Genomic DNA, 576,716 nt, shown 5'->3' on the forward strand with positions numbered 1-576,716 from the left:
TAACCACAACGCGCTGTTCCCTATTATCTAACCAGTTTTTGACCCAAGTGCATATTGTGCTTCCTAGCAATTATTATTATTATTATTATTATCCTTTATTTATATGGCGCCACAAGGGTTCCGCAGCGCCCGATTACAGAGTACAAATGCACATAAAAAATAGGAAAACAGTGACTTACAGTTGAATACAATATAGGACAAGTACAGGGCAGCTAAGCATAACTACACCAGTAAACATAGAGATAAGTTCCAGGTGGTCAAAAAACTGTGGGATCTGGGCAGTTGAGGATTATTAAAGTAAGAAAAGTATAAGCACATGAGGGAAGAGGGCCCTACTCGTGAGAGCTTACATTCTAAGGGGAGGGGTAGACAGACAGGGATGACACAGATGGGGTACATAGAGAGCGTGGAACAGAGGGTTATGTTGAGATTTGGCTACGTTTGGTAAAGAAATGGGTCTTAAGAGCCCGTTTGAAGTTTTGTAGAAAGGTGGAGAGTCTGAGGGGGAGAGGTAAAGAATTCCATAGAAATGGAGCAGCACGTGAAAAATCTTGGAGATAGGAGTGGGAGGAAGTAATCAGAAGACAGGAGAGACGGCGTGCATTAGCAGAGCGAAGAGGACGGGTGGGAGAGTAAAGGGAGATAAGGTCAGAGATGTAGATGGGAGAGGAGTGGGTGAGTGCTTTGTGAGTGTGAGAAGTTTGAATTGGATTCTGAAAGGGAAGGGAAGCCAGTGGAGGGCCTGTAGGAGGGGGGAGGTAGACGTAGTGCGTTTGGTGAGGAAGATGAGCCGGGCAGCAGCATTGAGGATAGATTGGAGTGGAGAGAGGTGATTGTCAGGGAGGCCAGTTAAGAGGAGATTACAGTAGTCCAGTCTGGAAATAATCAGTGAGTGAATAATGATCTTAGTGGCATCCTGTGTGAGAAAAGGTCTGATTCTAGAAATGTTTTTGAGATGAAAATGACAGGTTTGTGAGAGGTGCTGAATGTGTGGTTTGAAGGAGAGGGAGGAGTCAAGGATTACGCCAAGACAGCGTACTTGGGTGCTAGGGGAGATAGTTGTGCCATCAATGGATAATGAGATTGTGGGAGGTGAGGCTGTGCGGGAGGGTGGGAAGATGATCAGCTCAGTCTTAGACATGTTGAGTTTAAGAAAGCGCTGAGACATCCAGGAAGAGATAGCAGAAAGACAGTTTGAGGTACGAGTGAGGAGAGCCGTGGAGAGATCAGGGGAGGAGAGGTAGATTTGAGTGTCATCAGCATAGAGGTGATATTGGAAGTTAAAAGAACTAATGAGTTCACCTAAAGAGGACGTATAGAGAGAGAAAAGGAGAGGACCAAGAACAGAGCCTTGGGGGACACCAACAGTTAGTGGAAGTGGGGGGGAGGTAGCATCATGAGAGGAGACAGAGAAGGAACGATCAGAGAGGTAGGAGGACAGCCAGGAGAGGGCAGTATCACGCAGACCAAGAGAGTGAAGGATTTGCAGAAGGAGAGGATGGTCCACAGTGTCAAAAGCAGCAGAGAGGTCAAGAAGAATAAGCAGAGAGTAGTGGCCCTTAGATTTGGCTGCATGGAGGTCATTGCAGACTTTTGTGAGGGCAGTTTCAGTGGAGTGGAGAGAACGGAAACCAGACTGGAATGGGTCAAGCAGTGAGTGAGAGGAAAGAAAGGCAGTGAGGCGATTATAGACAATACGCTCAAGAAGTTTGGAGGCAAAGGGGAGGAGAGAGATGGGTCGATAGTTGGAGAGAGTGTTAGGATCAAGGGTAGGTTTTTTAAGAATAGGGGAGACAAGAGCATGCTTGAAGGCAGAGGGGACAGTGCCTGATGAAAGGGAGAGATTGAGAAGGTGGGCAAGATGGGAACAGGCAGAAGGGGAGAGGTAACGGAGGAGGTGGGAGGGGATAGGGTCGAGCGGGGAGGTTGTGGGGGGGGAGGAACGGATGAGGGCCATGACTTCCTCGCCAGATACATGGGAGAAAGATGTCAGAGTTGGTAAGAGGGAAGGGGAGGGGTGGCAAGGGATGGGTGGTGGCTGGTTGCTGGTCTGGTGGGAAGTGATATCCTGACGTATGGAGTCAATCTTGGATGTGAAATAAGTGGCAAAGTCAAGAGCAGACAATGAGGAAGGGAGAGGAGGTGGTGGTGGGCAGAGGAGGGAGTTAACAGTGGCAAAGAGGCGCCGGGGGTTGGAAGACTGTGTAGAAATGAGGATTTTGAAGTATGATTGTTTAGCAAGGGAAAGGGCAGTACTGAAGGATGAGAGCATGAATTTGAAATGGAGGAAGTCTGCTTTAGAGCGTGATTTCCTCCACTGTCGCTCGGCAGTACGTGAGCATTTTTGTAGGTATCTGGTGCATTTGGTGTGCCAGGGTTGAGGTGTTGATCTGCGAGGGTGAATAGTGGTTGGCGGAGCAACAGAGTCAAGGGCAGAAGTAAGAGATGCATTGTATAGGGATGTGGCTTGTTCAAGGCATGTGAGAGAGAGAAGAGGAGAGAGAAGGGAGTCAAACAGGGAGGACAGGGATGAGGTGTCAATAGCCTCAATGTTACGCTTCGTGATGGTAGCCTTAGGAGGGAGAGATGGGGAAGCAGAGATAGATAAGTTGAAAGAGAGCAAATGGTGGTCAGAGAGGGGAAAAGGGGAATTGGAGAAATCAGAAATATCACAGCGGTGAGTGAAAACCAGATCCAGTGAGCTCCCGTTCACATGGGAGGGTGAGGTGGTCCACTGGGAGAGACCAAGTGAAGAGGTGAGGTTAAGGAGTTTAGAGGCAGGTGATTTTGTGGGGTTATCGATAGGGATGTTGAAATCACCTAGAATAATGGAGGGAATGTCAGAAGAGAGGAAGTGAGGTAGCCAGGAAGCAAAGTTGTCAAGGAATTTGGAGGAAATGCCAGGTGGACGGTAAATTACAGCAACTCGAAGATTCTTGTAGCTTGTAGATAAGTCTCATGTGTGGTACAGTATCGAACGCTTTGGCAAAATCTAAAAAGATTACATCCACCTCTTTACCCTGATCTAGGTTTGCGCTTACTGTTTCATAAAAGCCAAGTAAGTTGGTTTGACAGGATCTGTCCTTCATAAACCCATGTTGATTCCATTTAATGACCTTATTGACTTCAAGGAACTTCTGAATACTATCTCTTAGAATACCTTCCAATACTTTCCCCACTATAGATGTAAGACTAACTGGTCTATAATTACCTGGTTCAGCTTTACTTCCCTTTTTGAATATAGGCACTACTTCCGCTATATGCCAGTCTTTGGGAACCATACCTGATATTACTGAATCCTTAAAGATCAAAAATAGCGGTTTTGCAAGTTCAGAATGAAGCTCCATTAGAACCCTTGGGTGAATACCATTGGGACCTGGTGACTTATTAATCTTTAAATGTTTTAATCGGTCACAGACTACTTCCTCGCTTAAATAAGTACCTATCAGTGGGATATTCTCATTATTGAGATTATATGTTAGTCCCTGAATTGGGTCCTCTCTAGTAAATACTGTTGAAAAAAACTCATTTAGTGTGTCCGCTATGTCATTATCATTTTTGCTTAAGACTCCCAACTTGTCTTTTAAAGGGCCTATACTCTCCTTCTTTAATCTCTTGCTATTAATGTATTTAAATAATTTTTTGGGATTCGCTTTGCTTTCCTTTGCTACTAGTTTTTCAGTTTCTACTTTAGCCGCTCTTATTTCCTTATTGCATATTTTGTTACATTCCTTATAGTGCTGAAATTACTCTGCTTCCCCGTCAGATTTGTAGTTTTTAAATGCTCGCCTTTTCTTGCCCATAAGTTCCTTAATCTTTTTGTTAAGCCACATCAGTATATGATTTTTATTCCTTTTTTTGCTGCTCGTAGGAATAAATTTGAGTGTATTTTTAGCTAGCAGGAATTTTAGTACCTACCATTTGTCCGTAGTATTTTTTCCTAAAAACAAACCTTCCCATTCAATATCCCTGAAAAATACCCTCATCTTTTCAAAATTTGCTTTGCTAAAGTTTAGAGTCCTAGTTGAGCCAGTATAGGGCTGTTTATGGAAACTGATATTGAATGTGACCATATTGTGGTCGCTGTTTCCTATTGCTTCCCCTACTATAATACCTGATACCAAATCCCCATTGTTTGTTAATACCAGGTCTAAGATTGCATTGTACCTAGTTGGTTCCTCAATTAGTTGAACTAAGTAGTTATCATTAAGTGTGTTTAAAAACATATTACCCCTAGCAGTATCACATGAATCGTTTTTCCAGTTTATCTCTGGATAGTTAAAATCTCCCATCACTACTATGTCTCCTACTCCTGCTGCTCTTTCAATTTGCTTTAGTAACAATTCCTCATCAGATGCGTTGATACCAGGCGGCCTATAGCATACACCCAATACTAACTTTTTGATTCCTTTTTCCCCGCATGCAATTTCTACCCATAATGTCTCGACAGTGTCTACAGTTCCCTCCTGAATATCTTCCCATATATCAGGTTTTAAAAACGGCTTTACGTAAAGACACACCCCTCCACCCTTTTTATTTAGTCTGTCTCTCCTAAACAGTGTATAGCCCTCTAGATTGACTATCCAATCATGAGATTCGTAACACCAAGTTTCAGTAATGCCTATAATATCATACTGTTTGCTTGCTGCAAGTATTTCTAGTTCACCCTGTTTACCAGTAATGCTTCTGGCGTTTACATACATACAAACAACTATAAGTATTTTCCCTTGCGTTAGGGACATCTTTCACCTTATGTAGCAATGATGACCTGTAATCGTCATTGGTTAGTGCTTTGGTAAAATCTCTTTTAGTACCCATGTTAGTAACCTTACCGCCTGCTCTTACCCTCCCCCCAACTTCTCCCCCATTTCATTTACTACCGCCATCCCCACTATTCTCACTGCATGACCCGTAGTTTCTAGCTAAACCCTCCCCCCAGGCTCCTAGTTTAAAATCTCCTCCAAGGAGCTCTACTGTGTGGCATAACCTGTATAAGGGGTGCTACTGTGTGGTTTAACGTGTATAAGGAGCACTACTGTGTGTTGTAACATGTATAAGGAGCATTTACTGTGTGTTGTATCATATATAAGAAGCACTACTGTGTGGCGTAGCGTGTACAAGGAGCACTATTGTGTGGCGTAACGTGTATAAGGAATACTACTGTGAAACATAACGTGTATAAGGAGCACTACTGTGTGGCATAACGCGTATAAGGAGCACTACTGCGTGGTGTAACATGCATAAGAGGCACTACTGTGTGTTGTAACGTGTATAAGGAGCTCTACTGTGTGGCGTAACATGTATAAAGAGCAGTACTGTGTGGCATAACGTGTATCAGGAGCACTACTGTGTGGCATAACGTGTATAAGGAGCACTACTGCGTGGTGTAACATGCATAAGAGGCACTACTGTGTGTTGTAACGTGTATAAGGAGCTCTACTGTGTGGCGTAACATGTATAAGGAGCAGTACCGTGTGGCATAACGTGTATCAGGAGCACTACTGTGTGGCAAAACATATATTAAGAACAGCGTTGGGTTAGGCAAAATACTAGTGGGTCATATGTAAGTGACCACACTTTGTTGATTTCAGGTGTCAAATTTGTGGCCCAAGACTAGTTAACCCTTGCAAAACTACAGCTACTTATTCAAAATGGTAAAATATGGTGTGTGTGCCCAGTTTGCTAGTGTATTTCATTCCCAAAACAGAGTTGGGCCAGACAACATACAAATGTGTCAAATGCAAGTGACCACCCTCTGTTGATTTCAGGTGTCAAATTTGTGGCCCAAGACTAGTTAACCCTTGCAAAACTACAACTACTTAATCAAAATGGCAAATTATAAAATGGTGTGTGTGCCCACTTTGCCAGTGTAGCTCATGCCAAAAACAGCATTGGGCCAGGTAAAATACAAGTGGGTCATATGCAAGTGACCACGCTCTGTTGATTTCAGGTGTCAAATTTGTGGCCTAAGGCTAGTTAACCGTTGCAAAACTACAGCTAATTGTTAAAATGGTAAAATATGGTGTGTGTGTGTGTGTGTGTGTGTGTGTGTGTGTGTGTGTGTGTGTGTGTGTGTGTGTGTGTGTGTGCGCCCACTTTGCCAGTGTATTTCATGCCAAAAACAGCATTGGGCCAGGCAAAATACAAGTGGATCATATGCAGGTGTCACATTTGTGGCCCAAGACTAGTTAACCCTTGCCAAACTACAGCTACTTATTCAAAATGGCAAATTATAATATGGTGTGTATGCCCACTTTGCCAGTGTATTTCATGCCCAAAATAGCGTTGGGCCAGGCAAAATACAAGTTGGTCATATGCAAGTGACCAAGCTCTGTTGAATTCAGCTGTCAAATTTGTAGTTAACCCTTGCAAAACTCAATTTTCTGAATAAGAAACTGGAGCTTGAATAAGAAGTGGATAAGAAGCTGGCCGAATAAGAAGCTAACTTCAGCCTCGTCAGCCTCGTTCAGCAACTGCTGATCCTATTGTCATTTCCGAATGGTCCGTTTATTCTCAACTACATACACCTCACTTATAAGTATCAATACTATGTACATTTTATAAACATTTATAAATCAAGGGTGAAATACTTTCATTTATTGTGTTACTGACGACGAGTTCCAGTGGGGCTTCATAAAATAGAGAGCTCTTCTAGTATATGCAGCAACACAAAAAACAACTTGATGGGCAAAAAATAAATATGTCCTTTTGGAGCCCCTGTCCCTGCAGGTGAAAGGAATACATGGGTGGGGTATAGGAGATATACATTCATTAGGTCTACAGTCATTAGGTCGACCCCATATGGTCCATAGACACAAGGTCGACACGGACAAAAGGTCAACATATGAAAGGTCGACATTATAAAAGGTAGATAGGGTCAAAAGGTCAACATGTCAATGACTGACACAATGATGGCTTTTTTTTGCATTTTTGGGGCTAGTGTTGATAGTTTTGTCATCTGTGACCACCAATTGTAGAAACGAATCCCGTTTTGGGCTCGCTTTTGTCACCACGCTTCTGGTTTACTAAAGGTCATGATTAATGACTTGAAAATTCAAGGAAGGAACAAGCCCAAAAACATGAAAATCCCCCAAAAAACATGTGTCAACCATTGTCATGTCAACCATATGAACATGTCGACCTTTTGAACCTGTCAACTTTTTCCAGTGTCGACCTTTCATATGTCAACCATTTGTTCACATCTAACTTGTATCTGTTGACTATATGGGGTCAACCTAATAACTGTTGACCTAATGTACTGTATGTTGACCTATAGTCCGAGTTCCCTGATACTGTGTATTCGGGCAGTATTATCACATACTGCAATGCAATTTTGGGAGCTAATATCACTCTCACATCTCACTGCAAATGTGATTATCGATAAATAGGCCCCTAGGGGTCTACACCTGATAATGTATAAATTATCAGGTTTTAGACCAAATAATTGTAAGTTATTATTGATGCTATTTGCAGCAATAAAAATCAAAATCCACATGCAGGGGCAGGAGCTCAGAAAGGAGCCTGTCCTAGGGATGTGTAAGAAGTGAAGAGATCGCTAATGCAATCATTTCACTTCTATGACCACACAGCACTACTGTGCATGGGCATTCTACCGATCACTCATGTGCAGCAGCCATTGCCGAGGAAGGTGTTGGAGACACCCTCTCCTGGTAATGTTTTTACGGGAATGCAGCCCATAGGCTTCAGTTGCTTGTGCAGTGGTCCCCAAACTGTGTGCCTAGGCTCCCTGGGGTGCCGCAAGATACTTGCAGGGGTGCCTTGGATTTGTGGTCCAGCGCTGGTGGCTGCCAATCATCAAACATGTGGACAATTAGAACCACAACTATGTCCACCACCACATACTGTAACTGAAACTAGAAACTAAGTTTGACAGGTAAGCACAATTTACTTAATTTAAAAAATATATATTTTTAATTTATCAATAAGAAACCTTTGAACTAGGGGTGCCTTGAAAAAAAATGCCGATACTTTAGGGCACCGTGATTCAAGAAAGTTTGGGAACCATGGGCTAGTGCCATCTTGTTAACTCTGACAGCTTTGCAGTCCCCATAGAAACCTATAGAGCAAACCTATGGAGCTGCAACAAATGTGGGAAATGGAGGGAGCACAGCAGATATCAAAGATATCCTTCATAGTCATCATGGGGGTACACACGGGAGATGTGTGCTGAGCGATCTAGCACAGTGAAATGTGTGCTGAGCGAGGAAGGGGGGGGGGGCGCTCACTTCACACAGCAGTGAAGTGAGCGATCTAACTAGATTGTGCATGCATGCAGGACAATCTAAATCAAGTGATAGCGATGCGCGGGGCCGTGCATCACTATCGCTAAGGGGAATACATACGGAGAGATGTGTGCTTCATTTTTAAGTAATCTAGTCAGATTGCTTAGAATTTAAGCACACATCGCTATGTGTGTACCCCCCTATGCTTAATACTTAATATTTGCAAGTATCCATCGAAAAAAAGGGTGTTTCCAGATGAGGCTGAAGTTAGCTTCTTATTTGGACAGCTTCTTAGTCATGCTACAGCTTCTTATTCAGAGCATGCTGTACTAAACCAATTACATCAAGTTAGATCATTCAATTAATGTCTAAACAAGAAACAAATATGTAAATTGTATTTTGCCCGTGCCAACAACTTTTGGGCATGAAACTGGATGGCAAAGTGGACAGAGGGTGGCAACTTACATATGACCCACTTGTATTTTGCCTGGCATGACAAGCTTTTGGGCATGACCTTTGCTGGCATATTTAGTACAGGCGCCATATTTTACCATTTTGAATAAATAGTTGTAGATCAGTGGCATCACAAGGGGGGTGCAGCCCACTCAGTGACAGGAGCCGGGTGCTGCACTGTAATATTACGTGCAGCTACCTGGCTCCTGTCACCTTGAAGAAGCCAGCACAGCAAGCACGGCAGTCTCCAAGGGGGCAGGCCGCATCTCCCGGACCCCGGAGTGACAAAAACGGGGGTCAGGATGCTTAGCTCCGCCCCTTCCACTTAGCCCTGCCACTATCCTGTGAAGCTCCTCCCCTTTTGTGGCCATAGCTGCACCAGGTGTCATTAGGGTGAGTAACGCCTCTGTTGTAGATCACAAAATCCCCTCTAGCAGGGCAGCCCCCAGGGCCGGCCTGAGCTTTTTTTGGTAAGCAAATATAGATTTTGGTGCCCCTTGATGGGATAAACTTTTTAAAGGGACAGTGCGCACTGAAAGCGTGCAGGGAGACAGGGGTGACAGGAGCACAATAATTTTACTGTCCTATACTCATACTGACCCAACATACTTATATTCATTGTTTTGACCCAGCAGCACTGAGTCATCCCCGCATGTAGGAAGGGTTACATTAGCATGTGTTACCTGTGCGTCTGCCAGCCTGGCATCAAGAGGGATCCACGGCTGAGAGAGAACACTGCAGGAGCTGCCAGAGCCAGGGGTGCCGTATGGGCTTCCGGGTAGGCTGGGTGGTAGTCAGGCTGCCCAGTGCATCCCCCACTATGGCACCTTACTCATTCACGTACCTGGCGTAATAGTTGGGCCGGCCCTGGCAACCCCATAGCAGGTAATAAGCTAACCCCCTTTATTGGGTGTTGACCAAAAGCACCTCACTGGCCACGCCAAGTGATCACAGATTTTGATTGGTTCTCATGGTACCTGGGTCCAGGCCCGCCATCGGGGGGGACTGTCGGGACTGCAGTACCCGGCCTGGACGGAGAGGGGACTCATCTCTGCAGTTCCAAATGAGAATACCGGCAGTCACTCTCCCTCTCCCCTCATGCCGGGCACTAGCTCCAGCTTTTCCTCCCCTCTAGTTCCTGTTGTGGTCCAACTCCCAGTGGTACCCTGGATGGCTGTAACGCAGGGGCTGTTCCAGTTCCTGAGAGCAAGGCAGCCGCTGCAAGAGATGCTTTTTTTCCCGATCCTGTATGGAGCTGCTGCTCAGCAGTGCCACGTGATGTGCTGTCCCAAACTTTCAGCATGCATGAGGCAGCTCCTCGGGACTCCATGCACTCTGGAACTCTGTGTCTTTACATTCTCCAGTTTCCCACTGGCCCAGGCTGTGCTGCTGCTCCACCATCCATGTCCGAGTCATCATCACCAGTGACTTCATGGCGGCAGCTGGCTCCCTGATCTACTGTTACTCTGGGTACTAGAGTGTCAGTGTGAAGGGGATGAAGGAAACCATGTCACAAGTTCTGAGGGTTTTGGCTGACAGGAGAAAGCCTCAGTTGTAGGGGCTGAGAGGAACTTAAACCGGGGAGGTTTAATCAGACCCCTGGACATGTAAGTGTTAAAAGGAAACCCGAAGGTGTGACCATGACAACCAGGTAAAAGTCAAAATAAAAGTTTATTAACAGACTCCGTGTAAACAAACAGCATTCAAGGTAAATAATGGCAATGATAAATAATATGATTCCTGGAGCACTCTGACCATGAAATGGTTACACAGGACACTGGTAGGTAAGAACAGCTGTTACAGTCCTTAGATGGAATAACCTTACCAGGCCTGGCTGTAGTAGTGAAGATATCCAAGGAACATGCCAGTAGATGGAACAGATGAAGTTGGTAACTTGGATCAGCTGTTGTAATTGCTGGATGGAACCAGCCAGGTGGTAAGACACGGAGTGGATGCGGAATGGAATCAGCCAGATGATAAAGTCACTGAATGAATGCTGGGTGGAACCAGCCAGGTGATGAAACACGGAGTGAATATAGTAAGATGCTAGGGAGCGTGGAAACAGAGGAATTGAAGGATGATTACCGGTGGTAGTGGATACTGCTGGAAGCAGATGAAATAGCTGGAAGCTGGAAACTGGATCAGCCACGGAGGACTGCAGAGTCAGGCTGCACCGCAGGATGGTAGGCAGGTGCGGGTCTCTTTGGTGGATGCTGGAGACAGGAGCTGGAACCTGGAAACACAACCACAGGCAGAGCCGGCCCTAGGTATAGGCAAACTAGGCAATTGCCTAGGGCATCTGGTATGCCTAGGGGCACAAGCAGCTTCTGCTGATTAAAATGATATGTGGCATGCCTATATTCTGAGTGTAGCATTTTGTATGCAGATACAGCAAGAGTCACACATAGTATATAGGCATGCCGCATATCATTTTAATCAGGAGAAGCTGCTTGTGCATCCTAGCCACATAGCAATGCAAATAAGATGCATTTTCATCAAAAACAGGCACCCGATGTTAGCAGAGCTACCAGCTGACTAGCGCCAGGCATATCCTGCTGCATGGTGTAAGATTTATGTATCCAAGCAGAGGCAGAGGTCACAGTGTTAGCGGCCGTGTGAGTGCTGTGTGTGTGAGTGGGTTGGTTGTGCAGTAGTGTTCAGCATATGTGTAAGGGTCATTATGCGTTTCATGTGTACAATGCATTAATAATGTGCAGCAAATGTGTATAGAAAGGGCACTACTGTGTGGTCTAATGTGAATAAAAAGCAATATGGTATGGTGTAATGTGAATAAGGAGCAATATGGTCTAGTGTAATGAGAATAAAGAGCAATATGGTGTGGTGTAATGTGAATAAGGAGCAATTCAGTATAATGTTATGTGAAAGAGGGGCACTACTGTGAGGAGCAACGTATATAAGGTAAAGTGGTACTACTGTGTGATGTAATGTGAATAAGGGACACTATCGCATGATAAATTGTGAACAAAGTTGCAGTACTGTGTGGCATAATTTGAATTGGGGGTACTACTGTGTGGCCATGCCCCTTCCCAGCAAGAACACATACCTTTTTGGGCTGTGCGCCGAATGTGCACACTGTTCTTATTTAAATTACAAGGGGTAGGAAAACCAAAATAAGGACTGGTATAGGTGAGGGGTGATGGTGCTGGGAAAGGGGTGCAGGGTCAGATGCGGAACTAGCTTTGGTGCTAGGGGGCACCAGCCAAAATCTTGCCTAGGGCATCATATTGGGTAGGGCCGGCTCTGACCACAGGAGAGAGACTGGAACAAGGTATGACAAACAAAGCACTGACCATTTCCTGGCCCAGGCACAGGATACTTATACCTGCAGCAATGCAGATATTGGCTGGCAATTATGCAGATTTCCAGGCAGTGGATTGGAGGAACTGAAGCATGTGATTAGATCCAACATGGCTGCGCCCATGTTAGAACTTGGAGGGAAAACTGGCTTGGGAAACCATGTGGAAACATAACTGTAATGACGGCGCCGGCCACAGAGGACAGGAGACGCCAGACTGACAAATGTATGCTGAGACTCGTGGATGACAACGGAGGCCGCGGCAGGCATGGAACACCACACTGACAACCTGCACCTATAACACAGGAGCGGCGTCGGAGGCCGCGGAGAACAGGAGATGCCATGCAGGATTCAAACATGGCGCCGCTGTGACAGCATCTCAGCGTGACAGGAGGAAGGTGCAGTATTGTGGACACAGATGAGATCCGGCCTTGGAACGCTGAGCGAGCCTCAGGAGACATCTGAAAGGCAGGTAATGGCGTCCAGATACCCGGATTGTGACAAACCATAAATGAGCTGTTAGGGAGGAGGGGGGAGTAATATGGAAGGGAGTTATTGGTGGTGGGGGGTGAAATCTGTTGTCCTTATATTGCGAGAATAGAGAGTAATATGGAGGCTGGAGGATCAGGGGTATGGAGCAGAGTTATGAGTTGAGTTAATGGAGGTAAGTTGGACATCTGGAGTTTGTCTGGGGGGGGGGGGGGGGTTCTGGACGGGGCATACAATTAAAAAGGTAGAGACAGATTTAATAAAGAAATGTGAATATTATTTGGCAGAAACTGGGTGCTGATGTTTTGACAGGACCATCTGAATGTGTATGTCCCCTACTTCAATGTATAGTAATAAAAGAAACAAAAAAGGGTTACATCATGGTGGCTGGGGTATATGTGTATCTATATCATAATAACATAATTGTGATAATTGGCATTGTGGTTGATGTGGAATTAGTCCATTACTGTGATATAAATAACTGGTTAATGCCCTCTACTACTGGATCCTACCACAATGTGACCAAATTGGTGGACATCAGTCTTTTTTCTTTGTTGTCAGTGACAATTGCTGTCCAGCTTGCAGTAAATTACGTAGTGTTTGTGCTAGCTTGTATTAAGATACAGCGAGTGTGACCATTGTTTTGTTTGCAAAAACACCTCAGAAGCACCTCAGAAGCACCTTAGAAGTATTCCAATGCCACATTAGTCTATGTTGCAGTATATTTTTGAGTTAGTTTGTTCCCATTACTGTGCACAGTAAATAAATTAACAATTTGGGTGTATGGAATCATTGGTAATTGGAAAACCAAATGCTTGTGAAAACCCAGGCCGTGGTGGAAGTTTATGTAGTAGACCTAAAGCGATGCTAGTTGACCACCCTCTGTTGTTTTCAGGTGTCAAATTTGTGGCCCAAGAATATTTAACCCTTGCAAAACTATAGCTACTTATTCAAAATAGTAAAATATTGTGCCTTTACCACTCTGCCAGCCTATTTCATGCTCAAGACAGTGTTGGGCCAGGCAAAATACAAATACAGTTTAGGGGTCATATGTAAGTGACCACCCTCTGTTGGTTTCAGGTTTCAAATGTGTGGCCCATGGATATTTTGCCCTCTCATAACTACAGCTACAAGGGTCACCTATTGAAGAAGTCACAGGAAGTGACGAAACACGTTTGGGTCTCCGTTACAGAAGACTGGGGAGGACTGGCGAAGCTGCGGCTACAGCTCAAGCACCGGTACCCAAGGATTCCTTTGCCGACTCTGTAAAATTCCCGCACCCTAAGCAATGAGGACAGCGGTAGCTGATACAGCCGAGGATGCTCGGCTTTCAGAACTGTGTATGGCACTATAATACCGCATACTGCCAGGGGAGATACTGACCCACCGGAGACAGTGATCTCACATGCGGGCAGAGAGGCGACTAACATACACGTGGAACAAACGGTACTACTAATTGGTGCTGAATGCAGGCAGAACGGCGATCTACATACATGTGGAATAAGCGGGACTACTAACCGGCGCTGTGAGTATATTTTACAGCTGGCGACACAAAAGTGATTTCTCTAACGTCCTAGAGGATACTGGGGACTCCGTAAGGACCATGGGGATAGACGGGCTCCGCAGGAGACATGGGCACTTTAAGAAAGAATTTAGTTCCTGGTGTGCACTGGCTCCTCTCTCTATGCCCCTCCTCCAGACCTCAGTTTGATACTGTGCCTAGACGAGCTGGGTGCTTTTCAGTGAGCTCTCCTGAGTTTACTGATAAAAAGTATTTTGTTAGGTTTTTTATTTTCAGGGAGCTCTGCTGGCAACAGACTCCCTGCATCGTGGGAGTGAGGGGAGAGAAGCAGCCCTACTCTCTGAAGCTAGGTCCTGCTTCTTAGGCTACTGGACACCATTAGCTCCAGAGGGATTGGTACGCAGGATCTCACCCTCGCCGTCCGTCCCGGAGCCGCGCCACCGTCCCCCTCACAGAGCCGGAAGATAGAAGCCGGGTGAGTATGAGAAGAAAAGAAGACTTCAGAGGCGGCAGAAGACTTCATGATCTTCACTGAGGTAACGCACAGCACTGCAGCTGTGCGCCATTGCTCCCACACACCTCACATACTCCGGTCACTGTAAGGGTGCAGGGCGCAGGGGGGGGGGGGGGGGAAGGCGCCCTGGACAGCAATATAAACCTCTTATTTGGCAAAAGGAGCATATATACAGCTGGACACTGTATATATGTATGAGCCCCCGCCAATTCTACACTTTTAGCGGGACAGAAGCCCGCCGTCGAGGGGGCGGGGCTTCTCCCTCAGCACTCACCAGCGCCATGTTTTTCTCCACAGCACCGCTGAGAGGAAGCTCCCCGGACTCTCCCCTGCTTATACCACGGTAGAAGAGAGGGTTTTAAAGAAGAGGGGGGGCACATAATTCGGCGCAGATAATAACAGCGCTACTGGGTAAACATTAAATTGCTGTGTTTTTTCCTGGGTCATATAGCGCTGGGGTGTGTGCTGGCATACTCTCTCTCTGTCTCTCCAAAGGGCCTTGTGGGGGAATTATCTTCAGATGAGCATTCCCTGAGTGTGTGGTGTGTCGGTACGCGTGTGTCGACATGTCTGAGGTAAAAGGCTCTCCTAAGGAGGAGATGGAGCAAATGTGTGTGTGAGGGTGTCTCCGTCGACAACGCCGACACCTGATTGGATATGTGAAATAAAGTGCTGAGGTAAATTTATTGAACAAAAGATTAGAGAACAGACAGTGAATCTACACAGGTCTGTCCCTATGTCGCAGAGACCTTCAGAGTTTCACAATGCTCACTATCCAAAATAATAGACACTGATATCGACACGGAGTCTGACTCCAGTGTCGACTACGATAATGCAAAGTTACAGCCAAAACTGGCAGAAAAGTATTCAATATATGATTATTGTAATAAAAGATGTTTTGCATATCACTGATGACTCATCTGTCCCTGACACGAGGGTACACATGTTTAAGGGGAAGAAAGCTGAGGTAAATTTCCCTCCTCTCATAAAAAAAAAGAGCGGGAATCTCCAGACAAGAAGCTGCAGCTTCCCAAAAAGAATTCTCAGGGAGTATCCTTTCCCTACTAGGGCCAGGATACGATGGGAATCTTCCCCTAGGGTGGACAAAGCTTTGTCACGTTTACCCAAAAGGTAGAGCTGACTTAACAGCTATCCTCAGGGATCCTGCAGATAGCTTGCAGTAAAAGTACTTTGAAGTCCATTTACAGACATTCTGGTACACTACTCAGACCGGCGATTGTGTCGGCATGGGTTTATAGCGCTGTAGCAGCGTGGACAGATACCTTATCAGCGGAGATTGAAACCCTAGATAAGGATACCATGGTATTGACCCTAGTATATGTATATATATATATATATATATATATATATATATATATAATATAAAAGATGCTGTCTTATATATATATAAAACATGCCCAAAGAGACATTAGTCTACTGGGTTCTAGAGTCAACGCTATGTCGATTTCTGCTAGAAGTGTCCTGTGGAACATGCAATGGACAAGTGATGCCGACTAAAAGAGGCATATGGAAGGTTTACCTTACAAGGCTGAGGAATTGTGTGGAGAAGGGCTCTCGGACCTGGTCTCCACAGCTATAGCTGGTAATTCTGATCTTTTGCCTTATATTCCCTCACAGCCTAAGAAAGCTCGACATTATCAAATGCAGTCCTTTCGGTCACAGAATAACAAGAAAGTACGAGGAGCGTCCTTTCTTACCAGAGGTAAGGGTACAGGGCACAGCTAGTTCCCAGGAACAGAAGTCCTCCCCGGCCTCCACTACATCCAACGCATGACGCTGGAGCTCCGCTAAGGGAGTCCGCCCCAGTGGGAGCACGTCTTCGACTCTTCAGCCACATCTGAGTTCACTCACAGGTGATTCCCGGGGCAATAAAAAATTGTTTCTCAGAGTTACAAGCTGGAATTCGAAAGGTGCCTCCTCGCCGGTTTTTCCTTATCGGACCTACCGGCTTCTCCCCCCAGGAAGGGAGATAATATTAAATACAATTCACACATTGTATCTCCAACAGGTGGTGCTCAAGGTTCCCCTCCTGCAACAAGGAAGGCGATATGACTCAACCTTGGCTGTAGTCCCGAAATCGTACGGTTCGGTCAGACCTATTTTTAAAATTAAAATCTCTGAACCTATACGGGAAAAGGTTCAAATTTAAAGTGGAATCGCCCAGAGCGATCATCGCCAGCCTGGAAGGGGGGGATTTGATGGTGTATCTAAACATAAAGGCTACATACCTTCATGTTCCCATTTATCCACCCCATCCGGCGTACCTGACAATTGCGGTACAGGATTGTCATTACCAATTTCAGGGTAATTGGCGGAAATAATGGTGTTCCTACGCAATCAAGGAGTCACAGTTGTCCCATACTTGGACGATCTCCTAATAAGGGCGAGATCAAAAGAGCAGTTGTTGAACAGCGTGTCACTTTCGCTGAAGGTGTCACAGCAACACGGCTGGATTCTCAATTTCTCGAGGTCACAGTTGGTTCCTATAACTCGTCTGCCCTTCTTGGGTATGATTCTGGATACAGAAATGGGTTTACCTTCAGATAGAGAAGGCCGAGGAACTGATGACTTTAGTCAGGGACCTATTGAAACCAAGACAGGTGTCAGTGCATCACTGCACTCGAGACCTGGGAAAAATATTCCCTTCAGCAGGTTCCATGCGAGGACTTTCCAATGGGACCTACTGGACAAGTGGTCCGGGTCACATCTACAGATTCATCAGTTGATCACCCTATCCCCCAGGGCCAGGGTATCTCTCCTGTGGTGGCTGCAGAGTGCTCACCTTCTAGAGGGCCGCAGATTCGGCATTCAGGACTAGATCCTGGTGACCACGGACACGAGCCTCCGAGGCTGGGGAGCAGTCACACAGGGAAGAAATTTCCAAGGTCTTTGGTCAAGTCAAGAGACTTGTCTTCACATCAACATATTGGAACTAAGGGCCATATACAACGCTCTACGTCAAGCGGAGACCTTTCTTCGCGACCAACCGGTTCTGATCCAGTCAGACAACGTCACCGCAGTAGCTCATGTAAACCGCCAAGGCGGCACAAGGAGCAGAGTGGTGATGGCGAAAGCCACCAGAATTCTTCGCTGGGTGGAGAATCATGTAAGAGAACTGTCAACAGTGTTCATTACGGAAGTAAACAACTGGGAAGCAAACTTCCTCATCAGACATACGTCCTGGAGAGTGGAGACTTCATTAGGAAGTCTTCGCACAGATTGCAGTTCGAGGGGGACTGCCATAGATAGACAGGATGGCGTCCCGCCTCAACAAAAAGCTGCAGAGTTATTGCGCCTGGTCAAGAGGCCCTCAGGCAGTAGCGGTAGACGCCCTAGTGACACCGTGGGTGTTCCAGTCAGTCTATGTATTTCCTCCTCTTCCTCTCATACCCAAGGGTTGAGAATAATAAGAAAAAGGAGGAGTGAGAACAATCCTCATTGTTCCAGATTGGCCACGAAGGATCTGGTATCTGGATCTGCAGGAAATGCTTACAGAAAATCCGTGGCCTCTTCCTCTAAGGCAGGACCTGTTGCAACAGGGCCCATGTCTGTTCCAAGACTTACAGCGGCTGCGTTTGACGGCATGGCGGTTGAACGCCGGATCCTAGCGGAAAAAGGCATTCCGGATGAGGTCATTCCTACGCTGATAAAGGCTAGGAAGGACATGACATCTTAACATTATCACCGTATATGGCGAAAATATGTTTCTTGGTGTGAGGCCAGGAATGCTCCTACGGAAGAATTCCGCCTTGGCCGTTTCCTTCACTTCCTACAAACTGGAGTGAATTTGGGCCTAAAACTTAGGCTCCATTAAGGTTCAGATTTCGGCCCTATCCATTTTCTTTCAAAAAGAGTTGGCTTCTCTACCAGAAGTTCAGACGTTTGTAAAAGGAGTGCTGCGTATTTAGCCTCCTTTTGTGCCTCCGGTGGCACCTTGGGATCTTAGCGTGGTGTTAAGTTCCTAAAGTCACACTGGTTTGAACCAGTTAAAAATTCTCACGTGGAAGGTGGTCATGTTATTAGCCTTGGCTTCGGCTAGACGTGTGTCAGAATTAGCGGCTTTGTCACATAAAAGCCCCTATCTGGTTTTCCATATGGATAGAGCAGAATTGTGGACCCGTTCGCAATTTCTGCCGTAAGTGGTATCATCTTTTCATATGAACCAACCTATTGTGGTGCCTGTGGCTACACGTGACTTGGAGGATTCCGAGTTACTTGATGTGGTCAGGGCTTTGAAAATTTACGTGGCCAGAACGGCTAGAGTCAGGAAAACTGAAGCGCTGTTTGTCCTGTATGCATCCAACAAGATTGGTGCCCCTGCTTCAAAGCGAACTATTGCTCGCTGGATTTGTAACACGATTCAGCAAGCGCATTCTACGGCTGGATTGCCGTTACCAAAATCGGTCAAGGCCCATTCCACTAGGAAGGTGGGCTCTTCTTGGGCGGCTGCCCGGGGGGGTCTCGGCACTACAGCTGTGTCGAGCTGCTACTTGGTCGGGTTCAAACACTTTTGCAAAATTGTATAGGTTTGATACCCTGGCTGAGGAGGACCTCATGTTTGCTCAATCGGTGCTGCAGAGTCATCCGCACTCTCCCGCCCGTTTGGGAGCTTTGGTATAATCCCCATGGTCCTTACGGAGTCCCCAGCATCCTCTAGGACGTTAGAGAAAATAAAATTTTACTTACCGGTAAATCTATTTCTCGTAGTCCGTAGAGGATGCTGGGCACCCGTCCCAAGTGCGGACTTCTTCTGCAATACTTGTATATAGTAATTGCTTCAATAAGGGTTACGTTATAGTTGCATCGGTCTTGCACTGATGATATGTTGTTTTCATACTGTTAACTGGGTAGTTATCACAAGTTATACGGTGTGATTGGTGTGGCTGGTATGAATCTTGCCCTTGGATTAACATAATCCTTTCCTTGTACTGTCCATCTCCTCTGGGCACAGTTTCTCTAACTGAGGCCTGGAGGAGGGGCATAGAGGGAGGAGCCAGTGCACACCAGGAACTAAATTCTTTCTTAAAGTGCCCATGTCTCCTGCAGAGCCCGTCTATCCCCATGGTCCTTACGGAGTCCCCAGCATCCTCTACGGACTACGAGAAATAGATTTACCGGTAAGTAAAATCTTATTATTACAGCGTTTTTCTACTGACTTTTGCAGTTCACATCCCAGACACCCAGTCGCAAAGTTAATGAAATAAGATACTAAGGGGGGGGGGGGGGGGGGGAATTCAAATGTTTGAAAAGTCGATTAGGTGTCTGGTTTTTTATGTCTATTAGGAAAAAACAGACACCCAACTGACTTTTCAAACAATTGAATATCCCCCAATGTATCTGGATATCCATACAAATGTTACAATAGTGACTGTCATTCTACAAAACAGTTGCAATCTAGTATATTTCCAATGTGTCACAAGTTTGTGCTATAATCATAAATTGGATATATCGGAGAGAACTGTCACACATATATATACTGTATCCTTTATTTTTTAATATTGTGATAATTGTTTATGTAGGTGTTTTTTTTATTGTTATAAAGCACAAATGTTCTTATTCAAAACCACTGGCAGGTTTACTTGTCGTTATTATCTTTTTTAACTTCTTTACTGCACTGCGCTATCTCTTTTTTTTTGATAGTGGTAATTTGACAGCTACAAGGGTGTTTAAAAAAAAAAAGGAAAGTGAAACTAGTATATACATGTTATGTGGATTCAGTATAATATCCATGCTGGTGGTCATAATACCGACTCTGCCATCCCCATAGTGCCAATCCAGCAGGAGGGAGGTAAGACTGTTACCCCCATCTGGTCTACCCCTAACTTTCCGCAGCCTAACTCTAACCTCCCCCCATAGTGCCTGACCCTAACCTCCCCTCGATGTGCCATCCAGGAACATGCATGGTGTATGGAACATTATTTCCGAAGTTACGTGAAAAGACGGAATGTCGGGCCTTCCCTGGCATCTGTAAAAACTGCTTTTCAGGACAATTTCCAGAGACCTGCACCACCAAACTAAACTATCCTGTCTTGGGTGGAAATGTTCCGGCAAACAGGTTCCGTGGCTAATCATAATAAAGGATGTTCCAGCACACTCTGCAGCACCACGAGCAATGTGTGAGGATGGAAAAAAATTTCAGCTACCTTTTTTATAAACACCCTGTACTTATTTAAAGTGGAAAAATATGGTGCCTATGCACACTTTGCCAGCTTATGTCATGCCCAGAATAAAGTTGGGCCAGGCAATGTACAAGTCGGTCATATGTAATTGACCACCCTCTGTTGGTTTCAGGTTTCAAATTTGAGTCCCAAATCTATTTAACCCGTGCAAAACTACAGCTACTTATTCAAAATGGTAAAATATTGGAGCTCGCCAACTTTTCCAGCCTACAGTATGTCATGTCCAAAACAGTGTTGGGACAGGCAAAATACAAATATATAAGGGACCACCCTCTGTTGGTTACAGTGTCAAATTTGTGGCCCAAGGCTATTTAGCCATTTCACAACTACAGCTACTTATTCAAAAGTATAAGTGCTCTCTTTGCCAGTCTATTTCCTACCCAAAACTTTGCTGGTACAAGCATGTAGCAAATGAGTTTTGTTTATACAATGTTAACTGAGTGATTCAACTTCATTTAATTGTTTTAATAAAAAATATTCAGAATAAGAAGCTGAAGCATGAATAAGAAGTGAATTATGAAGCTGGCAGAATAAGATGCTAACTTCTGCCTGGTAATGCCTACTTGTTTCTAGGGGATATGCCACAAATATTGAATGATATGTTCATTTGTCTGACCAATGAAAACTATTTCCACTTAAGGAGGTGGAATCACTAGACTCATCATTTTACCAGTTAATTAACCAAATATCACATTCCAATATAAGTTTTCACAACAGCCACATTTTAACAGGAATCCTAACTTTATTTAATGTGCACATTATCCTGTCAAACTGAAGCATGGCTGATGAAGCTGACTTTATTACATACATGAAAGCACCCCCTCATCTAATAAGTGTGTCCTGCCAGCGAGTAAATGTCAGACTGTCCCCAGACCCCCGGTCTCCCGTGTGTGCGGGGAGCACTGGGCGCGCTCTTTTACCACGCTCCCCGGCAGCGGCAGCAGCAGCATTGTGCTGAGAGTCATCAGTTATGCACGGGGCCGGCGCGCGCTGCGGAGGCTCCAAGATGGCGACGGCCGCAGTTCCTCCTGCTGCAGCCTCCCCACCTCTGCAGTCCGGCGGCGCCTGCAGGGACTCTCGCTAGGACCGGGCAAGAGTAAGTGTGATGGGACAGTAGGACAGGCAGATGACAATGACCAGGGACCGGGGACATGAGGAGGGGGAAACTGCTGCTGTATGCGGGGTAGTGGAGCGGCGGACGCTGGCTACAGGGGCCCGGGTTGGGGGAGGGTAGACGCGGCTCCTGCAATTGCTCTTTGCCGCAGAGACGTTACTGCCGATAACTTTGCTGCCAGTGACCGGGTCCCTGTACATGGGGGCGCAGAGGCCAGTCAGCTGCCCCGTTACCTGTGCTCCCCGTGCCCGGGCTGCACTCCGTGCGGGACTGCGGGATACCCCAATTGCTGAGTGCCCTGCACCATGCACCCTCATACCCTCCCAGTGGCATCTATACCTGAGCATGCCATGCACCTGCCAGTGTCCCGCATGTTCTCCCACCAACTCACTATAAGTGCTGTGGGGATAAATGTGCTCACACCCTGGCGTAGGAAATCACAGGGTGTCATCACTTTCCCTCCCCAGCCCCTCCCAAGCATGCGACCCGTGCATTGCTTGTAGAGGGCCGGGCGCTGGACAGCAGAGGGTCTGATCAGCTCCATAAATCCTGGGAGGAGGTGCTGTGGGTGCTGTACTCCTGCCAGAGTTTGGGGAGCCCTGGTATAGTCGGAGGTGCGAGGTATGCGGATGTGGTAGGTGCACATGCCTGCATGGTCTGCAATGTGCTGTTACACGGGGCCGGTGTGCTGTAGTGCTCAGGTCTATGTGACAGTAGACGCGTCTGGCACGGTGTATGTGTGCAAGGTTCCCGGTCTGTCTCAGCGTGCTGGATGTGGCGGCTGGCACAGTACAGTGTATGTGTGCAGAGGTTCCCGGTCTGTCTCAGCGTGCTGGATGTGGCGGCTGGCACAGTACAGTGTATGTGTGGAGAGGTTCCCGGTCTGCCACAGCGTGCTGGAGGTAGCGGCTGGCACATCACACAGTATGAGTGCAGGGCTCTCCGATCTGCCTCAGCATGCTGGATGTAACCTGCTCTTATTCACTGCAGTATTTTTTTTTCCTGCTGAAGCCTGTGGCCCTTACGTTCTGCAAACAAAAAGCGTGCACAGGACACAGCAGCGCTCCTATTCCCGTCTAGGACGCAAGATGACATAGTAGATAATTTAAGGCAGAGACTCTGAGGGAAAAGCACGCGTGTCCCTGCCAGGGCTATGGCAGTCCCTGAGACACATTACACATCCTTTACAAGTTGCAGGCCGGATCACTCGTGTGACTGCATCTAGCTCTGGTTGCATCATGCATTGTAGAGTGTGTGTGATATTATTTTAGCGTGTGTTTTGGACTTTGCTTAACATGCAGGTATACACAATTTTCTTTTTGTTTGCTTGTTTAATGGCCTCTATTACCTAATTCGGTGCATAGGTAATTTTGTGGAGTGTTACGCATTTACTGCTTCAATTTCATAGGCAATTTGTCATTTAGCATCGTAATAAAATGTATTTCAAGCCCATGTTTGCATGTTGGGACTAGTGTCTTGTTCCTGTATTAGTTATTGTAGAAAGGTCACTCATGTTTCTGTGTCATGTTGGCAAATATACAGCAGATATATGGAATGTGGTTATATGGTTATATTGGGTCCAGGTGTGTAGTGACCATGAATGGTTAGCTACAGCATGTGCGTTCGCTGAACATGAGATAATGGTGCTGAATGGACAGTGCCTCGTATGGTCGCCTGTCTTCCTTTATGGTGCTGAATGGTCAGCTCCGAGAGCGACTCCTGGTTTTCCCATGTGGTGCTGAATGGACAGCTCCCAGAGGTCCCTGCCTGTCTTCCAGTGTGGTGCTGAATGGACAGCTCCCAGATAGCCCTGTCTTCCAGTGTGGTGCTGAATGGACAGCTACCCGTTTTCAGATAGTGGCTTGAACTTAGATCTGTTTCCTAAACATTGGTTGGTGAACTGTTGGTTTCATCAAGATTCCATCAGGAAGTTTAAATTCAATTGTTAAGATAACATTCAGTTTTAGAATAGCTCAACATATGTTTAATTTATTGGATTAATGCTTTATGCTCGAGACCCTATGCTGTAAGGTATTGAAGTGGAAGATTAAAAAGAATTCTAAGAAAAGTTTAAATAATTGAACTTGAGTGTTCATAAAGTTTCAGACATTTTTAATTAGTGGTGAGGTAGGAGATCTGTTATTATTTACAGAAGTGGGATCTTGCTTTACCAGTTTATTTCTGCAAATTTACATTACATATTTTACACAGAAGTGTAAAAATATTTGTGTATTGAAGACGGCTAATCCTGTATCAGGGAAAAAGATTATCATCTTATATATATTTTTCCAATCAGAAGTTTAGGTGGCATTCTTGCCATATGTGTGTTTGAATTCCTTTAAAAAAAATGTGCAGAGATACACACATCCTTGTTTACATATGCTTACTTTAAACAAAGGCAGTTTTGCTTTTTATGTTTTAAATGTTGTCCAATTATGCTCTTTTAAATACATTTTAGAGTATTCAATCTTATTGAATACATTTATTTGGCCACAGCAGACTTTCTGCTGTAATAAAGCTTAGTGTCAATGTAGTAATATCCCTTATCTTAATATTCTTGTATGTTATAATTTTAAAACAATTTGCATTGAAGTACTATTTTTGTCAATTAGTCCACCTGCCTTTTAATTAAAATAGACTTTCCCCCTTTTGGTATCAAAACACATAAGAGAAATATTTGATTGAAGAAACAAGCAGTGCTGTCATTTTATAGTGATCTTGCAGACACAGTAAGTGCTTTATTAGTAATATGTGTGTATATATGTATATATATATATATATATATATATATATACATATATATGTATATATACACTAGCTGGAGTACCCGGCGTTGCCTGGGATTTTAAGAATGTCTGTTTACTAAAATATATTTAGATATTAAACACACAGTAGAAATAACATTGTACATAGCTGAATACCCGTGCTTTGCTATGGGATGAGGATGGTAAATTAGAATGATAATTAATTTACGTTGGTTGGAGATCTAGTATATAGGCATATCTTGCTTCCCTGACGCACTTTGTGTAGTGGCCGGACCCCTTTTTGGTCCCCCAAGGAACCCTGCTCTTCCCACTATACAACTCTTCACATCATGTCAGTGTCCCTGTGAAATTATCGATTTTTTTACAGTTTCTTATATATGTCCCGATATAGTGTGTTCTGCTGGCCCACCCCTAGGGGTGCTAATGGTGTGTTACCCCCACAGTGTTTGTTCCCAGAGTGTAAGTCATATGTGTAGCAAGTTTAGTACAAATTGCTCCAGGCATTCCAAAGTTATGCTGTCTGCTGAAAAACTCTGTGTTGCTAGGGGTGTCTTACACCCACAGTGTTTGTTCCCAGCTTGTAAGTCATATGTGTACCAAGTTTGTTGTAAATTGGTCCAGGCATTCGGGAGTTATGCTGTTTCCTGAAATACTCTGAGCTGCTGCCCCACCCCTAGGGGTGGAATGTGTGTCTAACCCCCACAGAGTGTGTTCCCAGATTGTAAGTCAGATGTATACCAAGTTTGGTGTAAATTGCTCCAGCCCTTCCACAGTTATGCTATCTGCTGACATACTCTGTGCTGCTGTCCCACCCCTAGGGGTGCTAGGGGTATCTTCCCCTCACAGTGTTTGTTTCCAGATTGTAAGGCATATGTGTACCAATTTTTGAGTACATTGCTCCAGCAATTCTGGAGATATGCTGTCTCCTGATATACTCTGTGCTGCTGTCTCCCCCCATAGGGGTGCTATGGATTTCTGATTGTTTTTGTTGCCTCTGCCATGTTTTAATACGCTCGTATGTAAAATTTCACAATCTTTGCTTGTAAACTGTGGATTTGTATAGAAAAACAGAAGGAGAGATTTTCTCTTTTATATAGTAGTAACATCTCTCTCTCTCTCTCTCTCTCTCTCTCTCTATATATATATATATATATATATACATAGTTGATTGTTGGACTGGCACTCACATAACAGTGTAACTCTGCTCCGGTGCCCTCTGGTGCAAATCCATAATATTGCTGGGTTGATGCTGTGAAATATACTTCTGCTATAACACTCTCCGAGTGCCACTGCTTGTTAGTATTATTGTGTGTGTGTGTGTGTATGTATACATATCTCTCTCTCTCTCTATATATATATATATATATAAAATATATATATATATATTAATATGAGTTTCACAAATTATGCAGCGTTGCATAGAGAATATATGTCATTAACATCACTACATCAGGATCCTTACTCTTGATCCATAGTATGGCAGCCCGGATCCTCACTTTCGATCCACAGTAAGGCTAATAGAGTCCACACTCTCCACTCATAGTATTGCAGCCAGGTCCCTACTTTCAACCTGTAGTTTAGCAGACAGCTCCCTACTCTCCACCCACGGCATGGCAGCAAAGGTACATACTCTTCACCCTCAGTATGGTAGCAAATGTCGCTACTCTCAACTTACAGTTTGGCAGCTGGGTCACTGCTCTCCACCCATTGTATGGCAGTATGGTCCCCCTCTGCACCTATAGTATGGTCGCTTTGCGTCAAAGCATTTTTAATCATTTTAGCGACTAATGTTTGTCCATCCCTGATGTATGCCGTTCACAGTCAGCTATGATTCCATAATAATAGCAGAGGAATGTTTGTAGTGTATTATTTTCCTCTGTAAATTCCTCCATATTTTCAGAGGTTAATGTTAGATAATGCCACTGGTTCTTGACCATTTGTGAGGCTTGAATATGATTTTTTTTCAGTATTTCTTATTGTAAGTCAATAGCTTTCAAAGAAACTTTATCTTTGACTTACCAACTGTTTTACAGATGTGTCCCCTCACATCTAGCCTCCCTGCACATTAAGCAGCCATTCTAGTGCGTAACTTGGTAGCGTGGAGCGTCATTTTGTTTGACTTTTTCCATTAAAATGCCCCCTTATTCACAAAACGTGGATAGGATGAACAAGCAGACACTGTGATTAAAATTATATGCATAATGCCTATATTTTGTGTGCGCTGTGACTGTATCTGCATACGAAGTGCTACGTGCAGTGTTTTCTTAGAAGACCCACATTGAGGCTACAATAAGGCCCTAGAAAACACTGTAACGTAGCATTTGGTATACAGATACAGCCACAGTCACACAGAGAATGTAGGCATTCAGCATATCATTGTAATCAGCAGAGTCTGCTTGTGCATCGTATTCACAGAACAATGCAAATAAGACACATTTTTGGCAAAAAAAGACACCTGACACTAAGAGAGTTGCACGGGACCTGTCAGCTTACTCATGCTAGGCATCTCCCGCTTCGTGGCGTATTAAGGAAAGATGTATTAGGACACATCTGTACTAGAGTTTTAAATGGGTTATTATTTTCTGTCCATGTGTATGATTTTTCTTCTGGTTTAATAAATTGAACTAAGTTTCTGGAGATACAGTAACCAATAGTCGCTAAATGGGGCTCAGAGTTGGCCATTAGGTATGTGCTAGATAAACCAAAGAGAACTGCTAAATTACTCAGGGTGAGAGTTGGAATTTAAGTGCATCCACTAGAAGAGTTATGCCTTCAATCTATGTTTTAGAGTTCCTTTCTTGATAGATTTAGAATGGTGTAAATGGGTCATTGACTGTATACTGATATTATTAGGGTACATTATATTTTGAAGTTTAGCTGGGAATCATCTAGCCAGTTGCAGTACATATAAGGCATTATATAATTAAGGAATTGCTGGATTGTGCCTTTATAGCAGGGCTGGCCAAACCGGTCCTCGAGATCTACCAACAGTTCATGTTTTCCAGGCCTCTTGGAGATCTGTAGAATTGTCAGTTAGGAATTAATGCATCACATCGTAATTAGTAATGACTACACCTGTGCACCAGCTAGGTGGTCTGGAAAATGTGAACCGTTGGTAGATCTCGAGGACCGGTTTGGCCAGCCCTGCTTTATAGTATCTCCCAAGATACAAAAAGTTAAAGACTGTTTTCCAGCCCTTATATTATTAGTAAACCAACTTTGCATTAATTGTTCTATACCTTCTCTGCATGGTATGCTGTAATTGTACTGTAGCTATAGAAAAGTTTTTTTCTTGTGCTTGAATTATCAACATATACTATACATATGCTATTCAGATGCTATTCATATACTAACTTATTCCAAGACATGATTTTGAAGGAAAAAATTACCATTATAGCCACATACCTCTTTAGGTATTTGGGACTGGCCTTTAAAAGAAAATGCTCCTGTCTTTAGAATGATGACCATATACAGTACTAAAGTATTTATTTGGATTTTATAGGGTATGTAACTAAATATGTGTTTTTACTTAGTTTTATTAATGGTTTGAGTATTTTATGTCACATTTACAAATTTGAGCTAAATTGTTTTCTGTCAAGAAAAATTTAATGTTTTGATGCTTCTTTAGAAACATAAACAAAATAACAAGAATATGTTTTTTTTATGACATTTAAGAGCCAGTCAGAGTGTTTCATCTATCAATACTCAGACTTTCCACTTCATTTCTATTTATCACTAATTTGCAGAATGCCATGCTTTTTTAATAGAAAAACCATGATGTGTACCATTATTATGTAATAATAAACATTAAAGTTATTTTGCAGTTTGTAGTTTTACATATTAGTATGTATGAGTCTGAAAATACTTAAGGTACATAGTCAAAATCTCACTGTGTGTATGCACTTTTAGTTTAATTTCCCCTCCTCTCAGTTGATGACTCATGACCCTCTGTAGTCCGCTTTTAAAGGGTATTAATTCTGTTCTTAATTTCCTCTCGCTCCATGTTAATTTTCTGGTCACTCCAGGTCATGAGCTTCAATTTGTAGCAAAGAAAAGGTACAATTGAAAAGGGATCTGGGGAGTCCATGTGAAGCTGACACTTAACCAGTGGAGCGAGAGAGGGTCTCTTAAGGTGCCCATACACCTAAAGATGTATCTTCCAATCTGGCTGGTTGGAACGAAATTCTGGTAATGGATGGGAGCAAATGACCGTTGACCATTTCAAATGGTCAACTGTCAGATTTTTGTTCCGACCAGCTAGATTGGAAGATAAATCTTTAGGTGTATGGGCACCTTAAGGCTTCTAATCCTCCTTGGTTAAAGAGAATGCCTAGTGCCTACCCGCCTACGTAAAATGCACAACTCTGCCTCAGATCGATGCTAGAAAAGGTTCAACGAGGCTGGTACCTTTTTACATATTTGGTGGTCATGCCCAAAGATAGCTTAATTCTGGGATGAGGTTTCCTGCCTCCTTTCGGAATTTCTTTGAATATCACTCAGTAAATCACCCTGGTCGTTTCTCCTTGGCTATCCAATAGAGGCCCTCACTAAACACACTGACAAGCTGTCTCTTCACATTCTATATTAGGCTCGTTGTCTCTTTGCTAGACAATGAAAATGTGTTGCCTCCTTCTCACCAGCAACTCTTGAATAAGATCTATAACTGGGTGGTCATGGAGAAAATTTCTGCTTATCTGCATAATTCTTACCATAGGTTCCTCATGACTTGGTGAGACTGTTTTATATACAATAGCACCACACCTCACGGAGCTCACCCCTCTGGCTTTTCAGACATCTTACTGTAATGTTATCAAATGTACCCTCCTATCATTGTAATTTACTGGGAATTTTCATCTATCCTCTCTTGGACCTTACTATAGACCCAGACTTGGCCTCTCTGTCTATCTGTTCTTCTTTCTATCCTTCTGTCTTTCTTCCTGCCTTTTATTTCTTTTCAACTCTTTCCCTCTGTCTCCCTCCTTCTCGTAACTTATTGTTTAAATTGCTCATCCATTTGTCTAAACAATTGTTATTATCCTTTGTACATGTCTGACGTTTTCCATTCTCTATTACGTATTGCAGTAACTTCTTTCATTATAAAACCTTAAATAAATATGTAAAAAAAAACTTTAATTTCACCACATCTGTCTCCTAATCCTTTTCAATATTTGAATATATTTTTGTTAAAAAAAGAAGAGGAAAGAGGGAAAATGTGTCCCCTGCGCCATCCCTATGTGTTTTTAAGTAGGGTAACACCTACCAGTTAGGTGTTACCAGCATTAATGCATTAATTATCTACTGTATAACTTGTAGGCAAATGTAACCGAAAGAGTTATGTGCCCTGTTATAGAATGGAATTAACTTACCTTATTTTGGTAGATGCGTATGTACAATTTGCTCAAAATATGCACTAAGAATCTAATTTATATTTCTCATATTTTGTATATTAATATTACAGAGTCTAATCCATAAATGTTTGTTATTGTGCTTTGCATGCCCTTAGGGCCGGATACAAATGTTCGCTCCCCCGTCCCGGCCATGATCACATCTGCCCTGGAGGTAGTGAGCTGAAATGCTTGTAAAGAAACTGTACTGGGCGCGATAGGGGTGAAAATGGGGGACATTTGAATATCGCTTCCCTATTTCCCGTCACTTCAGACGGGAGATAGGGGGCGCGTTAACATTTGAATCTGGCCCTTAGTGTCTAAAGTGTATTCCTGCATTTTTGTCCTGGGTTATGTAATGTCAGTCATACACCTTTTTTCATACATTTTACAACTTTGGGTGTGTGAATTTAGCCCACATGGAATACCAGATTGGTTGGTGACCATTTGAAATTATTTGATACAAATCCCTATACTTCATCATTGTACTAAAAATAAATACAACTTATATAGATATATTAAAATTTGATGAGATATCAGATAACAGGGATACACTTTGCACTTATACACATATCTGTGTGTACCTGTGTGTTTTTGTGTATAGTTCAAGTTTAAAATATTTTAACATATTTTATTTTTGTATTTTACGTAGTATTAGTGAACTTAGGACCTAATTCAGACCTGATCGCAGCAGCAAAATTGTTCTCTAATCGGTAAAACCATGTTGCACTGCAAGGGGGGCAGAAATAACATGTGCAGAGAGAGTTAGATTTGGGTGGGGTGTGTTCAAACTGAAATCTAAATTGCAGTGTAAAAATAAAGCAGCCAGTATTTACCCTGAACTGAAACAATATAACCCCCCCCCAATCTAACTATCTTTGCGTATGTAATATCTGCCCCCCTGCAGTGCACATGGTTTGTCCCATTAGCTGCTGCGATCAGGTCTGAATTAGGCCCTTAGCAGAATGTGTCATTTGCTACCAGTGAAAACTGACATCCTTACCAACAAAGCTTGCAATATATTGAACAAGTAGGACAAATTAATTAAAACTAATTAAATTAAGTGTAAATGGTGATTTACAGTAAGAAGTGAAAGTTGTTAATTCCTTGGGGTCTTATTCAATTAGCCAGTTACAGGGCCGACCCGATCCAGTTAGCAGGGATTGACCTGTGCATTAATCTCAGATTTTCCACTCCTTAATTCCCAATTATTGGTGTGGAGAAAAGGCTATTTATTTGAATAGCCTATCCCAGCGTTGCATGGTAATTAGCTGACAATTAGCCACCATGTAAACCCCACAGCTAATTGGATATTCCCCCTTATGTCTTCCGTTTGTCTCCCCATTCCTTTTAGACTGTAAACTCCATGAGCAGGGCCGTCCTCCATCCTGTTCTAAGTACCTACTTTTATTGCATAGCAGCTATGCCTCCTCCTTCGGCTGTCTGCCCCCGGACTTCACTCCTTCATTGTTTTAATTTTCTCTGATGGCAGACCTGTTATCTGCGCCCACACTAAGAGGAACAGGTTTAGCTTACGCTGAATATTTCCATTTCACCCCTTTTATCAGTGGCTGAGTTAAGTGTTGTAGTGTTCACTCTAGGGTGAATGCACGGCAAGCCGCCGAAGCAAAGGAGGGTGCCAAAAAGGCAGTGTGGCTACTTGGGGAAGGAGCGTGGTTTCATAATACACCTCCTGTTTGTCACTCTAGGGCAGGCTTTTTCAACCAGTGTGCCGTGGCACACTAGTGTGCCGCGACCAGTTGCAAGGTGTGCCGCGGAGTCAGAGACGCTTCCTGCACCTTCAGAGCAACCTGTTGGCCCGGGCTCTACTTAGACAGAGGATTAATCGTGCCCCGGTCGTGACCTATGCCTTGAAGACGCGTCAGTGTGACATCATAGGTCACAGCCACCACGTCTCACCAGCCAGCCCACCCGCCTGCATACACATCTTCCAGTTCCCACCCGCATACAAAACTTTCCCTGCCCACCACATCCACTCCTGCCCGACCACCCGCTGCTCAGTATTTGCTCTCCACTACGAACAACTGAGGGAGAGGGAGGACAACAACAGCTGACAGATAGGGGCTAATATTAGTTATCTTATTTCTCCTGTGTGGAGCAATAGGATTTATGTGGGGAGCAAAAGGATTTATGGGGAGAACAAAGTGAATAATTTAATAGGATTTATATCGGGAGCAGTGTGATATTTTTTTCTGTGTAGGCCAATGTATGTGTGGATTTTTTTTTTTACTGTGAGGGCCAATATGTGTGGTTTTTTTTTTCCCCATGGAGAACTGATGGTGCGCCTTGGCAATTTTAAAATATTGTTCGGTGTGCCGCGAGTTAAAAAAGGTTGAAAATCACTGCTCTAGGGAGTATGCCCAGCACTTACGGAGTTCCTGGGATGCCCGCAAGCACTAATCACCCGGTGATGACCCGCAACTCCCCCACCCACCACACACACACACACACACACACACACACACACACACACACACACACACACACACACACACACACTGTGGCCCATGAGTGGGGACAGTACACAGTAGGCAGTTTCGGTGGAGCTCCTACATAAGGGCATTTTAAAACCGGGCAGCTCATTGAAACAGTCTATTAGGAATACTAAGTTGTAGCGGTATTTGTTACTTGTCTACTGTATTGTACTGTTCTCTATACTGAACAGTTTTACCCTGTAGTACGGTGATGCGGACCACTTGTGGAGTCTTATAAGTAAAGATAATAATAATAATTATTATTATTATTAGTAGTAGTAGTAATAATAATAATAGTAGTAATAATAACAACAGTAATAATAGTTATGCTCCATATCCTTTCAGTCTGAAATGTTTAAGATTTTTCTCTCCTTATTATGGTGCCCACACACGGTACAATTATTGCATGCTATTTGATCTTTTTAGTTCAAATAGCATCACATCTAGTTCAAATAGCACAGTGTGTATTGTCCCATGCGATGCGATGAGCGCTCCCGTCTAGTCCATATCTTAAGGCAAGATAGTATGTGCAGGCAGGTATTTTTGTACTAGAGCACACATAGTACATTGTAGTGTATTAAAATTCGGATGTAGTTCAAATAGCATACCCCACTTAGGGGGTAATTCCAAGTTGATCGCAGAAGGAATTTTTTTTAGCAGTTGGGCAAAACCATGTGCACTGCAGGGGAGGCAGATATAACATGTTCAGAAAGAGTTAGATTTGGGTGGGTTATTTTGTTTCTGTGCAGGGTAAATACTGGCTGCTTTATTTTTACACTGCAAATTAGGTTGCAGATTGAACACACCACACCCAAATCTAACTCTCTCTGCACATGTTAAATCTGTCTCCCCTGCAGTGCACATGGTTTTGCCCAATTGCTAACAAAATTCCTGCTGCGATCAACTTGGAATTACCCCCTTAGTCCAAATCACATAGCACAGATTGTATAGGCTCAAATTACACCTAGCACAAATAGTACCGTGTGTGGGCCCCATTAGAAATAGTATATTCAGACATAGGGGGTAATTCCAAGTTGATCGCAGCAGGAAATTTTTTAGCAGTTGGGCAAAACCATGTGCACTGCAGGGGAGGCAGATATAACGTGCAGAGAGAGTTAGATTTGGGTGGGTTATTTTGTTTCTGTGCAGGGTAAATACTGGCTGCTTTATTTTTACACTGCAATTTAGATTGCAGATTGAACACACCACACCCAAATCTAACTCTCTCTGCACATGTTATCTCTGCCCCCCTTGCAGTGTAACATGGGGGGTAATTCCAAGTTGATCGCAGCAGGAATTCTGTTAGCAATTGGGCAAAACCATGTGCAGTGCAGGGGAGGCAGATATAACATGTGCAGAGAGAGTTAGATTTGGGTGTGGTGTGTTCAATCTGCAATCTAATTTGCAGTGTAAAAATAAAGCAGCCAGTATTTACCCTGCACAGAAACAATATAACCCACCCAAATCTAACTCTCTCTGCATATGTTATATCTGCCCCCCCTGCAGTGCACATGGTTTTGCCCAACTGCTAAAAAATGTCCTGCTGCGATCAACTTGGAATTACCCCCATAGTCAGGAGATGATGGCAACGTTTTCTCAGGTGAAAATAGAATTTTGGCCAACATTAATGAGGATGTCCTTCTAATAATCAAAATCTAATGGTTTGTACATGTCCTTCTGAAATTATTCTAGATCAGGCCTAGACAACATCTTGCTCTTCAGGTGCTGTGAATGTACATTCCTCTATATGCTCTGCCATCTGATAGCTGTCAGGGTATGATGGGACTTCAGTTTCGCAACACCTGAAAGCCAGAGGTTGTCTAGACCTGTACTAGATTTATTGCTGGCCTCAGCATTTCAGAGATGTGTCTTTATATTTTCAGACAGTGTTTGTTTTTGTGTGACTTGAGATACAGTGCATCAGATACAGTATCGACAGCTTCATTCATTCAGTTTTGTATTGTATCTCTGGCTGACAGAATACTAAAATTGTGTCGACATAAAACGCGTCACAGCAGAAAGCAAGAGAGAGAATGGTGTAGTTAGTAAAGGGGTGGTCTTCAGTATGCCGGCTGTCGGGATCCCGGCGCACAGTATACTGGCGCCGGGTTCCCGACAGCCGGCATACCGACACTTATTCTCCCTCGTGGGGGTCCACGACCCCCCTGGAGGGAGAATAAAATTGCGTGGCGAGCGCAGCGAGCCCGCAAGGGGCTCATTTGCACTCGCCACACTGTTGGTATGCCGACGGTCGGGCTCCCGGCGCCGGTATGCTGGTCGCCGGGAGCCCGACCGCCGGCATACCATACTACACCCTTAGTAAAGGGTTGCATGAGGGTATATACTGTGAACATTATTATTTAAAGGTGGAAACTTACCTTTAAATGATATTTTGAACTAGCAATTTATCAATAAATCCAATTTGTAAAGTGTAAAATGCTATACAAGTATAGTGTGTAGTTGTTTAAAATGGAGCCACACTGCGTGCACCTTCTCTAGCAAGTATTAAAACACAAAATCTAAATTTAAGGATGAGAGAAACATGATGTGTTTTTGTGATTTCTCTATCTCTGATACAGGGCGTATCACAAAGGACTATGCTATTGATTATAGTGTAATGCCTATTGCCTTTTACTTGCTTGAGTTTTCACACAGGAGATTTGCTCCCACCATTTACTTAAATCAATTTGACTGCACTCAGTTTTGGAGTGATACGCAGCTAGCTGTAAATGAGCTGATGCTGCTGTGTCAGTAATGCAGCTAACACATAACTGTATTCTTTGCAAGAATATAGAGTTTGTAACATATAACCAAATATTCTGCAGTGAAAAATATACAACATGGGTGTAAAGCTTATTTTAAATGGAAGTGTAATGCTTTTCCAATGTGAAATATAGGCATACTATGAGTATACAAAAATAAATAAATAAAATGTTTCTGTTAATATACCTGAAGGGATCATGGGGTATATTCAATTAAAGTCGGATCCATTCCGACATGTATTTGTCGGAATGGATCCGACAACCCCTATTCAATCCCATCTTAATTCGACTTTCTGCTGCGGGGCACACTGGGCTCCACAAGGATAGACATAGGGGTGTAGAGTAGGATCTTGATCCGAAGCACCAACAGGCTCAAAAGCTTTGACCTTCTTCCCAAGATGCATAGCGCCGCCTCCTATATCACCCAGCCTCTGTGCACAGGAGCTCAAGTTTGTAGTTGGTGCTTGCAGTGCAAGCATGTAACAGGAAGAGCTGCTCACAGCAGCTCTAGAAAAAGCTTTTTCTGAGCAAAAAAGAAGACTACATGGGCTGCAGCAGAGGCATATATTGTGCTGGATGTCAGTAGACATTGCCTGCTTGCAGCTCCATCTCTCCCCCAGCGGCGCTGTACACTCCCGAGCCCTGGTTGCCGGGTACCTACAGTGGAGGCTCCGGTTTTCTTCACGTTAGACACACACGGCTGAGGCTCTCCAGAATCGTGTGGCCACGCTTCAGGAGGTGGTAAGTGGGTCCCGCTTGCGGGACCCGGTCTTTATCACGATCCGGCGCGGTCAGTGGGAGGCGGGCCGCGCGCGCTGGCGATGGACACTGTGGCAGTACAGGCGATCCCACTAGATCACCAGGGCATGGGCGCTGGTCAGGTTTTCTCTTTAAACCGATTTTTATATCGCCCACAGTACCCGGTGGTTTTGCCAGCAGGGGGATAAGGCTTAGACCTGAAGCCACTCCCCCAGCCCCAGGGCGCCATTTCTAGCAAGTGTTCCCGCCCTGGAGCTGCATCTCTGTCTTTTCCTCACTCCCTGTCAGTGTCTGCGGCGCCATTATCCCTCAGCTCACTGTTCCTGGGAATGCTTGGGCAAATACTCCTATGTAAAGCCGCCTGGTTGTCAGTGCTGTGACTTTACATGACACTTAAGTATTCTACCTGCCTTTTTAGACAGTGATAGTTAAGAAAGAGTTCATTTAGTCAGGGTTTCCTAGTACAATTACCCTGTGATATACATCCAGTTCTTACTGTGTACTGTTATATCTCTTGTTATATAGCTGTGTAAGCTAGTCAGTGCAGTATTATTGTCAGTAATAACCTCTGCATTGTACAAACTGTGACTTTCTGTGTGTGCATTTGATAGCTGAGTGTTGTCCATTTTGTGTCTTTCACTCAACTTGCTATCCCTATATTCTATAACCTGAGGGGGCTTGGTGCGTCAGGTTTTATCTAATATAGGATGTTCACAAAGATATACTGTATTACGTATTTTTCTCCGTGATTTAGTCACCATATCTCTCCTTTATCTCTGCTACACTGCGCAGGGGTTTGGGTTTAGAGGTATTGTGCTGCTGACAAATTGTACTGTGTTACCTGATACTGCAAGTCATATCATGTCTGCTGGGGCTGAACACACTGCCAGTGTTGCTGATGCCACAGACCCATATGAGGAGAATATAGCAGCTGTGGGCTCTGGTTCTGGGGGCTCCTTGCCCCCAGTGGGATTGTGGCAACGGAGGCACACACTGACCCACCGTGGGCCGCTTTTTCCACGCTTCTGCATACGCTAGTTCATAAACTAACACCCCCTATGGGACCCCCAATGCTGGTACAACCGTATGTGGTCCCTGCAGTTAACCCGCCGTGGGCGGACGATTTATCTGCTCAATTAAAGAAGTTAAACCAGTCCCTGACTACTAAATAGTCTGACCATCGCTCGCCTAAGTCCAAGGGGTCCTCTAAGCGAGCGCTTGTCTCCTCACAATCCACTGCTGTCACTGACACCTCGTCTGATGAAGACGGCACGTACACTGACCCCACAGGTTCTGACTCAGATACGGCTGATGGGGAGGGTAGTTCACATGTGGATGTTCCTGATCTTTTGGAGGCTATTAAGTTAATTCTGCAGATTACGGATGATCCCGAGCCATCCGTCCCTCCTAAGAAACCAGATAGGTTCAAGCGTCAGAAGGTGGTTAAACAAGTTTTACCTCACTCTGACCACCTAGTGGATATACGTCAGGAACCCTGGGAAAACCCGGGTACGAAGTTTGTGCCTCAAAAGAAGATGTTGGCTCGCTATCCCCTCGTGCCAGAGCTGTCTAAGAATTGAGAAACGCCTGCTCCAGTGGACTCACATGTGGCTAGGATGGTGGTTTCCTCAGCTCTGCCTGTCACTACTGTCACTTCTCTAAAAGAGCCTATGGATAAGCGTGTGGAGGGTTGTCTAAAAACGATTTACACCCTCACGGGTGCTGCGCAAAGGCCCACTATTGCAGCTACATGGGCTGCCGAGGCTATTGAAGCATGGGCCTTGGAGTTAGAAGCTGAAATCTCCCCTGACCATGCTAGACAATGCTTATCATATATTGTCACAGCTTCTCGATATATTAAAGAGGTGGCTTCGGATGCCGATATCCTAGCAGCCAAGGTCTCTACTACGTCAGTCCTGGCTCGCCGGATATTGTGGCTGAGATCCTGGTCTGTGGATCTGGACTCTAGAAAAACCCTGGAGGCACTCCCTTTCAAGGGATATATTCTGTTTGGGGAAGACTTAAATAAGATAGTGGCTGACTTGGCTACTGCCAACACTGCCTGTCTGCCGAGTACTGCTCCTTCTGTGTCGAAGGCTAAAGGTACTTCCTTTCGCCCCTTTCACCCTTCAGGTAAAGCAAAAGGTCAGGTGTACCACAAACAGGCTCGCACTTCCAAACCTGGTAAGCCGAAGCCCAAAAGAGCCTGGGCTGCCCGTCAGCCAGCTTCCAAGACTGATAAGCCTGCCGCATGACAGGGCGGGACTCCCCCTGGGGGATCCCAAGGTAGGGGGCCGGCTTCTAGGGTATACCCAGGAATGGTTGAAGACCACTTCAGATGCCTGGGTACGGGAAGTCGTCACTCGAGGTTACGCCATAGCCTTCAAAAACAGACCTCCTCTTCGATTTTGCCAGACAGACGTCCCGTTGGACCAGACAAAGGCAAACACTCTGCATTCGGTGGTACAGACCCTCCTGGATACAGGAGTCGTAGTACAGGTGCCTCTTGCGCAGATGGGCCGGGGGTACTATTCTCCGCTGTTTCTAGTCCCGAAACCGAATGGGTCCTCCCGGCCCATTCTCAACCTCAAGGCATTGAACAGGTTTGTGAAGGTTTCCAAGTTCCGTATGGAAACCCTTCGCTCTATAGTTCTGGCCTTGGAACCTGGGGACTTCATGGTCTCCCTGGATATACAGGATGCTTACCTGCATATTCCTATAGCAGTGTCTCATCAGCAATACCTGAGATTTGCGATTGGCAACTGCCATTACCAGTTTCGGGCGTTACCTTTTGGTTTAACAACGGCTCAGTGAGTCTTTACAAGAGTCATGGCTGTGATGACGGTGGTACTCTGCCATCAAGGGGTCAGGATACTGCCGTATTTGGGCGACTTGTTAATCCTAGCAAATTCCCCAGAACTTCTCCTGCGTCATCTAGATGTGACGGTCCGGTTTCTGAAAGCCCACTGGTGGCTCATCAACTAGAAGAAGTCATCCCTGATCCCTGCTCAGAGCATGGTGCATCTGGGAGCACTATTGAACACTCACAACCAGTGGTTGTTCCTGTCTCAGGGAAAAGTCCTGACACTTCAGGACAGGATTCATTGCTTCCTATCTCGTCCGCAAGTGTCGATACATTCGGCGATGCAGGTGCTGGGCCTCATGGTGTCAGCATTCGACATGGTGGAGTACGCTCAATTTCACTCTCGCCCTCTGTAGAGGCTGATTCTAGCCAAATGGGACGGCCTGCCTCACCGGATCAGGTCTCAAATGATCTCATTGACTCCGGAGGTCCGTCTGTCTCTGCTCTGGTGGCTCCGGGACCAACAACTGTGCAGGGGCCGTCCATTCTGGATATCCAAATGGGTCCTGTTGATGACAGATGCCAGTCTAAGAGGTTGGGGCGCGGTGCTGGAGCAACACTCCCTTCAGGGGCCGTGGACCAAGGAGGAGTCCCTCCTCTCGATCAATATTCTGGAGTTGTGGGCGGTCTTCAATGCCTTGAACCTAGCCCAGCATTTAATTCAGAACCGTCCTGTTCAAGTACAGTCGGACAACGCCACCACAGTGGCTTACATAAATCATCAAGGCGGCACTCGAAGCCGCCTAGCAATGAAGGAAGTCTAATGGATTATACAGTGGGCAGAACGCCATCTACCGGCCATATCGGCAATATTCATTCCGGGAGTCCTGATTTGGGAAGCGGACTTTCTCAGTCGTCAGGACGTGCATGCCGGCGAGTGGGGCCTCCATCCAGAAGTGTTTCAACTCTTAGTGGAAAGGTGGGGCCTTCCAGACGTAGATCTGATGGCGTCTCGACACAATCACAAGGTTCCGGTCTTCGGAGCAAGGACAAGGGATCCTCAAGCAGCATTGGTGGAAGCGCTGGCGGTACCGTGGAGGTTTCGGCTGCCGTACGTGTTCCGGTACCGTGGAGGTTTCGGCTGCCGTACGTGTTCCCTCCGGTGTCACTCCTGCCTAGAGTAATTAGGAAGTTCAAGCTAGAAAAAGGAATTCTGCTTCTCATAGCTCCAGCGTGGCCCAGACGGCACTGGTTCTCAAACCTGCAAGGCCTATCGTCAGAGCGTCCAATTCTACCTCCACAACGCCCATACCTCCTCGATCAGGGCCCCTATGTCTGCCAGGACCTAGCCCGGCTATCTTTGACGGCGTGGCTCTTGAAGCTTCCGGCTTAAGGGCTAAAGGGTTTTCTGAGGCGGTCATTTAAACTATGTTGCGGGCCTGGAAACCGGCTTCTGCTCGGATTTACTATAGGGTCTGGCATTCTTACTTTGTGTGGTGCGCATCTAACGATTATGACGCTTCCAAGTTTTGTATAGCCACCAAGTTGTTGGCTTTTCTTCAGCAGGGCCTGGATTTAGGCCTGCGTCTGGCCTCTCTCAAGGTTCAAATATCTGCCTTGTCGGTGTGGTTTCAGAGAAAAATTGCGACCTTACCTGATGTGCATACCTTTACTCAGGGCGTGTTGCGTATCCAACCTCCCTATGTCCCGCCTGTGGCTCCTTGGGACTTGTCGGTGGTTTTGGAGGCGTTACAAGAGTCTCCGTTTGAACCTTTTGGTTAAGCTGATCTTAAGTGGCTTTCCCTTAAGGTGGTGATTCTGCTGGCTATTGCTTCAGCTAGAATAGTGTCGGATTTGGGTGCCTTGTCCTGTAGTTCCCCATATCTGATATTTCACCGTGACCAGGCGGTTCTTAGGACTCGTCCCGGCTATCTACCTAAGGTGGTTTCTTCGTTCCACCAGGAGATTGTAGTTCCGGCACTTGTTTCTCCTGATCTGTCTCCCAAAGAGCGGTCTTTGGATGTGGTACTGGCTCTCCGTATCTATGTGAAGAGAACTGCTTCTATTAGGAAATCTGATTCTCTCTTTGTGCTGTTTGGATTTCACAAATGGGGCTGGCCTGCTCACAAGCAAACTCTGGCCAGATGGATTAGAATGGTGATTGCACATGCTTATGTGAAGGCTGGTCTCTCTGCTCCTGATCACATTAAGGCCCATTCTACTTGGTCTGTTGGACCTTCTTGGGCGCCCCAACGTGGTGCGACCCTTGAACAATTTTGCAAGGCGGCTACGTGGTCCTCAGTGAACATGTTCATAAGGTTCTGTGCCTTCGATACTGCCGCTTCCCAGGATGCTTCCTTTGGACGCAGGGTTCTTGTGCCCGCTACAGTGCGTCCCCTCCCATAAGGAACTGCTTTAGGACATCCCCTATGTCTATCCTTGTGGAGCCCAGTGTACCCCGCAGCAGAAAATGAGTTTTATGGTAAGAACTTAACCTTGTTAAAACTCTTTCTGCGAGGTACACTGGGCTCCACAAGGCGCCCACCCTGACGCACTTAGCTTCTTTGGGTTGGTATGGCAGTAGCCGCTGACACTTCTCCTGTCGGGAGAGTGTGGTGTTTGTGGCAACTGGCAGTTGTCGTCTCTTTTACTTGCTACTGCATTGGGCTGGTTAACAAAACTGAGCTCCTGTGCACGGAGGCGGGGTGATATAGGAGGCGGCGCTATGCATCTTGGGAAGAAGGTCAAAGTTTTTGAGCCTGTTGGTGCTTCGGATCAAGATCCTACTCTACACGCCAATGTCTATCCTTGTGGAGCCCAGTGTACCTCGCAGAAAGAGTTTTAACAAAGGTAAGTTCTTACCATAAAACTCGTTTTTTCAAGTCGAATTTAGATGGGACGCAGAGGAGGAGAAGGGGGGCGAGCCGCGGGGGGACAGCCGGCAGGCATACAGGGACATCAGCGCTACGGAGTAGCGCTGCAGCAGGATGTCACTCAGCCGCCCGACCGCACGGCAGCTTCCACTCGGCTCCAGCAGCGTACTGGAGCCTTGTGGAAGCTGCCGTGAAGTCAGGCGGGTGAGTGACATCCAGCTCAGCGCGACTGTAGCGCTGATCTCCCTGTATGCCCACCGGCTCCTCCCCCCCATCTCCCTGAGGCTCCCCCTCCTTGCCTCCTCTGGGTCCACATCTCAGTCCGACATCATTTTAATGTCGGACTGAGATGATCGAAAGGGGGCCAAAACCTGTCGAATTTGGCCCCGTTTTCGACACGTGGATCGGCAGCTATTCCGACGATCCACATGCTTTTCGACAAGTCGAATTTATCGACTTGTCAAAATTTTTTAGCAAAATGTTGAATAGGGCGAATCAGGATTCGACCTTAAAAAGTCTTCGACATACGGCAGTTTTCGACTTCAATTGAATATACCCCCATGTTTGGAAACCTATAATAAATATAAATAAATATATTCTACCTTATGCTATATGAATGTAGACAAATAAGACATGATCTTCCATACCCACCATATGCAGCTCCCAGCTGCTCTGTGTTACATAGATTATTTTCAGTTACATAGGAAGGTTACCAGGAGTGAGGCTATCATTGTAATTTAGCCTGTTTGAAACCATCTTGAGTGAGTTGAAATAATTTGCATTCCAATAATAGAAATAGTTGTTGTCCTTCCCAGAGTTTTTATTAGAACATGCAAGAAAAGGGACTAGGGATGACCATCTGTATGCTTACCATTGATGGTTGCCATCGATGGTCAAACTGTAAATGCCCATTGATGGTAGCAAACTGTGCAATGGAGGACCATCAATGATTTTACCCACTGATGGTCATCCGTGCTCTTTCACTCACTGGCTCATGGGCCAATCAGAACCTGAGGGTGGGGCTTTGTGATTGCACTGGGAGGAGGGAGGTAGGCTCCGTGTCCCAGTACCAGCTAGGGGGAGGGAACCATTGGGGGACTCTGTACCATCGATTGTGGAGAACCATATCTAATATTGGCGATAATCCATCAATGGTCAATGGCCAAACATACACAGGACAGAAAAAGAGCTTCGCCCGGGGCATGCTTTGGATAAATGAGGGGTCTAAAATATAACTTTTATTCAGTATTTTTTACAAAGGCAGAGTAATATGTACATAGCTATTGATAAATATATTACATTTACCTGGAGATATGTGCATTTTGTACTATACTTTTATAACATATTGAGTACTGCAACTTCCAGTCAATGTCGGGGCCTCTGTCACTTCATGCACCAACTGCACTGACTCCAGCTACATGCTGCTCTATTTGCAAGTCCTTTAGCCGCCTCTAGAGCTGTCTCTGTGGATTTCTGTTAGTACCTGTGCAACCAATTGAGGAGCCAAGCAATTAAAAAATGCATCACCCTGGGGCATATACCGCCTTGGCACCTGGGCCAGCCTGCACCTGTCAGTCAGTAATGACTACATGGTACATACATGGTACACTAGCGTGCAAAATCTTTGGTCAAGGAAAATAATTGTTAATAAAAGACAAAATGTAGTGACATAGTGAAAATATTTATTTATATTAATGTTTCGCATGTAACAAAACCTTATCAAAATTATTTATAATTTCATAATATAACAAATTTCTGATTAAATTTGGCTTTCATCAATGTGTACTCCTTTGGCGTGTATCAATGCTTCACAAAATTTGGGCTTTTGAGACACCAACCTTTCTAAAGTTTTGTAAGTTATGCCTTTCCAGCCCTCATTCAGACATTCCCTTAAGTTTTTAGGATTTGGGATGTAGTAGACCAAAAAGTTTGTGTAACGGCTCCAACAGAGTTTCTCAATGAGATTGAGATCAGGTGACTGAGGAGGCCATGTCATAGTTTGTAGAACTTTCTGCTTTTCAAATAATTGATACACAGTTTAGATGTGTGCTTAGAGTCGTTATCCTTTTGTATAATGAACCCTTTCCAGTATTTCGAGTTCCACTTGGTACACTTGGTTCAAGTTTCACTTGGCGTGATGTACTAAAATACTGTAGTATCGTTTCTTATCCATAGTTGTTGTTATTTGAACTAATTCGCCAACCTTTCCTCCACCAAAACCACTCGAAGTCATGACATAACCATCACCATGTTTAACTGTATGACTTATACAATTTTCTAACATACTTTCTTCGACCACTTTTAGAACAAATTGACGTCTTCTGGTTCCGAAAAGTACAAATTTGAACTTGTTGGTCCAAAATACTTTTTTCCACTGATCCAGTGTCCAATACCGGTGTTCTTTGGACCATCAAAGGTGTTTTACTGTATTTACAGACCTCAATAATGGTTTTCTGCAAGCTATGCAACCATTTAGACCTACATTATGAAGACTTCTATTAACTGTATCCGCCGATACTGGAGTTTGTCTAATTTTATTGAGTTCTTATTTAATTGCAGTTCCTGGGAGTCTTCGGTTTCGCTTACTCATTATGATAATGTATTTATCTTCACTTTTTGATGTACACCTGGGTCATCCAGAATGCTTTTTGTTGCCATGTTTGTACTTGTTTCTTTGTATCAAGCTAATATATAATTTACACTAGACCATGTAATTTTTATTTTTTTTAGCAATTTGTTGAGGAAAGCCTTCTTCAGAAACAGTTTGAACTTTGCAATGCAATTCAAGTGAATACTTGTGTCTTTTCTTCATTTTGAAAAAATTATGGTTATTATTATTGATTTTAACACTGTAAAAAGTAAGATATAAAATATTCAATTAATAGCAATATATTATATATCAAAAAATATTATTGAATAAAATGAATCAACATGCATACCTGATTTATTAATGGACCAGCCCAAAATTGCATACTTTAGCATATCAATAAACTCTTGGGACTGCAGTGAAAATGAAATTCGCTTGTGTTTACAAATAATTTGGTAAATTATGTATAGTACATTTGAAGTAAAGTCCTAAAATATTGTTTCTAATCATAATAATGATTTTAGAGATCACTAAAGGTTGATTGATATTCATTAGGATAGAGCAGTGATAGGGAACCTTTGGCACTTCAGCTGTTGTTGAACTACACATCCCAGCATGCTCTGCTACAGTTTTGCTATTTGGCCATGCTAAAACTGTAGCAGGGCATGCTGGGATGTGTAGTTTAACAACAGCTGGAATGCCAAAGGCTCCCCTTTACTGGGATAGAGCAATATAAGTAAACATATAAGACTTTTGCACTCTAGTGTATATGGAAAACATGCACTATTAGTGATCCCTGAGGACTGGAGTTGAGGTACACTGTGTTATACACTCTTTATTACATAAGAATTCTACATTGTATCTGCATGATAAAAACTCAAGTCAGCACTTCTGACTAATCAGATTTTAATACATTACCAGCAAGAAAACAGTCATAAGTCTTTTGGACTGTTGTCTGACAACATTGCAGCTGTGTGCCCTTGTACTGTTGTTCCCTCTTCCAGACCGCATGGTCTGTTCTGAACTCTACATTCTGATCGGTTTTGGTTCCTTGCTTTGCAAGAAAGCAGGTGTAAATTCTGAAAAGTTTATTCAAGCACATTCTCTCTTGCTTGTGTTTTGTATTACAGGTATTATTTTGCCTGAGGACCATTACCTACTGGTACCAAAATGCATGCTTGTTACTCTTTCTAATGTTACCAAAAGCATGTAAGTGAATATGGGAATAGAACCGATTGGTTGCTGTGATCCCATACCTTCTAGCGTTATGCTTGTGGACAAGAGCATTTGTGTTGCGCCTCTCTTTTTTGAATTCTGCAAACAAAGGTAAAAATGCTTTTACCTGTACATGTCAAGTGGTCTCCAATTTGTGATGCCACCAGCATGTAATGTACAGTCAGTGAGTAGCCAGCCTTAAGATGAGCATCAGTGTGGAAGAAGTGTATTCTGTCACTGGTTAAATTCAACTGAAATCTTCTGTAAATTTTGAACCAGCAACATATTTGCTGTATTTTATAAGAATATTAGGCCACTATGGCCAGTGTGTAATGGGAGCCGATGACGGCAAAATGTCCGATGTTTGTGGCTATATACGCAAATATCAGGCATTTTGCAAAGTCTGCTAATGTATTAGTGGTCGCAAACCGAACTTTTCGGACTCTTTCTGCTCTAAAGTAGAGAGCCCCATAAAAAGTCAGATCCAGATTTCTGCAGCGGGGTACACTGTGTTCCACAGGGAATACATCGGGGTATGGAGAAGGATCTTGATCCAGAGGCACCAACAGGCTAAAGCTTTAGACTGTCCCAGGATGCATTGCAGGGCCTCCTCTATATAACATGGCTCCAGGCACTGTGAGCTCTGTTTTAGAGTTGGTGCCTGCATAAACAGGTCACTTAACCTGGGGGGGCTGCGCAGGCAGCCCTAAAAAAGCTATTTAGAAGACTTCATGGGCTGCAGCACTTCATATGTCAGTGTGACATACTGTGCTGCTGCTCCATCACCTCCCCAGCGGAGTCACATACTCCCGCTGGCTCTGTTCCCGGGTACTTGCATTGGAGGCGCTCCGGTTTCTAGGCACACCACCGCAGATGCTCTCCTGGATCGCGTGGCTGCTTCTCAGGGAGGAGATAAGAGGGTTCCCCAGGCGGGACCCACCAATAAATCGCATCCCTGTCGCGGTCTCAGGAAATGGGCCGCGACGCTGGCGTGGACACTGTGGCCATGCAGGGACCCCACTATATCCACCAGGGCAGGGGAGCACAGGTCGGATAATACATTTTCTGCAGCGGGGTACACTGGTATTCCACAGGGAATAACATTGGGGTGTAGAGTTGGATCTTGATCTGAGGCACCAACATGCTAAATCTTTGACTGTTCCCCGGATGCACTGCACTGCCATCTCTATAGCCTTGCCTCCAGGCACTGTAGCTCAGGTTGTAAGTTGGTGCCTGCGGTGTAGGCAGCTAACAGGTGGGGCTGCGATAGGCAGCCCTGAAAAGAGCGTTTTAGAAGACTTCAAGGACCGCAGCACTTTCTATTTCTTCATGACATTCTGTGCTTGGGCTCCATCACCTCCCTCAGCGGCGCTGCATACTCCCGCGGCCTGGTTTCCCGGGTACTTGCAGCGGAGACACACCGGTTTTTCAGGCACACCACCGCTGTCATTCTCCAGGATCGCGTGACTGCACTAGAAGGGGGGAGGTAAGGTAAATTGCGATCCGGTCGCGGTCCCAGGAGACAGATCGCCCCACTATATCCACCAGGGCAAGGAGTACAGGTCAGATTTGTTAAAATCCGTTTTACATTGGCTCTACAGTACCTGATGGTGAAGTCCAGCAGAGGGGATAAGACGCTGACCTGTATCCCCTCCCCCAGCTCCGGGCACCATCTACTGCTGGTGTTCCTGCCCTGGAGCTGCATTTCACTCTCACTCCCTGACAGAGATTTTGGCGCCATCTTCAGTACTAGCTGGGTTGATCTCCGGGACTGCTGATCACTGTCTCCTCTGTAAAGCCACCTGCCTCATCAGCGTTGTGCTTTTACAGACACTTAAGTATTGTACATGTCATTTTAGACAGTGTTAGTTAAGAACAAGTGTACTGCTGTCTGAATATTTAGTACAGGTTGAGTATCCCTTATCCAAAATGCTTGGGACCAGAGGTATTTTGGATATTGGATTTTTCCGTATTTTGGAATAATTGCATACCATAATGAGATGTCATGATGATGGGACCCAAGTCTAAGCACAGAATCCATTTATGTTTCATATACACCTTATACACACAGCCTGAAGGTCATTTTAGCCAACTCATTTTATAACTTTGTGCATTAAACTAAGTGTGTGTATATTCACACAATTAATTTATGTTTCATATACACCTTATACACACAGCCTGGGGGTCATTTAATACAATATTTTTAATAACTTTGTGTATTAAACAAAGTTTGTGTACATTGGGGGTAATTCCAAGTTGATCGCAGCAGGAAATTTTTTAGCAGTTGGGCAAAACCATGTGCACTGCAGGGGAGGCAGATATAACATGTGCAGAGAGAGTTAGATTTGGGTGGGTTATTTTGTTTCTGTGCAGGGTAAATACTGGCTGCTTTACTTTTACACTGCAATTTAGATTGCAGATTTAACTCACCACACCCAAATCTGTCTCTCTCTGCACATGTTATATATGCCTCCCCTGCAGTGCACATGGTTTTGCCCAACTGCTAACAAAAATCCTGCTGCGATCAACTCAGAATTACCCCCATTGAGCCATCCAAAAACAAAGGTTTCACTATCTCACTCTCACTCAAAAAAGTCTGTATTTCGGAATATTCCGTATTTCGGAATATTTGGATATGGGATACTCAACCTGTACAAGTATTCTGTGATATACATCCAGTATCTACTGTGCATTGTTATATCTATACTCATACATAGTAATATGTAAATTACTAGTCCAGTGCAGTTTTATTGTTTATACGTAATAACTTCTGCATTGTACATGTGACTGTGTGTGCCTGGAGCTGTTGTGTGGTTTCCATTCCTGTGTATCACACTACTCACTATCACTTTATTCAGTAACCTGGGAGGCTAGGTGCGTCAGTGTCTCATATATATATATATATATATATATATATATATATATATATATATACACACACACAGTGGGGATTGAAAGTTTGGGCACCCCAGGCAAAAATTCATTTTAATGTGCAAAAAGAAGCCAAGGAAAGATGGAAAAATCTCCAAAAGGCATCAAATTATAGATTAGACATTCTTATAACATGTCAAAAAAAGTTTGATTTTATTTCCATCATTTACACCACAGGTTCTCAAACTCGGTCCTCAGGACCCCACACAGTGCATGTTTTGCAGGTCTCACAGAATCACAAGTGAAATAATTAGCTCTACCTGTGGACCTTTTAAAATGTGTCAGTGAGTAATTAATACACCTGTGCACCTGCTGGGTTACCTGCAAAACATGCACTGTGTGGGGTCCTGAGGACCGAGTTTGAGAACCTATGATTTACACTATCCAAAAAACAGAAAACAAAAAATGGCGTCTGCAAAAGTTTGGCCACCCTGTAGAGTTAATACCTTGTACTGCCTCCTTTGGCAAGTATCACAGCTTGTAAACGCTTTTTGTAGCCAGTCAAGAGTCTTTCAATTCTTGTTTGAGGTATCTTCGCCCATTCTTCCTTACAAAAGCCTTCCAGTTCTTTGAGATTCCTGGGCTGTCTGTGACGCACTGCTCTTTTAAGGTCTATACATAGATTTTCAATTATGTTGAGGTCAGGAGATTGTGAAGGCCATGGCAAAACCTTCAGTTTACGCCTCTTGATGTAATCCACCGTGGATTTTGAGGTGTGTTTAGGATCATTATCTATTTGTAGAAGCCAGCCTCTCTTTAACTTTAGCTTTTTCACAGATGGCATCAAGTTAGCGTCCAAAATTTGCTGGAATCTTATTGAATCCATTTTTCCTTCTACTCGTGAAATGTTCCCTGTACCACTGGCTGCAATACAACCCCAAAGCATGATTGATCCACCCCAATGCTTAACAGTTGGACAGAAGTTCTTTTCATTAAATTCTGTGCCCTTCCTTCTCCAAACGTACCTTTGCTTATTCCGGCCAAAAAGTTCTATTTTAACCTCATCGGTCCACAGAACTTTATTCCAAAATGCATCAGGCTTGTCTATATGTTCATTTGCAAACTTCAAATGCTGATTTTTGTGGTGAGGACGTAGAAGAGGTTTTCTTCTGATGACTCTTCCATGAAGACCATATTTGTACAAGTATCTCTTTATAGTGGAATAGTGTACCACAACTCCAGTGTCTGCCAGATCTTCCTGGAGGGATTGTGCAGTCAAACGTGGATTTTGACTTGCTTTTCTCACAATCCTGCGAGTTGTTCTGTCTGATATTTTTCTTGGTCTTCCAGATCTGGCTTTCTCTTACGTCCTAGAGGATGCTGGACACTCTGTAAGGACCATGGGGTATAGACGGGCTCCGCAGGAGACATGGGCACTATAAAGAACTTTTAGTATGGGTGTGCACTGACTCCTCCCTCTATGCCCCTCCTCCAGGCCTCAGTTAGATTCTGTGCCCAGAGGAGATTGGTTGCACTACAGGGGAGCTCTCCTGAGTTTCTCTGAAAAATAATTTTGTTAGGTTTTTTATTTTCAGGGAGCACTGCTGGCAACAAGCTCCCTGCATCGTGGGACTGAGGAGAGAGAAGCAGACCTACTTAAGTGATAGGCTCTGCTTCTTAGGCTACTGGACGCCATTAGCTCCAGAGGGAGTCGGAACGCAGGTCTCCCCTCGCTGTTCGTCCCAGAGCCGCGCCGCCGTCCTCCTCGCAGAGCTGGAAGATAGAAGCCGGGTGAGTATTAGAAGAAAAGAAGACTTCAAGGTGGCAGAATACTTCAGATCTTCACTGAGGTAAGCACGCAGCGGTAACGCTGTGCGCCATTGCTACCACACACTACACACACTGACAGGCACTGATGGGTGCAGGGCACAGGGGGGGCGCCCTGGGCAGCAATATCATCCTCTGGACTGGCATTTTATTGATATTAGACTGCGGAGGCAGTTAATATATAAACCCCCGCCATTTTTTTATACAATTGAACGGAACCGAAGCCCGCCGCTGGAGGGGGCGGGGCTTGGTCCCTCAGCACTAACCAGCGCCATTTTTTCCACAGAGCACTGCAGAGAAGCTGGCTCCCCGGACTCTCCCCTGCTGACCCATCTCATGAGCTGAACGAGTTATTTGAAAAAGCTTGGGAAACTCCAGACAAAAAACTGCAGATTCCCAAGAGGATTCTTATGGCGTATCCTTTCCCTGCACAGGACAGGGTACGGTGGGAATCCTCGCCCAGGGTGGACAAGGCTTTAACGCGTCTGTCCAAGAAGGTGGCGCTACTGTCTCCAGACACGGCAGCCCTCAAGGATCCTGCTGATCGCAGACAGGAAACTACCTTAAAATCTATTTATACGCATACGGGTGCTTTGCTCAGACCGGCAATAGCATCGGCATGGGTTTGTAGCGCAGTTGCAGCGTGGATAGATACCTTGTCAGCTGACTTTGATACCCTAGACAGGGATACCATTTTACTGACCTTAGGTCACATTAAAGACGCAGTCTTATATATGAGAGACGCTCAAAGAGACGTTGTGCTGCTTGGTTCCAGAGCCAACGCCATGGCTATTTCTGCGAGACGAGCTCTGTGGACCCGCCAATGGACGGGTGATGCAGACTCAAAGAAGCATATGGAGGTTTTACCTTACAGGGGTGAAGTTTTGTTTGGGGATGGTCTAGCGGACCTGGTTTCCACAGCTACCGCGGGTAAGTCTACTTTCTCTAAAGTCCTAGAGGATGCTAGGACTCCGTAAGGACCATGGGGATAGACGGGCTCCGCAGGAAACATGGGCACTTTAAGAAAGACTTTGACTCTGGGTGTGCACTGGCTCCTCCCTCTATGCCCCTCCTCCAGAACTCAGTTTGATACTGTGCCCAGAGGAGATTGGTGCACTGCAGGGAGCTCTCCAGAGTTTCCTGCTAAGAAAGTATTTTAATTAGGTTTTTTATTTTCAGGGAGCACTGCTGGAAACAGACTCCCTGCATTGTGGGACTGAGGAGAGAGAAACAGCCCTACTTCTCTGAGTTTCAAGGTCCTGTTTCTTAGGCTACTGGACACCACTAGCTCCAGAGGGAGTCGGTACGCAGGTCTCACCCTGGAGTTCGTCCCAGAGCCGCGCCGCCGTCCTCCTCGCAGAGCCAAAAGATAGAAGCCGGGTGAGTATGAGAAGTAAGAAGGCTTCAAAGGCGGCAGAAGACTTTGTGATCTTCACTGAGGTAACGCACAGCACTGCAGCTGTGCGCCATTGCTCCCATACACCTCACACACTCCGGTCACTGTAAGGGTGCAGGGCGCAGGGGGGGTGCCCTCGGAAGCAATATAAACCTCTATTATGGCATAAACACATATATACATGTACAGCTGGGCACTGTACATGTATATAAAGAGCCCCCGCCATGTTTTTGAAATATTTGAGCGGGACAGAAGCCTGCCGCCGAGGGGGCGGGGCTTCTTCCTCAGCACTCACCAGCGCCATTTTTCTCCACAGCACAGCGCTGAGAGGAAGCTCCCCGGACTCTCCCCTGCTTACTGAGGTGACAGTGGGTTTTTCAAGAGGGGGGGGGGCACATAATTGGCGAAAAACGTGTTATTTCAGCGCTACTGGGGAAACATTCTGTGGTTTGCCTGGGTTAGAAGGCGCTGGGGTGTGTGCTGGCATACTCTCTCTCTGTCTCTCCAAAGGGCCTGGTGGGGAACTGTCTTCAGATAAGAGCTTCCCGGTGTGTGTGGGGTGTGTCGGTACGCGTATGTCGACATGTATGAAGTGGAAGGCTCACCTAAGGAGGAGGGGGAGTGTATGAATGTCAGATCTCCATCGGCAGCGCCGACACCGGACTGGATGGAGATGTGGAATGTCTTGAGTGCTAATGTAAATTTATTACACAAGAGATTAGACAAGGCTGAGGCTAGGGAACAGTCAGGTAGTCAGACCATGCCTGTCCCTGTGTCACCGGGACCTTCCGGGTCTCAGAAGCGCACATTGTCCCAAATGATGGACACAGATACCGACACGGATTCAGACTCCAGTGTCGACTATGAGGAGGCAAAATTACAGCTAAAAGTGGCTAAGGGCATTCGATATATGATTATTGCAATAAAATATGTTTTGCATATCACAGAGGAACCCCCTGTCCCTGACAAGAGGGTTCACATGTATAAAGAGAAAAAGCCTGAGGTCACTTTTCCATCCTCGTATGAGCTGAGCGAGCTGTGCGAAAAGGCTTGGGAATCTCCAGACAAGAGGCTGCAGATTCCCAAAAGGATTCTTATGGCGTATCCTTTCCCGCAAATGGATAGGATACGATGGGAGTGGACAAGGCTTTAACACGTTTATTAAAGAAGATAGCGCTGCCATCCCAAGATACGGCTACCCTCAAGGATGCTGCTGATCGCAGACAGGAGGTTATCATGAAGTCCATTTACACACATTCAGGTACAATTCTTAGACCGGCAATGGCGTCGGCCTGGGTTTGTAGTGCTGTCGCAGCATGGACAGACTCCTTATCTACGGAAATTGAGACCCTAGATAAGGATACCATTTTAATGACCCTAGGGCATATAAAAGATGCTGCGTTATATATGAGGGATGCTCAAAGAGACATTTGTTTGCTAAGTTCCAGAATAAACGCTATGTCTGTTTCTGCTAGGTGAGTCTTATGGACCCGACAGTGGACGGGTGATGCCGACTCAAAGAGGCATATGGAGTCTTTGCCTTACAAAGGTGAGGAGTTATTTGGAGAAGGCCTCTCGGACCTCGTCTCCACAGCTATGGCAGGTAAATCGAATTTTTTGCCTTATGTTCCCTCACAGCCTAAGAAAGCGCCTCATTATCAAATGCAGTCCTTTCGTTCGAATAAAAGCAAAAGAGTACGAGGATCGTCCTTTCTTGCCAGAGGTAAGGGCAGAGGAAAAAAGCTGCACACAGCTAGTTCCCAGGAACAGAAGTCCTCCCCTGCCTCTGCAAAATCCACCGCATGACGCTGGGGCTTCCCTGGGGGAGTCCGCTCAAGTGGGGGCACGTCTTCGACTTTTCAGCCACATCTGGGTTCATTCACAGGTGGATCCCTGGGCAATAGAAATTGTTTCTCAGGGATACAAGCTGGAATTCGAAGAGGTGCCTCCTCGCCGGTTTTTCAAATCGGCTCTACCTGCGGCTCCCTCAGAGAGGGAGTTAGTGTTGAATGCAATACAAAAATTGTATCTTCAACAGGTAGTGGTCAAGGTTCCTCTACTGCAGCAAGGAAAGGGTTATTACTCAACCCTGTTTGTGGTTCCGAAACCGGACGGTTCGGTCAGACCCATTTTGAATTTAAAATCCCTGAACCTATACTTGAAAAGGTTCAAATTCAAGATGGAATCGCTCACGGCGGTTATCGCCAGCCTGGAAGGGGGGGATTTTATGGTTTCCCTGGACATAAAGGATGCATACCTTCATGTTCCAATATTTCCTCCTCATCAGGCGTTCCTGAGATTTGCTGTACAAGATTGTCATTACCAATTTCAGACATTGCCGTTTGGGCTTTCAACGGCCCCGAGGATTTTCACCAAGGTAATGGCGGAAATTATGGTGCTCCTGCGCAAGCAAGGGGTCACAATTATCCCATACTTGGACGATCTCCTCATAAAAGCGAGATCTCGGGAGAAGTTACTGGACAGCGTGTCTCTGTCTTTGAAGGTGTTACAGCAACACGGCTGGATTCATAATATCCCGAAGTCACAGTTGGTTCCTACGACGCTTCTGACCTTCTTGGGCTTGATTCTGGACACAGACCAGAAGAAGGTTTTCTTCCAATGGAAAAAGCTCAGGAACTCATGACTCTGGTCAGGAACCTATTGAAGCCAAAACAGGTGCCAGTGCATCACTGCACTCGAGTCCTGGGGAAAATGGTGGCATCGTACGAAGCCATTCCCTTTGGCAGGTTCCATGCGAGGACCTTCCAATGGGACCTACTGGACAAGGGGTCCGGGTCACATCTACAAATGCATCAGAGGATCACCCTGTCCCCCAGAGCAAGGGTGTCTCTCCTGTGGTGGCTGCAGAGTGCTCACCTCCTAGAGGGTCGCAGGTTCGGCATTCAGGACTGGATCCTGGTGACCACAGACGCAAGTCTCCGAGGTTGGGGAGCAGTCACACAGGGAAGAAATTTCCAAGGTCTTTGGTCAAGTCTAGAGACTTGTCTCCACATCAACATCCTGGAGTTGAGGGCCATATACAACGCCCTACGCCAAGCGGAGGCATTACTTCGCGACAAACCAGTTCTGATTCAGTCGGACAATGTCACCGCAGTAGCTCATGTAAACCGCCAAGGCGGCACAAGGAGCAGGGTAGCAATGGCAGAAGCCACCAGGATTCTTCGCTGGGCGGAAAATCATGTAAGCGCACTGTCAGCAGTGTTCATTCCGGGAGTGGACAACTGGGAAGCAGACTTCCTCAGCAGACACGACCTGCATCTGGGAGAGTGGGGACTTCATCAAGAAGTCTTCGCGCAGATCGCAGGTCGGTGGGAACTGCCCCAGATAGACATAATGGCGTCCCGTCTCAACACAAAGTTAAAAAGGTATTGCGCCAGGTCAAGAGATCCTCAGGCGATAGCTGTGGACGCCCTGGTGACACCGTGGGTGTTTCGGTCGGTCTATGTGTTTCCTCCTCTTCCTCTTATACCCAAGGTGTTGAGAATAATAAGACAAAGAAGAGTGAGAACAATCCTCATTGTTCCAGATTGGCCACGAAGGACTTGGTATCCAGATCTACAGGAATTGCTCACAGAAGATCCGTGGCCTCTTCCTCTAAGACAGGACCTGCTGCAGCAGGGGCCCTGTCTGTTCCAAGACTTACCGCGGCTGCGTTTGACGGCATGGCGGTTGAACGCCGGATCCTAGCGGAAAAAGGTATTCCGGATGAGGTCATTCCTACACTGATAAAGGCTAGGAAGGACGTGACATCAAAACATTATCACCGAATATGGAGAAAATATGTTTCTTGGTGTGAGGCCAGGAATGCTCCTACGGAGGAATTCCATCTGGGTCGTCTCCTTCACTTCCTGCAAACTGGAGTGAATTTGGGCATAAAATTAGGCTCCATAAAAGTTCAGATTTCGGCCTTATCCATTTTCTTTCAAAAGGAATTGGCCTCTCTACCTGAAGTACAGACTTTTGTAAAGGGAGTACTGCATATTCAGCCTCCTTTTGTACCTCCGGTGGCGCCTTGGGACCTTAACGTGGTGTTAAGTTTCCTTAAGTCATATTGGTTTGAACCACTCAAAACGGTGGAGTTAAAATATCTCACTTGGAAGGTGGTCATGTTGTTAGCCTTGGCTTCGGCTAGGCGAGTTTCGGAATTGGCGGCTTTATCACATAAAAGCCCCTATCTGGTTTTCCATAGGGATAGAGCGGAATTGCGGACCGGTCCTCAATTCCTACCTAAGGTGGTCTCATCCTTTCATATGAGCCAACCTATTGTCGTGCCTGTGGCTACACGTGACTTGGAGAATTCCGAGTCCCTTGATGTGGTCAGGGCTTTGAAAATTTACGTGGCCAGAACGGCTAGGATCAGAAAAACAGAAGCACTGTTTGTCCTGTATGCAGCCAACAAGGTTGGCGGCCCTGCTTCAAAGCAGACTATTGCTCGCTGGATCTGAAACATGATCCAGCAAGCACATTCTACGGCAGGATTGCCGTTACCAAAATCGGTTAAGGCCCATTCCACTAGGAAGGTGGGCTCTTCTTGGGCGGCTGCCCTAGGGGTCTCGGCATTACAGCTTTGCCGAGCAGCTACTTGGTCGGGTTCAAACACTTTTGCAAAATTCTACAAGTTTGATACTCTGGCTGATGAGGACCTCGCATTTGCTCAATCGGTGCTGCAGAGTCATCCGCACTCTCCCACCCAGTTTGGAGCTTTGGTATAAACCCCATGGTCCTTACGGAGTACCCAGCATCCTCTAGGACGTAAGAGAAAATAAGATTTTAAACCTACCGGTAAATCTTTTTCTCCTAGTCCATAGAGGGTGCTGGGCGCCCGTCCCAGTGCGGACTAAATCTGCAAGACTTGTATATAGTTGTTGCTTACATAAGGGTTATGTTACAGTTGTGATTGGTCTTTGACTGATACTGTGTGTTTGTTCATACTGTTAACTGGTTGCGTATATACGGTGTGATTGGTGTGGGCTGGTATGAATCTTGCCCTTAGATTAACAAAATCCTTTCCTCATATTGTCCAACTCCTCTGGGCACAGTTTCTCTAACTGAGGTCTGGAGGAGGGGCATAGAGGGAGGAGCCAGTGCACACCCATACTAAAAGTTCTTTATATTGCCCATGTCTCCTGCGGAGCCCATCTATACCCCATGGTCCTTACGGAGTGCCCAGCATCCTCTACGGACTAGGAGAAAAAGATTTACCGGTAGGTTTAAAATCTTATTTTAACTTCCACTGTTCCTGATGACTGCCATTTCTTAATTACATTCCGAACAGAGGATATGGGCATCTGATAACGCTTTGCTATCTTCTTATAGCCTTCTCCTGCTTTGTGAGCGTCAACTATTCTCAGTTTCAGTGTTCTACACAACTGCTTAGAGCAGGCATTCCCAACCACGGTCCTCAAGGCACACCAACAGTGCAGGTTTTAGTGATATCCAGGCTGCAGCACAGATGGTTAAGTCAAAATAACTGAGCTACTAATTAAGTCACCTGCACTGAAGCCTGGATATCACAAAAACCTGCACTGTTAGTGTGCCTTAAGGACCGTGGTTGGGAATGCCTGGCTTAGAGGAACCCATGGTGCTGATTGTTGGAGCAAGGTCAGATGAGTCTGGGCTTTTAAAACCTTTGAGATTGACATCACCTGGTCTTTCCAGACGATGATTGAGAACAATCCATGACACTGCCAGGTCTCAGCTGTCCAAAGGGGGCAGTACAAGGTATTAACTCTGCAGCGTGGCCAAACTTTTGCAGACACCATTTTTTGTTTTCTGTTCTTTTGATAGTGTAAATGATTTAAATAAAATCAAACTTTTTTTGACATGTTATAAGAATGTCTAATCTGTAATTTGATGCCTTTTGGAGATTTTTCCATCTTTCCTCGCCTTCTTTTTGCATATTAAAATGAATTTTTGTCTGGGGTGCCCAAACTTTCGATCCCCACTGTGTGTATATATATATATATATATTAGTGTACTACACAGGATATACTACTTTGTATTTTTCTCTGTGTGTTTCAGTCATCTCATACCGCTAAAATACTCTGTTTGTGCTCGGTACTTAGTGTCACATAACACTGATCCGTCAGACACTGATACAGTTGCTTCTGATGAGGATTCTATAGCACAGGTTGATGTTCCTGACCTAGTGGAGGCTATTAAGCTGATTCTCCAAATGGAGGATGACGCTGAACCCACTTCTACATCTAAGAAACCTGATAAATACAAATGTCTGAAGGTTGCTAAGGTAGTCTTACCACACTCTGACCATTTAATTGACATACGTCAGGAATCCTGGGCGTCTCCAGGAAAGAAGTTTTCCATGTCCAAGAAGATGCTAGCTCGTTACCCTATCCCTGTGGAGTTGAGTAACAAATGGGAGACTCCACCGCCGGTGGACTCTCATGTCGCCCGCCTTGTGGTGTCCTTGACTGTCACCACCGTCACCTCGCTGAAGGAATCAACAGATAAGCATGTGGAGGGTTGCCTGAAGTCTATTTACACCCTTACAGGTGCTGTGCATAGACCCACTATGGCAGCCTCTTGGGCTGCAAAAGGAATTGAAGCTTGGGTTCAGGCAATTGAAGATGAGCTGCCCCAGGATTTTCCTGTCACTGCCAGACAATATCTGTCTTATATTACCACAGCCTCCCATTATATTCAGGAGGCGGCCTCTGACGCAGGAGTAATGGCAGCCAAGGCATCTACTACGTCTATCCTGGCTCTTCGAATTATGTGGTTGAGGTCCTGGAAGGTGGACCTGGACTCCAAAAAGACCTTGGAAGTGCTCCCTTTTAACGGACACATCTTATTTGGGGAGGATCTTAACAAGATTGTAACTGACTTGGCTACAGCTAATACTGCGTGTCTCCCAAATACTAATCCTTCTGCTCCAAAGGCTAAAATCACCACCTTTCATTCCTTTCGACCTCCAGGGAAAGCAAAGGGTCAAGCGTATCTGCGACAGGCTCGTGCTTCCAAAACCACTAATCCTAAATCTAAACAATCCTGGGTCACCCGTCAGCCTGCTTCCAAACAAGACAAGCCTGCTGCATGACGGGGCGGGCCTCCCCCGTGGACCCCAGGGTGGGATGCCGACTTCTGCAGTTCGCCTAGGCCTGGTTAAAGACCACGTCAGATGCCTGGGTGCAGGAAGTTGTCTCTCACGGGTACGCAATCTCTTTCAAGAGTCGTCCCCCTCGCCAGTTCTGTTGAACTGTAAACCCCTCAGATCCGTTGAAAGCGCAAGCTCTACACCTGGTTGTACAATCCCTCCTGGAAACAGGAGTGGTAGTGTCGGTACCTCTGTCCCAGAGAGGCAGGGGTTACTATTCGACCCTGTTTCTTGTTCTGAAACCAAATGGGTCTTTCCGGCCTATCCTCAACCTCAAATCATTGAACAAATTTGTGAGAGTGTCCAAATTACGTATGGAAACCCTGCACTCTATTGTGCTGGCCATGGAACCCGAGGACTATATGGTATCCCTGGACATACAGGATGCTTACCTGCACATACCTATTGCCATTTCACATCAGCAATATCTGCGGTTTGCTATTGGCAACCATCATTTTCAATTCCAGGCTCTGCCTTTTGGACTGGCCACGGCAACTCGGATTTTCACCAAGGTCATGGCAGTGATGACGGCTTTCCTCCGTCGTTAGGGAATCAGGATCCTGCCGTATCTGGAAGACTTGCTGATCCTGGTGAACTCCCAAGATGTCCTCCTCAGTCAACTGGAGTTGTCGGTCCAATTCTTACAAGCCCACGGGTGGCTCATCGATTGGAAGAAGTCATCGCTGATCCCTGCTTGGAGCATGGTGCACCTGGGGGCGCTGCTGGACACACACAGCCAAAGACTGTTCCTGTCTCCAGAGAAGGTCCTGAAACTTCAGGACAAGATCGGATACTTCCTCTCTCGCCAGAGAGTGTCGGTACACTCGGCAATGCAAGTACTAGGCCTCATAGTGTCGGCTTTCGACATGGTAGCGTACGCTCAATTTCATTCCCGCCCTATGCAGAGGTTAATCTTTTCCAAGTGGGACGGCCTGCCTCATCGGATCAGGTCTCAAATTATCTCCTTGACTCCAGATGTCCGTCTGTTCCTGAGCTGGTGGCTACAGGACCAACAGTTGAGCAGGGGCCATCCCTTCTGGATCTCCAACTGGGTCCTCCTGACAACGGACGCCAGTATGCGAGGTTGGGGCGCGGTGTTGGAGCAACACTCCCTCCAGGGTCGGTGTACCAGGGAGGAATCTCTCCTCCCGATAAACATTCTGGAATTGCGGGCAGTGTTCAATGCGTTGACACTGGCCCTGCCTCTGGTACAGAACAGGCCTGTTCAAGTACAATCAGACAATGCCACCACGGTGGCGTACATAATTCATCAACTCGGCACTCGAAGCCGCATGGCAATGATGGAAGTGTCAAAAATCCTCTAATGGGCGGAACGCCATCTGCTAGCCATATCGGCAGTGTTCATTCCGGGAGTCCTCAACTGGGAAGCGGACTTCCTCAAATCGTCAGGACGTGCACACCGGAGAGTGGAGTCTTCATCCAGAAGTCTTTCAACTCCTAGTGGACAAGTGGGGCCTACCAGATGTAGACCTGATGGTGTCTCGACACAATCACAAGGTTCCGGTCTTCGGAGCAAGGACAAGGGATCCTCAAGCAGCGTTCGTGGACGCACTGGCAATTCAATGGAACTTTCGGCTGCCATACGTGTTCCCTCCAGTGTCACTCCTGCCCAGGGTAATACGGAAGTTCAAGCAAGAAGGAGGAATACTACTTCTAGTTGCTCCAGCGTGGCCCAGACGGCATTGGTTCTCAGACCTGCAGGGTCTCTCGATAGAGCATCCTCTTCTACTTCCTCAACGTCCAGTCCTCCTCATTCAGGGCCCTTGTGTCTACCCAGACCTGGCCAGACTGGATTTGACAGCGTGGTTCTTGAAGCTTCACTCCTGAGAGCAAAAGGATTCTCTGAGGCGGTCATTCAAACTTAGGGGGTAATTCTGAATTGATCGCAGCAGGATTTTTGTTAGCAGTTGGGCAAAACCATGTGCACTGCAGGGGAGGCAGATTTAACATGTGCAGAGAGAGTTAGATTTGAGTGTGGTGCGTTCAATCTGCAATCTAAGTTGCAGTGTAAAAATAAAGCAGCCAGTATTTACCCTGCACAGAAACAAAATAACCCACCCAAATCTAACTCTCTCTGCACATGTTATATCTGCCCCCCCTGCAGTGCACATGGTTTTGCCCAACTGCTAAAAACTTTCCTGCTGCGATCAACTTGGAATTACCCCCTATGTTAAAAGCCCATAAACCAGCTTCGGCTCGGATTTATTACAGGGTCTGGAATTCTTACTTCACCTGTTGTGCTGCTAAGAATTATGATGCATATATTTTCTGAACTTCCAGGATTCTGGCTTTTCTACAACAAGGCCTAGACTTGGGCCTTCGTCTGGCCTCCCTCAAGGTCCATATATCTGTCTTGTTGGTTTGGTTTCAGAGAAAAATTGCGTCTCTTCCTGACGTTCACACTTTCACTCAGGATGTTCTACGGATTCAACCTCCCGCTGTCCCTCCTTTGGCTCCATGGGATCTGTCTGTTCTTCTGAATGCCCTACAAGAGTCTCCATTTGAACCTCTTGAGTCTGTTGACCTTAAATGCCTTAAGCTAAAGGTCGTGTTTCTGCTGGCTATTGCCTCTTCTAGGAGGGTGTCGGACCTTTGCGCTTTGTCTTGTCGTCCACCCTTTGTGATTTTTCACTGTGAACAAGTAGTTCTTCGAACTCGCCCAGGTTGTTTGCCTAAGGTGGTATCATCTTTTTACCTTAACCTTAATCGTGTTTTTCAGACGATAGTGGGTAAATTTTGGTGTGAAAAACGGGCATTAATTGCACTGCTCAACAAAAATCTTGGGCAAAAAATCATGATACACTTTTTTTGTGGTAAAATTTATCACGATCAATTGAATTCTACCTTTAGTCTTTAACAAATATTTACGTTTGCTATATTCAATATCAAAAGCTCTATGTAAATAATGTCAGGGCTCCCATGTTACGCCAACAGGGTAAAGTAAACATTTTCTGACAAACATGGACCGGGATGTAATGGGAGCTGATAATGCTGGCTGGGAATTTATCGCACCACATTGGACATTACAAATATTTGTCTATTTCCTGGAACTCGGGGAATTTAATGGTGTCTATTTCCTGGCTTCTGCGTATCGAATCTGAGGTGTCATGGTATTTAGACTAGAAAACATCCGATATTTCCGGACAAACTGTAATGCATTTTTTAGTATAGGAGGACCACAGTATCAGAAAAAGTCACTCATTGTTCCCCAAAAGTCCCATGATTAAAGCAACACACCCCCTAAATAAACACCAGTCCTCCAGGACACACAAGCATCTCTTGCTGTTTAAAATGATATACGGCATGGCTACAGTATATTCAGTGTGTAATTGCGACTTTGCAACTTCTAAAACAAAACTAAAATTTACCCACTATCGTGTGAAAAGCACAGGATACGGGATAAGTTCCCAGAGATCCATGTATTTTACAATCGCTGCCTCAAAATAATGGCACTTATCGCGGATTTTGTTTCTCCTGTCTCTTGGCAGGTGAAATAAATTCCCAGATACTACCAGCTATTGGAGATAATTGAATTGCCCGACAGGGATCAATTAGCCGTGATAATTTACCCCACAGGGATCAATTAGCCGTGATAATTTACCGTGGCTAATTGAATTACCCCCATAATTTTTATCTAAACTTAAAATTAAATATATCGTAATCATACATGTTTGCCGATGTGTATAGGAATTGTTGTAGAGGCTGGTGCACTATGACGGTATTTTACACTGTGTCTTTTCTCTATTCAGTTGTTTGACATGTAGAATGGAGAATAGGTATAAAGAGAGACACACAGGATTTCAGCCTAAGCTCAGAGAGACCATGTACTTCTCCTGAATTTGCAAAAAAGTGGATTTTCCGGCAAATGCTAAATAGTGTTTCCTTTAAACATGCTATTTTCCTGTTTTAGTGCATATACTTGTGTTCTAATACTGCTCTTCCTACTTCTTAAAACCATGATATATTTAACATTTCAATCTTATGCACTTATATATTCCTGCTATGGTTTGTGATGTAATTTTAGTAGCCTGTGCGTGCTCTTATGTCAATTCTAGCACCCTACACCTAATCATTGAGGAGGGCGTACTTTAATTTTCTAAGCCCAAAATGTTATAAGTGATGTATCACTACAGCGACAGTAATATAGCGATACACGGCTAAAATTTAGCTTTGTCTGAATCAGGCCCCTGCTTCATCTGAATCAGGCCCCATGTGTCCAGTCTGCTGACTGCCTGAACTGGGTGGTCTTCTGTATACCGGCGGTCGGGTTCCCGGCGCTCAGTATACCGGCGCCGGGAGCCCGACAGCCGGCATACCGACACTTATTTTCCCTCGTGGGGGTCCACGACCCCCATAGAGGGAGAATAAAATAGTGTGGCGCGCGTAGCACACCAACGTGCCCGTAGCGTGGCGAGCGCAGCGAGCCCGCAAGGGGCTCATTTGCCCTCGCCACACTGTCGGTAAGCCGGCGGTCGGGCTCCCGGCGCCGGTATGCTGGTCGCCGGGAGCCCGACCGCCGGCCAACCGTAGTGAACCCCCTGAACTAACTTCCAATCAAACTGCTTTTGCTATTTAGATACTTTATTTATTTATTTTTATTTTAAACAAATGGTCGACTTTATAATTGAATTACTGATTAGAAGCAGACTTTGTTTTTTTCACAACTTTGGCTACTTCTCCCAGTTTTATTTAAACAGATAACAAATACCTGCATTCCTTGAATTACTCATGCAGATATGAATGTTGATAGCTCTGGTTTATAGATTAAGACTCCACCAATGTGACAGATAAAAAATGCATACTATAAAGAAGAAGAAAAAAATCACACAACAGCAGAATTTAAAATTATTGCCGAGCTCCTCTGTAATATTTAAATTTTAAGGTAATTTACTGAGAGAGAGAATGAACGAGTGCAGATCATGCTTGAACTTTGCACATGTGCTTAGCACTCCAATAGATAGGGCTTGTAGATAAAGTGGTACCTTTTGCACGTGATTTGGTGACTGCTGCATTACAAGGTATAGCAGATTTAGTGCATGCTCTGTGGCTAACTGCAGAACAAAACTTCACTTTAAAATAGCATACATACACATATAATTAGACCAGTGGTTCCCAAACTTTTTGGAGCCACGGTGCCCTACAGTATAAGAAAAAAATTCAAGGCAACCCCAAGTCCAAAAGTTTCTTATTTAGAATTTCAGATTTAATACAAAAAAATACATTGTGTTTATATGTCATCCTTATGTTCTGTTATGTGGTGAGGGAAAGGATTCACTTCTGTTTGTCCACATATTTTATGGTTGGAAGTCACAAGCACTGATTTACATTGACCATAAATAATTTCAGTTGGCCCTGAACCACCAACCTGAGGCACACCTGCAAGCATCCAGAGGCACCACGGGGTGCCACCGCACCCACTTTGGGAACCACTGAATTAGCCCAAATGCCCAATATTGTTGCATATCTTTAAAGGGGGGGTACACACTAGCCGATTTCAGCCTAAAAAATAAGCGATATCGATATATATGTTGTTAACGTTTATATTTAGTCCTACAGTATATCGTCCAGTGTGTATGAGAGTAATATTGGTGACCTGTATGTTGTTCAGTGTTCACCAATATTGAGCTGACATTCAACTCCCCCCACCAATGTCGGGCTGAGTTGCATGTTCGGGAATGCTGGCGGTGACGTCACCGAACGTTATTGTTGAATGATAACGTTCAGTGTGTACGCACTGTTTCGTTGAACGCTATATCGTTCAACGATATAGTCGTCCATCGCTGGCTTTTCAGAATTGGGTAGTGTGTACCCGCCTTAAGAAACATGTTTGAGGGTGTGGTTCAAATTCCAGTGTACATTTCTTCAGACCCTTTGATTTTCCGTGGGCAGGTACCAAATCACATTGGGCATGGTTCAGCCTGCCAAATTCAGTGTACAATGCTATATAAAATTTGATTAACAATTACGATTATGCTACCTGTACATTGCTCTTTGTTGCCCGTGTTTATTGATACTGTATGGGTCACATGGTTTCCAATGACAATTGTAATCTATCTGTGTTCTACTTTTATAGATAAAGAGAAAGAAAAAAAAATTACAATTATCATTAAATGACTTAAGGAATTTGAAATTGTAGTTTCACTGCCCGTCATGATTTATTTTATTTTATTTTAAAGTGCAAGATAGCTTAAGCCAATGTTTAACCACTTTAGACCAAACAAGATGCTTCTAAGTTTACAATCATTTGGATTCTGTAGCCTATAATTACTTGATACAATGGTAAAAGGTATATGTTTCATTACAGAACATTTAGAGCAATCAGATTTCAAAGTATTTTACACTTTTTCCTACATTTAAACATATGAAAGCATTACTGGAGAAGGTCCAAGGCTATTGTATTGGTGATGTGTTGTGGATACTGCATCTTAAAAACATTTGCACCACATTAATAAGGCACTGATCATTGTCTGGATGTAATAATCCAGGCAACAATGTTTTTTTTTTTTCTTATTTAGGTTTTTTGCATTGAGTTGTGATATTTTATATTGTTAAATAATATACATTGATATATATTGGATGCAATCTTGCAAAATATGCTTTTTAATTTATAATTTTTTACGACTGTAATTAATTTAATTTTCAATATTTGCATTTTATAAATAGAATGTATTGTTATTGTCTGGAAAATATGAAAACTTTTTTGTCAATCTGAAAAAAAAAAAACCCTTATTACAAATAAGCTTCACCATTGGTTCCCAAACTTGGTGGCACAGCACCCTGGGTTGCCGTGGGGCATTTGCAGGGATGCCATGTGTTGGACCAAATGAAAGTATTTATTTTAAGGTCAGTGTGGCTGCCAATCATACAATATGTGGAGAAACAGAGGCACACACCTGTCCACCACTACATAACTGCACCTAAGGATGATGGGTAAGCACAAATTTCTCAACAATAACATTTATACCTAGGGGTGCCATGTAAAAAGTGCAGATATTCTGCTACTAGGGCACCATAATTCAAGAAAATTGGGGAATCTCTGAGCTCAGCGGCTGCTCCTACCTTGTTGGAGGAAGAGGGCTGCCTCTGGCGATGCTGCTGACCCTCCTTCCTTGTCCCCGCCGCGTGGGTCCCGGCATCTGTGCTATGTGCAGTTCAAAGATGCTGGGACCCGGCGCATACACAGTAGCAGCGATGGTACTGTGCATGCGTAAAATCATGGCTTCTATGGACTGCATTGGCTGCAGCCTATAGAAGCTGGCTAGGGCTGACGAGGCAGGGATCTCGCTTCCTACAGGAAGCCAGCTCTCTGCCTATTGCAGCCCGGTCTGGCAGTCCCGTTGGGAGGAAACGGGATAAAGTTATGTGACCAGCGGTCAGGAGAGTGCCGGTCACAATACCTCCCTCTTCATCCCACACCCTTAGAATCCCGACAGTCAGTGACACCCACAGATGGGAATAGAACATGTAGCGAGAGCAGCGAGCCCGCAAGGGACTTGTTGCGCTCGCCCCCCCTGCCTGCCATCTCGATGCCGGGATCCCGGTGTCGGTATGGTGGCTGTTGGTCCCCTGACCGCTGGTCACGCATACCCAGCCCAGAAGAAACACCTCCCAAAGGGACTGCCTGGTGTGTCTGTGACTGACAGGTAGGACATCCAATAGGAAGTCACTGCCAGTCACACTGGCAGTACCCATACTGTAGGTAAAATCCGCCACTGACTGTGCTACACATTAACTGCAAATGCTTAAATTTAAATGTTGAGCTTCATAAAAATTTCCAGGCTATCCTTTATACATTCTGATTTTGATGACACAACAGAATTTTAACAGGAGTGCCAAGATCGCTTATATTTAGTACACGCATGTGTACGTGATATAACATGGTCAAATTCACCTCTCAAACGCAGTGTAAGTGAAATATTGCATGCTGAGAATAGGTAGGGAGTTTCCTCTCCTCAGCTTTCTTTAACAATAAGTAATGCAAGAAAAGCACGAACATTGTGATCCTGATGCTTTAAATATAAATGAACTGGGTAACCTTAAATGCAAAAAATGGACCTAGGCCAATGCACTTAACACAGATTATTCTGAAAAGGCTCTTTTCGAAAGAGGATAGGACTGCAGGCTACTGAGCCCTGGCAACTGGTTCACTCTCTAGATGTGAGATTAATCTAATCAAAATTCTATAGCTATTTCTTTTTGCATTACAATGAAAAGAGTTTTGTTGTTTTTTCACTACAAAAATTACTGTATGCATTATTTAGGCCTAAGAATAAAGTTGATTTATTTTCAACAATCCAATCTAAATAAACTGAATAATGAAAGTCAAACATATAGTAAAAATGTCATTGCCAACCTCTGTAAATTTACATTTTCTAGAACAATGCACTACATGTATAACTTATTCATGTTTTCTAATGATTCAATCACACAGGGTTGCCTACCTTAAGTCACCTGACATAGTGTCTCCTAGATTCCTTTCATCCTCACTAGCTGACATTAATACTATATTTAATAGATAAAATTTCTTGAAAAAAGTGCATGATTTTGCATTTTTTTTTATACATGGGTAAAAATTATTTCTATTTGTTATATTTATGACTAGAGATGCGCGCCGTTTTTTTCTATTTCGTCGAAGGGTTTTGTTTTTGCATAAACAGCGTCACTGGTTTTGGATCCAGATTTTGAAAAAAAAATGACCACAATTGATAAAAATAGCTGTAATCATGTTATTTTTGCAATCCAAACCGAATACAAAACCCGAAATTCAGATTTAAAATCCGAATGCCAAACTGCGGGAAGAATCAGTTCGGTTTGGATCTTCTCTAGAGATCTGTGCCTGGTTTTGGTTCAGTTCGATCCACAAAATTTGCGTGGGTTCGGATTTCTGGAAATCCAAACTGCACATCTCTATTTATGACCATGTGTGGGTTATGACAAAGTATCTATTCACATCAAAAGTCCATCATGAAAACGTAGAAACTCTGAATAATTCATAGCACGTATTTATATTCATTATTATCCAACTCCAGTGTAGTCACATTACTAGCATGAACCAGCCATAGAACTTGTTCAGAACACATTTTATAGATCTTGAATGCCGGGCGAGTTAATTTCGGATCATTGTCATAGTCTGGGCATGATTTCCTTGTAGGCCTACAGTAGTTCTCTTTGACCGGTAATCTGGGTGCCATGATTTGTCTGGCTCTGCCCAACTGTGATGGCAGCCAAATTGATTCCTCTTATTATCCCCATCACAGTATATACAGCTGATTTAATCTGTTACTGTATTCAATCTTCTGTTCTTTGATTTTATTTTTATTTTTTTCGGCAAAAATATGTACAAATTACTTTGTGCCGTAAGTATTGCCAATATAGGCAACAACCCATATACAATGACCTTGGATATAAACATTCTCAGATTGTTTCCATGATATATTAATTTTCACTTTTTTGTGCACTTGTTTTGCTGAGATTACTCTGATAAAAATACAATTACATTGGCATCGGTGAATGAAGCTACTTGCTATCTTTAATAGATTTAATGAATAAACATCATATTGTTTTCTTGCCTCCATGTTTTTTTTTTTTTACAGGTGTAGTTTAGAGGTATTGCAAGGACTACCATTTCCCTTATAGCTTATGCTGTAGTACCATTAATCTTAGATTCTTTTTTTTTTGTATTTCAAAATCCCATGTGCATTATTTAGCAGTTATTAGCTGTAAATTATACTTAGGAAAACGTTGGCCATTCGTCTGCTATATCTAAATCATTAATCATTCCCCATTCCCTTTCCATATGGAAACCCATTCTACTATTATTTGTCAGCAAATATGGCATTCCTTCATTTTCATGTCTTTCATTTTACTAATAATAGTTTGTCCTAGAACATACTCATGAGGCTTTTCACTTTTGTCTTGGATTTCTAGGAAAGTGTTTGCAGCAATATAATCCGTGCAGATATATATCCCTTTTTTTTACACTGCAATCCAAAATTTTTATCTTCCTAAACAGCGTTCAATGGCAAACAATGATTATAGGCATGCACTGATTTCTTTCAATCCAGTGCAGTAAATATACCTACATCTATCTATCTATCTATCTATCTATCTATCTATCTATCTATCTATCTATCTATCTATGTATCTATCTATCTATCTATCTATCTGAATTAATTTTTCCAAGATTGTTGCCGGGCGTATAACAGATGTTACATTATGCAAGACTATTGAGGTAGTTGTTATTTGCCTTTATATTGGCATTGGCTTATATTGCTAATGTTTTACCATATGTCATATGGTCAGTAGTAAGCTACTTGTAGTAGATATGATTATGCTGATATCTTCAGTGAAGTGTATCAATCTACCTCATTCCTTGGGAAATAAAATGATATACTCATGTAATGTATTCTATATACACAGAGGTTGTTTAATGTTCAAAACGCCAAAGTTATATTGTTCATAGTAAGTATCAGCTAAATTTACTTTGAATAATTTTGTGCCCAATTATGTGTGATTAAGGGGTCTATTAATGAAGCAGGGAAAAGTGTGGAGAAGTGAGACAGTGGAGAAGTTGCCTATGGCAACCAATCAGTTACTTCAACACTGATTGGTTGCCATGGGCAATTTCTCCACTGGCTTACTTCTCCACTCTTTTCACTGTTTCATGAATAGACCCCTTAATTTGCTATCTTTTTCCTATAAAATACATAAATTGCATTGGGGCAGATGTAATAAGCCTTGAAGAGAGATAGCTCCCAACTTTCATTTTTCAGACACAAGGGGAGATGCAAGATGAGTGCCATTTCTCCCATTATTTGTCTGGACCTGCTTCACCCATTTAGGGGTATATGCAATTCCGGGCGAATTGCGGCTTTTTTTCGCCCGTTTTTAAATTCGACACAATTCGACCGTCGAATTTAATTTTATTTTCAGGTACCCCGGATTCTACTTGGAGACGTGGACAGAGTCGGCGTGTGAACATAGGTAAGTATGTGTGTGTCGGCATGTGTGTAATAAAGTTGTACTTTCACGGTGTGCGTGTCCTGTTTATATTCGGGTATTTTTTTGCAGAAGAACTACAGGTACCAGCGGGTCCGTTTTACCCCCGCATGCTGGTACTTGTAGTTCTCCAAGTACCAGCTTGCGGGGGAGGCTTGCTGGGACTTGTAGTTCTTCTGCAAAAAAACAATATTCTTTCATTTTACACAAGGCTATCAGCCCCCCATCCGCAGCCCATGGATGGGGGGGGGGACAGCCTCGGGCTTCACCCCTGGCCCTTGGGTGGCTGGAGGGGGGGGACCCATTGATTTAAGGGGTCCCCACTCCTCCAGAGTACCCCGGCCAGGGGTGACTAGTTGGGGATTTAATGCCAGGGCCGCAAGGACCGATATAAAAGTGTCCCCCGGCTGTGGCTTATCTCTCTGACTAGTGGAGCCCGGTGCTGGTGTTAAAAATACGGGGGACCCCTACGCTTTTTGTTCCCCATATTTTTTGCACCAGGACCGGACGCAGAGCCCGGTGCTGGTTCTAAAAATACGGGGGATTCCCAGTCAATTTCCCCCCCGTATTTTTACAACCAGGACCGGCTCAAAGAGCCCGAGGCTGGTTATGCTTAGGAGGGGGGACCCCACGCATTTTTTTTTCTGAATTTTAACCCATTCCCACCCCTTCCCACTGAAAACCATGCTCTCTCAATTTAGTCAGTTAAAAAAAAAAAATATTTAAAAAAATATATAAATAATAGTTGTAAATCATAATAGACAAACCAAGTACCTAATCCCTTCTAATATAAATAGATATGCTATTAGCAATAAAAAAAAAACACAAAAAAAAACATGTTTTTAACAAATTTTATTAGATTCCGCCAGCAAAGTGAGGCGGAATGAAATTGACGAATTTACTGTCGAAAAGCACTGTTGTCGAATCAACCTTCTTCAATTGAATATACTTTTGTTGAAAAGCCGCATTTTTACCATTGCAGACATGTCGAATTTGTCAACTGTCGAATTTCAAAAAGTCGAATCTGAAAAGTCATTTTTTTTGTCGAAAAGTACTGTATTGCATTGTCGAATTTTTTTTGTGTCGAAAATGCCCCGTTTTTCGACATTTGCGGCAATTCGACCGCAATTGCATATACCCCATAGTGTGGCACAGCAGGTCCCTGCATTGGAGGCATGTATTATTATCTAATTTGCCAAAGAGAGAGAGTGTTAATTAACCTAGTTGGTAAATTGTGCTCTCCCTCTTTCGGTGGGGTCGCTATCATAGACTGGCGCTTGCATACATACTGCGTATATGCCGGTCAAATTCCTCCCAGCAACACCCGCTGCATTATCGGGGGAAAATGTTATTGTTTGTTTAATGCTATTGACCTTTCATACATTTGCTTGCACATCAGTGCGCTAATTTGATTGGCTGGTACTTTATCTCTCCCACTATGGTGAAGACTTAATACATCTTCACCATAGTCTTGATAATATATTGAGAGGTTGTTAGTGACTTCGTTAATGGCAGAGGTCAGACACAGACCCCAGTAGTAGACATAGAAAGATGTTAGAAAATAATATTGTAAAAATTCCAATTTAGATTTTATTTTAAAAAAACAAACAACTTTTAATTATTTTTATTTTTTTTTTAACAATTGACCTTTAAGTTATCCCTTTCGTCTTAGGCAGCATTATCTCTCTGTTTTGGTGGAGTATATCTATGACAAAAGATGGTTCACTGATTTCTGGGATATTAATGATTAATTAATACGGAAGGTAATCTATGATACTTCCGCATTTGTAAGGTGAAATCATGGATTTACACAAGACAGTTTGTGCATTTTGTGGGATTTTTAAATGTCATGTGAATTAAAGTACATTGCTCAGCTTTCGTCTCACAGGAGTCCTGGCACAGTTAAAGCCAGTACGAAAGCTGCTGTTCATGGTTTTATAAATTGAGGCCCATTTCCTGTAAAGCGTAACTATATAAATAATTTATTACTCACTTAACTTCTTCATCGCTGCTCTGGCCACAGTAGTTAGTATTCAAAGAGCTGCCAAAATGTGTCCACTAAACAAGTCGTTCTGTCAAGAATTTTAGTGCAGATATTGTACATGGATATAAATGAGTTATGTGTGTAAGAAGGAAAAATACTCCCACGTCTATGAGTATTTGTGCTCACCTCACCCTTTCTTATATCCTATATAAAAAAAGGATAACGCTGCTCCTCACCTCTACGATGCACTGGTGGCCACTCGATATTGCCCGATGAAGCAATTCAATTGTTGCTCCATTTGGGCGTGCGCGCACACACACACACACACACACACACACACACACACACACACACACACACACACACACACACACACACCTACACTTACACCTACACACATCAGCATGACAGAGCCCGGCTCCCAGAAGCTCTGTCAGTTGTCTTTAAACAAGTACTACCTCATTATGTACTGTCAATAATTTCCCAATAGTATTCATGTGAGAGCATGTACAGGCTGAGTATCCCATATACAAATATTCCGAAATACAGAATATTCCGAAATACAGATTTTTTTGAGTGAGACTGAAATAGTGAAACCTTTGTTTTCTGATTGCTCAATGTACACAAACTTTGTTTAATACACAAAGTTATTCAACATATTGTATTAAATGACCTTCAGGCTGTGTGTATAAGGTGTATAAGAAACCTAAATTAATTGTGTGTATGTACACAAACGTTGTTTAATGCACTAAGTTATTAAACATATTGGCTAAAATGCAGTGGCGTAAGTTTGTCACAGTTGCCCGGAGGGAAGATAAATATTGTTGCCCCCCTATTTCCTATATTAAGATAAATATATGTATGTATGTATGTATGTATGTATGTATGTATGTGTGTGTATATACATATACATATATGTGTGTGTGTGTGTGTGTGTGTGTGTGTGTGTGTGTAGTATGGAGTGTTATGAAAAAAATGTATATACTATATTTATACGTTTAATTGTCTTTTATTTTAAATCACACATTTCTTAGCAGTCATTCCCAGGATTAGAACCCATGACCTGTTACACTGACAGCAGGCACTTTACTGATGGAGTTATTTGTTCCTGTAGAGGAAGCATGAGAATTCTAACTATATGAAGTTACGTGTAATTGTCAGAGCAGTATCTTCATATAGTTAAAATTCTCATATTTCCTATACAGGAGCAAACAGCTTCATCAGTAAGGTGTCTGCTTCCAGTGTAATAGGTTGTGGTTTCTAATCCTGGGTATGATACTTGTAAAATGTGTATATTCAGTATAATAAAGAGGATGTGAGTTGTAAGGTGCAGGGACCAGTGAGGCAGTCGGCCACTGAAAAGACAGTGACAGCTATCAATTAACTTAGTTCAATGGTGTCAATGGGAGGAGAGGTGCCCCCCTTCAGAGCAGGAGCCCGGCGGCAGATGACTCCGTTGCCTCCCAGAGTTCTGCCTCTGCTAAAATGACCTTCAGGCTGTGTGTATAAGGGGTATATGAACCATGAATGCTTTCTGTGCTTAGACTTGGGTCCCATCGCCATCATATCTCATTATGGTATGCAATTATTCCAAAATACGGAAAAATCTGATATCCAAAATACTTCTGGTCCCAAGCATTTTGGATATGGGATACTCAACCTGTATCAAGCATACATGTTGACTTCTTCTGCCTTCCCTCTGGGAGATCTGCATGGATAGTCAAGTGGGATGTCTGGGAAAACATGGTGATGCTATTTGCATTATGGTGGCTTTGCCTTCCACTACATGATTCCACAATTCATGCCATTGTGCAGTGGGCCACGATTACACTATTTGTCACAATTGCACCATCATGCCATAGCGCAGTTGGCCACAATTACACTATTTTCCACAATTGCTTCATCAGTCCCACCAGACCACCCATTTTACTGGAGAAGTGGGCAGGATCTGGGTTGCCGATCTACTTTTTTTAAAATGTCTGCCATCAATAAACTGTGTACAGAGGGCCTAATTCAGGAGTCTGGGAAAATCTGCAGGAATCTGCTTCTGCGCAAGGTCCATTCTGCACATGAGGAGGTGGGCAGGGGGCAGAGACAGGGCTGTGTTCCTGAAAACAGAGGTGGTGGGTGCAATGTTTAATCCCAGCTTGCGATGTCGGTCACAATGCTGCGATCACAGTTACATGCAGGAGGCATCTTTTCTGCTGAGACGTCTACTGCATGCCCCTCCAAGACATCGGACTGAAAGTCAGTGCTGCTTGCATGTTGCATTGAACTTCTGTCCATCTTGGAATCCAGCCCAGAATTAGAAAAAGAGAATAATTCAATAATCATACAAAATCGGGAAGCAGTACTTCTGTAAACTAAAGACGTAATCGTGGTCAAACATACATATAAAATACACATAGTTGACAGTTTAGCTTCTTTGTTATCTGACACATATAATGTCAAATCTTATATGTCATGTATGTAGTTGTGAGTAAACTCGCTGACTAGTTAAGAATGTGAGGAACAATAGCCGCTGAATCATTTACTGCTAAGCGCGTGAACACTTAAAATAGAAAAAAAAATTAATGAAACGCATGGGGATGGGATTTTAAGAATCTCTACCTACCCAACTGCAGCTCTTAGAAAGATGGGGGCACCCTTGTTTCAAAGAGGTCAGTCACCTCTTTAAAACTATGTGCCGCCATAGAAGATATTGTCTGGTATCAGTGTGATCACCCGGCAATAACAAGTATACTGCAGCAGTAATTACTTTTGGGATCCATCCTCTGCGTCGGACTGACTGACTGCAGTGGCGCACCCAGGGGGGGTTTCCGAGCACCAAGAAACCCCCCTCCACTTAAAAAAAAAATTGTTTTTTTTAGCTGCATGAGTATTATTAATGGCTGTCTAGCGTCCTCTGCAGCCTGATGTCTTCCTGGTGGCACTTGTAAGTGTTTAATAAAAGTTTACTTTATTTTAATTATAGTACATGTATATCCATGTCCATACATATATACACATGTATATACATACATACATACATACATATAAACACACACACATATGATATATATACATGTGTATATATACGTGTACTGTATGTGTGTATATATGTATGCATGTTTAATATGCTATATATATATATATATATACACACACGGTATATATATATGTGTGTGTGTATATATATATATATATATATATACACATACATACACGGGATAGATATATATATATATATATATATACATACATACACACACACACACACACAGACACAGTACACTAGCATATACTGGGTCACCTTAGTCCCCTCCCCCGTGATTGGCTCCACCCAGTTTTGGAAACCCCCCCATGCAAATCCTGCGTTTGCCACTGGACTGGGGATCCGCTTCTGGTCCATTATGACGGGATAATGTTTAGAGGCACCCGGTTCTCTGCACTCGCATCTTCAATCACCTGCAATACAGGTAGTGGGTGTAAGGAGCCGGGTGCTTTTAATCATTGTCCCGCCATAAATGGACGTGAAGCTGTTACCCGGTCAGCAAGTCCCGCGGGACCTTGTTTTTTTTCCAGAAGCCTTTCTATGGGATGTGGTCAGGATACTGGCAGTTTGGATCCCGACAGTCAGCTGTCTATTGTTATTCCGCTGTTGGTATTCTGACTGTTGGGATCCAAACTGCCAGTATCCTGACCACAAAGGCTTCTGGAAAAAAACCAAGGTATAATTTGTGTGGGTGCTGTATAAAAAACTTAGTAATATTGATTTTAGAATGTGATAACAGCAAAAAGGACCTCATCACAAGGGTGTGGAAAACCTCAGCATCAAAGGGGTTAAAGATCCCAGATTATTACTATTTGATTCTTGAACATCTTCAGCCTGTAACATTATAACTGCTTAGACTGTACAGAGGTTGCTTATTCATTTAATTAATGGTTCTTCAATCTGCGGCCCTCCAGCTGCTGTGGAACTACACATCCGAGCATGCCCTGCCACAGTTTTGCTATTAAGGCATGCTAAAACTCAGGCAGGGCATGCTGGGATGTGTAGTTCAACAGCAGCTGGATGGCTGCAGTTTGAAAATCCATGATAATTCTTTACATTAAAAAAAGAATTACGACTAATAAATCTGCTGTAACTATTACTATAGTGAATTAATTATCAATACATATACGTACCTCCCAACATGCACAAAATATGACTCTGGGACTTCAAGTGCACGTGAAAAGGGGGCATGCCCTCATGTCCACTAGACCATGGCTTCATTAAGTGATGATTCACGCTCCCATTTCTCATCATGCCGGTGGCGAGCTCAGCCTCCTCCCGGTACTGTGCAGCATCCATTCACGGTTGAGTGTCCTCCAATCTTCCGACCGGTCGCCGGTGTAGCAGTGGGACAGAGCCCCAAAAGCTGGACTGTCCTGCTGAAATCAGGATGGTTGGGTGGTATGATATATATTTACCACTTTCAAGACAGTTATTTTCCTTAATCTACTAAACTAAAGCCTGTAAAACATAGTAAGTGTGATCTTAAATTATAAGTAAAATATAATACTGTTAAGTCAAGTTCAAACATGATGATAAATCATTATGTTTGATTCTGTAAAGCAGACACTGTTAAAATGATTTAAATTGCGTTTCTAGCATGTGACGCTTGAACTAACTGTCCCCTTCATGCATGTCAACCAGTAAATGTCTAAATGGAACTGCCTGGTAACACAATGCTGTGTAGATTTAGAACTGTCTGGTCCACCTCTTTCAATTTTGAATTACATTTATTGTGACCTTCTCTGCAACTGTTAGGTCTGTGCTGCCAGTATTTTAACATTCGCAGATGCATTCAGGTTGTAAGAAATTTCGTGATGATATCTAAGAAGATAGAAACTGTGTAGTGTGCAACTGAAACATGTGGGACAGATTAAACAATGAGTGATATTCTTGTGTTCGCTCTAGTTACGAATGATATAGTTGTTATTATTATTATTATCCTTTATTTATATGGTGTCACAAGAGTTCCGCAGCGCCCAATTACAGAGTACATAAACAAATAATCAAATCAGGAAAACAGCAACTTACAGTTGAAGACAATATAGGACAATACAGGTTAAATAAACATAGCTACATCAGCAGATGACACTGGAATAAGTATCAGATGGCAGAAGATTGCTGGAGTTGATGCAGTTGAAGATTATTAAAGTAAGAGAAAGGATAAGCACATGAGGGAAAAGGGCCCTGCCCGTGAGAGCTTACATTCTAAAGGGGAGGGGTAGACAGACAGGGGTGACACAGACGGGGTACATAGAGAGTATGGAACAGAGGGTTAGGATGAGATTTGGCTGGGTTTGGTGAAGAAGTGGGTCTTGAGAGCCCGTTTGAAGTTTTGTAGAGAGGTGGAGAGTCTGAGAGGGAGAGGTAGGGAATTCCAGAGAATTGGAGCAGCACGTGAAAAATATTCTGCCAAATAGGGATTCCAATCCTGGAACAGTTTTGAAATCCTAGAATTTTAGGATTACTGGATCCAATTTTGGGATCCAGGATTATCTGCAGTATTGTAAGTAAAGGAAAAAGGGGTAAAGAAGATAACATTCTAAATATACTTTTATTTTTTCATAACAAAATAGCAATGTAGTTTTTATTCTTAAATGCTTGTCCTACTCTGTTTTCCTAGTGTTCCCTACTATGTCTCGTTTCTGCTATCCATATGTCCCCACTAATCCCTACTATCCCCCCACTATCCATCCTCCTCCTCCTGCCCTCCCTGCTTTCTCTCCCTGTCCTTCCTGTTATCCATCTCTCTCTACCTGCTATCCTTCTCCCCTACTATCCAACCCCCATACTCCATTCTATCCATTCTCCACCTGTCCTCCCTGCTTTCCTCCCACCCTGCTACCCTTCTCCCCCCATGTTATCCCTGTTATCCATCACCCCTTCCTGTCCTTCCTACTATCCTAAGCATCCCCATCCTACCCTTTCACTTACTTTAAAAAAAATAGTGGGTGCAGATGTCAGAAGAAGTCCTTCATGACATTTCTCTTGCCCTGTGCCGTTCTCGTTAGTAGGTGCGTTGTTCGGTCCTTGCCCATATGCAGTAGAAGAGCTTGATTATGTAATGCTATGGGAGAGGGGGGGGGGGGGTATGCAGTCAGGTCCGATTTTTTCACCCAGGCGAAAAGCATGACTTTTCGCTATTTTTAGGGCGAATGGGGATTTGCCATATTCAATAGCATGGCCGTTTTTTTCGCCTAGGTGAGAAATTCAGCAGGAGCAAAAAACATGTGGATCGGCAAATCCACATGTTTCCTCACCTGCTCTGGCGAAAAAACATGGGCTGTTTTCGCTGATTTTGAGGCATTTTTCACCAGTGCCGTTTTACTAAAAATAAAAAGGTGAACATTTCCCTAAAAAAATGGGTGAAAACGGGCCTCAACTGAATAGGCAGGAAGTGTGGGGGGGGGGGGGGGGGAGGGGGGAGGGGGAAAAAAATCAACAGCTCCAAGATTACCGGAGCAAATTTCCTTCCCCCTTATGGCTTCCAGTGACTAAGGGCCTAAATCAGATCTGATCGCAGCAGCAAATATGTTAGCTAATGGGAAAAACCATGTGCACTGCAGGGGGGTGGTGGTGGTGGTGGGGGGCAGCTATAATATGTGCAGAGAGATTTGGGTGGGTTATTTTGTTTCTGTGCAGGGTAAATACTGGCTGCTTTATTTTTACACTGCAATTTAGATTTCAGTTTGGACACACCACACCCAAATCTAACTCTATCTGCATATGTTATATCTGCCACACCTGCAGTGCACATGGGCCCTCATTCCGAGTTGTTCGCTCGCAAGCTGCTTTTAGCAGCTTTGCACACGCTAAGCCGCCGCCTACTGGGAGTGAATCTTAGCGTATCAAAATTGCGAACGAAAGATTAGCAAAATTGCGAATAGATACTTCTTAGCAGTTTCTGAGTAGCTCCACACTTACTCGGCAACTGCGATCAGTTCAGTCAGTTTCGTTCCTGGTTTAACGTCACAAACACACCCAGCGTTCGGCCAGACACTCCTCCGTTTCTCCAGCCACTCCCGCGTTTTTTCCAGAAACGGTAGCGTTTTTTCGCACACACCCATAAAACGGCTAGTTTCCACCCAGAAACACCCACTTCCTGTCAATCACATTACGATCACCAGAACGAAGAAAAAAACCTTGTAATGCCGTGAGTAAAATACCTAACTGCATAGCAAATTTACTTGGCGCAGTCGCACTGCGGACATTGCGCATGCGCATTAGCGACTAATCGCTCCGTTGCGACCAAAAAATAACGAGCGAACAACTCGGAATGACCACCATGGTTTTGCCCATTAGCTAACAAATTTGCTGCTGCGATCAGTTCTGAATAAGGTTCTTAGAGCTGCTGCATTGCTTGGTCTGCTACAGGATTCCAACTCTTCTACTGCGGCTGGAAGAGAATTGGACAGTGCGCCTGCAAACAATGGTAGCACTTGGTCACTTTAATCTAGTTCTACCCGTTTTTCCCCTGCCCCGCTTTTCCCCTGGCCTAGTCCATGCCTCTGTTCTGAATCCAGTAATACCCAGGATTTTATGTTTATAATTCCATTTCCGGGACTAAAAACTGTCCGAGGACCTGTATTGAAGTGACTGTCCCATAAATTAAGACTATTGTCCTGATTCCAGGTCTGTTGGAAGGAATTCCCATTCAATGCCCTATGTAACGACATCAGGTGCTCACGGCATTGAAGTCCCTTTTTAGGTGAAGGGAGCAGATATGGCCACTGCCCTGTTCAGCTTGTCTACTCCCCTTTCTTATGCATACACTCTATCCCAATTTTAGGGACAACTACAGAATGGGAATTATTCAAAAATGAAAGATACATCTCTTGTACAAATATTCACTTTATTTACAAATATTATTGAAGAATAAAATTATCCTTCATAATTTAAAGAGAAACACACTGGTTTAATTTTTCTTTTGAATGAGATATATGTACTGTAACTAACTTCAAAGGGTGGAAATTGCTTATAATTGCAGGTTGTAGTCACAGAGTTTTATAGGGGCCTAATTCAGACCTGATCGCTAGGGTGCGTTTTTTGCATCCCTGCGATCAGGTAGTCGCCGCCCAGGGGGAGGGGGAAATCACTGTGCAGGGGTGCGACTGCATGTGCAGGAGAGCTGCACAAACAGCAGTTTGTGCAGTCTCTGCAGAGCCCAGGACTTACTTAGCCACTGCGATGATCGCGGCCGGAGCTGACATCAGAAACACTCCCTCCAAACGCTTGATCCCTTCTGCGTTTTTCCAGACTCTCCTCTAAAATGGTCAGTTGCAACCCACAAACAGCCTCTTCCTGTCAGTCACCTTGCGATCGCCCATGCAATTGATTTTTTCGCACCACCCCGTCGCTACCCGGCGCTCCCTGTCGCTGCGGCCCGTCGTGCCTGCACATTGCGGTGCATATGCATTCGCTGTTCAGACCTGATCACCCACTGTGCGAAAACGCACAGCAGCGATCAGGTCTGAATCGGCCCCTGAATCATATAAAATGGACAGAGTTTTACAATAGAATTTGCAGTAATTTATCCTAAGCCACTACTTTCAATAGGACTCGTTCCCATATAGGTGCATTTTATAACAGACATAGAAACCAATGTAAATAAAAAAAGTTTGTGGAATACTTGTTTCACGTCAGCCAATGTCTTACAGTTATCATTGTTGTTACTTGGTTGAAGGATGCAAGTATGGACTGGGCAGTTGTCCAGACTGCAGGACAGTCTGGGCTCTCACCCACACCTCTGTCTCTGCTCAGCATTTTTATGCTCCGTCCTTCATTCCTCTCCTATTCCCCTTGTGACTATGCAGGCAGATCCGAGTGGGAAATCAGTCTTTCCATAAATGAGAGTCTTTGTATATTTAATAGTGATGTGCACCGGAAATTTTTCGGGTTTTGTGTTTTGGTTTTGGATTCGGTTCCGCGGCCGTGTTTTGGATTCGGACGCGTTTTGGCAAAACCTCCCTGAAAATTTTTTGTCGGATTCGGGTGTGTTTTGGATTCGGGTGTTTTTTTTACAAAAAACCCTCAAAAACAGCTTAAATCATAGAATTTGGGGGTCATTTTGATCCCATAGTATTATTAACCTCAATAACCATAATTTACACTCATTTTCAGTCTATTCTGAACACCTCACACCTCACAATATTATTTTTAGTCCTAAAATTTGCACCGAGGTCGCTGGATGGCTAAGCTAAGCGACACAAGTGGCCGACACAAACACCTGGCCCATCTAGGAGTGGCACTGTAGTGTCAGACAGGATGGCACTTCAAAAAAATTGTCCCCAAACAGCACATGATGCAAAGAAAAAAAAAAAAAAGCACCAAGGTCGCAGTGTGACTAAGCTAAGCGACACAAGTGGCCGACACAAACATCTGGCCCATCTAGGAGTGGCACTGTAGTGTCAGGCAGGATGGCACTTCAAAAAAATTGTCCCCAAACAGCACATGATGCAAAGAAAAAACAGAGGCGCACCAAGGTCGCTGTGTGACTAAGCTAAGCGACACAAGTGGCCGACACAAACACCTGGCCCATCTAGGAGTGGCACTGCAGTGTCAGACAGGATGGCACTTAGAAAAATAGTCCCCAAACAGCACATGATGCAAAGAAAAATGAAATAAAAAAGAGGTGCAAGATGGAATTGTCCTTGGGCCCTCCCACCCACCCTTATGTTGTATAAACAGGACATGCACACTTTAACGAACCCATCATTTCAGCGACAGGGTCTGCCACATAACTGTGACTGAAATGACTGGTTGGTTTGGGCCCCCACCAAAAAAGAAGCAATCAATCTCTCCTTGCACAAACTGGCTCTACAGAGGCAAGATGTCCACCTCATCATCATCCTCCGATGCCTCACCCCTTTCACTGTGTACATCCCCCTCCTCACAGATTATTAATTCGTCCCCACTGGAATCCACCATCTCAGATCCCTGTGTACTTTCTGGAGGCAATTGCTGGTGAAGGTCTTTACGGAGGAATTGATTATAATTCATTTTGATGAACATCATCTCCACATTTTTTGGAAGTAACCTCATACGCCGATTGCTGACAAGGTGAGCGGCTGCACTAAACACTCTTTCGGAGTACACACTGGAGGGAGGGCAACTTAGGTAGAATAAAGCCAGTTTGTGCAAGGGCCTCCAAATTGCCTCTTTTTCCTGCCAGTATACATACGGACTGTCTGACGTGCCTACTTGGATGCGGTCACTCATATAATCCTCCACCATTCTTTCAATGGTGACAGAATCATATGCAGTGACAGTAGACGACATGTCAGTAATCGTTGCCAGGTCCTTCAGTCCGGACCAGATGTCAGCACTCGCTCCAGACTGCCCTGCATCACCGCCAGCGGGTGGGCTCGGAATTCTTAGCCTTTTCCTCGCACCCCCAGTTGCGGGAGAATGTGAAGGAGGAGCTGTTGACGGGTCACGTTCCGCTTGACTTGACAATTTTCTCACCAGCAGGTCTTTGAACCTCTTGTGTCTGCCAGAAAGAGAGATACAACGTAGGTTTTAAATCTAGGATCGAGCACGGTGGCCAAAATGTAGTGCTCTGATTTCAACAGATTGACCACCCGTGAATCCTGGTTAAGCGAATTAAGGGCTCCATCCACAAGTCCCACATGCCTAGCGGAATCGCTCTGTTTTAGCTCCTCCTTCAATGTCTCCAGCTTCTTCTGCAAAAGCCTGATGAGGGGAATGACCTGACTCAGGCTGGTAGTGTCTGAACTGACTTCACGTGTGGCAAGTTCAATGGGTTGCAGAACCTTGCACAACGTTGAAATCATTCTCCACTGCGCTTGAGTCAGGTGCATTCCCCCTCCTTTGCCTATATCGTGGGCAGATGTATAGGCTTGAATGGCCTTTTGCTGCTCCTCCATCCTCTGGAGCATATAGAGGGCTGAATTCCACCTCGTTACCACCTCTTGCTTCAGATGATGGCAGGGCAGGTTCAGGAGTGTTTGCTGGTGCTCCAGTCTTCGGCACGCGGTGGCTGAATGCCGAAAGTGGCCCGCAATTCTTCGGGCCGCCGACAGCATCTCTTGCACGCCCCTGTCGTTTAAATAATTCCGCACCACCAAATTCAATGTATGTGCAAAACATGGGACGTGCTGGAATTTGCCCAGATGTAATGCACGCACAATATTGGTGGCGTTGTCCGATGTCACAAATCCCCAGGAGAGTCCAATTGGGGTAAGCCATTCTGCGAATATGTTCCTCAGTTTCCGTAAGAGGTTATCAGCTGTGTGCCTCTTATGGAAAGCGGTGATACAAAGCGTAGCCTGCCTAGGAACGAGTTGGCATTTGCGAGATGCTGCTACTGGTGCCGCCGCTGCTGTTCTTGCTGCGGGAGGCAATACATCTACCCAGTGGGCTGTCACAGTCATATAGTCCTGAGTCTGCCCTGCTCCACTTGTCCACATGTCCGTTGTTAAGTGGACATTGGGTACAACTGCATTTTTTAGGACACTGGTGACTCTTTTTATGAGGTCTGTGTACATTTTCGGTATCGCCTGCCTAGAGAAATGGAACCTAGATGGTGTTTGGTACCGGGAACACAGTACCTCAAACAAGTCTCTAGTTGCCTCTGAATTAACGGTGGATACTGGAACCACGTTTCTCACCACCCAGGCTGACAAGACCTGAGTTATCCGCTTTGCAGCAGGATGACTGCTGTGATATTTCATCTTCCTCGCAAAGGACTGTTGGACAGTCAATTGCTTACTGGAAGTAGTACAAGTGGTCTTCCGACTTCCCCTCTGGGATGACGATCGACTCCCAGCAGCAGCAACAGCAGCGCCAGCAGCAGTAGGTGTTACACTCAAGGATGCATCGGAGGAATCCCAGGCAGGAGAGGACTCGTCAGACTTGCCAGTGACATTGCCTGCAGGACTATTGGCTTTCCTGTGTAAGGTGGAAATTGACACTGAGGGAGTTGGTGGTGTGGTTTGCAGGAGCTTGGTTACAAGAGGAAGGGATTTAGTGGTCAGTGGACTGCTTCCGCTGTCATCCAAAGTTTTTGAACTTGTCACTGACTTCTGATGAATGCGGTCCAGGTGACGTATAAGGGAGGATGTTCCTAGGTGGTTAACGTCCTTACCCCTACTTATTACAGCTTGACAAAGGCAACACACGGCTTGACACCTGTTGTCCGCATTTGTGTTGAAATAATTCCACACCGAAGAGGTGATTTTTTTTGTATTTTGACCAGGCATGTCAATGGCCATATTCGTCCCACGGACAACAGGTGTCTCCCCGGGTGCCTGACTTAAACAAACCACCTCACCATCAGAATCCTCCTTGTCAATTTCCTCCCCAGCGCCAGCAACACCCATATCCTCATCCTGGTGTACTTCAACAGTGACATCTTCAATTTGACTATCAGGAACTGGACTGCGGGTGCTCCTTCCAGCACTTGCAGGGGGCGTAGAAATAGTGGAAGGCGCAAGCTCTTCCCGTCCAGTGTTGGGAAGGTCAGGCATCGCAACCGACACAATTGGACTCTCCTTGGGGATTTGTGATTTAGAAGAACGCACAGTTCTTTTCTGTGCTTTTGCCAGCTTAAGTCTTTTCATTTTTCTAGCGAGAGGATGAGTGCTTTCATCCTCATGTGAATCTGAACCACTAGCCATGAACATAGGCCAGGGCCTCAGCCGTTCCTTGCCACTCCGTGTCATAAATGGCATATTGGCAAGTTTACGCTTCTCATCATTTTACTGAACTTTTGTTTTTTGGATTTTACATGCTATCTACTATGACATTGGGCATCGGCCTTGGCAGACGACGTTGATGGCATTTCATCGTCTCGGCCATGACTAGTAGCAGCAGCTTCAGCACGAAGTGGAAGTGGATCTTGATCTTTCCCTATTTTAACCTCCACATTTTTGTTCTCCATTTTTTAATGTTTGGAATTATATGCCAGTATCAATAGCAATGGCCTACTACTATATATACTGTGCACAACTGAAATGCACCACAGGTATGGAAGGATAGTATACTTGACGACACAGAGGTAGGTAGAGCAGTGGCCTTCCGTACCGTACTGCTATATATACTGGTGGTCACTGGTCAGCAAAACTCTGCACTGTACTCCTCCTATATAATATACTGGTGGTCCCCAGTCCCCACAATAAAGCAGTGTGAGCACAGATATATGCAGCACACTGAGCACAGATATGGAGTGTTTTTCAGGCAGACAACGTATACTGGTGGTCACTGGTCAGCAAAACTCTGCACTGTACTCCTCCTATATAATACAGCTGCTCCCCAGTCCCCACAATTAAGCAATAAGCACAATAATTTTTGCATCAAGAATTCAAGATTAATAAACGGAGAGGACGCCAGCCACGTCCTCTCCCTAACATTTCCAATGCACGAGTGAAAATGGCGGCGACGCGCGGCTGCTTATATAGAATCCGAATCTCGCGAGAATCCGACAGCGGGATGATGACGTTCGGGTGCGCTCGGGTTAACCGAGCCATACGGGAGAATCCGAGTAAGCCTCGGACCCGTGTAAAATGGGTGAAGTTCGGGGGGGGGGTTCTGTTTCAGAGGAACTGAACCCGCTAATCACTAATATTTAAATAGTGGAAGTTCATTATGATCTGATCCACATCATAGTGTTGTCACTGGAAGGGACTTATTACAGATGGTTTTTATGCTTATATGAAGGTTGCCATCCATACAGTAAGCATGTCGGATCATACCCATATATGCCTTTATGTGGCATCTACATTAACACTGTTGATGAATATAGAGGTGATTTGAAGTGTTATTTTTAGCAAGCATTTTTTTCTTCAGTTTTAATCATTCTTTAATCACTGATTTCATCTAAATTTCTAATTCTGCAAAATGCATAACAATTAGAAATTCTTACCAGTCCCAGAATGCCAACACAAATGTGCACATACTGTAGCTTATTGGAATACATTAACTTGCCAAATAGCTCCTGTTGTGTATGTCCATTAGACGTTATCAGGGTGTTTTAGCTTCAGAATTTGTACAGCATCCACTTTCCTTTTAAGGGATGTACATATTTTCTATACCCTTCTAGTGCGCCCAGAAGCCATCTGGGCCAGAATCAATCTGGGAGTCACACCCTTCTCCAAAGCATACAATATAAATACAATCAAATAGGTGAACCAGTCATATCTCCACAGTTTGAATTTAATAAATAATGCTTACAAAATTTTTTTTCCTCTTTTAGTAATTCCTGAATGGTCAATTCAGCTGATGTTCTCCTTTCTTTACAAGTGAAACACACAGATGTGTCCACCTAGGGTCTGATTCAGAGATGGATAGATGTCTGGTTAACCATGCAGATTTCTGATGATCAGTAATCTGCGGCTGCGCAAGGTCCGTTCTGCGCATGTGCAGAACGGGCCTTGTGATCTTGCTCGGCGTTCCCCTCTGCTGCTGCCTGATTAATAGGCAGCAGCGCTGAGGGGGTGGATGGAGGCCTGTATTCCTGGGAGGGGAGAGCCAAGGGTCTGCCACCCAGACTTCCTGACCTCCCAGCCCCCGCTTCCATTGACCAGCTGCGCAAGCTGAGGCTTGCTCAACTGGCCAGCTTGTGACATCAGTCGCAGTGCTGGGATCGCAGTTTACATGAAGGAGGCGTCTCTTCTACTGAGACTTCTCCTGCATGGCACTCCTTCAATTTGGATGGAAATTCAAAGCTGCTTACAAGCGGAACTGAATTTCTGTCCATCTCTAAATCTGGCCCCTAGCCTCAATAAACCATGCAGTGTTGATATGCAGCACTAGTATACCTGTGTGCGACTGAATTTGGATCGCTGCTCATCTTGAACATCTGTCCTGCCATTATAAAAGGCAGTGCTCAAAAGCTGTTTCCATGTCATGACGTTATCACCATACACCTCTACAAGTTGATGATGAATTTCACTTGCTGATGTGCCCTTTAACCTCTTGCCTGGCATGGTCCCATCAGATGCGACCATGCCTGCAAGTGCTTTATCTGACCTGGTCGCACAGGATGCCACTAGTCAGATAAACAGTGTTAGCAACGGCAGGGAAGGGAAACTTCCCTCCGCTGCTGCCTTCCAGCACCCTCCCTCAGTGTTGCTGTGCTGCCGATCATTGCTGATTGGTCAGCATGGCAGGATCCCCCACCCCCCAGTGGCTGCAGACAACGGCAGCCGCGGGTAAGTGTAAATCATCGCCCCCAAGCCCCCCTGTGTACCTGGCAGCTGTCCGGGCTCTAAAAACTAAAGTCGCGATGTTTCCGATGTTCCAATGGTCACAATGTTACCGATCGATGTTCCGATGTTTGGGGGGGAAATAATATTTTTTAGAAAAAAATCCCCCCCAATTTTTTTTGCTTTTTTTTAACTAAAATCATTTTGGATAGGGTTAAATTCATGTTCTTCACCTAATTCACTTATAAAACCCCCCAACAATTTCTGAGCATTTTTTTTTGGGAAAAATAGTCAGTTAAGTGGTTAAGGGACCCTTACATCAGCAATCAATTGGGACAATCTGACGTTTTGCAGATGATTGTGTCAATAAATCTGTAATGTATGGGGTTCACAGCAGATTTTGCCTACAAATCGATAGGGATTGTTATATCAGGTTTTTCAACATGTTTAGTTTCACATATCAATTGGGGCTGTAGATTGCTAGTGTATGGATAACAATCAGCACATCTGTAGACCGTTTCTAGTAAACTGATGAGTCTTTCAAGATTTGGCAGATGTTTAACTAAAAATGATCAGCAAATCATTGAAAAATATCTGTAATGCATGGGCAAAGTTAGATGGATTGGGGAAACAATATATCTGGGGGAAAAAAATCACAGGATCTATGAAACAATAAATTGTGATTGCTGATGTATGGGGCCATTTAGACACAGAAAGCTGATCACACTACGCATCTCATTGTATGACCATGTTTCTACCAGCCCTGTCATCTTACAGCTAATGTTGGGACAGTATGACTGATATGAGGCATGTCGTTCACAAACATATCTTTTATACACACTGGCCGATCAGTGAGCAATATATTGATCGGACGATATATTGTTCAGTGTGTACCCAGCATAATGGCCATGAGGGGAAATAGTGGTCTACCTGCTCTGTGCAAATATAGAACATTACACACCTGAGAGATCTTGTTACCTTACTTATTGAACCATCCTCTTGTTTATATAGTACAAAAGTATTCATATTGGAGAAAATACAACTAAATATACATCTAATGCACATATATGAACATTATAAACATAAAAAATATATGAAACCCCCCTCCATATAAAAAGTTTAATAATCAAATTGCTGCAACCGGAAGTTGTTACTTTGTTTACTTCTGGTCTGCGGATTTTATTTATTCTCCCTAGATCTGAATAAGCTGCATTTGTTATTACTGTATAAAATAAAAACAACGGTGGCACTACTGGAATTTGTTACGTGGCGCCACTTGGTGTGATAGAAAAATAGTCCAACAGTCAGAAACCTGCAAGCGGAAGCTGTCTCTTTGTTTACTTCCGTTCACAGTATTGTGCCCACTCTGATTTCGGAAATGGGACAATCATACTAGCTAGGTTGGGCAGAGGGAACATGTCCAGTAAAATGGAATTGGCAGGCTAAATCGTTAAGCCACATGGAGCAAATTGGTTTCCAATTTCTAATCAATGATTGTGGTAGTTGTAATAATATTTTATACATCATTTTATGGGTACAGGAGTTGTGAGAGGCATTGAAGATAATAATAAAAGATTTATATATACTCCGAAAACTGGAACTATAGTGCTTAGTGCAGAATCGTTTTGTTTATATTTTTTATGTCTCTGTGTGGCGAGGACTTGTAAAGAAAGATAAACATCAGCCGAATAGCCACTCAAGAATTATTGAAAGAGGAACCCCATTTTTTGATATATTTATTATATTCATACTATTTCACTAAGACTGTTTAACCTATTTTATTATATTTATATTGTGTCCTTACGAGAAATGGTTTGGTAGTCCAGCAGCCACTAAAATCAATAACACAATGATGCTGAACCCTCCTTTTGTTGTGTTGTGTGAGTCATTGTCCTGGGACCCCCCATTGTGTCCAAAAACAGGAAATCCCCAATAGAATGTATTATACATATTGTGAAGATACCGGGACGATCGGGTGTTTTTGCCCTGTCATCTGTCTGGTCTGCCTTTTAAGTCGATCTTTCGCATTGCCACTGGCCTTCCCGCTATCTCAACGTGGGTTAATTAAATCACTTAATCAAATATATAAAACACATAACACAACATAATAGCATAAATACCTGTCTAGCAAAAGTTCTCATCAGATATGCCATGTGCCAGGCACTGTCATTAACTACATTTGCAGGCACCCTGTGGTGTGTGACTACAGTATATCTACAAGTAAGGGTTCAACTCAGTGGGATGCCTGCAATCTGCATATATAGCAGGTGGAATATTACAGTACACATACAAATTTCATGTTTATACGGTTGTAGCAGTGTGTGCTACCCTGCCTTGCAACATTTAGGAATTATGTGATAAACATTAATTACATCCATACATAGCTAACTTTCTACTGTACAGTACAATACAAGCAATGCTAAACACAACTTGGATGGGTAGGTTTATCTAGCGGGCAGTTAGACCCGATAATTTACTGGGTGTAAAATAGGCTGGTAGCCTCATGTTTTTAAAGTCTGGAGCTATTCAATTAGAGCCCCCTTTTCTAACCTGGTAAATTAACTGTCAGTGGGTGTTAATTCATGGAATTCGGGATAACTTCTTGGACGAATGTGTTAACGTGGACTTGGCACCCAAAAACAGGCTATTTAACGGATTTCCCCGTTCCTAGAGTCTGCAAACAGCCTTCTGGACTAATTGAATAGCCCCTCTGCTTTATTAGCCCACGGTATAATTCCACAGGTAATTTAATTCCCCCAAAACTTCTGTTTTCAAGATCTTGGTGCCACCATCTTGTCAGTCAGGGCGCCCAAAAAACAGATTCTGGGACTTCACACTCAGGGCCTAATTCATACCTGATCGCAGCAGCAAAATTTTTCTCTAATGGGCAAAACCATGTGCAGTGCAGGTGGGTCAGATATAACATGTGCAAAGACAGTTCGATTTGGGTGGGTTATTTTGTTTCTATGCAGGGTAAATACTGGCTGCTTTATTTTTACACTGCAATTTAGATTTCAGTTTGCACACACCCCACCCAAATCTAACTCTCTCTCCACATGTTATATCTGCTATACCTGCAGTACACATGGGCCCTCATTCAGAGTTGATCACTCGCTAGCTACTTTTCGCAGCCGTGCAAATGCATAGGTCGCTGCCCACGGGGGAGTGTATTTTTGCTTTGCAGAAGTGCGAACGCCTGTGCAGCCGCGCGGCAGCAAACACATTTTGTGCAGAACAAGACTAGCCCTGTAGTTACTTATTCTGTGCGATGATTGCTGCAACACGTGACACGGTAATGACGTCAGATACCCGCCCAGCAAACGCCCGGCCACGCCTGTGTTTTTCCAAACACTCCCAGAAAATGGTCAGTTGCCACCCAGAAAGGTTCCGGTCTCCGAACTTCCGGTCATACGGACTGCGGACACCGGCACCCAGCTCCCAGGCTCAGCGCCCCCCTCTGATGCGGGAAAAGCATCCACTCTATCACACTGCCCACCAATGAATGGAGGAACGGACCTCCACAGCAGAAAGGTTGCAGAGCTGGTGGTATCAGGTTTTGTGATATCTATGAGGATTATTAAAACATCTAAATCAGATTCACTGGCAGCATTTGATCTATTGGGGGGATAAGGGATTAACTCATCAAAGACAACAATACTTCTCTTTTTATCACGCCCTGCATTGTTCAGGACATTCCCTCTGCTCTCGGTTACTTATTGAAACTTTAGTCAGAATTGTTAACATATGGTCAGATTATACAGAAAGGTGTGTTTTTTCTGTTTGTTTCTATCTTTTGCTTCCTGCTTCTGATATATTTATTTTCAGTCACAGTGACAGACTGAACAGACAGATATCAATATATTATGCTATACTGACACCTACAGCTCCAATTACTGTCATCCACTTAGGATCAACTACAATCTCCTATATAATAGCCCTGTGACTCTGTGCCTGGCCCTCTAACGCTGGGCGTGGCTAGGAGCTCTCATTGGGTTAGCAGCAGGTCTATCACACCCAGTCCACAGCTGATTGGGCGAGAAACACCCTCCCACACAGGTTACATCCAATGGGAGGCTCTGCCCTTTGCCTGCTGTTTTTTCACAGAGCAGGATTAGCAATGGGACTGATAGAGCTGCAGCTCCAGCCCCACTCCCCAAAATAGGCCCACTGCATCTGCAGCAACATACCCTCCAACAATGTACACATAAACATTGATCATACTTGCCTACCTGACCCTCTCCATGAGGGAGAAAATGCTCTGTTCCTGGACTTTCCTGGTAATGTATGATTGCCATCACCTGTGGTGAAACACCTTTCTTATCAATTAACTAGCTCACCACAGGTGCTGGCAATCATACATTACCAAGGAAAGTCCAGGAACAGAGCATTTTCTCCCTCATGGAGAGGGTCAGGTAGGCAAGTATGACATTGATACACATCCGAAAAGGAGGCGTGGCCCCGGGTACAGCAGCGTGGCCACGCCCCTTTTCCTATATTTTCAATGGAAGCTTGGAGAGTCAAAAATCAGTACAGACCATAAAAAAAAAAAAAGGGACTGTACCTGCCAAAAAGGTGCAGCTGGAGGGTATGCCACTGCATCTGCAGCATCTCTGCGCTGAAGATAGGGAAAAAACATCCATTTACTGCAGCATCCTATGTCCTGCTGCCCGTTCGCATGCCCTCTCCACCATCAACAATCCCAACTCCCTAGCCGCGGCGCAGGTGGAACAAAAGCTGCTGCGGTCACCGGCATAGATGTGTATGAAAGCGGCGCAGCGGAAGGCTTTCATAGCCCTCCCTGCGCTGCATACTCTCTGAGCCTGATGTCACAGAAGTGTCTCCCTGCCACAGCCGCGCCCAGATCCCCAGGGGCCCTGACTCCGCAACACAGCACCTGGGCTGCCGGCCTGGAAACCCCGAGATGGCTAATGTAACGGATAGAGTGGGTGATATCGCGGAGTGTAATGTCTGGACGCTGAATCACTGTAAAAGGTGACAGTGCTGTGCAGTCAGGGCCGGTGCTACAGTGTTCAGCGCCCCCCTACAAACTATAAATTTGCACCCTCGCATACTTTACAAAGGCACAGCACACATAATACCACCTGTAGTAGAGACACTTACACATGTAATGCCCCCTGTACCAGAGACGCTTACATACATCACGCCCCCTGTACCAGTGACGCTTACACAAGTAACACCCCCTGTAGCAGTGACGCTTAGACACGTAACGCCTCCTGTACCGGTGACGCTTACACACGTAACGCTCCCCTGTTCCATTGATGCTTACACACGTAAGGCCCCCCTGTACCAGTGACGCTTATACACGTAACGCCCCTAGTAGCAGTGCCGCTTACACACGTAACGCCCCCTGTAGCAGTGACACTTACACACGTAACGCCCCCTGTAGCAGTGACGCTTACACACGTAACGCCCCCTGTAGCAGTGACGCTTACACACGTAACGCCCCCTGTAGCAGTGACGCTTACACACGTAACGCCCCCTATACCAGTGACGCTTACACACGTAATGCCCCCTATACCAGTGACGCTTACACACGTAACGCCCCCTGTACCAGTGACGCTTACACATGTAATGCCCCCCATACCAGTGCCGCTTACACATGTAATGCCCCCTGTAGCAGTGATGCTTAGACACGTAACGCCCTCTGTACCAGTGCCGCTTAGACACGTAACGCCCCCTGTACCAGTGACGCTTACACACGTAACGCCCTCCCTGTACCAGTGACACACACGTCACGCTCCCCCACTCCCCCCCTGTACCAGTGTTGCTTACACATGTAACGCCCCCTGTACCAGTGCCGCTTACACACGTAACGCCTCCCGTACCAGTGACGCTTAGAGACGTAACGCCCCCTGTACCAGTGACGCTTACACACGTAACGCCCTCTGTACCAGTGATGCTTAGAGACGTTACGCCCCCTGTACCAGTGCCGCTTACACACGTAACGCCCCTGTAGCAGTGACACTTAGACACATAACGCCCCCTGTACCAGTGACGCTTACACACCGGCAGCCGGCAGTAGCAACAGCTCAGCACAGGGATGCAGAGCAGGGAAAATGCCTCTCCTTCCTGGTGCCTCCCTGCACTGCATCCCTTTGCTGAGCGGCTAGCGCCGGGCCTGTGTGCAGTGTCACACACTGCACAGCACTCTCACCTTTTACTCTTGATTCAGCTAGTCACTCAGTTCTGCCAGCCAGTCACTATTGTTGGTGGCGGTGTCCCAACGCGCCACATTGCAGGGGAGTAGACGCACTAAATAAACTACAGCTCCCAGCAGACCTTAGCGCCGATGCATTCCGGCCCTTAGGGCTGCTAGAAGCTGTAGTTTACTGCGTACAGCTTCTTCCCTGTAATGCGGCACGTTAGGACACCGGCGCTAACAATAGTGACTGGCTGCTTGGCTGCTGTGCGAGTCTCCGGGAGAGCCACTGCCAAAGGGAGGACAACAGCTTAGCTGCTGACAGGAGGAGAAGCAGGATAAGCATTACCCGCCCCTCCCCCACTCACAGTACCTCCGGGCCCCATCCGCTGCACCAGCACACACCCCCGCCAGCACCCGCGGTAGCTTCGTACCCACTGCACCACCCGCAGCGACCCCGCACCCGTACCTCCTGCCGCACCACCGCATCCACCCCTCCCCCACCCGGGGGAACCCCGCAACTGCTCCTCCCCCACCCGCAGTGGCTCCGGACCACCACCCAAGGCACCCATGCACCTTCCCCCACCTGTGGCACCACCGCACCAGCCCCTCCCCCACCTGAGGCACCACCGCAACCGCCCCTCCCGCGGCACCACTAGATCCCATCCGCGTCTTCCCCGCAACCCCTACTCCCCCAACCAAAGCACCTACTAGGTGATTCACCAGGCCCTGCATGCGCTGTTCACGCCGTTGCAAGGGGCTTCCACCCCTTAACCATTGCACGCCCTTTGTCCGTGCAATATTTAACCACTCACACAATTATGATTGGATGTAATACTCCCAAATAATAAAAACATTGCACGCCACAAAGGTGTGCAAGGGTTAAGGGGGCTTAGCCCTTTACGACGGTGTGAAGAGCGCCTGTAGGGCGCGATGAATCACCTAGTCTCCAATAAGTGGCATGTGACTTAAGAACATTTAAACTAAAAATTGCCCAAACTGATTATATAGGGATTTTTTTTACCCTCGTGTTACATTATTTGGACAATAGATGTGGGTAAATTCTACTTGCAGTATCAGTCATTTGAATATAGGGGGTAATTCTGAGTTGATCGCAGCAGGAACTTTGTTAGCAGTTGGGCAAAACCATGTGCACTGCAGGGGAGGCAGATATAACATGTGCAGAGAGAGTTAGATTTGGGTGTGGTGTGTTCAATCTGCAATCTAAATTGCAGTGTAAAAATAAAGCAGACAGTATTTACCCTGCACAGAAACAAAATAACCCACCCAAATCTAACTCTCTCTGCACATGTTATATCTGCCTCCCCTGCAGTGCACATGGTTTTGCCCAACTGCTAACAAAAATCCTGCTGCGATCAACTCAGAATTACCCCCATGGTTTTGCCCAACTGCTAACAAAGTTCCTGCTGCGGTCAACTCAGAATTACCCCCATAGTCTGTATTAAGTGTACCTAAATACTAATATATATACACAGGTTGAGTATCCCTTATCCAAAATGCTTGGGACCAGAGGTATTTTGGATATGGGATTTTTCCGTATTTTGGAATAATTGCATACCATAATGAGATATCATGGCGATGGGACCTAAATCTGAGCACAGAATGCATTTATGTTTCATATACACCTTACACACACAGCCTGGAGGTAATTTTAGTTAATATTTTTAATAACTTTGTGTATTAAACAAAGTGTGTGTACATTCACACACATCATATATGTTTCATATACACCTTATACACACAGCCTAAAGGTCATTTAATACAATATTTTTAATAACTTTGTGTATTAAACAAAGTTTGTGTACATTGAGCCATCGGAAAACAAAGGTTTCACTATCTCAGTCTCACTCAAAAAATTCCGTATTTCGGAATATTCCGTATTTCGGAATATTTGGATATGGGATACTCAACCTGTATATATATATATATATATATATATACACACATATACATACATATCTATCTATCTATCTATCTATCTATCTATCGATCTATCTAAATTATCTTTATGACACTCCTCCCCCCCCCCCCCCCCCCCTTATTTTTTTTTTCCTATTTGGTGATCACTGTGCACTAATTATTCTATTTCACCCTATCTGTGCTTTACTCCATTGGTTATTAAAATTCTTATTTCTGGGCTACTCTCTCATTCCTGGATGGTCAAGGACACTCTGCAATGCATCTGGTGTCAGAGTACCACCCCATGCAGGGATAGCAGAAGTACCCTCTGAGTCTGTACTTCTGAGCTGAAGTCGGTCCCAGATCACTCTCTCATTCTGTGATTCGATGTGGATACAGATGACAGAACAGCAGAAGTGACAGGAAATTTAGACTTAGCTCTCTTGTTCTGTTATAGCTTTGATAGCTATACACTGCAGGGCCTGGTTCGTACCTAGGAGGGAGACCACCAGGGAATACCAGGTACCATAGGTATTTTGTTCACCCACACTCTAGCAGTAGTCCGTCTTTTCCAGACACAATTTTCAATATAGACAGCATTTGAATTACGCTGAGCCAACGTGAGCTAACGATTCCTACAATTAATCCCGATCAAAAGGGTAGACAAACTATTATGACGATTAAGGAATTGTATATTTTCGCCTACCAATACATTATCGCCTAGGAATATAGCATTTGTGCTTATATATATATATATATATATACACACATACATACACACACACACACACACACACACACACACACACACACACACAGAGGGTAGGTGCGGCACTCCAATAAATCAGTCACGAAACTCCGTTAACCACAACGTTTCAATGCCTTTTATTTGTTAGGCATTTTCATCAGGATATAAAACACACAGTAAAACAACCTACCTTATATAACAGATATCACCCTGTGTGGCGCCAAATACCGTAATGGGACTGCACACCCAGCGGAAGCGCACTTCAGATGACGTAATGACGTCCTGTAAGAGGAAGCCAGACGTCGCGTGTAAAAACCATCACCATAACAACAACTTACTAGCACCCATGAGCAATCAATGTGCGGCTGATTATAGAGATATTAATACAGCATATAGCCAAGAAATAATACATCAGAAATGACAAAATAATGTGATACATACAATTAATGGCTACAAAAAGACGATTACCGATCCGATATATAAATGTAACCATCTGTTAGATCCGATCACCACCAGGTCTGAATAATATATCACTAAATGTATATATAATACAATGCATAAACACATGATCAACAAGAATTGTTAAAAAAGTGACCCCCTAGAGATACATAATCAACTACTCTTGGCTAATACATTAATCCCAGACTGTTCATTTAAACCCCCAGGGGCAAGGGTCCCCAGACGAAAAATCCAGCGAGCCTCACACTGCAAAAGTTTGAGACCACGATTGCCACCCCTCAGTGACGGGGACACGTGATCAATCATCCGATATCTGAGGGTGGTCAAGTTGTGCGAGGCTAACAAAAAATGTCTCGCCACTGGTAGATCACTCTTACCCATATTTAAAGCAGACTTAATTGATGACCTATGAGCGGCCATCCGTTCTTTAAATGAACGTTCTGTTTTTCCAATATAGGAAAGGCCGCACGGGCAAATGATTTGATACACTGTGAATTTAGAGTTACAAGTGAGTCTGTGACGAATATGTAAAATCTTGCCCGTATGGGGATGATAAAATGTCTAACCGGGAATTAAAAACTTACAGGTAACACATGTGCAGCGAATACAGCCTAAGCTACCTCTGTAAATACTAGAAGGAGAATCTGAGATGTCTGACCTCACTAGAATTTCAAGTTAGAGAAACTCCCGCACCAGATTATACATTAGTGATCCTTTATAGGGAATATTTATAATATAACATATTGTGCTGATAAATATTTCAGCGCAATTGTATTCAAGTGGTGCTGCTTGTTGATCTGAATATATAAATATGTGGAGAAAGAAAAAAAGCAAATCAACTTTATATAGCAGCACTCATTCCCTAAGTTCTTTTATCATAGCAGATGTACTTTATTAAAATATTTTAATAGAAATAATATAAACTTGGAGAAAGATTCTCAATACCCATATGTGATGTAAGTACCTTTATTATTATCACATATGATGTATTATATGTCCCCTTATAACAGAGGGGACAGCTGAAGTGAAATATTAAAACAATAGAGACAGAATAACGTGTAAGAAAAAATTAAATTTGTGTGTATAGAGATGAATTTAAAAACACGCTGATACGCTGTCTTGATTTATAAATCAATGAATGCCTGTGATTAGAGAAATTGTCAAGTAATTTGTTTAATTTATTGAAATAACCACTGACTCCTTTTGGCCAGTGATGTTTGTTCAGGGTTATAAAATGTATCAGTGTTGTAACAATTCTAGTACATTCTCAGTTTTGTGATACCCAATATCAAATTACCATTTGTCAGCGTGCAATCATATACCGGCATTACTGAAGGCAATAACAGCCTTAAATTTGTAGATAAATAGACAGACAAACTGTCATCCGGATATATGCAGTGTTGTTTCTAACATTCTTGTGGCATTACCATATAGCAACAAATGTTGCACTTTGATCCACAAAACTGAGAATGTACTAGAATTGTTACAACACTGATACATTTTATAACCCTGAACAAACATCACTGGCCAAAAGGAGTCAGTGGTTATTTCAATAAATTAAACAAATTATTTGACAATTTCTCTAATCACAGGCATTCATTGATTTATAAATCAAGACAGCGTATCAGCATGTTTTTAAATTCATCTCTATACACACAAATTTAATTTTTTCTTACACGTTATTCTGTCTCTATTGTTTTAATATTTCACTTCAGCTGTCCCCTCTGTTATAAGGGGACATATAATACATCATATGTGATAATAATAAAGGTACTTACATCACATATGGGTATTGAGAATCTTTCTCCAAGTTTATATTATTTCTATTAAAATATTTGAATAAAGTACATCTGCTATGATAAAAGAACTTAGGGAATGAGTGCTGCTATATAAAGTTGATTTGCTTTTTTTCTTTCTCCACATATGACCTCACTAGAATGTCACGCAAACTACGACCACGTTTGTAACATGACATAAGTTGAGTATCGGACAGATTGCACTCAGGATCAGACCTTACAATGGGCCAATGCTTCTTTGAGATCTTACTAATTGTCTGACTAGCTGGAGTATATTGTGTGACCCAAGGCATAATTTGTTTATTGTCATCTTTCTTAGGTTGTAAAAGCAACTCTCTATCAATGTCCAGGGCCTTAGATTTAGCCTCTTGTAATAGGGTATAATCATAGCCACGCTCTAAAAATTTTTGAAATAATTTATCAATTTGTACTACCGCTTGTTTTAAATCTGATGTAATACGTCTAGCCCGAATAAATTGCGAGAATGGGAGGCCTTTGACGAGAGATCTAGGATGACAACTATTAGACAAAAGAAGATTATTACGATCAGTGGGCTTAGAATATAGATTTGTGGAAATACACCCATCACAGACCGATATAGCTACGTCCAAAAAATGAATCTCATCAGGGCTATAATCAAAAGTAAATTTTACAGGGCTCCCACATGCATTATGTGTATTAATATGATTAATTAAAACACTACTGTCACCCTTCCAGAAAATCAAAAGGTCATCTATGTAACGACAGAAAAAAATTATATTGGAAGAAATAGCAGGATCTGCAAAAAACAATGACTGTTCAACATCAAACATGAAAATATTTGCATATGAGGGGGCTACCGCTGCCCCCATCGCACAACCGACCAATTGAAGATAGAATGCACTATCATAAAGGAAAAAGTTACGTGTCAAAACAAACTGTAACAATGTCAAAACAAATGGAATTGCTGGACCATTATAATCAGCCTGATCATTCAAAAACCGGCCTACCGCCGTCAATCCCACATCATGCGGAATGACGGTGTATAGGCTAGTTACATCGATTGTAAACATCACAATATCTGGATCTAATCTAGGAAGAGCTCGCAATTTAACCAACAATGACGTTGTATCCAATAAATATCTTGGATGCTTTCTAATATATGGCTGAAATAAACTGTCCAGGTACACAGAAATGGGTTGTGACAAACCACCCCGGGCTGCAATGATTGGTCTACCCGGGGGGTCAATGTCCGATTTGTGTATCTTGGGGATGGTGTAAAATAATGGGACCAATGGAAACGCTGGTAGTAACGCTTTGCTTAGTTGCTCCGTAATAGTTCCATTTTCCATAGCAGCTTGAAGAATGGTCGACAGTTCCCTTTTAAATACAACCGAGGGGTCCTGAGGCAATCGCCTATATGTAGTACAATCATTCAGGTGCACTGCTACTTGAAGTTTATACTTGGCCAAATCCTGGATGACGAGGGCACCCCCCTTATCTGCTGGGCGAAAAATCAAAGCTTTGTTATTGGCTAAATTATCCAAAGCCAGTTGTTGACCAGGAGTTAAATTGTGTCGCTGTGGAGGCAGCTTTGGTATAGACATCTGTGTATCCTCATCAATAGGCGCATAAAGGTCTTTATGGAGGGGTTAAATGACTGAGGTTCAAATGTAGATCTAGGGAGTATTTTAGATAATTGTGGAGGTAACTCAGTTATAGAGGCAACCTCTCCTGTATCTTGGATACTAGCAGTGGTGTTACGTTTACCATAAAATTCACTGAGTTTCAATTGACGATGTAACTTATGTTTCTCTAACGTCCTAAGTGGATGCTGGGGACTCCGTAAGGACCATGGGGAATAGCGGCTCCGCAGGAGACTGGGCACAAAAGTAAAGCTTTAGAACTACCTGGTGTGCACTGGCTCCTCCCCCTATGACCCTCCTCCAAGCCTCAGTTAGATTTTTGTGCCCGAACGAGAAGGGTGCACACTAGGTGGCTCTCCTGAGCTGCTTAGTGAAAAGTTTAGTTTTAGGTTTTTTATTTTCAGTGAGACCTGCTGGCAACAGGCTCACTGCATCGAGGGACTAAGGGGAGAAGAAGCGAACTCACCTGCGTGCAGAGTGGATTGGGCTTCTTAGGCTACTGGACATTAGCTCCAGAGGGACGATCACAGGCCCAGCCATGGATGGGTCCCAGAGCCGCGCCGCCGGCCCCCTTACAGAGCCAGAAGACAGAAGAGGTCCGGAAAATCGGCGGCAGAAGACGTCCTGTCTTCAACAAGGTAGCGCACAGCACTGCAGCTGTGCGCCATTGCTCTCAGCACACTTCACACTCCGGTCACTGAGGGTGCAGGGCGCTGGGGGGGGGGGCGCCCTGAGACGCAATAAAAACACCTTGGATGGCAAAAAATGCATCACATATAGCTCCTGGGCTATATGGATGAATTTAACCCCTGCCAGAATACATAGAAAAACGGGAGATAAGGCCGCCGATAAGGGGGCGGAGCCTATCTCCTCAGCACACTGGCGCCATTTTCCCTCACAGCTCCGTTGGAGGGAAGCTCCCTGGCTCTCCCCTGCAGTCACTACACTACAGAAAGGGTTAAAAAAGAGAGGGGGGGCACTAATTACGCGCAGTATTAAAGATGCAGCAGCTATAAGGGGAAAAACACTTATATAAGGTTATCCCTGTATATATATAGCGCTCTGGTGTGTGCTGGCAAACTCTCCCTCTGTCTCCCCAAAGGGCTAGTGGGGTCCTGTCCTCTATCAGAGCATTCCCTGTGTGTGTGCTGTATGTCGGTACGTTTGTGTCGACATGTATGAGGAGAAAAATGTTGTGGAGACGGAGCAGATTGCCTGTAATAGTGATGTCACCCCCTAGGGGGTCGACACCTGAGTGGATGAACTGTTGGAAGGAATTACGTAACAGTGTCAGCTCTGTATAAAAGACAGTGGTTGACATGAGACAGCCGGCTACTCAGCTTGTGCCTGTCCAGACGTCTCATAGGCCGTCAGGGGCTCTAAAGCGCCCGTTACCTCAGATGGCAGATATAGACGCCGACACGGATACTGACTCCAGTGTCGACGGTGAAGAGACAAATGTGACTTCCAGTAGGGCCACACGTTACATGATTGAGGCAATGAAAAATGTTTTACACATTTCTGATAATACGAGTACCACCAAAAAGGGGTATTATGTTCGGTGAGGAAAAACTACCTGTAGTTTTCCTGAATCTGAGAAATTAAATGAGGTGTGTGATGATGCGTGGTTTTCCCCCGATAACAACTGATAATTTCAAAATGTTATTGGCATTATATCCTTTCCCGCCAGAGGTTAGGGTGCGTTGGGAAACACCCCCTAGGGTGGATAAAGCGCTCACACGCTTGTAAGAACAAGGGCTCTACCCTCTCCTGAGATGGCCGCCCTTAAGGATCCTGCTGATAGAAAGCAGGAGGGCATCCTAAAAGGTATTTACACACATACTGGTGTTATACTGCGACCAGCAATCGCCTCAGCCTGGATGTGCAGTGCTGGGTTGGCGTGGTCGGATTCCCTGACTGAAAATATTGATACCCTAGATAGGGACAGTATATTATTGCCTATAGAGCATTTAAAAGATGCATTTCTATATATGCGTGATGCACAGCGGAATATTTGCCGACTGGCATCAAGTCTAAGTGCGTTGTCCATTTCTACCAGTAGAGGGTTATGGACACGACAGTGGTCAGGTGATGCGGATTCCAAACGGCATTTGGAAGTATTGCCTTATTAAGGGGAGGAGTTATTTGGGGTCGGTCTTTCAGACCTGGTGGCCACGGCAACAGCTGGGAAATCCACGTTTGTACCCCAGGTCGCCTCTCAACATGAGAAGACGCCGTATTATCAGGCGCAGTCTTTTCGTGGGCAAGCGGGCAAAAGGTTCCTCATTTCTGCCCGTGACAGAGGGAGAGGAAAAAGGCTGCAGAAATCAGCCAGTTCCCAGGAACAGAAACCCTCTCCCGCCTCTGCCAAGCCCTCAGTATGACGCTGGGGCTTTACAAGCAGAATCAGGCACGGTGGGGGCCCGTCTCAATGAATTTCAGCGCGCAGTGGGCTCACTCGCAAGTAGACCCCTGGATCCTTCAGGTGATATCTCAGGGGTACAAATTGGAATTCGAGACGTCTCCCCCTCGCCGTTTCCTAAAGTCGGCTTTACCGATGTCTCCTTCTGACAGGGAGACAGGTTTGGAAGCCATTCACAAGCTGTATTCCCAGCAGGTGATAATCAAGGTACCCCTCCTGCAACAGGGAACGGGGTATTATTCCACACTGTTGTGGTACCGAAGCCGGACGGCTCGGTGAGACCGATTCTAAATCTAAAATCTTTGAACACTTACATACAGAGGTTCAAATTCAAGATTGAGTCACTCAGAGCAGTGATTGCGAACCTGGAAGAAGGGGACTACATGATGTCTCGGGACATCAAGGATGCTTACCTTCATGTCCCAATTTACCCTTCTCACCAAGGGTACCTCAGGTTTATGGTACAGAACTGTCACTATCAGTTTCAGACGCTGCCGTATGGATGGTCCACGGCACCCCGGGTCTTTACCAAGGTAATGGCCGAAATGATGATACTCCTTCGAAGGAAGGGAATTTTAGTTATCCCTTACTTGGACGATTCCCTGATAAGGGTAAGATCCAGGGAACAGTTGGAGGTCGGTGTAGCACTATCTCAGGTAGTGTTGCGGCAGCACGATTGGATTCTCAATATTCCAAAATCGCAGCTGATTCCGACGACTCGTCTTCTGTTCTTAGGGATGATCCTGGACACAGTTCAGAAAAAGCTGTTTCTCCCGGAGGAGAAAGTCAGGGAGTTATCCGAGCTAGTCGGGAACCTCCTATAACCGAGCCAAGTCTCAGTACATCAATGAGATGGTTCTGGGAAAAATGGTGGCTTCCTATGAAGCAATCCCATGCGGCAGATTCCACGCAAGAACTTTCCAGTGGGACCTGCTGGACAAATGGTCTGGGTCGCATCTTCAGATGCATCAGCGGATAACCCTGTCACCAAGCACAAGGGTGTCTCTCCTGTGGTGGTTGCAGAGTGCTCATCTTCTAGAGGGCCGCACATTCAGGACTGGGTCCTGGTGACCACGGATGCCAGCCTGCGAGGCTGGGGAGCAGTCACACAGGGAAGGAATTTCCAGAGCTTATGGTCAAGCCTGGAGACATCACTTCACATAAATATCCTGAAGCTAAGGGCCATTTACAATGCTCTAAGCTCAGCAAGACCTCTGCTTCAAGGTCACCCGGAGTTGATCCATTCGGACAACATCACGGCAGTCACCCACGTAAACAGACAGGGTGACACAAGAAGCAGAAGGGCAATGGCAGAAGCTGCAAGGATTCTTCGCTGGGCGGAAAATCATGTGATAGCACTGTCAGCAGTATTCATTCCGGGACACGACCTCCACCCGGGAGAGTGGGGACTTCACCCAGAAGTCTTCCACATGTTTATAAAACTCGACAAGTATTGCACCAGGTCAAGGGACCCTTAGGCAATAGCTGTAGACGCTCTGGTAACACAGTGGGTGTACCAGTCAGTGTATGTGTTCCCTCCTCTGCCTCTCATAACCAAGGTACTGAGAATTATAAGATGGAGAGGAGTAAGCACTATATTCGTGGCTCCGGATTGGCCAAGAAGGACTTGGTAACCGAAACTTCAAGAGATGCTCACGGAGGATCCGTGGCCTCTAACTCTAAGAAGGGACCTGCTGCAGCAAGGACCCTGTCTGTTCCAAGACTTACCGCGACTGCGTTTAACGGCAGGGCGGTTGAACGCCGGATCCTGAAGGAAAAAGGCATTCCGGATGAAGTCATCCCTATCCTGATCAAAGCCAGGAAAGATATAACCGCAAAACATTATCACCGCATTTGGTGAAAATATGTTGCGTGGTGCGAGGCCAGTAAGGCCCCGACGGAGGAATTTTCAACTAGGTCGATTCCTACATTTCCTGCAAACAGGAGTCTCTATGGGCCTGAAATGGGGGTCCATTAAGGTTAAAATTTCGGCCCTGTCAATTTTCTTCCAAAAAGAACTAGCTTCAGTCCTTGAAGTTCAGACGTTTGTGAAAGGGGTACTGTATATACAGCCTCCTTTTGTGCCTCCAGTGGCACCTTGGGATCTAAATGTAGTTTTTGGGTTCCAAAAGTCACATTGGTTTGAACCACTTAAATATGTGGAGTTAAAATATCTCACATGGGAAGTGGTCATGCTGTTGGCCCTGGCCTGGGCCAGGTGCGTATCAGAATTGGCGGCTTTATCCTGTAAAAGCCCTCATCTGATTTTCCATTCGGACAGGGCGGAATTGAGGACTTGTCCTCAGTTTCTCCCTAAGGTGGTTTTCAGCGTTTCACCTGAATCAACCTATTGTGGTGCCTGCGGCTACTAGGGACTTGGAGGACTCCAAGTTGCTAGACGTTGTCAGAGCCCTGGAAATATAGGTTTCCAGGACGGCTGGAGTCAGAAAATCTGACTCGTTGTTTATTCTGTATGCACCCAACAAGCTGGGTGTTCCTGCTTCTAAGCAGACTATTGCTCGTTGGATTTGTAGTACAATTCAGCTTGCACATTCTGTGACAGGCCTGCCACAGCCAAAATCTGTAAAAGCCCATTCCACAAGGAAGGTGGGCTCATCTTGGGCGGCTGCCCGAGGGGTCTCGGCTTTACAACTTTGCCGAGCAGCTACTTGGTCAGGAGCAAATACGTTTGTAAAATTCTACAAATTTGATACCCTGGCTGAGGAGGACCTGGAGTTCTCTCATTTGGTGCTGCAGAGTCATCCGCACTCTCCCGCCCGTTTGGGAGCTTTGGTATAATCCCCATGGTCCTTACGGAGTCCCAAGCTTCCACTTAGGACGTTAGAGAAAATAAGAATTTACTTACCGATAATTCTATTTCTCGTAGTCCGTAGTGGATGCTGGGCGCCCATCCCAAGTGCGGATTGTCTGCAATACTGGTACATAGTTATTGTTACCAAAAAATCGGGTTATTGCTGTAGTGAGCCATCTTTTCTAGAGGCTCCTCTGTTATCATGCTGTTAACTGGGTTTAGATCACAAGTTATATGGTGTGATTGGTGTGGCTGGTATGAGTCTTACCCGGGATTCAAAATCCTTCCTTATTGTGTACGCTCGTCCGGGCACAGTATCCTAACTGAGGCTTGGAGGAGGGTCATAGGGGGAGGAGCCAGTGCACACCAGGTAGTTCTAAAGCTTTACTTTTGTGCCCAGTCTCCTGCGGAGCCGCTATTCCCCATGGTCCTTACGGAGTCCCCAGCATCCACTACGGACTACGAGAAATAGAATTATCGGTAAGTAAATTCTTATTTTCTCAACACTCCAATCCAACATATTGAACCTAGTGGAACGTACAAAGGATAGACCTTTTGATAATACTTCTGTTTCTATCCCAGACAGCTCATATGATGATAAATTGACAATTAAGTTTTGTTTGCAGCTTTTCTTCCACGTCCCCTGCCTTTTGCCTTGGCCGCCCCTCCTGGTGTATCGACGTTGTCGCGGGAATATTGTGCCCGAGTCGTGACCCCTAAAGGGTCAGGTTGGCCACGTTTATTACTTCTTTTGTTGCTCCTATCATTGTCACTTGATGAATAAAAGTCAGTAGAGGAGTCCATTTGTCTTTCACCCATCCCCCTGTTGCGTCTAAAAAAGGGTTTCTTATAGTCATTACCCCCAGCCGGGTATGTCCACTGATAAACTGTATTAAGCTCATAGTCAGTGTCCACTTTAACTTGTTTAGCTTTCTTAAATTTAATAAGATCCCTTTTATAAATCTGCAGCTGTGAATTTAATTTTGCATACCAATCAGTGTTAGTATCTTCAATAAGGCTAGGTTTATGGATGGTTTCAAATGCATTGATCTTATCTTGCATAGTACTGACCTCCTTGTTAGAAAACTCTATAATGAGTAACATGAGGTCAAACGAGCATTTGTTCACAATGGACACCCACTTCCTGCAAAATGCAGGGTCATGCTTTCCTATCGTGGGGCCATTGCGAACTCGTAGACCTCTAGGGATTTTTTTAGCCCTATAGTAATCGCTGAGTGATAATGCATGGAAATAGTAGTCTATTTCCCTCTTTCTGAGCCTATGCAGCTCACGATATATGTCATCTAGAGGGAGAGCTTCAGCTTGCTCCGATAAGACACCAGTATATAGAATTGTGTCAGCCTCAGCCTCTAAATAGGTGTATGTATCCCCAATAGGATAAATGGTGAACGCATGTCCACTAGTAGTCTGCTCAGGATCTAATTCAGCCATTTCATTAAAGTGCAACAGTGGTGTGCAAAACAGCAGGTGCAACTAATGCAGTAAACACCATAAAACAGTGACAAAATAAATAAAGAAAAATGTCCAAATGAATATCCACAGCAGATAATACCTGAATGATGTAATGAGGGGTGCCCTCACCAGATGTCCAATATGCTGGAAATCAATTTGTAGACGACAGGTAGGGGTCCGGCACAGCCACTTTAGACAAATATAGCTCTGGGTGCCCTCACAATGATATCGATACACAGAGGGTAGGTGTGGCACTCCAATAAATCAGTCACGAAACTCCGTTAACCACAACGTTTCAATGCCTTTTATTTGTTAGGCATTTTCATCAGGATATAAAACACACAGTAAAACAACCTACCTTATATAACAGATATAACCCTGGGTGGCGCCAAATACCGTAATGGGACTGCACACCCAGCGGAAGCGCACTTCAGATGACGTAATGACGTCCTGTAAGAGGAAGCCAGACGTCGCGTGTAAAAACCATCACCATAACAACAACTTACTAGCACCCATGAGCAATCAATGTGCGGCTGATTATAGAGATATTAATACAGCATATAGCCAAGAAATAATACATCAGAAATGACAAAATAATGTGATATATACAATTAATGGCTACAAAGAGATGATTACCGATCCGCATTGAAACGTTGTGGTTAACGGAGTTTTGTGACTGATTTATTGGAGTGCCGCACCTACCCTCTGTGTATCGATTTTATTGTAAGGGCTATATGTGTCTAAAGTGGCTGTGCCGGACCCCTACCTGTCGTCTACCAATTGATTTTCAGCATATTGGACATCTGGTCAGGGCACCCCTCATTACATCATTCAGGTATTATCTGCTGTGGATATTCATTTGGACATTTTTCTTTATTTATTTTTTCACTGTTTTATGGTGTTTACTGCATTAGTTGCACCTGCTGTTTTGCACACCACTGTTGCACTTTAATGAGATGGCTGAATTAGATCCTGAGCAGACTACTAGTGGACATGCGTTCACCATTTATCCTATTGGGGATACATACACCTATTCAGAGGCTGAGACTAACACAATTCTATGTACTGGTGTCTTATCGGAGCAAGCTGAAGCTCTCCCTCTAGATGACATATATCGTGAGCTGCATAGGCTCAGAAAGAGGGAAATTGACTACTATTTCCATGCATTATCACTCAGCGATTACTATAGGGCTAAAAAAATCCCTAGAGGTCTACGAGTTCGCAATGGCCCCACGATAGGAAAGCATGACCCTGCATTTTGCAGGAAGTGGGTGTCCATTGTGAACAAATGCTCGTTTGACCTCATGTTACTCATTATAGAGTTTTCTAACAAGGAGGTCAGTACTATGCAAGATGAGATCAATGCATTTGAAACCATCCATAAACCTAGCCTTATTGAAGATACTAACACTGATTGGTATGCAAAATTAAATTCACAGCTGCAGATTTATAAAAAGGGATCTTATTAAATTTAAGAAAGCTAAACAAGTTAAAGTGGACACTGACTATGAGCTTAATACAGTTTATCAGTGGACATACCCGGCTAGGGGTAATGACTATAAGAAACCCTTTTTTAGACGCAACAGGGGGATGGGTGAAAGACAAATGGACTCCTCTACTGACTTTTATTCATCAAGTGACAATGATAGGAGCAACAAAAGAAGTAATAAACGTGGCCAACCTGACCCTTTAGGGGTCACGACTCGGGCACAATATTCCTGCGACAACGTCGATACACCAGGAGGGGCGGCCAAGGCAAAAGGCAGGGGACGTGGAAGAAAAGCTGCAAACAAAACTTAATTGTCAATTTATCATCATATGAGCTGTCTGGGATAGAAACAGAAGTATTATCAAAAGGTCTATCCTTTGTACGTTCCACTAGGTTCAATATGTTGGATTGGAGTGTTGAGAAACATAAGTTACATCGTCAATTGAAACTCAGTGAATTTTATGGTAAACGTAACACCACTGCTAGTATCCAAGATACAGGAGAGGTTGCCTCTATAACTGAGTTACCTCCACAATTATCTAAAATACTCCCAAGATCTACATTTGAACCTCAGTCATTTAACCCCTCCATAAAGACCTTTATGCGCCTATTGAATTGATGAGGATACACAGATGTCTATACCAAAGCTGCCTCCACAGCGACACAATTTAACTCCTGGTCAACAACTGGCTTTGGATAATTTAGCCAATAACAAAGCTTTGATTTTTCGCCCAGCAGATAAGGGGGGTGCCCTCGTCATCCAGGATTTGGCCAAGTATAAACTTCAAGTAGCAGTGCACCTGAATGATTGTACTACATATAGGCGATTGCCTCAGGACCCCTCGGTTGTATTTAAAAGGGAACTGTCGACCATTCTTCAAGCTGCTATGGAAAATGGAACTATTACGGAGCAACTAAGCAAAGCGTTACTACCAGCGTTTCCATTGGTCCCATTATTTTACACCATCCCCAAGATACACAAATCGGACATTGACCCCCCGGGTAGACCAATCATTGCAGCCCGGGGTGGTTTGTCGCAACCCATTTCTGTGTACCTGGACAGTTTATTTCAGCCATATATTAGAAAGCATCCAAGATATTTATTGGATACAACGTCATTGTTGGTTAAATTGCGAGCTCTTCCTAGATTAGATCCAGATATTGTGATGTTTACAATCGATGTAACTAGCCTATACACCGTCATTCCGCATGATGTGGGATTGACGGCGGTAGGCCAGATTTTGAATGATCAGGCTGATTATAATGGTCCAGCAATTCCATTTGTTTTGACATTGTTACAGTTTGTTTTGACACGTAACTTTTTCCTTTATGATAGTGCATTCTATCTTCAATTGGTCGGTTGTGCGATGGGGGCGGCGGTAGCCCCCTCATATGCAAATATTTTCATGTTTGATGTTGAACAGTCATTGTTTTTTGCAGATCCTGCTATTTCTTCCAATATAATTTTTTTCTGTCGTTACATAGATGACCTTTTGATTTTCTGGAAGGGTGACAGTAGTGTTTTAATTAATCATATTAATACACATAATGCATGTGGGAGCCCTGTAAAATTTACTTTTGATTATAGCCCTGATGAGATTCATTTTTTGGACGTAGCTATATCGGTCTGTGATGGGTGTATTTCCACAAATCTATATTCTAAGCCCACTGATCGTAATAATCTTCTTTTGTCTAATAGTTGTCATCCTAGATCTCTCGTCAAAGGCCTCCCATTCTCGCAATTTATTCGGGCTAGACGTATTACATCAGATTTAAAACAAGCAGTAGTACAAATTGATAAATTATTTCAAAAATTTTTAGAGCGTGGCTATGATTATACCCTATTACAAGAGGCTAAATCTAAGGCCCTGGACATTGATAGAGAGTTGCTTTTACAACCTAAGAAAGATGACAATAAACAAATTATGCCTTGGGTCACACAATATACTCCAGCTAGTCAGACAATTAGTAAGATCTCAAAGAAGCATTGGCCCATTGTAAGGTCTGATCCTGAGTGCAATCTGTCCGATACTCAACTTATGTCATGTTACAAACGTGGTCGTAGTTTGCGTGACATTCTAGTGAGGTCAGACATCTCAGATTCTCCTTCTAGTATTTACAGAGGTAGCTTAGGCTGTATTCGCTGCACATGTGTTACCTGTAAGTTTTTAATTCCCGGTGAGACATTTTATCATCCCCATACGGGCAAGATTTTACATATTCGTCACAGACTCACTTGTAACTCTAAATTCACAGTGTATCAAATCATTTGCCCGTGCGGCCTTTCCTATATTGGAAAAACAGAACGTTCATTTAAAGAACGGATGGCCGCTCATAGGTCATCAATTAAGTCTGCTTTAAATACGGGTAAGAGTGATCTACCAGTGGCGAGACATTTTTTGTTAGCCTCGCACAACTTGACCACCCTCAGATATCGGATGATTGATCACGTGCCCCCGTCACTGAGGGGTGGCAATCGTGGTCTCAAACTTTTGCAGTGTGAGGCTCGCTGGATTTTTCGTCTGGGGACCCTTGCCCCAGGGGATTTAAATGAACAGTCTGGGATTAATGTATTAGCCAGTAGTAGTTGATTATGTATCTCTAGGGGGTCACTTTTTTAACAATTCTTGTTGATCATGTGTTTATGCATTGTATTATATATACATTTAGTGATATATTATTCAGACCTGGTGGTGATCGGATCTAACAGATGGTTACATTTATATATCGGATCGGTAATCGTCTTTTTGTAGCCATTAATTGTATGTATCACATTATTTTGTCATTTCTGATGTATTATTTCTTGGCTATATGCTGTATTAATATCTCTATAATCAGCCGCACATTGATTGATCATGGGTGCTAGTAAGTTGTTGTCATCGGTTGTTATGGTGATGGTTTTTACACGCGACGTCTGGCTTCCTCTTACAGGACGTCATTACGTCATCTGAAGTGCGCTTCCGCTGGGTGTGCAGTCCCATTACGGTATTTGGCGCCACACAGGGTGATATCTGTTATATAAGGTAGGTTGTTTTACTGTGTGTTTTATATCCTGATGAAAATGCCTAACAAATAAAAGGCATTGAAACGTTGTGGTTAACGGAGTTTCGTGACTGATTTATTGGAGTGCCGCACCTACCCTCTGTGTATCGATTTCAGTGTTAGGGCACCCAGAGCTATGTTTGTCTAAAGTGGCTGTGCCGGACCCCTACCTGTCGTGTATGTATATATATATATATATATATATATATATATATATATATATATATCTATCTGCTTCCTTCTTTTTTAAGTGTATACCAATAAAATTGTGATTTTAATAAATTTTTTCATATTATTTTCAAGTGTGCCCTGGAAAAGACACATAGTTGCTTTTGGCCTTTTTTTCTTATAGAAGGTCATATCTTTGTGCCACCCAGAAACTCCCACTTCCTGTCAATCTCCTTGTGTTCAGCTGTGCGATTGGAATCGTCGCTAGAACCAGTGCAAAACCACAAAAGACTCCGTACTCGTACGAAGCGCATGCGCATTGCGGTGCATGCGCATTGCGGTGCATACGCATGCGCAGATTAGCCATTTTTTTCACTGATCGCTATGCAGCGAACAACGGCAGCTAGCGATCAACTTGGAATGACCCCCATGGTTTTGCCCATTAGAGAAAAATGTTGCTGCTGCCATCAGGTCTGAATTAAGCCCTCAGGTTACTCACATCTTCACTAGCCTACCCATGCATGCAATAAAATTGATGACTGGGTTTTAGTAGTTATTCAACCATGTTACAGTATTTAAAGATTGACTTCCATGTACAGATGTATATGTGATTTGCATTTTATTGATCATGAAGAATCCAGATTATGGTACAATATTAAGATTCATTTGATTAGGGTCTTTCCAGTCTTCGTGGCATGTGTGTGAACTTTGTAACCAATCAGATCATGAGACGGCTGGCTGCTGCATAGATTATAACTGGAAATAAATGTCTTCTTGTTTGTGTCTCTATGATTGTGCAAGGGTCAGTGATCCTCTGACACGGCAGGTGCTTATGAATCTTATAATGAAAGCTGTGATTTCTAAGTCCTTTCTGTAGAAACACAATTTACAGCTTTAACTTGTCCAGTTTCTACTGTTTTAAAGAACTGTACTTCATAGGAACAAGTACCCACTGACAATAGGAGCTTTATTCAGTCAGATATGGGATTTGCTGCTTTTTTATCCTGCAACTTGCATTTTGTAAAGTAATGTAATTGGTTGGGTTCCTGAAAATAATTATTGATGAATGGCCCTCCAAACTGTAGTAAATTGCATAAACGTATTGTTTTATTAAATATTTCAATGTTTTGGACCACACAGGTAATTTCTCAATTAAACTATATATATATATATATATATATATATATATATATACAGACAAAGGCAGTCGGCACTCGCAAATTAGACTTCAACAGCCAGCCTCCGTGCTACATTCAAAAAAAGTCCATGCAGTATTCCAGAAAAGAATGGCACTGGAGGCAATAATCACCATAAGTATAAAGTGTATTTAAAGCAACAGCTGTTTCAGGGCAGGACGCCCTTTCCTCAAGCAATAACACCACCTCTGGGGGTATTTATGTGGGGTAAGTGTTGTTTGTTCGTATTGTCTAACTTCTTGGTGTTATTGCTTGAGGAAAGGGCGTCCTGCCCTGAAACAGCTGTTGCTTTAAATACACTTTATACTTATGGTGATTATTGCCTCCAGTGCCATTCTTTTCTGGAATACTATATATATATATATATATATATATATATATATATATATTACAAAAGGAACTGCAACTAGACGTTGATACCAGTAATTCATGTGTATTTGGAGTCAACAATTTGGGGTGTGTCCCCCTCTCTCAAGACCACACCATACATATAAATACAGTGGAAGACGTACCCTTACAAATATGTGAATGTTACGTTCCTGGTGCTCAGAACAAGAGAGATGTTGCGTAGTGAGTCCAGAGCACCAGAACGTGACGCTGAAATAAGGTGTGGTATGGAAATATCCCCTAGCACACTACCTCCATTGTTTCACCCGTGTGGTCAGTTCACGCCTGCGTGACTATGGTTTCTTGGGCCCACGGCAGCCGTGTTTGAAGGGCGGAATAGGTCTGCCCAACTCCGATGCCCCCACTTCTTAGAGTGAGACAAGGCGTGAACCGAGACAGGATAATAACAAGGGGACCTCTAACTAAAGCAAACAGAAGGCTAGGGGCTACTAACAACCCTAAAACTAAATATATGTGCGGCACGCCGCCAAAGGAAAAGAACAACAAAGGAGATGCTGTCCACACGCCGACACAATACTGTTGTGTACCGGCGGTGACAGCATATGCAGAACCCTCTGCAAAACACCAGTAACAGATATAACCAAAGAATACAGCGGCCTAGGTCGACGGACGCGGCAAAGCCGCTACTGACGGAACTGGTACAAATACTGGCAAACGGACAGGAACCCCCAATGTAGCAGACACAGGCTCACAGAACCGGAGGACAGGCAGAATCCCAAACGACAGACCGGTGGACACCAAGAAGCCAGATACTCGATCAGGCACAGACAAAGCCACAGGACTTCTGGACAGGAACGCTTCATGGCAGGACATGGGATCAGACACCGGAACAGACACCGGAACAAGGCTGGAAGCAGCTAGACAGAAGCTGAGAAACTCAGGAACTAGCTCAGAACTATCACCGGCGTCTGTGTATTGCACTGAGCCAGAATATAACAGAGAGCCCTAATTAATTATGTCGTGCAGCTGCCCTGTTGCATGACTCCAAACTGACAAGATGCAATTAACAGACAGGTGAGGCCAAACACATGGAAACAGGCTGCAATTACACATACTCACCACCGGCAGCAAACAAGAGTCTTCTAAACCAGAGCAAAGGGAAATCCTGGCCTGCAAGAGAACTATAAACATAAAATACATAAATGGAAAACAGGAATGAACCACTACCTGTGGTTCATAACACTGAGTTCTGTTCCTTTGGCAAGTTATTTCTACTACTGAATTGGCCATCGGGACATATTGCCATATTACTACATATGTATTTAGAGTGCCGGCAGAAATGCATTATACATACAGATAGGGTCCTGCTCATGTATCCCTTTAATAGGATTAACTGAGCCAGTCGGACTTAGGCGCTAATTCAGGTCGGATCACAAATTGCGAATCGGACGGAATTTTTGCGGGGTGTGCCGGGGGGACGCAGAAAATGCTGTCACCTCTGCCTGTCAATCAGGCAGAGGCGGTCGCAGGGCGGGAAGGGGGCGGCAAGGCTTCGTTTTCAGGGAGGAAATGGAACACTGCGGGGGGCGGGGCAACCCGAACGGTGGGCTGTACGGCGCGAACGGGGGCGTGTCAGGGTCGCGGTGGCTGCGTGACATCACAGCTAAGCTGCGCCGGCAGGAGTCAACCTTAGTTTCTGCTGACAAGCAGAAATTGCGAGGCAATCGAAATTTCTGCTTGTAGCAGGGGGGAGTCGCCGGTCAGCATGCTGGGCGGCCCCCAACATGCGTGCAAAAGGATAGCAAATTCTGCTGATTAGCAGAATTTGCTATCCTTACTGAATTGGCCCCTTAATCCCCTGCTGTAATGACGTAATCCCCTGCTGTATTGTCTTCGCTGTATTGTATTGCAGCTGAGAACAATAGATGAAAGCCTTATGCTAATAAACCTTGGTGCACCTTGGCGCAGCAAAGAAGGCTAGATGAGCGAGGCTCCATCTGTACACAGCTTTGCCTGGTCCTGTTACTAAGAGGGGACGTGGCCAATGGGGGATGTGTGGTCATACTTTGCTCCTTCTAAAATATAAAAATATATAACCTCTGTGCATCTGCAAAATGGGTGCACGTCGCACAGGGGTGGGCTATTGATGTCAGAACCGGTGGGTGGCGGGCAGTTGGGCGCAATTGCTCCCCTTCCTCACTTCACGTAAGGAGAGAGGACTGACTGCCACTGCAGCTGCCTCTCTCCCCAGCACACAGCAGCATGTGTTAGTGATGTGATTATGTGACACCTACTGAGCATGTCTGACTTGGGACAGTAGAATTATTATATCATTATCATTAAATAACCCCGCCTCAAAAATCATTAACACCTTCAGCATAATCATATTAACTCCGTTCAACAATTTTAACCAATATACGTTCATTGATTTGCTTATCCCCATTATTAAATTTCACCCACATCCTCAAATTATTCCATTTATGTTCATTAAAAGCATTAACCCCTTCACCCCCAATTACCCAATTATCAATGACTAACCTCTCTGACTTATCTCAACTGTAAACATTTCCCTCTTTAACCCCCCTCATACCTGCTGCTGATCCAGTCTTCCTCTCTGTGTTGCTCCCACCATAGCATAGGAGAAGAAGGTTCTTCTACTTTGGATTAGTAGCAATGCCCATCAGAAAGGAGGTTTCTTGTGATACAGCAATTGGCAGTACACCTCATATATGAGGAGAGGCAGTGCTAAAGTACCTCTAGGGCAGTGGAGGCCAACCTGTGGCTCTTGAGCCTCATGCTGCTCTTTCTTTATTCAAATGTGGCTCCCGGCACTCGAAGTCACGTGATCACAACAGATCCGGAAACTGCTGCACTCCAGCTAGACAGTCAGCAGCAGCACTACGGGGACTGAGAACTGAGAGAGCCAGATACTAGAGGTGAGACACCCACTGGCAAACAGAGGACACATAATGGGCTGCTGCAATGGCACAAGGTATGTTGTTGGGGGGGCTGTAGTGACACATGAGGGTCCTGGCAGGAGGACACAGGAGAGTGCTGGCAGGAGTGACTCACGGGGGAGCTGGCTGGAGTGACATAGTAGGGTACTGGCTGGAGTGACACATGGGGGAGCTAAAGTGTGTTATGTGAATCTGGCTTTTTCAATATATATTATGTGGATCTTTCTTTCTCAATTATTTTTGTATATATATATATATATATATATATATATATGTGGAAGTGGCTTTTTAAATGTATTTTATGCTGGATCTGGCTTTAAAAATGTATTTTATGTGGATCTGGATCTGTTTTTTAAAATGTATTTTATACCAGAGGCGTGGCCTAGCAGGCACAAGGCCACACCTCATTTTTGCATGTGCGCCTGCGGCTTGATGTCGGCTCTTTGACGTGCCTAACAAAATGTTTGGCTCTTTGTTTCTGACTGGTCGGCCACCCCTGCTCTAGGGTCTGCGTACCACTATTTCTGCTTCGGGGTACACTGGGCTCCACAAGGAATGGACAATGGGGTGTAGAGTAGGATCTTGATCCGAGGCACCAACAGGCTCAAAGCTTTTACTGTTCCCAGAATGCATAGCGCCGCCTCCTATATTACTCCGCCTCCCTGCACAGGATCTCAGTTTTGTAGTTGGTGCTGTAGTAGCAGGCACTTAACAGAGGGGCTGCTTCAGGCAGCCCTAAGAAGAGCTTTTTTTCTGAGGAAAAAAGTGAAGACTTCAAGGGCAGCAGCAGTATTACATGTCAGTGGACATTCACGGCTGCAGCTCCGGCTCTCCCCAGCGGCGCTGTACACTCCCGTGCCCTGGTTGCTGGGTAACTATAGCAGGAGGCTCCGGTTTTCTTCTTGTCAGGCACACACGACGGGGGCTCTCCGGGATCGCGTGGCCGCGCTTCGGGAGGTGGTAAGTGGGTCCCGCTTGCGGGACCCGGTCTTTATCGCGATCCAGCGTGGTCAGGGGGAGGCGGGCCGCGCTGGCGGTGGACACTGTGGCAGTACAGGCGTTCCCACTAGATCACCAGGGCATGGGACAGGTCAGGTTTTCTCTATAAACCGTTTTATTAGAGCCCACAGTACCCGGTGGTTTTGCCAGCAGGGGGATAGAGCTTAGACCTGAATCCCCTCCCCCAGCCCCAGGGTGCCATATTCTGCAAATGTTACCGCCCTGGAACTGCATATCTGTCTCTCCCTCACTCCCTGGCAGTGTCTGCGGCGCCATTATCCCTCAGCTCACTGTTCCTGGGAATGCTTGGGCAAATTCTCCTATGTAAAGCCGCCTGGTTGTCAGTGCTGTGACTTTACAAGACACTTAAGTATTCTACCTGCCTTTTTTAGTCAGTGTTAGTAAGAAAGAGTGCACTTAGTCAGGGTTTCCTAGTACAATTACCCTGTGATATACATCCAGTTCTTACTGTGTACTGTTATATCTATTGTTATATAGCTGTGTAAGCTAGTCCAGTGCAGTATTATTGTTAGTAATAACCTCTGCATTGTACAAACTGTGACTATTTGTGTGTGCATTTGATAGCTGAGTGGTGTCCATTTTGTGTCTTTCACTCAACCTGCTATCCCTATATTCTATAACCTGAGGGGGCTTGGTGCGTCAGGTTTTATCTAATATAGGATTTTCACAAAGATATACTGTATTACGTATTTTTCTCTGTGATTTAGTCACCATATCTCTCCTTTATCTCTGCTGGTGCTGATTACACTGCGCAGGGGTTTGGGCTAGAGGTATTGTGCTGCTGACAAATTGTACTGTGTTACCTGATACTGCAAGTTATAGCATGTCTGCTTCTGAGGGTAACGGTTCTGGGGCTGAACACACTGCCGGTGTTGCTGAAGCCGCAGATACCTATAAGGAGAATATAGCAGCTTTGGGCTCTGGTTCTGGGGGCTCTTTGCCCCCCAGTGGGACGGTGGCAACGGGGGCAAATAATGACCAGCCGTGGGCCGCTTTTTCCACGCTTCTGCATACGCTAGTTCATAAACTAACACCCCCTATGGGACCCCCAATGCCGGTGCAACTGTTTGTGATCCCTGCAGCTAACCCTCCGTGGGCGGACAATTTATCTGCTCAAATAAAGAAGTTGAACCAGTCCCTGACTACTAAAAAGTCTGACCGTGGCTCGCCTACGTCCAAGGGGTCCTCTAAGCGAGCACTTGTCTCCTCACAATCCACTGCTGTCACTGACACCTCGTCGGATGAAGACGGCACTTACGGCTGATGGGGAGGGTGGTTCACATGTGGATGTTCCTGATCTTTTGGAGGCTATTAAGTTCATTTTACAGATTACGGATGATCCCGAGCCATCCGTTCCTCCTAAGAAACCAGATAGGTTCAAGCGTCAGAAGGTGATTAAACAAGTTTTACCTCACTCTGACCACCTAGTGGATATACGTCACGAAGTTTGTGCCTCAAAAGAAGATGCTGGCTCGCTATCTCCTGTTAGGTTCCTGGTGCTCAGAACAGAACAAGGGAGATGTTCATAAGTGAGTCCAGAGCACCAGGACGTAACGCTGGGAAAGGGGAATGGAAAGGGAATAGCCCCTGGCGCCCTAACTCTGTTGTCTCACCCGTGCTATCGGAAATCCCTTGCGAGACTATGGTTTCTTGAGCCCTTGGCAGCCACGTTTGAAGGGCGGATTATGTCTGCCCAACTCCGGTGCCCCCCGGTCTTAATGAGAGACAAAGGGAAATCCGAGGCAGAATGATAACAAGAGGACCTCTAACTAAGCAAACAGGCCAGGGGCTATAAGCTAACTAAAAACCTAAAGTATGTGCGGAGAAACCGCCAAAGGAAAAGAACAACAAAGGAAATGCTGATCACACGCCGACACAATACCTTTGTGTACCGGCGGTGACAGCATAAGCAGAACCCTCTGCAAAACACCAGGGACAGAAACAATAATGGAATACAGCGGCCTAGGCCAACGGACGCGGGAGAGCCGCTACTCACGGAACCGGTACGAATACTGGCAAACGGACGGGAACTTCTAATGCTGCCGACACCGACTCTCAGAACTGGAGGACAGGCAGAATCCCAAACGACAGACCGGTGGACACCAGGAAGCCAGAAGACTTGACCAGGGACAGGCAAAGCCACTGGAACTCAGGGCAGGAACGCCTCACAGCAGGACACGGGATCAGACACAGGAATCGACACAGGGACTGACACAGGAATCAACACAGGGACTGACAGGAACCAGCTCAAACTTCAAGCAGACTGCAAACCAAGGAATATCACCAGCATCTGTGAATTGCAAACAGCCAGCATATAACAGAGAGGCCTAATTAATAATCCCATGCAGCTGCCCTGTGCATGACTCTAAACTGACAAGATGCAATTAGCAGCCAGGTGAGGCTGAACACATGGGAACAAGCTGCAATTACACAGACTCACCAGTGGCAGCAGACAAGAGTATTCTAAAACAGAGCAACGGGAAATCCTGGCATGCAAGACAACTTTATAAACATAAAATAGGAATGAACCACTACCTGTGGTTCATAACAGTATCCCCTCCTTAAGGGTGAGCTCCGAGCACCCCATGACACCCACGGGGAACATAAACAGAAGTATAACATGAAATACAGAACAAAACTGCAAAACAGGAATGAGCCACAGCCGTGGCTCGTAACATTACCCCCCCCCCCCCTTGAGGAGGGGTCAAAAGACCCCAAAATTCAGACTATCCAGAACAAGGGATACAAAAAAAAAAAAAAAACCTGACACACTGGTCTAACAGACAAGTAAACAAAAAACAAGCTGTAGCAACAACTTGTAACAGTGCCCTCCCATTGATGGTGGCCACTGGACACAAGACAAGGAAAAAAAAATCTCTCTTTTTTTTTTATCAAGGCAAGAGTCAAAAATTACTTCTTTTTCTTCTTCTTCTTTTTACAAAGCTCTTTAGGTCTGACCAAGGTAATTCCCCAAACATTGTCTGAACTGATGGTACCACCCAGCAAGGCTGCGTTCAAATCAGAGACAGGTCTCTTACCCTTGGGAGCTGAATTTTCTGGTAAAGTACTATTATTAGAAGAAGAAGTCAAAAAAGCACATCCTGCAGTCAAAACAACGGGCTGGGACTCTTGTGCCGAGTTTACAGTATTTGGTGGACTCTCAGCAGACAAGACGGGTGACTTAGAGGAACCTGAACCAATTTCTTTGGAACCGTATCTTTTAACAATTGCATCACAGAATGCTAGGGGATCCTGAAGAATGGGATCTTCAGCTTTCATTAGGCTGGTCGCCCACTCAGAAGGCTCTCCTCTAAAAGAATAAATCAGATAGAGCCCAAGGTTTTCTGAAGTGATGCCCAGAAATGGTCTAGACAACATAATAGTGTAATAGTGTTTGAAAAGCGCCAGAAATTGGGCGAAGTCCCCATCAAAGGTTATGGATGTTGAGATATCAGAGTCAGGATCTGTTTCCTTCTCATCTGACTGACTGGAGTGCTTTGCTAGGACCTGGTCACTATTGACCTTACTCGAGGCTGAGACTCTCTGAACCCCACAAGGGGCTGAGACTTTCTGAACCCCACCCGGGGCAGTGACTTTCTGAACCCCACCCGGGGCAGTGACTTTCTGAACCCCACCCGGGGCAGTGACTTTCTGAACCCCACCCGGGGCAGTGACTTTCTGAACCTTACCCGGGGCAGTGACTTTCTGAACCCCACCCGGGGCAGTGGCCTCTGAGAACCCCGCTGGGGCAGTGGCCTCCGAGAACCCCGCTGGGGCAGTGGCCTCCGAGAACCCCGCTGGGGCAGTGGCCTCCGAGAACCCCGCTGGGGCAGTGGCCTCCGAGAACCCCGCTGGGGCCAGCACCTCGGATTCTTTTACTGGGACCGGGCCGTTGGCCTCCCTGACTGGGATCGGGCCATCGGCCTCCCTCTCTGAGTCGATAATTATCGAAAGTTCTCCCAGGACTATGACTTCCGGGACTTTTGCTGAAGCAATAACGTTCAGATCCTCCACTAATGCTATGCTTCTTAAGTTCTTTCCTGGGGAAGCGACTTCTAGACCCTTCTTTGGGGCTGCGTCTCTCGAGACCCCACTTGGGGATATTACTTCAAAGATCCCTTCTGGGGTTTTGCTTCTCGAGTTCCCCTCAAGAACTATGGTTTTAGAGACCCTTTCTAGGGTTGCGCTTTTCAAGTCCCTACCTGGGGTAACAGCTTCTGAGACCCCTTCCGGTATGGACACCTGAACTATAATATTTGATGTCCCTCTATAAGCTAGGGCATCGGGTACCGCTCCAGCACTCTGGGCATCGGGTACCGCTCCAGCACTCTGGGCATCGGGTACCGCTCCAGCACTCTGGGCATCGGGTACCGCTCCAGCACTCTGGGCATCGGGCACCGCTCCAGCACTCTGGGCATCGGGCACCGCTCCAGCACTCTGGGCATCGGGCACCGCACCAGGACCCTGGGCTACGGGCACCACTCCAGGACCCTGGGCTACGGGCACCACTCCAGGACCCTGGGCTACGGGCACCACTCCAGGACCCTGGGCATCGGGCACCACTCCAGGACCCTGGGCATCGGGCACCACTCCAGGACCCTGGGCATCGGGCACCACTCTAGGACCCTGGGCATCGGGCACCACTCCAGGACCCTGGGCATCGGGCACCACTTCAGGAACCTGGGCATCGGGCACCACTCCAGGAACCTGGGCATCGGGCACCACTCCAGGAACCTGGGCATCGGGCACCACTCCAGGGACTTGCAACTCCGCTTCCACAGGAACCTCAAGAGAGGAGAGAAACATTCTCTTTTGATTCCTGAATCTATAATGGGGCTCCCTTGCCCAAGGACCTCAATTATAGGACAGAGAGCCTTTTTGTGTGGGTTGTGTGACAAGTACCTCTGCCACAGTAGAGACAGGAGTAGGTCTTGTATCATGACTCAACTTGGCCAGAGGGCAAGACTTGTCACCACACTTTGGCTTGCGCAACTCACAGGTCTGCAGATAATGGCCTAAACCCCCACAATATAGGCATAAGTTTAAGTTTCTGCGACGCAGACGCTCCTCTTCTGAGAGCCTGGGCCGCAGAAAACTTTTAAACCTTTTCTCTTCAATTAAACCAGAGGATTCTCTTGTCACCATACTGTGAACAAGAGTCTCTTTAGAGATAGATGTACTCTCAACGACTTCTGGCAAAATGAGCAAGATTTTAGTCAGAAGGTTTTGCAGTTGCTTTAGGGATTGCTGCAAAACTTCTAGTCGCTCTAGTCTCAAAGCACTGAATACAGAGTTCAGGGCTGCGAGAGATGCCTGCAGGGCTTGCATAGTAGACATAGGAGGATTTAAAACTAGACAAGACAAGGCAAGGCAAGGCAAGACTAAATTTTGCTAAACAAAACAAGACTTTTTTTTTTTTTTTTTAAACACCGGACTGGATTCTAAACACCGGACTGGATTCTAAACACCGGACTGGATTCTAAACACTGAATTCTAGACAGGACTGGATTCTAAACACCGGATTGGATTCTGCACACTGAATTCTAGACAAGACTGGATTCTAGACTAGACACTGGACTGGGCCAAAAAAGAAAAAAAAGTTATTTCTTTTTTGTGGTATGGCTGGTGATAATGTTAGGTTCCTGGTGCTCAGAACAAGGGAGATGTTCATGAAGTGAGTCCAGAGCACCAGGACGTAACGCTGGGAAAGGGGAATGGAAAGGGAATAGCCCCTGGCGCCCTAACTCTGTTGTCTCACCCGTGCTATCGGAAATCCCTTGCGAGACTATGGTTTCTTGAGCCCTTGGCAGCCACGTTTGAAGGGCGGATTATGTCTGCCCAACTCCGGTGCCCCCCGGTCTTAATGAGAGACAAAGGGAAATCCGAGGCAGAATGATAACAAGAGGACCTCTAACTAAGCAAACAGGCCAGGGGCTATAAGCTAACTAAAAACCTAAAGTATGTGCGGAGAAACCGCCAAAGGAAAAGAACAACAAAGGAAATGCTGATCACACGCCGACACAATACCTTTGTGTACCGGCGGTGACAGCATAAGCAGAACCCTCTGCAAAACACCAGGGACAGAAACAATAATGGAATACAGCGGCCTAGGCCAACGGACGCGGGAGAGCCGCTACTCACGGAACCGGTACGAATACTGGCAAACGGACAGGAACTTCTAATGCTGCCGACACCGACTCTCAGAACTGGAGGACAGGCAGAATCCCAAACGACAGACCGGTGGACACCAGGAAGCCAGAAGACTTGACCAGGGACAGGCAAAGCCACTGGAACTCAGGGCAGGAACGCCTCACAGCAGGACACGGGATCAGACACAGGAATCGACACAGGGACTGACACAGGAATCAACACAGGGACTGACAGGAACCAGCTCAAACTTCAAGCAGACTGCAAACCAAGGAATATCACCAGCATCTGTGAATTGCAAACAGCCAGCATATAACAGAGAGGCCTAATTAATAATCCCATGCAGCTGCCCTGTGCATGACTCTAAACTGACAAGATGCAATTAGCAGCCAGGTGAGGCTGAACACATGGGAACAAGCTGCAATTACACAGACTCACCAGCGGCAGCAGACAAGAGTATTCTAAAACAGAGCAACGGGAAATCCTGGCATGCAAGACAACTTTATAAACATAAAATAGGAATGAACCACTACCTGTGGTTCATAACAGTATCCCCTCCTTAAGGGTGAGCTCCGAGCACCCCATGACACCCACGGGGAACATAAACAGAAGTATAACATGAAATACAGAACAAAACTGCAAAACAGGAATGAGCCACAGCCGTGGCTCATAACATCTCCTCGCGCCAGAGCTGTCTAAGAATTGGGAAACGCCTCCTCCAGTGGACTCACATGTGGCTAGGATGGTGGTTTCCTCAGCTCTACTGGTCACCACCGTCACGTCTCTAAAAGAGCCTACGGATAAACGTGTGGAGGGTTGTCTGAAAGCGATTTACACCCTCACGGCTGCTGCACAAAGGCCCACTATTGCAGCTACTTGGGCTGCGGAGGCCATTGAAGCATGGGCCTTGGAGTTAGATGCTGAAATCTCCTCTGACCATGCTAGACAATGCTTGTCTTATATTGTCACAGCTTCTTGTTGTATTAAAGAGACGGCTTCTGATGCCGGTATCCTGGCAGCCAAGGCCTCTACTACGTTAGTCCTGGCTCGCCGGATATTGTGGCTGAGATCCTGGTCTGTGGATCTGGACTCTAGAAAAACCCTGGAGGTACTCCCTTTTAAGGGAGATATTCTGTTTGGGGAGGATTTAAATAAGATAGTGGCTGACTTGGCTACTGCCAAAACTGCCTGTCTGCCATGTACTGCTCCTTCTGTGTCGAAGGCTAAAGGTACTTCCTTTCGCCCCTTTCGTCCTTCAGGTAAAGCAAAAGGTCAGGCGTACAACAAGCAGGCCTGCACTTCCAAACCTGGTAAGCCTAAGCCAAAAAGAGCCTGGACGGCCCGTCAGCCAGCTTCCAAGACAGATAAGCCTGCCGCATGACGGGGCGGGCCTCCCTCTGGGGGATCCCAAGGTGGGGGGCCGGCTTCTAGGGTATATCCAGGAATGGTTGAAGACCACTTCAGATGCCTGGGTACGGGACGTCGTCACTCAAGGTTACGCCATAGCCTTCAAAAACCGACCCCCTCATCGATTTTGCCAGACAGATGTCCCGTTGGACAAGACAAAGGCAAACACTCTACATTCGGTGGTACAGACCCTCCTGGATACAGGAGTCGTAGTACAGGTGCCCCTTGCGCAGATGGGCCGGGGGTACTATTCTCCGCTGTTTCTAGTCCCGAAACCGAATGGGTCCTCCCGGCCCATTCTCAACCTCAAGGCATTGAACAGGTTTGTGAAGGTTTCCAAGTTCTGGATGGAAACCCTTCGCTCTATAGTTCTGGCCTTGGAACCTGGGGACTTCATGGTCTCCCTGGATATACAGGATGCTTACCTGCATGTTCCTATAGCAGTGTCTCATCAGCAATACCTGAGATTTGAGATTGGCAACTGCCATTACCAGTTTCGGGCATTACCTTTTGGTTTAACAACGGCTCCGCGAGTCTTTACAAAAGTCATGGCGGTGATGACGGTGGTAGTCCGCTGTCAAGGGGTCAGGATACTGCCGTATTTGGACGACTTGTTAATCCTGGCAAATTCCCCAGAACTTCTCCTGCGTCATCTAGATGTGACGGTCCGGTTTCTGCAAGCCCACGGGTGGCTCATCAACTGGAAGAAGTCATCCCTGATCCATGCTCAGAGCATGGTGCATCTGGGAGCACTATTGGACACTCACAACCAGCGGTTGTTCCTGTCTTAGAAGAAAGTCCTGAAACTTCAGGACAGGATTCGTTGCTTCCTATCTTGTCCGCAAGTGTCGAAACATTCGGCGATGCAGGTGCTGGGCCTCATGGTGTCAGCATTCGACATGGTGCTGTACTCTCAATTTCACTCTCGCCCTCTCCAGAGGCTGATTTTAGCCAAATGGGACGGCTTGCCTCACCGGATCAGGTCTCAAATGATCTCATTGACTCCGGAGGTCCGTCTGTCGCTGCTCTGGTGGCTCCGGGACCAACAACTGTGCAGGGGCCGTCCGTTCTGGATATCCGACTGGGTCCTGTTAACGACAGATGCCAGTTTAAGAGGTTGGGGCGCGGTGCTGGAGCAACACTCCCTTCAGGGGTGGTGGACCAAGGAGGAGTCCCTCCTCTCAATCAATATTCTGGAGTTGCGGGCGGTCTTCAATGCCTTGAACCTAACCCACCATTTAATTCAGAACCAACCTGTTTAAGTACAGTCGGACAACGCCACCACAGTGGCTTACATAAATCAAGGCGGTACTCTAAGCCGCCTAGCAATGAAGGAAGTCTCACGGATTCTACAGTGGGCAAAACGCCATCTATCGGCCATATCGGCAATATTCATTCCGGGAGTCCTGAATTGGGAAGCAGACTTTCTCAGTCGTCAGGACGTGCATGCCGGCGAGTGGGGCCTCCATCCAGAAGTGTTTCAACTCCTAGTGGAAAGGTGGGGCCTTCCAGACGTAGATCTGATGGCGTCTCGACACAATCACAAGGTTCCGGTCTTCGGAGCAAGGACAAGGGATCCTCAAGCAGCATTTGTGGATGCGCTGGCGGTACTGTGGAAATTTCGTCTGCCGTACGTGTTCCCTCCGGTGTCACTCCTTCCCAGGGTAATTCGGAAGTTCAAGCAAGAAAAAGGAATTCTGCTTCTCATAGCTCCGGCGTGGCCCAGATGGCACTGGTTCTCAGACCTGCAAGGCCTATCATCAGAGCGTCCAATTCTACTTCCACAACGCCCAGACCTCCTCGTTCAGGGCCCCTGTGTCTACCAGGACCTAGCCCGGCTGTCTTTGACGGCGTGGCTCTTGAAGCTTCCGTCTTAAGGGCTAAGGGGTTTTCTGAGGCGGTCATTCAAACTATGTTGCGGGTCCGGAAACCGGCTTCGGCTCGGATTTACTATAGGGTCTGGCATTCTTACTTTGTTTGGTGCCTTGTCCGTGTGGTTTCAGAGAAAAATTGCGACCTTACCTGATGTGCATACCTTTACTCAGGGCATGTTGCGTATCCAACCTCCCTATGTCCCGCCTGTGGCTCCTTGGGACTTGTCGGTGGTTTTGGAGGCGTTACAAGAGTCTCTGTTTGAACCTCTTGGTTCAGCTGACCTTAAGTGGCTTTCCCTTAAAGTGGTGTTTCTGCTGGCTATTGCTTCAGCTAGAAGAGTGTCGGATTTGGGTACCTTGTCCTGTAGTTCCCCATATCTGATATTTCACCGTGACCGGGCGGTTCTTAGGACTCGTCCCGGCTATCTACCTAAGGTGGTTTCTTCGTTCCACCTTAATCAGGAGATTGTAGTTCAGGCACTTGTTTCTCCTGATCTGTCTCCCAAAGAGCAGTCTTTGGATGTGGTACGGGCTCTCCGTATCTATGTGAAGAGAGCTGCTCCTATTAGGAAATCTGATTCTCTTTTTGTTGTGTTTGGGTTTCACAAACACGGGGCTGGCCTGCTCACAAGCAAACTCTGGCCAGATGGATTAGAATGGTGATTGCACATGCTTATGTGAAGGCTGGTCTCTCTGCTCCTGATCACATTAAGGCCCATTCTACTCGGTATGTTCCCGGGTGCAGTCTCACTAAAAGACACGGCTGATCGTAGAATTGAGAATATACTCAAATCTTTGTATACAGCTGCTTGGGTGGCCCAGAGACCCACTATATCATGTGGGTGGATTACTAAGGCCATCACCAAATGGTTGGGTAACCTACTTGAGGGGTTAGATACCTTGCCTCAGGGGGAAATTAGTTTACTCCTGCAACATATACACGACTCTGCGAATTTTATGGCGGAAGCCATAAAAGAAATAGGCTTGCTTAATTCACGCACCACTGCTATGGCAGCGTCAGCACGCAGAGGCTTATGGCTTTGCCAGTGGACTGCTGACGCAGACTCCAGGAAAGGCGTGGAAGGCCTACCCTTCACAGGAGAGGCCTTATTTGGAGATGAACTAGACAAATGTATATCCAAAGCTACTGCGGGTAAGTCTACGTATCTTCCTTCTGCAGCTCCCCCAGCCAGGAATGCCTACTCAGGGCCTAATCTACAGTCCTTTCGGACAGCCAAGTTTAAAGGCAAAACCAGAGGTTCTTCTACAGCCACCAGAGGTGCTAGAGGTATACCACGCAAACCAGCAACTGCCGGTTCACAGGAACAGAGCTCAAGCTCTGCTTCCTCAAAGCCTTCAGCATGACGGTGGACCGCGATGCCTGGAAGACTGGCAGGTGGGAGCCTAAGATATTTCAGTCACATCTGGACAGGTTCGTGCCAGGATCCCTGGGTCATAGATCTTATTTCCCAGGGCTAGAGACTGAAGTTTCAGGAGCTCCCACCTCACAGATTCTTCAAATCAGGCTTACCAGTTTCACAAGAGGCAAGTATAACCTTATAGGATGCCATTCAAAAACTGGTACAGACTCAGGTCATTGTTCCAGTTCCACCTCATCTGCAAAACAAGGGATATTGGGGGTAATTCTGAGTTGATCGCAGCAGCAAGTTTGTTAGCAATTGGGCAAAACCATGTGCACTGCAGGGGTGGCAGATGTAACATGTGTAGAGTGAGTTAGATTTGGGTTGGTTATTTTTTGTTTCTGTGCAGGGTAAATACTGTCTGCTTTATTTTTACACTGCAATTTAGATTTCAGTTTGAATACACCCCACCCAAATTTAACTCCCTGCACTTGTTATATCTGCCCCCCCCCCTGCAGTGCACATGATTTTGCCCAACTGCTAACAAAATTCCTGCTGCGATTAACTCAGAATTACCCCCATTATTCCAACTTGTTTGTAGTACTGAAACCGGATGGTTCGGTAAGACCGATTTTGAACCTCAAGTTGTTGAACCCGTACTTACGAGTGTTCAGATTCAAGATGGAGTCTTTGAGAGCGGTGATCTCAGGTCTGGAGGAGGGGGAATTCCTAGTGTCTTTGGATATGAAGGATGCATACCTTTACATTCTGATCTGGCCGCCTCATCAGGCTTATCTACGGATTGCACTTTGCCACTACCTGTTCCAGGCCCTGCCATTTGGACTCTCCACGGCACCGAGAGTGTTCACCAAGATGATGGCAGAGATGATGGCCCTCATTCCGAGTCGTTCGCTCGGTATATTTCATCGCATCGCAGTGAAATTCCGCTTAGTACGCATGCGCAATATTCGCACTGCGACTGCGCCAAGTAATTTAACAATGAAGATAGTATTTTTACTCACGGCTTTTTCTTCGCTCCGGCGATCGTAATGTGATTGACAGGAAATGGGTGTTACTGGGCGGAAACACGGCGTTTCAGGGGCGTGTGGTTAAAAACGCTACCGTTTCCGGAAAAAACGCAGGAGTGGCCGGAGAAACGGAGGAGTGTCTGGGCGAACGCTGGGTGTGTTTATGACGTCAAACCAGGAACGACAAGCACTGAACTGATCGCAGATGCCGAGTAAGTCTGAAGCTACTCTGAAACTGCTAAGTAGTTTGTAATCGCAATATTGCGAATACATCGGTCGCAATTTTAAGAAGCTAAGATTCACTCCCAGTAGGCGGCGGCTTAGCGTGTGTAACTCTGCTAAAATCTCCTTGCGAGCGATCAACTCGGAATGAGGGCCGATGTTTCTACTCTGCAAACAGGGAGTGAACATAATTCTGTACCTGTATTTTATAGTGAACCGGGTGCAATCAGTGGTATCCAATCAATAAAATATTATTTGGTTTAATTAAATACGTATAATATAGTAAAATAACAAATTATAAACTCGTGTCACCTTATGAAAGGACTAATTATAAAAAGCAGCCCCCCAAATATGACACTCTGGTGTGTCAAGCTTATTTAGAAACAATTATATCAGATAACATACATAAATGAATAGATATGAATATCCAGAGGGCGCTCACAATTGATAATTTGTTTTAATAATAAGATAACATATATAACACACATAAATTATAATGATTAAGATTGCAGCATATTTGTAGTTATTAACCATGAATAAAAATGGGGAGATAAAAATTGATGTCCACAGACTCTTCCCTGAATAGGACCAATAGATTGCGTTGATCCAAATAAAAATTGTTGCACAAATGGTTTGATAAGATCAAGGTGATATATAAGGGTCTGCGCTCTGCTTCTACCTCTTGTAACTCACCGCTGTAGAGAGATTAGGATGAATTGACCGACCTGCAGTTCATTTAGGGATGCATTTGGCAAACATATCCCATTGGCAGAAGGCGGGAAAAGAGGGAGGGGGAGACCCACAATCGTCCTAGATAAACTACAGCAAAAGTTTCTGTATTGTGCTGTGCAGCTCCAGTGGTTGCCGTGGCTTGGTGATGTGCCGTTTGTTATAACCTCACATGCGGCCGCTTCGTGGATGGGCAATACAAACTGGAGGTAAATGTGCAGGAGAAGAGTCCGTGGCAGGGGGTCCCCAATAAGATACTTGACGCGTTTCTCCGCTGTTTAACAGTAGCAGTTTCTTCAGAAGCAGTGTAAGCTGTTCATTACCAGGAATGGGGTTTTTATACTGCAATTGACCAATCAGGTGCTGAAAGTGCTGTAGGCTTAATTGTGTTAATCAATGCACCTGTTCGGTCATCTGTGTATTATGAGAAATAGTTAATTTATCACAGAATTCCAAGTATATATAAATAAATAAACATGAGTCAATAACAAATTAGCATATATAAGGTGACAAGATAACAATAAAACCATTATATAAGATAGATAAAATAAAAAAACAACGAGAAGAGACATAAATGAAGAAACTGACAGTTTTTCATATATTAGCCGGTCCGAGTGATAAGTTAGAGAAAAATGTGGCTTTTAGATGTCTTAGCCCTGTGGCTCAATGCATAGAGATCACATCAAGGAAATGCTAGAGACCTGGGTTCAAGTACCCATATAATCATATAATACTTTTTGATTTTAATTTTATTTATAAATCTAATTTGGACCAGCAATAGTAGAGTGAAAATGTAGTAGTGAAACCATTATATCAAGGAAATAATAATATGGTTCGGGCTGTCCTGAAACCAACCCGGATCTCAGTGCATCTGTGCATTCACCTTCTGGGGAAAAATGGTGGCCTCTTACGAGGCGCTTCAGTATGGGAGGTTTCATGCGAGGCCCTTTCAGCTGGATCTGTTGGACAGATGGTCCGGATCGCATCTTCACATGCACCAGGGGATCTGTCTGTCGCCGAGAGCCAGAATCTCCCTTCTGTGGTGGCTACAGACTTCTCACCTCGTCGAGGGTCGAAGGATCGGGATTCAGAATTGGATTCTGCTACCCATGGACGCAAACGTCAGAGGTTGGGGAGCAGTCACCCAGGGAGTGCAGTTTCATAAAAGATGGTCAAGTCGGGAAGTCATCCTTCCAGTAAACATCTTGGAACTCAGGACAATCTACAATGCCCTACTGCATGCTTCATCTCTACTTCCTAATCAGGCCATTCAAGTCCAGTCGGACAATGTAACTGCGGTAACGTACATAAACCGACAGGGCGGAACAAAAAGCAGAACAGCAATGTCAGAGGTGTCAAGAATTCTCCTCTGGGTGGAAAAACACGCTGTGTCATTGTCAGCGGTCTTCATTCCAGGAGTAGACAACTGGGAAGCAGACTTCCTCAGCAGACACGACTTGCATCCGGGGGAGTGGGTCCTCCACCTGGAGGTGTTCTGGTGGTTGGCACGTCGGTGGGGACATCCACAGATCGACATGATGGCCTCTCAACTCAACAAGAAGCTCAAGCGGTATTGTTCCAGGTCGAGAGACCCACAAGCAGTGGCGGTAGACGCTCTGACAACTCCATGGGCCTACCAGCTGGTGTACGTGTTTCCTCTACTTCCTCTGATCTCAAGAATTCTAAAGAGAATAAAAAGGGAAAAGGTTCAAGCAATCCTCATTACTCCAGACTGGCCTCGAAGTGCCTGGTACCCGGATCTTCACGGGATGCTGATCGAAGATCCGTGGCCTCTCCCGATTCGCGAGGATCTTCTGCAACAGGGCCCATTTGTCTTTCAAGACTTGTCGCGGCTATGTTTAACGGCATGGAAGTTGAACGGCTGATTCTAGCCAGGAGTGGGATTCCCGACAAGGTCATCCCGACTATGATCCAAGCCAGGAAGGGGGTAACGTCTAAACATTACCACCGTATGTCTCTTGGTGTGAGGGCAGACAATATTCTGCAGTGGAATTTCATCTGGGACGTTTCCTGCTTTTTCTGCAGTCGGGCGTGGATGTGGACCTACGCCTTGGCTCAATTAAAGTCCAGATTTTGGCCTTGTCTATTTACTTTCAGAAACAATAGGCTTCTCTCCCTGAGGTCCAGACGTTTTTGAAAGGTGTTCTGCACATCCAACCTCCCTTTGTGCCTCCCACAGCACCGTGGGATCTCAATTTGGTGCTGCAGTTCCTCCAATTGGATTGGTTTGAACCGTTACAGGAGGTTTACGTAAAGTACCTTACGAGGAAGACCGTCACACTGTTGGCCTTGGCTCCAGCAAGAGGTGTGTCGGAGCTAGGGGCGTTTTCTTTCAAGAGCCTCTACTTAATTTTCCATGAGGACAGAGCTGAACTCAGAACTCTTCAATTCCGTCCTAAGGTAGTGTCCGCGTTTCACATCAACCAACCTATTGTGGTTCCGGCTGTTACGGACACCTCTACTACTTCAAAGTCTTTGGATGTTGTGAGGGCTTTGAAGGTGTACGTAAAGAGGACAGCTCGTCACAGAAAATCCGACTCGCTGTTCGTTCTTTATGATCCCAATAAAATTGGGTGTCCTGCTGCAAAGCAGTCTATTGCACGCTGGATCAGGCTCACTATTCAGCGTGCCTACTCTACGGCAGGATTGCTGGTTCCAAAATCTGTACAAGACCACTTTACTAGGTCGGTGGGTTCTTCTTGGGATGCTGCCCGGGGTGTCTCGGCTTTACAGCTCTGCCGAGCAGCTACTTGGTCAGGTTCGAATACGTTTGCTAAGTTTTACAAATTCGATACTTTGGCCTCTGAGGACCTTCAGTTTGGTCAATCAGTTCTGCAGGAACCTCAGCACTCTCCCACCCAGTTTGGGAGCTTTGGTACTTCCCCATGGTATACTTTCCCAGTATCCCCAAGGACGTAAGAGAAAAGGAGATTTATGGTAGACTTACCATTGTTAAATCTCTTTCTGCGAGGTATGCTGGATTCCACAGGGAATAACATTAGGGTGTAGAGTTCGATCTTGATCCAAGGCACCAACAGGCTAAAGCTTTGACTGTTCCCTGGATGCACTGCACTGCCTCCTCTATAGCCCCGCCTCCAGGCACTGGAGCTCAGTTTCTTTAACCAGTCCAATGCAGTGCAGGTAAGAGAGACGGTAGATGTTAGTCACATAGACCCACATTCTCACGACAGGAGAAGAGACTTGCGGCTAATGCCATACAAACCCGAAGAAGCTAAGTGCATCAGAGTGGGCGCCCTGTGGAATCCAGTGTACCTCGCAAAAAGAGATTTAACAATGGTAAATCTACCATAAATCTCCTTTTCTGCAGTGGAGTACACTGGTATTCCACAGGGAATAACATCGTGGATGTCCTAAAGCAATTCCTCATGGGTGGGGGCGCACTGTAGCGGGCACAAGAACCCGGCGTCCAAAGGAAGCATCCTGGGAGGCGGAATTATCAAAGGCATAGAACCTGATGAACGTGTTCGCTGAGGACCAAGTAGCCGCCTTGCACAATTGTTCAAGGGACGCACCACGGCGGGCCGCCCAAGAAGGTCCAACAGACAGAGTAGAATGGGCTTTAATAGCAGCAGGAGCTGGGAGCCCAGCCTGCGCATAGGCTTGTGCTATCACCATTCTAATCCATCTGGGCAAGGTCTGCTTATTCGCATGCCAGCCAAGTTTGTGAAAAAAGAGAATCTGACTGTTATGAACCACAGGTAGTGGTTCATTCCTGTTTTCCGTATTTTATGTTTATAGTTGTCTTGCAGGCCAGGATTTCCCGTTGCTCTGGTTTAAGAAGACTCTTGTTTGCTGCCGGTGGTGAGTCTGTGTAATTGCAGCTTGTTCCCATATGTTCAGCCTCACCTGTCTGTTAATTGCACCTCTCAGTTGTGCAGCAGGGCAGCTGCACGACATAATAAATTAAGACTCTGTTATATTCTGGCTCAGTGCAATACAGAGACGCTGGTGATAGTTCCAGAGTTCTTGAGTTCTGAGCTAGTCCCTGCCAGTTCCTGAGCTCCTGTCTAGCAGTGTCTGTCTAGCTGCTTCCAGTGTCGGTTCCAGTGTCGGTTCCAGTGTCTGATCCCGTGTCCTGCCGTGAAGCGTTCCTGTCCAGAAGTCCTGTGGCTTTGTGTGTGCCTGGTCGAGTATCTGGCTTCTTGGTGTCCACCGGTCTGTCGTTTGGGATTCTGCCTGTCCTCCGGTTCTGAGAGTCTGTGTCGGCTACATTGGGGGTTCCTGTCCGTTTGCCAGTATTTGTACTGGTTCCGTGAATAGCGGCTTTGCCGCGTCCGTCGGCCTAGGCCGCAGTATTCTTTGGTTATATTTGTTACTGGTGTTTTGCAGAGGGTTCTGCTTATGCTGTCACCGCCGGTACACAACAGTATTGTGTCGGCGTGTGGACAGCATTTCCTTTGTTGTTCTTTTCCTTTGGCGGCGTGCCGCACATATATTTAGTTTTAGGGTTGTTAGTAGCCCCTAGCCTTCTGTTTGCTTTAGTTAGAGGTCCCCTTGTTATTATCCTGTCTCGGTTCACACCTTGTCTCACTCTAAGACCTGGGGGCATCGGAGTTGGACAGACCTAATCCGCCCTTCAAACGCGGCTGCCGTGGGCCCAAGAAACCATAGTCACTCAGGCGTGAACTGACCACACGGGTGAAACAATGGAGGTAGGGTGCTAGGGGCTATTTCCACACCACACCTTATTTCAGCGTCACGTTCTGGTGCTCTGGACTCACTACGCAACATCTCCCTTGTTCTGAGCACCAGGAACCTAACACTGACCTCCTGATAGAGGCAGTCCTTTCTGCCCAGGGTTGTTTAGATTTAGACTTAGTGGTTTTGGAAGCACAATCCTGTCGCGGATACGCTTGACCCTTTGCTTTCCCTGGAGGTCGAAAGGAACAAAAGGTGATGATTTTAGCCTTCGGAGCAGAAGGATTAGTATTAGTATTAGGGAGACACACAGTCTTCGCCGTAGCCAAGTCAGTTACGATCTTGTTCAGATCCTCCCCAAATAGGATGTCTCCCTTAAAATGGAGCACCTCCAAAGTCTTTTTGGAGTCCAGGTCCACCTTTCAGGACCTCAACCACATAATTCGACGAGCCAGATTAGACGTAGTAGAAGCATTGGCCACCATTACTCCTGCGTCAGAGGCTGCTTCCTGCATATAATGGTAGGCTGTGGTGATATAAGACAGTTATTGTCTGGCAGTGACTGAAAAATCCTGAAGCAGCTCTTCTTCAATTGCCTGAACCCAAGCCTCAATTTCTTTTGCAGCCCAAGGGGGTCCATTGTGGGTCTATGTACAGCACTGGTAAGAGTGTAAATAGGCTTCAGGCAACCCTCCACATGCTTATCCGTCCGTTCCTTCAGCGAGGTGACGGTGGTGACAGGCAGAGTCGAAGACACCCCAAGACGGGCTACATGAGAGTCCACCGGCGGTGGAGTCTTCCATTTGTTACTCTGCAGGAATAGGATAACGAGCTAACATCTTCTTGGACAGGGAAAACGTCTTTCCAGGAGACGCCCAGGATTACTGACGTATGTCATTTAAACGGTCAGAGTGTGGTAAGACTACCTTAGCAGACTATCTGACGTTTGAATTTATCAGGTTTCTTAGACGTAGAAGCAGGTTCAGCGTCGTCCTCCATTTGGAGAATCAGCTTAATAGCCTCCACTAGGTCAGGAACGTCAACCTGTGGGACAATATGTGGCTGTAATGGCACAGGAGGGCCCACCGGGGGCGTGAGACGCGCCATCAGTGTAGATAGCATATTTGAAAATGCTTCCCAGGGTGGTTCCACAGGTGCTGCAGGCTGGCTGGGAGATGTATGTCACACAGTGACTGAACCAGTGGCTAAAACTCTGTGGTGCAAGCACTGCATGATGCAGAAGCGTCCGCGGATTTACCACCCTGTGTTGCAGACATTATAAGGAATGTAGCCTTAGAGCGTGACAGTACAATATAGCCAGGCAAATATAATATCTGCAAATAACCTCCTGTGTTATGTGACAATAAATACCGAGCACAAACAGAGCATTTAAGCGGTGTGAGGTGACTGAAACACACAGTGAAAAATGCAAAACAGTATATCCTGTAGAACACTATATGGTATATGAGACCCTGACACATTTAGCCCCCCAGGGTACAGAATATAGTGATAGCAATATGTGTGATACACAGAATAGAAACCACACAGCAGCTATAGGCACACACAGTCACAGGTACAATGCAGAAATTATTACATATAGCCAATAAAACTGCACTGGACTAGTAATACTACATATAGAAATGTATGTATACAGATATAACAAAGCACAGTAAACACTGGATGTATATCTCAGAATACTTATACTAAATATTCTTATAGTAGTACACTTGTTCTTAACTAACGCTGTCTAAACGACATGTAAAATACTTAAGTGTCCTGCGTGTCACAGCGCTGATGAGGCAGACGGCTTTACAGAGGAGACAGTGTCCAGCAGTCCCAGGATCAGCGCAGCTTTGTGAAATGGCGCCCAAACGCTGACAGGGAGTGAAGGAGAGAGAGAAATGCTGTAGATGGCAGCTGGAGGAGGGGCTACAGGTCAGCGCCTTATCCCCCCTGCTGGACTTCACCACCGGGTACCATGGCCGGACTGGGACCAAAAATAGGCCCTGGCATTTTTGAAGCACACAGGACCACCTCGGTGTCAGCATCTGACTCCTCCCCTTACTATTCCCGACTCCTCCTACTTCTTAGTCTATGCTCTTACAAATATAATTAATATTATAACAACATACTGTCAGGTTCGGTTTGGTTTGTGTCCCCGGAGGGGGCGCTAGTGGGTCAGTGGAGGTGGGATGGAAGAAGTGAGGAGGCTGGATTGGATTCCTGCGCATGTGCGCGTTGTTGTTTTATTAAACAAAAAGGTCAAACAATATAGCAGCAGGAATACTTGCAATAACAAATAATAAATGCAATGGGTATGGTGCAGCGTGGAAGCTGAGAGTCTATGGCAATAACAGTAGCTGTATAAATGATCAGGGGATCGTTATGCTGGTATGGGAACCAGAGATAGTCGACCGTGGAGCCAGCAGAGATGGTAACAGTGGTAGCAAACCTGGTAGCAAATGCAGGAGACAGGTGTAAAGTTCACAGTGCTGTTGGAGATTACACTGGCAGCTTGCAGGCTGATGCACAGGTGAGATGATGAGATGCACCTGGAGAGAGAGTCTCTACTGCAGAGGGCTGGAGCACACTGTAGCTGTGAAAGGTGTGGAGCCAGGTAACAGATGCAGGAATGCTGGTGCTTGTGGTTCCACGGTGGTATCGGAACAGGCTGGAAGGCAAACAGGAACACAGGGGACCTGGAGAGCGGATCCCGACACACGAGTAGCAGGAGCGACACGAAGTCCAGGACAAGGACTGACTCACCCTGCTGCTCCTGATATACCCCTCGGTCTGCAGGCATTGGCTGGAGTGCAAACGAGGAGGTGCGGCCAAGCTCCGTTTGGCTGCCACACTAGTCAGAGGAAAACTGTCATGGCGGCGCCCATGCCGCGGCCCGGCGGGAACGCGGCGTGCTTGCACGCCCACTGACAACAGGAGCGCTCCCAGGCCCAGGACGGCACCCAGCGACAGGGAGACCAGCGACAGCAAGACGCAGGGACCCCGGACAGAGGCCGCACCGACGGACAGATGCAGCTGTGGTAAGTCGATTCCTGACAGTGCCCCCTCCTTTATGGGTGGGCACCGAACACCCACGTGGCTTGGAAGGATGAGTTCTGTGGAAGACACGGACCAACCTTGGAGCATGGACATCTGTAGCATTTACCCAACTCCTCTCCTCAGGACCATAACCGGACCAGTCGAGATATTGCAGACGACCGTATCGGCAACGAGAATCCAGAATCTTCTCTATTTCGAACTCGATGCCCCGCTGGGTTCGTATTCTGGGACCAACTGGAAGAGCTCTTTGGAAACGATTCAGGACTAAAGGTCTGAGGAGAGAGACATGAAAGGCGTTAGGTATTCGTAAAGAAGGAGGCAATTTGAGTTTGTAGGCCACAGGACTGATAACTTTTTCAATGGAGAAAGGACCAATGAAGCGTGGTGCAAACTTCATCGACGGTACTCTAAGACGAAGGTTCCGAGTGGAAAGCCAAACCTTGTCATTGGGTTTTAGGCTAGGAACTGCACGTCTTTTGCGGTCGGCAAAGAACTTATATCGACTGGAAGCTTTTTTGAGAGAAGCATGAATCTTTCTCCAGATTGATGAGAACTGACTTAAAACAGAGGTGGCTGCAGGAACATCGATGTTAGGAAGGTCTTGGAAATCTGGAACACGAGGATGTTGTCCAAGGCCCTCATTCCGAGTTGTTCGCTCTGAGTTTTTCATCGCATCGCAGTGAGAATTCTCTTAGTGCGCATGCGCAATGTTCGCACTGCGACTGCGCCAAGTAACTTTACTATGAAGAAAGTAAGTTTACTCACGGCATTTTCATCGCTCCGACGTTCGCATTGTGATTGACAGGAAATGGGTGTTACTGGGCGGATGCACTGCGTTTTAGGGGCGTGTGGCAGGAAACGCTACCGTTTCCGGAAAAAACGCAGGAGTGGCCGGAGAAACGGTGGGAGTGCCTGGGCGAACGCTGGGTGTGTTTATGACGTCAGCCAGGAACGACAAGCACTGAACTGATCGCACAGGCAGAGTAAGTCTGAAGCTACTCAGAAACTGCTATCTCGTTTGTAATCGCAATATTGCGCCTACGTCGGTCGCAATTTTAAGAAGCTAAGATTCACTCCCAGTAGGCGGCGGCTTAGCGTGTGTAACTCTGCTACATTCGCCTTGCGAGCGAACAACTCGGAATGAGGGCCCATATACAGCAAAAAACTGAGTCGTTTCTGTGGCAGTATGGTAGCGGAAGTTGTGAGCAAATTCAGCCCACGGGAGCAAGTCCACCCAGTCATCTTGAGAAGATGAAACATAAAGTCTTAAAAAGGTTTCCAACTCCTGATTTACCCTCTCCGTCTGCCTATTCGTCTGAGGGTGGTAGGCTGACGAAAACTTGAGGTTGACTTGCATGGCAGAACAAAGGGCTCTCCAAAATCTTGCCACGAACTGAACTCCACGGTCAGATATAATTTCAGTGGGTAGTCCATGTAAACGGAAAATCTCCCGTAGGAAGATTTGAGCAAGTTTTGGAGCAGAAGGAAGATCCTGGAGTGGAACAAAATGGGCCATTTTGGTAAACCTGTCGACCACTACCCAGATGGTATTAAATCCTTGAGAAGAGGGAAGGTCAGAGATGAAATCCATGGACAAGTGTGACCAGGGACGGCTGGGAACTGATAATGGCTGTAACTGACCTGCCGGAGACTGACGGGGAGTCTTGTGCTGAGCACACTTGGGGCAGGACGCAACGAAGTCCTTGATGTCGACCTTCATTTTCGGCCACCAGTAAGTTTCGGAGAGGAACTTGAAAGTCTTTAGGACACCAGGATGCCCAGTGAATTTAGAGTGATGAGCCCAAGAGAGCAACTTGGGACGAAGCTCAGGAGAAACAAAAATCTTGCCAGGAGGCGGAACAGGAGTAACTTGAGACGAGGCAAATACAACTGGATTTAGAATGGAATGCGAAACTGGATCGGACGTCTCTTCTTCGGATTCCATAGATCGGGACAGAGCATCTGCTTTGGTATTCTGAGAACCTGGGCGGAAATGAAGCTTGAAGTTGAAACGGGAGAAGAACATAGCCCACCGGGACTGGCGAGGATTAAGACACTGGGCTGCTTTTAAGTAGAGCAAGTTCTTGTGATCCGTGTAGATGTTGAATGGAAACTTTGCCCCTTCCAGGAGATACCTCCACTCCTCGAGAGCCAGCTTGATCGCTAGTAATTCTTGATCACCGATGGAATAATTAGCTTCCGCAGGAAGGAATTTGCGAGAGAAGAACCCACAGGGATGAATCTTTCCATCAGCTCCAATTTGGGAGAGAACAGCTCCAATTCCCACTGTAGTAGCATCTACCTCCAACTCGAATGGCTTGTTAACATCTGGTTGCGACAGAACTGGAGCGGACATGAAAGCCTGCTTGATTTTTTGAAACGCAGCTAAGGCATCTTCTGACCAGTTGGAATGATCTGCCCCCTTTTGAGTTAAGCTGGTAATAGGAGCAATGAGAGTTGAGAATCCTCTGATGAACTTCCTATAATAATTAGCGAATCCCAGGAATCGCTGAATGGACTTGAGAGTACTCGGAATAGACCAATTGGCAATAGCTTCTAACTTTGTCGGGTCCATCTGGAGATCCGATCCAGAAATTATATACCCTAGGAAGGGTATGGAAGGAACTTCGAAGGTACATTTAGACAACTTGCCGTAGAGACGGTTCTCACGAAGACGTCGGAGGACCTCACGAACTTGTAGGCGATGTGAAGAGAGATCTTGGGAGAAGATGAGGATATCATCCAGGTAGACTACGAGATATTTGTACAGAACATCACGGAAGATTTCATTAACAAAGTGCTGGAACACTGCTGGGGCATTGCTCAACCCGAATGGCATTACTAGGTACTCGTAATGACCATCCCGGGTATTAAAGGCTGTCTTCCATTCATCACCACTTCGAATTCTGATGAGATTGTAGGCACCGCGGAGATCTAATTTGGTGAAGATGCGGGCTCCCTTGACTCTATCAAATAATTCAGTGATGAGAGGTAATGGATAGCTGTTTTTGACGGTAATATCGTTGAGACCCCGGTAATCGATGCATGGACGTAATCCTCCATCTTTCTTTTTAACAAAGAAAAAGCTCGCACCAGCGGGTGAAGACGAAGGGCTGATGAACCCTTTCTGTAAATTCTCTCTGATGTATTCACTCATTGCCTCGGTTTCAGGAACGGATAACGGATAAGTACGCCCTCTAGGTGGCTTCTTGCTGGGAATAAGGTCAATGGGGCAATCCCACTCTCTATGGGGCGGCAGAACATCAGCGGCCTTTTCACTGAAGACGTCAGAGAAATCTTGGTAGGCCACAGGAAGACTTGACTGGATTTTAACTTCAGACGACCTTACAGGACGAACTTGGGCTAGACAGGACTGACGGCAATGTGAACCCCAGGAAGTCAGTTGCAGCGTGGACCAGTCAATCTGCGGATTATGTAGCTGGAGCCAGGGCATACCCAAAATGATCTCCTGGGTTGCCTGAGGGATGACTAGGAATTTAATTAACTCTGAATGCATGAACCCGACTCCCAGCACCACTGGCCTGGTTTGATGAGAGATGTAACCCTTGGAAATTCGGCTACCATCCACTGCAGTGATATAGACTGGATAGGTGAGTTCACAGACAGGTAGACGGAACTTATCAACTGCAGCTTGAGTAATGAAGTTTCCAGCAGCTCCACAGTCCACTAACGCGGTTGCAGATTGGAGTCCAGCCGTAGTCTCTAAAGTCACAGGAAGAATAAGGTCTTGGTTTGAAGGAGCTTGTTTAGAAGATCCCAACTTGACTCCTCCTTTACAAGTCAGGATCTGGCGTTTCCCGAACGCGCTGTACAAGAATTGATTTGGTGACCTGTAGCCGCACAATAAAGACACAGTCTCTCTCGAAGTCTTCTTGACCACTCCTCAGGAGTTAAGCGGGACCTATTAATTTGCATAGGCTCATCAGAAGGTGGAGGCTGAAATTGTACTGAAGGTACCATTCTTGGCTTGCGAGGCTCACTACGAGCACGCTCACTGTTGCGTTCGCGAATGCGAGAGTCCAACTTGATACACAAATAAATTAACTCTGATAATTGCTCAGGAATGTCACGGGTTGCCAGTTCATCTTTGATCCGATCCGAGAGTCCATGCCAGAAGGCTGCTACCAGGGCTTGGTTATTCCACTGAATCTCTGCGGCTAACGCCTGGAACTGGATGACGTATTGACCCATACTACGGGTACCTTGACGGAGTTGGATAAGATCTGCAGAGGCTGATGTTGCATGACCCAGTTCATCAAAGATGCGTCTGAAGGTTGACACAAACTCGGTGTAGTTATTCATCAGGGGGTCAGCACGCTCCCACAGAGGGGACACCCAACTCAAGGCTGATCCAGAGAGCAGAGAAATGATGTAGGCAACCTTGGATCTTGGCGTGGGGAAATTGTGTGGTAACAACTCAAACTGGATTTCACACTGATTAAGAAATCCGCGACATAGCTTCGGACTGCCATCATATTTGCTGGGCACGGCAGGTGCAAGCGTGACACTGGAGTCGATGCAGCCGGTGAGGAAGAACCCACAGCACTTGCAGGGGTAACTGGAACAGAAAAAGCAAGTACACTAAGCAGAGATTGTTGTAGTGTATCCAGACGGGATGACATTCCTTGCAGGAACTGGAACATCTGCTGCTGCGCAGCCTCTTGACCATCCAAACGGGAGACCAGATTTTGTAAGGCCCCTGACCCCACATTCTGACCACCATCCGAGTCCATCGGTCCTGGACTTACTGTCAGGTTCGGTTTGGTTTGTGTCCCCGGAGGGGGCGCTAGTGGGTCAGTGGAGGTGGGATGGAAGAAGTGAGGAAGCTGGATTTGATTCCTGCGCATGTGCGCGTTGTTGTTTTATTAAACAAAAAGGTCAAACAATATAGCAGCAGGAATACTTGCAATAACAAATAATAAATGCAATGGGTATGGTGCAGCGTGGAAGCTGAGAGTCTATGGCAATAACAGTAGCTGTATAAATGATCAGGGGATCGTTATGCTGGTATGGGAACCAGAGATAGTTGACCGTGGAGCCAGCAGAGATGGTAACAGTGGTAGCAAACCTGGTAGCAAATGCAGGAGACAGGTGTAAAGTTCACAGTGCTGTTGGAGATTACACTGGCAGCTTGCAGGCTGATGCACAGGTGAAATGATGAGATGTACCTGGAGAAAGAGTCTCTACTGCAGAGGGCTGGAGCACACTGTAGCTGTGAAAGGTGTGGAGCCAGATAATAGATGCAGGAATGCTGGTGCTTGTGGTTCCACGGTGGTATCGGAACAGGCTGGAAGGCAAACAGGAACACAGGGGAACTGGAGAGCGGATCCCGACACACGAGTAGCAGGAGCGACACGAAGTCCAGGACAAGGACTGACTCACCCTGCTGCTCCTGATATACCCCTCGGTCTGCAGGCATTGGCTGGAGTGCAAAAGAGGAGGTGCGGCCAAGCTCCGGATTGGCTGCCACACTAGTCAGAGGAAAACTGTCATGGCGGCGCCCATGACGCGGCCCGGCGGGAACGCGGCGTGCTTGCACGCCCGCTGACAACAGGAGCGCTCCCAGGCCCAGGACGGCACCCAGCGACAGGGAGACCAGCGACAGCAAGACGCAGGGACCCCGGACGGAGGCCGCACCGACGGACAGATGCAGCTGTGGTAAGTCGATTCCTGACACATACAAGTGTACATCATTCTGTATTAAAATACACACAACCATTGGTTGAAGTGGAAATGTTGAAGTGGGGGGTATGGAAAAATAAAGGTTGTAACTAAGCGCGCGCGCTCCAGAAAAGGGGCGTGGACACGCACGCGCGCCCATTCTGTAGAATGAGAGCGTCTGTGTGCACTCCCAGCGGGGCCAATCAGCGACCAATCAGACAGAGAGTGTCCCATAGAGGTACTGTGTGCGCGCAAAAAAATATGGGTGTGGCCAATTAAAATGGGACGTGATACACAGACATATGCCCCCAATAGTGCAGTGCCAGATCCACAATTGCCCCCACAGTGCCAGGTATACAAATGCCCCCACAGTGCCAGGTATACAAATGCCCCCACAGTGCCAGATCCACAAATGCCCCACAGTGCCAGGTATACAAATGCCCCCACAGTGCCAGATCCACAAATGCCCCACAGTGCCAGGTATATAAATGCTCCCACAGTGCCAGGTATACAAATGCCCCACAGTGCCAGGTATATAAATGCCCCCACAGTGCCAGATCCACAAATGCCACACAGTGCCAGGTATACAAATGCCCCACAGTGCCAGGTATATAAATGCCCCCACAGTGCCAGGTATACAAATGCCCCACAGTGCCAGGTATACAAATGCCCCCACAGTGCCAGGTATATAAATGCCCCCACAGTGCCAGGTATACAAATGCCCCCACAGTGCCAGGTATATAAATGCCCCCACAGTGCCAGGTATACAAATGCCCCACAGTGCCAGGTATATAAATGCCCCCACAGTGCCAGGTATATAAATGCCCCCACAGTGCCAGGTATACAAATGCCCCACAGTGCCAGGTATACAAATGCCCCCACAGTGCCAGGTATATAAATGCCCCCACAGTGCCAGGTATATAAATGCCCCCACAGTGCCAGGTATACAAATGCCCCACAGTGCCAGGTATATAAATGCCCCCACAGTGCCAGATCCACAAATTCCCCACAGTGCCAGATCCACAAATTCCCCCACAGTGCCAGGTATATAAATGCCCCCACAGTGCCAGGTAAACAATTGCCCCCACAGTGCCAGGTATACAAATGCCCCCACAGTGCCAGCCAATTGCCCCCACAATGCCAGGTATACAAATGCCCCCAGTGCCAGCCAATTGCCCCCACAGCAGCTTACTTACCGCTGCTGCTGCTGCTCCTCCGGCTGTGATGTGAGGTGTCAGGAGCTCAGAGCGCGCCAGCGCGGCTATTTCTGGCGGCGTGTAGCGGACTTCTAACCAGCCGCCGGTTCGTGAGCCAATCAGAGCTCACGGACCGGCAGCGGCGGCTCCTGATTGGCTGCCGGTCCGCGGCTCCTGATTGGCTGTATCCTGTGAACAGTGAAAGCTTTAGCCTGTTGGTGCCTTGGATCAAGATCCAACTCGCCACCCCGATGTTATTCCCTATGGAATACCAGTGTACCCCGCTGCAGAAAATAGGATTTTAATTACCTACCGGTAAATCCTTTTCTCGTAGTCCGTAGGGGATACTGGGAGCCCGCCTGGTGCTTCGTTCTTCCTGCACTGTTACTTAGTTAAGTATTCTGGTTTGTTCAGCTGTTGCTGTTCCTGTTTCCAGTTTGGTTAGCATGGCTTTCCTATTGTTCTGTGTGTGCTGGTTTGTAATCTCACCACTTTCCTTATCTATCCTCTCAAAGTATGTCCATCTCCTCGGGCACAGTTTCCTAGACTGAGTCTGGTAGGAGGGGCATAGAGGGAGGAGCCAGCGCACACTATCAAATTCTTAAAGTGCCCAAGGCTCCTAGTGGACCTGTCTACACCCCATGGTACTAAATGGATTCCTAGTATGCCCTACGGACTACGAGAAAATGATTTACTGGTAGGTAATGACAATCCTATTTTTTTAGGAGAAATATTTTTTTTTAAATGAGTTTACCTCCCACCAAGGCTACAGCAAAATGTAGCAAATCTCTAAGACCCATGCACAGCAGTATCTATCTGCCTGCATATATTTTTTATGTAAGGTGATTGTGACTTGATTGTCCAGTTTCTGTGAAGCTTGCTAGACGAATTGCATACTCTTATTGCTAACATACCTAGACAGTAACATCTGACGATGACAAGAAACTGGTTCTTGTTTTAGCAGTGGGTGTTCATGTCTTATCCATCTCGTTTGACCTACCATCCAAGGGTCTCTGCGGATCTTTGCGATTAGAAAAATGGGGCACTACTTGTTTTGGAGAGGGCGCAATGACCCTAACTCCCAACACAATCTGAACACTGCACTGTATGATTAAGGATTATACCTAGGGCTTCAGTAAAATAGTGAGTTTATCATCCATTCAAATACTGAGAAGGTCACTAGGTAAATTATTTACTCCTACTGCTAACAAGTCCAGACAGTAATACCTGGTTCTCGTTCTTAACAGGTTTTCATGTCTTATCCAACTGTGTGAGGAAACTGATATTAAAAATGCATGCAATACTTTTGCCATTACTCTGTATGACAATTTGAAATGTTGGGAGTTCCAATATTATAATACTTATATACAGTTCCTGAAACTTCCATTGTGGCTTTTGCATTGCACGCTAGATAATGCATATCAGCACTTTATGTAATAGATTATAATGGGCTACATCTCTTATGCTTTCAAGTTTTCCATCTGTAATGTAAATGTAGATAATGGAAAGACAAACACGTTTTCTTCAACTGTCACAATTAAAGGCAACATGTTTGAAATGTGTGCCCAATCTTACAGCTGTAGGATGGCTAATGAAATTAACCTTTGCTAAATGTAGATATTTTGGGGGTCATTCCGAGTTGATCGCTCGCTAGCAGTTTTTAGCAGCCGTGCAAACGCATAGTCGCCGCCCATGGGGGAGTGTATTCTCGCTTTGCAGGAGTGCGAATGCCTGTGCAGCAGGGCAGCTGCAAACACATTTTGTGCAAAACAAGACCAGCCCTGTAGTTACTTATCCTGTGCAATGATTACTGCGACGAGTGACACGGTAATGACCTCAGATACCCGCCCAGCAAATGCCCGGCCACGCCTGCATTTTTCCAAACACTCCCAGAAAACAGTCAGTTGACACCCATAAACGCCCTCTTTCTGTCAATCTCCTTGCGTTCAGCTGTGCGATTGGAAGCTAGAACCTGTGCAAAACCACAATGGACTTCTTACCCGTACGACGCTTGTGCGCATTGCGGTGCATACGCATATTAGCCGTTTTTTTCACTGAACGCTACGCAGTGAACGACAGCTATCGATCAACTTGAAATGATCCCCTTTGTTCTTTGCATATTGAAAGCTTACCTACCATTGTGGATAATACTTGAAGTCTTTTATGAAAACATTTTACACTGTTTGGTGTCAAATCTTATAATTCATTAACACTTACTCAAATCATGTGAATTGTCTAAAAACACTGATGTACACGTGAATGGTCCGAAAACTCTGCTACAGATTGATTTACTGTATACTGTACATCAAGGAAAGATGCCTTGTACTGTATTATTTATTACCTATTGCTGTACATTATACTGTAGCAGGGAATATTTCATTGACTTTCTAGTTGTGTAGTCTAAATATTGGCAGCCAGTTGTAGTAACTGTTCCCTAATATAAGTGTAAAGGTCTATGGCACAGATATGGTACAGTATATCTTAATTTCGTCAAATCTATTATGCTGCATGTCGTAAATGCTTTGATCAACTTAAATGTGCTTTTTCTGTACCTGTGATATGCCCTGAGATCCCAGTCTGCCTTTTAGCCTCTGTTTTGGAAGTTATCTGTAAAATAGGGTTAGATGTCCCCTTTTAGCCCTACCACATTCTTGTTTAGTTTGGTTTTGGAGGAGCAGGTGAATGTCTGTGGTAAAGTGTTAGTAGCTTGACATGGGGCGGTTGATTATTCCTCCACCCTCTCTACCTGTTATTATGATTGTGTATCCTTAGCAACACTCAGGGCCTTTTTTTTGTATGGGCTCAATGGGCTCTTGCCCAAGGGCCCCAGGAGTATAAGGGCCCTAGGCTGATAGCTGAGGGTCCCTTCTTTCCAGGGGTACCAGATTTTTTAAAATCTGCCCTGGGGAACCGGAGATATCCAACTTGAAAGCAGTGGTCCCCATCCAAGCCTGTTAATAGCTTTTCCCAGCCAGATATCTCAGGTTCTGTCTGACTTAGATATTTTCTGAGGGTATAATCCTAAAGCTGGGACTCTCCCCTTTCGGTGGACACTGGCAGCTTGTCTCTACTATACCCAGAACCAGAGATATCAGCCTTCCAGTAGCTGGTCCCTGCTCCAGCTCCACACGCCTGGTATGCAAATTTATATTTTCATTGGTGAACTGCTCTGGTTCCTGAACTCTGATCCCCAAGTCCCCAGTACCGCCTGAAAGGTGGGAGTCTCTAGTATTTTATCCCATTAAAAGCAAATAAATATATTTCCAGGAACTTGAGATATCTGCAGTCAAGCAAGCTGCCCTCCCACCGGAAAACGATAAATATTAAGCCCACTCCACTATCCACCCCTTCCCTGCGTATTACACACCCCCTACCACTCTGGAAGTCATGTACCAGGACCCCTTCATTCAGCCCAATGCCCCCTTCTACAGTTTAGCCCCATCTGTGCTGTAAAGGAGTAATTAGCAGAAATTACTGCTCCAGGCCCTACATGCTGCACGGAAGATAGAACACCCCCTACCAACCGCGGGACATCAAAGCTGCCGCTGATAGCACCCCCCACCCCTACTGCTAGAGGATGGGTAGGGGGCCCAGGGGCTGTGCTGTGCCCAGGGGCCTACACTGCTGTTAAGACGGCCCCTGCAACACTACTGTGAGATATCAGTTTTTATATATAAGAGTAGGGGTGCCCTTCATTAATATCATAAGGTCAGGTCATTTTGGCTGTGCTCTAAACAGTCTAAACTGTTACTGCGTCCCCAGATGATGATGATACTTGTTTTGCCCTTTCACTTCATTGTGTATAATTCTTGTATAGTTTATGTAGACTATTTGGATACATCATTTTTCTGAAACCGACTTTATTACATATGTGGGCCGTGCTGCTCACTCTGCTAGTCACGTGGTAGAGATTGTGTAAGTTCTTCAGGTGTATGTTCTTGTTATGTTGTGCATTCTATTTTAATATTTATCTTTTTTCCCCTTTTACAGAGTTTGACTGTCTTGGGTGCTATATAAATAAAGAAGTTGCTGCAGGATGAAAAGATGGCAGCTCTGCTTAATGCACCACCTGGCCCTCATAGCTTCAAAGCATTTACTCGGGAATCATTGGCTACCATTGAAAAACGCATAGCTGAAGAAAAGAAGAAAAAGCCACCAAAGCCAGACAGTAGCCACAGAGACGACGATGACGATAATAAACCAACACCAAACACTGACCTAGAAGCAGGCAAAAATGTGCCGTTTATCTACGGCGATGTTCCTTCGGAATTTATTGCTGTGCCAATCGAAGACTTAGACCCTTTTTATTTAAACCAGAAAGTGAGTCTGAGAAATATAATTCCCAGGGATGTCGGGGTAATTTTCGTGAGATGCTTTCATTTATTCATCTAAAGCGTCAGTGGGAGTGCACTTAGGCTGTACTGGATGTTGCAGCACAGACAGGTTTTTGATTTGCAGATGTGGGACCAAATGTAATGGTGGCCGTGTGTAATGCTGACCGAACTGGGACTTTTTTTGAAAAGGGTAATCACTTACAGGGCAAAACCATGCCTTGTAAGCGATTGACTCTTTTTAAAAAAAAAAAGTCAGAGTTTGGCCGACATTCCGCACGGCCGCCGTTCTCGGGCGTCATTACATCCGGCCCATGGTGTTTTATTGCAATCACACAGGATTACTGGCTATTCGTGTTTATCTGCAACACGCAGTATTGATCAAAGGTTTTTTTTTTGTCATAGATATATTTTCTGTGGTTTGCTTTTAACGTATCTGTGTAATCACATAATGGTTTGTATGGGAAATTTTTATAAAACGTCATAATGTCCTAAGACATACTTAAAAAGAACATGCCAGATATACAGATGGAGACACATTATAAATTTAATCTTTTGTTCTAAACAAAGAAAGAAACGTGTATTAATCTATGCTTGATCTAAAAAGGATACCACAGTTTTCACTCGTCTCAGAGAACACACTACAGCCTATAGTGCTGCTCGGCTTAAAGACAGCAAAAAAACTGAATAAATCGGTTTGCAGGTTACGAGTTCAGGCAAACGGTCCACTGGGGCTCTGAAGCAGGGCAGCCTGATGGGCCGCATCCAACAAGTGGTGCCCCTAGTGGGGAATCCACCACTGGACATTGTTCTATTTATTAATTATTAGAATGTGGCTTGGTCTGTATTGTACAGTAGTTGAGAATGGGCTCTGTATTATCCAAAATCACCAAATGGAGCTCTTTATGACTGTATAGTATACTGGTCATCAGATTTATGGGGCCTTATTTGCACATACAATACTGTACATGTTTTCATATGTGGATTTTATTGTAGTTGTCTAATTTAATTGGTTTTAAACCCATACCCACATTCTGGCAAGCTGCATTAAAACTAGGCAGGCTACACCCATATTATGTTTCTGCATTAGGTCTCTCACAATTCTCAGATGCAGGCCAACTGGGACCTTAATTTGGAACAGACTACTTTGGATACAGATGGATGCAATTATCTTTTCAGAATTTTGTTTTCCTGTTTATTCTTCTTCTTTTTTTTTTAATACTTTTTATTGATTTTTGTAAAATATATTGACATGTAACAGCAATGAAAGCATGGTACAATATAAAGAAGGTACACCCACTTCCTGTCAATCACAGTACGATCACCAGAACGAAGAAAAAAACGTGAGTAAAATTCCTAACTGCATAGCAAATTTACTTGGCGCAGTCGCAGTGCGAACATTTTGCATGCGCACTAAGCGGAAAATCGCTGCGATGCGAAGAAATTTACAGAGCGAACAACTCGGAATGACCCCCGCTGTTTGGGCAACAGCATACCTGCACCGAGGGAGTTAGGGGGGAGCGGTCACTGGCCTTGCGAGGTATCAGAGCTGCTTTCCCGCTAAGGGGGTCCCCCGGTTCACAGTGTGGCTGAACATAGGCACGGCATACTGGACCCTTCTGGGGGGGACCTGCTAGAGCCCCCAGTGTAAACTGGGTTGAAATAGCTTTAACTAGCACTTGTCTGATGTCTATAAGCAGAATAGGAGACTTTGCCAGTATAAAAATCACTGTAGCTCTGGCACCTTTGGGGGGGGAAGAGGTGGAATGGGGGCGGGGGGGCGGAGCTACCTCAGAGTGGGACCAGTGGCATTTTGGCACCTTCCTCTGCTTAATGCAGCAGCAGCAAGCACACCCAGCTCTTCCTGACTCACAAGACACGCAGGAAAACTGCTACAGGGTGTAGCAAAAGAGGTAGAGCCGCTATTGTACACAATCTGTGTCCTATGCAGGACAGAAATCATTAGTGTTTCAATGTGTTATAGTTTGCTGACAGCCTCACTGGGCTGTACAGCAGGGGTGTGCTGGTGTCTCTCTCTGTATGTCTCCTCTCACAGTAAGGGCAGGCTTGATCAGTATTACTGTCTGTGTGTATGTCATTATGATTACTGTAAACATGGGTAAACACAAATTATGCAGTGTCTGCCACACCAGATTCTCTCCCTTATCATCTGATTCTCTTTCATGTGAACAATACAGCCAAACTTCACAACTCAGTGAGGGGGTTGGGGGAGAGGATCCAGAGCCCTCCTGGTTAGGGGCTCTTATGACTATGATGTCCAATATGTCATCGCAACTCACTGCTAATGTTCAGAAAACTCAGCTACTACAACAGGCTGTTGCAGTTTTAGCTGCTAGGGCAGATGTTACACAGACCCCCCTCTCTAGCTCAGGACCACAAAAGCGTGGTTTACCTGTTCTACTCTCTGATTCAGATGAGGAAGTACAGGAGGGTGGGGATGATTTGGATCTCGTTAGTGGGGATTCCACTCCTGCTCAGGGTATTGAACCCCTCATTCTGGCTATACGGGACATGTTAAAGCTCCCTCTAGAGGATGCTGCGTCACAGCAGTAGTTTTTCTTTACACAAAACAAGCCTAATGTCACTTTCACTGATTCTGCTGTGTTAGATGATCTATTTAAATTAGCCTGGAAAAATCCAGACAAAAAATACCAAGTGTCAAAATGATTTTTGCACACTTTCCCATTTGCTCCTGAAGGTAGGAAATTCTGGGAAGAACCCTCGGGGGTTGATGTATCAGTCGCTCGACTGTCTAAAAAGGCGGTGCTGCCTGCCCCAGGCTCCTTTACCATAAAAGATCCTGAGGACAGAAAAAGAGAGACTACACTAAAGTCTATCTACACGGCAGCTGGTGTATCGCAGAGGCCGGTCATAGTGGGTTGCTGGATGACCCATGCCATTCACATGTGGGCTTCTCATATTCAGGAGGGCCGCTCCGGGGATATGCCTCTGGTCACTACGGTGACTCTCCTAAAGCACATTCAGGACACTGCACGTGTCCTGTGTGACTCGCTCAAGGAGATGGGCAATATTAATGCTATGACTTCTGCCATGGCAGTGTCGGTGCGCAGGGCTTTGTGGTTGTGTCAGTGTATAGCGGACGCATAATCCAAGCGAAGTGTGGAACCCCTCCCCTTTTCTGGGGAATGGCTCTTAGGGGTTGAGTTGTATAGGTGGATTTCCAAAGTCACTGCTGGGAAATCCACATTTCTCCCCTCTGAGGCCCAGCTGGCTAGGCGTTTCTACCCGGGGCCGTCTGTTCAGTCGAGCAGATTTCAATCCAGGGCCAGAGGTGCCTCCAATGCAAATACAGGCACCAGAGGTAAATCAAAAAGACCTGCAACCACCGGTTCTCAGGAACAGAGCACCAGTTCTTCTTCCACTAACTCCTCAACAAGATGGTGCCCAACCACCCCAAGGAGATCCCAAGGTGGGAGCTCGACTGCGTCACTTCAGCCGCATCTGGGAAAGCTCCTGCCAGGATATCTGGGTAAGGGACCTCATTTCTCAGGGCTACAAGCTGGAGTTTGATGGTGCTGCTCCCCAACAATTTTTCAAATCAAGCTTGCCAGCTTTGGAGGATTCGCAAGTTACGTTGCAACAGGCCATCTGAAAGTTGGTCCAGTCCCACATCATTGTTCCAGTACCAATACCACAACGAGGCAGGGGTTATTACTCCAACCTGTTTGTGATACCGAAGACGGATGGCTCGGTAAGGCCCATTTTGAATCTAAAGTCCTTGAACCCTTACCTAAAAGGTTTTCAAGTTCAGAATGGAATCCCTGAGGGCAGTGATTGTGGGCCTGGAAGAACAGGAATTCCTGGTTTTCTTGGATATCAAGGACGCCTACCTTCATATTCCAATTTGGCCACCTCATCAGGCTTATCTGAGGTTTGCTCTACTGGATAATCACTACCAGTTCCAGGCACTACCCTTTGGCCTGTCCACGGCTCCAAGGGTATTCACAAAGGTGATGGCGGAGATGATGTTCCAACTCCGGGTCCAGGGGGTCAATGTTGTCCCTTACCTGGACGATCTTCTGATAAAAGCAAGATCCAGGGAGCTTTTATTGCTCCATCGACCACACTATCCAACTTCTGTCACGCCATGGGTGGATTCTCAATTTACAGAAGTCCCACCTGGAGCCAACTCAGCAGCTCCTTTTACTGGATACTGTGGCCCAAAAGGTGTTCCTCCCAGAGGACAAAGCAAGAACACTTCAGGTGTTGGTCCGCATGGTGCTCCGACTTGCTCGAGTGTCCGTAAATATTTGCATCAGATTGTTGGGTAAAATGGTCGCCTCATACGAGGCGATCCAATATGGGAGGTTCCATGCCAGAACATTTCAATTGGATCTCCTGAGCAAGTGGTCCAGATCACATCTACAGATGCACCGGATGATTCGGCTGTCACCTCAGGCCAGGATTTCCCTCCTGTGGGGGTTGCAGTCCTCCAATCTCCTAGAAGGCTGGAGTTTCGGGATTCAGGATTGGACCCCCCTCGCGACGGATGCGAGTCTGCGAGTATGGGGAGCGGTTACCCAAGGGGCGCAGTTCCAGGACAGGTTGTCAGCCCACGAAGCCCTCCTTACGATCAATGTTCTGGAACTTCGGGCGATCTACAATGCTCTGCTTCAAGCCTCTCCTCTGCTCACGCGATCCAAGTTCAGTCGGACAATGCCACAGCAGTGGCGTACATCAATTGGCAAGGAGGGACAAAAAGCAGAGCTTGCATGCGAGAAGTGTCAAAGATACTCCTCTGGGTGGAAAGAAATGCAAGAGCAATGTCGGCAATCTTCATTCCGGGTGTGGACAACTGGGAAGAGGACTTCCTGAGTCGTCCCGATCTCCACCCAGGGGAGTGGGGTCTCCACCATCAAGGGTTCCAGCAGATCATCCAACGGTGGGGCTGTCCACAGATAGACATGATGGCTTCTCGACTCAACAAGAAGCTTCACTGGTATTGCTCACGAACTAGGAACCCTCAGGCGAGGGCAGTGGATGCACTGACGTCGCCTTGGCCTTACCGGCTGGTCTACCTGTTTCCTCCGATTCCTTTGCTCCCAAGGGTGCTCAAGTGAATCAGAAATCAAGGAGTACAGGCAATTCTGATTGCCCCAGATTGGCCTCGGAGGGCGTGGTATGCCCGATCTTCAGGACATGTCCGTTGAAGACCCTTGGTTTCTACCTCTAAGAAGCGATCTTCTTCAACAGGCACCGTTAGTCTACGGCGACTTTGTTTGACGGCATGGAGGATGAGCGGAACATCCTATCTCACAAGGGCCTTTCCAAAAAGGTTATTGCTACCATGGTTCAGGCCAGGAAACCTGTGACGTCAAAACACTATTGTCACGATCCGGGTAACTAGACGCTGTTTCTTACCGGTTAAGTGCCTCCTGAGGTTGGCTCAGCGAGCCAGGGCCGGGCTGTAGTTTGTGTTGCCTGCAGCGATGGCTTTAGCGGGCCTCCTCAGTGTTTGCGCTAGCAGTGGTGCAGCGCTCTCAGTCCCGTCGCGGCTGTCGTTGCCGCGCCCGTGGTTCCCCGCTGGATGTGCGTCCTCTGTGTGCTCCGGCCGCCGCTTCCATCCTTGTGGCCGCTGAACGCGCTGGGCGTGTGGACTTCTGCTGTTGCGGTCTCCGCCGCCATTGTTGACTCACACATGGGTTCTAAGTTCCTAATTCCCCTTCTGCATTCGTCTATGGGCGCAGCCATGTTGGGCTGGCATGACATGATATAATTTCACCTATCCACAGTACTGACAGAACTGGAGTCTAATTGTCCACCAATCCCTGCTATCCTGCAGGTATAAATATCCTGTCCCAGCACTTAGGGGGTTGTCAGTGCTTCAATTGTCTCCTGTGATTCCAGTGTGCAGTTCCCTGTGGACTCCATGGGGGTTTTCCTCTTCGGTGATATTCCAGCTCCCTGTGTCCCTGCCCTGTGGTGCACCCTATCACCATTGTTCCTACACTCAGTACTAACAGCATTACATGCTCTGGCTTCCCAGCAGCCACTTCCCAGTGTTCTACAGTTTTCCAGTGAACCCCAGCTTCATCTACAGTTTTCCAGTGAACCCCAGCTTCATCTACAGTTTTCCAGCAAACCCCAGCTTCATTTACAGTTTCCCTGCAAACCCCAGCTTCATTTATAATTTATCCACGAACCCTAGTATTATTTACAGCTTCACCTACTTTTCCCAGCATCACATTACCTCACGTGGGTCCCCAGGCTTTATACAGAACTCTCCTTCACATTCCGGATTACTGGTCCTAACCAGTTGTGCTCCAAATAACCACTTGTGACGTTTGATGTTCTTTTGCACCTTATATGACTTTTTATTTAACAAAATCTCAGAAAGATACCATTCATTGCTACTGTCTTAGCGCATGTCTAGGAGTCTACTCACGCCACCCAAATTCCGGTATGCGTCAGCCCCTACAACTTAGGCTTCCGGATACCCTCACCAGCCCTCAGTTGTGACAACTATCATCATATGTGGAGAAGATATGTCTCTTGGTGCGAGGAATGAACATATCCGCCTACAGAGTTCCACTTGGGACGTTTCTTACGTTTCCTGAAGGCTCGTGTGGATAAGGTCTTACGTCTAGATTCCATTAAGATCCAGATTTCAGCTCTCTCAATTTTCTTTCAGAAGAAATTGGCAGTGTTGCCAGAAGTTCAGACCTTCTTGCAAGGGGTACTCCACATACAACCTCCTTTTGTGCCGCCTACGGCACCCTGGGATTTGAATGTGGTGTTGGAATTTCTACAGTCCTACTGGTTTGAACCTCTGACAACGGTAGAAGACAAGTACCTCACGTAGAAGATGGTGATGTTACTTGCCCTGGCTTCTGCTAGGCCTGTCTCAGAATTGGGGGCCTTATTGTGTAAAAGTCCATACTTGGTCTTTTACGAGGACAGAGCGGAGCTCCGGAATAGGCAGCAGTTCCTGCTGAAGGTAGTCTCTGCATTCCACTTGAATCAACCTATTGTGGTTCTGTCAAGTTCTGGCACTTCTGCTCCTCCGGAGACATTGGATACTGTGCGAGCCTTGAAGGTCTATGTCAGGTGAACGGCTCGGGTCAGAAAGACAGATTCCTTGTTTGTGCTCTATGATTGTCCTCCTTTGAAGCAGTCCATTGCTCATTGGCTTCGGCTTACTATCCAACAGGCCTACAGTATGTGTCGGCAGCCTTACCTATTCCTAAGTCTCTGAAGGTCCACTCTACAAGATCGGTGGGCTCTTCTTGGGCGGCTGCCCGTGGAGTCTCGGCCTTGCAACTATGCCAAGCTGCTACCTTGTCGGGTAAGAACACTTTTGTTAAGTTTTACAAGTTTGATATCCTGGCCAAAGAGGATTCGCAGTTTGGGCAGGCGGTGCTGCATCAGTCGCCGCACATTCCCGCCCGTTCTGGAAGCTTTGAGACGTTCCCATCGTACTAAGTCTCCCCAATATCCCTTATGGATGCTAGAGAAAATAGGATTTTAATTATATACTGGTAAATCCTTTTCTCATAGTCCATAAGTGATATACTGGGCGCCAAACCTCAGTGCATTGACTTTTCTGCAGGTTCTCTTTTATGTGGTTACCTGTTCAGCTGTTGCTGTTATTGTTACCAGCCATTGCTGGTTGTTGTATGTTAGTGGTGTGCTGGTGTGTAAATCTCACCACTCCTTGTTGTTGTTATGTTCCTTCTCTCATATATGTCTTTTCTCCTTCGGGCACTGTTTTACCTGTAACTGCCTGTGGGAGGGGGCATAGAGTGGAGGAGCCAGTACACCCAGTGAAGAAATTTAATGTGCACCGGCTCCTTTGGACCCCATCTATACCCCATCGTACTAAGTCTCCCCAATATCCTTTATGGATTACAAGAAAAGGATTTACCGGTAGGTCATTAAAATCCTATTTTTATCAGCATTAAGGTTATAGTTAGATAATTGGCCATAAGCATGAACTTCCTCAAATAAATGCTGCAAAGAAGTGCACGGGTCAGTCAAGGTTAATATAACGTCTTCGGCGTACAACGCAATTTTGTGCTCATATTTACCAACCAAAATGCCTGAAATATTGGTGTTCAGTCTAATTCTTGCTGCCAGTGGCTCCATCGCTAGGGCAAAAAGCAGAGGAGAGAGTGGGCAACCCTGACGGGTGCCATTTCTGATAGGAAGGGGGAGGGAGGAAAGATAGAATAGGATAGAAGCAGAAGGGTTTTTATAGAGTGAGGTCACGGCATTATAAAAAGCACCATGCAATCCTATATTTTTCAGGGTTTGTTGGATAAAGAGCCAGGCTACTCTATCGAAGGCTTTCTTCGCGCCAACAGCCACCACCAGCGGCGAGAGAGATTTTTGATGAGTAATGTGAATGAGATCGATAAACTGCCTAGATTATCCGCAGCTTGTCGATTAGGGATAAACCCGACCTGGTCTGGGTGTATTAATGCTGATAAATATGGAGCCAGTCTATTCGCAAGGATTTTGGCAAACAGCTTCAGATCAGTATTTAATAATGAAATGGGCTTGTAATTCTTCATTTCTAGCAGATCAGGCTTAGGGATGACTTTAATATTGGCCTTGGTGGTTGCTGAATCCCTTTTCCAATAGCGAGTTAAATAGTGAGTGAAGCATGGGGAGAAGGGAATCCCAAGTTTTTTTTAGAATAAATAGCAGGAAAGCCATCTGTACCAGGGTCGGAGGAATGGCGAAGCTGTTTAATAGTGGCAAGAATTTCTTCCTTAGATATGGGAGTATTAAGTACATCCACATCCGACTCAGAAAGTTCCGGTAAATGGCACGAGGATAAGTAGTGTAGTAGCCGTGCCAGCTGAGTGGAGATTGTGTAAGGATTTATAGTAGTCATGAAACTGTGAAGCCATCACCTTAGGGTCACAAGTTGTAGATCCATCAGAACATTTCAGAGTAAGAATTCGATTTTGCGTACGCTTTGCTCGCAAATGACGAACCAACAAAGTATCAGCTCTGTCTGATTTTTCGTTGAATTTCTGATGGATCCACAAAAGTCACAACATTTTAGAATAAAGCCTCTTCTTGGGATAGCATTAGTGTAGGAGGATTAAAGAGGCTAATTCGGTTTCCAATTCAACAATACGCCTAGCTTCAATCTTCTTCTGAGCCGAAGTAAGATTAATGAGGAGGCCTTGAAGGGTGGCTTTATGAGCCTCCCGTAACACAGCAGGGGTTATGTTAGGAGACACGTTATCAGTGAAATAAATGCCGATCACATTTTTTATTTCAACTATGTTGGATGGCTTAAGGAGGAGTGACTCATTTAGATGCCACGTACGTGGGGTTGAAGGTGTACGTGGGGTAGCTAAATCCATAGTGATTGCATAGTGGTCTGACCAGGTCGTAGGGATTATCTGAGCCCCCAAAAGAGTTTGAGTAATACCTCGATCTACAAAAACATTATCAATGTGAGTGTAGAGGTCGTGTTGTGGAGAGTAGTGTGTGTAGCCTCTAGCGGAAGGATACAGGGTTCTCAACCATCATTTAAGTCATGAGAGGCAATGCATGATATTAGGCGTTCCTGTACTAGTGTGAGACTGATCAAAAAGAGCGTCAAGGGTAATATTACAGTCGCCAGCAATTATCATCCTGGCATTGGAGAACTTAGAAAGATGATCCGAGAAGACCTTTAAAAAGGAACCCTGCTGCATGTTTGGGGCATATATAGACGCTAGGGTAATTGGGGTCTGATTGAGAGTGCCTGAGAGGATTACAAATCTACTGTCATCATCTATTATAGAATCCTGAATGGCTATAGGAAGATCACGGTGGATTATAATGGCAGTACCTCTACATTTGGCAGACATAGTAGAATAAAAATCATGAGGATACTGCTTACAGCATAAAGTCGGGTGAGGTGGTTTAAATTGTGTCTCTTGTAAGAAAATGACATCCGGCTTGTGCCGAGTAAAAAATTGAAGCGCCATGGATCTCTTGGTAGGCGAATTAAGGTCATTGGCATTAATGGATAATACTTTCAGAGTCATGGGGGGCGGGGGGTAAATCATTACAATAGCCAATTATAGTGAATAACCAGAGACTGGGCCAACTAGGTGGATTGGAGGGATTTGAGGAAGACAAAAATAGTAATGGGGTAGGATTAGTGAAAGGACAAATTCAGGGAATAGACCCTTTCCTAAAAACCGGTTGGGACCAAGAGGAAAAGGATTAGTGCCAACTAGGTATTCCTTTCGTTGTGGGGGGTAGTTGCTGCAATAAAAACCAGGTAGAACAAAAACATAGTGAAGAAGAACATAGGTATTCTGCGACCTAGAGTTAGGGACATAAAGGCTATGGGTCAGAACCTAAGCTGCTTGAAGGGCAACATGAAATATGAAGTACATAAATCGACAATCTTAGAGACAGTGACAGTATTACATAATCGAATGGTGAAAGCTGACATATACAAAAACACTTGTCATAAAGCGAAACAGTAAAATATCAGCTTAGCGAAAACAGAAAAAATTATCAGTAACAAAGACTGCGTATCAACGGCCCGCATCAATCCCTCGTATCTTAATCAAATATCAGCCTTACCAAGTCAAGGCACAACAGCTATTTCAAAATAGGGACTAATTAGGGCCGCAACATACGAGTCACAGGTAATAGTCAGGCAACAGTCTAAAAAGTTCTGAGTGATCAGAGCAATACGTAGAACAAACAAGTACTTAGCATCACTCATATAATAGTTACATGGGCGGTATCACTGAAAGCAGTGGAGTCAAGTTTTGCGGATGTCCAGTCAGTAGTTGGAGTCACGTCTTTTAGAAGGTGAGGAGGCAATGGTATTCTGAATCACATCAGGAAGAGAGTCAAAGGTGCCAAAAATTTTAAGGAAGTCATAACCCTGAGCATTGGTTTTAATAGAATGTTGCGACTCATCCTTGGTGACTTGAAGTTGGAAACCCCCATTTATATTTGATGGAATGACACAGATAATTTTGTTTTTTGAGTGTAGAGGGAGCCAAGTCTTGGAAAATTTGTAATTGGGTGTCCGAAAAAGTAACTGACTGGAGCACCCGAGCAGCGAACATGAGCTTTTCTTTAGTTTTGTAGTAGTGGAACCGCAGGATGACGTCCCGAGGAGGTTGAGTAGGAGGAGGCTGAGGACATAAAGCTCTATGTGCCGTGTCTAGAAGAAGGAAATCTTTAGGAGTCCCTGGGATCAGTTCCAGAAAGAGATCCTCTAGAAAACCTGGGATACTCTCCATCGCAACGCTCTCAGGAATGTTACGGATCCTGATATTGTTTCTACGATTCCGGTTGTCCAACTCCTCTAGATGGTCTCTATGGAGCTCAGTGTCAGAACGGATGTCAGCTAGCTCCTTCTCAACCACAGTCTGGTATTGGCATACCTCATCCATCTTGCGTTCTAAGGAGTCAGCACGGGCGCCCAAGCCGGCAAGTTTGGTTTTGAATTCTGCGAGCACAGATCTCATTTCTTACTTAATTGTTTTAGTGATAATGGCGATAACATCCTGGGTGGGGAGAGCAGCTTCCGGTAGTGGAGTGTCCTCAGTATCAGAAAGTTGATCTGTGACTGTAGAATTCTGAGATGTAGAGCCTGCGCTTAGGAATAGCAGTAGCTTTGTGATTCCTCTGCGCCATATTAAAACAAGAACAGCAGGCAGACAATTATAGAGAATATCAGTGCAATGAGCAACGTGCTTCCGATGTAGAATAACAAATGCAGGGCCAGGGAGTGACTCACAGAGATACCATAGGTGGCGAGGTAGTAAGCCCCCTAACACTAGTTGGTCGCAAAATGTTTCAGTATAGAATAGACATCATGTGCGCTGCGGAGCGCCCGTCACTATCTTTTTATATATTTTTCCTGTTTAATCATATTATAATATATTTTTGTGTTTTGTTGAAAAATATACAAAGTTTGGTAATCACTAGTTTCATACAGGGTTGGATTGTCCCACAGGGATACAGTACTACCTGGGGCCCCACCTCCTCCTCCTCTAAGGATCAGGTTCCGGACTGTACATTATACTTATGTTACCTTATACTACACAGGACTATGGTGTATTCTCTACAATGCATTGCTGTTATTAATCTGGTACATTATCATGCATGCACTCGCAGTACTGTATATATTTATTAAGAGGGCCATCCCATGCACTCTCTAATGGTTAGCCTAGCCTCTGTGGTGGTTGGCCATACTCCTAAACATGGGTCCCTACCACTACATTTCCCCCGGTGGGCCCTTCGTGCCCCAATTCGACACTGGTCTCATATATTGTAGTTTTAGTTACAATTTAGCAGTGTATAGTGTTGAATTAGACGTCAGAAATTAATCCTTCGGTCCATCTCATCAGCCCAATTCAGGGATTTTTTTTTTCTTTAAATGCTTTACGGGGTGGTGGAATGGGATGTTTAAGTTATTATAAGTCCTCAAAACAGACATTTGTTTGACAAACGGTTTTTTACTCAACTGTATGACTTTTGTAACTTCCATGGTTCTAATTTTTTTTAATGTTTGCCATTCTGTATCTTTCCCTCCAGTTTCAGAATTGGCATGTAGTTCTTGAATGTATGATCAGAAAGGATGGCTTCTTTTTTGTTCTGCTTTATGTGGTTACTAAGCATTATAATAGCAGATATACACTGAAGTTTTTTATGTTCTTTATTCAACTAAAATAATTTTTTAAAAATAAAAATGGAAAGTCATTGTACCTCTTCAATATTATTCTAAAGTACATTTTAAAATGTTAAAATATGACATTAAGGCCAAACAATGTCAGTGCAATGGTAATATGTCATCAAACACTGACTATGGGGTATATTCAATAAGTGTCGGAAGCTGCCGCCTTGACAGAAAGACGGCAGCTTTAGTCAGATTTAAGTCGGAAGGAGTTCCGACCTATTCATTAGAGGCTGATTTTTTCAACAAGTTGGGAATTCCCGACTTGTTGGAAAACACGTGGATCGGCGGAATAGCCGCGGATCCTCGTGTTTTTGTCGGAAATAAGGCCAAAGTCGACAGGATTTGGCCCTGTTTCCGACAACTTCAATCAGACTTTTTTAAAAGTCGGATTGAGGTGAGGAGGCGGGGGAGCAGGGCGAGGGAGGGAGAGAGAGTGCTTACCGGCGGGGGCAGCTGGAGCCGCGGACGCTGGAAGACACGGCTCATCTCTGACGTCCCCCAGCCAGGCACCTCTCTCCCGGCAGCGCTCCCCGGCCGGCACTGAATGCGGCTGTGTGGCTGTCTCTAGCTGCTCCCTGTGATCTCAGCCACCCTATTGGGCCACCCTATTGAATAGGGCTTGTCTGATCCATTCCGACAAATGCATGTGGGAATGGATCCGACTCTTAATGAATATACCCCTTAAATGTTGTAAGACTTGATTGCTTTTGTTTCTCTTTCAGATTGATGTTAGTGAAACATTTTATGAATTTTTGCAATGTTTAGATTTAGTATATACTTTTTGTTCATTCAAACAGTTAATTACGCTATTTGTTTCCTTTTAAAGTTCTGTTTGCTTGCATCCGTATGTTATTTTGCTTTAAAAGGTGCCTGAAGTAAGAAAGAAACCACTTGTTTTTAGATCTTTTTTTTAAAATGAGAATTAAGAAATGTGTATTGGTATAATTAATGTATTTACAATGCCTTCATTGTTTTGTCAACTATATTATGTCACTTCTTTATATACTTTTGCTTACATACACGTTAGGGGTCATTTTGGATAGTGTAGCATTAATTATTATTATTTATTGGACAGCTTTTTATGAAGCTCAGCAAATTCCGTTGTAAACAACAGTCATAAAACAAAAATGGTCATAACAGACAGTCACATAGGTAGGAAGGCCCTGCTCGCAAGCTTATGGTCTATAGGGATATAGGCATTGGTACACAAGGATAGGTGCTATATGTTGCATAATTGTCCACCAGATTGCAAAGGTTTGTGGTGGGCTGTATGATATGGTCATACAGCAATGTTTGCTTGGGGTCAGGAGGATGGTAAATTGAAGAAAGAGGATATATGTGGTCTGTACAGTGGGGATGTAATTGGATAGGTAAGTTTATGATGGTCATGTTGGCGGTTGCGGAACTGATAAAACTCACCTCTTCAGGCAAAGCTTAAGGAATAGTTGAAGGTTTGGAGTGTAGAGAAGAATCTTACTGTGCAAGGGAGGGCATTCCACAGAGTAGATGCATCCTGAAGAAAGTACTGCAATTGTGAATGAGAGCAAATAATCAGTGTGGATGGGAGACGTAGATCTTTTGAAGTGCGAAGATAGTTGGGATAGGGAGATATTTTGAGATAAGTGAAGAGATGTACGTTGGTGTAGTTTGGTTAATAGTTATGTATGTGAATAAAAATATTTTAGATTAAATACGGTAGCATACAGGTAACGGGACCGATCCGCAGACGATGTACATCTAGTGAGGAAGGTTAGCCTCACAGCTGCATTCAGAATGGATTGTAGTGGTGAGAGTCTCTTTTTGGTAAGACCAGTAAGAAGACTATTGCAATAGTCAATGCAGGAGATAATGAGAACATGGATTAGAGTTTTTGCAGTGTCTTGAGTAAGGTATGATCGTATTCTCAATATGTTTTTTAGATGCAGATTGAATGTTGGGAACAAAGGACAGTACAAAGTCGAGGATGACACTTAGGCAGTGAGCTTATTGGGTAGGATTGATTGTCGAGTTCTCAACAGTGAGATATCAGGTTGGTAACTACTATTGGTTGGTGGAAAACAGGATTTTGGTACTTACCGATAAATCCCTTTCTCTGAGTCCATAGGGGAGGCTGGAGTATAGTACTATGGTGTATAGATGGGGTGATCAGGCGAGCCAACACTTTAAAAATTTTAATGTATGTGACTGGCTCCTCCCCCTCTGTAGCCCTCCCCAGACCAGTTAAGAAACTGTGCCCGAGGAGAGACAGCAACACAACCAACAGAGGAGGAGGTAAGCAAGGCAACCATAAAGAGAGATTTCCGTAAAACAGGAACCTCAGAAACACACAGATATACCTTGAACATGTGTGTGCATGCATATAGAGTTATAGATATACAGACAGATATATATATATATATATATATACATACACATACATACACACACACACACACACACACACACACACATATATGATTGTCATATATTGTAAATCACACAGGTCTTAGCAGTCACACCCAGGATTAGAACCCTTGACCCGTTATACTGAAGGTAGACACCTCACAGATAGAGCTATTTTACACTTACAGAATAACCATACAAAAGAGAAAGACAAAATGACAGTAACGCAAGGAAACCTTTCAACCAGGCCTGAAGGACACCCAGTCACCCGGACCCACTGGTATGACCAGTGGTATAACCACACCGCCGGAAGAGAGTAGCGCAGGGTGGGCGTACAGCGTCCCCTATGGACTCAGAGAAGGGGATTTAATGGTAAGTACCAAAATCCTGTTTTCTCAATCATCCATAGGGGCTGCTGGAGTATAGTACCATGGGGACATCCCAGAGCTTCCGAAACGGGCGGGAAAGCACTGAGAATTCTGGAAAACTTTACAGTCAAGCCGAAACTTAAGGTTACAACCGATAGAACTGCTGAGCGTTAGTAAAGGATGTCAGCCAACCTAAAATGCAATATGACCCAGAGGCAACAGATACAGAAAACTACCAAGGTAACTGCCAGATATCATGTTGAGGCTGGCCAGGAAGTTATCGAAACAAAGGTGGAGCCATGATAGTATGCAAAGACTGAAGTCACAATCGTGCCCTGAAAAGCATATAGACTGTAGAGGCTAGCCAGAAGGATTGCAGCATAGCAATATCAATCGAAATCCGAAGGAGTAACGTGGAACGTTGAAGGCCAACAATGCCCTTAGTGAACAGCTGAATCTTCGGCAGTGCGTATAGTAAAGAAGACCAGCAGGCGAGTGCTTTCCTCAAAGAAGCGCAGTCAGAGACCAGCCGCTAACAGAATCAGAATGGAAAGGGCCACCAAACCACCAATATGCACCATATGCCATCCGCTAGTCTAGGAGTGGCTGGAATAAAGGTGGCACGTGTCCACAGACATAGTAGAGTAACCACCATGGAATGCCATATTTCTGTCCTGGGAAAATTCTCTGGTATGTCACCGAATTGAGAGAACCAACATGCTGAGCCACTGGAGTTCCTCGCATTCTATCTCCACACCTTGAACAGCCAATCTGTCAAACGGAGGTGCCAGAACAAGCCCAAACACAGAGGCAACCTAACAGGGTAGACCAGGAGAAAGATCAGCAGATCTGGAGACCGAGACCTGCGAGGCTAGAGAAAAATTTAAGACGAAATAGACATATATGTTTACACTGCATAAGTAAACAGGGAAGGAGCAGAAAAGGAAGGAGACACCAAAGATAAATGGGAAGACCACGGAGCAGACAAGGTCTCCCTTGTTATAGCCCCCCACTAGAGAAGAGAAAATTAGAAGGACCCCACCAATCCACTAACTGTTATACTTTCTGTACAGGAAACACCCTCTCACTGAAGGGAGGATTTGTCTGCTGCAAAAACTATGGTCGATAAGTCGACCTGTTGATAACAAGCCAATGGTGGTATAGCACGATCTGTGGACTCCGTACTGTTATAAGTATGCTACAGTAGAAGAGTAGAGCACAAGCTGAGTATACCTATATCCGATGAATATGCAACAGTAGGGATGAAGTCCGACTAGACTTATAGGACCCATTCTCAAAGGAGAAGCGATGTGATCCAACATCGTTCACGTAGTCCTGGGTCCAAGACATCCATGGGCAGTGCAGAATCCTAAGGTGATACCTACACTGGTCTGGAGAGACGAAGGGGGTCATTCTGACCCGATCGCACGCTGCAGTTTTTTGCAGTGTAGCGATCGGACCAGAACTGCGCATGCGCCAGTGCCGCAGTGCGCCGGCGCATGGCCGCCCATCGCTGTGCTACGATCGCCTCTGCCTGATTGACAGGCAGAAGCAATCGATGGGCGGGAGGGGGAGAAATGGCGGCGTTTGGCCGCCGTTTCGTGGACGGGGTCTGGCCAACGCAGGCATGGCCGGACCGTGCGGGGAGTTGCCCGAAGAGGCTGCGTGACGTCACACGCAGCAACTGCGGCCCGGGGAGCGATGAGTAGCTCCTGGCCAACACGCTAAAGCTGCGCTGGCCGGGAGCTACTCTTGAAGTGCAAAGGCATCGCCGCGCGCGCGGGGGGGGGGGGGGGCACTGACATGCGGGGCGGACTAGCCCTGTGCTGGGCGTCCCCCCGCATGTCTGAGTTCATGATTGGAGCTGTGCTAAATTTAGCACAGCTACGATCAACTCGGAATGACCCCCCAAGTGGGGTGTACAACCCAAACCTGGGGAAAATCTGCAACTGAGCTTATTTGAGCAGGTTGTAGGGGAGTAAAAATGCAGTCCCTGTGACAAGGAGATCCCATAGGAAAATGGAAAAAGGGCCTTATGGGAAGGCCATATTTAAAGCCAACCAACTCTCCTAGAAATAGAAGACACCAACTGAGCCGAGAACCCAGCAAAGCGAAACACTTGCGCTCAAAAAGAGTATCCAATGGAGTCTACACGTGAAGAACTAAGTCACTGTATATACTGAGACTCGAGGAAAGCATCCCACATAAATCTGTGTGTAAACAGACGCATTAATCAAACTCTTCAGAAAATGTCTAGAGTAATAGGTCATTCAGATAAGGGATGAAGCCTATGAGTTGAGGTCACAGACGAGCAACTAGGAAGAGCAAAATTAGAAAGAGGACAAAAGTACTACAAACCATAGTAACTGAAGAATCTTCCAGAAGGGATATAAGGAGGAAGGTCCAAAGATATTGAGAAATTCCTCCTACACCAAGTCTAAACTGGGACGTAACCCACAGTTCCAGAAACGACTGTGAGCTTAACACAGGTTCCTATACCGTATGGTGTTTGATAAATTTATTTTGATCTTTAAAAAAAACAAAAAACAAACCTCGTATATAACCAACTGACTGGAATGATGTTGCTGAAAGAAGCCTGGTGTCTGAAATTTGACTATCCTGTGCCTGTAAGCAATTGAGATATATGACTTCTGAATGTGGGGGCCTTAATCCCAAGCATGAGAAACAGAGTTGGGAGACCTTTTCCACCCAGCGATCTTCCAGTTAAGATGGTAAGTAACGCTAGTTGCCGATGGAAACTAGCTGGAGAACCTGAACGTACGCATAACCTGTACATCTATATAATTTATAGAAATATATACACACACACAAACACATCTGCACATATACTTATCCATATGTTTGAAAAGGGGCAGTCCAGATGAACCTCCTTGCTGGACAGGAGACGGAATACGATCTTAGTGTAGTCTTCCATCCATAATTAGGGGAGTGGACTGAAAAACCATCAATGGATGGCAGAGCGCTACCAGAAGTTTCTTTCAACATGTTTCATTCTTCCCTAACCTGTAAGAAAAGGAGGTGCACATATACATATATATATGACTTATACAGATATGTAATGTACATATCCTAAATAATTGTAATATAATAGGCAGGAATAAAATGATACAAAGTGTCAATGTCTCCTCTCCCGCTACTCCTCCCCCTTACCAGAAACCAGTTCCTGGGAGCAAAAAGAAACTGCTCTTTACAGCCTCCGAGCTGCCGTTAGTGGGCATCCCCGTTTTAAGGAGAAGCTCAAAACACGGCATGTGGAAAACTCCCGCCTTACGCCGGTAAGTGAAAGGTCGAGCTCCGGAGGTGTACTAGTAAAGTACGCCTCCCAATTGGCTATTTGTGCTGTACAGAATCACAATTTTGTGGAAACTAGAACAGAAGGGAAGTGATAGGACATACCTTGAATTATCTTCTATACAACTTCATGTCTAATCAGGTTTTGATGAGCCTCAGATACTTCCCTGTTCATTGTAGTTAAAGTCAGCTGAGCAGAGGGGGTCATTCAGACCTGATCGCACGCTGCTGTTTTTCGCAGCGATGCGATCACGTCTATAGTGCACCTGCGCATGGATCGCAATGCGCAGGCGCGTCCCTCCCTGGCGACGCCCATTGCCAGGGGGCGACAGATCTAACGAAGAAAGCAATCGTATCGGCGATAGCTAGAAGATTGACAGGAAGAGGGCGTTCGTGGGTGTCAACTGACCATTTTCAGGGATCGCAGGAGTGCCCGGCCGTTTCCAGGGAGGGATCCTGACGTCAGCTCCATCCTGGTTCATCGCAGCGGGTAAGTCCTGAGCTGTGCAGAGACTGCACAAACTTTTGCTTGTGTGCTGCGGTGCCCTCCATGAGAGACAAATCAAGTCCTCTATGTAGTTGGATATAAACGGGCGGCACTCAGGCAGACTCTTAGCAGTTGAAAAATAGCGGTTCGTTTATTGTACTGACATGTTTCGGGGAATACCCCGTCCTCAGGGCCTAACCAGGTTAGGACGGGGTATTCCCCGAAACATGTCGGTACAATAAACGAACCGCTTTTTTCAACTGCTAAGAGTCTGCCTGAGTGTTGCCCGTGTGTGTGTATATATATATATATATATATATATATACACATATACATACATACATACATACATACATATATATACACATATACACACATATACATACACACACATACATACATACATATACATACACACACACACACACACACACACACACACACACACAAATTCCTCCATTAGAGGTGTATCAGATATTAAACTATTAAGAACATATACTACCCAAAAATGACCAATACTATAAACACCGGTCAAACCTGGGATCTGAACTGGTGACCCTGACTTCTGTGTGCAGGGAATATCACTGTGCAGGGAACGTAATCACTAGGCTACGGAGCCTGCCCTACTAGCTAAAAGGCAGAAAGACGATAAACACTGGTTGTCACTAAACTACCGTGTAAAAGTGCAAACGGTATGGGGAGAACATACAAATTCCACACATCGCGGACCATATTTTGTGTGCTGTGAGGCAGCAATGCCAACCAACACACCATCCACGCTGTCCCTATATGTTTTAAGCCTAGAGGTAGCAATAACAACCAGTAATACTAGACATAGCTATTGCTAATAAAAAATTACATCTATGTAGATATATTTATGTACAAACACAGACATCGATACATATAAAAACTGCATATTATATACACATTTATAAACATCCCAGAATATATCAGGAGGATGCCAGATTGCCCAATGCAGCCCCCAGCTTCACAGCGCGAGAGCGAATGGCGCCATGGGTCAGTATATCCACCATACTATAGATCTGGGCAGGAACTCAGGGGCAGATGTATTAACCTGGAGAAGGCATAAGGAAGTGATAAACCAGTGATATGTGCAAGGTGATAAAGGCACCAGCCAATCAGATCTTAACTGTTAATTTACATATTGGAGCTGATTGGCTGGTGGCTTTATCACCTTGCACATATCACTGGTTTATCACTTCCTTATGCCTTTTCCAGGTTAATACATCTGCCCCCCAGGTCCCTAATCTTGTTCAGGATTTGTGTACAAAGTGATGTTCTATACAGTGCTTGCTTCCCTTTAGCAGTGCCACGTTGGGTGCACTGTAGGGACGGGCAGCTAGTGGAAAACTAAGCTCAGGTAGCGGGGACACGGGGTATATTTACTAAGAATCGTGTTTCTGCCGATTTGGTGGGAGTTTGATCTCGATTTTTATCGGATGTGTTTTTCTGCAACTTTTTGTAATAATTTTCGGGAATTTACTAAGCTGCTGAGTTTTCATTTTTCGTATTTTCAGATGTCGTTGCTATTCGTATTGTCGGGCAGTGTTTTACGAGAGTGATTAGTAAAACACTGCCGGACATAATACAGTGAAGCCAGGCTGGATCAGTGAGATCCGTGCAGGGTTTCATTGTGTATAGTATTTAAAGTGTTAAAAGTAAAAAAAAAAAATTGCGTGGGGTCCTCCCTCCTATGTATAACCAGCCTCGGGCTCTCTGAGCCGGTCCTGGTTGTTTAAATACCGGGGTAAAATTGACTGGAGTTTCCCAGTATTCAGACAACCATCACCGGGCTATCAGGCCGGCACCCACCACCCAGGGGTGCTGGGGACAGCCTTGGGTTTCACTCCTGACCCTTGGGTGCCTGGAGGGGGGGGGAACCCCTTGATTTAAGGGGTCCCCACTCTTCCAGGGAACCCTGGCTAGGTGTGACTAGTTGTGGGGGTAATGCCACGGCCGCAGGGACCTATATAAAAAAGTGTCCCCCGGCTGTGGCATTATTTCTCTGGCTAGTGGAGCCCGGTGCTGGTTTTAAAAATACATCTTTTGTTCCCCGTATTTTTGGAACCAGGGCTGGCCCAAGAGCCCGGTATTGGTTGTCTAAATACTGGGGAACCCCAGTCAATTTCCCCCCGGTATTTTAACAACTAGGACCGGCTCAAAGATCCCGAAGCTGGTTATGCTTAGGAGGGGGGACCCCATGCTATTTTTTTTTTACTATTTCTGACCCTTATCCACAGATAAGCATGCACAGATCTCACTGAACCGTTCATGACTATCTGAATATTCCAGAAAAAAGCAGGACTATTTGAAAGCTCCATTTTTTTTTACGAATTCAATGCTTTCCCGGCAGTGTTTGGCTATTCTCGGCAGTGATTGAGAATACGATTTCATAGTAAATTACCGAGTTGTATAAAATAACAGCCATGTTTGACCGAACTCTGCCCGGAAAAACAATACGAATAGTCCCAACACTGCTGAGATTTGTGTTTAGTAAATTCCTGTGATCACACTTAGACCAAAAAAAAAAAAAAATGAATGAAATCGGGACCTTAGTAAATATACCCCATGGGATCTGTTCTAGTAGCGGCGTATGGCCAAACTACCTGCCGCTCCCGCTAGTTTATTTCTCACCACCTCTGTCAGGACACTTCCAGCTGAGTCACAATTCACAAATAAATGTGGTATATTAGAGCCAGGACTCTGGTGTTTGCCTAACATGAGGCCACAGCGCGGGAGCGCGCCCTGTCTGTCTTAAGGGCCCCATACACTACTGCGACATGTCCATCTGATATGTCGCAGGCGATCATCCCGGCAGCCTCTCCGTGGGCAGGATCGCCAAAGATACATTGTATGCTGTCCTTTTGCATACGATACATCTTGAGCAATCCCAGCCATGCCTGCGGGGTCTGACATATCACGAGTGCAGCACATTCAATCTAGAGGATCCGATCCGATGCTCACGGGAACGCGCATCGTATCGGATCAGAAACACCTCCAAAATGCCCAATTTCACCCGATCTATCGGGCCGAATGACCAAAATCAGATGAAATTGGGCATTGTCGTTCTAGTGTATGGGGCCCTTTAGATCTACCCAAAGGCAGCACATATGGCTGGGGACTCACAGTTTTTAGAGTAGCCTAAAGGCTAATGTCATTGTATACCATATTGTATTGTATAGCTGCCAGCTGTCCCGGGGACCCCGCTAACAGGGACCTGGGCTATACTTACCCAGCTTTTTCTTCAGCCATGCTGCCGGTGGCGACGGGCTGCTTGGAGCTCCATGTCAGCAGTGGACTGCTGGATGCAAGACACCCAGGGACTGATGTCCCTGCAGCAGTGGACTCGGGCTCCAAACCCTGCAGGTTGGGACTGAGCCCCCCAGCAGCTCCCACGTAGCAGGCTGGCAGGGGCAAACTGTCAGACTGTTGTAGTGTTTAAAAAGTTATAAATTAAAATAAAAAATTAAAGATATCTCTGAAGCTCCAGAGGAAGTGACCGGCTGTCCCGGGCACATTTCTAAAACTGGTCTGGGGAGGGGTATAGAGGGGGAGGAGCCAGTCACATACATTGAAAATTTTAAAGTGCCGGCTCGTCTGATCACCCCATCTATACACCATGGAACTATACTCCAGCGTCCCCTATGGATGATAGAGAAATATAATTAATTCTGTTTTGGAAATATTAAGTTTGAAGTGGCAAGATGACATCCAAGATGAAACGGAAGAAAGGTGTTAGTGACACGGACCACTGCAGATGGTGACAAGTCTGGGGAGGATAGGTATATTTGATTATCATCTGTGTACAGATGATACTGAAATTCAAAAGAGCTGATTAGTTTGAAGTAGTTTGGAGGGGCATGGGAGCTGAGATGTAGGACTGTAGTTTGAGAGAGAGTTAGCATCACAATTTAGTTTTCAGAATGGGAGTAATCACTGCATGCTTGAACAATGGGGGTCATTCCGAGTTGATCGCTAGCTGCATTTGTTCACAGTGCAGTGATCAGTCTAAAAAAAAATGTCAGTTCTGCACACGCGCGATGTACGGGCACAACGAACTATGTAGTTTTTCACAGGGTCTAGCGATGCATTTCAGTCGCACTGCTTGCTGCAGAGTGATTAACATGAAGTGGGCGTTTCTGGGAGGCAACTGAACGTTTTCAGGGAGTGTGCGGAAAAACGCAGGCGTGCCAGGAAAAACGCAGGCGTGGCTGGCCGAACGAGTTTGTGACGTCAAATCCGGAACTGAATAGTCTGAAGTGATCGCAAGCGCTGAGTAGGTTTTGAGCTACTCTGAAACGACACAAAAAAAATTTGTAGCCGCTCTGCGATACAACCGTTTGTACTTCTGCTAAGCTAAAATACACTCCCAGTGGGCGGCGGCATAGCATTTGCATGGCTGCTAAAAACTGCTAGCGAGTGATCAACTCAGAATGACCCCCTATAAGGGAAAGATACCAAGAGAGATTACAGATTTTAGTTAAGACTGGGATGAGCACAAGAGATGGAGGCTTTACTTATTTGTGAGGGTATAGGATTAAGAGGCGAGGTAGTAGAGTAGGAGGATGAGAAGGGTGCTTATACTTCATCTTCATTTGTGGGATCAAATGAAGAGAAGGTACGAGAGGATTTAGGTAGGGAGTTGAGCAGGTCACTGGTTGAGGAAGAGCATACCATTTCATCTCGGATATTATCAATCTTGTCCTTGAAGTAGGAAGCAAGGTCTTGCGCATTGATAGTGGCTGGTGGGTTGGATGAGGGAGGACTGAGATGTGATTTAAATGTATTAAAATGCTTGGTTTGAAAGGCTTGAACAGAGATGAGAGTTTGGAAATAGGTTTGTTTTGCAGTGTCCGGGGCAGTACGATTGGAGTGGTAGATAGTCTTATATGTGAGGAAGTTGATTTGAGTACGAGATGTATGCCACTGACGTTCAGAGTTTCTGTAGGTATCTTGTTAATTTAAAGTGCCAGAGATGAAGAAAAGTCTTAAATTGTTTGGGTTGTCCATGTGGGAGACAGCTGCAACATGCAGAGAGAAAGGAGTGTAAATCCTGATAGAATGTAGTTCATGATGTTAATGTGAGTGATGGAATCTGTGGTTGAACTGTGTATGTGAAAGATTGAGATAGTAATATTCTGACCCCACCTCCATTAATGACCACTAAAGCAGCAGTCTTTCTTGTATTGTGACATCTCTATATTGCTTGGCACCTGGGTTTACTGCTCTTCATGGTTCTACGTGGTATAACTTCTGTAAGGAAAATTGTATTTTCTATAACGGGTTTACTGAAACGTCTCTTTTCTATAAATTTAGTAAGTGGTTATTGCACTGCATAATGGATGGATGGATTGGAATTTGCTGTATGTTGAATGTTCTAGTGGTACTGCCTTCAATCCAGAATTGCAAAGATAAATTGAAATTTTTTGATACACCCAATGTATTGCCTAATGTCTATGGGCTTATTCAACATTCGCAAGGTCTTGATTTAAACGCAACTTCCCCTTCCGTCTAAGTTGCAGAAATATAAATAACCTTCTTGGTTACAGCTAAGAAAAATGCTGCATATTCTAAAAATAATGCCATGCTCTGTCATAGTTTTTACATCTGTAATTTTATTGAAAATGACTTAATTATGTACTAAGCTTCCTAATGTATCGCTGTTTTGTATGCTTGTCAAGAAAATATTGTCCGCATTTTTTGCTGAACAGGTCACCAAAGTGGAGCTCTATGGTCTTGTACAATGAACTGGTCATCAGATAATGACCTGTTCATCCTGCTACTATATGTTACTTTGGGCTGGTGGGGAAAGCGATTATGCACTTGAATGAAGAACACTGTATGTGGGACTTTCAAATTTGCAATTTTCGGTTTCACCCAATTAGAAATGCTTTGTTATCATTCAGAACTGATCAGTAACAGATTTAAGTTGTAGACTGGAGCATTGACACTAATAGGCCCTACAGACTGGGCGACCCGCCGCCGAGCTGCCCGATCGCCGATACGGCAGATGTGCGACCCGGCGGCGGGGGGGGAGGTGAGGCGGAGAGTGAAGTTTCTTCACCCCCCCCCCCATCACCCGGCGCCATAGCAATGCATGCTAATATGGACAGTCTCATCCTTATTGGCCTGCATGCATAAGCGACGGGGCACCAACCACGAACGAGCGCGGGGCCGCGCATCGTTCATCGTTGGTGCCTACACACTGCACGATATGAACGAGTTCTCGTTCATTAATGAACGAGAACGTTCATATCGTACAGTGTTATCTTCCAGTGTGTAGGGCCTTTAACACTGCAGTTTGTTATCACAACGACCTCCCCCAGAGAACAGAGAACTTGTACCTGTTGGTACATGAAATAGTCACACCCTCAGCACTAACTGATACGTGTCTGTAAGCTGGCTTCTGTCACTGATTGTCATTAAACCTTATAAAACATGTAAAAGCAGAATCAATTTTGATATACCAGATATATGTGTTTTTGTATTGTGTGCCTCAATATGTAAAACTTGAGGTCCCTTTTACAACGGTTACTTAATTCCATATAAATTATGGACCTCTTCATCAACTTATTTTTATGGCCAATGCAGGATGCAAATGTTAATTGAAATGATTTTGAAAGCTATAGCTGTGCATTTACAAGAGTTCCTTCCATATAAAACTCATAAGGCGCTCATAACTTTATTGTGATTACATAAACCTTTTCTTTAAGCTAGCTTATCACTAAATTAAACAACACCACACACTGAAATAAAGACACGGACACAGTAGCTGGAGTTAAAGGTCAGACGATGTTTATTGATCGCTGACCAACTCTTTAAACTATAATTGTGATCGAATTAGAATTGATTTTGAATATAGATTTAAATTAAGTTTGAATTAAGTTTGGAGGATGGCAAACAGAAAGTCGCTGCCAAACACCAGCACCAGTCACCTAGATGAAAACCACCAAACCAAGGAGGGGAGTACACATACCCCGCCTCCTTCCCGCATAACCCGCATTGTGCTGGCCTTACCCCTCTTTCTCTGGCAAACGTTCGGTTCCCGCAGGGGAACGTCTAAATGTCCAACCGCAAGAAAAGGACACACCTGCCGTCCTTCTAAAGAGGGAGCCCCACAATGACCACTTATGCCTGTGTGACAGCTGGTTGGTAGCGACTTCCCGCCAATCTGGCTTTCAATAGCCCACTGCAAGAACAAAAAATCGTAGCCGAAATCCGGGAGGGCGGGCGGGCATACAATGAATGGCAAGAGGAAGTCTAGGAAAATGGCCCCCACCTATATACTATCCTAAGACCCTCCTATCAAGCTTGATGCACAACCTCCTAATCCAATAGGAAAACCAACAGGGAAAACTGATCTGCCTAGCAACTGCTTAGTCATTTAAACAACCAATCACAAAAAGTGGATCTCTTATATGGCCTCAGGCTTATGCAGCCTTCAGCTTATCTAAGGCGCTCATAACTTTATTGTGATTACATAAACCTTTTCTTTAAGCTAGCTTATCACTAAATTAAACAACACCACACACTGAAATAAAGACACGGACACAGTAGCTGGAGTTAAAGGTCAGACGATGTTTATTGATCGCTGACCAACTCTTTAAACTATAATTGTGATCGAATTAGAATTGATTTTGAATATAGATTTAAATTAAGTTTGAATTAAGTTTGGAGGATGGCAAACAGAAAGTCGCTGCCAAACACCAGCACCAGTCACCTAGATGAAAACCACCAAACCAAGGAGGGGAGTACACATACCCCGCCTCCTTCCCGCATAACCCGCATTGTGCTGGCCTTACCCCTCTTTCTCTGGCAAACGTTCGGTTCCCGCAGGGGAACGTCTAAATGTCCAACCGCAAGAAAAGGACACACCTGCCGTCCTTCTAAAGAGGGAGCCCCACAATGACCACTTATGCCTGTGTGACAGCTGGTTGGTAGCGACTTCCCGCCACCAAGGTTTACCAAACCGCCACCGCCATCCGCAACCACAACATTAACCAACTAAGAAAACTAACTAGCCCTACCTAAAAAGACCAAAAATATCCTCCAGGAAAAACTGCACTCCTTCCGGAGAAAGGTGAACCCCATCGTCCCTGTAGAACTGCCTGTTCCTTAGCACCAGTAGAGGATGCTTGATCGCCACTCCACCTATGGCCTTGACAAAAAGAGACACCGCCGCATTCACCTTTTTGCGTGCTTTCTCCAGCGCCGAGAAACGCACCGCACCACGCCAATGGAAACGGGGCACCATCTCCGACCAAACAATGCAGACTCCTGGCCAGTGACAACGGATCGCCACCAAATCCGCCTTCACCTACAAAATCAAATCTATGCCCTTAACTCGACCTAGATCATTACCGCCCAAATGAATGATGATACAACTAGGGCGACCCCAGCGGCGCTCCCGAGAAAACAGGACCCGCAACAAATCACCCCATAACATACCTCTCACACCTAACCATCTCAATTGCCTGGACCCAAAAACCTCAGCCGCCCTAGATGCCATGGTATGCTTTGCCGCCCAAAAAATATAGGAATGACCAACCAGCCATACTTGGTCCCCAAAATTGATGACAGCTGCAAAAGAAAATATCCTAACATCAGACTATGAACATAATCCTACATAAGCACAACGTAACAAATTTAAACCCAAGTGAAGGAGAAAATCAAAAAACCTCCCGTGGACCTTGAAAGAACAGCCAATTGAAATTAGGCCCCCTCGGAGGAAAAATTTTAAAAATTCACTTCACACCCTCGATTCCTGAACGATAAGCGTTCAGAAACCGACGAGTAAACACGTTTTTGGGTTAGCGCAACAGGCGCACTTATAACTTATCTAAACGGACATAGGACCTATAGGAGGCCGACTTCCAGCGGCCCAACTCCCGAATAGCCGCAGGCGATGAACCTGCAGCCGCCGCATGGGTAGCCGCCCCAATCCGAAAGGAATGGGTACCGAAGTCCGCCTCCTGCAAACCCAACGCCGTTAAACATTTCTTGAACACAGACGCAAATTGAAACTTTGTCAGAGGGTCAACCTGCGCGTGCACCAGCAACTGGTTGCCCCCCGGAGGCCTCAACCGCACATACTCTTGCGTCAACAGCAGCGGGCAAACGCCCGGTTCCTCCTGAGCCTCCAAGGACAACCAGTGACCCGACCTGTTTGATCTGTCTTGGATCGCACAATCCTACAGAGCAACAGGCCCTCCTGCAAGCGCACATTCTCGTAAAGCAAACCTGATTCCCGGGACGCCTTGCTGCCTGCCACTAACTTGCTCACCCGGAAAGCCCCGAAAAAGGCCAGGGCATACGCACAACTAAACAATGCTACCTCAAATTCCGAGGACGCAATCCGAGGTAGCACACGCAGCAACTCTGCTAGAAGCTGCAATGTTATGGGCCTACGTGAGTCCGCAGGCGCCGGGCGCAACCTAGCCCAACCTTTCAGCGCTCTGGAAAGGACAAACGACCCCGTGGGGTCCGTCATCCCGTGGAGCCGCGAGTGAAAAGAAATGCCCGCAAGGGCAGTAGCCATGGCCGCTTTTGACCTACCGTTTTGGTAATGTTCCCAAACAAAGGTCAACAGGGCGTCGGCCGAGGACTCACCTGCTACCCCGTACCTACTCTGAAAGACCGACCAATCCCGCCAGGCTGCATCATACGCTCGTAGAGTGGAGGGAGCCAGCGCACACCTGGCTAAAGCAGTTAACCCGATTCGACCATCTGCCAGACAGAAGGTGGGCACTGTAACCCCTCCGCCGCCGCTCCCGGAACCAACGTCCTGAATTTGTCAAACTGGAACCGGGACAATGCATCCGCAATACCATTGTCAACTCCAGGAACGTGGCGAGCCCTGAAATTAATATTGCGCTGCAAGCAAACCAACACTAAATGCCTTAGCAGTCTCAGCGCCTGCGGCGAGGAGGAACGCTGATTATTAATCGCATGTACCACCCCCAAGTTGTCGCAAAGAAACAAAATGTCCCTATTTGCGAACCGGCCGGCCCATAACTCAAGCGCCACTATGATCGGGAACAATTCCAGCAAAAGAAGGTTCTTGGTAAACCCGCGCGTTACCCAAGAGGCCGGCCACGCCGCAGCGCACCATGCGCCAGCGAAGAACGCGCCAAACCCTCGACTGCCTGAGGCATCCGTGAACAATTGCAGCTGCTTACTGGAACAACAAGGGGCGGGCCACAAAACTTCCTTGTTGAAGGACACCAGGAAAGAGACCCAAATCCGCAAATCATCTCTGATCTCGCGGGAAAGGTACACGGAGTGATTCTGCCGTACCGTCCCCGCCGTGGCCCGCTCGAGTTTGCGACAGAAAATCCTACCCATGGGGATAATCCGGCACGCAAAATTGAGAGAACCAAGCAAGGACTGCACTTGCTTAAGCCGAACCCTGCGTTTGCCTAAACAGTCAGTAATTAAACCCAACAGCTTACGCACCTTATCCTCGGGCAAGCGACAGCAACCCCCCACCGTGTCAATTTCGATACCTAAATAGCTAAGACAAGTGCAAGGGCCCTCGCACTTATCTTGAGCGACAGGCACCCCTAAAGCGCAGAATAACGACCTGGCCACCGACAGAATGTCCCCACAGACCGAACTGTCCCCGGGCCCCACAAAGAGAAAGTCGTCCAGGTAGTGAGCCACCCCCGTTTGGCCGGAGGCGGTCTGGACGCACCAGTGCAAAAATGTGCTAAAGCACTCAAAGTAGGCGCAGGAGACAGAGCAACCCATGGGGAGACACCGATCCACGTAAAATTCGCTCCCAAGTTTGAAACCCAGAAACCGCAGGGAATCTGGGTGCAGCGGGAGTAGGCGAAAGGCCGACTCCACGTCCAATTTTGCCAACAGACCCCCCCGGACCACAATCCCGCACCAGGCGCAGCGCGTCATCAAAAGACTGATAACATACCCTGCACTTGGCCTCCGGAATAGCGTCGTTGACCGACAATCCCGGAGGGTGCGACAAGTGCTGTATCAAACGAAACTTGCCCGCGGCCTTCTTGGGCACCACCCCTACTGGGGAAATGCACAAGGAGGGCAGCGGGGGAAAGGCGTAGGGCCCGGCCATTCGCCCCAGGCCAATCTCCCCGTCCACTTTCCGCCGGACCTCCTGCGGGAATTCGCGAGCCGATCTCAAATTCTGGCGCGCCACCACATGCACCGAATCCGAAATGGGCAAACGAAAACCGTGCCGAAAGCCCTCCAATAGAAACGATGCCGCCGCCTCATCTGGGTACGAGCTAAGCCAGCGCTGCAACTCGGGAACTAGAATCGGGGAGAAGGCCTTACTTGCCAATTCCCCCGGCCTCGGCGGAAGCGGCGGGCTTACCGCCTGTCGCAGAGGTGCAATCCTTGGCCGGGTGGCTTGCTCCGCACAACTTACATGAGTGGCGAAAACGACAACTCGCTCCTTTGACGCACTTGCCGTCGTTGTAGGCCAAGCACTTGCCTTTCCCTGTCAAGCGGGAACCCGCCGCCCCGGCCGCCCCGGGCTTCTTGGCCGTGACGTCCGGGGTAGGTTTGACCTGCTGTGTGACCTCCAACCACACCTCAACATCCTTAAAACCCGCGGGCAGGATGGGGTTGCCATCCTGATTGCGACGAAACTTCTCGTCGTAATCCCGCCAAGCGGAACCCTTGGATTTTAAGTACATATCGTGTACCAAAAACAAATATTTAACCAAGTTGGCATACTCCGAGGGCCGCGATTCCGTGTAGCAAGCCGTGAAAACCAAAAAAACCACGCAGCCACTGGTGAAACTTGCGAAACGCATTTTCCCCAATACCACCCGGCTTCTTGGCTGCGTCAAAGCCTTGTCGCATTTCCTCCGTAAGGGTGAATATATCTACATACTTCCCCTTCCGGATTTTTTCCCGCATGCGCTTGCGAACCCCCCGTGTAACTGCAGTGTTGGCGCAATGCACCATCTCCCCATAACGGGGGGGGGGTCAGGAGGGACCACCTGCGCAGGAGCGGCCACCCTATGCGCCTCCTTCGCCATTCGCCGCGCGATGAGTCTAGCTAATTTACGCGGGCGCCGCGGAGAGCCGGACGAAACGCTGCTAGAAGATGAGGAACTACAGGTTGTAATGTGCAAAGGAATGTGTAGCTCACCGGTGTTAGAAGGACCCGGAACCGCGTCGTCCACTGCACCCGCCTCCGCTGATGGCCGCACCTCCCCGGTCGATGTTGCGGTCGTCCGCGACCCTCGCCTCCTGCCGGGCGTAGCCCCTGAACTGGTCGGAACCTGTGAGGGAGAAACAGAGGGGACAACAGGCGCAGGGGAGACCAAAACATCATTAACAAGGGGTTGAACCTGCGGAGGAGGAGGCCCCGCCCCGCCGCTCCGCGGCGGATGGCCGCCCGGAAGCTGCAGGGGGGGAACCCCCGCCGAGGCGTACCCGACAGACTGCGTGAAGGCCGCCCCGCTCACTGCACCGAAACTCGCGGGGTAAGACGGCCGCCACGCAGTATGCGGCGGGCAGCCGCTCGCCCCCGCCCATCCGGATGACACCGGAAGGAACTGAGGGGGCGCCGGGAGAGGATGCCAACCCTGTGCTACCTGGCTCCCCCCGACCAGTGACTGCCCTGGCTGCAGGCCCGCAAAGGCCGGAAAGGGCACCGCGACTCGGGGGCCGCCGACCGACCATGTGGTCTGCACGCCCGCGCCGGTTACGTGCGGGGAAAATTGTGCACCGGACGCAGCCGTGAAACCCATGGAGGGCATGCTGGCGGCTAAGGGGAATGCCGGTGCCAGAGGCCACGGAAAACCCCCGGGGAAGGACTGGTTCCCCGCGAAGCCTTGCTGCGCTGCTAACGAAAGAGCCGCGCCGGGTGTCATGTAAGCCGCTGAGACGGACGCCTGTGTGGACGCTAACTGAAATGGACCGGGCAGGGCGGGGGGAGGGGTTTGAAACCCGACAAACGGGGACGCGGCTAAAGGAGGCGGAGCGACTGACGACCAGGGGCCGCTAAAGCAGGCCCCCAACGCCGAGGTCACCTCCGGGAAACCCTGCCATGTGACCGCAGCTGGGGCGGGCGCAGCGGCAGACACTGCCACGTCCCCCGCCCCAGCAACACCAGGCCCAAACAAACCCTCATTACTACTGAAGCACTGGGGTGTGGAAGGCCCCATGCCAGGGAGGTGTGTATTAGAGTCCTGCGCTGTTCCGAGGACAGCGGGAGCCTCTCCCCGCTGTCCCGGATTCATATTCCCCGGCTGTGCATTGCCCCCCCCCCTCACCCCCCGCAGCGCCGCCGCGGCCGCCCGGCACCACGTGTGCGCCCGGGCCGCCGCCGAGAGCAGTCCGCGGGGAAGGAGGAGGAGGACCGGCGCTGATCATCGCGCCGTGAGAGGAAGACCGCGAAGAGGGCTGTGCTGCTGCGAGCGCCGGTGCCCGCGGCCCGGCCGGGCCGCGCGTCCCGGCGCCACGTGCCGAGCGGCCGCTGGCCGCCTGTCTCTGGCCGTCTGGGAAGCGGGCTGTCACTGCCCGCCCCCGCCGCCTGTCCGCAGCAGGGGAAAGCAGTCTCTGAGGCCCGCTCTGAGGGGAACGTGAGCGGGGGGTGCTCCCAGCCTCTACGAGGCTGCGGGGGGGAGGGGCAGAACGTCTGGGACGCGGCATGCTGGAGGGAGGGAGACACTGTAAAAACACACTGCACCTACAGTAAAATCCACAGCAACAGGGGGGAGCAAAGGGGGGTATAATGCACAGCAGATAATAAGCAATGAAGGATAAATGGAATCAGCAGATTATATAAGTAATGATATACTTATCCTTCCTGGGCATACAATGAATGGCAAGAGGAAGTCTAGGAAAATGGCCCCCACCTATATACTATCCTAAGACCCTCCTATCAAGCTTGATGCACAACCTCCTAATCCAATAGGAAAACCAACAGGGAAAACTGATCTGCCTAGCAACTGCTTAGTCATTTAAACAACCAATCACAAAAAGTGGATCTCTTATATGGCCTCAGGCTTATGCAGCCTTCAGCTTATCAAGCATTAATAGACACTAAACTTGTTGCTTTATACTAAAGCTTAAAGAAACCGCAGAGCCTGCAAATGAAAGTGACTCAGCTGGATAACGTAATTATAAACAGCAGTGATGGACAATGGGCACTAGGATCCTTCAACTTCTTCCAGCTTTACTGGCACATTTATTTGTTATAGCTAGTTTAAATGCCTGCTGATGTTATTACAGTATCACAGATGTTATTACAGATAGGTGTCTCTTTCTTCTATTAAATACATTGTTTTTCCTTATTACTACCATTAAGGACAATGGGGGTAATTCAGATCTGATCACTGGGCTGCGATTTTTGCTGTCCATAGTTGCCGCCTACAGGGGGAGTGTATTTTCGCCGTGCAAGTGTGCAATGCTACTGTATATGTACGCTGAGCTGCTAAAATTCAGTGTGTGCAGTCTTTGGGCAGCCTTAGACTTATCCAGTGCTATCGCATCACCCTCCCTGAAAACTCTTGGGCACGCATACGTTTTTCCAAACACTCCCAGTAATGGTCAGTTACCACCCTCAAATGGCTTCCTCCTGTCAATCACCTTGCGAACACCCCTGCTATCAGATTTTTCACACCAACCCGCCGCTGACCGGCGATGCCCTTTGTTGTTGTCCAACGCGCATGCGCATTGTGGTGCATATGCATGCACATTTAGTACCTGATCGCCCGCTGTGCGAAAACGCACAGCAGCGATCAGATCTAATTTACCCCCAATGTGTGGCATTTTGGTGGGTTAGAGGGCTGCTTCTGTTACTCCTGAAATGTATCAGGCTGCCTATCACTGATATACAGGGTCCAGCTCCTGAAGTCTGTACTTGTGCATACAGTACACCTAGGCTGGTGCACACAGTACACCTCGGCATTTGCGTACAATACAGCCAGTCTGGTGCACACAGTACCCCTAGGCTGGTGCACACAGTACCCCTAGGCTGGTGCACACAGTACCCCTAGGGACACAGTACCCCTAGGCTGGTGCACACAGTACCCCTAGGCTGGTGCACACAGTACCCCTAGGCTGGTTCACACAGTACCCCTAGGCTGGTGCACACAGTACACGTAGGCTACAAAGGTTACAGCATGGACAAAACCTTGTACTTTGTCCTAGTTGTCTATAAACTCATTTCAAAGCATTCCCTACAGCATGGTATACCGTACAGTATATTTAAGGAGCTTCCACATAAAACTCACATTAGTGAGCATTCATACTGTACATCTGAAATCCACAGGTAGTTTAGAAAGTGTCATCTAGTACAGCCAAATGAGTAAGAGGAAGAGAGAGTGAGTGAGTGAGTGAGTGAGTGAGTGAGTGAGTAAAATGACCGTAATCTGCATATAGCCTTGAATGTTAGATCAAAGATTATGACAATAAAAATGTAGAAATAGCATTTTATGCAGGTTTTACAAATACAGTAGAACATCTATATTGTTTCTACTTATTCAAAATTAAATCTGTGACATAGACATTAATATACAGGATCTCAGAGCACTATATTTACTTGAAGTAGTTGCTGTGTTTTTACTTAAAGTTTGTTGACATTGAGGCTAATTCAGGTTGGATCGTAAACCGCGATCCAACCGGATTATTAAGATCGCCCCACGGGCGCATGTGCAGCACCCGTCCTGCGCATGCACCCACACTTTGTGCGAGGGATGGGGCAGAAAATGCGATCACCTCTGCCTGTCAGTCAGGCAGAGGCGGTCACAGCAACAGTCCGTTTCCAGGGCGGAGACGGAGCGTTGCGGCGCGAACAGGGGACAGTGCGTCACAAATGGAGGCAGGTCAGGGGCGTGATCGTGGCGGCTGCGTGATGTTATCACGCAACCGCCGTGATCAGGAACACGGCGGATAAGCTGCGCCCTCAGGAGGCATCCTTTATTTTTAACAAGCAGAAATTGCGATGCGTTTGCAATTTCTGCTTGTTCAATGGTGTGAGCCGGCGATCAGCATGCTGAACGGCCTTGCCCTGTGACTTGCAGCCCCCAGCATGCTAACAGAAGGATCGCTAATTCTACCAATTAGCAGAATTTGCAATCCTTACTGAATTAGGCCCATAGTTTTTACACACAAAAAAAGAAAGAAAAAGAATGTTTAAATTAAAACGTTTTGTATCTTAAGTTATAAGGGACGTATCTGTTTTTTAGATTAATCCTGCAGCGGACTGACAGGGTTTACAATAGCGCTGTTTTTTTGTTGTTGTTTTTTTTATCAGCCTTTACTTTTTATGTGCATTTTACTATATATAATGTAATATTCCCTATTTAAGCAGCAGTACTCATTTTCTATTCCTTTCAATTTGATTTTTGTTTCACCTAAAGCAAGTCTTTTTAAGTGTAATTAACTATTTGGAAGAATTACAGATTGCAAGGATTACAACGTAAAGCAAGTAACCAGGGGTGAATTGTATTTGGGCAACTGAAAGCAAGAATGCAGAGCAGTTACACATTAGACAAGCAGCTGCAATGAAGCATAAACTGAAGAGCAAACATTTACAAATCAAACAGCGTAAAACTCAAGTGTGAAAGAGTAAACAGAATAATAACCTATTTCTAAAATAATGTCTATTTAAAGACATGTTCGGAAACTAATGATACTGTATACGAAGAGAAGACTAATTAGCAATTCAATTAGCAGCAGTGACCTAAAGGTGCAATTGTCGTGTTTCTCTGGCATGTAGGGGTTTAAGGGCTTAATTCAGACCAGATCAGTGCTGTGCGTTTTCGCACAACAGCCGATCAGGTCTGAACTGCGCAAGTGCCGGCACCAGACAGCCGACAGCTGTCTCAGTCCTGCGATTGCCTCTGCCTCATTGACCGGCAGAGGCGGGTCGGTGGCGTTTGGGCGCCATTTAGGGGGCGCGGTCCGGCCAACGCAGGCGCACCCGGACCGTTTTGGGGGCGGGTCGCGGCAGCTGCGTGATGTCACACGCAGCCGCTGCGACCCTCACAGCGACGAGTAGCTGTAACTGCGCTGACAGGGAGCTACTCCTAAAGTACAAAAGCAGCTTTTGTACTTGTGCGGGGAGAGGGGCGGGGGCGGACCTGACATGCGGGATGGACTAGCCCTGTGCTGGGCGTCCCACCGCATGTCTGTGTGACTGATCGTAGATGTGCTAAATTTAGGACATCTCCGATCAGGACTGAATTAGGCCCTATGTGTCAAGCATTGGAAAGAGTGGAGAATTGTACCAGAAATAGCAAATCAGCTTTGAGATTTAATTTCAAGTTTATTCTATAAAATGATAGGTAGATTCTCATTGGTTGCTCTGGGCAACTTCTCCACTGGTCCTCTTCTCCACTTTTTTCACTGCTTGATACAATAACCCCTTAGTAACCATATATTGACACACTGAATATGAGCCATGGTATATAGGTGAAAAGGGAACAGTTTGTGATTTTGATTGTTTCAGGAGTAAGCCATCCACTTATTCCCAGGATTTATAAAATATTTATGGACACAATGCGGCCGTGCGGTATGCCGGCCGAACTCTGGCTTTTTTTTAAAGAGGCAATCATATACAAGGCTTAACCATGAGTTGTACTTGATTGCCCCTTTAAAAAAACCATCCTATTTCTTCCTGTTTGTCAGCGATTTTCAAGGAATAGTGGAATTCAGCATAGCTTATACCCTACATGTGGGGAGGTTTGGAGAAAGTTCACTATGTGACCAGATGCTTGAGGGGAGATATTTGTATTGTTGTAAATGACTGCTAGCTGTGGTGGTGCTGCTTGCGATGAGGAGAGTAGAAATCATACATAAAACATTAAAGTAGCAAGAAAAAGTCAGGATACAATTGAGCACTGGTTTTAGTAAAGGTTGAGTCTCCCATATCCAGAATGCCTGGGACCAGAGGTATTTTGGATATCAGACTTTTCTGTAGTTTGGAATATTTGCATACCATAATGAGATATCTTGGGGATGGGAACCAAGTCTAAACACAGTTAGCATTTATGTTTCAAATACACGTTATACACATAGCCTGTAGGTAATTTTATACAATATTTGTAACAATTGTGTGCATGAAACAAAGTTTGTGTATATTGAACCATCAGAAAGCAAAGGTGTCTCTATTTTAGTCGCACCCAAAAAATGTTGGATTTCGGAATATTTTGGATATTGGATTTACAAATATGAGAGACTCAGCCTGTAAAGATGTTGTAACTCTTTGAGTACCACAGTGGTAGGATTTATAACAGAAGGGTGTACCACACAGAAGATGCCATTGTCTAAATCAGTCCTACTGCAATAGTTAACCTACTGTTGCTAACAGATAGCAATGGATTGGACATTTTTCTGGACACCATTTGTACCAATGAGCACAGTGACAGCTAAGTCTATGTTACTACATGGAATTACATACGTAATCCCACCGGGCGGGATGCCGACTGTCCGTATCCTGAGTGCGGCATACTGCCCAGGAGAAAGCCATCAACGGGGCAAGCGGTGCGAGTCCCCTTGCAGACTCGGTGGCTCGCTGTGCTCGCCACAGGTTCTATTCCCACTCTATGGGTGCCGTGGACACCCACAAGTGGAAATAGCCCCTGTGCGCCAGTATTCCGGCGTCGACTTCCTGACTACCGGGATCCCGACAGCCAGCAAATAGAACGGACCCCATTACATAGTACACAACATGCTCTAGTAATAATTTTCTAGCCCCACTTGCTGGGATGTTCCTGTGATGAGGTGAGGTAAAAGCCATAGCTCGGGCAGCAGGATCTAGGAGGTCGCAGGAGGAACATAGAACTGTCCTGCGGTGTACCTCCACCGTTCTAACACATCACCCGTCTTTGGTGCCCCACAAATACTTACATAAGTGAGTGAGTAGTGATTGGTCAGTAAATTAGCCAATTTATACTTTCTGTTATCTGTGCATGTGAAGAGCACAGTTGAGAGATGGGAATTAGAAGTTCCTGTACCTCCATATTATGCTACTAATACACCTGCAGGGGAGGTGTTGGGCTATTCACTGAAAAAGCACCACCCTCTTTCTACTGTCAGTATCTGAGTAACGGCTGTGACTGGCATAAGGGAATATATTAATAGAGAGGTGGCTGGCATGCAGTAGGTTTCCTCAGCTGGCGAATGCACCTGGTTTGGTCCCATCTGCCTGTCTTAAAAACTAATATAAGATTTGCTTGCGCAGTGTAAAGGAAGGAGATGTTCCTACCAGCTGCATAGATACAGAACTAAGAATGGATAAATGACCCGGCCACCTGAAGTGCAAATTCAGAAGACACATTAGTCTGCAAAAGGGTTAAAAAAAAAAAAAGGGAAAACTAACAACTTTAGGCTATTGATTAAATCTGCAGTGAAGATACAGGATATCTGCCTACAGCTGCTGCACAGGACCTTGTAGATGCTTAGGAAATCACAGCAGAATGAGAAGGGTGTGATGAGTGTGAAAAAAACAGAATAGTCGATCAGTAAGCTCTTCCTGGCAATCCCACTCATAGCCCAGCTCTGTATTATGTCTAATTGTACTGTGTGTGTTTGTGTGACAAATGATATTTGGTATCCGGAGTTATACTTCCTGGAATATCCTGAATGTAATTATTTATGGAGCACAGCAGCTCAGTGATTAGCATTGCCAACTCACAGCTCTGGGATGGTGGGTTAAACTCTGATCAGGGCCTTGTCTATGTGAAGTTTCAGGTTCTACAGTTTCCTCCCAGTCCAAAATATACGGGGAAGGTTAATTGGCTGCTGACAAAGTGGACCCTAGTGTATGTGTGTATGTGCTTGCTTGTTAAGGAATATATACTGTAAGCTTCATTGAGGCACTGTGGTTTCACTGTATAAATAAACAATAATGAAAGTTTAGCCACAGCAAAGATGGATGTGAATTAGTGATGAGCGGGTTCGGTTTCTCGGAAACCGAACCCCCCCCGAACTTCACCCTTTTTACACGGGTCCGAGGCAGGTACGAACCTTCCCGCCTTGCTCGGCTAACCCGAGCGCGCCCGAACGTCATCATCCCGCTATCGGATTCTCGCGAGATTCGGATTCTATATAAGCAGCCGCGCGTCGCCGCCATTTTCACACGTGCATTGGATATGATAGGGAGAGGACGTGGCTGGCGTCCTCTCCGTTTAGTAGAAGACAGTTGATTTGATTGCTTGTTTATTACTATAATTGTGGGGAGGATTGGGGAGCAGCTGTTAGGAGGAGTACAGTGCAGAGTTTAGTTTTTATCCGTTCTCTGCCTGAAAAAAACGCTCCATACCATATCTGTGCTCATTGTGCTGCATGATATATCTGTGCTGAGTGCTCACACTGCTTAATTGTGGGGACTGGGGAGCAGCTATAGCAGGAGTACAGTGCAGAGTTTTGCTGACAGTGACCACCAGTATACGTTTGTCTGCCTGAAAAACACTCCATATCTGTGCTCACAGTGTGCTGCTTTATTGTGGGGACTGGGGACCACCAGTATAATTAATATTATATAGGAGGAGTACAGTGCAAAGTGCACTGCTGTACCTACCTCTGTGTCGTCATCCATTCAGTATACTATCCATCTACATTCCTATACCTGTGGTGCATTTTAGTTTAGCAGTTTGCTGACAGTGTCCACCAGGTCCAGTATACTATATATAGCAGTACGGTAGGCCACTGCTGTACCTACCTCTGTGTCGTCACTCGTCATCCATTAAGTATACTATCCATCCATCCATCTACATTGTATACCTGTGGTGCCTTTTTTTTAGACTAGTTTAGCAGTTTGCTGACAGTGTCCACCAGGTCCAGTATACTGTATATAGCAGACCGGTAGGCCACTGCTGTACCTACCTCTGTGTCGTCACTCGTCATCCATTAAGTATACTATCCATCCATCTACATTGTATACCTGTGGTGCCTTTTTTTTTAAACTAGTTTAGCAGTTTGCTGACAGTGTCCACCAGGTCCAGTATACTGTATATAGCAGTACGGTAGGCCACTGCTGTACCTACCTCTGTGTCGTCACTCGTCATCCATTAAGTATACTATCCATCCATCTACATTGTATACCTGTGGTGCCTTTTTTTTAGACTAGTTTAGCAGTTTGCTGACAGTGTCCACCAGGTCCAGTATACTGTATATAGCAGTACGGTAGGCCACTGCTGTACCTACCTCTGTGTCGTCACTCGTCATCCATTAAGTATACTATCCATCTACATTGTATACCTGTGGTGCATTTTTTTTAGACTAGTTTAGCAGCTTGCTGACAGTGTCCACCAGTATACTATATATAGCAGTACGGTAGGCCACTGCTGTACCTACCTCTGTGTCGTCACTCGTCATCCATTAAGTATAGTATCCATCTACATTGTATACCTGTGGTGCATTTTTTTAGACTAGTTTAGCAGTTTGTTGACAGTGTCCACCAGTATACTATATATAGCAGTATGGTAGGCCACTGCTGTACCTACCTCTGTGTCGTCACTCGTCATCCATTAAGTATACTATCCATCTACATTGTATACCTGTGGTGCATTTTTTTAGACTAGTTTAGCAGCTTGCTGACAGTGTCCACCAGTATACTATATATAGCAGTACGGTAGGCCACTGCTGTACCTACCTCTGTGTCGTCACTCGTCATCCATTAAGTATACTATCCATCTACATTGTATACCTGTGGTGCATTTTTTTTAGACTAGTTTAGCAGTTTGCTGACAGTGTCCACCAGTATACTATATATAGCAGTATGGTAGGCCACTGCTGTACCTACCTCTGTGTCGTCACTCATCATCCATTAAGTATACTATCCATCTACATTGTATACCTGTGGTGCATTTTTTTAGACTAGTTTAGCAGCTTGCTGACAGTGTCCACCAGTATACTATATATAGCAGTACGGTAGGCCACTGCTGTACCTACCTCTGTGTCGTCACTCGTCATCCATTAAGTATACTATCCATCTACATTGTATACCTGTGGTGCATTTTTTTAGACTAGTTTAGCAGTTTGCTGACAGTGTCCACCAGTATACTATATATAGCAGTATGGTAGGCCACTGCTGTACCTACCTCTGTGTCGTCACTCGTCATCCATTAAGTATACTATCCATCTACATTGTATACCTGTGGTGCATTTTTTTAGACTAGTTTAGCAGTTTGCTGACAGTGTCCACCAGTATACTATATATAGCAGTACGGTAGGCCACTGCTGTGTACCTACCTCTGTGTCGTCACTCGTCATCCATTAAGTATACTATCCATCTACATTCTATACCTGTGGTGCATTTTAGACTAGTTAAGCAGTTTGCTGACAGTGTCCACCAGTATACTATATATAGCAGTACGGTAGGCCACTGTTGTGTACCTACCTCTGTGTCGTCACTCGTCATCCATTAAGTATACTATCCATCTACATTCTATACCTGTGGTGCATCTTAGTTGTGCGCAGTAAATATAGAAGTAGGCCATTGCTATTGATACTGGCATATAATTCCACACATTAAAAAATGGAGAACAAAAATGTGGAGGTTAAAGGGAAAGATCAAGATCCACTTCCACCTCGTGCTGAAGCTGCTGCCACTAGTCATGGCCGAGACGATGAAATGCCATCAACGTCGTCTGCCAAGGCCGATGCCCAATGTCATAGTAGAGAGCATGTAAAATCCAAAACACAAAAGTTCAGTAAAATGACCCAAAAATCAAAATTAAAAGCGTCTGAGGAGAAGCGTAAACTTGCCAATATGCCATTTACGACACGGAGTGGCAAGGAACGGCTGAGGCCCTGGCCTATGTTCATGGCTAGTGGTCCAGCTTCAAATGAGGATGGAAGCACTCATCCTCTCGCTAGAAAAAAGAAAAGACTTAAGCTGGCAAAAGCACAGCAAAGAACTGTGCGTTCTTCAAAATCACAAATCCCCAAGGAGAGTCCAATTGTGTCGGTTGCGATGCCTGACCTTCCCAACACTGGACGGGAAGAGCTTGCACCTTCCACCATTTGCACGCCCCCTGCAAGTGCTGGAAGGAGCACACGCAGTCCAGTTCCTGATAGTCAAATTGAAGATGTCACTGTTTAAGTACACCAGGATGAGGATATGAGTGTTGCTGGCGCTGGGGAGGAAATTGACAAGGAGGATTCTGATGGTGAGGTGGTTTGTTTAAGTCAGGCACCCGGGGAGACACCTGTTGTCCGTGGGAGGAATATGGCCATTGACATGCCTGGTCAAAATACAAAAAAAAAATCAGCTCTTCGGTGTGGAATTATTTCAACACAAATGCGGACAACAGGTGTCAAGCCGTGTGTTGCCTTTGTCAAGCTGTAATAAGTAGGGGTAAGGACGTTAACCACCTCGGAACATCCTCCCTTATACGTCACCTGCAGCGCATTCATCATGTCAGTGACAAGTTCAAAAACTTTGGGTGACAGCGGAAGCAGTCCACTGACCACTAAATCCCTTCCTCTTGTAACCAAGCTCCTGCAAACCACACCACCAACTCCCTCAGTGTCAATTTCCTGCTTACCCAGGAAAGCCATTAGTCCTGCAGGCCATGTCACTGTCAAGTCTGACGAGTCCTCTCCTGCCTGGGATTCCTCCGATGCATCCTTGAGTGTAACGCCGCCATTTTCACACGTGCATTGGATATGATAGGGAGAGGACGTGGCTGGCGTCCTCTCCGTTTAGTAGAAGACAGTTGATTTGATTGCTTGTTTATTACTATAATTGTGGGGAGGATTGGGGAGCAGCTGTTAGGAGGAGTACAGTGCAGAGTTTAGTTTTTATCCGTTCTCTGCCTGAAAAAAACGCTCCATACCATATCTGTGCTCATTGTGCTGCATGATATATCTGTGCTGAGTGCTCACACTGCTTAATTGTGGGGACTGGGGAGCAGCTATAGCAGGAGTACAGTGCAGAGTTTTGCTGACAGTGACCACCAGTATACGTTTGTCTGCCTGAAAAACACTCCATATCTGTGCTCACAGTGTGCTGCTTTATTGTGGGGACTGGGGACCACCAGTATAATTAATATTATATAGGAGGAGTACAGTGCAAAGTGCACTGCTGTACCTACCTCTGTGTCGTCATCCATTCAGTATACTATCCATCTACATTCCTATACCTGTGGTGCATTTTAGTTTAGCAGTTTGCTGACAGTGTCCACCAGGTCCAGTATACTATATATAGCAGTACGGTAGGCCACTGCTGTACCTACCTCTGTGTCGTCACTCGTCATCCATTAAGTATACTATCCATCTACATTGTATACCTGTGGTGCATTTTTTTTAGACTAGTTTAGCAGCTTGCTGACAGTGTCCACCAGTATACTATATATAGCAGTACGGTAGGCCACTGCTGTACCTACCTCTGTGTCGTCACTCGTCATCCATTAAGTATAGTATCCATCTACATTGTATACCTGTGGTGCATTTTTTTAGACTAGTTTAGCAGTTTGCTGACAGTGTCCACCAGTATACTATATATAGCAGTATGGTAGGCCACTGCTGTACCTACCTCTGTGTCGTCACTCGTCATCCATTAAGTATACTATCCATCTACATTGTATACCTGTGGTGCATTTTTTTAGACTAGTTTAGCAGCTTGCTGACAGTGTCCACCAGTATACTATATATAGCAGTACGGTAGGCCACTGCTGTACCTACCTCTGTGTCGTCACTCGTCATCCATTAAGTATACTATCCATCTACATTGTATACCTGTGGTGCATTTTTTTTAGACTAGTTTAGCAGTTTGCTGACAGTGTCCACCAGTATACTATATATAGCAGTATGGTAGGCCACTGCTGTACCTACCTCTGTGTCGTCACTCATCATCCATTAAGTATACTATCCATCTACATTGTATACCTGTGGTGCATTTTTTTAGACTAGTTTAGCAGCTTGCTGACAGTGTCCACCAGTATACTATATATAGCAGTACGGTAGGCCACTGCTGTACCTACCTCTGTGTCGTCACTCGTCATCCATTAAGTATACTATCCATCTACATTGTATACCTGTGGTGCATTTTTTTAGACTAGTTTAGCAGTTTGCTGACAGTGTCCACCAGTATACTATATATAGCAGTATGGTAGGCCACTGCTGTACCTACCTCTGTGTCGTCACTCGTCATCCATTAAGTATACTATCCATCTACATTGTATACCTGTGGTGCATTTTTTTAGACTAGTTTAGCAGTTTGCTGACAGTGTCCACCAGTATACTATATATAGCAGTACGGTAGGCCACTGCTGTGTACCTACCTCTGTGTCGTCACTCGTCATCCATTAAGTATACTATCCATCTACATTCTATACCTGTGGTGCATTTTAGACTAGTTAAGCAGTTTGCTGACAGTGTCCACCAGTATACTATATATAGCAGTACGGTAGGCCACTGTTGTGTACCTACCTCTGTGTCGTCACTCGTCATCCATTAAGTATACTATCCATCTACATTCTATACCTGTGGTGCATCTTAGTTGTGCGCAGTAAATATAGAAGTAGGCCATTGCTATTGATACTGGCATATAATTCCACACATTAAAAAATGGAGAACAAAAATGTGGAGGTTAAAGGGAAAGATCAAGATCCACTTCCACCTCGTGCTGAAGCTGCTGCCACTAGTCATGGCCGAGACGATGAAATGCCATCAACGTCGTCTGCCAAGGCCGATGCCCAATGTCATAGTAGAGAGCATGTAAAATCCAAAACACAAAAGTTCAGTAAAATGACCCAAAAATCAAAATTAAAAGCGTCTGAGGAGAAGCGTAAACTTGCCAATATGCCATTTACGACACGGAGTGGCAAGGAACGGCTGAGGCCCTGGCCTATGTTCATGGCTAGTGGTCCAGCTTCAAATGAGGATGGAAGCACTCATCCTCTCGCTAGAAAAAAGAAAAGACTTAAGCTGGCAAAAGCACAGCAAAGAACTGTGCGTTCTTCAAAATCACAAATCCCCAAGGAGAGTCCAATTGTGTCGGTTGCGATGCCTGACCTTCCCAACACTGGACGGGAAGAGCTTGCACCTTCCACCATTTGCACGCCCCCTGCAAGTGCTGGAAGGAGCACACGCAGTCCAGTTCCTGATAGTCAAATTGAAGATGTCACTGTTTAAGTACACCAGGATGAGGATATGAGTGTTGCTGGCGCTGGGGAGGAAATTGACAAGGAGGATTCTGATGGTGAGGTGGTTTGTTTAAGTCAGGCACCCGGGGAGACACCTGTTGTCCGTGGGAGGAATATGGCCATTGACATGCCTGGTCAAAATACAAAAAAAAAATCAGCTCTTCGGTGTGGAATTATTTCAACACAAATGCGGACAACAGGTGTCAAGCCGTGTGTTGCCTTTGTCAAGCTGTAATAAGTAGGGGTAAGGACGTTAACCACCTCGGAACATCCTCCCTTATACGTCACCTGCAGCGCATTCATCATGTCAGTGACAAGTTCAAAAACTTTGGGTGACAGCGGAAGCAGTCCACTGACCACTAAATCCCTTCCTCTTGTAACCAAGCTCCTGCAAACCACACCACCAACTCCCTCAGTGTCAATTTCCTGCTTACCCAGGAAAGCCATTAGTCCTGCAGGCCATGTCACTGTCAAGTCTGACGAGTCCTCTCCTGCCTGGGATTCCTCCGATGCATCCTTGAGTGTAACGCCTATTGCTGCTGGCGCTGCTGTTGTTGCTGCTGGGAGTCGATCGTCATCCCAGAGGGGAAGTCGGAAGACCACTTGTACTACTTCCAGTAAGCAATTGACTGTCCAACAGTCCTTTGCGAGGAAGATGAAATATCACAGCAGTCATCCTGCTGCAAAGCGGATAACTGAGGCCTTGGCAGCCTGGGCGGTGAGAAACGTGGTTCCGGTATCCATCGTTAATTCAGAGCCAACTAGAGACTTGATTGAGGTACTGTGTCCCCGGTACCAAATACCATCTAGGTTCCATTTCTCTAGGCAGGCGATACCGAAAATGTACACAGACCTCAGAAAAAGAGTCACCAGTGTCCTAAAAAATGCAGTTGTACCCACTTAACCACGGACATGTGGACAAGTGGAGCAGGGCAGACTCAGGACTATATGACTGTGACAGCCCACTGGGTAGATGTATTGCCTCCCGCAGCAAGAACAGCAGCGGCGGCACCAGTAGCAGCATCTCGCAAACGCCAACTCGTTCCTAGGCAGGCTACGCTTTGTATCACCGCTTTCCAGAATAGGCACGCAGCTGAAAACCTCTTACGGCAACTGAGGAAGATCATCGCAGAATGGCTTACCCCAATTGGACTCTCCTGGGGATTTGTGACATCGGACAACGCCAGCAATATTGTGCGTGCATTACATCTGGGCAAATTCCATCACGTCCCATGTTTTGCACATACCTTGAATTTGGTGGTGCAGAATTATTTAAAAAACGACAGGGGCGTGCAAGAGATGCTGTCGGTGGCCCGAAGAATTGCGGGCCACTTTCGGCATGCATGCACCGCGTACAGAAGACTGGAGCACCACCAAACATTCCTGAACCTGCCCTGCCATCATCTGAAGCAAGAGGTGGTAACGAGGTGGAATTCAACCCTCTATATGCTTCAGAGGATGGAGGAGCAGCAAAAGGCCAATCAAGCCTATACATCTGGCCACGATATAGGCAAAGGAGGTGGAATGCACCTGACTCAAGCGCAGTGGAGAATGATTTCAACATTGTGCAAGGTTCTGCAACCCTTTGAACTTGCCACACGTGAAGTCAGTTCAGACACTGCCAGCCTGAGTCAGGTCATTCCCCTGATCAGGCTTTTGCAGAAGAAGCTGGAGACATTGAAGGAGGAGCTAAAACAGAGCGATTCCGCTAGGCATGTGGGACTTGTGGATGGAGCCCTTAATTCGCTTAACCAGGATTCACGGGTGGTCAATCTGTTGAAATCAGAGCACTACATTTTGGCCACCGTGCTCGATCCTAGATTTAAAACCTACGTTGTATCTCTCTTTCCGGCAGACACAAGTCTGCAGAGGTTCAAAGACCTGCTGGTGAGAAAATTGTCAAGTCAAGCGGAACGTGACCCGTCACCATCTCCTCCTTCACATTCTCCCGCAACTGGGGGTGCGAGGAAAAGGCTAAGAATTCCGAGCCCACCCGCTGGCGGTGATGCAGGGCAGTCTGGAGCGAGTGCTGACATCTGGTCCGGACTGAAGGACCTGGCAACGATTACTGACATGTCGTCTACTGTCACTGCATATGATTCTCTCACCATTGAAAGAATGGTGGAGGATTATATGAGTGACCGCATCCAAGTAGGCACGTCAGACAGTCCGTACGTATACTGGCAGGAAAAAGAGGCAATTTGGAGGCCCTTGCAGAAACTGGCTTTATTCTACCTAAGTTGCCCTCCCTCCAGTGTGTACTCCGAAAGAGTGTTTAGTGCAGCCGCTCACCTTGTCAGCAATCGGCGTACGAGGTTACTTCCAGAAAATGTGGAGAAGATGATGTTCATTAAAATGAATTATAATCAGTTCCTCCTTGGAGACATTCACCAGCAGCAATTGCCTCCAGAAAGTACACGGGGACCTGAGATGGTGGATTCCAGTGGGGACGAATTAATAATCTGTGAGGAGGGGGATGTACACAGTGAAAGGGGTGAGGAATTGGAGGATGATGATGATGAGGTGGACATCTTGCCTCTGTAGAGCCAGTTTGTGCAAGGAGAGATTGATTGCTTCTTTTTTGGTGGGGGCCCAAACCAACCAGTCATTTCAGTCACAGTCGTGTGGCAGACCCTGTCGCTGAAATGATGGGTTCGTTAAAGTGTGCATGTCCTGTTTATACAACATAAGGGTGGGTGGGAGGGCCCAAGGACAATTCCATCTTGCACCTCTTTTTTCTTTCATTTTTCTTTGCATCATGTGCTGTTTGGGGACAATTTTTTTGAAGGGCCATCCTGCCTGACACTGCAGTGCCACTCCTAGATGGGCCAGGTGTTTGTGTCGGCCACTTGTGTCGCTTAGCTTAGTCACACAGCGACCTTGGTGCGCCTCTTTTTTTCTTTGCATCATGTGCTGTTTGGGGAGTATTTTTTTGAAGGGCCATCCTGTCTTGATTGACACTGCAGTGCCACTCCTAGATGGGCCAGGTGTTTGTGTCGGCCACTTGTGTCGCTTAGCTTAGTCAAGCAGCCACCTTGGTGCGCCTCTTTTTTTCTTTGCATCATGTGCTGTTTGGGGAGTATTTTTTTGAAGGGCCATCCTGTCTTGATTGACACTGCAGTGCCACTCCTAGATGGGCCAGGTGTTTGTGTCGGCCACTTGTGTCGCTTAGCTTAGTCACACAGCGACCTTGGTGCGCCTCTTTTTTTCTTTGCATCATGTGCTGTTTGGGGAGTATTTTTTGGAAGGGCCATCCTGTCTTGATTGACACTGCAGTGCCACTCCTAGATGGGCCAGGTGTTTGTGTCGGCCACTTGTGTCGCTTAGCTTAGTCAAACAGCCACCTTGGTGCGCCTCTTTTTTTCTTTTCATCATGTGCTGTTTGGGGAGTATTTTTTTGAAGGGCCATCCTGTCTTGATTGACACTGCAGTGCCACTCCTAGATGGGCCAGGTGTTTGTGTCGGCCACTTGTGTCGCTTAGCTTAGTCACACAGCGACCTTGGTGCGCCTCTTTTTTTCTTTGCATCATGTGCTGTTTGGGGAGTATTTTTTTGAAGGGCCATCCTGCCTGACACTGCAGTGCCACTCCTAGATGGGCCAGGTGTTTGTGTCGGCCACTTGTGTCGCTTAGCTTAGTCACACAGCCACCTTGGTGTGCCTCTTTTTTTTCTTTGCATCATGTGCTGTTTGGGGACTATTTTTTTGAAGTGCCATCCTGTCTGACACTGCAGTGCCACTTCTAGATGGGCCAGGTGTTTGTGTCGGCCACTTGGGTCGCTTAGCTTAGTCACACAGCGACCTTGGTGCGCCTCTTTTTTTTCTTTGCATCATGTGCTGTTTGGGGACAATTTTTTTGAAGTGCCATCCTGCCTGACACTGCAGTGCCACTCCTAGATGGGCCAGGTGTTTGTGTCGGCCACTTGGGTCGCTTAGCTTAGCCATCCAGCGACCTCGGTGCAAATTTTAGGACTAAAAATAATATTGTGAGGTGTGAGGTGTTCAGAATAGACTGAAAATGAGTGGAAATTATGGTTATTGAGGTTAATAATACTATGGGATCAAAATGACCCCCAAATTCTATGATTTAAGCTGTTTTTGAGGGTTTTTTGAAAAAAACACCCGAATCCAAAACACACCCGAATCCGACAAAAAAATTTCGGTAAGGTTTTGCCAAAACGCGTCCGAATCTAAAACACGGCCGCGGAACCGAACCCAAAACCAAAACACAAAACCCGAAAAATTTCCGGTGCACATCACTAATGTGAATACAGGGATTAGGCCACAACCATTGTGTACCCAAGAAACAATCAAGTGCATGATAGAGGTTTTTGTGTTCCTACACAATTGCATTTTATAACAACAAATGTAATCCTTTTACATTTGGATTTTTATTTCCATTTATTGTTGGTTGTCATCAATTAGATGTGTCTAGCCTGCAACAGACAGCAGTTAGATCACCCTGCTGGAGACATACTGTACAGTATGTGTGACCGCTGGTCATAGTGATGCTGAATAGGACTCTTTTACTTGAACTAAGACTGTGTAGAATTTTTGTATTTTTTGTTTGAACTTATTGAATATATGGGGTTAATTCATGTTTGTAAGTAAAGCAGTTTATCAAGCAACTAAGCAAAACCATGTTGCACTGCAGGTGGGGCAGATGTAACATGTGCAGAGAGAGTTAGATTTGAGTGGGTTATATTTTTTTCTGTGAATGTTAAATACTGACTGTTTTATTTTTACACTGCATTTTAGATTTCAGTTTGAACACACCCCACCCAAATCTAACTCTCTCTGCACATGTTACATCTGGCCCACCTGCAGTGCAACATGGATGTGCCCAGTTATTTTATAGTTTGCTTTCAAACATGAATCAGGCCCATTGTGCTCATTTCTGCACCATGTGCTTCGTGACGTATATGCAGAGGCAGAACTCTGGGAGGCAACGGAGTCATCTGCCGCCGGGCTCCTGCTCTGAAGAAGGCTTGTGTCACAATTCTGGCTGTCAGGATCCTCATGTCGGTCTTCTGACTGTCGGGATCCCAACATGACAAAAACCAATATGGAGCATCAAGAAATCCAGTTTGGTAAATGATCAGGCAGATAATTTGCAAAGTTGGTAGATAGAGAGTGGTAAAGTAATCTGAGGTCAATCGCAGAGGTAAAGGTCTGGGAATGGGAAGCAAGCTGTAGGTCTAAGTCACAGGAAATCCCAAAGGATGATAAATCACATCAATACTGTGACAACATACTGTGCTACTGTGGCAACATACTGTGCTAAGAGCTGGTTTATAAAGGCTGTTGGCGGGATCCTCCAGAGGATAAGTGAGTGCTAGACTACAGGTTCAGTGCCTAACAGCCAGAGATCACTGGGTACCCACAGGAGAGGAACGTACTGTATAGCACAAAGATTAACTATGCAATTGCTGAAGTGCTGGGTACAGTGCAGTCAGAAAGAGATAAAGTGCCCTGAATAGACTGTACTTTTTGGGATGGAGGTAGAAGCAGAGAAGCAGGGCAGACAGTCAAAAGGACTCTACTGAGCTCAAGGTGATCTCCTTCAAACAGTTGAGCAGCAACTACGAGGCAAAGGCTCTAATCTAGCTACTATGTCACTGGAAGTTGGGAAGGTTAGAACGAGATTCATAAAAAGGCTTGCAGGGGTCACCTGTATTGTGGTGATGAGATTAATAGATACTTGCAGGTTGATATCGTGCTGCAGTATGTAGTCTGCTAAGGAACATCATAATGGTGAGGTTAGACACAGGGAATGTATATTTGAGGGTCCACATGAATGACATGGACAATATTACCATGGGCCTAATGGTGGTGTCAGAGGTTCCTGGGATGGCTAGAAAAGTGCAAGTGGCAGTGGACTGGGAATAAGCCTTTGATCAAGATGTCAGAGCAAAAATTGTCAATGCACACTGTAGGCACATAACACAACATACAAGTAGTTTGTGCTGTGCACTCTCCAAATATACATATATATTTCTCTTACGTCCTAGAGGATACTGGGGTCCATTTAGTACCATGGGATGTATAGACGGGTCCACTAGAAGCCATGGGCACTTTAAGAATTTGATAGTGTAGCTGGCTCCTCCCTCTATGGCCCTCCTACCAGACTCAGTTTAGAAAATGTGCCCGGAGGAGCTGGACACGCTGAAGGAAGCTCCTGAAGAGTTTTCTGCATTTATTTTCTATGTTTGATATTTTCAGGCAGGGCTGGTTGGCACCAGCTATGATCAACTCGAAATGACCCCCTTAGAACATTGGTTTCTTAGAGGAAATAACAGTACATACAATGCATAATGGATTTTACCAATACTGGGACTGGCTAAGAGCAGTGTTGTACACATGGGGGAAAGAGAGGACACCCGGTCAGAGCATTCTCAGGTATCAGTCTCTTTTACACTGCATCCAGCAAACTCCGCATCCGGCCCTCCTCTTTCTATATCCTGATTTGTAGCACAGGATCCTTGTTAAAAGAGCTGCCCACTGTAATCACAATGGCAAGTGTATCAGCAATGCACATTCTCAATTGGTGCTGTTGTTAGTTAAACGGCTGATTTCAGATGCAGCAGTGAGCAGTCTGGTTCACAGCAAATGGGGTCACTGGTCAATTTATGCACGTCCTAACTAGTTTCTCCATCTAATGTGCGGTGACGGTTTCATCAGAGGAAACTAATGGGCATGATTGCGAAAGTGCCATTGTTCACTTTTCCGACATTTCAGCCCCGGAAGGATGCGATCGCATGGTGAATGACAGGCAGCGGGTGTCCGGGGGCGCCGAAGCGGTGCTGGAGTGGATCAGGAAAGCAGGCGTGTCATGGCAGTTTTAGGTGCTGGCCAATGATGTCACGTGCGTTTCCTGTGTATAGAAACATGGCGGCGGTGCCCCTGCCTAAGCAGCCAGGCTGTGCAGGCAGGGGTCAACCGTCTATTTGATGCTATCGTAATTGATTTGCTATTGAAATGCGGGGTGGCTCCACACATGCTGGGTTGCCTTGTCCTGTGCTGGACGGGCCAGCATGTCAGTATGTGGTCGCAGATTTTGCTGCGAAAGCAAAATCTGCAGTCAGCTCTGAATAGCCCCCTAAGTCTTGCCCCACCCACTTGCACCGCCCCTTTTGCACAAAACTTAAAAAAAAAACATTTTGGTGCTGTCATTGAAAAAGTTAGAATTGTACTATGATTCCATCCTTAAATAAGCCATGATCTTTAGGATAACTTCCCTACAGTAAGTTAATATAACATTTCTCAACATTATTATTATCCTTTATTTATATGGCGCCACAAGGGAGCCGCAACGCCCATTACAAAGTACATAATAAAATGAGCAAACCACACTTACAGTACAGGACAAAATAGGACAGGTATAGAAAACCCAGGGGTTAGGTGCCATAAAAGGGAGTAAGGAGTAAGATAGTGTAAGTAAGAAAAGGAAAGGCACATAAGGAAAGAAGTCCCTGCTCTTGCGAGCTTACAATCTAAAAGGTGAAGGGCTAACAGACCAGAGTGACACAGACGGGGTAGACAGTGAGAATAGAAGAGAGGCTTAGGAGGAGAGTTGGCTGGGTTTGGTGAAGAAGTGGGTCTTGAGAGCCCGTTTGAAGTTTTGTAGAGAGGTTCATCATCAACATCAGTAAAAGGTTTTTTTTTTCCATTTTGTATATGCATTTTCCTTGCTAGTAATTGAAAAAAATTTCTTCCTGTAAGAAATATATTTTAACAAACTGTTAAGAGTGTCTTCTTCTTTTCCTTTGACTCATCATGGTCTCGCCATCTGATAGCTTCCCTATTCACTCCGCCTCTGTCTGTTCCTTGCAATTTGCAGGCATTTGAGTTGGCCAGCTGATAAGCACATTTGATGCTCCTTTTGATTGTCTTTGAGCCTTCTCAGTTGTCATGTAGAAAGAGAACTGCTCTCAGTGGCAGCATTTTAAGGCATGCTCCATCTTTGTGGTATTGACAAGGGTGTAGCACACAATAATTAAATTTTCACTGTCCTCTACCTGTAACTGGTATCGTTGTTCTACTTGTTTGTGGCTGAATAATACTGTATACAGGCATTATCTGGAGTGTTTATATTTAAAGACATATATCCAACGTGCTCTGTCTTTTATTCCTCTGCCACAAGTTGCCATGTGAGTGGTGATGTGCTCCCATTACTCAGCAGGTAGAGTTTGATCAGCATTTTTTGCAGTGTACCTGCCTGCTCTCCCCAGTCCAGAAGACTCCCTAACGTTGTGGTGAATAGACCAGCATCCCAGATTCCACCCACTTTCCTGCGGACCAGGTGATTGATGCGGTGATTTGTGGCTTTGCACATTGAGGGCGGCCATGATTATGTGATTGCAACACCATGCCCCTTGCACCCCCCACTGGAAACTTCCCTCCTAGGGGAGAGCTAAAGAAAAAACAGCAAGAATGCTTTGCAGATTTGCTATGTTGAAAGGCACTGTGTGCCTTGTAGTTGAATGTCAGTTTTTTAATTGTCATGCCCTAATTTTCATCCTTATGGCCTTAGTTTTGAGGCTAGTAGGAATATTCCAACCTGCAGCAGATCGAATACTCAAAGTGGTCCTAACAGTATAGTATATTGTACAGGATGCTGTTTTTGGTGTGTGACGGTTATCTGTCCATTATGTGATAGGAGGAGATGTATCAAACCTTTTGAAGAGGACAAGCAACCATATTAACCAATCAGATTTTACCTATCATTCTACTGAATGTGATGTACTAGATAAATTATAGCTGCAAGCTGATTGGTTGTTATGGGTAACTCCTTCCCTTGTCCTCTTTAGAAGGTTCGGTTCAACTCCCTCTGTATGTATCCTTTGAACACCAGATACCTAATGATACCTGAAGGGGTGGGGTGGTTAATTTTACCTTTGTGTTTATCTCACCTCTTCCCAAACATTATGCGTCCACTCTAGTTGTGTTCTCTCTTTGGAGGTTTAAGATCTTGGCAAAGTCTACTACAGGTTCACCAGGTATCGCAACACAGACTCAGTAAATAACTGGTGATGACTCAGACACCATATAAGTGAGAAAAGATCCTTGGACTATTTATAATACCCCTTTCACATCTCCAATGCCGGATCCCACCCGGGAATTGGAAACGGGTCCTTCCCTGGTGGAATCCGGCATCAGACCCTAACAGCAGGCTTCCTGACCCAGCAATATGCTGGGTCGGGTTGCCATAGCAACAGGGGCTAGAGGCGGCAGCGGGGGCGGCGCTGGGAGATGAGCTCATCTCTGATCCACCTCTCCTTATGTAGTAAACGGGTCCCCGGTCGCATCGACACAACATCCCATTCACACTGCCACTGACCTGGTATTCAACCTGGGAATAACCCTTCTTATAACCCGGGTAGAATTATCCATGGCCCCTTTCACATCGCACAGTGACCCATGTCGACCCGGCAATATACCGGGTCGATACCGGGTTATTTCTGCGATGTGAACGGGGTATTAATTAGTAAATGAGTTCTGCACAAACATAAAGTGCCTTAGATAATTAACTATAGATAACCTGATCAAGGAGTTAGAGAGAGATGATTGTTATGAGACACTACACCAACTATAATATAAAGGAAAAAAATAAAGATTTACGCTGGATCCTTTTTCAATAAGAACAACAAAGAATATATCTTTCTCTCTTCCCATCATTTTTACGTATATTCAATAAAAAGATGATAGTGATGTTGATAGTAGTGCCAGCAACTTTGCTAATTGGTGATAGGAAGAAGATAATGATGTGGAAATGTAGCCCCTATAACAGGTTTGTGCACATGATAAGGGGTGAGGGGAGAAGTAGTCCTGGTGTAATCCTGGTAGTGTAATTCAAGGCCAAGACTTGTCTGCCATGCTGATGGGTAGCTCAGTGCATGGTGCTGTACAGTATATAGCAGCTTTTGATTTCCATGGACTCTGATCACCTGGTGGGCTCTTGAAATATGGGCCCTCATTCCGAGTTGATCGCTTGCTGCCGTTTTCGCAGCGCAGCGATCAGGTGAGAAATCGGCATTTATGCACATGGTATGCAGCGCACATGCGCTAAGTACTTTCACACAAAACTTTGTAGTTTTACCCAAGCTCGAGTGACATTTTTCAGTCGCTCGAGTGTTCGTAGTATGATTGACAGGAAGTGGGTGTTTCTGGGCGGCAACTCAGCGTTTTCAGGGAGTGTGCTAAAAAACGCAGGCGTGCCAGGCAAAAACGCAGTAGTGGCTGGAGAAACGGGGGAGTGGCTGGCCGGACGCAGGGCGTGTTTGTGACGTCAAACCAGGAACTAAACAGACTGAGGTGATCGCAAGATAGGAGTAGGTCTGGAGCTACTCAGAAATGGCATGACATTTTTTAGCAGCAGTTCTGCTACTCTTTCGTTCGCACTTCTGCTAAGCTAAGATACACTCCCAGAGGCCGGCGGCTTAGCGTGTGCACTGCTGCTAAGAGCAGCTAGCGAGCGATCAACTCGGAATGAGGGCCATGGAGCATATTCTTGAACGTGTTCCCTGTGACTCTTCTTTGTAAGACTGGCAGCTCTCTTTAAGGGATTTACAACCCTTCTGATTGCTTTCAGTATTTCAGTAATGGCAGTATCCTCACTAGTTTGGAGCAGTTGTTGATAGTACTCACTCTCCTAGCAGCTCTTATGGTCTTAGCTGCAATGACTCTCCATCAGCTCAGATTGGTAAGACTATGGTCCCGACATTGGGGACATGTGTCCTTCTATCTGGTGGCATTCCCATTCTTCTTCCACTTCTCTGATGAAAATGTATTTGGTAAGCTCTCACATAACTTGTTTCTTCACTACTTGGGCATGCTGGCGAGTGTCTCTTCCAGTGATCATGAAAGCGTTTGCCTACAAAAGTGACTTTTCCTTCCTCTGTTTCCTTACTACCAGGAACCTGTCACCCTACACTGATCATCAATGAGTATGGTTTTAACATGTATAGATAAAACAAGGCTGTATATGCTATGTTCAGCACACATACAGAGTTAATGAACACCGTGTGATCACTGCATGAAGTCATTGCTTGCTACCTTTCCCTTAAAGCTTTATGTGCTTCCTGGTACTCAGATGCCCCAGGTCCTAAACTCCAGATTATAGCCCTTTATTATCTTAGGTTATTAATTGTCAAGAAGTGGACACTTAAAAGCTGTCAATGAGGTAGTGTAATAAGTGGACACTTTAGGTGAAGGATATTAATGAAATGAGAACAGATGGCAATTTAGCACTGATTAGTGAATTGTCTGAGGTATTGCTAGTGGCAGATTAGAACACAGTATAATGCAAGGCAGGCAGCAGACAAGCAGGGTCCAAATACAACCCAAGATCAAGATAGTCAATGTAAAGGTCAGGGCAAGCAGAAAGCAAGGGAGATCTAAAACTAGTCTCAATACATACTTTTGGATTTAATAAGATGTCATTTCACAAACCTCCATCAAACCAATAAGAGAACAGAGTAATCCAAACACAACACAAGGTAACAGCAACTGGGTAGCAAGAGCATACTTGCCTACTCTCCCGGAATGGCCGGGAGGCTCCCGAAAATCGGGTGACCCTCCCGGCCCCCCGGAAGAGCAGGCAAGTCTCCCGATTTGAGGGGGCCCCCCTGCCCGTCCGCCCACTTTGTGTGTAAAGTGGGTGGTCCGGGCAGTCGATGACGCGATTCTTGCAGAATCGCGTCATCATAGCCACGCCCCCTGCAGTGTAATGCCGATGATCGCGGCATTACAGAGGGGGCGTGGCTTATAGGAGGTGTCACCATAACCCCGCCCCCATCCCGCCCTTGCTCCACCCCCGCCCCGCCTCCAGCCCACCCCTCCTTACATCACAGCGCTCCCTGGCCCGCCTGTTGAGCCGACCTGGCTGCTCTCTCCTGCAGAGAGCAGCCAGAATGTCGGTAAGTATGAGCAAGAGACTATAACCTATTCCTCCTCATCTTTGCACCATTTCCTCATTGTCATTCCTCCTCTACACCCCTCCTCTCCATCCCACACAGGGAGAACACAGATAAAAGCGATTGCGGGTGGATATGGCCAGTTCCGCCCACATGGCAAAGGCGCTGTGTGCTGCGTACCACCCGTACTACCATATTTGGTGCCCGGACTTTTCTGGAAGAGAGGCACATGGGAAAAGGAAGCTGTTATTGTCACATCTAACTGACTGGTGATCTGCTTCTAATAGTATATAGAAGTACAATGGGGGTTATTCAGGGCCCGTTTCAGCATGAATCGCATCAGTGCGGAAATCGCTATTTGGCGATTTCCACACTTCTGCGCATACACGCACGCCACTGCGCACATGTGCGATTACTTAGATTGTGATCGCAAAACTATAACTTTGTGATTTCTCGTAAAACTACAACTCAAGCTGAATTAGGTAGAGATGAGCGGGTTCGGTTCCTCGGAATCCGAACCCGCCCGAACTTCAGCTTTTTTTACACGGATCCGAGCGACTCGGATCTTCCCGCCTTGCTCGGTTAACCCGAGCGCGCCCGAACGTCATCATGACGCTGTCGGATTCTCGCGAGGCTCGGATTCTATCGCGAGACTCGGATTCTATATAAGGAGCCGCGCGTCGCCGCCATTTTCACACGTGCATTGAGATTGATAGGGAGAGGACGTGGCTGGCGTCCTCTCCATTTAGATTAGGGTTGAGAGAGAGAGAGAGAGATTGACCTGAGGCTGTGATACTGTAGAAGAGAGTGCAGAGTTTAGTGACTGACGACCACAGTGACCACCAGACAGTGCAGTTGTTTGTTTTATTTAATATATCCGTTCTCTGCCTGAAAAAAACGATACACACAGTGACTCAGTCACATACCATATCTGTGTGCACTGCTCAGCCCAGTGTGCTGCATCAATGTATATATATATCTGACTGTGCTCAGCTCACACATCTTATAATTGTGGGGGAGACTGGGGAGCACTGCAGTGCCAGTTATAGGTTATAGCAGGAGCCAGGAGTACATAATATTATATTAAAATTAAACAGTGCACACTTTTGCTGCAGGAGTGCCACTGCCAGTGTGACTAGTGACCAGTGACCTGACCACCAGTATATATAATATTAGTAGTATACTATCTCTTTATCAACCAGTCTATAATAGCAGCAGACACAGTACAGTGCGGTAGTTCACGGCTGTGGCTACCTCTGTGTCGGCACTCGGCAGCCCGTCCATAATTGTATATACCACCTAACCGTGGTTTTTTTTTCTTTCTTTATAGTCATACTAGTTACGAGTATACTATCTCTTTATCAACCAGTCTATATTAGCAGCAGACACAGTACAGTGCGGTAGTTCACGGCTGTGGCTACCTCTGTGTCGGCACTCGGCAGCCCGTCCATAATTGTATATACCACCTAACCGTGGTTTTTTTTTCTTTCTTTATACATACATACTAGTTACGAGTATACTATCTCTTTATCAACCAGTCTATATTAGCAGCAGACACAGTACAGTGCGGTAGTTCACGGCTGTGGCTACCTCTGTGTCGGCACTCGGCAGCCCGTCCATAATTGTATATACCACCTAACCGTGGTTTTTTTTTCTTTCTTTATACATACATACTAGTTACGAGTATACTATCTCTTTATCAACCAGTCTATATATTAGCAGCAGACACAGTACAGTGCGGTAGTTCACGGCTGTGGCTACCTCTGTGTCGGCACTCGGCAGCCCGTCCATAATTGTATATACCACCTAACCGTGTTTTTTTTTTCTTTCTTTATACATACATACTAGTTACGAGTATACTATCTCTTTATCAACCAGTCTATATTAGCAGCAGACACAGTACAGTGCGGTAGTTCACGGCTGTGGCTACCTCTGTGTCGGCACTCGGCAGCCCGTCCATAATTGTATATACCACCTAACCGTGGTTTTTTTTTCTTTCTTTATACATACATACTAGTTACGAGTATACTATCTCTTTATCAACCAGTCTATATATTAGCAGCAGACACAGTACAGTGCGGTAGTTCACGGCTGTGGCTACCTCTGTGTCGGCACTCGGCAGCCCGTCCATAATTGTATATACCACCTAACCGTGTTTTTTTTTTCTTTCTTTATACATACATACTAGTTACGAGTTTACTATCTCTTTATCAACCAGTCTATATTAGCAGCAGACACAGTACAGTGCGGTAGTTCACGGCTGTGGCTACCTCTGTGTCGGCACTCGGCAGCCCGTCCATAATTGTATATACCACCTAACCGTGGTTTTTTTTTCTTTCTTTATACATACATACTAGTTACGAGTATACTATCTCTTTATCAACCAGTCTATATATTAGCAGCAGACACAGTACAGTGCGGTAGTTCACGGCTGTGGCTACCTCTGTGTCGGCACTCGGCAGCCCGTCCATAATTGTATATACCACCTAACCGTGGTTTTTTTTTCTTTCTTTATACATACATACTAGTTACGAGTATACTATCTCTTTATCAACCAGTCTATATATTAGCAGCAGACACAGTACAGTGCGGTAGTTCACGGCTGTGGCTACCTCTGTGTCGGCACTCGGCAGCCCGTCCATAATTGTATATACCACCTAACCGTGGGTTTTTTTCTTTCTTTATACATACATACTAGTTACGAGTATACTATCTCTTTATCAACCAGTCTATATTAGCAGCAGACACAGTACAGTGCGGTAGTTCACGGCTGTGGCTACCTCTGTGTCGGCACTCGGCAGCCCGTCCATAATTGTATATACCACCTAACCGTGGTTTTTTTTTCTTTCTTTATACATACATACATACTAGTTACGAGTATACTATCTCTTTATCAACCAGTCTATATATTAGCAGCAGACACAGTACAGTGCGGTAGTTCACGGCTGTGGCTACCTCTGTGTCGGCACTCGGCAGCCCGTCCATAATTGTATATACCACCTAACCGTGGTTTTTTTTTCTTCTTTATACATACATACTACTACGACATCTCTTTATCAACCAGTCTATATTAGCAGCAGACACAGTACAGTACGGTAGTTCACGGCTGTGGCTACCTCTGTGTCTGCACTCGGCAGGCAGTCCGTCCATAATTGTATACCACCTAACCGTGGTTTTTTTTTCTTTCTTCTTTATACATACATAGTTACATAGACATCTCTTTATCAACCAGTCTATATTAGCAGCAGACACAGTACAGTACGGTAGTTCACGGCTGTGGCTACCTCTGTGTCTGCACTCGGCAGGCAGTCCGTCCATAATTGTATACCACCTAACCGTGGTTTTTTTTTTCTTTCTTCTTTATACATACATAGTTACATAGACATCTCTTTATCAACCAGTCTATATTAGCAGCAGACACAGTACAGTACGGTAGTTCACGGCTGTGGCTACCTCTGTGTCTGCACTCGGCAAGCAGTCCATAATTGTATACTAGTATCCATCTCCATTGTTTACCTGAGGTGCCTTTTAGTTGTGCCTATTAAAATATGGAGAACAAAAATGTTGAGGTTCCAAAATTAGGGAAAGATCAAGATCCACTTCCACCTCGTGCTGAAGCTGCTGCCACTAGTCATGGCCGAGACGATGAAATGCCAGCAACGTCGTCTGCCAAGGCCGATGCCCAATGTCATAGTACAGAGCATGTCAAATCCAAAACACCAAATATCAGAAAAAAAAGGACTCCAAAACCTAAAATAAAATTGTCGGAGGAGAAGCGTAAACTTGCCAATATGCCATTTACGACACGGAGTGGCAAGGAACGGCTGAGGCCCTGGCCTATGTTCATGGCTAGTGGTTCAGCTTCACATGAGGATGGAAGCACTCAGCCTCTCGCTAGAAAAATGAAAAGACTCAAGCTGGCAAAAGCAGCACAGCAAAGAACTGTGCATTCTTCGAAATCCCAAATCCACAAGGAGAGTCCAATTGTGTCGGTTGCGATGCCTGACCTTCCCAACACTGGACGTGAAGAGCATGCGCCTTCCACCATTTGCACGCCCCCTGCAAGTGCTGGAAGGAGCACCCGCAGTACAGTTCCTGATAGTCAGATTGAAGATGTCAGTGTTGAAGTACACCAGGATGAGGAGGATATGGGTGTTGCTGGCGCTGGGGAGGAAATTGACCAGGAGGATTCTGATGGTGAGGTGGTTTGTTTAAGTCAGGCACCCGGGGAGACACCTGTTGTCCGTGGGAGGAATATGGCCGTTGACATGCCAGGTGAAAATACCAAAAAAATCAGCTCTTCGGTGTGGAGGTATTTCACCAGAAATGCGGACAACAGGTGTCAAGCCGTGTGTTCCCTTTGTCAAGCTGTAATAAGTAGGGGTAAGGACGTTAACCACCTCGGAACATCCTCCCTTATACGTCACCTGCAGCGCATTCATAATAAGTCAGTGACAAGTTCAAAAACTTTGGGTGACAGCGGAAGCAGTCCACTGACCAGTAAATCCCTTCCTCTTGTAACCAAGCTCACGCAAACCACCCCACCAACTCCCTCAGTGTCAATTTCCTCCTTCCCCAGGAATGCCAATAGTCCTGCAGGCCATGTCACTGGCAATTCTGACGATTCCTCTCCTGCCTGGGATTCCTCCGATGCATCCTTGCGTGTAACGCCTACTGCTGCTGGCGCTGCTGTTGTTGCTGCTGGGAGTCGATGGTCATCCCAGAGGGGAAGTCGTAAGCCCACTTGTACTACTTCCAGTAAGCAATTGACTGTTCAACAGTCCTTTGCGAGGAAGATGAAATATCACAGCAGTCATCCTGCTGCAAAGCGGATAACTGAGGCCTTGACAACTATGTTGGTGTTAGACGTGCGTCCGGTATCCGCCGTTAGTTCACAGGGAACTAGACAATTTATTGAGGCAGTGTGCCCCCGTTACCAAATACCATCTAGGTTCCACTTCTCTAGGCAGGCGATACCGAGAATGTACACGGACGTCAGAAAAAGACTCACCAGTGTCCTAAAAAATGCAGTTGTACCCAATGTCCACTTAACCACGGACATGTGGACAAGTGGAGCAGGGCAGGGTCAGGACTATATGACTGTGACAGCCCACTGGGTAGATGTATGGACTCCCGCCGCAAGAACAGCAGCGGCGGCACCAGTAGCAGCATCTCGCAAACGCCAACTCTTTCCTAGGCAGGCTACGCTTTGTATCACCGCTTTCCAGAATACGCACACAGCTGAAAACCTCTTACGGCAACTGAGGAAGATCATCGCGGAATGGCTTACCCCAATTGGACTCTCCTGTGGATTTGTGGCATCGGACAACGCCAGCAATATTGTGTGTGCATTAAATATGGGCAAATTCCAGCACGTCCCATGTTTTGCACATACCTTGAATTTGGTGGTGCAGAATTTTTTAAAAAACGACAGGGGCGTGCAAGAGATGCTGTCGGTGGCCAGAAGAATTGCGGGACACTTTCGGCGTACAGGCACCACGTACAGAAGACTGGAGCACCACCAAAAACTACTGAACCTGCCCTGCCATCATCTGAAGCAAGAAGTGGTAACGAGGTGGAATTCAACCCTCTATATGCTTCAGAGGTTGGAGGAGCAGCAAAAGGCCATTCAAGCCTATACAATTGAGCACGATATAGTAGGTGGAATGCACCTGTCTCAGGCGCAGTGGAGAATGATTTCAACGTTGTGCAAGGTTCTGATGCCCTTTGAACTTGCCACACGTGAAGTCAGTTCAGACACTGCCAGCCTGAGTCAGGTCATTCCCCTCATCAGGCTTTTGCAGAAGAAGCTGGAGACATTGAAGGAGGAGCTAACACGGAGCGATTCCGCTAGGCATGTGGGACTTGTGGATGGAGCCCTTAATTCGCTTAACAAGGATTCACGGGTGGTCAATCTGTTGAAATCAGAGCACTACATTTTGGCCACCGTGCTCGATCCTAGATTTAAAGCCTACCTTGGATCTCTCTTTCCGGCAGACACAAGTCTGCTGGGGTTGAAAGACCTGCTGGTGACAAAATTGTCAAGTCAAGCGGAACGCGACCTGTCAACATCTCCTCCTTCACATTCTCCCGCAACTGGGGGTGCGAGGAAAAGGCTCAGAATTCCGAGCCCACCCGCTGGCGGTGATGCAGGGCAGTCTGGAGCGACTGCTGATGCTGACATCTGGTCCGGACTGAAGGACCTGACAACGATTACGGACATGTCGTCTACTGTCACTGCATATGATTCTCTCAACATTGATAGAATGGTGGAGGATTATATGAGTGACCGCATCCAAGTAGGCACGTCACACAGTCCGTACTTATACTGGCAGGAAAAAGAGGCAATTTGGAGGCCCTTGCAGAAACTGGCTTTATTCTACCTAAGTTGCCCTCCCTCCAGTGTGTACTCCGAAAGAGTGTTTAGTGCCGCCGCTCACCTTGTCAGCAATCGGCGTACGAGGTTACATCCAGAAAATGTGGAGAAGATGATGTTCATTAAAATGAATTATAATCAATTCCTCCGCGGAGACATTGACCAGCAGCAATTGCCTCCACAAAGTACACAGGGAGCTGAGATGGTGGATTCCAGTGGGGACGAATTGATAATCTGTGAGGAGGGGGATGTACACGGTGATATATCGGAGGGTGATGATGAGGTGGACATCTTGCCTCTGTAGAGCCAGTTTGTGCAAGGAGAGATTAATTGCTTCTTTTTTGGGGGGGGTCCAAACCAACCCGTCATATCAGTCACAGTCGTGTGGCAGACCCTGTCACTGAAATGATGGGTTGGTTAAAGTGTGCATGTCCTGTTTTGTTTATACAACATAAGGGTGGGTGGGAGGGCCCAAGGACAATTCCATCTTGCACCTCTTTTTTCTTTTCTTTTTCTTTGCATCATGTGCTGATTGGGGAGGGTTTTTTTGGAAGGGACATCCTGCGTGACACTGCAGTGCCACTCCTAGATGGGCCCGGTGTTTGTGACGGCCACTAGGGTCGCTAATCTTACTCACACAGTCAGCTACCTCATTGCGCCTCTTTTTTTCTTTGCGTCATGTGCTGTTTGGGGAGGGTTTTTTGGAAGGGACATCCTGCGTGACACTGCAGTGCCACTCCTAGATGGGCCCGGTGTTTGTGTCGGCCACTAGGGTCGCTAATCTTACTCACACAGCTACCTCATTGCGCCTCTTTTTTTCTTTGCGTCATGTGCTGTTTGGGGAGGGTTTTTTGGAAGGGCCATCCTGCGTGACACTGCAGTGCCACTCCTAGATGGGCCCGGTGTTTGTGTCGGCCACTAGGGTCGCTAATCTTACTCACACAGCTACCTCATTGCGCCTCTTTTTTTCTTTGCGTCATGTGCTGTTTGGGGAGGGTTTTTTGGAAGGGACATCCTGCGTGACACTGCAGTGCCACTCCTAGATGGGCCCGGTGTTTGTGTCGGCCACTAGGGTCGCTTATCTTACTCACACAGCGACCTCGGTGCAAATTTTAGGACTAAAAATAATATTGTGAGGTGTGAGGTATTCAGAATAGACTGAAAATGAGTGTAAATTATGGTTTTTGAGGTTAATAATACTTTGGGATCAAAATGACCCCCAAATTCTATGATTTAAGCTGTTTTTTAGTGTTTTTGGAAAAAAACACCCGAATCCAAAACACACCCGAATCCGACAAAAAAAATTCGGTGAGGTTTTGCCAAAACGCGTTCGAACCCAAAACACGGCCGCGGAACCGAACCCAAAACCAAAACACAAAACCCGAAAAATTTCAGGCGCTCATCTCTAGAATTAGGCCCTAAGTACAGATTGCAGATTCTGCAATCCTTTCTTTCGTATGCTGGAGACCGCCCAGCATGCAGAATGGACCGCCCAGCATGCAGAATGGACTGCCCAGCATGCAGAATGGACCGCCCAGCAGCTGCGACCACAATTTAATTCAGTCACAGCAACTGTGGACGACCCCCTGCAGCCGCAGCTAGGCTTCATATGCAGGAGTTTCGCTGCCATTTTTTTTAGATCAGAGCATCTGCGCGTGGAGTCACGCAGCCGCCCTGAAAACGCAGCCAACCTGCCCCCATTTTCCCCGCAACGCTCTGTCTCTGACTGTCAATCAGACAGAGGTGTTTGCAGCCAATGCGATTAGATCAGATTGATGCAACCTGAATAACCCCCAATGTCCAGAAGAATACAGTACCCCCTGCTTTTTTTGGGCACAATATCCTAAAGTCTATGTTGGCACATGGAGAATTTAATGAAGAGTGATTTCTCCAGTTTTCAGTAGTTTGTTTTGGCGTGAGTTACAAACCTTCATATTTATTTAAAACGAAATAACCAGGAAATAGGTTTCACAAACCGCCACCAAACCTGGCAAAAAACTTGTCAAATAAAAGATGCGCCTCTAGTCAGCAATATTGCTCTAACTACATTTATATATATCTGGTCAGAACACAATAAAGAGCCACATTATTAAGTATTATGTTGTCACTAATTAATAATTAAGGTGCTCAAACAATCAATAAATACCTATTTGGGACACAGTTATTTAATTAATGTTTTATTGGGGCTAACATTACATTTTAACAAATATGTACAGTTTAATTACCAGAAACTATTAATTAATTTAATTAATTATTTAATTAGTTAATGCATAAATAAGGGGCCAGTATTATATATAAATAAAATAATGGGGGCTATAATGTTTTTATTAATTTATTAAGGCTACAGGCACAGTCATTAATTAACTCGATTCCTAATGCATCTTCAGTATCTGAATCTGTGGAAAGACATCTGTAACATTTTGAGTTACAGCACATTTGCCATCTGTAAGGAAGCATGTTTTTTTTTTTTTTAAGGAACATTAAGATCATACTGTATGCCCAAATTTTCTGTAACATAATGATAACAGGCTCAGTCATGATTGACAGTGGAAGGGAATTAATATGCATAAATAACCAGCAGTCTGCATTTTGTCTATAAAAGGGACATGTACCCTTTATAAGGTGAGTGACTGTAGCACTGCCCTGTAGCCCTCAGCCTCCAGTACTGCAAGACCCGCAGTGACAAAGGCCCTCATTCCGAGTTGATCGCTCGCTGCCGTTTTTCGAAGCGCAGCGATCAGGTTACTACTGCTCATGCGTATGTACCGCAATGCGCACGTGCGTCGTATGGGTACAAACAGCATCGTTGCTGTGCAATGCTTCTAGCGATGAATCCATTCGCACAACCGATCGCAAGGAGATTGACAGGAAGAGGGCGTTTATGGGTGTCAACTGACCATTTTCTGGGAGTGGTAGGAAAAACGCAGGCATGTCCAGGCGTTTAAAGGGCGGGTGTCTGACGTCAATTCCGGGACCGGACAGGCTGAAGTGATCACAAGGGCTGAGTAAGTCTAGACCTACTCTGAAACTGCAAAAAACTTTTTCGTACCGCTCGGCTGCACATGCGATCGCACACCTGCAAAGCGAAAATACACTACCCCGTGGGCGGCGACTATGCGTATGCACAGCTGCAAAAAGTAGCTAGCGAGCGATCAACTCGGAATGAGGGCCAATGGGCCTAATTCAGAGTTGATCACGGCAGCAAATTTGTTAGCAGTTGGAGGGGGGGGGGGGGGCAGATATAACATGTGCAGAGAGAGTTAGATTTGGGTGGGGTGTGTTTAAACTGAAATCTGAATTGTAGTGTAAAAATAGAGCAGCCAGTATTTACCCTGCACAGAAACAAAATAACCCACCTAAATGTTATATCTGCCATACCTGCGGTGCAGTTGGTTTTGCCCAACTGCTAACAAATTTGCTGCTGCGATCAACTCTGAATTACCCCCAATGGGTGGTGATTTCCCACCATATGCTGTGGGACAAAGAGCACTGCTGGGACGTCACTACTACAGTATTTATGGGTTTAGGGTGAGGGAGGAGAAGAAGGACTTGGACAAGGGATCTGGTCTCTAGGTCGACACTATATAGGTCGACCACTATTGGTCGACAGTAACTAGGTCGACAGGGGCTCTAGGTCGACATGTTCTATGTCGACAGGTCAAAAGGTCGACATGAGTTTTTCACAATTTTTTTCTTTTTTTTTAACCTTTTCATACTTAACGATCCACGTGGACTACGACTGGAACGGTAATCTGTGCTGAGTGAAGCGGTAGCGGAGCGAGGAACCTTGCCCAAAGCATGGCGAGCGAAGTGGTGCACTAATTGGGGTTCTCGGTCACTCTACAAAGAAAACGACACCAAAAAAACCAAACCTCATGTTGACCTTTTGACCTGTCGACCTAGACCATGTCGACTTAAAGACCCTCTCGACTAGGGCATTTGGTATGCTTAGGGGCACCAGCAGCTTCTGCTGATTAAAATGATATGCTGCATGCCTATATTCTGTGTGTGACTGCGGCTGTATCTGCATACGAAATGCTACGTTGCAGTGTATTCCTGAAAATCACTGTAATGTAGCATTTCGTATGCAGATACAGCCGCAGTCGCACACAGAATATAAGCATGCTGCATATAATTTAATCAGCAGAAGCTGCTTGTGCATCCTAGCCACATAGTAATGCAAATAAGATGCATTTTTATAAACAAAAGGCGCCCAATGTTAACAGAGCTGCCAGCTGACTCATGCCAGGCATCTCTTGCAGAACTAGCGGCGGTGCTAGGGGGCACCAGCCAAAATCTTGCCTAGGGCATCATATTGATTAGGGCCAGCTCTGCATGGTATTATTCAATACTAGAGATGAGCGGGTTCGGTTCGTCGAGATCCGAACCACCCCAAACTTCACGTGGTTTATACGGGTCCGAGGCAGCCTCAGTTCTTCCCGCCTAACACGCAAAACCCGAACGGGGGAAAACGTCATCATCCCGCTGTTGGATTCTCGCGAAATTCGGATTCCATATAAACAGCCGCGCGTCACTGCCATTTTCACTTGTGCATTGTCGATTGAGCGGAGAGGACGTGGCTAAGTTCTCTGCCTGAAAAGCTCAATATCTGTGCTCAGTGTGCTGCATTGTGGTGACCACCAGTACTATATAGTAGTACAGTACAGTAGGCCATTGCTGTATCTTGCAGCTCCGTGTCAGACTCAGTTCTAGTATCCTGATCAGTGCTCAATATCTGTGCTACATTGTGGTGACCAGTATATAGTAGTACAGTGCTGCATTGTGGTGACCAACAGTATATAGTAGTACAGTACAGTAGTCCAATGCTGTATCTTGCAGCTCCATGTCAGACTCAGTCCTATTCTCCTGATCAGTGCTCAATATCTGTGCTGCATTGTGGTGACCAGTGTATAGTAGTACAGTGCTGCATTGTGGTGACCACCAGTATATAGTAGTACAGTACAGTAGTCCATTGCTGTAACTTGCAGCTCCGTGTCAGACTCAGTTCTATTCTCCTGATCAGTGCTCAATATCTGTGCTGCATTGTGGTGACCAATATATAGTAGTACAGTGCTGCATTGTGGTGACCACCAGTATATAGTAGTACAGTACAGTAGGCCATTGCTGTATCTTGCAGCTCCGTGTCAGACTCAGTTCTATTTTCCTGATCAGTGCTCAATATCTGTGCTGCATTGTGGTGACCAGTATATAGTAGTACAGTGCTGCATTGTGGTGACCACCAGTATATAGTAGTACAGTACAGTAGTCCATTGCTGTATCTTGCAGCTCAGTGTCAGACTCAGTTCTATTCTCCTGATCAGTGCTCAATATCTGTGCTGCATTGTGGTGACCAGTATATAGCAGTACGGTACTGCATTGTGGTGACCACCAGTATATAGTAATACAGTACAGTAGGCCATTGCTGTATCTTGCAGCTCCGTGTCAGACTCAGTTCTATTCTCCTGATCAGTGCTCAATATCTGTGCTGCATTGTGGTGACCAGTATATAGCAGTACGGTGCTGCATTGTGGTGACCACCAGTATATAGTAGTACAGTACAGTAGTCCATTGCTGTATCTTGCAGCTCAGTGTCAGACTCAGTTCTATTCTCCTGATCAGTGCTCAATATCTGTGCTGCATTGTGGTGACCAGTATATAGTAGTACAGTGCTGCATTGTGGTGACCACCAGTATATAGTTGTAAAGTACAGTAGTCCATTGCTGTATCTTGCAGCTCCGTGTCAGATTCAGTTCTATTCTCCTGATCAGTGCTCAATATCTGTGCTGCATTGTGGTGACCAGTATATAGTAGTACAGTGCTGCATTGTGGTGACCACCAGTATATAGCAGTACAGTACAGTAGTCCATTGCTGTATCTTGCAGCTCCGTGTCACTTCTAGGGGTATATGCAATTCACGGCGAATCGCTGCAAATTATCGCTGTTTTTTAATTCGACACAATTCGACAGGTGAATTCTGGCAGGTGGCTGCCGGAATTCACCATATTCAATGAAAAACGGATTCGACAGTCCCGCGGGCGAAAAACGGCCGATTTGCCGGATTTTGCAGCGATTTAAAAAAACTGGAAAAAACGGGAAAAACACATAAAAAAAATGGCGTGGGGTCCCCCCTTCAAAGCATAACCAGCCTCGGGCTCTTCGAGCTGGTCCTGGTTCTAAAAATGCGGGGAAAAATTGGGCAGGGATCCCCCGTATTTTTAAAACCAGCACCGGGCTCTGCGCCTGGTGCTGGTGCAAAAAATACGGGGGACAAAAAGAGTAGGGGTCCCCCGTATTTTTTACACCAGCATCGGGCTCCACTAGCTGGACAGATAATGCCACAGCCGGGGGTCACTTTTATACAGTGCCCTGCGGCCGTGGCATTAAATATCCAACTAGTCACCCCTGGCCGGGGTACCCTGGGGGAGTGGGGACCCCTTCAATCAAGGGGTCCCCCCCCCCAGCCACCCAAGGGCCAGGGGTGAAGCCCGAGGCTGTCCCCCCCATCCAATGGCTGCGGATGGGAGGCTGATAGCCTTGAGAAAAATGACAATAATATTGTTTTTTCCAGCAGTACTGCAAGTCCCAGCAAGCCTCCCCCGCAAGCTGGTACTTGGAGAACCACAAGTACCAGCATGCAGGAGAAAAACGGGCCCGCTGGTACCTGTAGTTCTACTGGAAAAAAATACCCAAATAAAAACAGTACACAGACACAGTGACAGTAAAACTTTATTACACACTGCCGACACACACATACTTACCTATGTTGACACGCCGACTGCACGGTCTCCGACGATCCGAGGGTACCTGTGAAAAAAATTATACTCACCTTCCAGCGTCCAGAGGTACATTCCTGTCCAGAGATACATCCACGTACTTGTTAAAAAAAAAAAAAACGAACACTCGTACCACCGGACTGAAAGGGGTCCCATGCTTTCACATCAGACCCCTTTCCCCGAATGCCGGGACACCACGTGACTCCTGTCACTGAAGTCCCTTCAGCCAATCAGAAAGCGCTACTTCCGTGGCGCTCACCTGATTGGCTGTGCGCTGTCTGAGCTGTCAGACAGCGCATCGCAAAGCCTCTCCATTACTTTCAATGGTGAGAACTTTGCCGTCTGCGGGGGTTACCCGCGGTCAGCCGCTGACCGGCGGGTGACCTCACCGCTAGCCGCTAAGTTCCCACCATTGAAAGTAATGGACGGAGCTGTGCGATGCGCTGTCTGAGTTCAGACAGCGCACAGCCAATCAGGTGAGCGCAACGAAGTTGCGCTTCCTGATTGGCTTTAGAGACCTTTCTGTGACAGCTGTCACTCTGAGAGGTCTCTCTGCATTCGGGGTAAGGGGTCCCATGTGTAAGCATGGGACCCCTTTCAGTCCGTTTGGTCGGGTGTCCGTTTTTTTTTTTTTAACAAGTACGTGGATTTATCTCTGGACCCTGGCTGAGGTGAGTATATTGATCTTTTCCTTTCAGGTATCCGTGGATTCTACTTGGAGAAGAGGACCGATGTCGGCGTGTGAACATAGGTAAGTATGTGTGTGTCGACGTATGAAATAAAGTTTTACTGTCACGGTGTGTGTGTCCTGTTTTTATTTGGGTATTTTTTTCCCAGTAGAACTACAGGTACCAGCGGGCCCGTTTTTCTCCCGCATGCTGGTACTTGTGGTTCTCCAAGTACCAGCTTGCGGGGGAGGCTTGCTGGGACTTGTAGTTCTTCTGGAAAAAACAGTATTCTTGACATTTGACCAAGGCTATCAGCCTCCCATCCGCAGCCCTTGGATGGGGGGGACAGCCTCGGGCTTCACCCCTGGCCCTTGGGTGGCTGGGGGGGGGACCCCTTGATTGAAGGGGTCCCCACTCCCCCAGGGTACCCCGGCCAGGGGTGACTAGTTGGATATTTAATGCCACGGCCGCAGGGCACTGTATAAAAGTGACCCCCGGCTGTGGCATTATCTGTCCAGCTAGTGGAGCCCGATGCTGGTGTAAAAAATACGGGGGACCCCTACTCGTTTTGTCCCCCGTATTTTTTGCACCAGCACCAGGCGCAGAGCCCGGTGCTGGTTTTAAAAATACGGGGGATCCCCTGTCAATTTTTCCCCCGCATTTTTAGAACCAGGACCAGCTCGAAGAGCCCGAGGCTGGTTATGCTTTGGAGGGGGGACCCCACGCCATTTTTTTCAGGGATTTCACCATTCCATCTATAAAAAAATAATAATATTATTTTTAAAAATATATAAATAATACTTGTGCCTCCCAAAAAGACAAACCAAGTACCTAATCCCTTCTAATATAAATAGATCTGATATTACCACGAAAAAAACCCACAAAAAAAACATGTTTTAAATTTTTTTTATTGGTTTCACCCTCCAAAGTGTGGCGGATTGAAAATGACGAATTTGCTGTCTAAAAGCACTGCTGTCGAATTTCCAAACTTGAATTGAATATGCTTTTGTCGAATTGCAGCACTTGTATCATTGCAGAAAAGTCGAATTTGCAAAAAGTCGAATTTCAAAAAGTCGAATTTTGAAAGTCCGTTTTTTTGACGGAAAGCACTGAATTGCATTGACGAATTTTTTTTTTGGGCGAAAAATACCCGAAATTCGACAATTTCGGGAATTCGACCGCAATTGCATATACCCCCATGTATCCTAAACAGTGCTTAATAATATCTGTCCTCAGTGTCAGTGTTGCATTGTGGTGACTAAAAGTCCAGTGTCTTGTGCTGCATCTTGCTGCTGTAGGGTGCTGTGGTAGTGTCTTGTCACTGTGCATAGGTCATCATCATTCCAGTCACAGTGGTATCTGGTATCTATCTAGTGGTATCTAATTCCCAACATTACTGCCGTCTAATTCCAGATATATTACTGGCATATAATTCCACACATTAAAAGATGGAGAACAAAAATGTGGAGTGTAAAATAGGGAAAGATCAAGATCCACTTCCACCTAGTGCTGAAGCTGCTGCCACTAGTCATGGCAGAGACGATGAAATGCCATCAACGTCGTCTGCCAAAGCCGATGCCCAATGTCATAGTAGAGAGCATGTAAAATCCAAAAAACAAAAGTTCAGTAAAATGACCCAAAAATCTAAATTAAAAGCGTCTGAGGCGAAGCGTAAACTTGCCAATATGCCATTTATGACACAGAGTGGCAAGGAACGGCTAAGGCCCTCTCCTATGTTCCTCATGACTAGTGGGTCAGCTTCACATGAGGATGGAAGCACTCATCCTCCCGCTAGAAAAATTAAGAGTTAAGCTGGCAAAAGCACAGCAAAGAACTGTGCATTCTTCTAAATCACAAATCCCCAAGGAGAGTCCAATTGTGTCGGTTGCGATGCCTGACCTTCCCAACACTGGATGGGAAGAGGTGGCTGCTTCATTTTCTTCCGCCACTGGAGCTGCCAGGAAAAGGATAACATTTCCAAAACCACCCGCTGGCGGTGATGGAGGGCAGTCAGGAGCGATAGCTGACATCTGGTCCGGACCGAAGGACCTGCCAACGATTACTGACATGTCATCTACTGTCATTGCATATGATTCTGTCACCATTGAAAGAATGGTGGAGGATTTTATGAGTGACAGCATCACTGTAGGCATGTCAGACAGTCCGTACGTTTACTGGCAGGAAAAAGAGGCAATTTGGACTGCCCTTGCACAAACTGGCTTTATTTTACCTAAGTTGCCCCCCCTCCAGTGTGTACTCCGAAAGAGTGTTTAGTGCAGCCGGTAACCTTGTGGAGAAGATCAAAATGAATTATAATCAATTCCTCCGTGGAGACATTTACCAGCAATTGCCTCCAAAAGTACACAGGGACCTGTGATGGTGGATTCCAGTGGGGACGAATTAATACTCTGTGAGGAGGGGGATGTACACAGTGAAAGGGGTGAGGAATCGGACGATGAGGAGGAGGTGGACATCTTGCCTCTTTAGAGCCTGTTTGTGCAAGGAGAGATTGATTGCTTCTTTTTTGGTGGGGGCCCAAACCAACCAGTCATTTCAGACACAGTCGTGTGGCAGACCCTGTCGCTGAAATGATGGGTTTGTTAAAGTGTGCATGTCCTGTTTATACAACATAAGGGTGGGTGGGAGGACCCAAGGACAATTCCATCTTGCACCTCTTTTTATTTATTTATCTTTGCATCATGTGATATTTGGGGTCAATTTTTTGTAAGTGCCGTCCTGTCTGACACTGCAGTGCCACTCCTAGATGGGCCAGGTGTTTGTGCCGGCCACTTGGGTTGCTTAGCTTAGTCATCCAGCGACCTTGGTGCAAATTTTAGGACTAAAAATAATATTGTGAGGTGTTCAGAATAGACTGGAAATGAGTGGAAATTATGGTTATTGAGGTTAATAATACTATAGGATCAAAATTACCCCCTAATTCTATGATTTAAGCTGTTTTTGAGGGGGTTTTGAAAAAAAACACCCGAATCTGACAAAACATTTTAAGGGAGGTTTTGCCAAAACGCGTCCGAATCCAAAACACGGCCGCGGAACCGAATCCAAAACCAAAACACAAAACACGAAAAATGTCCGGTGCACATCACTAAATCAATACTATCGGTAATCATGTATTTTGTGTTGTACACTGAAGACTGTGTTATACAATGCAGTACACTCTTAGGATTACAGTGCACAGTGTTACTAGATACGTGGAGCTACTGTATACTGCACTGTACTTTTATACTGTATACTGTACCTCTGTTCACTGTGTTGTGGTACATTGTAAATATGTGAATACATCTCTCATTCTCCCGCAGCAGGGGGCTATGTATGCATGCAAACCTGCACTGCTTGGTTTGGCAAGGCCAGTGATGCCACAACTGCCAGATCACCGGTGACCCAACTTTTTTACCTATATATATATATATTTTTTTTAACATCAATAGTTTTTATTGAATTTTTTGTGTTGCAAAACAGGGGTACAAAAGGAAGAAGGGGGGGGGGAATAGGTACAAGAATACATGAGACAACATAATGGCAAACATGCACAAACAGTTCAAAGTCAGTCATACAGGTACATCAAAGAAATTGCAGTGAACCTAAAACAATAGAAGATAATTAAAAAAAAAGAAAAAAAAAAAGGGAGAAATGCGGCATTGGGCACATTATATATATATACAGCACTAAAAAAGGGGCCATCCCAGGCTTAGGGAGGGGGGGGGGGCCTCATCAGCCGAGAGGTCAGGTTAGTGCATGTCCGGGGAAAGGGAACGTAGTATCAGTGTAGCGCCCTCACCCTCCGGGATAAACAGATGCCAAGGCATTCAACGAACCAAGGGGGATTTAGCGGAAAAGGAGTATGGGATGTGCTCAGTCTCTATCAAAAAGTGCAGCTGGATTTTGTGTATAACCTTCCATAGGGGAGGTGATGTGGGTTGTTTCCAGTTTTGGGCTAAAGCCGCACGTGCAGCGAGACAGATATGCCCTAAAACATAATGTAAATGAGCACCCACAGATCACGGGTACACATTCAATAAGGCTATAAGGGGGGAAGGGGACAAATCAAGCTTCAGAACTCTATTGATTAGCCCAAATACCTCCACCCAGTACAGTTGAATATGGGAACATGTCCAAAAAATATGGAAGAGGTGGCCCACCTCTCCGCATAGACGCCAACAAAACTTTGAACATGCAGGCCAAATCGTGTGCAACCTATCAGGTGTGAGGTATAATCTATGTAGTAACTTGACATGCATTTCGGAGTGATTCCGGCATTTAGACATAGTAAAAGATGACAAAAAAATGTGCTGCCATTGAGAATCATGTAGGATATAGCCAATATCCGCCTCCCACCTGATTTGGGCTCTAGATTTAGAAACGGGGATCAGTGACAGTAATGCTCTATACCAAAAGGAAATCTCACCCTTAGAAGTAACATTAGAGAGTCGGCCTATGACATGCAAAATAGCAGGGGGTGGTGGGGTGAGAGTAAGGTGGAGGCTATTCCACCAGTGCTGGATTTGATAGTATCGAAGCCTCTTAGAGTTAGGCAAAGAGAAGCGTCCCTGAATATCAGAAAAGGAGGCAAGCACAGACCCATTAAACAAGTCTCCCAGGACCCCCACCCCCCTGGAACGCCAGTTTGCCAGATTAAGATTAGGGACTAGGGCAGCCACCGCACGTAACGATACTAAAGACATATTATGATAAGAGGGTGATATGGCCATAGTCAATTTGTCCCAGACCTGTAACGTGGCTCGGGTAGAGGGAAGGAGGTTTAAGCCCTGTGGCCGAAGGGATTTGGGCAGCCAGAAGAGGTCTTTCAGGGGAAAACGAGGACAAGTCATTTCCTCCAGACAAGTCCACCCCGGACACGCATCTCTACAGAAATCTTTAATCTGAGCCAAGAGGCAGGCTTACTGGTACAGTGAAAGATTTGGCATATCCAGGCCACCGACTCTCCTCGGTAGGGACATCCGGGCGCGAGGACCATATATAATTGGCAAGGATTGCAGTGGCCTTATCTAGATATTTCTTTGAGAAGATAAAAGGAATAGTACGGAACAGGAACATTAATTTGGGGAGCAACGACATTTTAAAAGCGGCCAGACGCCCCAACCAAGAAATTTCATAATTGAGCCATGATTTGGTGAGCAGCTGAAGGGAGGACAACAGAGAAGGAAGACTAACCTCAAAAACAGAAGAGGACACGTAAGGAGGTCAAGGAGTGGGTGAGATTAATGGGCAGTGCATCGATCTTAGAGGCGTTTAATTTATAATAGAATGCTGCAGAGTACATATCTAAAATGTTGTGTAAATGGGGGAGTGTAGTGCAAGGTCAGTTACGAATAAAAGAACATCGTCCGCGAACAGACACAGTTTGTGAAGAGAGGAGCCTAACCGCAGTCCATGGAACTGCGGGTCCGCTCGGAGCTTAGCTGCCAGAGGCTCAATGGCCAGGACAAAAATGAGAGGGGAGAGAGGACAGCCCTGGCGGGTGCCATTGTAAATCGGAAAAGGGGAAGATTAAAAACCATTACTGAAGACCCGGGCCGACGGGGAGCTATACAAGGCTAATATCGAAGAAAGAATGCTATCACGAAGGCCAAATTTTAATAGAACCTCTCGCATATAAGACCAGTTTAAGCGGTCAAAGGCCTTTTCTGCATCCAAAGATAGCAGAAGGAGACCTTGCTTGGGGGCCAGGGAATCTACAAGGTTAAAAACCCTGCATGTATTTTCAGACGCTTGTCTTCCCGGGATAAAGCCAACCTGGTCCGGATGTATCAGGGAGGGGAGGAGGGCATTCAATCGAGAAGCTATTAATTTAGCATATATTTTAATGTCCCCGTTCAATAGCGCAATGGGATGGTAATTTTGACAAGAGGTCAAATCTTTGCCCGGTTTGGGGATCGTGACAATACGCGCCTCGAGCATTTCCTCAGGGAGGGTGCCTCGAGAGGTAATGTCATTGTAGACTGCCACCAGAGAGGGAGCTAGAAGGTCTTGGAGTGAAACATAAAAGCCATTAATAAAGCCATCAGGGCCCGGCGCTTTACCCGAAGGGTTTCCGATACGGACCAAGGGGCATTCAGTAATGCTAATTGATCGTCTGAAATAGAAGGGAGTCTTAAATCAGCTAAGAATGAGTTGATAGAAGAGGGAGTGGGCTGAGGGGTAGAGGGATCAGTCGAGAGGTTATAAAGTTGGGAGTAGAAGTTGGCAAACTGATTCGATATCTCCAGCAGGTTAGAAATTTTGGCGCCTGCGGGGGACACAATAAGCCTGATTCTATTCCGAGTGTGCTGCGCTCTAAGCTTACGGGCAAGCATTTTCCCCAGCCTGTTCCCCGCTAAATAAAATGTCTGACGCATCCTATTTAGTGAGGCCTGGGTAATTTCTGGAGTTGGAACCTAGTGTCGGCTAACTCCTTCTGTAGGGTTGTCGTAGGCCTAGATTGATTTTTGTCCTCTAACTCCTTCAACTTAAGCTCCAAATCGGTCTGGCGTTGTTAAGTTTTTTAAGCTGCGCTCCTGCCTGTATCACCGCCCCCCTAGTGACGGCCTTAAGTGCGCACCAAAAGTTCAGGGTGGACGTGTCCGAGGGGGAATTAAATTCCATATAGGACGAGGTACTGTCAACTATAAAAAAATTTTTAGACGGGATTAGTCAGTAAGTGAGGAGAGAGTCTCCAAGGGCGGGGGGGGGGGGGGGGGGGAATGCTGGCTAGCAACATCCCATTTAAGAGTCATCGGGGCATGGTCTGACCAAGTTATAGGGAGAATGTCCATGGATCTGGCAAACTGAAGGGTCCATTTATCCGAAAACATAAAATCAATACGGGAGTAAGAGTTGTGGACGGGGGAATAATAAGTGTACTCCCGGCCAGTAGGGTTTTGCACTCGCCAAATATCATAGAGGTCAAATTCAGCTAAGAGATTACAAAAGGCTAAAGAGGGGGCGTTGGGGAAGGCTGAAGAAGAGGGAGAGGGCCTGGGAGACCTGTCCAATTTAGGGTCTAGGACTAAATTTAAGTCCCCCGTGAGAAGAAGGGAGCCAGTACGAATCTTCTGAATAGCCACACACAACTTACGGAAAAAGGCAACTTGGTTTGAATTCGGGGCATATGCTGAGACCGGCTTATCATTTAAAAGGCCGCTCAATATAAGATACCGGCCATTTTTATCGGCTATCTGAGAATGCAAGGTAAAGGAGATGGAATTCCTAAACAATATAGCCACACCGTTCCTCTTAAAGGGGCCGTTAGCAAAATAACCCAAAGGGAATCTGCGATCTTTAAAAATAGCGAGCGCTACAGATGAAAAGTGTGTCTCCTGCAGCGTGACAATATCCACTTTATGCCTAGCAAAATAACCCAAAGCCAGCCTTCGCTTGTTAGGGGAATTCAGCCCCTTAACATTCATGGATAAAACCTGAACCATCGAAGCAAACTAATGCATGTTGTGGGCGGTGAATGACCGTGATACATATAAAGAAAAACTTGTCTCAGACAACGAATACCTATATCATAACATAGGGGGTGGGGGGGGGGGGGGGGGTGAGAGGGAGGGCAAAGGGAAGGGAGAGGAAAAGAACAAACCAAAATGACCCAGTACATCGGATCGGCATAACTACTGCAAGGAAAGCAAAAAAAATGCAGTAGTGTATTACCAGGGGGGAACATGTGGCCTAGCGCCACCACCCATGAACCTGAACAAGAAGAAAAAAAGAAAGCAGGAGCAAATACGCCTACCAGCAGTACACAATAGAACAAGAAACAGATACATATAATCTAAGTTATAAACATGGAGTTGAGACTCCATTAACACAACTACGAGCAGGGTAACTCACGTGACCGCATCAAGTCCCTTCTATGACTGCGGTACGGAATAAAGTCCATAGTAAAAGCCAGAGCTGGAGGAGTCGACTTCAGGCGATGAACCATTCCAATTGGAGAGTTGACTGTTTCTTGGATCCAGGAGGCACCGTGACAGAGATATCCCACTCTGCCAGTAATTTGACTCCAGCATCCAAAGAAGCCACTGTGTAGAACTTATTTTCATACGAGATGACGAGCTTCACCGGAAAACCCCATCTATAAGTGATCTCTTGGTCACGAAGTGCCAAAGTAATAGGGAGGAACGATCGTCGTTTGGCCAAAGTCAGGGCAGAGAAATCCGGAAAAAGCTGTAATCCGCCAAGCACATCAGAATCGGAGTCACCCGCCTCTCTGGCCGCTTTCAGGATGCGTTCTTTAGTTGTAAAGAAATGCACTCTCATAAGCGTATCTCTTGGGAGCGAGGGAGCAACTGAGCGCGGTTTAGGCAGTCTATGAATCCTGTCTATAAGTAGCTCTCTGGGGTCGGCTCTAGGCAGGAGCTTCCGGAATAGCGTGGTAGCGTAATTCTCCAGCTCAGAATTCTGCACGGAGTCTGGAATGCCTCGGATCTTGATATTATTACACCGAGATCTGTCCTCTATATCTGCAATTTTGAGTTTAAACGCCTCAAGGTCACTTTGCTGCTGATCGTGGGCCGCTATGAGGTCATTATGAGACGAGACCAGTTCCTCTACTTTCCGTTCCAGATGGTCTGTACGTTCTCCTATAGCGTGCAATTCCGTCTTAACCTCCCGAACAGCGGCTGTGAGATCTTGCGTCAACTCAGATTTAAACGATGAGAGGGCCTGGTACAGAGTTTTGACCGTGAGAGGGGCATCAGAGTCAGGGTCAAACCCCGGCACAGAGGCAGGGCTGCAGGGGGTATCTTGTGCAGAAGCGGCAACCGGGGACTTCCGTAGAGAAGAGGCGGCAGGGGCCACTTTCTGAGATGGAAAAGATACTCTGGGAGGCAGCACCCCTTTAACCTTTTTTGGAGGCATTCTAATGAAATGTAATTCCGCAGGCGAGGCGGCGATGATAAAAAGCTCAGGATCTCGTAGAATATATGGCGGAGAGTTAGGTAAGCATAAAGGACAAGGGTGGTGGCGTACAAGCGGTCTGGACTACATCAGATGATCGGTGTCACACAAGGCCAGGCAGAGGATCATCACCAGCCTGCAGCACCCAGACGGTAGGCTCCCAGCCGGGAGAGAGGGGTGAGAGGTCAGACACACAGCTGGGATCCAGCAGCACTGCGCCCTAGGTGATGGGAAAACAGTGCTGGACTGATGGGGCACACTTCCCTCCAGGGATACCTCTGCGGCAGAGTGTAGGGGACGGCAGGCAGGAGAGGAGCAGATAGTTGATATTGGCCACCCAGGAGTGCAAATAGGCTGAGGAGAGGCCAGCCCCGGGCTTCCACGCCGATAGGGCACTTCCGGCGGGGAGGAGGCACAAATCCAGGCCACGGCTCACGGTTCTCATATAGGCCGCGAACGGTCAGAGCTCCCAGGAAGGCAGCAGTCCGCTCTACCCCACCGTGGGAGGACGTCCAAATGATCCGGCGTGTGCAGGAGCGCGGCCGGCGCTCGCCGGAGCGGGACGGAGCAGCCGAGGAGGAGGTCGGGTGCAGCAAGATGGCCGCCGGGAGGAGAGGGGCAGAGGCAGACACGCCGCAGCCACGGCTCAGGAGTGCAGACAAGGGAGCCCCGGTCTCACCGCTGGTCCCGGAGATCTAGAGCAGGTGAGAGGCAGCGGGGGAACCTCGTCAGGGGCGGGAGGAAGCCACCACTGATCCCGGTTCCGGCACGCGCCCGGAGCTCACGTCCGGGGAGGTCCCAAACTCAAGGTCCCGGTCCCAGCACAGGAGGTAGGCCTCGGGCGTCCAGCGTTACAGGGAACCACTCTCCAGCCTCCCCAAGACCCGCACGCCAAGCAGGGCCACGGGCAGGTCAAATTAGGGCGATATGAGCCGCAGGGGTCAATTACAGAACATAAAACAGGCCTCTGGCAACAGGAGTTCTGAGAGTGCACGTCTACACAGAGCTAGATCCAGGCCACGCCCCCTCTTTTTTACCTATATTAATGAGATTTTTTTTTTAAACTCATTGGAGTAAAGTTACTAAGATGGGAATTCTATTTAAGATGGGATGTTGCCCATAGTAACCAATCAGATTCTACTTCTCATTTATCTAGCGCCTTCTAGAAGATAATACCTGGAATCTGATTGGTTACTATGGGCAACATCCCATCTTAAATAGAACTCCCATCTTAGTAAATTTTCCCCATTCTTGGCTGTTCTTTGAACCCAATGTTGCTAACAAAAATGCTGTAATTTCCCCTCTCTAAGGGGGTAATTCCAAGTTGATCGCAGCAGGAATTTTGTTAGCAGTTGGGCAAAACCATGTGTATTGCAGGGGAGGCAGATATAACATGTGCAGAAAGAGTTAGATTTGGGTGGGTTATTTTGTTTCTGTGCAGGGTAAATACTGGCTGCTTTATTTTTACACTGCAAATTAGATTGCAGATTGAACACACCACACCCAAATCTAACTCTCTCTGCACATGTTATATCTGCCTCCCCTACAGTGCACATGGTTTTGCCCAACTGCTAACAAAATTCCTGCTGCGATCAACTTGGAATTACCCCCTATGTCACATGTTGATTGAATATACTGTATTTGTAATGGATAGACTATTTCACTAATATAAAGAAAGTGCTGAAGAGGATGGGATAATTAGCATAAATAATATGTGCTATCATCCAAAGATAACATGGGATGAGAATGATCTCTGCTGCAATTCCATTGGGAACTTTTCTTGCAGGAAAACTTGCAGTCCAGTTGAGTTTGTAAGGCAATGCATATGAGATGTGTGCATTAGGGACACGCTGAAGTCTCTTTCCGCTGCACGTGTTATCATGTCAGCAAAAACCTTATTGATTTTTCTTTCTGCCGTGCTGACTTTTCCTTTACGCCTTACAGGAAACAGATGCACATTGTGCAGTTTGGAGGCATTTCAGAAGGGAACACTATAGTTGTTTTCTGTCTGCTCTCTTTATTATAAAAGCTTTAGGATAATCTACATGTGTATGCAGATTAGATTGCATCTTATCTACTGTATGTGTCTCCTTGTGACTGGAGAGGTGGGACACGTATTGTAGGAATGTTGCAGCAGATGCAGGCTGAGTTGACGTAAGGGTTTGTTTGTGTGATTGCATCTGAGGCAGATCCATGCTGAGACACTAATACCCCTTTCACACAAATAACCCACACAAATAACCCAGTATCAACCTGGCATGTCAGGGTCAAATGCCGGATCCCATCCGGGAAGGACCCTTTTCCAATTCCCGGGTGGGATCCGGCATTGGCAGTGTGAAAGGGGTATAATACCCCTTTCACATCGCCAAAATAACCTGGGTTATTGCCGGGTCGACCTGAGTCGAGGTGCAGTGTGGAAGCACCAAAGTGAATAACCCGGATCTAGCAACCCGCCATTTCAACCCGGGTTAAAAGAAGGGTTAAACACGTGTCAGACCCGGCTCATTATGCAGTGTGAAAGCCTCTGAGGTATTCAACTCGGGTCTCAGAAAAAGGTGCTGATTGGCTGTGTATGCTTCTGCTCAGAGCAGTCCCCAGCCCTCCTTTTATTTATTTTGAAACCTCATTAATGTGATCCAGATAAATCCATTTTAAATCACATGACAGTGTTTAACATGGGTGACCCGGGTTCAGTGTGAAAGGCACCAACCTGGGAATAACCCTGGAATAACCGGGTTGAAGCTGCAATGTGAAAGGGTCTGAGGCTGCTTGGAACCGGGTTCAAAAGCCAGGTCCAACCTGGGTTTGCGATCTGAAAGCGGTATAATTTACCCGCCTTGCTGTTGCTGGACATATAGATGCACTGAGCGCCTGATTTATGTTTGTAAGTAAAGCAAAAAAGCAAGCAACTGGGCTATACCATGTTGCACTGCAGGTGGAGCAGATATAACATGTGCAGGGAGACTTTCATGTGACTGGATGGAGAGAGAATTGACTAACATAGGAGAGGAATGGGTTAAACATCCTGTGAGGGGTGGACCTAGCTGTGAGGTAGTACAGCCTTAGGAAAGGGGGAGGGTTAAGGTATATATAGGCTGGAGTGGCCATTTTAGGTCTCTTTGCTTGCTGAAATTTCTTCCCGCCCTAAGGGTAGAGGTTGTTTTGTTTGACGCGGAGTGCATTGGCGGTTAATTGATTAGCTGTTTTCATTCGTTGGCTATTTATAGGCGGAAAAGAACGGCAGTTTGTAGTTGTATGGTTTTTTATAGGTAGTAAGTTTCAGTGTTATATGGTTTAGGTGCACTCACCTCCATCGACTTAATGGCCGCTCGACCACCCATCCGGGAGGCAGCGGCAGGGCACCCAGGAGCGGTGGGAAGTCACTGTGGGGGTTGTGTTGACACCTATTACCGGTTTGGATAGGGTGCTGGACGGTTCCGGTCAGTTTACCAATTTAAGTTTACCAATAGTTTAATAGAGCCGTTCTTTTTTCTGCCACCATTATGCCGGCTGATTCGGCATCTTAACAAAATTTTCCCAATTACAGGTTTTGCTATGGTTAGGGTCAAATAAATAGCTAGCAATTTTTCTGCCAAAATCATGTCTCCGTGTCTTTATTTACTGGTATAGAAGGTAACTAAGGTTTACTTCAATAAAAGGGGTCCACCAAATATCACTAGGATGTTTAGTGTTCAAACTGAAATCTAAATTGCAGTGTAAAAATAAACTTGTGTAACATTTGTGGGCTATATGCAAAAGCAGCCAATATTTACAGAAAACATATACCATATATACTCATATAAGGCGACTTTTTCAGCACTTTTTTGTGTGCTGAAAAAGCCCCCTCGGCTTATACTCGAGTCAGTGCAGTGGCAGTGCAGTGCAGTGCAGTAGGAAGGAGGGACACGGAGGGCACAGAGCGCGCCTCTCCTGTGTCCCTCCTGCGTCTCCGGCGGGTCTATTAAAGGAAGTACCCGTTCGTGAGCTCTGATTGGCTCACGAACCGACACTTCATTTAACAAATCCACCGCGGCGCCGGAGACGCAGGAGGGACACAGGAGAGGCGCGCCCTGTGCCCTCCGTGTCCCTCCTTCACAAGACAACGCGGGAGCGGTGGAGGGTAAGTTATACCAGGCACTGGGGGAGCATATTTGGCACTTGGGGGGGGGGGGGAGAGCATATGTGGCACTGAGGGGGCATGCATATCTGGCAGTATGAGGGCATATCTGGCACTGTGGGGGCATATCTGGCACTAAGAGGGCATATCTGGCACTGTGGGGGAATATCTGGCAGTATGAGGGCATATCTGGCACTGTGGGGGCATATCTGGCACTATGAGGGCATATCTGCGACTGTGGGGGCATATCTGGCATATGGGGGCATATCTGGCAGTGTGAGGGCATATCTGGCACTGTGGGGGCATATCTGGCAGTATGAGGGCATATCTGGTACTGTGGGGGCATATCTGGCACTATGAGGGCATACCTGGCACTGTGGGGGCATATCTGGCAGTGTGAGGGCATATCTGGCATTGGGGGGGGCATATCTGGCACTGTGAGGGCATATCTGGCAGTGTGGGGGCATATCTGGCAGTATGAGGGCTGTGCACGGCTAGAGCTGCATTTTCCACCCTAGGCTTATACTCAAGTCAATAATTTTTCCCAGGTTTTTGTGGTAAAATTAGGTGCCTCGGCTTATAGTCGGGTCCACTTATACTAGAGTATATACGGTAAATGTACTTGCTCCCATTGATTTACAACATGGTTTGTTCCAGACACAAATTTACAGTTAATGCTTTTTTTGCTTTACTTACAAACGTGAACCAGGGCCTGATTACGATGTCAGCTGCCAGCATTAGCAAGCTACTGATTGGATGCTTGCGTATAGAATCTGATAGTGCTTTCTTCATTGCTTATGCCTGTATAATATGATATTGTGGAATATGGTATCACTCATTTTTCATACAGGAAAGTAAGGTTGATATCTAATGTGGAATAGAGTTGTTGTTGTTTTTCATTTAAATCAAACCTATCAGCAAATGCATCTTTTGCTAACAAACCAGGGGCTGGATGTAATGACACCCGAAATCGTCAGAGCTGCAAGATGCTGGTTGATTTCTGGTGTGTTTTTATACGGGCAATCACTTACAAGGTAAAACCATGCAAGTGATTGCCCCTTTAAAAAAACGTCCGCGATCGTCCGGCATCTTACACCTCCGGTGATTTCGGGTGTCATTACATCCGGGTCCAAATGTTTAAAAACTTTATCTTGTGCTGATTGCCTGTGTGCCTGGCATATACCTCGCTCTTTTGTAACTAGAGGTGTGCCGGGGGAGAAAGGTGAGGGGGTATACTATACACCCTCGGGGGCACCCTCTCTGTCGCACAGAACCTGCATCTGGCTTGCTGAATGGCTGACATTAAATGACACTATGCAGCCAGTAGCACTACTGCAGTGTCCAAGGGATGCTCCACACTGACACCCTGCATCCAGGGCAGTCGAGAGCCAAGATGGGCCCAGGTACTTTTCAAGGGGCGTGGCCTAATCACAGGAGTTGTGGTCATGTACCCTTAGAAAAAAATACTACAAAAAATTGTATTTTAAGCACCTCCATGGCCATGCTGCTGCCCAGGACACAACGGCGTGTGATGGGCTGAGGAAAAGAACTGCATCTGCTGCTGCTAGGTAAGGGGGAGGAGGCCTGGGCCCCTACAAGACCCTCACTGGGCCCCTCCATCAGACCTAGGCCCGGGTACTTTGTACCCTCTCCCCCCCCCCCCACTCTCTGCACCACTGATTGCATCCTGTGGCGCTTCCCAGTGCCTGTGGACCCGGCCCTAGGTGTGATGTCATGAAATCACACTGCGGCGCTGTTACGGATCTACTTGTGCATAAGTGGACATATTTTGAGAGGCATCCAACTGAGAATATTTACAGTAGATCTGTTTTATATGTAAGACGAAGATTTACCCTTCTGGGAATCTCTTCCATATGTTCCTGGAAAGTAGGTAAGTTAGAAAAATAAAAACAAGCAGTGCATTAGAGTGTTTTCAATCAATGGATCCAACCTCCAATATTATTTTCTTTTATCAAAATGTTTGTAGCTCCAAGGGTGCTGCACTCCCGTCCAATAACGAACACACAGACACAGTATGCTTATATCAACGTTTCAAAGAATATAAAAGACATCTTACCTTAACTTGCTAAAACCACCCGAAAGTGAAGCCTAATCGGCGGACGCTGTTCCTGTCTGGCTTTTCAGGCTAATAACTTAATTGCGCACGCTGCACCTGACGTGAAAAGTTACTGAAAGACCCATCACCATGGAGACCGTGACACATTAATAAGTAACGCTGCAGGAAACCGCAGACTGGTTATAAATGTAAAAAGTATCAAATCAGCAGTTCTGGCATCAATACATCAATAAACTAAGTAGCATTATACACAGTAGTATTACCTACCAAAAAGCATGTACCGTATTTGCCGGCGTATAAGACGACTTTTTCCCCCTGAAAAACATGCCTCCAAGCAGGGGGTCGTCTTATACGCCAGGGATCGTCTTATACGCCTGGCGTCACTGCCCCTGGTGCGGGAAGTCGCGAAACAGGGGCGTGGCCTAGCATAAGGGGGCGTGGTCTCGCGGGCGGACCCCCGTTTTCAGCAATCCAGGGGGTTAAGAAGATGTTGGCTGCCCCCCCCCCCCCACTCCCCCCGTGAAGTGCCTCTATCTCATGGTGAGTGTACGGCGCTGCCGGCGGGTGAAGCTGTGTGAAGTCTCTCTCGAATGCAGTGCAGGCTCCTACAGAGGGACAGGAGCCAGGTGCTGCACGTATTGTTACAGTGCAGCACCCGGCTCATGTCACTGAGCAGGAGCCGACATTTCGGTGTCACCCCTCGGCGGGTGACACCTGCCCCCCCTTCTTATGCATACCTTGCTACTCCAAATCTTTTATAAGAGACATGTCAGTGCTGCCGCTGTACTCCCTGCCTAACCGCCTGTCACATTCAGCAGTGACTCCTATGTTTGTGAGTATCATTTTTATCTCTGTTTTATGGATCTATTAAAAGGTTATACACGAGGAGGTGGCGCCCGCTGTTTTTCTTCTAGTCTTCTACAGTGTGTTGCCAGAGTTCCTCTGGGTTGTGGGCTGCCTGCCTGTGTTCCTGAGAAATCAAATCAAATCTGATGTTCAACTTCTTTTACGTTTTATTTGGTGTGTGGAAGGTGTGCGGAAGAGGGGGTAGTCTTATATGGCGAGTACATAACAAACTCTATATTTTGAGTGGAAATGTTGGGGGGTCGTCTTATACGCCCAGTCGTCTTATACGCCGGCAAATACGGTAAGTGATTGAACTGCCAAGCGCATTATAAAAGACATGAAAGGGATAAATAATCATTTAAGCCACAAGGCTAATAATATCCATACGTTGTATCCATCATGCCTCACACCTCAATAGCAATAAATTGCGATCACCTCTCCTACGTAGAGGGGGAATGTGGTCAGTCATTCTGTACTTCAAGCTGACATGGTTATGCGCTTTATAAAGTGTTAACATATTATGTAGTGCTGTATATATCAAGGGGATGATACAAGCAAAATATTTACAATGACCTGAAACAGTATGTAAAGATGGCTTTGCCAAAATAAGTTTATAAACTGAGTCGTGTGCTAAAAACGTTATAATATAATAACAATTGTAACTGTTTGTGTGTGTGGTTATTGTAGGGCCTTAAGTGTGGGTGTGTGAGAGCCGTAGCAGCACTGTCATTGCCCCACAGTACTGCATGTGTATTGCAGTGAGCTGCAGCTAGTAGCGTCGGCTAGGCACTCTGCAGCCTGTGGAGCTGTCCAGACAGTTCTTAGGATGCTGCAGGCGCCGGCGGTGCTTTACTTCTTAGAGCCAGTGGCCCCACCCCGGCCCTATGAGGCAGAAACATAATAAACCACCAATATTCAAGCTGCCATTCACGACTGAAATGTTTTCTGCACGTTGTTATATAACTCATGCTAATTAATTGAGTGGCATTGGAACGTAATGTTTTTTGTTTTTTTTAGTTTACAGAAGATATTATAAAAGTACTTTCTATATAAATCGCAGTTAGATTAAGCAAATGGCAACCCAGAGTAAATATTGTCCGAGTTCTAATTACTGTCAACTGCAGGATGACTTAAAATTAAATTGGTTACTTACAAGTGGATGAAGAACCTGAGAGTAAAATCCATGGGTTCAGTATGATATACTGACAACGGCATCCCAGCCGCTAGTATGCCGGCAGCATGGCGAGTGCAAAGAGTTCCCTTTCGGGCTCGCTGCACTCGCCACAGGTTCTCTTCCCTAATTGTGGGTGCCGTGGCCACGCCTCTTTATGGGAAAAGTCATTTGAAAAAAAAAAATCTTTGCAGTGCTGAGCTGGGTGGGTGCAGTGCCTGATACCTGAGCCCCCAGACCTCAGCCCCTCAGCCAGGGTCAATTCGAGGTGGAGTGTGATCAGTGTGATCACTCCCCCACCCTACCCATACAGGAACAGACAGAGGCTCAACAGTAGCAGCAGCCTCTCTGCCCCACTGCAGCTGCCAAGATGAGAGCTGATGCTGTTGCCCAGTATGGTGGGAGGGAGGTGGGAGTGCAGCAGACCACCATGGCCCCCGCCAGGCCCCTACATCAGTCCTAAGCCCGGGTAATTAGTACCCGCTCCCTCCCCTTTCTCAGGTTCACTGACAACATCCTGCAGAGCCACTGGAGTAACGGAGCCTGCGAGAAACCGGAGGAGGAGGGAGAGGAAGAGCAGTGCCCGAGCTGGGACCTTCTGCAGGTACCAGGGTCGCACTGTGGAGGGAATGAAGGCTGTACCTGGCATAGGGGGTCATTCAGAGATGTACGCAGCCAGTACCCAGAGGAAACCGGAGTACTCAGAGGAAACCCACGCAAGTACGGGGCATAATGAAAACTTCACACAGTTAGGGCCAAGGTGGGAATCAGACCCATGACCACAGTGCTGTGAGGCAGTAATGCTAACCATTACACCATAGGTCTGCAAACTCGGTCCTCATTACCGCACACAGTGCATGTTTTGCATGTAACCCAGCAGGTGCACAGGTGTATTAATTACTCACTGACACATTTTAAAAGGTCCGCAGGTGGAGTTAATTATTTCACTTGTGATTCTGTGAGGAGACCTGCAAAACATGCACTGTTTGGAGTAATGAGGACCGAGTTTGCAGACCTATGCATTACACCAGTGGTTCTCAAACTCGGTCCTCAGGACCCCACACAGTGCATGTTTTGCAGGTAACCCAGCAGGTGCACAGGTGTATTAATTACTCACTGACACATTTTAAAAGGTCCACAGGTGGAGCTAATTATTTCACTTGTGATTTTGTGAGGAGACCTGCAAAACATGCACCGTGTGGGGTCCTGAGGACCGAGTTTGAGAACCTGTGCATTACACCATCCATACTGTACCACGGACTAACTTCTGTAAACTTACGTGCACGTTTGCATACTTTATGTATAGCAATTTGCATTACTATTTTCAACCAGACTTATCCATCACAATGGATAAATATTTTCTCCCACAATTCATTTCATCTTGCATCAGTAAACCAAGACAAAAGTTGAAAAATGTTAGTGTGTGATGTCGCAATGCAGGAAGTAACTGCTTTACAGCTGTTCTTGTGCATTCAGAAATAATCCATACTGCAAGTGTCCTGAAACACTGAACTGTAAGAAATGCTTTATTTAATTCTTACACAATTAAACAGAAAGTCTAATTAGCTACTCGGATGTGGTGTTTGTTCCTCTAATTGTGGCCAGTGGCTCATGGATAATTTTAAATTTATACTTGGGAATGGTAGGACATATTTCGACATATGAATAGGTTCTTAGTTTCAGATATACAGTAATACAGCTTCGTTTACTCTTACAGTAAAGGCCCATATAGACGGGCCAATGCGGGATAGATGTGTGCTGAGCGAACCGCTCAGCACACATCTCTCCCGCCGCTCAGCACAGCGCGATCTGTGCTGAGCGTGCAGGGGGAGACAGGGGGGGGGGGGGCTCATTTCACCCATTCAGGCCAATCAAGCACCAGCGATAGCGATGCGCGGGGCTGCGCATCGCTATCGCTGTAGGGGGTACACACGGAGCGATAATGCTCAAATTCGAAGCAATCTAGTCAGATTGCTTAGAATATCGCTCCGTGAGTACCCCCCTTAAGTCAGTTTTAGATCCAAAAGCATTTTGTTATCTTTGTGTAATGATTTAAGATCAAGAAATCAGTTCTTTGTACACTGTTTGATTGCTTGTTTATGGGGGTCATTCCAACCTGATCGCTCGCTAGCTATTTTTTGCAGCGCTGCGATCAGATAGTCGCCGCCTATAGGGGAGTGTATTTTTCCTTTGCAAGTGTGCGATCGCATGTGCAGCCAAGCACTTGTGCAGTTTCTGAGATGTCCAGAACTTACTCAGCCGCTGCGATCACTTCAGCCTGTCAGGTCCTGGAATTGTCGTCAGACACCCGCCCTGCACACGCTTGTACACGCCTGCGTTTTTCCAAACACTCCCAGAAAACGGTCATTTGACACCCACAAACGCCCTCATCCTGTCAATCTCCTTACGATTGCCTGTGCGAATGGATTCTTTGTAAAACCCATCGCACAGCAATGATCCGCTTTGTACCCGTACGACGTGCCTGCGCATTGTGGTGCATGCGCATGCGCAGTTCTGACCTGATCGTAGTGCAGCAAAAAAATCTAGCGTGTGATCAGGTCTGAATGACCCCCTACGTTAAGATGTCCTACTTTTATAGAGGCTAAAATAATATACTGTCTAACATAATGATAATGCTGTAGAAATAGACTATTTAAATGAGTTTTATTATTATTATTATTATTATTATTATTATTATTATTATTATTATTATTATTATCTTGTTTTGTAATATCCTAACCTGTGTCTTTGTCTTTTTTTTCTGCAGACCTTTATAGTTCTAAACAGAGGAAAAACAATCTTCAGATTTAGTGCCACGCCTGCCTTGTATATTATAAGTCCTTTTAACCTATTAAGGAGAATAGCTATTAAAATTTTGATACATTCATATCCTTTTTTAATTTACCTGTTGTTTATTTTTATGTCTTTATGTTGTACAAGTATCAAATATTATTTAAAGAGATTGGAACATGCACACAATATTAAAACACTGATACACCAGTTTTATAGAAATGCGTCATAACTGAGTATTTGTGTTCACCATAGAATACTGTGCTGCTGTCTTTTCCCGATTTAGCTGCAGACCACTAACTGTTCCTGGTAGCATTCTGGTTTATTATGATTGCACACTACGGGATGAACTATGGGAGGCACACTGCGCTCTTTGGGGGTCATTCCGAGTTGATCGTAGCTGTGCTGCTACCATCTTCTTACCTGACATGCGGGGGGACGCCCAACACAGGGCTAGCCCGCCCCGCATGTCATTCCGGCCCCCCCTCGCAAAAGTGCAAAGGCATCGCACAGCGGCGATGCCTTTGCACTTCAATAGTAGCTCCCGGCCAGCGCAGCTTTAGCGTACTGGCCAGGAGCTACTCATCGCTCCCCGGCCCGCAGCTGCTGCGTGTGATGTCACGCAGCCGCTGCGGCCCGCCCCCCTGTTCTGTCCGGCCATGCCTGCGTTGGCAGGACCAAACCCACGAAACGGCGGCCAAACGCCGCCGTTCCACCCCCTCCCGCCCAGCGATCGCCTCTGCCTGTCAGTCAGGCAGAGGCGATCGTATCCCTGCAACGGCCTTCGGCCGTCTGGCATGCGCCGGCGCACTGCGGCACCGGTGTATGCGCAGTAGGGACCCGTTCGCTCTGCTGCGTTAAAACGCAGCGAGCGAATGGGTCAGAATGACCCCCAATGGGCCTTATTCTGCTACAGTTGTGTTATTTTAGCAAAACTGTAACTGCTTACGATCGCATGCTGGGGGCTCCCAGCACAGGGCAAGGGCGCACAGCATGCAGATGCCCGGCAGCGATGCAATCACAATTCAGTTGCGATCACATTGCTGAATTGTGGATGTCCCCCTGCCTCAATCAGTCCAGTTGTGGACTCAAAGTGATGGGAGACTGAATGCCATATTTAGAGCTGTTCAGTGCCGTAACTAGACATTTTGGTGTCCTGTGCCAGAAAGAGAATTGGTGCCCACTTCCCTCCCATATTTGAAACAAGGATTGCGTGTCAAAAAAAAAGGGCCGTGACTTAATGGGGAAGGGGCGTGGCCACAGAGTAGTACCAATTCACATTACACTGCACAGTAGTGACCATTATTTACATTACATCACACACCAGACAGATTCAGTAGTTTAGTACTTGTATTTACTACAGGCCCTCCATCTCCTGCTGGGGTGACACCTGCAGCCCCCTGTCTATGCCCTATCTCCGTTACTGCGCCACCTGGCAGCTAGTACTGTGCAGTGTGAGAAGCCAGACTGTGCTCTGAAGGGAGAACACCCACAGGACCGGTACATGCTACTGTAAATACACTCTTGTGGCACCCCAACAGAGAATCTATCTATCTATCTATCTATCTATCTATCTATCTATCTATCTAAAATGTAATTCGTGAAATCTCTTATTGGGTTTGTGCTCCTTGATTCTTTTCGATGGTTACACTTTAATTACAGGTTGTAACTGTGGTAGAAAAGAGGTCGCGCTATAGAGCCAATTAATTGTTCCACACCATTCTCAATTGTAAATATTTATTTAAAACATATAACCATGTAAAAACATAAATGTATATTTTGTTTCTAGAATATTAAGATCTGGTGTGGTCACAACACCCTCAACTGCATACCAATTATAAATTAATGATTCTCATTCATAAAATTAAGTGTGCTGAATAGTAAAATGTCCAGACCGGCAATATATTATGCCACAAATTCAGTCCGTAATAGGATCCTTTGTATTGATTTGCACCCAATGATAAAAGGACACTGATGTTTTCGTTCAGAAACTGTGCACCACAGATATAAAAAGTCAGAGGTACCTTTGCTCACTCTGTCCCTTGTGCTTGTAATACGGGACCTGTTTGCAAGTTTGAGGAGCTTTAAGTGTGACCCGAGCGTCCCCGGGATTACACGGTGTAATGAACAACTATTACCTGTGAGTTGTAGCAGTGTGGTGCATATAAGTGGCAGCTTCTGTGTCCGTGTAGCAGGATGAGGAAAGGTTTCCGTACGGGCAGCCCGACAGTTCTCACGAGGGGGCTAATGCTGTTGCTCAGCCCGCTCCAGCGGTCAGCCGCCTCGCTGCTCCGGCTTCCAAAGAACACTGTTCTCTCCGGCACTGTGTGAAGGTAACTTCCACGGTTTGCTAGTAGCAGGTGCCGGGTGCTCTGGAAATGCCGGGGGAAGGTCTGAACCATTCAGCAGTCAGCGATCACTTAAACAGGGAGTCCTAAGTAGGACTCCCTGTTTAAGTGATCGCTGACTGCTGAATGGTTCAGACCTTCCCCCGGCATTTCCAGAGCACCCGGCACCTGCTACTAGCAAACCGTGGAAGTTACCTTCACACAGTGCCGGAGAGAACAGTGTTCTTTGGAAGCCGGAGCAGCGAGGCGGCTGACCGCTGGAGCGGGCTGAGCAACAGCATTAGCCCCCTCGTGAGAACTGTCGGGCTGCCCGTACGGAAACCTTTCCTCATCCTGCTACACGGACACAGAAGCTGCCACTTATATGCACCACACTGCTACAACTCACAGGTAATAGTTGTTCATTACACCGTGTAATCCCGGGGACGCTCGGGTCACACTTAAAGCTCCTCAAACTTGCAAACAGGTCCCGTATTACAAGCACAAGGGACAGAGTGAGCAAAGGTACCTGTGACTTTTTATATCTGTGGTGCACAGTTTCTGAACGAAAACATCAGTGTCCTTTTATCATTGGGTGCAAATCAATACAAAGGATCCTATTACGGACTGAATTTGTGGCATAATATATTGCCGGTCTGGACATTTTACTATTCAGCACACTTAATTTTATGAATGAGAATCATTAATTTATAATTGGTATGCAGTTGAGGGTGTTGTGACCACACCAGATCTTAATATTCTAGAAACAAAATATACATTTATGTTTTTACATGGTTATATGTTTTAAATAAATATTTACATTTGAGAATGGTGTGGAACAATTAATTGGCTCTATAGCGCGACCTCTTTTCTATATAAATTGTATTTGCTATATTGAAGCCATTAGAGACAGGCTTCTGAGGTCTGACTAAATAGAACCATTTGTTTTATGATCACAAGGTGACTGATTTTATATAATATTAATCATTTATATTGATTGCGCCATCAGGTATATTCTTTTCATGTAACTGTGGTAGAGCTAGGGTGAGATTGTGTATTCTGACACAAGGTACTGGATCTTTGGAGGTAAAGCTACAGTTACGACTGGTAAGAATGTGCTGCACTAACATGAATATGGAGACCATTTTTTTGAGTATTATGCATAAATTATGTTATTTTTTTACATATGCTTATACCCCAGAATATGCTTAAGCTCTTGTGCATCTCTAACTGTGTTAAATCTTCATGTCTCAGCAGCATGCTCCTGTCAGGCCTTGACATAAGTTTTTGCCTCTTAAAATGTCATCATCAAGTCTATAGGTTTGAAATCCAAGGTTTCAGGAAAAATTTAATTTTGTCTTGTTTGCAGATCAGAATTTGGCAGGAACAATGGAGTCTAAGGGTTGGGGCTGTAATGCCAGTGGTTGGGATGCCGGGGGTCAGCGCTCGCCACAGATTCTTTTTCCACTCTATGGAGTAAATTTACTAAGATGGGAGTTCTATTTAAGATGTGATGTTGCCCATAGCACCCAATCAGATTCTACTTCTCCTTTATCTAGCACCTTCTAGAAGATAATACCTAGAATCTGATTGGTTGCTATGGGCAACATCCCATCTTAAATAGAACTCCCATCTTAGTAAATTTACCCCTATGGGTGGACACCCACGAGTGGGAATAGTCCCTGTTAGTTGGCATTCCGGCTGTCGGAATTGCCTGCAGTGCGGATTAGGATGTCGGTATCCTAACCTCCGGGACCCCGACTGCCGGCAAATGAACTACATCCCGTCCAATACTACATGTGACCAGACTATAACCAGTGAGGATAGAGAATGATCACATTAATTTGATGTATGTACATTAGTTGCCGTCTGAAAATAAAATATAGCCTAAAGCACAAACACTGAATTTTAAGCTCTAACATACTGTACATACAATACAACAACAACATTATTTGGAGTAAAACTTGCTGCACTTTGTAATGAGATATGCTTTTGAAATCATGCTTATCATATTTTCCCCCCTAATAAATGGTATGTTTCCTTGACTACAGCATACAGTATTTAGCATGCTCATTATGTGCACTATTTTGACCAACTGCGTATTCATGACTTTTAGTAATCCCCCGGACTGGTCTAAACAAGTGGAGTAAGTACAGATATTTCATTCATTTATTAATAGCAAATTCTACATGTAAGTTGTTATGTAAACAAGCGGAACAACAATTTAAGTTGGTGAAGCAGTAATATGTCATCATGCCAGCTTGGACGGAATCTATTAAGATTTTGGGAAACAGCTGCATCACTTCCAGTGTCAGTTGGGCCTATAAGTGCAGTTGGAAGATGAGTGCACACAGTTGACCGCAGTCATCCGTAAATCATGCTAACCAACATGCTTGATAGCGGTATTGTAGATTTGAGTATGTTATCATGGGGCAGGCACCTGTGGTATTGGACCAGTGTTCTAATATTGCTTGAGATATAACTGGTCAGCTAAAGTTTCTGAAATGATTAGTACTCTATTAAGAAGACCTGCCACCAAGCATTTACTGTGTATGGCTGTACTGTTGTACTTCTCTTCCCTCTGTTTAGGCAACATTCCTTTTTATGTCTACCTATAAACCTTGGTCCAATGCAAATTTTCCTTACAGTGCACCCGAAAAGTATTCACAGCGCTTAATATTTTTTACAAATGTATTAAAAATAAAAAACTGCATAAGTATTCACAGCTTTTGCCATGAAGTTCAAAATTGAGCTCAGGTGCATCCTGTTTCCACTGATCATCCTTGAGATGTTCCTACTGGTTAATTGGAGTTCACCTTTGGTAAATTCAGTTGATTGGACATGATATGGGAAGGCACACACCTGTCTATATAAGGTCCCACACTTGACAGTGCCTGTCTGAGCACAAACCAAGCATGAAGTCAAAGGAATTGTCTGTAGACCTCCGAGACAGGATTGTCTCAAGGCACAAATCTGGGGAAGGGTACAGAAAAATATCCGCTGCTTTAATGTCCCAATGAGCACAGTGGCCTCCATCATCCGTAAATGGAAGAAGTTCGGAACCACCAGTACTCTTCCTAGAGCTGTCCGGCCGTCTAAACTGAGCGATCGGAGAAGGGCCCTAGTCAGGGAGGTGACCAAGAACCCGATGGTCACTCTGTCAGAGCTACAGCATTCCTCTGTGGAGAGTGGAGAACCTTCCAGAAGTACAACCATCTCTGCAGCAATCCACCAATCAGGCCTGTATGGTAGAGTGGCCAGACGGAAGCCTCTCCTTAGTAAAAAGCACATGACAGCCCACCTGGAGATTCCCAAAATGCACCTGAAGGACTCTCAGACCATGAGAAACAAAATTCTCTGGTCTGATGAGACAAAGACTCAACTCTTTGGCGTGAATGCCAGGCTTCATGTTTGGAGGAAACCAGGCACCACTCATCACCAAGCCTATACCATCCCTACAGTGAAGCATGTGTTGACAGCATCATGCTGTGGGGATGTTTTTCAGCGGCAGGAACTGGGAGACTAGTCAGGATAGAGGAAAAGATGAATGCAGCAATGTACAGAGACATCCTGGATGAAAACCTGCTCCAGAGCGCTTTTGACCTCAGACTGGGGCGACGGTTCATCTTTCAGCAGGACAATGACCCTAAGCACACAGCGGCCCAGCCAGAGCCCAGACTTGAATCTGATTGAACATCTCTGGAGAGATCTGAAAAATGGCTGTGCACCAATGCTTCCCATTCAACCTGATGGAGCTTGAGAGGTGCTGCAAAGAGGAATGGACGACACTGACCAAAGATAGGCGTGCCAAGCTTGTGGCATCATATTCAAAAAGACTTGAGGCTGTAATTGCTGCCAAAGGTGCATCAACATAGTACTGAACAAAGGCTGTGAATACTTATGTACATGTGAATTCTTAGCTTTTTATTTTTTGTGGGGGTCATTCCGAGTTGATCGTAGCTGTGAGAAATGCAATGTCAGTGCCGTCCCCCCCCCCCCGCAGAAATGCAAAAGCATCGCACAGCATCAATGCTTTTTCATCCCAGGACTTACTCCCGGCTAGCGCAGCTCCTGCGGCTGGCCGGGAGAACCTCTTCGCTGCCCCAATGGTCCGGCCACGCCTGCGTTGGCCGGTCCGTGCCCCCTAAATGGCGGCTTAGCGCCGCCGTCCAGCCCCCTCCCGCCCAGCGACCACCTCTGCCTCAGAGGCGATCGCTAGGCAACGACGGCTTTCGGCCGTCTTGCATGCGCCGGCGCATGCGCTGTTCCGACCCAATCGCTGTGCTGCGATAAACTTCAGCGAGCGATCGGGTTGGAATGACCCCCTGTGTGTAGAATTTTGAGAGAAAAATGAATTTATTCCATTTTGGAATAAGGCTGTAACATAACAAAATGTGGAAAAAGTGAAGCGCTGTGAATACTTTCCGGATGCACTGTATACAACTGTATTCACACTATGGCAGCAAACACCTATCTTCTAGCTATGTAAACAGCCTTCAGTACGTTATACCAGATGCCACAGTCGCCAGGTAGTGTTTAAGAGCCCCTGAATTTCTTCAGCATGCTATGGGTTAACATATTTACAAGGGGATGTGCTTTTTTGCCCACTTCTTTTAATTTTAAATAGAGTACTTTAACTGGCTTGTGTGCTGCCGATTGAGCTCAGCCTAACCTGCACGTATGAAGAATTATTTTGAAGAAAATGCAAACCTTTATAAATAAGCAGCAATGGGTTTCCTTACTCAGTCTGTTTCATGGTGACAGATCCTCTGTAAGATTTTGAATAAAGAATCTCCTTGTGCCCATTTGTGATATATATATATTTTTAACATAATATTCCAATGCACTGTAGTATTTTGACCTTTTTTTTTAATGAAGTGCTCTATTTAGAAGAAAGGAGTCACTGCTCATTGTCTCTCTCCTTGTATAAATGAACTCCCAAGCATGGGTGATTGGCAGGAACTAGCGTCGCGTGACCGGTGGTCGGGATCCCTGCAGTCAGCATACCGACGCCGGGATCCCAGCCGCCAGAATGCCGGCATCTCATTGGCAGAATAGGCACTCTTAAAGATTATTATTAAGACAGTCCTCTGTAGTAATATCTTAAATATCTGTTTTGCACTGGCCATCTTTCATGTGTATGGTTTGCTTTTCACAGGTATACCTTTACGGGAATTTATACGTTTGAATCGCTTGTGAAAATCATTGCAAGAGGCTTTTGTATAGACGGTTTTACATTTTTGCGGGATCCATGGAATTGGTTAGATTTCAGCGTTATTATGATGGCGTAAGTTTTCTCATTTATATTATGATGCTGAGCTTGTTCTTCTTATATATGTGTGTGAAACATGAAAGTGAACAAATGTGATAAATGAAGAATACAATGAAGTACTTACTGTGTTTTTTTGCTAAATGTTCCATATGTAAATGAAGAAGAAAGTGAGGGTCATGTACTGTACATGCAACATTGTGTCCCCCAGCACATGTTATATCATGACATCATGCAGCCTTATAGACTGGGTTTAAAAAAAAAATGTATGCCCAGGAGTTGCCAGTAATCAGGTGTCATCCTATACTTTTGGTAAAACTATCCATCAAGGGTGTAGCCCCACCCACTATAATGTAATACACCCAGCATGCAACAGTCACACACGCCCATCCTGATTTAGGATTGATCCAGTGTAACAAAAATGTTCATACACTCTAGTGATGTGTCAGGTACAGTCCTTTCTGAAGCCCCTTTTTCTCATGGGTAACACTGTAAAACTAGAATGTCATCAGTGGTATTTTATAAGAAAAATTAAAAAAATTGTGAAAATGAATGAAATTTTGGCCTAAAAGTGGTGAGAAACTCTAAAATAACACCCAAATTGTTTAGGCCAATTTAGAATTTGCAAAAATAAAAGCAGAGCAATTTCAGTGATCCATTTCCCATACGCAACATGCGTGAGGTCCATATGCATCTACACATAATGAAATGCTTTGCGCTTATGTAGATTTTCACACTTCTCAATGACCTATGTTAGGTCTGGCCAACCTGTGGCTCTCCAGCTGTTGTGAAACTACAAGTCCCAGCATGGCTTACGGTCAATAGGTCAAATAGGTCATTAGGTCAACACGAACAAGATCAACATGGAAAACAGTCGACATGAGTTTTTAAAAAAAAAATATCATTTTTTTAACCTTTTCGTACTTTACGATCCACGTGGACTACAATTTGGAACGGTAACCCAAAGCATAGCGAGCGAAGCGAGCCATACGAGGGGACACAGTGCACTAATTGGGATTCCCGGTCACTTTACAAAGAAGGCGACACCAAAAAAAGTAAAAAAACCTCATATCAACCTTTTTCCATGTTGACCTAATAACCATGTCGACCTATTGCATGTCGACCAATAGTGGTCGACCAAATGACTGTCGACCTAAATCTTGTCAACCTAATGACCCATACCCTCCCACTGATGAGCTGGTAAAGCATTCTGGGACTTGTATTCTCACAACAGCTGGAGAGAGAGACACGTTGGCCAGACCTGAACTATGCAGTGTAATCATTCTAAATATGAATATAGCCATTTTGACAAATTTCTGTTTTGTATATTGTATCAGGTCATTACTAGCTAATAGTAGTGTGTATAGAAAAGTTTAAATAACCTTTACCGTCACTACTAAGTATTTTGTGTTAAAGGAACATTGGGGTCTGCGGTATTAGGTGTAATAGATCACTGACCACATTTTCAGTCATTTACAACAGTTGAGTACAACTTACTCATTTTGGAAAAGTATTATTTGCTAATAGTAATATTTATTCTGTAAGACCAGACCATGGGTTCTAGTTATTTTAAGCCTTTTTAGTTGAATGCCACAATGTAACCCCCTAGTATTATGTAGATTTAGATTTGTTTGCAGAATCTTTGCAGGTAGATTTAAATTTCTCATCTACAGTAGTTTAGGACAACATTCTCACTCCTCATCTACTCAACAGTTCACATATAATTTGTGAAGTGAGACACAGGTTGTTTGTAGACCCTTTACTCAGTGATTTATTGGCATTGGGCAAATTATTGTAGAGACTACTGCGAATTAGCGAAAACACAATCTGTGGCAGGTTTTCATCTTGGTCACAGGTGTCTGCATCAAACAGAAGCATGTGCTAGAATTGTCATTACCTGCATTGACCATTAATAATTGGAACATTGAACCCGTCCCCACAACTTTCAATAATTGTACTATATACTGTAAGTTTTGTAGGACCCAAATTTTGTATGACATTCCAGTCCAGCAATGATTCAAGGACTGGCAGCTATTGGAAATTAACCAATAAAGGCTGATGCAATGCAGATTAATACTGTCCCCAGTCTATTGCTACATTGTGACTTAAAAAACATTTTATTTATTCTGCTGTCAATTGCTAGGGGATAGTTCCCCTCTCCCCTCCTTTCTCCCCTCTCGCCACACAAAAACCCAACAGTTTTTTCCAAGTCACAGTATGTACACCCCGTACGTCCCCGGTAGGTTAACCTTGGGGTCGATGTCACTTTGTACTACCTGACCGAAGCTTTGTGTTGATCTTAATTTTTTGTGTACTGTTGTACAGTTGATTTATTATCTCTGTTATTATAAATAAAAATGTTTTAAAACAACAAAAAAACATTTTGGTTAATAAGATAATTGTATATATTGGAAAGTAGTATATACTCTTTAAAATACATTTATTTAGTTGAATGCGTTTTCATCTTAAATTGGTCTGAAAACGATATCTTATTATTGCGGCACCTGTATTAAACTGCATAACAAGCAATGATGTGACCAATTGCTCTTGTCAGTACGGGCTCATTGCCATTTGCTACACAACTTGCATATACAGAAGGCAGGCCTAGTCCTTTTGACATTTTAGAGGGTTATTATATCATAGGTATATATGATAGGTTTCAATTATTTTCACTTATGTGCACAACACTTATTTTCTAATCGCTATGGATTAAATTTAACAGTAGGATATTTTTTTTACTTTGTATGTGGTGTCACACAGCACAGTGGCATTGTATTCTCCCTCTGCCACTGTTGTGCACTAGAATATTAAATAGGAAGCCATATATGTCAAGCAGACCCAATTTAAAAGGAGCTTTATGCTAATGTGTTTGATTGTGCTCTGCCTACATACAGCCACATTGTACATGCTTTCAAGGGCATAACTTCATCCCAGTAGCACAGTAGCTAGAGGTTGGTGCCCCCTCAGGAACAGCTTTTTCTTTCTGCATCCATCTATTTTCTCGCCTCCCATTACATACTTTTACTCAGGACTATCCGTCATGTCAGATGATCATGATCCCCTGTCAGGCGTCACATGTGCATGACCACATGATCTTATTATGCAAACCGCCAATTTACACATACTGCAAGTACTTTCATGTCAGTGATCATGTGGCCCACTTCCTCCAGTAAAGCAACTTCCCAAAATTACTATTTTCAATATGTGTTACTGTCAAGCTTTGTGCCCCTGCTGCCCTGAGTTGTTTCATTACAAGGGGTTGTGCTTATTTTTTCATCAACTTGGTTTACGGTGACACACTTTGTTTGATCTTTCGACAATGCAGAATGTTCTAAAAATCAAAATTTAGACTTCACCTGAGCAGCTAAAAAAAATATTTAATTCTTATAAATATTAGCCTGCAAAACTACCATGGATTTTGGCAAAAATGTACTAATTACACTTATATACCAGCTTGTTCCCTGTCCAGCCAAGTTCCCTGTCTCTGTGCATGTAGATTCTATTATGCCCAGGGCCATCTTAATGTACAGGGGGCAACTGCTCCTCGGCTAGTGCATTTGGGAGGCAGGTGGAGAATTCTTTATGGTCACCCTGATTGTTGGCCGAGCAGGATTCTGTACCTGCTTGCCAGTCTGCAGTCAGACAGTGAATGGCTGTCAGAATGATTGGTGGATAGCTGGAGCTATCCACCAATAAGAGTGCTGACAGCCATTCACTTTTGGAAGCTTGTGAAAAAGATGGTGTATGACTGTTTGCCCAAGGCTTATAATGCTGTTAAGACAGCCCTGATCATGTCCCACGTTAGCAGACACAAAGCATAATATCTGGCACAATTAAGTCACAAATACATAAAAGCAAAATTGCTTCCCTGTACTCTTTTTGCTCATTCTTCAAAGAGAACTGACCTCCAAGGTTTGACCGCACTGTCTCAGCAGGATAACAGGTTGGTAGAAGACCAATGAAATACAGAGATAATCAAAAGCAGTGTTGTAAGATGATATGACCTGTATTACTGAGATGTGACCTTTGGTTACAGCACTTAGAGACTCTTGAATCTCTCTATATTCCTCCAAAGTACCTACCAACTTAACAGTTGCAACAGGTGTTCAAGTGGTCATGTTCAGGCTAACTTAGAGCCCCACTGGAAAGAGGTCACATTTCTGCTATCCAGTGTTCTGCTATCCAGTGTTGGGTATGCGTGACCAGTGGTCAGGAGGCCGCCAGTCACCATACCGGTGCCGGAATCCCGGCATTGGGATGGCTGGCGGCAGAGCCAGCCCTAACCAATATGATGCCCTAGGCAAGATTTTGGCTGCTTCCCCCTAGCACCACTGCTTGTTCTGCCTCTGACCCTGCAACCTTTTCCCAGCACCATCACCCTTCACCCATAGCAGTCCTCATTTTGGTGTTCCTACCCCCTATAGTTTAAATAGGAACAGTGCGCACATTCGGTTCACAGCCCAAAAAGGGGCATGTTCTTGCTGGGAAGGGGCAAGGCAAAACAACAGTACGCCCAATTCAAATTATGCCACACAGTAGTGCAACTTTATTCACATTTTATCATGCGATAGTGTCCCTTATTCACGTTACACGGAGGAAACCCACGCAAGTACGGGGAGAATATACAAACTCCGCACAGTTAGGGCCATCGCACAGTTAGGGCCATGGTGGGAATCGAACCCATGACCAGAGGCGTAACAAGGGTAGGGCGAGTGGGGCACGTGCCCTGGGCGTCTTGGCAGGCCCAGGAGAGGGGGCGCCGCCAGCGGCCAGGGCATCATGCCCCACTCGCCCCTGTCACACCGAAATGTGAGGGGAGGAGAGCGTAGCGTCTCTCCCTCCCCTCACCGCCGCTGCCAGCACTAGCAGCGCTGCCAGCAGCGCTGCTGTGTCCGGTCTCCGGCGGCGTTAGCCAATCAGAGCTTGCGGACCGGCTCCTGATTGGCTGTCGGTCCGGGAGCTCTGATTGGCTAGCGAACCGGCGCCAGACAGCCGCCGGAGAGCTGGAGCGGTGAGGGGAAGGAGAGGCGCTGTGCTCTCCTCCCCTCACATAGATATCAACAAGCGGTGAGTGACCGGGGGGGGGGGGGGGGCGGCACAGTGGGGCTTGTATCCGGCACTGAGTGGGGCATGTAACTGGCACTGAGTGGGGCTTGTAACTGGCACTGAGTGGGGCATGTATCTGGCACAGTGGGGCATGTATCTGGCACAGTGGGGCATGTATCTGGCACTGAGTGGGGCATGTAACTGGCACATTGGGGCATGTATCTGGCACAGTGGAGAAATGTAACTGGCACTGTGGGGCATGTAACTAGCACTGTGGGGCATGTAACTGGCACTGTGGGGCATGTATCTGGCACTGTGGGGCATGTAACTGGCACTGTGGGGCAATGTAACTGGCACTGTGGGGCAATGTAACTGGCCCTGTAGGGCAATGTAACTGGCACTGTGGGGCATGTATCTGGCACTGTGGGGCAATGTATCTGGCTCTGTGGGGCATGTATCTGGCACTGTGGGGCATGTAACTGGCACTGTGGGGCAATGTAACTGGCACTGTGGGGCATGTAACTGGCACTGTGGGGCAATGTATCTGGCACTGTGGGGCATGTAACTGGCACTGTGGGGCAATGTAACTGGCACTGTGGGGAAATGTAACTGGCACTGTGGGGCAATGTAACTGGCACTGTGGGGCATGTATCTAGCACTGTGGGACAATGTATCTGCCACTGTGTGGCAATGTATCTGGCACTGTGGGGTAATGTATCTGGCACTGTGGGGCATGTATCCGGCACTGTGTGGCATGTATCCGGCACTGTGGGGCATTGTATTTGGCACTGTGGGGCAATGTAACTGTCACTGGGGGCCATTTTCAGTGGCCACACCCCTTCCGAAGGGGTGTGGTCACGCCCATTTTTTTTACGCGCACGCCTTCGGCGCGCACACATGCTTCTTTTGGTGTGTGTTTTTTTTGGGGGGAGGGGGGATTTGCGCCATTTTCTATCTTGCCCTGGGCTCCAAAATCCCTAGCTACGCCTCTGCCCATGACCTCAGTGCTGTGAGGCAGCAATGCTAACCATTACACCATCCGTACTGCCCTTATATACATTACTACTCACAGTAGTGCCCTTTATTCACATTACATCACACTGAGTTGCTCCTTATTCACATTACACCACACTATATTGCTCTTTATTCACATTAGACCACACAGTAGTGCCCTTTCTATACGTTACGCCACTCAGTAAAGCACCTTATACACATAATGCCACACATTAATAATGCATTTGTACACATAATAACACACAGTAATGCCCTTTACACATTATTAATATCCTTATAAACATAATGCGCCTTACACATTATGCCAACCTTTATTAATGCGCTTATACACATAATGTCTTTTACACATATGCCACACATTATTAATGCCCTTATACACACAATGACACACATAATGTCCCTTTCACATATGCCGCACATTATTAGTGAACTTATACACATAATGAAACACAAAGTGCCTCTTACACCTTGGCCGCACATTATTAATGCATTTATACACGACACACATAATGCCCCTTACACATATGCCAAACACTCACATGGCTGCTAACACTTTGACCTCTGCTTGGATACAGATGTGTCCTCATACATCTTGCCTCAATACACCATGCAGCAGGAGATGCCTGGCGTGAGTCAGCTGGCAGCTCTGCTAATGTTGGGTGCCTTTTTTGACAAAAATGCATCTTATGTGAAAATGAATGTGAATAGGATGCACAAGCAGCTTCTGCTGATTAAAATGATATGTGGAATGCATATATTCTGTGTGCGACTGTGTCTATATCTGCTACTTTACAGTGATTTCCAGGAATACACTGTAACGTAGCATTTTGGATAAAGATACAGCCACAGTCACACACAGAATATAGACATGCAGCATATCATTTTAATCAGCAGAAGCTGCTTGTTCCCCTGGGCATACCTAATTTGAGCTAGCCCTGGCCGGCGGGGGGGGGGGGGAGGGGGGGGCGAGTGCAACAAGCCCCTTTGCGGGCTCACTGCGTTCGCCATGTTGCGGGCTTCATGGCTCACTGCACTCACCACAGGGTCTATTCCCGCTCTATGGGTGTCATGGACACCCACGAGTGGGAATAGTCCCTGCTAGTCGGCATGCCGACTGTCAGGATTCTAAGGGGGCAGGATGTAGGGGGATGTATTGTGAGTGACCATAACTACATCCCACATCCATAGGTTTATTGGTCTCTGAAAAAGAGCCCCTTTTAACCAAATTTGTGAAAGTATTATATTTTGTTTAACGTAAAAGAAATTTGGGTACTTTGTGGGCCATATTCACAGTTGGAAGCAAATATAATTGCAAAATGTGTTGGATAACCGTATTCTGAGTTAGCAAATGCGGATCCATCCCCTTGCTTGTACCAGGATCAGATCCGCCAGGAACAAGACAGAAGGTATGGCTTGGCAGGGAGTAGAAACATGCAAAATATCGCAGTTGTGTAAACATTACGGTACACAGTCGTTAAGTACAGTTAATATGTACTCAAGAGCCTTGGAACATGTGAAATGCAAATGGAACAAGTCAGAAATATTTCTTTATGACAACGCTCATAAACATATGAGCAGCCTTCCCCTTCCTAAACAAAATGAAACAGACTTTATTCAGTGCAGTGTAACTTGACTTTTAAAACACAAATATAGCAGTTTCGCTATATCTGCATTAATACGTTTGTATTAGTCATTTTTAGCCTATCAAACTCAGCCTGCAGCCATAGTCGTCATCATCATCATCATCAGTTCACATCTTGCACCATTACAATTGCTGCTACGCCTTCACACCTCTTGCAACTCCTGGTCCGGCTCCTTTAATGTAGAGTGTTACAAGTCTAGCTTAAGTGTGAAAAAAGATGCGCATAATGAATAGTCATGCATGCAAGTTGCTACCAAAAAAAAAAAAATGCAACTTGTGTTTACACCAACGCTGAATAAAATATTCCTGTCATGATGAGACATAATTTTATATTGCAGTTATACAGGTCAATTCATCAAAGGTTGAGTATATGCATTTTAACTTCAATTCTGTTTTAGTTGACTTCCTTTTAATAAAGCTACAGTAACAGTGTGCTGACAAATCAGAAGTGCTTTGTTTAAAATGTACCCATCACCCTCATACAGTGAGAGCCACCATTTTTGGGCTGATCCAATATTCCCATGATTGGAGTCTCCAATTGGCTAGGAACTAGTGAAGTGCCTCCTGACTGCCAGTCAAATATAGCCACCGATTGCAGAAACTAGCAGGGAACAATAGCTTGCACAACAATGCAAATGTGACCATTACAAATAATGTTCTGTTAAGGTATGGAAACCTTTACATATATATATATATATATATACACAATATATATAAGTATAGAAATATGTAAGTCCTTTTCTATAAGATGACTTGCATTTTAAGTGTAGCGGTCTTTTAATGAGCCCTAATGAGCCCCTGGGAGCAAGTGGTTATTGTTGATCTTCTATAAAACCATCTCCAACATTACAAGTAACTCTGATTTGATTCTGCAGGTATATAACAGAGTTTGTAAACCTAGGCAATGTTTCAGCTCTACGCACTTTCAGAGTTCTGAGAGCTTTGAAAACTATATCTGTAATACCAGGTAAGGTGGCCTGCAGTTGATGTTAGGTGTTGGTTAGGCCCTGTGACGTACTTCCTGTGTAGCTGTTTTGTGTTTTGTCATTGTGTTTGTGTGTGACCTCCCTTATTGCAGATATGTGACAGAGTTTGTGGACCTTGGGAATGTCTCAGCGCTGAGAACATTCAGAGTTCTCCGAGCTTTGAAAACTATCTCTGTCATTCCAGGTGAGAAACAATTTAAACACTAAGGCTGATCTTTCAAATACGTTGTTCAGTTTCTTTTCAAAAATGGTACAAATACATTTTTGACAGGCTTTGCAGTCTGCCCTCTTCTAAATAACAGGAAGTTGAATGGTGAATGCACATCACACTGCCCCCATGGATTATTGGATGGTTATTTATGAACAGAGTGGTTCAGTGCAACAGTTTTTTTATTGTCCAGGCGTGAGATAGGGCACATTTACTGAGCCATGGGGCTCCTGCACCCGGAGCTATTGAATTACTAGCCTATTTCCTCATGCGATAAGCCTGCTGCTACTACCGATTATCTCATAGATTCAGGTTAAGTGCCCGGACCTATAGAGTTACCACGCGCAGTAAGCCCCAGAGCATTATGAGCACCCTCTGGGGCTTATTGCGTGGGGATGCAGAAGTAATTGAATAGCTCCAGGCAGAGCTGCAGCCAGGGAGTAAGCCCTTTTGTCCTTTTGTGACCGCTTTGAGGGAAATATACCGTATATAGGGTGAATTAGGCATAATAAATATGAATTTGCATAGCAAGATAATAAAAATATTGGAGTTACTGTACTTTAAGTGAGCTATAAGAAATTAGAGAAGGGATAACTGTAAGACAACTTTTCTTAGGGCCTTTGGCGGTGCCATTAGCCATTCATTTACAGTTGTGAGCCATTTCTACATCCATGGCGAATAAAAGACACAAAACTAGCTATACTGTACATACAGACAGCCTTTTTTCCCGTTATATTGCAGATTTACTAAAGAGCTTAATGATGGACAAAAGAGAACTGGTTATTGAAATAAAAATAAAAACTGAGTAAAATAGAGAAAGTAAAAATAAGTACAATATAAACACTTCTAATCCAAGTTTCTTTGCACCTTTGCTCTGGAATGTAATGTGTTGACATCATCATGTGTGCAGGAACAGAGTAGCTTGCAGGGCATGCGGAGAAAGTTGTTGTTTTTTGCTTTGTATCACTCTGTCAATAATGACCTCCAATAACTTTCACATAATCTGGCAAATTGTTTCTTCAATCCTAGTTGCTGTTTTTAGCAACACCTTTCAAGGTACCCAAATGTTCCTGTGTCACCATACATATGTATCACATGTTCATTCAACTGCTGAAACACCAAGACTGCCAAGCCTCAAGTTTAGAAGAATTACATTTGTTGCATGGCTCAGAAAATCATTGGCTTTTTTTTCTACAAGTAAAAGTTATTTACGTGGCAGATAATAAAATAGTATTAAACAATGGCATTAATATCCAAGAAGACAAACAAATATATGGCACTGTTTATAGAGATATTGCATTATTTCCAGCACACCAGCCACAGTCAGTGCTACTTGTTTTCTAGTGTTCAGTAATTCCACAAAATAAGAAGTTATTGCATGACTATATACACATCAGCAGAGATCAGCATGCATTTTGTGTAGACACACGTTAAAGGTGTTAGTTCAGCAATAACCATTGATTGAGTCAGGGTCAGCGGGATCGAATGGAGTCCGAGATCGCCGGAGGTGCAGGATGCCGGCATGATCTCAGACATTTTTTTTAAAAGGGGCAATTACTTACAAGGCATGGTTCTGCCTTGAAAGTGATTGCCCCTTTAAAAAACGTTGAAGATTGTCCGGCATCCCACACCTCGAGCGGTCTCAGACTCAGTGTGTTTTAGCTATGAGGCTGTGTGCTATCTCCTGGTCCCCCACAAAAAGTGTTGTTTAAATAAAATGACCAATGTAATGAAAAAATATCTCAAATTACCGTTTTTATAAAGATGTTAAACAGAATTAATGTTACACTTTGTTTCATTAGAAAAGGTTATATAGTTGTGGATCTTATAATAAACGGACTCTCGATGACTGTCCCTGGGTAAGAAATAAACTGTAAAAAAAAAAAACAGTTAATGTGAGCACTAACTATCTGTTTCTCTCCTATATAACAATATTAAGTATTGTATAAAAGTACTTTCATTTGGTACCAGCCTACTCTGGGATCCTAGATAGTGAATATTGTTGGGTTTAAAATACTTTCGTAAAGAAAACTTTATCGGAAAATTGAAAAGGTGATACCCCCCCCCCCCACCTTATTTTCTAGTGCACATATTATCTTCTGAGCATTACACAAGTACAGTATGTCACCCCCATCTAAGGGATAGTGTTATTCCCCATAAAGCAGAAAATCTTCTGTGATTGAATATACTACAGTGTAAATCACAATTAGATATGGAAAACTTTTAATCCTAATATCCTCATGGAATGTCCAACAAAATAAAAATAATAATAATAATTATATATATATATATATATATATATGAGAATATTTGTAGTTGACAGTCTGATCTGTGCCGAGCTGTTTGTGCTGGAAAAATATGTAGAAATTCAGATTACTAATATATACAAGAGTTCACATGCATGGCATAATCAACACTTAACATTTCTTTTACTTTTTTCATAAACAGGTAATTTATTACTCATTTGTAGTAAACATTGGTGTTTACAAATGTGCGACATGGAAGCACTCAGCCTTGGAGTTTAAATGATTTGCATGAAAATACTGAAATCCCAGCTTGACTCCCACTCATGGAACAGTATGCTTAGTTTGTGATGACTGCTACCTTTGCATGTATTTAATTGCTGTGACTGTTTTACTGTTTAAAATGTAACTATGATGAAGTCCCATTTTAAATTTCTTACCATTAGCTAGTAGTTAATTAAACTTAATTATGGGTGTAGTTAGTAAGCAAATGCTATGATTTTCTTTTAACATTCAGTCTAGTTGGTTGTTGATGTTTAATATAATAATGGAGATATATAGTATTTCAAAAACTGAATCATATAACAGTAAGATTAAGGTAGGTTATGGAATCCAATTATGGAATGCTAATAATAAACTTCTGTATCCATGTTTCTATGGCATTTTCAGTAGCCGAGACTTATAAGCATATCGACTGCACATCAAAATCAATAGAATTTTTTATTATTTAATGTATCAGGAGATATTTATCAAACAAATACAGAGATAACTGTAAGCACATAGTAACGAATAAGTTATTTTTTTCAAGTACGTTTAACAAAATAAAAGCAACTGACTGTTGTGGGTACCTCATCTTGCTAAAGCTCCCGATTCACCTCTTTTCAGTAACGTCTCCCCCGTTGTATGCTCAGGGCCAGATGACTGGAATGGAAGAGATCCAAAATTTCTTGATCACTTAATTAAAGTGGATCTGTCACCTACTCACACACATATATATAAAAAAACAATAAAACAATACTATATCTATCTATCTATCTATCTATCTATCTATCTATCTATCTATCTATCTATCTATCTGTATGTGTGTGTATATATATATATATATATATATATATACTGTGTGTATGTATATGTATATATATATATCAGGGAATTAGACATTTTACATATACAGTATAACATTCTCTTAACAAACCATATCGTTTATTTTACACTTAGCTGTAACCATTCTATTTGCATTGCAGTTTCATGATTTCAGCTCACAGAATTATTTTCCGTTTGTGCATACACACATAAAGATCACTGTAGACTTACATAGTGTATAGCACATAGTGGGCTTTATCTTGCTCCTGAGTTCATGATGTAACCCACAACTTTCTGTTCTATAGAAAAGGTGCAATTGCCCCAGGCCCACCAGAAAAAAACATCTTTTGTGCTTGAGATTTTGTCAATGTACGATTTTGACTAAGTGCCAATTATGAGTGTACTTTGTACTAGATAGTACACTAGATAGTCAAGATTGACTTGCCTGCACAGTCTATCTAGCCTTAGGGCTGTAACACACGCGCCGTTTTTTGATGGATGGCAAAAGGCGGACAAACTTTGTCCGTTTTTTGGGCATTCGGCAAAGTCTTTCACACACAACGGCTTTGAGCCGTGTGTAATGCTGTGCGCATGCACAGCATTAGACACGGCTTGAAAAAAAACGTTGTGTGTGAAAGCTCCCCTTCACACACACGGTCCACTGCCTGCAAAGACGGCACGGCCCCCGGCACGGCAGCCGGACCTTCCAGCCCCTACCCCTCACACTGTTAACTACAATACCGGCACGGGAAAAAGCCATCCGGCCATCCGGCTTTTTCCCGGCCGGCAAAAGCCGGCGTGTGTGTTTCAGCCCTTAGTGCTTAGAGCTTTCACACACAACGTTTTTTTTTTTCAAGCCGTGTCTGCTGCTGCGCATGCGCACAGCATTACACACGGCTCAAAGCCGTTGTGTGTGAAAGACCCATCCGGATGGCAAAAAGCCGGACAAAGTTTGTCCGGCTTTTTGCCATCCGGGAGAAACCGGCCAGTGTGTTACAGCCCTTAAGATACCGACCCCACGGGAGCGTGCATCGGGATCGAATCTATATCGCAAGCTGCGTAATACACCTTGAGATATGCACTAACTTTTCATAAGATTTTGACTATATAGTCAAAATCTTACAGATTTATCTCACCGTGTGTACACACCTTAAGATTAGTCCCATTGTTGAATCTGAAACTTTGGATTTAACATTACCTGTCGTCCTAGACAAATCTTAAACTGTTAAATCTAAACTATAATCCTGACTTCAGTTCAAAGATTATCTACAGAGCTTTGATGTTACCTATCCAAATTCTGAGACCCTATGGAAGAGAAGAATCCCATACAGTATTACCTGTAGCATGGAAGGGCGATTTTTTTTTTCTTTTTATGCTTTGTTGGAGAAAACAAGACACTCTGCAGATGCAAATTACCCTTTTAATGATATTGGGGACCAAGTGATGTGATCATTGACCATTAATGTAATAAAGCGGCCATGATATTGTGAATTCAAATGTCACTTTGCTCATTTTGATTATATATATTGGATGTCACCAATGGATATGCCATTAAACTGCATAAATGTAACATTATATTTAACTGCTCCCAGTCTCACACTAGGTAAAACAAGAGGTTGGCCATTCTGAAGTAGTAATTAAATAAATCTGACTTTTTTTTTTCATTAAGTGACTGCCTCTTTTGTAAGATGCCAAGTAATTAGGGTTTTTTCTCTAACAAGGTGCAAAGTAATCCCTTTGTCTGGTGTACAGTGGGAATATGACATTACCCCTATTTCTATTTCCACAACCTGTTCCAGTTTATATGTTCAGCAAATTACTATATTTTATTTACAGTGCATCCGGAAAGTATTCACTTTTTCCACATTTTGTTATGTTACAGCCTTATTCCAATATGGAATAAATTCATTTTCCCCCCTCAAAATTCTACACACAATACCCCATAATGACAACGTGAAAAAAGTTGTGTTTTTTTTTTTTAAATTCCAAATTTATTAAAAATTAAAAACTAAGAAATCACATGTACATAAATATTCACAGCCTTTGCTCAATACTTTGTTGATGCACCTTTGGCAGCAATTACAGCCTCAAGTCTTTTTGAATATGATGCCACAAGCTTGGAACACCTATCTTTGGGCAGTTTCGCCCATTCCTCTTTGCAGCACCTCTCAAGCTCCATCAGGTTGGATGGGAAGCATTGGTGCATCGCCAATTTCAGATCTCTCCAGAGATGTTCAATCGGATTCAAGTCTGGGCTCTGGCTGGGCCACTCAAGGACATTCACACAGTTGTCCTGAAGTCACTCCTTTGATATCCTGGCTGCGTGCTTAGAGTCGTTGTCCTGCTGAAAGGTGAACTGTCGCCCCAGTCTGAGGTCAAGAGCGCTCTGGAGCAGGTTTTCATCCAGGATGTATCAGTACATTGCTGCATTCATCTTTCCCTCTATCCTTACTCGTCTCCCAGTTCCTGCCACTGAAAAACATCCCCACAGCATGATGCTGCTACCACCAAGCTTCACTGTAGGGATGGCCTGGTGATGAGCGCTGCTTAGCAATCACATCACAGAGTTCAATCTTTGTCTAATCAGAGCAGATCATTTTATATCTCATGGTCTGAGAGTCCTTCAGGCGCATTTTGGCAAACTCCAGGCGGGCTGCCATGTGATTTTTTACTAAGGAGTGGCTTCCGTCTGGCAACTCTACCAAACAGGCCTGATTGGTGGATTACTGCAGAGATGGTTGTCCTTCTGGAAGGTTCTCCTCTCTCCACAGAAGAAAGCTGTAGCACTGACAGAGTGACCATCGGGTTCTTGGTAACCTCCCTGACTAGGGCCCTTCTCCCCCGTTCGCTCAGTGTAGACGGCCGGCCAGCTCTAGGAAGAGTCCTGGTGGTTCCGAACTTCTTCCATTTACGGATGATGGAGGCCACTGTGCTCATTGGGACCTTCAAAGCAGCAAATATTTTTCTGTAGACTTCACCAGAATTGTGCCTCGAGACAATCCTGTCTCAGAGGTCTACAGACAATTCTTTTGACTTCATGCTTGGTTTGTGCTCAGACATGCACTGTCAAGTGTGGGACCTTATATAGACAGGTGTGTGCCTTTCCAAATCATGTCCAATCGACTGAATTTACCACAGGTGGATTCCAATTTAGCTGTAGGAACATCTCAAGGATGATCAGTGGAAACAGGATGCACCTGAGCTCAATTTTGAGCTTTATGGCAAAGGCTGTGAATACTTATGTACATTTGATTTCTTAGTTATTTATTTTTAATAAATTTGCAAAAATCTCAAACACTTTTTTCACTTTGTCAGTATGGGGTATTGTGTGTAGAATTTTGAGGGTGAAAATATGAATTTATTCCATTTTGGAATAAGGCTATAACATAACAAAATGTGGAAAAAGTGAAGTGCTGTGAATACTTTCCGGATGCGCGGTATATCACACAACCTTATTACACATACACATACAGAAAACATAACATCTAGTTATTTATATTACTTACATGTTTATAATGTACTTAAACATTTAAGGTGACAGAAGCACTTTTTAGACTTACTAAAGAACGCTTTACAAAAAGCAGAGGTACTGATACCAAATGAATCCAAGATACACTTGCACTAGAAGGATGAAAGCCAAATTCTAATTGGTTGCTATTGATTGTTGATTGTGTGACATCTGTGCTGTCTGCCCCATGTTATTATTTTATTTCTTTAAAATGATTGGTACAGTTTGTTTTATTGTTGATTTGAATGCTGAAAATAATTACAAATGTGTGTGATTTACACACTTCTCTTCTCCATTCTGTTTATAGTAGGTGAATGGGAAGAGACAGATCACAGACACGCATATAGAAATTACTGATCTCTGTGGACGGATGCTGTTGTAGTGCACAAATGTGCTCTTTACAGGGATGACAACAGAATAGGATAGAGCATGCGCTACAATCTGCTATAGTAAGAGGACCGTGTGCATTGCTCCAGCCTGTTTCCATAAAGATCAGTCTCTTACCTGTATACAGATTAAGGTTATTCATTTATTACAGGAAACATTCATTGTCCTTTTCTTCAATCACTATTTTTTGCCATTATTTGTCTATAGATGTATTGGATCAATTAGAACTAGAGCTATGCTTTATCTTTAAATTAGCATGTTTTAACTTACAGTATGCGCATGTTTTGCTTATGCTGTGCGCACATGTAGCATCACCACTAATAGGATAGCTTTGATACCAATGCCTACAGTATCTATCTTGTGTCTTTGCAGCATTTTCTTCCACATTTCTTTCCTATAAACCTGTCCAGTAGGGTATATTGCAGACAGCGATGGTAAATGCCTGTACAAAGTGGCGCCAAACTTAGGAGGAGTTGGAGGAAACTTGGCATGTTCTAAAAATATTATATAGTTTCTTTTGCCGACTTATAATTATATGATTTATCTATTAATCTGTTCTCAATTACAACTTGCAGTTATTTTACTGCAGTAGTTGTTATTTTGTATTTAGCAGTAAACTTTTTTGTTATGAGGCGTTCAGAAAAGACCAAGGGGCATATATATTAATTATTGGGTTCTAGACCCAATTATTAAAATTTCATACTGCCACTTATCGAGGAAATATGATATTAAGGACTACATGAATGTATCAATAATCACCTGCTGTAGTAATGAATAGATGAATTAATCATCACCTGCTGGGACAGGGGCTCCAAAAAGGACCCCGACCCTGCCGTAAGAAGGGAAGTGATTGCTAATGCAACAACATCGCATCTTCATGACCCCACGACAATGCTGCACATGCACGGTCATTGCCTGAAAGGGATTCATAGGATTCCTCCTTTCGCAATGACGGTGCATCCGCAGTCATTTCTGCAAAGAGTATCTTATAGGCTACAATGGCTTCTAAAATGCGAAGATGGCATTAGTTATAGTTCCAAGCTCCGGAATGCTTTGCATTCCAAGCTTGGTAAATTCTGCAATAAAGCAGCCCCCAAAGAAACCTCTCCAATATCTGCTGTGGTCCCCCATACATTCATTCAGGTAAAACTTAATATTTGTGGGAGCCCCTGTAAGCGGTGTATAGTAATTGATAAATAAGGCCAGATAGGGCCATAAAGCAGAAGATTGTGCAGCAGATGGAAACTATTGGGCATAGTGATGGTGTGTTCCTTGTAAATAAGGTATGGGCGCATCAGTGAGTCTAGTTTCGTAGAGCTGCGCAAAATTATTTTTCAGTTTGCAGAACTAGATTATTGAGGGATGAAACTGGCAATTTTTAGGGAAAGCACAGAGCCTAAAGAAAAATCTTAGGGGTCTATTTATGAAGCTGAGATAAGAGAAAGAGCTTATCTAATTTTCTTGCAATTTAATGAGCGATATCTACAGTCATAACTTATTTTGCAATACATACTGCCGTCCTATATAACAAGTAGCAAAAGCAAATCTCAGGATGGCATTAATCATACTCAACAATGAGGGACCAAAAAGTCCATAGAGGTTTTGCTGACTCTCCTGTGGTCAGATCTCTATGTTAATGCTTGGCTGCTGGTCACACATGTGCATATTACCGGAACTTATTGCTGGCAGCGTTAAGCTGCTGGTAAGAGTGAGAATCCTCTGTTTAGAAATGGGGTTTTTGCTGTGGCTGCATTAAGATGTCCTGTATTGCTGCAATAAGTGGTGATACACAATGTTAGTTACCGCTGCAGCATGTTAAATAGACCCTTTAAAATCCTCCAGCTCAGAGTTGGTACAGATTGGGCCTCATTGTGTATGCCTTTCAGTTGCACATTAGAGGAGAAAGACCACTCTAGATGTACAGTACTTTGTGCAATGTAAAACAACGCTTCACACATAAGGTGAGATGTTTCTGTTGCCCCCACTCTCATCATTAATTTAAACTATAGATGAAATGGACATAAAACTCAATTTATAACATATAAAAATATTTATACTATAATCATAGATAGTCCTATGTCTGTTAAACCTTACATTTGTAGGATTAAAAACTGTGTTGATTTCGTTCTGCAGGTCTGAAGACCATTGTGGGTGCCCTTATACAGTCTGTGAAGAAATTGTCGGATGTAATGATTTTGACAGTGTTTTGCCTCAGTGTCTTTGCTTTAATCGGTCTACAGCTTTTCATGGGTCATTTAAAGCGGAAGTGTGTTGTTTGGCCAATCAACATGGACGAACAATATTTGGCCAATGGCAGCAAAGGTTTTGACTTTGATGAATACATTAACAATGACAGTATGTATTTTGGTGCCTTTTATATTACATTTGTATACATTATCTTGTGCTGTATTGTTATGCTTGTATTTGTTGCTACTCTGAACAGACTGCTAGATAAGATAGGAAGAAGTAACTTGTGTATACTGGCCACAACTCGGCTGTCTGCTGCCAGTCTGCAAGGAGACTATTGGATCAGGCTTGTGGTTCCATGATCCTCCTTTGCCTCTTGTTTATATAATTATGTTGTTATATTGTGATACAGAACTTCTGGTGATAATGATAAGAAGTCAAACTTTTAGCATTGAATCCTATGAATACATTATTAATAATGTTTGTATTTACTTGTATTTAATTTTAATTATATTTAATATTAATTTTTAATATTAATGTTAGAATTAGAAATAGTCTTAGCAATTTTAATATAAATATTAGATTGTAATATAAATATTAGATAGCAATTTTAATATAAATATTACATTTAAAATTAGTATTTCAATCACTGTCATAATATTGTTGAATTTTTTCATATATCTAGGGTATGGGTTCCCAACCACGGTCCTCAAGGCACACTAAAAGTCCAGGTTTTAAGAATAGCCATACTTGAGCACAGGTGACTTAATTAGTACCTCAGTTATTTTGGTTTAACCAGCTGTGTTAAAGCATGGATATCAACTAAAATCTGGACTGTTAGGGGTATATTTACTCAGGTGCACGTTTATGTGGAGTTGTTGCCCATAACAACCAATCAAAGTCTGGCTATTATCTTAAAGATCTAGAAGGTGCTAGATAAATTATAAGATGAATATGATTGGTTGCTATGGGCAACATCTCCACATTTGAAAACCTGCTCTTTAGTAACTATACCCCTTAGTGTGCTTTGAAGAACGAGGTTGGGAAGCACTGACTTAGTGGTGTATTCATTTAGTCTCAGTATTTTACCACAGCTATTAATCTCCCCTTGGGCTATCCAGTTAGCCCCGACCGCTGGCAGTTATTGATAACCAGCCCAAAGAGCCAAGGTTTTTTTCACAAAATACCTATATTGTAGGTCCGGGAACTTATCTCAGGTCCTATGTGTTTTTTCGGATGAAAATCGAACATTTTCATCTGAAATAAAAAAAAAAATATTGTATAAGGAGAAAAAATCGGCACAAATGTAAAAAAATAACAATTTTCACAGGCGAAAAACTTTTGGGGCAAATTGGATACCCCCTTAATGTATAATATATTGGATTGCATTAGGTTGAAATGTTTTATTGTATATTAGGTAAACCTACATGTATATTGTTTTGCCGCTTATTGTACATTGTATATATTGTATAACTGATTGTAAGTTACTTTCATTTGTTTTGTCTTTACAATTTTCAGCAAACTTTTACACAGTTCATGGAGCGATTGATCCAATACTCTGTGGCAATGGTTCGGATGCAGGGTAAGTAGTACATACTTACACTGCTTATTTGATATGATGTGATACTGTGATCAGGGTGTGGGGTTATTTTGACTACATTCATAACGGTGACTTGTAATTTCTTTATTGCACAATCATAAATGTTTTTCTGATTTTGGAAGTGCAGTCCTGCTAACTCGAAAGTACCCCGTATTTCAAATCTGAGGTTTTACATAACAAGACAAAGGGTTATATCCTATTGCTGGTGGTAATTTACCGCACAGCAAAAATGGGGCCCAAAAGAGCATGCCAATGGTTTTGAGAGCTGTACTTTGACATGGTCATTGCAAAATATGGATTGTTGCTGATGTGCTAGGAATGATTGTCCTCGGCCAATATCAGGTAAGTTTCATTTGTCAGACCAATGGCCTCACATTTTCCTTTAGAATACTCTTATATCAAAAGAAGTTTGTGGTTTACAAAATAAATGCAAGGACATCATTACTGCTCCACCACCTTTCAGGATGGCTAGTATGATGTTCTTGTGTTATATTTTAAAAAATAAGATTTTAAACCTACTGGTAAATCTTCTTCTCCTAGTCCGTAGAGGATGCTGGGGACTCCGTAAAGACCATGGGGTATAGACGGGCTCCGCAGGAGACATGGGCACTCTAAAGACTTTAGAATGGGTGTGCACTGGCTTCTCCCTCTATGCCCCTCCTCCAGACCTCAGTTAGAGAAACTGTGCCCAGAGGAGACGGACAGTACGAGGAAAGGATTTTTGTTAATCTAAGGGCAAGATTCATACCAACCCACACCATCCACACTGTATAACATGGAATATACGCAACCAATTAACAGTATGAACAAAACAGCATCAGCCAAGACTGATCTTAACTGTAACATAACCCTTATGTAAGCAACAACTATATACAAGCCTTGCAGAAATATGTCCGCACTGGGATGGGCGCCCAGCATCCTCTACGGACTAGGAGAAAAAGATGTACCGGTAGGTTTAAAAATCTTATTTTCTCTTACGTCCTAGAGGATGCTGGGGACTCCGTAAGGACCAAGGGGATTATACCAAAGCTCCAGACTGGGCGGGAGAGTGCGGATGACTCTGCAGCACCGATTGAGCAAACATGAGGTCCTCATCAGCCAGGGTATCAAACTTGCAGAATTTTGTCAAAAGTGTTTGAACCCAACCAAGTAGGTGCTCGGCAAAGCTGTAAAGCCGAGACGCCTCGGGCAGCCGCCCAAGAAGAGCCCACCTTCCTAGTGGAATGGGCCTTTACCGAATTTGGTAACGACAATCTAGCCGCAGAATGAGCCTGCTGAATCGTGTTACAGATCCAGCGAGTAATAGTCTGCTTAGAAGCAGTAGCGCCAACCTTGTTGGCTGCATACAGGACAAACAGTGCCTCTGTTTTCCTAACCCGAGCCGTCCTGGCTACGTAAATTTTTAAGGCCCTGACTACATCAAGGGACTTGGAATCCTCCAAGTCTCCCGTAGCCACCGGCACCACAATAGGTTGGTTCATATGAAACTATGAAACCACCTTAGGCAAAAATTGAGGACGAGTCCTCAACTCAGCTCTATCCACATGGAAAATCAGATAGGGGCTTTTGTGAGACAAAGCCGCCAATTCGGACACCCGCCTTGCAGATGCCAAGGCCAACAACATGACCACCTTCCAATTGAGAAATTTTAATTCAACCATTTGAAGAGGTTCAAACCAGTGAGATTTTAGGAACCGTAACACCTCGTTAAGGTCCCATGGTGCCACTGGGGGCACAAAAGGAGGCTGGATGTGCAGCACTCCCTTTACAAAAGTCTGGACTTCTGGGAGAGAAGCCAATTCCTTCTGAAAGAATATAGACAGGGCCGAAATCTGTACCTTAATGGAGCCTAACTTCAGGCCCATATCCACTCCTGTCTGTAGAAAGTAGAGAAAATGGCCCAGGTGGAAATCTTCCGTAGGAGCATTCTGTCACGGGGCTTGGATCTTGAATATCCGGAGTTGTGGCTTGTGTTTCGGTGTCGGTAGCTTTCCACAGGATAAACCGGGCAGGCTGGATAAAAGTCTTTTTCATAGGACTTCTGAGAGGATTATGCTGGAGCTGAGAACTGAGGATTCAGTCAGTGAAGAGAAGAAGCCGGGAATTCTAGGAACTTGCAGAGAAACTGGAACAGAATGCTGTAGATTCAAGGCTGTGGAGCGCAGATTCACACACACACACACACACACACACACACACACACACACACACACACACACACACAGTACTGTGTGAGAGACGTTGCACTGGCGATTTCTTACCCAGAAATCCCCAGATTTATACCTGCAGACTATTTCCCATTGGTTTTTTCAAACCTTGCAGGTGACTGAGTGTTTTAGATTAGCTGATCCTTCCAAGGCGGCGACGCCCATCCCATACCTCTGCCGCTGGAAGCTGCACAAACGTTTGCTGCTGCCTCTGAGACCTCTCCTCCCAGATATGCCTGCAAGTTGTGCCCCTCGCCAGCAGCCCGCACCCCCACCGGAGGGACCGCGCCAGAGCGTCCGGACAGGTAAGTACCGCTGGTCCCGGAACCCGATCCGCCGGACCGTGACATTACCCCCCCTTTTAGGGATGGCCACTGGACAGCCACCAGGCTTGCTAGGATTCTCTTCATGAAACTTGTGAAGCAATGCAGGGGGCGTGTATATCTGATGGATCCTCCCAAGAACGCTCTTCAGGACCATACCCCTTCCAGTCCAGGAGATATTGTAGACGACCGTGTCGCATCCGTGAATCAAGGACCTTCTTTACCTCGAATTCGACCCCGCGGTCTGTGACCACTCTTGGAGAACGGGGAAGAATTTTGCAGAACTTGTTTAAAATTAGGGGTTTTAGAAGCGAGATATGGAAGGTTGGGAAGACTCTTAAAGACGAAGGTAACTTAAGTTTGTAAGTTACTGGGCTGATCACCTGTTCCACTGGGAAGGGACCGATGTAGCGAGGAACAAATTTCATAGATGGAACACGTAACCTCAAGTTACGAGTTGAGAGCCAAACTTGATCACCTACAGATATTTTAAGTGCAATTCTTCTTTTCTTGTCCGCCCAGAATTTATAATGGATGGATGTCTTTCGTAGATTTTGATGAACTATTTTCCAAATTCTGGAGAGTTCCTTAAAAGTTTTTTGTACTGCAGGAAGATCCAGATTGGGTAGAGCCAAGAACTGAGGAACCCGGGGATGTAACCCATATACTGTAAATAAGGGAGTATGACCTGTGGAAGAGTGGTAGGAATTGTTATAAGCAAATTCTGCCCATGGCAGATGTTCGAACCAGTCGTCCTGGGAGGACGAGACATGAATTCTGAGGAAGGTCTCCAAATCCTGGTTGACTCTTTCCGTGCTCCCGTTGGTCTGAGGATGATACGCTGTCGAAAATTTTAGTTGAATTTGTAAAGCTGTGCAGAGAGCTCTCCAAAACCTGGCCATGAACTGGACTCCGCGATCTGAAACTATCTCGGTTGGCAGAACATGGAATCTGAAGATTTCTGAGATGAAGAGCTGTGCTAATTCAGGTGCCGAAGGAAGACCCTTGAGGGGTACAAATCGAGCCATCTTGGAGAAGCGATCGATAACTACCCAAATGGTTGTGTACCCTTTAGAGGCGGGTAAATCTGTGACAAAGTCCATAGAAAGATGTGTCCAAGGCAACTTGGGAACAGCTAACGGAGACAATTGCCCAACGGGACGTTGTCGAAGGATCTTGTGTTGTGCACATTTGGTACAGGAGGCAATGAAGGTAGAGACAGCAGACTTTAAAGAAGGCCACCAATAAGAGCGCTGAATAAATTCTGTTGTCTTGTGGACTCCAGCATGACTGTAAAACCGTGAAGAATGAGCCCAGGATAACAACCTCTTCCGGAGAGAGAGAGGAACGAACACCCTCCCCACTGGGGGTTGAATCTTAGTTGAAGCAAAATTTCGAGTCTCTTATACCGGCTGAGGAGGAGGTGAGTCCTTAGAGTCATCTGAGGAGTAGGACCGGGAGAGAGCATCTGCTTTTTGGTTTTGAGCCCCGGGTCTAAAAGTAAGAACAAAGTTGAATCTGGTGAAGAACATAGCCCACCGAGCTAAGCGAGGGTTCAGACACTGGATATTCCTGAGGAAGATTAGGTTCTTATGATCAGTGAAAATAGAGATGGGGAATTTGGCTCCCTCCAAGAGATACCGCCACTCTTCTAGAGCTAACTTTACGGTCAAAAGTTCTTGCTCCCCTATAGTATAATTCTTCTCCGCTGAAAGAAATTTTTTGGAAAAGAATCCGCATGGATGCAACTTGTTATTCTCCGACCTCTGGGAGAGGACTGCTCCCACAGCGTCGACAGAAACGTCAACCTCCAATACAAAGGCTTTGTTTGTATCAGGTTGCCTTAGAACCGGAGCCGTAGTGAAGGCCTGTTTCAAGTGTAGGAACGCTGCTTCAGCCGCTGGTGACCATTCCCTCGGATTAGCCTCCTTCCGGGTAAGAGCGGTGATAGGAGCCACTATAGCAGAGAATCCCTTGATAAATCTTCGATATAAGTTTGCAAAGCCCAAGAATCGCTGTATAGATTTAAGAGTGTTGGGTTTGGGCCAATTGAGGATTGCTTGTACCTTGGCTGGGTCCATCTCCAACCCAGAGCCTGAAATTATGTACCCCAGGAAAGGCATAGAAGGCTGTTCGAAAACACATTTTTCAAGCTTGCAGTATAAGTGGTGTTGCCTCAGTCTCTTAAGCACCTCTTTAATTTGCAAACGATGGTCTTTCATAGAAGACGAGAAAATCAAGATGTCATCTAGATGTACTACGACCGATTTATACAGTAGATCTCTAAAGATTTAATTTACAAAGTTCTGGAAAACAGCTGGCGCATTACTAAGACTGAAGGGCATAATTTGATACTCGAAATGCCCATCTCGAGTGTTAAAGGCCGTTTTCCACTCATCACCCGCTCTAATCCGGATCAGATTATATGCTCCTCTGAGATCTAATTTGGAGAAGATTGAAGCACCCTTAACTCGATCAAAAAGCTCCGAGATCAGGGGTAATGGGTAACGATTTCTGATTGTTATTTCATTTAAACCCCGGTAATCGATGCAAGGGCGAAGACCTCCATCTTTTTTCTGTACAAAGAAAAACCCTGCACCGGCCGGGGACGTGGAAGGTCGGATGAACCCTCTGGCCAGATTTTCCTTAATGTACTCCGACATGGATTCTGTCTCAGGAGCCGAGAGAGTGTATACTCGCCCCCTAGGAGGTGTTTTCCAAGGTAGAAGATCAATAGGACAGTCCCAGGATCTGTGAGGAGGAAGAACCTCTGCTGCTTGCTTGCTAAAGGAACTGGAACAGGTCTCTCCCCAAGCCAAAACTTGCATATTTTCCCAATTAATTCTTGGGTTGTGCCTCTGGAGCCAAGGAAGCCCTAAAACAATATCATGAGTAGCCTTTGGAATAACTAAGAAATTAAGTAACTCCTTATGGAGTGCTCCTACACATAACTGAAGAGGGAGAATCTGTTGGGTGACAATTCCACTGGATATTCTGCTACCGTCCACAGCGGAAAGAGAAATCGGACGAGGAAGCTTGACTGTAGGTATCTGAAATTGCTGCACCACATCTGCTGTGACGAAATTCCCAGCGGCTCCCGAATCTAGAAGAGAATGGAAATTTTTAGGACCCTGCGGGAAGGTCAAGGTAACTTCAAAGGCTGGTTCAGAGTGAGATGGAGACGAATTCAACACTCCTAACCTAGTGTCTCCACGGCCGGAAGCTCCGCAATACAGACACAAGTTCTCCCTGCGTCTCCTTTGACGTTCGTCAGGCGTGAGGCGAGCCCTATTAACTTGCATAGGCTCATCTTGAGTCACCTCAGGTGGAGAGGTAGAAGGAGGTGGCAGAGGATAGAATCTCGGACGTTCCCCTCGATTCTTTTGCAATTGTCGCTCTCGGAAGCGCAGATCCACCTTGGTACACAGGGAAATCAGATCGTCCAACTTGGGTGGTAAGTCCTTAGTAGCCAGTTCATCCTTAATTTTCTGTGCTAGACCACTCCAGAAGGCGGCTACTAATGCTTCCTCGTTCCACCGGAGTTCAGAGGCATAGGTCTGAAACTGTACTGCGTACTGACCGACGGTCCGGTTCCCTTGCCGGAGACGCATTATCTCAATAGAAGCCGATGTGGTCCTTCCGGGTTCGTAAAAAATCTTCCGGAAGGAGACTCGGAATTCAGAGTAATTATCAAGTAGGGGATCGGCCCTTTCCCACAGAGGTGACACCCAGTCCAGAGCAGAGCCTGCCAGGAGAGATACTATATAAGCAACTTTAGCTTTCTGGGACGGGAAGTTGAAAGGCTGCAGAGAGTAATGAATATCACACTGATTCAAGAACCCACGACACATCTTCGGGTTCCCGTCGAACTTAGTGGTCGTGGGTAAGCGTAAGGAAGAGGGTGACGCAACCATCGGCACTGGAGGAGGCGCAACTTGTTGAGGTTCAGTTCGTCGACTGGCGGCCATGTTGGCGATGTCGACCTGCATGGAATCTTGCCGAGTAGATATACCTTGAAAAATTGCGCCAACTGATGCTGGGACTCCTCCAGACTCCCGAGACGAGAAGCGATACTCTGTAGAAGGTCCGTACCGGAACCTTGCGCTCCCTCCGGATCCATTGGGCCAGTGCAAACTGTCACGGGGCTTGGATCTTGAATATCCGGAGTTGTGGCTTGGGTTTCGGTGTCGGTAGCTTTCTACAGGATAAACCGGGCAGGCTGGATAAAAGTCTTTTTCATAGGACTTCTGAGAGGATTATGCTGGAGCTGAGAACTGAGGATTCAGTCAGTGAAGTGAAGAAGCCTGGAATTCTAGGAACTTGCAGAGAAACTTGAACAGAATGCTGTAGATGCAAGGCTGTGGAGCACAGATTGACACACACAGTACTGTGTGAGAGACGTTGCACTGGTGATTTCTTACCCAGAAATCCCCAGATTTATACCTGCAGACTGTTTCCCATTGGTTTTGCAAACCTTGCGGGTGACTGAGTGTTTTAGATTAGCTGATCCTTCCAAGGCGGCAACGCCCATCCCATACCTCTGCCGCTGGAAGCTGCACAAACGTTTGCTGCTGCCTCTGAGATCTCTCCTCCCAGATATGCCTGCAAGTCGTGCCTCTCGCCAGCAGCCCGCACCCCCACCGGAGGGACCGCGCCAGAGCGTCCGGACAGGTAAGTACCGCTGGTCCAGGAACCCGATCTGCCGGACCGTGACACATTCTTGGCTTCACACCAAGATACATACTTCCTCCAGATACTGTGATAATGTTTGACCATCACCTCCTTCCTAGCCCTTATCAGAGTAGGGATGACTTCCTCCGGAATACCTTTTCCAGCTAGGATTCGGTGTTCAACCGCCATGCTGTCAAACGTAACTGCGGTAAGTCTTGGAACACGCAGGGCCCCTGCTGCAACAGGTCCTCCTTTAGAGGAAGAGGCCATGGATCTTCTGTGAACATCTCCTGAAGATCTGAATACCAGGCCCTTTAAGGCCAATCTGGAACAATGATTATTGTCTGCACTCTTTTTCGTCTTATGATTTTCAATATTTTTGAGATGAGAGGAAGAGGAGGGAACACATAGACCGACTGAAACCCCCATGGTGTCACGAGGGTGTCTACCGCTACTGCCTGAGGGTCCCGAGACGTGGCACAATACCTCCGAAGCTTCTTGTTGAGGCGTGACACCATCATGTCTATTTGAGGAAGTCCCCAAAGACTTGTTATCTCTGCAAAAACTTCTTGATGAAGTCCCCACCCTCCTGGATGGAGATCGTGTCTGCTGAGGAAGTCTGCTTCCCAGTTGTCCACTCCCGGAATGAAGACTGCTGACCGAGTGCTTACGTGATTTTCCGCCCAGCGAAGAATCCTGGTGGCTTGCGCCATTGCCACTCTGCTCCTTGTCCCGCCTTTGCGGTTTACATGAGCCACGGCTGTGACGTCTGATTGAATCAGAACCGGTAGGTCGCAAAGAAGATTCTCGCTTGTCGTAGGCCATTGTATATGGCCCTTAATTCCAGCATGTTGATGTGTAGACAAGCCTCCTGGCTTGACCATAGTCCCTGAAAATGTCTTCCTTGTGTGACTGCTCCCCATCCTCGGAGTCTCGCATCCGTGGTCACCAGAACCCAGTCTTGAATGCCGAACCTGCGACCCTCTAGAAGGTGAGCACTCTGCAGCCACCACAGGAGAGACACCCTGGCCCTGGTGGACAGGCTTATTTTCTGATGAATTTGAAGATGAGACCCGGACCACTTGTCCAGAAGGTCCCACTGAAATGTCCTCACATGAAACCTGCCGAAGGGGATGGCCTCGTAGGTCACCACCATTTTTCCCAGTACTCGAGTGCATTGATTGACTGACATTCTTTTTGGTTTTAACAGGTCTCTGACCATGTTCTGGAGTTCCTGGGCTTTTTCCATTGGGAGAAAAACCCTCTTTTGTTCCGTGTCCAGAATCATGCCTAGGAAAGATAGCCGAGTCGTTGGAACCAACTGTGACTTTGGTAGATTTAGAATCCAGCCATGCTGCTGCAGAACTCTCAGGAAAAGCGACACGCTTTTCAGCAACTGATCTCTCGATCTCGCTTTTATCAGGAGATCGTCCAAGTACGGGATAATTGTGACTCCCTGCCTGCGCAGGAGCACCATAATTTCCGCCATTACCTTGGTGAAAATCCTCGGTGCCGTGGAAAGCCCAAACAGCAACATCTGAAACTGGTAATGACAGTCCTGTACAGCGAATCTCAGGCACGCCTGATGAGGGGGATATATGGGGACATGAAGGTATGCATCCTTTATGTCTAGTGACACCATAAAATCCCCCCCTTCCAGGCTGGAGATAACTGCCCGGAGCGATTCCATCTTGAATTTGAACTTTTTCAAGTACAGGTTTAGGGATTTTAGATTTAGAATGGGCCTGACTGAGCCATCCGGTTTCAGAACCACAAACAGGGTTGGATAGTACCCCTTCCCCTGTTGAACTAGGGGAACCTTGACAATCACTTGCTGTTGATACAGCTTTTGAATTGCAGCTAAAACTATCTCCCTCTCTGGGGGAAAAGCTGGTAAAGCTGATTTGAAAAATCGGCGCGGAGTCACCTTTTCGAATTCTAGCTTGTAGTCTTGGGATACAATTTCCATCGCCCAAGGATCCACGTCTGATTGAACCCAGACGTGGCTGAAGAGTCGAAGACGTGCCTCCACCGGCGCGGACTCCCTCAGTGGAGCCCCAGCGTCATGCGGTGGATTTAGTAGAAGTCGGAGAGGACTTCTGCTCCTGGGAACTAGCCGTAGCAGGCATTATTTTCCCTCTACCCTTACCTCTGGCGAGGAAGGAAGAGCCCCGACCTCTTCTGGACTTATGGGACCGAAAGAACTGCATCTGATATTGTTGTGTTTTCTTTTGCTGTGGGGGAACATAAGGTAAAAAAGTAGATTTACCCGCAGTAGCTGTGGAAACCAGGTCCGCGAGACCTTCCCCAAATAAAACCTCACCCTTGTAAGGCAAAACTTCCATATGTCTCTTTGAGTCGGCATCACCTGTCCATTGGCGGGTCCACAGGGCTCGCCTAGCAGAAATCGCCATGGCATTGACTCTTGAACCTAACAGTCCAACGTCTCTCGAAGCGTCTCTCATATATAAGACTGCGTCTTTAATGTGACCCAAGGTCAATAAAATGCTATCCCTATCTAGGGTATCAATGTCAGCTGACAAGGTATCTGCCCAAGCTGCTACAGCGCTACAAACCCAAGCCGACGCTATTGCCGTTCTGAGCAAGGCACCCATATGTGCATAAATTGATTTTAAGGTAGTTTCCTGTGTGCAATCAGCAGGATCCTTGAGGGCTGCCGTGTCTGGAGACGGTAGCGCCACCTTTTTGGACAAGCGCGTTAAAGCTTTGTCCACCCTGGGTGAGGATTCCCACCATAACCTGTCCTGTGCAGGGAAAGGATACGCCATAAGAATTCTATTGGGAATCTGCAGTTTCTTGTCTGGCGTTTCCCAAGCTTTTTCAAATAACGCGTTCAGCTCATGAGATGGGGGAAAGGTTACCTCAGGTTTCTTTTCTTTAAACATGCATACCGTCGTGTCAGGGACAGAGGGGTCATCTGTGATATGCAAAACATCTTTTATTGCAATAATCATATAATGAATACTTTTGGTTACCCTTGGGTGTAACCTCTTATCATCGTAGTCGACACTGGAGTTAGAATCCGTGTCGGTATCAGTGTCTGCTACCTGGGACAGGGGACGTTTCTGAGACCATGAAGGGCCCTGTGACACAGTCAAAGCCATGGATTGACTCCCTGTTTTATCCCTGGACTCTGCTTTGCCCAATCTCTTATGTAATAAAGACACATTTGCATTTAAAACATTCCAAATATCCAACCGATCAGGTGTCGGCGTTGCCGACGGAGACACCACAATCATCTGCTCCACCTCCTCCTTAGATGAGCCTTCCGCTACAGACATGTCGACACACATTTACTGACACCCCCACACACTCAGGGATATATCTATATGGAGACAGTCCCCCAATAAGGCCCTTTGGAGAGACAGAGAGAGAGTATGCCAGCACACACCCAGCGCCACCGGACACTGGAATAAAATCCCAGTTACTACAGCGCTTTTATATAAATATATAAATACACTCACTGCGCCAATTAAATGTGCCCCCCTCCCCCCCACCTCTTTTTTGCCCTCTGTAACCGTGTTCAGCAGGGGAGAGTCCGGGGAGCCAGCTTCTCTGCAGCGTGCTGTGGAGAAAATGGCGCTGGTTAGTGCTGGAGGATCAAGCTCCACCCCCTCACCAGCGAGCTTCGGTCCCGCTCAAATTATTTATACTGGCGGGGGTTTTTCAATATACCGCCTCTGCAGTATCTAATCTATTTGCCAGTGTCCTTTGAGGTTAATATTGCTGCCCAGGGCGCCCCCCCTGCGCCCTGCACCCTTACAGTGCCCGCTGTGTGTATATGTGTGGGAGCAATGGCGCGCAGCGTTACCGCTGCGCGTTACCTCAGTGAAGATGTGAAGTCTTCTGCCGTCTTTGAAGTCTTCTTTCTTCTTAATACTCACCCGGCTTCTATCTTCCGGCTCTGTGAGGAGGACGGCGGCGCGGCTCCGGGACGAACGGCGAGGGTGAGACCTGCGTTTCCGACCCTCTGGAGTTAATGGTGTCCAGTAGCCTAAGAAGCATAGCCTATCATTTAAGTAGGCCTGCTTCTCTCCCCTCAGTCCCATGATGCAGGGAGCCTGTTGCCATGAAAATAAAAAAACTTAACAAAAAGTATTTTTCAGAGAAACTCAGTAGAGCTCCCCTGCACTGCATCCAGTCGCCTCTGGGCACAGGATCTAACTGGGGTCTGGAGGAGGGGCATAGAGGGAGGACCGAGTGCACACCCATTCTAAAGTCTTTAGAGTGCCCATGTCTCCTGCGGAGCCCGTCTATACCCCATGGTCCTTACTGAGTCCACAGCATCTAGGATGTAAGAGAAAAAAACAAACAATAATTTTTATTGGAAGTTTACATTTTGCAGAAACACAAATAAAACAAACAACCCCCCCCCCCCCCCCCCCAAAAAAAAGAAAAGAAAAAATACTGGAAACAATGAATGCAGGTGTACTAGGCAGATTATAGAATACACAGCAATATATATACAGTAGATCAAGTAGACACAGGACAGAAGGTTAAGTAGAAATAAAGTATCTCACAATACCAAAATACGTAGAGACCCACAGGTGCCATATGAGCCCAGGCATCGTAACCACATAATAATGAGGGGAGTACATATTACCTATATATCTGTCAGAGTAAATATACATCATTGTCAAGTATAGACCAATAGAGTACAAGACATTTGCCAAAGCATCCATATAAAAAATAAAAATAGCCCCTCAAAAACAAACCACCCCAGTAACCCCCCACCCGCTATAGCTTACCTCCAACATCCAGAAATTGTGTTAAAGTCTAGATAAGTAGTATCCGCTGCCTCTGAACAGGATACAGTGGAGAGGAATTCTGTCATAGGGTACACATGAACTGTAGCCAGAGAACTAGGAGATATATCCATCATGTCTTTCAGCTTAGTGAGAAGCCTCTGAGTGGAAGCAGCAGTGGCTTGAATTATGTGCTGTAGAGCAGCGGTCTCCAACCTTAATTGGGGTGTGAGCCACTTTTGGAAAATAAAAATTCTGTAAGAGCTACCCCCTCCCCTAAATGCGCGCGCATTCCTGTAAAAGTGGGTGTGGCCTCAGAAAAGTGGGCGTGGTCTCACAAAAGTGGGCATGGCCTTGCAACAGTAATGCCCCCCAGCAGTACCAGATACACAAGTAATGCCCCACCAGCAGTGCCAGATACTCAAATAATGCCCCCTACAGTGCCAGATACACAAATAATGCACCCCAACAGTGCCAGATACACAAATAATGCCTCCGAACAGTGCCAGATACACAAATAATGCCTCCGAACAGTGCCAGATACACAAATAATGCCCCCACAGCTGTACCAGATACACAAACAATGCCCCCCAGCATTGCCAGATACACAAGTAATGCCCCACCAGCAGTACCAGATACACAAGTAATGCCCCACCAGCAGTGCCAGATACACAAATAATGCCCCCTACAGTGCCAGATGCCAGATACACAAATAATGCACCCCAACAGTGCCAGATACACAAATAATGCCTCCGAACAGTGCCAGATCCACAAATAATGCCCCCCAGTAGTGCCAGATACACAAATAATGCCCCCCAGCATTGCCAGATACACAAATAATGCCCCCCAACAGTGCCAGATACACAAGTAATGCCCCCCCCCTGCATTGCCAGATACACAAATAATGCCCCCCAGCATTGCCAGATCCACAAATAATGCCCCCTAGCAGTGCCAGATCCACAAATAATGCCCCCCAGCAGTGCCAGATACACAAATAATGGCAGATACATAAACCCCCCCGCAGTGCCAGATACACAAATAATGCCCCCCAGCAGTGCCAGATACACATGTTATGCCCCCAGCAGTGCCAGATACACAAATAATGCCCATCAGTAGTGCCAGATACACAAATAATGCCCCCCAGCAGTGCCAGATACACAAATAATGCCCCCCAGCAGTGCCATATACACATAGAATGCCCCCCCCCAGCAGTGCCAGATACACAAATAATGCCCCCCAGCAGTGCCAGATATACAAGTAATGCCCCCCCAGCAGTGCCAGATACACAAGTAATGCCCCTAGCAGTGCCAGATCCACAAATAATGCCCCTAGCAGTGCCAGATCCACAAATAATGCCCCCCCCCGCAGTGCCAGATACACAAATAATGCCCCCCAGCAGTGCCAGATACATAAGTAATGCCCCCCGCAGTGCCAGATACACAAATAATGCCCCCCCAGCAGTGCCAGATACACAAATAATGCCCCCCAGCATTGCCAGATACACAAATAATGCCCCCCAGCATTGCCAGATACACAAATAATGCCCCACAGCAGTGCCAGATACACAAATAATGCCCCCCAGCAGTGCCAGATACATAAATAATGCCCCCTGCAGTGCCAGATACACAACTAATACCCCCCAGCAGTTCCAGATGCACAAATAATGCCCCCCAGCAGTGCCAGATACACAAATAATGTCCCCCAGCACTGCCAGATACATGAATAATGCCCCCCAGCAGTGCCAGATACACAAATAAATAATGCCCCCCAGCATTGCCAGATACACAAATAATGCCCCCCCCAGCAGTGCCAGATACATAAATAATGTCCCCCAGCACTGCCAGATACATGAATAATGCCCCCCAGTAGTGCCAGATACACAAATAAATAATGCTCCCCCAGCATTGCCAGATACACAAATAATGCCCCCCAGCAGTGCCAAATACACAAGTAATGCCCCCCAGCAGTGCCAGATACACAAATAATGCCCCCCAGCATTGCCAGATACACAAATAATGCCCCCAACAGTGCCAGATACACAAGTAATGCCCCCCCCCCCCCCAGCAGTGCCAGATACACAAGTAATGCCTCTAGCTGTGCCAGATACACAAATAATGCCCCCCAGCAGTGCCAGGTAAACAAATAATGCCCCCAGCAGTTCCAGATACACAAATACTGCCCCCAACAGTGCCAGATACACAAGTAATGCCCCCCCCAGCAGTGCCAGATACACAAGTAATCACCCTAGCAGTGCTAGATACACAAATAATGCCCCTAGCAGTGCCAGATCCACAAATAATGCCCCCCAGCAGTGCCAGATACACAAATAATGCCCCCCAGCAGTGCCAGATACATAAATAATGCCCCTGCAGTGCCAGATACACAAATAATGCCCCCCAGAAGTGCCAGATACACAAATAATGCCCCCCAGCATTGCCAGATACACAAATAATGCCCCCCAGCAGTGCCAGATACACAAATAATGCCCCACAGCAGTGCCAGATACACAAATAATGCCCCCCAGCAGTGCCAGATACATAAATAATGCCCCCTGCAGTGCCAGATACACAACTAATGCCCCCCAGCAGTTCCAGATGCACAAATAATGCCCCCCAGCAGTGCCAGATACACAAATAATGTCCCCCAGCACTGCCAGATACATGAATAATGCCCCCCAGCAGTGCCAGATACACAAATAAATAATGCCCCCCAGCATTGCCAGATACACAAATAATGCCCCCCCCCAGCAGTGCCAGATACATAAATAATGCCCCCCAGTAGTGCCAGATACACAAATAAATAATGCCCCCCAGCATTGCCAGATACACAAATAATGCCCCCCTGCAGTGCCAGATACACAAATAATGCCCCCCAACAGTGCCAGATACACAAATAATGCCCCCCAGCATTGCCAGATACACAAATAATGCCCCCAACATTGCCAGATACACAAGTAGTGCCCCCCGCCAGCAGTGCCAGATACACAAGTAATGCCCCTAGCTGTGCCAGATACACAAATAATGCCCCCCAGCAGTGTCAGATAAACAAATAATGCCCCCAGCAGTTCCAGATACACAAATACTGCCCCCCAACAGTGCCAGATACACAAGTAATGCCCCCCCAGCAGTGCCAGATACACAAGTAATCACCCTAGCAGTGCCAGATACACACATAATGCCCCTAGCAGTGCCAGATCCACAAATAATGCCCCCCAGCAGTGCCAGATACACAAATAATGCCTCCCAGCAGTGCCAGATACATAAATAATGCCCCCCAGCAGTGCCAGATACACAAATAATGCCCCCCAGCAGTGCCATATACAAAAATAATGCCCCCCAGCAGTGCCAGATAAACAAATAATGCCCCCCACCAGTGCAAGATACACAAATAAACCCCCCAGCAGTTCCAGATACACAAATACTGCCCCCCAACAGTGCCAGATACACAAGTAATGCCTCCCCAACAGTGCCAGAGACACACTTAATGCCCCCTAGCAGTTGCAAATACACAAATAATGCCCCTCCCCACCCCCCCCCCAGCAGTGCCAGATACATTTAATTCCCCCATTAGTGATAGATACAACAGTAGTGCTCACAATTATTGCCATCCGCAGCCACCACTGTGTCTGATGGGAGAAGATGAGAAGTGGAGAGCCCGGCACTAACAAAGCGCATGCTCAGTCTCCTGCTCCATGTGAAGTGGTACCGGAGCTGCGTCTCCTGCCCGGCAGCTACGCAAGGGGCAGCGGGGGAAGCGCTTCTCCCTGTGCGCCTATGATGGGCAGCAGTGGGAGCACTGCGGCGGGCGGCATTTCGCGCTAGAGGTGCAGGAGGGGACGCCGGCATGGCTGCGGGCACTGGTCTCGCTGCTGCTACTCAATAAATTGTGTTTTTGCTGATTTCTCATAAAATTAGATTGATCAATTGTTTGACCTGTTGAAGACTAGATGATTGTTCACCGTGTCATGATATGTAAAACATGTATTTATAGAGGGGTGCACTAATTTTCACAGGAATGTATGTATCTGCATTTTCACTGGTAAAAATGTCAAATACTAATGCAGGAATATATGTGCCATATTAACCTGTGATCACTGTAACCACTGCTTCCCTTAGGGACCACTTACTGTACATGTGTCACACTCTCCTGTGATAGTTGGCAACAAATGAACCATGCCGCAATGTCGTTAGAGGACACAACCCATGTATAGTTACACATTTTCCCTACAGGACACATGCGATTTTCACTTGATGGTTACTTGAGAACTATTGCAGGGCAAAGCTGGCTGTACTGCACACAGAATCTCTTATACATGTTCTTTCCATATATGTGAACAAACATTTATGGATGTGTCTATTAATATAGCTTTCTAGAGAAGAGAATAAATATTGTCTTCTAAGCTCGTGCTATGGGGGTCATTCAGAGTTGTTCGCTCGCAAGCTGCTTTTAGCAGCTTTGCACACGCTAAGCCGCCGCCTACTGGGAGTGAATCTTAGCATATTAAAATTGCGAACGAAAGATTCTCAAAATTGCGATTACACACCTCTTAGCAGTTTCTGAGTAGCTCCAGACTTACTCGGCATCTGCGATCAGTTCAGTGCTTGTCGTTCCTGGTTTGACGTCACAAACGCACCCAGCGTTCGCCCAGACACTCCTCCATTTCTCCAGCCACTCCCGCGTTTTTCCCAGAAACGGTAGCGTTTTTTCGCACACACCCATAAAACGGCCTGTTTCCGCCCAGAAACACCCACTTCCTGTCAATCACATTACGATCACCAGAACAAAGAAAAAACCGTGAGTAAAAATCCTAACTGCATATCAAATTTACTTGGCGCAGTCGCACTGCGGACATTGCGCATGCGCATTAGTGACTAATCGCTCCGTTGTGAGTAAAAAATAACGAGCGAACAACTAAACATGTCCTTCAGTTTATTATAGTGTCACAATTTCCAAATCTGTGTTTTATTTATTTATTATTTATTAACAGTTTCTTATATAGCGCAGCATATTCCGTTGCGCTTTACAATTAGAACAACAGTAATAGAACAAAACTGGGTAAAAACAGACAGACATAGAGGTAGGAAGGCCCTGCTCGCAAGCTCACAATCTATAGGGAAATAGGCATAGATACACAAGGATAGATGCTACCTATTGCATAATGGTCCACCAGATTGCTAGGTTCTTAATGGGTTATATGATGATACCCCACAAAGTTATCCAAGTGTCAGGAGGGTGTGAGACTAAAGAAAGACAAGATATGTGATGTTATGAATACTCTACAGAGGATGTAATTAGATAGGGAAGCACTGAAGGTTATGTGGGTGGGTCTGGAATTTGATAGGCTTGTCTGAAGAGGTGAGTTTTCAGGGAACATTTAAAGGTTTGGAGACTAGAGGCGAGTCTTACTGTGTGTGGGAGGGCATTCCACAGAGTGGATGAAGCCCGGATAAAGTCCTGTAATTTTGAGTGTGAACAAGTAATGCGTGTGGATGAGAGACGTAGATCTTGTGCAGAGCGGAGAGGTCGGGTAGGAAGATATTTTGAGATGAGTGAAGAGATGTATGTTGGTGCAGTTTGGTTAATAGCCTTGTATGTGAGTAAAAGTATTTTATATTTAATACGGTAGAATATCGGTAACCAATGTAGGGACTGACAGAGCGGATCTGCAGACGATGAACGTCTGGCAAGGAAGATTAGCCTTGCAGCTGCATTCAAAATGGATTGTAGTGGTGAGAGCCTATGTTTGGGAAGACCGGTCAGGAGACTATTACAATAATCAATGCGGGAGATAATGAGAGCATGGATTAGAGTTTTTGCTGTGTCTTGTGTAAGATATGGTCGTATTTTGGATATGTTTCTTAGATGTATGTAACATGATCTTGAGACAGATTAAATGTGGGTAACAAAGGACAGTTCAGAGTCAAGAATGACACCTAAGCAGCGAGCTTGTGGGGTAGGGGTGATCGCCGAGTTCTCAACAGTGATAGAGATATCAGGTTGGAAACTACTATTGGCCGGTGGAAATATAATTAATTCTGTTTTGGAAATATTAAGTTTGAGGTGGCGAGATGTCATCCAAGATGAAATGGCAGAAAGGCATTCAGTGACACGGCCCAATACAGATGGTGACAAATCAGGGGAGGATAGGTAGATTTGAGTATCATCCGCATACAGATGGTACTGAAATCCGAAAGAGTTGATTAGTTTGCCAAGAGATGTGGTATAGATAGAGAAAAGCAGAGGACCTAGGACTGAGCCTTGCGGTACTCCAACTGAGAGAGGTAGCGAAGGAGAGGTGGAATCAGAGAAACGAACACTGAAGGAGCGATTAGATAGGTAGGATGAGAACCAAGAAAGGGCTGTGTCCTGAATACCTAGGGATTGTAGTGTTTGTATGAGAAGAGAGTGGTCAACAGTGTCAAAAGCAGCAGAGAGATCAAGGAGAATAAGTAGAGAGTAATGTCCTTTAGATTTAGCAGTGACCAAATCATTCACTACCTTAGTGCTGCCTCTGTGGAGTGTTGGGCACGAAATCCTGACTGAAGTGGGTCCAGTAGGCTGTGTGAGTTAAGAAAGTGTGTGAGGCGAGTGTAGGCAAGTCTCTCAAGTAGCTTGGAGGGGCATGGGAGCTGAGAGATGGGACGGTAGTTAGAGAGAGAGTTCGGGTCAGAGTTTTGTTTTTGCAGAATGGGAGTAATCACTGCATGCTTGTATAGAGAAGGAAAGATACCAGTAGACAGGGAGAGATTACAGATTTTTTCGTTAAGGTTGGGATGAGCACAGTAGACAGAGCTTTACTAATTTGTGAGGGTATAGAGTCAAGGGGAGAGGTATTAGAGTAGGCAGATGAAAAGAGTGCCGATACTTCATCTTCATTTGTAGTATCAAAGGAAGAGAAGGTGTTTGAGGGTTCAGGCAGGGAATTGAGCAGGTCACTTGCTGTGGAAGAGCATACCATTTCATTTCGGATCTTGTCAATCTTGTCCTTGAAATAGGAAGCAAGATCTTGCGCTCTGACAGTGGCTGGTGGGTTAGGTGAGGGAGGGACAAGAAGTGATTTAAATGTATTAAAAATTCGCTTGGGGTTAGAGGCTTGAGCAGAGATGAGAGATTGAAAATATGTTTGTTTGGCAGTGTCCAGAGCATTACGATAAGAGTGGTAGGTGGTCTTATATGTGAGAAAGTCACTTGAACTACGAGATTTACGCCACTGGCGTTCAACTTTCTGTGAGAGTTTTTGTAAGTGTCTAGTGTATTTAGAGTGCCACGGTTGACATCTAAGTCTATGTGGAGTGTGATGGGTAGCTGGAGCCACTTCATCAAGTGCTGTTTCTAGAGTTTGGTTAAGGTGTGACACAGCAGTCTCTGGAGAGGTGAATGTAGAAATTGGTGAGAGCAGTGGTTGCAGAGAGGCAGATAGTTGTTGAAAATTAATAGCGTTTATATTTCTGCGGGTAAGAGGTGTCCTTGTAGACTTTAGGGACATTGAGTTTGAAGTAATGGAGGAGAGCATGCAGGTGATAAGGTTGTGATCTGAGAGAGGGAAAGGAGTGTTAGTGAGTTCAGAAACAGAGCATAGTCTGGTGAATACAAGATCAAGGCAGTGGCCCTCCTGATGAGTAGGGGAGTCAGTCCATTGGGAGAGGCCAAGAGAGGAGGTTAGAGAGAGTAGTTTAGAGGCATGGGGAGATTGTGGACTGTCAACAGAGAGATTGAAATCGCCCATAATGATGGTGGAGATGTCAGAGGATAGAAAGTGAGGGAGCCAAGCAGAAGAATCTTCCAGAAACTTTTTGGGGTGCCCAGGTGGGCGATAGATAGCTACAACACGCAGAGAGAAAGGGGTGAAAATCCTAATAGAGTGTACTTCAAAGGATGTAAATGTGAGTGAGGGAACAGGTGGAAAAACGATGTGCGTGTAAGATTTGGACAGTAATATTCCAACACCACCTCCTTTAATGTTACCAGGCCTGGGGGTGTGTGTGAAGTGGAGGCCACCATGTGACAGTGCTGCAGGGGAGGCAGTGTCTTATTGTGTGAGCCAGGTTTCAGTTATAGCCAGCATATTTAATTTTTTTGCTATGAAAAGGTCATAGATTTTATATTCTGGTCCTAAATCTATCACATAAATCCTGAATTTTACAGCTCCAATTGACTATTATGCTAGAGTATATCACTATCTCTATTCTTATTGCTTAGAGAAGTATATTTTAGCTGGAGTAATTCTGGGTACACACTAGGATGTCAGATCGGCCATCATCCTAATCTGCCGACCTGTCTGATGATTGGTAAGTGCATACACACTTACCAATCGTCCTCCCGATGTGTCGTGCCTGGCGTCACAACTGGGTGGCTATTTTCATGTACCAGCCCAGTTGTGCTGTCAATCACCAGTGGCCACTGCAGCAAATGCACGGGCTGTCTGCAGACCGCTTGTACACAGAGCAAAATGCGCTGATATATCTGCAGATATATCTGCAGATATATCACCCATCAGCTGTGCTGGGGGGCCGACGCGATATGTCTGTGAACTATGTCGTTCACAGTCATATTGCTGGTACACACCCACCATCGCACCCACAATATATCGGACGTTCAATTAAACGTCCGATATATCAACCAGTGTGTACCCAGTGCTGGTGCCAGGGTGTTCGGCGACCCCTGCAAACTATAAATTTGCGCCCTCCCATACTTACAGAGGGACGGCACACAACAAAAAATGGTGTGTGGTCTCACAAGAAAGGGGTGTGGCCACACAATAGTACCCCCATTTCAAATTACTCCACACAGTAGGACAATCTTATTCACGTTACACGGCACACAGTAGCGCCGATTACACACACAGTGCCCCCAGTAGTAGCGCTGCTTACATGCATAGTGCCCCCAGTAGTAGCACCGATTACACGCATAGTGCCCCCAGTAGTAGCGCTGCTTACATACATAGTGCCCCCAGTAGTAGCGCTGCTTACATACATAGTGCCCCCAGTAGTAGCGCTGCTTACATGCATAGTGCCCCCAGTAGTAGCGCTGCTTACATACATAGTGCCCCCAGTAGTAGCCCTGCTTACATGCATAGTGCCCCCAGTAGTAGCGCTGCTTACATGCATAGTGCCCCCAGTAGTAGCGCTGCTTACATAGATAGTGCCCCCAGTAGTAGCGCTGCTTACATGCATAGTGCCCCCAGTAGTAGCGCTGCTTACATGCATAGTGCCCCCAGCAATAGCGCTGATTACACACACAGTGCCCCCAGCAGTAGCGCCGATTACACACACAGTGCCCCCAGTAGTAGCGCTGCTTACATGCATAGTGCCCCCAGTAGTAGCGCTGCTTACATGCATAGTGCCCCCAGTAGTAGCGCTGCTTACATGCATAGTGCCCCCCAGTAGTAGCGCTGCTTACATGCATAGTGCCCCCAGCAATAGCGCCGATTACACACACAGTGCCCCCAGTAGTAGCGCTACTTACATACATAGTGCCCCCAGTAGTAGCGCGATTACACGCATAGTGTCCCAAGTAGTAGCGCCGCGTATACGCATAGTGCCCCCATTAGGAGTGCCGATGTCACGCATAGTGCCCCCAGTAGTAGCGCCGCTGACATGCATAGTGCCCCCAGTAGAAGCGCCGCTGACATGCATAGTGCCCCCAGTAGTAGCGCCGATGACACGCATAGTGGCCCTAGTAGTAGCGCCACTTATACGCATAGTGCCCCCAGTAGACACGTATAGTGCCTTCAGTAGTAGCCGCTTACATGCATAGTGTCCCCAGGAGTAGTGCCTCTTATACACAGTGCCCCCAGTAGTTGTGCTGCTTATACACAGTGCCCCCAGTAGTTGTGCTGCTTATACACAGGGCCCCCACTAGTAGCGCCACTTAGACATATAGCGCCCCTAGTAGTAGTTATACATAATACCCCCAATAGTAGTGCCATTTATACACATAATCCCACGCACACACACACACACACACACACACACACACACACACACACACACACACAGAGTGCCTGATTAAGGGGGGAGCCCAGAGGGTAAGTAACCCTGGGCCTCCATACTTAAAGGGGCCCCTCGGTCGTAGATGCTGTACAGGGATGATTTTGTCCATCTCCAGGCTGTACTGACACCAGCTTGTCTCCTAGCAGCAGCGGATGCTTCTGGGAGAGCTGATGCTGCTGGCGACTGAGCCTGGAGACGGACAATATCATCCCCGACTGCTGCAAACTATGCCTGACACTGACTCTGCATGCGGTGTGTTACCGCAGCAGCAGTGGCGCCGCTGCTTGCTCTTCTCCTCCGTCAGCTCTATTGACTAGTAAATGCTGACGGTGCTGTGCAGCTGACCCTGGGGGAAGAAGGTGACGAGCGGGAGACTGGAGTCGGAATTTAAATCTGCTCTGCTGTAGGGGTAGAAAATCATTAAATATAAATTAAAAGGTGGCGCCCGTATCTTCAGTGGCCCGGGCCCTCTGAAGGCTTAATCCAGCCCTACACACACACACACACACACACACACACACACACACACACACACACACACTTTCACTCACTCACTCACTCACTCATTCTTTCCCTCCACTTACCGAAGTCTGTCTGGCCTGATCAGGAGCAGCATCCTCTCCCTCTTCACAGTTCACACACAGCAGCCTTTTGGTCCAGTGTAGCTCCACCCCCTCCATCCAGTTTAGCTCCTCCTCCTTTTCTCATCATCAACAACACCGCTGCTTTGAAGTTTGACAGGGAGATGGGGGGGGGGACGACTCTTCAAGCTACCTGTGTCTGTAGTGTGACAAGCGCAGCGGCAGCAGCAGCAGCAGGGACCTCAGCACAGGTATGCAGAGCAGAGAGAGCACCTCTCCATCATGGCGCCTACCTGCTTTGCATCCCCTCGTCAGAGTGGGTACCGCCGGGTCCGTATGTACAGGTGCAGGTGTGGATGCAAGTTTATGCATTTTTGTGTATGTCTGCCCTATTCCGAGTCAGTCAGAATTTGGCTGTCTTTTGGGCTGGGTATCTAATGCTCCGTGTGTGCATACAGGAAAGTCCATTTTTGACTGATCTACTGTACCTAGCGTGGAGCTGATGCAAGTCCCAGTACAAATGAAGACTGTAGCAGTGGATGGCATAAAATCAGTAGGTGGAATGGGTTTCTGCTTTCAGACACACAAACTCCAGCATTGGTCCTACGGACTCTCTCATTATCATAAGGTAGTACATAAGACTTCTGCCTCCATCCATAACTACATCCACTTTGCGTGCAAATCAGACCCCATCACGGCCGTTATCACAGTTGCCTGTAAGGGTTATAATAACAAGGATATGTGTGGTGTTCTGCTGGTACAAGGAAAGTCTTCTTGAAATTAATAATTACAGATAATAAGATCAGAAAGGACGCATTGGAGTTTCTACTCAGAGAAATGGTGTGTGTAATCTGTATATGCACAGGTTCTGTTGACATTTGTATACACTTTCTGTGTTTTAGGCAATGTCCAGAGGGATACACATGTATGAAAGCAGGCAGGAATCCAAACTTCGGCTACACAAACTTTGATACGTTTAGTTGGGCCTTTCTGGCCTTATTTCGCCTTATGACTCAGGATTATTGGGAAAACTTGTACCAGTTAGTAAGTAAACCTAATGCCTCAATGTAATGTATGATGTTTATTGTATGTACACTGATATATAATATCTATTCCACCAAGTATGTATGAAGTGTTATACTTTATTAAGTGATTAATTGCTGTAAGTAAACTATAGTGAACATGTATTTACAAATTGAGGGAGAGTAAAATGTTTGAAAAGTCAGTTGGGAGTCTGTTTTTTCCTCTCTAATAGACAGGAAAAAACAGACACCCAACCGACTTTTCAAACATTTGAATTCCACCCATTATGTGGGTTTCATACGTTAAGAACAGTTCATAACTGCAAAGAAATTTACGTAGTCTGCTTGCCATGTCCCTCTCAAGCAGGTTCTTGTTATGCTACACTTAGGGTGGAATTCAAATGTTTGAAAAGTCGGTTGGGTGTCTGTTTTTTCCTGTCTATTAGATAGGAAAAAACAGACTCCCAACTGACTTTTCAAACATTTGAATCTCCCCCTTAAAGTGTACCCTCGGGCAGAAGACTGTGTTATCTAGCCCCATAGATATTTTTTGGAGAGGAGACAGTGATTCAGTCAGCCATTTAGTGGCCCATAACATACAAATGGTTAAAGCAGCTATTTTATGGCCTAACTCAATTTTGATGAGAATGTAACATGCCTTATTGTTGTAGCTGCTTCCAGCATTCTCATTAATATTAGTACATCCACAGAGTGTTTGTCTCTGCTTGTGCATACAACACATACAGTCTGCTCACAAGTATATGCATTTGCACATTATACAGATATGTTAAAGCTTTTAATTTTCCAAAGTGATATGATAGTAAATCTGTAACGTGTCCATGTAGAGCCTTTTCCACTTTTGAAGTTCAGTAAGAATACAAAAAATATATTGTTTTGTTTATTACCTAGACCCTTCGTGCTTCTGGAAAAACATACATGATCTTCTTTGTTTTGGTCATCTTTGTTGGCTCTTTTTACCTGGTGAATTTGATTCTGGCTGTAGTAGCTATGGCATATGAAGAACAAAACCAAGCAACATTGGAGGAAGCAGAACAGAAGGAACATGAATTCAAAGCGATGCTGGAGCAGTTGAAGAAAATTCAGGAAGATCAGGTCTGGCCTCAGTATAAAATAAAAACGGAACCATTTTTGATGCCTGTGTCGCATTAGTAGGGTACAAGGCTTACACTCTTAATTGTTTGGGGCTGTCAAGGGGGCCCAGTGCTGATGATCTCATGTAAAAGTTCACTTACTACATCGTGATTACCATGAGTTCGTCTTCAATCCTGAAGCCAAAGTAGTTCAGTTATTGTCATAGGTCTAATGCATTTTTGGACTACAGAAAAATGGCTGCTTGTACATCTCAGTCAGTAATAGAGACACACTGTAAGACGGTTAATTCACCTGACACTGATGAACTGAAGATTTTATTTCAAAATTTTACATTTTGGTGGGAATTAGCCAAGGTAATTTACTGTGGCCAAGTGGTCCCCTGGAGGCTATCCAGTTAGCCCCGAAAGCTGGCAGTATCAGGGATTTTTTTTTCACCAGCAAAATCCCTGTTAACTGACCCCTTTTCATGATCGTAGCCGTGAAAACACATGGATCCGAGGACGTTATCCGAGATCCATGTGTTTTTGCCCAAAAATGGGTAAAGTTTTGGGCAAAAAAAAAAGGCTGCAATTGAATTGCCCGATATACAAAATTGGACAAATATCTTGAAAACAGCCCTTTTTTCTTCCCCCCCAAACATGATCAGGCACAATTGAATTACCACCTTTGAATGTACAAGTCTGGAGATCTAAGTACTTCATCAAAAGAGTCATATTCCTTCATAATGGATGTTATTCTCCGACTCAGTCTACAGTATGTGTGTATGTTTCATTAGTACTGGGCCCCACAGTTTCTGATGGTAGCCTTGCTTGATAAAGGATGAGAAGATGGGCAACAGGAGTAAAAATGAGAGTCAGAGGAGATAAATTACATGCAATAGAAAGATAGTACCATAGTCATATTAAAAAGAGAAATAATACATAATACTAAAGTTCTCCCTATTTGAAATCTAGACACTTCCCCTATTTTAGGTCGTTGAGGGTAAGACAGTAGAGCAGTTCAAACATGCTTGAGATAGGCATATGCCGTCAAGTTCTGTGTTTCTGTTATTTTACAAGATTAACAATTACCTCAACCTTTTCCTGTTTACTTTTCCGGCTGAGCTTAAATAGTTTTGGCAGTCACCACCTCTGCTCACTGTCCTGTAGAATATTTCATCACCTTTATTTTATCTGTATCTCCATATCGGAGTGCCTTTTTTAATACTGAACTTTAGCGAGTTAGTCCTATTTCTCAAGTGTCAGCCTTTGACAATCCACTTCATAATACCGTACAGTAATTAGGAAAGGTAAGTTTAACATGAAAACTCATAACAAAATAAGTCCACTGCAACCCTCTCACCTAATCTACACAAAGCTCCTACTGTTGGAGCTTTGCCTGTTTCTATGTAAGCTCCATCCCATGAAGTGCAGTGTATCTGGATTGTTCTTCCTGACTGTAAATGAGTTTGAAATAGGGTTTATAAAACACTGTCCTGTCTTATGTAAGCCTGGCTTACTTATGGCACTGGCTATACAATTATAGTAAAGCAAAATCTCTGTTTCTAAAGGTCACAAGTCTCAGAAATACACATTGTTTGCTGTCTTCTGGATTTTTTTGAGATGTAGCTTATTTAACCGTTTTGTCTTAGCAGACAATTAAAAGAAGCATGGGTAAATCTCTGGAAGTATTTTGTATAGTAAATAGCAAATAGTACAAATTTTAAAACAAAATGGTGTTTGTTTTGTTTCCTGTCAGGCAGCAGCAATGGCTACCTCCGCTGGTACGGTTACTGAAGATGCTGTGGAAGATGAAGAAGGGGATGCCAGGATGTCCCAGACATCTTCAGAACTGTCCAAATTGAGTTCTAAGAGTGCAAAGGAAAGAAGGAATCGCAGAAGGAAAAGAAAACAGAAAGAACTATCTGAAGGGGAGGAGAAAGGAGACAATGAAAAGGTGTATAAATCCGAATCTGAAGACGGTATGAGAAGAAAGGGTTTTTGGTACCCTGACACCAGGCTGGGAAGAAAATTTTCAATCATGGATCAGGTACTGTATTGGGAAATAAAACATATGCAGTGTTGTAAAGTAGCTCATTAGGAAGAGGATGCAGAGTTATTGTCTAAACAGGCATAAATTACTCAAAAAGAGGGCAGAAAAATAGCATTTTTCTACCCAGATGCAGAGCTGTACCGTCCCTCCTCAGCCATCCCACGAACAGGCCGCACATGCAGTTGCATCACGATTATCGTCTAGCTGTGCCGGCGTGTGACCCATTCATGGGCGTGTACGTACCATGCAGTTCTATGGATCGCAGACATACAATTGAGGTGGCTAGTGGCAAAGACAAGCAAGGACTCATCTGTATGTCATCGATGTGTATGAGCACATGTCCTGTAGCAGATACACTTATATATGTGTTTCTGCAGATCAGTATGTGCCACGCTTTTTGTACTCACTTACACTAGAACACTGCCGCCCTCCCCCGCCCTGCCTCTCCAGGCACAGACGGATGTAAGTGTCAGATGCATGGAAGTCTGCATTGCTTTATGAGTATAGGCTGAGCCAAATTGCGCAGGATGGGTCACACAAACTAGCATAGCACTTTCTATGCATCATGTCTTTAGTATTTCTGCTGGCTAGTCTCATATATACATTGTTGTGCACTAAACAAAAGGCTTAATCATTATTGCTGATTGAGGGGTACATTTACTAAGCATTGATAAAAGCAGAGACGTGAGACAGTGGAGAAGTTGCCCATGGCAACCAATCAGCACTGAAGTAACATCTATAATTTGCACACTATAAAATGATACAGAGCTGCTGATTGGTAGATGGGGAAATTTCTCCAGTGGCTCACTTCTCCGCTCTCATCACTGCTTAGTAAATGTACCCCTTAGATCAGAAACATGAATTACAAATCTATTTTTTTAAGTTGCAACTGCACACTGCTTTATTGATATTCAACACATAGTCTACTTAGATTCAACACATGTTCTAGACAATCAATGTATACATGCTTCAATATTGTATTAGGACCGTAAAGACCATCGGAGCTCTATTTCCACTGCTACAGTCGCAGTGACAGTAGGTTCTTGTGTCTGTATGGTCAGAATCCATGGTTCTCCCTATTAAATCAGTCTCTTATGCTCCTTTAAACTTGATCTACCTCTGCTCCAACTGATCCGCACTCTTATCCCATCACCAGTTATGTAACTAGACATTTGTGGGCCTCACATACCACTCAAGGTTGAAAACCTGCTACTATGGTAGTTGTGCCTTAGCTTGTTCCTCAACTAATCTACTGCTCACTTGGGAGGTTCCAACAAAATAACAATAGAATTTCCCCCTGTTGGGCTTGTTAAACAATTATTTACTTACAGTAAGTACCCTGTTGGAAATGGTTTAGCATTTTTTTGTGAGCAGAACTTATTTCAAAAACTAAGATGTCATGAACAGAACATACAAAAAGCACTTTAGAGAACATACCCAGGGCACACCTGAGCAGTATCAAGGTAAGGGGTATATGTTTCCAATTACACTGTCGTTTTGCTTTATGTGCTTGAAAGAAGAGACACAAAGTTGATGGTAACAGAAAAATGATTTCAGAACATACTGGCTAGCACTTTGCAGATGAGTAGAACCTAACCGCCACCTTGGGTCAGAATATTACCATTACAACATACACTGCTTAATATGCATGCTAGCAGGGCATTCTGGGACATGAAGTGCAACATTAGCAGGAGGTTCCAACTTGGTTAGTCTGTATACCAGCTATACTGTAGCTGTCTCACTATGTCATTATGCAGTAAAAAGCTTGACAAAAACCCTTCTGTGAACAGTCACTATATTGTATTATTATTGTTATTGCTCAGATATGTAAGATGTAATCTCCTCTTCTTATTGCAGTCTCTACTCAGCATCCCAGGCTCTCCTTATCTGTCTAGACATAACAGCAAAAGCAGCATCTTCAGTTTTCGGAGAAGTTTTAGAGATCCTGTCTCTGAAAATGAGTTTGCAGACGATGAACATAGTACAGTGGAGGAAAGCGAAGGCAGACGAGACTCCCTGTTCATCCCGGTCAGACACAATCGGACGAACAGTTACAACAGTGGGTACAGCCAGGGAAGCCGATCATCCCGCATTTTCCCTAACATGCGAAGAAACGTTAAACGGAGCAGTGCTGTGGATTGTAATGGCGTGGTCTCATTAATTGGTGGTCCGGGTGCCAATATCCCTGGTGGACGTCTTCTGCCTGAGGTGAAAATAGATAAGGCAGCTACTGATGACAGCGTAAGGAAGATAATGAGTAGTTTAGTCTAGGCATGGCGGTCTATCCTTCTGCTTCCTGTATGCCGCCCTGAAACACTCGGTTGGATCCTACCCTGGTGGAATGAGTATTGGTTTTTCCTAACCTTTGCTAACATTTTTAGAAACCTCTAAACAATTCTGCTTAGTCTTTTTTATGTTATGCCTTCTCCTTAAATTAACTTACTTTCCTAAGTTTAACACAGAGACAAAAACATACTGGAAATTTCCATCTATATTTAGTAAATTGCATAAGAATATACTGTAAGGTGGTTTCCTTCACCTTGGAAGCAAAATAAAGCACAAGCAAATAGTGTACACGTATATGAATTTGTTGGTGAGGTTCACTAAATTGCTTTAAGTCATTGGTTCTCAAACTGTGTGCCGTGGCACTCTGGGGTGCCTCAGGGCACTTGCAGGGGTGCCCTAGGTTGGTGGTTCAGGACCAATTCAAATTATTTAAGGTCAGTGAGATAGGGAAAACCAGTGCTGATGTCTGCCAATCATAAACTATTTGGTTAAACAGAAGCTTATCCTGTCCCGCACAACATGACTGAACCTAAGGATGACATATAAACACAGTTTGATTAATTTAATATTTTTTTCTAAATTTCTCAATAAAAACCTTTTGGGTTTAGGGATGCCGTAAAAAAAATTCTGATGCTCTAGGGTGTCGTGATTCAAAAAAGTTTTTGAACCACTGCTTTAAGTACTGTACTTATGATACACACAAATGAAGCAGCTATTTTGTGCTTTGAACCAATATATACATCAGGATGCAGGCACTACTGAGATACTGAGACGCTCATGGACCAGTTCCCTTTCTTCCTTATTTCTAAAGGGGGGTACACACGGAGAGATTCGTGCTTACATTCTAAGTAATCTGACTAGATTGCTTAGACGATAAGCATGGATCTCTCCGTGTGTAGGGTGCTGGCGACAGCTGTCGGTTCTAGATTTAGCATGCAATCTAGTGAGATCGCTCATTTCACCGCTGGGCAGGGGGAGAGGTGTGCTGAGTGGTCTGTGCTAAATCGCTCAGCACACATTTAAATCGCTCAGCACACATCTCGGGGCTTAAGTTCAAATATCCACTAAGTAGAAGGAGTTTGTGGAGAAAGATAATGGAGTTTGCCATGGAGCAGAAGTTTGCACAGACTGAGAAGAGTAGTTGAGGGCATTACAAACATACAATGGACTAGGCATACAGGTCTAGTTTGTCATTGCAGGGCTATGTTGCCCTTAAATGAAGAAGTACATCTCTTGGTGCATTCTAATCAATGTAAAAGAAAAAGCTTAACACACAAGTGCCATCTGTAATAAACAGTTCCCAGTGCCTTTCACATCATTTATTTAATTGAATTGTTGTAGGAGGTTTTATTTATGTAATGTACAGTGTGCCTTACTACATACCTGCACATACTGCATACTTGCGTACATACTTGCCTACTCACCAGAAATGGCCAGGAGGCTCCCAGAAAATCACCACCCCGCAGTCCACTTGCCAAGTGAAGTGGGCAGACCCAGCGGGTGATGACGAGATTTGCACTGAATTGCGTTATCACACAGCCATGCCCGTCGCTTATCCTCCTCAGGCCACTTCACACCCCCGCAATGCCCCCTATATCAAGCAACGCCCCTTGTTCCGCCCCCATCACATTACTATATGAATCAAGTACAGTATGGCAGCTGCAGGAAAAAGCTGCTGCAGAAGCGCGTGATCAGAATCACGCCCTCTGTGTGCAATTTATCAGTTCAGGTACATTTAATAGCAATGCTAAAACCCTCACTAGAAAAGTTGTGTCAAATGTATCAGCCTTAGTGGGGAATTCAGTTGAGCGTTAATTGATTCCCAGTGGGCTATTTATTTGTCCCTGAATACAGTCCGCAGGCTGCACTTAATGGGGATTTTTTTTTTCAAGACCTGATCAGACTTGAAAAAAAACCTTTGTTAAAAAGTTTTCGCAAGTTGCGGCAGTGTTAACACATGGGTCCAGGAACTTACAGTGTCCCGGATTCTGTGTGTTAACACGTGAAAACAGATAATATAATGGACAAAAAAAAAAATTGAATCGTCCAAAGCTAGAAATCGTGAAAAAGATCGAGTCTACCACCATTTTTCACCCCCATTAAATTATCGGGCTGATTGAATTCCGCCCTTAATTGTAGTTGATCCATTTATTAGATGAACTCCATAAACAGTCAAAGAAGTATTAAAACATATTTCCAATATCTTATTTAGCATGATTTGTAAAGGGTGTTCTATGGGCGGTATTCAATTATTTCCGCCCCTTTCCACATCCGTTCTGTTTCTGCTGACGGCGTGATATAATTATTACAGCTCGCTACCCCTGGGGTAGCAAGGCGCCCAATCCTTGATGCAGCTAAACCTGATTACTTTGGGCGCGATATGCGCTAAAACGGGGATCATTTTAGAAAGTAGATTGGGCATGATATATCATTTGAATACCGTACTATGTTCCTCATTCCGAGTTGTTCGCTCGCTAGCTGCTTTTAGCAGCATTGCAAACGCTAGGCGCCGCCCTCTGGGAGTGTATCTTAGCTTAGCAGAATAGTGAACGAAAGATTAGCAGAACTGCTACTAAATAATTCCTTGCAGTTTCTGAGTAGCTCCAGACCTACTCCTCGATTGCGATCACCTCGGTCCGTTTAGTTCCTGGTTTGACGTCACAAACACGACCTGCGTTCGGCCAGCCACTCCCCCGTTTCTCCAGCCACACCTGCGTTTTTACCTGGCACGCCTGCGTTTTTTAGCACACTCCCTGAAAACGGCCAGTTTCCGCCCAGAAACACCCACTTCCTATCAATCACAATACGATCACTCGAGCGTTGAAAAAACGTTGCTCGAGCTAGTGTAAATCTACTAAGTTTTGTGTTAAATAACTAAGCGCATGTGCGCTGCGTGCCATGCGCATGCGCATTTTCCACCTAATTGCTGTGTTGCGAAAAACGGCAACAAGCGAACAACTCGGAATGACCACCTATATGTCTATTTTGTTACTGTTTACCTACAACAGTGATGAGATGCAGATCAGAAATTCAATTGTGTTATTACATTTTTACTGTAAGTTTACATTCCAGGAAAGCCTTTCACAACAAGCTAAATCAATAAATTAAATACTCCTATTCAAAGGTAAATTCTGCAATTTGAGCAATTTTTTTCAACTCAAACAGACAACAATATTTCTCTACCACAAAATCAGAGATCTGTGTTTATAACCACAGCGCTTTAACACAAAATTATAGACAAATAAAAATCACCATAACGTCCCTTAATGAAGGTTCCTGTGATGGAGTCCTCAAAGCGAATGTTCTGATGGAATTTCTCCAGAGTATAGTAACATGTAAGGGAATAAAAATAAAGACCAATGTGTAGTAGATTCCTTTTATGTATCCACAGTTCTTAGTGTATTTTTTATATGATAAAGAGGTGGCTTAGGAGCGCACCCCACTCACACTTTGATTAAGAAGCTGTAAGCCCATCAAGGTTTCTTTGCCCAATGCCGTGGCCTCGCCCACTTGAACTACGCCCAGCGTGATGTTTTAGGATGGAAATATATATAAATGAAGCGTACCCAAGAACTCACACTCGCAAGGTGGGTGTTAAACACATCAAGGTATCTTTAGTATGGGAAGGAGTGAAATATGGGTCCACTCAAGCGTACCCCACAGTGCTCGGTGTGATGATACTCCCATAAAGGTATCTTTCAGTTCTGTTTCCCGGACTGTGTTCATAAAGTAGTAATGTTGGCTCCCCAAAGAAACTCACTCTCCTCAAGTGGAAGCAGGGGGGTACACAAATTTAATAAAAATCACAAACATGAACACTTAAAATGGAGTCCATCCATAAAATAAACAAATAGAAAAATAGCAGCAAAAATCGGCAAAGGGGTTAAAAGTTCCAAAGCAGCAGAAAAGTTTTTGTTTGAAATATCCAATAGGTAAATAACTACTCACACTCCTGTTGTCAACATGTTTCAGCCCTGGCCTGGGCCTTTATCAAGACATAATGGAGTGTGGTATGTGCCCAATAGAAATTCAACAGGAAGTGACGTCATAATTTAGTTAGTTAGAATTGGTTATTATTATGTGGTATCTATCCTCTTTGCCATTTGCCATTTTCACAGCAAATAGATCACAGTGTTACTCATTCACATTCTTATAAACATCTATTACAATCCTGTGGAGACACTGAATAGGCAAAACTTTAATAAAAACATTCACGTCGGCTGGAAATTATGGGTCCCGAGCATTCTGGGAATTGGAGTTTCTGTGTACTATAAAATGGACAGACATCCTCGATGCAACATCCTGTCCCGGGGCATGTGGGAAATGTTGTCCGATTGCCTATATTCAGGCAGGAAAGCGTCAATCCCGGAAGTGATGTAATCCTGGTGAAAGGATCCATGGGATGTGTACTTTTCCAATAGAGGCAGCATACTATAATGTAAAGAGTCCCGAAAGTAATAAATAAAAGATACATAGTGCGCCTACAAAATAAATATAAAGTGCACTAGTGAGCTCCCAAATGAATAGAGATTACATATGACTTAAAAACCATATTGATTCGCATGCACTAAAAATAAACATAAACAAGGCTCAAAGATGAATATAAAGTGCACTCGTAGACTCCCCAGCGGGGAAAGATACCTTGATGTGTTTAACACCCACCTTGCGAGTGTGAGTTCTTGGGTACGCTTCATTTATATATATTTCCATCCTAAAACATCACGCCGGGCATAGTTCAAGTGGGCGAGGCCACGGCATTGGGGAAAGAAACCTTGATGGGCTTATAGCTTCTTAATCAAAGTGTGAGTGGGGTACGCTCCTAAGCCACCTCTTTATCATATAAAAAATACACTAAGAACTGTGGATACATAAATAGAATCTACTACACATTGGTCTTTATTTTTATTCCCTTACATGTTACTATACTCTGGAGAAATTCCATCAGAACATTCGCTTTAAAGACTCCATCACAGGAACCTTCATTAAGGGACGTTATGGTGATTTTTATTTGTCTATAATTTTGTGTTAAAGCGCTGTGGTTATAAACACAGATCTCTGATTTTGTGGTAGTATTTGTTGTTTTGGAGATGTGGTGACATCTCATGAGGTCTGCTATACCATAGCTGCTGAGCGCCTGTTCTGGAACACACCCTAACCATACTGTTTAACAATATATCTCTGTAGATCTGTAATTTCCAGTATGCTTTTGCCTCATAAACCCAAATGATTTAAATATATCTTTTATCACTTCAGTTAAGTTATGTTATCCTTTTGTATAATCCTTTATGGTATTATCTAGATAGCATGTTAGCCTAATGTAGAACTTCTCCAGTTTTCCCTTCTAACCTAGCATGGGTACCCTAAACTTAGCATGATGCATGGTCACAGAAAAAGTAAGACTACAGGTCAAACATTTTATAAGGAAAAATGTAAAGAAAAATATTGTTATAATAACCAAAGTAATTAGGTAATTTTAGCATAAAAATGATTCCAATAATTAAACTACTCAACTATATTTTAACAATGTTGATTCATATAAGATGACAAATTGTCAGTTTTTGTAGGAAAAGGAAAAACACTATTCCAATATCCATTGGTGAATTTTTTACTACTTATAATCATATATTAGTGTAGTACTCCTCTTTCTAATTCAACGTACTAGTGTAGACGGGATGTAGTTCAGTCACAACGCCTTCCCCTACATCCCACCTCCTCACAATCCCAACGGATTGTGCCAACCCTGCCGACCAGCAGGGACTATTTCCACTCGTGGGTGTCCATGACACCCATAGAGTGGGAATAGAACCACCAAGCCCGCAGTGTGGCGAGCGCAGTGAGCCAGCAAGGGGCATGCTACGCTCGCCTACTGTAGGTGCTGTAGATGTAATTATCTAATATAATAAATAGTACAAATGAAAATGTAAAAAAAAAAATTTAACACAATTATCACCATTCATTTTGATTTAAAAAATGCAGTAATGACATTTGAAGTAAGATTAGTAAGAGAACATTCTTGACTAGAAATCTTCAGGTTACTTATTATGCTCTTCACCTGGTGTGTGCTGCTGTTGTGATGTAACATAAATTAGTGTTCCTGTACTATTCACTTTGGCTGCATATTAAAGTGAATCTACAGCTTCAACTTAAACGGATTTAGAGTTATATTTGCTTAAGTGCAGAATTAGAAAAGTGATATGTTGCTCATAGCAACCAATCATATTCTAGCTATTATCTTCTAAAAGGTCCAAGGTAAATGATAAATAGAATCTGATCGGTAGCTACTGGCAATATGTCCACTTCCGTAAACCCACACTTCAGTAAATATACCCCTAAACATCAAGTTATGTAATGCCCTTTAAAGTCATAGTATACTGCAAAGGCAATTTCTAACCTCCCTAGTTGGATTATCATTAGTTTATGCAATATAGTGATCACAATCACAAAAGGAAATAACAGTCAGGTGAACACTTAGGGGGAGATTCAAATGTTTGAAAAGTCGGTTGGGTGTCTGTTTTTTTCCTGTCTATTAGATAGGAAAAACAGACTCCCAACTGACTTTTCAAAATTTGAATCTCCCCCATAGTGTCTTATTCAGAGTTGAACAGATGGAATCACAAAATCTATTCAGTGTCAGTCACATACCCAAGTCTGCAGCTTGTGGTACCTCCCCTTCACATACCTGTGTCGATGCAGGTGACATACGACTGAAGGCCTGGCTTCACTATGAATACTGAAAATGTTACATATCACAGTACAGAAGCTCATTACATTTAATGGCTTGATAGTGCAGATTGTAAGTACTGTACTCATGCAGCTTGGAGCATCTGAAATGCGAAGCGAACCAAATGCAAATATTGTTTTTGCATTACAACACATTAGAGTATATGTGTATGTTTCCCCCCTACATGAGTATGAAATGCTGCTCCAGTAGTTTTTGCATAAATGGGTATGATTTTAACCAATCACACGCAGTCATCATCATCATCATCATCATCACTGTACACCTTACACCAAGGTTGTAGAACCTGCAAGTCAGACCCCTACAGGCAGTTACGTTAGCAACTTTTCATGCCCATATTGGCCCTAGCTTGAGATTAAACGCCAACACCATGCCCTTACTGTACTTTAGATGCATCTGCTTGCCCATTTGCGGGATTAAGACGCCCATTCCAGCCACTATCCTGGGCCACTAATCAGATACAGTCCCAGATAAAGTGTACACCTGCGAAAAGACGGCAGTGTGAAAAGATGAGCATGCCCACTATAAAGGTTTGTCTTGCGACCGCACCGCAACTTACTTTTTAAAGTTAAAGATGGACAAATCATTGATATCTTTCTAATTGTTGCCCAGAAAAAGGAACTGGTAAACCACAATTAAAAGCTTTATTATCAAGAAATGAAATACAAGTTGTTATCCAGCCAAACGGATAACACTTGGCTGTAATGCCTACGTTTAGTAAATAGTGGTATCTAATATTTTAAGGCTCATCAAGTTTTCTTTTCCAAGAACAGTCAAGAGAAATTTAAGTTTGTAAGAGTGAAATAAAGTGAAAATAAAGACTCACTTTCCCTCTCATGTAACACAGTGTATTATTTTGTAGCCTACAACAGAAGTGGAAATTAAAAAGAGACCTTCTGGATCTCTCCGGGTGTCCATGGACCAACTGAATGCATTATTCTCAAAGAAGAACAGAGCCAACAGTGTTTTGAGTGTTCTCACACAGACCCTTGTAGAAGGTACGGCACACTTGGTTGTTCTCATCATGTAGCATCTGCTGGCCAGTGGTCTTATTTATTTACAGTTATGTATATAGCGCACACGTATCTGGCAGCGCTTTACAGAGAATATATCAGTCATCCACATCAGTCCCTGACGAGATTGCAGCTCCGGATCTGTACATGTGGAGATGTATGTAAACCATCGAGATTGCGTACATCTCTATGAGGGTGTCAGTACAGTGCAGATCAAATGACTAATAATTTGACTTAAATGCAAGAATTAAATCATTGTATAAATATATACAGTGCGGTATCAATGTGTGTATTTGTCAAAGTATTTCTATTAAAACAGGAGATGTAATACTGTAGCTGATTTAGGGGTAGCCCATTGTAAGAACACAATCTTTTTTAGAATAAGAGTGTATCTCCAGGCCCTATTTTCAGTAATAATATTTATAATATTTATAATATTATAATATTACTGTAATAATATTTTTTTTTTTGTAAAATATTTTTTATTAGTTTTTTTAGAAAATAAAGAGCATAACAAAAGCAGGTAAGCAGAAAGGTACAACTACACAATTGACAATTCCACTATTCCCACAAAATAAGGAGTATCAGGGAATACAAGAACAGAGTCCAAGCAAACAAAATAAAGAAACAGAACAGCGCATAGAGAGTGTCCCGTGAAAAGTCCGGCGTAATCATCCGAATATTTTATCTTCCTGGAATCCAAATTGAATATACCATAAAGAGCAAACCCGCAAAAAGAAGGGGAGGTGAAACCCACTAGAGGATAGGTGAGGGTAAGGGGAGGAGGGTATACAGGGAGTAATTGTGGGGTTCACGCAGAGTTAGTAAGGACTGTATTAAACAGTACAATAAAAACCTTCACAATAAATTAATATGAAAATACTAGAGGGGAGTCTAGTACTAGAGTACTTTGCCAAACTCTGTGTAAATAAAGGCGATTCTGTATGGGCATAAGAATCAGGGCGAATCCAACAATTTTTTATGTAAGAACTAATGAGTGGATTTAAACACCTTAAATATTTGAGATTGATTGAGAGTATCTATATATGGACCCCATTTTTTGTCAAATATTACCACACCTTTTTCTATTCCTGGTAAGGAGACTGTCTGTCATAATATAACAATTGGAGTAACATACCAGTAACCTCCGTAATTGTTGGTAAGAAATAAGGCTTTCAATTTTTAATATAATTTTTTTTCGCCACAAGTCACTAGTATAGTAAGGAAAGGACACAGTGTTGCCTCTAGTCCCAGGACTCAAAATGTGCATGTAATAAGGCTAAAGGGTCTAAAGACAATCGGATGAAGAAAGTGGAGTTTATAAACTACAGAACTTTATGTCAGAAACATTTCTTTTTTCCACAGTCCCATAAAATATGTATAAATGTAGCCGAGGAAGGCTCTATGAACCACCCTTAGCATGTGCTTCGTGCAGGGTCAATGGATGGAGTATACGTAAAGTCGTATCAGAATGTTTAAAATAATGTTCACCCTGCCCAATAGATGGTACATCTTGTTGCCAAGCAATGAATGTACATGCTTACAATTTATCACTAGACAAATGCAGGCGGTCTAAATACAAATAATGAGTTCTATATGTTTTATGCACAAAATATGTTAACTTTCGCATTATTGGATCAGGTTCTTGAGAGGTAAATATAGCAGGTAGAAATAAGGCAATAAAATTCCTAATATAGAGAAAGGCATACAAATGTTGGTGAGTTATGCCGTTCCTGCAATGTGTATGGAAAGAACATAATGTTCCACCGGCGTGAAAAACATCACCGGGTGTTCTAATCCCTTTAGCTGCTAAACGAGCTAAAGTATAATTTTCCATCCCTGGAGAAAAATGGGGGTTGCCCCAAAAGGAAATGGCATTGATATATCCAAGATTTCTCCTAAACTTATTATTAATATTGCGCTAGGCAAGGTAAGTATCTCAAAAGAAAGCGTTATTAAAGTTGTAGGTGGGATTTTTGATTTTGGGGAATGCAGTAATGCATTAAAGCGTTAAGTGTGCACAATCTAAAGCATTTACTGTAAAAAACATATCTTTCAAGCAACCATTCGGTAATATAGCAAAAGAATATAGCATGGGAGAAACTTCAGAGATAAGGTTGGCCAAAACGTCCAGAATCAGTATGAGTGGAATCACTATGAGATCCCGGCACACGGGATCCCGGCGGTCGTAATACTGAACCAGGATCTCGCTGATGAAAAGACTGACAGGGGTGAGTAAGGGGTGTTCTCGCCTCTACCCACCCCCTAACCCTAACCCTCCCCTCCCGCAGCCTAAACCTATCCCCCTCTCCTTAGTGCCTAATCCTAACCCCCATCCCCGCTGCCTAAACCTAACTCCCTCACCCCTGCATCTTAACCCTAACTCCCCCCAGGGGTGCCCACCCTAACCCTCCCTCCCCACAGCCTAAACCTAATCTCCCCCCGGCTGATGCCTAAACCTTACCCCACTCCCCCGTGCCTAAACCTAAAATTGCGGGTATACTTAAGGCCAGGATTCCGGCGTTGGTCTCTTGGCCCAATCTGAGTTCTGATGTCTGTATTCTGAAGGTTGTCGGGATTTTCGTCATCAGTATTTTGACTGACGGGATCCCAACAGCCGGCATCTTGACCGCATCCTATACGAGTAGCCTGCAGTTTAGATCGAGCAATTCTAGGCTTTTCAGCTCTTCAAATAAATTTATGAAATACACGTGAAAGAAGCTTAAAGTCTGAGCTTATTAGTCTGAGTGGAATCATCTGCATTGTATAAGAAAGTTTAGGGAAAACAATGGAATTCGTCCCAAAGGCGGTGGTAAAATGTGGTAAAATTAATATTGTAGAGTTTGATAATTGAGAAGTTACATTATACGAACACCTTTAAATTGGGATTTGGACAACTTTCATAGTATTAATAGAAGTACTAGACGAAAGAAAAGTTAAATCAGCAGACAGTGACATTGGGCCGAAGGCCGAGTTGGCCGAAGGTGTGGATTCCCAGCCGAACTCTGAGGTTTTTTTAAAGCAGCAATCAAGTACAAGGCAAAACCATGCCTTGTAAATAATTGCCTCTTTAAAACAACGTCTGAGTTTGGCCAGGAACCCGCACCTTCAGGCAACTCGGACTTCACTACATCCTGCACATAATCTCATATTTATCAATATTAATTTTATAACCTGAAAAATGGGCAACATTGGAAAGTAGATTTAAAACTATGGGTAATGAATAAGCAGGATCGGACAAAAACAAGAACAGGTCGTCCGCAAACACAGCTATGCGACGATCAATAGTCTCTACCATAATTCCCTGGTATAAGGGAGATTTAAGATTATAGTAAGGGGCTCCAACGCGATTGTGAACAATAGTGGCAACAATGGACATTATTGTCTTGTGTCCCATTGTGTTAAAAAAGGGTTAGACAGGTATCCATTGCATGAAACTTGAGAATGTGGGTTACTGTATATCATTGTAATAAAGGAAAAAAATTGGGGTAAAAACTAATTTCACCATAGTACCATAAAAATTACTCCAAAGAACCATATCAAACACCTTTTCGGCACCAAGCGATAAAATTCAGGGGTATTACCTGGTAAGCCGTGTAAATTGCAGACAGTACATATTTAACCACTGAACTTCTACCTGATTTAAACCCTGTAGTATAAAGTATGGAAAGTGTCGGGACAATTCTTGGAGACAGGTGTTTATAGAAATCTGCCATTAGGCCATCAGGGCCTGGTGCTTTGCCTAATTTTAATTTAGAGATGACTTTCTAAATTTCCAACTATGCAATTGGTTCAGTCAATATAGTGCTGATTTGCTGTGAAATTTGTGGTATAGATGGACCCTCCCAAAATAGTGGGTCACCAGAAGTATCACCGGTAGGGTGAGCATATAAATCAGCGCTCTTTGCACACTAAAGGAGGTTAAGGTTATCATTAGACAATTTTAGAGGATATACAACCATTTGAGGGTTTTGTCCTTTCAATAAATTAGTAAGGAGCCTACCTGCCTTATTGCCAAATTTAGAATCTATGATCTTTACAAAAAGAATAAGATCCCTCCATTTTGGTAAATAGAGCATCATAATGCAATTTAGCTGCAACGTAAGTGGTCTTATTAATAGGAGTAGGAGCAGATTGATTAGTCTGAAAAGCATTGTTTAAGAGTTCTGCTTCTAGGTAATCGGCAAATAAAACTTCTGGAAGGAACATAAGTAATGATGCTGCTACAAACAGCTACTCTTGACACAACAACGGGTCTTTTTCAACAGAAGAGATATTATTCAGTCTATATTCTTTCCAAGCTCTCTCCACCTTGTTACAAAATGTAAGCGAGTAGGAAAAATTGAAAGGATATCTCCATATTTTATAGGGACCGTTATCAAAGTCCAAATGCAAATCATGCCACAGGAGAACATGGTCTGACATGCAAATAGGCTTTATTTCTACTTTCAAGACTCCGGGAAACACAGTGGCAGACAATAAGAGATAATCAATACTAGACATTGTGCAATGAGCAGCAGATAGGCAGGTAAACGCCATGTCCACAGGATGTGCGTACTCCGCATATCTAATAATTGTGGTCACCTCAGAAGCATAGGTATACCAAACTTTGGGGGTTGTTTGTCAAGTTGCGATGATGAAATTAAGTTAAAGTCATCACAAACAATAATGGGTATGTCGTTGAAGGGTTGGAGAATTGCTAGCAACTTTTTAAAGAAGGCTTTAGAGCAGGCATGTCCAAACTGCGGCCCTCCAGCTGTTGTGAAACTACATATCCCAGCATGCCCTGACACAGTTTTGCTGTCAGAGAATGCTAAAGCTGTGTCAGGGCATCCTGGGATGTGTAGTTTCTCAACAGCTGGAGGGCCGCAGTTTGGACATGCCTGCTTTAGAGTAAATGTTGGGAGCATACACATTACAAAACATAAATTGGTGACTTCGATTGAGGTCATCAAAAACAGCAAAGTGAACAAAGCTTAACTCCATATTCGCCTAGCCCAATTGAAAAGGAAGGTGGGATATTGCATAATTAAATGTATGTACATCTGGAAGAACTATGGAGAACAATAGAAGCAAATTAACATATAACAATAGTAAAAATTATATTAGAAAATATAGAAATACTGTAGTTATATCAAACAAAATGATTAAAATAAATGTAATGAAACATAAACAACCACCAGAGAACAGACAGGGTATTTTGAGATATTGAGGAGGATAGAAATCTGTGTTTCAGGTATCACCAACATGTTACTGCTCCCCACCAGAAGTGGCTGCCTCCACAAGGTATGCTTAAGCATCATCCACAGTTGTGAAGTCAACATTAGATGAGCCATTATACTCTATAAGCGTAGATGGGCAGGGTACAACAATGCAAACTTTTTCTTCTTTTGATTCAATTGGGCACATAGTGAGGATAACTTCTTTTTAGCTTTGGTCAGTTCAGCAGAGTAATCCTGGAATATGAATAACTCATCCTCCCAGGAAAGGTTGCGGTGTTTGCGTGAGGCAATCCAAAATGCTTCCTTGTGCAAGTAATTCTGGCACTTAAATAGGACTACTTGTGGCCTGGCACCCGTCTGTGTATGCTGTGGACCAACCCTATTTGCTCACTCTATCACTTACATACATTACATCTTGAATTTGCAGGAGAGATGGTTGGGTACCACGAATAACAATTCAGCTCCCTTTACAGATTACCTACTAACCTGAGATTGTTCCTCTGTGACCTATTCTCGTGGTCATCTAGCTTGTTCCATATCTGCTGACTGGATCTTTCTTGCTTTACAGTTCACCCAACCTATGCTCAGTGTCCTGCATTCTTTTTGTGAGCTGTGGGAGCTGATTAGTTGTGCTGGCAGTTTGTTTAGTCAGCAGGGCTTCCCTAATAGCTGTAATCATGTCCCCATATGTAACGGCTGTCAGGGGCTGGGGCTAGAAGGTGGGCATGTTTCTTGCTTGCTGGTCCTGGTGCAGCAGCATGGTCAGGAAAGGAGGTGGTAGAATTAGCCAGGTCCCTGCCGTCCGGCTCCATATTGGAATTTCCCCCCCTGCGGCTCTGGCAGTTCATTTGGCAGGGCATGGGAGGCAAAAGGTACATCTCAATGCAGCGTGTAAAGTCCCATATCTGTGAGCTAGGTCCCGGTGGTGAAATGGAAGCCAGGGATCAGCCAAGAAATAGATATGAAGCCGGTGGTAGCGGAGCTGCTCTAAGATGTGATTCACATGCTGGGGCTGCAATCGGAAGTCCATGAATAAATTTAATGTTGATTTTTACTTTAATTAAAGAATTGTCTGAAAAAACATAATTACACCTTGTTCATTTTTCCTGATGAAGAAGTGGAGATCTGATTATCTCATATTAAACAAGCTGTTGCAAAATGGATGACCACTGGTAAATAATTAAACACCTGTGATAGAGCAGAAGGCTTCCCTTTGCCTTTTAGACAGTGTTTAAACCATTTTCAACTGTTAAGGCAAGGATTGGTCAGTGGGAATAAAACACTATCATTTCATTGGCTGCTAACTACAGATGTATCCTCATACATTTTGCCTCAATACACGACGCAACGGGAGATGCTTGGCATGAGTGAGCTGACAGGTCCCGTACAACTCTTGCTAGTGTCGGATGTCTTTTTTTTGCCGCTAAAAAAATCTTATTCGCATCGTTATGTAAATAGGACGCACAAGCAGATGTTGCTGATTAAAATTATATGCGGCATGCCTCTATTCTATGTGCATCTGTAATTGCATACAAAATGTACTTTACAGTGTTTTCAAGGTAACGAATGCAGATACAGCCAGAGTTGCTCACAGAATAAAGGCGTGCCGCATATCGTTTTATGAATAAGATGCATTTTAATGGAAAAAGTCATACATAAAGACACTCGGCGCTACCGAGTCATGCCACGGCATGGCGTGAGTAGAAGGGCTGTTTAACATGCAGTGAGCCTAGATGTAAATGGACACATCTGTACAAAGTGCCTGCTACCATTTATACCCTACTAGCCTATAAGAGCCTTCAACACAGCCAAATATGATCAGTCTTGTAAGGTTTAAGAGTCTTTAGTTTACAGTATGTGCTAATTGGTAATATAGCCTTCCCAGCTTAGGCGAATATTGTGTTTTGAGAGCATAGTAGTTAAAATCCAACAAAACTTGGTGGAGCCAGTGGTTTATTTATAATGAGTGCAATATATGCGGTGCAAATGTGCCCCCCTGGTGCATGGGGGCCCACACTGCACACGCTGCACCCATTTCTTCAGTACTCCCCTCTCCGGGGGCCAACTTTCACTACGGCAACACTGCCAAATCACTGGGAAAATGGCGTGCCGGACATTTTCCGCAGTTTTGCACAGGTGACTCTAGCACTGCTGTAGAGTCTGCTAGCACCTGGCACCATCCCTCAGAGTGACATTGACCACGCTGCCTGGTTGCCAGTAAGAGAGAGAGGTGGGGGCCCGGTTAGAACTGCACACTGTCCTCCTCCTCTCTTAATTTTATCTCTGGTCTGTTGCAATTGAGTTTTATTGTCTTTTTATTTGATTTTGGTCTTTTCTGTAGAACTGGAAGAATCTCAGAAGAAGTGTCCACCGTGGTGGTACAAGTTTGCCGACACATATTTGATATGGACGTGTTGTCCTATGTGGGTAAAATTCAAGAAAATAGTAAACCTGATTGTAATGGATCCCTTTGTGGACTTGGCCATAACCATTTGCATTGTCCTCAATACTTTATTCATGGCTATGGAACACTACCCAATGACAGAAGAATTTGAAAGCATATTAATTGTGGGAAATCTGGTAAGACTGTTACTTATACTATAAATATATATATTTTTTAATATGCATAGTAAAAATGCTAAATAGACTAGTTACAGAATGGTTTGACACCTTCCTCGTTTTGTCAAGTGAATTCCAAATGATCTTGCTATCTTACATGTCCCCAGGGGTTACGGTAGTTAGGTCGACACAACTTAGGTCGACACTCATTAGTTCGACCACTGAATGTCGACAATGCCATTAAGTCGACATACATTAGGTCGACATGGGCATTAGGTCGACATGTCAAAGGGTCGACGTAAGTTTTTTTTAAAAAATGTTTCTTTTAATTTTTGGGATTTTTTTCATACTTAACGTGGACTACGATTGGAACGGTAATCTGTGCCGAGTGAAGTGGTACCGGAGCAAGGCACCTTGCCCAAAGCATAGCGTGGGGACACGGTGCACTAATTTGGGTTCCCCATCATTTTAGAGAAAACGACACAAAAAACAGTAAAAAACTTCATGTTGGTACTGTAGGGGAGATGTTTCAAACCTTCTGAAGAAGACAAGTAGAGAAGTTACCCACAGCAACTGTTCAGCATCCAGCTATGACATTATTGAGTGAACTTGATAAATGATACAATAGCTAAAAGCTGATTGGTTTCTATGGGTAACTTCTTTCCCCCTTCAGAAGCTTTGATAAATCTCCAGTACCTATATGGGTTTGGAACCTGGCTGACTACAGATGATTACAATACCTTGTTCTTTGGTCTCTGATGCCAGTTTAGGTTACCAGATCTTGCTAGGTTCATACCTCACACACAATTTGAGGTTTCTGCTTATTAAACTCCAAAATAAAATGTCAATTATGATTTTGAAATTAGTATGCCTAAAATGTATGCAAACGATTTTGTTATGCTATTGAAGTATTGAATTGCACATTTTCTAACCATGTAATACGCAATATGTATTTCTTTGTCTTACAGGTTTTTACTGGCATTTTTACAGCAGAGATGTTTTTAAAACTTGTAGCAATGGATCCATACTATTACTTTCAGGAAGGCTGGAACATTTTTGACAGCTTTATAGTGTCTCTCAGTTTAATGGAGTTGGGTCTTCAGGATGTGGAAGGACTTTCAGTGCTGCGTTCTTTTCGATTGGTATATCACACTAATGTTCACTTTTCACATCACTCCTAGGGTGGTATCCAGTTAGCTGCAGTGATTTTCCTTGGCTAATGGATTCGCAGGGGGCTATCCAATTAGCCCCAATTCCTGGCACTTATCGGGGTATTATGAAGCAATAACCAGCCGTTAGAGCCGCAATAATACATGGGTCCGGTAATTTATCCCGGATTCCATTTGTTTTCGGCCGAAAGAACCAGACTATATTTGGATAGCCCGATAATGACCACCGGGTTAAAATTACATTGTTATGGTCTGTTTTTTAACGTGACTAATAGAATACCACCCTAGAGTTTTAGAAAATCTGTTTCACCCAAGAACAAATTGTGCCCTCTAGTGGTTTAGGTTATGTTATTATTCTCCTCTCCAGTCTTCGGGTTCGCCAAGAGTCCACATTTTGTTAAATGGGAACATGTATAATAATTACCGAACCAATTAACTATAATGATTGAAACAATTAAATATAATCTTGATTTAGAGGTTCCTCAGGCATGTCAGTTCCTAAGTCCAGTAATGATTAACAGACAGTCCACCCATGCACCAGCTTCTTCTTTCTTTATGCCATTGTGCTTTTCTGCAGGTCATAATGCAGAGAATAAGGCTGAAATGTAATTAACTACGCCCAGAGTTACTGACTTCCATATCATGTGACCACATCTGCATACAGCACACATGGGAACGAAAAAAGATGGAGGTGTAGGCATTATGACATGGTCTTCCTACATCCTCCGTGTGGTTGAGCGGTTTTAGTTTCCTGATTATGTAATTAAAGTAGGATAATTATGTTTTAGCCATACTAGTCCTTAGATATATATTGGTTGGTAATTGGTACTCCTAATGAGGGGTGAATGGATGGTTTGAGAAGATGCTCTATGTGGAGTCTAGGTAACATGAAGAATATGAGGGGTGACTGGGAGTGACAAGGGCTGTTTATAGGTAAATAATGTTCTGGGTAATAGACATTGTGGGGAATGTTTTTTGATGACTAAGTTTTGAAGGGTGGTTTAGAGCACATGATGTCAAATATAATGTTTTAGCTTATTGAAATCAAGGGAAACGTGTGACCCTTTTGAAGTTTAGTTGGCCACACATGCGGCTCTTGCATCAAATAGCCCTTCATTGCTTTAGTCTATGAAAAATAAGGCTCATGTAGCTGGCTTATTAAAAAGTTTCCAGAAGCTCCTTAGTGACAGTGGTGTTACTATCATTAGTACAGGGGGTGCACAGAAGTAAGGGAGGCGGGGTTGCTCTCTATGTCCCAGCACCTGTTCCCCACTTGATGCCCTAGATCCCCGCAGTAGGCATCCACTCTGCTCTCAAAAGAGCAAGAGCAGAGATCCTCATCTGACCAGAGCATATGGAGACCACAGTGGCATCACCATGCCGTTACCCAAATTTTGCTATAGGACCAGGTAATGCATGGTTCCACCACTGCTTAGTGGGATGTCCACTCATATTTCAATACTCCCCTTTTGGTAATATGATTTGTAAATCATTAACAGAAAAAAAATTCTATAATAGGATCTTTTAAAAACAGCTAAAGGAAAAAAAATAATTATTGTATGCAAAACATCTTGTCAAATGGGAGATAGATAGTGCAGTCATAAATTGTATGATTTATCAAACATATCAGCATTAGGAAGAAGAAGGACATCTGAAAGGGATAGATGCTTAGAGATTATTATTTTTTTTTTGGTCCATGAAATCTTATTGCCCATATTTCTCAATTGTAAAATCTTGAGAAGTACATTGGGCCTGATTTATATTTGTGCGTAAACTGAATAGTTTACGTACAAAAATGATGGTTGCGGGTCCTCAGATGCAGCACTCGGATCCTCGCTGATGCCAACAGGAAGTGTCTATCTCCTACAGATGCCTCCTGCTGCTTTAGAATTCTAAAGATACAGAATCGCACAGCCGCTTCCTTACAAACATGAATCAGGCCCAATGTGAGCTAAAATATAACCATTAATAATTATATAGTTTTGCCATATATTGTAGCATGCATATTCATCATTAATTAAAAGTGAATTTTGTGTTTTACCAACAGCTGAGAGTCTTCAAGCTAGCCAAGTCCTGGCCTACACTAAACATGCTGATTAAAATCATCGGGAACTCTGTTGGTGCCTTGGGTAATCTGACTGTGGTGCTCGCCATCATTGTTTTCATCTTTGCTGTGGTGGGAATGCAGTTATTTGGGAAGAATTACAAAGACTGTGTCTGCAAAATAAACCCAGACTGCGTGCTACCACGTTGGCACATGCATGATTTTTTTCATTCCTTCCTTATTGTTTTTCGAGTGTTGTGTGGAGAATGGATTGAAACCATGTGGGACTGCATGGAGGTCGCAGGACAGGCAATGTGTCTGGTTGTCTTCTTGATGGTGATGGTCATTGGTAACTTAGTGGTTAGTATATTTGTTTAATGTACTCATTTATTTATTCCATTGTGCACACATTGGAGGCAGCCTCATGCCTCAGTGATATCACTAGTTCCTGGTTATAAGTATATTTAAGTATATAACCTGCGTTCTCATGATTATCAGGTCAATTCTCCAAAAAGTGCCTCCACTGTGTTAATATAGGGCCAACGACCTTATTTCTATATATGTAGGTGGAACTATAGTGCATGCGCAGGGTGTAGCAAAGACTCTGACTATGTGACCTGTGCTATTTTCTGTTCATGAATCACACCATAACTTCATGGAAAGGAGGTTCTATATAGAAACATAGAATTTGACGGCAGATGATATACAGTTATTCCCTCTGATGTAATAGTGTTTGTATAATAATGATTAAGAACTCCTGCCCCACAGAACTGCATCGGGGAGTAAATTTACTAAGAGTCTATTTTGATTTTTAGATAATTTGCAGTCTATTTTCTCTCCATTTTGAAAATCATATTCACTAAAGGCAAGATGGACTGAAAATCAACTGAAAATCGACTTTAAACAAACCATAGACTTAAATAGACCATCGCTCAAACCATCGGTACTTTTAAATAGACTTCTATTCAATAAACTTGTTTACTAACAGTCGAAAACCATTGACTCAAAATCAACCACATATCACTGAAAATAATAGATACATCTGAAACAGGTTTGTTTCACTTTTAAATCATATGCATTTGGCTGAAACCTCATTATGATGCCTGCAAAAAGGGACATGACCATATGGTTTCACACAGGGTCGGACTGGCCTACAGGGGTACAGGGGAAAACCGGGGTGGGTCCCACTGCCTGTGGGCCCACCTCCTCCTCTAGTGATCAGATTCCAGACTGTGCACTAGAAATATACATTATATTTATGTTACATTATACTTTCTAGAGTCTATTGCTGTTGTTTATCTGGCATATGATCATCAATGCATTAGCGGTATTTACTATATATATATATATATAACATACTTTATCTCCACTGTGTGGAAATGATAGCACTCTCCAGACTAGGATATCAAAATAAATCAAAGATTGTTCACATTTAATGTCAAAGTCAATCTCACAGTTCCCAGAAGGTATCCAATGTTTCGGTCCACACCAGGACCTTTTTCAAGGTTTAGGCAGCACAGTCAAAAGATTCAGCTTTTCAGCATAAGTCACGGTGAAAGTAGGAAACTGCTTTTGACTGTGCTGCCTAAACCTTGAAAAAGGTCCTGGTTTGGACCGAAACGTTGGATACCTTCTGGGAACTGTGAGATTGACTTTGACATTAAATGTGAACAATCTTTGATTTATTTTGATATCCTAGTCTGGAGTGCTATAATTTCCACACATTGGATCTTAAGTATGTTGTACTATGGGACCCACCTTGTGTAAGGTTGGACTTTGATTGGCACCGCAGCTGCTGGCTGTGTTGTGTGAGAGTGCAGGGATCCCCACCTACCCACCTATATATATATATACATATATATATATATTTATAAAGAGGCCCAGACCATATACTCTCTAATGGTTAACAACAGCAATATATTGTAGAAGTGCACCATAGTTCTGTGAACGGGATCAGTACGAGATCCCGACGGTCGAGATCCCGGCGAGCGCAGCGTGTCCCGTCGCGGGCTCGCTGTCCTCGCCATGCTTCAGGTACGGTGGCGACCACCACCCAAGAGGGGTAACCAGCCGGCGGTCAGGACTCCGACCACCAGTATTTCAGCTGGTGTCGGGATTCCGGTGTCGGTATCCTGACTGCCAGGATCCCAACAGGCGGTCAATTGAGTGCCTCCCCTGTGAAGTATAAAGCCTCTGTGGTAGCTAGCTAGCCACACCCATAATGGATACTGGCCACACCCATATGCATGGGCCCCTACCACAGCATTGAGCCAGTGGGCCCTTCATGCCCCAGTCCGACACTGGTTTCACTCCAATCACCACCTGAATCAAGGTGTTTGCAGGTCTTACATGTGAAATGTTTTGGCCAATAAGAAAGCATTTATATAATGAAGTCGATTTAAGTGTTTTTTAAGTGTGAATTGACCACATTTAGAACTTCAAATAGAAATTACATCACCAGCAATTTATTAATAGAACTAAAAATTGATTCTTAGTAAATACACTATTTTGAATATTGGTCTATTTGAGTCAATCTGAGGCGTTTTTAAAATAAACTAAATGAATAATAAATAAAATAGATTCTTGGGGACAAATGTAATAGCGCCCGAGTCGAACTCTGACTTTTTTTTACAGAGGCAATCGTGTACAAGGCATAATTTAGCCTTGTACATGATTGCAATTTAATAAAAAACATAATTAATGCATACATAGAACAAAAGATAAAAATGGTATGAATTCATACACAGTGGTTAAAAGGTGGATATTACCAATTATATCTGGTCAGGACTGGAATAGAGCTTTGTTAATGGAGTCCGTTCCAATAATGCCCCTGTAAAAATTATTAGCCCAATGCAACAAGAGTTTCTTTGCAGAGTGGATCCATTTAGAGGTGCATGCAATTTACCGTTAGAGGGATGGTGGTTTTGCAATGTCCTGTTTGGTGAATAGGTTCCTCATGCAGTACGGTAATAGGCTGAAAACTCTCTGGATCTCTTGTAATTCAAAGATGGTATTCCGGGGCTGGTTCGGTTCCAATTCAATAGGCGTCCTGACAATCTGACAACACCTAACGCGTTTTGCTGCATATAGCCTGCAGCTTTTTCAAAGGCAGGCCTTGTAAATGTTTTCTGCTTTAAAAAAATGTACGCACTCTATGACATCCAGCCCGATGTGTCTGCAAATAGAGAAGTACACAAAAAGCACAGGGCTCTGGGAGTGGCATAGCTGCAGCCCCATGTTCCTTGCGTCTGGCTAAAAGGGTGCCTGGACAGCAGCCTGCAGTCTGTACAGCCATTCAGAGCGTCCTCAGGATGCTCCAGGCTCTACTGTACTTCCTGGTGCAGTTGGCCCCACCCTCCCTACACAACGACATTACATCTTTTAAAAAATGCTTTATTTTAAGAGATTAATTTATTAACATTGTAAATACGTGAGACCAGAAATCCATCAGTAATTAGATTAGTGCGTGGTATAAAGCTTTCTTGCACTTTTGTGTATTGTGAGTAAATAACCAACAATGGTCCTCATTCAGATGTTGATGGAGTAGCAGTTCATGCATGTATGTACCGGATGCACAGTACTGGTCTGCGATGTCTGGCGCACTATGGCATCAGGCTTTCAGTGACTGACAGTCTGATGCCATTTGGGGGCGGGGGGGGGGGGGGGGGCAGCGATAGCCTCTGTTTCTCCATGTCACTGCCGTTATGGAGGAGGAACAAGGCCAGTATCTCCATCAGTGGAAGGAGATTTCCTGGCTTCTAGGTATGACTCTTGGCAGCTGGCTTAGGATGCTGACGGTCAGAATACCGACCGCGGCATACCGATGCTTAGAATTTCAACAGAGGTCGGATAAGTATGCTAGCCCTCCGCCCTAACCCTAAAGCTGTCCCATGCTGCCGTTGAAGATCCAATACTGCATTCTTGGACGGAAGGCTTGATGCCTCCTGTGCATTACCATATTAGTGCTATCGCTGCTTCTTCTATGTAAGCAGCAGCAACAGTACCTCCAGCCACACCTGAATGAGGGCAAATGAGTCATTATAATGTGTGAATATTAACTCTACTGCTACTAATTCCAATGTATCACTTTTCCTAGGTATTGAACCTGTTTCTTGCTTTGTTGCTGAGCTCTTTCAGTGCAGATAATCTGGCTGCCACAGATGATGATGGGGAAGTGAACAACCTTCAGATATCGGTCATGCGAATAAAAAAAGGGATAGCTTGGATTAAATCAATCGTACGCAACTTTATGCAAAAGCACTTTAAAAAGAAAAATGCTGATGAGAAACCTTTGGATGACATGTATGAGAAAAAAAGCTGCTTAGTTAATCATGCAGGGGTGGACATCAATCGAGATATGGAATATCAGAAGAATGGCAATGGCACAACCAGTGGTATTGGAAGCAGTGTGGAGAAATACATCATAGACGAGGATCACATGTCTTTCATAAATAACCCAAATCTCACAGTCAAAGTGCCCATTGCAGTAGGAGAGTCTGATTTTGAGAATCTCAACACCGAAGATATCAGCAGTGTATCTGATGAAGAAGTAAGTACGGATGTGAATACCTGTTCTTAAAGACCAAACAAAATAAAACACATTTTTTTTAAAGCACATGCCACTTTTGATTCTCATTCATCAGTACCTAAGGCTATTTTTCGTCCACATAGCTGACACATACTGTAAATAATACATAGAAAGACCTGATTACACACTACCACTGGGTACACACATTCCAGATCCTTGGCTAATCGGGAGCTTTTAACAGAGCGTGACCCCTTGTGAGAGGTGGCAGCAGAGCTGGGAGTGAAGGTCAGACTGTCATGCGGCTCCTCTGGGATCGGGAGGTGGGCTGCACATGAGATGCGACCTCTGGATTCCAACCATTGCAGGGGCATTTTAAACCAATGCTCCTGCAGCTGACCAGCATACACATCTATACAATATCGGGTGATCGGTCCATGGATTGTATAGATGTGCTTTTAGCTATTGGACACTGGTCTAAGCAACCAAGCATTACAAGGGGGATACTCATTCTGGTCATCTGACCTCAGAGATAAGTTGTTTTGAACATTGTATTACAGATATTCTGCCTTACTTCAAACACAAAATCAGACAAAAAGCAATCACTAGAGGGCTTCATGTGATACAGAGGTCTATTCATGAAGCAGTGAAAAGTGTGGAGAAGCGTGACAGTGGAGAAGTTGCCCATGGCAACCAGGCAGCTACTACGTATAATTTTATAGAATGCACTTTCTAAATTTTACCTCAACACTGACTGGTTGCCATGGGCAACTTCTCCACTGGCTCACTTCTCCACACTTATTACTGCTTCATGAATAGACACCACAATGTGGTGTGATTTTTATTAAAGCTAAGTACACACCTCAGCAATGTGTGGTTATGTGACGTAATGATATATGGCAACAACGTACACACTATCTGCCGTACGAAGATGCAATATATCTTTACATGCTTAATGTAACAACACTGCGTCGTCTGTAGATGAATTGAGTGGATTTGTGGGACATATAGTACTACAGGATTGTCGTTGCGATCTGTCACGGATTGCAATATCGTACAATATATCATGTACAGATGAGTACTCTTACATCCTTGCTGCAGTTACGCAAAGTAGCCCTTGAAGTCGCGCCATGCCATGGCTGAGCGTCTTTTTTTGCATTTAATCCTGTGAACATGCATCTTAGATGCAAAGTGATGTTTTCATGTTTTCCATGAAAACACTGTAGCATAGCATTTTGTATGCAAATACAGTCGCAGTCACACAGAATATAGACATGCCGCATAGCATTTCAATCAGCAGAAGCTGCTTGTGCGTCCTTTTGCATTATTTTGCATCTGATATGCAGTTTAACGGGAAAAACGCAAATAAAGATGCTCAACGCTACTGAGTCACACGGCACTCACGCGTTGTGTAACACGACTTGTAGCGCACAGAGCAAAGATGTATGAGGACACATCTGTAGTTTTGCGATTTACCTCACATTGTTTTAATGCTGATTAAGTGCCAGGATCAATTATTAGTCTTGTACAAATTGCAATAAATGATATCCAATTGGCGCTCCAATAGCACTTATGCAGGCTAATGCAGAAACTTAAAAATGACGCTATTTCAGGAGATTATGTTGATGCAGAGAAATAGTTAATTCACTGTGACCCTCAGTTTGTATCATGTTCAAGCAGTAGAGGTTAAGTATGTTTTTTAATAAAGACATTTTCTTAAACTTTTTCTTTTTCTTCTAAATAATTATCTTTTTTGGTTCAATATACTCCTCTGAGGTAAAAAGAGAAAACGCACACTTTACCAGTGCTGTAAATACACTTGATAAAAACAATGACAAATCCTGATTGATGTATTTTAAGTTTATATGGAGTGTGAAGTGGCTATGTAAAGCCGATACAGATGTGCAGACCGGAGCCACAATAAGTTCAGTATATCCACCCGATTTAGGGCCTAATTCAGACCTGATCGCTGTTGTGCTAAATTGCAGTCGCCGATTATTGAATGACTGTGCATGCTCTGCAACGCACAGGCGCGACGCCAAACAGGGACAGGATGGTGAGAAAATTTTGATCGCAAGGTGATTGCCAGGAAGAGGACGTTTGGGGGTGGTAACTGACCATTTTCTGGGAGTGTCAGGAAAAACGCCGGCGTTCCCAAGAGTTTTCTGGGAGGGTGTGTGGCGTCAGCTTCGGCCCCGATCAGCCTGTTTCTATCGCATGGTCGGAGTAAGACCTGGGCTGCACACAGACTGCACACAGTAGAAAAATCATTTGATAGTGATTGAGTTGCGAATGGATTTGCAGATGTCAGCTGTCTGGGGAGGTTTTCGCTCTCTATGGGTGGTGACTATCTGATGGCAGACTTCTGCAAATTTGCAGCATAGCAATCAGGTCTGAATTAGGCCCTTAGTCTCACAGATGCCTTGACAAAGAACTGAGGTTGGAAACGCGTCAGCAGCAGAGTGGGAGTGAATCATACATCAGCCAGCCGCTGCAAGTGTCCTGCGGGAGGAGTGTGAAGACAGGGACCAGTTTAAAATCTATGTCCCGGGACCTACAGTAACATTAAAATAAGTTACTCTTTGAAACGTCTGACTCGCACTTCTGGTTATAGCAGCTAGTCAGGATTTGTCATTGTGTATTTCCAGCAATGGTAAAGTGTGTGTTTTTATCTTATAATAAATCGTAATAATATCATACACTGTACATCCCTCTGTTTTCTCTTTTCACAACATTTCTTAATCAAATTACTGAGACTTTCAAAGGAGTCTCAGTAATTTAATAATATAAATAATTGATTGATCTTGACCCTTTAACTGCATTAAAATGAGGTGCATTTCATAAATTGCTCCAGCAGGTTTGGTAGTCAGGTTTACAATGAAATCCTGATCACTGTACATAGAATCAATTTATTTCACAAGTGATTTCCCCTGCCTTCCAGATGATATATTGTACTTCATTTCCGCTGTTTTTCACAGGGCTCAATTTTTCTCTTTTCATTTTTGTGACTTCTGTTTATGCGTCTAAAGGCATGTTTACACAACAAGAGCATATACACTACAAACATCAAAAATATATAGCAATGTGAAACTAAAGCAAGATCACAAGTTCAATAACTGTAAGGTGCACAATATAAAGATGCCCTGCCACGTTTAGATGCTAGTGCAATTTGGATATAGGAATACTCATAAACTGCCAATTTCGTGCTGTTTCCAGTGATCAGCTTTAGGGCAAAAGCCTGAAGCCTGAAAAGAGACATACGTTGTTGCTTCTTATAGTCTACTGCATGGGTCTTCAACCTGCAGCCCTCCAGCTGCTGTGGAACTACACATCCCAGCATGCCCTGCAACAGTTTTTCTATTAAGGCATGCTAAAACTGAGGCAGAGCATGCTGGGATGTGTAGTTCCACAACAGCTGGAGGGCCGCAGGTTGAAGATCCAGGGTCTACTGCATTATTATCAAATGAAGATGGTGACCAGTTCTTTATACAGATACTGTATTACCTGATACACAAATCCATTTTACGCCATATGGTAAGAGAAGTGTGGTGCATCTTAGACGATCCGTGGGCTTTATTCAGTGCAAAGAGCTGCGTGGCATAACGCAAAATGTCGATACTTTGTGCATGCGCTGGACCCGTATGCTGTGCATGCGCACAACAGGTCTGCTACGGAGGATGCATTGCGGCATCAGACTGTCAGTGTCTTCCATGTAAGCAGCAGCGATAGCTTATTTGTTCACATCTGAATCCAACTTTTTTCTAAATTTTAAGTCTTATTCACATCCTAGCCACATACAGTAGCTTACAGTGTTCTAGTCACTCAGGACTAGTATTTTTGTCACAAATGAATTGGCTTAAAGTTGCAGATTAAGCACAGTGATATATGGCGTGAAGCATGGAGCCGCTCACTCTTATTGGATCTCAGTCTTTTGCGTTTTTACACAGGTTAGCATCTCAGTTGTGCACAGCAGCTACATGCAGTGCCAGCGCCACTTATCAGGGCACTTGTGGTTTGCTATTAAGGTGCATATTATGTCTGTGGTGAGACACATGTTGCAGCTAAGGGGGACATTTACTAAGCAGTGATAAGAGCGGAATAGTGAGCCAGTGGAGAAGTTGCCCCATCAACCAATCAGCAGCTCTGTATCATTTTATAGTATGCAAACGATAGATGTTACGTCAGTGCTGATTGGTTGCCATGGGCATTTCTCCACCGGCTCACTTCTCCGCTTTTATCACTGCTTAGTAAATGTTCCCCTTCATCACAAAGTCTGTGCCTCGGGAAACAGGGCTATTTGGGTCACTTTGAGGATAGGTGTATGTGGACATACTGTATCTGTATTCCCATGTAAATAACATTGGGCTTGATGTATTAAGCGGTGAAAAGAGTGCAAAGGTGGACAGTGGAGAAGTCACCCATAGAAACCACTCAGCTTCTATCTATTATTTTGTAATATGTATGTCACAAATGCTACCTCAATATCTCTATAAAAATTGAAACTCCATCATAGCATGGAAAACATAACTTATAGCAGCCATACAATAATTCAGTTATAACATTTAGAGATAAAAGCTGTTTGGTTTTTGTTTTACACATGTTATAGGGTTTATGTTTTCATATACTATAGTTTTCATTTTTTTATTTATTTTCATGGAGAAAATGGATGACACCAGCTCCTCAGAGGGAAGTACTGTTGACATAAAACCAGAAGTAGAAGAAGTTCCAGTGGAACAGCCAGAAGAATATCTAGATCCAGATAACTGCTTTACAGAGGGTATGTGGTTTCTTTAAGCTTAAATGTTATTTTTTTTGTTTTAGGGCTACTTACACACAGACATTTTGGGGGTGATTCAGATCTGATCGCTGGGCTGCAAACTTTGCTGTCCTGCATTCAGATAGTCGCCGACCCCAGAGGCACTGTAAATTTACTGTGCAAGTGTGCGATCGCATGTGTATGCCGAGCTGCAAAAAAAACACTTTGTGCAGTCTCTGTGCAGCCCAGGACTTACTTCTACAGTGCGATGAGAACAGGCTGATCGGGGCCGGAGCTGACGTCACACACCCTCCCTGAAAACGCTTGGGAACGTCTGCGTTTTTCTGGACACTCCCAGTAAACGGTCAGTTACCACCCACAAATGGCCTCTTCCTGTCAATCACCCCTTGCGAACACCCATGCAATCATATTTTTCGCATCACCCCATCGCTGACAGGCGATGCCCTTTGTTGCTGTCCGACGCGTTTGCGCATTGCGGTGCATACGCATGCACATTTATGACTTGATCGCCCGCTGTGCGAAAACGCACAGCAGCGATCAGATCTGAATCACCCGCTTTGTTCCCACCTGTCAAGATGGTAATGACTGTGAAATGCAACATTTTTCTTCTTCTGATGGATGGATGGAAATGGGAAGATCAGGCGGAATGAAATAAAGGCAGTACTCTTTTTTACTTACTAATGTCACTTATTTAAGCTAGAAAGGAAGACTACATGCAGTATTTAAGATTATAAATGGCAGCTTTGTGATTCAGTATTGGTCCAAAAGAGAGTCCATGTCATCAACTTGTGCTTTCCCAGAAACAAACAAGGCACGTAATCTGCATACAGGTTGTGCACCTGTGTGTGGCATACACCATCGCATGGTCTGAATGTCAACAGTGAGTCTTGTCATGCAAATAGTCAGAATTTGACACCACCTTTAAAGAGGCATTAATCGGTCTCACTGACTAAGGTTCATAGGGTACCGTCGACTCCATCTGTCTAGCAACAATAGTAAGGAAATGTAGTAGGATGCTCACTCTTACAGTGCACTTCTTGCAGGCCTAATGTTAGCTGCTAATGCTACTTTCAGGTTCCTCTTCTAGAGCCAGTTTTATAGTGGTGCGGCCAGCCAGCATCTTACCCTCACAGACCCAGTCAGCTAACCACTCTAAACAATGGTGACAGTGGGGTATCCACACTACACTTATCAAAGATAGGCATACAGAGGAGCCTGAACGCCTTACCGGGTTCATTGTCTTCGACCAATCCTGCAGAGAGCTCTCTGCTCCTGCAGGCCACTGTTAAGCATTCTTTAGCTTACATCCTAACCCTGCAGTCTACAGGCACAGTCTTCACCATAGGAGCAGTGGCCTAAGTGCTGTAAGTTCTTTTGCATAAATGATCACCACATCTCCAGGGCTTTAGGGTTTTCTATTCTTCTTCCTCCAACTATTATTCTTCCACCGTCTTATTTCTTTGGGATGCTGTTCAATGTCTGTGGCTTCTTCTTGTTTCCTTGTGGCCATTGGGCTGATTGTCCTGGCCCTGCGCAGGCTAATAGAAGATGACGCAAGAGGCTAGGATAGTGACCATCATTTGACATGCCTGCGGTGTCCCAGGATTTGTTTGCCAGCTGTGTCATTTTCAGTGCCTCCTACCTGATAGGTACAACTTGAATCTCTCTAGATTCACGTTTGCCATGCCCTGAAAGAAGTGATGACTAATCAATGCCATCACATTACAGGCCTGAGCACTCTACTACAGAAGCCCAACAATATATGCACTTAAAATAATGGAAATAATGTCACAGAATACATAATTGAGCTCAAATGAACATTATTTTCATTATTTTACAAGGACGTACATCATGCAGAAATAAAAATGTTCATAAAACAAAAATCCGTGGGCAGTACGGATAGTGTAAGGGTTAGCATTACTGCCTCACAGCACTGAGGTCATGGGTTCGATTCCCACCTTGGCCCTAACTGTGTGGAGTTTGTATATTCTCCCCCTAATTTTGTGGGTTTCCTCCAGGTGCCCCGGTTTCCTCCCACAATCCAAAAATATACTGGTAGGTTAATTGGCTCCCCCCCCCCCCCCCCCCCCCCCGAAAAAAATGAAACCTAGCGTGAATGTTACAAAAATAAACAATGGATTATGCATTCCTGGATTGGGATAATGGTAAGTCTCTGAATAATGTCTCTCATAGAATCTTGTGGTAGTGGCAGTTGGAGTTCTTCTTTTTATCCGCAAAATAACCTCAGAGAAACGACAAAAAAGGACAAAAAACACCTCTCATAGTGTACATCAGATAATCATGGTATGAAGTGTGTGAAATACATAGACGGGATTTACTTCGTACCCTTTTTAGGCCTCCATTAAGCCAAATTTCACATATCGAACACACAATTCTTCATGTGGCTCTTTTGGAATTCCCACCTGGTGACCTTCACACACTGTGGTTGATCTTGATATAACTATTGCAAATCTCCCTCAAAGAGATATAAGAGATATATATCTGATGTACACTATGAGAGGTGCTCTTTGTCCTTTTTTGTCGTTTCTCTGAGTTTATTTTGCTGATAAAAAAAAGAACCCCAACTGCCACTACCACAAGATTCTATGAGAGACATTATTCAGAGAATTACCATTATCCCAATCCAGGAGTGCATAATTCATTGTTTATTTTTGTATCATTGTCACTTGACATCTCTGTGGGTGGGTGTCAGGATTATTTTTGCAGCACCTGTTTTGAAGCGCAGAGTTTCTTATATTTCTTCTGTATGCTTCCCTAGCGTGAATGTGTCTATGTGTACATGTGATAGGGAATATAGATTGTAAGTTCCACTGGGGCAGGGACAGATGTGAATGGGCAAAATATTCTCTGTAAAGCACTGCGGAATATGTGTGCGCTATATAAATAACTGGTAATAATAATACATATCCCCAGAGGAATATTAGAAAGATAAGTGTGCCATGATCCAATCTCTGTGCCTACTAGACTGAAAGGTGTAATGTTTATAAATGACTTCACTAGAACTTTATGAAGCATACTGTGTGTAGTATATATACTCTGGGCTTCATTCTGAGTCATACGTAAGCCATACGTATGTGGCCGCATGTACCAATCTTTTGCAGACTGCACAAGTGCCGCAGCCCTTTATCGCATCTGTGAATAGGTGTTACTGGATGGCAACTGGATTTACTCTAGTGAGAGGACCATTTTGTGGGCGTGTATCCAGAGTTACGCCAGATTAGGACTTGTGTAAATACCAAGAGAATGCTGTTTTCAGTGATACCTCTTACGCCGAGCATGTGTTGAAAGAAAGTTCCAATGATAGTGATGATGACTAGTCTTGTGGACAGATTCTGGGGGCAGTGTAGTTGTAAAGATCCATGCAACTCAGAATACACTCTGATGCTCAAAAAAATAAACAGAAGAGGAAAAAATAAGACAACCAGAGACTTTTTATGTTTTTTGCACAACCGTCAGCGGGCAATGGTGTAAGATTTTACACACTGTTTCAAATAGGTAAGTGTGATACCTAGAAAGTCATTGTTTTTTTTATTGTTTATATCCAGTATACATTATGTACCCACTCTTCTTATTCTTTCTTCCCGCCTGGAGGAAAAATTATTTCATTTGATAGTTCAGAATAGTGCCAGATCAACAACACTCTTTCACGCAATGCATTAAGGAGCTTGGTTGAAGGCCCCGCTGATCCTTGGCTGCTTAATTCCGAACTCATACACCCCTTCTCTTTGGCGCAGACCCACCAACTCGCTCATTTAATAGGTAGGGATGAGCGGGTTCGGTTGCCTGAGAACCGAACATCACATCCCGAGCACGGATCCGAGCCCGGCTTTGTACTTCCCGCCAGACTCGGAAACCAGAACGAGACAAAACGTCATCATCCTACTATCAAATTCTCACGGTTTTGGATTCAATATAATGAGCTGTGCATCGCTGCCATTTTCACGCTTCCTAGAGAGTGTAGCGAGAGGACGTGTCTCCTCAGTGTCTGGGCGGGAAAGTGGTGTGGCGCGTGGGGTGGGGACCTGCTCTTATGTGTCATTCCAGTGCTGTCTTTTGCTGCATCAGTCCAGTGGTGGTGTCTTGTGCTGCCTCAGTCCAGTCATAGTGGTGGTGTCCTGTGCTGCCATAAGTCCAATGCTGCTGTATAAGTCCAGTCCAGTGCAATGGTGCTGTGTTGTGCTGCCATAAGTCCAGTGGTTCTGCTATATAAATCCAGTGTAGTGGTGGTGTCCTGTGCTGCATCAGTCCAGTGGTGGTGTCCTGTGCTGCCATAAATCCAATGGTGGTGTCCTTTGCTACTATAAGTCCAGGGGTACTGCCAGATAGGTCCAGTCCAGTGGTACAGCCATATAAGTTCAGGGGTACTGCCATATAAGTCATGGGGTACTGCCGTATAAGTCCAGTCCAGTGGTGCAGCCGTATAAGTTCAGAGTGCTGCCGTATAAGTCCAGTGGTACTGCCGTATAAGTCCAGGGGTACTGCCGTATAAGTCCACTGGTACTCTCGTACTAGTCCAGTCCAGTGGTGCAGCCATATAAGTCATGGGGTACTGCCGTATAAGTCCAGTCCAGTGGTGCAGCCATATAAGTTCAGGGGTACTGCTGTAAAAGTTCAGTAGTACTGCCGTATAAGTCCGGGGGTACTGCCGTATAAGTCCAGTCCAGTGATGCAGCTGTATAAGTTCAGGGGTAGTTCCTTATAAGCCATGGGGTACTGCCGTATACGTCCATGGGTACTGCCGTATAAGTCCAGTCCAGTGGTGCAGCCATACAAGTTCAGGGGCACTGCCGTATAAGTCCAGTGACACTGCCGTATAAGTCCAGGGGTACTGCCGTATAAGTCCAGTGGTACTGCCGTATAAGTCCAGGGGTACTGCAGTATATGTCCAGTCCACTGGTACTGCCATATAAGTCCAGGGGTACTGCCATAGAAGTGCTGGGGTGCTGCCATATAAGTCCAGCCCAGTGATGCAGCCATGTAAGTCCAGGGGTACTGCCGTGTAAGTCCAGGGGTACTGCTGTATAAGTCCTGGGGTACTGCCATATAAGTCCAGTGGTAATGCCATATAAGTCCAGGGGTACTGCCGTATAAGTTCAGGGGTACTGCCATATAAGTCATGGGGTACTGCCGTATAAGTCCAGTCCAGTGGTGCAGCCGTATAAGTTCAGAGTGCTGCCGTATAAGTCCAGTGGTACTGCCGTATAAGTCCAGGGGTACTGCCGTATAAGTCCACTGGTACTCTCGTACAAGTCCAGTCCAGTGGTGCAGCCATATAAGTCATGGGGTACTGCCGTATAAGTCCAGTCCAGTGGTGCAGCCATATAAGTTCAGGGGTACTGCTGTAAAAGTTCAGTAGTACTGCCGTATAAGTCCGGGGGTACTGCCGTATAAGTCCAGTCCAGTGATGCAGCTGTATAAGTTCAGGGGTAGTTCCTTATAAGCCATGGGGTACTGCCGTATACGTCCATGGGTACTGCCGTATAAGTCCAGTCCAGTGGTGCAGCCATATAAGTTCAGGGGCACTGCCGTATAAGTCCAGTGACACTGCCGTATAAGTCCAGGGGTACTGCCGTATAAGTCCAGTGGTACTGCCGTATAAGTCCAGGGGTACTGCAGTATATGTCCAGTCCACTGGTACTGCCATATAAGTCCAGGGGTACTGCCATAGAAGTGCTGGGGTGCTGCCATATAAGTCCAGCCCAGTGATGCAGCCGTGTAAGTCCAGGGGTACTGCCGTGTAAGTCCAGGGGTACTGCTGTATAAGTCCTGGGGTACTGCCATATAAGTCCAGTGGTAATGCCATGATAAAGCTGAATATTTATCGTATATAAAACACTTTAAGAGGTCTAAGAACACTGTACGCTATCTACGTAAGAAGTACCGTAAGGGTACGCAAGTTGCGTAGCGATCGCTCAACCGTAGTCGAGACGCTCAAGCGTCACGTTCGCTTACGGCCTAGTGATCACAGGCAGACACGCTAGTGGCTGTCGACTAACGTAATGATTCGCTGTAGCGTAGTGGACGCTCGAGACCACGAGGAGATCACCAGCGATGCAGACGCTTACAACGTTAAACCTTTATATCTATACCTTTAACAACGAAATACACAGTAAACCTTAGTGTAGAGACAGAGTGTAAGTGCAACCTGGTGTAACCTGATTAACTACAAAGCTGCTTGAGCGTCACCGACGCTCAGGGAATACTTAACACTATAAGAAATACACAGATACCTGGGCTTAGGGTCCAAAACCTATTAAATGTATTATGACTATTATACTTGCAAAAAGAATCACAGTACAAAGCATACACTACAATATAACATAAACCAACTAACCAGATAACTACACAGGAAATATAATACAATACAATAAAGGGAAAATACGAGAGAAAGATAGAGAGAGAGAGAGAGAGAGATGGCTCACAGTAAGACAATATGATTACGGAGAAAACTTACGCACAAGGGGAAACGATCGCATGCGCCTCGATATCCAGCTCCCGATAATCAGCAATGAGAACCGTTGAAGAGAGTGACCTGGGTATCGTCGGCCTGCCTATTTATGCCCCACACACAATACAATTCAATGGTCCCTACAATCTCATTGTCCATTGGACACAGGAATTCGGCTTCGCATTATAACAAAAGGTCATAGGTTGATTCATACAGGTGGGCTGTGACTGTTTCCAACTGTTCAGGTGGGTGGGATACTGGGTTTCCCGCCGCATGATTAAGTAAGAACAAATAATAGTAAATGGACATAAACTTCTTATGTCCATAACTATTCGCACGAGCGATTAATCCGCTCCAAACCAACACCGGAATATTGCTATTTAAATACTCTTCCGATGGGTACCAAACACTACTGTATGACCCCTGTTAGACCCTTCGTACAATGCAAAGAGGGATCTCTCTGTTCAGGAACATGCTATGTTAATCAAACTTTCAGAATCTATCAAAGGGACCATGATCTATAAAATACCTAATTAGTGAAAATATGTAACGATTGAGTCGCACGCTACGACTACACAAACTTTACCGTAAATACGCATACCGAGCACCAGCGGGTGCACGCAACAGCGGGTATGCGCACTCACGGGAGAGCGCACGCATGCGCAGCGCGGACCTGAATGAGGTGCAAAATATGTCAGTGTGCATAGAGATATTTTTCTGACTTTGACAGTCCACCCTTTGGCAGTCAATAATAACTGCCACCTTCTAAAACATTTCAAAAGGAGAAAAATATATGTCAGGGGTTAATTCATTTCCATGGTTGGGTAAGGGAGGAGAGAGGAGTAGGTGTGAAGAGGGTATGACCTAGTGAGATAGCAGAAGCATGTGTGTATGAGTCCATGTTTGGGGGGTCATGTATCATCGTGCCGTACGTGTTGTAAATCAAGCTTCGAGGTATTGCGAAGTATACATTTGAATTCCTTCTTATCCCGTATTAAGGGTCTGTGGATGGGCTGTCAAACTCTACCGAGCTCATTTCGGCTTTTAGTTGTAACAAAATGGGGAAGCACATTTTAGTTGATGATACATGAATAGGGGAGGTATGTGGTTGCTGATATCTGTGCCTGTATTCCCTATCGACTATGTGTGTTATTACCTGAGGGTTGTAGAGATGAAGATAAAGAACACTTATGGAAAATGCAGTGGTATTCTATGTCAGGTTAATGTACATCTGTCAGTTGAAGTTTTGTTCGGTATCAGTTGAAAGTCGTCTTCTTTGCGCTGTGTTGCCCATTAGGTGTGAGCAAAAAGCTTTGTCAATGCCATTAGATTTACAAAAAATGTTGGGCTAGCGTAAGTTTAAGAATTCTAGGGAAACTGGGGATCCATGGCAAAGTTCATCAAATGTCCGTATCTCAAGTGGTCAAAACTTCTTCTTTGGTCTGTCCGTTGTCTGTATAGCGTCTCGTCAACTTCCTCGTCCAAGGGGGTCTTTTTATCTTGGAGAAAAGCCAGAAAAACAGGTGAAAGAAACGGACCGTATAATCGCATTTTCATCACATCATTGTTTCTATCGTTGGGTCATAAATCAAATCCAGGTTAATTACAGTTTCCTCACTCCTCAAACTCATTACCCTTGTACGATGTTTGCACTTCATTAAAGCCTGACCGCATCTAAATATCAATCCAATCGATATGACAACACCTAAGATACATAGGAGAAACTTCCCAACATCCATTATGACTCCTTGAGCCCAGTCTCCTAAACCGGAGAACCAATTTCGCGGGTTCAACCATGACACCCAACCAGTCAGCTCATTACCTACAGCAGCAAGAGTGAGATTGTGTTTTCGGCGAAATTCCCACTTCAATTGGAGAATATCGTCCATCTTTTGGTCTATGACCTCGACCGGATCCTCGGTGCTATTCGTGATATACGTGCAACACTTCACGCCGTACTGTGTTGCCAATGTAACACAATATCCGCCTGTCACTGCTGTGAGGTTATTAAGAACCATTCTATGCTGTACCAGTTCTGTTTTATAAGCTTGAAGTTCCCTTCCAGTATATCTAAACGTGTCATCATACATTTCAGTGATATTATCTAACAAATTTGCGAGCGCCGAGATGTATCTATAGTTCATCACTCCTCGAGCGGTGCGAGTGAAATCTAATGCCACCAGAACCTGAATCCCGGTGGATTCATGGATCAGGTCAGAGGCCGGATGCTCTAACCTTTCTGTCAGTTGTCTTTTAACTACGTGCTCGTAATGAGTGTGAGTATAAGGATCTTGGGCACCACGGTGTATGTCTTTCATTTTGTCATGTGACACAGTCATTACTTCAGGCAATACCTTTCCAATATAACACAATCCTTCAGAGTTTGGGGCAAGCCACTTGTACGCCTTTCTCCCGCATATGAAATATGCATCATCGGGGAGAACATATGGGACGGAGAAGGACATAACCATATTACACACCTTCCAGGTGAAATCTCCTAACCCTAATTCTTCCATCTGCTTAATACACGTATCAGGTTGTACGATATGTGCACAGTATCCTGGTGATACTTCTCCAACTCTAGTAATTCTATTTCCTAAGGTATACCTATACCTGAAAGACTTTCCTCTACTGGCTATGTGGCGTACAAGCTCTGTATCTGTAGGCATTCTATCTGCTCTATGCGAAAAGGTCATGGTGTGGTTACTCCATGACACTTCCCAATTTCCCGGCTTTCTGGGATTGGAGATGTTGAAACATAATAGGGACCTATCCACATGGTATTGGTGGAGCTTCAAACTAGGAGGGCTGGAGATATTAAACCTCCTGTCCACCGGTCTCCCACCATTTAACTCAAGTACCTCCCCTATCGTTAAAGGAAATGGTACTAGCCCTGATTTGCTATGACCCTGAGGTACTTGAGAGCATACCCAACAATCTGTTTTGTTTAACACATTACCCACTAAGGAGTGATAGTCACTCAATGGATGCCGGTCCATATGGATATTAAAACTGGATTGGCATTTCTTAATGCACCCATCCTCAATGATATTGTTACAGAGCCTACAGATACAGTTTTCTTCAGCTAACAATCCTTCACAATTCCTTCTATGTTCAATGCTATCGGATCGTTTTCTGATACTCGCCTTTGCTTGTTGGTTAGGTTGATCTTGGAAAACTACGCCTCCATCTTTATCATCAGAACCCATTCCAGAACCTCTCTCGACCTCCATGGTACTCTCGCCGGAACAGACTGCTCTGGTCAACATCATGGTCAACAGGAAAATCCGGATCACAGTCTCTTGGGGCAAGTCCATCTTATAGGAGGAGACGAAGAAGAATGAAAAGGGGAAAAAGAAATTTGAGGGAGAGGGGATGGGAAGTGGAGAAAAACAATAAAAGGGAACAGGGAATCGACAACTGCTTTCGGTCTTCAAGGCTCAGGTGCCGCCTCAGTCCTCCTGGAACAGACACTCCAGTGATACAACCTCTACCGTCTGTTCCTTATCACGGGACTTCTCTGGATCAGCAACCTTCTTGCAGTGGGATGAATGGACCCAAGTCTCTCTCTCAGCAACCTTCAATGCTGTAGTGCTAGTCAATAAGACCTGGTATGGTCCTTCCCATCTGTCAATAAGGCAACCTGAGCGTAGAAAATTACGTATCATTACATACTCCCCAGGTTCAATGTCATGACAATTACTATCTGGTAGATCGGGAATCACCAACTTCAGATTATCATTTTGATTCCTTAGCTGTTTGCTCATGTTAATCAAGTACTTTACAGTTACTTCATTGTTACATTTCAAATCATCCTGAGGGTTAATCATAACATGCGGTTGTCGACCAAACAAAATTTCAAAGGGGGACAGATTAAGAGGGGACCTGGGAGTGGTTCTGATACTGTACAATACAATGGGTAAAGCTTCTGGCCATGTCAATCCTGTCTCTGCCATCACTTTACTCAATTTATTTTTAATAGTGCTGTTCACTCTTTCGACCTTCGCACTCGCCTGTGGACGGTACGGAGTGTGCAGCTTGCTATCAATTCCCATCAACCTACACATTCCTTGAAAGACATCACCTGTAAAATGGGTACCCCTATCACTTTCGATTATTCTAGGGATACCATATCTACATACAAATTCCTGCACAATTTTCTTAGCAGTAAACATAGCGGTATTTGTAGCCGCAGGAAATGCTTCGACCCAATTCGAGAAAACATCTATACAGACAAGTACATATTTCAAATTCCGACAAGGGGGTAATTGAATGAAGTCAATCTGTATTACCTGGAAAGGGCCGCCGGCAGGTGGGATATGGGATGGTTCTGTAGGTATTGCCTTTCCAATATTCTTTCTCAAACAGGTAAGGCATGACATTGCTCTTTTACTCGCATGAGAGGAGAATCCTGGGGCGCACCAATATGCTCTTACCAACTTGCACATCCCTTCCTTGCCTAGATGAGTCAGCCCATGAGCTGCTTCAGCCAGACATGGAAGGTACGCTCTGGGTGCCACCGGTTTACCATGTCCATCCGTCCAGAGTCCTGAGGACTCCTGGCCATATCCCTTTGCCTTCCAGACTGCCTTTTCCTGTGTGGAACACAAATTTTGCATTTCACACAACTTCTGTGTGTTGATGGTATTAAATACCATCAACTGTGTTGTGTCTGTCTGTATGGGGGTAGCAGCTGCTAACTTAGCAGCTTCGTCTGCTCGGCTGTTACCAAGTGATACTGGGTCTTGGCTATATGTGTGTGCTTTACATTTGATAACAGCCACTCTGTCGGGTTCCTGTATCGCTGTTAGAAGCCTTTTTATGTGAGCTGCATGCGCTACCGGTGTACCAGCGGCCGTCATGAAATTTCTGAGGCGCCATAGGGCTCCGAAATCATGGACTACCCCGAATGCATATCTAGAATCGGTGTAGATATTGGCTGACTTACCCTTAGCCAATTCACATGCTCTGGTTAGGGCGACCAGTTCAGCAACCTGGGCTGAGTGAGGTGGGCCTAGCGGTTCCGCTTCTATGGTGTCTTGGTCATCTACGACTGCGTATCCAGTACACAAGTCTCCCGAGTCTGACTGTCTATGACAACTACCGTCCGTGTAGAACGTGAGTTCTGCATCTTCCAGTGGGTTGTCACTGATGTCAGGCCTTGTGGTAAAATTTTGGGTCAAATATTCCATACAATCATGTGTGTCCTCCTTTGTATTAAATCCTCCTTCCCCATCACTCTCACCTTCCACCCTTTGTGCCTGACCAGGCACACCTGGGAGATACGTTGCAGGATTTAATGCACTGCATCTCCTTATGGTGATGTTTACGGGGGCCATTAGTGCCAATTCCCATCTTGTAAACCTCGCTGATGAGACGTGTCTGGTTTGGGCAGAATTCAATAAGGCTGATACTGCATGTGGCGTATGGATTGTGAGGTTGTGGCCTAGCACGACATCTTCGCTTTTTGTCACTAGCAATGCTATCGCAGCAACGCTTCGCAAGCATGTGGGGAGGGATCGCGCTACCGTGTCTAGCTGAGCGCTGTAGTATGCAACTGGCCTACTGGCATCACCGTGCTTTTGGGTTAGTACACCTGCCGCGCAACCAGCACTTTCTGTTCCGTATAGTTCAAAGGGTTTCCCATAGTCTGGCATACCTAATGCTGGTGCCTGCGTTAGGCACTGTTTGAGTCTCTCGAATGCTGTTTCGGACTCGTCTGTATGCGAAATCCTATCAGGTTTGTTTGAGGAGACCATTTCTTGCAAAGGTAACGCCAAAATGGAAAACCCTGGGATCCAATTACGGCAATACCCACACATTCCTAAAAACGTTCTGATCTGTTGCTGGGTTTGTGGCAGAGTCATGTCTCTAATTGCTTGGATTCTATCAGCGGTCAGGTGTCTCAGTCCTTGTGTTAGACAGTGTCCCAAATATTTTACCTTAGTTTGGCATAATTGTAACTTGTCTTTGGACACCTTGTGTCCTGTGTCTGAAAGATGAAACAGGAGCTGTTTCGTATCCTTCAGAGATGCTTCCAGTGAATCTGAACACAGCAGTAAATCGTCCACATACTGTATCAATACTGATCCACTCTCTGGTTGGAAAGACTGTAAACAATCATGCAAAGCCTGAGAAAATATACTTGGACTATCTATGAAACCTTGGGGTAATCGAGTCCACGTGTATTGGACTCCTCTGTATGTGAATGCAAACAAATATTGGCTGTCAGGGTGCAGAGGTACCGAAAAGAAAGCGGAGCAGAGGTCAATAACAGTGAAAAATTTGGCAGTGGGAGGGATTTGCATTAGGATGACAGCTTGATTTGGCACTACGGGGAACTGACTCTCAACTATTTTGTTAATCCCCCTTAGATCCTGCACTAGTCTGTAACCCCTCCCCCCACTCTTTTAAACAGGGAAGATGGGACTATTGGCAGTGCTGGACGTTCTTACTAGAATGCCCTGTTGTAGCAAGCGCTCTATTACTGGGTAAACTCCTAACTCCACCTCTGGCTTCAGAGGGTACTGTGGGATTTTTGGAGCTATCCTACCATCTTTTACTTGTACAACTACTGGAGCTACGTTTGCCATTAATCCAGTGTCTTGTCCGTCTTTTGTCCAAAGTGACTCTGGTATCTGAGATGTCATCTCTTCTATCTGGGATGGATTCCTATTTGTCATAATGGTATGTGACATTAATTTTGATGGGGAGTCTAACATGTCTCGCACTTCCTGAGCGTGATTCTCAGGTATGTCCAAGAATACACCTTCAGGAGTACAATAAATGACGCACCCCATTTTACACAGTAAGTCTCTTCCCAGGAGATTGGTTGGTGCCGATGCAGCCAGCAAAAAGGAATGCTTGGTATGCAAAGGCCCTATTGTAATCTCGGCTGGTTTGCTAACAGGGTAGTGCTGGACTACTCCTGTTACTCCCATGGCTGGAATTGTCCTACCAGTGGTTCTCATGCCCACTGTCGAATTTATCACTGACTTGGCCGCCCCTGTGTCTACAAGAAAGTTTAAAGTTTTACCAGCTACATTAATTGCGATCTCGGGTTCACTTCCAAGGTTGGCAATCAATTTTACTGGCTGCAGATTACAGGTATGGCCACACCCCTATTGGGTATGGTGACCTCCCTGAATCCCGCTGGCAGCAACTACTTGTGAGGGAGATAGCTGGGAACTACCAGAGGCATGCCAATCTCTGTTCGGGGGATATCTTTTTGTTTCCCCTGTATGTGGCTCATAACTCCGTTTCTGTGGACCCCGATCCCAATGTCGTGTGTCATGTCGTTGTCTAGGGGGTTGGTATGAGTTTCGTGGATTCTTTACTCTACAATCTCGTGCCATGTGTCCCTGTTTGTGACAAGAATAACAAGTAACCATACTTGACTTACCCACAGGGTTTGGTGATACAAACAAAGGCTGCCTTGTGGTCAGGGCCTGTATACTTACTGACATTAATTTATCACCTTGTTGCTCCCTGTGTCTGGTGATGTTTCTATCGTGATCAATAGCAGCCTCTCTCAAAGTAGCCACAGACAGACCTCGCCAACATGGTTGTGTGGTCTGTACCCTAGTCCTCAATGACTCTTTTAAACCATCCATCAGTACCGATACTGCTACTTCCCGATGGTTTGTGTCTGTTTTAATGTCCTCTATGCCTGTGTATTTTTCCATTTCTAATAATGCTCTGTGAAAATACTCTGCAGCTGTCTCTGACTCCCTCTGTTTAATGGAGAATATCTTATTCCATTTAGCTACCGCTGGGAAATACTCTTTTAACTGCAAGTTTATTCTTTTCACATTATCTTGGTTGTACACATCTGTAAGAGGTACATCATGATCTACTCCGCAATCAGCTAAAAATTGAGTTGCGTCGACATTTGAGGGTAAACATGCTCTCAGCAATATTTGCCAGTCTTTGTTGTTGGGCTCTACAGTGTTACCTAAGTCTCTGATGTATTTTTGACTGGCAACTAAATCTTTTCTAGGGTCAGGAAATTCAGACACTATGGTCCTTAATTCCATTCGGGAAAATGGGGTGTACATGGCGATGTTCCTAATGGGAGTGGCTCCTGATGTGTCTGTTTTCCCATTTGGCACTGCTATTACTCTAACAGGTGTAATTCTAACAACCTCATTCTGTGTAGATTCTACAGGCTGTGGTGAAATAGTCTCAGCATAATGCATGGTGCCGTACTTACCAGTTGATACGACCTCACCTATCCCTCCGCTAGGGGCCTTTACTAATCTCGTGGGTGGAGCTGTGCCTACTGTGGTCTCTGCTATGGTGGCTGCTAGAGAGAGCGCTGAAATCGTTGCCGATTCGTCCTCTTGATCACACTCCTGAGGAAAGTTCAAAACAGGGTACAACTTGCACGGGTTAATACTTGCATGGGTTAATGGGTTAACATTATCATTAACATTTACACAGTTACTAAGTGATTGTGTGTTACACTTTAGTGCGTCTTTCTCCGCAATCAACTTCTCTCCTGATATATATGGTGGCGGTGGGGCCGTGGCAATCAGTTTTCTGTTAGAGCCAGATCCCGCCGCCTGAGCCAAACCTCTCTGTATCTCACCTTCCTGTTGCCACAACTGTAAATAATCATAATGCTGGATTCGTCTCTTTGTTGATTTTATGAGACATATCCTCCTCCTTAAATTTTGTAACACTTCTGAGCTGAAGCTACCTACTCTTGGGAATTTCTCCCCGTCATGTACAGTCATTCTCTCCCATTCATCACATAAAGTTTCTGTGTGACTTCCGTATTTCTCACACATTATATACCTGGCCGACCCAATTGGTCGGACCACTGAATCAACCCGAACCGAGGTTGATCGCCCCCTACCTGAACAAGTGGCCCCCATAGTTCGAAAGTGTTGCTTTATTTAGCCAACCCTTACGCAAAACCAAATGTCCACAATAGGCTGACGGTGGCGGTTTACGAGTACCCCACTCACTCGCCCACGCCGACCAATACGACCTGATCACACCGATATGGTGCTGGCGTACTCGACCTAGGGCCCCTGCGACCTGAACCTCTATTTACTGGAACCTGCGAGGGTTATCCGAAGAACACTTACTCTTTCCAGTAACTATTGGTTGCTGGATAGTTCCTGAGTGAGCAGCAAACTTCCCTTAAAATAAAAAAATTACACAAATCACGTTAGAGTGTACAAATAGCGTTGGTGACCCCTTTACTCTAATGGTATTAGGTCAGATTACTAACTAATGTACACAATTACGTGCGGTCCAATCGTTCAGTACACAAACAACTAAGCTTATGTACGGAAAGACCAATGGAATCGAAACTTACGACTGCGAATTCCTTCAGCCAGAGCTTATATGGCCTATATGGGTGTTGCACCAACCCTTTCTTGGTGTTGTGCCTGTGAACTGTATAGCGGACTTCCTTGTCGGCTGTACCTGGACCTCCTGGTCTGTTATGACCTCCTGGTCTTGTTACAGTATGACCTCCTGGTCTGCTACACTCTAATGCTCAAAATTGTATATTTAACCAGGGATGCCTCCCTAGCCACCGTGCACGTCACTTACACGCATGTACCTCACGAGTACTCGACTTTTCTTGTGGTTCAACCTTTAAAAATTGTAAAAACACTCACTCATCACATGTACACTTTGTTTCTATTTCTATTTCTGCGCAGAAATTTTTCTTTAGATCAGGTGTGTTACCAATTAGGAGCAGGATCTGTTAATTAAATTTCGGACACCCAAAAATAGACTTGCGTTATTTCTCGCCTCGCGTTATTTATCGCTTTGCGTTATTTATCGCTTTGCGTTATTTATCGCTTTGCGTTAAAAATCAACTTATCGTGACTTGAGCTACGTGGGCGTAACCGGACGCTCCGTTGCGTAATATACGCTGCGTGCGTCGGCCTTTGGATTGCGTACGCAAGTCTTTGTTAGAGACACGTGTACGCAAAGCAAAGATCCACCGTAACACAATTTATACTTTTATCAATGTAGATGATCCTTGATCATCTACCACACACCACACTGACTTCGCCTTATCTACCAGGCAAAACTGTGTGTTTGTCTATCTTTTTAACTATATTACCTTTACTCTTAAACTATGAAATAACGGCAAATCTCTTTTAGCACTTCTATCAACTATAAAACTGGCCGACAGGAGAGTGATATACGAAAATGAAAAAGAAAAAGAAATGCAGATATATATGTGTGCGTGCGTGTGTACGCAAGACAGAAAAATAAACAGTTTTAAAAGACACTAGCGTTTTGTTCTTACCTCCGGTTCCCGGATTCCTTCAGCACTCTTTACCTAAGCGAAGCAGACGCTTATCCCGTCAGCACTACGAGGGATACAACCTCCCGCCCTTTGCTGAGGGATAATGTCTGCTGATCTACCTAGTGCAGATATGTGAAGGACGGGCGAGCCGCCAATTGATAAAGCTGAATATTTATCGTATATAAAACACTTTAAGAGGTCTAAGAACACTGTACGCTATCTACGTAAGAAGTACCGTAAGGGTACGCAAGTTGCGTAGCGATCGCTCAACCGTAGTCGAGACGCTCAAGCGTCACGTTCGCTTACGGCCTAGTGATCACAGGCAGACACGCTAGTGGCTGTCGACTAACGTAATGATTCGCTGTAGCGTAGTGGACGCTCGAGACCACGAGGAGATCACCAGCGATGCAGACGCTTACAACGTTAAACCTTTATATCTATACCTTTAACAACGAAATACACAGTAAACCTTAGTGTAGAGACAGAGTGTAAGTGCAACCTGGTGTAACCTGATTAACTACAAAGCTGCTTGAGCGTCACCGACGCTCAGGGAATACTTAACACTATAAGAAATACACAGATACTTGGGCTTAGGGTCCAAAACCTATTAAATGTATTATGACTATTATACTTGCAAAAAGAATCACAGTACAAAGCATACACTACAATATAACATAAACCAACTAACCAGATAACTACACAGGAAATATAATACAATACAATAAAGGGAAAATACGAGAGAAAGATAGAGAGAGAGAGAGATGGCTCACAGTAAGACAATATGATTACGGAGAAAACTTACGCACAAGGGGAAACGATCGCATGCGCCTCGATATCCAGCTCCCGATTATCAGCAATGAGAACCGTTGAAGAGAGTGACCTGGGTATCGTCGGCCTGCCTATTTATGCCCCACACACAATACAATTCAATGGTCCCTACAATCTCATTGTCCATTGGACACAGGAATTCGGCTTCGCATTATAACAAAAGGTCATAGGTTGATTCATACAGGTGGGCTGTGACTGTTTCCAACTGTTCAGGTGGGTGGGATACTGGGTTTCCCGCCGCATGATTAAGTAAGAACAAATAATAGTAAATGGACATAAACTTCTTATGTCCATAACTATTCGCACGAGCGATTAATCCGCTCCAAACCAACACCGGAATATTGCTATTTAAATACTCTTCCGATGGGTACCAAACACTACTGTATGACCCCTGTTAGACCCTTCGTACAATGCAAAGAGGGATCTCTCTGTTCAGGAACATGCTATGTTAATCAAACTTTCAGAATCTATCAAAGGGACCATGATCTATAAAATACCTAATTAGTGAAAATATGTAACGATTGAGTCGCACGCTACGACTACACAAACTTTACCGTAAATACGCATACCGAGCACCAGCGGGTGCACGCAACAGCGGGTATGCGCACTCACGGGAGAGCGCACGCATGCGCAGCGCGGACCTGAATGAGGTGCAAAATATGGCAGTGTGCATAGAGATATTTTTCTGACTTTGACAGCCATATAAGTCCAGGGGTACTGCCGTATAAGTCCAGTCCAGTGGTGCAGCCGTATAAGTCCAGGGGTACGGCCGTATAAGTCCAGTCCAGTTGTGCACCCATATTAGTTCAGGGGTACTGCCGTATAAGTCCAGGGATACTGCTGTATAAGTCCATTGATGCTGCTGTATAAGTCCAGGGGTACTGCCGTATAAGTCATGAGGTACTGCCGTATAAGTCCACCATTATTGTGCGTGCATTACATCTGAGCAAATTACAGCACGTCCCATGTTTTGCACTTACAATTAATTTGGTGGTGCAGAATTTTTTTTAAAATGACAGGGGCATGCAGGAGATGCTGTCGGTGGCCTGAAAAATTGCGGCGCACTTTCGACATTCAGCCACTGCGTGCCACTCCTAAATGGGCCAGGTTTTTGTGCCGCACACTTGTTTCACTTAGCTTAGTCATTGAGCTACCTCATTGCACCTCTTTTTCTTCATTGCGTGATGTGCTGTTTGGGGCCTAGTTTTTAAAACTGCCATCCTGTCTGCCACTGCAGTGCCACTCCTAGATGGGCCAGGTGTTTGTGCCGCACACTTGTGTCGCTTAGCAAAGTCAAAAACTACCTTTTTGTTTGCGTTAATATTTATATATGTCCTTACTGGCTACTCACTGTGTGTTAAAGCTTAATCTGTTTTCTTTGGGGGCTATTCAGTTGTTGGTGGTATTGTCTACAGTAATCGGTGTCTATTGGAACCATTCAATTGTTGTTCTGATCAGACGCCCATTACCCGTGACAGTCACATCTCAGCTCGCACCCCCGGAGGTGTGCCCAAACAGCACTTTTCCCCGTCTCACCTATTAGTTTAGTCAAGTGCGATAATTAAGGGGCGCTCAAAACAATTGAATAGCAACAATTATCACGCTTTTCGCAATCAATTGAATTGTCCCCTTTGAGTGTTTAAAACAAAAGATTGTGTATTCTTGCAGGCTGTGTAGCACGTTTCAAGCATCTGGATTTCAGCATAGAAGATGGGTGGGGAAAGCGATGGTGGACCCTGCGGAAAACCTGTTTTCTTATAGTGGAGCACAACTGGTTTGAAACTTTTATCATCTTCATGATATTGTTAAGCTCCGGGGCTCTGGTAAGTTTTATTCTTATTTTACTTCTTTCTGTGTCAATTAAACCCTATTAAAAAGAAGAAAAAACAGTGTTAGGAATGTACACGTGTGTGGAGTGCTGTACTTCCATCTGCATTATGTTGCACTTGCACATAAAATAGTAATAGTGATCCATGTGGGCCCCCTTCCTCCATGCACAGTGTATGCTTCCATTTGCCATAAGCATTCACTTTTACTGTTCTTACGGATTCTGACTTGGAACGTGCACTGCCCGTGTGAGGCCTTCAGTCTGTGGAGAGATAGGAAAATCCCTCTGGTTCTCCCCATCAGCTAGAGCTTCTTCTCCAGATGTCTTTAGCAATTGTGCCAAGCTACGAAAACCTAAGATTTAAATTGTCTTAAAGTCAGTGTTAAATTACCACAGACAGTCTCCATAGTCTGCTGTCCACTCTCTGTATACCAGAAGAAGTACTGTGCTCTAACAGACATTTTGAAGGTGGAATATAATTACGATAAACTGAAGATTTTTCTTTTTATGCATTTTTCCAATAGAATTTAATAGCTGCAGAGCCAACATGTTTACCTTTGAGATATGTTTGTCATGACAAAAATTCAATAGTACAAGCAAAATAGGATATTTAATATGCGTTAAAAGAAGAATAACCTGATTACATTATTATATATAAATGATATCAATTATTTCTGCATAATCTGTATTAAAATGAGTGTGTGCTGCCATAGTGTTTTAAAAAACGTACATGAAATGTCATCCATTAGCTGCAATAGAACAGTGTCCCCATTGGCTACATTATTAATAAAGATGAATGTAATTTTGAGCTGTAATATGTAAACATATCATCCGTCAGACATAGATGTACCTTTTGTTTTAAGAAAATAAGTTCTTATAATGTCGCTCCATGTTGAATCCACAAGCTCCATGGTATCCGCTCATGGTATCTGCACTGCTGGAAAGAGCTATGAGCTGACGCTGAGTGGGTACTGTAGTTGATGTGGTTGGATTGATTTTTTTCACTGAGGGGTCCACTTATCATGGATTACATATTGAATGCAATCTGGGGGCGGGATCTTACCGCCCAGGATTGCATTGCAGTATGCAATGCTATCACCTAAATGTATCATCCCGCAGCCAGTCCCTGTGATGTGCTATGGCGACTGTCGGGGACGCTGCACATGCACGTTCAGCTCGACCGCACAAGCACAGCGGCCTGTTCCTGAGGAAACCCTCTGCCCGGCCAGCAATGCGATGTGTAGCCCATAGGCTACAATGGGCTACCACCATCCTCAGATGGTGGTAGCTGTGGGGACCAATATCCAGAATCCATCATATTCCAAATATTGGTAAATCGGAGCTAGAATTATTAGTACATAGTGTGTTAGCTGGCTACTGCTTCTCAGCAATAACAGGTAAAGCAGGAGTTACGTGTACACACCTGGCTGGGTATACACCTGGACCTGCCGACTGAGCAGCCAACCAAGGTACTGTAAGTGTACACACTTACCAATCGGCCACTCAATATGCTGGTACACACCTGCTGATATGCCCTCGATATATTAATCATTCAATTGAATGGTCGATATAGCAGCCCAGGGGTATGAGTCATTGACCACATTGAGTCGTTGACCACACTTAGGTCGACAGTCATTAGGTCGACCACTATTAGGTTGACATGGTAAAAGGTCAACATGAGGTTTTTTTACTTTTTTTGGTGTCATTTTCTTTGTAAAGTGACGGGGAACCCCAATTAGTGCACCGTGCACATGGCACGGGTTACTATTCCCAATCGTAGTCCACGTGGATCGTAATGTATGAAAAAATGCAAAAAAATTCAAAAAAGGTGAAAAACGCATGTCGACCTTTTTCTATGTCGACCTAATGCATGTTGACCAATAGTGGTCGACCTAATGACCGTATCCCGCAGCCAATTTGTACCCAGCATAAGAGTCAATAATACTCAAAAGTATTTTTTTTGTAGTGGGGAAAGGCAGAGGATTCTTGTTGCTTGATAACTTGTGTCCTCATTGTAGTCCTCTTTGCTCATAAGACATTCATCAAGATGTAAATTCTCCATCATGGAATCTTGGGCTCATTTGTCTTGCTGTGCGGATGGATACTCCATCTTGACATGTTGCCAGTACTGTCATTGAGAAAGTAAAGTAGCTCTACAGAAGCATTTGTGCTTTGAGATAACATTAGTTCCTGTACCGTGGGCAGCTAGTTGATGTCTTTACCAGCAGCCAAGCAGCACTAAGCAGTATATGGAAGACTCTTGGAGCTGCCAGGGGTTCTGTGTGCAAATGTCCTCCCATAGGCAGAGCAATGGGAGTTAATTTAATATTTAGTATTTTTGTCCAGAAATTGCTCATAAATTTTAGTGTTTTGTTTTTAAAGATTGAATTAGGTTAAGAACATCTACTTAAGACTTATCCAATACGATTTTATTTAAAATAATAATAATAATTAATAAATAGATATATATTTTTTTTACATTTGTAAAATATCTATATATTTTTTTAAACATTGGTGACCGATATGTATTATCATCGGAACATCACGTCTTTGTGTTTCCCTAGCTGCTACTTCTCTATGCAGCAGCTGGATGCTCATAGGGAAGATGAGAACTGTTACATTTACTCAGCAGGCACTGGGGGATTTAACCAGGAAGCAGAGGGGCCTGGATGTCCCTCTGAGAGTGGCAGCTACTGGAAAATTATCTTACAGCAGCTGCCAAGTCTGCATTTTTGACTGGTTGCATCAGATGCTACCATGTTAGGGAAAGCCCAGTCTGGCTTGGTCCCATCTGATATAACCACACCAGGCAAGTGGCTAATCATCCCTTCTGACCCCTTGGAGTATGCAAATTATCAAGACTATTTATTTACTGTCTGTAGTTTTCCAGCATATGCATCAAGACAATTGATTTTTTTCTTTGAAAAAGATACTTCTTATTCACCAAGTGACGTCAGTTTGGAGTGACATCCTATTTTATATTTTTAAATTTACCCATTTGCATTGTTGGATATTTTATCCCTCCTAACTTCCATAGCTACGTGTTGACCACCAGCACCTTTTGTTTTAATTTGGAGTTTCAATGTAATTTCAATAACGGTTTTAATGTACATTGGGCCTAATTCAAGGTTGATTGCAAAACAATATTTTCTTCTAACGGACAAAATTATGTTGGACTGCAGATGGGGCAGATATAACATGTGCAGAGAGAGTTAGACTTGGGTGAGTTATAATGTTTCTGTGCAGGGTAAATACTGGTTGCTTTATTTTTACACTGCAATTTAGATTTCAGTTTGAACACCCCCCACCCAAATCTACACATTATACCTGCCCCCCTGCAGTGCACATGGTTTTGCCCATTACAGGAAAATTTTGTTTTGCAATCAACCTTGAATTAGGCCCATTGTCATTTAGATAATCTACTAAAGAACACTGCAGTCCAAACCTGAAAACCTCAACAAATACTGCACACCGTAACAAATGCATTTTTTCCCATCAGGCATTTGAAGACATCTACATAGAACAACGCAAGACAATTCGTACAATTCTCGAGTATGCAGATAAGGTTTTCACTTACATTTTCATCCTGGAAATGTTGCTGAAATGGCTGGCGTATGGATTTGTCAAGTTCTTCACCAATGCCTGGTGCTGGCTAGACTTCCTCATTGTTGATGTATGTATTGTTTTACGTTTTTGGACATCAAAGCATTGTTCTTTTGAGCTATAGCTCCTTACCTACCATTTCTACATCTGTTTGCATATTCACCTCACCTAAAGTGTTGTTAGAATACATTAGCCCTATATTGAAGAATCAATATTCCAATCCCCTATTCTGATGCTGAGCTGCATAAATAAAAAACATTGCATATGGGCGATTCTGCGTGATGCACGGGACAGCTACAAAAAATTCAAACAACATACTTCTCTAAAATACTAAGATTGTAGTGGGTCTTAAGATATAGGGTAAGGCATTGCTACTAAGCAATTATGTTTTTATATAATTACAATTTCTTAACAGACTAGTTTAAAAGGAAAAAAAAAATTAAAAGCGTGTAATGCACGGAACCTTCTGTTCACTTTCTGGAGAATCACCCCTATCCTTGTACTAATGTCTGGATTCATGGCAAATCAATATTTGCATACCCCTACTGTAACACCGAGGTGCATAGAATAATAGAGATAGAGATAATAGCCCTGTCTTAAAGGAAGAGAAAATTAAATAACAATTATTACATTCTAATGTTACATCCTCCTTTCTAGTTCAGAGGTATATGAGCACACAAAGTTTGTGTACCCCTGTATTAATTCAAAGATATATCGTATAACAAAGATAGTTTATATAAAAATACAACAAAAATACCCATTGGGCTAAATTTACTAAAGGTCGATTTCACTCGATTTTAAATCACTCAAACTCAGTGTTGTGTCTTAGGGGCTAAATCACACACTTACTATCACAGAAGTAGCAATATTAAAAAATAGAATAAAAAATGTACAAATTAGCCACTAAAACACAATATTGATTTAGATCAGTGGTTCCCAAACTTTTTTGAATCACGGCACCCTAGAGCATAAAAAAAAAATTCATGGCACCTCTAGGCCAAATGTTACTTGTTGAGATATTTAGAAAGAGATATTGCATTAAGTAAATTGTGTTGATATGTCTTCCTTAGGTTTAATTGTGTAGTGAGGGACAAGCTTTGTTTCTGTTTGTCCACATATTTTATGATTGCAGCCAGAACCGCTAGGTTTGCCTATTACCTGATTATAAATATTTTGAATTGGTCCTGGACCACCAACCCAGGGCACCCCTGCAAGTGTCCTTAGGCACCCCAGGGAGCCACGGCACACAGTTTAGATCAATTTTAAAATCGAGTTAAATTGATCTTTTGTAAATTTACCCCATTATATATATATGTACTAATCTAGGCTATATAGAATAACAAAGATTTCATACACCTGTATTAATGTTGGTAAATGTTGAATAACATAAGATTTTATATTCCTGTTCTAATGCTGCTGATATTGAATTCTAAAAATGTAGAAGGGGGATTATAGGATAGCAGAGAGAGTATAAACTCCCTAAACTAATGAAGGTACTATAGATAGATGGATAGATAGATGGATAGATAGATAGATAGGTAGATGGCTAGTGCAAGGTTGGGTATATAATATACCAATAATTACATTTCCTTGTACTAATGCTGAGATACATGGAATAACAAAGATGACCTACCGCTAAATGAATGCTTACTTATATAAAATTCAAAGGCTACATAGTTTGTTCTTAAGAAGAGTTTTATGGAATTACTGTACAATATTGATATATAGATTATATATTGTTGTTCTGATGCTGGCTATATACTGTAGAATATAATAAACCTGTGTACTATTGATAGAATATATAGGATAGATTGTATTCCCTAGATTGTGTTCCCTAATAAATAACTCTATGTTTATTTGAGATAAGGGGTAAAAGAAAGATTTCCCTCCCCTGTACCAAAACTGTGTTATATGAAATAATAACAATAATATTTTTGTTTTCTAATGTAGAGGTGTACAGAATGGCAAATGTTAAATACCCCTGTACTGAATTCTGGGTACATGGAATAATAAGTAGTACATCCCCTGTATTAGTTGAGTAACAGCTGTCTATACTAATACTGGGTTACCGTAATTGGAATAACAAAGATTTATATTCAGCTACAGTAAGTTATGCTTTCTCGCTAGTTAGATATATATATATATATATAGAGTTTGTAAATGTATGTTGTTACATTACTGCATTTATTTTCCAGAATATAAGAAATGTATTAACAACTAATTTATAATATTGCAGGTATATTTGTATTTCTATTTCATGTGTCCTACATGTCTTATTCTCCAGACAATGTACTGTTTTTCATGCCCATAAGAATTCACTCTCATTAGTCATAGTAACAGACTGCTACTTTGACACTAATACTCCTTTTACACCAGGTTATTGGACCTTATTCAGTAAGGGTTGCAAATTTTTTTTTAGCAGAATTTACAATCCTTTGATTCGCATGCTTGGGGCCACCCATCGTAGGGCACGGTTGCCCAGCATGCAGCCCACTCACTGCGATCATGATGAAATTGCGATCGCTTCGCATTTTTAGCATGATTGCTGAAATTGTGGATGCCTCCTGCCAGCGCAGCCTGGCTGTGATGGCAGGAGACCCGCTGCCATTTTTTAGTTTGTAGCGGCACATCCCCCTTTGGCCCCACCGCGACCCCGTTTACCTTGTGCCGCCTCCACAACGGACTGTCAATCAGGCAAAGGCGTTCGCAGTTAATGCTAACCATTAGCATTAACTGCGTGCGCACACGCAGGACAGGACCTGCATGTGCGCAGTGGGGGCCTTCGTAAAAACTGTGGTTGGATTGCGATTTGCAAATCAACCTGAATTAGACCCATTGTCCCTGAACCCCCCCAAAAAATCCAACGCAGGTAGCGAGCAGGGTTGGTCACGGGAAGGACCCTGGCTATGGGGCAGTGTGAACGGGTAACCCGGGTCATCGGACTCATTTACAACATAGGGAGGGATGGATACCCGGCACTTAGAGATGATGTCATCAACAAGCACTGGCAGATAACTAAACACTGCACCCATGTGCAGTGTAAATGGCGGCGACCTGGGAATAACCCGGGTCGGAGTGTGGTGTGAACGGGAGCTCTCCCGGATCTGTCCCCGATTGGAACTGTTTTCCAAATCCCGGGTTGGTCCTGGTATTTTTATGTGAAAGAGGTATTACTTGGTGACAATAGGGTCTATTTACCAAGCATTGGAGAGAGATAAATTACGAACCAATCAGCTATTAACTGTCATTTTTCAAACACAGGAGCAGGTGCTCTATCTCTATCCCCTTTAGCTCTCTCCAAGGCTTAGTAAATAAACCCCAATCATTCTGAAGAACTGATACAAATTAAACATAGGAGTGTTGATACTGTATATCAAGCAGTGAAAAGAGTGAAGAAGTGGACCAGTGGAGAAGTTGCCCATAGAAACCAATCAGCTTCAAGGTAGCATTTATCAAGTACCTTCTATAAAATGATAGCCTAATGCTGATTAGTTGCTATGGACAACTTCTCTACTGGTCCACTTCTCTACCCTTTTCACGGCTTGATACATCAACTCCATCATTTAGTATACTACATACAACTTTACCAGACAGTCTGATTTTACCATCAGGTTAGGGATAGTTTTGTCCGCACATTCATATTTTGCATCTATCATTTCTTTGAACGCATTATTAAATTTGGTATGTACATCAATTGCTCATTTATGTTTATATTGTATCTTTCAAGGACAACCACTTGTTCGAAATCCTTCATGAAAGCCATCGTCCCACAGTATAATCCTCATTAAGATAATATAGATACCAGGACAGAATAAGACAAAGCATGAAGCAGGTTTAGTCGCACAATACATATCTTTCAATTCCAGACGACATATATGTAGGAGGCTTGTCCTGTATATGTTTATTTGTATTCTTTCTCACAGGTACCTTAAATTTGTCTGGCTTAATTTAATGGGAGCAGCTGTAACCAACAGATGTTGAAGGGCCAGGGTAAGAATTTTGTGAGCTTCGTCTTGAACAGACCCTACTGTCTATTGATGTGGTTCTGCTTCTCTTAAACTTAATCTTCCTTTTTTTAATAATACCCTTTCTAACCATGTTTCTTTTCAGGTCGGTCATCTGACTTAGACAGCTGGGGCCCCAGGCTGTTCATCAGTGTTAGGCTTTCATTCTAACAGTCTGGAAACTCTCTTTGCTTTTCTGTTTCTGTGTAGGTCTCTTTAGTAAGTCTTGTAGCTAATGCCCTGGGCTACTCGGAACTAGGTGCCATTAAGTCCCTTAGGACCTTAAGAGCTTTGAGACCCCTAAGAGCCTTGTCACGATTTGAAGGGATGAGGGTAAGATGCTGAAAGCAGCTGATCCTTCTGCATGCGTAAGGAGCAGTTTTAAGCATGCTAGAACTGATCAAACTGGATTGAAATTCAAAGCTCATGATGCAGCTGCTGGTCCCCCCCCCCCCCCCCCCCCTTATCCCTGCACTCTCTGCTACAACAAGGGAGACGCATTCAGCTGCCTCATCACATTAATATGGGCCACAAATGACATATCATTCGTAGTACATTGTAACATTGGCTGTTTTCATTTGGCCTGGCTTATCTCAAGCATCCAGAGGGTTCCCCTGCTGTATCTCTAAAGAGAGAATCACCAGGTGCAAAGAAGAGGAATTTGAACCCTTTACAACTCATCTTCATAACTTGTTTTGTATATTATATGGGAACTGGGTGTATAGCGGAAATTTAAAAATCTGTATTTGTGTCAGAGATAGAAGAGATAATTTGTCTAATCATCTAATAATGAGACTTTGACATTTTGGTTTAATTCATCTTGCTGCACCTTGTTGTTCTCAGTCCAGTCTTATGAAGACTGGAAGGCTTGTCTGACAGCGAAGCTCCTTCACTTCCACTTCTCTCTATGCTTTATGGTGCCCTGTCCTACCACTGCGGCTGTGGGAACACAAATGTCTCTTCAAACTAGTGCCTTCTAATGCTTCCTAAAATGTATTGGAACTCTTGCTGTATTGTGGGTCTAATTCATGTTTGTATGCAATGCCAATGTTCACACTATTGAGCGATTATCGGCAGACCATGATTTCAGTGCGCACGCTTCAAGGTACCTCTGTGATGCAGGGAGATTTTAACGCAGAGTGATCAACAGAAAAGGACCATTTGGGGGAGGTGGCAGCAAAAACGCAGATGTGTCTGACTTCAGCTGTGATCATGTATGTAGAGAAACATGGCGCCATCATCACTTCTGCCGCGGCCAGTCTGCGTCACCATAGAGCTACGTGAGCAGTGAACGTTACTTGTTATTATGTGGGTGTTGCGTATGTGTACTTTAGCCTTAAGATTTAGAGTTGCGTAGGCAAGTGCGTGCAAACATGAACTAGGCCATATGTAAGAACCATTAACTTTAACAATGTACATATGCTCTTATTTAGATGGTTGCACTAACTTGAAAATGTTGTTGTGTCGATCACACACACACACACACACACACACACACACACACACACACACACACACACACACACACACACATGCAATGTGGTCACATACCACATGCACCCCAGATATAGTAGTGATATATGTAGATAGATATTCACGGTGATAAAATTGCAGCTATTTGCACAATATGTTTTGTCTCATGTTTGTAAGATAAATAATGTTACGCCCTGGTACACCTAGTGGGGGTCTTCTATGATTCAGACATGATTACCTACTGAGTATCACTTACTTTTTACCCCCGACTGCAACAAAACTGTCCGCTCTGACGCTTTTGCATGATTATTATACATTGATTGGTGCAATTCCACCGTACAGGGGATACAACGGAAAATTCTTTAAAAAACTTGTCAGAATATTGGCAATTATATTTTCCTGATTTCTTAAAATGTACTGCTAGCCATCTGTTTTATGACTCAGGAAAGTAAGGGAGGATATCTGCTAAGTTTTGTGTAATGTTTGTAGGTTTTCTTATTGGTTTTCATGTGCAGTATTATAGAAACAAGACAAGAATTCCATTACCACACCTTAGGCACTACCATGACCCCACTATTAAATGAAATAGCTCCCATTATCAAATAAATTGCTCACATCTTCACTCCACCAATAAATGTATATCTGCCACCCACCACTACTGTACATGATTATCCTCTACCATCACCTTATTAATTAATAGCCCACGTTGTCACATACATTAGATGCCCTTTCTTCCCTCCATACTCAGGTCAAGATTTACTAAGCAGCAGGTTTGCGGAGGTTTTATAATCATGCAATTTTTGTAATCATCTGTGGATTGGCAGCGGGTTTGAGACAAAAACTACAGTATTTACTAAAGGCAGTTTTGAACATTTAAACTGAACCCACCTTCGATCACTCTCAGTCTCTATACTCCAGCTATGCTGCAATCCTATCTCAAAAATGCAGTGTGTTTGTTGTGTTTCATGGCTTTATTGCATCTTAGCAGCCTTGTATATGCATTTTTGTTAAAAATAGATGAATATATAAAAAAGCGTAGGGTCCCCCCGCAAAATAGTATTTCAATTTAAAACTGGGTTGGTAGTGGAAACATAGGGGAGACACAAAGCATGTTGACAACCAGCCCTAGGCAAGTAAGTGCAGGGCTGTATTCTCTAGGGGAATTTGGTCTGCAAAAAGGCTGCCCCCTACCACCACTAGGAGAAAACAAACCCATTGTGATAGATAGCAAATGTTATGGCTGCCAAGGCATACAGTACTAGTATTTGGCTACAATGCATCTGTAAAAAAAAGCCTTATGCAGTAAAATGGGAGGTACCAGTTTGTCCCCAGCTGGAAGGGGGATTCGAAGCATCTGGAAACCACGCTAAGTGTGCACCAGGTACTCTCAGTAGGTAGGTTCCATAGAACTCTATGCATATATAACTTCCTACTTGTTATCATACTACAGAACGGTCAGAGAAAGGCTGACGTGGGTATTGGACTGATTCCTGGTTTTGGTATATACATAAGTGACTGATGGAAGACATTAACTTATCAACACTGACATAGGAGATTTTTATTAAAAGATTTTAGAGGAAGAAACAGCCCTAACCTTGATTAGTCTGCAGGACTGAGATGCCAGACTGTCATGACTATTTACCACTGTGATCCTTTCTATAACAGTTTATTATTGTACATCTCAAATTAATACCGTAGGCCACTTCTGATTTTCCCCTGGGCCAAAAGCTACTTGCACTGCTCTGCATGGTATTTCCGTGTTGGGCATTTGAACTTCAAATGGAGATGTCATATCTGGCTTATGTTAAGAAATGCAGGAAAGTGATAACTGGGGTCTCAACAACAAACGTTTTTTCATGCGGGTTTGTGTCTGCTGCAGATTGGCATACTGAGCATCAATTCTGCCCCCTAAAGTGCCCAATTTATTATCTAGCGGTTTAGTGGGTAAAATTAGCAGCAAAATGTAGTAATATTGAATCCTGTAAATCACAAGCAGTTTTCAGGAGACCAGTATTGCTACCGATATAAAGAAAACACCCTCCCTTTCACAGTTCCCCTATATTGTTTAACATTTAATACATGTACCTGGTTGCGCTAAATGTAATATTTATATATACAGGTTGAGTATCCCATATCCAAATATTCCAAAATACCGAATATTCCGAAATACAGACTTTTTTTTAGTGAGAGTGAGATAGTGAAACCTTTGTTTTTTTATATCTTTCTCAATGTACACAAACTTTGTTTAATACACAAAGTTATTAAAAATATTGTATTAAATAACCTTCAGGCTGTGTGTATAAGGTGTATATGAAACATAAATGAATTGTGTGAATGTAGACACACTTTGTTTAATGCACAAAGTTACAAAAAATATTGGCTAAAATGACCTGCAGGCTGTGTGTATAAGGTGTATATGAAACATAAATGCATTCTGTGCTTAGATTTAGGTCCCAATACCATGATATCTCATTATGGTATGCAATTATTTCAAAATACGGAAAAATCCGATATCCAAAATACCTCTGGTCCCAAGCATTTTGGATAAGGGATACTCAACCTGTATATATATATATATATATATATATATATATGTATATATATATATATCTGTGCAAACATCCGGCACTAACTTCTGCTTACTGCATAAGTAATTGCTCCGGTGCCCTCCAGGGGTTCAGCGTCCCAGCATATAGAAGCGTAATGGCGGCACTCAGAGACTTGTATAGAGCTTACAAAATGCTATTTATTTCAACGTTTCGGGCTCCAGCCCGTCGTCAGGAACAAACAATCAAAACTGTGCAATACATACAATACTTATATACCCTCCCCAACATGAACATAATTACCTGATCAGTCGCAGCTGAGCGTCCCCTCTCCCGCGTGTGCTGCTGCATCGGAAGGTCTCAGGGTTACCGGTCGTCTCAGCAGTGACGTCTAGAGCGTGCGCCGTCCTCCAATGGCGTACCGCCGTCATCGCTTGCCTGTTACCTAGGCAACCTGTCCGGCTACCTTTGGACCCTTAGCTGTACGCTCCGGTTGCCGCTGATTGCTTTCATGGATTCCCCGTCTCCTCCCTGCTGCTGACGACATTAGAGGGGGCTCGTTCACAGCGACCAATCAGATTTCTTCACAACAAAATATGATATACCCGTGATCTGAAAAAACAAACATATTAAAAACATTTTAAAACAAAGGCTATTCAAACGTATTCTAATTAGGGTGGAGTAAAGAACAAGTTGCATAGCTAAGAATGAGGCTATATGTAATAGAGAATAACAGCTCCCTAAACGTGAGTTCCTTGCAAATTCTCCTCTAATAGATAAAGGAAGAGTTAATTAAGTATGTATCTACAAAAAGCATTGTAGACCCAAGGACTCATTTAATCCCCTTGGGGCTAGTGTCTCCAATGTATGAATCCATTTACTTTCTAATTGGAGTAGCTTTTTCTTCCTATTTCCACCTCTCAGATTCAATGGCACGTGATCAATCAATTTTATTTTGATGCTGGCTATACTGTGATTAGCCTCAGCACAGTGTCTAGCCACTGGCTGGTCACTAGTCCCGGACTCAAGTGCTGCCCTAATGGCGGACCGATGTCCTGCCATTCTTTCCCTAAATTGTCTTTCTGTCTTGCCCACGTAGTTGAGGCCACAAGGACAAGACAGAATGTAAATGACAAATTTGGTGGTGCATGTGAGGGCATAACGTATTGTATATTTTTTACCAGAATATGGGTGTAAAAATGAGTCACCTGGTATGATCGACCTACATGTGGTGCATCCCAAACAACGGTGGCATCCAGTCTTTTGGCTGAGAAAATGTGACACCGTTGCTTGTTTTTTAAGTTTAGTGATATCTCTTTTAACTAGCAGATCACTGAGGTTTCTACCTCGAGTATAGCAGGGAAGTAGTCTAGTACCTGTGAGGGCTGGTAGATTTCTGTCCGTGTTAATAATGGGCCAAAAATTTTTAGCGTATTGTTTTGTAAATTTACTTTTGGTATTAAATCTGTTAACCCACGGTAGAAATTGTTGACCATCTGTATGTGTTCCACTAGTATGTAATGTTTCATGTCTGGGGATGTTCAGAACTTTATCTCTTGTTCTTTCCAACAATTTACGTGGATATCCCCTTTTGCGGAATTTATCCACCATCACATCCATGTCATGTATTGTTTGCAAGGGATCACTGGTGATTCTCCTTATTCTTAACATCTGTGAATAAGGTAACCCATCACGTAATGGTTGGGGATGAAAGCTATCGTGCATGAGAATGGTATTTCTGTCAGTTTCTTTAATGTATATGGATGTGTTAATGCCCTCTTCTGTCATTGTGATATTAACATCTAAGAAGTGGACTGTAGTAGGGGAAATAGTGTAGGTCAGTTGTACTGCATGTCCGGTCGCATTGTGGTTCATAATTAACTCACTCAACTGTGACTCCGTACCAGTCCAGAAGATCAAAAGATCATCTATGTATCTCAGGTACAACCTGAGATGTCTACAGTTGTAAAACATTGCTTTTTCTACCATAATCATATAGGCGTTTGCGTACGATGGGGCCACATTGGACCCCATCGCACAACCCGCTACTTGTAGGTAGAATTTGGAATCATAGATGAAGTAATTCTTGGTTAATACCAGTTTAAGTAGTTCCAAAAAGAATTCTACTGGTGGACCTTTATAGTTTGTGTTGTTAGAGAGTAACTCCTCAACTGCTAACAGACCCTCAGTGTGCGGTATGCTTGTGTACAGGCTGTGAACATCAGCGCTGCACAACAGCATATCCTTGGGCGGTACCCCAAAATTCTCCAATATTAGCAACAAAGCTGTCGTATCTTTCAAGTATGATTCAGCTTGCTGAATGCAAGGGTTAAGCAATGTGTCTAGATATACCGCTATTGGCTGAAATAAAGAGCCCCTGGCAGAGATAATAGGTCTACATGGGGGTCTTTCTAATCTTTTGTGAATTTTGGGCACTGTATAAAAAGCTGGTGCTACTGGACACTCGACCATTAATGCTTGCCTAAGTTCTGTAGAAATATACCCCTTAGATACTGCTGTATACAATAGCTTATCTAGAATTTGTTTAAATTCAAAGGTAGGGTCCTTGGCTAATAATGCATATGTACTGGTATCAGCCAATTGTCTTTGGCACTCTATATCATAGTCCTGTATAGCTTGTACTACAACAGCTCCGCCCTTATCGGCTGCTCTTATTACGATATCAGTGCGTAAGCTTAGATCTGTAATGGTTTGCCGTTCCTCCTGTGTGAGGTTGTTACAAAAAGGCATATTACTTGGAATGTCTGAACCCAATTGGTCCATAAGTCTAGTGAAGGTCTTGATTGCAGGGCTGTTACTAATAGGATCAAACTGTGTCCTAGGTTGGATCTTTCTTAACTTCTCTGGTATATCACTGTTGCGTTCTTTTTCAGACGCTAGTTTAGAATCTTTAAAGTGTTCCTTCAATCTAAGTGAACGGTTTAGTTTGTAGGTGTCAATTTTCCATTGGAAACTGTCAAAGTTGGTAGTGGGTACAAACGACAAACCCCGTGAAAGAATAGAAATTTCTTGTGGTTTTAAAGGGGTAGATGAAAGATTAAAGACATTGTCTATTTTCTCTTTGGAGGCCTGCCCTTTGTACTGCCTCTCGTTTTGTCGCCCCCTCCGCATCCTCTTGCTGTTGGTGTTTTGATGGCAGCTCGGGTGGTAACCCCTAAAGGGTGTTTCTGAGATGAGGAAGTAGATGTTTGAGGCTCCGTTTCGCTTGCCGAGGTGCTGGTATCGTTACGTGCTTGCCTTTCCCTATAGGGGCGTCTGGAGCGGAAGGTAGACCTATTGGCGGCTGGGTTGTTGGTGGAATTTAGCCAGGAGTACACTTAAAGCTTCTGATAGTCCTGTTGGACCTTTTTATATTTTTCTTTTTTAAATTTTATTAAGTCCTGTTTGTGCTGCTCCACTTGGCTAGAAAGCTTAGCAATATATATATATATATATATATATATATATATATATATTATTATTTTTAAATTATTATTATTATCCGTATGTAATGCAATCTCCTGGTTTTGCTAAATGTAATATTATTATTATTATAATTCCTATGCGATGCAATCCCCTAATAATATTTATATTATTATGATGATGATGATGATGATGCACCCCATATATATACGAGAGACCCCAATATTTTATATATATATATATATATATATATATATATATATATATATAAATATATACGGATGTTACAGCCTTATACCAAGATGGAATAAATTATTTTTTTCCCTCCAAATTCTACACACAATGGGGGGTAATTCAGAGTTGTTCTCAGCAGCAAATTTGTTAGCAGTTGGGCAAAACCATGGGCCTAATTCAGACTTGATCGCTGCCCATAGGGAGTGTATTTTTGCTTTGCAAGTGTGCGATCGCATGTGCAGCCGAGCGGTGCAAAATAGTTGTGTGCAGTTTCTGAGTTGCCCAGGACTTACTCAGCCGCTGCGACCACTTCAGTGTGTCCGGGGCCGGAAATTTGATGTCAGACACCCGCCCTGCAAACGCTTGGACACGCCTGCGTTTTTCCAAACACTCCCAGAAAACTGTCAGTTGACACCCACAAACACCTTCTTCCTGTCAATCTCCTCGCGATCGGCTGTGCAAACGGATTCTTCATACAATCCATCGCTGGGCAACAATCCGCTTTGTACCTGTATGACGCGCCTGCGCATTGCGGTGCATATGCATGCGCAGTTCTGACCTGATCGCAGTGCAGCGGAAAAAAACTAGCGTGCGATCAGGTCTGAATGGCCCCCTATGTGCACTGCAGGCTGGGCAGATATAACATGTGCAGAGAGAGTTAGATTTGGGTGGGGTGAGTTCAAACTGAAATCTAAATTGCAGTGTAAAAATAAAATAGCCAGTATTTACCCTGCACAGAAACAAAATAACCCACCCAAATCTAACTCTCTCTGCAACTGTTTTATCTGCCACACCTGCAGTGCACATGGTTATGCCCAACTGCTAACAAATTTGCTGTTGCAATCAACTCTGAATTACCCCCTATACCGCATAATGATAACGTGAAAAAAGTTATTTTGAGATTTTTGCAAATTTATTAAAAATAAAAAAACTTAAGAAATCACATGTACATAAGTATTCACAGTCTTTGCTATGAAGCTCAAAATTGAGCTCAGGTGCATCTTGTTTCCACTGATCATTAAGATGTTCCTACAGCTTAATTGGAGTCCACCTGTGGTAACTTCAGTTGAATGGACATGATTTGGAAAGGCACACACACCTGTCTATATAAAGTCCCACGCTTGACAGTGCATGTCTGAGCACAAACCAAGCATGAAGTCAAAGGAATTGTCTGTAAACCTCAGAGACAGGATTTTCTTGAAGCACAAATCTGGGGAAGGGTACAGAAAAATATCTGCTGCTTTGAAGGTCCCAATAAGCACAGTGGATTCTATCATCTGTATATGGAAGACGTTCGGAACCACCAGGACTCTTCCTAGAGCTGGCCGGCCATCTAAACTGAGCGATCAGGGAAGAAGGGCCCTAGTCAGGGAGGTGACCAAGAACCTGATGGTCACTTTGTCAGAGCTACAGCATTCCTCTGTGGAGAGAGGAGAACCTTCCAGAAGGACAACCATCTCTGTAGCAATCCACCAATCAGGCCTGTATGGTAGTGTGGCCAGACAGAAGCCACTCCTTAGTAAAAAGCACATGGCAGCCCGCCTGGAGTATGCCAAAATGCACCTGTGGACTCTCAGACCATGAGAAACAAAATTCTCTGGTCTGATGAGACATAGATTGAACTCTTTGGCGTGAATGCCAGGCGTCATGTTTGACGGAAACCAGGCACAGCTCATCACAAGGCCAATACCATCCCTACAGTGAAGCAAAGTGGTGGCAGCATCATGCTGTGGGGATGTTTTTCAGCGGCAGGAACTGTGAGACTAGTCAGGATAGAGAGAAAGATGAATGCAGCAATGTACAGAGACATCCTGGATGAAAAGCGCTCTTGACCTCAGACTGGGGCGACGGTTCATCTTATTGCAGGACAACGACCCTAAGCACACAGCCAAGATATGAAAGAAGTGGCTTCAGGACAACTGTGAATGTCCTTGAGTGGCCCAGCCAGAGCCCAGACTTTGAACATCTCTGGAGAGATCTGAAAATGGCTGTGCACCGACGTTTCCCATCCAACCTGATGGAGCTTGAGGGGTGCTGCAAAGAGGAATGGGCGAAATTGCACAAAGATAGGTGTGCCAAGCTTGTGGCATCATATTCAAAGAGACTTGAGGCTGTAATTGCTGCCAAAGGTGCATCAACAAAGTATTGAGCAAAGGTTGTGAAAAAACACTTTTTTCATATTGGCCCTCATTCCGAGTTGTTCACTCGCTAGCTGCTTTTTTCAGCAGCATTGCACACGCTAGGCCGCCGCCCTCTGGGAGTGTATCTTAGCTTAGCAGAATTGCGAATGAAAAAGCAGCAAAACTGCTACTAAATAATTCTTTGCAGTTTCTGAGTAGCTCCAGACCTACTCACAGATTGCAATCAGCTCAGTCCGTTTAGTTCCTGGTTTGACGTCACAAACACGCCCTGGGTTCGGCCAGCCACTCCCCTGTTTCTCCAGACACTCCCGCGTTTTTCCCTGACACGCCTGCGTTTTTTTAGCACACTCCCGGAAAATGCTCAGTTACCACCCAGAAACGCCCCTTTCCTGTCAATCACACACCGATCAGCAGTGCTACTGAAAAGCTCCACAGAAGCTGCTAAGTTTTTAGTAAAATAACTAAGCGCATGCGCGCTGCGTACCATGCGCATGCGCATTTAGGATCAAATCGCAGCATAGCGAAAAAGTGAAGCGCTGTGAATACTTTCCGGATGCACTATATATATATATATATATATATTTATTTATTTATTTTAAGCGTTCATATTTTCTTTAGGTTTTTCTATTTAAATTTCCTTGTAACAAAGGCTGACAGGCATTATACAGTGGGTCAAACTGCTAGTGGTTTAAACTACATTTTACAAAACTGCATTTTACAAAATCACTGCTTTATCATTCTACTTGCATATGCTAATGAGATTTTGCTAAACATCGTAGCAGCTTGTACAAAATTTTCCTAAGCACAAACCTGTACATGCTGAGTTCAATAGCAAAATGTAAGGGATCCAGTGATTCATTCCAGGAGCCTCCTCCCATGCCGGGGTAAGTGTTCCACCCTCACTGGATGTACAGAAAGCACGCTGGTGCTGATTCTGAGCCGTTTCTGTGCCTTTTGCCACTTTAGCGCCTGCGACATTATCGTACTTCCACTTCAAAGCCTTTCCCTGGTCTACAGCCATGTGTCCAAATGTGCAAGCATTGAGATGCCCATGTCAGTTGCACCACTGAAACTTGCAGCAGTCCTATGCTAGGTGCTGATTCTCCATCTAAATACTGTGTAGCCTCCAAAGAGAGTGATAAAGCATTAGACATCGGCACTAGAATGATATTCCATTGGGGAAAAAAACCCATTGCTGTATCATTGTACTTTGAGGAGTATGAGTAAAGAGCACATTGTTTACTAGGGGAAAAACAAAAACTATTTCTGGTGTGTCCTCTTCCCCTTTGTTCATATAATAACTCATTTACAGATCAATTACAATAGAAGCATTTAATGATAGAAGTCATGTGTTCTGCAAGCTTTAAAGCATTACATGTACTGTAGTTATTCTTGTTCATAGGGGCCCTACACACTAGCCGATCCGCCGACGAGCTGCCCGACGGCGGATACGGGCGACGGGCGACCCGGCGTCAGGGGGGGCAGTGATGGGGGGAGGGAAGTTTCTTCACTCCCCCCGTCACGCGGCTCCATTGAAGTGCAGGCAAATATGGACGAGATCGTCCATATTGGCCTGCATGCACAGCCGACGGGACCAGCGATGAACGAGCGCGGGGCCGCGCATCGTTCATCGCTGGAGCCTCCACACTGAAAGATATGAATGAGTTCTCGTTCATTTATGGACGAGATCGTTCATATCTTTCAAAAAATCGGCCAGTGTGTAGGGCCTATTAGTTCCATGTTACCTCTCTCAGAAAGAACTACCATGTCTTATGAGTTCATTTTAAAAACTGGTATTAATGCAATAAAACATGCATGCAATATATTAACCGCCAATGCACAATCTCACATAAAAGCCATGTTCCCTCTTAGGGTGGTAGCATAAAATGACAAAATAAAAATACTCTTCAATATGTAGTCTGTAGTAATTTAAATACATTAATAAATACAGTAGGTTACAAATTGTATAAAGCTTATTTTAAGAGCATTGTTGAAAATTATATAAATTCATTAATACCGTCACAAATTAATCTGGAATTGTCATTTATTAGCAAAATTAGTAGTAAAATGTTGGTAATTCAGTGGAACAATCAAAAAAAATGTGGGTCTTAATACTGATGTTACACTACAGCACTTGCAATATTATGCGTGTTGCTTATTGTCAGCGTATACCAATGAAAAGCCAAACATTGCTGGCACTTGATGCTGGTATCAGCTAAAGCTCTAAGATTTAAATAACAGTCTCTACTTTGTTTGATCTGGTAATGTCCTGTACCAAAAAAATTACACACACACACACACACGCACGCACACACACACACACACACACACACACACCCACATATATATATACATACTTTGTGTGTGTATATATATGTATGTACGTACGTACGTACGTACGTACGTACGTACACATATATATACATTATACACCAGCTACTGTTTGTCTACATCAAGGTTTCATATCTCATGTTTGTCATGGAAAAAAGAATGGCTTAAGGCAATTTGGGGCCCTCAGAGACTGCAGCGCCCCAAACTTCTTGTTCTCCAGTCGCCTCAGTGTGAACAGAGTAGAACTGATGACAGTAATGCTCATTATGCAAGAAGAGTTTTAAAGGGCATTTTTGGCCATTTCTGACTCTATACCAGTTCTTTAATATCTGAGCATGGGAACTGGAGTTATCCTTTCACAAGTGCAACTGCTGGACAGTTTACAGGCTTATGCAAAAATAATTTAAATGTGGGTAACAGGAATTTGTTAGCCATTAACAACGTTCCTGGTGTGGTCGCATCAGATGTGACCACACCAGGCTGGGCTTCCACTGATATATTTGCATCTGATGCGACCAGTCAGAAACCCACTGTGCAGCTGCTGGAAGTGAATCATCCTGCAGTTGCTGCTTATAGAGGGACCTCAAGGTCCTTCTGCTTCCTGGATACCCCCCCTCCAGTGCTTGCCATGCAATTGATCAATGCTTATTGGTCAAAACCCTGTGGCACCCCTCACCCCATGGCTGCAAACATTAGCAGCTGCTGGGGAAAAGTAATAGAAGTCCCCATTATCTTCCTCCCTCTCTTGGCTGCAGAGAGAAGCTGCCACTGGGAAAATGTAAATTTGCGATGGTCACGATGTCAACGATCATCGATATACCGATATTCCGGCCATCAATGTTTAACCAATGTATCTTAAAACATTGTAAACTTTGCTTTTAAATCTTTTTAAAATAAATCATTTTAGATATGTTTCAAGTAGATGTTCTTAACCTAATTCGATAATTTAAAAAAATTATCACAATTTCTGAGTGTTTTTTTAAAAAACAATATTAGCCAGTTAAATGTGTCTTCCAGGAGGCATTGGCTACAGCGGGCTAAGTACAAATTTACAGTATTTTTTCACAAAAATCTGTTGTATATTGATACTGCCAAAAGGCTTTATTCTTCTCCAGATTTAATTCCAGTCACCTATAGACATGGGTCCAAAATCTCCAAATGTTTCTTGTACCAATTTTCTGAACCTCCTCTTCTTGCTCAGATAATTGTGGCAGACCATTCCAGAGACCTATCAGTTACAGTCATCTCAAAGCAAAGCTCCTGCAGAAGCTCCATCAGACATGCTCTTTGGCCTTACAGAGCTTTGATTAGCTGTTCTTATAGAGGCCAATGAATGTAGAGCCTCAAGCTACCGAGTCATCTTTAAAACCATTAGAATGCTGTCTTGTTTGGTTTGTTGGTCATCCCCTATGGAAGATACCAGAGAATTTGTAAAGTTCTGTCTAGTGTGCCCATAGTAAGAATTTTAAGGTCAGTCATTTGGGCCTCTAATGTCCCTGCCTTTTCATACAAGACTATGCTCCTATATTTCAATGGATTTTACTTTGGACCTATCTTTATCAGTGGGGTTCAACACTATTTTGGTAGTAGTTGACGGATTCAGAAGAATGGCCCATTTTTTTGTCTTCTCTTGTCTTCCTCCTACCTATGAGTTTGTTCAATTGTTCATCCTACATATCTCCAAGATATGACACTGCTACTAACATTGTTTCTGAGAGGACACTGCAGTTTGTTGCATGGTTTCGGAGGTCATCCTGTGTCATCTTAGATATCGTTTTTTAATCTGCATACCATTCCAAACTAAGGGACTGATGGAAAGAGTTAACTAGGGCTGCATCACTTCCTCAGGAATAGAATACTTCATCTGGCACTTTTGTTCTGCTGTGTGTTTAGTTAACACCAGAAAGTCTCTTCTTTTGACAAACCAAATATTGCATTTTCCAATATTAAGGCAACCTCTGCGCATCTTATGAACATCTGGAGAAAACTTCAAGCAGCTCTTTGGTCGGCACAGCATGATCAATAATTTCTAAATTGGGAATAGGGTCAGCTAGCTTAGTCTGAAGAAATCATATGTGAACTTTTGTCACAAATATGACAGGCCCTTTAAGATTATTCGAAATTTAGGTTCTCTCTGTTATCAATTGTATCCGCCTGGATCTTTTAAAATACATAGAACTTACTATTGCGCGTTTTTTAAACCAGTATTTTATTCTAACAAGTCCAGGGTCAATGCTGCTGTTCCCTTATTCCTTGCTAATGGTCAGTCAATTTTGATGTTGAGAATGTTCAAAGCTCCAAGAAAGTTCATGTTATGGGCACAAAAAGAGGTCTCGGATTACAGCAAGGAACTTAAATGTGGACAAACTGAAGAAAACATTTAGTAGAAATTGGAAATCTCAATATCCCTTGACCCCTGCTGAAGGGGGTGGGTTTATGTTATAAGTAATGCCTGTAATCTCACAGCTGTTGCTTAGCAACAACTGATGCCTTCCTCTTTGATGAAGCCATATCTTTCCGTTATTGGGCCGATTTCCCATGATACTCTGCTCTCCTCAGCAGCTGATTAGAAGGGGGTGGGTTGTATCTCACATTTAGGCAAGTTATGAAATACCTTTCTACTAGAAAATTTCAATAGGTTTAACCACTATAATAATATAATGTAAAAATACTGTGAAATGCAAATTATTATTAGCAGGCATTCCAAATTTGACAGAGAAAGTATGTTTTTAATATACACTCTACTTTTAATACTTTTAAAATAATTGCAATTATTGGTAACATTTCACGCTTTAAAAAACATTGGTTGAATAAATTACATATGATAAATATTCTTTATAGCAGTTCAGACTGTGATCCGAAAATTATCTGTCTGTGGTTCAAAGGAGGGAATATGGCTTTTTAAAACTTGAGCTTGCATTACATGCATGCTCAGCAAGCTGCCTGAGGCATATATAACCTGCATATCCACCAAATGCTTATATGAACTCTATCCCCGTCTACTGCTTAATTAAGGTACTTTATTACTCTTTGGTCAATATATGGGAATGTTCATCTAAAGGTCACTGATATGACTGTAATTTACACTTGTAGGCTAATGGCACATGGATTTGGTAAAAGGAGCATAAGAGTAGCTTTGAGAAGACGACATGCAGTGTTTTCACAGATAATACTGTGCAGCAGAGTTCTCTGCAGTGCTGGGTATTACTGGGGGTGCTTCACCATACAGGCAGGGAAAGATATGTGTGACACTATTTAAGTCTTATGCATCTATTGTGCATATTGATCATATTATAAAAAGTATATTATTAGTAATCTCATTGTCTTTGCATATTTTATTGCATTCTACTGAATGCACTGTTTACATAATGCATACGTGTTAGTGGCCTTTAATGTTACTCATTCCCTTGTAATACCAGATATTACTCGGCTGTTTGATCAATTTCACAACAGTCTTCTTTCTTTCCAATGCAGGTTGTAGTCAACGCTTTGGTTGGTGCAATTCCTTCCATTATGAATGTTTTGCTGGTTTGCCTGATCTTCTGGCTGATTTTCAGTATCATGGGTGTCAACCTGTTTGCTGGCAAATACTACTACTGTTACAACGAGACAGCAGAAGACAGATTCCCAATAGACGTAGTAAACAATAAGACAGATTGTGAATACCTTATGAATCAAAGCAATTCGGAAGTCAGATGGAAAAATGTAAAGATAAATTTTGACAACGTTGGAGCTGGATACCTTGCCTTGCTTCAAATAGTAAGCACTGTTTGTATGACTTTATCGATTTTTAGTTATTTTTATAAGTGTTATTATTATGGTTTTTTTTAATAATAGCTTCAATTGTGAAGTACTTTTTGTATGCACTTTTGTCAATGTCCATTCTTAATATCTCAGTTCTTGTAATAGAGCGTGTATGTCTGGCTGGCTTATTTTATAACAATTTTTTAAGAAATAAGGAGAAGCCCTGTCCCTAATTTAGGGCTCATCTACTGTATCTTTAATACATTTACCCCTTTGGTTACAGCATATGTGTGTGTATGTAATATATATATATATATATACACACACACACACACACACACACACACAATTGTTATGCAAGCCCAGCACTCTATGTAAATGATGTACACAGCCCCGGTGCCATCCAAAAGGAATAAACAATGTGTTGCTGCAACGAGAGGTGGCACTCAGAGGACTTCTCATAAAGAAACACACTGCACAACCACAAGTACAATGACCCGCGGGCCGCACATTGCTGGTCGGTGGTGGTATACACTTCGCTCATTTTCTCGGCAATTGTGTATGCAGCTTAACATCCACATGAATACCAGGACTAAAGGTTTCCCAACAGAACATTGCCCAGAGCATCACACTGCTTCCTCCAGATTGCCTTCTTCCCATAGTGCGTCCTGGAGACATCTCTTCCCTAGGTAAACAACGCATATGCACCCGGCCATCCACATGATGTAAAAAAAAATATGGTTCATCAGACCAGGCCACCTTTTTCCATTGCTCCATGATCCAGTTTGAATGCTCATGTGCCCATTGTAGGCGCTTTCAGAAGTGGGCAGGGGTCAGCATGGACAATCTGATTGGTCTGTGGCTAAGAACCCCATACTCAGTAAGCTGTGATGCACTGATATGCTGACACTATTCTATCATAGCCAGTATTAACTTTTTTAGGTTTGTGCTACAGTAGCTCTTCTGTTGGATCAGACCAAACTGGCAAACCTTAGCTCCCCATGTGCATCAATTGCACATACCGGGAAACACCCCTCAAGACGTAGTTTTGGAGATGATTGGACACATTCGTCTAGCCATCACAATTTGGCCTTTGTCAAAGTCACTCAAATCCATACGCTTGGGCATTTTTCGCGCTTCTAACACATCAACATCAGAAACAGACTGCTCACTTGCTGCCATATATATTTGAAAGGTGCCAATGTAACAAGATAATCAGTAACCTTTCCATGGTCATTAGGACCAGTGGAGCACAGGTAAGAAAGTGTTTTTCTCCCCTTGGTGGAGAAGACAAGTGGGATCCGTCCTCCACAGTTGTTCTGCATCCCTGTAGAACGAGCCCCACTCATCTTTCGCAGTGAAGGGGTTAATATATCCTTGAGAGAAAAACAACAAAAGAACCATTTAGTTTCATAAGGAAAGCATCCTTTTATTGTAAATAAAGGACCACACTGTTTTGACACATTTATTATTACTGTTCTCACTATATACATTTTTGGGTGTGAATCAAGGGTAAAACTTTGTCTGGATTATTTGCTTGAAGCGCTTTTTGTCACTTCCCACATCTTGCCTGAAGGATAGTATTGAGATAGAAATTTCCTCTATGGACTATTTCACCGAATGAACAGATGTTAAGGGGCCCATTTATCAATGAGTGATATAACTCGTTGTGAATGATGCAACTCATTTCATATGGCAAATGGTGCTCCATCCAATCAGCTTCTGTCATTTTTCAAACACATGATAATTAGGACCTGAATACATGACACTTAGGAGCTGATTGGCTGGAGTGCAATTTATCATGCACAATGAGTTTTATCATTCACAACAAGTTTTATCACTTGTTCATAAATGAGCCTCTAAATCTGAAGTTTAGGGCTAGACTCAAACTTGAAGTTTAAGTTCTAGTTAGCTGTTTCCAAGGCACATTTAAATGATCCAGTCCAGTGTTACTGTATTTTAGCTAAACTAGGTGTTTGATGTAACCTCTATCTATGGTGGCCAATCCCGGGATTGGGATCGGAGGGATCCCGGGATTTAGGGCCAAAAACGTCCGGGATTCAATCCCGGGATTGGAAGGTCCAATCCCGGGGATTGAGGGATCAGCATTGACCGTCCACAGACGCTGCCCGGCTTCCTCCTTCCGGCTCCATGGTGCAGCATGAGGTCACGCTGCGCCTTCAGTACTGAAGGAATGCAGGAAGAGATCTCCACCCGCCAGCCACGGTATACGGTTAGTAATGTGTGCGGGTCGGGTGGGGCGAGGGGGCGGTCACACACTTAAAAGCCAATCCCGGGTATCCCGATACCCGGGATTGAAAAAATGGCCTGGGATTGGCTTCCCTAACTCTATCCTTTCACACTAATAATGCACATCTGTGAATCATTTAGCCTAATATCACTGTAACCTGCAAAAAAAGTGAGTGGAAATTTGTTCAGTTCTCCGTATGGCAGTTCTACAGATTCCCTTAATATTTAAATAGTATTCTTTGATGAGAGGACTAGAGGAGCCTGTAATCCCCAGTATTTTTCCTTATGTCATTGATATGTAAGCATTTATATGACTAATGTATTTGTGTAAGTCGTATTTAAGTGCGTATTTCAACTATTTTTAATCTTTTTTAGGCTACGTTTAAGGGATGGATGGATATTATGTATGCTGCAGTGGATGCCAGGAAGGTGAGACTTATTGTCATGTAGGATAATATTTCTGACTGTGTCTGTTGAATGAGCTATGATATGCTATGCAGAAATGCCTAGCCTTCAGAAAGAATTTATGCAGTGGAATTCTGTAAGTTACATCCACATAAGCCTGCTATCATATATGGCTGCCGGTACGTGAAGTTACACAACCACGTCTTGAAAAATGGCCGCCGTGGATGGAAATATAATATAAGACGTTTCTATATTTAATAGAGATGTGCGCGGACCCTAGCGTTTTAGTTTTGCCAAAACCAACCTAAAGTGTTTTGGTTCAGGTATGTTTTCTTTAAAATTTATAAAAACTGCTAAAATCAAGTAATTTGGACTTTTTTGGTTCCTGCAGTATTAGTAACTTCAGTAACATTAATTTTCTCTCATTTACAGTCAATTCTGACCACCTCACAGCTCATAGTAGTGTTCCCCAGTGTTGGGCAAAACCTGCAGCGAGCTGGCTAGCTAAACCAAGCATCAGAGCAGCGGCACAAACACACAGCAGTTACTTTAAAAGAATATGGCACATCTATGAAACGTTGTAGCACAGCAATGGCAGGCAGGATGGCAGTTTAATAAACTATATGACCCCACAGAATGTTTCATTAAACAAGAACTAGATCAGAAGCCTGAGGCCAGTACAGGTAAATGGAGGTAGAGTATTTAATACTACTTATGTAGTGGAAGCCAGGTAAAGCATTGATTGATTTGATTGATTAATGATTTTATTAGTGGTGTGCACCAATAAGAATGGAGAAGCAGTTATAATTATAATAAATAAAATACCTGGGACTGGCAAACATGTAGTGTGGAAGAAGCCACGTAAAGCATGTTATTGATGCCTTGATTTGATTCATGATTTACATTGCCATAGTAAAGTGCAGCCCAGTAAAGTACAACGAAAAGAAAAGTGGTGCATGATGGAGTGACTGTATGTGTCTGCCGGGATGCCGAACGCATTCCATTTTCTTAACCATTGTGAAATGTGATTTAGATTAGATATGCACTTTTGTGCACCTTCTTCCCTAGACCTCCTTTAGTAGATGTTTAAGAAATACTATGACTGGCAGAAGCCACAGCACTAGTACTGGGTTGCTCCCTGTCTTCTGTAGACTGATCCATGATTGCTTTTATTTTTTTAAACCAGGACAGGGGTAAAGCTACTGTTCTTAAACGTAATGGACACAACACCAAGTGAACATACTAGGGGGCAGAGCAAGGAGGGACGACTGTTTCCTTTACCATGCAGTTTAGTGAAACCTTTAAAGACTGGCAAAAAATGTTACACCATCCAAAAACATTTTTCTCTGACGTCCTAGTGGATGCTGGGGACTCCGTCAGGACCATGGGGATTAGCGGCTCCGCAGGAGACAGGGCACAAAAGTAAAAGCTTTAGGATCAGGTGGTGTGCACTGGCTCCTCCCCCTATGACCCTCCTCCAAGCCTCAGTTAGATTTTTGTGCCCGGCCGAGAAGGGTGCAATCTAGGTGGCTCTCCTAAAGAGCTGCTTAGAGTAAAAGTTTTGAAAGGTTTTTTATTTTCAGTGAGTCCTGCTGGCAACAGGCTCACTGCTACGAGGGACTTAGGGGAGAAGAAGTGAACTCACCTGCGTGCAGGATGGATTGGCTTCTTAGGCTACTGGACATAGCTCCAGAGGGAGTCGGAACACAGGTCTCACCCTGGGGTTCGTCCCGGAGCCGCGCCGCCGACCCCCTTGCAGATGCCGAAAAGTGAAGAGGTCCAGAAACCGGCGGCAGAAGACTTTTCAGTCTTCTTAAGGTAGCGCACAGCACTGCAGCTGTGCGCCATTGTTGTCAGCACACTTCATAGCAGCGGTCACTGAGGGTGCAGGGCGCTGGGGGGGGCGCCCTGGGCAGCAATGATAGTACCTTATTCTGGCTAAAAATACATCACATATAGCCCCTGGGGGCTATATGGATGTATTTAACCCCTGCCAGGTCTCAGAAAAACGGGAGAAGAAGCCCGCCAAAAAGGGGGCGGGGCCTATTCTCCTCAGCACACAGCGCCATTTTCCCTCACAGAAATGCTGGTGGGAAGGCTCCCATGCTCTCCCCTGCACTGCACTACAGAAACAGGGTTAAAACAGAGAGGGGGGGCACTGATTTGGCGATATGACTATATATATTAAAATGCTATAAGGGAAAAACACTTATATAAAGGTTGTCCCTGTATAATTATAGCGTTTTTGGTGTGTGCTGGCAAACTCTCCCTCTGTCTCCCCAAAGGGCTAGTGGGGTCCTGTCCTCTATCAGAGCATTCCCTGTGTGTGTGCTGTATGTCGGTACGTGTGTGTCGACATGTATGAGGACGATGTTGGTGAGGAGGCGGAGCAATTGCCTGTAATGGTGATGTCACTCTCTAGGGAGTCGACACCGGAATGGATGGCTTATTTATGGAATTACGTGATAATGTCAACACGCTGCAAGGTCAGTTGACGACATGAGACGGCCGGCAAACAAATTAGTACCTGTCCAGGCGTCTCAAACACCGTCAGGGGCTGTAAAACGCCCATTTACCTCAGTCGGTCGACAGACACGGACACTGATTTCAGTGTCGACGGTGAAGAAACAAACGTATTTTCCTTTAGGGCCACACGTTACTTGTTAAGGGCAATGAAGGAGGTGTTACATATTTCTGATACTACAAGTACCACAAAAAAGGGTATTATGTGGGATGTGAAAAAACTACCTGTAGTTTTTCCTGAATCAGATAAATTAAATGAAGTGTGTGATGATGCGTGGGTTTCCCCCGATAGAAAATTATTGGCGGTATACCCTTTCCCGCCAGAAGTTAGGGCGCGTTGGGAAACAGCCCTTAGGGTGGATAAGGTGCTCACACGCTTATCAAAACAAGTGGCGGTACCGTCTACAGATAGGGCCGTCCTCAAGGAGCCAGCTGATAGGAGGCTGGAAAATATCCTAAAAAGTATATACACACATCCTGGTGTTATACTGCGACCAGCGATCGCCTCAGCCTGGATGTGCAGAGCTGGGGTGGCTTGGTCGGATTCCCTGACTAAAAATATTGATACTCTTGACAGGGACAGTATTTTATTGACTATAGAGCATTTAAAGGATGCATTTCTATATATGCGAGATGCACAGAGGGATATTTGCACTCTGGCATCAAGAGTAAGTGCGATGTCCATATCTGCAAGAAGATGTTTATGGACACGACAGTGGTCAGGTGATGCAGATTCCAAACGGCACAAAGATGTATTGCCGTATAAAGGGGAGGAGTTATTTGGGGTCGGTCCATCGGACCTGGTGGCCACGGCAACTGCTGGAAAATCCACCGTTTTTACCCTAAGTCACATTTCTGCAGAAAAAGACACCGTCTTTTCAGCCTCAGTCCTTTCGTCCCTATAAGAGTCATATCTGCCCAGGGATAGAGGAAAGGGAAGAAGACTGCAGCAGGCAGCCCATTCCCAGGAACAGAAGCCCTCCACCGCTTCTGCCAAGTTCTCAGCATGACGCTGGGACCGTACAGGACCCCTGGATCCTACAAGTAGTATCCCAGGGGTACAGATTGGAATGTCGAGACGTTTCCCCCTCGCAGGTTCCTGAAGTCTGCTTTATCAATGTCTCCCTCCGATAGGGAGGCAGTATTGGAAACAATTCACAAGCTGTATTCCCAGCAGGTGATAATCAAATTACCCCTCCTACAACAAGGAAAGGGGTATTATTCCACACTATATTGTGGTACTGAAGCCAGAAGGCTAGGTGAGACCTATTCTAAATCTGAAATATTTGAACACTTACAAAGGTTCAAATCAAGATGGAGTCACTCAGAGCAGTGATAGCGAACCAGGAAGAAGGGGACTATATGGTGTCCGGGGACATCAGGGATGCTTACCTCCATGTCCCAAATTTGCCCTTCTCACCAAGGGTACCTCAGGTTCGTGGTACAGAACTGTCACTATCAGTTTCAGACGCTGCCGTTTGGATTGTCCACGGCACCCCGGGTCTTTACCAAGGTAATGGCCGAAATAAGGATTCGTCTTCAAAGAAAATGGACGACCTCCTGATAAGAGCAAGGTCCAGAGAACAGTTGGAGGTCGGAGTAGCACTATCTCAAGTAGTTCTACGACAGCACGGGTGGATTCTAAATATTCCAAAACCGCAGTTGTTTCCGACGACACGTCTGCTGGTCCTAGGGATGATTCTGGACACAGTCCAGAAAAAGGTGTTTCTCCCGGAGGAGAAAGCCAGGGAGTTATCCGAGCTAGTCAGGAACCTCCTAAAACCAGGAAAAGTGTCAGTGCATCATTGCACAAGAGTCCTGGGAAAAATGGTGGCTTATTACGAAGCGATTCCATTCGGCAGATTCCACGCAAGAACTCTTCAGTGGGATCTGCTGGACAAATGGTCCGGATCGCATCTTCAGATGCATCAGCGGATAACCCTATATCCAAGGACAAGGGTGTTTCTCCTGTGGTGGCTACAGAGTGCTCATCTTCTAGAGGGCCGCAGATTCGGCATTCAGGATTGGATGCTGGTGACCACGGAGGCCAGCCTGAGAGGCTGGGGAGCAGTCACACAGGGAAAAAATTTTCAGGGAGTGTGATCAAGTCTGGAGACTTTTCTCCACAGAAATATACTGGAGCTAAGGGCAAATTTATAATGCTCTAAGCTTAGCAAGACCTCTGCTTCAAGGTCAGCCGGTATTGATCCAGTGGGACAACATCACGGCAGTCGCCCACGTAAACAGACAGGGCGGCACAAGGAGCAGGAGGGCAATGGCAAAAACTGCAAGGATTTTTCGCTGGGCGGAAAATCATGTGATAGCACTGTCAGCAGTGTTCATTCCGGGAGTGGACAACTGGGAAGCAGACTTCCTCAGCAGGCACGACCTCCACCCGGGAGAGTGGGAACTTCATCGGGAAGTTTTCCACATGATTGTGAACCGTTGGGAAAGACCAAAGGTGGACATGATGGCGTCCCGCCTGAACAAAAAACGGGACAGGCATTGCGCCAGGTCAAGAGACCTTCAGGCAATAGCTGTGGACGTCCTGGTAACACCGTGGGTGTACCAGTCGGTGTATGTGTTCCCTCCTCTGCTTCTCATACCTAAGGTATTGAGAATTACAAGACGTAGAGGAGTAAGAACTATACTCGTGGCTCCGGATTGGCCAAGAGGGACTTGGTACCCGGAACTTCAAGAGATGCTCACAGAGGACTCATGGCCTCTGCCGCTAAGAAGGGACTTGCTTCAGCAAGTACCATGTCTGTTCCAAGACTTACCGCGGCTGCGTTTGACGGCATGGCGGTTGAACGCCGGATCCTAAGGGAAAAGGCATTCCGGAAGAGGTCATTCCAACCCTGGTCAAAGCCAGGAAGGAGGTGACCGCACAACGTTATCACCACATGTGGCGAAAATATGTTGCGTGGTGTGAGGCCAGGAAGGCCCCACGAAGAAATTTCAACTCGGTCGATTCCTGCATTTCCTGCAAACAGGAGTGTCTATGGGCCTCAAATTGGGGTCCATTAAGGTTCAAATTTCGGCCCTGTCGATTTTCTTCCAGAAAGAATTGGCTTCAGTTCCTGAAGTCCAGAAGTTTGTCAAGGGAGTATTGCATATACAACCCCCTTTTGTGCCTCCAGTGGCACTGTGGGATCTCAACGTAGTTCTGGGATTCCTCAAATCACATTGGTTTAAACCATTCAAATCTGTGGATTTGAAGTATCTCACATGGAAAGTGACCATGCTGTTGGTCCTGGCCTCGGCCAGGCGAGTGTCAAATTGGCGGCTTTTTCTCACAAAAGCCCATATCTGTTTGTCCATTGGGACAGGGCAGAGCTGCGGACTCGTCCCCAGTTTCTCCCTAAGGTGGTGTCAGTGTTTCACCTGAACCAGCTTATTGTGGTACCTGCGGCTACTAGGGACTTGGAGGACTCCAAGTTGCTAGATGTTGTCAGGGCCCTGAAAATATAGGTTTCCAGGACGGCTGGAGTCAGGAAAACTGACTTGCTGTTATCCTGTATGCACCCAACAAACTGGGTGCTCTTGCTTCTAAGCAGACGATTGCTAGTTGGATGTGTAGTACAATTCAGCTTGCAAATTCTGTGGCAGGCCTGCCACAGCCAAAATATGTAAATGCCCATTCCAAAAGGAAGGTGGGCTCATCTTGGGCGGCTGCCCGAGGGGTCTCGGCTTTACAACTTTGCCGAGCTGCTACTTGGTCAGGGGCACACACTGACTGAGGAGGACCTGGAGTTCTCTCATTCGGTGCTGCAGAGTCATCCGCACTCTCCCGCCCGTTTGGGAGCTTTGGTATAATCCCCATGGTCCTGACGGAGTCCCCAGCATCCACTAGGACGTCAGAGAAAATAAGATTTTACTTACCGATAAATCTATTTCTCGTAGTCCGTAGTGGATGCTGGGCGCCCATCCCAAGTGCGGATTGTCTGCAATGCTTGTACATAGTTATTGTTACAAAAATTGGGTTATTATTGTTGTGAGCCATCCTTTCAGAGGCTCCGCTGTTATCATGCTGTTAACTGGGTTCAGATCACAGGTTGTACAGTGTGATTGGTGTGGCTGGTATGAGTCTTACCCGGGATTCAAAAATCCTTCCTTATTGTGTACGCTCGTCCGGGCACAGTATCCTAACTGAGGCTTGGAGGAGGGTCATAGGGGGAGGAGCCAGTGCACACCACCTGATCCTAAAGCTTTTACTTTTGTGCCCTGTCTCCTGCGGAGCCGCTAATCCCCATGGTCCTGACGGAGTCCCCAGCATCCACTACGGATTACGAGAAATAGATTTATCGGTAAGTAAAATCTTATTTTTGCCCCACTTATGATTATGTGGTGCAGATGATGGGTATTCCACACAAGCAGTAAAGTGACCCAGCTAGTAGTATATGTTGCATCACTCTTAATAGCACACTGTGCAAATTATTATTTAATTTGATTATGATACAAAAAAGCTGACAGTTTTTTTAAAATACATTTTTAAAAGGGTAGGGACAATTGGTCTATAATAATGATAAGGATTATTTTGTAGTACAGAGAGATAGGCAGACGTATCATGTAGCCACCTGCTAAAAACCCAGGTAATGTTATATATACTGCATCACTTGTTTAATTTGAAAAGAGCAGGAAGAATTGGTCTTCTTTAGTAATAATAATAATAATAATAATAATAATAATAATAAGAATAAGAATAAGAATGATTATGTTGTAGAAGAGACTCATAGGCAGTATGTATCAGGCAGGCACCCAGTAGCACAACCTAGCTAATATATTATACAGTGCCTCACTTGTTTAATTTTTAAAAGAGCAGGAACAATTGGTCTTCTTTAATAATAAGAAGTATTTTCTACACCGATAGGTGGTACATAACAGGCAGGCACCCGGTAACACAACCCAGTTAATCAGGAAAGCATTAAAATAGCAGCATATATTGATAGAAAAAAGTGTAACAATAAAAGGGAATATAGATGTAAACTCCCTGACAGGAGACTTCCACCCAAAAGGCATCTTCTGGACACACAAGAAGTGACACACCAGAAAAAACAACTCCTAAATACAGATATAGAGGATATAGTACTACCACGCTTGTCTTTAAGAGTTCTTACGTGTCCCAGCTGGCCTCGGGGGGTCTCCTATCCAGTCTCCACGGCTAACTGATGCATTTTGGATAAAAATAATTTCTCAAAGTGTGTAGACAACCTTCCCCGGTGGCCATATTTATACCCACCATCTTTGATCACATGATCAGTCTCCAATTAGGATTAACAGCTGATTAAAACATCTCAAAGACATCCCAAAACATCCTATCACTAATACAAAATTCATCCAGTCTAAATATCACCGTACGATTATGCAACACATGGTACTATGATCAATACAAAACGATTCATATAGGTGATGATATCATCATGGGGGTGGGGCTCCAGAATCTCGATCCATCAAAACGTTATGAAATGCTCATGTACATATGTGCAATGGACGCCATCATATCCTTGGGACTACACCCAGAGGGGCCGCTAGGGTGCAGCTTAGTCCATAGGCTCACTCTATGTAAACAAACAAAAGTCTGTGGATCCGTGAGTGGCTTCCGGTAGTTGGAATGCAAACCGGAAGGTACATCTGGAACGCATAGTCCAGCGTTAAGCACAACTGATATCCGGTACTTGGAACGCATTCTGGAACTTGAGCTTGAGCCTCATCTTGCTTGTGTTATACGTCCAGACGTTTAACACAAGCGAGATGCAGCTTAAGTTCCGGAATGTGTTCCAAGTACCGTATATCAGTCGGTAAATATGTCAGCGGATCGGAACGATATATCGGGAACATCGTCTAGTGTGTACCTGTTATGTCATTGACACTGCGTGTACCTACACACAGGACCAACTAATTTTAAGGTCGGTATACCATACTCAATCACTATTAGTGTACAGTATTGTCACTATGTTTCATACTGAACATACTTTGTCCTTTGGGACCTTGAGGTGTGCAGCTTTTTGTTGCATCACTTTGTTATTTATACTATTTCTGTTAATATTATCTAAGCATGTATCTCGCATGTGTTTTAGGTCTTCTGCTTTAACGCTATATATTTACACAATATCTCCGTATTTTAGGTCACCCAACAGCCACACTATGAAGACAGCCTCTATATGTACATTTACTTTGTCATTTTTATCATCTTTGGCTCTTTCTTTACACTAAATTTATTCATTGGTGTCATCATTGATAACTTCAATCAACAAAAGAAAAAGATAAGTATTTTATTGATTGAAAACTACAAGATAGTATATTAGATAGGTCATTTTTTCCGTTTTGCGCATGAAAGAGTGAATCACATTGTAATTAGTCAAGGGAGCAGTAGACCATATGTAAGTTGTCCATCCATGGTCAGACAGACTGCACCTTTTATCCACATGCAGTGCCTCAGCTTTGAACCAACAGAAGTATGTTGATTTGTATAAAGTTTTACAGGTACTGTACACCACAGATTTTCCATCATTTTCTGGTCCGTCACCCCTTTTAATCTGCATACAGTTCTCAATTTAGGTCACTGGGTGGCCACTTGATGGTGCTGTGTAAATTAAGCAACTAATAAATGTGAATTAAACTCACTTAATCTTTAATTCACAATCATTAGCTGTTAAATATACATTTCTATTAATCTATAATTCTTTAGAAATTCTGGTGGTGCATAATTACTTGGTTAGAGGTGTATTAACATATTACTATTACCCTTCCTCTGTTAGTTAGGCAAAATGGATAATCTGGCACAGTGCTGGAACCAAGAGTAGTGGAAAACCAGGGGTGTACCTGTATTAGATACACTTTACTAGAGTCAATCTAGCCTATGATTGCAGATAGCCAGGGAGGTTATTTGGGGAAAAAAGGCAATGGATCTTTTACATGTAAATATGTAAAAAGAAAATGAACCTCCTTCCCACATTTCTTAGCTAACTGGGAATGGTGAAGGTGGAATACGAGCGCTAAATTGTATGTGTTTTGGGTGCTAGGACTTGTGGTATGAAAATTACACAAAACACTAAAAGTAATGAAAGAGTAAGACAAAATAAAAATAAATAAAAATAATAATAAAATATAAAAAAGTAATAAAAATATATAAAAAGAAATCAATAAAGTGAGCAATAACATATGTCTACAGCTTTTTTAGATGTTTTGTGTGGTGGGAGGACTGTTCCCGTTTCAGGTGGCCGAGCTTAGTATGTCCATTACATGCCCATCTGGGCTGAGTTGTAAGCTGTTCCTGTCATACCCTGCAGTACCGTTGGCAGTGTTTGGTGATCCGCTGCAGAGGTGGGGACACGCTCCCGAGTCCCAGCGGCTGGGGTGCTCGATTGTGCTGTCTCCTGCCTGCTATTGCACTACAACGCATTTCGAATCTGGCTTGATTTTTTGTCTAGGAGTGATCTTCCCATACCAAGGGGGTCTTTTTATTGTAAAAAACTTTATTGAAAAAACGGAATCCGATGCTTACCTTTTCCAGCGGCAGGCATGTGCTCCTTCATTAAAATATGTTTAAAATGGTTGCTGTTATCCATTTGTTTTGCTCAAGAAATAAAATAATATAAATAAGTAAAAAAAGAAAAAGAATAAATAATAAATAAAAATAAATGTAAAATGAAAAATAAAAATGAAATAACAAAGAAATAAAAATAACTAAGAGTAAAAACTAAAAATAATAAAAGTAGATGGTAAAAATAAACTATAAGGGGGTTTTATGGGTATATAAGGTATGTGTCTTAGAAAAGGGGGGTATGAATGGAATTACATTTTTTATCTTTCTGTTTCAAAATATCTCTTCTTTGCGCCTCTTGATGAAGCTTGATGATTTCAATCTGTTTGTTCTTTGTTCATCATGACAACGCTCCCCCCCTTCCAATGAAGTTATAGGAAGGCTTTCAGTTGTATGTCGATGTTCAGTCCTTTTGGTTCCAGTGTTTTTAGTTTGTATATCCATTTGGTTTCATTCATTTTCAAGGTGCTTACTATGTCTTCTCTCCAGTGGGGTGTTATACTGTAAGTTGGATTCCTGTAAACATAAGTCCTTTTGGATCCTGGTTGTGTTTCTCCGGAAAATGTGCAGATACACTGTGTGTTTTCAGACCTTGTTTTATGTTATAGATGTGCTCTGCTATCCGGACCTTTTAGTTTAGTTTGGCCTATGTATTGGATGCCATATGGGCATTCCAATAACTATATGATTCCTTCAGAATTGTACGATATATGTTTTGTTTTGTTTTTTGAATTCCTGTTTTATTATTTTTTATTTAATTGTTTTTATGGGTTTTGTTCCATTGTTCTTATATCTGCACCCCAGTAGTAGAAGCCTTCTGATTTCGTTCCCGTGTTTCGTTGTTCCAATCTTGGAAGATGGCTTCTTGTTAAGGTTTGTTTGAGGTTTTTCAATTTATGGTATATTATTTTTGGTTTGGGAGGTAGCTTTTTTTTCAGATTGTCATCCAGGAGAAGGATATGCCAGTGGGCATTCAGGATTTTTTCGATTTCTACATGGTTGCTGTTGTATTGGGTGATGATTGATATTTGTCTGTCTGGTTCCCTCTTTGGTTTGTAGTATGAGTTCATTTCTCTCCAGCTTGCTGACCTTTTCCAGTTGGTGTTGTAGTGTTGATTCTTTGTAACCTTTTTGCACAAACTTTTAAGTTTTTCACTTTGTTGCTTAAATGTTGCATCTTCTGTGCAATCTCTTCGTAGCCTACGGAATTGTCCTCCTGGGATGTTGTTAATCCATTGATTGGGAATGGTGGTCTTGTTTCTCACATGTAGACAGAGGTATTGGCTTCTTAAGCTGGAAGTGACACTTTATTATTAGGATTGCTCCTATATGTTGTGGTTCCATTGCTGGTCAACTGCTAGAATACTCTTAGTTCTCTACTATCCACACAGCCAATTAATAATTTACACAACAAGCCTCCTGCCGCTGAAATCCTGACAGCCGACAATACTGACAGCCGTAATCCCGGCGCACAGGGGCTATTCCCACTCTACGTCACCCATACAGTGGCCACAGCGAACGCAGTGAGCCACCATGCCCCCAGTGGGGCGAGCACAGCGAGCTTGCAAGGGGACTCTTTCACTCGCGCCAGTGCTGGCATTCTGGCAGGCAGGATGCTGTTGTCAGGATACTGACAACCGGCATCCCATCTGCCGGGAATATGTATGTATTCCCAGGAGAGGACAAGTGGAGAAGTTATCCATAACAATCAATCAGCCTCTCAATATGGTATCCACTAAGGATCCCGGCGATCGGGCTGCGGAGAGGTAAGCCTTTGGCGGGGTGGGGGGTGGGGTAAGTTTTGTCTGCGGGGGGAGGGTTAGGGTTAGGCTATGGGGAGGGGCACGTAAGGTTAGGCACCCCCAGGGAGGGTTATCGTTATGTTGTCAGGGAGGGAGGATTAGGTTTATGCTGCGAGAAGGGCTGGTTAGCGTTAGGCATCAACGAGGAGGGTTAGGGGTAGGCTGCATGGTGACGGTTAGGGTCAGACAGCAGAAAGAGGGTTAGGGGGTTTGTGGATTAGGGATACAATACTTACCTACTTGTTGTCTGTTTCCTGAGCCTCGGGATTCCTGCTATTATGACTTACGACATCCCAAACGCCGATATCCCAATACCATCCCCTCAATTTTATTTTATAGAATTTATTTAATAATGGTTAGCTATAAACTGGTTGCTTTCAGCAACTTTTCCACTCTTTAAAGTGCTTGATACACTTCCCACTTTATCCCTCAGTGGTCATACTTACACCAGTGAGTTTGAATGAGGAAAGGAATAGGCCACCTGCTATCCCAGGATATAGTCCAAAATGCCCCTATAATAATCCTCCACTGCAGATGAGATATGGGAAAATGTGTAGTTGAGGATGTGGAAGGTGAAAAAGAAGCATATGCAAACAATATGATTATTATTTTGTGTCAGGAACAGAACAGTGGTGAGACATACACAGAGAGAACCCTTCAATTCTCAAACTGATACCTATTGTAACCAGATCAGTGTTTTCTTCTTTACTTTGGAGGTCAGGACATCTTCATGACAGAAGAGCAGAAAAAGTATTACAATGCAATGAAGAAATTGGGCTCAAAGAAGCCACAGAAGCCCATCCCTAGACCACTGGTAAGGATGTAACAAAATAAGATATAATATGCTGTATTCATGTTTTTTTACTTTGTACTCAACACATCTACATGTACATAATATGAATAACAGCAGCTTTCACCACCAGTGTAGGAGGCCACCAGCAAGTGGAGCGGCCATCTTTAAGAGATATTGCTACTGCTTTGGCTGAGTGAGGGAGGGACACAGACGGGCTCCTGCCTCCTCACTATCTCACACACGGTGTGTGTTTAACTTAACTCATGGCATCAAATATTTGTTTTCATTATCACACTCAGACTAGATTGGTGAAGGCTAATTTCTGATTGGTTGCTGTGAGTTGGTGTCAATTTTCTCTTGTATACATTAGTTTGTAATCACTGATGTATGTCAAAACTACAGTGGCCATCTTTCTTAAACAGATCAAATGTTACCAGCATTATATGGGGCCAGCTGGAAGCAGATGGAGACCTAATAAAAAAAATTGCAATTGACCCACAGGTATTTTAGGTTTTAAGGGGGAGACTTATCAAAGCTTGGAGAGAGATAAAGTACCAAACAATCAGCTCCTGTCATTTTTTTAAACACAGTCTGTAACATGACAGCTGGTTGGTTGGTACATTATCTCTCTCCAAGGTTTAATACATCTCCTCCTAAGTTTTCTCTCAAATATTTTCATAGAGCATATGATGAACAAACAAGTGTCCATAGACAGTAGCAAGGAATAACAGTTTGGCATGTGTTGTCTCTCACATTCTTGACTGATATATCCCTTTCCCAACAGAATATGTTCCAAGGAGCCATCTTTGATCTGATCACACAACAAGCATTTGACATAATCATCATGATTCTCATTTGTCTGAACATGGTCACCATGATGGTGGAAACAGACGATCAGAGCGATTATGCAGAGAATGTCCTCTACTGGATTAATGTAGTTTTTATTATCTTTTTTACCACGGAGTGTGTGTTAAAACTGTGTGCATTGCGGCATTACTACTTTACCGTTGGATGGAATATTTTTGACTTTGTTGTTGTAATTCTCTCTATTGTTGGTAAGTATCATTCTTAACACAATTAGCGGCCATGATAGTAGGATCCTTACGGCATACAAGTAAATAGCCTAATTAGATAAAGTCAGCTTACACTATGAAGTTTTCAGCATCACACTGATCAATGAGTCCTTTCAAAATAGTGATAAAGAGGGAAATTTATTAAACCCTGAAGAGAGATAGAGGAAAGAGATAAGAACCAACCAATCAGCTTCTAACTGTCATGTTACAAGCTGTGTTTGAAAAATGCCAGAAGCTGATTGGTTAGTATTTTATATCCCTCCAGGCTTTCATACATCTCCCCAGTTAAGAAGACAAAGGCAGGAGGGCTGCATAGAAAGCAATGTTTTTAAAATTCTCTTTTTATGTTGTATGTTAGACATTTGTAAGAATTTCTTAGATTTGGCATTGACAGATTATCTGCTAATTAACCCTGATCCATTCAACAGTTATTGAATACAAAGTTAATGAAAGAATCTCTAAAAGTTTATGTATGGAGCAAATCCCACAGCAACAGCCACTATCATATGGTGATACACTTATACAAATAACATGTATTTCTAAAATGTATTCTTCCTGGTTGTATGTGGAGAGGAATAGCTCCCTATGCTCTTAGTTATCTCCTCGATAGTTGTACAGTGTGCCCTGCAAATGACACTACTACAATGCTCTGCATATTTCACTACTGCAATTCTCTTCATATTGCACTACTACAGTGCTCTGTATATTCCACTACTACAGTTCCCTATATATTGCACTACTACAGTGCTCTGTATGTTGCACTACTACAGTGCCCTACATATTGCACTACTAAAGTGCACTATATATTGCAGTACCACAATGATCTTCATATTGCACTACTACAATGCTCTTCATATTGTGCTACCCTACAATGCTCTGTATATTGCACTACTAGAATGTCCTACATATTGCACTGCTACAGTGCTCTGCATAGTGCACTACTACAAGGCCCTGCATATTGCACTACTACAATGCTCTGCATATTGCACTACTACAATGCTCTACATATAGCACTACTACAATGCTTTGCATATTGCACTACTACAATGCTCTACATATTTCACTACTACAATTCTCTGCATATTGCACTACAATGGTTTGCATATTGCACTACTACAGTGCTCTGCATATTACACTACTACAATGCTCTGCATATTGCACTACTACGGTGCTCTACATATTAAACCACTACAATGTTTTGCATATTGGGGGGTCATTCCGAGTTGTTCACTCGTTGCCGATTTTCGCTATATTGCGATTAGTCGATTACTGCGCATGCGCAAGGTTCGCAGAGCGCATGCGCTTAGCTATTTTACACAAAAGTTAGGTATTTTACTCACGGCATAACGAGGATTTTTCATCGTTCTGGTGATCGTACTGTGATTGACAGGAAGTGGGTGTTTCTGGGCGGAAACTGTCCGTTTTCTGGGCGTGTGCGAAAAAACGCAGGCATTTCTGGGAAAAACTCGGGAGTGTCTGAAGAAACGGGGGAGTGTTTGGGTGAACGCTGGGCTTGTGTGTGACGTCAAACCAGGAACGAAACTGACTGAACTGATCGCAATGGCTGAGTAAGTCTGGAGCTACTCAGAATCTGCTAAGAAATTTCTATTCGTAATTCTGCTAATCTTTCGTTCGCAATTCTGCTAAGCTAAGATACACTCCCAGAGGGTGGCGGCTTAGCGTGTGCAATGCTGCTAAAAGCAGCTAGCGAGCTAACAACTCGGAATGACCCCCATTGAGCTAATACTGCCCTTCATAGTTTTTTCAGTTTTTACAGTGTAATACATTATTAGAAAGCAACATTATAAAAAAAATTACCGCTCAGCGTAGTAAGGAGGCTCCACATACATGTTATATATATTGCCGGCTAATTTTGTATATTTTTTTTTATTTCTATCAAGATATTCTGTTTGGTTTACTTCAAATATTTATTTATTTCTGTCTAATAAATATGGATATGTTGTTGTACAGTATTTGTAATTTACATTATACCAAGTGCAGAAAAATTGTACGTGCCCAGTCTTAAAAAAACATATATTTTTTTTTATTCAGTATAATAAATATTCCAATATAATTGTTGCAATTTACAGTCTACTAACCGTGACCAGAAATTCTATTTAGCAAGTTTTAGAAATGTCTTTTTCAGGGCAACAAATAAAACAATAAATCGATTTTAGAGAGGCCAATCAATCCCTGGCCGTTTTTTTCTGGGATTCGGGATTTAAAACCCTCAATCCCGTAATGGACACTTTTCATTTAGCTGGGAAGGAGGACGCCGGGCAGCGTCTGAGCGTCCTGTGGACGCTCAACGCTGATCACTCAATCCCCGGGATTGGAGATTCCAATCCCGAGATTGAATCCCGCCCATTTTTGGCCCTAAATCCCGGGATCCCGCCGATCCGAATCCCAGGATTGGCCACCATAGTTGCTGGTGCTCTACACTGCGCAATTTAATACTGAAATCCCAGGATTAGAGGCTCCAATCCCGGGATTGAAATCCCGTCAATTTTGGCCTGAATCCTGGATTGGCTATCCTAGTTGATTTAATTGTTGTAATTTACAATCTTGCATTATGCAACTGAACATTTGGCCCTTTACCATGGCCAGCATACTGTTTCGTTTGTAGATACAGCTGCAGTCAGAAACAGAATATAGGCATGTTGCATATCATTTTAAGATGTTTGTGCATCCTATTTGCATAGTGATGTGAATAAAGCATTTTAACTGAAAAAGTCATATAAAGACACTCAGCGCTACCAAGTCATGCCACAGTATGGCGCAACTAGAAGGGCTGTGTCATGTAGCAAGGATGCAGGAGGACACATCTGTAGTAGGAAGAACAAATTAACAGGGCAGGCAGACAAACCAGATACATACAAGCTAGCAATCTGCCTGTATAGGTCTGTAAAAATGTTAACATTTTAAATAAGGAATGTTTGCACTTTTAATATTTGCTAAACAGTATATTTTCTCCCTTAGGTATGTTCCTGGCTGATTTGATTACAAAATACTTTGTGTCACCAACACTCTTCAGAGTCATCCGTCTGGCTCGTATTGGCCGTATACTTCGCTTAATCAAAGGAGCCAAAGGAATTAGAACCCTGCTTTTTGCCTTAATGATGTCATTGCCAGCCTTATTTAATATTGGCTTGCTTTTGTTTCTTGTTATGTTTATATTTTCCATATTTGGAATGTCTAACTTTGCCTATGTGAAGAGAGAAGGAGGGATAGACGACATGTTCAACTTTGAGACATTCGGCAATAGTATGATCTGCTTGTTTCAGGTCACTACCTCTGCTGGCTGGGACGGCTTACTGTTGCCCATCTTAAACCGTCCCCCAGATTGTGACATTAAAAAAGAGAATCCGGGAAGTCCAATGCAAGGTGATTGTGGAAACCCCTCTGTGGGGATCTTTTTCTTTGTCAGCTACTTAATCATCTCCTTTCTTATAGTGGTGAATATGTACATTGCTATTATCCTAGAGAATTTTAGTGTGGCCACGGAAGAGAGCGCAGATCCTTTAAGCGAAGACGATTTTGAAACATTTTATGAAATTTGGGAGAAATTTGACCCTGATGCCACACAGTTTATCCAATTTAGCAAACTCCCAGATTTTGCTGATACATTGGAGCATCCTCTGAGAGTACCCAAGCCAAACACTATTGAACTAATTGCCATGGATTTGCCTATGGTGAGCGGCGACAGAATTCATTGCCTGGATATTCTGTTTGCCTTCACTAAACGTGTACTTGGAGAAAGCGGAGAGCTTGATATATTGCGTCAGCAAATGGAAGAGCGTTTTGTAGCCTCTAACCCTTCAAAAGTGTCTTACGAGCCCATCACCACTACGCTCAGGCGCAAACAAGAGGATGTATCAGCTGTGGTTATTCAGCAGGCATACAGACGTCACCTAACAAAACAAGGATTTGTATGTAGAAACCCTTCTTCAACTATAATGGAGAATGGGGGAACAAACATGGAGAGAAAGGAAGGCACCCCTTCTACGGCATCCCTGCCATCCTATGACAGTGTAACTAAACCTGAAAAGGAAAAACAAGAAAGAATAGAAGAAGCAATTAGGGAGAGAGCGAAAAAACAAAAATATGTCAGGGACTCCAAGTATTGAAAAAAAATAACATTTCACATTTACAAGCAAAGGTTGTTTACAAATTTAATATATAAATGCAGATCAGCTATGGAGACATTTGCCTAAAGATCAACACCAAACATTCTGCTTATTGTGACATTGTTGCATTTTAAGGCAGTGACACACCGCCTAGTTAAAAGACTCATACAAGGATGTCATATTGTTGGGCAGGTGGATACTGCATGTCCCCACATCAATAAATGCAACATAGGAGAAACAACCAGAGCTGCGAGGAATAGTTTCATTCTGTAGCAGCCAAATGGAGTTTTTCTCATATTATTATGAAAATCAAAAAAGCACCACTTAGGGGTTTGATCATGCAAAACTATATTTGCATTGTTACATTAGTCAAGCAGCAAAACAAGACAAAAAAAAAAAAAAACACACAAAAATATCTGGCAAAAAAATAAATAAAACTAAATTAAAAAGGCAAAAAAAAACAAAACTAAACATTATGCCCATGACGCATAATTATCACAATTTATTTATATATCTGCATACCTTTTCTACACGGGCTTCATGTGATTTGGGAAATGGGAAAATCAGGTAATTCTTCAGGCTGAAGGGGCACTTGCTCAGACCGATTCAAAAAAAAAAAAAAAAAAATTAATCAATTGTGCTCGTTCAATGCATAGAAATGACTTGCATGATGGCATGCTGTGATCAGGAATCATGCATGAAGACTCATAAAACACAAAATATCAGTACTGTGTCCTCTGCAGTGGGTAAGCCATAACCCTGAGGCATGCCACTGAATACTGAACACTGTATCTGGAATAAACCTATTATATATACCCTTTCACCAATATTTACCAAATCTTCAATCTTTTACACATCATGGCTAGGGATTAAAGCAAGACAGAACGATTTGTGTATGTTTATTAAAATCTGTTAAATAACATCACTTTTGCACATATTACACACAGATGAAAAGGATACTAGTTGCTGCTTGAAGTTTCCTGGGGTACTATAAAACTAGTTACAAGACAAGAAATAGCTTCTAATTCTATGTCACTGTAAACCAAAATCTAGGGCTTATGAAATTCTGCTTTTGTATTTTGCAATGTTTTTAGTCTCCATTCTACAAAGGGCATATATTTAGCAGAAGTAAAGCTGCAATATTTAGAAAACTGCTAGAATAAGGAACGTGACATAGTACCGTCTGTATGGCCACAGTTTGCGAAGAAGGTTATTTTATTTAGGTTGGAACAATTCACTGCTTAGCACTTTAAAATGACAAGTTTGCTCTTTGTTCTCTGTCGTAACATTTTTTTTAAAGCAAGTTTACTAAAAAGACTAATACCATAGTTACCATGGCGACAATAATAACAACCATAGATTGCAAGTTATAATGCAATTTGTAATGAATATAGGTTTTTTTTAAGCTGTTACAATGCATTGTGCAAAGAGTCACATCTCACAAAGCACTGCACATTGCCAAGCCATCGTCTGCACACCCCTTGTTCATTTTCACCTTATATGTTTTACCATGGATCAGCAATGAATGTTTAAGAAAGTTTAGTTAAGGATTCCTATCCGCCTTCAATGTTTGTCTTTTACTTTTTGGAATAATAATTGATATCATTTTGAAGTTATAATGAGGGCACCTCTGTGGGGCTGCAGTAACATTATGCAAAAAATATAGCATGCTGTACTGTTTTTATAGCTGCTGCTGCTAAAAATGCTGACGGGTTTGGTGTAAATGTGGTGTAAGAAGAAAGACGTTCTTGGTGTGGACCAAAATAGTTGCCTGATATTTAACACACAGAATGCATGAAATGCCATGATGTATGTATATTATCATTTGGTATCAATCCGTTCCAAAAATTTCAATTGTTTGTCACTAAAGATCACACCTCTATGTCAAGCGGAACTTCCTAGTCTGTTTCACAATCAGTGACATACTGTACATGAATCTGATAGGGATGGGAAAAGGAACCTGGAAAGAACATTTTTAACCATTTACAGCTAAGATAGGATGTATTATAAGTCAAATCCATACATATGTTGTAAACAGCACAAAAAAGCTGATCAGTGTGGTTCAACCTTTTAAGAGGATACATGATGTAATATATCATTATTTTATTGACCTGTTTTTTTGTAAATACAAACAAAAATGACAAATTAAATAGAATGGCTTCTGGCATAGGCCACTGGCATCCTTATGTTTTATTTTAGCTTTATTTTAGGAAATGCCAGATTACTTTAGCATGGGATGTATAACCCTGAAGATAGAACCAAACCGTATTACAAGTCGTTTTTTTCTCATTCCAGTGTGCAATAAATTCTGACCACTTCTATGCAACATTTGGCTAAAGATCATATAAATATATTTACGCTGTGAGAAGTGAAGATGATTTTATAAAGCCACTTGCAACAAATTGCTGAGGCTGAAGATAATCACAAAGCTACATTCTCTCCATAAATTAAATATATCCTGCTTTATTTAAAATAACAAATCTGTAGTTAATTAACTATCCTAATTTTTCCCATCTTAATCTTAATTTTAGAAGTACAGTATATCCGATTAAATGCTGATTGCTAGCTTTATTCATTTGCAGTGCAGATAGCAGAGTGAGGTCCTCACCAGCAGACAAGGGGCACTGATCAATGTGATGTCTTATATCTTTTATATGTCTTTCATTTGGGCAAGGGGAGGGATGATGAAAAATCGAAGCTTCACTAAATAAAAGAAGTACTAATGCATTGTGCAGTCTGTAATGCAGTGTTTCTCCGAAACTCCATGATGGCGAACAGGAAAACAGCTTTTTGTAAAAATTAAAAATAAAAGAAAATATAATACTGAAAAAGTTACAGTTTACAGATTATTTCCAGGGCTGCATTCAGTAATTGGTAAATTCCATTACAGGACTGGCAATGGGACAAGGATGGCACACTTGACCCCTAATTCCTCCTGCATTTACAATATGATGGCTGACACTGAGAGATAATATTGTCTTCCTTTAGTGTTGCGATTAGTGCAGTCCTCTTGTGACCCTATGTGGCCATGTAGCAGATTACTGGGCATGTCCATGAAAGCCATATAGCTGATATAGTGTAGCAACAAGATTCCTGGAAACAAAATATAGTTACCCTGACTATATAACAGAACTTGCCCCCTTATATACCTACTCATAATAGCATATTATTGGGTAAATGTTTTGGTAGCTCTAGATTATTATGTGCATACAGAAGTGTTGTGCCCCCCAACCCCCGTCCCCTTCCCTAAACCAAATCTCACCAGTCCTCCACTTTAAGGTACTGTCTTGGAACAGCCAAATGAGCGCAGCATCTACTTTATACTGGTCTAACCGACTGTAAAGCATTTCACAGATATTTATACCTTTTATGTAACGATCTCTGCTCACTTTGTCTATTGCTCTACATTGCACCGTTGAAATTATTAGAATAATTAATTAAACTAGAACAGGAGATCATTTCCCTCCAATTACTCTAATTAGTTTCTTCCCCTCTTATTATTATTATTATTATTATTATTTCTATATTGTTTTTGAGACAAAGTGTTAAGTCTATGTAAGAGGAAACTAGTAAAACTAGAAAAGAATACTTGTGTATTAGCAAAATGCATGGTGGCTGATGCTAATCTGACCCAATCTTGATTAAAAAACAAATGACATTACTACCACAAGTAAAAAGGACAATTAAATAAACATTAGTCTTTTTATTGTACAAGAAAAGGGTGTCTACTGTGTGCCTTTTTGATGCTTTTTAATGATTTTTCACCTTCTTTCAGGTATGCAAGGTACAGTACTGTATAATTTGTATTTTTAAATAAAACTGTTTAAAATCCAGTAATGACCTGTAAAATACGGCATATTTATCAATTACCATGTTTCAGAGCTGATAATGGCAATGGAATTCATCAGGCTATGTGCAGTGTGTTAGTATTATTATTATTACATTTTATTTACATGGCGCCACAAGTGGTTCACGACGCCGAACAATACATGATAAACACAACATAACATTGCAGTAACCAGAGCTAATATGGAGAACAAGTAACAAATAGCACCACAAATCTCAATGCACAACACAGCTGGGATGTTATGTAAGCAAATGAGTAATTGTCGTATTACTATGGGAGTGCAGTCATTGGGAGAGATGAGCGGCTACAGTCGAGAGGTGATGCGGGTTAGATGGCCGCTGAGTAGGTGAGGGCTGTTGTAGAAGTGCAAAAGAAGAGGGCTGTGAGAACAGGAAGGCAGAGGGCCCTGCTCCAAGGAGCTTACAATCTAGGGTGTAGTGCTTGCGTCAGCAGTCACTTCACTACTATTTCGGGACCCCTGATGTGCTACTGTGCATGTGCATTGCTGACCAAACGTTTAACGTTTTGCCGGGAATTATTTCAGGGAAACCCTCTTACGGGATATTTTGCGAAGTGTAACCCATAGGCTACAACAGCTAATGCCATCTGCCAGGGTCCCACTCTGGAATGCTTTGGGTGTTTTCAGGGTCTAAGCCACACTCATTATTTGATAAATGGGCCCCATATGGATGGCTTAAGGTTTTTGCATAACAACAAACCAAAAAAGTTAATCGCTGTTTGTTGCTTACTCAGTGTAAATGTGTTGTGCATCTTCATGAAAGCCCAAAACACAGGTGTTGCATAATGACATTATTACATCAGTAAAGTCTGGTGATGAACAGTGCATAGGGATGCATTCTGTAAACAGCTTGTCAGCACTTAACATTAGAAATAATTTCTTATATTATTCTGGTAATATAATTAATTTTCTAAAATACCATTAATACAGTATGGTACTGTGGCCCTGACTCGGGTGGACGCAGAAGCGCCTGCAGCTGACTCTATTGTCGGTTGAACATCTACGACTTTATGCAAATGACCCTACATAGTCCTTCCCAGGTGTACATCTAAATCTACAAGGACTGAATTGCCCATTTTCTGCTTATGTAGGCACTGTAATGCTGATTGGTGGGTGTCAGGTGCAGTTTCTCTCTCAAACTTTGGCCTCCTAAGTGAGCGACTGAACGTCTCCATGCGTGCGGATAAGACACCTTCTTGTCCCCACTCTGGAACGTCCACTACATTTTCAATACACTCTCTCTGCAGATCTTCTTATGCAATATGGCTCACATCACCCCATTGTGGTATAACTTCTAAAAGAGAAGGGACCATCTGGGCCCCTATAACTGACAGAAATATGCACTACAAGTATAATGTATTGATGTACTGGTGGCAGGGGCACTAAGGGGTGCTGGGTTGGTATAAAGTACAGTACAAGAACATGGCAGTAACCCCCTCCACAGAAAGCACCATTAGTCACAATGGGCTGTGACCACCCACCACAGACTTGACCACACCCGCTAGTAGCAGAGCCTGACAGAACCGGTGGCTTTGTGAGCAGATTCAGTATTGTTTCTGTCATGGGGCATAACAGTTTTTTTGTGGTTAAAGGGCCGGATCAGAGACGGACGCATTGCAGTAGCAGCTGTGATGGTTGTCGTAGCCACTACTGCTAGAGTATGCTAATGCCACAGGAGGTGTCTTATGTAAATAGACGCCTCCTGCTGGCTCCTCTGATCCATTGAGGATGTAATATCGGATCATCTGTGTGAACACCGGTCATCTGAGTAACCATCAGGTTAATCAGGATGGTCTGGATATTCATACAGCTAAAGCCAAAGGACGCAGCCACTGGCTTCAGCATGCCCATTAAATGGGGAAGACATGCCCCTGTTTTCTCCACCACCACCCCTGCTCCACCCCCAAACAGCCATGCTGCAGCTTAGGGGCACTTCTTGCCATCTCCCTGAAAGAGATCTGCACATGTGCAGTATGGCATTTGCACACGTGCAGATCTAAATCAGCAACTCTAAATCAGGCCCAAGGTCAGAATTTGCATGATATTTTTAGTTGAGCATTTTGTAAAATGAGACATTGCTTCAAATATATGGAATTTCCAGCTCTACCTGTTCATTCAAATAATTCTATAAAACAATCTTGTGTTTGCAGATCTTCTGTATCTTAATGTATATCAAAGAAATAAGGTTCAAAAAGCTTTGAGATTGCCTAAAGGATAAAAAAAAGGGTCAGACTAGATGGGCCAAGTGGTTCTTATCTGCCGTCAAATTCTATGTTTCTATGTATGTTTCTATCTTGCTCCTTGCTTGTAATAAAAGGAACATGTACAGCATGCTCCACCCATCATATGTCCTACAAATTCATAAATGCTTTTGTATATGAATAACTAATGTCATAAATGCCAAGATGTGACACCATATTGTAAAGAAAGCTACAATATGCCTGCTACTCTAATTACCCCAGAATCTTCCACCAGTGTCAGATTTTATTTACGATTGCTTAAAGCTCGTTACCACCTGCACCCAAAGTATTACTACTGTACTGTTTTCCATACCTGGCACTCAGGCATCTGCTTCACTCAGACATTTTCAAAATTAATTTGCCACTTTATTTTGTTATGTTTATTACTATAACTATCATTTATTTGTATGGTGCCACAATGCTACGCAAGGCAGGACAGTGGGGAAAACATTATTTCTCTAACATCCATAAGGGATACTGGGGAACACTTAGTACGATGGGGTATAGATGGGGCCAAAGGAGCCGATGCACTTTAAATTTCTTCAACTGGGTGTGCTGGCTCTTTCCCTCTATGCCCCCACCCACAGCCAGGTTAGAAAAATGTGCCCTCAGGAGAGGGCGCACACTCTGGAAGCTCCAGAGGATTTTTTCTTCAGTTTATTTTAAACTTTATTATTTTCGGTATACTGTTTAGGCAACAGTATACCTGCACTGTGGGAGTTGGGTGGGTGTGGGGGGCGGTTTCCGGCCTCTGTAAGGTGTCAGAGCGACTTCCCCGCTGCAGGACCATTGTCCTGAGAGGTTGTTAGTACTGCGGGGCACTGCGCCTTGGCGGTCGCAATTGCAGCACGCCACACATCCCTAACAGTAGCCTGAAGGTGAGGAGAGTGGTGAGTAAAAACCGGGGTCCCCGCTAGGGGGGTACCCCGGTTCTTTGTGCGGTGCAACATGGGGACGGCATATGGGACCCTCCACGGGGGTCCTGCTATAGACTCCCCCTCCCCAGTGTACACTGGCAGCGATAGTGAAAAAACTAGCATTCATGTGATGTTTTTACACAGTAAGGGGACTTTGCCAGTATAAATATCTATACAAGCTCTGGCGCCATTGCAGTGGGCTTCCACAGACCGGGACCAGCGGCTCTTGGTGCCTTCCCTGCTTACTGCTGCAGCAGCAAGGACACACAGCTCCTCTACTCTCCAGGATACACAGGAAACTGGTACCGGGCGTGACAAATGGGAGAGTCGCTGTTGTACACTATCTTAGAATACTGTAAAGGACAATACAATCCGGTTATACTGTGATTTATATAGGAGTCTGTACAGCTTACTGAGCTTGTCAGACTTTGGTGTTCTGTCCCTCCCTCATTCTATTTCTCCTCACACACAGTAAGGGCAGACTTGCTATTGTAATATTGTGTGTGTGTGTGTGTGTGTGTGTGTGTGTGTGTGTGTGTGTGTGTGTGTGTGTTATTTACTGTAAACATGATTTTCTCCCTCATCCACTGGTTAATTGTCATGTGAACAATGCAGTCAATATTCTCAAGCTAGTGAAGATGCTGGGGGGAAGGGGGTGTCAGGTCGGTCCTTCCTGGCTCAGTGCCATGAAATCTATGATGTCAGACATGTCATCCCAGCTTACTACTAATACTCAGCAAACAACAGCTGCAGCAGGCTGTTGCTGATCTGACTGCTAGGGCAGACAAACAGTCCCCCCCCCCTTCCCTAATTCAGGGCCACCTAAGCATGGGCTGCCTGATTTGCTCTCAGAATCTGAGGAAGAAGTTCAGGAGGGGGGGGGGGGGGGCGGGGGACTTGGATCCTATACCTGAGGATTCCACTTTGGTACAGGGTATTGAGCCCCTCATGCTGGCTATCAGGATGTGTTAAAATCCCTTCAGAGGATGCTGCAACACCGCAGTCATTCTTTCTAGCACAAAAGAAACTCAGTGTCATATTCCCTAATTCTTCGTAATTCGATGATTTATTTAAGCAAGTCTGAAAAAATCCTTAAAACAAATATCAGGTTATTACAAGGCAGTTTTTGCTTTCCCATTTGCACCTGAAGGTAGGAAATATTGGGAAGAACCCCCAGCCATGGATGTCTCGGTCTCCCCCCTCTCAAAAAAGGTGGTGTTACCTGCTCCTGGATCCTGTCAACTTAAGGATCCTGGCGATAGAGAAATAGAAACTACACTGAAATCTATTTATTCAGCGGCTGGCGTATCACAAAAACCTGTTATAGCAGGTTGCCGGATGTCTCATGCCAGCAATACCTGGGTGACTCAAATTCAAGAGGGTCTTGCAGGGGATATGCCCCTGGTCACTACAGTGAACCTTGTAAAACACATTCAAGACACTGCACGTGTCCTGTGGGACTCCCTCAAAGAGGTAGGCATTATTAATGCTAGGACCACTACCATAGCAGTGTCAGCGTGCAGAGCTTTGCAGCTGTGCCAGTGGATTGCGGGCGCATATTCCAAGTGCAATGTGGAGTCTCTCTTTTTTTAGGGGAGTGGCTATTCAGGGTTGAGTTAGATACATGGATTTCTAAAGTTACTGTAGGAAAATCCAAATTTCTCCCCTCAGGGGCCCTGTCTGCTAGGCGTCCCTACCCAGGGCTGTCTACCCATTCCTTTCGGTCTGCTAGATTCCGGTCAAGAACCAGAGGTGCCTCTAATGCAGCACGAGGCAACAGAGGTAGGCAACAAAGTCCAGCTACCACTAGTTCTCAGGAACCAAGAACCAGTGCAGGTTCCACTAAACACTAATCAAATCAAGCTTACCAGTTTTGGAGGATACACGGCTACACTACAACTGGCCATACTAAAGCTGGTCCAGTCCCACGTCATTGTTCCTGTGCCACTGCAACAGCAAGGAAAGGGTTATTACTCTGTGGTACCAAAACCGGACAGTTCGGTAAGACACATTCTAAATCTCAAATCATTGAACCCTTACCTAAAGGTTTTCAAGTTCAAGATGGAATCCCTGCGAGCAGTGATTGCGGGTCTCGAAGAATGGGAGTTCATGGTCTCGGATATAAAGGATGCTTATCTCCATATCCCAATTTGGCCACCCCATCAGACTTACCTACGCTTTGCCTTGCTGAACATTCACTACCAGTTTCAGGTACTACCCTTCGGCCTGTCCACAGCTCTGAGGATCTTCACGAAGGTTATGGCGGAAATGATGTTCCAGCTCAGGGTTGAGGGGGTCAATATTGTCCCTTACTTGGACGATCTCTTGATAAAAGCGAGATCCAGGGAGCCTCTACTCAACATAGATTGCACTATTCAGCTCAATTTACAGAAGTCCCACCTGAAACCTACTCAGCGGCTCCTGTTCCTCGGTATGTTTCTGGATACTATGGCTCAGAAAGTGTTCCTCTCGGAGGAAAAGGCACAGACACTCCAGAAGATGGTCCGACTGGTCCTACGGCCTACTCAGATATCCGTTCATTTTTGCATAAAATTGTTGGGAAAGATGGTAGCCTCATACGAGGCCATCCAATACGGAAGGTTCCATGCCAGAACATTTCAGTTGGATCTCCTGAGCAAGTGGTCCGGATCCCATCTTCAGATGCACCGGATAATACATCTGTCGCCTCAGGCCAGGATCTCCCTCTTGTGGTGGTTACAGTCCTCAAACCTACTAGAAGGTCAGAGTTTCAGGATTCAGGATTGGATCCTCACGACAGATGCGAGTCTGAGGGGATGGGGAGCTGTCACCCAAGGGGCTCAGGTCCAGGGCAGATGGTTAGCCCATGAAGCCCTTCTTCCAGTCAGCATTCTGGAACTTCGGGCAATCTACAATGCTCTGCTTAAGGCCTCTCCTCTGCTCAAGGATCGGGCGATCCAAGTCCAGTCGGACAACGCCACGGTGGTAGCTTACATAAATCGGCAAGGAGGGACAAACAGCAGAGCCTGCATGCGAGAGGTGTCAAAAATACTCCTCTGGGCAGAAAGAAATGCAAGGGCAATGTTCATCTTCATTCCAGGGGTGGACAACTGGGAAGTGGATTCCTGAGTCATCACGATCTCCACCCGGGGGAGTGGGGCTTGCATCAACAGGTGTTCCAACAGATCGTCGACCTGTGAGGTTACCCTCAGATAGACATGATGGAGTCTCGACTCAACAAAAAGCTTTGCTGGTATTGCTTCAGGACCAGGGACCCTCAGGCGAGGACCATAGATGCGCTAATGTCTCCTTGGCCCATTTACCCATTTGCTCCAAGCTCATTTACCTGTTTCCTCCAATGGGTGCTCAAGCAAATCAGGAATCAGGATGTCTAGGCAATTCTGCTTGCCCCAGATTGGCCTCAGATGGCGTGGTATGCAGATCTTCTGGACATGTCCATCGCAGACCCTTGGCCTCTGCCACTGAGAACGGATCTTCTGCAACAGGGACCGTTTGTTTACCAGGACTTACGTCGACTTCGTTTGACAGCATGGAAGTTGAGCGGAACATCCTAGCTCAAAAAGGCCTTTCCAAAAAGGTTATTGCTATCATGGTTCAGGCTAGAAAGCCTATGACGTCAAAACACCACCATCATATCTGGAGAAGATATGTCTCTTGGTGCGAGGAACGTGCGTATCCACCTGCGGTGTTCCATTTGAGACGTTTCTTACGTTTCATACAGGATGGTGTGGATAAGGGCTTACGTTTGGGTTCCTTTAAGGTCCAGATTTCAGCTCTCTCAATTTTCTTCCAGAAAAACTTGACAGTGTTGCCGGAGGTCCAGACCTTCCTGCAAGGAGTACTCCACATACAACCTCCTTTTGTGCCACCCACGGCACCATGGGATTTGAATGTTGTGTTGGGATTTCTACAGTTCTCCTGGTTTGAACCGTTGATGACGGTACAAGACAAATACCTTACATGGAAGATAGCTTCTGCTAGGTGTGTCTTAGAATTGGAGGCCTTATCGTGTAAAAGCCCTTACTTGGTCTTCTATGAAGACAGAGCTGAGCTCAGGACTAGACAACAGTTTCTGCCGAAGGTTGTCTCTGCTTTTCATTTGAATCAACCTATTGTGATTCCTTCCAGTGTGGGCTCTTCTGCTCCTCCGGAGCCATTGGATGCTATGCGAGCCTTGAAGATCTATGTTAAGAGGATGGCTTGGATCCGGAAGACAGATTCCTTGTTTGTGCTTTACGATGCAAAGAAAAAAGGTTGCCCTGCTTCTAAGCAGTCCATTGCTCGTTGGATTAGGCTGACTATCCAACAGGCATATGTGTAGGCAGCCTTACCTGTTCCACAGTCTCTGAAGGCCCACTCTACCAGATCGGTGGGCTCTTCTTGAGCGGCTGCCCGTGGAGTCTCGGCCTTGCAACTATGCTGAGCTGCTACCTGGTCGGGGAAGAACACCTTTATGAAGTTCTACAAGTTTGATACCCTGGCCAAAGAGGATACCCAGTTTGGGCAGGTGGTGCTGCAGACATCTATGCACATTCCCGCCCATTCTGGAAGCTTTGGGACGTCTCCATTGTACTAATGTTTCCCAGTATTCCTTATGGATGTTAGAGAAAAGATGAATTTAAATACCTATCAGTAAATCCTTTTCTTGTAGTCCATAAGGGATACTTGGCGCCCGCCTCAGTGTGTTGACTTGTCTGCAGGTTTTCTCTTTTTCAGTTACCTGTTTAGCTGTTGCTGTTTGGTTACCAGCTGTTGATGTTATGGTGTGCTGGTGTGTGAATCTCACCACTCGTGGTTGTTATGTTCCTCCTCTAAAGTATGTCCTTTCTTCTTTGGGCACAGTTTCACCTATACTGGCTGTGGGAGGGGGCATAGAGGGGAGGAGCCAGCACGCCCAGTTGAAGAAATTTAAAGTGCACCGGCTCCTTTGGATCTTGTCTATACCCCATTATATAAGTGTTCCCCAGTATCCCTTATGGACTACGAGAAAAGGATTTACCGTTAGGTAATTAAAATCCTCTTAAATATAACACAGAGACATAGAAGGTAAAGAAAATAAATGCAGATATGAAAACAAGGAAGCAGTTTTGATTTTGTAGTACTGAGTGCAATATAGATTGAAGTAGGCGTTTAATGTATGAAAGGCTGGTAAATCAATTGTGTAAAGCTGGGTACACATTGTCTATGTGGGAGCAACAAAAGGGCCGTCCCGATTTCCCTTGAACTCCCGGACAAACGATACAGTGCATCCACACTGTGCAATCGTATAAACGACGAACGATATATCGTGCATCGGGGGTGATTCATACATAATCGCTGCTATGCGTTTTCGCACAGCGGGCGATCAGGTAGTAACTGCGTATGCACCGCATGCGCGACGGACAACAACAAAGGGCATCGCTGGTCAGCGACGGGATGGTGCAAAAAATCCGAGCGTTCACAAGGTGATTGACAGGAGGAGGTCATTTGTGGGTGGTAACTGACTTGTTTATTGGGAGTGTCTGGAAAAACGCAGGAGTGTCCAAGCATTTTCAGGGAGGGTGTGTGACGTCAGCTCCGACCCCGATCAGTCTGTTCTCATCGCTCTGTAGGAGCATGTCCTGCGCACAGACTGCACAAAATGGATATTTGCAGCTCTGCGTACACGGGATCGCACACTTGCACAGCGAATTTACACTCCGTCTGGAGGCGGTGACTATCTGATCACAGGGCAGCAAAGTTTGCAGCCCAGCGATCAGGTTTGAATCACCCCCATCATTAGGTAGTTTGGTCGGTCATTAACGATATCAGGTATAAATGTAAGTAGGGCATACACACTTGATGATTTCCTCAAAATGAATCACGATATCTTCTGATCTGACTGCACTGCGGTCAAATGAGAAGATGCAACAAGCACAGGAGTGCACGATTGTTTATACACAGTGGCCGATACGGTCGATTTGTCCTGATTCAGCTCAAAATTACAAACCATCCGATTTATTGCCTAGTGTGTACCCAGCTTTAGGAAATTCCATAAATGGAATGAAGTCTTGTAAGTGGGATTAAAATATGATTATCAGAGATGAGAGGTGGCACAGGTCAGAGCAAGGGCACTGGAATGTTTTTAGGTTGGGGGGAGGGTAGAAAAAAAATAATTTGGCGCCACCATGGTGCAGGCCTCCTCTCCCTTTTTAGCCGCCCACCACTGTGCGGATGAGCGCTTACCTCCGGATCCACGCGGACGGCATCGCCTTTAAAAACAGTCTGCTACCGCAGGGTGCTGTGTCCTCCTATCTTCAGTTGTGTCCTAGCCAGGGGTTAAAGTGAGCCGGAACGGGGCGGAACTGCGTTCCGTCAGTTCCACTTGGAGACGGAATGCAGTTCCGCCTCCTCTGGCTCACCTAACCCGGCGATGTGTCCCCGTCGCTGCAGGGAGATAACGGGCGCCCGCTGAGAGTGTGTTACCAGCGGGCGCCCGTCTTCCCGCACAGCGGCAGCCGGAGGCAGGAGCTCAGTACTGAGCTCCGGCTTCCGGCTCAGTCAGTGCACGCTATGGGAGAGACGTCATGACGTCTCTCTCATAGTGCAGAGGAGCGGGCGGCGAGAGGACTGCAGCGGCCGGACACGGAGCGGGGCTTGGTAAGTATGGTGTGTGCTGTGTTTTTTTATTTTTTTTATTTGTGTAGCAGCTGGGGGGCAAACTACTGAGAGGGCATTACTACGGGAGCATTACTACTGGGGGGCAAACTACTGAGGGGCATTACTACGGGAGCATTACTACTGGGGGACATTACTACTGGGGGAAAACTACAAGGGGGCAAACTACAGAAGGGCATTACTACTGGGGGACAGACTACTGAGGGGCAGTACTACTGGGGGACATTACTACAAGGGGGCAAACTACAGGAGGGCATTACTACTGGGGGGCAAGTTACTGAGTGGCATCTACTGGGGGCAAACTACTGGGGGGCAAACTACTGAGGGGCATTACTACTGGGGGACATTACTACTGGGGGACATTACTACTGGGGGCCAAACTACAGAGCGGCATTACTACTGGGGGCAAACTATTGGGAGACATTACTACTGGGTGCAAACTACTGGGGGGCAAACTACAGGGGGCAAACTACAGGAGGGCATTACTACTGGGGGCATAACTACAGTGGCATTACTACTGGAGGAGTAACTACACGGGTTAAACTACTGGGGGCATTACTACTTGGAGGCATTACTACTGGGGGCTAAACTACAAGGGGGCATAACTACAGGGGCTAAACGACTGGGGGCATTACCATTGAGGGCATTACTACTGGGGGCACTACTAATGAGGGCATTGTAAAGGGGGCACTTCATAAGGGGCATCACTCCTGGGGGTCATAAGGGGCACTGCTATTGCGAGCATTGCATAAGGGGCACCACTACTGTGGGCTCTATATAAGGGGCGCTACCACTGTGGGCATTGTATAAGAGGCGCTACTGCTGTAGGCATTATGTGTATTATGGGGTGCTACTACTGTGGGCGTTATTACTATTGTGTAACACGACCCTTTTTTGAGACCACGCCCCTTTTTACGGCGCGCGCAATACCTTTGTTTAATTGCCACCGCGGGAAGGGGGGGGGGAGTTCCACCACCTCTCTAGGACCACTTTAAGCACTGGTCCTAGCTACCGCCGGCTGTCTCTCCTTCACAGATGCATTACTGGGAGGAGGCGTGGCCAGGCTAGGACATCCTGGGACCATAGCCACGCCTCCTCCCCATAATGCAACTGTGAAGGAGAGACAGCCGTCGTGCTCCGGAAAAGGGGGCGTGTTCTTCAGTGTAGTAATACCCCTTATACTATCTAGTACTGGTGCACCTTTCACATTATAGCACACGGTAGGAGCCGAAAATGCACATTATAGCACACGGTAGGAGCCGAAATGCACATTATAGCACACGGTATGAGCCGAAATGCACATTATAGCACACGGTATGAGCCGAAATACACATTATAGCACACGGTATGAGCCAAAATGCACATTATAGCACACGGTATGAGCCGAAATGCACATTATAGCACACGGTATGAGCCGAAATGCACATCATAGCACACGGTATGAGCCGAAATGCACATTATAGCACACGGTAGGAGCCGAAATGCACATTATAGCACACGTTATGAGACAAAATGCACATTATAGTAGTGTTCCTTCTAGGCTGTTTCAGCAGGGAGCTGCACCCTGCCCATTTTTGAAATGTGAAAAAGCACCCTGCCCTTTTTCAGTGTACCCTGCAAGACCATAAATCACCCCCTTGTATACAGAATGCAACAGTCAGAGTGCATGTTACAATGTAGTTGTCTACTCCTTGCCCATCTCTGAAATTGGAACACAATTTTTATCCTTAGCCAACTGGATGGCAGAGGAGGCACTGTAAATAACACAGTACTCTGATAAAGAGGGAAAGAACAGGGTAAGCAGTGAGCATGTACTGCTTACAGTATTTCCCTAGTAGAACAGACTTATTTTTTTCCTGTATATTTTAACCCATTGTTTAACTTTTCTGTTTTAAAACACATATAGATTATAACTGCTTCAGCACTGGAAAAGTCATTTATAATTATCTACTTATGTATATGCTACAGCCGATCTTTCAAGAAGACTGGTCATATACAGTATGTTTCTCAGTACAGATGTTAGGTGTCTTATATATATATGTATGGGTATATGAATTACTAAGGGCAAAATGTATGTACAAAAACTAAAAACATATGTGCTATGCTTTGTGCGCAAAGCGTCACATCAAAAATGTGCCCTTCAAAATAAAAATGTGCCCTCTTCAATGCTCAGAACCCTGTCCTAAAAAAATCCTAGACTGAACACTATTATAGCACACGGTAGGAGCCGAAATGCACATTATAGCACACGGTATGAGCCGAAATTCACACTATAGCACACGGTATGAGCCGGAATTCACATTATAGCACATAGTATGAGCCTAAATTCCCATTCTAGCACACTGAATGAGCTGAAATTCTGATTGTAGTACGTTGAATGAGCCGAAATTCACATTCTAGCAAGCTGAATGAGCCGAAATTCACATTCTAGCAAGCTGAATGAGCCGAAATTCCCATTCTAGCACACGGTATGAGACGAAATTCCCATTCTAGCACACTGAATGAGCCGAAATCCACATTCTAGAACACTGAATGAGACGAAATTTAGATTCTAGCGCGCTGAATGAGCCGAAATTCACATTCTAGCATGCTGAATGAGCTGAAATTCACATTATAGCACACTGAATGAGCTGAAATTCACATTATAGCACACTGAATGAGCCGAAATTCACATACTAGCACACTGAATGAGCCGAAATTCACATTGTAGCACACTGAAGAAGACAAAATTCACATTCTAGCACACTGAATGAGACGAAATTCACATTATAGCACACTGAATGAGATGAAATATCACATTGTAGCACACTGAATGAGACAAAATTCACATTGTAGCACACTGAATGAGCTGAAACTCTCATTGTAGCACACTGAATGAGCCGAAATTCACATTGTACCACACTGAATGAGCCAAAATTCACATTGTAGCACACTGAATGAGCTGAAATTCACATTGTAGCACACTGAATGAGCTGAAACTCACATTGTAGCACACTGAATGAGCCGAAATTCACATTGTAGCACACTGAATGAGCCGAAATTCACATTGTACCACACTGAATGAGCCGAAATTCACCTTATAGCACACTGAATGAGACGAAATTCACATTGTAGTACACTGAATGAGACAGAATTCACATTCTAGCACACTGAATGAGCCGAAATTCACATTGTAGCACACTGAATGAGCCAAAACTCACATTGTAGCACAATTAATGAGCCGGAATTCACATTGTAGCACACTGAATGAGATGAAATTCACATTGTAGCACGCTGAATGAGCTGAAACTCACATTATAGCACACTGAATGAGATGAAATTCACATTGTAACACACTGAAGGAGACGAAATTCACATTGTAGCACACTGAATGAGACGAAATTCACATTCTAGCACACTGAATGAGACGAAATTCACATTGTAGCATACTGAATGAGACGAAATTCACATTGTAGCACACTGAATGAGCTGAAATTCACATTCTAGCACACCGAATGAGACAAAATTCACATTCTAGCACATGGTATTCTAGAGGGGGGACATGAGGGGAGATAGCAAGGGGGCATGGAGAGAGAGAGAGAGAGAGACATACAGAGAGAAAGGAGGCATGACGAGAGATGGGGCATTGGGAGGGAGAGAGGAGGGGGACTTGGAAGAGAGGGGCATGAGGAGAAAGGCATATGGGGGGAGAAAGGCAATGGGGGGAGAGATTTCAGCAGCAGCACAATGAGGAGAGGTGCTTTGGAGAGCAGTTACACTTACAGACAGTACCTTCATAGACCCCGCAGCCCAGCAAAACATTAGGCGGCCATGGGGGGATATAAGATAAGCGGGAGGAGGGTGCTAGACAAAGATCAGAAGGAGGGGGACAGGCAGAAACATGGGAGGAGGAGACGTGAGAGGCGGGTGGAGGAGATGCGGGAGATTGACGGGGATAGGCAGAGTTGCGCATCAGCTGATCCAGGAGTCCAGGACAGTCTCTTCAGACTTATACTGTCCTGGACTCCTGGATCAGCTGCTGCGCAACTCTGCCTATCCCCGTCAATCTCCCTTTCTCTCTGTCTAGCCCCGTGAAGTGAAGAGGAGCCGAGCTCGCTTGCCTGTCCAGCTCCGGAAGCGTGGCGCTGTCACTGCGGTCACACTCCCAGCTCCCAGCAGCAGCAGACATAGGAAGGAGTGGTAACGGGCAGCAGCAGTGCAATGGTAACGGGCGGCAATAGCGGGGGCGGGCGGGCATGATGCCCTGGCCGGCAGCACCCCCCTCTGTTGGGCCTGCTACATCGACCCCCCTTAGTTACGCCTCTGCAGAGAGAAAGCAGCGTCAGAGAGAGACAGTAGGGACATAGAAAGACAGAGAGAGTACAGTCAGAGAGAGACAGTAGGGACAGAAAGAGAGAGAGAGAAAAAGAAAGAGACAGCAGGGTCAAAAGAGAAAGCGGGGACAGAGAGATATATAGAGCAGGGTCAAAGAGAGCAGGGCCAGAGAGAGTGAGCACAGGGTCAAAGAGAGACAGCAGGGCCAGAGAGAGAGCAGGGCCATAGAGAGAGCATGGCCAGAGAGAGACCAGGGTCAGAGATAGATAGTAGGGATACGGAGAGAGCAGGGTCAGAGAGAGACAGTAGGGAAAGAGAAAGAGCAGGGTTAGACAGAGGCAGCAGGAACAGAGAGAGAGCAGGGTCAGAGAGACACAGCAGGGACAGACAGAGACAGTAGGGATAGAGAGAGAGCAGGATCAGAGAGAGACATTACCGAATTGCAGCAAGGAACTTTGCTGAAGTGAAGTCTCCCAATCAGTGCACCCGTGCATTGTGGACGCTGTGGAGCGGGAGTCGGGTCCCACGGCAGTTTACATCCACAGCAGTGTGAAGAGGTGGAGCCAACAATGAGGAGAAATAAGTGCAGTGTGCTGTGTGGTGTGACCTGGCGGCGGCTTCTGCTGCACGCCTAATCAGCAAACAAACCCCAGCCCGTGGTCACCATACCTGTGGAGATGTCACACTCGCAGGACCGCTGCCTTCCCCCGCTCCCGCCGGGACCACCAGCGGCAGCATACACTGCTGATATAGCAGAAACTTAAATAAATATATATATATATATATATATATATATATATCACAAAAAAATATCCTTATCTTGTGCCCAGGGAAAAAGTAGCGCTACAGGTGAGATCTCCGTTGCCAAACCTCCAATTTACGTAAACAGAAAAAACAATTCCTGAGTGCGCTATAGTTCTTGTATAGATTGAACGGAAGTCCTTCCAAATGAATATATCTTATACTGTAGAAAATGGAGGTTTCTGAATTCCTACAGAGGATAACCCCTCACCAAAAAGTCATCCAAACAGACAATTAGAATAAAATTAATTCATGACAAAATAAGTTCATAAAAATCCTTATACAAAAGGTCTTATGAAATATTATACATGACAATTTTTTGATAATTGGCACAAGGGAGTGTTATCATCAACTGTGCCCGCAGCGAGCCCGCAATGGGCTCATTTGCGCTCGCCACACTGTCGGTAAGCCGGCGGTCGGGCTCCCGGCGCCGGTATGCTGGTCGCCGGGAGCCCAACCGCAGGCATACCGTACTGAACCCCTGGGAGCTGACACTGTAATGCACAGCTGTGCACCTTCTGCAGTGCACACTCTGATGTGTAGCCTCTGACCTAGTTAAGGGTTTCCCTACTCCTCTGCCTTTCCAGCTGCACTCACCTTGACCCCCTTATCTCTTTCCTCAGTTTCCTTTATTTGCACCATCAAAGGTCCTGATTCCCCCAGCCCCTCTATCTCACACTTCCCTCTGCATTCCCAGTCTCTTCTCATGCCCCCCGGAGTCCCCTCTAGATTAAGCCAACAAGACAAAGACTGCCTACAAACCTGTATAAGAAGCAACCTTTAGAGAGAGACTTCCCTGTAGGGATGGACATAGATGGTCAATGTTTCCGAACCATCAATGTTTTCGTTTTGATGGTAGTGTTTTTAGCATTTAATGGTGTCCTCCCGATGTTTTTCACCATCGAATGATAGTCATTCGATGGTCTTCCGTTGGTGGCTTGTTTTTTTCTAATTCCAAATAGCTATGCCTCCCCTTGCTGCTGTGTCTATCAGGGAAACTTCCACGTGGCTGAAGTTAGCTTCTTATTCGGCCAGCTTCTTATTCACTTCTTATTCGGCTCCAGCTTCTTATTCACTTCTTATTCACTTCTTATTCGGCTCCAGCTTCTTATTCATAAATTATTATATTAAAATAAATTAAATAAGGATAGATCACTAAGTTAACATTGCATAAACTTCAAATAGTGTCCCTTACACCAATTTATATGACATTTTGCATTAAACAAAAATTATTTAGGCATGAAAATGGTGGTAAAGCGGGCACAGACACCAGATTTCATTATTTTGAATAAGAAGTTGTAGTTGTGCAAGGGTTAAACAGTGTTGGTCAAAAGATTTGACACTTGAAACTCACACAGGGTGGTCACTTACATATCACCCACATGCAATTTGCCTTGACCAACAAGCATTTGGGCATGAAAATTGTGGTAAAGCGGGCACAGACACCAGATTTCATCATTTTGAATAAGAAGCAGTAGTTGTGCAACGGTTAAACAGCGTTGGTCAAAAGATTTTACACTTGAAACTCACACAGGGTGATCACTTACATATCACCCACTTGCAATTTGCCTTGACTAACAAGCATTTGGGCATGAAAATGGTGGTAAAGCGGGCACAGACACCAGATTTCATTATTTTGAATAAGAAGCTGTAGTTGTGCAAGGGTTAAACAGTGTTGGTCAAAAGATTTGACACTTGAAACTCACACAGGGTGGTCACTTACATATCACCCACATGCAATTTGCCTTGACCAACAAGCATTTGGGCATGAAAATTGTGGTAAAGCGGGCACAGACACCAGATTTCATCATTTTGAATAAGAAGCTGTAGTTGTGCAAGGGTTAAACAGTGTTGGTTAAAAGATTTGACACTTGAAACTCACACAGGGTGGTCACTTACATATCACCCACATGCAATTTGCCTTGACCAACAAGCATTTGGGCATGAAAATGGTGGTAAAGCAAGCACAGACACCAGATTTCATCATTTTGAATAAGAAGCTGTAGCTGTGCAAGGGTTAAACAGTGTTGGTCAAAAGATTTGACACTTGAAACTCACACAGGGTGGTCACTTACATATCACCCACACGCAATTTGCCTTGACCAACAAGCATTTGGGCATGAAAATGGTGGTAAAGCGGGCACAGACACCAGATTTCATCATTTTGAATAAGAAGCAGTAGTTGTGCAAGGGTTAAACAGCGTTGGTCAAAAAATTTGACACTTGAAACTCACACAGGGTGGTCACTTACATATCACTCACATGCAATTTGCCTTGACCAACAAGTATTTGGGCATGAAAATGGTGGTAAAGCGGGCACAGACACCAGATTTCATCATTTTGAATAAGAAGCTGTAGTTCTGCGAGGGTTAAACAGCATTGGTCAACAGATTTGACACTTGAAACTCACACAGGGTGGTCACTTACATATCACCCACATGCAATTTGCCTTGACCAACAAGCATTTGGGCATGAAAATGGTGGTAAAGCGGGCACAGACACCAGATTTCATCATTTTGAATAAGAAGCTGTAGTTGTGCAAGGGTTAAACAGCGTTGGTCAAAAGATTTGACACTTGAAAATCACACAGGGTGGTCACTTACATATCACCCACATGCAATTTGCCTTGAACAACAAGCATTTGGGCATGAAAATGGTGGTAAAGTGGGCACAGACACCAGATTTCATCATTTTGAATAAGAAGCTGTAGTTCTGCAAGGGTTAAACAGAATTGGTCAACAGATTTGACACTTGAAACTCACACAGGGTGGTCACTTACATATCACCCACATGCAATTTGCCTTGACCAACAAGCATTTGGGCATGAAAATGGTGGTAAAGCTGGCACAGACACCAGATTTCATCATTTTGAATAAGAAGCTGTAGTTCTGCAAGGGTTAAACAGCGTTGGTCAAAAGATTTGACACTTGAAAATCACACAGGGTGGTCACTTAAATATCACTCACTTGCAATTTGCCTTGACCAACAAGCATTTGGGCATGAAAATGGTGGTAAAGCGGGCACAGACACCAGATTTAATCATTTTGAATAAGAAGCTGTAGTTGTGCAAGGGTTAAACAGTGTTGGTCATAAGATTTGACAATTGAAACTCACACAGGGTGGTCACTTACATATCACCCACATGCAATTTGCCTTGACCAACAAGCATTTGGGCATGAAAATGGTGGTAAAGTGGGCACAGACACCAGATTTCATCATTTTGAATAAGAAGCTGTAGTTGTGCAAGTGTTAAATAGTGTTGGTCAAAAGATTTGACGCTAGAAACTCACACAGGGTGGTCACTTACATATCACCCACATGCAATTTGCCTTGACCAACAAGCATTTGGGCATGAAAATGGTGGTAAAGCTGGCACAGACACCAGATTTCATCATTTTGAATAAGAAGCTGTAGTTGTGCAAGGGTTAAACAGCGTTGGTCAACAGATTTGACACTTGAAACTCACACAGGGTGGTCGCTTACATATCACCCACATGCAATTTTCCTTGACCAACAAGCATTTGGGCATGAAAATGGTGGTAAAGCGGGCACAGACACCAGATTTCATAATTTTGAATAAGAAGCTGTAGCTGTGCAAGGGTTAAACAGTGTTGGTCAAAAGATTTGACACTTGAAACTCACACAGGGTGGTCACTTACATATCACCCACACGCAATTTGCCTTGACCAACAAGCATTTGGGCATGAAAATGGTGGTAAAGCGGGCACAGAAACCAGATTTCATCATTTTGAATAAGAGCTGTAGTTTTGCAAGGGTTAAACAGGGTTGGTCAAAAGATTTGACACTTGAAACTCACACAGGGTGATCACTTACATATCACTCACTTGCAATTTGCCTTGGCCAACAAGCATTTGGGCATGAAAATGGTGGTAAAGCGGGCAGAGACACCAGATTTCATCATTTTGAATAAGAAGCTGTAGCTGTGCAAGGGTTAAACAGCGTTGGTCAACAGATTTGACACTTGAAACTCACACAGGGTGGTCACTTACATATCACCCACATGCAATTTGCCTTGACCAACAAGCATTTGGGCATGAAAATGGTGGTAAAGCGGGCACAGACACAAGATTTCATCATTTTGAATAAGAGCTGTAGTTTTGCATAGTTATGTGCACCGGACATTTTTCGGGTTTTGTGTTTTGGTTTTGAATTCGATTCCGCGGCCGTGTTTTGGTTTCGGACGCGTTTTGGCAAAACCTCCCTGAAAAATGTTTGTCGGATTCGGGTGTGTTTTAGATTTGGGTGTTTTTTTTTTTACAAAAAAACCCCCAAAAACAGCTTAAATCATAGAATTTGGGGGTCATTTTGATTCCATAGTATTATTAACCTCAATAACCATAATTCCCACTCATTTCCAGTCTATTCTGAACACCTCACACCTCACAATATTATTTTTAGTCCTAAAATTTGCACAGAGGTCGCTGGATAACTAAGCTAAGCGACCCAAGTGGCTGACACAAACACCTGGCCCATCTAGGAGTGGCACTGCAGTATCAGACAGGATGGCAGATTAAAAAAATTGTTCCCAAACAGCACATGATGCAAAGAAAAATAGAGGCGCAATGAGGTAGCTGTGTGACTAAGCTAAGCGACCCAAGTGGCTGACACAAACACCTGGCCCATCTAGGAGTGGCACTGCAGTGTCAGACAGGATGGCACTTCAAAAAATAGTCCCCAAACAGCACATGATACAAAGAAAAAAAGAGGTGCACCAAGGTCGCTGGATGGCTAAGCTAAGCGACCCAAGTGGCCGACACAAACACCTGGCCCATCTAGGAGTGGCACTGCAGTGTCAGACAGGATGGCAGATTAAAAAAATAGTCCCCAAACAGCACATGATGCAAAGAAAAAAAGAGGTGCACCAAGGTCGCTGGATGGCTAAGCTAAGTGACCCAAGTGGCCGACACAAACACCTGGCCCATCTAGGAGTGGCACTGCAGTTTTCTAGCGAGAGGATGAGTGCTTCCATCCTCATGTGAAGCTGAACCACTGGCCATGAATATAGGCCAGGCCCTCAGCCGTTCCTTGCCTCTCCGTGTCGTAAATGGCACATTGGCAAGTTTACGCTTCTCCTCAGACGATTTTGATTTAGATTTTTGGGTCATTTTACTGAACTTTATTTTTTTGGATTTTACATGCTCTCTACTATGACATTGGTCATCGGCCTTGGCAGACGACGTTGATGGCATTTCATCGTCTCGGCCATGACTAGTGGCAGCAGCTTCAGCACGAGGTGGAAGTGGATCTTGATCTTTCCCTATTTTACCCTCCACATTTTTGTTCTCCATTTTTTAATGTGTGGAATTATATGCCAGTAATATATCAATAGCAATGGCCTACTACTATATATACTGCGCACAAAAACATAAATGCACCACAGGTATGGATGGATAGTATACTTGACGACACAGAGGTAGGTCGAGCAGTGGTCTACTGTACCGTACTGCTATATATTATATACTGGTGGTCAGCAAAATTATGCACTGTCCTACTACTATATATATATATATATATATTGCGCACAAAAACTTAAATGCACCACAGGTATGGATGGATAGTATACTTGACGACACAGAGGTAGGTAGAGCAATGGCCTACTGTACCGTACTGCTATATATTATATACTGGTGGTCAGCAAAATGATGCACTGTCCTACTACTATATATATACTGTGCACAAAAACTTAAATGCACCACAGGTATGGATAGATAGTATACTTGACGACACAGAGGTAGGTAGAGCAGTGGCCTACTGTACTGTACTGCTATTATATACTGGTGGTCAGCAAAATCATGCACTGTACTCCTATATACTACAATGCAGCACAGATATGGAGCGTTTTTTTAGGCAGAGAACGTATAATATTGGTGGTCACTGGTCAGCAAAACTCTGCACTGTCCTCCTCCTATATAATACTTGTGGTCCCAAGTCCACACAATAAAGCACACTGAGCACAGATATTTGCAGCACACTAAGCACAGATATGGAGCACTTTTCAGGCAGAGAACATAGATATTTGCAGCACACTGAGCACAGATATTTGCAGCTCACTAAGCACAGATATTTGCAGCTCACTGAGCACAGATATTTGCAGCTCACTAAGCACAGATATTTGCAGCTCACTAAGCACAGATATTTGCAGGACACTGAGCACAGATATTTGCAGCACACTGAGCACAGAAATTTGCAGCACACTGAACAAACTGAGAGAACGCCAGCCACGTCCTCTCCCTATCATCTCCAATGCATGAGTGAAAATGGCGGCGATGCGCGGCTCCTTATATAGAAAACGAATCTCGCGAGAATCCGACAGCGGGATGATGACGTTCGGGCGCGCTCTGGTTAACTGAGCAAGGCGGGAGGATCCGAGTTTGCCTTGGAACCGTGTAAAATGGGTGAAGTTCAGGGGGCTTCGGATTCCGAGGAACTGAACCCGCTCATCATTATGCAGAACTACAGCTTCTTATTCAAAATGATGAAATCTGGTGTCTGTGCCCACTTTACCACCATTTTCATGCCCAAATGCTTGTTGGTCAAGGCAAATTGCATGTGGGTGATATGTAAGTGACCACCCTGTGTGAGTTTCAAGTGTCAAATCTTATGACCAACACTGTTTAACCCTTGCACAACTACAGCTTCTTATTCAAAATGATGAAATCTGGTGTCTGTGCCCGCTTTACCACCATTTTCATGCCCAAATACTTGATGGTCAAGGCAAATTGCATGTGGGTGATATGTAAGTGACCACCCTGTGTGACTTTCATGTGTCAAATCTGTTGACCAACACTGTTTAACCCTTGCACAACTACTGCTTCTTATTCAAAATGATGAAATCTGGTGTCTGTGCCAGCTTTACCACCATTTTCATGCCCAAATGCTTGTTGGTCAAGGCAAATTGCATGTGGGTGATATGTAAGTGACCACCCTGTGTGAGTTTCAAGTGTCAAATCTGTTGATTAACACTGTTTAACCCTTGCAGAACTACAGCTTCTTATTCAAAATGATGAAATCTGGTGTCTGTGCCCGCTTTACCACCATTTTCATGCCCAAATACTTGTTGGTCAAGGCAAATTGCATGTGGGTGATATGTAGGTGACCACCCTGTGTGACTTTCATGTGTCAAATCTGTTGACCAACACTGTTTAACCCTTGCACAACTACTGCTTCTTATTCAAAATGATGAAATCTGGTGTCTGTGCCCGCTTTACCACCATTTTCATGCCCAAATGCTTGTTGGTCAAGGCAAATTGCATGTGGGTGATATGTAAGTGACCACCCTGTGTGAGTTTCAAGTGTCAAATCTGTTGATTAACACTGTTTAACCCTTGCAGAACTACAGCTTCTTATTCAAAATGATGAAATCTGGTGTCTGTGCCCGCTTTACCACCATTTTCATGCCCAAATGCTTGTTGGTCAAGGCAAATTGCATGTGGGTGATATGTAAGTGACCACCCTGTGTGACTTTCATGTGTCAAATCTGTTGACCAACACTGTTTAACCCTTGCACAACTACTGCTTCTTATTCAAAATGATGAAATCTGGTGTCTGTGCCCGCTTTACCACCATTTTCATGCCCAAATGCTTGTTGGTCAAGGCAAATTGCATGTGGGTGATATGTAAGTGACCACCCTGTGTGAGTTTCAAGTGTCAAATCTGTTGATTAACACTGTTTAACCCTTGCAGAACTACAGCTTCTTATTCAAAATGATGAAATCTGGTGTCTGTGCCCGCTTTACCACCATTTTCATGCCTAAATCATTTTTGTTTAATGCAAAATGTCATGTAAATTGGTGTAAGGGACACTATTTGAAGTTTATGCAATGTTAACTTAGTGATCTATCCTTATTTAATTTATTTTAATATAATAATTTATGAATAAGAAGCTGGAGCCGAATAAGAAGTGAATAAGAAGTGAATAAGAAGCTGGCCGAATAAGAAGCTAACTTCAGCCTCGTGAAACTTCCTAAGTCTGTTGGAGGCTGTCTGTTTCAGACATTATTGTAAGAAAGTCCCAGCCGGTACGCCGTACTGCTGGGTCGTCCACAATACTGCATTCCGCTGGCTTTGTTCTGTGTGAGGGGAGGAGAGCGCAGCGCAGTGCCTCTCCTGCCCCTCAATTCTCTTGGATGTCCAGTGTCACTCTCCATCGGCGGCGGCGCGGTCAATCTGAATAAGGCACCGGTTTACTAGCCAATCAGAGCTCATGGACCGGCAGCTGCGGCTCCTGATTGGCTGCCGGTCCGCAAGCTCTGATTGGCCAACGAACCGGCGCATCATTTCAGATTGACCCCGCCGCCATTGGAGAGTGAGATCGGGCATCAAAGAGAATTGAGGGGTTAGAGAGATGCTATGCTACGCTCTCCTCCCCTCACATAGAAGAAACAGAGCCAGCGGTAAGGAGTGGGGGGCAATGAGCGCACAGTGGGACAATGTATATCTGGCACAGGGGGGCATTGTATATCTGGCACTGTGGGGGCAATGTATATCTGGCACTGTGGGGGCATTGTATATCTGGCACTGTTGGGGCATTGCATATCTGGCACTGTGGGGGCAATGTATATCTGGCACTGTGGGGGCATTGTATATCTGGCACAGTGGGGGCAATGTATATCTGGCACTGTGGGGGCATTGCATATCTGGCACTGTGTGGGCATTGTATATCTGGCACAGTAGGGGCAATGTATATCTGGCACTGTGGGGGCATTGCATATCTGGCACTGTGGGGGCATTGTATATCTAGCACAGTGGGGGGCAATGTATCTCTAGCACTGTGGGGGCATTGTATATCTGGCACTGAGGGGGCAATGTTACTTCATCATTGGGCATTGTGTGTGTATATTATATATGTATATTATACACACAATGTCCAGTGATAAAGTAATATGTTGCTCAGAGTCTGGCCCTGCCCCCGATCCCAATTCCCACATTGCAAACGAAAATGCAGGCTTTTGCGCATGAACTAGTCGTATAAATAGTTTTCATCATCGAAAAGGGTGCTGGTAGCACCATTGACAGAATTATTCAACCAGTCATTAGCTACAGGAGAAATTCCAGGGGACTGGAAAAGAGCAAACGTAGTCCCACTGCACAAAAGTGGAAACAAGGAAGAGGCAAACAACTACAGACCAGTGAGTCTTACATCAGTAGTAGGGAAATTGATGGAAACACTCTTAAAAGAAAGAGTTGTAGATTATCTCAAATCCGGCAATTTACTGGATCCCAAACAGCATGGATTCACTGGGGGGAGATCATGTCAAACAAATCTTATTGACTTTTTTGATTGTGTGACTAAAGTGATGGATAAAGGTGGAGCCATGGATATAGCTTATCTAGACTTTAGTAAGGCTTTTGACACAGTTCCACATCGCAGACTGCTAAATAAACTTGAAAGTTTGGGATTGGATATTAGGATTATTGAATGGATAAGATCTTGGTTGAAGGATAGAAAACAGAGAGTTGTGGTAAATGGAGTGCATTCACAGGAGGGAAATGTTACCAGTGGAGTACCCCAGGGATCTGTACTTGGACCAGTGCTTTTTAATATCTTTATTGGTGACATTGCAAATGGCATTAAAGGGAAAGTATGCCTTTTTGCAGATGACACAAAGGTATGCAACAGGGTAGACACACCAGGTGGGGTAAAACAAATGATTGAGGATCTAGGTAGACTAGAGGAATGGTCAAGAGTCTGGCAATTACAGTTTAATGCCAAAAAATGCAAAATCATGCACTTGGGTCTCAAAAATCCTAAAGCTAAATACAGTATTAATGGCACTATACTGGAAACTACTGAGGAGGAAAGGGATCTAGGAGTCACTATTTCAGATGACTTAAAAGCAGGTAAGCAATGTAACAAGGCAATGAGGAAGGCTAGTCAGATGCTTGGCTGCATTGGGAGAGGAATCAGCAGCAGAAAGAAAGAATTAATAATGCCACTGTATAGGTCATTGGTACGGCCTCATCTAGAATACTGTATTCAGTTCTGGAGGCCATATCTTCAAAAGGATATTAATACATTAGAAACTGTACAAAGGAGGGCAACTAAAATGGTGCATGGCCTACATCACAAAACATACCCAGAAAGACTAAGAAATCTCAATATGTATAGTTTGGAGCAGAGAAGGGAAAGGGGGGACATGATAGAAACTTTCAAATATATGAAGGGTTTTAACAAAGTCCAGGAGGGAAACATTCTCCAAATGAAGAGAAGCAATAGGACACGAGGACATGCACTGAGACTGGAGGGGGGGAGGTTCAGGGGAAATTTGCGGGAAAATTATTTCACAGAAAGGGTAGTGGACAAGTGGAATAGCCTCCCATCAGAGGTGGTAGAGGCTAAGACAGTAGAGCAATTTAAACATGCATGGGATAGACATAAGGATATCCTTACAAAGAAATAAGGATCAAATAAGGTTAGTGATAAAAAATAAAATAAAAAAAAATAAGGGGCAGACTAGATGGGCCAAGTGGTTCTTATCTGCCGACAAATTCTATCTATGTTTCTATCGAATACTTTTGATGTGATGGTTAGTAACCATTGCATCGAAAGTTTCAATGATGGAACATTGCCATCATATGATGGTTTGCTTTCGATGTCCATCCCTGCTTCCCTGTTCTCATATAACTTGCCCAGGTGCTTTCTCTGAGTCTGTGAGATCCTCACTCCTCCGTGTTCCAGCAGGGGTCAGAGGAGCATGTGAGCACTGCCAATCAGGGGCTTTTCTAATCAGCATGTGCCGAGCTCCTCCAATCACAGCTCGGCACATGCTCTTCTGACCCTATTGCTAAGATCAGAGAGGAGACTGAGGCTCGGCACCGTCCGCAGTGAGACTGTGAGTTACAGGGACTTCCCCTGCTGTTGTTGTGTGCTCTCACACAGTGAGTCACACGATCTAACAGTGGGGCTCCCATCCCTGTGCTGCCGGCACCGCTGCTTGTCATGCAGTGTGTCAGGCAGCACAGTGGTAGCCGGCAGCACAAGTAGCAGAGAAGGGAGAGCGCCTTTGCAGACTGCTGAGCGGGTAGCATGGGAGGTAAGCGCTCCCCTGTGCCTCTGTCATATTTGGGTGGTGGGGGGGGGCAAGCTGCCCCCTTGCCCCCCCCTCCCCCCATTCCGTCGCCCCTGGCTCAGAGGTAAGTTTTCCTATATGTAATGTGGTAGAGTTGAAAGTATTCTTCAGGATATTGGGAACCAGTTTATGATTTTTAAAGAGATTGATCAGTCTTTCTGCTGCATTTACTATTGTTTGAGGTGGGGACAGACAGGTAATAAGCATGGCAGGGTGTAGTATGAGTGGCCGGCGGCCAGGATCCCAGGGGCCAGCATAACCAGCGCTGAGATCCCGATCACCGGCATACCGACAGGTGGGCAAGTGCTAATGAGCCCCTTACAAGCTCGCTGCGTTCGCCATGCTGTGGTCACAGTGGCGCACTACCACGCTATTTATTCTCCCTCCAGGGGGGTCGTGGACCCACAAGAGGGAGAATATATGCCGGCGGTCGGGATCCCAGCACCGGTATGCTGGTCTCCGAGATCCCGGCCGGCGGCATACTGAAGATCACCCGCATGGCACACAGGACTAGGTTGCTATAGATGAGGCATGATATGGGGAAAGGATAGGTTACACCAAGACAGTGTATGGGAGATTTAGGAAATTGTGATGGTCTTTACAGTGAGTGATTTTGGGAAGAAGAAATGTTTTGGGCATAGTGCACTTTACACTGGAACAGCCACTTGGAAATAGCAAACAATTGGTCAAATTACATTGTATGGAATGGGAGAGGTTATTGGTTTCTTCAGTGTACAGGTAGTACTGAAGACTAAAAGAGTGAATTAGTTCACCAAGTGAAGACATGGGCAGAATAATATAAGGATAAAGTCAAAATCTTGTGGGATCCCATAGAAGATTATGGGAGGGGAGGATGTGCCAGAGGTGCAGACAGTGTAGGAGCAGTTGGATAGTTAGGAAGTGAGCAGGAAAGTAGCAAATTATACTTACCGATAATTTCATTTCTTCAAGATACTCCATGGCAGCCATTACTCTGGGATTTATCCCTACTCCTAGATTTTAGACAGGAAGTTTTTTTCTATTTTAGGCTCCGCCCCCTCTGGGAATATAGGTCCGTCCGCCTCTGGCTTCCCCAGTCTTTGAGTGTCTCCTTGACGGAGCCTAATAGAAAACAAAGATATATTGAGGTGGGAAAAACTAGGCTGCCATGGAGTATCTTGAAGAAATGAAATTATCGGTAAGTATAATTTGCTACTTTCTTCTACGCTACTCCATGGCAGCCATTACTCTGGGATATACCAAAGCATCCTAGTAGGGAGGGAAATAAACCACACAGAACCCAAATGATGCTTAAAGTAAATTTTTTATGCAGTTGCTTCCTTCAGTACTGCTTTACCAAAGTGACCACCAGAAACATCTAAGCCATAGTGTCTGGTGAATGTATGGATGGACGACCACGTCGCTGCCGCACATATCTCTTTAATCGACACCTGCGCTTTCCTTGCCCAGGATGTAGCCATAGCCCTCGTAGAGTGTGCCTTAATGTGGTCTGGAACTGGTCGGCCATTTTCTTGATAGGTGAATGCAATCAATTCCGTGATCCACCTAGAGATCGTGTTTTTAGAAGGTGATTCACCTTTTTTGACTCCAGAGTGTAGAACAAACAAATTCTTAACTTTCCGGAAGTCCTTTACTCTCTCCAAGTATATAGAGACTGCCCGCAAAACATCCAGCATATGTAGTCTTTCTTCGTAATCATCCGTTGGGTACGGAAAGAAAGATGGCAGAATGATTTCTTGACTCATATGAAAGTCTGATACTACTTTTGGCAGAAATTCCGGATTATTCTTCAATATTATTCTGTCTGGAAGAATATTCAGGTAGGGCTCCTCAGCCCAGAGAGCCTGTAGTTCTCCAACCCTTTTCGCTGAAGTTATTGCCGTGAGGAAAACTACCTTCCAGGTAAGCATCTTTAACGGAATTTCCCGCAGAGGTTCGAAGGGTGAATCCATGAGTGTGTTCAGAACAAGGTTCAGATCCCAGGTTGGCATAACTGATCTAACTCTGGGACGTTCCCTCTTGATGGCTTGACAGAATCTCTGTATCAGGTTATCCTCCGACAACTTCCTATCCAGCAATACACTTAAGGCTGATATCTGTACCTTAATGGTTGATACTGCCAAACCCATCTGGAAACCTTCGCTTAAGAACTGCAGTATCTGAGGAACTTCAACCTTAGAGATTTCGGCATCATCTCCCAGCCAATCTCCAAATTTTCTCCACACTCTGTAATAGGATTTCGAAGAGGTGCTTTTCCTTGCTTTCATAAGTAAGGTGACAACCTGTTCTGAAAGGCCTTTAGTTCTCAGGATTGACCTTTCAACTTCCACGCCGTCAAATGAAGACTCTGTGGGTTTGGGTGAAAGACTGGTCCTTGACGTAGCAGCTCTGGTTCTACTGGTAAGACCCATGGACCCTGTATTGCCATTCTGAGTACCGTGGGAAACCACACTCTGTTTGGCCAGTGAGGTAGAATTATTATAACTACTGCTTTCTCCTCTCTGATTTTCCGTAGAACTCGGGGTATCATCGGTAATGGAGGGAACACATAGCTGAGGCTGAAGTTCCACCTCTGGGAGAGAGCATCTGTCCCGTTGGCATTTGGGGACTGGTACCTTGAAAAGAAATGCTCCACTTTCGTATTCTGGGATGTAGCCATCAGGTCTATCTGAGGGTACCCAAACCTCTGTGTTATCAAGTGGAACACTTGAGGATTTAGCTCCCATTCTCCTGGTAATACCTCGTGTCTGCTCAGGTAATCTGCCACTAGATTGGATTCTCCTGGAACATGAAGGGCCGTTATGGACTTTAGATTTTGTACTGCCCAATCCAAGATCTTCGCTACTTCCAGCCCTAGATCTCGACTTCTGGTGCCTCCTTGTCGGTTTAAATATGCCACGACTGTCACATTGTCCGAGAACACCCTCAGATGAGACTGTACCAGCAGCATCTGAAAACAACATATCGAATTCCACACTGCCCTCATTTCTCGCTTGTTGGAAGACATGAGTTTTTCTTGGGTGGACCATAACCCCTGGCATGTGTGACTTAACAGATGACCTCCCCAACCTGTGGCACTTGCATCTGTTGTCAAGACAGCGTACTTGGGTTGTGCTAAGGACACCGACCTCTGCCTCAAACTCTGGTCCATCCACCAATCCAGGGACTTCTTTGCTCCTTGAGTAAGGATTATCTTGTGGTCTAGGTCTCTGCCTATACGGACCGCTCTGATTATGTCCCACTGGAACGTTCTCATTTTCCACCTGGCCCAGGATACTACATCTATTGTAGAAGACAACATCCCCACAAGACGCAGACCCAAACGGAGTGAAATGCTGTCCTCTACCTGAACCAGGGATGAAAGATCCTGAATCTTTTTGCATCGGTCTTCTGATAATGCCACCGTGTACTTCTTCGAATCTATCCAAACACCTAGGAACTGCAGCCCTTGTGTTGGATCTAGCTTGCTCTTCTTCCAATTTACTAGCCAACCATGAGCTTGAAGAATCTGAAGAGTCTTCTGTACGGCTATTATCAGAGTTGCTTTTGTGCTCGCACAGATCAGCAAGTCGTCCAGGTACGGCCATAATGCTATGCCCATCACTCTCATATGTGCTACTAGAGCTAGAAGCACTTTCGTGAAGACTCTTGGCGAGGAAGACAGGCCGAACGGCAGGCAGGTAAACTGAAGATGTTCTCCAAGGACGTGAAACCTTAGAAACTTCTGGTCGTCCCGGTGAATTGGCACATGAAAGTATGCATCCTTCAGATCTATAGAGGCCATAAAGTCTTCCTGCTTTATCCCTAATAATATGGTCTTCAATGTTTCCATGTGAAACCTTTTCTTTATAAGGAATTTGTTCAAACTTCTTAAATCCAGAATGGCCCTGAATTCGCCTGATGGTTTCTGAATCAGGAACATCCTGGAATAAAAACCTCTTCTCTCTTCTGCCTTCGGCACCTTCACGACTGCCTGTGTTTTGATGAGGTTTTCTATAATACCCTGAAAGGCTATTATCTGTTCTTTTGATGTTAAGCTTTTTGACTTCACAAAATTCCGTCCTATCGGCTTCTTTATGAATTCTATACGGTAACCCTGGGAGATTACCTTTAATACCCAGGCTTCTTGAGTTGACTCCTGCCACTGATCTGTAAATTTCATTAATCTGCCTCCTACTGGCGCAGCATTCTGGGGCATCATATAGTCAGAATTTCCTATTTCCTCTTCTGCCAGACTGACGAAAGGACTGCCTGGTGGTTGTTGAATTGTATCTGCCATACTGCCTACCTGGCCTGTATGACCTGGCCTCTTTAAACTGTTGTTTAGGTGAAGAAGCCCTAAACTTTGTTTTCCTATCAAATGGCAGTTTTGCGGATTTACCGCCTGACATTACACTAATTATGGACTCTAGCTTACTTCCAAAGAGGCGAGATCCTTCATACGGAAGAGCTACCAACCTATTTTTTGAGTGGACATCTGCTGTCCAGGTACGCAGCCACAATGACCTTCTAGCTGCAACACCTGCCGCTAATGACTTTGCTGCATATTCTACTACCTCAAGAGAGGCCTCACACAGATACTCCACTGCCTTCATCATCACAGCCAGGTCTTTCTGCAGGTGATGTCTGGATACCTGATCCTCCAAGTCACGGTGCAGGTTGTTCCCCCATAGCCTTAGGGTCCTGGTTGTTGACGCCATCGCTACCCCGGCCTTCAGCGTCACTGCTGATGCTTTATGGACCTTTTTCAAGGAACTCTCAACCTTCTTATCCATCGCATCCTTAAGCACCGCACCGTCTTCTAACAGAATTGTGGTTTTGGAAACTACTTCTGCCACAGCTGCATCCACTTTAGGTAATTCACACCACTTAGTGAATTCTACATCTTGTATCGGAAACATACGCTCCAACCTCTTCATATAATTGAGACGCTTGTCAGCAGTCTGCCACTGCACTGACATAATCTCCTTTAACACCTTATGTACTGGAAAACATCGGCTTTTCTTAATTCTGTCTTCAAATAAAGGATCTTGAGCGCCATCCTCCTGTGCTTCATCCTTAATATTTAAAGCTCTATACATATGCTTTAATAAGCCATCCACTATATCCAGATTAAATGATCTATCTGGCTCCTGAGCTTCCTCTGACTCTGCCGGCGAGGGACTATCAGCATAATCCAATACAACAAGACTATCTGAATCCTCAGCAGCATCTAGGCTGGTCTGTGACCTGGATCTTTTAGCCCCTTGAAGCTCCTTTAATTCATCTTTTGTCACAAATGATTTTTTCATCCATTCCATTAGATCCTGAATCTGCTTGGATTGGCCCTGGGATGCTTCACAATCATCGCATAACTTGCTATGTTTATTTCCAGAAAGACTCTTTCTACAGCCAGAACAAGCCAAATGATGTTTCTTTTTATGTGATCTTTTCCTAGGCACATCAGACACACTGCAACCAAAGCAGATGATACACTAAGCACCCTAACTATATAAAGTAATAATAAGTGCCCTAAATGAGGCTGCTTACCATTCCTGGGCACATGTAGGCGTGGAGGGGGACATCTCTTTGTCCATGTCTGCAGATCCTCAGAATTCTCTCTCCAATACTGCTTTATTCCTTATTGTTGTGAATATCACACACTGCTCTCTCTCACTCTCAGCGGTGGACCGCGCCATTTTTATCCTCCTTTGACTCTCAGCCTCCGGGCGGCGCATGCGCAGACCGAACCACTGCACTTCCGGTATTCGGCCGCGCACTTCCGCCCGCCGCGTCTAGCGCTGCCCTCCAGGCTCAGCGCGACTTCCGCCCTCCAGTCTCCGGCGGTCACCAGCGGCAACAGGCGGGGGGACCTCACAGCAATAAGCCAGGTACTTCACACTGCCACCAATGCAATACATTCCGTGCAACAGGACATAGATAAAGCAGTGCCTTCCCATATTTGTACTGCCACAGGCAGCAATTATTATGGTTTTCTTTTCTTCCATATTTGTACTGCCACAGGCAGCAATTATTATGGTTTTTCTTTTCTTCTAGCATTTGTACTGCCAGAGGCAGTAATACAATGCTCCTCCATGGGTCCCGGGTGCCAAACCCCTTCCAGCCGCGGCTCACAGAGGCGCATTAGGCCGGGAAAACCTGGTAAGCCTCATATTTGAATAAAAATAACAAACGACTACACTGTCACTATCTAAGGAGACAGGAAAAAGACTGGGGAAGCCAGAGGCGGACGGACCTATATTCCCAGAGGGGGCGGAGCCTAAAATAGAAAAAAACTTCCTGTCTAAAATCTAGGAGTAGGGATAAATCCCAGAGTAATGGCTGCCATGGAGTAGCGTAGAAGAAAAGAACTGTATCCTGAATGGCAATTGAATGAAGAGTGGGATGGACATGAGAATGATTAATAATGCTGAATAGCAGCATAGAGGATGAGCATGGAGAGGTGACCATTAGGCTTTGCTGTAGGTAGAATATTGATAACATTTGTCTAGTCTCAGTGGAACATTGGGGGTGGAAGCCTGATTCCAGAGTCTCAGGAAGGAAGTGATGGCAGAGAACGTAATATACTTAAGGCAGTTATGGTCAAGCAATTCAAGTAGTTTGGAGGGAAAGGAAAGAAATAGAACAGCATTTGGAAAGAGATGGTTGATCCCAAAATCGAGTCTTCAGGATTTGTGAGCGCTCCATCTAGAGAATGTTATTAGAATTTAAAGAGTAGTGGTGCTTTAAAAAAGTAAACATTACAGCCATTTTTTCTCCATTCACGCTTAATTACTGTAACTATATTATTTAACTAGTTATCAGCCCATCAAAATAATGGAACAACATTTAAGTAATGTCAGCGACAACAGCTGTGCCCACCTGAACCAAGCAACAGTTGAATTACTCCATCGGGCGCCATCTAGTGGCCACAGGCATGCAAAACACTTGTATTCTTTCCATAGAGGTGAGGAGCAGGGTTAGTCCTTTACTATATAGCACAGGTTCTCAAACTCGGTCCTCAGGACCCCACACGGTGCATGTTTTGCAGGTCTCCTCACAGATTCACAAGTGACATAATTAGCTCCACCTGCAGACCTTTTAAAATGTATCAGTGAGTAATTAATACACCTGTGCACTTGCTGGGTTACCTGCAAAACATGCACTGTGTGGAGTCCTGAGGACCGAGATTGAGAACCACTGCTATATAGGATGCCAAAAAAACTGCAAAGGAGTGATACAGCACATGTTCCTGGCTTAGAAAGATGTCATGTGATTGGACTTGAGGTAATTATGTGATCCTTACATACAAGTATTTGTTGCCATATTTGGCCAAGAACCCTCCATTTCAGAGAACGGCTGCTTCTACCTGGTGGTTTCAAACATCTTTAGAAAAAAACAAGCAAAAAAAACCAACACCATCTGCCATAATAATTTTTAAAATATGCAGCTTGTTATTGTTTCCACAGTGGATAGTACACACTATAAGATATATACATTGTATAGTGTGTCATCCGGATCTATCATTGCCAGCCATCGTTCACTGAACTGTCCCATTGCATGTGCAATGAGTCCAATGAGACAATTCCACAGACAACGCGCTGTTGTTACATGCAACATGTTACGATACATTGCACTGATGTACAGCAACTCGTTTAGTGTGTATGGCGGATGCGATGTATCATTACAACGCATTGCAGGGTTGCACCGTCACATGGTGTATACCCAGCTTTACTCATCATCATGGGGGTAAATTTACTAAGATGGGAGTTCTAGTTAAGATGTGATGTTGGCCACAGCAACCAATCAGCTTCAACTTCTCATTTATCTAGCACCTTCTAGAAGATAATACCTGGAGTCTGATTGGTTGCTATGGGCAACATCCCATCTTAAATAGAACTCCCATCTTAGTAAATTTACCCTCTGGTGTGATCTTTATAGAGGGATACCCTGTAAAGCATACCTCCCAACTTTCTTCTACGGGTAAGCGGGACACTCGCGCGACGAAGCCGCGCGCGTTCCCGAAAAGGGGGCGTGGCCTACAAAAAGGGGGCGTGGTTTCGCGGGAGGACCCGCAATCGCGAGTCACGCCCCCATTTTCGTCACTGAGGGGGCATGCCCAGCGCTCTGTGAGCCGCTGGCATGCCTCCTCTCCCTCTGTCTGCACTGAATAGACGCTGTGCGCATGCGCACAGCGTCTATTCACCGCTGCTCTGCTAAGCAGGGCAGCGGGTGACAGAGACTCCCAACTGCTCCCCCCCACCGCGGGACACTGCGGCCCGCGGGTGGGACAGCGGGACAGTCCCCAAAAAACGGGACTGTCCCGCGAAAATCGGGACAGTTGGGAGGTATGTGTAAAGGATCTCTGCCGATAGTGTTTTTTTCCATGTCTCTGGGGGTAATTCTGAGTTGATCGCAGCAGGAACTTTGTTAGCAGTTGGGCAAAACCATGTGCACTTCAGGGGAGGCAGATATAACATGTGCAGAGAGAGAGATAGATTTGGGTGTGGTGAGTTAAATCTGCAATCTAAATTGCAGTGTAAAAGTAAAGCAGCCAGTATTTACCCTGCACAGAAACAAAATAACCCACCCAAATCTAATTCTCTCTGCAAATGTTATATCTGTCCCCCTGCAGTGCACATGGTTTTGCCCAACTGCTAAAAAAATTTCCTGCTGCGATCAACTTGGAATTACCCCCTCTATTTTAACATGTTTCTTGCAATCTGCCAAGCATGCAAATGATATGCGAACAACCAGATTTACAGCATATTTGCCTACCTGACCCTCTCCATGAGGGAGAAAATACTCTGTTCCTGGACTTTCCTGGTAATGTATGATTGCCATCACCTGTGGTGAAACACCTTTCTTATCAATTACCTAGCTCACCACAGGTGATGGCAATCATACATTACCAGGAAAGTCCAGGAGCAGAGCATTTTCTCCCTCATGGGGAGGGTCAGGTAGGCAAGTATGCTTTACAGGAAATTAAAAACAGTGCCCTAAGTGTTTATTTAATGTTTCTGTAAAAGTTATATTGTATATTCTCATGAGTACATGAAACTGTATGTGATAACCATAGAGTAATATACTATTCATTTCAGTGTGTAACCTTTAAGTAAAAGTGAGTTTCAGAACTGAATGGCAGTATTACCTCACTGATTATGTATCTGGAAATTAAAATGTCTAGTGTAATTTAATAAGAACTCCACAAGTGACTTGAGAATCCGTTGTTACTTGCAGGCTTTCACCAAGGGTTTTGACAAAATAGTTTTTATCACTTATCATTTATAGATTGTTCATCTCTAGTTGTGTTAAACACTCATTATAGGGATTCATAAAACATCTGAAACAAACTAAAGAAACACATAAATGTAAATTGGTGCGGCTATACCAGTGACCAGGCCGGATACATTTTAAGAACTGCATGTTCAGCACTTTAACCAACAAAGCATCTGCACATTTCTCATGAATGAATAAAAACAAATGCCTTTAAATAAAGAAATAAACACTGCATGCCCTTAGAATAGATCCACATGCACTCCAAGGCATCAATCAGATGTTCCTATATTCCACTCAAAATACCCCTCGCAATTAGGGAAGTGAATCCTGCCTCATTTTTCAATCTCGGGATTCAAGATTGAAAAAATCTCAATCCTGGAATACCCAGGATTCAATTGTACAAATAGGCCGGTATGTAGGTGAAGGAGCAGGCAACCAGGCAACTCCAGATGTCCTGGTCTCAGTGCTCTCCCTCCTCGGCTCCCCGCTCATCTGGTTGCGTGGGTCTGCATGTCCCTGTGGCATCAGGTGAGAGGAGGCAATGGGGTTTCCAGGGTGCAACTGCTTGGTCCAGTCACTCAGAATGCAGCACTACAGCACATGAGGTGAGAGGAGACCAGCACTGAGCAGCAGAGGGAACAGCACACCGGGATTGCCTATAGGAGCATCTGGAGGCAGCAAACAGAGTGTCTGGCTCTGGCACTCACTTTTAGCAGTTGCAGATTGAGTAGTGCATTTTAATGACTGCAGGAGCTCCCAGCGACACACGTGACAGGCAGAGACTCTGAGCCGCGACAGGAAACAGCCACTGGGACAAACAGTTGGAAGCAGGAAGCAGCCACACAGCACCCATAGTAGTAGTGCACCTTCCCACACCAGCCAGGTATAATGAGCATGACCAGGCAGCACAAAGGATGTCACAGGATGTGTCCATGCCCCCACTGCTCAGTCTAGAGATTAAGGGGTCTATTTACTTAGCCTTGGATGGAGATAAAGTCGCTGGAGATAAAGTACCAGCCAATCGGCACCTAACTGCTATGTCACAGGCTGTGTTTGAAAAATTACAGTTAGTAGCCGATTGGCTGGTATTTTATCTCCAGCGACTTTATCTCCATCCAAGGTTTAGTAAATAGACCCCTAAAACCTTAATCCCGAAAATCCCGGGATTGCAGGAACCAATGCCGACATTTTTAGCAGTGTACGTGCGGTAAGGTAAATGGCTGGGGAGGCACTGGCTAGTTTCAGAACATATTTACAATATTTTCTTTGCATTTTTCTTCAAATTTTTAGAGTCAAAACTCTGGAGTATAACAGCAGAGGCACTGCCTCACCTGACCACACGACACTGGTTTTTAGCCCAAAATCCCAGGCATCCCGCCGGTCCTGGAATTCGCCTCCCTACTCGCAATAATCACTCACCTAAGACATTACCTATTCCATATAGACAACCAAAAACTTCACTTAACTCCCACCTTCCATAAAACACCCCAGTTTTTTTTATTTCACTCTTCAATTGTCTCCTGTCCACAAGCCCTAATTCATGTAGTAAGTAATTCTTGTATGGAGCAATAGGACTTATGTAGGGAGCAACATGATTTATGTGGGGAGCAATGTGATTGTTTTTCCTGGGTAGGCCAATATATGTGTGAATTTTTTTTTATAGTGAGGGCCAATGTGTGTGTGTTTTTTTTCTGTGGGGAACTGATGGTGCACCTTGGCAATTTTAAAATATTGTTCGGTGTGCCACGAGTAAAAAAAGGTTGAAAATGACTGCTGTAGAGGAAGGAGATACTGCATATTCCTCCTTGCTTGATGTTAGAGGTGCTGTTGGAGCTATTTAAACCTCCCTGCATACTGCAATGAGATCCCATGATGATGAAGTGACTACTCCTGGCAAAGAATGATATCAAATTAGTCTTTGTGTTATGCTTACTATGCTTCACTAATGGCTCCAGCTCTTATTTATAATGAGCTTGGTATAGCCATAAAACAAAGAATAAGAGCTTGGGCTGATGGAAAAGGATTGCAAACATCAAGAAGGACCTGGAGGCCACTGGTTAAGGCCTGGTGAACCACCAGCAGACCTCGGACCACGTAGTACTCATCACTGAGCTAGACCCCACAATTGATGGTGGTACTATAGCTCCTCATGTCTTCACATGTTTTGGTATTCATGTTTCCCTTGAGATTTACAGTATCTGATTCATCCAAGTATTTCAATTACCAGCGGATCTCTTGTGATACTGAAATACTGGCAAAAAACTAAAACAAGAATTGAAAGATCAAAACTGGAATTGCCAATTTGAGAAGCCAACACAACTCATGTACTGCTGTAGAAATTGTGACACTAATGCCACTCATACTCAATAGATCTGTGACATTAAGTACAATCTGCATGTGCTATAGAACATTTCCAGTCTTTGACCTTTTACACAACAGGAGCAAGTTTAAAACTACTTTTAGGTTGGTACTCCATGATGAGATCTCTAAAGTAATAAATCATAAAATAAAAAGCTTAATATTTTCTATCTGGGGGACCAGAACATGAGAGTCTTTAAAACTGAATTTTTCAGAGGAGCCAATCCTGAATGTTCCTGATTTAATATCCTGTATTTTATAACAGACAAGGGATTTACAGTCATTTGAATATGAGTTTTTAAAGGGAAAGCTCAATTCTATACGTGCTCATAGACAAGCAGATCTGAGAACACAATACATGAATCAATGTACAGTATGAATTAAATTGAACTAATTAGAACAGAGGGCCCTTCAGGTCTAAAATTGTAATGATCCTGCTTTATAAGTGTTTATAATACCCTATCATGGTGGGGACTGTTAGGTTCCTACTTACCTTTATCTCAATACTACTTTCCAATCTACACATCATTTTGATGGGTCAATCCGATGTTACTATTAAATTCATTAGGTATAAAAATGATTCACTCAGAGTGAAAGGATTATGAAGCCGGCAGCATCACCTGAGCTCTCCAGACTTTCACCCTGTTTCAGCATAGCTGATATTAAGCTGTTAAAACCAATAAGGTGTATACTTGCAGTGTGGTCATCCCAATGTTAGAGGGCAAAAAGCTTCTGCAAGGAAGCTCACTCTTGGAGTGTGATAAATTGGAGGGAGATAGTGGGGCATATGTACTAAGCCTTGGAGAGAGAGAAAGCAGAGAGAGATAATGTACCAGCCAAACATCTAACTACCATGTTACAGGCTGTGATTGAAAAATGACAGGAGCTGATAGGTTGTCAGTTTATTCCACTCCACATTATAACTCCTAAGGCTTAGTACATCTGCTCCTCTGTACTTTAGGATACATTAGAAAAGTCAGACTTGCTCATACCTGACCTCAAAGAAAATGACTATCGTCAATCCACACTGTCTAAGGGTCATCCACACTCTTACAACAGAGCTGGATAACTTTGATGAGAGAACAAATAGATAGAAAATGCAGAAGATAGCAAACATAACCCAAATCTATCACTGGTAAGATTTGGACAACAAGGCAAGATGGAATCATTTCAGAGTGAAGGGAATCCAGAAGGAGATAGAAACCACTAATCTTGGAACTTACTTGAAGAAATTGTCTCCTCTTCTCTGACATCCCAGACCATGTACACTTATGCATAAATCACAGGCCGTGCACAACTGAGAGATTGTACTTCATTATTGTGAAGCCAAAGAGGGAGCATGGGAATACAAGGAACATTTAGGTCTTTCAAAATAAGGTCCAGAAATTCTGTATGCTGTCTCATGGCCATTATAGCCCCTATAGGTGATCTATCAAATGATCCCTGATTTAATGAAAATAAAATAGTAACATAGTATCTGAGGTTGAAATCGCACCTGAACTGCCAAAGTGATTACCATGCGATCATGCAATAGATCGCATGGTAATCACGTGATGGGCACGTTACTGCCGAGTGGGAGCGGCCACCAGCCGCTCCCGGCGGGTGCCCATCGAGCTGCAATATAGTAACATAGTATCTGAGGTTGAAAAAAGACAATTGTCCATCGAGTTCAACCTATTTGTGGTCTCCTATGCATGATGATTTGACTAAAATTTCTGACTGATGCTGCTGTCAGCCGTTGCATTTTATCCCTATTTGTAGTAACTATAATGCATGACTATGCTTCATACCCCTGGATATCCTTATCCATTAGGAATTTATCTAACCCATTCTTAAAGGTGTTGACAGATTCCACCATTACAACTCCCTCGGGCAGGGAATTCCAAACACGTATTGTCCTTACCGTGAAAAAGCCTTTACGCCGTATTGTGCGGAATCTCCTCTCCTCTAACCTGAGCGAGTGTCCACGAGTCATCTGTGTTGATCTAACCAAAAACAGGTCCCGCGCAAGCTCTGTGTATTGTCCCCTTATATATTTGTAGATGTTGATCATATCCCCTCTTAAGCTAGCCATACATCAGACCAACTTTTCTCCAACACACCAAACTTCCAACCATCCAACTTGTCTGTTCAACTAAAACAGTTCCCCACACATCTAACCAACTTTTCATCAGACCAACCAACCTGCCAACTTCTGTCCAACTTGTGATGTCACCGAAGTAGGTGTACAGTGCCTGCCTACTTCTGCATGTTTTTAATAAATAATGTGTTTTAAAGGAAACAAAAACTTTTGCATGTTTATTTGTTATTTTTTTTAATAAAAGTGGAGGATTTGGCATGAGGGCAGGTAACTGTAAGGATTAGGGGTGTTGGGTGATCGCAGGGGGTAGAATGCAGGAAGGGGATGCTATAGTGCTGCCACCGGAGCTGGTGATCGCAGGAGCCAAGGGTTTTGGGTGATAATGGGGGGGAGGGGGGTATAATGGGGGAAGGGGACACTATAGTGTTACTGCCAGAGCTGGTGATTGCGGGGGGGCTAGGAGTGCCGGGTGATAGTGGGGGTAAGATGCAGGAAAGTGACACTATAGTGCTGCTGCCAGAGCTGGTGATTGCGGGGGGCTAGGGGTGCCGGGTGATAGTGGGGGTAGGATGCGGGAAAGTGACACTATATAGTGCTGCTGCCAGAGCTGGTGACTGCGGGGGGCTAGGGGTGCCGGGTGATAGTGGGGTGCAGGAAGGGGACACTATAGTGCTGCTGTCGGAGCTGTTGCTGGAGGCAGGGGAATCTGTGCTGCCACTCTGAGGTGGGTGCGGGCAGGGGAGACTGTTCTGGGGGAGTCTATGCCTGCATAGGTGTGCCAGGTGGTGATCATGTGGTAGTATGCAGAAATTTGACACAAAGGTCCTAGGGGTATGGGTAGGGGTGCTGGGTGATTGCAGGGGTGGGAGGGATGGGGACCCCGGCTAGCTGTAGTGTTGGACATAATGGGGGGCTCATTGCCAGCTGACAGGGGCAGCCCAGCAGTAGTGATGGATTGCTGCTGCTGTCCCTGGTCCTCCTCCCGGCTCCTGCATGAACGCTGCTTCTGACATGGATCATGGCGGCAAGTGAAGGCGGTCGCGGCCTGCGGGTGAGGGTGCCGCAATTGTTGAGGAGTCACGATCGCGGGTGGGGGAAGTACAGGAATGTGGCAATTGCGGGTGGTGTAGTGCGGGGATGCTGCAATGGTGGTGAATGGGGCTGCCACGTTCATGGGTGGTGAGGTTAGGGGGCGGATTTACCGCTTGGCATCCGATGCACTCGCTTAGGGCCTGGCGAGTCTCAGGGGCCCGGCCGTACCCGTCGATGGTGATCAGCACTACAGAGGACTTTATTTTAATGGGTGAGTGGCAAACAAGAACAGGGAGTGCAAGGGGCGTGACGTGGCCCTCCTACTCATGACTGCTGCCTGGGAGTACTGGCGTGCACATTGGGGTGCCTGGTGTGCACAGGCACCCCCTAATGTCCGTAACCCCCCTCACCAGTAGTGGACTTACTCCGTTATGCGGCTAAAGCGGGGGACCAGCGAGTCAGAAGAGCCCCCCGCGACGTGTCATGCCCGCACCTCCTGCTACCCTGACGCAGCACCAGCACCACCTGCCCACCATTAAAGTACTGCTTCCCCTTGTGCCCCCACTCCCCTGCTGCGCTGCCACTGCAGGGGTTCCTGGTGTCACAGGGGCAGCAGTGGAGTACTGCCACAATTGCCCCTTGTTCTCCTCCAGCCACCTTCGCTGCCGGTCCCCTCCGCTGCGCTGCCACTGCAGAGGATCCCGGTGTCACAGGAGCAGCGGGGCAGCAGATGAATTCAGCCGCCGCTGCTCCTGGTTCTCCTCCAGCAGCCTCCACTGCCGGTCCCCTCCGCTGTGCTGCCACTGTAGGGGATCCCGGTGTCACAGGAGCAGCGGGGCAGCAGAGGATTCAGCCGCCGCTGCTCCTGGTTCTCCTCCAGCAGCCTCCACTGCCGGTCCCCTCCGCTGCGCTGCCACTGCAGAGGATCCCGGTGTCACAGGAGCAGCGGGGCAGCAGAGGATTCAGCCGCCGCTGCTCCTGGTTCTCCTCCAGCAGCCTCCACTGCCGGTCCCCTCCGCTGTGCTGCCACTGTAGCGGATCCCGGTGTCACAGGAGCAGCGGGGCAGCAGAGGATTCAGCCGCCGCTGCTCCTGGTTCTCCTCCAGCAGCCTCCACTGCCGGTCCCCTCCGCTGCGCTGCCACTGCAGAGGATCCCGGTGTCACAGGAGCAGCGGGGCAGCAGAGGATTCAGCCGCCGCTGCTCCTGGTTCTCCTCCAGCAGCCTCCACTGCCGGTCCCCTCCGCTGTGCTGCCACTGTAGGGGATCCCGGTGTCACAGGGGCAGCAGTGGACTGCCGCAGCTGCCCCTGAACTGTCTCCCGCTCCACAATACCGTCGCTGCCGGGGATCCTGGGATGACAGGGTCAGCCCAGCCGGCAGTGATGGTGACAGAAGTAGGCGGACACTGCTGACCAGTGTCAGCCTACTTATCATTCAGTTGGGGGAAAGTTTTCCCTACATCTGAACGATTAGTTGGAAAAATCAAACAGGTTTGATTTTCCCAACTAGTTGGACCAACCGTTTCTGGCCGTTTTTTAGCGTGTGGGAGCAAACGGCTGATAATCGTTTGCTCCCACACACTGCCAGATTATCTTTCCAACCAGCCAAAAAGTTGGCTGGTTGGAAAGAAATCGTTCTGATGTATGGCCAGCATTAGTCTCCACTTTTCCAATGTAAACATGCCTAGTCTTTCAAGCCTTTCCTTGTATTCCATCGTCTCCATGCCCTTAATTAGTTTGGTCGCCCTCCTCTGTACCTTTTCAAACTCCAGGATATCCTTTTTGTAGTACGGTGCCCAGAATTGTACACAGTATTCAAGGTGTGGCCTCACTAGTGATTTATATAACGGGAGTATAATACTCTCGTCCCTAGCATCAATACCCCATTTTATGCATGCCAATATCTTATTAGCCTTCTTTGCTGCAGTCCTGCTTTGGGTAAAAAGGTGAAAATCTACAAAAAATCTCTTGCAGGATACTAACCATCACTCTACTCACCCTGCCAAGCTACCCACTCTTCCAGCACATGGCAGATCAGAGATTACACACGTTATCAAATCAAAAAGTCTGAGAAAAGCCCAGTGGCTTCTCAGCAGCCTACTTTAAATTAGTTTAAGCTCTGCATCGCCCCAAATAGGTCCATAATTATGCTCATGTGTGCTTTATCCCAGGACAGAAAGCTACAGACAGCCCAAGAAGAGCCATTTACCTGATCCATGTTGTCAGAACAGAAAAGCCCCCACAGTAACACTCTCCCTTCAAAAAAGTGCGTGATAAGATCTCATAAAATTTACAGTATGCTACAGTACAGAAAAACCACATTTCTGCACTATTGTGGAGTATACAGTACGTACAGTATAATCATTTGTATACTTTAAGTAGATAGAAATACTGCTGTGCTTTGAGTTTGACATACAGTATGGAGATACAATGTACCCAACATGCACAAGCATTCTTTTACATATATGCATGCGGCACAGTATTCATCCAACTGTAAATGAATCCCTCAGTGTTTATCAATATTCCATGGCCTCTTACCATAATTCCTGAAATGAAAATACGTGCTTACATATACGTAGGTACCTCACAATAGGTGCACCCATGACTTCAGGTACCATTGCTGGGCTGTTCACCTGAACCAGATGGCTGCTAGTATTATCCCTTCTCTAATACTGTTCTAGGATGATATTAACGGACTAATGAATTTGTACGCAACTGCATATACAGCTGAAAGCAGATAGAAAGGAGCCATCACAAAGTCCTCCACAACCGTGTACTCATATGCAGCACCAATGTAATAACAAGGAACATTGACTCCTAGAGTTGACCTTTGGCTACGCAGACTGGCTGCGGCAGTAGTGATGCTGACGCCATGTTTCTCTGCGTACATGATCCAAGCTGAAGGCAGAATACTGCTATCACATGCCTGCGTTTTTGCTGCCAAACCACGTTAGCTGCCCCAAATCACTCTGTGTATAAAAAGTCAGTGCGAGCACAGTCACAAAGGTGCTTTGGTGTGTGCGCTGTGCGATTGTAGCACATGCAGTCTGCTGATAATCGCTCCATTGTGGAAACATCAGCATTGCATACAAATAGGAATTAGGCCCTAAGACTAGATTCCTCAGGCTAATATCCATCTCTGGGTTGCAGGGCTTCAACATTCTGACAAGCCGTACACCTCCTACTGGTACTGAATATAATATATCACTCTCTTCTACAACACGGAATTTCCTCTGGGTATCAGACCAGTATTCTCTTGGTGTGAACCTGATTATATTGCACGGTTTGTGGCTGATTTTTTCCAATGGGAAGCTCTCATCCTCCTTTGTCTCTATATGGCAAATATCCCCTATATTGCAGACTTAATCCTATGATTTCCTGATTGCCCTCTATCTCCCATAAACTCTTCAAGATCTTCTTTTGAGAGAAAATTGCCTTTTTCTCGTCTGATCCATCTCCTGTATAATACCTAACTTAGGGGGTCATTCCGAGTTGTTCGCTCGCTAGCAGTTTTTAGCAGCCATGCAAACGCTATGCCGCCTCCCACTGGGAGTGTATTTTAGCTTAGCAGAAGTGCGAACGAAAGGATCGCAGAGCGGCTACAAAAGTATTTTGTGCAGTTTCAGAGTAGCTTTAGACCTACTCAGCGCTTGCGATCACTTCAGACTATTTAGTTCCTGTTTTGATGTCACAAACACGCCCTGCGTTCGCCCAGCCATGCCTGCGTTTTTCCTGGCACGCCTGCGTTGTTTCGAACACTCCCTGAAAATGGTCAGTTGACATCCAGAAACGCCTTCTTCCTGTCAGTCACTCTGCGGCCAACAGTGCGACTGAAAAGTTTCGCTAGACCTTGTGTGAAACTACAACGTTCGTTGTAATAGTATGACGCACGCGCGCATTGCGCCGCATGTGCAGAAGTGCCTTTTTTTGCCTGATCGCGGCACAGCGAATGAAAGCAGCTAGCGATCAGCTCAGAATGACCCCCTAAGAGCCTAATTAAGACCTGATCGCTGTGCTGCAAGTTTGTAGAGGTCTGCAATCAGATAGTCACCGCCCAGGGAGAGTAAAAACCTGCCCCATGCAAGTGTGTGAATGCATGTGTACGGCGTGCGAAAATTCCGTCAGACAGCGGACAGCTGCAAATCCGTTCACAACTCACTCACTGTTTAATTATTTTTCCAGTCTGTGCGTAGCCCAGGACTTACTCCTACAGTGCGATACAGTGCGGTTTGTTTGAGTCTGGAGCTGACATCACATACCCTCCCTGAAAACGCTTCGGAAAGCCTACGTTTTTCCTGACACTCTCAGAAAACGGTCAGTTACCACCCACAAACGTCCGCTTCCTGTCAATCACCTTGCGAATGCCTGTGCGATTGAAATTTTTGCACCATCCTGTTGCTCTTTGGCGATGCGCCTGCATACATATATATGGGAAGCGGCGCCGGGTCCGCTAATTCACGGGTGCTATTTAGGTGGTGAGTACATGCTATTGTTTTGTATTATGGAGACTGAGAGTAAATAAGGGGAAATCTAACTAAGACTAACGTGACCACAACGGGAGAGAATACAATAACAGATAATGGGGGTAATTCAGACCTGATCGTAGCAGCAACTTTGTTAGCAGATGGGGGTGGGGGTGGGGGGGGGGGCAGATATGTGCAGTGCAAGGGGGGGGGGGCAGATATAACATGTGCAGAGAGAGTTAGATTTGGGTTTAGTGTGTTCAAACTGAAATTTAGATTGCAGTGTAAAAGTAAAGCAGCCAGTATTTACCCTGCACAGAAACAAAGTATCCCACCCAAATCTAACTCTCTGTGCACATGTTATATTTTCCTCCCCTGCAGTGCACATGGTATTGCCCATCTGCTAACATAGGGGGTCATTCCGAGTTGATCGTAGCTGTGCTAAATTTAGCACAGCTACAATCATTCACACTGACATGCGGGAGGACGCCCAGCACAGGGCTATCCCGCCCCGCATGTCACTGCCAGCCCCCCCCCCCCCCCCCTGCAGATGTGCAAAGGCATCGCACAGCGGCGAAGCCTTTGCACTTCAAGAGTAGCTCCCGACCAGCGCAGCTTTAACGTGCTGGCCGGGAGCTACTCGTCACACCCTGGCCCGCCCCCCGTTCGGTCAGGCCAAATGCCGCTGTTCCGCCCCCCACCCAGCGACCCCCTCTGTCTGTCAATCAGGCCATCTGGCATGCGCCGGCGCACTATGGCACCGGCACATGCGCAGTGGGGAACCGTTCACTTGGCTGCGATGAAAAGCAGAGAGCGAACAGGTCAGAATGACCCCCAAAATTGCTGCTACGATCAGATTTGAATTAGGCCCTATGTGCTAATCTTGATAAAAGTGCTGACAATCACTGAAACGTTGATTTAAACAAGATGTGTTGGTGAAGTTTTTTCTACGTAATCCAGAGTGCCCTCGTTCCATGCGTGTGATGCGTGTGTGTGTGTGTGTGTGTGTGTGTGTGTGTGTATATATATATATATATATATATATATATATACTGTATATTACACACACGTTTATAGACCACTGCAAGAAAATTTATTTTGACACAAATCCTCTTTATATCATATTCATTCACTTAACTTGAGAGCTCGTTGTTATTCAGTTACAATACCCTTTATTAAATAACACATTTCAATATACTGTCATACCCAGGATTCAAACCTATAACCTGTTGAATTCTAATCAAACACCCTACTCATTGAGCTATTTGATCCTGCGTAAAAACTATGAGATTTCAAACTATATTATGGGCCAAATGTAATAGAGAGTTTCAGAAAGTGAGAGATTTTGTAAGGTTTTGCAGGTTTTTTTTAAAGTGGCAATCATTTACACAGCAAGATCAACCTGGTTTTGCAGTGTAAATGATTGCCACTTTTAAAAAAAACTGTATAACCTTACCAAATCTCTTACTTTCTGAAGCTCTCACTCTATTACATTTTGCCCGAAGCTACTGGTACTTTGTAAAAAAAAAAAATCAGCATTGCATTTGAGCAGATCTATGTAGTGTGCAGCCACCCTTCCAATCACTTGCCGCCACACACTACACAGATCTGCTCAGCTGCAATGCTGATCATTTTTTCACAAAGTACAAGGTAAGCTTCAAATAGTTAGAATTCTCTAGCTTAGAGTTATCTACCTTTCACTGCGAGTGCAGATCGCTCAATGGGGTTTATTTACTAAGATTCGTAATTTTCAGAATCATGGCCCTCATTCCGAGTTGTTCGCTCGTTCTTTTTCATCGCATCGCAGTGAAAATCCGCTTAGTACGCATGCGCAAAGTTCGCACTGCGACTGCGCCAAGTAACTTTACTATGAAAAAAGTATTTTTACTCACGGCTTTTTCTTCGCTCCGGCGATCGTAATGTGATTGACAGGAAATGGGTGTTACTGGGCGGAAACACGGCGTTTCAGGGGCGTGTGGCTGAAAACGCTACCGTTTCCGGAAAAAACGCAGGAGTGGCCGGAGAAACGGTGGGAGTGCCTGGGCGAACGCTGGGTGTGTTTGTGACGTCAACCAGGAACGACAAGCACTGAACTGATCGCACAGGCAGAGTAAGTCTGGAGCTACTCTGAAACTGCTAAGTAGTTAGTAATCGCAATATTGCGAATACATCGGTCGCAATTTTAAGAAGCTAAGATTCACTCCCAGTAGGCGGCGGCTTAGCGTGTGTAACTCTGCTAAATTCGCCTTGCGACCGATCAACTCGGAATGAGGGCCCATGTTCAAGTTCAATCACGACTGACATCGACAGTGTAAAACTGCAACTTTTTGAATTGATTACGATGGATTTACTAAGCTGTCGTATTCGGGTTTTTCTTTTCTTCCGATGTCGATGTCATTCGTGGTTTTTTACCTATTTTTACGGCAGTGATTAGCAAAACACTGCCGACTTTTTTTACAATCAATCTCGGCCGGATCTGTGTGATCCGTGCTGGGGTTTATTTTTTTATTTTTTTTTAATTAAACACTGTAAAATAATAAAAAAAAATGCGTGGGGTCCCCCCTCCTAAGCATAACCAGCCTCGGGCTCTTTGAGCCGATCCTGGTTGCAAAAATATGGGGGAAAAAATGACAGGGGTTCCCCCATATTTAAGCAACCAGCATCGGGCTCTGCGCCTGGTCCTGGTCCCAAAAATACGGGGGACAAAAAGAGTAGGGGTCCCCCGTATTTTTAAAACCAGCACCGGGCTCCACTAGCTGGACAGATAATGCCACAGCCGGGGGTCACTTTTATATAGTGCCCTGCGGCCGTGGCATCAAAAATCCAACTAGTCACCCCTGGCCGGGGTACCCTGGGGGAGTGGGGACCCCTTCAATCAAGGGGTCCCCCCCCCAGCCACCCAAGGGCCAGGGGTGAAGCCCGAGGCTGTCCCCCCCCATCCAATGGGCTGCGGATGGGGAGGCTGATAGCCTTTGTTGTAAAAGAAAAGATATTGTTTTTAGTAGCAGTACTACAAGGCCCAGCAAGCCTCCCCCGCATGCTGGTACTTGGAGAACCACAAGTACCAGCATGCGACGGAAAAACGGGCCCGCTGGTACCTGTAGTACTACTACTAAAAAAATACCCAAAAAAGACAAGACACACACACCGTGAAAGTATAATTTTATTACATACATACACACATACATACATACTTACCTTAAGTTCCCACGCAGGTCGGTCCTCTTCTCCAGTAGAATCCAAGGGGTACCTGTTGAAGAAATTATACTCACGAGATCCAGGGGTCCAGGCTCCTCGGGAAATCCAGGGGTAATCCACGTACTTGCATAAAATAAGAAAACGGAAAGCCGAGCCACGAACTGAAAGGGGCCCCATGTTTTCACATGGGACTCCTTTCCACGAATGCCAGAAACCCACTCTGACTGATGTCTAAGTGGGTTTCTTCAGCCAATCAGGGAGTGCCACGTTGTAGCACTCTCCTGATCGGCTGTGTGCTCTTGTCCTCACTGACAGGCAGCACACGGCAGTGTTACAATGTAGCGCCTATGCGCTACATTGTAACCAATGATGGGAACTTTCTGCCCTGCGGTTGACCTAAAGTGACGTCACCGCTGAGCTGAAAGTTCCCATCATTGGTTACAATGTAGCGCATAGGCGCTACATTGTAACACTGCCGTGTGCTGCCTGTCAGTGAGGACAAGAGCACACAGCTGATCAGGAGAGTGCTACAACGTGGCGCTCCCTGATTGGCTGCAGAAACCCACTTAGACAGAAGTCAAAGTGGGTTTCTGGCATTCGTGGAAAGGTGACCCATGTGCAAACATGGGTCCCCTTTCAGTTCGTGGTCGGGACACCGTTTTTTTTTTTTTTTCAAGTACGTGGATTAACCCTGGATTTGCCGAGGAGCCTGGACCCCTGGATCTCGTGAGTATAATTTCTTCAACAGGTACCCCTTGGATTCTACTGGAGAAGAGGACCGACCTGCGTGGGAACTTAAGGTAAGTATGTATGTATGTGTGTATGTATGTAATAAAATTATACTTTCACGGTGTGTGTGTCTTGTCTTTTTTTGGGTATTTTTTTAGTAGTAGTACTACAGGTACCAGCGGGCCCGTTTTTCCGTCGCATGCTGGTACTTGTGGTTCTCCAAGTACCAGCATGCGGGGGAGGCTTGCTGGGCCTTGTAGTACTGCTACTAAAAACAATATCTTTTCTTTTACAACAAAGGCTATCAGCCTCCCCATCCGCAGCCCATTGGATGGGGGGGGGACAGCCTCGGGCTTCACCCCTGGCCCTTGGGTGGCTGGGGGGGGGGACCCCTTGATTGAAGGGGTCCCCACTCCCCCAGGGTACCCCGGCCAGGGGTGACTAGTTGGATTTTTGATGCCACGGCCGCAGGGCACTATATAAAAGTGACCCCCGGCTGTGGCATTATCTGTCCAGCTAGTGGAGCCCGGTGCTGGTTTTAAAAATACGGGGGACCCCTACTCTTTTTGTCCCCCGTATTTTTGGGACCAGGACCAGGCGCAGAGCCCGATGCTGGTTGCTTAAATATGGGGGAACCCCTGTCATTTTTTTCCCCATATTTCTGCAACCAGGATCGGCTCAAAGAGCCCGAGGCTGGTTATGCTTAGGAGGGGGGACCCCACGCAATTTTTTTAGAAAAAATAAGCACTTTCCCACCCCTTCCCACTGATATACATGCACGGATCTCATGGATCCGTGCATGCCTATCCAATCACGAATAAAAAAAGCAGGTCTGTTTTTTTTTAGCACTTTTTTACGAGTTGTAATTTTTCACGGCAGTGTTTGTTCTTTTTTTGCTTTGCACTTCTTAGTAAATGACCGAGATTCATACTTAAACAGCCGCGTTTTGACCGATGGTGTATTCATTCGTAATTTTTTACCTGAACTTGCAAAAAATTACGAATGCCCTCATCACTGCCGTGATTAGTGCTTAGTAAATTACCGAGATGACACTTTGATGAAAAAACGGCATCTCGGTCAAAATCGGGAGCTTAGTAAATATACCCCAATGAATACATTCTCTGACTGCAATGTCACATGCAATGGGTTAGAATCCCGGACAGTGCGACTGAATAACAAAGAAATCTCAAGTTAAGTTCATGAATGTTGTAAATGTATTAGCAACAGAAGGGGTCAGGGTAGGGCACAGGGGCGGTCAGGAGATACTGGGCTTCAAAAAGGGGGGAAGCTGCAAGTGAAAGTAATTAAAACATAACTGACAAGTGCCGCCAACAGTGCCCCCTACAGCGCTATGTGCAGTGCTCCCACCGAACACGCCTAGTTACGGCCCTGCTGACATGTCACTGTGCACGACAAGGGGGTTGTGGCCAAGGCTCACAGGGACGTGCCCGAGTCAGGTGGTCCTGGCCTGTTGGCACGCTCCCATCTATCTGTATACCAGCCGCAGGTGGGAGGGAGGGTGGATGGGCAAAAGAGGCGGTTGAGAAGAGATAATCCTTGGCTTGTCATTGCCCCTGGCCTAATTTTACCACAATAGAATATACTAAATCAGGGGCAGGCAATGCAGGGGACTCCAGCTGTGGAATTATACATCCTACCATGTCCAAATATGAAAATATGGATCAGACAATAGCGCTTGGTGGATTATAAGCTGCCTAGATATATTCAGGTGATTCCCAATCACCAATACTGAATAATCTAAATATAAATTTTTGAATATAGCTTGGGCGCTACCACCTTAAACACATATGAATAAAATGGCTGGGTGAGAAAAGTCTGTGATATTGTCCCAGAAAGATTTCCTTATTCTTCTACAAGTCCACCTTCTTCCAAACAATCCTCACATCCAAGAAAAAACGTCCTGTGCAATAGATGTCCTTGCAAAAAGGGAAAAATATAAAGGCACATATAGTGTAGTATTTTTTGATTTTAAAATTGATAATTTATTTTGATTCCAAAAAAATATAAATGATGATAATTTACATAAAAGTGAAAGCAATCACTTTAACATTAATAAAAGATGGAACCGTACCGTGCCAAGCTCCCAGCATGGAGCATTGGAAAGAGCAACAAATGTTGGAGTTTTCCGGAATTCCTCCTTACTCCTTCCAAGCTAGACGCCGACAGCAAGACTGGGTAAGTTCCTTTCCAATTGTGGATGCAGGTAAATGGATCAGGAAGCCGCCAACGCGTTTCGAGTTCTTAACAACTCTTCCTCAGGGCAGAATGATCCTTACCTGCATGCATCCCCTTTTATACTAAAAATAACCCGGAAATGAATCCATCATTTCCTTTGCAATCCATATCTTTTAAACAAATAAAAACTCAAATCAACAGTGGCTTATCTTACTTATACACTTGCGTGTCATCAATTGATCAGTTAAATATCATAAAATTTATATTATATATCAACAAAAAAACATATACTGTGAGTACTTCCTGTGGGTCAAAGTTACACCCACAGTCATAACATTTTGAATCACAGAATGCAGTTCCATTTGTATACTACTAATCATCCCCACGTGGCCTCCTTATTTAAATGCTGCCTCAAAGAGATAAATGCATCCATTATAATTGTTTGTTCTTGTTTTATTCAGTATCGGAACGCTATGCGTTCCACACTCGCGTACCCGGAAGTTCTATGCGTTCCACCGGTGACGCACTTCCGTTTTAATCATTGATGCCGCTCTGCGTTCCACAGTAGTTTCACCTGTGGACGTATGCAATCTATAAATCTTGGGGGGATGACCTACTGTTTAATATGTATACACTATGTAATTTTCACGATGTTCGAGCACTATGCATTACATGCTCGCATACCCGGAAGTTCTATGCGTTCCACCGGTTTTTCCGATGACGCACTTCCGTTCTAGTAATAGATAGCGTTCTGCGTTCCACAGTGACTTCGCCTGTGGACGCATGCGTTCCATAGGTGTAAGGGGGGATATCCTGCTATTTCTTATTATAGCAGTACACTCAATTAAAAACAATGCATAATACACTCTTATAAAATACATAAAACTTACATACAATCCCCATTAATAATATCCTTTTTTTTTAAAAAGGGAAAATTGGTATATATAATAAATTATTAATCACTTTTAAAAAATATTACTATATATATAAATCAAAAAAAAATTTTCCTTAAAAAAACCTTTATATTTATCTATCAATATTCTGTAATCTAGAGGAACCACTTTATTTCAAATTCTTTGTTTAGTCCGTCAGGGGCAATGGTCTTTAAATTATAAATCCACTTCATCTCTGCCCTAGCTAACATACTTTCAGAGTCCCTATCCTTCCAATTTATTTTTACCTGCTGTATTCCCAAAAAACGTTTTATTCCATTTACTTTACATTTGTGTTTAATTTTAAAGTGATAGGAGAGATTGTGAGTTTCTAGGCCTTTATATTTTTCCCTTTTAGCAAGGACATCTATTGCACAGGACGTTTTTTCTTGGATGTGAGGATTGTTTGGAAGAAGGTGGACTTGTAGAAGAATAAGGAAATCTTTCTGGGACAATATCACAGACTTTTCTCACCCAGCCATTTTATTCATATGTGTTTAAGGTGGTAGCGCCCAAGCTATATTCAAAAATTTATATTTAGATTATTCAGTATTGGTGATTGGGAATCACCTGAATATATCTAGGCAGCTTATAATCCACCAAGCGCTATTGTCTGATCCATATTTTCATATTTTGACTTTTACTTTCTCCCATTTTTTGGAACAGACATAAGCTGCTCTCTAAAAAAAAAAAAAAAAAAAAAAAAAAAATAAAAAAAAAAAAAAATGTTTGCACACTTAGAAAATAGAGAAAAAGTTTTTAAAGATGCTTTTTACTCACAGACTCAGGTTGAACAAATGGAAATTTCGGATGAAAGTCTTGATACTGCTATGGATAAATTGGGTTCATTGCTCTTGAAAGAGAATAAATTGTGGTGGGAGGTAGCCACTTTAGAAAAGTATCTATCAGACCAAATTATACCTAAAGGTCTAAGAATTATGAAAACCCCCTCATTTAGCGATGGAAGCGAATACTTCCAGAAGGAATGGGAAGTGATTATTAATACTTGTTCATTTTCTCTTATTCACTTAATATTAAAGGAACGAAAAGATAAATTAAAGGAAATAAATGAGAGAATCAAAAATTTACAAGTTTTGGTAAAACCATTCCAAGAATTAGCCGAATTTGTAATAGCAGAAAAAGAAATCGAGTTGAAGATTAAGAAGAACACGAAAGAATTAATTGACAAAAAACAAAAAAAGTTATTAAGGGATCATAAATACTATAAGGATGAAAAATCAAGTGAATCCGCATCAAAGAAAACAAAGAATAAAATTAAACCTTCATTAGACATTGAAGATATCACAGATAGTGAAAGCGATGATATCTTAATAGATAATATTCCCTTGAAATCAAATAAATCACATAGACAAATTTATAGAGAAGACAAAATCCCTATGAAAAGGAAAACCATTTACTCACCGATTACGAAGTACGGGGATAATAATGATCAAAGGGAGAGGGGGGAGACGAGAACCCAGCAATCCAGAAGAAATAATCCATATAACAGCGAGGAATGGACATTTCCACGTAGATTCAATAGACGTAGAGATTCTTTCAGAAATGAAGGTTACAGAATGAATGAATATCGACCCCATAGAGGCAACCCATTCACCCCACGGAGAAATTGGATATCTAGAAGATATGAACCATTAGAAGACTACAATTACCATAATTCTAGGTCTTTTTTGGGGAAAGAGTGGAGACCATTCCCGAGAAAGTGGTAACTTATTGTCGGTCTTCTAAAACAGGATGGACATATAGAGGGACTAGAGGGGGGAGGAAACAGTTAAAATCCAAAAAAAAGAAGAAAAAACCACAAGAATTAATTCCGACAAAGAAATGTAAGATCTTTAACATCAGTGAAAAAACCTTGACTGAACCAGAACAACATCTATTGGAGAAGGGATTGAAATTCGCCCCGACCTCAAACACAGATTCTTTTAATTTATTTGTAGACACAGAAAAATTCATCAGAAAAGTTACTTTAAAGAAGTTCTTTAAGATGAAGGAAAAAGAAAACGAAACATTAGGACAAGAGAACAATCAAGATAAGGAGAAATCCATGTTTCGAAAAAAATCTACATTTTACCCTGCACAAGTAAAAGGAAATTTTATCAATGTGTTTGGTAAATTGGTGGAGGAAGATTTAAAGAACTTAAAATCAAAACCAAAGTCTAATTATTATAAGAATAATTTAACGAAGAAGGAGAAGCAATCATTAAAAGATTTATCAAAAAACAATGAGATAGTTATTAAGCCCTGCGATAAGGGGGGAGGGGTTGCCATTATGAGCAAAGATTATTACATAGGAGAAATTTATCGTCAATTAAAAGATGAAAAAACGTATAAAAAACTCAAAACTGACCCCACAAATCGCATTAAATCAGATTTTCTTAAATATTTAACGAAACATCTAGAAAATGGGGCTATTACAAAACAAGAATTTGATTTTCTTCTGATTGAGCATCCCAAGACCCCAAGCATCTATATTTTACCGAAGGTGCATAAAAATACATCAGCACCGCCAGGAAGACCAATAATAGCAGGGGTTGGTAGTCTTACCAGTAATTTATCGGAAATGATCGACTTCTTCCTACAACCGTTAGTAATAAAGAACAAATCTTATATTCGAGACACGACAGACATTATTAACAAGTTAGAAAATATTGAAGTCACGGACCATACATTTATTGGAACTGCGGATGTAACATCCTTATATACTGCTATAGAGCATGAAAAGGGGACTGAGGCAGTTGAATGGTTCCTGCATCAGTCAACTATCCCCGAGAAGACAAGAAATTTTATCATTGAAGGGATAAAATTCATATTAAGAAATAATTATTTCTTTTTCGAGGGAGACTATTATATACAATTGATGGGCACAGCCATGGGGACCAAGTTCGCGCCTAGCTACGCTAACCTCTTCATGGCTTATTGGGAAAATACCCATGTTTGGGGAAATGTGGCTATGGCGTCGAACTTGGTCCTCTGGCAAAGATTCATCGATGATGTTATATTCTTATGGGAAGGCACAGAAGATAACCTCTTGAATCTGTGTAAGGATTTAAATAAGACAGATGTCGGTATTAACTTCACCTTTGACATAAACAAAACTAGTGTCAATTTTCTCGATATAACTATCTATAAAGAAAACAACAAATTGAACACAAAGGGATATGTGAAACCGACAGACTCTCAGCAATATCTAAGCAAAGAAAGTCAACATCACCCTAATTGGATCAAGGGTATACCGAAAAGCCAACTCATACGCTTAAAAAGAAACTGTAATGACCCAGAGGAATATGTTGAACAAAGTGAAGCCATGTTAAATAACTTTAGATCACAGGGATATACGGAAAAACAATTAATTAAAGCTAAGGAGGAAGTAAAAGGAATGAATAGAAAGGATCTGCTACAAAAACAGAAATCGAATCCTAAGGAAAAAGATAAATTTAATTTAGCTTTTGTCACCACCTTTGGAGCGGATTACAAAAAAGTGGAGACTATTATTAAAAAACATTGGTGTATCCTCAAAAAGGACCCCATACTAAATGAATTAATTCCAGATACACCGAAATTTATTTATAGAAAAGCTAATAATCTGAAATCAAATTTAGTAAGGAGCTCGTTACCTATTCAATCAATGAACCCAATTAGATCGGAGGGTTTCTATAGATGTGGCAGTTGTACCATGTGTAAATTAGTCCCGGGAAATAACCAAAAAATTTCAAGCTTCTACATAAAAAATAAGGAATATAAGATCCATAATTTTATAACGTGTCATACGAGTAATGTAATTTACTTGGTGGAATGCGAATGTGGGCTAATCTACATAGGACGAACATCAAGAGCACTTAAGACACGTATGGGGGAACATGTCAGGAATATTGGCAAAGGCCTAGAAACTCACAATCTCTCCTATCACTTTAAAATTAAACACAAATGTAAAGTAAATGGAATAAAACGTTTTTTGGGAATACAGCAGGTAAAAATAAATTGGAAGGATAGGGACTCTGAAAGTATGTTAGCTAGGGCAGAGATGAAGTGGATTTATAATTTAAAGACCATTGCCCCTGACGGACTAAACAAAGAATTTGAAATAAAGTGGTTCCTCTAGATTACAGAATATTGATAGATAAATATAAAGGTTTTTTTAAGGAAAATTTTTTTTTGATTTATATATATAGTAATATTTTTTAAAAGTGATTAATAATTTATTATATATACCAATTTTCCCTTTTTTAAAAAAAAGGATATTATTAATGGGGATTGTATGTAAGTTTTATGTATTTTATAAGAGTGTATTATGCATTGTTTTTAATTGAGTGTACTGCTATAATAAGAAATAGCAGGATATCCCCCCTTACACCTATGGAACGCATGCGTCCACAGGCGAAGTCACTGTGGAACGCAGAACGCTATCTATTACTAGAACGGAAGTGCGTCATCGGAAAAACCGGTGGAACGCATAGAACTTCCGGGTATGCGAGCATGTAATGCATAGTGCTCGAACATCGTGAAAATTACATAGTGTATACATATTAAACAGTAGGTCATCCCCCCAAGATTTATAGATTGCATACGTCCACAGGTGAAACTACTGTGGAACGCAGAGCGGCATCAATGATTAAAACGGAAGTGCGTCACCGGTGGAACGCATAGAACTTCCGGGTACGCGAGTGTGGAACGCATAGCGTTCCGATACTGAATAAAACAAGAACAAACAATTATAATGGATGCATTTATCTCTTTGAGGCAGCATTTAAATAAGGAGGCCACGTGGGGATGATTAGTAGTATACAAATGGAACTGCATTCTGTGATTCAAAATGTTATGACTGTGGGTGTAACTTTGACCCACAGGAAGTACTCACAGTATATGTTTTTTTGTTGATATATAATATAAATTTTATGATATTTAACTGATCAATTGATGACACGCAAGTGTATAAGTAAGATAAGCCACTGTTGATTTGAGTTTTTATTTGTTTAAAAGATATGGATTGCAAAGGAAATGATGGATTCATTTCCGGGTTATTTTTAGTATAAAAGGGGATGCATGCAGGTAAGGATCATTCTGCCCTGAGGAAGAGTTGTTAAGAACTCGAAACGCGTTGGCGGCTTCCTGATCCATTTACCTGCATCCACAATTGGAAAGGAACTTACCCAGTCTTGCTGTCGGCGTCTAGCTTGGAAGGAGTAAGGAGGAATTCCGGAAAACTCCAACATTTGTTGCTCTTTCCAATGCTCCATGCTGGGAGCTTGGCACGGTACGGTTCCATCTTTTATTAATGTTAAAGTGATTGCTTTCACTTTTATGTAAATTATCATCATTTATATTTTTTTGGAATCAAAATAAATTATCAATTTTAAAATCAAAAAATACTACACTATATGTGCCTTTATATTTTTCCCTTTTTGCAAGGACATCTATTGCACAGGACGTTTTTTCTTGGATGTGAGGATTGTTTGGAAGAAGGTGGACTTGTAGAAGAATAAGGAAATCTTTCTGGGACAATATCACAGACTTTTCTCACCCAGCCATTTTATTCATATGTGTTTAAGGTGGTAGCGCCCAAGCTATATTCAAAAATTTATATTTAGATTATTCAGTATTGGTGATTGGGAATCACCTGAATATATCTAGGCAGCTTATAATCCACCAAGCGCTATTGTCTGATCCATATTTTCATATTTTGACTTTTACTTTCTCCCATTTTTTGGAACAGACATAAGCTGCTCTCTAAAAAAAAAAAAAAAATGTTTGCACACTTAGAAAATAGAGAAAAAGTTTTTAAAGATGCTTTTTACTCACAGACTCAGGTTGAACAAATGGAAATTTCGGATGAAAGTCTTGATACTGCTATGGATAAATTGGGTTCATTGCTCTTGAAAGAGAATAAATTGTGGTGGGAGGTAGCCACTTTAGAAAAGTATCTATCAGACCAAATTATACCTAAAGGTCTAAGAATTATGAAAACCCCCTCATTTAGCGATGGAAGCGAATACTTCCAGAAGGAATGGGAAGTGATTATTAATACTTGTTCATTTTCTCTTATTCACTTAATATTAAAGGAACGAAAAAACAAAAAAAGTTATTAAGGGATCATAAATACTATAAGGATGAAAAATCAAGTGAATCCGCATCAAAGAAAACAAAGAATAAAATTAAACCTTCATTAGACATTGAAGATATCACAGATAGTGAAAGCGATGATATCTTAATAGATAATATTGTCTACCATGTCCTCCTGCAGTTTGCTGCTTGGCATGCTAAAACTATGGCAGGACATTCTAGTATATGCAGTTCCAACCCCTACACTACTGAAGTGATTGCTACAAGATGGTTACTGTAATTGCTCTTGTCAACTTCTCCTCTTTAGCAGGCTTGATACACCTCCCACAAAGTCTTGAAGGGTTACTGTATTTGGAACTACACAACTGACAAATTGAATATGCTCATCAATACCTCATGATAGAGGGGATTGGCCATGGGAAAAATATACAACACATTTGGGGACTGATGCTGAGCCGCATGCGATGCCAAAGTTCACAGTAATTAGCATTTTATTGCGACTGTGCATGCGTGTAAATTTCTATAAAGCTGCATGGTGCTTGTGTCCCATGGTGTCTGCGTACAGAGTTCTAGGACCGATTAAGCCTCAATGACTGTGGTATTGGGCATTCCTAGTTGGTGACTGGCAGGGGGCTAAACAGACATACAAAGACATTCCACATGACGTGTGTTTTATGGGAATGTTGCATGCATATCGCAGGAGTGGTTGTGAACTCAGATGTTTAATCTGGTACTCCAGAGGCCAAACTCAGAGGCAAATTCAGGGTATAGGCGGGGGGAGGGGGTTGTTCTAGATATGTGATATAGATAGATAGATAGATAGATAGATAGACAGACAGACCAATCTACCAATCTTAACTTTCATAATTTGACCCTGATTGCTAACACCATCTTCAGATGACATTAACCTTTCTAGCCCTATGATAAGATTGGTATCCGGACTCCAGGTCGACAACAAAAAGGTCGACACACCTTTGGTCGACACACCTTTGGTTGCCATGGACAGAAGGTCAACATGGAAAAAGGTCGACATGAGTTTTTCACATTTTTTTTTTCATTTCGAAGCATGGCGAGCGACGCGGTGCACTAATTGGGGTTCCCGGTCACTCCACGAAGAAAATGACACCAAACAACATAAAAAACTCATGTCGACCTTTTGTCCATGTCGACCTAAGGTGTGTCGACCAATTGGTGTTGACCTAAGGTGTGTCAACCTTTTTGGTGTCGACCTGGAGTCCCGGACCCATAAGTTTATTGCCAGTGAGGGAACTTCTAATTTCCTCCAAGTCAAGCTTGATGCACCTCTCCTCTGATAAAGCTAATTATTTATCTTATAACATTCACTATGTGTGGGTAAGAGACTCAGTACGCAATTGGCGTATGGGGTACCGTAAGGGTACACACTTAGCGTAGCAGACGCTTAGCCGTGGTCGAGACGCACATGCGGCACGCTCGCTCACAGCTTAACGCTTGGTGTCGAGCACGCTATAGGCGGCCGACTACCGTAATGCTACGCTACCAGCGTAGCGGACCCTCGTGACCACGAGGGGAACACGAGCGGCGCAGACGCTCACGGGATGACACTCAGTAAACCTTGTATGCAACACACAGAAAGGATACGCTTATACTGTAAACCTTGTATTGAAATACTGTAGCGATATAACGCTGCTTAACCTTGTTAATACAAAAGCTGTTTGAGCGATTGAGACGCTCCGAATACCCTCAGTAATGTAATAAACACACAATACCTTGCTAAGGTTCCAACACCTTTACTAACAATATCTAGCTATGTAAAAAAGGGAAAACAGTTAACAGTTCATACACTACAGGCTAACATCAATATCCAAACATAATAACTACACATATACAATATACAACAGTTTAACAATAACAGAGAGAGAGAGAGAGAGAGTATGGCAAATACAGAGAATAAGTTGGTTACAGAGAGTACTTACACACATGGGAATGAATCGCAGGCGCAATCTGGAAATCCAGCCCTCAGTTAATCAGTGATGAAAACCTTGTGGAGAGTAGAGTCTTGTGTCCCCAAGCCTATTGCAAACTATATTTATGTACTAGCTCAAGACATACTACAATAGATACTGTTGTGCCCTCTTTCCATTGGTTAGGGGGTGGGACATGTACTGCACCTGGGATCATTGGTTAGTTCAAGAAGTGGGCGCTGGCTAGGACTTTTTAGTATTCTAAATTCCTCTCTGGTTGTATTGTGGAAACCTATTGTTTGGATCTTCCAAACAAACTCTGTCTCTGGGCTTTGTTTACCCCACGGTCACCTCTTTCAGTTGAGACAATGACATCTCAGCACTCATTATTCTGGAGAGAAACCTGGACCTATTCATAAACAAAGGTGTAAACCCTCTTCATAGAATCTCAAAGCTTAGTGTAAATAAGGCTATTTGTTTTCAGTCTGTGGGAAAGAGGTGACTGAATTCCAGTCACCCACCCTGCATTTATGTGTAATTTATTCTGAATGCAATTAATCTTATGTTCTACTTCTGTGCATAACCATGAGCAGGAACTATGCGAATCCCTCCCAACTGTCATAGACACAACACCTCTTCAATACCCCACAGCTGGACACCATACACTACCCTCCAACCTTTGTCTGAGCCCTCCCAGCATGCAAAGAGGAATCTCTCTGTCTAAGAGGTTTTAAACTTACCATACTTGCTGACATTATGAAGGGGGATATTAACTATAAAACGCATTATATTGGTTAAATATGTAGCGATCGAGTCGCTCGCTAGTCGCACACAAACACTGCCGTAAATACCCATCTCCATGCGCAGGCGACGTCAGAGCGTCCCCTACGCAACCTGAGGGGATGCGTACGCACGGGGGAGTCGGTGCGTGAGCAGCGGGCACGTGCATTGGTGTTAGTACAAGGCATCATAGGTCGCTATATTTTTCGACTTTGACAGTCGACCCTTTGGCAGTCATCAATAACTGCCACTTAACAATTCAAACAGAAAAATATATGTCATCATGGAATACCTTTTTATGATTGGGTAGAGGGAGGAGAGGAGAAGGTGGGAAAGGTATGACCTAGTGAGATAGTAGAAGCGTGTGTGTATGAATCCATGTTTGAGGGGTCATGTATCATCGTGCCGTACGTGTTTTAAATCAAGCTTCGAGGTATTGTGAAGTATACATTTGAATCCTTCTTATCCCATATCAAGGGTCTGTGGATGGGCTGTCAAACTCTACCGAGCTCTTTTCGGCTTTTGGTTGCAACAAATGGGGGAGCACATTTAGTTGATGATACATGAATGGGGGGGTATGTGAGTGCTGATATCTGTGTCTATATTCCCTATCGACTATGTGTGTCATTACCTGGAGGTTGTAGAGATGAGGATAAGAAACAATCGTTATAAATGCAGTCGTAAACTATGTGAGTTTATATAAACAGTCGCCGATTGAGGTCTTGTCTGATGTCTTGTCTTGATGTACATGTTGTCTGATGTCTCTCGGTGCTTTTGCTATAAATAGCGAGCAAAAGTTGTTCCATTGTCCATAAAGTTACAGTCACTAAAGTATTTGGGCTATCGTAAAAATTTAAAGTCACTAGGGATATTGGGGGTCTGTGGTATAGTCCATCAATGGTCTGTATTAAAAGAGGTTGTCAAATTCTTCTTCCAAGCGGATGTCTTTGTACCTTGGAGGAAAACAAAGGAGAAATGGGTGAAAGAAACGGACCGTGAAATCACATTTTCATCACAACATTGTCTCTATCGTTGGGTCATAAATCAGATTAGTTGTTGTTATTACAGTGTCTTCACTCCTTAAACTCATCACCCTGGTATTACTTTTACACTTCGCTAAAACATGGACGCATCTAAATATCAGGCCAACCAATATGACGACTCCTAGAATACACAAAAGAAATTTCCCTACATCCATAATAATACTTTGGGCCTATGCTGAACCAGTTCTGTTTTGTAGGCTTGTAACTCTCTCCCTGTATACCTGAATGTGTCGTCATACATTTCGGTGATATTGTCTAATAAATTTGCTAGCGCAGATATATATTTATAATTTATCACTCCTCTGGCGGTACGAGTGATATCTAACGCGAGTAGGAATTGAATCCCGGTGGATTCATGGATCAGATCAGAGGCCGAGTGCTCTGTCCTCTCTATCAGGTGCCTTTTAACGATGTGCTCGTAAAGAGTGTGAGTATAAGGAGCTTGGCCACCGCGGTGAATGTCTTTCATTTTGTTATGGGATACAGTCATTACTTCAGGCAGTACTTTTCCAACATAACACAATCCCTCTGAGTTTGGGGCAAGGAACCTATACGCCTTCCTCCCGCATATGAAATATGCATCATCGGGGAGAACATATGGGACTGAGTATGACATAACCATGTTACAAACTTTCCATGTGAACTCTCCTAACCCTAACTCTCCCATCTGTCTAGTACACGTATCAGGTTGTACGATATGTGCACAGTATCCTGGTGATACTTCTCCAACTCGCATGGTCCTACTTCCTAGAGTATACCTATACCGGAAATATTTTCCATGGTCGGCTATCTGGCGTATAAGTTCTGTGTCTATGGGCATTCTATCGGCTCTATATGAAAATGTCATGGTTTGATTACTCCATGACACTTCCCAATTTCCCAGCTTTCGGGGATTGGAAATGTTAAAGCATACTAAGGACCTATCCACATGATATTGGTGGAGCTTCAAACTAGGAGGACTAGAGATATTAAACCTCTTGTCCACTGGCCTCCCACCACTTAGCTCAAGTACCTCTCCTATAGTTAAAGGGAATGGTACTAGTCCTGATTTGCTATGACCTTGAGGTACTTGAGAGCATACCCAACAGTCTGTCTGGTTTAACACTTTACCCACTAAGGAGTGATAGTCACTCAATGGATGCCGGTCCATGTGGATATTAAAACTGGACTGACATTTCTTGATGCACCCATCCTCAACTATATTGTCACAATGCCTACAGATGCAGTTCTCTTTAGCTAACAATCCTTCACAATGTCTACAAATAACATGGCTGCTAGATCGTTTTCTGGTACTCGCCTTTGCTTGGTGATTGTGTTGCTATTGGAAATTTACGCCTCCGTCTCAGTCATCAGAAACCCATTCCGGATCCTTTCTCGACCTCACTGGTACTCTCACCGAAACAGACTGCTCTGGTCAACATCATGGTCAACAGGAAAACACGGACTGCAGTCTCTTGGGGCGAGTCCATCTTACAGGAGGAGAAAGATAAATTTGTAATGGGGGTACAAAAAAATACTTTGAGGGGAAATAAAAATGTTACGATGTCTTATGTCCTCTAGTCTTGTTGTTCCTCTTGCTCTGCTGTCATCTCGAAGGTGCTGTCTCTCAGTCTTCCAAGCGAACATTCTGGTGATACAATATTCCTTCCAAATCTGCGATCTTTCTGTAAGGAGCAAAAATCTTGCGTTACCATTTGTCTAACTGATGTATGACATACCATCTTTAAAACATAAGAACATGAGAGAGAAGAGAGAAAAAAAAACAAACGAGAGAGAGAACAATTCATCACATTTTACATTAAACAACAAACAAAAAACCATTGTCAGATCTTCCGTTCACCATCAGGCTGTCACACCAACACATCCACTGGTATCCTTGCGAAGTCTCCCCCACCAGTATTTCCACACTTCACCGTTTTGTGCCTGGCCAGGACACACCGATGTCGGTAGGTCACACTGGGGTTAGATAGACTTCTGCAAAGACCAAGTAGCTATGTGATGTTTGAGTTCTGCCGATGAACGTCAGAGATGGGGAAAAATAAACATTTACAGATAAATTACAACGTTTACCCGGCCGTTCCTGTGTCTACAAGGAACTGACCTCCCAATATCATTAACTGTAACCTCAGGTTTACTATCAGTCCTAATGATCACCTTTCCTGATTGCATATTACAGGTGCGGCCCAAACTTCTTCCTAGGTGATTCCTGGTTACAATTTCGTGTGTTATAACTCTGCTCGTGTTCTTGTCTAGGGGGTTGATATATCTTCTGTAGATCTTTAAACCTACAACTTTGTGCTAAATGGCCTTCCTTCTGGCAATTATAACACCTTATCACCTTTGACTTACCCACAGGGATCTGAGGCTTCTTACCTCCCTGTGCTTCCCTGTGCTTGCTGATGTTTTGCTCATGCCCAACAGTGGACTTTCTTAATGCAGTCACTGATGCTTAATACATTCCCGATTGTGTTCCTCCGTTTGAGGTACTTCTGTGTCTAATTTACAATCAGTAATACATTTCGCAGGGTCAACACTGGAGGGCAAACATGCCCTCAGCACTGTCCGCCAATCTTTGTTGGTGGGTTCTGTGGAGTTTCCTAGTTCTTTAATGAACCTTTGACATGCAACTATATCTTTCCTAGGATCAGGAAATTCAGACATAATTGACCTCAATTACATAGAAACATAGAAACATAGAATTTGACGGCAGATAAGAACCACTTGGCCCATCTAGTCTGCCCCTTTTTTATTATATCCTTCAGGCAATCTCAACCCTTTTTTAACCTTGATTCTTTGTAAGGATATTCATATGCCTGTCCCAAGCATGTTTAAATTGCCCTACAGTCTTAGCCTCTACCACCTCTGATGGGAGGCTATTCCACTTATCCACTACCCTTTCTGTGAAGTAATTTTTCCTTAAATTTCCCCTGTACCTCCCCCCCTCCAGTCTCAATGTATGCCCTCGAGTTCTAATACTTCTTTTCCTTTGAAGAATGTTTCCCTCCTGAACTTTGTTAAGACCCTTTATATATTTGAAAGTTTCTATCATGTCTCCCCTTTCCCTTCTCTCCTCCAAACTATACATGTTAAGATCTTTTAGCCTTTCCGGGTAAGTTTTGTGATGTAGGCCATGCACCATTTTAGTTGCCCTTCTTTGTACACTCTCTAATGTATTTATATCCTTCTGGAGATAGGGTCTCCAGAACTGGACACAGTATTCCAGATGGGGCCGTACCAATGACCTATACAGTGGCATTATCACTTCTTTTTTCCTGCTACTGATTCCTCTCCCTATGCAACCAAGCATCTGACTTGCCTTTCTCACTGCTTTGTTGCATTGCTTTCCTGCCTTCAAGTCACTTGAAATAGTGACTCCTAAATCTCTTTCCTCCTCAGTAGTTTCCATTATAGTACCCTTGATACTATACTTAGCCTTTGGGTTTTTGAGACCCAAGTGCATGATTTTGCATTTTTTAGCATTAAACTGTAGTTGCCACGTTCTTTACCATTTCTCAAGCCTACCTAGGTCATTAATCATTTGTTTGACCCCTCCCGGTGTGTCTACCCTGTTGCATATCTTTGTATCATCTGCAAAAAGGCATATCTTCCCTTCAATACCATCTGCAATGTCACCAACAAAGATATTAAAGAGAACTGGACCAAGTACAGATCCCTGGGGTACTCCACTGGTAACATTTCCCTCCATAGATTGCACTCCATTAACTACGACTGTCTGTTTCCTATCCTGCAACCAGGTTCTTATCCATTTAACTGATTTATAATCCACCCCCAGGCTTTCAAGTTTATTTAGCAGTCTGCGATGTGGGACAGTGTCAAATGCCTTACTAAAGTCTAGATATGCTACATCTACAGCTCCCCCTTGATCTATTATTTTCATCACAGAGTCAAAAAAGTCAATAAGATTTGTTTGGCATGATCTCCCACCAGTAAATCCATGCTGTTTTGGATCCTGTAAGTTGTTTGATTTAAGATATTCCACTACTCTTTCTTTTAATAGTTTTTCCATTACTTTCCCTACTACTGATGTAAGGCTTACTGGTCTGTAGTTACTTGCTTCTTCCTTGCTTCCACTTTTGTGCAGTGGAACTACATTTGCTCTTTTCCAGTCCTCTGGAATAGCACCTGTATTTAGTGACTGGTTAAATAAATCTGTTAAAGGTGTAACCAGCACATCTTTTAGCTCTTTGAGTATCCTTGGGTGTATCCCATCTGGTCCCATTGATTTATCCACTTTTAGTTTTGAAAGTTCTGTTAGGACCTTCTCCTCTGTAAATGTATTTTCATCTACCTTATTTTTATGAATGTCCTTGAAATTTAACTGTGGCCCCATCCCTTCTTCTGTAGTAAATACTGAGCAAAAATAATTATTTAGGTGATCTGCTATTGCCTTGTCTCCCTCCACCAAATGCCCACTCTCTGTGTTAAGTCTTATTATTCCTCCATTTGATTTTCTCCTTTCACTTATATACTTAAAAAAAGTTTTGCCCCCTTTATCTACTGACTGGGCCATTTTCTCCTCAACTTCTGCCTTTGCACGTCTGATCACTTTCTTAGCATCCTTCCGTCTGTCCAGATACACCTCTTTGTCGTTATTATTTTGAGTCTGTTTGTATTTCCTAAAAGCCATCTTTTTTGCTTTCACACTAGTTGATACTACTTTTGTGAACCACACTGGCTTCCTTTTCCTGGTGCTTTTCCTAACCATTTTGATACAAAGGTCTGTTGCACTTAGTAATGCACTTTTCATTTTTTTCCACCTCTCCTGCACTCCTTCCAAGTTCCTCCAGTCTGCCAATGAATCACTTAAACATCTCCCCATTTTTGCAAAGTCTGCATTTCTAAAATCCAACACCTTTGTTTTTGTGTGAGAGGAGTTGGATCCTGTCTTTATACTAAACCATACTGCTTGATGATCACTGGATCCCAGGTGCTCACCCACATATATATCAGATATCCTATCACCATTTGTAAGAATTAGATCTAATATTGAGTCTTTGCGAGTGGGCTCCCTCACCAATTGCTTGAGAGATGCTCCCTGTAAGGAATGTAGAAATTTGCCACTTGTAGCTGAACTTGCAAAAGACCCCTCCCAATTTACATCAGGTAAATTAAAGTCTCCCAAGATTATGACTTCTCCCTTAAAAGCCATTTTAGAGATGTCCAACAATAGGTTCCTGTCCAAATCCTGCCCCTGGCCTGGTGGTCTATAGATCACCCCAATGCGAATAATGTCCTTCTTCCCAGTTTCTATGGTGACCCAAAGGGCCTCAGTTTTGGCTTCAATATTTTGTATTAAAGTAGCATTTATGCTTTTTTTCACATACATTGCTACCCCTCCTCCTATTCTTCCTATTCTATCTTTCCTAAATAAATTGTATCCTGGTATAGCTAAGTCCCAGTCATGATTCTCATTGCACCAAGACTCTGTAATTGCCACAAAATCCAGGTTATCCCTTGTCATTATCGCAATTAGCTCTGGAATTTTGTCTCCTAAGCTCCTAGCATTTGCAGACATAGCTTTAAGAATTTTTTCTGTGCATTTGTTAGTAGTAGCCATGTCCAGAGCGTACAAAATAAATGACAAGTTTAAAGTTGAAATTACCTGTTTGGGGATGTTGCTCAGTATTTGTTTTCTTTTACTAATCAGTAATCATACTCTGTCCTTTACACCATGACTATACCTTACTAAATATAAAGACATAGTACACCTGACCACAATGGGTAAATGTTCAAAGGAGGTAATCACCAGTCAGTATGCAATAATAAACTGTTTCACTGAGCTACTTCCCCACACATGCAATGACATTTACAAGAAATCATTACATAAAGAAACATACATAAGTTTGCATAAGAGAGAACTGTAGTGAGCAGATTGGGGATGCCTTTTCATAGGTTTTTTTAAAAACAGATGATATGCATAAGATGAATTACATACTTTTGAGCATTAAGGCAGTCCTTTTGTGGTAGTGTTGGTGTTTTTCTTCTGGTTTCCTTCGGTTTAACGCAGGTATAACGCTATTTTTATAATAACACTTTAATGTCAGCACTTCTATGGAAGCACATCCAGCCGATGGCTATCCAACCGTATACTAGACTTCAAATAGGAACAATATCCATGTGAATGCAATGATTGCAAACTCCACCCAAAACCATCCCCCTTTAAACTAAGGCCATAAATTAGCTTAGAAAAACAGACATTACATACCAATAAGGCAGCCAACTATATCTCTGCAAAGAGAAAAACATACAAAAAAACACACCCTTTTTCAATATACCTAGGCTATTCAATCATGAAATTCATTTGACATAATCAGCAAATGCAGTACAACTTGCTGGGATGTGTAGTTCCACGAATCATACCTAGGCTATTCAATCATGAAATTCATTTGACATAATCAGCAAATGCAGTACAACTTGCTGGGATGTGTAGTTCCACGAATCATACCTAGGCTATTCAATCATGAAATTCATTTGACATAATCAGCAAATGCAGTACAACTTGCTGGGATGTGTAGTTCCACGAATCATACCTAGGCTATTCAATCATGAAATTCATTTGACATAATCAGCAAATGCAGTACAACTTGCTGGGATGTGTAGTTCCACGAATCATACCTAGGCTATTCAATCATGAAATTCATTTGACATAATCAGCAAATGCAGTACAACTTGCTGGGATGTGTAGTTCCACGAATCATACCTAGGCTATTCAATCATGAAATTCATTTGACATAATCAGCAAATGCAGTACAACTTGCTGGGATGTGTAGTTCCACGAATCATACCTAGGCTATTCAATTACATCCGGGACCAGGGACGGCGCATTGCACTGTCCCTGACGGGAATGGTTCCCTGAGCGTCAGTCTTCCCATTGGGGACTGTGATCGCCCTGACAGGATTAAACTCAATTACATCATCTTGTGTTGGTTCTACAATATGAGGTACATTTGTTTGTGCGTGATATATAACACCGTACGTACCTGTGGACACGACCTCACCTGACCCTCCGTTAGGGGGTTTGATTATTGCCTTTACCGAATTGGTCGCGTCCACCTGGATGTCTTGTGTGATGGCTGCTGGAAAAGGTGCCGACATTGTGCTGGGCTCACTTTCTTGCTGGTAATCCTGAGGGAAGTTTAACATGGAGTGCAACTTGCACGGGTTAACAGTTGTACATTTAACAGTTTTACTTTTATCATTGTTACATTTGTTACACTTATCCTTATCATCTATAATACAGTTGCTAAGTGCATTTTTATCATACACCAGTGTGCCACTCTCTGTAACCACCTTCTCTCTCGTTGCCATATTTTTCTTACCACAGTGAGAGTCAGCTGTGTAAGCTAATTCTCCTTGTATTTCACCTTCCTGTTGCTATAACTGTAAATAATCATAATGTTTGATCCGTCTCTTTGCAGATTTAATGAGACATATCCTTCTCCTTACATTTTGTAACACCTCGGGGCTAAAACTGCCTACCCGTGGGAACTTTTCCCCGTCATGCACAGTCATTCTTTCCCATTCATTGAATATTACCTTTGCGTGTGATCCATTTCGGACTTCCCGGTCTGTATCACACAGTATCCTTGCCGACTCTATTGGCCGGTTTACTAAGTCAACCCGAACCGAGGTTGATCGCCCCCTACCTAAACAACTGGCCCCCATCTTTGCAGGTGTTGCTTTCACTACCTCTGACCTTCAAATCAGGGTCTTCAGCGAACCCTTACAAAAACCAAGATGTCCGGGGTAGGCCGGTGGCGGAAGTTTACCGAGTACCTCCACTCACTCGCCCACATCGACCAATACGCCCACACACTGCCTTAGCGCTGGCGTACTCAACCTAGGGCCCCTGCGACCTGAACCTCTATTTACTGGAACATGTGGGTGTGATCCGAAGAGCACTTAACCCTTTCCAGGAACTATTGGTTGTTAGAGAATTCCCGAGTGACCAGCGAACCTCCCTTAAAATAAAAAAATTACACAAATCACGTTAGAATGTACAAATAGCGTTTATGACCCCTCTAACGTACGCAAATGGTACTGGGTCAAGTTACTAACTAATGCACACAATTACGTGCGGTACAATCGTTCTGCACATAAGCAACTAATCTTATGTGCGGAGCGACCAGTGGAATCGAAAATTGTGGCTGCAAATTCCTTCAACCAGAGCTTAATGGCCTATATGGGTACCGCACCAACCCTTCCTGGTGTTGTGCTCCTTTACTCTTTATCTATAGCGGACTTCCTAGTCTGCTGTACCTAGACCTCCTGGTCTGTCTGGACCTCCTGGTCCGTGACCTCCTGGTCTGTGCTACAGTAGACCTCCTGGTCTGCTATACTCTAATGCTCTTATTTTAATATGTTTAACAAGGGATGCCTCCCAAGCCACCGTGCTGTCACTTACACGTATGTACCTCACGAGAACTCGATGATTTCCTGTGCTTCAACCCCAAAATATAGAAACTTATATATATGTATACACACTCTTTCACCTCATATACTCTTTACTTTCGTTTCTGCGCAGAAATCCCTTTCATTCAGTATCGCAGGCTAATCCCGAGGAGTTGCAACTAGAGAAGGATCTATTAGCTTAAAATTTTGGACACTGAGATTGATTTGCGCTATTATCGCGTTGCCTCTTTATCGCCTAACTAAAACAATACTATTGTGTGATTTGTATCACGTGGGCGTACCCAGACGCTCCGTTGCGTAATATACGCTCCGTGCGTCGGCCCTTGCGTCGCGTACGCTAGTCCCGCCCTTTGTTAGAGACACATGTACGCAAGCCAGGTATATCCACAGAAATACAACTAACACGTTTATATCAATGTAAATGATCTTTAACTGTAATCATCTACCGAGCACCACACAGAACTTCCTTGTATCTTAGGCAAGCCGTGCGCGTGTTTTACAAATTACTCCTTAATGTATTAATATTACTTTTAACTACCAATAGCAACAAATCTTTCTCAGCACGTTATCAATGATAAATGGCAAGCAGGAAGGTGAGACGTGAAAATACACAAATGAAAATGCAATTCTAAATTAATCTAATAACATACATTGATGTAAGCACGCACATATAGATATTACATATATGTACTAATCACTATTACATATATGAGACCCTATTCAGTGCTTCTAATTTGCATATGAATGTGCGATTTCTTTCACTGCTGGGAGAGAGAAAAAAAACCAAAACCCAGTTATACAGGTTAATTTGCACTTCAATGGCTATCCTACACCAAGCAGAGAATCCTAGAATAGGGAGGTAAAGAAACAAACAAAAAAAAAAAAAACCAAAACTTTGTTTTATCTGTGTATCGTTCTTAAATCAAATACTCATTCCACTGTTAACTTATATCAAACTCTATCTGAACCACTCATGATTGACCATGACATGGACTAAACAAATGCATTAAAAACTCATTAAATGATGATTTCTTTTTGACAATGGATGGCTGATTATTTCCTGAGTCAACTGAAAATTTTTTGACCTTCCCAAAATGGCCGCTGCTCCTCCCCCTTCCATATCCATGAGGTTTACACAAAATGGAGGACAGACCATGCGGCTTCTTTTGTCACAAAGAAAATCATCATTCCAGCCCCTTAAGTTATTCTAGGCCTGAGCTAAAAAAAAATAAAACTATCAAGCCATGCAGAGCGACCAAAAAAATACTTTTAAACCTATTTAAACAGACATGCAATCCAATCTGCATGTGCAGTTGGCACCAAATAGAAATAAAAACCAGATTTAAAAAGACAATAGCTTAATGTTCTTACCTTCTTCGGTTCCCGGATTCCACCAGCACTCCTACAACGTAGCGATGCAGACGCTTATCTAGTCAGCACTACTGTATCCCCAACCACCAACACGGATACCAAGGGATACTACCTTCCCCCTTTGCTGACAGATAAAGTCTGCTTGTGTTCGCTAGTGCGGATATGTGGAGGAAGGACGAGGCCCCAATTGATAAAGCTAATTATTTATCTTATAACATTCACTATGTGTGGGTAAGAGACTCAGTACGCAATTGGCGTATGGGGTACCGTAAGGGTACACACTTAGCGTAGCAGACGCTTAGCCGTGGTCGAGATGCACATGCGGCACGCTCGCTCACAGCTTAACGCTTGGTGTCGAGCACGCTATAGGCGGCCGACTACTGTAATGCTACGCTACCAGCGTAGCGGACGCTCGTGACCACGAGGGGAACACGAGCGGCGCAGACGCTCACGGGATGACACTCAGTAAACCTTGTATGCAACACACAGAAAGGATACGCTTATACTGTAAACCTTGTATTGAAATACTGTAGCGATATAACGCTGCTTAACCTTGTTAATACAAAAGCTGTTTGAGCGATTGAGACGCTCCGAATACCCTCAGTAATGTAATAAACACACAATACCTTGCTAAGGTTCCAACACCTTTACTAACAATATCTAGCTATGTAAAAAAGGGAAAACAGTTAACAGTTCATACACTACAGGCTAACATCAATATCTAAACATAATAACTACACATATACAATATACAACAGTTTAACAATAACAGAGAGAGAGAGAGAGAGTATGGCAAATACAGAGAATAAGTTGGTTACAGAGAGTACTTACACACATGGGAATGAATCGCAGGTGCAATCTGGAAATCCTGCCCTCAGTTAATCAGTGATGAAAACCTTGTGGAGAGTAGAGTCTTGTGTCCCCAAGCCTATTGCAAACTATATTTATGTACTAGCTCAAGACATACTACAATAGATACTGTTGTGCCCTCTTTCCATTGGTTAGGGGGTGGGACATGTACTGCACCTGGGATCATTGGTTAGTTCAAGAAGTGGGCGCTGGCTAGGACTTTTTAGTATTCTAAATTCCTCTCTGGTTGTATTGTGGAAACCTATTGTTTGGATCTTCCAAACAAACTCTGTCTCTGGGCTTTGTTTACCCCACGGTCACCTCTTTCAGTTGAGACAATGACATCTCAGCACTCATTATTCTGGAGAGAAACCTGGACCTATTCATAAACAAAGGTGTAAACCCTCTTCATAGAATCTCAAAGCTTAGTGTAAATAAGGCTATTTGTTTTCAGTCTGTGGGAAAGAGGTGACTGAATTCCAGTCACCCACCCTGCATTTATGTGTAATTTATTCTGAATGCAATTAATCTTATGTTCTACTTCTGTGCATAACCATGAGCAGGAACTATGCGAATCCCTCCCAACTGTCATAGACACAACACCTCTTCAATACCCCACAGCTGGACACCATACACTACCCTCCAACCTTTGTCTGAGTCCTCCCAGCATGCAAAGAGGAATCTCTCTGTCTAAGAGGTTTTAAACTTACCATACTTGCTGACATTATGAAGGGGGATATTAACTATAAAACGCATTATATTGGTTAAATATGTAGCGATCGAGTCGCTCGCTAGTCGCACACAAACACCGCCGTAAATACCCATCTCCATGCGCAGGCGACGTCAGAGTGTCCCCTACGCAACCTGAGGGGATGCGTACGCACGGGGGAGTCGGTGCGCGAGCAGCGGGCACGTGCATTGGGGTTAGTACAAGGCATCATAGGTCGCTATATTTTTCGACTTTGACACCTCTATTGGTAGAGCCTATGATATTAATAGGTGTCAGCAGTGTGCGATGTAGGTTAGACCACAGATAACTTAACATCCCCTAGCTGCGCTGGCAGACGGTTACCCGCAGCATTCCGGGTCGCAGCGGCTGCATGTGACAACGGTCCGGACACGGCCTGCGTTGTCCAGACCGTGCCCAACCAACGACGTTGGTACGCCTCCTCCTGACCCGCGACCCCCTCTGCCTGTCAATCAGGCAGAAGCGATCGCACCCCTTAGATGCTTTTACATCTCACTGGACTTCGCGGGGTGTGCACGCGCATGCACTCCCCAAAGGGATTCAGACTGCGATTGCTGTCGTTGCAGCAATCGAGTCTGAAATAGACCCTTAGTCTCAAGCTGTAACATACACATTCCATGCAGGAAACGCTTAAGAGCACATCCTTCCCTATACAGGACATAACCTTAAAAATAAAAAAAATCATAACTCACGGCTTGCTTTATTGCTATAAATGCTCCATGAAGTTGCTTAGGGATTAGGTAGGGTTTTCCAGAGTAAAAGATGCACATTCCTGAACAGATTGTCTCACATGGAAATTGTAAGAAGACCCTGCCTATAATGCGGAGGAGGGGTGGAGGCAACCAATGATGTTTTCCCAGGGGCAGCCTGACCCTAATATCTGCCCCTGCCCATAATATTATACAGAAAACAGACTATTTTTGAGAAGGTAATGCCTTTTGTGGGGAGGAAAAGGCTGAGAGACCTCTTACAAAGTATTAGTATCTCCCAGCTTACTTGGAAATATCATATTTCGGACACTAGTGCACACCTTTGTCACGTGTCTGAAAAAGGGTGTGGTCTCGCTGAAAGGGCTGTGGCTTTGCTGGAAATGCCATACTTGCAAGCCACGCCTCCCATAAACACTGCACCCATACACCTGCATTTTCTCTTTTCTCTTTGTGGTAGTACCTCCAGTGCTGAAAGTAGTCCTCCACTGGGGCATGATTTATAAGGGGCATTTTTGTGTGTAGGACATAAAATAGTGTCAGTCGCATAACTATGTGTGGCATAATATGTAATAGGCATTATGGTGTGTGGTATAATATGCAAGGCATTATGTTGTGTGGCATAATGTGTAATGGGCATTACAGTGTTTGGCATAATGTGTAAGGGACATTACAGTGTGGCATAATGTGGCCATGCCCCTATTGTCATGTAGCAAATCCCCTACTTTTGTGTGACCACGCACCCTCATGACACATGACCACACCCATTTTAACTATCAGAACCACAAAGAAAAAAATTCTACTTGCACCACTGAGTACTCCTCGTTAGAGTTAGAATTAGGGGGTTGATCCAAGCCCCCCCCCCCCCCCATATGTTCCACAATGTTAACATTGGTTTTTGCACTTCAGTGGAAGCCTAGGTGCCCTCAGGCTGACAGTAATGACGGCTATTTGAACAAGAGCATGTATAGGGGTGTTTTGGCCGTGCACATATGCGTAAGTGCCCCACATTTAGTCCTATGCACATGGTGGGGCGGTTCTGTGTCACACGCAAAGTGGCTGTAGTTGTGGCAAGTCACAGAAGCCTGATTTACTACTTTATGTTAAAGCAGAGGTAACCTGTCGGCGGTATCCGATTGATATATAGACAGTGTCTAGTTAGTCAATAGATAGACACCATATGTTAGACAAACATTAGGTCGACAGGGTCAAAAGGTCGACATGAAAAAGGTCAACAGGATTCAAAAGGTCGACATGGGTCAAAAGGTCAACATGAAAATGCTCGACATAAAAAAGATAGACACTTTTTTTTATTTTACATGTTTTTGGACTATTTCATACCTTCTCTATCCATGTCGGCATAGAGTTGGTCATAAACCTTGTGGCGAGTGCAGCGAGCCACCGATCCCGAAGCGTGGCGAGCGAAGCGAGCCCCATGAGGGTATGCCTTTCTACAATTGGAGGTCCCAGATGACAAAACTATCCACACAAACCACAAAAATGCAAAAAAACATAGTGTCTACCTTTTTTATGTCGACCATTTTCATGTTGACCTTTTGACCCTGTCGACCTTTTGACCCTTTTGAACTTTTGTACTGTCTACTTTTTTACATGTTGACCTTTTGACCCTGTCGACCTTTTGACCCTGTCGACCTAATGTCTGTCTAACATATGGTGTCTATCTATTGACTGTCTAACAAGACACTGTCTATCTATCAACCCACACCCCCTGTCAGCAATTATCGTTACTTGCACCAGCCCCATGGTAGGTGCAAGAAATACTGTACACCTGAAACAGGCTTCCCTTCCTCGTATGCACAGTATGCACAACTCAGTATTGCATGGGCTGTACCACCTGCGGGTCACAGTGTCCCACGAGTGTGTGTGTGTGTGTGTGTGTGTGTGGGGGGGGGGGCAGTTGGGGGATCCTTTGACCTCATGCTGCTCTGCTCAGCACAGCAGCGAGTGATGTCTGAATACATGCTGCGTGCATGGCATCTATTCAGTGCTGGAGGTGAGCAGGGGGCTGTCTAGCTGCTGAAGGGGCTCTGGGCACACCCTCAAAATGACAAAAACAGGTCCACAGCATGAGGCACGCCCACTTGACAGAAGCCACACCCCTCCCACCCAAGGCCACGCCCTTTTCCAGGTTGTGCGTGGAAAAGCCGCACAAAGGTCCCAACTCCCTTAATTGAAAAGTTGGGAGGTATGATGTACTGATACATCTGACAGGCATGACATAAAATGACTTACAGTACATCCAAATGTAAACGAGCCTCAGAGCAGTTACTGAGATCTCCTTGTTGATGTAAAGACACTGATACTTTTCAGGGCTTGCTCGTGTATTGTGTTTTACAAGTAGTTCCTTATAAGTGGCCACAGCAAACCTTATTTAAAAATGCATGTGTGGATGTATATATCTTTTATTTATTTTCCTCCTCAAGAATAAAACTGCTACATAATGGGGATAAGGTGCAATCACATAGAGTGCTAGACTCTGTGGGGTAAATTTACTAAGATGGGAATTCTACTTAAGATGGGATGTTGCCCATAGCAACCAATTAGATTCCAGGTATTATGTTCTAGAAGGTGCTAGATAAATAAGAAATATAATCTAATTTTAAATAGAACTCCCATCTTAGTAAATTTACCCCTACAGAGAGTCAGGGAGATTGTTATTTTTTTAGGGAGTCTCCCTTACATTCATGTTGAGTTGGCAAATACTGAAATGGAGAAGATATGCATCAAATGTAAATGACAAATAGATGGCAGAATGCAGGGAATAATACCAACAGTGTACTATTTGTTGCTGCTTCATAACAGAAAATTCATTGGAATGAAGAAGTGCAGCTTTCCATCGAAAATGAAACCTTTATTATTTTTCAACTGTATTTCATTTTGCAATACATCATCTTGGCAACAGATGGCGCTGCAGTACTAGTGTGCAGTATTTTGTAGAAAATACACCAATTTCAGAGATGTATTTGTTGAATGTAATATATTTACCACAAATAAACTGACCAGAGTAATAACACTTGGTGTGAGGCAGCAGTTCCAAATTCTTAAATGAAGAAGGTAAAATCTCCTTTAATATAGTCATTTTATTTTGACTTACTATTTAGATATACATATTTCCATATTTCATTGCATAGCTTACTAATATTTGGTTAGTGGATATACAAAAATCTGACATTAGGGTAACAAATGATAACAGGGTGCCACAGCGGTAATGGGTTTAATTCCATCAGGGCCATACAGTAGCTGTGTTAATTGTATTCCCCATGTTTGTATGGGTGTCCTCCAATTACTATGGTCTCCTTCCACAATCCAAACACATACTGCTAGGGTAACTGACTGAACTGACTGAAAATGATCCCCAGCGTGTATATGTGTGCACGTGGTTTGCAATATAGGGCAAGGACTGATGCGAATGACTAAATATTCTCTGTAAAGCATTGTGCAATAAAATGCCTGTTATAGAGATGTGCAGCAGGCACATTTCGTGTTTTGTGTTTTGGTTTTGGTTCTAATTCCCCACTCGTGTTTTGGTTTTGGATTGGTTTTGCCAAAACCACCCTTTTCGTGTTTTGGTTTTGGATCTGGATGATTTTTGGAGAAACCCCCCCATAAAAACAGCTAAAATCACAAAGTTTTGGGGTAATTTTGCTTCTACAGTATTATTAACCTCAATAACATTAATTTCCACTAATTTCCAGTGTATTCTGAACACCTCACACCTCACAATATTGTTTTTAGGCCAAAAGGTTGCACCGAGGTGGCTGTATAACTAAGCTAAGCGACACAAGTGTGCGGCACAAACACCTGGCCCATCTAGGAGTGGCACTGCAGTGTCAGACAGGATGGCAGATTTAAAAAAAATAGTCCCCAAACAGCACATCATGCAAAGAAGTAAAAGAGGTGCAATGAGGTTGCTGTATGACTAAGCTAAGCGACACAAGTGTACGGCACAAACACCTGGCCAATCTAGGAGTGGCACTGCAGTGTCAGACAGGATGGCAGATTTAAAAAAATAGGCCCCAAACAGCACATCATGCAAAGAAGTAAAAGAGGTGCAATGAGGTAGCTGTGTGACTAAGCTAAGCGACCCAAGTGGCCGACACAAACACCTGGCCCATCTAGGAGTGGCACTGCAGTGTCAGACAGGATGGCAGATTTAAAAAAATAGGCCCCAAACAGCACATCATGCAAAGAAGTAAAAGAGGTGCAATGAGGTAGCTGTATGACTAAGCTAAGCGACACAAGTGTGCGGCACAAACAACCTGGCCCATCTTGAAGTGACACTGCAGTGTCAGACAGGATGTCAGATTTAAAAAATAGGCCCCAAACAGCACATCGTGCAAAGAAGTAAAAGAGGTGCAATGAGGTAGCTGTATGACTTAGCTAAGCGACACAAACACCTGGCCCATCTAGGAGTGGCACTGCAGTGTCAGACAGGATGGCAGATTTAAAAAATAGGCCCCAAACAGCACATCATGCAAAGAAGTAAAAGAGGTGCAATGAGGTAGCTGTATGACTAAGCTAAGCGACACAAGTGTGCGGCACAAACACCTGGCCCATATAGGAGTGGCACTGCAGTTGTATACAAGATAGCACTTAAAAAAAATAGTCCCCAAACAGCACATCATGCAAATAAGTAAAAGAGGTGCAATGAGGTAGCTGTATGACTTAGTTAAGTGACACAAGTGTGCGGCACAAACATCTGGCCCATCTAGGAGTGGCACTGCAGTTGCAGACAGGATGGCACTTAAAAAAACTAGGCCCCAAACAGCACATCATGCAAAGAAGTAAAAGAGGTGCAATGAGGTTGCTGTATGACTAAGCTAAGCGACACAAGTGTGCGGCACAAACAACATGGGACGTGCTGGAATTTGCCCAGATGTAATGTACGCACAATATTGGTGGCATTGTCTGATATCACAAATCCCCAGGAGAGTCTAAGTGGGGTAAGCCATTGTGCGATGATGTCCCTCAGTTTCCGTAAGAGGTTGTCAGCAGTGTGCCTCTGACGGAAAGCAGTGATACATAGCATAGCCTGCCTAGGAACGAGTTGACATTTGCGAGATGGTGCTACTGGTGCCGCTGCTGTTGTTGCTGCGGGAGGCAATACATCTACCCAGTTGGCTGTCACAGTCATATAGTCCTGAGTCTGCCCTGCTCCACTTGTCCACAAGTCCGTGGTTAAATGGACAGTGGGTACAACTGCATTTTTTAGGACACTGAGGATACTTTTTCTGACGTCTCTGTACATTCTTGGTATCGCCTGCCTAGTGAAGTGGAATCTAGATGGGATTTGGTACTGGGGATACAACACCTCCATCAATTCTCTAAGTCCCACTGAACTAATGGTGGATACTGGACGCACATCTAACACCAACATAGCTGTCAAGGCCTCAGTTATCCTCTTTACAACAGGATGACTGCTGTGATATTTCATCTTCCTCGCAAGGACTGTTGGACAGTCAATTGCTTACTGGAAGTAGTACACATAGTCTTCCGACTTCCCCTCTGGCATGACTATCGACTCCCAGCAGCAATAACAGCAGCGGCAGCAACAGCAGCAGTAGGCGTACCACTCAAGGATCCTCCAGAGGAATCCCAGTTAGGAGAGGACTCCTCAGTCTTGCCAGTGACATGGCCTGCAGGACTACTGACGTCCCTGACTGAGGAGGAAGTTGACATTGAGGGAGTTGGTGGTGTGGCTTGCAGGAGCTTGGGTACAAGAGGAAGTTTCACAACTTGACACTGACTTCAGATGAATGTGCTGCAGGTGACGTATAAGGGAGAATGTTCCTAGGTGGTTAACATCCTTACCCCTACTTATTACGGATTGACAGGGGCAACACACAGCTTGACACCTGTTGTCCGGATTTGTGGAGAAATAATTCCACACCGAAGAGGTGGCTTTTTTGGTAGTTTGTCCAGGCATCACAATGGGCTTATTCATCCCACGGACAACAGTTGTCTTCCCCAGTGCCTTATTTAAACAAAAACACATCACCATCAGAATCCTCATCGTCAACTTCCTCCTCAGCGCCAGCAACACCCATAACCTCATCCTGGTTTACTTCAACAGTGACATCTTCAATTTTGAATATCAGAAACTTGACTGTGGGTGCTACTTCCAGCACTTGCAGAGGGTGTGCAAATGGTGGAAGGAGCCACCTCTTCCCGTCCAGTGTTGGTAAGGTCAGGCATTGCAACCGCCGTCACACTTGGACTCTCCTTGGGGATTTGTGATACCATCTTAGAACACACAGTTCTTTGCTGTACTTTTGCCAGCTTAACTCTTATCATTTTTCTTGTGGGAGAATGAGGGCTTCCATCATCATGTGAAGCTGAACCACTAGTCATGAACATAGGCCAGGGCCTTAGCCCTTCCTTGCCACTCTGTGTTGTACATGGCATATTGGCAAGTTTATGTTTCTCCTCAGGCCATTCAAATTTCTTTTTACTGAACTTTGGCTTTTTGGATTTTACATGCCCTCTACTATCACATTTGACATCGGCCTTGGTAAATGCCGTTGATGGCATTTCATCATCTATGTCATGACTAGTGGCAGCAACTTCAGCACTAGGAGGAAGTGGTTCTTGATTTTTCCCTATTTTATCCTCCAAATTTTTGTTCTCCATTATTTTTATGGAGTTATATAACACAATATGTGGCACAGTACAGCGTATCCCTACACCACACAGGGCAAACCCTGTAAAAATGATTTGGATTAAATATCAATAACCCCTTTAAATGGAGTAAATAATATACAGCACAGGACAGTACCACTGGACTTATACGGCAGTACCACTGGACTTATACGGCAGTATCACTGGACTTATATGGCAGTATCACTGGATTTATACCGCAGTATCACTGGAATTATACAGCAGTACCACTGGACTTATATGGCAGTACCACTGGACTGGATTTATATGGCATTATCACTGGATTTATACGCCAGTACCACTGGATTTATATGGCAGTATCACTGGACTTGATTTGTATGGCAGTACCACTGGACAAATACGGCAGTATCACTGGATTTATACGGCAGTACCACTGGACTTGATTTATATGCCAGTATCACTGGAATTATACGGCAGTACCACTGGATTTATATGGCAGTATCACTGGACTGGATTTATACGGCAGTACCACTGGACATATACAGCAGTAGCACTGGATTTATACAGCAGTACCACCAAACTGCATTTATACGCCAGTACCACTGGAGTTATACGGCAGTACCACTGGAACTATATGGCAGTATCACTGGAATTATACAGCAGTATCACTGGACTTGATTTGTATGGCAGTACCACTGGACAAATATGGCAGTATCACTGGATTTATACGGCAGTACCACTGGACTTGATTTATATGCCAGTACCACTGGATTTATACGTCAGTACCACTGGACATATACAGCAGTATCACTGGAATTATATGGCAGTACCACTGGACATATACAACAGTATCACTGGATTTATATGGCAGTACTGCTGGACATATACCGCAGTATCACTGGATTTATACGGCAGTATCACTGGATTTATACGGCAGTACCACTGGAATTATACAGCAGTATCACTGGACTTGATTTATATGGCAGTACCACTGGACATATATGGCAGTATCACTGGATTTATACGGCAGTACCACTGGACTTATATGGCAGTACCACTGGACTTATATGGCAGTACCACTGGAATTATATGGCAGTATCACTGGACTTGATTTATATGGCAAGACCACTGGACATATACAGCAGTATCACTGGATTTATATGGCAGTACTGCTGGACATATACGGCAGTACCACTGGCATTATACGGCAGTACCACTGGAATTATACGGCAGTACCACTGGAATTATACGGCAGTATCACCGGAATTATACGGCAGTATCACTGGATTTATACGGCAGTACCACTAGAATTATACGGCAGTACCACTGGAGTTATACGGCAGTACCACTGGAATTATACGGCAGTACCACTGGATTTATATGGCAGTACCACTGGAATTATATGGCAGTATCACTGGACTTGATTTATATGGCAGTACCACTGGACATATACAGCAGTATCACTGGATTTATATGCCAGTACTGCTGGACATATACGGCAGTATCACTGGACTTATACGGCAGTACCACTGGAATTATACGGCAGTACCACTGGACATATACGGCAGTATCACTGGACTTGATTTATATGGCAGTACCACTGGACATATATGGCAGTATCACTGGATTTATACGGCAGTACCACTGGACTTGATTTATACACCAGTACCACTGGATTTATACATCAGTACCACTGGACATATACAGCAGTATCACTGGATTTATATGGCAGTATCGCTGGAATTATACGGCAGTATCACTAGACTTATACGGCAGTACCACTGGAATTATACAGCAGTATCACCGGAATTATACGGCAGTATCACTGGATTTATACGGCAGTACCACTAGAATTATATGGCAGTACCACTGGATTTATACGGCAGTACCACTGGAATTATACGGCAGTACCACTGGAATTATACGGCAGTATCACGGGAATTATACGGCAGTACCACTGGATTTATGCGGCAGTACCACTGGACTGGATTTATATGGCAGTACCACTGGACATATACGTCAATATCACTGGATTTATATGGCAGTACCGCTGGACATATACAGCAGTATCACTGGCTTTATATGGCAGTATCGCTGGAATTATACAGCAGTATCACTGGACTTATACAGCAGTATCACTGGACTTATACAGCAGTACCACTGGAATTATTCGGCAGTACCACTGGAATTATACGGCAGTATCACTGGTTTTATACCGCAGTACCACTGGAATTATACATCAGTATCACTGGAATTATACGGCAGTATCAATGGAATTATACGGTAGTATCAATGGAATTATACGGTAGTACCACCGGAGTTATACGGCAGTACCACTGAAATTATACGGCAGTATCACTGGATTTGTACGGCAGTACCATTGGATTTATACGGCAGTACCACTGGACTGGATTTATACGACAGTACCACTGGACATATATGGCCGTATCACTGGACATATACAGCAGTATCACTGGACTGGATTTATACGGCAGTACCGCTGGACATATACGGCAGTACCACTGGACTTATATGGCAGTACCACTGGAATTATATGGCAGTACCACTGGAATTATATGGCAGTACCACTGGAATTATATGGCAGTATCACTGGACTTGATTTATATGGCAGTACCACTAGACATATACAGCAGTATCACTGGATTTATATGGCAGTACTGCTGGACATATACGGCAGTATCACTGGACTTATACGGCAGTACCACTGGAATTATACGACAGTACTACTGGACATATACGGCAGTATCACTGGACTTGATTTATATGGCAGTACCACTGGACATATACGGCAGTATCACTGGATTTATACGGCAGTACCACAGGACTTGATTTATACGTCAGTACCACTGGACATATACAGCAGTATCACTGGATTTATATGGCAGTATCGCTGGAGTTATACAGCAGTATCACTGGACTTATACGGCAGTACCACTGGAATTATTCGGCAGTACCACTGGAATTATACGGCAGTATCACTGGTTTTATACCGCAGTACCACTGGAATTATACAGCAGTATCACTGGAATTATACGGCAATATCAATGGAATTATACGGTAGTACCACTGGATTTATATGGCAGTACCACTGAAATTATACGGCAGTATCACTGGATTTGTACGGCAGTACCATTGGATTTATACGGCAGTACCACTGGACTGGATTTATACGACAGTACCACTGGACATATATGGCCGTATCACTGGACATATACAGCAGTATCACTGGACTGGATTTATACGGCAGTAACGCTGGACATATACGGCAGTACCACTGGACTTATATGGCAGTATCACTGGATTTATACGGCAGTACCACAGGACTTGATTTATACGTCAGTACCACTGGACATATACAGCAGTATCACTGGATTTATATGGCAGTATCGCTGGAGTTATACAGCAGTATCACTGGACTTATACGGCAGTACCACTGGAATTATTCGGCAGTACCACTGGAATTATACGGCAGTATCACTGGTTTTATACCGCAGTACCACTGGAATTATACAGCAGTATCACTGGAATTATACGGCAATATCAATGGAATTATACGGTAGTACCACTGGATTTATATGGCAGTACCACTGAAATTATACGGCAGTATCACTGGATTTGTACGGCAGTACCATTGGATTTATACGGCAGTACCACTGGACTGGATTTATACGACAGTACCACTGGACATATATGGCCGTATCACTGGACATATACAGCAGTATCACTGGACTGGATTTATACGGCAGTACCGCTGGACATATACGGCAGTACCACTGGACTTATATGGCAGTACCACTGGAATTATATGGCAGTACCACTGGAATTATATGGCAGTATCACTGGACTTGATTTATATTGCAGTACCACTGGACATATACAGCAGTATCACTGGATTTATATGGCAGTACTGCTGGACATATACGGCAGTATAACTGGATTTATACGGCAGTACCACTGGAATTATACGACAGTACCACTGGACATATACGGCAGTATCACTGGACTTGATTTATATGGCAGTACCACTGTACATATACGGCAGTATCACTGGATTTATATGGCAGTACCACTGGACTTGATTTATACGTCAGTACCACTGGACATATAGAGCAGTATCACTGGATTTATATGGCAGTATCGCTGGATTTATACGACAGTGTCACTGGACTTATACAGCAGTACCACTGGAATTATACGGCAGTACCACTGGAATTATACGGCAGTATCATGGGAATTATACGACAGTACCACTGGACATATACGGCAGTACCACTGGACTGGATTTATACGGCAGTACCACTGGATTTATATGACAGTATTGCTGGACATATACAGCAGTATCACCAGAATTATATGGCAGTATCACTGGATTTATACGGCAGTACCACTAGAATTATACGGCAGCATCACTGGAGTTATACGTCAGTACCACTGGAATTATACGGCAGTACCACTGGAATTATACGGCAGTATCACGGGAATTATACGGCAGTACCACTGGACTTATACGGCAGTACCACTGGACTGGATTTATATGGCAGTACCACTGGACATATACGTCAGTATCACTGGATTTATATGGCAGTACCGCTGGACATATACAGCAGTATCACCAGAATTATACGGCAGTATCATTGGTTTTATACAGCAGTACCACTGGAATTATACAGCAGTATCACTGGAATTATACGACAGTATCACTGGAATTATACGGTAGTACCACTGGACTTATACGGCAGTACCACTGAAATTATACGGCAGTATCACTGGATTTATACGGCAGCACCATTGGATTTATACAGCAGTATCACTGGACTGGATTTATACGGCAGTATCACTGGACATGTACGGCAGTATCACTGGATTTATACAGCAGTACCACTGGACTGGATTTATACACCAGTACCACTGGATTTATACAGCAGTACCACTGGACATATATGGCAGTACCTCTGGAATTATATGGCAGTACCACTGGACATATACGGCAGTATCATTGGACATATACGGCAGTATCACTGGACTTATATGGCCGTACCACTGGACTTATACAGCAGCACAGGGACAACACCACTGGGCTGCTGCAGCACAACACAGCACCACTGGACTGGACTTATACAGCAGCACTGGACATATGGCAGCAGAGGACACCACCACTGTGACTGGACTGATGCAGCGCAAGACACTACCACTGTACTGATGCAGGACAGCACAGCACCACTGCACTGGACATACAGCACCACTGGACTGGATTTATACAGCAGCACTGGACATATGGCAGCAGAGGACACCACCACTGTGACTGGACTGATGCAGCACAAGACACTACCACTGTACTGATGCAGGACACCACAGCACCACTGCAATAGACTGGACTTATACAGCAGCACTGGACATATGGCAGCAGAGGACACCACCACTGTGACTGGACTGATGCAGCATAAGACACTACACTGGACTGAGCAGGACAAGATAGCACTAGAATCACCACCCCACTTCCCTTCCCGCACAGACACTGAGGATGGAGACACGGCCTCTCGTTACACTTTCCGAGGCTGGAGTGAAAATGGCGGCGACGCGCGGCTCCTTATATGGAATCCAAAACCCGCGAGAATCTGACAGCGGGATGATGACGTTTTGCCTCATTCTGGTTTCTGAGTCAGGCGGGAAAACCCGAGCCGGGCTGGAACCGGGCTCTGAACGTGAAATCCTGGTGTGTGTGTGTGTGTGTGTGTGTGTGTGTGTGTGGGGGGGGGGGGATTGTTTGGTTCTCAGGCAACCAAACCCGCTCATCTCTATTCTAAACTGTGTGCCTATGACAGTGAGATTCAGTTGCTTATGTGCACACTGCTCGCCCCCCACTGTACTCATTTTACCACACTTAATTGAAGTTATCCATTATCTCAAGAACTAGGGCTAATTCAAAAATAATACAGATATGTCCTCATACATCTTTGCTAAATACTGCAGCATGGCGTGGCAATGCCGGCCATGCACTAACAGTCCTTTGTTGTGCTATAATTTGTGGGTGCACCCGTGAACGTATCCGCTAAGACCTCACATATCTTCGGGTAATGGCTGCATATCTGCGTGCTACCCATTACACACAGCGTGGCCGAGGTGTAATATGCGGTAGCATGAGTGTCTTACTCCCACTGCCTGCAAACACTGTGAGCTGTAAGTATGCGTTCGAGGAAGCCTGTGTATGCATGCTCCCACGAACGCCAGGCTGTGCTGGGAATCCTTGCCTGTGGTGCAAATGCATCTCAGGCAATAATATAAGAGGACACATCTGTAATTTCATTTTTGAATTCTGCAACCCCAAAATACCCTACATCTGTTCAAATATCCTTGGCAACTAAACAATTTGTATTTTTATTTTGTTGGGCTGTGTAATAATTGTCCACACGAGCTCTTCTGCTGACTGCCGTGGATAAGCCAAATCTCCAGCAATCTGCTCTTTATACCCCACAAGAGACAGAAGTCCAGGAACAGGATGAGCAGAGAGTTAACATGGACTGCATACCTTCCACATGCAGCTAGGGCCTGTCTGAATGGCTAATAGGCTATGCACCTACTGTAGCAAGAGGTGAATACGGTGGTAGTTAAAAAGCTGGGGAGAGAGAAAAACAGAGCAGAGACTGAAAAAAGGTTAAGAGAGAGAGAGAAGAGGGAAGGAGGAAAGAATGAGAGAGAAGATGACAGGATAGAGAAGGAGAGAGAAAAAAGAGAGAAAAGGGGGAGGGAGCAAGAAGGAGATGGAAGATGACAGAGGAGAGAGAAGGAGAGAGAAAAAAAGAGAGAAAATGGGGAGGGAGCAAGAAGGAGATGGGGCAGCAGAGGGAGAGAGAGAGAGAGAGAGAGAGAGAGAGAGAGAGAGAGAGAGATGGAAAGAAGAGGGAAAAGAAGATGGAGAGAGGGGGAGAAAAAGACAAAGAAAGAAATGGGAAAGAGAGAGAGAGAGAGAGAGAGAGAGAGAGAGAGAGAGAGAGAGAGAAAGAGAGATAAGAGAGGGGGACTGTGCCAGTTTACTGCACATGCGCTCTTCCCTGGAAAAATTGTGATTTCTATAGTGCACATGCACAGATCTCTGTAAGCATTACCCATTTGCGACATTTTTTGTGATATTTTCTGCATAGATTTCCAGAAACATTGGGGGTAATTCTGAGTTGATCGCAGCAGCAAGAAAGTTAGCAATTGGGCAAAACCATGTGCACTGCAGGTGTGGCAGATATAACATTTGCAAAAAGAGTTAGATTTGGGTGGGTTATTTTATTTCTGTGCAGGGTAAATACTGGCTGCTTTATTTTTACACTGCAAATTAGATTGCAGATTGAACACACCCCACCCAAATCTAACTCTCTCTGCAAATGTTATATCTGCCACACCTGCAGTGCAAGTGGTTTTGCCCAACTGCTAAAAAATTTGATGCTGCGATCAACTTGGAATTACCCCCATGGTGCTTTTACAATGTTCCCAGTCAGGGGCGTAAGTTCATACCAGACGCCCGCAGGCGAATAGAAGGTGGTGCCCACCCCAGTGGCTCTGGTTTGCACATGTTCTGACTTCCGTCGGCACATGCTCAGTAGCACAGCTAAGAAGGCAAAGGAGGAAGTAATGTGATCACAATGCAATCACACTGTTTCCTATTGCAGCTCCTGTTCCGGCGACTCACCAATGATACATCTGGTAGAATAAAGATTCCTTATTGCAGCTAATTGTGGTGATAAGGAATGTTTATTTTCGGGTGCTGGCTGCAAATAATAATAAATAAAATAGATAATAAATATAATAAAAAATAAATATATATTTTTTAATCAGTTTGGAGAGAGATAAAATTGTGAGAGATAAATTACCAGCCAATCAGCTTCTGCCTTACATGTTACAGGCTATGGGGGAGATTTATAAAAGCTTGGTGAGAGATAAAGTACCAGCCAATCAGCTCCTACATGCCATGTTACAGACTGCATTTGAAAAATGACAATCAGGAGCTGATTGGTTGGTACTTTATCTCTCTCCACTTTATCGCTTTCCAAACTTTGATAAATATCCCCATATGTTTGAAAAATGACAGGTTCTGATTGGCTGGTACTTTATCTCTCACCAAGCTCTGATAAATCTCCCCCATAGCCAGAAGCTGATTGGCTGGTGCATTAAATCCACTCAAGTCTTCTTTATTCATGTGGATTATGGGGGTCATTCTGACCCGATCGCACGCTGCAGTTTATCGCAGCGATGCAATCGGGTCAGAACTGCGCGTGCGCCGCAGTGCGCCGGCGCATGCCAGACGGCCGAAGGCAGAGGCGGTCGCTGGGCAGGGGGGCGGAACGTTTGGCCAACGTTTCATAGGCGCGGTCCGGCCAACGCAGGTGTGGCTGGACCATGCGGGGAGCGGGCTGCAGCGGCTGCGTGACGTCACACGCAGCCGTTGCGGGCCATGGAGAGACTAGGTAGCTCCTGGCCGGGAGCTACTCCAAAAGTGCAAAAGCACAGCCGCTATGCGATGCTTTTGCACTTCTGTGTGTGTGTGGGGGGGGGGGGCGACACTGACATGCGGGGCGGGATAGCCCTGTGCTGGGCATCCCCTCGCATGTCTATGGTCATGATCGTAGCCCTGAAAAATTTTGCAGGGCTACGGTCAACTCGGAATCACCCCCTATATGCAATAGCTCAGAGCTAAGTAGGAGAGCTTCACTTATATTTATAGCTTTTTTTATTATTTCGTTTTCAGAACTAGGTGGATTTGGGACCTGTTAACTTTCAGGCAGGCTAACGGGACATGGAATCTGTTGGGCACTCTACTGGAAGTTGGTGCATGCAGGAGAGTATGGGCTTTATAGTTCTCACAGACTGTAGCCACATCCCACATCACTTTACTTCTGATTAAAATCAATTCCATAAATACAAATGGCACAGCACCAGTAGATTCTTTTATATATTTACAATCTCCTTCATGATAGAACCATGACATAAAGTGAGTTTGCAGATTGCTAACATGAAACGTTTTACCCTTGTTGTTTTGTGATAAAACATCATATCAACATGACACAGGGGGCGCGACTGTGCTTAGAAAGAAACTTAACGTATACAAATGACTCTGTGGGGTATATCATATTACTTGTATAAGCTTAATATGTTTTGATTGATCATATATCGTATGCCATCTGTCCTTTCCGATCAATTAAAATGGGGATCAAGTGTCCTCTAGTTGTTAGACAGTAGTTCTGCCAGGAAAGTAAGGCATAGAGCAGATATGTTGTCATAGCATCTGGAGACCCACAACCTATGTAAAAGCAATATGATACACACTGTAATGTACTGCTCAGCAGATGCTACTATGAGGAAGAGCAAATCAACACAGCATTATTGATTACAAAGAAGATGTAATAGATTTAGCACCTTTTGTAGAAGCACCTACAAAATGTCCTCAAAATTGTACTTGTTATCTATTGCTATACTGTATTACTCTAACATGGCAGCGTAGTACTGTACAGTATGTCCAACATTCAGATGAATGAGTTTGTGTAAGGTTAGCACATTCTCTACAGCAGGGGTGTCAAACACAAGGCCCGCGGGCCAAATCCGGCCCGCCAGACCTCGTCTGATGGCCCGCGGTGCCGCCGCCAGCCTTGCAGCCTCCCCTTTTTTTTTTTCAATGAATTTACTCCGTGCCTGCACGGAGTAAATTCATTTTAAAAATGGCTCAAGTTAAAAAAAAAAAAAAAAATTTACTTACCTTCCGGGACCTGGCCCGACTTCTTCCTGCCCCGCACTGCTCCCTGGGTGTCGGACGTGACGTCATCACGTGACGTCCGCCCGACATCTCCAGGGATCAGAGGAGCGCGCGGACGCCGCGGAGAGGAGCAAGAAGAAAGAAGTAAAAGAAAGAAAGAAGTAAAAGGTAAGTAAAGTAAATGGAGGGGGCAGATGGCTGGGCACTATAAAAGGGGGCAGATGGCTGGGCACTATAAAAGGGGGCAGATGGCTGGGCACTATAAAAGGGGGCAGATGGCTGGGCACTATAAAAGGGGGCAGATGGCTGGGCACTATAAAAGGGGGCAGATGGCTGGGCACTATAAAAGGGGGCAGATGGCTGGGCACTATAAAAGGGGGCAGATGGCTGGGCACTATAAAAGGGGGCACATGGCTGGGCACTATAAAAGGGGGCACATGGCTGGGCACTATAAAAGGGGGCAGATGGCTGGGCACTATAAAAGGGGGCAGATGGCTGGGCACTATAAAAGGGGGCACATGGCTGGGCACTATAAAAGGGTAATAATTGAATGCAGTGACATTAATTTATGATAATAAAGAGTGGACACATAGACCTACAGATACAACCGGCCCTTTGATGGGGACCAAACTGCTGATGCGGCCCCCGATGAATTTGAGTTTGACACCCCTGCTCTACAGGGATTAGCCTTCCATGTTCTCAAGTGGGTCAGGTTGAGCTTATTTTGCACTAGAACTCACAAACATCTTAAACTACAGTATTTATTATAGCAAAAACAGACACATTAAAGTGAACCTGGAGAAACGCAAAAGTTCATACTTTTAGTGATGTCTCTCTCACTACATCTGCACAAATGCACCCATTATTACACATGTCAAGCGTGGATTTGTGGGCCTGGATGGCTACATCTACAGAGGGCACTGTTTGGTGGAAGGAATTAACAGTCCTAATGCTCATGTTATGCTCTTCACAAACGTAAGACTTGGCTAAGCTCAATTAAAGCAGTACAGTACTTTAGCATGATAATTGCTAAATTATAATTACTGATTTGTTTTGGAAGTGGCCTTGAAAGCACTTTGTGGACATGTAGGTGCACCTGTGCAAATAGAACACTGCAAGCCCCAATACATAAATGACTCTTATTAAAGAGGCTTTCATCCTCCAAACTGTAGTTATGGATCTACATGTTCAGTCCATAAACAACAATTGCTGGAGGCAATTGCTGGTAAAGGTCTTAGTGGAGGAATATGTAATTAATTTTGATGAACATCATCTTCTCCACATTTTGTGTAAGTAACCTCCTACGCCGATTGCTCACAAGGTAACAGCTGCACTAAACACTCTTTCGGAGTACACACAGGGGGGAGGGGGGGGGGGGGGCAATTTAGGTAAAATAAAGCCAGTTTGTGCAAGGGCCTCCAAATTTCCTCTTTATCATGCCATTATACATATTGATTGTCTGACATGCCTACTTGTATGCTGTCACCCATATAATCATATAATCCTCCACCATCTTTCAATGGTGACAGCATCATATGCAGTTACAGTAGACATGTCAGTAATTGTTGGCAGCTCCTTCAATCCAGACCAGATGTCAAAACTTGCTCCTGACTGCTCTGCACGGGCTCGGAAATGTTATCCTATTCCTCGCAGCCCCAGTTACAGGAGAAAATGAAGGAGGAGCTGTTGACTGGTCACGTTCCTCTTGAGTTGACAATTTTCTCACGAGCAGGTCTTTGAACATCTGCAGACTTGTATCTGCCGGAAAGAGAGATACAATGTAGGCTTTAAACCTAGGATCGAGCATGGTGGCCAAAATGTAGTGCTCTGATTTCAACAGATTGACCACCATTGAATCCTGGCAAAGCGAATGAAGGGCTCCATCCACAAGTCCCACATACTTAGCAGAATCGCTCCATCTTAGCTCTTCCTTCAATTTCTCCAGCTGCTTCTGCAAAAGCCTGATGAGGGGAATGACCTGACTCAAGCTGGCAGTGACTTCACGTGTGTCAAGTTCAAAGGGTTGGAGAACCTTGCACAACACGGAAATCATTCTCCACTGCGCTTGAGTCAGGTGTATTCCCCTTCCTTTGCCTATATCGTAGGTGGATGTATAGGCTTTAATGGCCTTTCGCTGCTCCTCCATCCTCTGATGCATATAGAGTGTTGAATTCCACCTCGTTACCACCTCTTGCTTCAGGTGATGGCAGGGCAGGTTCAGGAGTGTTTGCTGGTGCTCCAGTCTTCGGCACGCAGTCGCTGAATGTCAAAAGTGGCCGACAATTTTTTGGGTCACCGACAGCATCTCCTGCACTCCCCTGTCATTTTTCAAAAAATTCTGCACCACCAAATTAATTGTATGTGCAAAACATGGGACATGCTGGAATGTGCCCAGATGTAATGCACGCACAATGGCCCTCATTCCGAGTTGTTCGCTCGGTAATTTTCTTCGCATCGCAGTGATTTTCCGCTAATTGCGCATGCGCAATGTTCGCACTGCGACAAGTAAATTTGCTAAGAAGTTTGGTATTTTACTCACGGCATTACGAGGTTTTTTCTTCGTTCTGGTGATCGGAGTGTGATTGACAGGAAGTGGGTGTTTCTGGGGGGAAACTGGCAGTTTTATGGGAGTGTGTGAAAAAACGCTACAGTTTCTGGGAAAAACGCGGGAGTGGCTGGAGAAACGGAGGAGTGTCTGGGCGAACGCTGGGTGTGTTTGTGACGTCAAACCAGGAATGACAAGCACTTAACTGATCACACTGGAAGAGTAAGTCTCGAGCTACTCAGAAACTGCACAGATAAATCTTTTTGCAATATTGCGTATCTTTCGTTCGCAATTTTGCTAAGCTAAGATTCACTCCCAGTAGGCGGCGGCTTAGCGTGTGCAATGCTGCTAAAAGCAGCTTGCGAGCGAACAACTCGGAATGAGGGCCAATATTGGTGGCATTGTCAGATATCACAAATTCCCAGGAGAGACTAAGTGGGGTAAGCCATTGTGCGATGATGTCTCTCAGTTTCCGTAAGAGGTTGTCAGCGGTGCGCCTCTTATGGTGATACCCAGCGTTGCCTGCCTAGAAACGAGTTGGCGTTTGTGAGATGCTGCTACTGGTGACGCTGCTGTTGTTGCTGTGGGAGGCAATACATCTAGCCAGTGGGCTGTCACAGTTATGTAGTCCTTAGTTTGCCCTGCTCCACTTGTCCACATATTCGTGGTTAAGTGGACACTGGGTACAACTGCATTTTTCAGGACACTGAGGACACTTTTCTTAATGTCCCTGAACAGTCAGGGAATCGCTTGCCTTGTGACGTGGAATCTAGACGGGATTTGGTACCGGGGACACAGTACGTCCATCAACTGTCTAAATCCCACTGCATTAATGGCGGATACCAGAGGCACGTCTAACATCAGTATAGTTGTTATGGCATCAGTAATCTGCTTTGCAACAGGGTAACTGCTGTCATATTTCATCTTCCTCGCAAAAGACTGTTGGACAGTCAATTGCTTACTTGAAGTAATACAAGTGGTCTTCCGACTTCCCCTATGGGATGACTATCGACTCCCAGCAGCAACAACAGCAGCGTCAGCAGTAGCAGTAGGCGTACCACTTAAGGATCCTCCAGAGGAATCCCAGTTAGGAGAGGACTCGTCAGTCATGCCAGTGACATGGCCTGCAGGACTACTTACGTTCCTGACTGAGGAGGAAATTGACGTTGAGGGAGTTGGTGGTGTGGCTTGTAGGAGCTTGGGTACAAGAGGAAGAAGGGATTTAGGTGTCAGTGGACTGCTTATGCTCTTACTCAAAGTTTCTGAACTTGAGGATGACTACTGATGAATGCGCTGCAGGTGACGTATAAGGGAGGATGATCCTAGGTGGTTGACGTCTTTACCCCTACTAATTACGGATTCACAAAGGCAACACACGGCTTGACACCTGTTGTCCGGATTTGTGGAGAAATATTTCCACACCGAAGAGGTGTTTTTTTTGGTATTTTGCCCAGGCATGACAATGGGCATTTTCATTCCATGCACAACAATTGTCTCCACTGGCGCCTCATTCAAACAAACCACATCACTATCAGAATCCTCATTGTCAACTTCCTCCTCAGTACTAGCTACACCCATATCCTTCTCATCTTGGTGTACGTCTACAGTGACATCCTCAATCTCAATATCAGCAACTGTACTGGTGGTGCTCCTCCCAGCACTTGCTGGGGGTGTGCAAATGGTGGTAAGAGCCTCCTCTTTCCATACAGTCTTGGGAAGGTCAGGCCTAGACATTGTAACCGAGGACACATTTGGACTCTCTTTGGGGATTTGTGATATCTCTGAACGCACAGTTGTTTTTTCCTGTGCTTTAACAAGCTTAATTTTTTAAATTTTTCGATCCTCATGAGAAGCTCAGCCACCAGTCATGAACATAGGCCAAGGCCTTAGCCTTTCCTTGCCACTTTGTGTCGTGAATTGCATATTGCCAATTTTACGTTTCTGATTAGATAATTTTTTATTTTTTTTTGGTTATTAATTTTTACTTCTTGGATTTTACATGCCCTCTATGACATTGTGACGTTGATGGAATTGCATTGTCAATGTCATGACTGGTGGCTTCAGCACTAGCACTAGGAACTGGAAGTGGTTCCTGATCTTCCACTATTTTCTCTTCCGTCCTAGAGGATGCTGGGGTCCACATTAGTACCATGGGGTATAGATGGGTCCACCAGGAGCCATTGGCACTTTAAGAGTTTGAGAGTGTGGGCTGGCTCCTCCCTCTATGCCCCTCCTACCAGACTCAGTTTAGAAAATGTGCCCGGAGCCGCCGGTCACAGCTAGGGGAGCTCTCCTGAGTTTTCCTGGTAAATGTTTTTGTTAGAGTTTATTATTTTACAGGGAGGCTGCTGGCAACAGCCTCCCTGCAGCGAGGGACTGAGGGGGGGAGCAGTGTCCGCCCTGCGGGGTCTGAGCCACTGTCTCCGCTGACTGGACACTGAGCTCCAGAGGTGTCTGATCGTTCTCCGCCACAGGGGACCGCGCGCCCCAGCAGCATGCCACCCCCCCCTTGCAGAGCTGAAGAATCGGTGGCGAGTGAGACGCGACCCCCCTAGCAAGTGGGGGGGGGGGGGGTCGGTGTGAAGATGGCAGCACAGGTAGGAGCGCAGTATTAACTGCGCTCTGTGGATGGCTAAGTGGTACATGGTGCGGCGCCCTGAGCCAGTGCGACACCATACACTGGTCCAGAAGCCTGTCGGGGTCCCCGGATCTCAGCCAGCACTAATTCCTCAGGCCAGTATAATCCATGAAGAGCGGGCAGACAGCGCCATTAAGGGGGCGGAGCTTCTCCTCAGAGTGGACCCAGCAGTGTTTCAGCGACATTTTCCTGCCTGCACAGCGCTAAAAAGGAGAATCAGGTCCCTCCACAGCAACATAATATGCAAAGAAAGAAAAAAGACAACTCTTTTTTATGGGGCACTCTTACAAATAATCTAAAACTTAACTTTTATTTATAGAAATTTGACTCACATTAACATACTAACATATAACATATATTCACAATTGAAATAATTTAAGGTGTAACTGACTATGCCTCTAGAGATTCTCCCTATCACTGCCTTCTGACTGTATCAATTATTGTGTCCTAATTGTAACAGTTGATATATAAGTATCAGTATCTGGTCAATCTCCTGCCAATGGTTAGTTATAAAGAAACCAGTCAATTGCCTATTATTAGAAACAAAGTTTCAAAATGCACTTTTTGACATCTATCCTGTGTAAAAAAAAGTCATTTATGTAGTATAGCAATTGATGGTTCCCAAAATTGCATGTAAGGCAATTAAAGCGGCTATCGAGACACACTTCTAAATAACCATGTATAATAAGGCCGAATTTGTCAGCCAATCACAAGTGTACATTTATTTAACCAAATAAAAATATAACACAATATAAATAAAGAAAGAAAAATGTAGAAAAATGTCAGAAGGAAGATAGGGAAAAATAGGTGACTAAATGCTTGGTTTCTGCTTTTGGGAATCTGCTAAAAATCATCGAATTTCCAATGAGAGAACCACCTGGAGCATATGCACCAATCCCAAGACCTGTATCTGCTGTTAACTTTATTTGCCCAATTAAGGGCAAAGTTAATGAGAGTGCAGGGGAGAGGTCCCTAATCAGTATATTGCACCTGTATAGCTTAATTCTTATAGGCCCATTGAAAAATAATAATAATAATGATTATGATAACCACAATGTTATAATAAAATATCAAATGTTATCTCTGTATGACCAATCGGTCACAATTTAAAACTGTAACATCCAAAGAAAACACTCAAAAATCAGAAGAAACGAAGAAATTCCTCTTATAGAAATTGCGGATACAGATAATAAGTATTAAATGATACAATTGACCAGAAGGTCTCTAAGAAATACAGATTTCATATGCAATAACATCCAGGATTTCTACTGTCCTCAATCATATCTATCGACATCGAATTAAAGATGAGAGGATCCTTTGGGCGTTTATGCAAAATGAAAAAAGCGTGCTTCTGCTGTCGGTATCTCAATAGATGAGTTAAGCCGATGAGAGAGCACTGAGGTAAGAAAAAAGAAAAATCATATAACTGGTACAAATATATCCTTAAGAGTGTGTTCATGGATGATATAATAACATATCATGTAACCAATTGTCTAGCCATTTCACCCTCATATATTCTGTTATTATTTGTAATGAACACAATATTAATCTTCCAAAAAGGTTGGGTTCATTTAAATAGAAAAGACTATATTAAACTTGGTACATGTGCAGTGGTAATATCTAAATTACATCATATTTGCAGAAATAACAGAATTGCATCCTATTTGCAGACAGCGTCTTGTATGCACGTCACCAATTATCACAACTAGGAATAGGAGATTATACTTCCCTAACCTCTATATATCGATATCCATTTTCCATTATATTGTTAGATATAAATCTCCATTGAATTATGTGCTATTTACTGCTATTGAAAATGAAATAAGAGATAATTAAACTTATCTGCTGCAGATTTTCCAGAATCGGTTTTTCTTCAAATGCACCTGACACGTGCTCCCGGGTTAAATGATAAATGTGCTCCCACAGTCCAGCTCCCTTAAGTAGGGTAACGGAGGCTATTTGTCAGTCAGGGAATCTGCGAGTCTCCCCCTCCAAATCAAACGCTTATGCAGGAGCCGCAGGAGTGACCAAAGTATCCGTCACTCCGGGATGCTAGAAGACAGGTCTAATAGCCGTGATTCTCCGCTCACGGTCAATCAGTCAGAGCGGCGTGTGAAGCCGCTGCTGGCAGCATGCGGCTCAACGCTGATTCCCGAGTCCGTACTCAGAGGCGGCAGTAGCTGGGTCCCGGGTCCGTACTCAGAGGCAGCGGTAGCAGTAAGGGTGACGTGCACATACGCTGTGTGTCCGACGTGCACGTTTCACCTGGGCGGCTTCTACAGCAACTCCAGCTGTCTGTAAACGGTACCAGGGGGTTGTAGAAGGGGGGAAGGCTGTAATATGACTGTGTGTCCTATTAAGGTGCACAGTCAACACTGACAAGGGGTCTCCCTTTGGTAAAAGCGCTGTGTGTGGGTTGGCTCCAATCTCGGTGTCTCTCTTGCCATTCTTGGGGGGGAAACTCTGTCTGCCCTCACCTGTGTGTGTAGAGTGTTTGGTGGTCTCCTTTAGCTATGTCCAGGGACACTGTGTCATATGCTGCAGAGGATTTGTCCTCCCAGGATGATCCCATTCCATGTAATCAGGATAGCACTGGTTTAGCACAGATACCAGCAAGGGAGCTTGAGTGGTTTTCCTCTATCAAATCTTGGATTTCTCAGATTTCTGACAGGGTTGCAAGTAATGAATCTGCAACCCAGGTATTTCAGAGCTCTATGGCAGTATGGACGGTTTCTGGTACCTCAGGATGCTCCACTATATACCCCCATAAGCGTGCGCTTGTGCATGTCACGCAAGACGACACGGATACCGATTCTGACACCACAGACGGTGATGAGGATGTGTTGCGGGGGTCCGCATCTCTTGCATAGGGGGTGCAATTGATGATAGAGGCTATCAGGGATGTGTTGAATATTAATGATACCACACCTGAGCAGGTTGAGGAGGCCTTTTTAACTGAATACAAAAAAGCCTCGCTAACCTTCCCTGCATCAAAGGAATTGAATGCTATATTTGAGAAAGCATGGGAAAACTGAGAAAAAATTCCAGGTCCCTAAAAGGGTACAGGTGGCGTTTCCCTTCCCTGAGGAGGATAGAAAAAAATGGGAAAACCTGCCGATTGTTGACGCATCTGTGTCCAGACTCTCAAAGAAGGTGGTTTTGCCTGTTCCAGGATCTACCGCCTTAAAGGAGCCGGCTGATCGGAAAATTGATAACACACTTAAATTAATGTACACTGCTTCAGGGGCCATATTACATCCCACTATTGTTAGTGCATGGATTGAAAGGCTATAGTAAACTGGTCGGCTACCTTACTTGAGGATTTAGATACGATTGATAAGGATGATGTTGCATTATTTTTATGCAACTTACATGATTTAGCAGGTTTTCTGGTAGAATCCATGAAAGACCTGGGTTCCATGGCTGTGGGAATATCTTCCATGTCTGTTTCAGCTCGTCAGGGACTGTGGCTGCGCCAGTGGTCGGCCGATGCGGAATCCAGAAAAGGTGTTGAGTCCCTACCCTATACAGGTCAGGCTCTCTTTGGGGAAGCTCTAGACGCGTGGATATCCACGGCTACAGTGGGTAAGTCTCCGTTTCTTCCCTCAGCAGCACCTGCTCCGAAGAAATCCTTCTCTTCATCTGCAACACAGTCCTTTCGGCCTAACAAGCCTAGAAAGGCCAGACCATCCAATACCTTCTTTAGGGGAGGTCGAGTTAAGTCCAAGAAACCTGCCACTGCAGGTTCCCAGGAACAAAAGCCTGCTTCAGGTACGCCAAAGTCCTATGGATGAGGGTGGACCACGCGGCCTGGAGGTGGGGCCGGTGGGAGCGAGACTCAAACACTTCAGTCACGTCTGGTTATCGTCCAGCCTGGATCCCTGGTTGATAGATATTGTATCCCAGGGATACAGGCTGGAATTTCAAAGTCTCCCTCCTCATAGTTTTTTTAAATCAGGCTTACCAGCTCTGTTGGCAGACAGCACTGTACTACAAGAAGCTGTCCAAAAGCTGGCGGAGGCACAGGTCATTGTTCCAGTTCCTCCTCCTTCGCAGGCCACAGGCTACTATTCAAACCTTTTTGTGGTACCGAAACCGGATGGTTCGGTCAGGCCCATTCTGAACCTAAAATCATTGAACCCCTTTCTAAAGGAGTTCAAGTTCAAGATGGAGTCTCTCAGGGTGGTGATATCAGGTCTGAAAGAGGGGGAAATCCTGGTATCCCTGGATATCAAGGATGCGTACCTCCACATTCCGATATGGCTGCCGCATCAGGCTTATCTCCGTTTCGCATTGCTGGACTGTCATTTCCAGTTCCAGGCCCTACCATTCGGCCTCTCCACAGCACCAAGGGTGTTTACCAAGGTGATGGCAGAGATGATGGTTCTCCTCCGCAAACATTGGGTGAACATCATTCCATATCTGGACGATCTGCTGATAAAGGCATCGTCCAAGGAGAAGCTGCTGCAGTCCATTGTTCTCACAACACACCTCCTCAAGAGTCCTAGTTGGATTCTAAACCTTCCAAAGTCACATTTGGAACCAATTCTTTCTGGGAATGATCCTGGACACAGAAGTGCAGAAGGTGTTTCTTCCGCAAGAAGAGGCGTTGGTGATACAAACTATGGTCCGGGATGTCCTGAAGCCAGCCCGGGTGTCGGTTCATCAATGCATTCGCCTTTTGGGAAAGATGGTGGCCTCTTATGAAACTCTTCAGTACGGGAGGTTCCAAGCTCAGGCCTTCCAACTGGATCTTCTGGACAAGTGGTCGGGATCTCATCTTCACATGCACCAGAGAATTCGTCTGTCACCTTAGGCCAGGATTTCGCTCCTCTGGTGGTTACAATTACCTCACCTTCTGGAGGGCCGCATGTTCGGGATTCAGGAATGGGTCCTTCTAACCATGGATGCAAGCCTTCGGGGCTGGGGAGCAGTCACTCAAGGAGTAACTTTCCAAGGACGGTGGTCAAACCTGGAAGCCGGCCTGCCCATCAACATCCTGGAACTAAGAGCCGTCTACAACGGTCTTCTTCAGGCGGCCTCTCTTCTAAGAAATCGGGCCATTCAAGTGCAGTCGGACAATATAACACAGTGGCTTACATAAACCGTCAGGGTGGAACGAAGAGCAGAGCCGCAGTGTCAGAGGTGACAAGAATACTCCTCTGGACAGAAAAACACGTGCTGGCGCTGTCAGACATCTTCATTCCGTGAGCAGACAACTGGGAAGCAGACTTCCTCAGCAGACACGATCTCCATCCAGGGGAATGGGGTCTCCATCCGGAGGTGTTCAAGGAAATAACAGACCTTTGGGGATTACCCCAAATAGACATGATGGCCTCTCGTCTCAACAAGAAGCTTCTGCGTTATTGTTCCAGGTCAAGGGACCCACAAGCAGTGGCAATGGACGCCCTGGTGTCTCCGTGGGTGTTCCAGTCAGTGTACGTGTTTCCACCACTCCCACTCATCCCAAGAATCCTAAAGCTCATAAGGAGAACAAGGGTTCAAGCGATCCTCATTGCTCCAGACTGGCCGAGAAGGGCTTGGTACGCGGACCTTCTGAATGTACTGCAAGAAAAAACGAGGCCTCCTCCTCTTCGGGAGAACCTCCTGCAGGAGGGGCCGTTCGTCTATCAAGACTTTCCGTAGCTACGTTTGACAGCTGGAAGTTGAGCGCCTGATACTTGCTCAGAAGGGCATTCAGAAGAAAGTCATTCCTACCCTGATACAGGCTAGGAAAGGGGTAACGTCTAAACATTACCATCGTATTTGGAAGATATATGTCTCTTGAATCCAAGAAGTTTCCTACGGTGGAGTTTCAACTCGGACGTTTTCTCCTCTTCCTTCAAGCAGGTGTGGATATGGGCCTGAGGTTGGGATCTGTGAAGGTCCAGATTTTGGCCCTATCCATTTTCTTCCAGAAACAATTGGCTGCCCTCCCCGAGGTTCGGACTTTTTTGAAGGGAGTTCTGCACATCCAGCCTCCCTTTGTACCACCTACGGCGCCTTGGGACCTTAACGTGGTGTTGCAGTTCCTCCAGTCGAATTGGTTTGAGCCTCTACAGGAGGTTGAGGTAAAATTTCTTACATGGAAGCAGTCACGTTGTTGGCCTTAGCTTCTGCTAGACACGTGTCTGAATTGGGGGCGTTATCCTGTAAAAGCCCTTACTTGATCTTCCACGAAGATAGAGCTGAGCTCCGGACACATCAGCAGTTTCTTCCGAAGGCTGTGTCGGCAATTCATATCAACCAACATATTGTGGTGCCAGTGGCTACTGACTCCTCAATTACATCAAAGTCCTTAGATGTTGTAAGGGCTCTGAAGATATATGTGAAGAGAACTTCTCGTCACAGAAAGTTGGACTCTCTGTTTGTCCTATATGAGCCCAAGAAAATTGGATGTACTGCTTCTAAGCAGAATATTTCTCGCTGGATTCGGTTCACTATCCAGCACGCTTATTCTACGACGGTACTGCCGTGTCCAAAATCTGTTAAGGCCCACTCTACTCGTAAGGTGGGGTCTTCCTGGGCGGCTGCCCGGGGTGTCTCGGCAGTGCAACTTTGCCGAGCTGCAACTTGGTCTGGGTCGAACACGTTTGCAAAGTTTTACAAGTTCGATAATTTGGCCTCTGATGATCTGAAGTTCAGTCAATCAGTTCTGCAGAAGCCTCCGCGCTCTCCCTCCCATTCCGGGAGCTTTGGTACATCCCCATGGTACTAATGTGGACCCCAGCATCCTCTAGGACAGTGATTTTCAACCTTTTTCAACTCGCGGCACACCGACAAGACTTTAAAATTGCCAAGGCACACCATCAGTGCCCCACGGGGGGAAAAACATACAAAAAAAACACACATATTGGCCCCACAGTAATTAAACAAACAACTGGCCCCCACAGTAATACAAACACATTGACCTCCAGTACTTTCACCTCCAACTTAACCTGGTCAGTATTTACTCCTTATATACAGTTTCACTCACTGCCCCCCCATAGTAATTCTAGTAATTCTACACACCCAATAGTAATGCCACACACCTGCCCCCCATAGTGATTCCACACGCCTGCCCCATAGTGATTCCACACTCCTGCCCCTCCATAGTTATTACATACACATGCCTCCATAGTAATTCCACATACCTGCCCCTACCCACTGTAATTACACTTATTAATAATGGGTGTTCTTTTTTTGTATACCTGAAAATAATCTTTCCCTCTCAGTGAGGAGAAGTGAGCGCTGAGACGTGATCAGGCAGCACGGAGCAGCAGTGGGCGGGTACTCCAGACGGGAATGGGACGTGCGGTCCGTGACCTATGAGTCATCATAGGTCACTGGAGGGCTCTCGCAGAAGTACAGGGCTGCGCGAGCTGGTCACCGCTGGCGGCGCCAGCTGGGCAGGCATCCCTGGCTGATGGCGGCGGGTCTCTTTGGTGGGTGGTAGCGCATCACTGGCTGGCGACGGCGGCACACCTGGCAGCTGCTTGCGGCACACTAGTGTGCCGCGGCACACAGGTTGAAAAACGCTGCTCTAGGACGTAAGAGAAAATAGGATTTTGGTTACCTACCGGTAAATCCTTTTCTCATAGTCCGTAGAGGATGCTGGGCTTCGTTTTCCTGCAACCGTTATTTGGATCAGTACTACTTTGTTTAGTTATGTACTGCATTGTTACTTGGTAAGTAATGTTTCAGCAGTTGCTGAATGTTTCAAGCTAGTTAGCTTGATGTGCCTTGTATGTGTGAGCTGGTATGAATCTCGCCACTATCTGTGTTAAATCCTTCTCTCGAAGATGTCTGTCTCCTCGGGCACAGTTTCTAGACTGAGTCTGGTAGGAGGGGCATAGAGGGAGGAGCCAGCCCACACTCTCAAACTCTAAGTGCCAATGGCTCCTGGTGGACCCGTCTATACCCCATGGTACTAATGTGGACCCCAGCATCCAAATTGTTGTTCTCCATTTCACAGGACAGCACCCCTTTATTTTTTCAGCACCCCTGTATTCTTACAGCATACAGGACCAGTGTGCTTTTATTTTAACAACTGCAACCCTGAATTTTTACAGCATACAGGGCCAGTGTAATTTTATTTTAACAGCAGCACCTCTGTATTGTTACAGCATACAGGACCAGTGTGCTTTTATTTTAACAACAGCAGCATACTCGACATCTGTATTTTGATTAAGACCTAAGATGTCCTTTATCGCCTCCTTAAATTCAGACAGGGTTTTGACGCCTCCACATCCGCAACTGGGCTCTTGTTGCTTCCCCTCTGGCTCCTTCTATTAGTAAATTTATCATAGTCTCATCCGCTTCCTCAGCCTCTCATGGATCTCTGGCCTGTGCCGCCCGCATCGCTACTTGTAACCCCAGTGCAAACTCACATAGGGACTCATGTGGCTGTTGCTTCTGGGCATACAGATGACCCTTTATCTCTGCAATTGTCTGTAAATTGAAGATACCGGCCAACTTACACAAGATGCCATCAGCTGTCTTTCGCTCTTCATCAGACCAGGATCTTACTTCCTGTAATGCTGCACCTTTTAGTTGCCCAATAATGAACTCCACATTTTGTTTATCATTAAGGTGGTACAGTCTGAACATTGATCTTAATTTTTCTTTAAATTCTTTAAAACAACTCGTGCCAGCTTTTTTAGTATCTCCTAAGTATATGGGAAGCCATGGGGCCCCAAAATAATAATTGGTGTAGCCTGTGATGTTGCCGCTGGTGGTGACTGGCCAGGTGAAGCGGGTAGCCTCCCTCTGCCTGTGGTTGATGCGGGCATCTGAGGTTCTTGTGGTTCCGACATCCTGAATCCTGTTCGTGGATGCCAAATTGTAACAGGTAAGTAGTGCGGGAATGTGGTCGTAGGTGTAGATGTCGGCAGACGTACCTGGATTCTTCACCTGTGATCACCTCTTGGACCAGATCTCACTGGTGGAACCCTATGCAGAGGGATGAGGAACCCCAACCACACAATAGTCACCACACGTTAGGACGGTGACATAAAGATTTATTATTCAGAAACAAACTGGTCACCACTTTGAAATGAACAGGTTAAAAAGGCACATACAATTCTGAATAAAAGTAGACAAGGCAAACAAGAGGGTTCAACACCATTTCAGACTATCGTGTCACAGTGTACTAGTATATTAATTTATTAAGCTACAAATGTACTGTTCCATGTGGTATTCTCACGTGTACACCTGGTAACGCTATAACCTCAGCTGTCACTGCAATCTGCTTCTAACTTAACGCATGTAGTTAGTTTGTGGCTACTCTAAGTAGCAAAGGAATCCTTTAAAATCTTTGGATTGTGAACCCCTTACAAATGTGCAGTTTTCAAAGTAGTAGTTAAAGCAGATAAAGCACTGCCAATAACAGAGTTTATAGCACAGTCCCTGGGTGCGGATTAGCAGAATCAAGCACAGTCAAGGCAGAATTTAGTACAGTTCCGTAGTGCTGAATAGCATAGTGAAAGGGGTACAGTTTAAAGCAAGCAGATCAGTGCAGGGTGTAGAATAACATGCAAACTCTTAACAGTGTTAAGTTAATAGGGATAGCATGCATATGCTTACAAGTTTAACAGAGTCCATTATCCTGTAAGTAGTAGAGCTTAGTTAGTGTGCATAGAAGAACAGTTTCAGTTGAAACAAAAGGACTCTAAGCAAAGTTGGATGCAGGCTGTAGTGAATCCCTGTGATGCTGAATAACTGTCTATGGAGCAGGGATGGCAGTGTTTCTCTCCCTCACTCAGCCTCTATCTCCAATAGCTATACTTATAGCTGACAAGCTGAGCCCGATTGCCTGTCTTTTGGACGGACTGGGGCTGTATCATGGGCTAGTATCCTGGTAATTAACTTATGTGGAGAGGGGACCGTTAACAGTGACTCGGGTCTCAAGTATTTTGCTGTGTCTCTCACTAAGTGACAGGCTGGCTGGTCTAAGCTGGTTGGGGCAGATCGAGTACTGGTTGTACTGGTTGACTGGGCTTAGCTTGTTTACTGTGAGGCTGTGGGCACTTTGTTTGCCTAATCACTCTGCCAGTAATGCCAAGTAATCAGCTGGCAGTTACAGTTCTGTAGGTGCGCAAGGGAGTTAGCAGAGGATTGTACCTCAGAAAGTCGGCCAGGAAGAGGATATGGGGTTAAGGTACCTGTGGCTGTCACTGCAGTCTCACGCTCCAGAGTCTCTCAGTACACCCACCAGCTCCCTGACACTGGCCTCTGCAGCTCTCCAGTGGACGTTCGTTCTTGGACTGACTTGTCCCTGCAGCCGTGGGTCTCACACACTGCGGCTGCAACTCCTCTCAGCACACTGTGCCAGCTCCTCTCCGTGTATGCAAAGTCCAGTCTCCCTCTAACACTGCTCCGGCTCCAGCTTCTGGCTCTCTGCACCGCTTGCTCTCTTCAGGGAGCACACTGCTGCCTCCCCACTCGGCACTATCTCTCGGTCAGCGGAAGAGTCACCCTACGCGGCTCTCCTCACATGTCTCCTCAGAGGGAGCGTACCACTTCACAGTCTCTGGAAGTTCTCCTCAACGTACCGCTCTCCACAGTGCCTCTCCTCACACAGTCTCTCTGAGCATGAACCCCACCTCCTCTCTATTCACGCTCTGCCAAGTCCAATAAAAGCTCTCTCCACCTTCCCACTCTGGCCAGCACTGCAGGGGCACTCAGGGTCCTAGTGTCCATAAGATTCCTGCCGTGGTGCTGCTGACATCTCCCAGGCAACTGCAGGAGGGGGTGTTAACCCCTTCAGTCTGACTGGACCAGCTAGTGAAAAGGGCTCATTCAGGGGTGAATGAGTGAGGGTGGTTGCATTTATATACATTCTCCATATGTCCAGATCACAGGGGGTCCATTTCAGAGTGTCACATCTTGCCCCGCTAGAAGCATGCATGTCCTCCCGCAACAGTTCCACAAATTCACACTCAAGTCCTTGAGGTGGCAGTGCCACATGGAGCATAAACAATGTACTCAAGGCCAGTACATACATATTACATTATATACATATATACAGAAACAGCGGTTGATAAAAACATTTCACAATATTTAAATTGCGGTTCCTTAGAGGTAATGTACCTCTTGTACTGCATTCTGGCCTCTTAGGAACTGGGGTAAGCATCCCTTCAGCCTGATCAGACATAATACAAGGTGCATCATCACATTCAGTGGGTAGCTTTACTCTGGGTCTTGGGTTTACTGGTTTCATTGAGCTCGGAGTTGTGCTACCCATGAATAGTAAGAGCTCTATGCGGTCATGGAATGGTATGTCCAATGGGGTTGCCTGCCCCTCTGCCAGAGGTGAGTCTTTCTCTACTGCCGGGACTTCAACAGTGCAGAGCTTCACTTGGTCATGAAGAACGGTATTCAGATGTCCATCGGGTCTTTGGATTTGGTAGGTATATAATCCATCAGCTGGAACTTGAACAATAACATAGGGCACATCTTCCCACATACTGTAGCATCCAGTTTGCTTAACCAGTTATTTTTTCTTTTCCAAACTTTATCTCCGCTTTTGAGAGGCTTTGGCCAGACATCCAAATTGTAGTTTTTCTCCTGCCAATGATGCACCATTTCAATCCGTTGACCAACCAGTTGCTGAGCAGTTTCTATCCGATGCTGATGTTCTTGCACCCAGTCAGTCTGCATGGTGTCAGCTTCATCCACCATTGGTGCCAGCTCTAAGTCCTTTGGGAGTTTTCCAGGTCTCCTGAACATTCAGTAGAACGGAGTGAATCCCGTGGAGCAGTGCTCCGTATTGTTATAAAGTTCCGGAAGGAGGTTAGCCCACTGGGTATGTTTCTCTGCTGAAAGACTTTGGAGCATTCAAATTACAGTCTGGTTGGCTCTCTCACATTGGCCATTCCACTGCAGATGATAGGCCATAGTCCACAGTTTCTTGCAACCGTAGAGGGAACAGAGTTCTTGAAACAACTGTGACTCGAACGCAGGGCCTAAGTCGGTAAGAACTTTGTCGGGGTAACCGTAATGGTGTACGAAGTTCTTGAGGAACAGCTCAGCCATTGTTTTTTCTGTTAAGTCACGTGCTGGCACCACCACCAAGAATTTGCTGTAGTGATCTGTAATGGTCAGAGCATACTGGAACCCAGCGGAGCTATGCTCAAGTTTCACATGAGCTAACGCAACAATTTCAAGTGGATGGGAACTCTGTATCAAATGTAGAGGATCCTTTTGGGATGAATCAGCTGGTCTCTTCAGACTACATATCCTGCAATCACGACACTACTTGTAGATATCAGGCCTCATCCCGACCTAAACAAACCTCTGTCGGAGTACCGCTTCCGTCTTCTGGGTTTCGAAGTGCCCCGACTCAGGGGCAAATGCAGGATTTCTAAAGGAGGGTTTACGGGAACAGTATGTGATATAAATATATATATATATATATATATATATATACAGTATATATATATATATATATATATATACAATACATACACACATACAATGCACACACATATATATATATATATATATATATATAAAATATGGGATGCGCCAGAATCCCATCACACAATAGAATGCTGCACCGGAATCCCAAAAGGGGCTAGGACACAACGCCATATCCCGACCGTCGACACAGTGGGGTGGGTAAGTATTACACTGGGCATGGAGGGGGGGCTAGGTTTAGTCGACCCCCAGGGGACTTAGAGTTAGGGTGCGGGGGTGGGGGGGGGGGTTGGTTTAGGGTTCGGGGAGTGGGGGTTAGGTTTAGGTACCACCATGAAGGGGGGGTGTTAGGATCTGGGGGGGAGACTGTTTAGGGTGTGCGGGGTGGGTGAGTTAGGTTTAGGTGCCACCCGTGGGAAGGGGGGATTAGGGTTAGACTGTGGTGGGGGAGGGTTAGGGTTAGGCACCTAAAAGGGAGGGTTAGGTAGGGTAGGGGAGGGTTAGACCAGGCGTTTCAAGTAATTTATACTCTAAACCGCAGGTTTATACATGTACATATATAGTATAGCTGTATTCATAAATTGTAAAAAATAAATATACATGCTCACATCTGCCTTCCTGCCACTTCCACCATTGCTGAGGTCCTGCAGCTCCGGCCCTGATGGTGACTGCCTCCATCCGCTGCTTCCATCACTGCTGATGTCCTAACTCCTGCATCTCCGCCACTGACAGTGACTGCCTCCGACCGCCACTGACAGTGACTCTGACAGGCAGCACTGTGTGGACTTTGGAGGGAGCTGCTATGGCTGACCATGCGCAGCCAGTGCCCCCCCCCCCCCCCCCCCCCGTGACACACTCTATGCAGAGAGCTACACAGTTCTCTGCTAGAGCAGCTCCGCTGTCGCGATCGCATACGCGATCGCGGCTTTAACTGAGACGGAGACACTGCTGTCTCCGTCTCAAAAATAAAAATGTTGACTCATCAGGGGTGGCGTTTCCAGGTACTTGGAACCCCCCCCCTGCGTGCGCCACTGTGACTGACTGTGATAGGCGTTAAGCAACATGTCTGCTTGCTGTCTATGTACTACAATTTGAGAGATAGGTTGGTGGGTGCCGTGATCAAGGCTGGTGTGTACGACAAGGCCCTGCCGGAGGCTGATTCAGTCTCGGTGGCGCAACAGTTTGATCAGTTCAGGATCAGCAGCTGCTCTCTGGGACTTGGTAAGATGACTCTTGCTGCGAATGAGGCCCATTAAGTCTTGTAATACAGGACTCTGTTCCTGCACTTTTTTCCAGTTAAACTAAAGATTGTCCGATGGAGCATCATCAAGTGTGAGGTCTGCCGGGGCAGTAACAGGATTGGAGGTAACTATCGGCTTTATTTTCCTGGGAGGTTTGAACACAGGGGTCTCAATATCTTCAGACCAATCCCTTTCCTTTTCTGCAACATTGGTAGTTGGGAGGCGAGACATGGCATTGGCATTTCCACTGGACTTGCCACTCCGGTACGACACTGTATATCTGAAGTTGGTAGGACGTGCCATTCATCGCTGCTCCAGTGTTTCAAGACAGATAGAGGAGAAGTGCACCAGTGGATTATTGTCCGTAACAATCACGAAGGGTGTGGCTGTTAGATAATTTTTTAACTTTTTGGTGACGGCCCAGACGAGGGCAAGGAGTTCCAGCTTAAAGGTGCTATCGTTTTTGCTGTTTCTTTCGGTCTTCCTTAGACCTCTGGTGGCATACACTATAACTCTCTCTCGTCCATCTTGTATTTGAGAGAGTAACACTCCCAGTCCATGGTGGCTGGCATCCGTATAGACCTGGAAAGGTTTCTCAGTCCGGATATGCAAGGAGTGGGGCCTCCGTTAGTGATGACTTCAATCATTCAAAAGCGTTTTGTTGCTCCTCTGCCTATGTAATGAGGGCAGTACTCCACCTCACTTGACCTGACTTGCCACGTAGTAACTCATGGAGGGGTGCCGCCACATTGGCGAAATGCTGGACAAAGCGTCCAATAATATACCAAGAAGCCAAGAAAGCTGCAGACATCTTTCACTGTACGGGGTACAGGCCAGTCCCGCACCACCCGTATCTTCCCTGGGTCAGGCTTCACCCCTTCAGAGCTAATTATGTGGCTCAGATATTGCACACTCAGTTTTAGAAGATTTTTTTTATTATTACCTGTTATTTATATAGCGCACACATATTCCGTAGTGCTTCACAGAGAGAATATTTGGCCATTCACATCAGTCCCTGCCCCAGTGGAGCTTACAATCTATATTCCCTATCACATGTACATGCAGACACATTCACACTAGGGTTAATTTTGTTGGGATCCAATTGACCTACCAGTATATTTTTGGATTGTGGGAGGAGACCGGAGAACCCGTAGGAAACCCACGCAAGTACGGGGAGAATATACAAACTCCACACAGTTAGAGCCATGGTGGGAATCGAACTCATAACCTCAGTGCTGTGAGGCAGTAATGCGAACCATTACACCATCTGTACTGCCCCTTGACAGCTTGAGAAGATGGCACCTTGACAGCTAAGATGACCGGAGGTAAATATTCGTTGTACGTAGTGGTGACCAGATTCGTTGTACGTAGTGGTGACCAGACACCCTTGCTGCTCCATGTTAGCCTTGCCGATAGTAAGGTCAGCCTCCCAATAGATGCAGAACTTGATTTGCTGTCTGTTACTGGCCAATAGGTGTAACCAGGTATTCGGTGGGCTTACTATCTCGGATTCCTCCCAATGTCTCTGAAACTCTGCAAGTTGGATCGTCGTCAACTGTGAGCATGTATCAAAAAGAGCAGACACCTCCACCCTGTTAACTTGGATCTTTAGGTGGGGACACTCTCCGACATATCGAGGCCACCGCCCTGGCTTCGATGGACCTACTGATGCATCTACTCCCGAGGGTCGGTCCCTTGCCTCAGGGTCAGGTCGTTTAAAGACATATTGGGACACTACCTCTCAATGTGCCCAGTCTGTTTGCACTGCCTGCATATAGGTCTGCCTTGGGCATCGAATTGGTTTGTGCGGCATCACCCCGAGTCACGTGGCACATCCCACTGCTGTTTTCCTTTTCCGCCTTGATCCCGGTGCCATCCCTTGCATTTAGCTTCAGCCTATTCCAGACGTATTTCTTTTAGCTCCTTCATGAACTCGTGGACAACACTGGTGAGCGCCCCCAATTGGTCTTGACCAACTTGGAACTGTTGCACGGCAGTTGCTCTTGAGACAAAGTGTTCGGCCATTGTACTTAGTTGTGAGTATCCGTGCACTCCACTCTCGAGTGGCCCCGACATAGTCCCATACTCGACATCTGTATTTTGATTAAGGCCTAAGATGTCCATCATCACCTCCTTGAATTCTGAAAAAGTGCAGACAGGGGTTTGACGCCTCCACATCCACAACTGGGCTCTTGTTGCTTCCCTTCTGGCTCCTTCTATGAGTAAATATATCATAGTCTCATCAGCTTCCTCAGCCTCTCTTGGATCTCTAGCCGGTATCGCCTGCATGGCTTCTTGTAACCCCAGTGCGAACTCACATAGGGACTCATGTGGCTGTTGCTTCCGGGCATACAGAAGGCCCTTTATCTCTGCAATTGTCTGTAAGTTGAAGATACCGGCAAACTTATTCAAGATGCCATCAGCTGTCTTTCGCTCTTCATCAGACCAGCACTTACTTCCTGTAATGCTGCACCTTTTAGTTGCCCAATAATGACTTCCACTTTTTGTTCCTTGTTAAGGGGGCACAGCCTTAACATTGATCTTAATTTTTTTCTTTAAATTCTTTAAAAGAACTTGTGCCAGCTTTTTTAGTATCTCCCGAGTATATGGGAAGCCATGGGGCACCAAAATAATAAGGCATCGTAATTGGTGCAGCCTGTGATGTTGCAGCTGGTGGTGACTGGCCAGGTGAAGCGGGTAGCCTCCTTCTGCCTGTGGTCAATGCGGGCATCTGAGGTTCCTGTGGTTTCGACATCCTGAATCCTGTTTGTTTACGCCAAGTTGTAACAGGTAAGTACTGCAGAAATGTGGTCGTAGGTGTAGATGTTGGCAGTCGTACCTGGATTCTTCACCTGGGATCACCTCTTGGGCTGGATATCACTGGTGGAACCCTATGCAGAGGGATGAGGAACCCCAACCCCAGATGACCCAACACAATAGTCACCACATGTTAGGACGGTGACATAAAGATTTATTATTCAGAAACAAACTTGTCACCACTCTGAAATGAATGGGTTAAAAAGGCACATACAATTCTGAATAAAAGTAGACAAGGCGAACAAGAGGGTACAACACCATTTCAGACTATCATGTCACAGTGTACACGTATATTAACTTATTATGCTATAACTGTACTGTTCACATGTGGTATTATCACATGTACACCTGGTGATGCTATAACCTCAGCTGTCACTGCAATCTGCTTCTAACTTAACGCATGTAGTTAGTTCGTGGCTACTCTAAGTAGCAAAGGAATCCCTTAAAATGTTTGGAGTGTAAACCCATTACAAATTTGCAGTTTTCAAAGTAGTAGTTAAAGCAGATAAAGCACTGCCAATAACAGAGTTTATAGCACAGTCCCTGGGTGCGGATTAGCAGAATCAAGCACAGTCAAGGCAGAATTTAGTACAGTTCCGTAGTGCTGAATAGCATGCAGAAGGGGTACAGTTTAAAGCAAGCAGATCAGTGCAGGGTGTAGAATAACATGCAAACTCTTAACAGTGTTCAGTCACTAGGGATAGTTTTACAGATTTTAACAGAGTCCATTATCCTGTAAGTAGTAGGGCTTAGTGTGCATAGAAGAAGAACAGTTTCAGGCGAAACAAAAGGACTCTAAGCAAAGTTGGATGCAGGCTGTAGTTAATCCCTGTGATGCTGAATAACTGTCTATGGAGCAGGGATGGCAGTGTCTCTCTCCCTCACTCAGCCTCTATCTCCAATAGCTATACTAGTAGCTGACAAGATGAGCCTGATTGCCTGTCTTTTGGACGGATTGGGGCTTTATCGCGGGCTAGTATCCTGGTAATTAACTTATGTGGAGAGGGGACCGTTAACAGTGACTCGGGTCTCAAGTATTTTGCTGTGTCTCTCACCAAGTGACAGGCTGGCCGGTCTAAACTGGTTGGGGAGATCGAGTCTGAGTACTGGCTGACTGGGCTTAGCTTGTTTACTGTGAGGCTGTGGGCTCTTTGTTTGCCTAATCACTCTGCCAGTAATTCCAACTGGCAGTTACAGTTCTGTAGGTGTGCAAGGGAGTTAGCAGAGGATTGTACCTCAGAAAGTCGGCCAGGAAGAGGATATGGGACTAAGGTACCTGTGGCTGTCACCGCAGTCTCACGCTCCAGAGTCTCTCATCACACCCACCAGCTCCCTGCCACTGGCCTCTGCAGCTCTCCAGTGGACGTTTGTTCCCGGACTGACTTGTCCCTGCAGCCGCGGGTCTCACACACTCCGTCTGCAGCTCCTCTCAGCACACTGTCTCCCTCTAATGCTGCTCCGGCTCCAGCTTCTGGCCCTCTACACCACTTGCTCTCTTCAGGGAGCACACTGCTGCCTCCCCACTCAGCACTACCTCTCAGTCGGCGGACAGGTCACATTATGCAGCTCGCCTCACGTATCACTTCAGGGGGAGCGTAACACTTCTCCTCAGCGGTCTCCTCACGTGTCACTTCAGGGTGAGTGTACCGCTTCTCAGCGACGGCCCCGCTCACGTGTCACTCCAGGGGGAGCGTACCGCATCTCCTCAGCGGTCTCCTCAGGTGTCACTTCAGGGGGAGCGTACCGCTTTTCCCCAGCGGTCTCCTCAGTGACGGCCCCGCTCACATGTCACTTCAGCGGAAGCGTACCGCTTCTCCTCAGCAGCTCTCCTCACGTGTCACTTCAGGGGGAGTGTACCGCTTCTCCTCAGCGGTCTCCTCAGTGACGGCCCCGCTCTCCACAGCGCCTCTCCTCACACAGCCTCTCTGAGTGCGAACCCCGCCTCCTCTCTTTTCCTGCTCTTCCAAGTCCAATCAAAGCTCTCTCAGCCTTCCTGCTCTGGCCAGCACTGCAGGGGCACTTAGGGTCCTAGTGTCCATAGGATTCCTGCCATGGTGCTGCTGACGTATCCCAGGAAACTGCAGTCTGACTGGGCCAGCTACTGAAAAGGGCTCATTCAGGGGTCTCAGTCAATGAGTGAGGGTGCCTGCATTTATATACATTCTCCATATGTCCAGATCACAGGGGGTCCATTTCAGAGTGTCACAAATGTGTGTTTTTTAAATAAATTATGTATGCATGTTGTATGCTTTTGTTTGTTTGTCATGTGAATTTTTTTTTACCAGATATAACTAATAAAAGTTACATTTTTAAATTAATGTGACGTTTAGTTGGTTAGTGCCCCAACTAAGAGAGTACTTTTCTTTTCCTTTATTACTTTATCTTCCATAACTGACAAGTGCCACAGTCATAAACAGAATGAAAAGATACTGCACATGGAATACCAATCAAGGTACTGTACTTACTGACAATTCCATGTGGTTTATGAGTGGTAAGTTGCAGACGTTCAACAGTGAGTCGGACATCTCACATGTCACCAGCAATCCTAGCTATGCACAATCCAATAGACTAACAGAAAACGCATTACGTTCTGCGAAGCAACTGTAAAATACAACCCGCCCAAATCTAAATCTCTCTACATATGTTACATCTGCCCCACCTGCAGTGCAACATGGTTTTGTCAGGTTTCTTGCTCTTTTGCTTTACTTACAAACATGAATCCAGCCCTCTGCCCACATTACTCCGGAGAAGCAACCATAGCTCCATGCCACGCTTCTGGGCGCCAGGTAAAACTCAACTTTGTTTATTTGGCAACAGGTGTGGCTCGGCACATTACAATAAGTTTCAGATATGGCTGAGCTTTGCGCGTTTGGCACCAGATAGAGTCAGCATATGATATCCAATGCCAAATATGGCCCAACATATGTTGGAGTTTATACTTTGGACATACCTGTCGACGCTTAGACATACAATAAGTAGAGATGAGCGCCTGAAATTTTTCGGGTTTTGTGTTTTGGTTTTGGGTTCGGTTCCGCGGCCGTGTTTTGGGTTCGAACGCGTTTTGGCAAAACCTCACCGAATTTTTTTTGTCGGATTCGGGTGTGTTTTGGATTCGGGTGTTTTTTTCCAAAAACACTAAAAAACAGCTTAAATCATAGAATTTGGGGGTCATTTTGATCCCAAAGTATTATTAACCTCAAAAACCACAATTTACACTCATTTTCAGTCTATTCTGAATACCTCACACCTCACAATATTATTTTTAGTCCTAAAATTTGCACCGAGGTCGCTGTGTGAGTAAGATAAGCGACCCTAGTGGCCGACACAAACACCGGGCCCATCTAGGAGTGGCACTGCAGTGTCACGCAGGATGTCCCTTCCAAAAAACCCTCCCCAAACAGCACATGACGCAAAGAAAAAAAGAGGCGCAATGAGGTAGCTGTGTGAGTAAGATTAGCGACCCTAGTGGCCGACACAAACACCGGGCCCATCTAGGAGTGGCACTGCAGTGTCACGCAGGATGGCCCTTCCAAAAAACCCTCCCCAAACAGCACATGACGCAAAGAAAAAAAGAGGCGCAATGAGGTAGCTGTGTGAGTAAGATTAGCGACCCTAGTGGCCGACACAAACACCGGGCCCATCTAGGAGTGGCACTGCAGTGTCACGCAGGATGGCCCTTCCAAAAAACCCTCCCCAAACAGCACATGACGCAAAGAAAAAAAGAGGCGCAATGAGGTAGCTGACTGTGTGAGTAAGATTAGCGACCCTAGTGGCCGACACAAACACCGGGCCCATCTAGGAGTGGCACTGCAGTGTCACGCAGGATGTCCCTTCCAAAAAACCCTCCCCAAACAGCACATGACGCAAAGAAAAAAAGAGGCGCAATGAGGTAGCTGACTGTGTGAGTAAGATTAGCGACCCTAGTGGCCGACACAAACACCGGGCCCATCTAGGAGTGGCACTGCAGTGTCACGCAGGATGTCCCTTCCAAAAAACCCTCCCCAATCAGCACATGATGCAAAGAAAAAGAAAAGAAAAAAGAGGTGCAAGATGGAATTGTCCTTGGGCCCTCCCACCCACCCTTATGTTGTATAAACAAAACAGGACATGCACACTTTAACCAACCCATCATTTCAGTGACAGGGTCTGCCACACGACTGTGACTGATATGACGGGTTGGTTTGGACCCCCCCCAAAAAAGAAGCAATTAATCTCTCCTTGCACAAACTGGCTCTACAGAGGCAAGATGTCCACCTCATCTTCACCCTCCGATATATCACCGTGTACATCCCCCTCCTCACAGATTATCAATTCGTCCCCACTGGAATCCACCATCTCAGCTCCCTGTGTACTTTGTGGAGGCAATTGCTGCTGGTCAATGTCTCCGCGGAGGAATTGATTATAATTCATTTTAATGAACATCATCTTCTCCACATTTTCTGGATGTAACCTCGTACGCCGATTGCTGACAAGGTGAGCGGCGGCACTAAACACTCTTTCGGAGTACACACTTGTGGGAGGGCAACTTAGGTAGAATAAAGCCAGTTTGTGCAAGGGCCTCCAAATTGCCTCTTTTTCCTGCCAGTATAAGTACGGACTGTGTGACGTGCCTACTTGGATGCGGTCACTCATATAATCCTCCACCATTCTATCAATGTTGAGAGAATCATATGCAGTGACAGTAGACGACATGTCCGTAATCGTTGTCAGGTCCTTCAGTCCGGACCAGATGTCAGCATCAGCAGTCGCTCCAGACTGCCCTGCATCACCGCCAGCGGGTGGGCTCGGAATTCTGAGCCTTTTCCTCGCACCCCCAGTTGCGGGAGAATGTGAAGGAGGAGATGTTGACAGGTCGCGTTCCGCTTGACTTGACAATTTTGTCACCAGCAGGTCTTTCAACCCCAGCAGACCTGTGTCTGCCGGAAAGAGAGATCCAAGGTAGGCTTTAAATCTAGGATCGAGCACGGTGGCCAAAATGTAGTGCTCTGATTTCAACAGATTGACCACCCGTGAATCCTTGTTAAGCGAATTAAGGGCTGCATCCACAAGTCCCACATGCCTAGCGGAATCGCTCCCTTTTAGCTCCTTCTTCAATGCCTCCAGCTTCTTCTGCAAAAGCCTGATGAGGGGAATGACCTGACTCAGGCTGGCAGTGTCTGAACTGACTTCACGTGTGGCAAGTTCAAAGGGCATCAGAACCTTGCACAACGTTGAAATCATTCTCCACTGCACTTGAGACAGGTGCATTCCATCTCCTATATCGTGCTCAATTGTATAGGCTTGAATGGCCTTTTGCTGCTCCTCCAACCTCTGAAGCATATAGAGGGTTGAATTCCACCTCGTTACCACTTCTTGCTTCAGATGATGGCAGGGCAGGTTCAGTAGTTTTTGGTGGTGCTCCAGTCTTCTGTACGTGGTGCCTGTACGCCGAAAGTGTCCCGCAATTTTTCTGGCCACCGACAGCATCTCTTGCACGCCCCTGTCGTTTTTTAAAAAATTCTGCACCACCAAATTCAAGGTATGTGCAAAACATGGGACGTGCTGGAATTTGCCCATATTTAATGCACACACAATATTGCTGGCGTTGTCCGATGCCACAAATCCACAGGAGAGTCCAATTGGGGTAAGCCATTCCGCGATGATCTTCCTCAGTTGCCGTAAGAGGTTTTCAGCTGTGTGCGTATTCTGGAAAGCGGTGATACAAAGCGTAGCCTGCCTAGGAAAGAGTTGGCGTTTGCGAGATGCTGCTACTGGTGCCGCCGCTGCTGTTCTTGCGGCGGGAGTCCATACATCTACCCAGTGGGCTGTCACAGTCATATAGTCCTGACCCTGCCCTGCTCCACTTGTCCACATGTCCGTGGTTAAGTGGACATTGGGTACAACTGCATTTTTTAGGAGACTGGTGAGTCTTTTTCTGACGTCCGTGTACATTCTCGGTATCGCCTGCCTAGAGAAGTGGAACCTAGATGGTATTTGGTAACGGGGGCACACTGCCTCAATAAATTGTCTAGTTCCCTGTGAACTAACGGCGGATACCGGACGCACGTCTAACACCAACATAGTTGTCAAGGACTCAGTTATCCGCTTTGCAGTAGGATGACTGCTGTGATATTTCATCTTCCTCGCAAAGGACTGTTGAACAGTCAATTGCTTACTGGAAGTAGTACAAGTGGGCTTACGACTTCCCCTCTGGGATGACCATCGACTCCCAGCGGCAACAACAGCAGCGCCAGCAGCAGTAGGCGTTACACGCAAGGATGCATCGGAGAAATCCCAGGCAGGAGAGGACTCGTCAGACTTGCCAGTGACATGGCCTGCAGGACTATTGGCATTCCTGGGGAAGGAGGAAATTGACACTGAGGGAGTTGGTGGGGTGGTTTGCGTGAGCTTGGTTACAAGAGGAAGGGATTTACTGGTCAGTGGACTGCTTCCGCTGTCACCCAAAGTTTTTGAACTTGTCACTGACTTATTATGAATGCGCTGCAGGTGACGTATAAGGGAGGATGTTCCGAGGTGGTTAACGTCCTTACCCCTACTTATTACAGCTTGACAAAGGGAACACACGGCTTGACACCTGTTGTCCGCATTTCTGGTGAAATACCTCCACACCGAAGAGCTGATTTTTTTGGTATTTTCACCTGGCATGTCAACGGCCATATTCCTCCCACGGACAACAGGTGTCTCCCCGGGTGCCTGACTTAAACAAACCACCTCACCATCAGAATCCTCCTGGTCAATTTCCTCCCCAGCGCCAGCAACACCCATATCCTCCTCATCCTGGTGTACTTCAACACTGACATCTTCAATCTGACTATCAGGAACTGGACTGCGGGTGCTCCTTCCAGCACTTGCAGGGGGCGTGCAAATGGTGGAAGGCGCATGCTCTTCACGTCCAGTGTTGGGAAGGTCAGGCATCGCAACCGACACAATTGGACTCTCCTTGTGGATTTGGGATTTCAAAGAACGCACAGTTCTTTGCGGTGCTTTTGCCAGCTTGAGTCTTTTCAGTTTTCTAGCGAGAGGCTGAGTGCTTCCATCCTCATGTGAAGCTGAACCACTAGCCATGAACATAGGCCAGGGCCTCAGCCGTTCCTTGCCACTCCGTGTGGTAAATGGCATATTGGCAAGTTTACGCTTCTCCTCCGACAATTTTATTTTAGGTTTTGGAGTCCTTTTTTTACTGATATTTGGTGTTTTGGTTTTGACATGCTCTGTACTATGCCATTGGGCATCGGCCTTGGCAGACGACGTTGCTGGCATTTCATCGTCTCGGCCATGACTAGTGGCAGCAGCTTCAGCACGAGGTGGAAGTGGATCTTGATCTTTCCCTAATTTTGGAACCTCAACATTTTTGTTCTCCATATTTTAATAGGCACAACTAAAAGGCACCTCAGGTAAACAATGGAGATGGATGGATTGGATACTAGTATACAATTATGGACGGGCTGCCGAGTGCCGACACAGAGGTAGCCACAGCCGTGAACTACCACACTGTACTGTGTCTGCTGCTAATATATACACTGGTTGATAAAGAGATAGTATACTCGTAACTAGTATGTATGTATAAAGAAAGAAAAAAAAACCACGGTTAGGTGGTATATACAATTATGGACGGGCTGCCGAGTGCCGACACAGAGGTAGCCACAGCCGTGAACTACCGCACTGTACTGTGTCTGCTGCTAATATATAGACTGGTTGATAAAGAGATAGTATACTCGTAACTAGTATGTATGTATAAAGAAAGAAAAAAAAACCACGGTTAGGTGGTATATACAATTATGGACGGGCTGCCGAGTGCCGACACAGAGGTAGCCACAGCCGTGAACTACCGCACTGTACTGTGTCTGCTGCTAATATATAGACTGGTTGATAAAGAGATAGTATACTCGTAACTAGTATGTATGTATAAAGAAAGAAAAAAAAACCACGGTTAGGTGGTATATACAATTATAGACGGGCTGCCGAGTGCCGACACAGAGGTAGCCACAGCCGTGAACTACCGCACTGTACTGTGTCTGCTGCTAATATATAGACTGGTTGATAAAGAGATAGTATACTCGTAACTAGTATGTATGTATAAAGAAAGAAAAAAAAACCACGGTTAGGTGGTATATACAATTATGGACGGGCTGCCGAGTGCCGACACAGAGGTAGCCACAGCCGTGAACTACCGCACTGTACTGTGTCTGCTGCTAATATATAGACTGGTTGATAAAGAGATAGTATACTCGTAACTAGTATGTATGTATAAAGAAAGAAAAAAAAAACACGGTTAGGTCACTGGTATATACAATTATGGACGGGCTGCGGAGTGCCGACACAGAGGTAGCCACAGCCGTGAACTACCGCACTGTACTGTGTCTGCTGCTAATATAGACTGGTTGATAAAGAGATAGTATACTACTAATATTATATACTGGTGGTCAGGTCACTGGTCACTAGTCACACTGGCAGTGGCACTCCTGCAGCAAAAGTGTGCACTGTTTAATTTTAATATAATATTATGTACTCCTGGCTCCTGCTATAACCTATAACTGGCACTGCAGTAGTGCTCCCCAGTCTCCCCCACAATTATAAGCTGTGTGAGCTGAGCAGTCAGACAGATATATAATATATATAGATGATGCAGCACACTGGCCTGAGCCTGAGCAGTGCACACAGATATGGTATGTGACTGAGTCACTGTGTGCTGTGTATCGCTTTTTTCAGGCAGAGAACGGATTATAAATAAAAGTGGTGGTCACTGGTCACTATCAGCAAAACTCTGCACTGTACACACTACTGAGTACTCCTAATGCTCCCCAAAATTAGTAAATCAAGTGTCTCTCTAATCTATTCTAATTCTAAACGGAGAGGACGCCAGCCACGTCCTCTCCCTATCAATCTCAATGCACGTGTGAAAATGGCGGCGACGCGCGGCTCCTTATATAGAATCCGAGTCTCGCGATAGAATCCGAGCCTCGCGAGAATCCGACAGCGTCATGATGACGTTCGGGCGCGCTCGGGTTAACCGAGCAAGGCGGGAAGATCCGAGTCGCTCGGACCCGTGAAAAAAAACATGAAGTTCTGGCGGGTTCGGATTCAGAGAAACCGAACCCGCTCATCTCTAACAATAAGTACCTCTGATAGCTGTTTACTGAACCGGAGCCGAAGCAGCAAGCTGCTGTGCAGGTTCAAGTACTCAACTCTGGTTCAGTGAACACATAGCAAGGCAAGCCCCGCAAGACACTGAGAGAAAATTGCAGGTACTGTATGATCTAAAGCAAAAGCTTTGCTTTTCTCTTATTGCAGCAGCACACCTCCTCTAACTGCAATGGAGAAATGCAAGTAATTATATACAAATATGAGATATGGGCTATGATGTTTGTGCAATAAGATCTATTTAATATAGCTGTCAGCGTGGTACAAGTATGTGCAATATGGCTTGCAATTGGGCTGTGTTATACTGTGAAATTGTACTTAGCCACTGCATTCATTGTATGGGGGCTTACAATATAGAACCTTCCCTTGGTTTAATAAGTGTAAATGCATCTCAGTAGATGGACAATTACATTGTATATTGCAATTTTCGTCACACGCAAAGTTGTTTTTCAGGTGGTCATTCTTATGTGAAAATATTTACTCCACAGTGTTATATAACGGTTTTCTTCATCACTGCTGTAACAATGAGCACAGGTAAATTGACTTTGCATGGGAAAGTGGAACTAAAAAAAGAGATGGAAGAATTCACGGGCAAGAGATAATGCCCATTGTAAAGAAGAGCAGTGTTGTGGAACCTAGTCCTAATTCTCCAGCTGAGCGGAACTGACAATCAGTCATCTTCTCATCAAAAATATCCTTTGATTGACAGTTCAGAGATGCGGTGGATTCACTCTCACTTCAGAAATAACATGTCTGATAAAAGACTGCAATGAATAATTAATACTGTAAGTGTTTATTTTGAAAATAATATTTGATTGAATTTTTATTTCCATTCTGCTGCTTTTCTATGTCATCTTAAAACTTTACTTGAAATACACAATGATCCTAGATATGACTGACATCTAAAACAAAGGTTCTAAAAGTATACATCATTTTAAGTTTTAAATTAATCAGCGCTGTTTTATTGACAGCAATAGCAAATGTACAGTTAAATAGCAACAATATGGATAATCTAAGCTACAGTACTGTTCTAAAGTGATATGACATGACCACCAATGTCTCCTGCTACAGTCTCCTGTTTGGAACATTCAAGTTGCGGTTTTATGCTAAAAAGACAAAGTGCTGGACAGAATGAAAAAGAATGAATAGAAGCAAAAAAACAAAAGACAACCACATACACACAACACACTTTGCAAAACCATTCTTATATATATTTGCTGTTGACTAAAATTTGAGCTAAACCACAAGTAAAATGCCTATTTGGCATCACTATAAATATAGGAAAGTCAGATTTATTTACACACACACACACACACACACACACACACACACACACACACACACACGCGCGCGCGCACACATACGCACACACACACACACACACACACACACACGTGTGTATATGTATAAATATATATATATATATATATATATATAAAATATATAAAAATAAAACACACGGTGGGGAGGACAGTTGGGAGGCTCCTGTCACTCGCTACTCTATGGTGAATAGATGCTGTGCAAATGCTCACAGCATCTATTCACGGGAGAAAGAGGGACTGGGGGCATGCCAGCAGCTCACAGAGTGCTGGGCATGTCCCCACAGTGACAGAAATTGGGGGCATGTCTTGCAATGCCACACCCTTTTATCAAGAAGTCCCGACTGCAGCTTGAAAGCTGTTTGGAGGTATGTATACGGTATATACATAGTTAGGTCCATATTTATTTGGATACTGATATCGTTTTCCTAGTTCTGGTTCTGTAAGCTACCACAATTAATGTGAAAGTAAACATACAATTGAAGTGCAAACTTTCAGCTTTAATTCAAGGGAATGAACAAACATATCATATGAAACATTTAGGAATTGTAACCATTTTTATACATAGTCATCAAACCAGGGACAGACTTGGCTACCAGGACAGTGGAAAGTTTCTGATTGGGTCAGTCCCATGATCCCCCTGGGCGGGTCCAGTTCATATGGCTTCCATGGTTTGCTTTCTACTATGGAATGCAAGCAAGAAACTGTCATCTGCTCCAGCTACTGGGCACTTACGGGCACCATTAGCAAGGAGAAATGGACCACTAACAGCCACTAACAGGACCAGCCTCACAATACTGAGGAGGGTGCATTTTCTGCCTGATGTGACACCACCGTGGCCCGCTGATTCCTTCACTCACTCAAACAGCCTAAACTGTTCAGAGGAGAGAACTGCAGCATCAACACTTTCAGGAAGCTGTAAGATCTTGGCTCCATGGGGCTGTGGGCAGATTGCATTATTGTCATAGGTCTATAGGCGAAAATAAGGGGTGGTCCAGGTGTGCACAGAACCACCACTTAGCAATACCTCCGCAATCACCCACCTTGTCCAGTGCTGGTTCCGCAAACGATGCCAGAGGACTCAAGAGGACTCATTCACTAGTTTCCAGTGGCCAATTTAGCTGGGGTCTGGGTGCCTCCGGGTATGAGGAGGAAGTGAAATACCTCCACTTCCCTTTCCAGTAGTACCGTGCAGTCTGTCACAGTCCGAATCCTTCCTTCATGTGAAAGCCAAGAGAGAGGAAGGTTACCGCAGCCGCATACATGGTCCCTACAGCAAGTGTATTCACAGACAAAGCAGCCTACCCTAGTAATCCTGTGCACTGTACACTACATGGAGAGAGGTAAGCAGTCTGGGTTTGGGTCCTATGGGTAACAAGACCATTGCTGCCTGTCCAGCTGTGAAGAGACTACAAGTTCCAGCACATCTTGTCAACTGGATGTGCTAGGACTTGTGGTGCTATCACAGCTAGAGACGCAATGACAAGCCAAGTACACCAATATGTCATTTGTAGGTATTATATACATTCCCACTAGGCTTCTTTTGCAAGGTGCAGCACCCTGCCCCATTCATTAATGGTAAAATGCACCCTGCTCTTAATTGTGGTGCCCTGTTGACCTCCCTCTGAACTGGCTGCAGTGCTTACCTCCAGGTGAACCCCCTTTCCTGTTGCTGACTGCCGTACTAACCTATGGGTGAACCCGCTTCTGTACTATGTGTGTTATTTTTATCTGTCAGGGGCCAATGTGTGTGTTATGTTTTCCTGTCAGGGGCTAATGTGTTTGTTTTTTACCCGACAACCTCAACTATTCCCACCCACTCAACAGACCCAGCCTTCATTAGGGCTGCATCTAGAAATTTCTCGGGCTGGTTTTCCACCCCAATCAGTTTCTGTACTAAACCCATGGACATTACCAAATGCTGTTAGGCTTTGCCAGACCTTTAATGCAGATGTCTTCAGTTCATGGGTCTTTCTGCTTTTAGTATTGTCTTCAGCAAGTAAATGTATTCTCAATTGTGTTGAGATCAGATGATTGACTCAGCCATTGCGAAAATTCCACTTCTTTTCCACTGTCTACTTAGCTTTGGCTAATTCTAGGTAGATAGTATATCTCTATACATTTCATAATTCATTTGACTGCCTCTATCTTCTGTCACATCATCAATATACACTAGTGATCTACCTGTAGTGCCATTAAAAGCCATGTAGGAACATGCTATCACACAACCTCCACCGTGTTTTACAGCAGATGTAGTATGCTTCGGATCAGGAGCATTCCAAGCCTTCTCCATACTTTTTTCTTCCCATCATTCTGGTTCAGGTAAATCTTAGTTTTATCTGTCCAAAGAAATCTGTTCCAGAACTGGGTTGGCTTTTTTAGATAATTTTTGGCAAAGTCTAATCTCCCCATTCTATTTTTGAGGTTTATGAATAGTTTGCACCTTGTGGTGAATCCTCTATATTTGCTTTTGTGAAGTCTTCTCTCTATGGTATACTTGGATAATAATATCCTTACCTCCTGGAGAGTGTTCTTCACTTTGCTGTATGTTGTGATGTTTTTTCCTTTACAATGGCAAGGATCCTGCGATCATCCACCACTGTTGTCTTGCAGGGATGTTCAGTCCTTTTTGTGTTGCTGAGCTCACCAGTTCTTTCTTTTTTTCTCAGCATCTACCAAACTGTTAGTCTGGCCACTCCTAAGGTTCCCACTATCTATCTGATGGGTTGTTTCACTTGCAATGAGAGCAGTGGCGCACGCAGGGTGGGTTTCTGAGCACCCAGAAACCCCCCCTCCACCCAAAAAAAAATTTTTTTTTTTTTTATTGCTGCATCTTGCAAGCCGAGTATTATTAATGGCTGTCTAGCGTCCTCTGCAGCCTGCTGTCTTCCTGGTGGCACTTGTAAGTGTTTAATAAAAAATTATTTTATTTTAATTATAGTACATATATATCCATGTGCATACATATATACACATGTATATACATACATATAAACACACACACACGCACACACACACACACACACACACACACACGATATATATACACGTGTATATATACGTGTACTGTGTGTATATATATATATATATATCAACAAACTAGAGTCTAAGTGCGCTAATGGATAGTACTGTATATCATAAATAAACAGATTTAAAAGATTCAACTTTCAGTTTTTAATACATAAAAGCCACAATAGCATAAAACATCTGTGAGCATATAAACATCTCTTTACAGAATGTATAGACAATGTATACAAACAGTTTCTGTCAGATGGAAAATTCAAGTGAAGCTTGAGATTCATGGTAAATCTTCCTTAGTAGTATAGAATACAGATGGAATACAGTACTTGAACACAACCCAACGCGTTTCGTCCCTAACTGGGACTTCCTCAGGGGTAATATCGAGTGCCAGATGTTTTTTACAGATAATCCCCAAATTGTGTAAAAAGCTCACTGAATATAAAAGCAGGCAAAGGACCAAAATGACTGGGAAAGCAGTTCAATATTATGAAACCCCCAGTCACACAGAGTCCAGATAACAAATGGACAAATAGGTGACCCGAAAACAATGTGGTTTAAAGTCTATCACTGACTCTATGAACCAGTCCCTGATGAGGGTGAGACCGCTCAGTAGTGGGTCAACAGCCAAATAGTGCAGTGGTCATCTCAAAGTCCAAAGTAATTTTATACTGTATATATGTGTAGATATGTATGTATATATATATATATATATATATATAAAACTGGGTCACCTCAGTCCCCACCCCTGTGCTTGGCTCCACCCAGTTCTGGAACCCCCCCCCCCCCCCCATGCAAATCCTGCGTTTGCCACTGGAGAGCTCCACATGTTGTGGGTTCACAGCAATAGCTTCCAAATGCAAATGTACTTGGAAACAACTCCAGACCTTTTGCCTGCTTAATTGATGACTAACAAAAGAATAGCCCAGACCTGTCCATGAAACAGCTTTTGAGTCAAGTGTCCAATTTGTTTTGGTCTCTTGAAAAAGAGGAGGATACAGATAGAGCCACGCTCAGCTTTTCCATCGTGCGTCCTAGTCGCGGCAAAGCTACAACAGCAAATGTGCCCGCGGACTATGGCTCACACATGTGAATGTATGCGCCACCACATGAATGCATGTGGCTGCGGCTAGTCACAGCCCGGTGTATTAAGTCGCACCCATGGCACAGCAAGACACGTGTGCACATGCGGCTGTGCCACTGGTGCAACGAGCATGGCTACATCTGTACATATTAAACAGCTGTAATTCCTAAACCCTTCCTCCAATTTGGATATGAATGCCATCAAATTAAGGAATCTATGTACTAAGACTTGGTGATTTCACTATTTAAATGGGGCAGATGTACACGAGCAACTTCTCCACTGGCCCACTTCTGCACTCTTTTTCACTGCTTAGTACATCTCCTCCTTGTTCATAAATAGTAACATTGTTAGGCGACTTCTGCGCAAAGAAATCTGTTATAAATAATGGGTGCCCATAAACAGCTGAATAGCTCCCGGCCACTTTTTAGAGTTTGGAGTTTCTGCTGTAAAAAACAGTAGAATTCACAATTTAAGCTGGGTGCACATTAAACTATGTGTACCCAGCACGATGTCATCAGTGACGGGAGCCAGAAGGGGGGCCGGCATTGGCAAGTGCATACACATTAGCCGATGAAAGCAACAGTTTGTGTGTGTGGGGAGGGGGGTGGGAGAGTGGGGGCCATGCTGCATTCGATAGCATGGCCCTCACTGGCGGTGTCACTCATCGGACCAGAGGATATTGCTGACATTGTACATACACACTAGACGATATCGTGACCGATGTGTCGGAATCAGGCACATCGTCCGCGATATCGTCAAGTGTGCTCCCAGCTTTAGAGAGTGGAGAAGTTACAAACCTTAGGTATGTTGTAATCATTACAGTGAGGAGTTATGGAATCTGTTCAATGTCACGTTTGTGTTTTAATATTTTGTTTGCAATTCAGTTGGGGTCTAAGGCTCAAAGCCATTGGTGTTTCTAGAATGGGTGCAGTGTGTGCGGTGCATACGGGTCCCTGGGTCCAGGGGGGCACACACAGAACACACTGCACTCATTTAATATACTTACCATTCTGGAGTCCCGCGGCGACTGCCCTCTAGTGCAGGCATAAATCACTCGGAAAATAGCCGCTATGGCCATTTCCGAGTGATTTGCGCATGTGCTCTTGAGATGTCCCCGGGAACAAGGCGCGGGTGCCATGTTCCCGGAGACCTGCGCAGTATGCCAGAGTCTACTGGCTGCTGGAGAGGAGGGGGCCCGCGATGGAGGCTGCATGCGGGCCCCTCCTCTCTTAAAACGCCCCTGCTCGAAGCATTACTTAAAGCTTTTTCTCTTTGGTAAATGGGGTAGGCAGCTGAAGTTTATTTCCCCAGGTTATTCAGCTACAGATCCAATTTACATGGAGATGGATAAAGGAAAACTTAAACTGCTAAAAGAAAATTCCTAATACAAATCAGTATGTGTCACCAGCACCGCTAGGATGTAAAATATATAGTTAAGATTCTCATAATCTAACACTTGATTTAGTGATTACATTTGCTGATCAATATCTCTTGTAAAATAAAATAAATGTATGCACTTCCAATTAAAGTGTTCACAGACCACTTGTGATCTTCCTGCATGGGGTGTCCAATCCCATTATTTATACAGGGCTCATATAACATATCAAAGAACAAGATGTGAACATGACCCAGGCCTGAACTGGATTTGTGCAGCTTGAGGTCAGGAAACCATTTTACGTTAGGGTTTTTTTTCTTCATCTTCTTCTTCATTTCACCTTTACAAACAATGCATAAACTTGTCATCTTTATTATTTTGGATCTTTTGGTTCCACCCACTCATTTATTCCCTAGATTTGTGTTGGTTTCAATCTGATTGAGAGTCACCCAGGGAGGAGGTCAGCTTTTCTTTCTGCTGTTACAAGACCAGTTCAATTTAATCACAGCTTTCTCTGTCCAAAATAATGAGAATGTACTTCAGTGGCTGTTTATAATCATTTAAAAATGCATATGTATTGCAAGATGTTCTATTGTACTTTTCCACATGACTTCCAAAACATTTATGTAACATTGCAGTCACTTAACTGTGCATGGCTGTGCTGATTCCCAATACGCCTTGGGTGTTGCGGAAAAGGGTTAATATTTATAGTCAAGTGAAAAAAATACTATTACTCTTTACAGGTGCACTACAGGTCACAGCTAGCCCTTTCATGCCCTTTGGGGACAGGTTGCAATCGGTCACCCCATAAAAATTAATGGAAGTGCTCTGATTGGTCGGCGCATGACTGTTTTCACACTCTGACCACTACAATTCATTTTTGGAGCTTGAGACTTCTAGTCCCTCACTATCTAACAGTGGTGGCGGAGATGACGTGATATATAAATTTAGTCTGATACTTGGTTGTCCCTGGAGGAATCAGTGGGCGTTGGGTACGGGATACTGGTAGTCAGGATGCTAGTGGTCAGAATATTAACACTGGCATCCCAACTGCCTGAATTCCCAACAGGGGCGCAGGAGGCAGCTAACCCTAATCCTCTCCCTGCCCCTAACTCTCGCTCCCACCAGCCTAACCCTAACTTCTCCCCGCAACCTAACCCTAACCTCCCCTCCCCACAGCCTAACCCTCCCTCCCCACAGCCTAACCCTCCCTACCCGCAGCCTAAACCTAACCCTCCCTCCTGCAGCCTAACTCTAACCCTCCTCCCCATAGTCTAAACCTAGCCCTCGTGGTACACTTAAGTCTGGGATTCCGGTTGTCAGAATTCTGGCGTCGGCAGTGGCATAAGTTCATCCCAATCGCCCGGAGGCAAGTTGGAGTTTGGTGCCCCCCTTAAATAAATGGAAAACAAATATGATGCGTGTGAGTATATATATATATATATATATATATATGTGTGTGTGTGTATACAACTAATGCAAGAACGGCACTCACTGCATAACCAATGTTACTTGCCCCATTGCCCTCTGTGATAGGGAGATGCAAAACTCCCCAATGCACAATGTAGTTTGTACAGCAACACTCAGGAAAAACGACAACTAGACCAACCAATATCTGCCAACGTTTCAATACAGTCTGGTTTATGACAAAAAGAATGATGAAAGAACCATGCCTAAATTACAAATACCGTCCGGAATTACATCTACAATATGCGGAATATATATATCTGATTGTGGATCAAAGAAAGATACTCCGCAGTGAACGGAACGCTCACTTCCGGTCGCGGCAAGCTGTGGAACGCAAGACGTCATGACATATTTCCGGTTACGGCGAGCATTGGAACGCAAACTGCCGGTGGAACGCATACTTCCGGTTCCAGTTAGACATTGGAACGCAACACAGCGGGAATTTTGAAAATAGTCATTTCCGGACAAACCCCTTTAAATAGGACACTGATCTTCACTTCAATTTATGCACTTGAAAAAGGATAACAATCCGAAACGCGTTGTGCCTGGAGTGGGACCTGCAAGCCTTCTCGGACTTCACTACCGTCTCCGCTGTTTCCATCTGCGATTGGGCCAAGCGTGTGGTGTGTTGCTGGGCTGCCCAGCTGGAACCCATCTTGTTACATCAAGGCACACACCACATACCCTGCACGGTATGAGTCAGAAGTCTCACCTTCGTTAAACTAATTTGCACAAAGACTGTCCTTTATGATTGTTTACACTGTCAAACTAAGGGTCTGTGCAATACATCTTTTTAATCATCTTTTAATATATGTTTTTGTATGTTTGAGCCATGATACATGCACTGTGTCACTTTAATATCATGGATGTTCTAGATTAAAAACATTTGTCTTTTTGTCATAAACCAGACTGTGTTTTTATGATTATTGTCACATCCCTGGAAAATTAGCGCACACCATAGATACCATTTTTTCACTTTCAAAATTTGTTACTTGACATATGGTGTTTGTATGTTACTTGGCAATCTAAGTGTGCTGCTTTTCTTCCCCGAGTGCGCAAAAGTCCACCTTACCTATTCGCTTAGATCCAACGTTTCAATACGACAGCATTTTTGTCAGGGCAACAAAAATGCTGACATATTGAAATGTTGGCAGATATTGGCTGGTCTAGCTGTCATTATTGTTAGGGTCAGGCTCACGAGTCATCTGCAGTATCCAGAATCAGCTGTCATCGGCGGGTCCCATCTCATAGTCCTGCAGCAGCAGTGGGTGCACCATTGCTTACTGCAGTGCAGGCTGAGTGGTACCAGATGGGAGCTATCCTGGTGCAAGTGTTAGCAGGACTCCTGGGACAGAGCCGATTTACTCTGCAGCAGCAGCAAGTGCGCTGCAGAGCTCTGTTGGAAGAGCAGCGGTCACACTTGGCTCCTGCTGTGAACCACACAGGTGCTGTTGTACATGAAGATGCTCCTTCAGGGCTTGGAACCCGACAGCAGGCACCTTCATTGCCCATGGGAGTTACGCCCCTGGGCATCGGCATTCTGGCAGCTGTCCAGATTCTGGCACCAGTATTCTGACTGCCGGGATCCTGAACACCGGGATCCCAACTACATCCCATCAGTGGTTAGCATGGTTTAGGTTTTTCAATGCAGTCCTGTCTCTCTGTAGCTTCGGGTCAGATCACCAAATGTGAAGGAAAGAATCAAGCCCTGCATGGTACCTCCAGCACCAGAAGTGTAACTAAGCGGGGACATAATACTGGCCGTACAAAAATGTATGCATGTTTACTTTTCTCTTAATGCAGTGACAGTAGCCCTAGAGCAGATGCAATGCAAATTTCTTAATTATAAATATTGAAATAAAAATTCAGGATACTTAATAAAGTTTAAAAATCAGTAAATTGTGGGTTGATATAAAGTGAATTAACTCAATTACAAAGAGCTAGTGAGAACTCAGCCACTGTGTGGGACTTTGCAAAACTGTGGCAGCAAACACAAGGTACACAGACAATGTGGGAGGAGGCAAAAGATCTTTAAATGGCATCTGCTTCAATGGACTGAGGAATATCTCCGGGTGCTAGGTTCCTCAAGGACCCCTAATAGTTCAAATTTTTCAGGTCACCCGGTTTGTGCACTGTGTATCACCCAGCGAGGTCCAAGTTTTTTGTATGGGAAAAAGAAGTAAGGGTCCCCCATATTTTTTAACAGCAACAGGCTCCACTAGCCAGGGAGGTAATGCCACAGCTGGGGAACAGGTTAATATTGGTCCCAGCGGCCATAGAATTACCCCCCCAACTAGTCAGCCTGGCCAGGGCACCCAATGCCAGGGCTGAAGCCCGGGGATAACCTTGGTATCCCTTAGCAGTGGAGTTGATAGCAGTAAAGTGTAAAAAATAGATTTATTATGTTTTACAGGCGGAACTTGTTGGAGTATAGTGCACTCAGTACCTTGACTCCTGTGTATACATTACACTGGATGCTCATCCTCTAGTGTTTAACCCTAAAAGCTGTATCATTTGGAAGACAGACTGATGACAGTGGAGAGAGATGAGACAGTTCCTCCTGCAGTGGAAAGAGATGAGACAATTCCTCCTGCAGTGGAGAGAGATGACACAGTTCCTCCTGCAGTGGAGAGAGAGAGAGACAGTTCCTCCTGTAGCGTGTATCGCACTGCTTGAGCGGGACGGAGAGCAGTGGGCAGTCTGTGTCTCTTCCAACGGGAGTCACCTTCCATCTCATACTGTCAGAGTCACTACCTTACCACAGCCACATGACGTATAGCGATAAGTACCACGCTTTCACTGTACCAGCCTGTTATATATATGAGTGAATTACTGCTTCTGCAGAACATCTTCCGCATTAACACGTGTTTTCTTTGTATGTTAATAAACTAGCGTTCTGGTTAACTATCAGTTGTGTGGATTAACATCACTATTAAACACCGTAACACTCTGCCAACAGGTTATGGGCCCTGCCCTGCATGTTTGAGTGATAGCCCAGAACAGAGGTACACAGAACAAAAGTACAACAAATTAATTTAAAGAAACATTTTATTAAAATGCTGAGAAGATGCATAGCACAGAGCACAGCATGAACTTTGCAAAATTGAAAGGTTCATTGAACTACATTAGATGGAAGTTTGCCATGGAGATACAGCTTAAGTGGGAAAAATTGTAGAAGGTCACAATAGACCCAGGAGCAGATCCTAACCCAGATGATGTAGACAGAGCCATCAGCATGATAGGCTTAGCTGTGGAGCAGCATGTTTATTCTATAATAAGTGGGAAAGTGTCAGCTAAGGAAATGTGGACAGCCCTACAAAAGGCGTATGAGGACAGAGATCTTATGAGAAGGATAAGTTTGAGACATGCTATTTGGGACAAAATTGAGTGCCTGCAAGGACATGAATGATTACATTGATAAGATATTGTCATTAGCTCAGCAGTTGGCATCTGTGGGGGCACAGGTGGACGAAGAGGAAGTGGCAATGGCGATGTGACAAAATCTGACACCAGAATTTGATTTTTTTTGGTGGTTGCTTTGGAGTCTATTGATACCAAACTGACAACAGAAATTGTAAGGGCCAAGCTACTACAGTTCCAAGAACGTATTCCTGTTGAGACCATAGGTGAGAGTTCTGCCTTACAAAAGGAACAAAGTCCAAAAAGCTCAAGCTCAAGTGTTTTGTGTGTCACAAGTTGGGACATAAGGCTTCAGATTGTAGGATGAAAAATTCCAGTGGTGTGCAGAAACAGCGTGACAAACCAAATGAGTCAGCACTGAATGTAGCAGATATTCACAAGAAGGATTGCTGGTACATGGACTTTCAGTGGCAATCAGCATTGGTTCAGTTCTTTAACACTGTGTGAACCCACTACAGTAAAAGGGATTGGAAATAAAATCCTTACTTCATAACAAGTTGGGACAATCATAGTGCGTTTAAGAATTGGAGGAGAAACAGTTGTTACAGATATCCAAGATGTATTATTCGTGCCAGATTTTGGAAGCAATCTCATTGCTATCAGTGTCCTAGAGAAAAAGGGTTACAGAGTCCAGTTTGCAAAGGGCAAGTGTATGGTGCAAAATAAAAGAGAGACTGTAATTGCATCAGCATACCGGTGCAACCAACTATATGTCTTAGACACTGAGGAGTGTTCTGCAATGATGGCTACTGATGCAAACCAATCAATGGAGCTGTGGAACAAACGTTTGGGTGATCTAGGATATGACAACGTCCAGAAACTGCTAGATGGAATGGTAGCAGGGATCACCATGAGTGACAATGAAAGACCTATGTGCGAGAGCTGTATAGAAGGAAAGCAAACTCGCAACCCATTTCCAAAATCAGTTAGTAGAGCAAAGACACCACTAGCTGCTAGTGCACACCGACGTATGTGGTCCAATGGAGGTGGACTCAATCAGTGGCTACAGATATTTCATGACTCTCATTGATGACGCCACAGGAATGACATATGTATATTTTATTAAAGAAAAGAGTGAAGTTATCAACAAAATTGTGGATTACAAAAACCTGGTGGAGACTCAGACAGGCCTGAAATTAAAGGTCTTGAGATCCGACAATGGTGGACAGTATGACAACAAGGTGTTAGCCGCATTTCTTAAAAAATATGGCATAAAGCATCAACTAACAATTGCCTACATACCGGAACAAAATGGCATGAATGAACGGGCAAACTGCACAATTGTTGAGAGAGCATGGACTATGTTAAGTGAAGCGGGACTGGAAAAAAGATCTTGGGCAGAATCAGTATCTACTGCAGTATACCTAAAAAATTGTGCACCTACAGTAGCTGTAAAAGGTAAAACACCACTGGAGGCGTGGTCCAATAAAAAGTCAGGTGTCAGTCATCTTTGTGTCTTCGGGAGCAAAGCTTTTGCACATATACCTAAGGAGAAAAGGAGAAAATTAGATCCAAAATCCAAAGAATGTATTATGCTCGGATACTGTGAAGAAAACAAAGGATACAGACTTTAGGATATTACAAACAAACGTCTTCTTAAATCCAGAGATGTGGGGCAGTGGAGCAAGAAGAAAAACAACATGTATCTGTAACCCTCCCTTACTTCCAAGGAATATAAATTACCTAATAACTAATTGTGCCTCCACCCAGACCAATTGTTTATTAAGGCTTGCCTGGGTAAGCCTCCCTCAATCCCTGTGTTTAAGTACACTCCCCTATTCAACCCCACACCACTAATATTTTACCTGTTCTCTCTTCCAGGATTCATGGATCGGACTCCAACTCACAAACACAAATGGTAAGTATAATATTAAGTTTAATATCTTATAACGACATATTGCTATTATGCATTAATAACTTTTGCTGGTTAATAAAGGAACATCATATTAATACTACATCTCCCCCAAATACCTATACATGAATTGTTCGCATGCAATACAAAAAATTACCTTTTTTAGTGACACCCTTAGGTGTTAGAGTGACCCGGGTACTCTTAGTGTGAAAGTGCACTTTAGAGACCAAAAAACTAGTAACCAACAGTATTTATACATAACATCTTATATCATACTTTAGTTTTAACATTCATATTTCCTTCTCCCTTTGATAAACTATATATATAGTCCTGTAGTTGCTTTGTGCACTTCCTGTCTTGTATAATACTGCATATATCCCCTTTTCTGATATAATAAAATATCTCTCTTTCTCTGGGGTAAATTTGTAAGTCTTTTCCTCAATAAAAGGTAACTTGCAGCTGCACTGTTCTGTAACAAATGTCTCAAGGGTGATGTATCCAAAGTTGTGTAACAATGTTTCTCTAAGGAAACTGTAGTCTATTATGATACAAACGAATAAATCCCCTCTAGATCTACTTGTTTAGACTAAAATTACAGTCTTTGAGCAAAGTTCCGTTCGAATGATATTAAGTGGAATGTATCCAAAATCTCTATTCACTTAAGCCCTTTGGCTCTGCAGAGTGTTTTACTTTAGTAGATAGTCTCCTTTCTTTTTACACTTTCTAATTGTTCCACCGAGCCAGTAAATTATTTAACAGTAGATTATTTAAATAGGTGTCACGAGAAATGGAGTTAATTCCATGCTGTTAATGGGCTCTCCTCTTATCAATTGCCCTTATGTTATAATAGCACGTTAATGTCTGTACCTCAAATACAATCGACCTCTCAAACAAATTCACGCTTTCCCTATGTAGCTGTTGAATATTTACTGTCTGTGCCGTATAAATCCACTGTCTCTCGGCATATGCTGAATCGATGCAAAGTGCAATTTGAAGCAAGTTACTTTAAATGTGCAATACTATCACAGTTCAATATATCCACACGGCTTCCTATATAGTTGAGCAGTGATCCTGAATACTTTTTATGCTCCCTCCGCTGTAGTATATTAACAAGACAGGTTAGAATTATTAGTCCCTGTATTGTTAGCTTGTTACCGTCCTCCGTCTATTATTCCATCTTAAGCATAGCTAACTATCCTCCACGGTTTGTAGAACTTATTATTGTAGAAATGACAATTTACCCATTTAACGGTGCTGCTGTAAAGCACTACCCCTGGCTCCTCTCCCGTGGGGGTGGGTTTTACACCTGTTGTGTGAGCACCGACTCTGGAACCCTGCCTTTGATAATAATGTCTTAAGTGACACTGTTATTATGTATCACTATAATTATGGCTACAGTATACTGATATCTTTCTTATACTGAATGGCCACTGCTACTGCATCCTCATTAACTGCTGCCCACTTTGGATTGTCTTAATCCTAGTCTATGCTGGGCTAAGTGTCCAACAGCCTCTCCTTGCTTGTGGTACTAATTGTAGTGTAAATGGCTGGTTATACACTTACTTCTGTCCTGCAGCAGCGCTGGGGTGAAGTGTTCTTGTCAGCGACAAGCACCGCCTCTATACAGCTTATTGGAGACTTGCCTTAGGTTCCTGCCTCTGATGGGGAGTCTTAAGGAGAGTGTTACTGATGTCTTTACTGCTGCGGCACTCACTCCTCCTCCGCTGCTGCCACCACAGGCACTCGTGTCTCCGCTGCTCTCCCCTGCTGCCTTCACTTTTCGACCGCCCACCTGGATGTCACAGCCGTTCTGATGACAGCGGCGCCTCAGCAACACCACACTCTCTCCGTCTCCACCTACATCCGGACACCGAGCGCAGGTACACCGGCTTAGCGGTCACTTCTGCCTCTGCTGCCCGCTCTCAGCGCCTCCGCTCCGTCAGTCAAGCTCCGTCTGGCACCGCTCCCCCTAGTCTCAACCGCCGCTGTATGTTTACAGCAAGTTTACGGCTCTTAGCGGCGGTGAGCATCAGGGTGCGGGCGCTGACAGAGGGATCTGCAGGTCTGACAGCCGCCGGTAAGGAGCTGTATTTATACTGCTCCAGACTCACGGCTCGTGCCCCCTCTTCCCGCCTAAGCCACGAGCTGTCCCCCCTGGTCAGTGGCACTGAAGCGCTCGTGGGGTGCTCGTGACATTCTAGAGCTTTCTGTCAAGGCTGTCAATGCCTGACAGAATGCTCATTGACAGCTGTTTCTAAACCCACTTTGGCTCGGTTTTCCCTATGTTACACCACTGCAATCCAACTGTTTAATACCCACACTCCCATCACTTTGTTATATATATGTTTAATAAATAATTAGAAATATTTATCACTTCTTAATTCATCTATATACACATTTATAAGTATATATCAAATGCCACCACATTCCTTTATTTAATATATATAAATGATTCATTAATACACACATAACTATATATATATATACATTAGGCATATAATATTCCACTTTAGAGTTATATCAATCATATTACACTCTCCCCCTGGTGATCTATTTTAAATAATTAGAAACCATGCTAAAACAAATAGATCACCATCTCTAAATTAATTAACACTGTGCTTGCATTGGTAAGTATCCATAGTAAGGCCATACATCTATCATATTGGGATGTATTATCCTGGGTACAATGCTAGGTATTCCCAATTCATCATAAGTAAGCATAGATGGGGGCTGACACGTTCTTTTTGGCCTATTTACAGTTTCCTGTTCTATGCTTATATCACTACATGGAGAATAGTGATCAAATCTCTCCAATGAATTACTACTTCCTTCACCTTGAACAGCACTATCATGTTCTACAGGATCTATACAGGTAATTGTGTGGTCAAGCTCTGTAAAAGACTCAAGGGGCCCCCCGATGTCTTCGGTGTCAATCACTTTCCCACTTTCAACATATTGATCCTTATAGTAACAGCCCTGACCTTCATCTTCTCCCTCATAACTATCATTATGGTTAGATCTTAATGAGTCAGTTAGCTTATTAGATGTCTCCCTCTCAAATGGTACTACTTCATCTTTACTTTCAAGATCTTTTAGGCGTACTGCTCTACCTATGGGAAGTAGATTTTGCCTATGATGAGTTAAAACTGCACCTTGTCCATTTTCAAGCTGAATTCTATACACAGGTAGGTCTTTAAACTTTTCTATTACTATATAGGGGTCCTCTCTCCATCGATTGGAAATTTTAAATTTCCTTGGAATTCCTAGCCGTCTTAACAACACTCGGTCCCCAGGAAACAGAACCTGATCCCGCACATTTCTATCATAGCGAACCTTGTTCCTCTCTCCCAATCTACTGGCAGCTCGCTCAGCCAAAGCATAGGCATCCCCCAATTCTCTTCTCAGTCTTTCTACATACTTTAAATGTGAAACACAAGGGTCATTGCCTGCATTAGTTCCCATACATACATCTATTGGGAGCTTAGCCTCCCTCCCAAACATTAAATAATAAGGTGAGAACCCAGTGGCCTCGTTTCTGGTACAATTGTACGCGTGTATTAGACGGTCGATATGTCTCTTCCAATGCTGCTTGTTTAAGGGATTCAGAGTCCCTAACATGTCTAACAAGGTTCTGTTGAACCTTTCTGGTTGCGGATCACCCTGAGGGTGATATGGAGTAGTCCTAGATTTGGAAATTCCACAGCTCAAACACATTTCCTTTATTAATCGACTTTCAAAGTCTCTCCCTTGATCAGTATGTAATCTGTTCGGCAAACCATAATGGATAAAAAACTTATCCCATAAGGTATTTGCTACAGTGGTGGCCTTTTGATTTGGCGTCACATATGCCTGGGCATAACGAGTGAAGTGGTCTGTTACAATTAATATATTACACTTCTTTCCTTCTTTTACTTCAAGGGAGAGGTAGTCCATACAGACCAAATCCATAGGTCCTTTGCTTTTAAATGTCACCAAAGGAGCTACTCTGGATGGTAACGTTTTCCGTAATACACAGTTTCCACAGTTTTGGCAGTATGCTTTGATTTCCTTTCCCATACCCGGCCAGTAAAATCTATCAGCTATAAGATTTAATGTTTTTTCTAATCCTAGATGACCGTGCTTGTCATGCAAGGCATGCATTACTAAAGTACGGTGTTTCTTGGGCAATACTAGCTGAAATCTTTTCCGCCCATTCACTTGTCTAGTACTGCGGTATAATATTCCTGCTTTCATAATCAAATTACATTTTTGTTTTTTCAACAATTTGACTTCTAATAAAGATTCAGGGGCAATCACTGACTTTCTTCTGCTGGGAATTAGGTGTCGTATGCTGGGGTCCTGTTGTTGCTCTTGCCGAATTTGATAGCGTTTGAGTTTAGGCAAATCTTCAAGCTCTACATGACTAATCCAGCAATATGATGGGGGCAGTGCTGTTGACTTCATTCCCAAAGCGCTAACTTGTTCACTTCCAGCTGATACTTTCAAACTCATTTTATGACACATTCCTTTAATTTCTCCCGCTGGTATCTCTATCCACTCTTCTTCTGTATGTTCCATCTGCTGGTTTGGAATTCTGGAAAGGGAGTCGGCGTCAATATTGCTCACACCTGGTCTGTATTTCAGTGTGAAATCATATAGCGCCAGGGCAGCCAACCACCGATGACCCGTGGCGTCCAGTTTTGCCGTTGTTTGGACATAGGTCAGAGGATTATTATCTGTTTGTACCTCAAATGTTACTCCATATAGATAATCATGGAATTTATCTATTACACTCCATTTCAAAGCCAAGAACTCTAATTTGTGAGCGGGGTACCGTTTTTCGCTACTAGTTAGGCCTCGACTTATGAATGAAACAGGTTTCAATCCATCAGAATGTTTTTGATACAGAACACCCCCCAATCCTTCTAAAGAGGCATCAATATGAAGGACATAGGACAACCCAGGATCTACATAGGCTAATACAGGGGCATTAGTCAGTTTTTGTTTTAACAAATTAAAGGCCATTTCACAGTCGGTATTCCATCTTTCTCCAAACGGATCATTTACTTTATGCAAAGGACCTCCTTCACCCGATCGTTCTCGTCTCTTCTTCTTATTTGACGTTGGATATCCTCTGGTCAAATCGGTTAAGGGCCTAGCTATACTGGAATAATTCGGGACAAACCTGCGGTAGTACCCGCAAAAACCTAGGAAAGACCTTAGTTCTTTTAACTTTGCTGGTCTAGGCCAATTCTTAACGGCCTCCACTTTTTCTGGATCAGTGGAAACCCCACTTCTGCTTACAATGTGCCCTAAGTATTTGACCGTGGATTGGCAAAGATGACATTTTTCCAGTGATAATTTCAAGCCCCCTTCCATCAATCTATCCAGAACTTTAAGAAGTCGTTTATTGTGTTCCTCCAGGGTGGCTCCAAAAACAATTATATCGTCTAGATATACAATGACTTCCCTATAGTTCATATCCCCCACAGTCCTTTCCATTGTTCTTTGAAAGGTAGCTGGGGCTCCTTTTACTCCTTGGGGCATGTTTAGAAATTCAAAGAAACCTAGCGGGCATATAAATGCAGTTTTTTCACGGTCTTCCGGCTTCATGGGGATTTGGTAATACCCATTCCTTAAATCTAACACAGAAAACCAAGCGCTCCCTTGGAGACAGTCCAAAGCTTCGTCTATCCTTGGTACTGTATACTGGTCTGTAACAGTTCTGTGGTTCAATGTGCGGTAGTCTACACACATTCTTATTTTTCCACTCTTTTTCCGCGCAATCACTATGGGGGAAGCATAAGGACTTCTAGACTCGATTATAACTTGATTCTCAAGTAGTCCTTTAAGATGTTGCCTTACGTCTTCAAAGTCTGCAGGAGCTATCCTGCGGGAACGTTCCCGGAAAGGAGTCTCATCCATTAATCTAATACTGTGTTCCACCCCATTAGCTGTCCCCAGATCCCATTCTCCCATAGAGAATACCTGTTTCTTAGATTCCAGCTCCTTAATTAAAGCAGATTTTTCCTCCAAAGAAATGTCACTCCCTCGGAAACATATATCAAATTTATTTTCTAAAACAATTATACTCTCAGCGGATTTAATGCAACCAGTCCGTGCAGAAGACAGTTCCTTGTCTCCTTCGTACCATTCAGCCAGTAAAGGGTATATCCGGGTGTTAGTCCCTATAATTACAGGTGGCTCATCCCTCCCTTCAGGAACTTCTGGACATATCAATGCAATAAGTGATATCTGCATCCCTTCCTCTTCTCTTACCCTGTTGTTGATTTCAAGAGTAACTTGGACATACCCTAAATAAGGGTACTTTTCAACACTCAGACCCCATATCACTAGTCCGCTTAAGGGCTGGATGGTTACATCAGGAATGTTCTCATGGTACCAATTTTCAAAGATGATAGAAACTTGGGATCCACTATCCACCAAGATCTTGCAGTGGCGTCCATTTATATTTGCATTCAAAAGGGGAGCAGGTCCCAGCAATCCTTCTGGTAGACTTCCACTCCTCCAGGAATTCCCCATAGCACAGTGACTAACTTCTAGGGGGCCTGTGAGGGGCCCACAGACCGCCCCCGTCCGTTTCCCGACCCCAAACTTTCCGTATTCTGGTTACCACCTGAAGCATTGTCAGTATTTCGATTCCAATTTCTATTTAAGTTGCATTCAAAAGCCCGATGTCCAGGTCTCCCACATCTAAAACATCCTCTATTAAAGTTGTTACTCCCTCTACCTAATCCTCTTACGGGGCTACTGTCGGATATTTGTGGAGAAGTATTCACAGCCTGTGTTGCAATGAATTTGTCAATTTTCTTACTTTGTTCGTCCATCAACTTTAATATCTTCTCTTCAAATGCATTACTTTCCACTACCGGTTGTATTACCTTGACCTTCTTTACCGTTTTCTCTCTCATTTCTATTAATACCTCTTCTTGTTTGACTTCTTTTAATAGTTCATTAAAGGTAGGAAAGGGTTCTTTAACTCCTGAACATCTTAATTTCTGAGCTACTGGGTCGGTGGTCAAAGCACCCCGCAGTAACTGTTTCATCCGACTTCTGTCCACATCATCCCTTACTATACCTCCTTTATCCACTATCTTATATAGGAGCTTGTCTAACCTGATCAAGAATGCACTCAGCTTTTCCGTGGGTTCCTGAAACGTGTGGTGTAACCTAGAGGTGAGATCTCCCACGTCTTCAAGGGTGCCATATGCATAATCTAACGCCTCAAAGAATGTATCTAAAGTAGCATTAGGATTACTACGTCTAGCAGCTTGTATTATTCCCATAGCCGGCCCTCTCAAACTTTCTACTACCCTCTGTCTCTTGATTTTATCTGGGCACTGCCATTCTTCTACTTGCTGTACCGCCGCTTCTTTCCAGGCCTCATATGTCTCCTCTCCTGTTGGTACAGGTAAAATCCCAGAAAAAATCCGTAACCGCCTATAACTCCCTTCATAATGCCACCTTTCTAACTGAGTGACCACTCTATCCATTATGATCTCAAACTGTCCACCTGTGGCATTTGCACCAGTATCCTGAGCGTCACCCCCTTCACCACCAATATTCCTCTCACCTCTATTAGGGATGTCTAGAGAAGGCACTGATATATGTGCACTAGTAGCTTCTTCTTCATCCCCACATATGTTAGGCCACATCACATTCCACCTCCTACCCGTCTCTTCATTTGCTGCCACTATCAATGGTATTACATCAGTCTCCAACTCATTTTCTGTTTCTATCAGTACTGCTATTACTCTTCCCAATCCTCCCATCCATTTATCTACAACCCTTGGCCTAATTATTCCATATAACCTGGCTAACCTTTCCACTATCTCTTCATCAGAGAATTCCGAAAAATTCCCTCCCACACTTAAACATTTCTTGGGATCTTTTTTTCTCCTTTGACACCAAGCACTAATATCTTCCCCAGTAAACTTTTCCATTGTTTTATCCTGAATATATTCCTCTCGGCTAAGTGCCTCCAAATGTAACCCTCCCTTACTTCCAAGGAATATAAATTACCTAATAACTAATTGTGCCTCCACCTAGACCAATTGTTTATTAAGGCTTGCCTGGGTAAGCCTCCCTCAATCCCTGTGTTTAAGTACACTCCCCTATTCAACCCCACACCACTAATATTTTACCTGTTCTCTCTTCCAGGATTCATGGATCGGACTCCAACTCACAAACACAAATGGTAAGTATAATATTAAGTTTAATATCTTATAACGACATATTGCTATTATGCATTAATAACTTTTGCTGGTTAATAAAGGAACATCATATTAATACTACATCTCCCCCAAATACCTATACATGAATTGTTCGCATGCAATACAAAAAATTACCTTTTTTAGTGACACCCTTAGGTGTTAGAGTGACCCGGGTACTCTTAGTGTGAAAGTGCACTTTAGAGACCAAAAAACTAGTAACCAACAGTATTTATACATAACATCTTATATCATACTTTAGTTTTAACATTCATATTTCCTTCTCCCTTTGATAAACTATATATATAGTCCTGTAGTTGCTTTGTGCACTTCCTGTCTTGTATAATACTGCATATATCCCCTTTTCTGATATAATAAAATATCTCTCTTTCTCTGGGGTAAATTTGTAAGTCTTTTCCTCAATAAAAGGTAACTTGCAGCTGCACTGTTCTGTAACAAATGTCTCAAGGGTGATGTATCCAAAGTTGTGTAACAATGTTTCTCTAAGGAAACTGTAGTCTATTATGATACAAACGAATAAATCCCCTCTAGATCTACTTGTTTAGACTAAAATTACAGTCTTTGAGCAAAGTTCCGTTCGAATGATATTAAGTGGAATGTATCCAAAATCTCTATTCACTTAAGCCCTTTGGCTCTGCAGAGTGTTTTACTTTAGTAGATAGTCTCCTTTCTTTTTACACTTTCTAATTGTTCCACCGAGCCAGTAAATTATTTAACAGTAGATTATTTAAATAGGTGTCACGAGAAATGGAGTTAATTCCATGCTGTTAATGGGCTCTCCTCTTATCAATTGCCCTTATGTTATAATAGCACGTTAATGTCTGTACCTCAAATACAATCGACCTCTCAAACAAATTCACGCTTTCCCTATGTAGCTGTTGAATATTTACTGTCTGTGCCGTATAAATCCACTGTCTCTCGGCATATGCTGAATCGATGCAAAGTGCAATTTGAAGCAAGTTACTTTAAATGTGCAATACTATCACAGTTCAATATATCCACACGGCTTCCTATATAGTTGAGCAGTGATCCTGAATACTTTTTATGCTCCCTCCGCTGTAGTATATTAACAAGACAGGTTAGAATTATTAGTCCCTGTATTGTTAGCTTGTTACCGTCCTCCGTCTATTATTCCATCTTAAGCATAGCTAACTATCCTCCACGGTTTGTAGAACTTATTATTGTAGAAATGACAATTTACCCATTTAACGGTGCTGCTGTAAAGCACTACCCCTGGCTCCTCTCCCGTGGGGGTGGGTTTTACACCTGTTGTGTGAGCACCGACTCTGGAACCCTGCCTTTGATAATAATGTCTTAAGTGACACTGTTATTATGTATCACTATAATTATGGCTACAGTATACTGATATCTTTCTTATACTGAATGGCCACTGCTACTGCATCCTCATTAACTGCTGCCCACTTTGGATTGTCTTAATCCTAGTCTATGCTGGGCTAAGTGTCCAACAGCCTCTCCTTGCTTGTGGTACTAATTGTAGTGTAAATGGCTGGTTATACACTTACTTCTGTCCTGCAGCAGCGCTGGGGTGAAGTGTTCTTGTCAGCGACAAGCACCGCCTCTATACAGCTTATTGGAGACTTGCCTTAGGTTCCTGCCTCTGATGGGGAGTCTTAAGGAGAGTGTTACTGATGTCTTTACTGCTGCGGCACTCACTCCTCCTCCGCTGCTGCCACCACAGGCACTCGTGTCTCCGCTGCTCTCCCCTGCTGCCTTCACTTTTCGACCGCCCACCTGGATGTCACAGCCGTTCTGATGACAGCGGCGCCTCAGCAACACCACACTCTCTCCGTCTCCACCTACATCCGGACACCGAGCGCAGGTACACCGGCTTAGCGGTCACTTCTGCCTCTGCTGCCCGCTCTCAGCGCCTCCGCTCCGTCAGTCAAGCTCCGTCTGGCACCGCTCCCCCTAGTCTCAACCGCCGCTGTATGTTTACAGCAAGTTTACGGCTCTTAGCGGCGGTGAGCATCAGGGTGCGGGCGCTGACAGAGGGATCTGCAGGTCTGACAGCCGCCGGTAAGGAGCTGTATTTATACTGCTCCAGACTCACGGCTCGTGCCCCCTCTTCCCGCCTAAGCCACGAGCTGTCCCCCCTGGTCAGTGGCACTGAAGCGCTCGTGGGGTGCTCGTGACATTCTAGAGCTTTCTGTCAAGGCTGTCAATGCCTGACAGAATGCTCATTGACAGCTGTTTCTAAACCCACTTTGGCTCGGTTTTCCCTATGTTACACCACTGCAATCCAACTGTTTAATACCCACACTCCCATCACTTTGTTATATATATGTTTAATAAATAATTAGAAATATTTATCACTTCTTAATTCATCTATATACACATTTATAAGTATATATCAAATGCCACCACATTCCTTTATTTAATATATATAAATGATTCATTAATACACACATAACTATATATATATATACATTAGGCATATAATATTCCACTTTAGAGTTATATCAATCATATTACACTCTCCCCCTGGTGATCTATTTTAAATAATTAGAAACCATGCTAAAACAAATAGATCACCATCTCTAAATTAATTAACACTGTGCTTGCATTGGTAAGTATCCATAGTAAGGCCATACATCTATCATATTGGGATGTATTATCCTGGGTACAATGCTAGGTATTCCCAATTCATCATAAGTAAGCATAGATGGGGGCTGACACGTTCTTTTTGGCCTATTTACAGTTTCCTGTTCTATGCTTATATCACTACATGGAGAATAGTGATCAAATCTCTCCAATGAATTACTACTTCCTTCACCTTGAACAGCACTATCATGTTCTACAGGATCTATACAGGTAATTGTGTGGTCAAGCTCTGTAAAAGACTCAAGGGGCCCCCCGATGTCTTCGGTGTCAATCACTTTCCCACTTTCAACATATTGATCCTTATAGTAACAGCCCTGACCTTCATCTTCTCCCTCATAACTATCATTATGGTTAGATCTTAATGAGTCAGTTAGCTTATTAGATGTCTCCCTCTCAAATGGTACTACTTCATCTTTACTTTCAAGATCTTTTAGGCGTACTGCTCTACCTATGGGAAGTAGATTTTGCCTATGATGAGTTAAAACTGCACCTTGTCCATTTTCAAGCTGAATTCTATACACAGGTAGGTCTTTAAACTTTTCTATTACTATATAGGGGTCCTCTCTCCATCGATTGGAAATTTTAAATTTCCTTGGAATTCCTAGCCGTCTTAACAACACTCGGTCCCCAGGAAACAGAACCTGATCCCGCACATTTCTATCATAGCGAACCTTGTTCCTCTCTCCCAATCTACTGGCAGCTCGCTCAGCCAAAGCATAGGCATCCCCCAATTCTCTTCTCAGTCTTTCTACATACTTTAAATGTGAAACACAAGGGTCATTGCCTGCATTAGTTCCCATACATACATCTATTGGGAGCTTAGCCTCCCTCCCAAACATTAAATAATAAGGTGAGAACCCAGTGGCCTCGTTTCTGGTACAATTGTACGCGTGTATTAGACGGTCGATATGTCTCTTCCAATGCTGCTTGTTTAAGGGATTCAGAGTCCCTAACATGTCTAACAAGGTTCTGTTGAACCTTTCTGGTTGCGGATCACCCTGAGGGTGATATGGAGTAGTCCTAGATTTGGAAATTCCACAGCTCAAACACATTTCCTTTATTAATCGACTTTCAAAGTCTCTCCCTTGATCAGTATGTAATCTGTTCGGCAAACCATAATGGATAAAAAACTTATCCCATAAGGTATTTGCTACAGTGGTGGCCTTTTGATTTGGCGTCACATATGCCTGGGCATAACGAGTGAAGTGGTCTGTTACAATTAATATATTACACTTCTTTCCTTCTTTTACTTCAAGGGAGAGGTAGTCCATACAGACCAAATCCATAGGTCCTTTGCTTTTAAATGTCACCAAAGGAGCTACTCTGGATGGTAACGTTTTCCGTAATACACAGTTTCCACAGTTTTGGCAGTATGCTTTGATTTCCTTTCCCATACCCGGCCAGTAAAATCTATCAGCTATAAGATTTAATGTTTTTTCTAATCCTAGATGACCGTGCTTGTCATGCAAGGCATGCATTACTAAAGTACGGTGTTTCTTGGGCAATACTAGCTGAAATCTTTTCCGCCCATTCACTTGTCTAGTACTGCGGTATAATATTCCTGCTTTCATAATCAAATTACATTTTTGTTTTTTCAACAATTTGACTTCTAATAAAGATTCAGGGGCAATCACTGACTTTCTTCTGCTGGGAATTAGGTGTCGTATGCTGGGGTCCTGTTGTTGCTCTTGCCGAATTTGATAGCGTTTGAGTTTAGGCAAATCTTCAAGCTCTACATGACTAATCCAGCAATATGATGGGGGCAGTGCTGTTGACTTCATTCCCAAAGCGCTAACTTGTTCACTTCCAGCTGATACTTTCAAACTCATTTTATGACACATTCCTTTAATTTCTCCCGCTGGTATCTCTATCCACTCTTCTTCTGTATGTTCCATCTGCTGGTTTGGAATTCTGGAAAGGGAGTCGGCGTCAATATTGCTCACACCTGGTCTGTATTTCAGTGTGAAATCATATAGCGCCAGGGCAGCCAACCACCGATGACCCGTGGCGTCCAGTTTTGCCGTTGTTTGGACATAGGTCAGAGGATTATTATCTGTTTGTACCTCAAATGTTACTCCATATAGATAATCATGGAATTTATCTATTACACTCCATTTCAAAGCCAAGAACTCTAATTTGTGAGCGGGGTACCGTTTTTCGCTACTAGTTAGGCCTCGACTTATGAATGAAACAGGTTTCAATCCATCAGAATGTTTTTGATACAGAACACCCCCCAATCCTTCTAAAGAGGCATCAATATGAAGGACATAGGACAACCCAGGATCTACATAGGCTAATACAGGGGCATTAGTCAGTTTTTGTTTTAACAAATTAAAGGCCATTTCACAGTCGGTATTCCATCTTTCTCCAAACGGATCATTTACTTTATGCAAAGGACCTCCTTCACCCGATCGTTCTCGTCTCTTCTTCTTATTTGACGTTGGATATCCTCTGGTCAAATCGGTTAAGGGCCTAGCTATACTGGAATAATTCGGGACAAACCTGCGGTAGTACCCGCAAAAACCTAGGAAAGACCTTAGTTCTTTTAACTTTGCTGGTCTAGGCCAATTCTTAACGGCCTCCACTTTTTCTGGATCAGTGGAAACCCCACTTCTGCTTACAATGTGCCCTAAGTATTTGACCGTGGATTGGCAAAGATGACATTTTTCCAGTGATAATTTCAAGCCCCCTTCCATCAATCTATCCAGAACTTTAAGAAGTCGTTTATTGTGTTCCTCCAGGGTGGCTCCAAAAACAATTATATCGTCTAGATATACAATGACTTCCCTATAGTTCATATCCCCCACAGTCCTTTCCATTGTTCTTTGAAAGGTAGCTGGGGCTCCTTTTACTCCTTGGGGCATGTTTAGAAATTCAAAGAAACCTAGCGGGCATATAAATGCAGTTTTTTCACGGTCTTCCGGCTTCATGGGGATTTGGTAATACCCATTCCTTAAATCTAACACAGAAAACCAAGCGCTCCCTTGGAGACAGTCCAAAGCTTCGTCTATCCTTGGTACTGTATACTGGTCTGTAACAGTTCTGTGGTTCAATGTGCGGTAGTCTACACACATTCTTATTTTTCCACTCTTTTTCCGCGCAATCACTATGGGGGAAGCATAAGGACTTCTAGACTCGATTATAACTTGATTCTCAAGTAGTCCTTTAAGATGTTGCCTTACGTCTTCAAAGTCTGCAGGAGCTATCCTGCGGGAACGTTCCCGGAAAGGAGTCTCATCCATTAATCTAATACTGTGTTCCACCCCATTAGCTGTCCCCAGATCCCATTCTCCCATAGAGAATACCTGTTTCTTAGATTCCAGCTCCTTAATTAAAGCAGATTTTTCCTCCAAAGAAATGTCACTCCCTCGGAAACATATATCAAATTTATTTTCTAAAACAATTATACTCTCAGCGGATTTAATGCAACCAGTCCGTGCAGAAGACAGTTCCTTGTCTCCTTCGTACCATTCAGCCAGTAAAGGGTATATCCGGGTGTTAGTCCCTATAATTACAGGTGGCTCATCCCTCCCTTCAGGAACTTCTGGACATATCAATGCAATAAGTGATATCTGCATCCCTTCCTCTTCTCTTACCCTGTTGTTGATTTCAAGAGTAACTTGGACATACCCTAAATAAGGGTACTTTTCAACACTCAGACCCCATATCACTAGTCCGCTTAAGGGCTGGATGGTTACATCAGGAATGTTCTCATGGTACCAATTTTCAAAGATGATAGAAACTTGGGATCCACTATCCACCAAGATCTTGCAGTGGCGTCCATTTATATTTGCATTCAAAAGGGGAGCAGGTCCCAGCAATCCTTCTGGTAGACTTCCACTCCTCCAGGAATTCCCCATAGCACAGTGACTAACTTCTAGGGGGCCTGTGAGGGGCCCACAGACCGCCCCCGTCCGTTTCCCGACCCCAAACTTTCCGTATTCTGGTTACCACCTGAAGCATTGTCAGTATTTCGATTCCAATTTCTATTTAAGTTGCATTCAAAAGCCCGATGTCCAGGTCTCCCACATCTAAAACATCCTCTATTAAAGTTGTTACTCCCTCTACCTAATCCTCTTACGGGGCTACTGTCGGATATTTGTGGAGAAGTATTCACAGCCTGTGTTGCAATGAATTTGTCAATTTTCTTACTTTGTTCGTCCATCAACTTTAATATCTTCTCTTCAAATGCATTACTTTCCACTACCGGTTGTATTACCTTGACCTTCTTTACCGTTTTCTCTCTCATTTCTATTAATACCTCTTCTTGTTTGACTTCTTTTAATAGTTCATTAAAGGTAGGAAAGGGTTCTTTAACTCCTGAACATCTTAATTTCTGAGCTACTGGGTCGGTGGTCAAAGCACCCCGCAGTAACTGTTTCATCCGACTTCTGTCCACATCATCCCTTACTATACCTCCTTTATCCACTATCTTATATAGGAGCTTGTCTAACCTGATCAAGAATGCACTCAGCTTTTCCGTGGGTTCCTGAAACGTGTGGTGTAACCTAGAGGTGAGATCTCCCACGTCTTCAAGGGTGCCATATGCATAATCTAACGCCTCAAAGAATGTATCTAAAGTAGCATTAGGATTACTACGTCTAGCAGCTTGTATTATTCCCATAGCCGGCCCTCTCAAACTTTCTACTACCCTCTGTCTCTTGATTTTATCTGGGCACTGCCATTCTTCTACTTGCTGTACCGCCGCTTCTTTCCAGGCCTCATATGTCTCCTCTCCTGTTGGTACAGGTAAAATCCCAGAAAAAATCCGTAACCGCCTATAACTCCCTTCATAATGCCACCTTTCTAACTGAGTGACCACTCTATCCATTATGATCTCAAACTGTCCACCTGTGGCATTTGCACCAGTATCCTGAGCGTCACCCCCTTCACCACCAATATTCCTCTCACCTCTATTAGGGTTGTCTAGAGAAGGCACTGATATATGTGCACTAGTAGCTTCTTCTTCATCCCCACATATGTTAGGCCACATCACATTCCACCTCCTACCCGTCTCTTCATTTGCTGCCACTATCAATGGTATTACATCAGTCTCCAACTCATTTTCTGTTTCTATCAGTACTGCTATTACTCTTCCCAATCCTCCCATCCATTTATCTACAACCCTTGGCCTAATTATTCCATATAACCTGGCTAACCTTTCCACTATCTCTTCATCAGAGAATTCCGAAAAATTCCCTCCCACACTTAAACATTTCTTGGGATCTTTTTTTCTCCTTTGACACCAAGCACTAATATCTTCCCCAGTAAACTTTTCCATTGTTTTATCCTGAATATATTCCTCTCGGCTAAGTGCCTCCAAATGTAACCCTCCCTTACTTCCAAGGAATATAAATTACCTAATAACTAATTGTGCCTCCACCTAGACCAATTGTTTATTAAGGCTTGCCTGGGTAAGCCTCCCTCAATCCCTGTGTTTAAGTACACTCCCCTATTCAACCCCACACCACTAATATTTTACCTGTTCTCTCTTCCAGGATTCATGGATCGGACTCCAACTCACAAACACAAATGGTAAGTATAATATTAAGTTTAATATCTTATAACGACATATTGCTATTATGCATTAATAACTTTTGCTGGTTAATAAAGGAACATCATATTAATACTACATCTCCCCCAAATACCTATACATGAATTGTTCGCATGCAATACAAAAAATTACCTTTTTTAGTGACACCCTTAGGTGTTAGAGTGACCCGGGTACTCTTAGTGTGAAAGTGCACTTTAGAGACCAAAAAACTAGTAACCAACAGTATTTATACATAACATCTTATATCATACTTTAGTTTTAACATTCATATTTCCTTCTCCCTTTGATAAACTATATATATAGTCCTGTAGTTGCTTTGTGCACTTCCTGTCTTGTATAATACTGCATATATCCCCTTTTCTGATATAATAAAATATCTCTCTTTCTCTGGGGTAAATTTGTAAGTCTTTTCCTCAATAAAAGGTAACTTGCAGCTGCACTGTTCTGTAACAAATGTCTCAAGGGTGATGTATCCAAAGTTGTGTAACAATGTTTCTCTAAGGAAACTGTAGTCTATTATGATACAAACGAATAAATCCCCTCTAGATCTACTTGTTTAGACTAAAATTACAGTCTTTGAGCAAAGTTCCGTTCGAATGATATTAAGTGGAATGTATCCAAAATCTCTATTCACTTAAGCCCTTTGGCTCTGCAGAGTGTTTTACTTTAGTAGATAGTCTCCTTTCTTTTTACACTTTCTAATTGTTCCACCGAGCCAGTAAATTATTTAACAGTAGATTATTTAAATAGGTGTCACGAGAAATGGAGTTAATTCCATGCTGTTAATGGGCTCTCCTCTTATCAATTGCCCTTATGTTATAATAGCACGTTAATGTCTGTACCTCAAATACAATCGACCTCTCAAACAAATTCACGCTTTCCCTATGTAGCTGTTGAATATTTACTGTCTGTGCCGTATAAATCCACTGTCTCTCGGCATATGCTGAATCGATGCAAAGTGCAATTTGAAGCAAGTTACTTTAAATGTGCAATACTATCACAGTTCAATATATCCACACGGCTTCCTATATAGTTGAGCAGTGATCCTGAATACTTTTTATGCTCCCTCCGCTGTAGTATATTAACAAGACAGGTTAGAATTATTAGTCCCTGTATTGTTAGCTTGTTATCGTCCTCCGTCTATTATTCCATCTTAAGCATAGCTAACTATCCTCCACGGTTTGTAGAACTTATTATTGTAGAAATGACAATTTACCCATTTAACGGTGCTGCTGTAAAGCACTACCCCTGGCTCCTCTCCCGTGGGGGTGGGTTTTACACCTGTTGTGTGAGCACCGACTCTGGAACCCTGCCTTTGATAATAATGTCTTAAGTGACACTGTTATTATGTATCACTATAATTATGGCTACAGTATACTGATATCTTTCTTATACTGAATGGCCACTGCTACTGCATCCTCATTAACTGCTGCCCACTTTGGATTGTCTTAATCCTAGTCTATGCTGGGCTAAGTGTCCAACAGCCTCTCCTTGCTTGTGGTACTAATTGTAGTGTAAATGGCTGGTTATACACTTACTTCTGTCCTGCAGCAGCGCTGGGGTGAAGTGTTCTTGTCAGCGACAAGCACCGCCTCTATACAGCTTATTGGAGACTTGCCTTAGGTTCCTGCCTCTGATGGGGAGTCTTAAGGAGAGTGTTACTGATGTCTTTACTGCTGCGGCACTCACTCCTCCTCCGCTGCTGCCACCACAGGCACTCGTGTCTCCGCTGCTCTCCCCTGCTGCCTTCACTTTTCGACCGCCCACCTGGATGTCACAGCCGTTCTGATGACAGCGGCGCCTCAGCAACACCACACTCTCTCCGTCTCCACCTACATCCGGACACCGAGCGCAGGTACACCGGCTTAGCGGTCACTTCTGCCTCTGCTGCCCGCTCTCAGCGCCTCCGCTCCGTCAGTCAAGCTCCGTCTGGCACCGCTCCCCCTAGTCTCAACCGCCGCTGTATGTTTACAGCAAGTTTACGGCTCTTAGCGGCGGTGAGCATCAGGGTGCGGGCGCTGACAGAGGGATCTGCAGGTCTGACAGCCGCCGGTAAGGAGCTGTATTTATACTGCTCCAGACTCACGGCTCGTGCCCCCTCTTCCCGCCTAAGCCACGAGCTGTCCCCCCTGGTCAGTGGCACTGAAGCGCTCGTGGGGTGCTCGTGACATTCTAGAGCTTTCTGTCAAGGCTGTCAATGCCTGACAGAATGCTCATTGACAGCTGTTTCTAAACCCACTTTGGCTCGGTTTTCCCTATGTTACACCACTGCAATCCAACTGTTTAATACCCACACTCCCATCACTTTGTTATATATATGTTTAATAAATAATTAGAAATATTTATCACTTCTTAATTCATCTATATACACATTTATAAGTATATATCAAATGCCACCACATTCCTTTATTTAATATATATAAATGATTCATTAATACACACATAACTATATATATATATACATTAGGCATATAATATTCCACTTTAGAGTTATATCAATCATATTACATATCATTGGATGTACAGGCAGCAGAAAGTGTGTCTGAAACTGAGACTGTCAATGTAGACAACCAATGCGGAAACAGGAGTTCTATGAGGAGCAACAAAGGTGTTCCAGCCAAGAAATACAGTGAGGAATATGTAAACATAGCTTACTGTGAACCCCCAAACATACAGGAAGCAAAGTCAAGCAGCGATTGGACAGAGTGGTAGTCAGCAATTGATACAGAGCTGTCAGCACTGGATGATAACAGTACATATGTTATGAACTTGAGTATATGGAACTCAGGGGAGTGGGTGGCAACTGGGGAGTTCCAGTACTCATGTGTGGAACTGCGGCTGGATATAGATAATAGCAGCTAACCCTACTCTAACCACTAATTCCATTATTCCTCCCAGTAGTCGGTTGGCGCCTGCAGAGCTAGTCTTCTCCTATAGCAGCCGTGTTTGAATGGGCAAATTAGGTCCGCCAAGACTCCGATGCCCCCAGGTCTTACAAGGAATAAGGCACCAACTGAGACTGAGAGTAAATAAGGGGAAATCTAACTAAGACTAACGTGATCACAACGGGAGAGAATACAGAGAAAACAATAACAGATAATGGGGGTAATTCAGAGTTGATCGCAGCAGCAAATTTGTTAGCAGTTGGGCGAAACCATGTGCACTGCAGGTGTGGCAGATATAACATTTGCAGAGAGTTTTAGATTTGGGTGGGTTATTTTGTTTTTGTGCAGGGTAATTACTGGCTGCTTTATTTTTACACTGCAATTTAGATTTCAGTTTGAACACACCCCACCCAAACCTAACTCTCTCTGCACATGTTATATCTGCCCCCCCCTGCAGTGCACATGGTTTTGTACAACTGCTAACAAATTTGCTGCTGCAATCAACTATGAATTAGGCCCTACTCGAGGAGAACAACAAAAAGTATTGTGGTGTTAGGGTCTCCTGCCCTGTGCTGCCACGTCGTCATGGCAACCGGGAGACAAGTACTAGCGGAGTAACCTGAGCGCAGCTGATACTCCGGTTCGGGTCTTTTGCTGTGCAATGGTTATAGGCTCTGTGCACGGCAGGGGATCCGGTGCTGGTTTTGGTACTCACAGTCTGTGAGGTCTGAGTGGGGCGTGGACAGCACCTGCTTTATAAGGCCTCTTTCCAGGTTAAGCAGATGCTGCTGAATCTTTGTTGGTTAGTCAGTTCCTGAAAGTTAGCCAGTACTGTGTAGCTTTGTATTTGTTTGTTGCTTACTGCAAATAGGCCTGGGGATTTGGTATTACACTCTGCCAATCCAGACCTAGCAGTAAGACTGGAGTCAGTCGTTTAGCTTGCTGGGGTTCTGTTACTACTCTGTGAACTTAGCAAGTTTGCGGCTGTATTCTAAGACTTGCCTGTCTAATCCTGTCTCACTGTGCTAGGTGTCAGGGGTCAGTTTAGTGGCAGTAAACTGAACCTGTGCACTGCAAGTGAGAATTAGGATTGTGGAGACTCTCCTTGTGTCTATCATTCCATCTCTGACCAAGGAGTTTACTGCCACACCCGTTGGTAACCCTTTAGGGTTTTGCTGTTGCCCTTAGCAACAGCATTTCGGGTTCTCTATGTATTAAAACACAACATCTTGCTTTTCCCATCTGAGCATTTCTAATACAAGGGAGATACCCAGTTCCTTAGCCTCTGGGCTTCTCTGTTCACTTTGTGTGTATTTTGTTACCCTATCACCTTCTGTGTACGTTATGTCACATTCCCCAGTCTGTCTGTGAGTCCATTTGTTGTGCATAACAGTTCTGACACCAGTACTTTCCTGCAGGCACTGGTGTACATAACAGTTCTGACACCAGTACTTTCCTGCAGGCACTGGTGTACATAACATGTGGCCTAGCCACAACATGCGACTCCATCGCAAAAGTAAACAACAAAGGCTGCGAGGAACTACTGCAGAAAACTACACAATTAAAGTACAATGAAAGATGTGACCACTGCTGCAAAATGTGGCCAAGCCGCTAACTCACGGCGCCATGAGAGGTGAACGAAGAAACTAACGGAGCGCCGAGGTGTACTGGAACTGGATATACTCCACTGGAAGCAGACCAGGAGACAAGCTGGATATGATCCCTCCAACTAGAAGCAGGTAACAGGAACACCAGGAACAGCAGGATGGAACTGGAACTTCCAGAAACAAGCAGACTGGCTCACAGGAAGCTATCACCGGCGGGACTGTACTATCCTGGCTCCCCTAAAAAGGCCCTTCCAACCAATAATGTGAGCACCAGGCAGCCCAGCCCCCAGATGAGACCAGCTGCACCTATGCGCACTAAGGGCGGTGTCCCACCTGCTTAGTAACAGCTGGGACTGAACTACAGAGCGGCCGTCTGGTGTCTCCAGTTGCCAGGCAATGGCCCAGACCAAGACGCCCGGCGGCGGAAGTGACGCACTGGCCCCTTCGCCTAGCAACGGCCGGCATGTCCTGTCACCACTGCGGCGGCTGACAACATGGACTGTAGTTGATAGGCCAAGCAACCGTAAAACAATCACGAACAAGTGGGTCTTTTGCAAGACGTTAAATGCAGACAGGACAATTGCTCATTAGAAAGCCTGCCTTGTTGACAAGGGATATACCCAAAGGTCCGGAATCGATTACGTAGATGATCTACTACTGGCAGGCCAAGAGAAACACATCACTGACGTAAAACATCAGCTAAAGCAAAGGTTGAAGTTAAAAGATCTTGGACCTGCAAATCATTTGTTAGGCATGAGGGTTGTACAAAATCTAAAAGAAGGGACTGTTACAATTGATCAACAAACATATATTGAGGCAATACTTTCCAAGTATGGAATGTCTGACGCAAAACCAGTAAGCACTCTCATTGACAAAGGTGTAAAAATGGTAAAGGCCATGTCACCAAGCAGCCAGGAAGAGATAAAGGAAATTAAAGAGATTCCTTATCAGAATGCTGTTGGTAGCGTAATATTCGCAAGTATTGGGACTCGTCCTGACATCACACATGCAGTAAGTCGGGCAAGTCAGTTTGCAATCAATCCTGGGAGGCAACACTAGATTGCAGTTAAAATAATTTTAAGATACCTTAAAGGTACAAGTTCACTAAAGTTGGGATTTACAAAATCTAAAGATTCCAGCTTAAAAGTTTTCTGTGATGCCGACTGGGGGTCAGATGAGGATGACCATTGTTCCTACACAGGGTATCTGTTTGTATTGGCAGGCACAGCCATCAGCTGGGCGAGCAGGAAGCAACCCACAGTTGCCCTTTCTACTACAGAAGCGGAGTTTATGGCACTTACAGAAACATCAAAGGAAGCACTATGGATAAAGGAGACTTTGTATGAATTAGGTCTTCTTTGTCACAGTGAGACCATCAACATTGCGTGTGATAACAAAGGAGCAATAGATTTGTCTTCTAGCACCAAGCATTATGGACGATCTTAGCATATTGCCATAAGACATCACTTCATTCATGAATTAGTGCAGAATAGATCCATCAATGTGGAATATGTGGCAAGTGAGGACAATGTTGCCGACATGTTAACAAAGGGACTGTCATCACACCTGCTAAATGTGTTCTTGAAAAAATGTGGACTAGAATATATTTGATGTTGATTTGTTTTTACTGTTTTTTGCTTCATGACCAAGTTAAAAGTTTTGATAAAATGTCATGTTCTTTTATATGTGACCGGAGACAGTCCTGAGCGAGGAGGGGGGGGGGGAAGGGGGGTGTTGGAGTATAGTGCACTCAGTACCTTGTCTCCTGTGTATACATTACACTGGGTGCGCATCCTCTAGTGTTTAACCCTAAAAGCTGTAGCATTTGGGAGGTGGAGACTGATGAAACAGTTCCTCCTGCAGTGGAGAGAGATGAGACAGTTCTCCTGCAGTGGAGAGAGATGAGACAGTTCTTGCTGCAGTGGAGAGAGATGACTCAGTTCCTTTTGCAGTGGAGAGAGAGAGATGGTTCCTCCTGTAGCATGTGTCACACTGCCTGAGTGGGACGGAGATCAGTGGGCGTGGTGTGTTCCTTCCAACGGGAGTCAGTCTGCACGGATGTGCAGCCTTCCATCTCATACTGTCACTACGTTACCACAGCTGCATGACGTATAGCGATAAGTACCACGCTTTCACTGTACCAGCCTGTTATATACTGTATATGAGTGAGTTTCTGCTGCTGCAGAACATCTTCCGCAATAACAAGTGTTGTCTTTGTATGTTAATAAACCAGCATTCTGGTTAACTACTAATTGTGTGGATTAACATCACTATCAAACACCGCAACACTCTGCCAACAGATCTACAGGTCCCAGCAAGCCTCCCCTGAATGTTGGTAGTTGGAGAACCATAAGTACCAGCACACAGGGCATTAAAGGGCCCGCTGGTACCTGTAGTACCCATGTAAAAGAAATATTACAATAAACACAGGACATGTACACCATACAAAGTACAACTTTAATAAAACATACTTGCACACTCACACCCACATACATACACAAACTCACATATACTTACCTACACCCCCCGCTGCCCTTTCGGTCCTCTTCTTCAGTAGAAATCCATGACACTGTAAAAAAAGAAATAAATGCTTACCTATTTCCTGTGTAGATCGGTCCTCTTCATTCCAAGTAAGCATGCCAGGGGTACAAAAAAAATAAAAAAATATTATACAGGTTGAGTATCCCTCATCCAAAATGTTTGGGACCAAGAGTATTTTGGATATCGGATTTTTCCGTATTTTGGAATAATTGCATACCATAATGACATATGATGGCAATGGGACCCAAGTCTAAACACAGGATGCATTTATGTTACATATACACCTTATACACACACAGCCTGAAGGTAATTGTAGCCAATATTTTTAATAACTTTGTGCATTAAACAAAGTGTGTGAACATTCACACAATTCATTTATGTTTCATATACACCTTATACACACAGCCTGAAGGTCATTTAATACAATATTTGTAATAATTTTGTGTATTAAACAAAGTTTGTGTACAATGAGCCATCAGAAAACAAAGGTTTCACTATTTCACTCTCACAAAAAAATTCTGTATTTCGGAATATTCCGTATTTCGGAATATTTGGATATGGGATACTCAACCTGTACACATGCACCATACGAACATGTGAAAGTAGATGTGTGACTACATCCACTTCCACTACTTGACTGGGTGGGACCCGGGTGACTTCTGCATTAAAACACCCCCCAGCAAATCAGAGGGCTGTATTGTAAAAACTTACCCCTGATTGGCTGTGAACGGCTGAGCTTTCACTAGAACCCAATACATTTCAACGGTGGGAAATCACCATTGAAAGTATATGAGATGTTCTGCCACATTGTAACCTTTAAAAACCACAACCTTCACCTCTAGTGACCTTGTGGTTTAACCTATCTTTTTTTACACTTTACTGCTATCAACTCAGCATCCACCACTAAGGGATGCTGGGGATATCCCTGGGATTCAGCCTTTATCGGGGGGTCTCCACTCACGGAGGTATCTCTGGCCAGGCTGACTAGTTGGGGTGGTAATGCTATGGCAGCTGGTGCCAATATAAGCATGTCCCCAGGCTGTGACATTACCTCACTAGCTAGTGGAGCCCGGTGCTGGTTTCCAAAATACTGGGGACCCCGACATGTTTTTTCCCCATACTTTTTTAACCAGGACCGGTCCAAGAGCCCAGTACTGGTTGTTAAAATACAGGGGGATTTCACCCTTTTTTCCCCCTGTATTTTTTCAACCAGGACTGGCTCAAAGAGTCAGGTACTGGTTATGCTTGGGGGCAGGGGGGGGGGGGGGGGGATTGCCCCATGGAAACCACTGCTGTAGAGAGGACTATCTAGCTCCCAAATGGGAGAAATCCATGCCAGGGCCTGGCCAGATAGTAGTGAGATGATAAATGCTACCCTGGTCCTCTCAAAAAAAAAAATCATTAGGGAATACCAGGAAAATTGCTGGGGTCCCCTCCATATACCCTAGTGTTGGGGTTCTGTAGGTGGTTGGACTCTGCCCTGGGTAAATGTAGGCATAGGGCTGGCAAGTGTAACAGTTGAATTCTCAGAGGGTCGGAGAAGTAGCTGGTGGTATTCATCTAGGTAACATGGTACATTCTGCAGATATAGCATTATCTGCGTTTGGTGGTTCGCTTAGTTGTCCACCTTTTCAATGACAGCTTGCAGGAGATCAAATGCATATGGAGGTCTGGCCATAGTCATGGCATGGTAATTGTGTGAATCCTTAAGATTTTGCTTTTATTGGGGAACACACTGAAAAAGGTATAGCTGCAATACTCCAGAAGTTGTAGTTTGGTAAAATGTAATACAGTAAACGGATATGTTGGCACAGTTTGTACAGTGCCTAGCATGCAATAAGATACACACAGGTGTTGGTACTGTTTGTACAGCACGTAGCAGCATGCAATGGAAGGCATGGGTGAGTTGGCATTTTGGGAATAGCGCGCAATGTGCAATGAGATACACGGAGCAGATGCAATAACCCTCAAGACCAAACAGCGATTATATCAGAGTACACCCATGCACTAAGATCATAAAGGCAAACAAGTGAAATTGACACAACCAAATACACTGGTGCAGTCTGGCTAATAGGTGATTTCCTGTATGAGTCATCAGTGCTGGAGGTAAGTGGTAACACCTGCGAGTGGTGTTATGTCATATCTAGCCTGAGGCTGAGGCCATATGGGTTCTGTTCAGGATTGCATGAGTTCTTATCAGTGCTGAAGGTTGATGGAAACACCTGAGAGATGTGTTATGTGATCTCTAGCCTGAGGCTGAGGCCAGCTGGATTCTGCTAAGGATTCTTATTGGAAAGGCCAGCAATCAGTAACCTGCCCAATGTTTGTAAGCAGGCCACTTATGTCCATGATTGCTGGTACTGAGCATACGGAGGACCAGCCGGTTATGTGTGTAGGCACTTGGCAGTATTCACGGGGTCCTCCAAAAAGCTAAGTGGTGCACAGCTATGGACCACCGTGGCACTATAACACAGTGACAAGATGGTGCCGCGCATGCACAGATTATGGGGGGAATTCAGTTACCGACAGCAAGTTACTGTGGTGAAAAATGGAGGTAGCCTTGGGTTTTAACGCCCATGGCTATTTAAATACAACTGCCTTGTTCACCCGAGACCCCCGATAAACTCAACGGGGGCTAGTAGAGTAGCCCCATGGGGATCGATTAGCCCCCTGTAAATATCTATCTCTAATTGAATTTTCCCCTATGTATCGTAGCCATCTTGTTTGAGTGTGGGCAAATGCTTCATAGAGAAGCACTATGGAAGGAAGCGCAGTAGGGTACCTCACATTATAACAAAAGCCTGGCAGCTGCATTTTGTACAATCTGCAAGCAGTGCAATTTTTTTTGCTGGGAGCCCAGGTGGAGGGCATTATAGTAGTCTAAGCATGATGATACAAATGCAAGTATGAGTCTATGCTGATCTTCTGAGGGAATTAAAGGGGGGATGTACTAAGACTTGGAGAGTGATAAAATGGAGAGAGATAAATTACCAGCCAATCAGCTCCTAATTGATATGTCACAGGCTGGATTTAATAAATGACAGCCAAGAGCTGATTGGTTGGTAGTTTATTTCTCTCCCCATTATCACTCTCCAAGGCTTAGTACATCTACCCCAAAGTGCTTTATTCTGGTTATGTTATTCAAATTAAAGTATGAGGATTTGATTGTGGCTGATACCTGATGTTAACTTGTCAGCCACAATCCAGGACAACACAAAGATTTTGCATATGTTCAGTGTTTTGCAATTCTGAGCACCCAAGAGTAATTCCAGTTGGTTGGCTAAGCTGTAGTCTTGTTCTTTGATGTTGAGAACCTATCCTAAGGACTTCGGTGGTCATTCCGAGTTGATCGCTAGCTGCATTAATTCGCTGTGCAGCGATGAGGCAAAAAAAGGCACTTCTGCGCATGCGTATGCGGCGCAATGCGCACGCGCAACGTACTATTATAACGAACGATGTAGTTTCACACAGGGTCTAGCGATGCTTTTCAGTCGCACTGGCTGCCGCAGAGTGATTGACATGAAGTGGGCGTTTCTGGGTGGCAACTGACCATTTTCAGGGAGTGTTCGGAAAAACGCAGGCGTGCCAGAAAAAACGCAGGCGTGGCTGGGCGAACGCAGGGCGTGTTTGTGACGTCAACTCAGAAACTGAATGGTCTGAAGTGATCGCAAGCGCTGAGTAGGTTTTGAGCTACTCTGAAACTGCACAAAAAAACTTTGTAGCCGCCCTGCTATCCTTTCGTTCGCACTTCTGCTAAGCTAAAATACACTCCCAGTGGAATGCTAGCGAGCGTTCAACTCGGAATGACCACCTTCATGTGATTCAGTCGCAGCTAACTGGCACTCATCCACTCCTGGAGCATGCCAGACAGCCAGTTAAGGTTGTTATTAAGTTCTCAGTAACAGGAGCAAAGGACAGATGCAGTTGTGTATCATCTGCATAGCAGTGGTAGATCATGTGGATGCCCCTGACATAACTTTACTGCACTGAACACGTGGATGCCCCTGACACACGTGTAGAATTGGAAGCAAGTCTGATATATGTAACAACGTAAAATATTGGTTGTGAGTAGACAATAAATCTTAGATAAGTCACATTTTTTAAATAGATGCAAATTAACGTACAGTATGTTCAAATTGAAATCAGGTCAAATGTGTACTAAGTATACAATACAACATACCCGTGTCTACTGCCCCATGTATGTTACAATTTAAAATACATTTGTGTTAGGATCTAGATAATATATTTAACCGTAAGAATACTATATCCCCTGTGTGTCTTTTATTTATTATAGAAGGATGTAATGCTCTTTATCACATGTGAATTGGCAACATTCACATCACTGGGAAAAAAAATTCACGATCACCCAAAAAAACACCAAGTGGAATTTAACATCTAATCTCTGCAACCGTTTGCCCCCAATCCCCTTTTTTCCACACTGCAATAGATTTCTCAAGGGCCTTCTCTCAACGAATTCTTCTGTCTCCAGACTTGCCAATTAATTTATAAACTTTGAGAAGATTGTCAATCTTAGCTTTTTTTGTGAAATATAGTCTAGTTTTTCCAGAGAAGAGATGAAACTTGACTAATGTTCAGATCAGATACTTTTTGAAAATTAAACAAATATTAATGTATTGGTAAAGTATAGTTTTACCATTTTAGATCTCACATAAAAATTAACCTTTGCAGAGTGTTCAAAGAAATTAGAACCATTTTCAATAGGGATTATTTGTGAATGCTCTGCTGTCAGATTGTCTCCCTTTAATCTCAAGGAACTTCTTGTAAACAATAGGAAGCTTAGTGTGACTGCATCCATCAATACGTAGAATCGGACCACCTTAAAACTCTTTGGAAGCAGCACACTGTCAGTGTATGGGACTCTAGAGTAGGAAAGGGGCCATTACAAAAATCTGCCAAGTCAATGTACTTGAGCAATGAGAGGAAAGAGAAGTGGCTGTTGTGGTCAATAGATTTATTGAAGCTAATAAAGCATGGTGGTCCTTGTAAGGCAGAAGAGATCTATCTTTTTAATGAGTCTGACAGCATTTTCCACTAGTATACTAGCAATACAGTACTTCTTTGTAGACAGCAAGGTGACCTCCTATAAATTTTAGATTCTGAAAAGGAAAGAAAACACTTCCTAAGGCTTTAGTGAGGTTGTCTGACCCAACCCTTCACAGCTTATTCCAAAAGATCCACGACAGAAGAGAACACCAAGAGTTATTATGCTCAAAGTGCTGTTAAATATGCAGTTTGCAATGAGTGGTAGGGGATTTTTTTGTCTTACATCTGCCTATGTAACGAAGGGTCTCAAAGATGTCAAATAGGCACTGTGCTGGTTGAAGAAATTGTGCTCTGCTAAAAGGTGGAAGAATAGATTTGGTTCCAAGGTCAAAGAGACATTGTGTACAGAAATCTTTACATTAATAGGAAGATTAACGACATGGTGATGAAGCCACTACATACAGGAATAACCGTATTTTCAGAAAATCCTGTTGGTTGAAATAAATCTACGAGACAGGACAAGGGATTTGAAGAAAGGAGTTCAGACAATATACTAGATTGTACAGAATTAGGAATGAATAGTACGTGTTGCCACTCTAGGTATAGCTCAGTAGTTTGGATTAGACTTGTATTATTATGGAGGAATTAATTTTTTTAGAAATTAGATTTATTTCTGTGGTAGAAAAACTTTTCCATCCATCATTTTAGATTACAGCAAAAGTTGTAAATTTAGATTTCTTTAAAGGGTTTCATCCAAGCCCTGAAACAGATATTTTGCATAAACTGAAAATATTCTGGTAGTTGTGAATGCGTTCAGAAATAAACAAAGAGAATGTAATGGAAATGGAAATGATCTCTCCTGTCTTGTGGCTCTTTCCTCCTATATTCTGGGTCTCACCATTTTTAATCCTTGCGCTACTGTACAGGAATGTGGACGTCTCCAAATTCACATATAACACATTTTTAAATACCATACAACAGTGGTCTGTTTTGTCATTCTCTTTTTATGATGCCTTACTTCTTTATTCAATAGTAATCAGGCCATGGGACATTTCTATGGGTGTGGTGGATATTTTCCAATAGAAGACAGCACCTGATTGGCTAGTCTTGTCCAATTAAAGTACATGCTTCTTTCTCCCAGGGGAAGGTTTCCAATGCAAAGTTGTTCTGTTGTTTTGCTATGGGCAGTGCCAGATTAATGTCCACATGGGCCTGGAGCTGAAATTTATGAAGGGCCTATCGTGTGAGGCTGCAAGGGGTGTGTCAAGCCCTGTGCCGGGGTGGCTAGTGATATAGGGGTGTGGCAAGTGTAGTGTGGGTGTGGTCTACATAGGAGGAGTGGCCTGTGCCATGGATATGGCTATCTCCATGGAGGGCATAGCTAGCATCTACCTTCAAGCACTCTATAGTAGAGCAATAACAAAGAAAAGTGAACATCGCAGTGACACCATATAATACAGAGAGCATCACAGTGACTGCCATATAATAAAGAACATTGCAGTGACTGCCATATAATACAAAGAGCACGGTAGTGACTGTCATATAATACAGACAGCATTACAGTGACTGCCATATAAAACAGACAGCTTTGTAGTGACTGTCATATATTATAACAAACATCAGTGCTTGTCAAAAAATACAGGCATCCAAGTGACCTCCATACACTGCAAGGAAAATTATGAGTGCCATATATTATAGAGAACTCCAACGATCACAGTAAAATACAGAGTACATCACAGCAGCACACCATGGCCCCTGGAATGGGATAAACCAGACAGCAAGCTATCTATCTAAAAAAATAGAACAGGCACTCACCACTTCAAATAGAATGAAGATTTATTATACCTCACAGGTGCATCTCAAAACGAGAATTAGCAGCAATCAAAACAGCGTGTCAAAAGCACATCGACGTTTCAGCTCTATCTGAGCCTTTGTCAAGACAGACAATGGCCCTCATTCCGAGTTGTTCACAGCAGTTCATCGCATCGCAATCGGCGGAAATTTGCAAACTGCGCACGCGCGAATTCCACATTGTGCATGTGCAAAGGCACCGTAACGACGCTTGTGCAAATACTAACTGACTTACAGTACGTACTACTCTACCGAAAAGAGGGTGTGACGAGAGGCGGTGCGGGGGCTTGGCTTCGCAATCTAACGAAATGGGCGTGAAAGTAGGTGGCTAGTGTGGGAGTATGCAAATGGCAGTAGGCGTGTTTTGTGCAAAAATGCGTAGCAGATGGTTATAAGTACACAACAAATGTTCGCTAGCTGAACGCAGCCGAGGAGTAAGTCTGCAGCTTCTCAGCCCTTGCGAACTACTGCTACAAGTTTGTCTGCCCTATTTAGCAATTAATTGGCAAATTAAGTCACCTGTTGAGCAATTACTTGCCAAACACTGCAGTTACAAATGACTGTGTTCAGCAATTGTTTTACACATACCAATTTAACATTTACCATGTCTAAATCTGACACACTCACAAATAATGTTTTTTTTATTTGTTTTTGAAAATACTTTGATGTTAACAGCATGTTTTTTTTTAAGTTTACCCTTCATCAAGTGTGAATAAACCAACTTATAAACTACATCAGCTAAATGGCAACATGCCATGTTTTCTGCATTGCCATCTTCCTTTGTACATACCAAACAACATGAGCCACATAATGCAGCCTACACTTAATGTTACTTAATAACACACTTATTTTAGTTTTGGAACATGTGACCCTTTGTAATACTATGGCATGTTGCCCCTAGTAACCCAAGTTGATTTCAAATGTTGTTTTTATTTCTTGGCACAGTTAAGTGTTGTGAAAGGCATAAATTTGCTAAATTTGATTTTACAATGTTTTTAAGAATATTCTATGTTTGTTCCCTTGTGCCACAAATGTCAATATGCAATTTATTGTTCACATTTTTCAAGAGTGCATAACCTTAAAAAAAACACACAAGCATTATTTGGAAAATTTTGCTTTACTTAAGAAATTATAGCAATTCAAAAAGCCAACAAGGCTAGAAATTAGCATGAAAAGAAAAATTGGTCATAGCAACAAACAGCTGCCAGTGGTGATTTTTACATAATAGAACCCAGTACTGTGGTGGCCCATCTACTGGCAAAATTCAATTTGTAATCATAACAAAAAAATATGTTGTGAACCCCCAGCCAGAGGATACTTTTTTGAAAACTGAGGTAGATTCAGGCCACAATGCACAAAACCAAACATACACAGCACGCTAGGAAGAGGAAGATGGATCAAGTGTACAGGAAAATAACTCACAGGCTACAAAACAAAAAACAATACAACAACCCCCTTTCAGCATGAGGGAGTTGTCCATTCTGGCCACACAAGCCCAAAAACAAAATACATAAAGGCAACATGTCAAACATGGGTGCTGGGCATCTGGAGAGACATTACTTTCTCTTCTTTTGCCCCGCCTGATGTTGTTGGTCACGGCTCGGTCTGCGAAGTGACCTTCGAGGGCCCCGCCCAGTGGGATCTTCTTCCTGGGCAGGGGGAGGGTAGGGAGCAGATGTGCCTGGCTCCCTGCCACTGTGGGCAAGGCGGCCAGCAATGTCCTGGAGCCCTTGCACAACAGAGCTGGCGAGTTGTTGGAACGAGGAGGCGAGTTCGGCTTGTCCCTGCCTGATCTCTGCCAGACCTTGGCAGAGTTGAGCTACACCTTGCCCAACACAGGTTGTGTGTTCAGTGAGCCGGACAGGTATCTGGCTTACCTCCCCGATCATCCTGTCCTGAAATTGTGTCAATTTCTCACCATAACTGGCAATTTCAGACAGAATGGCCGGGAAAGCAGAGGGTTGGGTGGGGGGGCCAGTTGGAATCTGGACACTGGTGGACTCACTAGGTCCACCCACCTCAGTCTCAGCCAGATAACCCTCCTCTGACTCTACCTGCTCACCTTCCTGTGCTGTGTTATGTTAAAAGCAAATAGAAGAATGAGAGAAAAAATTACAGAAATAACATGAAAAAGTCAGAATTTGAAAATCAGTAAAAAAAATTTTTTTTTAAAAGTGTGTTAACTTACCTGGCAAGCCATGTAGATTAACAATTTCAGGCAGGTCCGTGTCCATATGAGACACCCCACCTGCCTCCTCGTAGCTCACGCAGTCAATCGCCAGCTCCTCAAGATCTGTGTACTCCACAGTGGCAGCGGGACCTCCCCCTGTTGCCCTCGAGGCATTCCACTCCGCAGACCTCTTGCCCTTCAGGCGGGACTTGAAGTCGGCCCAACTGCATATGTGATTAGAATTAGGGGTTAGGGATATAAAAGTTAAGAATACCTGTTTTGTTTGCTTGTACACATGTTATGTATTTGGTTGCTATAGACAACATCACATATAGGTAAGTTTTTTATAAGAAATTGGGCATGAAATTGTGTGCCAATATACACTTACCGTCTTCTAACTTCCTGTGGGGTGCGGACAATTGAGCCGACTTCATTCACAGAATCTGTAATGTCCCTCCAGATGCGATCTTTGGTTGCAGCACCCATGTTTTTGCTGCCTCTATGTATTTTGTCCATAGCTTGTGTGACCAGAACTCTAAGCTCCCTCTTAGAAAATGCGGGCTGTCTTTTTAATTTTTTGGATGTAGCCTGTGAGGTATCGTCCTGTACCTCCTCACCATCTTCCTCTTCACATGCTGGTTGTCTTGTTTGGGTTTGTGATCGTACTCCAGAATCTACCTCAGTTTCCCCAGTATCTGTGTCTGGCAGGGGACTCACAGCATACCTCTGTGTATCAGAAGATGGGGTTGCCCCAGTACTGGGTCCTGCTCTTTCAACAGCACCACTGGCAGCTTGTAGCATCTGACTCCGTAGCGCTATTCTGCGAGATGTCAATGCTGTCATCTGCTGCTGCACCATCTCCAACTCTGCAGCTATTTCCTCAGGTGTAGCCATGTTGCTGGAGGCATGTGTGTTGGCACAGCTTTCTGGCGATTTATAGCTGCGTGTTTTCCAGTGCGGTAATTCGCACAGGTGCTCTAATTATGCAAATTTTTCCAGTAATTGCAGTACTGGCTATTTAAAGGCCTTGCATGCAGCCTGTGTGCGTGGGTGTATGGTATGAGACACAATACAAACAAGGCGGACGTGTTGGCAAGAATATTTACGAGTGAGTTATTTAGCAGTATATTGCATACTAATGTATGTTTTATAGCTTGCAAATTTTAATTTGTTGCTTTGCGGACGGCGTGTTTTAATCAACTTTAAGATTTTTTTTAAGTCAGTTAGTATATAGCAGCAAAGGAGGTAGTACTGTGTTTTATTTTGTGTGTTGTTTTTTTTAAAGTTATTATCTGTGTATACATGTAGTATCTAATAGTTGTGTAACATGTAATTTGCAATACCATTCTAGGGATCACAGTGTGTTTGCTCCTATTCTCAGTGTCCTCTCCTCTCTCTTGTAGGTTGCCAATTTCTGTTTTTTTTGTTCTCATTTTGGATTTCCGAGGCAAAGTAGCCATTGTTATTTCCTTTCTTGAAGTTGTTTGTTCCTTTTCAGAGCAGGTAAGTGGTTTGTCCATGGGTGGGATGGTGTTCTAGGGGTGACAGTGTGTTTGCTCCTATTCTCAGTGTCCTCTCCTCTCTTGTAGGTTGCCAATTTCTGTTTTATGTTCTCATTTTTTATTTCTGAGGCACAGTAGTCATTGTTATTTCCTTTCTTGAAGTTGTTTGTTCCTTTTCAGAGCAGATAAGTGGTTTGTCCATGGGTGGGATGGTGTTCTAGGGGTGACAGTGTGTTTGCTCCTATTCTCAGTGTCCTCTCCTCTCTTGTAGGTTGCCAATTTCTGTTTTATGTTCTCATTTTGGATTTCTGAGGCAAAGTAGCCATTGTTATTTCCTTTCTTGAAGTTGTTTGTTCCTTTTCAGAGCAGGTAAGTGGTTTGTCCATGGGTGGGATGGTGTTCTAGGGGTGACAGTGTGTTTGCTCCTATTCTCATTGTCCTCTCCTCTCTCTTGTAGGTTGCCAATTTCTGTTTTTTGTTCTCATTTTTGATTTCTGAGGCACAGTAGCCATTGTTATTTCCGTTCTTGAAATTGTTTGTTCCTTTTCAGAGCAGGTAAGTGGTTTGTCCATGGGTGGGATAGTGTTCTAGGGGTGACAGTGTGTTTGCTCCTATTCTCAGTGTCCTCTCCTCTCTTGTAGGTTGCCAATTTCTGTTTTATGTCTCATTTTGGATTTCCGAGGCAAAGTAGCCATTGTTATTTCCTTTCTTGAAGTTGTTTGTTCCTTTTCAGAGCAGGTAAGTGGTTTGTCCATGGGTGGGATGGTGTTCTAGGGGTGACAGTGTGTTTGCTTCTATTCTCAGTGTCCTCTCCTCTCTCTTGTAGGTTGCCAATTTCTGTTTTTTGTTCTCATTTTGGATTTCTGAGGCAAAGTAGCCATTGTTATTTCCTTTCTTGAAGTTGTTTGTTCCTTTTCAGAGCAGGTAAGTGGTTTGTCCATGGGTGGGATGGTGTTCTAGGGGTGACAGTGTGTTTGCTCCTATTCTCAGTGTCCTCTCCTCTCTCTTGTAGGTTGCCAATTTCTGTTTTTTGTTCTAATTTTTTATTTCTGAGGCACAGTAGCCATTGTTATTTCCTTTCTTGAAGTTGTTTATTCCTTTTCAGAGCAGGTAAGTGGTTTGTCCATGGGTGGGATGGTGTTCTAGGGGTGACAGTGTGTTTGCTCCTATTCTCAGTGTCCTCTCCTCTCTTGTAGGTGCCAATTTCTGTTTTATGTTCTCATTTTGGATTTCCGAGGCAAAGTAGCCATTGTTATTTCCTTTCTTGAAGTTGTTTGTTCCTTTTCAGAGCAGATAAGTGGTTTGTCCATGGGTGGGATGGTGTTCTAGGGGTGACAGTGTGTTTGCTCCTATCCTCAGTGTCCTCTCCTCTCTCTTGTAGGTTGCCAATTTCTGTTTTTTGTTCTCATTTTTTATTTCTGAGGCACAGTAGCCATTGTTATTTCCTTTCTTGAAGTTGTTTGTTCCTTTTCAGAGCAGGTAAGTGGTTTGTCCATGGGTGGGATGGTGTTCTAGGGGTGACAGTGTGTTTGCTCCTATTCTCAGTGTCCTCTCCTCTCTTGTAGGTTGCCAATTTCTGTTTTATGTCTCATTTTGGATTTCCGAGGCAAAGTAGCCATTGTTATTTCCTTTCTTGAAGTTGTTTGTTCCTTTTCAGAGCAGGTAAGTGGTTTGTCCATGGGTGGGATGGTGTTCTAGGGGTGACAGTGTGTTTGCTCCTATTCTCAGTGTCCTCTCCTCTCTCTTGTAGGTTGCCAATTTCTGTTTTTTGTTCTCATTTTTGATTTCTGAGGCACAGTAGCCATTGTTATTTCCTTTCTTGAAGTTGTTTCAGAGCAGGTAAGTGGTTTGTCCATGGGTGGGATGGTGTTCTAGAGGTGACAGTGTGTTTGCTCCTATTCTCAGTGTCCTCTCCTCTCTTGTAGGTTGCCAATTTCTGTTTTATGTTCTCATTTTGGATTTCTGAGGCAAAGTAGCCATTGTTATTTCCTTTCTTGAAGTTGTTTGTTCCTTTTCAGAGCAGGTAAGTGGTTTGTCCATGGGTGGGATGGTGTTCTAGGGGTGACAGTGTGTTTGCTCCTATTCTCAGTGTCCTCTCCTCTCTCTTGTAGGTTGCCAATTTCTGTTTTTTGTTCTCATTTTGGATTTCTGAGGCAAAGTAGCCATTGTTATTTCCTTTCTTGAAGTTGTTTGTTCCTTTTCAGAGCAGGTAAGTGGTTTGTTCGTGGGTGGGATGGTGTTCTAGGGGTGACAGTGTGTTTGCTCCTACTAGCGTTGTTTCTTGTTTTTTTTTGTTTTCTTAATGTTGGTTGTCTTTCTTTAATTTTGTTTGGATTGATGAAAAACAATGTTGTAGGTACGTAGGTAAATGTGGTTTACTGATTTATTTTTGTTTGTTCCGGATTTTCATCAGGAAGATATGGAGTACGTTCCTGCAGTAAGTGTTTGACCTGTCATACACATAATTGTTTATTTACCAATGTGTGTTGTTAATGGATGGTGTGTTTTAATGTTTCCTACCTTCAGTTGAAGTTGGTGATATCCGTATATGTGGGTGCGGAAACAATCCCGCCCCAACCGGCAGAAGCACTCCCACCCCAACCGGCGGAAGCCCTCCCACCCCAACCGGCTGCTCATCCTTCAAGGCAACGGAGGCGTGCAAGGCCACCAATTTTCCGAACCCGTGTCACCCTTTTTGGGATGCCTGATGATGTAGTATTGCGCAGATACAGGCTGCCACCTCATCTAATCCTAGACACTATCTCCATAATAGAGAGTGATCTAGAACAATCCATTAGGTATCCTACAGCAATACCAGCATTGACACAATTCCTTGCTGTGTTACATTTTTTGGCCACAGGATCATACCAGCATGTAGTTGGTGACCTGGTTGGCATGTCGCAGGGCCAGTTCAGTAAGGTCCTGCGGCATGTCAGCCAAGCATTTATCAGACGAGTAAAGCAATTTATATCAATGCCTTTGGATACTGGTGCCCTGGCTGTGGTGAAGCGACAATTTCAGGAAGGGGGTAGTCGCTTCCCACACATTATTGGGGTTGTGGATGGGACACATGTTGCCATAGTTGCACCAAGACATAATGAAGAAATCTATAGGAACAGGAAACTGTTCCACTCTCTGAATGTGATGGTTGTTTGTGGCCTATCCCTCCAGATCCTGTCCCTGAATGCTAAATTCCCCGGGAACTCCCATGATGCACATGTCATTCGACAATCAGGGATATGGCAAAGATTAAGAATGATGGAAGGCCAAGACATGTGGCTATTGGGTGAGTGTTGTTGTAGGTGTTTTTGAGCAGTAATTTTTTTTTATTTTCAGGTTTTAATTGTGCTTATCTCCTTTTTCTCTTCTCATATTCGAAAACAGGAGATCGTGGATATCCTTGCACCCCCTGGCTCATGACACCTTACAGCAAACCCAGGCCAGGACCACAGTTGGCATTTAACTCCGCGCTTACTGCCACTAGACAGCTGGTGGAGCGCACGATTGGGATTCTTAAAGGGCGTTTTCGTGTGCTCCACCGCACTGGTGGCGACATCATGTATTCGCCGGAGATGGTGAGTAAAATTGTGGTCCTGTGCGCTATTCTCCATAACATCGCTGTAAGGAGTCGCGTAGAGCTTCCCCACAGTGAGGAATTGCCGGATGAGGAGCCAGGGGTTGGACGGGCCTTCCGTGGGGGGAGTGCTAACCAGCGGGGTTATGCCGTAAGGGCTCAAATTGTGCGGGATTATTTCAGGTATGTTTATGTTATGTTTTTGTTTTTTTCCCCCAATCTGTCTGTACGTTTTTTTTTTTGTTTTTTTGGACTGATGGCATTTAGCTGGCTTGGTAAAGTTCTGAGTGTGTTGCTAGTGTTTTGTGAGTATTTTATAGTGTCTGAGTACAGAATTTATCTTTAATGTTCTCCTTATCATGTTTGTTGTGTAATAATGTTTTATACAATGGTATTACTGTTCCATTCTTATATTATTATTTTTTTTGTGTAATTGTGTTATTAAACAACAATAACAGCACCCTTTTTTTTGTATGTTTGGATTGTGCATCTGTTTACCATACAAATGCCACAACATCTGTTCCTACAAAAAACCAACTTTGTGACTTTGTGTAGCTGATTGTTCCAGCAAAATGTGGTGAGTAAACTGAAGAAAACTTATTTGTGTATTTGCTGATCCCCTAAAAAACTATCTATATATGTCTTTGTATATCTCTGTCTTTCCTTTTCTCTCTCTCTCTCTGTCTGTCTGTCTGTCTGTGTGTCTCTCTCTCTCTATATATATATATATATATATGTATTGCAATATAGCGATAGAGAGATAGATAGATCAATACATACAGAGCTATATATTTTTAAAAATATATATATATATATCTTTCTATCTATCTATCTATCTATCTATCTATCTATCTATCTATCTATCTATCTATCTATCATTAAATTTAGATTCTTATATATGTACATGTATATTTTTAAACATGAATAGCTCAAAACATCTATATATCTATCTATATATCTAGCTAGCTATATTTTATTATATTTCATTATAATACAAATGTATCACCACATAAAAATATATATATATATATATATATATATATATATGTAGACGTATATGTTTTAAACATTTTTGAAATATACTAATGGCATATGTGTGTGTGTATGTATCTATATAACTATCTAGAGAGATATATATAAACATTGTTAAGTTTAGATCATTTTGCTTTAATGCTACAAACCTACAATGCTATCAATTTAGATGCAGGATTTTTAAAAATAAACTGTGGATAATAAGTGTGTGTGTGTGTGTGTGTGTGTGTGTGGATATCCGCTGATGTGAACTAAAGAAATACCAACTGTCCTGCACAATAATGTACACATATCAATAAAGTTTAATAAAGATGACACCATAAGAATACAACCAATGAAATGCAACCACACACTATAAATATCTGCCCATGTATGGAAAACGCCATTGGCACCATGCGCGCAGCTGCCTTCACACATAGTAGGCCTCGCGCTTAACCCGATTGGGGATAAAGGGTCCTGCACGGCCTATGTGGCGGTCCATCACCGCCGTCAGCACGCGCAGCTCTCTATGGGCCTAATTCTGAGTTGATCGCAGCAGCAAGTTTGTTAGCAATTGGGCAAAACCATGTGCACTGCAGGGGAGGCAGATATAACATTTGCAGAAAGGGTTAGATTTGGGTGGATTATATTGTTTCTGTGCAGGTTAAATAATGGCTGCTTTATTTTTACACTGCAATTTAGATTTCAGTTTGAATACACCCCACCCAAATCGAACTCTCTCTGCACATGTTATATCTGCCTCATGGTGTATACATCATACATGTATCATACATCATACATCATGGTGTATCTGGTTTCGTTCAAATAATACACATACATGACATTACTTCATTATATAATTTTAAATCATCATGATGTCTGGCGCTTGATATTATTAAAATTATGTACTGTATGAAATAAGTGTCGAATCCATCTCTGTGGCATGTCCGTGTAAATGCGTGTGTTACCATATATTGCTGTGCTCGCTGCGTGTATTTGCAAGTATAGCGAATCATAATATGTATAGTTTGTATGTTCTTTCTATGTAATATTTTTGACTTCGACATAAGGTACCCTACTAAAGGAGGGATTGTGAAGCCTTCCTTATCACTATAAGGTCTGGTCCCCTCTGTGACAAGCTTAAGTCATTAAGGTGACATTGACAATACCAACACTGACAATATCGACATTAATAATGATGACATTGTTAAAATGTCGTCAGGCAATGGGGGTCATTCCGAGTTGATCGCTAGCTGCATTTGTTCGCAGCGCAGCGATCAGGCTAAAAAACTGCAGTTCTGCGCATGCATATGCGGCGCAATGCGCACGCGCAATGTACGGGCACAACGAACAATGTCTTTTTGCACAGGGTCTAGCGATGCATTTCAGTCGCACTGCTTGCCGCAGAGGGATTGACATGAAGTGGGCGTTTATGGGTGGCAACTGACCGTTTTCAGGGAGTGTGTGGAAAAACGCAGGCGTGCCAGGAAAAACGCTGGCGTGGCTGGGCGAACGCTGGGCAGGTTTGTGACGTCAAATCCAGAACTGAATAGTCTGAAGTGATCGCAAGTGCTGAGTAGGTTTTGAGCTACTCTCAAACTACACAAAAAAATTTTGGGAGCCGCTCTGTGATACAACCATTCGCACTTCTGCGAAGCTACAATACACTACCAGTGGGCGTCGGCATAGTGTTTGCACGGCTGCTAAAAACTGCTAGCGAGCGGTCAACTCGGAATGAGGGCCTATGTCTGTTAAATTGGGAGGGTACATGAGCTTGAGGCACACTTAAAGGGATTGAAGTGGTATATGTTGACAGTCATAATGTCGACATTAGCCATGTTGACAAGAGAATGTTGACATTATCAGAACAATAGTGTTGGACTGTGGGTGGGAAGATAAGCTTAGGATGCGACGAAGGAGGAATTAGGGTTAGGCTGTGGGTGGGAGGATAGGGTTTGGCTGCGGGGAAGGAGGAATTAAGGTTAGGCTGTGGGTGGGAAGATAGGCTTAGGCTGCGGGGAAGAAGGAATTAGGTTTAGGCTGTGGGTGGGAGCATAGGGTTAGGCTGCGGGGAAGGGGGAATTAGGGTTAGGCTGTGGGTGGGAGGATAGGGTTAGACTGCGGGTAAGGGGGAATTACGGTTAGGCTGTGGGTGGGAGGATAGGGTTAGGCTGTGGGGAAGGGGGATTTAGGGTTAGGCACTAGAGAGAGGGTAAAGCTTGCTACACCCTTAACAATGTGTGTTCCCAGCCGATCCGATGGACTATGGGACCCGGCCTTGGCAAGTGCATACTCACTTTCTGATGTCGGCAGCTACAGGGGCAGCCATGCTGTAGCATGGCCCTTGTAAGCGATGTCTTTTGTCAGCCCTGTAGCAGGGCCAACCAGAAGACGTCTCTAACGACCACGGGGGCACACATATATGGTTCTGGTTAGGTGTGGGCACCACTGGGTTGCGTTTAAAGACAATCACTAAGAGGGCAGGTTAGGGTAAGGCTGCAGAATGGGAGGTAAGGGGAGAGGGGGGAACAGTCTTACCTCCTCCCTGTCGGGATTTACACAATTGGGATGCCGGCGTCAGTATTCTGACTGCCGCTATCCATCAGCCTGGATATTATACTGAATCCCTGCTGAGACCCGGATGCCACATGTATGATTGCACAGTATATATCTATACAAGTTCATGACCGACACTCCATCTAAAAAATCAAATACCTGGGTGCCTTCTACGAGTTGCACAAGCAGCCTCCTCAATAGTCACCAACATGAGCGGCACACACCGGCTTTTACAGCAAAGATGCAGCACATGCTGACTGGACATACAGTATATACACAGGGATGCGGTCACATGACTGGCGGTCAGGATGCCGATGATGTAATCACGACCGCTAGCAATGCCGATGGTCAGTATGCCAACACACAGGGACTATTCCCACTCGTGGATGTCCACGACACCCATAGAGTGGAAAAAGAACCTGTTGCCACTCCGTTGCGCTCACCCGGTCGGAAGTCTGGCGGCCGGGATCCCGGGGTCAGTATGCTGGCCTCCAGGATCCCAACTGCTGGCAAAACAATCCCAACCCATACAGTATACACACACACACACACACACACACACACACACACACACACACACACACACACACACATTTACATACATATAAACACACACATTTACATACATAAATACACAGGGGTCAGACATTACATTGACCTGTGGGAAAGTTTCTCCTCACAGCCAGTGACAGCTGCCTTCCCTCCTGTGCTAGGCAGTTCAGCCTCTGCTAGACTTTTCTCCTTATTTCAATACTTGGCTGCCAGGTGTACTGCATCCTCCTTCTATCTGGCCTCCCTGATTTCCACCTCTCTCCACTTCAATCTATCCTCAATGCTGCTGCCCGGCTCATATTACTCTCCAAATGTACAATGTCTGCCTTCCCTCCTAAAAGGCCTATATTGTCTCCCCTTCCTGTTCAGAACCCAATTCAAGCTTCACATAGTAACTTACAAGCCCTCATCCATTCCTCTCCTATTTACATCTTTGAACTCATCACCCTTCATCACACTCCCGCCCACCGTCTTGGCTCTACCAATAAATACCACCTCTCCAGCCAACTGACTACTTTTTCCCACTCCTACCTCCAAGATTTTCCCCCTTGTTGCAATCCTAACTCCCTATCTCCCTATCAGATTCTCCACCTCTTTACAAAACTTCATCAAACCCAGCCATTTCTCATCCTAACCCTCTGTTCCATGCTTACTTTCTACACCATCTGTGTCACCCCTGTCTGTCTGCACCTCCCCTTTTTAAATGTAATTTTTCACGAGCAGGGTCTACTTCCCTCATGTGCTCTGCCTTCCCTTCCTTATACTATCACCTGCTCCATACTACCTGGTTTCTGTCACCTTGCAGCTTATTTGTGTGTTATGGTAGGCAGTATCTAAAGAAGATGACATAAGAACATAAGAATAATTAAGGTCCACCTCTTAGATATGGAGGAGAGGTACAGGAGGGAGGAAGAACCCCCAAGTGAGTGTACAAACTTGGGGAATATGTGGGGTCCATTTGCTGCTTGTGGGGAATATGTGCAATATGTGCATTAGTGAATGTTTCAGTGGTCCTAGTTATTGGTAAACAGGGACTCTACTTAAGCTATAAGATGTGTTGAACATTTCTATTTAATTTTTAACACATCTCATAGCTTAGATAGGATCCATCCTTACCAATGACTGGAGACAGTTTATCCAATGATTGAAAGATTAACAGCAGCCAATAGGTGATTAAGGGTGAGGAGGTTATTACTGGTAATTGGGCACAAGTTTCTTTTTTTTTTTTGTATCCTTCTGGGCTCATTCTTTCACTGAGGACTGGTGGAACCCCTGTAACTGCAGACAAATGATTACCTGTCTGTAATTACTTGTATTACTATTTACCAACCTGCTACATGACATTTTTTTGTTTAATGATAAAACCTTTCCTTAAAAAAGAATGATGGTGTGCCTCAAATTCCAGCATCTTGTTCAGTATACGGTGAGTGAAAAAAGGCTGTGTGCGGTATAATATAACTTTACACAAAGGTAAGGAAGGGCCTGACCCTATTGCAGCATACAGTACAGTGAGTACCTTTATATTCCAGAAGTGGTGCCTCCAGCGAAGCCTTCTTTAAATAGTTGCTTGTAGTCCACCATGGGTTGGCTTGGGTAACCCAATAACTAGAACTAGAACTAGGTTAGGGATTACAGTACACCCCCTTTCAATTAAATGGACAGAGATAATCCGGGGTTCAACAAGTTTAAATATTCTTTTTTGTACTGGAACCATCCGGGTATTAGATATTCAATTCTTTCCCATCATTGTAGGCCATAGGTCGGAGATTCCCAAACTCTGCCATTACAGTTCAGGTTGTAAGGAAATCCATGAGCACAATTAACTTAATTAGTATTTCAGTCAATTAGATTTACAGTAATAATCTGGAGTCACGCAGTATGGGAAACTCTGCAATAGGTTGATAGATACATAGTAACATAGTAACATAGTATCTGAGGTTGAAAAAAGACAATTGTCCATCGAGTTCAACCTATTTGTGGTCTCCTATGCATGATGATTTGACTAAAATTTCTGACTGATGCTGCTGTCAGCCGTTACATTTTATCCCTATTTATAGTAACTATAATGCATGACTATGCACCATACCCCTGGATATCCTTATCCATTAGGAATTTATCTAACCCATTCTTAAAGGTGTTGACAGATTCCGCCATTACAACTCCCTCGGGCAGGGAATTCCAAACATGTATTGTCCTTACCGTGAAAAAGCCTTTACGCCGTATTGTGCGGAATCTCCTCTCCTCTAACCTGAGCGAGTGTCCACGAGTCCTCTGTGTTGATCTAACCAAAAACAGGTCCCGCGCAAGCTCTGTGTATTGTCCCCTTATATATTTGTAGATATTGATCATATCCCCTCTTAGTCTCCGCTTTTCCAATGTAAACATGCCTAGTTTTTCAAGCCTTTCCTCGTATTCCATCGTCTCCATGCCCTTAATTAGTTTGGTCGCCCTCCTCTGTACCTTTTCAAGCTCCAGGATATCCTTTTTGTAGTACGGTGCCCAGAATTGTACACAGTATTCAAGGTGTGGCCTCACTAGTGATTTATATAACGGGAGTATAATACTCTCGTCCCTAGCATCAATACCCCGTTTTATGCATGCTAATATCTTATTAGCCTTCTTTGCTGCAGTCCTACTTTGGGTACTACTGCTTAGCTTGCTATCTATGAGGACACCTAAGTCCTTTTCCAGTACAGTATCCCCTAATTTTACCCCATTTAGTAGGTAGGTGTAATTTATGTTCTTGTTACCACAGTGCATTACCTTACACTTGTCTGTGTTGAAGCGCATTCTCCATTTGGCTGCCCATGCTTCTAATTTAACTAAGTCGTTCTGAAGAGACTCGGCATCCTCCTCTGTATTTATAGCCTTACACAATTTGGTATCATCTGCAAAAATTGACACCATGCTCTCTAGACCTTCTGTTAGGTCGTTAATGAAAATATTGAACAATAGCGGTCCTAATACTGAGCCTTGCGGCACACCACTTAGCACTTCAGTCCAAGTTGAAAAAGATCCATTAACCACAACACGCTGCTTCCTATTATCTAACCAGTTTTTGACCCAAGTGCATATTGTGCTTCAAAGCCCTGATTCTTGTAGCTTGTAGATAAGTCTCATGTGTGGTACAGTATCGAACGCTTTGGCAAAGTCTAAAAAGATTACATCCACGTCTTTACCCTGATCTAGGTTTGCGCTTACTGTTTCATAAAAGCCAAGTAAGTTGGTTTGACAGGATCTGTCCTTCATAAACCCATGTTGATACCTTTTAATGACCTTATTGGTTTCAAGGAACTTCTGAATACTATCTCTTAGAATACCTTCCAATACTTTCCCCACTATAGATGTAAGACTAACTGGTCTATAATTACCTGGTTCAGCTTTACTTCCCTTTTTGAATATAGGCACTACTTCCGCTATACGCCAGTCTTTGGGAACCATACCTGATATAACTGAATCCTTAAAGATCAAAGATAGCGGTTTTGCCAGTTCAGAGTGAAGCTCCATTAGAACCCTTGGATGAATACCATCGGGACCTGGTGATTTATTAATCTTTAAATGTTTTAATCGGTCACAGACTACTTCCTCGCTTAAGTACCTATCAGTGTGATATTCTCATTATTGAGATTGTGCGTTAGTCCCTGAATTGGGTCCTCACGAGTGAATACTGTTGAAAAAAACTCATTTAGTGTGTCCGCTATGTCATTATCATTTTTGCTTAAGACTCTCAACTTGTCTTTTAAAGGGCCTATACTCTCCTTCTTTAATCTCTTGCTATTAATGTATTTAAAGAATTTTTGGGGATTCGCTTTGCTTTCCTTTGCTACTAGTTTTTCAGTTTCTACTTTAGCCGCTCTTATTTCCTTTTTGTAAATTTTGTTACATTCCTTATAGTGCTGAAATGACTCTGCTTCCCCGTCAGATTTGTATTTTTTAAATGCTCGCCTTTTCTTGCCCATAAGTTCCTTTATCTTTTTGTTAAGCCACATAGTTTTATGATTTTTATTCCTTTTTTTGCTACTCATAGGAATACATTTGAGTGTATTTTTAGCTAGCAGGAATTTTAGTACCTCCCATTTCTCCGTAGTATTTTTTCCTAAAAACAAACCTGCCCATTCAATATCCCTGAAAAATACCCTCATCTTTTCAAAATTTGCTTTGCTAAAGTTTAAAGTCCTAGTTGAGCCAGTATAGGGCTGTTTATAGAAACTGATATTGAATGTGACCATATTGTGGTCGCTGTTTCCTATGGGTTCCCCTACTATAATACCTGATACCAAATCCCCATTGTTTGTTAATACCAGGTCTAAGATTGCATTGTACCTAGTTGGTTCCTCAATTAGTTGGACTAAGTAGTTATCATACATATATGAACATTAAATATATATATATAGTAATCATCCATTATCGAAACATTTCTCTATCACAACTCTGAAATGGAATCCTTTTCATTTAGAGCAATTGAGCATGTCACCATGGACCCTAGAGTAGGGGATTTGCAAAAAAGACTGTCTCAAAGAGACATGTTTTGGATTTTTACATTAAACACTATGGTCCCCAATGGACATAATGGGTGGAATTCAAAATGTTTGAAAAGTCGGTTGGGTGTCTGTTTTTTTCCTGTCTATTAGATAGGAAAAAACAGACTCCCAACTGATTTTTCAAACATTTGAATCTCCCCAATGAAGGTTATGAGATCGCCCCGTTCCTCTAATTTTATGAAATGCATGTTTTACCTGAAATTATGAAATATTTATGTATCTCTTAATTTATATCGTATGATGCATAATCAACAGTCCGTATATGAAATTATTTTTAGTATAGAAATATTTTTTATATATATTTTTTAAATTTATATTTTTTTACACTATTTTCAAATCTGTATTTATGTTTACATTTATGATTATCTTAACTAATTGTAAGTTCTAATTTTACCTGTGTAAAAAGTACATTTAATTATTTTACTGAGTACTTATCATGTCCCCTTTGGTGCACTGTAGGTTTAGTATTATAAACTAAAGAATTCCTGGTATCAAACCAGAATAATGGCGCTGACTGGGAGTCCCCTGTCTATTGCAGCCTTGTTTCCCCATGCACTACTGGCCGGATTGCATCATTTCCGGCGGTGATGCACTTCCGGCTGGGTGTACGGCGGCAGCGGGGTATAGTGGGAGGGGTGGACTTCCGGTGCATCCGAACTTCCGGTTCTGGTGGGAGCGCGGACAGGAAGTGTCAATGATTCTATTATGTTTCAATTTACATTGTTAGTAGTAGGTATAAAAATATCCTCTTGCATAAAAACTACTCCTGAGGAAGCCATTTAGTGGTGAAACGTGTTGAGTCTTTACAATTGAGAATCTTATTTTAAGCTAAGTATTACTCTTTTTGGAAGAAACCCCTTTTTATCTTGTTTGTTATTAAAATAAAATTATTACTAATTTTTGCAAAAAATCAAGAAGGTACTCTGGTTATCTTTTGTTTTGTATAAAGCCTGCCTTCCTGATATTTTTTGGATGAATTTGCTGAATTAAGAATACAGAGGATTGTGCAGAGTACATCATTTGAGGGAATACCTCTACATGCGGTTTTTATATATATATATATATATATATATATATATATATATATATATATATATAAAAAGGTACGCACATGACTGCTAGTGTGGCGCATTTCTTATGACGACAGTATTACACTATGCAATATTCTTTCTTGTTCTGAGATCGGGGATCCATGCTGAGATTAAAAGGCCCTATCCTGTTACATGCGAAATTTTCATTACTATAAGGTACACAGACAACTGTTTCTCTTACTGGCCCCTTTTGTGTAACACTATTTTCGTGCCTTCTTGTCTTTCTATCCGAGATTGGATACATGTTGTGGAAGCTGTTTCAGCAAAGATCTTACTACAGGCTAATGACATTAGGAGAATCTGGTATGGGTATCACTTATATTATGCATGTGTGTTGCCATTGAATCCAAAGATACTACACAGTTAGGCGCTTGTCCCCCCCCCCCCGCCACTGTCTCTACAGATTACCCAAATAACCACACACCAAGTGGTATAGAAGGAACTGAGCTGCCGCCCATAGTGTAATCTATGGTATAAGTGTTGAAAACACTACCTGAGCTATTGCTGAGTGTATTATACTAACCAGTAAATATACAGATACATTTAAGAAGGAGAGCATCGGCGTAATCACTGTTCTCATATATATAGTAATGTCTATGGTACATTACTTATGCAGTGTGTGTGTGTGTATATATATATATATATATACAAACAGAAAGTTCAGCTCTATTTGTATATATTTGGGTTGGTGGCCATGGGCTGCATGCACCCCACCCTATGTATGAGTGGTGAGTGCAGACATTGCACCCCGCTTCTGGGGTGGCGAGTGCTGTGGTTTTCTAGATTGGTATGTATATATATATATATATACATATATATATATATATTGATTAATGAGCGGCACTCACAGGACTTATGATAAATAATGGGACCTCGCCCCATATGCAGCAACGTTTCGGTAATTATTGCAACCGTTGTCAGGCTTATTCCGACTACGGTTGCAATAAATACCGAAACGATGCTGTGTCCTGTGAGTGCCGCTCATTTGTCAATCTATATTGTTCAGGTTAACTACTCTGTTTGAGAAGGCACCGGGCATTCATCTGCACAGCACGGAGTGCCGAATGCATACAAGTTCTTATATATATATATATATATATATATACATACACAATAGAAGTATAGCGCCATATGTGAGTGTGAAAAAACAGAACAACAGTCTAATATTAACTATAATCACTCCCTAAAAGCCAACCCTAAAAGTTCAGCATTGGTAGGATGTTGTTCAAATGGGAATAAAGTGTGGGGGAATAGGGGTCCAGGCGACCAGCGGTATTAAATATACGTGTTTAGAAGAAAAATAAAAACAATTTCTACGGTATAGTAAAAAAGTGAGGGAATAGTGACTTTTTTGTTAAATGGATGTTTTGAATGTATGTATATATACATATTATATGTATATATATATATATATATATGTGTGTGTGTGTGTGTGTGTGTGTGTATGTATACCGCCTAAAGTTCGTGCTCTCTGAATTGATGGACAGCTGAATGTACTGTGAGTGTTCCCTGGCCTGCCTCTCATTCAATGTCAGGACTGCCCCTACTGATGAATGGCTAAAGCACATGCCAATCTCTCTCTCGACACATGCTGAATTTAGCACCTTCTGTAACTTTCCTTCTCCTATGCTCTTCAGATCCATTACCACAAAGTCCTTTAGATACCTCACTTTGGGGCTGATTCTAAGTCACATTCTGTTGTTAGTGCTTAAGCATCTTTTGCCGTAGTCGCGCCTGTGATTTTATGCTAATGATAGTATCAGTCCTTCCCATGGTGTACAAGTGTGCATCTGAATGTGCAAGGGCTTGAGCGACCACTGTGAGTATCTGTAGATGCTGAAGTTCTATTTCGTGCGTCTTTAGACGCAACTAGAAGCCACAACATCAAACTTTAACCTACCCTTAGGTGTAAGCAGAATCTCCATCAGACTATGGCCTCCAGTGTGAGCGTGATTTTGCAACCAGTTCAGTGCCATGCCCGCAAAACCTCCATACATCACTCTACATCTAAATAGCCACCTCCCAGTCACCTCCCAGGGATACCCAATACATTTCCAGTTAGAAATAAGCGGTTTGGAATTGGAGAAATCTGACAGAAACAGGTCCCGAATTTTCACTACAAAATTCCTTGTAACAAGGCAAAATCCCTTCTTCATGGTAATCTCAAATCTCCTGTGTTGTCCTGTGCATAATTTGCCAAAATCCTGAAGTGAGCAAGGTTAAACGTCTTTCTCCTACAATTCTCTGTGTGCATGGGTTTTTATTCATATAAAAAGTCACTGTAAAGATACATATTGGTGGTCATTCCAAGTTGTTCGCTCATTGCCGTTTTTCACAACAGAGCGATTAGGTGGAAAATGCGCATGCGCATGGTACGCAGCGCGCATGCGTTCACTAATTTAACACAAAACTTTGGAGATTTGCACAAGCTCGAGCTATGTTTTTTCATCGCTCGAGTGATCGTAGTGTGATTGACAGGAAGTGGTTGTTTCTGGGCGGAAACTGACCGTTTTCCGGGAGTGTGCTAAAAAACACAGGCGTGTCAGGCTAAAACGCAGGAGTGGCTGGAGAAACGGGGGAGTGGCTGGCCGAATGCAGGGCGTGTTTGTGACGTCAAACCAGGAACTAAACAGACTGAGGTGATCGCAATCTAGGAGTAAGTCTGGAGCTACTCAGAAACTGCAAGGCATTATTTATTAGCAGTTCTGCTAATATTTAGTTTGCTATTCTGCTAAGCTAAGATACACTCCCAGAGGGCGGCGGCCTAGCGTTTGCAATGCTGCTAAAAGCAGGTAGAGAGCGAACAACTCGGAATGAGGGCCATTGCCAGGTGAGGTGCATGTAGGCAAAGCATTACTGTTGATATAGAGCAGGGATGGGGAACCTTCGGCTCTCCAGCTGTTGCTGAACTACACATCCCAGCATGCCCTGCAACAGTTTTAGCGTGGCCAAATTGCAAAACTGTAGCAAGGCATGCTGGTATGTGTAGTTCAGCAACAGCTGGAGGGCCGCAGGTTCCCCATCCCTGATATAGAGACTGAGAGCGACACAGAGATGTACAGGCAGATCAACATAGACAGGGACAGATAGGGGCATATTCAATTGAGTGTAGGATTTTGGCTGCCAAAAAATTTGTTAACATCGTGCCCAGTTTTGAATTACTGCTCCAGATACCCGAGGTATTTATTATAAAAAAAGTGGTTACAATATTTTTGCTGCCCGAAATCCTGTGGAGGAAGAATTTAAAAAAAAACAAAAAATCAGTATGCAGCCGGTCGCAGGCTTCCTCACACTATATGAACATTTAGGATGTATCAGTTGCCTGCACATAACTCAATGGAGTCAGATATTTTGCAGGCCGTATTGATATTCCACTTATGAATTCACACTTTGTGCCTCATGCCTCCGT

The 576,716-nt window shown here is 44.3% G+C and overlaps 3 protein-coding genes across 6 annotated transcripts; 1 reads left to right on the forward strand and 2 right to left on the reverse strand.

Annotated features, from left to right (window-relative positions):
• Positions 1 to 21,718: 21,718 nt before the first annotated feature.
• Positions 21,719 to 390,964, forward strand: SCN8A (sodium voltage-gated channel alpha subunit 8). 4 transcript variants are annotated; one of them, XM_063952263.1, is made up of 27 exons: positions 21,719 to 21,833; positions 147,936 to 148,265; positions 239,264 to 239,382; positions 243,670 to 243,759; positions 246,772 to 246,900; positions 255,663 to 255,754; positions 265,133 to 265,354; positions 266,705 to 266,768; positions 290,229 to 290,370; positions 291,258 to 291,461; positions 293,199 to 293,489; positions 295,350 to 295,700; positions 303,380 to 303,515; positions 311,094 to 311,332; positions 312,280 to 312,453; positions 314,528 to 314,884; positions 318,621 to 319,073; positions 323,709 to 323,826; positions 343,071 to 343,225; positions 346,730 to 346,903; positions 351,048 to 351,170; positions 366,460 to 366,744; positions 369,355 to 369,408; positions 378,033 to 378,170; positions 381,962 to 382,066; positions 382,830 to 383,100; positions 386,098 to 390,964. In XM_063952263.1, the coding sequence occupies exons 2-27, from the start codon at positions 147,990 to 147,992 to the stop codon at positions 387,243 to 387,245; spliced, it is 5,910 nt and encodes a 1,969-aa protein (XP_063808333.1). In that variant the 5' UTR covers positions 21,719 to 21,833; positions 147,936 to 147,989; the 3' UTR covers positions 387,246 to 390,964. The 4 variants fall into 4 exon arrangements, with proteins under 4 accessions (XP_063808333.1, XP_063808330.1, XP_063808329.1 ...); XM_063952260.1 differs by lacking the exons at positions 21,719 to 21,833; positions 147,936 to 148,265; positions 239,264 to 239,382; positions 255,663 to 255,754 and adding an exon at positions 255,460 to 255,551 and having other exon boundaries at positions 243,671 to 243,759; XM_063952259.1 differs by lacking the exons at positions 21,719 to 21,833; positions 147,936 to 148,265; positions 239,264 to 239,382 and having other exon boundaries at positions 243,671 to 243,759.
• Positions 390,965 to 532,554: 141,590 nt separating this feature from the next.
• Positions 532,555 to 533,958, reverse strand: LOC134991152 (paraneoplastic antigen Ma1 homolog). Its single transcript, XM_063950731.1, has one exon. The coding sequence runs from the start codon at positions 533,956 to 533,958 to the stop codon at positions 532,555 to 532,557; it is 1,404 nt and encodes a 467-aa protein (XP_063806801.1).
• A 6,787-nt stretch (positions 533,959 to 540,745) lies between these two features.
• LOC134991168 (paraneoplastic antigen Ma1 homolog) lies at positions 540,746 to 542,149 on the reverse strand. Its single transcript, XM_063950732.1, has one exon. It carries the CDS (start codon positions 542,147 to 542,149, stop codon positions 540,746 to 540,748), a length of 1,404 nt encoding a protein of 467 aa, XP_063806802.1.
• Between the last annotated feature and the right edge of the window lie 34,567 nt (positions 542,150 to 576,716).

This window comes from Pseudophryne corroboree, chromosome 2 (assembly GCF_028390025.1).
Source record: "Pseudophryne corroboree isolate aPseCor3 chromosome 2, aPseCor3.hap2, whole genome shotgun sequence".
Classification (NCBI taxonomy): Eukaryota; Metazoa; Chordata; class Amphibia; order Anura; family Myobatrachidae; genus Pseudophryne; species Pseudophryne corroboree.

Coding starts and splice junctions, on each gene's coding strand:
- SCN8A (XM_063952263.1), top strand. CDS start 147,990: ATGGCAGCTCTGCTTAATGCACCACCTGGCCCTCATAGCTTCAAAGCA. Junction 255,755..265,132: donor AACTATCTCTGTCATTCCAG/GTGAGAAACAAT, acceptor TTCGTTCTGCAG/GTCTGAAGACCATTGTGGGT. Junction 343,226..346,729: donor TGTTAAGCTCCGGGGCTCTG/GTAAGTTTTATT, acceptor TTTTCCCATCAG/GCATTTGAAGACATCTACAT.
- LOC134991152 (XM_063950731.1), bottom strand. CDS start 533,958: ATGGAAAAGTTTACTGGGGAAGATATTAGTGCTTGGTGTCAAAGGAGA.
- LOC134991168 (XM_063950732.1), bottom strand. CDS start 542,149: ATGGAAAAGTTTACTGGGGAAGATATTAGTGCTTGGTGTCAAAGGAGA.